At 37.3% G+C, this 576,716-nt stretch overlaps 3 protein-coding genes, 1 long non-coding RNA gene, 3 other non-coding genes and 2 pseudogenes across 22 annotated transcripts; 6 read left to right on the plus strand and 3 right to left on the minus strand.

Annotated features, from left to right (window-relative positions):
• Positions 1-100,598: 100,598 nt before the first annotated feature.
• LOC109695465 (V-type proton ATPase subunit S1-like protein) lies at positions 100,599-133,407 on the minus strand. 3 transcript variants are annotated; one of them, XM_074077157.1, is made up of 7 exons: positions 133,267-133,407; positions 113,830-113,870; positions 113,521-113,579; positions 112,314-112,549; positions 107,476-107,526; positions 105,294-105,534; positions 100,599-102,490 (listed from the first exon to the last, which is right to left on the minus strand). In XM_074077157.1, exons 3-7 carry the CDS (start codon positions 113,557-113,559, stop codon positions 102,188-102,190), a joined length of 870 nt encoding a protein of 289 aa, XP_073933258.1. In that variant the 5' UTR covers positions 113,560-113,579; positions 113,830-113,870; positions 133,267-133,407; the 3' UTR covers positions 100,599-102,187. The 3 variants fall into 3 exon arrangements, with proteins under 3 accessions (XP_073933258.1, XP_073933259.1, XP_073933257.1); XM_074077158.1 differs by having other exon boundaries at positions 133,195-133,329; XM_074077156.1 differs by lacking the exon at positions 133,267-133,407 and adding an exon at positions 125,407-125,742 and having other exon boundaries at positions 100,600-102,490.
• LOC141424525 (small nucleolar RNA SNORA51) lies at positions 123,887-124,013 on the plus strand. The gene has a single exon (XR_012449435.1). It is a non-coding gene; the product is annotated as a small nucleolar RNA SNORA51 (small nucleolar RNA).
• On the minus strand, positions 131,699-405,056 carry Atg10 (autophagy related 10). 14 transcript variants are annotated; one of them, XM_074077165.1, is made up of 9 exons: positions 404,970-405,056; positions 377,941-378,056; positions 334,598-334,629; positions 327,623-327,730; positions 239,164-239,302; positions 216,120-216,217; positions 150,967-151,064; positions 150,205-150,320; positions 146,244-149,905 (listed from the first exon to the last, which is right to left on the minus strand). In XM_074077165.1, exons 2-8 carry the CDS (start codon positions 377,954-377,956, stop codon positions 150,221-150,223), a joined length of 591 nt encoding a protein of 196 aa, XP_073933266.1. In that variant the 5' UTR covers positions 377,957-378,056; positions 404,970-405,056; the 3' UTR covers positions 146,244-149,905; positions 150,205-150,220. The 14 variants fall into 14 exon arrangements, with proteins under 14 accessions (XP_073933270.1, XP_073933265.1, XP_073933274.1 ...); XM_074077161.1 differs by lacking the exon at positions 334,598-334,629 and adding an exon at positions 390,889-390,928 and having other exon boundaries at positions 404,970-405,008; XM_074077166.1 differs by lacking the exon at positions 404,970-405,056 and adding an exon at positions 390,889-390,925.
• Rps23 (ribosomal protein S23) lies at positions 134,198-136,169 on the plus strand. Its single transcript, XM_020178029.2, has 4 exons — positions 134,198-134,355; positions 134,797-134,956; positions 135,723-135,843; positions 135,978-136,169. Exons 1-4 carry the CDS (start codon positions 134,352-134,354, stop codon positions 136,122-136,124), a joined length of 432 nt encoding a protein of 143 aa, XP_020033618.1. The 5' UTR covers positions 134,198-134,351; the 3' UTR covers positions 136,125-136,169.
• LOC141424178 (uncharacterized) lies at positions 150,754-202,445 on the plus strand. The gene is made up of 3 exons (XR_012449125.1): positions 150,754-151,098; positions 200,580-200,629; positions 200,731-202,445. It is a non-coding gene; the product is annotated as an uncharacterized lncRNA (long non-coding RNA).
• LOC141424414 (U6 spliceosomal RNA) lies at positions 320,306-320,412 on the minus strand. Its single transcript, XR_012449350.1, has one exon. It is a non-coding gene; the product is annotated as a U6 spliceosomal RNA (small nuclear RNA).
• On the plus strand, positions 345,942-346,127 carry LOC109695468 (metallothionein-1E pseudogene; annotated as a pseudogene).
• On the plus strand, positions 388,418-388,523 carry LOC141424415 (U6 spliceosomal RNA). Its single transcript, XR_012449351.1, has one exon. It is a non-coding gene; the product is annotated as a U6 spliceosomal RNA (small nuclear RNA).
• A 46,766-nt stretch (positions 405,057-451,822) lies between the features above and the next one.
• Positions 451,823-545,465, plus strand: LOC141424302 (AN1-type zinc finger protein 1 pseudogene; annotated as a pseudogene).
• Positions 545,466-576,716: the final 31,251 nt, after the last annotated feature.

Below are 576,716 nucleotides of genomic sequence, written 5' to 3' on the forward strand. Positions count from 1 at the left end.
GTTCAGTCTAAAACACTGAGGACTGCATTTGTCATAAAGCAATCATGGAGAACTATGTATACCAAAAATGATGATGACAGTTTAATGAGTTTCAACCTCATTTAGACACCCTTTTCCCATAACAGCCAAGTTGTGGGGTCAGTGCAGGTGCCCATCAACAGATGAATGGATAAAGAACATTCAGATGCACACACACAGATGCACACACACAATGGAGTCTTATTCAGCCATAAATAAGAACAAAATCTCCCATCCAAATACTAACTAAGCCAAACCCATGAAGAGGGTGGGGGTTTGACTATGGTTGAAGTACTTTATACACATATACGAAAGTAAGATAATGAAACCTGTTAAAAAAATTTTAAAGGGGAGATGAAGGTTGAGAAAGAGTCATAGAGGGAGGAAATTTGATCAAAATATATTATATACATGTATGGAAATACAATTAAACCACTTTATACAATTAATATGTGCTAATAAAAATGAAAAAAGAGCAAAATCATGTTGCTCACAGGAGATGTATGAATCTGAAGAGTATCGCATTAACCACAATAAGCCAGGCTCAGAAAGACAAGTATCACGTGTTCTCTCGTACAGAGAATCTAAAAAAAGAAAAGAAAGGTAGGAAAATAGGAGGGGACTATTAGGAGAGAGGGTGGGAGTTAGGGGGAGGAGTATAATAGAGGAGAGTGGGGATGAATATGGTCACGGTGTGCAATATCCATACATGAAAATGTCACATTGAAACCCATTATTTTGGGTTCAGTGCTACTTGAACCATTACCTTTCTTACCACTTTAAGTCACGCGAAAAGAAGAAAATGCTCTTCTACTTTTCTCTCTTTTGCAGAAAGAACTGAAGATGATGCTTGTCTTCAGGAATCTTCTGGTTCTAATCCGCTTGATTCTATCTCTTGTCACCAGAACAAAAAGAAGCTTCTTGAGTTACAAATAACATGGTCATCAGCCCTCAGTCTGAGTCACACCTTCCATGAAGAAGACATGGTCAACCCAAACAGATGGGAACAACTGCTCTGCAGACACCCTATAAGATTGAAATCTCTTGCCACCCCCATTCCTTATTCCATGGACAACCTTCCAGTAAAGATGGAGGGAATCTTTTGCACACTACAGAACCTCAGCACTGATGACTGCAGTTCCACTCTACACCTGCAGCTGACAGATGAGGCAATTGGTCAAATCTCCTCCATCCCCAAGTAGCTTTCAAATTCAATGCCTTTTAAAGAGGCTTGCAGATTAGGGAGACAAAAGGAAAGGACAGCCAATTCTTTCTCAAAGAGCAAGGAACAAATAAATTTCTTCTATAGGATGACATGTAAATGGGTTGAAAAGGAACATTCATGATGTAAAGAGAAAGAAACGTGGTCTAGCCTATCCATGTCACTTTGTGGGTTTCTTACCTGTGAGTTTTCTGCTCCTAGTTCTTGCCTTTCTTTCCATCAACTTTTGCTTGTTTGTTTGTTTTCAGCACAGATTATTCAAGATATTTACATGGTTGATTAATAAGCAAATCATATCAGAAACAAAATGAATCAGAGGTAATTGATTGGCCTCCTTGAGTACTATTCATTCTGTGTGAACCTCTTATAATACAGCCTGTAAGTGAAAAAGCCAATTCAATTTCTATCCCTCTATTATTTTATTTGACTCTGCAGAAATATATTAGAAAAAGAGAACTTGCTTTCATTTCTTTCCAGCTGGAAGTCATGTAAATATATTCAATATCCATCTATCTTTGAGACACATCTACTTCTGTTTGTATGTTTCTGACTTTCTCTTATTTTGAGTGGCCCATGAACTTATTAACATGGCCACTGTTTATTAACAGTTATTTTGAGGGCCTGCAATAAGAATATCTTTCCTGAAATGGCTGGGCTTCTCAAATTGTAACATAAAGACAAATAATGATTTGATTATTTTGCCCAACCAGCTGCTGCTCCCCTTTGTGAGGAAAACTGTGGGGCTAAACGGATGGACAGATGTAACACATGCACATCTCTTGCAGAGGTTTGCCTCTCAGATCAGAGGGCAAAGTTACCCATTTGTAGCCATAACAATCTGGAATTAAGCTTCATCATAGTTAAAAAGCCAAAGCAGCAAAGTCAGGTGACAGGAAAAAACAGCAGAAGGGGAAGTAATTTTTTTTATTTTGCAGTGCTGGGAATTGAACCCAAGGCTTTGTGCATACTCGGCAAGTGCTCTACCACTTGAGCTACAGTCCCAGCCCAGGTACTACCCTGTGTACCTTTAGTATCAACAGTGAGGCCTGAGATGAACCAGAAGAAAAAGGGCAAGAATCAAAGAAACAGGAAGAGCCTGCTCAATGCTTCATGCCTCATCCAGCAGGTCTTCCCAGGGCACCACAGACCTCCGAGTACTGGCGTCCCATGAGGTAGATCAAAAGGCACCGCTCCTTCCCATCTAGAAGGCAACATGTCCACAGCCACCTGAGCTATTTGTCCAAATGTTTAAAATCTGATTCCTTATTTTGTGTCCAGCCAGACAGCAGTCAAGTTCTAGGAGAGACTTGGTCAATTTCTACAGAACCCTTAATGCTGAGCATGGCACCCTTTCCATCACCTGGGCCTCCTCACTACTAAACTTTCAGTTGCACGTGCAGTTGAGGAGCAGTGTTGGGATGTGCTGACATACCCATGTCGTGACACAAGAGATTATGAATAGAAAGGGCCTCTGCCGAGGTAGATGGGAAAATGCTAATGGCAAGCCTCATGAATCTAATGCCCAAGAAAACTGATATTTATCAGTGTAATAATAACCAAAAATATAATTAAAGAACAATAAACATTTAATCAGCTAGAGAATAACAAGGAACCAAATTCATCACTATTTTCATTAACTAACATTTGTATGGCATTATAGAGTTAAAAACATCCTTTCACATACAGTATTTCATTTGACCTTTGCAGCACTTCTGAAGTATAACAATTACTATGCACACTTGAGGCATCAGAGTGCCAGCTAGACTAAATCCCCAATACCAGACAGTCACTGGAAACTCTCAAACTAGAACACTAGACTTTGACCTCCAAGCTGAATATTTTTCCACTTGACCCCAGCTCCTTCACACAGGAAGTTGTTGCATGTGCTTTCAAAGTTCCCAGTGTATTTGATCACATTTTACTTTCACATAACTCTGTTATTATGCTCATTTTTATAGATGAGAAATTTATACAGAGAGATCAATAGATTTTTCCAGTCTTATAACTAATAATGGCCATGACTTAGCTCTCCTGAGGTCCCAATCGAACTTCCTTCGAGCATTATGAAAACAGCCATCAGATGATGGCCTCTAACCAGGATAAAATCAGGCCATGACTAGAGCAAGACATCCAGAGGGATTACATTCTATCCTTGGTGTCAGCACACTGGACCTAGAGTGGTGGTGTTGGCACAGCACCAAGTGCATTTCCAGTGGTTCTTGTGCCTCAGATTAATCTTATTGGCCTCAAGATTACACTGATGGAACATGCCTTCTTTCTAGACCTGGCCCATGGCTCACATTTCACAACTTTCATCATCCAACCTATAAACTCAACTTCCCAAAGTACTTGAGAGTATGTGGATAGTAGAAACAGGGGGCTTGAAATTCTACCTCCTCAGCCTGGGAACTGAATGACACATTAATTAGGAAATTAAATTTCCAGACCTATCTGTTTTATGTGTTTTATGCACCTAAAACTTCAAACACAAACAAATTGATAAAGGTCATTATTTCTAATTGAGAAATTCCTCTAGTGACACATTTATAATCAGTGACTACATGATCAAAAAAAGAAGGGGTCTTTTTGGCTTCAGGCAAAGTTCAAACCCCAAGGATCAAGTGAAACAACAACCCATTGCTCCACACCCTAGGGGATTCAGCTCTGGATGGAAGGAAGGTGCAGGTGCAGGTTGGAAAAGGAGCCTGCTCACTGGGGACTGGTCAAGAAGAAATCAGCCATGCAGCATCTCACTTTTCTTTCCAGACTCTCTTCCCTTTCAAGAAAACACCTGCCTTGCCCCAGGCCAGCTGGCAAGTGATCCAAGTCAGCATCTTGGAGTGTGAGTGATCTAAACACCAGGGACTTTGACCTTGGGAAGGAAGTGCATTTCTTTCTTCTTAGGGCCTTTGTTATATTTTTCCCCATTAGATGACATCCCAGCTACTAACCCTGGCTCAAGAAAATTGGGTGGTGAGAGATGAACTTATAATATGAAAAAGACTTGAGGGGAGAGGAGAATTTAGAGAAGGCAGGGGAAATGAGTTTCTATTTTTAAGTTCCTTGTGGGTTCCAAGAACTCTCAGTTTTGGAGACCATATCCCCTTTTTTAACAACAGATGTTCTAGAATGCAGCCATTCTCCCACATTAAAAGGAACTTATATATAACTATAAAAGAAGATTTGTAGATTTTTAATTCAAGATTTATTCATTTTTATTTTGAAGGTTTACTGTTTGGATGGCCCTTTATGTTTTGTATTTTGGAGGCAAAAAGGTCTTTTCATAACTTCACCTTCATTTAAACCTATGAAAATCCCTAATCTTTACCACTATGTCCATGGTGTGGGATGGGTACAGAGTCCTGGGTGAGAGAAGATAGAGCAAGTGAGATGGGTCATGCAGATAGAAGAAGGCAAAGGGCCGGAGGGACAGAGAGAACTGGATTGTCTGATCTTAGCCATCTTGTGTCATTCATGAAGAAAGAGCTCTGAAGTAGGTCTAAGACTCAAAGGAGTCCTCAGTACATGACAACTAAGGAGAGGTAGAAGATTCCTTCAGTGGGAAGAAAATAAGATATTAGGAGTACTGTACTCTCCTCTCCCACACTATGCATTCCCTCCTTTTTTTTTTTTTTTTCAGTACTGGGGTTTGAACTCAGGGCTTGCACCTTGAACCACACCGCCAGCCCTTTTTTTATTTTTGTGAAAGGTTTTTTTGAGATAGGGTCTCACAAACTGTTTGCCTGGGCTGGCTTTGAACTATGATTCTCCTGATCTCTAACTCCTGAGTCACTAGATTACAGGTGTGAGCCACTGGCCTAGCCATTCCCTTCCTTTTAAACCTCTTCTCTTTTCTCCTTTTCTGTGCAGGTGGAACAAGCAGAAGAGCCTAGCCTCCTCTCCAGAGGAGACTGCATGTTCCTGGGAAGACCTAGCACGAAACTCCAAATCAAGAGGTAAATGTAACCTTATGATCCTTCACAAGCTCATGATGAGGAAATGAGCTTGTGCTTTCTTTCTTATTCACAAATCACGATGACATAATTTCCCATTATCCCAGTTCCTGGAATCCAGGCCTAGATCTAGTTAACAATTTCCAAGAATGCACACTAATTTCTGCCCTTGCAAAAGTCCCCAGTTTTCTCCTCTGGAGCCTTCTTGTCATCCCAATGGGCTGTTGCCCTTTCTAACCACACCCTAGTGTTAGGCTTCTCAGTGAACTAAATGTCTTTGCCAGGGTCCATCGCCAGTAGTCCCATTCCTGCTTCGGAGGTAAGATATGGTCCCTCTTGCTAGTGTTTCTGAAACATTAGCCAGACTCACAGTCCCCAGAGGTTAGCTCATGACTTTAATAAGACCTTATTGTCAGGGGTAGCAGAAGTATAACAGAGAGCAACTTAACAAATTTTGCTAGAATTAACTGTTCAAGAGATCATCACCCAAACAGGACTTTAGAGGCTCTTGCTGGGCCAGCTCCCTATCCCACCCTGTCTCCACATTCACTAGATTCCACACCTCAGAGTTAGGGCCTAATTCTTCATTGACTCAAGAAAGAAAAACAGCACCCTTTCCTCCAATCCAAGGCTATCTCATTTACATCTAAAAATAAACTTTTCCTGGGTCAGGCACAGTAGCTCACACTTGTGATGCCAGCTGGTAAGTGGCAGAGATCAGAATTGTGGTTTAAGCTCAGCCAAGGCTAAAAGTTGCAAGAACCCCCATTTCAATAAACAAAGTCAGGTGTGTGGTACATGACTGTAATCCCAGCTATGTGAGAAGCATAAACTGCAGAACTGTGGTCTGAGGTCAGCCCTGGCAAGGAAGGGATTCCTTGTCTGAAAAACCTACAGCATAAAAGGACTGAGGGTATGGCTAAGTAGTTTTGCACTTAACTAGCAAGCACAAGGTCCTGAGTTCAAACCCAGGGCCACCAAATCAATAAATAAATGAACTTTTCCTAAAATATTTGGCTTTGGGAATAGATTTTCCCTCTGGGTTGCACATTGACTCAAGCATTTGATCTATACCAAAGACTACACCAGAAATTCTATAGGAATCTGTAAATTGTAGATCTTTTTCAAAGCATGGCTTCATCAAGCTGAAATAACTCCATATGTGGAATGCCAGCAACCCAGTTCAGCAAGAGCTTGATAAAGCTCTTGACCTTACCTTCAATATTAGGTAAGAAGATCAAGCCTGTGTGTCACCTTTGCCAAATCAGGTTCCTACTTTCTATTTCCTGCTAGTGTTTGAATTAACTATACATATGATGAAACATACACACATACAAACTCCTCCCCCCAAAACAAATTATAATTTCAAGGATAAAGTAGTGCAACTCCAAATTTAAGCTAAAACACATCTAATTTTCCAGAGGAAAAAGTTAGTTACTAAACAAAATATTTAAAGGCCAAAGTATCTACTGTTGGATTATATGAAAGCATTTAAGTTTTTCTCCCAAAAAAGCATGAAAAAACGGGACATTTATCCTACATCTGCCTTAGTATAAGCGCTAACTCAAGTAACTTTACAAAGCAAATCAAAAGATCAGGCTTGTTCAAAAGCGAATTTTGATTTTTACTCGAAACGTCATACACAGTAAATTCTTGGGTGGAATTTTTCTATCTTTCAAAGAAAAATAGCTTGACATCAACTTTCCACACTTGAAACCTTATTATTACGAAGTAAGGCACTTAAAATAGCTCTTCCAAAGGCCTTCAGTGAAATTGCCTATTTGAACCCACTTTTCTATACCTTCTCTTAATGAGAATGGCAGTGTTCTGAGGATGAAAATAAGGAGTGAATCTAGAAGAGAGCAACCAAGGAGAGATGTAAATCTAGATGGACAAAAAGAATCCTTTCAACCCACAATGGACCTGCCTGGGACCCCAGCATGACAGGTCATAAAGTTTTCTTGGAACAAACCTCTAACTCACTGTATAGACACTTTATTTGGCATGCATCCCTTCTAGTAAAATGAAGCAATGACTGGTGAATGGGTTGGTGATTTATGATCCTAGCTAAATGTCTTCTCTCAAAGACTCAATTAGTGGGCAGGCAACATCAAAATAAGCATAAAGGGAGTAGACATTCAACAGCTAGCTCTTTTCAGAGGTGGTAAGTGCCTACAACTTTAAATCAGTCATCCATACACCATAGAAACTCACAAACCATATGATCACTTTGAATCCAGTAGCAAATAGAACACTGCTGCCACCTCTGCCTGGGCTACCCAGTCTTTGAGCAGCTATGGAAGACTCTGTTTGCTTCCATTTCTCAGGTGGCCCAGACAAAGCTGTATAACATTTCTAATAATTTCTGAAGTCTGTTTCTATTACCTTGTATAAATGGTTATTGTTCCAGTTTGAAACAAAAATAAAAAAAAAATCAATGTGGAAAGATTTTTCTTGTCTATCCGTATGTAAAGAATTGTTTCTTGGGTATCCTCAGTGTCACCCTGAAGCACATTACTGATAAGTTTAAATAAGATCTTTTGTTCCTGTGCAAGAATAATAAGTAGCTACTGGCTAGTAGAGTCACTCTTATAGATCCTTTCCATCTGACTATGCACTTGAAATTGCTAATGGAAGACTATCATGCAAAAACACCCACCATGAGGCAATAAAAAACCTAAGTGAATTCAATTATCAATGGTTGCGTAGGCTATGGTTCAGGTGTTAGTTTTCTCTACAAGCTTTAAATTTTTAGTTGGCAGATCCAACTTAAGAGAGAAGTGTTCTCTCTGTGTCTCCCTGTCTTTCTGATTATCTACTTTCTTCTCACCCCACCCTGTAGACCTATGGCCTCCAGCCAGCAACTCAGAACTTCTAGTCTAGGACTAGAAGACTTAAGGACTTCAGACTTGGAAACGCTTGTCCGTCAGTGACACCGGAGATATCACAGATTTAACCATGGAGTGTTTTGGCTCAAGAGTCAAAATATAATAATAATATTTTTAAAACATGCCTGTACAGTTTTAGTTTATTCTTCCTCTATCTGCCATTTTTTGTGATTGGAGTAGGTACTGAGGGGTGGTATTTTAGTTTGCTAAAGATGTCACAACACAGTACCACAGAGTGACAAAAGAAATTAAGGGCTGGGGATGTAACTTATTGGTAGAGTGCTTTTGCCCAACATGAGAAAGACCCTGGATTTAATACCCAGCACCACAAGAAAGAAAAAAAACCTCACTAAGCAAGAGAATCTTATTTTCTTATAGTCTTGGAAGGTAGAAATCCAAGATGAAGACATCAGCAGAGTTGGTTTGTTCAGAGGCCTTTCTCCTTGGCTTGTAGACAGTCATCTACTTTTGTCTTCACTCTGTAGTTGTCTATGTCTGGATGTCCACTCCTTAGAAGGATACCATTTATATTGGATTAAGTTTGCCCTAATCATTTCAACTTAATTACCTGTTTATAGGTCTTCTCTCCAAATACAGTCACATTCTGAGGTTCTGGGGGTTAGGACTTCAACATGAATTTGAAAGGGACACAAATTCAGTCCATAGCAAGTGTTGAGAGGATTAAATTTTGAACTCTGAATGCCTTCTTCATCGGCCTTTCTGGCAGCAGGTTTTGCATCAGCCCCTAAGGCTGAGATGAATCAGAAGCCATATTGTTTTTACTTTCGAAAGGTAGAGGCAGGTGCCTTTTTAGTCCATATACACAATCACTAACCTGCTACGAGCACACTGGATGGGAAAGCAGATACTTCACCATCACCTCTCCTCCATTAGCTTCTTCAATTTCCGGGCCTTTGTGTTTAGCTCCACAATGAGGATCACCAGCTTTTCACACATGACACATATCACTGGGGGAGATACCAAGGCTTACAGGAGTTCCAGATGTACTTATGGCTTCCAATTTGTTGTTGCTCTCCTCTGCTTTATATCTACCTTTCCTTCTAGACTGCCTACTTTCTGCATTTCATGCTCCATCATCAGACACAAAAACTACTTCCTAACCAGCTCCTGCTGCTGTATAAAGTTCAATGCCTATATCAACAAATCTCACACACTAAATATCCTCAATGGTACTACCTAAGGGAAACTTGACTAATAAGTATGGGCAATTTTTAAACATTAGAATGCTTATAACTTGATTGATGAATTAGAAATATATATATGAAAAACAACAGAAAATTACTTGATGTATTAAAATATTTGCAGAATCCTTTGCAGTTTATCTACATTGCCTTGTTTGGTCATTACCATAAATGCAACAGGACAGATTAGAACAACTATTACAATTTCCATTTTACACATGGAAATGAGATGCCAATGTCACATAATTAGAAAGTGGCAGAGTTGGAAATGGTCCTTCCCAGGATACACTAGTATACTCCATTTACCTAGAGAAATACAAAATGGTAAGATACACTATGAACCTCAAGTCTTCAGTGAAATGAAATGCATTTTAACCAAGAGAGAAGGTCTTTTGCTCTCAGTTACATAATTATATTTTTGCTCACTGAACATTAAATCTGTAGCACAGAACACTATAACCTCATGCTCAGCATGTCACAGTCAGACTTCCAGTCTCAGAAAGTGAAAAGCATCTAATAGCTGCAACCATCTCTACAACCTGTTTCTCACTAGTTCTTTATGAAGCTCACAGACACAAGTGTTTCAGGTAACAAGCCTACAAGCAGTTTTCATCATCATAATTCATGTGTCTGATACATTGAAGTAAGTTTTGGCAGTTGTTTCATGGTTGAGAAAAAATCAGCTACATATAAAACAAATCATCAAAATTCCACAATAGATTACAAAAGTAAGTGAGACTTTGCTTTTCTATTTCTACCAACCACAGGAATGAGAACTAAGACAACTCTATTAAAGTCTTTGAGCTATATCCATATAAAGTCACTAGCACTCTGCAAAATTCAGGAAAAATGCAAACACATCATTTATCAACAATGGTAAAAATTAGCCCAAATAAGGCTTTAAGTTATAGTCGTTCCTTATAGGAAAAAGCAACAGTTGAAATTAGAAGGGAAATGATCAAAGATGCATGCAATGATATTTTGATCTTCTGGACAGATCTTATAAAGACACAAATTTCAACTATGTTTTCTAGAACCACCAGAGAGTATGGCACATGGAGAACCAAGCCACTGCTCTCTGCCTCCTGTGATCAATGTATCTATCCATATCAAATGTTAGCAAAATTCATGGAGATAATAGTCACCCAAGCCAAAACCTTCGAAGGCCCTGAAACCACCTGAACTGTTCCTCTCAGTTACCCCCATTCATATTTATGTGCCAGCCTCCTTGAAAGATAAGGCTATCTTTATTCTTCCAATTTCCAACTTCAAGCAGAGGAAGCACAGTTTGCTCAAGGGGGCCTTCATTTATTCATTAGAACAAACATTTTTTGAGAGTTTAATTCATTGTGCTTCTCCTGGAGACATAATGGTGAAAAAGGCTATTGTGTCTTCCTTCATGGAGTTTATAATCTAGTATAGAAAGTAAATGTTAGCCACCATGAAAATAAATGTGTCGTTGTCAACTGAGCTAGACCCTACAAAGGATGGGATTATGTTGCTAGGAGACATGATAGAGGAACCTACCCTCATTTAGATGGCTCAGATAAGGGAAGGCAGGTTTTTTTAAAAAATAAGGTTGAAGAGGATAACTTTCATCTCCAGTAGTGCTTCAAGCAAGCTCTGCTCCCAGAGGGGAGGACATTTAAACTCTGCTCCCATTAGGCAACAACCAAGATCCATAAGGCCCTAAACAATATTGAAAGCAGTGTACTTACCCTGCTTTCCCCCTTTGTACCCACAGCCTCTCATCCTCCAGTCCCCAACTTGAGAAGGCTGCCCTTCTTGCCTCATTCCCTGCATGTACACCAGTTCTCCTCCAGTCAGACATCAGACAGAGCAATGTGATCTTCTGATTTAAGTAACCAACTCTGAGGTGGAATGGCTAGTATATACTATATGTTCCTCAGAAATTATATACTCTTTAGAGAGCCTACCAACTCTTTCCTGAGGAAGTGCTGAATTTCTGAGCCCAAGAAGCTTCCATACATGTCTGAAGAACTGGGACCACCAAATTTTTACTGACCTTTGGAAAGAAGACCTCCCTGGACTCCACATTAATAAACTGGAGACTTCAGGAAACAAAGGTCAGGAGAGTGAGACAGAGGGACCAAAAGGTGGGCTGCAGGAGTGTTTGCCTTTCTGTCTCTTCCCCCAGTGATGGAGTCCAGATGGAGAGCAAGACACAGGTCTGAGGCTCTCAATGAAGGGCAGAAGCTCTCTGCAGAAGGCAAGCAACCAGATCACTAAAAAAGAATGGGAACCATCCCACTGCTTCTCAGAGTAGGTATTCTAATTTTGAAAGTTTTTTCCTGCCCTGGTATTAATCTACACACCAGGTATATTATTTTTAACTGAGTGAGTACATAGCTTTATCCCTGAGCTGGCAAATCTTTAGATATGATTCCAAATCATTTACTCTAATAAACATAATGTACCAACACTATTCTAAGTAAAAATTTTATTTTCTCCTCCCAAAATTTCACATTATTATTATTACTATTACTATTCCCTATTTTGGAGGGAAAATTGAGGCATGGAAATGTTCAGTAAAATTTCCCAAGAATAAAAACATTTTATGGTTAAACATCAAAAGGAAAATTTTTGTCCCTTGCTCTAAAAGTTTGAAAATATATCTGACATACTTCATATGACTGTTTTGTAGAAAATAAGGTAGAATGCAAAGTGACACATATTGATCCACACTTAAGTACTATTTTGAAATCATCAACAAATCTACAATTATTTGATTTTTTAAAAAATGCTAAGTTGGATTTTTTGAAAGAAGTAGTTGATCTAAGTCAACTTTAACGATACATAGGCTGCCATTTAGCTCAGGTTAGCCCTAACACAGTAGAAATTAATAGTTGTAGTGTTGACCTCATCCTCCATTAAATTAGGCAGTATAAGTCTGTTACGGCTACCACAACAAAGTCACAGAGTAGGTGGCTTAAACCACAGAAATTTATTTCTCACAGACTTGGAGGCTGGAGGTCCAATATCTAAGGACTCATCAGGGTTGTTTTCTTCTGAAGGTCTGCTTCTTGGTTTTCAGGTGGCCATCTTCTTCTTGAACCTTACTTCTGTACATATCTGCACCTAGATGTCCTTATAAGGACACCAGTCATATTGGATTAGAATCAGCCTTATTTTAATTCAAATACATCTTTTAAAACCATATCTCTAAACATAGTCAAATTCTGAGATATTGGGGGGGTCAGATTTCAACATATGAATTTGGGGGAGGACATAATTCACCCCAAAACAGTACTGATTACATGGGTAATGGCCCGTGAATTAAGAAAATGTCACTCCACTCACAGACACATTCCAAAGAAGCTTAGGGAAGCAAACTGGGTTGAAAGCCTGCAACTCAATATGAGCTGTACCTGACAGAATTGAACCCAGAGGGTGGGAGAGGATTCTCAAACTAGTCTCCCAACTTTATTACTCTCCAAATGGAAAAGTGCTTCATAGCTACAGCCAGTACATACTCAAGAGGATAAGATCTGAATGAAACTCATGCTTCCTTTTCTTAATTGAGGCCTTAGATCATTACTCGATCTTCATTGGTTAGCTGAGATTTCAAACAAGATCATAAATACAGCAGATTTGATGTTGAAATTAATGAGCCCAATTCTTCCTCTCAACCTTTAAAGGATATCACTTGGTTATATGAGGAAGAACCAATTCTAGTGATATCTCCTGAATTGTTAATACAGTTCCCTTCAGAAAGAAATACAGTGCACTTTGTCTAACCAAAGAAAATACAAATTAATCCTGAGAGTCAGAAATCTGTGGTTTATTTTATTTGTTTTTTAAATTGACTAGCAATTTTAACTTTAACACTGTTCTTTCTTTTAAAATATTTGTCAATTTACATTACATGTAATGCACCTCACTTTTATAACTAAGAAAACTTTTTAAATAATTAGCACACATTTTTAAAACTTCCTTTTATGGAAAAAACCAGCTTTTAGCTTTTGGGTTTTTTTTTAATTTGGTAATTTTTACTTCATACTAATTAAGTATGATACCAAACAGAGTAAAATGAGGTTTTGGAGAGTGAATAACATATTTTCATTGTAACTTCAGAAGAGTGTCTGTAAAAGGAATCACTTGGGGGCTTCAAGCAATGCAAACTTGTTTGTGCAAACGATTTTCCTCTTGCCAATTGCAAAGTCACTTGTGGAAAGAGAAGACAGCCCAACAAACATTATAATCAGCATAGCACAAGACAAGCCATCTCACCAAGGGAATTAAACCAAAAAAAAAAAATGAGTAAATATTTTAAACACCCAATTCACAAAAGAAAATAGACAAATGACCAATAAGCACATAAGAAGATACTTAACTACATCATTAACCACGTAGATGCAAACAAAAACCACAGTGATTTACCATTTCACACCCACTGGAATAGGTAAGGTTAAAAAGATGAAAACATCTGTAAGGATAAAGGCTATGGAGCAGCTAGAATGCTCACATATTGACGGGGTGAAATGTGTAGAGGAACTTTGGAAAATTGTTTGGCAATTTCTTATTAAACTAAATATAGACTTTTTTATGACTCAACAATTCCAATCCCAGATACTTGCCCACAAGAATTTTTAAAAATTCATCCATAAGAGACTTGTATAATAGTGTTTATGGAAGCTTTATTTCAAAAGCTCCAAACTAGAAGCAACTCAAATATTCACAATAGAACAGAAAAATAAATTATGATATATTTAAACAATGTAATACTACACAGAATAAAGAATGAACTATTGATTCATACAAAAATTAGTGTGTATTTTATAAAACACTGTGTTTTTTAAAAGAAGCCAGACAGAACAGTGTGTCCTATCTGGTTGCATTTATATGAAGCTCAACAATTAGCAAGGCTAAACTGTAAACATAGAACAGTGACACCCGTGGGGTGACATCTGATTAGAAGAAGGCAAAGAAGCTTTCTGGAGTGCTTGATATAGGGTGTATAATTCTTATAAAACTTTGAGTTAACTATCTAAAATCTGTTGATTTTTATGGGATGCAAATTTTACTTCCATGAAAATGTTGCAAATGGTTGTTGCAAAATTGACTTTGCAACTTTCAATATTCTATGTATACCTCATTTCATAAACTTCATTTGCAGCTTTCTTGCCTGACTTGCCCACTGCTCACATGTCGCCTGCACATGGGAACACAGCCTTTCCAGGGAGGTCAAGCACACCATTGAGCCTTTCTAATTTGTCAGGCATTACAGAACATGACCTGTCACAAGGAGCTTTAAATCTACCAAACCCCATTAATAGTCATGAGTTTCAAATGCTCTTAACAAGAAATAACACGGTAAAGTGGAGGTCCACAGACTCGAGTTTAAATCCCAGCTCAGCCTGACCACCTTTGAGCAAGCTGTTTAATATTCCAGAGCTTCCATACCCTTGTTTGTAGAACTAATTATTGTGAGGTATATCAGAGTCATGTGTGTAGTGTTTCCAGGTTAAGGCTTTTAATATCGTAGGCAGTTGGTAATATATAATTACTATTGACCTATCAGTTCTGTTTAGCAAATACTTGTTATGAGTGACTATCCTGAGAATTTTCTATTTTTCTTTAATTTTTATGGCAACACATCAATGGACATAACCAAGAAGCATCAGGATGGATAATAAACAGCAAGTAATTTTGTGAGTATATTGTTCCATTTCCAGTCTTTCATATGAACTCAGGGATCAGATGTGTTTCTGAATTCCAGATTTTTCTGATTTTGGAGATGTAATATGACATGTATATCATTCATATAATACACATTATACATTTATATGTAATATAAATATATATGTTTATCTGTTTGGGTTAATTCTGCCACAAAATCAATTATTTAACAAATAATAATATAACCATTGTTTTATTTCAAACCTGTTAGGATTGCAGAATTGTTGGGAATCCTACAATAACTTTCACTTACATAGCACCTACAATGTACAAGGCACTCTGTCCTTAGCACTTTATATATGTTAACCTATTTTTCTTCACAATAACCCTTTTAGGGGGTGTTATTATTATTGCTTCCATTTTACAGGAAAGGAAACTAAGGCACAGACAAGATAATGGTTGCATACTCCCAAAATTTGTATCAATAATCATTCTTCTTCACCACCTCAATCTCTCCTTCTATGAGTATCTAACAAGGATGGACATGGAGAAAGTAGCTACCCTGCCCTCTAAAGATTAAAAATTACTAAATAAAATTGGTTTTGGCCTTTCAATCCCTTCTGGTGTTTCTTTTACTTTGAAAACTCTGAAGCTTGTTGAAAGCAGAACTTTAAAAATCTGCTCTCCTGAACAGACTCAAAGAAAACCTTCTCACTTGCATGCAACAATCAAGTTAAACCACAAACAAGAAACACAGGCCAAAATAAATTTCTTTTCAGATTACTAATAGAAAGTCATGTTCAAAAAAGTGTTAGCCAGTAATGTGAGTTACAGAAGAAAAGTTAGAAGCCTATCAAGCAGAATAGCACTCTTTCAGCAACCATCAGGTCATTAAAAAATACATTCAAATTTATGGGTAGCCCAGTCACCTTATCAAAGGTAAACAATATAAAAAGTTCACAGCTCCAAAGGGGAAAGAGCAGAACCTACTCCACAGAAAAGAGGAAAGCATATGCATCAATCATGTCAGGGGCCCAGTGTTAACAACATCTAAACAGTGAAGGTGAAAGAACATTTGTTCACCAAAAGGTCACTTTCCCCAGTCACAGGCGAAGGTTTCAGAGCACATGTTGGAAAGTCTGCCTCACTGTAAGGGTTATGTTACCCCTGGGCCCAGTTTGCCTATGAAACAAGACTGGTGGTAGTGAGCAATTAGTCTGGCAGCTAATCAGTGTCATTGTGCTGAAACGTTTCAGGAAACCATCCCAACTTTAAGGAACGATGCTTTAATTCGAGGTCTGCTTCTCATGGAAAATACTGAGCAGTGAGGAAGCACCCTTGAGAATATATACTTCCCCTAAGTCTGCCAATGTTTACCAAGAGTCTATAAGGTACTTAGCCCTACTATATGTGTTTGGGAGCCCTTATTAAAAGAACCCCAGTTTCCTGCCCACAAATGGTTTAAAATCTAATTGGGAAAATAAAAAATGTAATTACATCAGTGATGGAAAATATATACAAATTCAAGAGTTGGCAAAATGTTTTCACTTGCATTTCTGTTTCTCTTTCTCTATTTTATATGCAACTCAAGTTACAATCTTCATTCCAACCTCACTGAACTCTCAGAAAATAACTGAATCCACTCAGGTCAAGTACTTCCAAATGGTAATGTTTCTTTAAAACAATTCCTCTGCTCTTCATACTGCCTCCACACAGAACCAAGAGCAATTCACATTAAGGGTCAGAGAAAATGGAAACCCAGGTCTCATTCATCAAGTGTTTGCAGAATTAAATTGAAATCTGCCTGATTCTACCCAACCTATAAGGTTTTGTTAATGAATGTGACTGGGAATGAATCATTAACCATCAGTGATGGTTATTTTGGAGAAACATTGTCCTCAACACAACCTCTGTTCATTCCATGAGAAAGTTTTTGAGTGCACAGCCATAAAGTTCTTTTCATTTTATTTTATTTTACTTTCTTTTCTTTTCTTTTGGTGTTATTAGAGTTTGAACTCAAGGCCTACACCTTGAGTCACTCTACCAGCCCTTTTTTTTGTGATGGGTTTTTTTGAGAAAGGGTCTCACAAACTTTTTGCCTGGGCTGACTTCAAACCATGATTCTCCTAGGCTGTAGCTAGGATCCTGTAGCTAGGATTACAGGTGTGAGCCACCAGCATCCAGCAAAGCCATAACTTTCTAAGTAAGCCTTTCACATTCATAAAATTTTAGTTTGCTGCTATTTAGGTTAGCATGCTTGTTTATTATTGGCCTTCCCCTAAATATAATGCCACTCCAAGATGCTCTGTCTCAGACATGTGTTGAGGTGGAGGGTAGAAAGGCACTGAGACATGAAAAGAATTAAAATGGATAACAAACTTGAGTGAGCTCAGGGTATGGTTCTGTGGTAGAGCACTTGCCTAGCATGCATGAGGCCCTAGTTTCCATCCCCAACACTCACACTCACACACACACACACACACACACACACACACACACACACACACATTATTGGATTTCTTTATATGCATTAGGCCATAAAATAGAGTTGAATAAAATTATCTTTGAAGAGCTGCTAAATTATTGACTTGTAATGCACAACCTTTTAGAAATGAAAGAGACCACCATTCATGACTAATATATGCTATTTTTATAGTGTGCTAGCAAGTTTGGTTATCCAGCATTGTTTCCTAATTTTTTTTCACAACAGGGACTATAGAGGAAATTATATTTATACCAACACCCGGGAGTAAGCTGACAGCACTACAAACAAAAGCTACTGCCTGTAGGCTCTAGCTACCCAAGCCTCTTTCTGATGGCTTAAGGATTCAACCACATCAACTAGTTGTCCCATTGTGTTAAAAATTCTTAATTCCTTAGTTTCATCACATCTAGTTGTTATAAGGCCAATGGTGCTACTAAACATCCCACAATGACAGAACAGCCCCTGCTTCTTGTTATGACCTCTGCTTTACACCACTCCCTCTCCCCACGGAGAGTTTTTCAAGCTTGTCACTATGCTTTTGTTTTAACTTTACTTAACTCAAAGCAGCCTGGTTTATTACCAGAAGATCACAAACCCATTGAGGAGGACGCTGCTACAAAGAAATTTGCCTGGATAGTTAATGAATAGATTCAGAATGACTTGTCCCTTAAGCTGCCTAGCGGCCTCTACAAAACCTGGGGGAAAGAAAGAATACAGGAATGAAAAAGAAAAGACTAAGAGAAGGAGCTGGGAGTGGCATCACATGTCTATAATCCCTGCAATGCAGGAGGTATAGGCAGGAAGATCAAAGATCAAGGCCAGCCCTAGAGAAAAAGTGAGAGTCTATCTGAAAAGTAAGTAAAGCAAAAAAAAAAAAAAATCTGATTGTGTATCTCAAGTGATAGAGTACCTGCTTAGCAAATACAAGGCACTGAGTTGAAATCTTAGGACCACCAAAACAAGAGAGAGAGAGAAGAAAAATAAGGGCAGAGATTTAGTCAACATACAAAAATCAGTAGCTTTTCTATCTACCACTAACAAACTCATTAAGAACCAAATAAGAAAACAACACCATTCTCAACAGTCTGAAGAAAAAAATAATAACATACCTAGAAATAAACCTGAGAAAACTCTTAGGATAAAAGTTACAAAACACTGAAAAACTAAAGAAAAAAAAAAAACCACTAGAAGATGGAAAGACCTCCCTATGTTCATGAACTAGCAGAATTAGTATTGTGAAAATGGCCACATTAATGAAAGAGATCTACAGATTCAATGAAATCCCCATGGAAATTCCAATCACATTCTTCACAGAACTAGAAAAAAAAAACCTAAAATTATATGGAAGCTCCAAAGACCCCAAATAACTAAAGCAATTCTGAGCAATGCTGGAGGTATCCCAATACCTATTTTCAACTACTGAGCCACAGTAACTAAAACAGCATGGTACCGGCACAAAAACAGACACACAGGCCAATGGAATAGAAGAGAGGACCCAGAAATAAAGCCACACAGCTATAGTCATCTGATTCTCCACAAAGCTGCCAAAAACAGACATTGGAGAAAAAGCAGACTCTTCAACAAACAGTGCAGATAAAACTGGATATCCACATGTGGAAGACTGAAACTAGATCCCTATCACTCATTCTGTACAAAAATCAACTCAAAATGGATCAAGGATCTTAATGTAAGAGATGAAACTTTAAAACTGTTACAGGAAACCATTCAGAAAACACTTCAAGAAATAAGCAAGGAATTCCTGAATATGTCTCCAAAAGCTCAGGAAATAATTGCAAGAATTGGCAAATGGGATTGCATCAAGTTAAAAACCTTTGCACAGCAAAGAAAACAATCGTCAGAATAAAGAGAGCATGCAGAGTTGGAGAAAGTCTTTGCCAGTATTCTTCTGATAGAAGATTAATAAACAGAAAATATAAAGAGCTCAGAAACATTAAATATCAAAGAACAAATAATCTAATCAATAAATAGGTAAACACACTTCTAAAAGAAGTACAAATAGTCAATTAAATAAAACAAGTTCAACATCTTTAATCATCAGAGAAATACAAATCAAACCTACATTAAGATTCCATCTTCCCCCAGTCAGAGGGCTATCAACAAGAGTTTTTTAAAAATGCTGGTGAGAATGTGAGAAAAGTGAACCTTTATACACTGTTCATAGGAATGTAAATTATTTCAGCCACTATAGAAACCAACATGGAGCGTACTCAGAAAATTAAAAATAGATTTTCTGTACAATCCAGCTCTACCAATTTTAGGTATATACCCAAAGGAATCAAAGTCAATATACAAGAGAGATACCTGCATACCTATGTTTATCATGGCACTATTCACAATAGCTTAGTTAGGGAATCAGCCTAGGTGCCCGTTAACTGATGAATGGATAAAAAAAAATGTGATATTAAAAAAAAGAGAGAGAAAATGTGACATATATACATGATGGACTATTATTCAGCTACAAAAAAGGAATTAAATCATGTCATTTGCAGGAAAATGCCTTCCTTCCTCCCTCTCATCTTGCAGCTATTAAATACAAGTTACAGGTGCCATGGTTTTATAGTGGGCTCTAGCAGACAGACTAAAAACCAACATGGAGTTATCCATGCTGATGTTCCACGTCCCAACCAAAATTAAGTTGTCAAGAACTTTCAAGAAATTGGGAGAGGGAGGTAACAGCCAAACTTGTTAAACAGGCCAGTATCAATCGACATGATAATGAAGTTGCTCTGCTTTAATCCTTATATCCTTTATTCCTTACAAAAAGTAATTGCTATTAACCAATCAGTCCTTTCTCTATTGTTCTATCTTCCTGTCTTCACTTTACAAAGAAAGTAACTTTGAAATGACCAATCCACTTTTTATTCCTTGTTCTGCTTCCTTCGGGTCTTATCTATGTAACCAGCCTCTTCTGCACAGATAATTGGAACACTAATCGTATTTCATGTAATGAACTGCTGCCCAATTCTAGAATCACAATGTAAAACCATTTAAGATCTTTAGATTTCCTAACATTGTTCTTTGACTGGGCCTTGCACATGCTGTGCACTCTGCATGGTACACTCTCACTCTTTCCTTGTCTCTACCAGCAATTCTCTTCTGCAGTGATGGCACCCCTGTCTTTCAGAGATGTAAGCAGAGAGCAGGGTTTCTCAGCCACCACACTACTGACATTTGAATTGGATAATTCTTTGTTGTGAGGAATTGTCCTGTGTATAATAGATGTTCAGTATTATCTCTGATTTCTATCAAGTAGATGGCAGTAGCAACCCCCTCCCCTTCAGCTGTGACAACCACCAAAGGTCTCTTGACATTGTCAATTATCCCCATAAGAAAAGACTAAAGCAAGTCTCTAACTAAGACCATATCTTTGCCTCACTCAGCTGTTTTCCTCTGCCCCATATTGCTTCTCTTACTCCCTCAAATAATCACATTCTCAAGAATCTCCAGCTCAGGCAGTACATCTAGGAAACCCATTCTAAGACAATATGGCTCCAAGTACCTTACAGTATTATCTATTTAGTCCTCAGGGTAACTCTTGGAGTCAGCCATTTATTTATGAAGAAACTCAGACACAGAGAAGTCAAGTCACACAGTGGTGCAATAAGATTCACACTGAGCTAGTCTGACTCCACACCAAGGTCTTAACCATACTCATCATGGGTCCACAGTCAGCTCTGGGCCTGGCTGACGACAAGTGGTTGATATTTTCGATGGATGGGCACTACGGAAGAGGTGGCTGGTTCCCTTGTTCTACACATTGACTTGTTTATTTCTACTGTTGAAGTTATATATGAGATTATTTAAATTTTCAAATGTGTGATACAGTTGGAAATATTTATTAGTTCCAAACTTTGTGGGGAGTTAGAGGAGATCCCAGCTTCATTCTAAACAACTCAGAAACAGAATTTATTTTAAAGATAAAATTAACATTATGATTAATGATATTTGTGTATTCTCAGTTTTTCACTGAACTTGACTAATACACAGACATTTGATTGAAAACCTACTTGTGATGGTGGTTGGAATCCAATTTGCAGTAAGTCATTTGTTCACTGCCGAGGTTAACAGTTTCTAAGCTACAGAGAGATGAGGAAAGCATTTGTAGTCAGGAAGTTACCATTCTTCCCTTCTTGAAAAACATTATTCTGGCTTTCTATGTTTCATTTAGTAGGTCTGTGGTTGCTGCTGCCTGCTATTCTATAACTACACTGTCATTTACTGTGACCAACACCAAATATACTTATCCCAGTGTCAGATTTTTTAGGGTTTTCCTTTTAATATTGAATTGGGAGTTCTGAGTACTAGGTCATGTATTGTCCAAAGTTAACACAAGAAGAACAGCCCACCATATTTCCATTTTCTATCTATATGATGTAGGACATGTTATTTAACTTATCTCAGTTCAATTTATTAATCTTTAAAATTGAAGTAATAATAATTTTTTGCCTCATAGAATTGTAGTAATATTCAATGAGATAGTAGTTGTAATGTATTTACCATATTAGTCATTAAAAGCTAGTTGCCATTATTATTAATGAAGTTTATAGTATTTTATTCACTATCAGCCATTCTTTTCTATTTTAATTACACTACCCTGATTTCCTTTTGGAAGTATTGTGGGCATTCCTTTTTTGTTTTTGTTTTTGTTTTTGTTTTTGTGTGTGTGTGTGTGGGACTGGGGTTTGAACTCAGGGCTTCATGCTTTCAAAGCAGACATTCTAACCCTTGAGCTACAACTCCAGTCCATTTTGCTCTGGTTATTTTGGAAATTGGATCTCATGAACTATTTTCCCAGGCTGGCTTCAACTGAGATCCTCACAATCTCAGCCTCCCAAGTAGCTAGCATTACAGGTGTGAACCACCAGCATCCAGTTACATTGTGGGCATTCTTAATGAGTTATCATTAAAGGCAATTTGACCTTCCTTAGCTTAGGGGTGGGTATGGTTCCTCAGCTAGACTACCAATTTCAATTTTGAGGATTTTGATGCCTGGAAGGAAAGATGCAAGGAAGGAGGCTAAACAAAGGCAAAATGGCTGGAGTGGGTTCACCCCAGTGACAGGACTCAGGAGTGGTTCCAATTCCTACCCTTTCTGAGACTGCTTCTTCAGACCTCTAGTTCTCTCAAGCACACACCTCTGTAATGAATTACCACTTACTCAGATTACTCAGATTTTAAAGCTCTGTTTCTTGCAACTAAAATGACATAAATGTTTAATTACATGGATGTGATTAATGCCAATTTTTCAAGTTAAGAAAACTGTGCTGCAAGTCTAAAATACATTTTATTTCGGGACCTACTATTATAATATTATAGCTACAACAGGCATCAGTGAGCAACACATTTTGAGGACTCCCACTGTGATAAGATTCCATTCTTATTTATTGTTGTACTCCAAGCATAGAACCTGGCACTCAGTAAATATTCCATTAATGAATAGAGAAACATTATAATGTTTATGCCTTCTCAGGTTATATCATTCTTGGGGTTAGATTGATGTTTTAACCCTTTTCTGGCACTCTATTTGTCTATTTTTTGTTTGGGTATTGGTTTGGTTTGGGGGTTTTATTTTGTCTTCTATGATAATGGGGATTGAACCCAGGGCCTCACACTTGCTTAGGCAAGGCTCTACTACTTAATCCATGCTCCCAGTCCTTTTATCTATATTTAGTTATTGAGATAGAGTCTCACTAACTTTTCCCTGGCTGTCCTTGAACTCATCATCTTCCTGTCTTCACTTTCCAGTAGCTGTGATTACAGGTGTGTGCCACCATACCAGCTGCCAAATAGACTTTTTTATAGAGAACTTCTTCTAAGGAAAAAGTTAGGTATTGGGTTACTACTTTAAAAATATTGCTCCATTAATCATTTATGGGATTGCAAAATGTGGGTGTTTATCATTTCCATGTTAGATTAGCAAACTGATGCTCAGATAATTTAAGAAAATTGACTAAGTTCATACATTTAGTAAGAGAATATGGTTCTACCTGACTTCCAGAGGTTATGGGCTTTTCAGTACACTATGGAAAACTTTCTTTTATTTAGTGACCTTTCACTTCCTATTCTTTTTATCTATAAAATTTTCTGGCAAATTAGTTTGTGTACTTCCTTGAGATAAATGCAAGAGTGGCACTATGGCTATTAGGTATGAAACTGAAATCTAAACAAGTTATGTTAAAGTTTACGGTCCAAGTGAGCATCGTCCCTCAGCAGTAGTCATCTTGGGAAGTTGTGCTCACCTTGCTTACCATGTTGTTTATAGGCCTGCTTCCCATTCTCTTGAATGTCTTTATGTGGCAACTCTGTCCTTCAAGAAGGGCTTTGAGTTTTAAAAAGAGCCAAAGACATTTGAAGGGCAATCTAGTAAAGTCTTCTTGGGCAGGAGGAGCCATTTTTAATGAAAAAAATGAGATATAAGTTTAAGACAATCCAGTGTGTGACTTTTTAAATTGTTTTGAAGTTTGTTCTCCAATGGTGATTCCTAAACTCTTGTGTAGCAGTGAGACAACAACTAAGGGTCTTCATTACATTTGCTCTCAGGAAAAACCCAGACCATGATGACAGCTCATATCACAGGAGTCAGGAAGGCTTTTCTGGGTAATTCCCATGTGAGCCCAGCAGAGGTGAAGGGATGAACATATTATAATTTATTCTCATCGTGAAGCAGGGAGCTGGACTCTTGTATTCAAGTGAGAGGTTTAAGGGAAAGGAGGGACAAAAGAGCCAGATATTAATTTTATAGAGGCCAGGGTAACTGTGAAATTAGCAGCCAGTCCTTGGCAGAGAGAGAAATATGGTCAGGGCACCAAGAGCATCTACTGTGCCCACCAGTGTAGCATGTCATTAAGCCATTGATAATATGAGTTTTTTATTTGTTCCTTAACTTAGAAAATCTTTACTGAGGCCAGACCTCTGCTTGGCAATGAAGATACAAAGATGATTAATGTATAGTTCCTGCCCTGGAAGTATTCCTAGGGTAGCTGGATAGATAAGTGGACATTGGACTAATGATAAAATGGGAAATATGAGTGTCCTTCTTCTCGTCCTCTGTCTTGGAATGCCATCCTTCATCCAATCCAAGAGCCCAGGGTCTTGTCTTTATTGATCACTGCTCCCTTGGATACACTCAATGTCTAAACCTACATTTCAGAATCCTTGTTTTTTATTCTCAACACCTGCTAAGATAGCTATGTAATAATGATAATGGACCAACTAAGAAATCAGACTGAGAATTGGATGTAGAATCACACTGTACAATCCCAGTACAGGGGAGGCTAAGGAAGGAGTAGATTGTGAATTCAAGACCAGCCTGGCCTACATAACCAGACCCTGTCTCAGAAAAAAAAAAACTCAAACTGGTGTTGTTCCAACTGCATTAGTGAATTATAAAATCAATAAAGTTGATACTAAAATATATGTTTATATTTTTTAAATACAAACAGAATATGATAAAATACAAAAGAAAATATGAGAGTGTATTACAGTAGTTTCTGAGTATACATATATCTTCATATATGCACTATAGTCTTCCTTCCTGGGTTCAAAATAAATGTTTTTCTTAGCATTAACTACCATTAAAACAGTTTGAGAAACACTGAACCAAACTAAACCTAGCTATGTTAACTTGCTAATATAATATTCCACACAGATAACATGTGTTAAAGGGGTCACAATGTAATTATGAAATGAAAACATGATATCAGAAAAAGTAAATTCAAGTACATTTGAAGAACACAAGGTAAATATTTTGGTTCTTTGGTTCTTTTGGCATCCCTTATATTAATAAACCTTTGTCAGTATGACTTTTAAATGTCTTACCAAGTTTCAGTCTGGTGTGCTGAAAATGTAATTAGTAAAACAAACAAAAAAAAAACAGCAAGAGGCATGGTTCAACTGCCTGTCTAGTAAGCAAAAAACTTGAGTTCAAATCCCAGTACCAAAAAAACAACACACACACACACACAAAAAAAAAAAAAACAGTGGAGCCATTTTGGAGTAAATAATTTCACAAGAGCATAAGCATACCAGGTACTAAGGTAGAACTTGAAAACCCTAATTCCTCACACAGCTTTCTTTCCTGGTCGGTGTGAGAGACACCTGGTGTTTGCCCTCAGGAACATTACAATCTCATTGAAAGATAAAAATGTATGCAAAAAGATTTTCTTTAAAAAGACCCCATACACACACTCTTTTTTGTAGACGGGTAAGAACTAACCTTTGGAGGTTTTGTATTTAGAGCAGTTTTTGTATGTGTGTTTTGTTTTTTTTTTAACTCCAAGAAAACAAATGAGAAGTGTAAATCAAGACAAGTTTGATTCAGGGAGACAAACTTAGGTCATGGATTCACAAATTAGAGCCAGAGAAAAGCAAATCAAACACAATTGGTGCTTCACCTGGCCCATAGTAGGCATTTAATAATTGCTGAATGAATGAATAAATGAATATATTCAAACACAGTATCTGATCCTTAATGACTAGGTTGTCTCTCTGACAAGTTCTAGTAACCAGTAAGAGTTCACAAGTATCTACTCCATGCCACTTTTTTTAATCTAATCTCTCTAAGACAAATAAATACAAATCTACTGAAGCCGTCCAAACCCCGAAAGCCAACCCTCTCTGCAGCATTTTGTGGTGATGTCATGCTACACAATACCTGAGAAGTGCAAGGAAGAAAATAATTTTGAGTAGTTTTGAGGATAACAATGCTAAGATGTTTTAGGAAAATCTCAGATTTGTATGATTTTTACTTATCACTGTTTATTTTTAATCAGCTTTGTTGATTTTAATTCATTTTAAGTATACAACTTGATGAGTTTTGACAAATGTGTACAGTTCTGTAATCATCAACACAGTGAACATAAGGACATGTTCACCCCATCACAATTTTCCACATTCCCCTTTGTGTTTTGGGGGTGTGTTTAGAGTGGTACTGGCATTTGGACTCAGGACCTCTTGCCTCCAACTCTGCATTATGTTTGTTTGTTTGTTTGTTTCAGGTAAGACTATACATTGTTTATTTGAATGATTTTTCTCTACATAAAAGCAATGATTTAAAAAATGCAATGCTTAATGGGATGTTAGGCTAAGCACTGGCAATGGGACAGGATAATCTTATAAAGGTGTTTCCATAGATGACATTCTGATGAATATTGGGTTTTTTAAAACTATTTTTGTTGTGTTACTGTGAAATAAAACACAAAAGCTAAAGTGTAGAAACACATATGTAGATTTCATTAATTTATCAAAGTGAACACCCAATATAACCACAAAATCAAGAAATACAAATTGCCAGAACCTTGGAAATCTCTCATGCTCATCTCATCACTGTCTGTCTATTTCCTTCACCCCAAAGATGATCATTTTCTTGTTCCACTTTTTTAAATAGCTTCACTACATAATTATTCATCCCTGTGAATTACATTTTTATTTATTTAGGGTTTTTTTTTGAGTTTGGGAAAATGGACTCATGAAATGTTTGTTTTGTGTCAGTCTTACTTTGCTTAATATTATGTTCTTTTTTTTTTTATTCTTTTATTCACATGTGCATACATTGTTTGGGTCATTTCTCCCGCCTGCCCCCCTCCCCCACCCTCTCCTCAGTTCCAGGCAGGTCCTGTTCTGCCCTTATCACTGATTTTGTTGAAGAAATGACATAAGCATAATAAGAAAGTCAAAGCGTTTTTGCTAGTTGAGTTAAGGATAGCTATCAGAAATATTCCTAGCATTGCTTTCGTGTACACATGTGTTATGACCTATGTTGATTCATCTCTAACTGATCTTTACCCTGGTTACTGATCCCCTTCTCATGGTAACCTCTGTTGCTTTAAGGTTTCTGTATGAGTTCCTCTGGAGTGGGGACATCAAACGCTTTCATGTTTTGGGTTTTCTACCTATTTCTATATCATCCAAATGTGCTCTCCCCTTATCACATGATTAAAGCAAGCTCTGAGGTTCATAAATTTAGCCATTAATGTTCAAAAAATGAGTAAGCCAAAACAAACTCTGTTACCTACAATCATTGTCCCTTAATCCCTTAAAAAGGTACAGAAACAAAATATGCAAAATATGCAATAACAAAATAATTGTTTAAAAAGCATCAACTATATAAAGACAAACTACTTCCAGAAAAGTAATCTAGCCGCTAACTTATACAGGTCTGACTTTTATCTGAATCAGTTTCATCAGAGTCCTAGACACCTACATTATCTTCCAAGACCATGGATATTTGAGAGGAAATGCAACACTCTTTGTTCCCCCAAGGTTACTTCTTGAACAAGTACTAACCCGATAGACCAAAGATGTAAACAACCTGAACATTTTCAAAATATGTAAAAGGTTGCCGAAAGTTTTCGATGATTTCCTCTGTGATCTGTCTAAGAGGTTAATGTGGACCCCAGTTCCACACAGAGGAGACACATTAAACAGCCAAGAGGTCAAGAGGATGACTACATAAGTTTGAGACAGATGTTTTAAAATAAAAAGGAAAGAAAGAAGCCAGATGCGAGTATGACACGCAGGAACCAAATCCAGCCAGAGATTACCAGGAAGATAAAAGAGATGACTCGGAGAATATCAGCCAATGCTGACCAGTCAGAGCACAGCCAGCTCCAAACAGACAGACATGGCTCAGACTTGGCTTAAACCCAAAACAAGCAGAGTACCCACATCCAGAGCAGACAGGGAATGAACTGTTTGCTAAGCAACTGAATGGCCACATGCTACAATAATGTCTACAGTTCATTCTGGAACGCTTTGAGAATAATAGGAAGTCTCATATTGTTGGGTGTATGAACCCAACATATTTTTGCCCAGGGACAAGAGACAAGCCAACAGTGAAGGAAATACAACTTTGACACACACATCCCAGACTGTTTTCAATCAGATTTCAAAGGAAGCAAAAAATGGAAAGAAAACACAAATTTTCACCCAGAAAAAAAGAAAAACTAGATCAAAGCATTTTGAGAAGGTTTTATTTTATAGTTTCAAAATTGTTAGTTCCACTAAAACATTCTCTGGCCTGCATGAAACTTTTTCACAATAATCAGTGTCCTAGAGGATGCTTAAGTTTGCATCAGCTGCCAAAAATCCTTCAGCTATGAACTTGAATTTTATTTGCCATAGTTTGTTTTCTCTTGGAGATGGACCCTAAGAACAAATGCTAATTTACCTAATTGACTCACTTGTCTTGCTTAACATTCATATATCTGACTTTGACCAAGACCTAATGTTAGAATGTTGGAATGCCGAGGAGCACTGAAACAGTGTAAATATGGCTACCCCAGATAAAAGAGCAAGAGAAAAACAACATGCAAAACTGCCCAGCCCCGATGGACTGCCCAGCCAATGTCCCCCCATTGTCCCTTCCAGCCATGCTACCTGGCATCCATCCCTCCCAATCTCCCCCTTTCCCGCCACCCCAGCCTGTAAGAAAAATGTACTCTTGTTCTTGTCCCTCTCAGAGTGCTACTCTGATGGCCAAGGGTCCCTCTCAGGTCTTTCTTTCCAAACAAAGGCCTGCTGCTTGTGAAGGTCACAGATTCTTCCTCTGAGGGTCTCTGCTTTTCCTTTCCTTAAGTGACTCAGTTCTTTTCCCTCATTTTTCTTTCTACCTAATACATTCCTTAGTAGTAAACTAGGGAGGACACAACTGAAAAGGCTTCATCTGTTCCCCAGCTGTGCCCATGTGAAACCCTCCTTCGTTCCAGTTTACTCATCATCTCTCAAGTTCTCAGGAACCTTCAGACCGCCTTCCTCAACTTAAACCTGAAAAGGTTATGACTAACATCTCCTACATGTTGGTGAAAGCATTAAAGCCCAAAGAGGAAGAGAAGGGAGAAGAAACAGTGGTGAGAAGCTGTAGCTATTGACTGAGTGAACTGCTTAAGACCGGTGAGATGGGGTTTTACAAAAATTGGTCCCCAGAACAATTAGAAGATTGCCTAGCTGGGTGAGCGCCCAGAGTGCTGAGTCTCTGCAGAGCTTATTAAAACATATTCTGATTCAGGGGCTCTAAGGTAAGGCCCACAGTCTGCATTTTGAACAAGCTCCGAGTCGGTGACATCGTTACTGGTCCAAAGGCCACATTCATGTTGCAAAGTTCTTAAGGTCCTGGCTTAAAAATTCAGGTTTTTAGGCTCCACTTTTGATCATCTGAAGCTATGAAAATTGGCAGTTTTTGTGCAGCTCCGGAGCTGATTGCTAGGCCAAATTTTTAAAAACATTGAATCACATTCCCATTCCTCTCACTGCATCACACCTGGGATAGTAACACTTGAGCCTGCCTTAGCCCATTCCTGTGAGTAGAATTGGCAGCACGGAAGGAGTTATATACCGCATTCAGGAAGTTTGGTGGTAGCCCAGGAGCACCCTGAGTAATCTAAAGTACTTTGCCTGTCTATTGATTTTTGCCCTGCTGTTGGTAGGTGATTTTTGCCTACTGGTGGAGGTAGAGGTAGGACCTTATTTCATTTGGTGCCTCAAGGAAGGAAGCAAAAATATTTGAGGTGGTAATGTGCCACACACGAGTTAGGATGGGTCTCCTTTATGTTTTTCTGTAATTTTCTAATTTTCTACATGAACATCTATCAAAAAAGAAAAATTTCTAAAAGTCTATAAACTGGAAGCTACCACATCCATATGAAGCTAGTCAACTACCTGAAAATAGCTTTCCCTTGAAGTTTGGCTTTCATCTGCACTCATTTCAATTTTCTGTCTTTCATACTACCTCTGCTTGTCACTGACTACTACTTTTTGCCTGCTATCTATTTCATCATTCTCTCTCTGAAACAGGCAGATTTCAGTCTTGAAAATCTATCTATTTGTCTTATAAGAAACGTTTCAGACCTATCTACCACAGAATATTTCTGGTATTTGCTTTCTTTTGATTTTTGGCTATTTAAGTTCACTAAATGGCACTATTTATTTATCGACCAAAAAAAGTGCCCCACAGCAGCTATTCCTAGAGGTAAGTACTTCTAACCATTCTGGTTCTATTTCCTCTGTTGTTTACATCTTGTTTTCACTTCTCAAAGACAAGGTTATAAGACATGAGCATTTAGCTCACCTAATGCATCCTCCCATCCACTCTAACTGCTATAGTTACTACTATTATTAATTACCCTGTTTGTCTCACATGAAATTTTAAATACCTTAAAACCTCTACCCCTTGTTCTGTCAACTTTTCACATCTGCTGACTTCTGGTTTTATCAAGTGATGCAGGTATTAATATCTTATCCTTTGCTTTTCCTCCTCCTTGTCTCTTCCAAATTCATTTACCTTAACCTTTAATTTAATAATATATACTCTGTATTAGAACCATAACTATCTATAATATTGATTCTTAAAAAATCAATTAATAGCATTTATGTCATTATGAATATCTCTGGGTTATTTACCACGAAGCCAAGAAATATGCTGGTTCACTTTTATTCCTGAACAGTGCCGTGTCGCCATGTTGGCCACCCTCAGGGATAGCACTCGTCACCCCAGTGAACCAGATACTTTTTAATCACAAGCCTGACATGTTTTCATTTGCTTTATGTTTGGACCATGATTTTCTTGCACTTCTTTTTTTCCGGGGGAGGGAGGGAGATAAGATAAGCCAAAGGGGAAGGAGGTGTTTATCTTGTCTTTCCCTTGCAAATAGGAGAAATACATGATTCTACCATATCCAGAAATTTACTGTCAACCATATAAGAAAATTTACTTTTTCCCAGAGTCACTTCCACAGTCAGCCCTAGGCCCTCCTCTTCCCACATGACATGATGGCTCTCAGGCCCCCCACATGCTGGCATCTTGGAATTTCCTACACTGTATATCTTGCTTAAACACCTTGACTTCTTTCTTAGTATCTCTCCCTCTTATTTTGCTATCATTAAAAAAAATCTTCAAAAAGGGCACATGGTTGGTAATTTTGAATCCCTACATGTCTAAAAATATCTCTATTCTACTCTAATGATTGACAATTGGGTCTGGAAGTTCTGTACCAACATAACTTTCCCTCAAAATGAAGACAGCACTCTGCTGTGTTGTAATAGCCAGTGTTGTAATACCAACTCAACTTGTCTTTAATGAAAATGTACCTTTGTGGAAACTTCCTGTGATCATATCTGTACCCGAAGTGTTCTGAAGTTCATTAAGAAAGTGTTTCTGTTTGTTATAATCCTTTATCTCACTTGATGAGCTCTCCTAATCTTCAGTTCAGCTCTGGGAAAATTTCTTCTCTTATTTTGTTAATTTCTTCCCCTCTCTTTTCTCTCCTTTCCATTTCTAGGATGTCAATTATGTTCTTGGGGTTTTATATTTTAGCAATCATATATGACTTAGAGTATTTTCACATTTTTCTTATTCTTTTTGCATGGAATCCTGCTTTTATTTTATGAATGTAATATTTTCTCAAGTGTAAGTGCCACCATTAATAGAACAGAATTTTTAAAGTTCTATTCTGTTCCCTAAATGATGTCTACTTCTTCAAGGGTTAATATACATTTTATATATGTATTTATTTTTGAATATATATATATATAAACATATGTATTTTCTTATGTTGACTTTTTTCTTAATATTACTTTTATTCCAGTATTTAGTACCTCAAATACCCATTTGTATTTAAGAATGAAGTTCTGGGTATAGTCTAGGTATTTGACAGGGGTTTCCTTTTACTAGTTTTAGGTAGGCCCTTTCCCTGAGTAGTAAGCATTACCAGAAATTATGTGGTTGTCAGAAGTATTATGGCTGGGAGGATTTTAAATGTTCTAACTGCCACAATGGGGCTGGAAGTTTTCTGGAAACCTCAGTTTATCTCCAGGCAGATTAAGCTCTTCAGAAAACAGCTTGACAAACTCTTTCACACCATGAAATATATCAAAAGTGATACTTTTATTGGAGCATGTTGCTCCCACATAGAGAGGATCCAGTGACTGTGGAAGTACCAGCCCCCTTCAGGCCTCCTATCTGTTCCCCACATGGAGGTAGAGGAGGAGGCACCTATCACATTGCATAGACCAACTTCAACCCATGACTTCTGTTTCCTGAACTCCACATCTGTCAGCTTGACCCTGGATTATTTTTCATTTCATTCTTCATGTGCCATGAGTCAACTACCTCCTCCAGTCTGTCTCTTTTCCACATTTCTTTGTTTTCTTTCTTCCAGAAACTTATTAAAACGCTCCTCTGCTTATGACTTCTGTCTCTCTTTCTCCTGCTTGTTACAAATTTCTAACTACTGTACTGTTATTTTGATGGGATTGGAAGTGGAAGGCAAGTAAATAAACATGCTTGGTTAACCATCTTAAAATCTTAGACCTGAATGCACTATTTTCTGGGTAACCAGGATAACCCTTCTATTCTGTTTTCTCAGTGTTTTATTTAATTTTAATATAGACATTATTCTTTAGTTAAAAATTCAAATCATGAAATTATCCTTAATTCCTCTTAAACCTGACCCTCACATGTAGTCACCCATTGAGTCCTGTCTATTATATTCTGCAAAGGTTTTGAAATCTGTCTGTTTAACATTCCCACTGCCCATGTGGAAAGTGGAAAGTGATGAGAGGCTAATTAAGAACTTAGTTCTGGTCCTCATTTTCACTATCATGACAGCTACTGAAGTTCTTCCTACATGCAACCTCCTCCATTCCAATTCCTCACACTCACTGTTCTCCCTCTTTACTAACCTCTGAATGTATAGTTCTTATCATTCACCAAGTGTGTACATAACCATCACACAAATTCCTGGAGGTGCCTATGACAACTTCAGGAGAGCTCTCTCAAACTTCTTAGGTTGGTCTTAATGCCCTTCCATATTCAGTTCTCAGTCTACATCTCTCACCTACCTCCCTTTCCTCCTCCTTAAACACTTTGGGTTCTAGCCAAGCTAAACTATTTTCTAGGTCTTTAATTTATTCTGAAATTTCCTACCCCTGTGACCTTGATTTTCCTATTTAAAAAGTATGTTCTTCTCATTGAGAGATGGCATTGTTAATTTCCCCCCCATCTTTCAAGGACCAAATTAAATTTCTGCTCACTTCTGAAACATTTCTTGATTATTCTAGCCAGAATTAATTCTTTTTCTTCCCTGTTTTATCCTAATATTTGCTTTACACTTCTTTTATCATTTCTGCTATACTCTGACCTGTTCAATAACAATTTGTGTACAAATATTTTCCCCAATATAAACTATACATGTCTATATAGGCACACACAATATAGGCTATAAACCCCTCAAGAGCAGAAATTATAATTGTTAATTTTTAAATTTTTTTATAAGACTTAATGTAGTGACTCTCTTACCTGTACCTGATGATCAATAAATGCATTTGGGGTGGAAGTAGATAAACCAGCTAGTGAGAAATGTCAATGGAAACTTTTAATAACTTTTCATTGTTCAAATTCACTACCCTAAGATTCAAAGTTCTCCACATTACAGTCCCAAATTACCTTCCCACTCTCCTCCTCAGGAATCTTAATTCATGCTAAAACGTTCTTCTAACAGACTGCCAAAGTGTGTACATCCCTTCTTTTTATGTCCTTTATGAATGGATTCAAAGTGTTTTTTCACAAAGCCATTGAATAAAGTGTAGCCATTCAACCTACAATGCTCCTTCCATCTGCTAAACTCATTTGGCAACATTCACATCAATTGCAGCTTTCTTGTTACTTAAATTTAATTACTTAAGTATCTTCCCTACATAATTTCTTTTTTAATTGCCACAGTAGTTTGCACATGGCAAGCTTTAAAAAATACTTGATTCAATGAAGGTTTTATCATTTACTCAGATTAATCAGTGGTAGTATCAATGTTGATTACATTATTTTAAAATGTTTTAGTATTTGGGGCTATAATTATTAACATGAAAGAGTTAAAGAGATTAATACATAAATGTACATGTGCTAATTTATTTTAATATATTTTAAAATAAATCAGATTATATTTTTATATTATATATGTGATTTACATATATATTAAATATTAAATTACCTGCATCATATAAACCAAAATTCATTCCAGATATATCTTAATTATCATTTACTTCAAGTTACTAGATGCTAATGTAGTTGAAGTTTGTCGTGAAATAAATAATGGAGAATAATATTTTCTCTTTTCAATACATTTCTATAGATTTTTGTGGGAATAATTTAAAGCTAATCTGAACTCATTTTGACAGGTAGATTTTATACAGAGGAACAAAACTCTACTATAAAACCAAGGTATATTTCATTATACTCAAAAATCTCATCATCTCATTGAATATAAGCTACTTATTCTTGCTCATTAATTTCCCAGAATTTTACTTCCATCTTACAAATGTATTCTTACCTTGTTTTATCTTTCTTTCACAAATTCCTACAACACTTCATTTTCTGTCACTTGTAGTTTGACAGCTTTGTCTGGGCTTATTCTGTTTTGTAGTGGATTTTGGTTCTGCCTCTGTTGAATCTCAAGCCTATTGTCTTTTTCCCCATCCACTTCAGTGAATAGAACACTCTAAATATACTGAGAAATCTAATCCATGGTCCTATCTTTGGGGGGGGATATACCCACACGATCATCTTATTTATAATATTATAAAGTATGTTGTTGTGAAATAATAACTGAGTGTTATGGTTAAATAGAAAGCATGATTAAGGGTTAGGTTGGAATTATCAGAAAGGGATAGGTAGACACATAGAACTTTATCTTTAGTCTTATAGCATGTAACAAGGTATAAAGGCAGCATGAATAGTGGGGGTAGGGAGGAAAGGCTCTGACTAATGCTACACAAAATTAGATTCTGTCACCCAGCTTTTCCACTAACTACATATATGATCTTAAGCAAACCACGTCATCTCTATGAACCCATGGCCCTCTGGGCAGAAGCAGGCACTGCTTCCCAATCCCAGAGTTCTTATCCTCTCCTACTTCTCTCTCCACTGCCAATCAGAAAAGCTTCCTTCAGCCAGTTACAAATATAGTGTAGCTGAATTTTTCTTTAAGAAACAAAAAATTGATGAAGGTAGTAGGAAAAATGTAGCTCGTTGCTGCCCCAGACAATGTTCTCAGGAAAGAAACTGACACAGCCAAACAATTTCCAGAAAGATCTTCCATAAAAGAGCAACAATACCACAAAATTTTTAAAAAGGTGAAAAAGTATGACCTAGGGTTCCATAATGACATCTCTCTGCCTAACATTTCTATGACCTAATGATTCTTTTTACTGTCCAATCCAGGGTTTTGTGAAGGAGAACTTGGAAGACAGAACCTTGCCTGAGATGATGACCTCCCAGATAGTTTCACATAGCCGAACCAATACTCCTAAGCCCTTCTCTGCTTCAGTCCCTGCAAGGCAGACAGATGGCTTTCCACACTACCCTGGGCTAGGAATTACAGTCTATAGAGGAAAAGTCACTGTGTTGGATATTCACATCTAGCACTTAGATTTCATGCATAGTAATGCTGAAGTCATATAAGTGTAGGCAAAAAAAAAAAATAGCCAAAAAATATATCCCAAAACATTGTGACTGATAAATGGAGGAGATAATATGAAAACACCCTATGGTCATGCACGTGCAATTAGACAGCACCAGTATGGATGAAAGACTCCAGCTGGAGAAGATCGGAGGTTAAGAGTCCTCAATTTATTGAGTACTGGCTGTGTGGGAGCAAAGGGAGCATCCCCAAGAAGGGAATCATGCACAGCTTGGCAGGCAGTGGAACTTTGAGGAAGCCAAGAGTGAGCCAGGAAGGAGTTCATGGGAGAGGAGGCCTGGCCTAGGGATGACCACACACTCAGAGACAAACAGGGTGCCTGGAGAGTGGGAGTGAGACCCAGCCCAGAAACTCTAAATGAAGCCAAAATGAAGTAAAGCCTAGAGCACAAAGTCTCCTACAAAAAAAGACGAGGTGATGAGAGGAGCTGCCACTGACCAAAGAAAGAATTTGAAAGATAGATATGGTCAGAGAGGCAGATAACGTCTATAAGAGCATTCCAGAATGAGCTGAAGAGAAAGGCCATTCAAGCAAGGAAGGAAATATCTGTTTATTTTCATGGACAATTATAGGCTTAAAAGGCAATCTTAGAGATTTTTAGCCTTAAATAGATAAATGGTATACTATTTTCTAGTCAACCACCAAATATAACCTGGTATCTGGAATACAATTTAATAGGCAACTGCAGCAATAAATTATATCAGCCCAGCTATATGTTTCCAGTCTTGTGAAAGGCTGTGTGTTTTCCTCTCCCAGAAGTACATTGAAAGTCTCACTCATTTGCAGCCTCTCCCCTTCTTCTCAGCCTGCCCAGTGTCAGGTGACATCTCTGTCCCCAACATAGATCCCAGGGCACCCACACTCAGGAGCTCCTCATTCTGCTTCCAAGGCAAGTGCTGTCTTCCCACGGACAGGATTCTTTCAGGCCTGGCTCTTGTCCTGAAATGGTGCATGGTTAGTTTTTTTAGCACCTAATGGAAATCAAATCATCCCCAAAGACAAACACAAGTGGGTATGAACCCCATGTGCAGTCTATACACACTTAACACAGAATAAACACAGAAAAACTCAATTTTGGAGACTTCATTTAGTTTCAAGCTATTATATGCCCCAATTCTATTAGAAAAAAAAGTATTAATAAAAAACTTCCTACTTCAAAAACCAACAAATTACTTTGATGCTACTTCAAACTCTGTGTTTTTCGTTCTCCCACATTTTTGCCTTGATCCCTGATAAGAAACCAATATATCAGAGTGAATACCTTGTTTGTGTTTATCATTATCTTTATGAATGGCATTAACCCTTGCCCTTTGAGATAATACAATCCGTTGTCCTTAGATCAAACAAGCTGAACTAAGACTATCTGAGACCAAGGAAGTTTGTCCCTGTGATGTTGGTATTCAATGGCCTATCCAGCTTTATAAACTAACCCTCCACCCTTACCCCCCAGGCATTTAGAAATAATTTTATTTGTTCTTATTCATCAGCAAATGAAAAGTAGCAAAGCTCAGAGCCAATGATGATTCATCCTACCCTGTGATAACCCTGACCCTAGTAAAGCCAACATCTGTCTTGTGTTTGAGATGGCTGACAGCCAACTGGGGATCAGAAAACAGCAATTTCCCTGCTCAGATGTAAACCTTGCCCAGCATGTTGACTTTATAAACCGCCTATAAGCTCAGTAAATTTAATTGGTAGAGAGGGTTGTCTTTTCTTGGCTCATTTCCCACCGATTAATATCACCAGCATGAGTACCCGCACGATCAGATGTACACTAACATGGCTCTGTCTAGACAGAGAAGGCAGAAAAGGGTTTTTTTTTCCTTTTATTTTTTATTTTTTTACAGAATTAGGCATTAATGTATTACTTGTGAATGGAACAAATGTTTACATAAGTCCATATTGGGAAAAGAAATACTGTTCTCAAATACTTCCAGGGGAGACACTTCAGACAGGATTAGTTAGTCATAGGAGCTACCATAAGAACTCATTCCCTGTGAACTTCAAAGTTGTGAGAGCCAACAAGAGGGAGGGCAATACAGTGTGTAAGAAATGTGAGTAGCAAGATTATAAATCAGCACTTTCAACAGGTTGATTTCAACTATCTTTGCTTTAACCAACAGATGACCTTAATTTATGGTGGTGAGGATATCAAGCATGGTTAACAGTGTTGAAAAGGAAACTGGCCATCCTTAAAATGTATGAAAGTTTAAAAGTGCACTTTAAAAAATTACTATGGAGCATCTGGGCTGCTTCCAAAGCTTGGCTATTGTAAATAGTGCTGCAATAAACATGGGTGTGCAGTGTTTCTATCATATCATGGAGTACATTCTTTCAGATATATGTCCTGGAGTAATATCTCTGGATTGTATAACAGTTCTATTTTTAGTTTTTTGAGGGACCTCCATATTGCTTTCCATAAAGGTTACACTAATTTACATTCCCACCAACAGTGTAGAAGTGTTCCTTTTTCTCACATCCTCACCAGCATTTGTTGCTGTTTGTGTTATTGATGATAGCTATTCTGCTGGAGTAAAGTGGAATCTCGATGTACTTTTGATTTGCATTTCCTTTATGGCCAGGATGTTCAGCATTTTTTCAAATGTTTATTGGCCATTTGTATGGCTTTTGAGAATTGTCTGTTCAGTTCATTTGCCCATCTGCTCTATGGGTTGTTAATTCTTTGCAGGGTTAGTTTTTTGAGCTCCCTGTATATTCTGGTCAGTAATCCCTTCTCAGATGTATAGTTGGCAAAGATTTTCTCCCATTCTGTAGGCAGTCTTTGCAGTTTGGTAACTGTTTCCTTTGCTGTGCAGAAGCTTTTTAGTTTCCCGCAGCTCCATTTGTCAATGCATTCTCTTAATTGCTAAGCTAGGCTAATAAAATCATTTTTAAAAATTACCTTAGATGAGTGAGATACACATGATAGGAATATCTGCTTTCCAAAATCTAAAATTCTTATTGTCCTCTAAAAAGAAGTTTTTAAGTGCTCTCTTACAAAAAAATGAAAAACAAAAAATTTTAAGCCCTGAGATGCAAGTAAAACTGGCAAACTAACATTCCCCTAACCAATTAACTCACAACTTCCTCCAATCCCTTTTTAATGTTTGCTTATACTGAACAAGTTAATGAAATTAAATTTGCTAGAGAAGACTAAAGCCGTAAGGTTTTGGGTAAGTAACCCCAACACTATCCCTGGTTATTAATATTATGAATGCATCCATTATCACAAGTGATCTAATCAAGATAATACTTGGTACATTTTCAGAACTCTCCTAAGAAATATCAGAAGATACAGAGGTGTTACAAAATATAGCTCCTACTCTCAAGGACTTTATAATCATATTATCTATATTAGTTTAATTCTTAAGATTACAGCTCTAGGAAACTGAGACTCAGTAAATGTCTTCATGACAGCTTTCAGGTTCAAAATATTTCATCAGTTGAATGGACAGTATCAATAGTTCCCTTCTGAAAAAAAAACAACTTCTGCTCTCTAAAATGAGATTCTATGAGGGCTGCCAATCACAGCATCAATTTCCTCCAGGCCACAAAGGGAGACATGTGACCCAAACTAGGTCACATGTTTTTGGGTTTTGGTTTTGGTTTTGCTTGAGACAAGGTCTTGCTATGTAGTACAGGTTGGCCTCAAGTTTGCATTCCAACTGCCTCAGCCTCCTGAGTGCTCCACTGGTGGGTGTCATCACCACACTAGGCCCTTTGAATGTTTTTGATATGGAACTTCTTAAGAAGAAAGCTTTGGGAATCATGAGACTGGAGTTCCCAGTGGCTGTTTGTTTCTCACTTATGGAGAGGGCAAACCTGAGCAAATAGAAACAACATACTGGTTAACTACACTCCTGCCCTTGCCACAGTTTGGATATGTTTGTCAACTTTTCCATCCTTAGGAAGCTAGTTGGAGTCACTTACAACCAAAACATACCCTGGTATCAGTTGTCCTTCACCTCCAGTGTGCCTGACAAGAGAAATGGTCTTACACGTCAGCAAAAATTACACATGCAAACTTTGTTCAAATATTAAACTTACTTCAAAATGTGTATATAGATTCTATCCTTGATCTTCAAATCATCTTGAATGACTGTCATGAATAGCTTTATACCAAAAATAGGGCCTAGACCAGATGAGTCATTCCTGAACTATTTGTCCTACATATTCTGCATCTGTTGAAATGGCCCACATACCCCATTTAGCAGTACAACTTCCTGTTGCTGCCTCCTAATTTGAATCTCCCTTCCCTTGCTATCGTCTTGCTCCTGCACCTCTGCACACACAAATATTGGCATATTGCTCACATGTCTGGGTGTGATCATTCACAAACACATTCTAGTGTCACCCATACCTTCTTTGCCTCATCACTGAAGCCTCAGCTGGGCCCCCTCCTCACTCTTAGCTATCTGGCAGCCACATCAGCTACATCTTCAGCCCTTCTTTCTTTCTTTGGTTCCTTCCAACTCAGAGAAGCCCTGCTGTCACTTGAAGACCACATTTTGAGAACCATTAGACAGAAGAACTTTCTAAGATTCCTATCAACTTTATTATTTTTGTATAATACACTAACTTTTCTTTCTCTGCATGTTCCGTTTCTTTTTTGGTAAGATGGGGCAGATTTTGGAAGTTCTCTTCCCTTTCTATCCTACAGTTACATAAAATTAAAAAATGGGCAGAACATGAACCTCAACCAAGAATATTGTTTTTTCAGCTGCTTTTCTTTAACCTTGGGATTCCTGAGTTGAAATGGGGGAGGGAGAATAATTAGGTTTGATGCTTGAGAAATTGATTTCTAATAGTTTGTGAGGTTTAGGGTATTCGTCATTTCACCCACTGTTCAAGTGTTTCTTCACGGTTTGCTCCACAGAGAAAAGGGTTCTTGGGAGGCAAATCTGTTTGAAATTATTGAGCTCAAAGACCGACACTGTAAAATTAGAAAGAGGCCAAATAACCTTATGGCAAAAGGGTTTGTGGATTTCCAGAGGGATGCATGCTCCAGTATCATGTAGAGATTTTCAAATGGCCACAGATACTGGAGACAAAAAGAACTTCTTTAAAAAGAAGAATTTTCCTTACACTAAAAGAGATCCAAGTCCCACCCACACCAACTTTTTTCTTTTGTTGCCTTGACCCTCAGCTGCTAACACAGCATCTAAATTACTGTAGACACAGTGGAATTGGAATCTCCATTAATATTTACATAGCTTCCCACCCAGGCTATGACCCATCCTGCTGTTTCAGAATGATAAATTCATCTGTCTCCACTGAGGCCTGAGAATTCCCCTTGTTTCACTGGGGAATAAGCATCATTTCTGCCATATATGTGATGTGATTATCGTGTCTGGTTTATTGGTCTGCATCTCCCCTGAGGCTATTTTGTGGTAAAAATATATTCAATAAAACTCTGGAATGACTAGGATGATATCACTTTCTCCAAAATTCTTATTTCCTTGGTAGTTATTAGTGTCACTACAGCAAGTAGGCATGAGGCCAAAAGAAAACAACAGGTAACCCTTCTGCAAATGTGCCACAAAACACGGACCCCTCTAAGCAAGGCATGCACTCAGTGGCAGCTGGACGCAAAATGCATTTCTCCCTGGTATCTCTCTGTTACAAGAAGTTTGTTTTGTCCTTCACTGGAAAAATACAGGGCTTGACAATATCTGTTGTTCTGATCATTTTGTTTTAAAATAAACAATCTGGAATCCACCTTGGTTTTAAGAACCAAAGTATGTAAGTAAGTTAGACTACATGATTTCCAAGGTATCCTGAAGACCTAAATTTTTAATAGTATTAATGAAGTGATACATCTCTATAGAGTATGGACAAGAACAGTGAGAATTCTGAAAAGAGAAGCAAAAATCAAGCGAATGTAGGGTTGCCTACATTTGCCCATCAGGATGTAATTACATACACACACACACACACACACACACACAAAGTATGTACTGTTGACTTAAAATTCAAATTCAACTGGATGTCCTGTACTTTTATTTGCTAGTGCTGCCATTTCTGTCTATATGGGAAAAATGAAACCATATGAGTACTGAAGGAGCAATAGGGATCAAAGTGTAGCAAGGTGTGGTCAAATGTGGTCATCCCCAGTGTTTTGGCTTCCCCTTCTGGGAACATATTAGGTTGACATGCCCATTCTTCTTGAGGTTAGCTGTGGCTAGGTGGCCAGTTCTGACCAAATTATCTCAAGCAAACATAATATGTGTAACTCTTGGGCTAGAACACTTAATTGACAGTGTTAAAAGTTCCTGTACTCTCTTCCTTTGACATGATAGCCAACAATATTTCCAGAGAAGTAGAGCCACCAGCTTAGATTCTGAAGTGAGGACAACAGGGATTAGAGTCCCTCAATGAATGTGGGATCGATATATAGTGTAAGAAGAAACAATTCTTTGTCCTTTTGGTCTTCTGAGATTTGGGAGTTAATACTGCAACCTAACCTCACTTCTTATAAATGGCCAAGTATGTCTCTGTAGATAATGGGGAGAAGATAATGGGGAGAAGAGAGAAGGAAAGGGTTGGAAGATTCTGGAAATGGGGTATAGTCCCCCCACATTCTCAACAATGTAAGACAATATAAAAAGTACTATCTATTTTCAGGCATCAAGAATTTTCAGAAGTTTGTCCAGTGACTCTAAGGGCTGTATATCTAAGGCTAAGAACTACTAGTCTAAATGATAGGGATGAGAGCAGAATAAGAGTAGACAGGGCATGAAAGGCACAAAAAATATTTATAATTTCTGTATGTTTCAAAAGTCCCACATATGGTTTCTAGATAACCTCAACAAAGATAGAAAATATTCCTGTCAAAACTGTACAACCAAAAAAATAATTACCTTTCATGAGATGGTCAGTTAATAAATTATGTGTCATTTCTGAGTTGATTTTTTTAAAAAGCCCTATCTTTTTCTTTCAAAGAAAATGGAAGATTTAAAACCCCACACAATGTTTACCATTTAATGACTCAAGTGTTAGTCTAAAATGTTCATATGTCCTTTCATTATCCATGGCATCAACAAAAGTATTATTAATTGTCTGAGTTGCTAGTATTTACTGAGTATATGCTACAAGCAAGGTGCTGTGCTAATTTTTAGTCATAAACTCCCTCAGTCTTCACAATAGTCCTGATAAATTAGCTACAATTACTATCTATATTTTATAGAGGAGGAACCTGAAGCTCATGGAGAAGTAAATTTGCCAAGAATATGCAATATCAAAGGAGTAGATTTGGAGAAAAACACCAGGTTTTTCTGAGTCAAAAATGCATGATTTTGTAACTACTGCATCAAACTGACTCAATAAAATTTCTTTCCACTGTATTGTTTTACTAAATAACTATAACAGAATAAAGAATCTGTCTTAATTTGAAGCAGAGGGTATTTGATGGAAAAAAAAAAACAAATTTACTTATCAAGAAATGCTATTTCTTCATGGGAAATAAACACCATGTCCAAAGCTTCACCATTCTTATTTTGAAAAAAACAAGAATTTGCAGAGAAGAGAGAATTTTTCCTCCCTCATTCCCACAGTGACAACACAGCAATTTAAATTAGTTCAAAATTAGCCCAAATCAAAGGCAGCTGTTGTATACACTTAGCATGGCAAAAGTCAATTTATAAGCAATAGTCAACAGCTCTGCAGTGCAAAGGTAGCTTCCAAGTTGAACATTTTACAATCAGGTAGTATTTTGATTGAAAAAAATATTTGGATTTAAATGAAACTGAAGGACTCTTAGCTCAAGGTGACTAGTGTGTTTGGGGGGAAACTGCAAAATATCCCTGATATCAAAACAGAACTTATTAAAATATAACCTATATATCCAATATGCCTATAGATAGCTGTGCACTTCCTGGCTCCTAAATAAAGCTTGTAAGAAATCAGAATATGCTGCCAATGGTCTCACTGTGCAAAACTCCCCAGAGACATCTGAAGTGGTGTGCCAGTGAAGATCACATACCCTTTTCCAAGAAGTAAATAGGCACAATAGTCTATTTACTACTAATAGGCTATTTTAGGCCTAAAGTATGAGAAAATATTCACAAACTGGTACTAACATTTGTAATTCACTTCAAATTCTTCACAGGTCTGCCAACAAAGATTAACTTAAGTATCTATAACCCATAAAATCCAGGTTACCTGTGTGATCCAGGCTTAAAATGACATTGCCTTTAAGAAACTAGAGTGCACTCTGCACAGCCAACTGCCTCAGTTCTGCTTTCAGAAGATGTCCTCTATCTTGAGTGAATGATTAGAACTTCTAAAACCTCCCTTCTCTTCTCCCCCTTCTTCCCTTTGCACCTGGTTCACCCCCATTTGCTTCCAGCAAGGATCACCTAAAAATACAGTTACTGTTTTGCCAGAAAAAAAGAAAAAGTCTGAATACTGAAGTAATTTTTAAAGTAACTCAAATTATTTACTTGTATTTTTTTTTGAAAACCCCACTGATGATCTGTAACAATAAAATTTGAATTTTGTTTATTCTCTTTCCCATTTCTCCAGAGTTCAGAACTTCTCCCCAGAGACTTAAGAATTACTAACAATTTTAAAACCCTCTACTGAAATATAGCCATCAACACCACATTGTATTACTTTCTTCTTTCTGCTTGCTTCTCTGTAGGAAGACCACACTGCTCCATCTCATTGACATTGCCTTTGGCCCTGACCAATGAAATTAGAGTAGACAAAACATCTCCCACATGCCTCAACCAATCCGGCAATTTAAGAGCTTGTAAAATTTGACTTGATTGCTTATTCTACCTACTTTTTTCCATAAGAGAAAGCCCCAAGTTGTCCTGAAAGGAGAGACACGTGTACTTGTCCCAGAGCCTGGACCAAAGTCACCAGAGCTAACCATAAACCTGTCAGTTAGAAGTTAATATTTGGTTCTGTAAGATATTGACACTTAGTGCTATTTGTTACACAGCATATTACAGCAGAAGCTAATATACCATGTGATTTCCTCCTTTCTTTTTGCTTTCCCCCCCTCTATTCCCAGCAAGCAAGAACCCTGTCTCTTTAGGAGCAAAGAGAAGAGATGAATTTGAAGATGCAATACAAAATTAACTTGGCTGGGTAACAGTACGAAAGCAGCCTTTAAGATGAAGACATTAAGTTAACATGGGCATCAGTGAGCTCCAAGATCCTCAAGAAGAAAAGCAGTACCAGTATTATCAGAGGTCCAACTGACAGCCTATAATCATCTTAAATAAAAATATAAGCCACCTTAGCTCACCTGCTTACAAAGAAGATGGGGCAATTGACTCCTGGTAAAAGATATTACACTGGTGGGAACTTAAGCCAGATATATCTGAAACTATTCTTCATACCAACTGGAATATACTTCACCTGTATTGACCTGAGAAATCTATGACCCATGTCTTGGCTTTTAAAAAAATGCTGATATTATCTCCTGTCTGTATTATGCCAACACATTTGTAACACCAATTGCTCTTATAGTTCCATCCTACTATGTGGCAGAACAAGAACTAGGTATTAATATAGTCTTCGTCCTCTGAGCAATCTAGCCCTAGATACATGTGGTTTCTTGGCAAATAATATATGATGATGATAATGATGTCATTAACTGAACTACCAATTAGGATGTTCTTAGAAATGACCAGAAGCTGGGAATAGCTTTGCTGTCAGACAGATTGAGCACCATAAACCTTGATGATCAAATTAGCCACCTGAAGACTCACAGCATCATTACTGAGAAGATCCCATGACTTCTCAGTCAAGATGAATTCTGAGAATAAATTGACCATTTGATGAGATCCAACATTAAGCCTGGATTTTTCTGAGGTTCCTGAAGGTCAGATTCAATATGCGTACTCTCAGAAAAGCAGAAAATTCCTAAAAAGCCAGCTTTGAAGCTGGGTGTAGCGGGCCTCACCTATAATTACAGTACTCAGGGGAAGAGGCAGGAAGATTGAGAGCTTGAGACCAGCCAGGGCTACATAGCAATACCGTGTCAGAAAAGATAGAAAGAGGAGAGGACAGGAGAAGAGATGGGAACGGAGGGGAAGGGAGAGGAGGGAGAGAGACAGGGAAGGGGAGAGGAGGAGGGGAGGTGCAGGAGAAAAACAGGGAAGGGGAAGGGAGGGAGAGAGACAGGAAGGAAGGAAGGAGGGAGGGAGGGAGGGAGGGAGGGAGGGAGGGAGGGATGGAGGAAGGAAGAAAGAGCTTTCTCTTTACTACTGTTCACCAAAGAACTTGACACAATTCAAAACAAAAAAACTAAACCATGTGCTAATTTTTAAACACCAAGTATCCCTGCTGCTGTCTAAAGGAGCCCTGTGTAAATGCTTTTCCTTTGTTTTTCTGAGTCCTTTCTTCCTCCAAAAAAAGCCACTTTTTTTCTAGCAAATTAATATAGCATCTCATTTTTCACCTACTTACAAGTACCAATGTAGCGACCCATTGTGAAAAGTGATGAGGCAATTGTACTGGATGAGGGATGGGTGCTAACATTTTGGCCCTGCCTGCATGACCAAGATTTATAACCGTAAACCTACATGTTTCTGGCTTATGTATGCAAATGTAGGCCAATTAATGATTCACCTGAAACTGCTAATTAAAAGGCCTAGAGTGATAGCTTGCCACAAAGTGGGCAGATACAGGACTGGCTGTCCAGTATCATCTATTCCCAAACAAAGAAGGCAATCTCTGAAGGTTAGCTCCCTAAAGAGCCATCAGAATTTTATATCTACCAATTTGGGAGAAAAAAATGAGTCGTGTGGGAAAATGTAATTATAATGCAGCTAGAAAATAAAAACAGGCAAAGCAAACCAAGCATTGTTGCATCATTAAAGGGGAAAATAACCCTGCTGGGTAATTTTCCCATGGAATTCAGAACAAAAAATAATAATAATAAAGAATTGGAAAAAGGTTTGGAAGAAACCACATGTGATTCTTTCCCCTCCAATTACAACAAATTTCCACAGTTTTCAACTCAGCAAAATGCCTGAACCAAAGCTTGGCAAATAGCAGAGAATAAAGCTGTTAATAAAATAAAAAATTTGAGTCCAAGCCTTTCAGACAGAACTAGATTGAATAGGTTCTCACATTACTTAAACTACATTTTGGGATATTTATTCAACTTCTGACTTAAGTTTCAACTAAAATAATCTAATTAAAATTTAGATTAAAAAAATAATAAACCTGCTTCTCACAGGCCCAAGTAGCAGAATCTATAGATCTCCAGTTCTCTTCAGTATGAAGTGCTAGGATAGCTCTTCCTTTGTTGGCTCTTTGGCTCAGTCACTGAGACATAAATTACAAAACCGTAACTGTGGCCACAGCGGTTTATGATCTACTGTCCCTCAAACCCACACCTCTTCATGATTCTCATGCCTCAGTCCAAAGTACCACCACAGCACCAGCTATTTGGACCAGGGACCAGGTTTGTGGCTGTGAGGACCTCAACTTCAAAAGGCAGCTAAATGCAGGGTCTTTTTTTGGTTAGGAGCACTTTTCCCAGGCAGCTCCCGCACGTTTGGGGAGGACAAGGGCTCCTCCTGAGTAGCTTTCAGCACATGGCATTCCTGAGGACCTAATGAGGTGTCACATAAAAAATACTCCTTCATTGCGTGACCTCAGAGGGGAAACAGCAGGTGGGCAATGTCAGCATGCTACTGCCAGGCAAATCTAATAGATGCTCATTAGGTTTACCTCATCAGTAAATATTGCTGTCTTGAAGAAAACAGAAATAAATAACCCTTAGCCAAGCTACATCGAAACACTGGACTTCAAGCATGCACCGTGAAACCACCCAGAATCTCCATTTACTCCATTTTATTTTTAGCCCCTTTTGTTAAACTTGTGCACTATTTAGTCTTATCCTAAGTGTTAGCATTTATAGTAAAAATATACCACATCTTCCTAGATGAAATGTATTATTTGCTCCATGCCTACTACATGTGCAGTGTTTCTTACTGCATTGTCCCCATGACCCTTCACACCCACCAGGAGAGCCTGTGTCTTGCCTTTAGTCATTATGCCATCAACTAGTACAGCAGGCATTCAAGCTCCAAGTCTGGCTCTTCCATCCCATTGTAGCAGCCAACCGCTATCTAGAGGACTCATTCTCTCCACTAGCTTTGTTTTCTACTATTTTTTTATTTGAGAGTGCTCCCAATTTTATTATTTTTAAAGTGGCTTTTTACCTATTCGTCCCTGCTTTCTTACACTTCTATTTTCTTTCTCTTGCCCACTTCTCTACAGTTCTTTCTTGATTCTTTGCCATTTCCCTTCCAATAGCTTTCTCTTTGACATTGGGCACCCCAAATCCTACATCACCGATAAAATCATATAAAGACACAGGGACTGCCTGTAGTGTCTACTATTCCTACCTCCACTTAATGAAACCAAGTATGGAAAAGTCAGGCAACAAATCCAAGGACGCACTGCTACTAGGGAGTTGGTCTCTGATAAGATAATTCATTGGAAGACCACTGGGCAGAGATGTCTCTAGCATCTTGGGTTCCCACGTAAGCAAACTAAAACCCAACTCAACATACATAATAAAACAAAACTTATGCTTAGTAATCAGAAACTACCAACTAACCTTAAACTAGAGACTTCACTTTAAGCAATCACATTTTTTGTCTTCTTTCTGCAAACCCTTTATAAATCCCTTCTAAAAATTTTCCCTTTGTGCCCCCTTGATGGATCCCTAAACCCCTTAAAGTTTGGCACTGCCCAACTCCTGAATCATAATTTTCTCAAGTAAACTCATTAAAATTTTATGAGTTTATCTTTCAACAACTCAGTCTAGAAACTAAATCTTAATTATTTAATGTTATTTCTACCTCAGCTACTTTCCTCTCATACTCCTCAACCATAATCACACAGTTCCAGTCTACTTTTCCTTACTGAAGAGTCTTCCTGGAAGGCTCCAATCCCAGCTATGCTGTACTGTCCAAGGCTTTTCAACATGTGCACCAGCCTAGCGCTCCCTGATGGCAGATGCTGCAGCATTTGACTGATTTGGAACTCCATCAATAATTGTTGAATGCATGAATGAATGCTGTTGATTCTAGATTTCTTCATAGGCCCCAGCACACATCTTTTTCATCCCTATCTACATTATCTTCTCATTCCCCTGCCTACAATGCTTTACTCTACTCCTGCCATCTTCTGTTTTATTCCATCCACATTTCAAAGACAAGCCCAAGTCCTTTCTCTGATATTGAGCATTTACTAAGCATTTCACCTTATCTATGTTTTTCTCATTTTAGTCTCCTGTAGAAATTGCTATCTGTATAAAATAACTTAGGATTTCATTATATGCCATTTTGCTTCATTCATGTTAGTCTTTTCATAAGACACCAGAAATGAGTGACAGTTCTTATATTAAAAAAAATTGTATTTAACTAGTGTTTTGTAGCTCACAAGGTACTTTTTTCACACAATACTATCTCATTGAATCCTCTCAGCAGCCCAGAGGAGGTGCTGGACACATTTACTCTAGTCCCAATTCTGCTTCTTCCTAGTTTCTTGAACCTCAGAGACAGTACTTTTCCTTCACCATGCTACCTCTGCCATTTGAGGATCAGCACTAATACACGTGATGAGTGGAGAATGAATATGTACTCAATAGCAGTACACATTTTCTATTTAACCATGTGGGTTTTATTTTGTTTTGTGTTATGGGGTTTATGTTGTTCTGGTTGTTGTTGTTGTAATATTCAGGATTAACCCAGGGCCTCCAGTTTGCAGGGCAAGTGCCCTATCATTTGAGCCATGCCCCCAGCCCAATCATGTCTTTTGAAATTTATATTGCACTACTTTCCTAACCTATATTTTTCTGCCACTTAATCTTAATACTCTATTTCTCTTTAATTACTGTCATGACAAGTTCTTTTACCCAATTAAGTATATTCTCTTATAAAAAAATTCTAATCTAATTATACTCTGTAACATTCACTTAGATGTACATTGCTCCATGCAGTCACCATGAAAACTGCTTGGTTTGGGACAGGTTGGGGGCAGCCTAAGACAAAAATGTTACAAGAAAAACAAGTTTCTAAAAAATGAAATCCTGAAACTATTGTGTACAATATTCTACAAGTAGATACTCATCATTATACAGTGTCAAAAGTGAGTCCTAATATAAACTGTGGGCATTGGACAAGAATGATGTATCAGTGCACGTTCATCATGTAACAAATGTACCACACTGGTAAGAGACGTTGACAATGAGGGAAGCTCTGCACATGTGGGGGCAGGAGGATGTAGAAAATATATGCACCTTTCTTACAGTTTTGCTGTGTACCTAAACAATAGTCTATTTTTTAAAAATGAAATTCAAGTTCTGCTAATACATACATGTGCACATCTTCTGAAAAAAATTATCACATTTTTATTTGGTAAGCTGTCAGAAATAGTCATATACCTTGATTGCAAATTGTATTTACTTTGACATCATAAAATTTCATGAAAAAGAAACAATGAAGAGTAGGCTCCAGTAAAGAAGCCAAGAAACTCACTGAAAGAATTAAGTCTGATTCCCAATAACTGTGGAAAAACCTCAACAGAAATTCAGCCAGCTTATGGTCAATTTTAAACATAACAAATACATCCCCAAGATTTACTAGCTAGAAGAAATGAATTGTAAAAATTGAGACTTGTACAGCCTTTTTCCAATCTTTAGTCATAACCAGCCCTTAGGAAAGAATGCTTTCTTTCATTTTCTGTCTTTTATCCATATGGACCCAGACTTACAATCTGTCAACAACCTCTTCCACACAACTGGCAAGTGAAAACCCTCTGTCGATAAACAGCTCACATGCTTGTCTACAGCATCAAAGCAGCTTCTTTCTCAGGTTCTCCACCTACACAAAGGACAGGACTGGATCGTGGGCAATTCCTATAAAATACGTGCAGCTGAAGTATTAAAAAATAGCTAGAGAGCAATCTAGATGGAGCTGTCTTTCTGCAGCCATTGTATCTGCTCCTTTCTCAGCACTGGCTATCTGAAGCTCCCAATGGCCTGATTTTTCAAGCCATTTGTCCACTTTCAACTAACCTTGCTAGGAGGTCCTAGTGATAAATATATAATGACTAACCAAGTCATCCCTAGTTCAGTCATTCAGACTGAATTATTAATTCTTCAAGCATGCTTTTGCTGGGGCCCCATTACTTACTCTTTCAACTCCAGATTCTCAAGAACTCACAGATATATTATCTTTGGAATAATAATCAGTAAGAGTGAAAGAGAAGATGGTCAGGAACCACAGAGAAGGAAGCCTGCCATTCTTAGAAAGAGGTCAGAGGCCACCTCTTATACCAAATCACCAAAGCCTGCAAAAGGAAAAGGAAGAAAAAGAAAAAAGTGTATAGGCCATAATCCATCACGCTAAGCACAGTACATCTAACACAAAAAAGCCTAAGCTTATTCTATTTTCTAATGAAATTTGTTTGCCCATCAAATAAGAGTTGATATTTTAATCTTATTATGGTAGTGATAAGCTTTGATTTTAGGATGGAATATCATGTAGAATTTGTACTCAGAAAACATCCTTATATAGTTTGTTCTTTTACATCTGAAAAGAGAAAGCCCAGGGGAAATACTGTGCTATAGTTTAGATGGCAAGCATCTCCAAATGCCTATGTGTTAAAGAATTGGTCCCAGCATGGCACTATTTGAATGTTGGAGGTCATCTAACATTCAAGAAGTGTCATGGTTTAGATATGAAGTTCCTCCAAAAGGCTCATGTATTGAACCCTTGGCGGATCCAGTCATTGAGCAGTGATTTGATCCTGAGGGCTATGACCTAATCACTGGATTGAGCTAATGATGAATCATAAATGAATGGACTATTGGGAGGTCATGGCAACTGTGACAAGTGAGGTCAGATTAGAGGAAGTGGGTCACTGGAAGGATGCCTTTAAAGGACATATCTTGTCCTTGGCCTATTCCTGTCTGTCTTTCTGCTTCCTGACCTCCATGTGGTGAGTCGCTTTGATCCACTGTGCCCTCCTGCTGTAATGATGGTATTCTCTCATAGCAATGGAAAAAACTAACACAAGAGGTGAGGCTTGTAGGATGACATCAGTTGGTGGAGGGGATAATGAAACCCCAGCCCATTCATCTTCCTCTGTTTCACTTCTGGCTTATGAGGTGAGCAGTTTTCCTCCACGACGCATTCCCTGTCATTGCCACCCAACGCCCCCACTAGAAAGGCCTTAAATCAATGGGTCTACCTGATCATGGACTGGAACTTCTAAAACTGTGAGCCAAAATAAACTTTTTCTCTTTATAAGTTGAAAAGGTTTAGGTATCTTAGGTATTTGATACAGTAACAGAAAGCTGGCTAACATAAAGCATAGTTAGAGAGTAAAGAAGAATTGAGTTCCTTTTATAGGAATTCTATAGCTTGTTTGCTTTCCATCACTGCTTCTTTATTTTAGGAAGTGCTTGAGATAAGAAGGCTGGGATTAATCAGAATACAGGTCCCATGTAATAATGCATTTCATGTGCCTTCTAATGATTCCTACTAAATCCTGACAAGTTAAGGAAAGTGGTCCATTAGCTGCTATGCTTGCATTTGGTCCAAAGCCTTTCCTCCAGTCCTTGGCCAAGTTCCCCATATCTTTTTTATTTTTTTTCCTAGACCGCATTCAAAAGGGTAATCTTTACCCTTTTGAAACTTTTCTTATCAGGAGAGAATATGACTCATTTGATACAGCACTGGCCTAACAAGTGTGAGGCCCTGAGTTCAAACCCCCGTATCAACAAAAAATAAATAAATAAATATAAATAAATAAACTTCCTTTATCCCCTAGGAAAGTGAATACAGGTATAAATAAAATAAGATTGGCCAGAAGTTAATGATTATTTAGTCTGAATAACAAATATATGAAGGTTAATACTTATTCACCAGTTGTAGATCTAAATAAACTTTTGTATATATCTGAAATTTTGCCCAATAAATTTTCCATGATAAAAAGTTTAATCCTAAGGGCTGGGGATATAGCTCAGTGGTAAAACACTTGCCTAGCATGCACCCAGCCCTGGGTTCAATGTCTAGCACTGAAAAAAAAACCTCCATCATCTCAATCAAGTACAGTACAATTTTAAATTTTAAAGTACCTTCCAAAAAGTATTATAATACCATATCTATTTTGAATCCTGTCCCTAAACGATATAGCAGAGCCTTTCTCACTCCATCTTGCAGGTAATTCAGCTGACAGGCTCTTTCCTCACTTCTGCTCTACTCTTCTGTTGCTCTTACAAAAACATAAGCCATCATGTAGCTGGAGTATACTGACTTATTGGACCTATGAATCTCAGCACTGTGCACATTTTGAAAGAGGCTCAGAAGGCCAATCCTAAAGAAATGTATTGCCAACTCAGAAATTTGTTGGAGACATCATTTGTGGCAGGTCTTCTGTAATTCCTGTGTAGTTGATACAGTCTAGCGCCCTGCTCAGATTCCCTTCACCAGTCAGTACACCACCCTCCAGCTGCCAAGAGAGTTGGACAGGGGTATATTGACAAGTGTTTAACAACCAGTTCTTTATAGAGTTTTAAAGTCTCAAATCTATGTAGATTTGCTGATGTTCATAACGCAAATGCTTCTATCACAGCCAATTGTGAGTGATGAGGGTAAGGTCACTGAACTGGGAGTTGGGAAGCACTGCGCACAGTCTACTCTTTTGAGCTATTTTGAGCTGACTCCAGCACACCACTGACTACATATAGCTCATAGCTGTTCCCTTCTCTGAGGAGTTGCCTTCTGACTCAAGAATGTCATTTCCAGGCTTCACCCAGCATAAGCCTGCAGATAATAACTTACTGATATAGGGTACAAAATTCTGGCCCCCTTGCCTCAAAGTGGGTCATTTCTGGGTATGATTTATTCATCAGAGCTCCCAATGGACCAGATCACATTCCTTGAGACCACATCATTGCCTGGCTCCTTCTCATTTCCTAACCTGCTTCTCTCATTTATTAGCAGGTTTTTCCCTCTAATGAGTATGCCCTTGCTAATTGCATTCAGCTGAATGTCCCCCTCAGACTCTGCTTCTAGGAAGCCCAACCTAAGACACATTCAAAACATTTCCCCCAGAGTTAAACTTTCCCAAACATTCCCTCCAATGCACCCCAAATAAAATAATTCTAATCTCAGGAGATCTAAGATTTCAAAATATCCAACTATAAACCTCACATTTTTTGAAGTCTTGTATTTCAAAATAAAAATGTCTGCAATTTTCAACTATGTTCCATAATATCTCCATTTAATGTAAGCAATATTATCCGTTTCTCTAGAATTCCTAAATAGAATCAATGATCCAAGGTGTTGGACTACTTTGGTTCCATGGGTACTCAACCCCGAAGGTACGCCTTCCCCAGCCTGGGAACCTTAAGCAAAGTGTGTGAGGGGAGGAGGGGTGTCTTCATTCTCCACTCACGAGCTGGGTGCTCAGCTTCCATTCCTACTGAGCTCAATGTGATGTGCAAATCCTCTGGAGGCTGTCTCTGCAGCACTGCAAGTTCATGGCAAACCTACTCCAAACATAGTGTCAAATACACTCCATGCTTTCCATTAATTTGAAAGGAAGGAAGAAAAGGAGGGAGGGAGGGAGGGAAGGACGGAGTCTAGGAGGGAGGGAGAGAGAAAGGAAGGGAAGGAACAAGAGAGGAGAACAGAAGGAATTCAGCCACTGACAGACATCAAAGTGATTTTCAAATATTCTTTCTAATCATTTTACAGATGAGAAAAGTGAGATTTGAGGCTCCTTGCTGAAGGCCAAGGAAGTAGTTAATGCTGAAACCCAAATCTCCACATCTCTGGATTCCCAGGTCAAAGGTCTCTATACTTGCCAAGTTGTTTGTCCGGCTTTTGAGGACAACATTGGTATCAGTACAGACCAGAGACCTGACGTCTGTGGTCACTCAGTAAAATGTCCCTGCTGATAGCCCAGGGTTGGGTGGTGGTTTATTCAGCAAGGCAAACTTCAGGCCTCCAAGTGTTCCCAAGTGTGTATTAGAAACCACCACTCCATCCAAAAGGAGGCCAAAGTGGAAAAAAAGTTTGTATTTCCCAGCTGGAGTCTCTTGATAATAGATGGTCCAAGAATGCCCTCTGGTGACTTCCTGCTGCGTGTTCAAGCACTGTGGAGGCAGGAGGTGACTGTGGGAAAAGGAAGATGAGAAACTGGACTTCTGGAAACAGTTTTTTCTTCTAACAAATGTGACATGAGTGTTCTGTTAGCAAACTGTGGCAGGATCCAACCAGGAAGTTGGATAAAATATAATACATACTTATATCCCTACTACATTTGCCTTTTGTCCTCTAACAATGACCATAATTCTTTTTAATTGCACAATTATTTTGATACTTTCTCAATTCATATTATATTAATATAAGGCATAGAAACAATAACAAACTGGTAAGCATAAAAATCTCTAACACAATTTTAATTTAGGCATATCCTACTCTGGTGTTTGTATAATATGATCGCCATTTCCCAATAAATGAACAAAAATGTACCCTTGGGTCCTCATCTCAAAGCTATTGCTGTTTTATTTTTAATAGAATGTATTTGAGACTAAAAAGATTGACATTTGTACCCCTAAGACAAGCCCTAAAAAATGTGAAAGGTGCTAGATAAGCCACATGGCAAGTAGAAGCGAAAGAAAGGATGCAATCAATGGCTTTATGGGGCTATGACCTAAATATATTTGTCCCTTTTAATTTTCAGACTGATCAGGAATATTATAGGTAAGATTTGGAAAGGAGAGCATCTCTATCGGCCCTCACTCACATCAGGGCTGGTAACAACAGTGTCATTTAGGTGTCAGGGACAGTAAGCATGTCACAAGAATTAATCTAAATCCTCCCAATGATCATATAAGAGAGGTGTTGTTATTTTCTGCATTATATAGATGAAAAACTTGAGGCATGGAGGTCACACAGCCATTAGTTAAACCAAAATCAAGCATCAACTTGTTCAACTCCAAAACCTGTGCTTTTAGTCATTCTGAAATGTCATCCATAATTTCCTGTCCCCTTCCCTTGAATTCCACTGACATCAGGTAAATTGTTCTCTATTATCTAAAAGCTCTCCTAGTTTAAAGAACTCCTGTTACCCTGTGTTGTGTACCCTTTGGCTTTAATTCTCTCTATTGGAGTGATACAGAAATTTAATTCCTGTTCTGTTTGACAATCCTTTAAATATTTAAAACCAGGTCACCAACCCCCTTGCCCTCACCTTCTTTTCTCCAAACAGTCCCAAGGTCTTTTGACTGCTCTTTGTCTAAGTCATTTCCAGGCCTTTCACTACCTGTGTTCATTTCAGCTTGTGTACCAACTCTTCCTAAAAATCAGAATGTGATATCTTGTACTCAGCAACACTACAAATGTAGCCTGACTACAACAGAACATAGTGGGGCAACTATCTCCTTGTTATCAAAACTGTGATCTAGTTCAAAGGCAGTTGCATCACACCGGCAATTCATAGAGAGTTCCTAGTCAACCAAAAAAACCTAGCCCTCCTCACTCAAAAAAGTGAGACCTATATATAAATGCACACAAATGGTTTTAAACAAAATGAAAGAGTTATTTATTTTAAATGTCAGGTTTTCATTTAGTCTGATTTCTTAAGTTTTCCTCTCTGTTGGAATCATCCAAGCTTCAGATCCAGAAGTCAAGATATATAAAGATGGGGTCACAAACAGAGCCCTGAGGCTCCACCCTAAGTAGCACCAAATGGAAATTAGTGCCCTTTGTCTATCAGTGTGCAACTGGCCATGAGTGCTATCAAACGTTTTCCTGAAATCCAGACACATTTGGTCCATGGCATTTCCCTTCGCCATCAGTCTCCCACTCTATCAAAAAAGGATATGAAGTTAGTTGGGAATATCTTCTTTTTAAACAAGCCCGCATTTAGTGAATCCATTTTTAAATGTACCCATAGGCACAATGGGATGTTTATTTTAGAAAATGAAAATCCCTACAAAACCTAATTTTGAGCAGACTAAAGAAATGAAATTTAAGCTACATTTTTTTCACTTTTAAAAAAGACCTAGGAGGTAGATTTTTCAGGACCATCAATACCGTCATGAAGCTCAAAATTTGTGATGATGAAAATAGCCTTAAATACTAAATTTTCAAAGTAAAATCAAACCTTGAGTACACCACACTAAGTGTAGGGCTGAACATTTTTGGGTATCATACTTTAACCAGAGAGATAAAAGTCACCAAAGCAATTTTATATCTGGATTCAGTTCTGTACTCAGTACACATTAAGTTCTACTTTCTACAAGTTTTAGATCTGCATTTCTGGACAATAAAAATTGAGATAGTATTGAAAGATTTCTATACCACAGACAAGATTCTATTGTGTAAACATGCCACATCTAGCAAAACTAGAATATGAGATGAGGACATTCTTAAATATAGCATTTAGAATATCAGGATGTTCTGAGAACTTTATGAATGTTAACCCATTTAATCTCCTTAACAACCCTTTATGATAGTAACTGTTATTTTCTTCATTTTAACAGAAAGAAAAATAAAGGCACAGAGGTTACATAATACACAAGAACACACAGATAAGGAGTGGCATGGAGCCTCAACAGTGAAAATTAAAATTTTTATGCTTGAAACTGAAACAAAAAATAATTCATATAGACTTTCCACTCCCTCAATGGTCATTCCCCAAAATGTCCTAAGAATGTCTATACTTCTTACATCAGGTGGTGATAGTATGTTCGTCTTCATAAAAGAATAGGATATACAAAAAAGAAAAGAAAAAAATTTTTTAAGAATAAGATAAAAAGGTGGGGAATAAGATGAATAAATTAAGTGACGTGAAGGCCACACATGACTGAATTTAGGTTGACATTCTTGTATCTCTGTGTTTCAGTTCACTGCTTTTGTTTCAACTCCTGAACCTATGGCAGCCCCAAAATCTACTATTCTATCTAGCCTTGGTAGATACTGAATAAATCTTTAACCGAATTCAATTAAAGGAATTTGTTTTGAGGTATTTTGAAGCAGCTGCACATAAAGGAAGTAGTAAGAGCCCCAAACTTTATCTCAAAATTTGTTCCAGGTCATGTTAGTTCACATTCACACTTACAAAAGATTTAGATTTATATTTTCACAAGTGGGTTATATTATACTCTTAAAATTATAGTAGTTACCAGACATAAACTCACATCAAATATTCTAGTGTGGTTGTATTTTGTGAAAATTTGAAATAGTGTGATGTAAAAAATTAATAGTCCCTTCATGCTCAAAATTTGAAATAATTCTTAAGTTTAAGTTCTTTTCAAGGATCATGTAATTTCAAAGCTGGTAGGCCAAATGAATTCTAAAACTTAGTTTAAGCTATTGACTGAATTATGCAAGTTCTGAGTTACACAGTTTTCAGGCCACATCCTTTTCATAAAGGTCACCAACCTCTACACGTCACCAAGGGACAACACAGATGAATTATTACTTTACAATTAGATGGAGACCATCTAGGGAACTGCAGAGGAAAATGCTAGACACAAAATGAGGAGATGAAAGTTACACTTAAGGGACTCATGACCAAACCACATGTCCCAATGTCATTGGTGACAGCCATGGGAGCTCAGAGAGCTAGCAGCCTGCTTCCCTTAGTTCTCCAGCCCCAGTGCAGTCATTGAACTTCACGTGCATGAGAAACCACAGCACTCTCAGAAGCCATGTCTTTTAAGAGTGAGAGATTCCTGTGGGTAGGTAGACAAATGACCGATAACAAAGTGAGCTTAGGCTATTGTGCCCTGGAAGCAATGGCTGGAAATGTTCATGACCAAACAAACATTCACATTCAGAAAGAAAGAGAGAAACAATCTCAACATTTCCTTTCCTCCATTGTACGCTCAGTGAAATTGTCCCTGGTGCTTAAGAATGGAATGAAACTCTAAGAAAAGAAAGGAATTGAGACAATGATTGAGGGTGACAATGAAAGTAATGGGGCTAGAAATCTTGTACAAGCACCTATGAATCTTGAGGTCAGGAGTTGCCTCTTTTCTTGGGTTTCAAGCCTTCTGGTGGCCTTCCTAATAGGGAAAAACTAAAGCCAGTCATTTTAATGCCTGTATCAACCTTGTAAGACACATGAAATTCCCTCTGTAATGCATAACTGTCAACCTCTTCACTCAACTGGACTGATTTTTCCAATTAAGCAGGACAGGCATTTCACTCAAGCCCCCAATTCTAACTCAGAGGTCAGTCCTGAAGAATGAAACTTCAGGTGGCTGCTGACACTTCTTTTGTCACACAAACTTCTCTAGACAAATAATATTGACTCTAAACTTGTCAGGACTCTCTATGGCCATCCATCATTCCTGCCCTTTTGTCTTCCTGGGCACACCCACACACCTGTAGTTCCTCTCACCCCCATCCTTAAAACAAAAAATAGAAATCCTCAAAGTTAGACCCAGTCTAAGTCTTAGAGGATCTGGAGCTTCCTCTATTGCAGGCTCTGTCTTTGGACTCTTGGATGAGAAGGAACTAGGATTTTCTACTAAAGTTTAAAATCTCTTCTCTCTCCAAGTTCTTAATCAGCCAACATGCTGATTACCTCTCAGCTTGGCTGACAAAAATGAACAGGAACAGGACACACACATCCCTTTCCTTACTTGTCTCCTGCATCTCTGTCACTTGTAGGCACAAATTGTCCTCAAATGATGAAATATCACCTTTGGGAGGTGCACACAATATTGCAATGCTATACTTGCAAGTTTGGTTTATAATAAAATCAGAGTCCTAATGACTAAATATAAAACAGAAATTTCAGAGTTCATCTAGTTGCCACAGAAACTAATTTCTCTTTTTCCTTTTTGTTGATTTATGAAACTACTGGTTGCAAACTGATGTTGATTCAAAGCAGGGGGGAGGGTTGGAGACTGAATCTTAGAATCTGGTCCTTTTTATCTGTCTGAATCACAGGAAAAAGGATCTGGCCTAAAGCCAGAGGTAGAATCATCTAACAGACGATGTAACTATTTTGTTTAGTGGGGAAGAAGTTAAGCTACCTACTAAAAGCCATGGGCCTCATTTTTTAAACTTAGGACCATGTTTAGGAAAACTGCTTAACTCTTCTGTGTTCTTCTTCCAAACCTCAGAGCTCCACTAGGCTCACCAGCGCTGTATGAGATTCAATATCTGCCCTTTCTCTACTTTGCTGTTTCCTAAACCCACACAAATATCAAAATAACCAGGAAGGAAAATGTTCTTTTTTAAAAGTGAAGATCCCCAACTCTTGCCCCAGGTTTCACTGATAGCTTACTAAATTGAAGATCTGTATTGTGGGAGTATTTTTACCAAGTTATCCAAATGATCAGTCATAGAAGTAAGTAGTCTAGAGCAGAAAGAGCAAACACATAGCATAAGGCCACTCTACTCCTTTGCTATTGACAGACATTAATAATCAATACCAGCACCCTTTCCCATTGAACCAAGCCCAAGCTCAGAATCCTTCTCTTTATAGAGCTGCAGGCAACTGCTACCACTCAATGGGAGGTGACTCACAATCTAAACCTCTCCGCCATCCCTCATTGACAGATGAGCATCCACCAACGTTCGGTGCTCAATTGCACCTTTACCCTAATGTCTAGAATAGCTCATTGTCTAATCCTTTTAGTTTTATAACAACTTTTCAAATACCTGGTCTTCTTTGAGCCTCTCAGAAACTTTGTGAGATGTGAAAAGCAGGTGTTCTTATCCTCGTTTTAGTGATGAGCAAACAGGAGGTCACAGAAGCTCTCGGCACTGTCCAGGGTCAAATAGCTGGTAAGAATAAAGAATAAAGTCCATCCTGATCTGTCTCTCAGATAAGTGTTCTTCCTTCTACATGGAACTGGTATGGGGTATTGAGGGTGAGATTTCAGCCTGAGCCTAGAAAGAAGCTAACAGCACAAGCAGAGCAGAGAAGGATAAATAGGCTCAAGAGGGTGAATAAGTGGATTATGGTGGCCAAGCCTTAAATCTGGAGAACCACAACCTAACTAGGTCTGGGTGACTCTCAGCACTGTGTTCTTCCTGCTGTGGACTCCCAGCTCAGCATAAAGGAGAAAGTATTCTTTCTCTCCTCACCTCAGTTCACCCCTCTCTGCTCCCTTCCCTTCTTCCCATAAGTGTCATCCTCTCAGCCACACTCACCTCTCCGCAGCCCATCCCCCTTCTTGTCCCTGCAACTTCCTTCCAAATGCAGAAGGAAATCACCCAGCTTTCTCAAAGCAGCCCCAGCCAACTGACTTAAGATAAGACAAGCACCTTGGCAGGGAGACGTGAATATAAAATTGCAAACAGCTTTTGAAGTTGCAGATCAGTAATCTTCTAAGCCAAAGAAGAGGGGTTTGACTCTTCTCCCCCTTGTCTAAATCAACACTCCAAAGGCCTGAAATGGGTCCAGCCAGTCTTCGGATATGATCTCACAAGCCTGCCTGCCACACACATGCATTTCCACCCTGTCACCAGAAAGAAACCCCCATCCGGCTTGTCACCACCTGATACAGGGGATTTGTTTCTGCCGAAATCAAAGTAAAGGGGTGGGCTTTGCTGCCCTTTCATGTGCTCACATACATCCTGACTGACCCGGCTGTGCCCTTGTCTATGTGAGACAGAAGGCACTTTCAAATTTAAGAAATAGAATGCTGAAGGTTTCACCTCTACCACTTAGTAGTGTGTAACCTTAGCCAATTTACTTAATAGCTCTCATCTTAATTTTACCATCTGTAAAATGGGACTCTAATAATCACACTTTCCTTAATGCTTTAATACATGTGATACTCAGTACTTTCTTCAATACTTATAATAAAATTGTTAAAAGTATTAAAATAAGTAGTCCATGTATAGAATTTAGTATAATGGCTGATACAAAGTAAGCAATAAATGTTAATCATCACTGTTCATTTTAAAATGAAAAGCAGAGCTGGGAGTAGTTGCTCACACCTGTAATCCCAGGTACCTGTAAGGCAGGGGTAGGAGGATCATGGTTTAAGGCAAACCTGGGCAAAAGAGATAGGAAGACCCCCAGCTCAAAGAACAAGTTAGATGTGATTGGCACAAGCCTGCAATCCCAGCCATGTGGGATGTATAGGTAGGAAGATCACAGTCTAAGACCAACTCTGGGCAAAAACGCACAACCCTATCTGAAAATTAACTAAAGCAAAAAAGGTCTAGAGGCATGGCTCAAGTGATACACCATTTGCCTAGCAAACACAAGGAACTGAATTCAATTCCCAGCACCACCCCCAACAAAAGACTCAAGACATATGTCCCAAAACTTTTGGACTGAGGGTGGTATCTGAACAGGTCCACATGATATTTGAGGGTCCCAGCAAACAGGTTTAGATGGTCAGGCATAATACTTGCATGCTTACATTATTATGTTTAATGAAATAGTTTTGGGGATAGAAGTTAATAATTAATAAGAATTTTAAAATTCCTCTTAGAATCAAGTCAGCTGAAAGTAACAATGCTTGCTGAAATTATATATGATATTTAGCTTCTATATTGTACAAAGTATGCATTATTTTATACTTAGAAAAAAATTTTTAAATACATAATAAAATTAAGCACAAAATGTTTTGTAGTTTATAAACACAGATATCTAAAGGAAACAGTGATCAAAGAATAAATAGGTACACAAAGGTTGCAGCATGACTTCCCCTAGTAATACAACTGAACATTTCTTTTCAGGAGTTATAGATGCTTAAGTCTCCAAATATAAATGGAAATGGGTCCCCTATACTGCTTCAGTATTATTGGCTGACCTTCAGCTCAGAAAAAGGCAAAACAAAGAGCTACTTTGCTATTGGACACTAATACCTGAGCCAATTCCCTTTGTGCGGGCTTAAGCTTCTGCCACACAAGGCCTGTTTAGAGCTGATCACCAAGTGCACAAAACACACATACACATGCACACAGCCCCAGGGCTCAGTTTCATTTTCACTGCTTTGTATGTAAGGAATACTAGCAGATATTTGCAGGACCTGTATCGCTCTTTCCTTAGTGTGCTCTGGGAATTTCAGCCATTTTTTCCAGTTTAAATAGCTAGAAATGTCCCCAACCAGGGTACTTTTTCAACTGATAAAATATTAATTCTCAAATTCAAAAAAATGCCAGTGTCCTACAAACATGCACAAAAAAGTTTAAAACTGATGTTATAAAAACCCCACTTTGAAGTATTCATATAAGAAAGATCAGGAACTACAGTGATTCTAATCTGTTCTTAGAATCTATGAGTAGAGGGACCAGCTGGGTCATTTGGCACCAGACAAAAGCCCAGGGGACATCAAAATTTGGCTGCTATTTGGTGGTAAATTCAGGCAGGGCCTCTTAGAGGCTGAGAGAGATTTGAGTCAATTATATACTTGGAAACTTCTAATATATTAAAAATTGAATAGATGCCAAAATACTGCTAGAAAAGTTTTATTTTTCATGTTTACATTTAGAAAATGAAGTCTTTTGACCCAAGGATAATGGTTAAAACCATATGGAGATAGCATCAAAAGTCAAACTTTGAGACACTTTGTCAATGTGAGGCCCAAGCAAATGTCTCATATCCTCACCCCTGTCATGAACCTGAGTAGCCTTGAACAGAAGTCATTGTGAGGAGACCATTAATTTATAGGCTAATCTGAATTCACTTCCATCACTCATGGTCCAGGTTGCATCAGAGGTGTGGGAAACCAAAGGCCAGGACGAGAGACCTCAAATCAAAGGCTTCCAGGGCTTCCAGGCAGCCCATGAGGCAGTCTTTCCAGAGTTTGGACAGACATGGGGTATCCAAAACAAGAAAACCAATCCTGGGATAAGCTCTTGGAATATTGAGCTGCCAAGCTGCCAATAGCCTCATTCTGTCCCTCTCCAGGCATTGTAATTTTCATCCACAACAGATTCTCAGGCCCTTACATCCAAAGGCATCAAAGAGAGGAAATGGATCCTCAAAGATAATGAGCATTCTTAGTGCCTGTGTTTCTAAAGCCCCCTTCAGATGGAAAATAAGACAATGATGTAAATACATATCAAGAGGATACAGATATTATTCTATGCTGTGGGCCTTATTGAACACGTGATGTCTGCCCAGTCTTAGGTCCCCTGGAGCCCAGAAGTAAAGAAAAGGCTGGAATTTCTAAGTCATACTAGTAATGAAAGGGAACAGGGAGGATGGTACAAGAGCCTTCCATAAGGGATCTCATGACTACCTCAGAGTCCCTTCCTCTGTTCAGGGAATGTATGTTAATTTGGTGACTGTTAATCTCAGGTTCCAACATTCTTCATAATCTGATCCCACAATATCTTGATCATAGTGCCTGTGGTGAATGTTAACTGGCCTACATTGAAACTAAGTTAGAGCTTGGATTCAGCAATCCTTTTAATTCATTTTTAATTTTTGCTTGGTGGGTTTCGTACTTACAGTCTTCACATATATTTGACTATCTATTAAGAGTTAGGTCTCCATCGCACCATATCATGGCCATCGAGACATACCAATGATGTTTACTTCCCAGTCTGAGGAACATTGTTTCCTGTTACTCCACTTTGTGGTTTGGAAGTTCAAACAATAATTTTTTCTAGGAAGAATATCAGAGCAAAGAAAACAGTGATGAATTATTCTATTCAATTGAAGAGAACAAACAAAATTCCCCAAGGAGAGAGGAGGATCTGGCATCAGGAGCAGTCCATACAGCTCCTGTTAGCCCACCTAAAAATAAAAGCCCAATGGATCAGTCATTAGAAATACACATTTGCTTCTGTACAAGACACAATGAAGAGAAGAAATTATATTCTCAATAAGATACCTTACTACAAATGTTAATTGGGTCAGAAAGAAAATGAGTCTATGGCACAGTGCAGGAAACTGTCCTCAGCAGAAGAGTTGGCCTGCTGAGAATACAGAGAGGTGCTAGACTTCTGCACCATCTCTCTGCTCAAAAGGCAGAGTTCATTCTCTCCTCTTTGGTACCTACCCACTTCCAAATCTTGTGAGCAAGTCTTCAGAAAAAGGAGACATGGCTGAGAGATGAGTACCTTCCATGACAAGTTGTAGAACCAAAGAATGTACACACATGTGAGATTCCCTTCAGTAAAGAAATGTCTATACTCTGGCAGTACTGATGCCAGGAGTTCCCAAAATATCCTCTATGAAAACATGGCTGCCCCAATGGTCACTAGTCTTCCAAGAAATAGATGAGCCAGTCACTCCCGCAGAATGGTTTAAAAAACAGATTGTGACCATATTGCTCTTCAGAGTCTCTGCCCTAGAGCACTATGGTCCATGCTTTTTAAATCAGCTCTAAGCAATGTAAAGCATTTATCACAGGCATCAAGGTGAGTTACAAGGAAGTCAACTGTTCCCAGATAAAAACAATAACAGTTAGTTAACTTTATTTTTCTAAGTATTTTTTTTCTTGGTTCCAAAGTTCTTTGCCCTATTCATTGTGTACTTTGTAAGTGCCTTTAACGCCTGTTTTTCCCACAGGTACTGGTTCTTTAAGAGCTCTATCATATTCTCATTCACCTTTGTATTCATAGAGGCTTTAGAGTAAGAAGAAATTAGTAGACTCAATAAATATTTGATGGATGGATGGATAAGTGTAGGAAAATGAACATACACCACAATACATCAGGAAATAACATCCAAAGTCCTTGAGATAAATACAAAAGATCAAAGCAAAAATTTCCTACAGTTAATCATCCAAACATTAAGAGAGGACTCCATTGTTCTCTAGATTTCATCATTGATTCATTACAATTAATTACAAGTATTCGAAATAATGGAATGCTGAAATGTATACTTGCCATCACTGACACTATCAAAAATGTCAGTCACACCCAAAATAGCTACAGCTTGTGTAACCAGGAAGAACTCAGAGGTGTTAGTGTCAGTCAGTGTCTCAGGAAAGTCTGGAAGTCATCGTCTTGAACAGGAGGGCTTCAGGACATGGAGAGCAGTTTGTTCTCTTGACCCCAGAGCTGGGTCACACACCCACAGCACTTCCTGAGGGGAAGAAGTTGGAAGAGGACCCAAGTCAGATCTCTGCTTTAGAATGAAGCAGATGACATTTGTCTTCACCTCCCTTTTAGTGTCCTCTTCCTTGTCTCCCCCTAACCCTTATCTGTGCTTAGAAATCAGAATGGACAAGTCCCAACAGGATATAAAATAACTTAAAAGAGTATGTGGATTTGGTCTATGAACATTTTCCTTTTTCATAGAAGTAATGCTGTTACTCTGTGAAATGATGGAATTTATACCATTAATAAAGCCAGAGATTTGAGGGATGATGATCAGAGCCAGCTTCACATTGAGTAGGTAATTGCTTACTGAACAGGCTACATATATTATCTTAAAGTTTGGATCTTAAGGTCCTCTGTGCCTTGGATCCTCTGTGACTATGTAACTATTCACGTTATAAAATTAAACATTTCACCTCCTAAGAGGTTGATAGCAGAGGTTATCAGGCTTACGACATTGTTCAGTGGTTCTCTAGAGACCTCTAGTGATCAGAATAGGCATGCATTTTTGTCATGAGCAGAAAGAAAAGAGATGAAGGGATGTTGGCTGAACAAAAAGAAGACCGAAGACCTACAATCCAGTGATCTCCCCCATAAAGGAAACATGTGGAGCTTTCAGTAAGAGATGGTTTGAGTCATTTACTTCTCCATCTACATTTTTGCTCTATCTCTTCTTTATCCATGTTACAATGCAGTTTGTCTTGCCTTTGAGAGCACTTGTCCATACTGGGCCATGTAATTCATTTTTATTGCTTTACCTTGACTATCTAGAGGGAAAAAAAAAAACCAAACAAACTTTGTCCTTATCTTTCTTTCTTTCTTTGTTTTTGGCTTTGGTTTTTTGAGACAGAGTTTTACTATGTAGTCCAGGCTGGCCTCAAACTCACTGTGCAGCCCAGACTGGGCTTGAATTCAAAATCCTCCTGTTTCAGCCTCCCAAGTGCTGGGATTACAGACATGAACCACCATGCCTGGCTACCACTTGGCCTTTTAAAGGATCCACATTTTCCTATGTGTTCCATAGTCTCCTACATCTTGTTTCACCTTGACATTCACTTAGTCTTTCATTATTCAATTCTCATGCATATGTGTACACCTAGACAAATGCAAGAATATGATATTGCTATCTTTACTTTTCAATATTATCCTCCCAGGAAAGTGGTTCTTCAGGGACGCTGAGTTAGACTGTATCAGAGATTAAATTTTAGGAGCTAGTTACTGCTGGTTTGCTGGGTCATTGTGAAGCTTGAGAAACCACAAGAACCAAGTTTTAATTATGTATATTTAAAGGCAGAGGAGTCAAAAAAAAAGATGAAGAATGTCAAGCTTTCCAGGAGATTCAGAGATGACCCTTCTCAATAAATAAAAATCATTCTTACAGATTTGTGGTACAGATAATATAAGTGTCTACTTTAACCTGAAGTATTACTATGTATGTTGATAATTTTTATTTTCCTCTCCTAAGTTAGCTTACACAACTATTAAGCATACATATTAATAAATATTCATATATTATAACATAGGCTTACCAGTATGTACTAAGACATTCTTTTAAAATTAGATTTTAATTCTTCTTGGCTTTGAACAAATCACAATCTCAATAGTAGAAGGAGGTGGAATGACCCTGACCCAATCACAACATATTGTATACATGTATTGAAATGTCACACTGTACTCCATAAATATGTAATATTAAAAATAAAAGTATATTTCTAAAATAAAAAAAGAGCTGGAAGCTAGGTACTGGTGGCTCACACCTGTTATCTTACCTACTTTGGAGGCTGAGATCGGGAGGATCATGGTTCAAGGCCAGTCTGGGACAAATAGTTTGTGAGACTCCCATCTCCAAAATAACCAGAACAAAATGAACTGGAAGTGTGGCTCAAGTAGAACACCTGCTTTCCAAGCATGAAGCCCTGAGTTCCAACTACAGTCCCACCAAAAAAAAAAAGAGGTCGAACCCCACCAACAGATATGGAGTGTGGATTGCTAGCACACCATATATAAATTTTATCTGAACTCCTACTTCACATTGAAGTTGTATTCCAAGATCATGAACAGTTCTCTCCAACTCGTTAAACAAAAATCTCTACTGCAAATGAAGCCCTTTCTTCCTTTTCTCCTGAGACAGAATTGGTCAGAACTGTGGTAGAAATAGCAGGTCCTAAGAACCTACCTAATCTAAGCCCATATTTGTTCAGTGTCCTCTCATCATAAGAACATAGGAGCTCTCCAAAACCCTACCAAATGAAAGGTTGGTCCACAAAATTGTGAGGTACATAATCCTTAATGGCTGATCAATGGGGAGTTATGTCCAGTGCTTTGTAGCATTAAAGGGCTTTTCAATCAAAAGATTAAATAGAGAGAGAAAAGGAAGCATGAGTTCTTTCCTTTGGTTAGCTTCCTTAATTCAACCAAACTTGGAAAGAGCAGAGACTGATAAACACCTGACAATATTTCTAATGCACAAAGTTCAAGATGATGATATTAGCACAAAAGCAAGCTGGTTTCTATGTCAAGATGAGGTTCACTATAAAAACAAATCACTTGTTAATGCCTAAAATATTTATTGAGTGCCTAAATTATGAAGGCTATCACATGGAGTTTCCAAAACGCTTGACTTCATGTTGCTTCTATTTTCCAAAATTATAAGAGTGTGCTATATATGGAAAATATTTTTAAATAATACTACCAGAAGGTCTGGTACCATAATCCCCATTAGGCAAAAACCATCTTTCTTTTGATAGTCTGTTGTAGAAAGCAAGAGCCTGAAGGTACAAAGTTCATAAGGAACAAAAGAGTAAAGGATGCTCCACAGGAGAAACAGGGTTTTGCAGTTGCTACACAGTGAGAGGGAAGGGAGAAATGAAGAGCCAGTGCATGGCACAGTATGAGGAGTTAAGGCCAAGTAGCCAGAGAAGAATCCACCTTAGTAAGCTAGTGACTTTTAAAAATAAAAAGAGTGAAAAGGAGGAGGAAGAGGAGGAGGGGGAAGGGGAAGGGGAAGAACAAGAAAAAGAAGGGGGAGAAGAAAGAGGAGAAAGAAAAGGAGAAGGAGACAATGAAGATTATAAAGGAGGAGGAGAAGGAGAAGGAAGAGGAGGAGGACGACGAGGAAGAGGAGGAGGAGGAGGAGGAGGAGGAGGAGGAGGAGGAGGAGGAGGAGGAGGAGGAAGAAGAAGAAGAAGAAGAAGAAGAAGAAGAAGAAGAAGAAGAAGAAGAAGAAGAAGAAGAAGAAAGATGGGAGGAGGAGGAGGAGGAAGAGATATAAAAACAAGAGAGGAACAATTAGAAATACTGGTCTCTGGGCAGTGAATCCCCTAACTGCATCCATCAGCCCAACATCACCAGGCTCAACCTGGTGAGTGGCACCCCCTGGAGTCCCCTGCCTGAGCCTACAAGGCTGCTCACAGAAACCATTGTTTCTGACTCCCCAAAGCCCTTTCAGACCCTGCCAACTCAGCCCATGCCAGTTGCTAAAGTCTTTCATAAATGCATAAAAGAAATAAGTAATTTAGTAACTTAGAAAATTCAGTAAATTCAGCAAATTGGTCATTTAACAATTATCAAAATGGTTTTTGGAAAATTGGACCAATTGTGCTATGAGAATGGAATCATTTCCAGGTTTTGGCAAGTCCTCCCACCAGTCCATTCAGTTCAGCACCATACATTCACTCCTTCCATTCTTCTACTTCCCCCCAACAAATATCAAAGTGTCTAAATCTCAAGAACTTGCCTTCATTGTTTGAGAGAGGATCAAGGGTTTAGAACTTGGGCCTGGGGAAACAATTTCTGACAAATAAACAAATCTTAAATGAGTAACTAGGGTTACCCATAAGAAAAAATATCCATAATTGAGAGAGGTTACTATCAACCCACAATTGCCTCAGAAGTAGGACACAGACCAGTTGTTAGAATTCATGAAACCTTGAGGTGTGGCAGTAAACATGCTTCTTTTCAGTCCAGGCATCCTCTGCCTTTCAGCAAAACCATTCTCTAGATTTTGTCATTGAATGTGAGACCATATGGCTGCTCTGGAAGACACTCTTCCATCATGGTCCAGGGCTGAGCACTGAAACAGATCCTGGATATGCCAGTTCACAGGTGTGGACTTCCCAGAGTGCAGCTGGGACCTGCCATGAAAAATGGAGCAGGAGGAATGTTGGAGGTACGAGGACAGCACCTGCTCTTCTGAACTTATTCAGTCCCCTTACAACCACCTTGTCAACCAGGAAAGACAGGAAAAAACTAAACATACATGAAGAGAGGTTTATTACTGTGAGCAGGAAAAATCCAGCTGGGAACATAAAGATCACACAGGAAGCATGTGACACTTCCTTTTAGTAGTCCCCAGCCATGGACCAGCCAACACTGCATTTTGAGAGCCAAAGACACATCTTCAGAAATGTGGAGCACCCAGAAGCAGAGGGAGTAGGTGAGTGTGCATCTCCCATCACCTCAACCATAGGTCCCAAGGTCCTACCTAGCACCAAGCCAAGGAAGGGACTCTCAGCCTCTGTCTATCTAGCTGGGTGGCAATAAGATGATCAGTGCACCCCATGCCAGACCTGAGATTCTCCTGCTGTGGGCATCTAGCAGTGGGAACAATGACCTTAAAGCTGCCTCTTACACAGAGTGGGGGTTTGTGTGAATGAGGTTCTGGCAGCTGTATTCGCAAGTCTAAAAATTGATGCTATCCTGAGGACACAAAGGCCCTCTTCATTCCTTTAATAAGATTTGGAGAGGAGGTAAATTTGTACAATGGAACAAACATGAAACTTAACACAAAGGCCAGAAGACTGTGCATGGCTGGCTCTCTCCAGCGATCCTTGGAGAGACACAACCCATTATTAATAATACTCCTTAATTTGCTCGGGAGTGGGGCCAGCACATGGGCTGCAGGATCCAATGCTCAGCCCAGAGCTATGATAGATCCCAGCAGCAACATCTGCAGCTGCATGTGTGCTTTTCAGAAACCACCAAATTCAATACCTCAAACAGCCACGGTTGAATCTTCTGGGAGAGGTCAGATCAACCTGCGGTTATTCATGTTTGACGCGCTGCTCTGAATTTGAGAAGATGTCTGACATTCCTGACACTGAATGAGTTGGGGTCAGCTTGACAGGGGTCAATAGAAAAAGACCCATGGTGCTGTGGGAAGCTAGCACAAACTTTCCAGAAACAGCTTGCTCTACTGTCTCCCCAGACCTCAGCTCATTCCACTTCCTGGGCTTAGATGAGAACAGGGCCAGGAAACAAATGGTTCATATTTCATCCTCCAGACCCTGAGCTACAAAAGCCCTCAGTCTATGATTTCCTCCTGGAGTTCACAGAGCACAGCATCCCCCAGATGGGCATGAATTGCCACTCTGTCGTCCCTGGCTAGGCCCTGGTGTGGTGTGCAGTAAGAGTTCACACTGTCACCCTTGTTGCAAAGAGCCCCGGAACAGAGTGCTTCTGTCCTGATGGCACATTTAATTTTAAATCAAAGTCACAAAAGCTGAAAGTGACCACTTCCCTGGGAAATAAGAGTGTGAGTTTGGGGTGGAATTTCGCTTCTTACTGGAACCTTGTCTCTGCACTGGAAGAGACTTTTAAATGTCTTCAGTCAATAATGACAGGGATTCCCTCTTTGACAGCCAAGCACCACACATCCTTGCTATTCACCTAAAGACTCCTACACTCCTGTTCCCCAATTATACTCAGAAGTCATGTTCAACATTGTGCTTACTCTATGATGAAGTGGGGGTACACTTTTCACCCACAGTGACGAGAGCTCAATTCATGTAATTCTTGGCCTCCTTTTGCTTCTTTATTTACCTCCACCCTTGGGACTTATCTCATTGGTAAATTAAACTAATGGGAATTAAAAATAATAATAAAACAAAATATAGAAGATATTTTTAAAAAGAAGTCATGCTGCAGATTTTGTCAAGGAAAGGAGAATGACTGTGGCTTACTGGGTTCCAGAATCCCTCACTGCTCAGCCAGGGAACCCTTCACAAGGCCTTAAATAGTAAAACTATGAGAGGCCATAACTGCTTCCTCCACATGGCTGGGCAGACAGCAGGAAGGGTGAAAGAGCTCATCTCTAACCACCCTTCTCCTCTTGGCCAAATAGGGGCCAGGACTAAGGAGCTGGGCTCCATCAACAGGAAGATTGGATCCTGCGATGCCACTAAATCAATCAGCAAACTAGTCCATCTTTACTAAGCATCTCTGATGCCTCTCTCTGAGTTAAGCCATCCAGGAAAAAGACAGAGATATAAGGATGGTCTCCAAAGAGGCCTCTACCAGCACCACAGCACAGTGAAGCAGGATAGTACAGGAGTGAGGGCATCAACTGCAGAGCTAGACTGCCCAGGTATAAATCCAGATTCCATCACCCATTCACAGAAACATATATGGGACAGGTTATTTATGTCACCATTTTCTCAATTGCAAAATGAAGACAGCAGTAGGGCCAACCTCATAAGAATTACTGTTAGAAATAAATACCAACATGCATAAAATTCTAACTTATATGAATACCAACTATTAATGGGATTTTAAAAAACAAAAGCATCAACTACAAAGCAAAAAAATTACTATGACAGAGCTAAGCAAAAAGAATCATTTTTTCCATTTTCTTTAAATCAACTTGAGTCCGATTCAAGCATTCAGGGAATGCAAGTACAGTCCCCATTGGGGCACCCTGGGGGGCTGGGAAGTCCTTCATCCATTGCTTGACTTTTCTCCAGTTTCTGCTGTGATGCCTGATGTCACAGCCCACTTGATCCCTTCATGGCCATCAGCTCTGACACCTCCTTGCCTCTCTTGGAGGTCAGAAACATTTGAAAAGTCTGGAGACCTATAAAAGGGCCCAGCCTTACATAACACAACATGTGACCATCTCCAAGGTCTTCCAGCCACCACAAGGCCCTACCCATATTTACCATCCTCTATCCCTTTTCCCCTTTTGGAGTTTCTCTTTTCCTGCTTATCCACAAATGTACTTCCCATAGCCTCACCCCTTTCTTACCATCCCATCCAAAGCACCTCATGTCATCAATGGAAAAAGAGGCAGGAGTATTTCACTCTAAGGAGTTTCTATTTCCCTCCAACAGGCAAAGATGCAAAGGATCTGCTGCTTAAATGGGGATTGAACATGTAGCATGTACAATACAAGTTAACAGGTAATATTCTGCTGCAATAACATATCAGGTATAAATGTTACATTATGTCAGGTTGATGCACAGTGATCAGGAACCCAGATTTAAGAAAAAAAAAAACATGATTACATTCTACATTATCTCACCTAGTAGAAGTTTGGAGCAAAGTAGTGCAGCCTGTGTAGGAGGTCAAAGAGGCACCACTCCCACCTCACAGTTGTAGAGGCTCCTACTGGAAAATTACTACTCACCTGAACTCCAATACAGGAGGAGTTGGCTTGGAGAAGGAGAAGAAGGAGAAGATTGCAGCCAAAAACTAGAACCAGGGCAAAAGAATGAAGGTAATAGTCCTAGAGAGGAGGAGATATAAGGCAGATGGGTAGTTTGGGGTAGCCAAAGTCAGGGCAGGTCACCAAAAGGCAGCGTACCCTGTACTTTGCAGCTTGATCATTAACACTTGGGTCTGGCTTCTGAAACAGGAAATGAGTGCTCCAGGTGGTATGTCAGGAATATGCAAAGCCTAGGAATAAAGAGACCAATTTAAAGATAGATCATTTTAAATGTTGCATTTAGACTAGGCTTTTTAGCTCACACCTGTAATTCCAACTACTCAGGTGGTGGGAATCAGGAGGATTGTCATGCAAGGCCAGTCCAGGGAAAAAGTTAGCATATGCCCTGCCATCCTAGCTATGTAGGAGGTATAAAATAGTCAGATCATGGTTCAGGACAACCCATGCAAATAAGCATGAGACCCTACCTGAAAAATAACTAACCAAAAAGGGCTGGGGCGTGGCTCAAGTGGTAGCGTGCCTATCTTGCTAGCAGGAAGCCCTGAGTTCAAACCCCAGTGTAAAAAACTTCCCATCTATAATAAGACAAATGTTTAATTAGTGAGAAGGCTGAAAAATTTTAGTAAATTGCAAAGATAAAATGGGAAGAGGATGTTGTCCTGTGGTCCCTTTATATTGCCTTAATTCTCCTCAGGCCCAAAGTATTTCTGTATTAACATCAATAGTGTTTTCTTTAAATCAGGACTTAATAATCAGGATTCCTAGTCTCTCTCTCTCTCTCTCTCTCTCTCTCTCTCTCTCTCTCCATTGCAGCAAAGTTTTGAGAACCTTATTTAACTCTCCCTATATAAGAATCATGTATTTTCTAGTCTATTCTATTTTATCTTATTTTATCTTCTTGTAAACCCTGGTCCCGAATGACTGATTTTATGGCATACTCATGGGGCTCTACCCACAGTAGAAAAATTGATGCCATAGCTGACGTGGAGCCATTGAAGGGACATCAGCAAGGAAGTGCCCTAGCTGGGTTAGTGATTCTAGTAAATTATTTTCTGGGATGAAAGGAGTTTGCCTTTAAGAGGGATACAAGGAAGGAGGCAGATCTTGCAGGAGCTTCTAGTTCTCTGGGTGAGCTGCAATGAGGTTATGACCTGTAGCAGAAATAATAGAGGAGGTGACAGTCCCAGAAAGCTAGAATAGGTAGGAGCTGGTACTGGATTAGATAAGGATCTGAAAGAGTGGGAAACATCTAGAATGGATCCCAAGTTTCTTCCTCAGCATGCAGGCCTAAATAGGCAACAGATGAGACCTCCTTGGGTCACCTTGAACTTGAGGTTTCTAAGGGATATTCACATGGAGATGCTCAGCAGAAATCCATGAGTATTTCTGAAACTTTAAGGGAAAATCTGAACTTTATTAATATTTTAAAATTATCAGCATTTGAGTAGTAATTAAAACATTGAGAATAGAATTGATCCCCGGGAGACTTCTATTGCACTCAGCAAATAGGACATTGCTTTATCCTGTCTCTGTGTATGGGAGTACATGTATATCATATTTTACAAATGAAATTAATTAATTGCTATGATATTTTATCCACCATATGCACACACACACACACACACACACACACACCTTAAAAACAAAACTAGCAAGACAACCCCAGACTTCACAGTAGAACTCAGAGTGGTAAGATGCCAGATATTATTTGGCACTTTAAACCAATGCATATCTCCCCTTTGCTATGTGACTGTGGCTTCACGAGCTGAAGACACACCTGCCAGCTTATTGCTGCACCCACACATCCAATCCTGTGCTCAGCACAGCATCTGGTACATAGCAGACACTATGAGGAGAATTGTAGAATGAATGGAACAGTGGTCTCACCTCCACATTTGTCCATCACATTCATACATCACTGTGCTTCAAGAGCAGGATTTATGTGTAGCTGATAAAAGGGAAACTTTTGATAATAGAAAAATGCTCTAATTATAGGTAGTGTGAATTTCTGGGGAAGATGGCCAGTATTTTTGGTAAGATATGACAGAAATTATTTTTGTATCTAAAACTACAATATAGAATAAAACAATCTTCTACTATGAGAATACAATTACTATATTCCTAACAAATGTAACAGTTATGCTTGACTAAAATGCATTTTCTTATACAAATACACAATTTCACAAAGATGTCACATTATATAATTTTTAGAACTATCAAAACAACTAATTGAAAAATATTTTGTTTTAAGACTCAAAAATATCTATGCTCACCAGGTGGTGAATAGAAACTAATTACATCAATAAATTATTTCATTTTTAGAAAATAACACTTCCGTTTTTCATTTTTTCCATTTTTCTTTTTTTTGGGGGGGTCATTTCTCCCCCTCCCTTACCACCCACTCTGCCCCCTCCATTTTTCATTTAAAATAAACACATTAAAAACAGCAGATGCAGCCAGGCACCAGTGGCTCATGCCTGTAATCCTAGCTACTCAGACGGCAGAGATCAGGTGAATCACAGTTCAAAGCTAGCCTGGGCAAATAGTCCACCAGACCGTTTTATAAAAAAACCTTTCACCAAAAAAAAAAAAAAAAAGATGACTGAGGATTTGTATATTGTTTGATATTAAGTGAAAAAAAATACAAAACCCTCTAACCTACATTCAAAATTGTATTAGTTTGATACATTTGTCTTTCATGGATGAGACAGGGAGCCTAACTCTCTTTTTGATGGAAACATAGGGATTACCAGTTCTCAATACTGTATTTGTATTTGTATTAAACACAATAGTGTATTCAATATATCCTAAAATATGTCCCCATAAACAGGCCAATGTATTTGTTTGTTAATCTTCCAAAGAGTGATTAGATAGCATTTTTAAAGCCCTAATCAGGAATTCTTCCAAAGAAGCCTACTACAAGCAGTTTTAAGCACTGTGGTCCCCTCTTTATCCATGGCTTCACTTTCTGAGGATTCAATTACATGTAGTACCCTCAGTCTGAAAATACTAAATGGCAAATTCCAGAAATAAGCAGTTCTTAGTTTTAAATCAAATGCCAATCTGAGTAGTGCAATGAAATATTGAACCATCCCTCTCCATCATGCCTGGGATATGAGTCATCTACTTGTCCAGCATATCTATTCTGTATATACTACCCTCCCATTAGCCTTTTAACAACCATCTTGGTTATCAGATCAACTGTTGTAGTATCATAGTGCTTATGTTCAGGTACAGTAAGATACTCTGAGAGAGACCCCATAACTTTTAGTACATAATACTGTTATAATGATTCTATTTTATTATTAGTTGCTGTTAGTCTCTTACCATGCTTAATTTGTATATCAGACTTTATCATAGGAAAAGTTAGAGTATACAGATAGGGTTCAGTACTACCTGTGTTTTCATATGCCCCTTAGGACAGGGATTACCTCCATTTGTTTTCCAAATCTGCAGAGAAGATGAAATAAGAATAAAGGATATTAAAAAAATAGACATTGACAAAAGAAAAGGTGCTCTGTATATGCGATCAGATGAAAACTGCATGTAGTCAGCTCAGCGTTTATATCAGCAAAGTATAAAAATTTTCCACCTTCACCTTCAGTGTGAGACCCTAGATCAGGAACTACGGAGGACTTTGTTACTTGTTCAAACCAGAAAACTTTTCTTTTCTTTCCAACATACTGTTCCATCTGCTTTGAAATAAACTTTCATGGCATGGTATTTGTCCAAATATCTTAAAAAGAAAAGATCTCATCAAGCTTTAGGAAAATAGATAATAAGGATTATATAACCAAATTCTACTTGAGACTTGCTCTGGCTGGTACCTAATACATGATGACTGTGGTGTAGAGAAGGAGGTATCCAGCTGCTACTTACATCTAACTGATAGAGGCAACCAGCAATTACCAAATAAAGCTGATTACATTGGCTTGTGTGAGTTCTCAAAATGGGTGAAGCCAGGCATCATGGTGTATGACTGCTATCCCAGCACTTGAGAGGCTGAGGGCAGAAACAAGTTAAGATCAACCTGAGCTACATACTAATACCTTGTCTTTACAAAAAAAAAAAAAAAATGAGGGGTGGAGGTGTGTATGTGGTAGAGTGCCTGCCTAGCAAGTGTAAGACCCTGAGTTCAAACCCCAATATTGCCAAGAAAGAAAAGAAAAAGAAGGAAGGAAGGGAGAAAGAGATGAAAGTGGGGAGGTAGGGGAAAGAAAAAATGTAGGAAAAGAAGAGAGGAGGAGGAAGGAGAAGAAGAAACTGTGATGGAGACCAGCAGATTTACCTACAAATAGCTTGAACTTACCTCTTTCTGAAATAACAATAAACCTAATCCTTTCTAATGTCTGAATAGTCTCAGAAAAAACTGAGATAAAAGTCGAAAGGTATAGAATGTCTGAACTAGTCTGAACCTCATATAACAGAGGAGAGAAAATCAACCCAGAAAGAAAGACTAGACTCCCACAGGAGGCAATTAAGGCCCCATACACTGCCTCAACACAAGCCTGTGCCAATCAACAGAGGAGGATGAGCCTTGTTCTGTCCTGAGTATCTGAGCAGCTTTGGCTTCTCTGGGATGATCAGAGGGCAGCAGAAAGACTTCTATTCAAAAGCATTGCCCCATGGGCTGCCATTTGTCAGTGAATGTTCTGCTAGGGACTTGGGGTTTAAATGGCAAAATCACTAGAAGAATAAAGATAAGTATGCTTGTTGAGATTTGTTCTATAGCTGATATTTCACGGTCTGAGGCTCGGCTTTTTGGAGTTAACTTGGCTTTCTCATATACAAAAGATATCACATTTATTCAGTAAATATTGTTGAATAATATGCACTAGTTGTGTTCCAGGCACTGGAAACAGAAATGCCTCTAGTTGTTACCAGTCCTGAGGGAGTACCATACTCTCAGTAACAGCTTCTGCCTACCACACTTCCCCTTTCTCCCTGTAGTGGGGATTGAATTTAGAGCCTTGCATTTGCAAGCGCTCTATCACCAATCTTCTCAGTAACAATTTCTTAGGACTAAATTAACTCCTGTTTTCCTCAATAATAGAAAGGACCTAGGTTGTTTCTGAGCAGAGATAACTAAGGGAAGGAAAGCAGGACAAGTGCCAAAAGGAAACAAGGAAGCGAGATACTGAAAGGGGTTTCTTCAGGAGACAGCCCTCCATATATAACCCCATTTTCCTAGGACTAACCCTAACCCTAACTAAGATAACTGAAGTTACTAGTGAAGCGAAGGACCAAGGACTATTGGTACCAGTGAAAGCAAGCAGTCATGCAATCCAAGCTCACCAACAGACTTGGACTGCTGCAGACTGTTGGGACTCAGGACAACTGGTGAGGCCAGTGGCAGAGCAGCTGTCATCCTAAGAAGAACAGAAATGTAATGCTTCATCTCTGAGCACTCACACTCTTTAATACACTTGCCCTGAACCCTTTCCATGAGTACAGGCTTCTTCCTTTCTATTACTATAGACCAGATGAACACAATATCTTCAGTGAAGAAGAGGTAGATGAAAGAAAAATGCATCCTGTTCCTCTCAACAAGTTAGAACACAGGCCCAGATCAAGGCCAGATGTGAAAATTTTGTGGGATCACATTTTACCCTTCCAGAGCGCCTTTGCTTTAGAAGCACTTAGAAACAGGAGCAGGTAACTGTGGACTTGCTAAGGAACTTTTCCGAGGATAGAGCAAGGGTTTTAGACCAAGGAGAAAACCTGGGTTGTCTACTGCTGTGGATTAGGATTGCCCTTGGCAAAGAATTTAAAACTACTTGGAAAAAGTCAAAAGACTTGTCAGACATCAAAAAACTCAGAACAATGCTTTAATGATTTAAGTGTAAATGAATCTTTGACACATATGGATTGAATTTCCCTTACAAAGCACATGCTAAAACACTGAAGAAAAACGTTCCTGACAAGTCACATGTTCAGTTTACCACATGAATGCAACTGTTATAGATTAGTTGTAAGGTCCCCTCGTGTGCCATCCCTCTAGTCACATGCATCTCAGACCGTCACCCGTGCCTTCCCATCATAGGACCTCAGAGTGGGCAAAAGGGGCACCAAAGCATTGACCACTCAGGGTTCCCTCCCTTTGTCCTTCTTCTTCCCACCTTTCTCCAATACTAAAAACTAGGACTCTGATTACAATATTAAATGCACTAGATTGAATAAATCGAGGCCTCAACACAAGTCAAATTTCAGATAAAAGGGACTCAAATATAATAAAATACTAGGTCATCTTTAAGCCTTTAGAATTTATAAGTAACTCACAGGTGTTGCACTTGAAATGGAGAGACCAAATTATGGATTTATACTATTTTATTTCACCAAATAGACAAAAGCTTACACAATGTTGCCAATATGCTAAAAATAATTATCTGTAAGATTTTCAGATATGTTCTGCAAGTTTGCTCAATTCTCATCAACTCTTCCCATTCTTACTTGTATCATAAAGAAGAAGATTATGGTTTGTTTTGTTGTTGTTATCTCAATAAAAATCTGGGCATGTTTATTATATGGCTTTAAAAAATTTTTTTTAGACAGGATTTCTCTTTGTAGCCCAGGCTGCCTCCAACTTATGATCCTCCTGCCTCAGCTTTTAAGGGCTGGTTTTATAGGTGTGGGCCACCATACCTTGTACCATGGCTTCTTGTAAGCTGAGTCACCTACAAAGCCACCTTCTGTAAGACAGTCTGGCTATATGCCTCAAATGACCTTGTGGACACAGCTTCCCCTTTTGCTCTTGTCAGCACTTTCCCAGGTGCTGGGAAAAGCTGTAAAGCCTCTGAACATGAAATCCTCAAAGAATTCCAAGTTAGGAGGTCATGTTGCCAGTTCTTTCTCATCAGATGTACAGCTGGGTAGCATCCTGCAGATTTTCATAGTGTTGTCATTGGGGCTTTTTTGAGCAGAAAGGCTAAAACAGTCCAACTATGGCAAAGTCAGGTAGGGTTGTATTTCCAACGAGGTCTGTCCAGTTACTTCTGGCATGACTGACGGTCTGGTGTCACCACCACTTCATGTGTCCTTTGGGGAGTGCAGCATTTGTGCCAGTCACAATAAGCCATGTCTGTCAAAACACACAAAGACCAGCTTCAACTACTTCTTGTTTTTTAAATCTATAACTTTGGGTTGTGGATGTAGTTCAATGGTAGAGTATGTATTTCGTATAAGACCTTGGGTTTGATCACAAGCACCGTAAAATAAAACAAAATCCATACATTGGATATGATACTCTATCCATTCAAGGGAGGGTCTCTTAGAAATTCCTGAGTCCAAAGAGACTCTATGCAAAATCATTCTGGGGAAGAAATCATTAAGCTGTATGTTTGTATGAATCCAGAGTTATCTACAAGTAGACAAAATAGTCATAACATGAGAAATAAGAAACTATTTTTAGGAAATAGCCACAAGGCTGACATGTTCCAAGGTGAGTGCTATACCCATTAACTTAAATCCAAATCTACGCAGGAGTGTGAAAAGAACTGCTGCAGAATTGTCCTATTATTCCCTGGACTGAATATCCCTGACACTTCTCCAACCACATATAAAAGCTTTGAAAATACAGTAAGGAAAAAACGTCAGCAGTCATCACATGTTAAGTGGGCTCATTATCTCATCTTTGGATCTAGCCTGATTTGTACTTTTGCATCTTCTAGAAAAAGTAATTGTACTTATTACTAATCCCTAACAGCCTACCCTGTGCATTGCTATTATTATTTGTGTGTACAAAAGAAAACAGGAGGGAGGAAGTGAGGGGAGGAAAGAGGACAGAGAAGCAGCACACTAGGTTTGGAACATTTGGTGAATTATAAATGACTGGACTAGGTAGGGGGCTTCATCATTGGACCATGTACTTGAGCATCAGGAATGAAATATATAGGAGAAAACTGAGTAAAGATTAATAGAAGGCAAATAAGAATGATTTATTTTAAGATATAATCATTCTTATGGAATAAACTGGAAGGGAATTTTTGATGGAAGAAAGGATAAGGAGATCCCAACTAATTAATTTTGATTTTTTAAAAATTTTAGTTTCCACATTAAATTTCAAACAAATTCTTTACTGCCCACACTATTCCCAAACTATCTGATTTCATCTTTCATCATTTGGTAAGTTTAATGAGTCCCATAAAGGAAACAACAAATGGTGGCCAAAGGAATATATAAACTTCAAGAGCCTAGGAATCACAGTAAGGAGCTCACTTCTACCCAGGAAGCCTGGTAGGATATAAGCCCTGGGTGGAAAGAAAGCTTATTCTGACCAGACATAACCTTCAGACAAGAATGAAAAAAGTGGCTAATGGGAAAGAGTCAGTTGAAAGAGACGAATACTCACTAATTACTCAGCCATGGATTTTATAGGAAGCAGCACCCAGGGTTTCATGTATTTCACACTTTTCCTTAGAATAGAACTTACCAAATTTTAGTAAAGACACATGGAAAGATTTCTTTCTGGGCATTAACTTAAATCTCTTTTTTGGTTTATATTTTTAGATACCAAGTCCTGTGGTTAGCATTACAGAAGTGTTTCTGGAGGGTGGCCATGTTGCCAATGATTTTTAATGGATGCCAAAGAAGAAAAGCATTCTAACTGAGCAGGAATAATTTAGTCCAGAGAAGAAAGCACCAGGCAGTCTAAATGCAAACCATGTACTTTAAACAAATGCAGCCATGACGAAACAATAGACTTGGTGCCTTAGAAAAGAATATCGTAATATTCTCATAGTTGTAGAAAATCATACAGAAACTATTGTTGAAATTATCATTTTTGGTACTGAGGAAAATTGGAGGATTTGCCTCAAATATTGGACTGTAGGTTGAGACCCATTTCTACCTCCCAAGACTTTCTTCTTAGCAAACAACAAGAGATAGATAAGAGCAGCTGGGGGGACCAGGCTTTGGACATTTAGACACATAGGCAAGGATAGTGTGAAGTAATGGGACTACTACAAAAGGAAGTCCAAACACCTGGGATCTAGTATAGATCTCATTTCTTTAATCTGAACCATGAGTAGGTACTTGTCTGAGTCTCTGTTTCTGATTAATATTTTAAAATGAGATAATAATTCTTGTTCTCTAAATGTCTTTTGGAAGGGCAAAGCAAAATGAGTGACTAATAATAAGCCCTTATAAATTGAACCCGTTAATAAGAAAACGTATCTTCTGCCTTAAAGAAGAAAGAGCTTTAGCTTTCCAAAAATGGTTAATAGAACAAGTGGAAGAGTATCAGTGCATATAACTAGCATTTAAGAAGCCCAAGATATTAAGATTGAATTTTTTATTTGATTGTTGGGCACAGTGTAAGCCTTTTTGGTGCCCAAGACATTGTCAGATAGTCAGTTCCACAGCTAAGTTAGGCATGCCAAAGGCACTATGGCTCTAATCTAGCACCACTCAATGCTGTCTTACAGATGATGGGAGTCAGACTCGCTCAACCCGGATCTTTCTCAGGCTCTATCCTCCTCAGTCTCTCTTGGACAGGCTCTCCAAAAAAAAAAGCAATTCAGCTTATCTGACTCAAACAGAGTGTTGAGTTTCTTGTGTCAAGGCTCTAGAAATAAGACACTATTCTTAGCTGAGTTTATTTGCAAAATACTTAGCAGCGGTTGTTAGCTATTCTAGGAATGACACTGATTTTGGATGGGATCGGGTTGGCGCCTCTGCTATAATAACACTTTTGTGAGGAAGTGGGCATGGGGCTGCAACTTCAGTTTGAAGGGTTTAAACAACCTGTGGGTAAATAGAAGAGATCTCTGCAACCTAATTCCTCAGTGTAATTCACCCTGGCTCTTAGTCTGCTAATGAAAGGTGAAGAATACATTCAGTCAGCATGAGTCTAACCACCATGATACTTGGTTGAATTCATTACAACTTCCAGTGATGAAACACAAAACCTTAGATGCAAAGAAAGTCACTGGATACCCTCCCAAAACACACCCCAAATATTTCCACACATAGTTTGCCATAATTCTTGGCACCTAATACTGGCAGTGCATGGCCAACCCCAGTGTCCTGGAATTTCATGTGGCTAAAATCAATCAGAAAACCAGAGTAGAAGACTTTAAAAAGCAAAAATCAACAGCTCAGTTGGCATCAGAAGGCAGGATAATATGCAGGCAAATAATTGACAAGCTACCTAGGATGGGATCTAGACTTGAAAAATAGTATACTATGTCCATTTCATTTCTAGGCTTTCAAATGATCCTAGTTCATGTCAACCTCTATTGATAAAATTCCTTAATAAATGGACTTTTAGTCAAGCCACTTGATCTAGATGCATATAGGAGTTAAGACCTACAAAGCACTTAGAAAAAAAATTCCTGCAACATAGTAATCGCTACAAGTTCATTAAGTACAAAATTTAAGAATTTAGTGTATCCATTTTTTAAACAAGTTGACATAATTACAAACTCCTTAGAGCACTATAATTTCTTACAGTTCTATCAGAGTTCTGGGAAGATACTAGTCATGTAATTAAACACTATGTTATAACTGATTCAAAGATTTATTGAATTATGCTCTAGCATAATTAAATAATAACCATAATCATAGGGCCATGGATCTCTATATGCATGTATATGCACAAAGCCTAAATCAATAGTATGTGTCAATATTAACAAAATGTATGACTATGATAAAATATGTTCCATAATTTAATATATGCACTATTATTTAGATGCTATTATGTTAGTCAAACATTTGATAATCCCTGACTGTATAATCAATATCACCTGGACATTTAATGAGAGAATGCCAAGCTTATGACAAATTGCTAACTGGTAAATATTTGCATATTGATCATTTGTTTAAATTAGCTATAACAGTAAGATGTTCTATGAGGAAAATACAAAAATTATGAGGTAGAAAAACAGTTTTTTTATATCTACAAGTGAAACACATCTCTCTTTCAAATTTTCAGATTTGGATTCTATGATTACTAAAGAAAAAAGTAGTGAATTTTTTAAAATAGGGTAGATATTTTGCTTATTTCACCAGATATTTCATTTAAAACTAAGAGTTGGTATATTTTACATGATCTGGAAATCACCTGTTTTCTACTAAAACTCTGGTTGTTGCAAGTGATAATCTGTATTTCATGAGAAAAGTTAGTTTTAGTGTGTTCCCTGATCAACTAACTATGTATTAGATTTATTATAAAATGGGTTACATTTTATCATATAACTAACTTAAAAGAGCAAATAAAATCAACATGTTGACCTAGAGAGGAAGAAATTAGCATTGTTTATTCACCCAAATAGTAAGCAATGACCATACATCTTTGGCTCTAAATATAAATGAATTTGGCTGCAAAATTGCCTTACTCCACCCCTTCCAAATTTCCACATGGACTTTGAGACATCCCACATCTGCATCATGGAAGGGCCTGCCTCATCCTATTCTGAATTTAGCACCAGCTGAAGGAAAAGCAATGAATTTTTAACTTGGTTTTCTCTGAGTGAAGGAGAAACAGATTTTGTGTGTTAATTTATCTACTTAAAATGGAAACATTTTGAAGACTTCTAAAAAGAACTTTGGGTCCCAAAAACAAATAAATACAGATCCGGGGGAATAGTTTATAGGAAAAGATTGGGTGTGTCTACATTTTCTTACTGACCACTGTAACTAATTAGGTAATTTAATGGGCAAAACTTGTTAGTAAGAGAACTACAAACAAGTTTATTTTTTCTGACAAGTTTCTCTATTAGAGATATCAAAGAACTAAGGATATCCCTTATGAAAAACTACAGACAACACCCTCTTTGGCAATCAGCTAACTGTTTTCTTTGGTTTGATTTTCCCTGGTTTTTCCATGACAAACAGAATTTTCTTGAAGACACCTGTCTCTGATCTGCCTGGTTGTTCGCCATGGGAATCAGAACTCCCACAACAAATGTGGACAACACCCTGAGACCTATGAACAGTTCCCCCAGGGCAGTGATCATCCTGAATGGATAGATTGCAGAGAGGGAAAGTGTTTTGCAAGTGCAGAAAACCAGAAGGAAAGGGCAACCCTGGGTTCTGAGGTTGTAGAAGTGGCTATGAGTACAACCGCTGCCTTATGAAGAGTGTGTTATGGAGAACACAATCTTTTTTTGTCTCAATGAGCATCTGAGAAGGCCTACATAGCAAGGCCCCAAAGAAGTTGTGAGCATAAGGAATTAGCACAGGAGTCTTAATTCGTTTTCTATTTTGACATTCAAACAAAGAAATGAGGTTGTTTGAAAAAACTCTCTTGACTACAAAGGCACCATCTGGGACATATTACAATATCCAGCCTCATTTAAAATCACCTTTTCATTATGTATTTTGAGTTTCTCTAATTTTAATTAATTAAGGTTCCCTCAACCTACCATACTTTCATATATATTTAGGCTATATATACATACATATATGCACATCTCCAAATTTTGCAGAATTGTGCCAAGATTGCTGCCATGTGGCAAAGCATTACAAAATTCAAGTTTTATTTTAAACTAGAAGTCATTTTCTAAGTCTTCTTCCTTCAACAGGTAGCAGTGATAGTTCCAGAACAAATTAGTGCCTTACATCTTTGAAGCGTCACATCTGGACACCACAAAAGCAATGCACTCTGGTCCCTGTAAGCATATGAGCTACTTACATTCAGGAAACATTACAGATCCAGAATTAGTGAGGCTCTGCCCCTCTGGTCTATTAAAAAAAAAAAAAAACCCTGATAGCAATGAAACGATAAAGAACTTGTATACTATCTTCTCCTCCTAAAAGGGTTAGAGACTGAACTATTTGAAATGCATCTTCTGTCCTGCAGGTACAGGCTAGAGGTGGGTGGCTCTGTGGTGGTGTCTTTCTCATTTAGGTATATTTCACATCTTCCCTTTTTGAGAGAATGGCTTTAAAGAGGCTTCAGAGTTCTCAGCAATCCTACAACTACTTTTGTCGGTTACTAACTAAAAACTGAATTTGGAAAGGAGGTAATATGAGATTTGTCAGATGGTATTCCTTAGATCATAAGGACAAGATGTCATACTAAAAGAGTAGCAAGACTTTTATCCTCTTTTACTACAGAGTGGTTTCCCTTTCCCATAAATGGCCATAGTCAACATGTTGACAAAAATCTAATGAATATAAGATTTGTAAGTCTTTTGATTCTAGCCTTCTTTTCTGCTAGCCATTTTCATACCCCAAGAGTCTGACTGAGCCAGACAAAGAGAGAGAAGAACTACTGCTGTGGATTCTCTGGCGAAAGGTTTAGTGAAGGACAAGGTTCAACTTAATTTCTAAAATAAATTTTTAAAATATTATTGGTACAAACTTGGTCTGTTCTCCATTACCACAGATTCTAAGAATTAACTATAATTTTGCTTCTATTTGATTCCCCATAGGGACAAAACCACACTTTTAATGCCAACACATGCACATTCTAACATTACAGTAAACGTTTTTCTGACGCATTTACAGATTTACAAAAAAAAAGAGATAAACTGAAACATTTGGCTAAGGTTTAGTTACTTCACTGAGAATCAGTAATATTTTAGAAAGTGGTACAATGTAGAAATTACTAAATCCATTCTTGAAAGACCCTCAGGTTAGAGTTTGAATTAGTAGAAAAAGAAAGAAATGCAAATTGTTTATTATTTTCACATGTACAGTAAATTCAAAAAATTGTACTTCTTTCGAGAACCATATGGGACAGACTTTCTTTTCATCAGGAGTGGTTTTGCTTGTTATGCCAAGAGCGAAAAAGATGTTTTTAATAACCAAAGTCAGTTTGTTATACAATCTGTCTGGACCTAGCTTGTAAAAGAGATGAAGATCCCTTGAGTAGGAAATAAAGGATGATGGAAGAGTTGTCTGAGGGGATAGAAGAGTTGTGCAAAAAACCAAAGATGATTGCAAAGGTAATCACCTCTAATTCATGGCTGGTAGCACTTGTTTGCATGTTCACTGAGTAATCATGAAAGGTTCTGGGGTTTCTTTTGTAAAAACTAAGCTCTTTATGGGGAGAGAGGTGGTAAAAATTAATTGGGTGCTGCAGGCATGCCTCCTAAATACCTAAGTTTGGGACAAGTGAGAAATTCATCCAACAACAGCCTGAGAGGACCTCAGAAAATATGGCTGTTCTTCGAATGTGGCTTTGAACCAAGGGAAGGCCAGCACCTTGCCTCAGAGGCTAGGGAAGAAGAGTTTTGTATAATGAGCGTGATCCTGAAAGGCCCACCCACATATGTTTCACTAGACCAGTGTTTTGTTTTGTTTTTTAAGATATATCAAAAGCTAGTACCATATTGTAAGGAAGTTTTCATGGTCCATAATGAAATGAGAAAATTATGGAAAGTATAGGGCATTCTTTATGAGTTAAACTCATTTGAGGGTCAGTTCATTATTTGTAAGGTTATATTCCTCCTTTTTCTCAAGTTGAAATATCCTTTAATATATTAGATGGAACCTAATACAGCAATTTTACCAATCGTTAATTATCTTTGACCTACAAAAATAGCAGTTTCCTAAGGCTCGAGCTAACATTAAGTGATGCTGATTAGCTAGAGAAGCTTCCAATGACCTTATGTGACAAAATAACATGCTAGTAACCATATGTCAGTACCAAGATTTAGTTTTGGTAGTTCATAAAATCTAGAGGCCATCTTAACTGAAAACCTTCCAGATTTTGACTTCTGTAAAATAAAACAAAACCAAAAAAAAATAAATAAATAAAAAGGAAGCAGACCCAGATGTTAAATAGAATGTTGTGAGCACTAGAAACTAACTCTGAAAGAAGAAGCTGGAATTCCTGAGATTGGAGCTCCAGGAGCAACATAGAGGACTATGAAACAGAGCACTGAACTAAAAAAGTCTTTCCAATCCCCTGCACCAATGGAAAAGGAACTTGCTGACCATCCTCTCTCATTTTCTTCCAATGTAAAGATGTAGAAGCTGATTCTTCACTAGACAGATGTGGTGAGAGATCTTATACCAAAAGAAAGAGCTGAAAGACGCAGAGAGAGGAGCTGCTGTGGTTCCAGACTGTATTCCAATTTCAAGTCCAGTCACTCATGAGCACCAAGTTGGGTCTCAGGATCCAGACCCTTGGGACTAATGAGATAGGCCTGAGATTAATTTCCCCTTACTTAGGTAAGTTTGGAGAGCGGAGTTTCTAAGTCTTCTAAACAAAAGATCCTTGCTGAATTGTAAGCAACCCATTTTGCAGAAGAAATGGGCTCATAACCAGCTACCCTATATTCTTTCTTTTATATCTCTTCTCTTCCATATAGTTCGTCCTCTACTCTTTATTTCTTCTTATGTGGCAGATGTGATAATTCAGACATGTGCACAAGTCTTAATCTGGATATGCCTATAACCTTGACAGCAAATCAGTAAGCTTTGGTTGCATAACAAACTACTCCAGAACAGGGTGGCTTGAAACAACAATTTACTTAGCTTGCAATCCTGCTGGTAGGAAATCAGGCTGGCTTCAGTGGGGCAATTCTTCAGGCCTTAGCTAGGCTGACTTAGAAATAGCTAGTTACCTTCTGGGTCAGCTAGGCACTAGCTAGTCTAGGATGGTTTCAGCTCAGAAAGTTTATCTTTTTCTCCAGGTGTTCTCTCATTCTGTCACAAGCTGATCTTTCATAGTTGTTCACTTGGCACTTGAACAGGGTTCCAAGAAAACAGGCAGATCCACAGGCTCAGAATTGATCCAGCTTCACTTCTGCTGCATTCTGTTGGCTGATGGACATCACACAGTCATCCCAGAATCAAATGATGAAGAAATGTACTCTACCTCCTGAGGGGAAGAACCAAACAGTTAGGAGATAAGGATATAAGGAGGGAAATAATTGTAGCCATTTGGGAAATGATCAACTTCAGGTAGCTTTCCATCCCTAAGATAGGAGCTTTTTAACAGAAAAGATACAAGGGAGTGGCTTCATTGATTTCTGCTCTAAGATCCAAGAAAAATAACTCTTTGACTGCCCTTCTTGCTTCCTCTCTCAAATCCAGGCTCATAGGACACAGAGCACCAAGTTCACACCACGGACCTATGAGCCTGAACTGTAAACTAGTTAGTTTGCAACACTAGAGGCTAGAAGCTTTAAAAAAAATTAAATAGAATAAATAAAAAACCAGGGGCAGATTGTTTAAATAATCTAAGAGGAGACTCCATCTGAAGAATATCACTGCAAACATTGTCAGGGTATGAGCTGGTATATTTTGATCATGTCAATTTAAAAGCATCTCTTTCATATGCCATTTTAATTAATATTCCTTAGCTAGGAAAATGAAAGTGTATCTTCCTTAAGTCCCTCTCTCATTCTTGCATACACTCACAGTTTTTTCAGAGCCACTAAGCCAAACTTCACTCTGTCAGATCCCCAGGCAGCAGAAGACCAGCAGCATGGTGTCAAGTGACACAGAGGATGGAGCAGCAGGCTATAGGCTATGTCTGTCTATCACGTATATAGAACCTCAGAACAAAAAAGAAAAAAAAAAAAACTAGGTAAGAGAACTTACTTATTTTCAATGGAAGGTGAATCTAAATATCAGTCCAAATACAAGTGTATACTTAAATAACAAAATCTTTAGGATTTTTGTAATTTGCCAGACCCAACAACAAGAAGCATTGTGATAGGTAGCTATAGTACCAGTTAATTGGGAGGCTGAGGCAAGAGGATGACTTGAATCCAAGAGGGAGGGGTGGGGAAAGGAGGGGAGGGGAGCCTCCAGAAGGAACTACTGACACTTTGATTTTAGGACCTCTGACTTTTCCATTATTTTTTAAGCTCTGAGCAAAGACAGAATTAGAATGGAAGATTCGCTAAGAAAAGTTAATGGGGCAGAGGGAGGAATCAGTCAGTGGGGACTTCAGGGTAGTGAGGGATTTGCATAAGGATGAAGGACAGAAAGGAGTAGAAAGAATGGTCCTGCCATGATGATCCACTTTGCATCCTTCTTAATTTTTCCTGGAGCCATCCTTGTAGAGAATGATGGAGTCTTGAAAGAAAAAGAGGACTGCATGGTGAGGGAAAGGACACTGCCCAGACACTCTTCATTTCTTTTGGAGTCCAGGCTCACATCATAGTTTCCTATGGCCACTATAGCAAATCACCACACAGTTACTGGCTTAAAACAACATAGATTTATTATTTTGTAGTTCTGGAAGTCAGAGGTCCTAAAATCAAAGTGTCAGTAGTTCCTTCTGGAGGCTCTACAGAGAATTTGTTTCCTTGCCTTTTGCAATTTCTAAAGACCACCTATATCTTCAGTTCAAGTTGTGTCATTCCAACTTCTGCTTCTTTGACACCTCCATCTCCTACTCTGATTCCCTTTCTCTGGACTTTTGTGATTACATTAGGTCCACTTGAATACCACAAATAATCTCCCCATCACAATATCCTTAACTTCATTGCACCTGAAAAGTCCTTTTTTCCACATAAATTAACATATGCACAGGTTCCAGGGGATTAGGACAGAGACAACTTTACCAAGTAAGAAAGGAGGTGTTATTCTGATTACTACAGAATCTACATTCAACACACATACCCCAAGCACTTAACAATTATACATTCTTCCCCTAGAACTAACTATAACTAACATTAACAAGGAATGAAAACTAAAATCCTGTGAGGCTATCCACAGAAGTACAGCTTGAAGTGGCAGTGGCAGATAGGCATGTTGTATTGGGCTGCTCCTATTGGTGAATCACAGTGAGGACCCTTAGGATTTTGGAGCAGAGCAATCTAAATCTTATGTACATAACTATTTTCCTTATGAAAAATGACTTTTGGCTTTTTACTTGATCTTAATAGCAATGGAACACTTAACCACAGGCCACCAAGTTGCTATGTGGCCTGAGGTATGACATAAGTAGATTTTGTCTAATTCACCAAGCCTGTAAAGTGACACTTCCCCAGCAGCAGCACTTCATCACCAAATAAAAGTGCTGTATTGAAAGGTGGCCCAAGCAGGTCTTAGAGACACAAGTAAAATGCAAGAGAGAACAGCCTAGGTGTCCATGCTGTACTCCTACTAATTGCCTTCTTTCAGTCTCTTAAATCACCTCTACAGCTTCATGTGGAGTTCTCTGTGAGCAGTTGACTGGGGGAGAGAGGAAGGGCAGGCGTGTGACATAGGCTTGGTTCACAGGTCGTCCTGCTTAATCTCTGCAGGGACAACCTGAGGGTAGATGACTATAGCACAACAGACTCATGCCAGGATGGTTTTTATGGATAGTGATAAAAGGAAAGCCTCTTTGTAGACAGAATTTCAAATGTTCATTGTACCTAGAAAGAAAATTAATTAGAAGTAGAGTCTACAGTATTTCCTGAGAGCTAGCCAATGGTTTGCCTGAATAGTCAGGGACTTAAAACAACTGGATGATCTGTAACAGAAATAACTGGAGAAGAGATATTTAAATAAACCTCCCCGAGTGGGTGCAGAATGTGAAAATATTTGTGACCCATGTGAATACTCGCCAAACAAAGCACAATCTTAACAGAGAGAGAGTTAATAATAGACTACTTATTTTATTGACAAATGAGCTTAAATCAAATGATAATCGTGACAGGGATGGAGGTGATGCATAAGTTTATACTCATCAAGCCTTATCTGGCTACAACACTGTTGAAGTCCTAGTCCACAATAAATCATGTTAGAGAGGGCTGTGACTCGGTTGATGTAGGCATTATAATATAAGTATTGTCAAGTCAAGCTGAGCTGACATGGGCACAGCATGGTGGTTTCATAATACATCAACACAACCAGGCTAAACTATCGGTATTAGTCAGTTTTTCATTACTATAATGAACTATCTGAGGGGCTACTTCATAAAGAAAAGAGGTTCATTTGGCTCATTTCTAAAAATACAAGGTCATGGGGTCACATTTAGTGATAGCTTTATCACTGGCATAGTCCCAAGACATCATGTGACAAAAGACAAGGAGAGTGTGTGAGTGTGAGTGTGTGTGTGAGTGTGTGTGTGTGTGTGTCTCCCACTGTTTATAAAGCCTCCAGGATTCACTCATGAGGACTCTACCCTAGTGACCTTATCCAATCCTAATCAAGACCCAAAGACTCCACCTCCAAACAGCATCACTGGATTAAGTTTCCACCCTCTTAACACTTCCCAATGTCGATTAAATTTTAACATATGGTGCCTTGGGGGGACACTCAAACTATATCCAAACCATAGTCACTATGTTTGCCAGAACTCTCTTCCCTGTGTATTTCTGGTTATGGATTTGATGTATGTGATTTAGAAAGTGGAAGTGAAGCCGTAGCCATATTGGTTTTTAACCTTCAAAAGGTTAAAAAGGCTTCATTTACCTGTTGACTCACCTTGTTGTCCTGGGGCAGTACCCAGGCCTGCCACTGCTCTGCCTTCTTCCTGGATCCTCCTTCAGTGTCTCTAATTGCAGTACCAAGTGTACGTTTAGTTCTGTAACAAATGGGACCACTTCATCAATGCTGGAAGCAGTGAGCCCTAACACAGGTCTCAGTTCATCATTGCAGTTCCAGCTCCTGTTCATGGGTTTCACCTTGTCCTGGTCCTGCCCCACTGCACGTCATCTTCCTTTCCTAAATGCCTGCCCTGTAGACTTCAAAATCTAGTATCCAGCATGGAGAAAACAGGTCACAGAGACTACTTAATCAGCTTCCACAATTATGCATAATGTCAAATCTATATAAAATATTTATATATATATGAACATGTACAAATGTATATACATACACATGCGCACATGCTTATTCTGGTTCTTTCTATGGCCCTTAGCATTGTCACCTCATGGTTTCAACTTTTTCTAACAGTTGAAAAAAAAATAAGACTTTTTTTGAGACAGGGTCTCACTATGTAGCCCAGTCTGGCCTCATGCTCACAATCTTCTGCCTCCACCGTCTCAGTGCTGGAATTACAGGCATGCACTACCACACCTAGCTAAAATAAGCTATTTTTTTATCATAGCATTTTTTGAGTTTTTTATTTCTGATTTGTGTTCTCTTTCTTAAAAAATAATCACCTTCATGCTTACTTTTACTCAGAGTTTTGCATTCTTCAACCTAAATAGGGCCTTCTGGTAGTACACGCTCCAAAATCTGCATCTGTCCCTGCCTAGCTCTTCCCGCACTTGAGGTCAGTTCAGAGTTGATTTCCCTAAAAACAAATCAGACAACCCTTTTGCAGCTGGTGGATGAAATAGATGTAAACTACAAATGAAGGGAAAGGCCAACAAGTCCCAAGTTCTGACCACAAGGCATGTAAACATGAAGTGAAAACAACCACCCGAGCGTCATTATAGTTTGCATTAATGATATATTACTGTAAGGAGCACGTACTAGAAAATCTGGCTCAGTCTTGGTATATGCCCCTCTTCAACAGGAAGATGGAGAGAACTGGGGACCCCATCCAGAAAGGAGTCGAAGCATAGCAAAGGTTAGAACATTTGACAAAATTTCCATAAGCGTCTTTTCCTAAGCCCTTAACAAAGAGCAAAAAGCATTAATAACACTTAAAGAGATTCTCAGTTCTCACTGGAATAATTCACCATTGCAGGAATGGGGCTGTGCCTTGTTAGAGAAGAATTTGAGACTTTTGAGCAGATTTTTAAGTCCAAAGCTTCACATAAATTTTACAACAAACTTTAAGGCCAGAAACGAGTTTCTCTTAGAATGATGCTATTTCTGGATAAAGATGAACATTTTTGGAAACACTTTCTCACTATAATATCACTTGAACATTTTAGGAAACACTTTATCATTGCTGTATATAAAATTTAGCTCCTAACCAAAAACTGTAATAATACACGTTCTACAACAAACTCTTTTATAAAGAACAAAAGAATTCTTTTCTTCATCTTTCTAAGCTTTTCTGTGAGAACTTTCACACTGAAGAGCACTTTCACAACCTCAAGATGTATACATTGTAAACATTTTCATGCTTTTTAACATTGTAAAATCATATTCACCTTACATAACTGGATGGATAGATAGATGGATGGTTGGATAGATGGATGGATGGATGGGTGGATGGATGGATGGATGGATGGATAAGAGAGATTGATAGATAAAGACCTATTACTTTATTTTTTGGTGGTATTGGGATTTGAACTCAGGGCCTCATGCTTACTGCAATCTACCACTTGAACCACTGCACAGCTCTAACTTATTATTTTAAACCTAGCTGCAATTCGAGCTAGTGACTTAAGAGAATTCTGATGAGAAATACAGGCTTTTCTCTGTAAGAGCAATACCATAGAGTGTTTTGGTTTTGAAAATTGAGATTCTTGGGACCCAACTTCCATAAGAGAGTTCTAATAAAGAATCAAATTGCTTTACATAATAAAGAATTCGAAAGCCCTCATTATGGGCTAGAAGTGAAGAATTTGTAAGTCCTTGCAATTAGAGGGATATATGAAGAATTGAGAAGAAGGAAAGGGAGGTCCAAAGATGGTGAGATCAAAGAGTAATACAGCCTGTGACAGGGACTAAGCATTAAACTTCTATGAATAGATAATTTGGAATTATTTGCTATCCTGTGCTGTAATTTATCCTATTATTCTTCAACTTTCTGTGAAAGTCTGGATTGCCCATGCCAGCATCAGGCAGCAGCTGCAGGAACTTAGTGCAACAGGAGGTGAGGGCACCAGAGGGGTGACTGAAGACCAGCAAAGGCACAAATCAGAACTAGAAGAAACAGCAAAAACAGAGGTCACTGCCATTCATGCCACCAATCCACCTACCTGCTGAATTCTCAGCAACGTTGAGAGCAGACTTACTTCTCACACTAATGGGAATCACTTCATTTTGTTATGAAAATAAATAAGGCTTATTCCAGAAAACCAGAAGGACAGGGCTAGTGGAGTGACCAAGTGGTAGAGTGCCTGCCTAGCAAGTGTGAGACCCTGTGTTCAAGCCCCAGAGCCACCAGAAAACAAACAAACAAAAAAAGCAGAAGGCCAGGGATTTGGATACATCCAAGTGTCCCCTGTCAGAGTTACGTCTATTGCAAAATAGTACTGTTGTAACAACTAAATTTGATCATTTGTACTTCACTATTTTTCCTTAATAAAAGTATCAGAAGATCCAAACCACATTTTAAATTCTGTTTATTTGGAGCTAGAAGTCTTGCTCTAGTACCATTTGGTCCTTATAAAATGTTGTTGATCTTAGGAACTAAAAGCATCCTGTAGCAACCATTGCAAGTTCTATTGTACAGAAGTCTGAAATAAAGGCATGTTGTCTCAAAAAGTCACATGGAAAATCCGGATCAATTGATTTCATTATCTTTCTAGCCCTTGAAGTGTGAGGTCTCAGAAGGCTAAGCAGGGACAGAGGCAGAAGAGATGCCTGCTCCATATTCTGCCTAGAAGGCTGTGTCCCTTCTGTGTCTCCACTTGGGACAGCAAGGGACTTCTACCTCCCCTGCTGCCACCTCAAGAAATACTAGGGCTTCTCCAAGAACAGGCTCTACCAGTTTTCACCCCTCTCTGGTATCTATTTTAAACCTTTCCCCTATACCTGGTTCCTTTCTCCTAGCCCAGGGGCTTCCAAGACAGAGGCAATCAACTTGATGCGGTGCCTATGAAGCTTGTTAACAATGATTTTTTTACATTGTGCATATAAATTAGTGAGTATTCAAGAACTGCCTATAATATCACTGTCACACTCCAATAGTCCTTTTGAGTAAGAAAGCACCAGTATGCTAACTGGGAATTATCTGTAACCTGCACCCTATCTCAGCTACCCATGGGCCTTTATGCAGCAGGCATCTTAAGGAAGAGGGGGCTGTAGAGCTCCTGAGATTAGGAAACAGGCTAACAGTATGTAGGCATTTCCATGGGAGTGCATTACACGTGAGCATCATTCTTCATCACAATGCAGCATGCAAAACAGAAAAAAAAGACTCATAACTTCTGCCTTACCCTACATCACACTCAACTTTCTTCCATCTTATTAAAATGGTTGACTTAAATGTTTTATGAAAAACCATAAACTGCTACATATAAAACCAACAAAGCAACAAGTAAAATTTAATTTATCTAAACATCTATAGTAACCTGAATAGGAAACAGATGGCACCCTCAAATTAGGATAATTTAAGGAGGGTTCAATTTAAAAAGGGCCATTTATAAAGGTCCCAGTAAGGGCTAAAATAGTGAACTGGGGCTATAGCAATGGAGTTGTTACTACCCAAAGCAACAAGAGAAAAAGAATTTATTAAAACATTAAAGGGGGGAGAAATGACCCAAACATTGTATGCACATATGAACAAAATAAATAAATAAATATTAAAGATAATCAATTTAAAAAAAAAAAAACATGAAAAGAGAGTCACATGGAGGAGGCAGTCTTGAGAGAAACAGTGAACTTTGGAGAAGGGAAGCAACAACCCAAGATATTCCCTCTAGGAGAAAACCAGGGGAATAAATACATTGCACTATTTCTATCCCCGCTTTTCCATGGAGTATGATGTCTATCAGTGACTTCCTACTGGCCAAATCTGAGAAATAAACAATTATTTCTTTTCAGACTTGATCCCTCGCCAGCGTTTGACGTGGCTAACTACACCCTTCATCTTCAAAGTATTTTTTCCTTTGATTTCTGGGATACTGTTCTTTGCTTTCTTCCTCTTTGTTTGCTCCTACTTTAGCTCCTTTTCAGACTTGTCCATAAATGACGGTGTTCCCCAGAGGTCTTTTATCAGTCCATCCTCTATTCTTAGATGATATAATTTATTTCTCCTTCATCACTAACCACCTAGTTTTCAACTTTCCCCATATGGCCATTAGTACTTGTCTAACTTTGGGTTTCCCAAGAAGCAGATCCTGAGATGGGAATTTAAATTTAAGTAGTTAATTTGTAGTTAATGTCAGGAAACACCATTAGGGGAATAAGAAAAGAGATGGGGAAGATAGGGAACAAATAAAGTGAACAATGTCAAGCAAGAATCCAAAGTGAGAGAAGAGTTTAGTCTTCCAAGGAGTTCCAGGAAATAGTCCAGAGTTATCCCAAACAATTGGCAAATGAGCTGGGGTATTTATATACAAGTCCCGAAGGTTGTTGGTTGAGAGTCACTCCCGGGGGCACCACTTTCAACTTGCCATCATGAATACAGATAAAACAGCCCATGGGGACAGTTAGTGGCAGTGGTGGATCAGGAGGTGCTGAAGTAGTAAAGTCTAAAGGAATATGGGTGGGACATTGACAACTATCTATTATATTTCTAAATCTCTCTTTCTGGTCTGTATATGTCTATTGTGTCCCAGATCCATATATCCAACTGTCTATTTGGATTGCCTTTTGGGACCTTTCACTACCATTCTCCTGTTTTCTCCCTGATTGCAGAAACTGGCACTATCTTCCTTGCAGTGTCCTAAATCAGATGCCTGTCAGTCATTTATGATTTGCTAATTGACTGCCCATCTCCTTCTTTTTTTTTTTTTTTTGTGGTACTGAGGCTTGAACTCAGGACCTTCATCTTGAGCTACTCCACCAGCCCTTTTTGTGATGGGTATTTTCAAGATAGGTTCTCGCAAACTATTTGCCGAGGCTAACTTCAAACCATGATCCTCCTGATCTTTGTCTCTTGAGTAGCTAGGATTACAGGCATGAGCCACTGGTGCCTGACTCCTATTACTTCTTCTAGCTCCTACTTCCCCTCCCACTGTCTTAGTTCAGGTACCATTATTATCATTTCTTTTTGTTATTTCTACTGCTATAACCTCCACCTGGCATTTATGTCTCTATTCTATTCATACTTATACACCATGTAATCATCTTGCTCTAAACCTAAAACCTTCTCAAGGGCTTCTCCACTTCTTAAGGTCTTCAGTTGGACACAATGATCTGGTCCCTCTCACATCTCCAGGTCCCCTTCTTTACCTCTCTAAATACACGCTATGTGCCTTCATAAGTACAAGTGTTCGTATTTCTCCACACATGCTGGAGCCCGGGCTTTACATATTGTTTCCTTTGGCCATCTTTGCCCTTCTCTAACTTACCTGCCCAGCCAACTCCTACTCATGTCAAGCATCACTGTCTTGCCATACCTGAAGGTAAGAACATACCAGAAATGATGCCAAAAGCAGCTGATGATGGATAGTCATACAATTATTAAGATAACAATATTAAAATAATATAAAATACAAAATAATATAAAAAGCAAAATAAAACCATAAAAATAATTTTAAAACAATAATAAATAAATACTGCTCAACACGGAACATAAAAACTAAGAACCCTTTTTTAAGAGGCTTCTTTTTCATCCAGGGAGTCTGAGTCATGAACAGATTTGGTCCTAGTAATCCTCCATTATGGTGTAAGTAAATCTTTTTACATCAGATCTAGGGTTTTTTTTGTATGTGTGGTACTGGGATTTGAACTCAGGGCCTCATGCTTGCTAGGCAGGCACTTCTACTGCTTGCGCACTCAGATAGCCCTTTTTTGTGATGGTTTTTTTTGAGATGGGGTGTCATGAACTATTTGCCCAGGGCTAGCTTCAAACTGTGATCTTCCTGATCTCTGCCTCCTGAGTAGGTAGGATTGTAGCCATGGATGCCTGGCCAGATCTAGGTTTTATCACTATTCTTATTACACAAATCAAAGAGTACTTCAGTGAACTTTCCAGCCACATATGTCATAGATCAATTTACCATTAACAAATGCAATGTAATCTGACTGAGAGTCTTGTCCTCCAGCCCTTTACATTTACTGTGGTGCTACTTGACCTGAACCACTTGAGGATCTCAACATCCCATTGAGACTAAGGATCCATTTCAAGAGTAGCATCTCCTACCTCCATTCATCATCTTCAGAGGAATCACTAGAGCACCTTTCAAAAATGTGAGTGCTACATTCCCAAAGTATTTCTCAGTGCTAGGACAAACAGAATGTCTTCTGGGTCTTCACTGAGGAAAATTATTATGAGGAAGAAAAGCATTCCACTCAGGATAAACATATTCCTAAATCCTAATTCTCCAAGTTACAAAGTTTTTCTTCTTTCTCCTTGTAATTTGAAGGCATTTCTGATCTCTCTGCTTCATTAAGGGTATGCCACTGTTGAGTCCAGGTTTTAAATTACAAACCAAGCAAACTGTGAGTAGCACTCCCAGCTGCTCAGACCAGCACATTTAATCCTAAGTATCTGATAAGAAAGTCCATATCAAATGTAAGAAAAATGATCTTTTCTATCAAGGTATTTGTTACCCTCTTAGATTACTTAAAAATTCCCTCAGGTCGCCATCTTAGGTGATTTGCATGTTTAAAGTGTCCTTGCTTCTTCCCGATTCCTGTACAACTCCATTACCTGCCAAACTGTATGCCCTAACCCATCCCCCAAGCCTTTTAGCCAATCGAGGGAGATTGTGAACCTTTGACCTGGACAAATCCCAGGTGAGGGGCAGGTACAACTGGGTCAGGGATATAAGGAGGATCCACTGTCAGCCATTTTGTGCTTACGTGTTTGCTTAGTGGGAGTGAGCACATGCTTGCACCTTCTTGATCAAGAGAAATTGCTTTGTCAAGATTTTCTGTCTCTGTGTGTCTGTTTTCAGCATTGGAGGGTTATCAATTCCAACATCAAACAATTCAGTTCAATCTAAAATTATAAACTTATCTTGGGCTATCATCATCAAAATCCATCCCCACCTGTATTCTTTCAAATCTTTTGTTATATAAGTTCGCAAATCTATTTTTGCAATTCTATTCTCCCAAATTTGACTTTGCAATTGACTCCTTGCAATTGCCTAAAGGCAATGAAGAAAATTGGCACCTCCTGACTAAGTAACTATCTCTGGTGAGGTTATCATGGGGTCTTCAAGAAAGGCAAGAACAGTTGAATCTCACATGAGTTGCTTCTGCTAACAAGAAAAAGTGAGTGTGGAGTGAGAGTTTCAATATTCTTAAAGTTGTCTAAATCTTCCAAAAAGTTACCATTTCTATTCTCCAAGTTTCTCTCTTTACAGTCCATATTCTCATATTCATATATGAGACCTGGCAGGTTAGCCTTTTGCAGAATCAGATGAGTCTGATTTCCACCTATGTCACCTTTTGACAAGAGGTAAGGGATCCCTTTAGAACCGTCATAGAAACTCCCCTAGATCTCTGTCCATGATGTGAGATGTGAATTTAAAATCTTGAAATATTATTTTTTTTTTCTCTGTAAACCATCCAACAGAGTTATAAAGAGCCAGCCCAGCCAACAGGCTATCACCCATACCTCAGGTGACTGTATATCTCAGTTGCACCATCCAGACTGCTGTTGAGGAAATTTTAATGACAGTCCCTTTCACTTTCAAAAGTATCCTAGTTTGAACAATAAATTATATTTACCTTTCCTTTATTGATAGCCTATCAAACAGTTATTCATAGCACCAATGAACACTCAAGGCAACAATGCAAATCCAACCTTCATTAATGAATGGCATGTGCTATCAGTTTATCATTCTCTAATACTAACAGAGTTTCCATTGGTTTTAACCCAAACAGTGCAGGTAATTGATCCTAAATTTCCATTTTCTTGAGAATCTGTTTCCTGCAATCATACTGGTACTAACACAAATCAGGAATCTTAATTGTAGACTATAAAATATATTCCAGATATCAAAACAAAAGGAATTTACTATAAAACATAATGATCTTACAGTATTCAGGGAGGTCTAGAACTAAACCTACATTCACAGTAAATAACAATGCAACCAAAAGAAATGCTCACCATGAGACTGCTTTGTCAGATACAACACTGTGATTATCACCCACTATTTGCCTAAGTTTGTCTCCAGGGTGGAATTAGACAGTAGACCTATATAATAGTTACGCAGGATATTCTAAACTTCTCTGTGTGTAACTCTCTACTCTGCATTGTTTCCGTCTCCAGTCTAAGTTTTGGGAAAGTGTATCTCCTTAGTAGAACCCAGATCATATATAAAACCATAGATAGGAAAATGTACTTTACACTTATGAGCTCTTTAACATAGAAGGTATATTTGAGAGGCTTTTGTGAGATGGAGAATAAACTAATCTTTATCTACCAAAAAAATTATGGGGGAATCCATATGGAAGAAAATGGTGGAAGAACATCAGTGGTTGCTCCAGAATTTCTAAGGAGGAGTTCAGGGGATACTATCACAGGGAAGAGGGATTGGAAGACTTGTCTTGACTGCATTTGCATAACAAGTGCACTGTTCTTACTTACTCTTCTTATTGTTTCTAGTGTGCCCAGGAGACTTACGGATGTCTACAGCAGACAAATGAGACTAACATCAGCACAGGACCAGATGGGAAAGGTAAGATATGCCCAGGACTCTAACCCCTGCTGCACAGATTGGGCTGTGCTGCTTCTGAATAACAAAGTAAACGACAAGAAGGCCCTTAAATGAAGTGTTCTACCTCATGAACAGGAATCTTCCTTAAACAGTTCTACAAAAGGAAGAAAATGACTATTTTTAAAGAAAATTGGGAAATAATTTCAAAAAAATGTAAACTATATTACAAAATAAGTTTAAAATTTGAACTTCCAGATAACATTGGGTTTATTATTTCTATTCTTATTATATCCAAAGTGGCACAGGCAAGGAGGACAAATGTGTTTTACTTTCTCGATATTGTATTATTTTCTCTTCTCTTTCTCTCTCTCTCTCTGTAGTTTTGGGCCAACCATAATGTTTATCTCTAGGGGACTGCTAAGATAACTTCTCATTGCCCTAAGTCTACCTAGGCAAAGCAATTCAGTGTGTATTTCCTTTTGTTTGTTTGTTTGTTTTTTTAATCAATCCAGTCACAAGTCAAGCAAACAGCACAGAAGAGAAGCACTGCCTTTCAGAGTCCATTGCAGGCATGGTGCTGTTACACATAGATTTTACAGATCTGTTGGCTCCTCAGTTCATAGCATTCAACCCCCTGGCTCCTCAGTAGCTCTTTCTCCTCTGCCATGTCTCTTGCTCTCAGTGGTGGGAAGTGGGCAGGAGAAGTGATGAAGTCGTAGTGCCGGTCCAGATATCGCAGATAGATGAGCATGTGCAGGGCATAGGCCAGAACCAGCAGAAGGATCAGGGACATAGCTAAGCCAATCAGAATGGCTGGTGAGAAGAAAGAGGTGCAATCTCGGGCCTTGCCAAACTGCCCCTCCTTGATGGTAAAGCCTTGGATCTGTCAGGAGAAAGAAAATAGCTAATGCGACTTATGCTTTCTTTCCTAAAACCCAATTCCCACTTGGGCTAGTGGTTCTGGGCCCCTAATGAGACAAATTTAATATACAATCACCACATTTGCTAAATAATTTAAGCACATGATCTGACAAATATGATTATGTTTTTGGAGTCAGTGACACTTGATTTTAAATCTGGACTGACCCAGAAATTCTGGGATGGATGGCTGTCACAATTAGGTTCATGAAATTCAAGACTGAAATAAAAGTTCTTTTAGTCTGACTCTTAGGAATATTCTAGTCCATGTAAAACCACAACTACTTGAGTCTCTCAAAGTATGTGCTAAATTTGTAAGTGTGGGTGTAAATTTCAGAGATAAAATTTTAAGTCTTGGTTCCTGGACCTTTTTTACTCTACTGACAGGTAACAGATGGGAAAAGTCTTCTAAGAATATCGTGATTCCTGATGAGGTAAAACATATATAAAAATAAAAGGTAACATTTATTGAAGGCTTTTTATGTACTAATCATTGCCTTAACTCATTTAGCACTCATAGGAGCCTAGAAGCAAGTTACTATTTTTCTCTTATAAGAAGGAAACTGAGGCACAGGAAAGAAAAGTAACTGACCCAGAGTCACATGGCAGTAAGCACTACAAAGATTTCAATCTGGACCATCTGGCTACAGACTCAGATTCAGGTTATGAGTCCATAGCTGTTGATGTGTGCTGTCTCTTCTTCCTCTTGTCACTATCTGTCCCTCTTTATCAGTAGTACAATAGCCCCCTCTTATCCTCAAGAGATAAGTTCCAAGACTACCAGTGAATGCCTGAAAGTACAGATACTAAATATTTGGTCCACCATTTCCATTGGTTCTGCATCTGTGAATTAAAAAAACTATTCTAGGGCTGGGTGTGGTGGTGCATGCTTCTAATTCCAGCTACTCAAGAAATGGAGATTGGAGGGATGGTATTTCAAGCCAGCCCAAGCAAAAAATTACTTGGCACTAATCTCAACAAATAAGTGGAGCATGATGTAGGTAGATAAGTATAGGCAGGAGAATTATAGGCCAAAACCAGGTAAAAATCACAAGACCCTATCCAAAAAATAATTAAAGCAAAAGAGGGCTGGAGGCATGGCTTAAGTAGTAGAGCACCTGCCTAGCAAGTGCAAGGCCCTGAGTTCAATCCCTACTACCACCAAAAATTAATTAATATTTAAAATAAAAAAATTGTACTTTCTTTTCACTGTTCTCTAAAGAATACAGTATTTGCATAGCATTTACATTGTATTAGTATTATAAGTAATCTAGAGATGATCTAAAGTATTCAGGCAGAGGTTGTATGCAAATACTATATACCATTTTCTGTAATGGGCTTCAGCATCTGTGGGTTTTGGCGCCCCTGGGGGAGCAGCAGCTCTGGAACCAGTCCTCTTTGGATCCTGAGGGATGCCTGCATGTTATTCTTAGAATAAACCAGAATGAGCAAGGCTGCAGAATAGAAAGCAGCCTTTGGTACACATACCTCAACCACCTTCACCATACCACCTCTTTCCTCGCCTGAGTTTGCCGTCTGTCGTCTGTTTGCATTATGGGTGTCTTTGCAAAGCCCACCTGTGACACACGGGGCTGCGTTTACTGGAAGGATGCTGTTTGAGGACACACATTGCAAAACCCAGTGGGAATTACTTCTCACGGGCAGTTTCCAGTAGTCTTAGGGACCCTAATGCTGGCTGCTTCAAGATTTCCAAGCTAAATTGGTGTGCTACATCCTGTCAGTGCAGACAGATAAACCTGTTGTTTTTATGAACCAACCTCTCTAGTGGCTTCTAATTGAGCTTCTGGTCTTTTCTTCCTTTTTAAAAATTCTTTACCCCACCGTTTTTGCCCATTTGTTTTGCTTTGCTTTTTATAAATTGTAAAAGATATATAACATAAAATGTATTACCTGACCTATTAACGGAGGTGACTTAAAGAGGTATTACTAATCCATATCTCACATGGTTCTGGATGTTTCATATATATGAGACCCTGTGTTCTTTACACCCATAAAGATAGGTCAGAGGCAGATAGAATTAAGTAACTTATTCAAGCTGCTGAGTAGTAATTTGAAATCAGGTCTGTCTGACTCCACAATGCAAGTTCCTTCCCTTCCCCAGCAGCCTCACATCAACACTACACCTCTTCCAGCCGGGGGAGGGGGGGTGGACGGGAGCTATTTCTATATGTGATATCCACATATATGGATGGGAAGGCTGGAAGTGCCCTTAAGAGGAACATGCAGAGTCATGCATGCTATTTCAGTGAGTTGGAAGAACAGGCTAGCTTTTTCCACAGAAACAAGATAGAGGAACTTGACAGAAAGTCTCTCAGCCCCAAGACTATTCTGGTGGTGAAAAGGAACCTCTTACACTTGCATGACTTTCCCCAAATACTTTCAAGATCTTTGGGATATTTTTGACTCCCTGGCCAATGACTCCATTCCTATGCTAACTGCCAACACCTCACTCACACTACAGACACTGATAGGATCACTGCTCCACTCACTGGCAGGAAGCAAATAATTGTTTCACCATGCCTGTGGCCAGAAGAGCCAGTCCAGGAAGTGTCAGTCACCACCTGACTGGGGTTTAGAGAGATAATCATCAGGACTGGATAAACCTGAAGGTAAAAGCCAACCCTGGGTAGGGAGTAGGGGTCATTTCGTATTTTGCTTATCTTTTGTTTCAGATGATTGCAAACAAACACTGAGTTTCTTTGGCACCAAATACACAGGTGTACTGAGGACAGGCTTCACTTTATTACCTGGAAATCAATAAAAGTGACTTCCCACAGACTTGACGTGCCATCTGTGTCACTGGGCAACAGGAGGGCATCATGGCGCTGCAGGTTGCTGACGCGCTGACAGTGGTAGGAATAACTTGACAGGGCATATATTTCTGTTGCATTAAAAGTTGCTTGGATCGAATTGTTGAAAATAATCTCAACTCTGTGCAAATTAAACCAACTCTGGCTGGACAACTTCTTGTAATTGGTGAGGATGAATCTGAAAATGATTTATACATCAGTATTACCCCCATTGCACTTTTAATGATGCAGAGCCTCATTTAAGAACAGTACAATGGCGCCCTCTTTTGTCAGGTGGTGGAACCAACCTGAAGAGAGGCTTCATTTGGGTTTTGAACAAGAGCCTCTGCTCCTTCAGAAGCAGATCCTGAGACAGGATGTGCATTTAAGAAGCATTTGGGGGAATTCGTTCACGCAAAATATGTAGAATGACAAGAAGAGAAATGACAGAGGAGGGGACGGCAGCTAAAATTGCACATTATCAAGCAAGTTTTCACTGCTTAATGCCCATGAAGAAGCCTGGGAGCCAAGATGAAAAAAAATACGCCTCTGTGCTCCCTCACCTGAGTGAGAGGAAACTGGGGTATTTACACTTCATGGACTAGGGATGGGAGGCAGTGGGCCCCTTTGGCCAAAGAGAACTTTTAGGCAGAGAGAGTTTGGCCGCTGAGGTTGGGTATGTGAGGTTTAGTGCTCTTCATGGAAAGGTCCAACTAGATACAGATGGGGTACTAATAGTCTGTGCAACACAACTTAGTCATTAATAATGATAATAGAGCTATTTTACATTGGAAATAAAAGTGCCATTATAGATCAAAAATATTCCTCATTTCTGTACCAGATGTGTAGATAAGTTTGGGCACCTAGTGGGAGTCTATTTCCTTACAAAGTTTCTCTGAAAGACTTGGGGAGTAGTCAGTGGTAGAGCACTTGTCTGTCATATGCAAGGCCTTAGGTTCAATCTCCAACACTGCAAAAAGAAATTAAGTTTCTCTGAAAGATGGTGTCATGGTGGTGTACATCTGTAATCCCAGCTTGTAAGAGGTGTAGGTAAGAGGATCATGGCCCAAGGCTGGCCCCAGGCAAAATGTGCAAGAACCTATTCACAAAGCATCTAAAGCAAAAAAGGGCCTGAAGGCAAGGCACCTGTCTAGCAAGCTTGAGGCCTTGAGTTCAGATTTCAATACTGCCAAAAATATGGTAGTGTGTGTTTTCTAAATTAGTATCATGGAAACACTAGTGTCCCATGATAGGTAGGCAAACATCCTGAGGAAGAAAGTTTCCCAAGGTTAATCACAGGGAACACTGGCTTACTCAAAGTAACAAAGTGCAGCAGTCTTCCTTAAGAGTATGTCTTCTCAGAAACTTGAATGGATAAATTTACAGGGTGGATTTCCAAGAAGAAGGTATGGTGTGTAGTCATTCCCAAACAGGTTTTACTAGAGAAGCCCTTTTCTAGAGGATCTTATAAATGTCTTCACAAAGCAGAAGTGCTCCTTTGAGCACAGCTTAGGAGAGAATCCCCTAGCACAACCTGCTAGTTTTCTAAGTAATGTTGAAGACAAAACTGCTAATCTCTACTAAAAGGCTCATCTTATAGGAAGGAAAGCATTATGTTTTTATGAAAAGAAAATTTAATGCCTTCAAATTTCTCCATTCCCAACTGCATGGATAAGCCACTGCAAGTGCATCCTTCTACCCATAAATACAGAAAAATGAAGGCTTGTGTTAGTTCAGATAGTAGAGACTTATTCATTGTAGTTAGATAAGTGTGGTTTATTATAAGGAGCTATAAAGAATAACTTTAAACAAGAGCCTCAATCCTTGGGGCTTTATTTATATTTTTCTTTTTGTTCAGAGGAAAAGAGGATCATATTCTCTGGTTCATGTGCTCTTAAGTCCCTCTCTGAAGAGGAGGGGGAGTAAAAGTGTTTGGATAGGAATTAAATAAAGCATTTCTATAGGATTCCATTGTACATAACCACTGAGTTTTCAGTGTAGTTAAGATAGATATGGTATTTGATATATCACAGGCTTGGTACATAGCCAGCCTTTGATTGTCACATGTGGAATTGATAAAGTAAACAGAACTAACCTGATGTGCTGAAACTGTAGTACTCCAAAGTGGTATCCTACCTACCTTATACCAATGTCTTTTGGAATTTCAGTCTCACCAAACTTCAGAGACAATCTAAGAAAAGAGAAACAATATTATCCATTAAAATGGGAATGAACCTGACTTCACACAATAACCCAAAATTATCTTAGAATGGGTCATAGACCTAAATGTAATGCCTAAAACTCAAAATTTATAGAATAGTCATATGATCTTGGGGTAGGCAATGGTTTCTTGAAAAATTAAAAAAGCATGAGCCATAAAAGAAAAAATTAGTAAATTTGATCTTATTAGAATAAAAAAACTTTTGTTCTTTGACTGGTATTTAATAAAACAGGTAACACAGAGAACAGGAAATAATTATATACAAAGGACTTTATCTAGGCTATAATAAACTCAACAACTCAGTAAGAAGACAACCCAACTTAAAAATAATCAGAAGACTTGAACAAACATTTTATAAAGCAAGATACATGAATAGCCAATAAGAACATGAAAAAATGCTCAACATCATTAGACATTAGGAAAATATAAAATAAGACAGGATGAATAAAACTTAAAAACTGAGCTTATAATCTTTTAATACCTATGTTTATTCACATTTTCCTGAAAATAAACACAAGATTTTCTGGATCCAATACAGATTAATTATGACTTCCTCATAGGAATAAGAACACTAATTCCCCAGTTTTTCTCCCTGGCAACATATACACACTGGGTTTTATAACAGAGGTGAGGAACACCAAAATTATGAATCTGGGAGTTATATATAGGAAAGGGACATTGGTTCTTTCTTTACCTCCTGAGAGAGGGAGAGAAATATCTGCTTCTTTAGTGTCAATAAATTCTCCTTGGGAATAAAGATGGAAGATCCTGGGTACCTACCCTAGAATATAAGTAGAAGAATTTAATTAGCCCTTGGATGGGAGCAAATAGCTCACCATAAAGGACACATGACTACAGGTCTAATATCCTTGGTTCATAAACAAATGTCTCCGATAAGAAGATAAGATATGTCTATTTGGGTTTCCATCCCCTAGAATGTCTCTGTGGTCCTGGGTTTCATTATCCTTTGGTATATAAGCACCTTGCTCTCAGGAGGTAAATCTCTTACTAACTCCAAGACTTATGTTTTAATCCAGGTCCTGGTAAAATTTGTTCTGAAGTCACTAACCACTCACACTGACACTTACAAAGTGTCAAGAGAATATAAAACAACTGGATGAAATTCACTTACCATGCTGGCGGACAAATAAGATGGTGCAATCACTTTAAAAAGCATGTACAGATGTTAATTTTCATGCTATATGACTTAAGACTTTCTACTCCTATGTGGAATGACAACTAAGAGAAACAAAAGATATATTCTTCCATAAAGACTTGTACATGAATGTTCATATCAAGTTATATAAATATATTTTTTGTCAAGTTATATAAAAACTGGGGGAGAGAAATTTTCCATCAACGGGTGAATGGATGAGTTGTGATACATCCATACAATGGAAAGCCATTCAGAAATGGGAAGAAGCACTCATTGATATATGTGACATTATCTAAATCACTATGCTAAGTGGAAGAAGCCAGACCAAAGAGTGCACACTTTACAACTTTATTATATTATTTTACATAAAATTCTAGAAAATGCAAGCTTATCTTTAATGACAGAAAGCAAACCAATGGTTATCTGGAGAGGTGGAAGTGGACAGAGAGATGAATTATAAAGGAGAACAAGGAAAGTGTGGGGCATGATCAAAATGTTTATTGTTCTTGATTATGGTAATGGTTTTATGTAAAAACTGATAAAAATTATACACTTGAATATGTGCAGTACATTGTATTCCACTAGTATTTCAATAAAGTTGGAAAATGACAAGCTAAATAAATAATTGTAGTGGTAAAATGTGAGAAATGTAAATATGAAAAAGATGTTGCTGTCATATTATAAAGCAAAAAAAAAAAAAGCAAAAGCAGATAGGTTTAAAAGATCCAATTATAAGACTAAAAATACCAACATATATCATCTCATTGTTTGATCCCTCTTATCAAGAAATAGAACTATCAATGACTCGGCTGAAGTCTATCTTAATATTATTTATAGGGGAGGGTGGTGATGTTTACAAAGTAAATCATATAACAGATTGATAAGAGAAATATTTGCATTTCCTCACATCATAAACACAGACACCTTAGATGTACTCATTTACAAACACTTTGAAAGCTTATTTGCTCAGGAAATCAAGTCTTCAAGAGGCCTTATCCCTAACAGTATTGATAGTCTGCTGCAAATTCCCATAATCCTGGTTTCAGCAAAAGCTCATTAGCATGCTCTGCCTTGCAGTAAAGAACCTGAGGCCTGATTTCAACAAAGCAAATTCAACGCTCATTCAGCGAAGAGCTTTTAAGGGCTCAGTACTGCACCATCAACTGGGAACATGATGAAGATATGCAACCCGGAGCAAGAACTGGAAAAGGGGAGCTTTTTTTTACTCTTTTAAGTGCCTTACTTACACATTTAAAACAGATTCTGAATTCTTCATAATATAATTGCCTAACTTTAAAATATATGCAGATGCTGGGATTATGTTCTATTCGCAGGACTTTCACTATTTAAAAGACTTCCACAGCAAATCTCCCTGCCAAATTTGCCACTCCCTGAACATTTTGTTTCCAAGAGCTGAAATACGTCATTTTTTAAATATGTGCTTTTGACCCTACATGGTTATGTCGCTGCTTGGGTTTGTTCTCTTGGCAGCTACCATTCTGATCCTTTTAAATTGAAGATTTCCTCACCAGCACAACAAAGGAATCTCATTAATCTAAGCAATTCCCAGGAATCAACCACAGGAAGCCTCAGCAGCTGGTCCTTGAACACCTGGCTTCCTGAGAAGCCTCCTGCTTGTGCTTTTTGGGTGGGCTGTCCATGCTGCCAGCACTCTCACCTGAGCAGCTCTTTAGGAAGTGGGTGCTGCACACTCAGGGAACACATCTGCATAGAATTCTAAGGTGGTGACCAAGAAGACAAAATATCAGGTCCTGCTCAATTATTAATTTATGTATGGTGACAACCAAAGCTTAAGAGGCCTCTTCACTGGGTAATTTGACACCATTTCACTCTACAGTAGTGTCATTAGTAGTTAGGAAGAAAAAGAACACTACTTTGGATAGCACTTGACAAGTGCTTGACAAGTTCTCCTATCTTGGAGATAGGGCCAAGAAGTACAATGTCATTTTTAAAGAAATTTTAAAAACCAGATCTACTAGCAAACTGTGAGAGTGTAGTAAGTTTCCTAACCTCTTTGAACCTTGATTTCCTCACCCGAAACAGGTGATGATGACCTGTGAGTCAGAGTTAATGTGAGGAATAACAGATATGTGGCCTATAAAGACCTCACATAATGCCTTTTCATTACAGTGAGTAGATGCCATTATCTCCACTGACAGATGGCAATACTGCAGGTCCTGTTTGCAAAGTCACAAAAGTCACTGGCAGAACTGGCCTAGGAGCCAAGTTTCTATTCTTTCCAAGTATAGGTTCCCAGTGAGCAGTAAGGTCTCCAAAGTTCAATAAATAGCTATGGTGCACTGATTCTCCCCACAAATGCCCTAGGGTCAGGATAAATGGAATCAAGGCAGGCCAGTCATCCAAGGGCAGGCAAGATTATCCCCAGGCAATTCTCTCCCCATACAACTGACCACAAATAAAGAGCCCTGTAGGGAATTAATTAGAGCCTTAGGGGAAAAAAAAAGTCCAGAGCTCTTAGTGCTGGCATCTCTTTCACAGTCTTTAACAGTTGTGCTATAACATGATAAACAAATCTGGGAGGATTATGATGCTTATTCTTACAATTCTTAACTCCCTACTAAGAGATAGTCATTCTGAAAAAAGAAAAGATTGTCATTCTAAATAGCAAGACACTCACACAGACTCATAATATGACTTTTAAGTATATATTCATATAATTCATTTTAATTTTTGAATGAAAAATAAAGTTCAGGAATAAAAAGTGTTTCCAGCCCAAGTAGATAAAGTATAAAAGGAACACACACATGCATACACATACAGTGTGTTAGGGTTTATACAAAGCATCCTACAATCCCAGGCCAAAACTAATTCCAAGAATCTTCCAAAACCATTCATTGTTCCAGCAAATATTGAAAAGGAGGTTTATAGGATACAAGTGGAACATGTCATGTTTCCTCCTCTTGAAACAAAACAAACAATATAAGACAAAAACAGAGAAAGGCATTGGAAATTGATTTTTTCCTCAAAAGGATTATTTGTTTAACCTGCTTATCTCAAACCAAAACTAATTATTTTAATCAAGCTGAAATGCCCTAAAGAATTCTCTGAAATTTGGCCATTCAGAGGTACTCTAACATATTTGCAAGCAGGCAGTGTTCCACAATTTCAGAACTGTCTCCTGAAATCAAACACTTGTCCCGGCTAAAGTGAGGCTTCTCTGTTTCACCCACCAAGATCATATGTGACCTGCTGTACCACGTAATTTCTTCCATGATGTGACAAAAGAAACCTAACATTTGGAGTTGAGACTAAGCCTGATATTCTTTTCTTTTCATTTCTGTCTTCTAGAATAGGTTTGTGAACCCTCATTTTAAAAACTCATTTTCCGTAAGTTGTTATGACAACTAAGGGTTCAGGAGAAAATTGCCAGGAAAGAAATAACATTGGTAAAAGTTCGTTTCTGACTTGTTCTTTCATTTAGACATTACATAGTTCCTCAAAGATGAGTGTCAGGGTCATATAAAAGGTAGTAATCTTTTCTGAAGTAACAAACTGGATGCTCACAGTTAACTGACTGCAATAACTCTAAGGACTTCCTCAAGCAGAGGGATTAACTTACACTGCACTTTCGTCACTACATGTTGAGTTGCCAGTGTCCACTGCTGTCTTTTGACCAAATGATTCATCTGTAAAGTCCAGCCAGGTCTGATTCTTAAATTTAATTGTGATTCTTTTGGCCCAGAAAAGAATGCAGGGAATTCCATCAATGGAGACATTAACGGGGTTATGATGGCTGAATGCATTCCAGTGTTCTTTTTCTGAACGCCTGATTTTGCTCACATTGTCATTGAGAGCCTAATTAATCAAATAAAGAAATTTAAGGGATTAATTTGTGTCCAAAGTACAAAAGACTTCCTAAAAAGAAAAAGGGCTAATTCACATTTGTAATGGTGGATACATATTATTATATATTTATTAAAACCCATAAAATGTATAATATAAATAGTAAACCAATTACTCTTGTGCAAATACAGATAAAAGAAAAAATTAGTTAACAGGAGGAACAACCCAAGTTCACAGTAATCAAAATGCACTGCTACTATAGTGATCCTTTCTGAAAAGCAATAAAACTTGATATTGTAATGAAGCTATAAGAGAGAGCAAGTAAAATTAATGACAGTACATGTTTGGTACCTGTGGGTCTGTGGCTCCGAGGAGACCACCCTCACTCAGGATGCACAGAGTTCAGTACTGTGCTCTGGATGCTTGATTCATGTTTCCCATAAGACTCCCCAACTTCCACTGAAGACATGCTGCCTTTCAACAAACCTAAAACTTTTACTTTATCATTTAAACTAAGTCCATTCACCTTTTCCTTGCTCTGGGGGCACCATTTGCTTTTTGGGAGGCATATCTTCACAAAATTCAGGGCAGGGAAACACTCAGCCAATCACACAATGATTTGAACACAGGTGACATAACAAGAGACTGACTGGGAGCTTCTTGGCTGAGCCACATAATGCTCACATGGAATTTAAAACTTTTGATTTAGAAATTTCTTTTTCTTTTTTATTACTATTTTTGAACATGCTTGGTCAGAACTGTGATAATAAATCCACAAATAAGGTGGGCTTATTGCACTTTAAGTTTTTCCAACTATCAGACTACCATAATACATTTAACACCTGAAGTTCACACAAGCTCTTATTAATATATTAACATGTTAAGTTTATTATTTATATTTTCACAGTAGCTCTGACATCGTTGAAAAGTGTTTAAAATGTTTTAAAGACAGATTACAATCTAATTTCATGATGCATCCATACCTGTGTGACTGGTATTGTGAAATTCTGGACTGTTTTCATATCTCCATTACTCTGTTGATCTGTGAAATAAATAATGGTGTGAGTATGTACTCTAAATATCGCCAGTTTACTGTAATTGAATGATAGCAATGCTAAGCACTGTGAAATATATCACATTTAAGCCTCTTTTGGCTGATAATTTGAAAGACATCAGATTTTTCACAGGAGGGACTGTATGTACAAACACCACTGGTCAGAGAGGCTATCATAGAACAAGCCTGTCTTAACCCATACCCCTTAAGAAACCACAAAGGAAATGACAAGTCTTACCACTCTTTGTAACCACTTCTTTATTTGAAGGTGTTCGAGAACTGAAATTGGAAAGAAAATTTTATACCTGAGAAAATATCTACAGTTCAGATTTTTACAAGAGTTTTAAGAAGTATATTCAGTTTATTACATCTCAGTCAGGAAGAGCAGAACCTTAGCCTATCAAAACCATTCATTTTTAACTGTGATTTTCTGATTTAATAACTAATACATGCTCTTCAAGGAAAATACAGGATATGCAGAAAAATTTAATGAAGAAAACATTTTAAATCAATATTGATCCTTATTCATTGGATATTATAGAGAGCCTACCACATGCTAAGCAATGTGCTATACATTGAGGTTTAACCAATAATAATAATATTAAAATAATTAGGCAAAATAAAATATCTTACAATAAAATTTTATACTACACTATATTGTTAATATAGTAAAGCCAAAATATTCAATGCTTATTATTTTAAAAAAGATTCAATTGCCAAAAAAGATATTTCTGAAAATTATGAGAATAGAAATTATGATTATATCCTTCCAGTCTCTCTATGCACATATAACATGCACACATATGCCATATATGTTAATATACACATATATTTACTATTTATGAAACTTAAACATTGATTTTTATAAGCATACTTTTTTATATCTACAATTGTTTTTTACTCTAAAATATATCACAAATATTTACCACTGTTATTGCATTTTTCTGATAGAATTTTGAATACCATGTAACATTACATCATAAAAATGTATCCTAATGTCTTTAACCAAATTCCTTTCTAAGTTGTGCTATAGTTTGGATGTGGCTTGAATGTCATTGTGACTGGAGACTTGGTACCCAGGATGACAGTAAAAGGTAAATGAGCATGTGCAGTAGTTCTTGTCCAACCTGTTGGTAGTTCTTGTAAAAACACTGTTACAAAAGGAGAAAACCTGACCCCTGCTGCTCATTCTGCTTTTTGGCTCAAGATGTGACTCCTGTTCCCAACATGCACTCCGCCACTGCCATCTGTCATCTGCATGGTACCCTCCACCAGAACAGAGTCAAAGCAAGCACCATGCCCTTGAACTTCCAAAACTGTGAGCTACGTATACTTCTTGTCATAAGTAGCCTATATCAAGTATTTCATTATAATATTGAAAAACTAATACAAGGTTTTTTCCCAACATTTTGGTATTATAACAATATTGCTTTTAACTTGTTGTGGATTATTTGTTCATACTCAAGAGATGTTCTCTAAAACAAGTTCTTAAAGCGAAACTGTTAACTTAGATATATACAAATGTTTTATCACTGAACATTCAAGTATATGAAAACATAAGCCAAAATATTCAAAAAAACCTCTTACATATCTTTACCTATCACAAAGCTTTAGTAATTTATTTATAACCAATCTTGTTACACCTATAAGCTTACCCATTTCCCCCGTGATATCACTTAAAGAAAATATCAGAAATTACATCATTTCAATATATTTCACTAAAAGAAAAGAACTTTAAAAAATATAATACAATTTCATCTGTAAAATATTGATAATTTCTTTTACATTAAGTATTCTCAGTGTTTAAATCTCCAGTTGCATCATAACTGTCCTAAAAATTTTAACTTTATTTATTGCACATTTTAAGTTTTTCACAAGTTGCACTTATAGTATATAAAAAGATTGATCCCAACTCTCTGCTTAACAATTCTTATGACCCATATGTACTGCTGTCATGTAAATGCAATATTTTATAATTAATGAGTAATATATATTATGTATGTATGTATGCAAAACATCACTGAAGTTGTTAAATCTGTATCAAGGTAAAGTACTTTAGAATTAATTATATGAATTACAATGAAATGTCCTATTGTCTATATATCTGATGAGAATTTCTGAAGAAAACAAATTGGGGATGATGATGTCTACCAGCAGTCCTTAATAACTTAATACATGCATATAATTATTAATTCATTTCTATAAACTTCATTGAGTTATCACTTATGTACAATAATCATTCATACAAAGTATACAAGCCTCTGAGTTTTGACACAGGCACATACTCATAACACCACTGCTACAATAAAAATACAGAATATTTATATCAACCACAAACACTTCCCAAGCATTTCTGCAGTGTTCAGATGTCATCTCAACCCTCAGACCCAGGTAAGTACAGACTGGCTTTCTGTTACTTTAGTTTGTATCTTCTAGAATTGTACGCTAATAGGATCATATAACATATATTCTTTACTGTCTAACCTCTTTGTTTTAACATGATGACTATGAAATTAATGTATATCATTGAATGTATCAACAGTTCATTCTATATTATTGTTAAGAACTATTTCATTATACAAATATTCCACATTTTATTTGTCTGTGCACACACTGATGAACATTTAGGATGTTTAGGTTGGTGCTACCACAAATAAAGATGTAAGAACTTTCATTCATAGAAGTTTGTGTGGAAGAGGTTTTTTTAAATATTTTGCAGGGCTGAAGATTGAACCTAAGACCTCACGCGTGAAAGGCAAGCACTCACCACGGAGTCCCACCCTAACCTGGAAGATATTTTTGTTTATAGTAAGGCTCATATGAGTGGGGTTAGCATGAATCAGTCCTCTTAGTGTCTAGGAGCACTAACAAATTTATTTCCTGAGCACCAAAACTAAGACTCCCACCAAAGTAATCATGAAATTATAATAAGTACATGCTTTAGTCAAAATTTAGTTAAACTCTAAATTCTATAATGCAAGTTAAAATGTTACTGAATGAATCAAAGAAAAACTAATATCCAGACCACAGTTCTTGGAGTGCTTCAAGCTTTCTAATAATATAACCACAAAAAATATATTTTAAATTTTCTTTATATTGAATTTTATTAAAAAATCATATTTCATGATACCAGGTTATACATTCAATTTAAAATTTTAATGAACAAAAATAGAAAATGGTGTGATACACTTTACCTAAGTAAAATAAAATTTATCAAGTCAATTGGAAATATCTAGTTAGTAGAGGAGTTTAGTAGTGTTTTTGGATAAAAATACATGAATGAATGAATGAGGTACCATATCATTAACATGTTCAATTTGAGGCCTTGCTCTACTAATTAAAAATTTCTGTGTGTTCACTAATCAAAAGCTCTAGTTGACAACACAAGCTCACTGAGTCTCTGGCCTGAACATAAAATAATGCTGTTATATTTCTTTTAAAACAAACTCTAATTCAGCTAGGCTTTGCACATACCCCTAAGTCCGAACTAATGAGATTTTATAGGAAGCCATAATCTCAACCAAAACAAAATACATTTACATTTCCTCATGACTGATTCATCTCTGGACTTCAGTAGGAATTAAAAAATTTCCTGGTTAAAAAAATTAGCTATGTGAAACAATTCTGCCATAATCATTCTATGATGCCAGTATTACACTCATCCCAAAACCAGACAAGGACACAATAAAAAAAGAGAATGATAGGCCAATCTCAATAAAATACAGGCAAGCCCAATTCAACAACATACCAAAAATATCATACACCATGATCAAGTCGCTTTAATTCCAGGGATGCAGACACGGTTCAACATATGCAAATCATTAAAAGTCATACAGCATATAAACAGAAGCAAAGACAAAAACCCATCATCATCTCAATAGATGAAGAAGAGCCTTCAACAAAATTCAACATCCTTTCATGATAAACGCTGTGATGAAACTAGGAATAGAAGGAATGCACCTCAACATTATAAAAGCTATATACTATGAGCTTATAGCCAACATCATACTAAGTTGGGAAAAACTGAAACTATTTTCTCTAAAGTCAGAACCAAGACAAGGATGTCCACTCTCTCCAGTCTTTTTTAACTTAGTATTGGAATTCCTAGCCACAGCAATAAGACAGGAAGAAGAAATAATAGGAATTCAAATAGGAAATGAAGAGATCAAGCTATTCCTATTTGCAGATGACATGATCTTAAACCTAAAAGAACTGAAAAACTCCACCAAAAAACTCCTACATCATAAACGTCTTCAGCAAAGTAGCAGGACACAAAATCAATTTACAAAAATCAGTAACCTTTCTATATACCAACAATGAATAGACTGAGAAGAATTTAGGAAAATGATTCCATTTACAATAGCCTCAAAAAATATACTTGGGAATAAACTTAACAAAGGAAGTAAAAGTCCTCTACAATGAATACTATAAACCACTGAATAAAGAAATTGAAGAAGACTTCAGAAGATGGAAGGATCTCCCACGCTCATGGATTGGCAGAATCAATATTGTGAAAATGGCTATATTATCATAAGCAATCTACATGTTCAATGCAATCCCCATCAAAATTCCATTGACATTCATTACCAATATTGAAAAATCAACCCTAAAGTTCATATGGAAGCACAAAAGACTGCAAATAGTCAAGGCAATACTGAGCAAAAAGAGCAATGCAAGAGGTATCACAATGCCTGACTTCAAGTTATATTACAGAGCCATAGCAGTAAAAACAGGATGGTACTGGCTTAAAAACAGGCATGAAGACCAATGGAACAGTCTAGAAGACCTTGATATGAATCCATGCACCTACAACTACCTGATTTTTGACAAAGATGCCTGAAGCATACAATGGAGAAAAGACAGCCTTTCCAACAAATGTTGCTGGAAAAACTGGATATCTGCATGCAGAAAACTGAAACTAGATCCATGTCTTTCACCCTGTACAAATATCAACTCAAAGTGGATTGAGTGGCTATAAGACCTGAAACTTTGAAACCAGTCCAGGGAACAGTGGGGAATACACTGGAATACATAGGCATAGGCAATAAATTCCTATATAGAACTCCAATGGCTCATCAACCAAAAGAAAGGACTGATAAATGGGACTACATGAAGCTACAAAGCTTCTGCACCTCAAAATTCACCAGATTGAAGAGGCAGCCCACAGAATGGGAGAAAATCTTTGCCAGCTATACATCTTACAAAGAATTAATAACTAGAATATACAGGTTGTTCAAAAAACTAAACTTCGAAAGAATTAATGACCCATTGAAGAAATTGACAACTGAACCGAAGAGCCTTTTCTTTTTTTAAAATTTTTATTGTTTTATTATTCATATGTGCATACACTGCTTGGGTCATTTCTCCCTCCTGCCCCCACCCCCTCCCTTACCACCCACTCCGCCCCCTCCCTCTCCCCCCCACCCCCTCAATACCCAGCAGAAACTATTTTGCCCTTATCTCTAATTTTGTTGTAGAGAGAATATAAGCCATAATAGGAAGGCACAAGGGTTTTTGCTACTTGAGATAAGGATAGCTGTACAGGGAGTTGACTCACATTAATTTCCTGTGCTTGTGTGTTACCTTCTAGGTTAATTCTTTTTGATCTAACCTTTTCTCTAGTTCCTGATCCCCTTCTCCTATTGGACTCAGTTGCTTTTAAGGTATCTTCTTTAGTTTCTCTGCATTGAGGGTAACAAATGCTAGCTAATCTTTTAGGTGTCTTACCTATCCTCACACCTCCCTTGTGTGCTCTCGCTTTATCATGTGCTCAAAGTACAATCCCTTGTTGTGTTTGCCCTTGATCTAATGTCCACATATGAGGGAGAACATACAATTTTTGGTCTTTTGGGCCAGGCTAACCTCACTCAGAATGATGTTCTCCAATTCCATCCATTTACCAGCGAGTGATAACATTTCGTTCTTCTTCATGGCTGCATAAAATTCCATTGTGTATAGATACCACATTTGCTTGATCCATTGGTCAGTAGTGGGGCATCTTAGCTGTTTCCATAACTTGGCTATTGTGAATAGTGCTGCAATAAACATGGGTATGCAGGTGCCTCTGGAGTAACCTGTGTCACAGTCTTTTGGGAGTTCCCCAAGAATGGTATTGCTGGATCAAATGGTAGATCAATGTTTAGCTTTTTAAGTAGCCTCCAAATTTTTTTCCAGAGTGGTTGTACGAGTTTGCATTCCCACCAACAGTGTAAGAGGGTTCCTTTTTCCCCACATCCTTGCCAACACCTGTTGTTGGTGGTGCTGCTAATGATGGCATTCTAACAGGGGTGAGGTGGAATCTTAGTGTGGTTTTAATTTGCATTTCCTTTATTGCTAGAGATGGTGAGCATTTTTTCATGTGTTTTTTGGCCATTTGAATTTCTTTTTTTGAGAAAGTTCTGTTTAGTTCACTTGCCCATTTCTTTATTGGTTCATTAGTTTTAGGAGAATTTAGTTTTTAAACTTCCCTATATATTCTGGTTATCAGTCCTTTGTCTGAAGTATAGCTGGCAAATATTTTCTCCCACTCTGTGGGTCAAATAGAGCCTTTTCAAAGGAAGAAGTCCAAGTGGCTAAAAAACACATGAAAAAATATTCAACATTCCTGACCATAAAGGAAGTGCAAATTAAAACCATGTTAAGAGCATGGTACTGGCACAAAAACAGATACGAAGACCAGTGGAACAAAATAGATGACCTGGATATGAATCCACACAGCTATGCCTACCTTATTTTTGACAAAGGTGCCAAAAACATACAATGGAGGAAAGACAGCCTCTTCAACAAATGTTGCTGAGAAACGTGGTTATCTGTCTGCAGAAAACTGAAACTAGATCCATGTTTATCACCCTGTACCAGTATCAATTCAAAATGAATCAAGGACCTTAATATCAGACCCGAAACTCTGAAGTTAGTACAGGAAAGATCAGGGAATATTCTGGAAGCAATAGGTATAGGCACGGACTTCCTCAATAGAACCCCAGCAGCTGAGCAAGTAAGAGAAAGTATAGTCAAATGTGACTCCATAAAACTAAAAAGCTTCTGCACAACAAAAGAAATGGTCTCTATACTGAAGAGACCACCCACAGAGTGGGAGAAAATATTTTCTAGCTGTACATAAGGCAAAGAACTGATAACTAGGATATACAGGGAGCTGAAAAAACTAAACTCCCCCAAAAAGAGATAGGCAATTAAACTAAACAGAACTTTTTCAAAAAAAGAAATTCAAATGGCCAAAAAACACATGAAAAAATGCTCACCATCTCTGGCCATAAAGGAAATGCAAATCAAAACCGCACTAAGATTCCACCTCACCCCTGTTAGAATAGCCATCATCAAAAACACCACCACCAACAAATGTTGGTGAGGATGTGGGGAAAAAGGAACCCTCATACCTGATGGTAGGAATGCAAGATAGTACAATCACTCTGGAAAACAATATGGAGGCTTCTTAAAAAAACTAAACATAGATCTGCCATATGATCCAGCAATCTCATTCCTGGGGATATACCCAAAGAAATGTGACTCAGGTTACTCCAGAGGCACCTGCACACCCATGTTTATTGCAGTGCTATTCACAATAGCCAAGTTATGGAAACAGCTAAGATGCCCACTACTGATGAATGGATTAAGAAACTGTGGTATTTATACACAATGGAATTTTACTCAGCAATGAAGAAGAATGAAATCTTATCATTTGCAAGTAAATGTATGAACTGGAAAACACCATCTTAAGCGAAGTTAGCCAGGCTCAGAACACCAAAAATTGAATATTCTCCCTCATATGCAGACTTTAGATCTAAAAAAATGCAGTAATATTATTAGACATGCTAATAAGCTAAGAGGAGGACACATACAGGAGGAATAGGGAAAGGTAGAAAAGCCAAAACTTCAAAGTGTTTGATGTATCCACTGCAGAGGAGCTAATACAGTAACCTTAAAATGAGAGGTCAATATGGGAAGGTGACCGGGAACTAGTGAAGAGGTCTGGTAGAGATGAATCAATTTGGGTTGTAATACACTTGTGCATGGAAGCAATGCTAGGAATCTCTCTGTATAGCTATCCTTATCTTGACTAGCAAAAATGCTATGTCTTTCTTATTATTGCCTATGTCTACTCTTCAACAAAATTGGAGAAAAGGGCAGAACAGGTTCTGCCTGGAAGCGAGGGGGCTTTGGGGGAGGGGGTAGGGCAGAGGACAGGGGGTAAAAATGGCCCAAACAATGTATGCATATATGAATAAATGAATAAAAAAATTAAGCTAATTTAAAAAATCATGTTAAGATTCCACCTCACTCATGTTAGAATGGTTATCATCAAAAGCACAAACAACAACAAATGTTGGTGAGGGTGTGGGGAAAAAGGAACCTTCATATGCTGTTGGTGGGAATGTAAATTAGTACAACCAGTATGGAAAACAGTGTGAAGACTCCTCAAAAAACTAAAACTAGAACTGTCATTTGATCCAGCAATACCACTCCTAGGACTACACAATGAAGGCACCTGCAAACCCATGTTTCTTGCAGCATTATTCAAAATAGCCAGCTGTGGAAATAACCAAGATGTCCCATACTGATAAATGAATTAAGAAAATGTGGTATTTATATACAATGGAATTTTATTCAATGATAAAGAAGAACGAAATTTTGTTATTTGCAAGTAGATGAATGGAACTGAAGAACATCTCAAGTGAAGTTAGTCAGATTCAGAAAGCCAAAGGTCACATGTTCTCTCTCATATATGTAATATAGGCCAAATACAAATATAAGCAATATCATATATACATATAAATATATAGAAAACATGTACTGAAAAGTGGGACTGGTAGACACCTAAACAGTGAAGGACAAGAATGTAAAACATGTCATGCTAAGGGAAGGGCACTAATGGGAGGGGGAGAGTAAATAAAGAAAGTAAAGTTGAATATGGTTCATGTACTTTCTATACAAGTATGAATATATAACATTCAAACCTGTTGAAATCGCCATAAGAAGGGGACTAAGGTAGAAAGGAGAATAATGGAGGGGAAGAACCAATTCAGAGTATAATACAAATATATAAGGAAATTCCACAAAGAAACTCCCTGTATAACCATCACAAACAAACAAAACTGTCTTTTTAAAAGTAAATAAATAAAGGTCAGGAAGGTAAAAACAAGTCCTGTCTTGAGGGTTGGTTCTAGTGGGAGGGAGGAGGGCATTAGGAAAGTGGTGGAGGTACTACATATTCATGTATGAAATGTATGCATGTATGAAAATTAAACAGGAAGACCTGTTGAAACTGTTCTAAGAAGGGGAAGGGGAGATAAAGGAGAAAGATGGACGGAGGTGAATCTAACTAAGATATATTGTAAGCACTTTTGTATATGTCACAATGTACCCTAGTATAACTATAATATGCCAATAAATAAATAAATGGAAGTGGGAAGGGGAGAAGTGACCCAAATAATGTATACTCCTGTAAATAAATGCAAAAACAATAAAAATAAAATAATAAAAAGAAAAATTTGTCTGTGTGAATAAACTGAGTCACATTGGTTTAAGAAAATTAAACCTATATCATCACTAAAATGTTCAGACTCTTGCCAACAAAACGGATTTCTGTGATACTTGAAAAGTAATCAAGATTTTTAGGTTTGTGGTAGCTAGTGCCATATGCCTTCCTGTAGGTAAATGTCCATGAAGCAGTTCCTTTATGGTGCTACTTACGGCAAAAATCACATTCCCACCACCACGTATAAACACTGCAAGTCCTCTGTGCACTTCTCTTTTTTCTCTACACCAGCTACACTAGCATTCTTCACTTCCTGAATGCTTCATGGTCTCTAAACATCTAAGAGTGTTAGCACATGTTGTTCCCTCCACCTGCCATGTCTTCTATCCTCTTACTATGTTCTAAATATTCTCCAATCACAGCTCAACTATCACTTCCTAGGTATAGGATCCCTAACTTCTCAGACAAGCTCAGCTTCCATATCATGTGAACATAGCACATTTTTCTTTTACACACATCAAAGATTATTAGTAATAATATTTATCATGTAATTAATGACCACCTCACCACTGGACTTAGTTTATGAAGGCAGAGACTGCCTGTTTTGCTTACCATTAAAGGCCCAGTGCCTAGCAGAGCGCCTAGCTATTGAAAAGTACCAAGTCTTTTTAAAATGTGTTATATGCAGGAATGAACTAACAAGTTAATAAACTCTGAGCTAACAGGTTAATAAACTCTGAAGTCGATGTGGAAGATGGGAGATCACACAAGACATTCTGTGGGTTTAAAATTAAACGCAGTTGGCCTCCTGGTTCTTACCGCAGGTTGTATTCTTACACTGGCTATATAGAAAGAGAAAGTAAACCTACCACATACACAACTCAGTCCAGGCCCTGTTTCTGGTCTGTATTGTGAATGGGGAGACATGGGAGGAAAAAGAAAGAAGGAAAAAAAAAAAAAGAATGGAAGGAATGTGAAAAGGAAGAATGGTGATCCCCTTACCACTTTCTCAAAGCTGATAGGAAACATGTATCAGGCTTAAAATGCAATCATCCCTCATGGAGAGTTAAGAATCTTGAATAGCACTATAGACTTCAAAGATATTTTTAATTTCAGATCCATGATTTGAAAGAACATTCACAAGCAGCAACCATTGTTTACATCATAATGAACCCACATGCCATATTCTCAGATTAGAATGATCACGGATGTGCTTTCTTAGATTTAAAACTTCTGAAGCTAAGATTATTTAAATCCACTAATCTTGCCTTAAAAACAGAATTGGGGTTTTTATAATTCCTAGTGTACACTTGACAGTATAATACACAAATCAGTCATTTCTGTATAAACTTGGTAGGAAAACACTATTAAGCTTTAACCACCTAAGGAATATAAGTTATTTACTATTTAAAATCAAATCTGAAGGAAAGCTCAAGGGGAGAAAAAAATTGTAAATGTCTATATTTATATCTTTTATCAGCTGCTGTCTTAAGAATTCTTTAAGCCAAGTTCTGCAGATCACTCTGCTTGCTGCTATGCACTGTGTTCACACTAAATTCCCTGATGCATTGTTGAGATGGCACAGAATGAATAACTGGGAGCCATGACACAAATTAACTGCTAGTCAGGTTCTGAACATTATTTAGTACAGATGAATCTCTGTATGTTCCTTTAGATGGTATGGAAGGAAACCAAAGGGACAACAGAAACAGAACTAGTGCTTGTACATTGTAAATATTTGCACTACACACAATTATCTTCTTCTATCAGTTAAAATGATTTAATACATTTTCTTTGGGGGATAGACTACATATTTCTAAGGTTTTTTTTTTTTTCTTTCTCTGTTCTCACATAATGCAAGCAGGAGAAATTGTGAAGTTAACATTTACCTTAAGTATATTGAGGGGGTGGAGGGGAGAGGAAGGGGGCGGAGTGGGTGGTAAGGGAGGGGGTGGGGGCAGGGGGGAGAAATGACCCAAGCCTTGTATGCACATATGAATAATAAAACAATAAAAAAAATTTACCTTAAGTATAAAATAAAACCCAAATGCTGGTTTGAGGAGTCGTATACTTTGATACATGATACAATGTTTCTTGGGTATTTTGAACAAGTAATCCTTGCCTTATAATATTAATGCTCTAATCTCTTAATTACAACTCCAGTTTAATAATTTAAGTAGGTAACTATCTTATATAACCTAGCTTATCCATTTTGAACCATAAGCAAATGTAGATAATAAGAAGAAATTGCAGAACTATCTCATTTCATACTTGCACCGAAGTTTACAAAAACGTTACATTAAAAGATGTGGAATTACTCACCTTACGTCCTTCCTGGCAAATATCTGCTCCAAAGATAGTGAAAATCTCATGCATAAGAAAAGAAGTGGAAAACTAAACAAGATTTTTCTTCCCATCAAGAAATTAATGTCTCTTCAAACCAAGCACATCTGTTAATTCATAATACAAACAGAGCAGAGGCAGCACTGGGCATGCCATGTGACTGACAACCCATTCAGCCAATAAAAGGACAGTTTTCCCAGGATGTATTATGGGGAGGAGGAGAATGGGAGGGGCCTGATAATGCTTTATTTAGACTATAGAGTGAAACCAATATTTAGGTTTTTAATTATTCATCTCATTCAAAGATTATTAGGGAGTAGGTTTCTAAAGAACATATATTTCCCAGGTAAGCTCCTTACAGCAAGTTGCATTGTTTTGTTACCGTCATATAACTCTTAATAAGATTCTCACACTTCTTTTCAGGCAGCTATTTAATTCAAATCTATTAAGTTTATATATTTTACATGTATTTTCAGGTGAATAAGTCAGTAAAAATCTCCGGAATTTTCCTAACTTGCATATATATGTCCTAGTTCACAGTTTCATGTTGAATTCATGACTGTCTGCTGAGAGACTTATTGAAAGGAATTTGAAGAGCAGTGGTTTTAGAGTCAGATACCACTCAGGTGCACATCCAGCTGCACCTGAGGAGCTGTGACAATGGGCAAATTGTTTTCCCAGATGGGCCTTTTCTTCATCTGCAGAATGAAACAAAGGTACCTGAAGAATTATTGTGAAAATTAAATGAGATCACAGATGAAAACCTTACTTCAGTGTTTAGCTAAATAAGAGAGTACCTATTTTTATTCCTTCTTGGGCAGCCTGAACTCCCACTTACCGTATTTTAAAGCCTACAAAAAACAGAACACAGCACAATGGAACAAACAATATCCCTAAAGATTGTTTTACATTTAGAAAGAATACAATTAAAATGCCACAATGAAGAAAATCTTCCCAAATGAAGCATCAGCAATTTTGGCACTTTAGGGACCTTGATCTCTTTAATGGTAAAGTACTAGTAAGTTGAAAGGGGCTATATGCACACATACATTACATATGTTATATAAGTTACATATTATATATAACGCAGGAATCTTCCTGTAATTCTGTAGAATTTCAAATACTAAGACAGGTCTGGACAGGAGGAATTTAGTCTTAAGTAGGATTGGCAGTAAACTGTGGACACTCAGTTAAATTTGAATTTCAGAAAAATCAAATAATTTAATGTATGTCCCATGCAGTATTTGAGACCTGCTATATTTAAAAATCATTCATTACTATCTGAAAGGTACATTTAACTGGATATCCAGTATACTTATTAGCCAAATCTGGCAGCACACATTTCTGCTGCTCACACTGTAATGTGCATACAAATCACATGGGTTTTGCTGAGGTGTGTGTTCAGATTCTGGTGTGTGGGATTCTGTTTCTAACAAGCTGCATACAGTGCTGGTGCTGCCAGTCCAAGGATTACTGTATGAATTACAAGAATCTAGAATGGCTTGTACAGTAGAACTACATATATAATTTAAAACTTCCTAGCAGTCACATTGAAAGAAGTAAAAATAAGCATGTGAAGTTAATTTAAATAGTAATTTTTATTTAACCTTTCAAAACAGTACCATTTCAAACATAATAAATTTTAAGATATTTGACAGTCTTTTCTGACCTAAGTCTAAAACTGGTGTATAATTTACACTTACAACAATTTGCAATTCAGACTAGCCAAATCAGTGTTGAGTCACCACACATGGCTCACAGTCACTGTACTCAGTGAAGAGACATGACATCTCCAGCTGCCAGAGCAGTGCCTCAAAGTCCCCCATGATGGCAGTGGCAGTACCTGCTCCTCAAATTCCTGGTGAGGTGGAGGTGAGAGATCAAGATCATCTGGCATTATGATGCTACTTGAGCCCTGAACTCCAAGAAACCATAGTGTTAGTCACTTAGGGGTTATGTAAGAATCTTTCATGGAAATATGCGTGGGTGATGTTTTCAAACACATGTACACAAACTTTTGCATTTTAAATCAAAGATCATATGTTTTGTCTTGATGATCCTAAAATTCTTTCTGTTGTTGAAATAGTCTCCCACTTGGTTAAGAATATTCAAGGCAGAATAATTAATAGCTAGTAGATTTCACACATGTATTTAGAATAGAAATCACACTTAAGATGTGATTGCTTGAGAACAGCTCATCTTGTGACTTTGGAGGGGAAAAGCAGTGACAAAAATGCTAATTTGATATTTTGCAGGCTGAAAAGCACTAGTTTTATATGCCTGGCATTGTACCTGCCCATTCACATTGGTCCATGGTCTCTTAAGAACTGTGAAAAGTATGAAACTTTATCTACTTGTAAGTTAACAAGTTAACCTGCCTTTTACAGATGCTGGCAGAAGACTCCTGGGTAAAAGATAAAGGACTTCCTTCCTTACCACACAGCAAGTTGCATGAGCATCTCTACATCTGTGTCCCTTGCTCATGGAGCAATGTAGGTAAGCACTGATGGATGCTGGGATACACCCTGGGTTTCATTTTAGGAGAGAAACCCTGAGCTTGATGTTTTTGTTTGGATATGAAATGTCTCCCTAAAAGACTCATGTGTTGATGGCTTGGTCCCCTGCTGACGGCACTGTTGAGATGACTGGATCATGAGAGTACTAACTTTATCAAGGGCTTAATCCACTGATTATTTCATAGCTGAATGAACTATAAGGGGCGCAACTGGAGGAAGTAGGTCATGGGAGACATGCCCTTGAAGGGTATATCTTGGTCCCAGTCTCTTCCTCTCATTTTCTTTGGTTCCTGGGTGCCATGAGGTGAGAAGCCATCTAAGTAAAATTATAAAATTCATGTGCATTCATGTCCATCCTATGTATGAACTTGTTACAGATTCATTGTGGCTATCCTCATAATCAGTAATGACTGTTAGAAGCAGTAAAATCAAAAAGCAATTTTTTTAAATCAGGAGAAAATGATTACCATCATTTTACGTAGGTGTATAAGCCCAAAGTCCCATCACTTTTATTTTCTTCCTGCCTTCCTGTTTCCTTCTTTTTCCCTGATTCTTTTGTCTTCCAATTTAAAAGGGGAAAAAAATCTTGTTTTACATAAAGTCCTTAAAACAATAGTCATAGTAAAATCAAATGCCCAATTTTTTGCATATTTACTTTGATAGTTTTATATTTATATAATTACTTATATCTTATTTTTGAATAATCTGGAAATAATTTTGCTCTGGAATGCAAGATTTAAAAGAATCACCTTCTGCCCTTCCAGAGTGCCAAAGACCAACTGGCCACCACTGAATTCACACACAGCACAGATCTGGTCCATCTACTAAATTCTTACATCTCTCCAAGGAAGGAGGTTATAAAACTTAATACTCCATTGCAGTGAGGAAAATTATCTTTCTTTTCTTAGAACTCAAAATCCTTGTTGAAATAGAAGCCTATTTTTCTTTCTTTGGCTCTTAGCCAAGCCAGAGAACACCTGGAGAATAACTTTTAATATGCATATTAAAATTATAGTTCCCTTCCAGTAATTTCACAAAGGGCATCAAAGAACAGCTTTGTCAATTCCTGCTGGATTCTATACAGAGATTTAACTATAATAACAAGATGTTTAAAGATTGGGCCTGAATATTAGTAAGATTTCAAGACAACACACCCTTATTTCTTTAGTTCCACCTTGGAATAGATGTTAGAAGAAATAATCACTGTACCAAACAGCAGCTCAAATGAAAGGATAAGAACTCCCATTCATTTTGGATAAAGGAAAATTATATTTAATAATTTAATCAGGTAAAATGAAGTACCAACATTCATCACTAGTAGTTACAGAACATGTAATCATAAGTCTTGCTCTCATTGCTTTTTATTCTCACTTAAAGCTATTATTTTAGCTTATCACATTTCCATAGCAACTGCTGCCTCAATTTTTACAGTTAAAGCACTAGGCACCATTTCTAACTATACTAAATGCTCCAATATTAATTGTCAACATTGTTAAAACTTTGCCTATTCTTTCCAAAAAGGTAACTTCTCATCAGTGTGGTATAAAGAATTAGCATCAGTTGGGCATGGTGGTGCATTCTATAATTCCAGCACTCCAGAGACTGAGACAGGAGGATCATGAGTTTGAGGACAGCCTACCCCACACAGCAAGACACTATGCCAAACAAATAACAACACAAAGCAATCGGCATTTGACCTGAATCTCACCAACTGACCTAATTTATGAAGACAGATCTTTCTTCTTAGTTGGGGGAAGTGGAACGCTCTAAGAAAAATGAAATAAAAATGTTTTTCTAATCCACCTGAATGGTGGTGGTGATGATAATGATGTCAATGACTTTGTTCCTTCCTTCAAGAAGATAAGCAGAGAACAAAATACCCTCTATAAATACTATAAAAGGCCAGATTGATGAAAAGTTTAGTGTAGAAGCAAAATGGATTGCAACAGAGCTCCTTACCTGAGAAAACAGACAAGGCAGCCAATTGTAGCTGCACTGGGCTCTCATTAGGGAAGAGCTTGCCTGGGAAGAACAGGGGAAACTTGCTCTCTGTAGACAGCCTAGGTCCCAAAAAGGGAAAATGAAAAAACTGAATATGCCCAGATCATTCTTCCTAAATTTAACAGAGATATCACTTCTCCTCATCTGGCTGGAGTAAGTGAAAGAAACCAGAAGTTTCACTAATTGAACTCTCTCTACCTGAAAGTACCAGGAAAGGGAAAATTGGTTTTTCTGCTCCCACTCACCAACATTGCAAGAACATTCAAACAGGAATCTTTTCTGACAAAATGTCGGTTTTCATTTACCTCTAATATTGTGAAGATATCGGCTGTAGCTTACAGTAAAAATACTTCTATCTTAACAACTACGCTTACCTGCCCAGTTTCTGAGGTATTTTACTGCCTCAAAAACTATTTCCCATCTATTTTGTGTCATGTTTACTTACCATTCATATTGTTTTCTAAGCCTAAAAATCAAACTCTGCCTCATAAAATGTAAAAACAGCCAACATATTGTGGTTAAACAAGTTGAAGCCTCAGTTTCTTCTTTTCTAAGATGGAGCTAATAATGCTATGCACCATAGGGGTGTTTTGAGGGTTAAAAGAAACTGTACATGTGAGATTCTTAGTTACCTTATGCTTAGCACCAAAATCACACCCTGTGCCTACTAGAAATGGTGGTGGTGATGGTGATGTCAATGACTTTGTTCCTTCCTTCGTGATATAACTCCAAAATACATCCTGACTCTTATGACATCTCTCAATCTTCAGTGCCTCATCTCTCACCTGGACTATAGCAACAGCTCTCTTCTTGTTTAACCTGAGTCCTTTCTTGGGCCCTATAGTCATTCTTCCATGGCAAGCACTGTGAATGTTAAAATTGTAGCTCATATCCTGTCACTCTTTTACTTGAAACTCTCCAATGGCCACTCACCATGGTCAGAATCACACCCAAACCCCTTGTTTTAGCTTACCTATTGGACATGAGCAGACCCTGCCCACTTTTTTTTTTTTAGTTTCATCTACCTCTACTTTCCTGTCAGTTCACAACCCTTCAAATGTCAGCCATGGGGTACTTCTTTCTTTTCCTTTAACTCTTCCAGCTGATTCTTATTTGACAGTCCTTTGGGGGGGAAATTTAGGGCCTAATATTAAAGGAGATCCTTCTCCATTTAGGTCCCAACTTAATAAGTTCATTAGGAAGGGAAAAATTCAAAATTCAAAGGTCCAAGAAACAAAAATGAAATCCTTTTTCTTCTTTCTTTTCTTAGCTATATTAATAGCAATCTTTGGCTTATAAGATAGACTGACCATTGGGTCATACTTTATTTGTGAAGATTTTTTTAAATGTACTTACAATATAATAATTAAGCCCACTACTGAAAGGAAAATATAACTCAACAATCAAAAATAACCTAACATCTACTTAAATACATTAAAATCATACTTACAAATCTTCCAAAGATCATATATATATACATATATATACCCAGCATAGAAAAACCAACCAACCAAAAAACCCCAATATATGTACACACACATATATATATAAGCTTACATATATAAATACATACATTCATGCATAAATGAATGTCATAACAGCTTTATAAAAATTTTGAACTCAAATATATTGGAAAAATTCCTAGAAAAAGGATATTCAATTACTCAAGAAATATAGTTCTGTGAATATTCCTGTAACTAGGAGAGAGATTAAAACTGTGTTAATCTTCCCACCAAGAAAATACCAGGCACAAATAGTTTTACAGGATGTTTTATTGACTCTTCAAGGAACAAATCATCCAAAAATTATCTGAACATTTCCATATATTATAAAATGGTAGAACAGTCCCCTACCGAAGTTTGAGATGAACATAATACACAAAAATCAGAAATGATGACTATCTCTTCAAATATTTGTGGAACACACATTTCTTTCTAATATGCTTTTCATGTCTCATGCCATGTTTTCTTTGAAGTTTTTCTTAATACATAGAAGTTTCAAAAAATATCAATCTATTGTTAGTTTTGTGACTGAATATAAAGTGTTTGTAACTTGTCTTTTTATTTCCAGATGTTTTTGATAAGTGCAGATTCTTAATTTTAATATGATCAAATTTATCATTCTTTTCTTTTACAGAAACATTTTCCTTTCCTAAGTTCAAACAGATATTCCTGTTATTAACAATTTCAAAGTTTTGTTGCAGATATTTAAGCCCTTATCTGGTGTTGACTTTTTAGTGTTCCAGTTTAATTTGGTAAGCCATGTTTTGGGTTGCCTCATTTTTGAAAAAAAAATTTTTTTTGAAAGTATTTAATTGAAAAATATATATAATAATGAATGGTTAAATTAATGTAAGTAACATATGCCTTACCTCACATGCTTTTTTATGTTGAGAACACTTAAAATCTACCCTTAGTAATTTTCAAGTACACATTATTAAATTCAGTCTCCATGTTATACAGTAGATCTCTTAAATTTATTCCATGTAACTGAAATTTTGTATCCTTTGACCAACATCTCTTTAGTCCTCTATAGCCTGAAGCACCTGGAAAATGCTATTCTACTTTATCTCCATGAACTTGACATTTTTTTGTTTTATGTAGCCCAAGGTGGCTTTGAACTAACAATCCTCCTGTGTCAGTGCTGGGATCCTCTTGGGTGCTGGGATTACAGACCTAAGCTACTATACTGGGCCAGAACTCTGCTTTTTTTAGATTCCACATACAAGTGAAGTTATGCAGTATTTATCTTTTTCTGATCTAACTCAGAACCATGGCTTTCAATAATACCCATTTATGGATGACTGCTGAAATTCTTATCATATATCCACCTGCCCACTTCATATCCTGGATGTCTCACAGGCATATCAAACTTCACACATCCAAAACAAAACTCTTCATTTTCCCTTCAAAACCTGCTCTTCTTCCAGTCAGTAAGCACCGCAAGTCACTCAAGTGATCAAGTCAAAAGTCATAGCATTGGCAATTAACCTGCTGGAGCTATTACAAATGTATAATTAATCCAATCACTTTTTACCACCTCCACTGAAAGTCATTTTCATCTCCCACCTTTACAGTTATAATGCTGTCCCCAAATGGCTGCAGGATTCATAGGGTTTTTTTTTTTCCATCCCCCTCACAACAATCAGAGCAATCCTATAAAAATGTAAATCCTACATGGGTATGCCCTTCTTCAAAACTTTACAATGGCATTCAGTCACCACAAGAGTTTTTAAAAGGCTCTACCATACCGTGGTCTCCGGCTCCAGGTCCCTGTGCAGCTCTCAGCCCTCAAAATGGCCACACTGCGCCCCCTCACCCACCTTTCAGCTCTTTTAGGGCAGCAGCCCCTTCTTGCTGAGTGCAGCAATGGAGGGCTGACCCTGCCCTTCTGTGGGTGGCGTGTCTTTAGGTTCTCAGCTCACATGTGACCTCCATAGGCCTTAAACATCCATCCAGGCCTGGCGCAGTGGCTCAACTGGTAGAGTGCCTGCCTAGCAAGTGAGGCCCTGAGCTCAAACCCCAGTACCGAGGAAAAAAAAGATTAATCATTAAACTAAATATAACCAGTACACTAAATATAAGTTAAACCATCCCATCCATGCCGGTCATGCTCACCTATCCAACTGCATCTTTTCCATATACCGTTTATCAGTATGATAAATTATCCTTTTGATTATTGCTAAATTTACTAATATATCTATTATACCATATATATTAGTAAATTTAGTATAATATATAATATATGGCATAACTTTTATATATATAAATATAGATAGTATAAATTTTACAGGAGCAGAAACCTTCACTCTCTTAACTGCCATATCCCCAGTGCACAGAGATCCTAAAAAAGTTTTTCGTTCTTTTTGTTGAGTGAACTAATATCCTAGAAAACGCCCACATTTTTATTTTATTTTACAGGAGAAACAGGTCGCACGGAGAGTGTGAGTGAAGACTCCGAAGTCTGCATTTCTAAGCTGTATGCGGAGTGCCGCCCCGCCATTAGACAGAACCCAGCCCAGAGCCGCCTCCGCCGCCTCCGTCGTAGCTCAGCTAAGACCGGCCACACTTCTCGCGGGTTTGCCGAGAGCGCCTGCGTTGTGAGCGGGCGTCGCGCAAAGGGTTCTGGGATCGGTAGTGCACGTTCCTCCTCTCCCCGGCATTCACCTGAAAAAGAAATAACAATCAAACTATATAGTTCCGAATTTCATGAAAATTAAATAAGACCAGGATTTCGGCTCAAGGAAGTGGTGCAAATGGGTCGTTTTCAAACAACACACCAGCCTTGGGACAGGCGCTACACGGACAGCCGCGCGAGGTCCTTGGCTGGGCGGGGCTTGCGCGCAGTGGCTTGTGGCTCCTTCCTGTATCGCTTCTCTCTTTTGCTCAGGCCGTTGGCTCCGGCAGGATGGGTGAGTTGTGCGGGGTCGGGCTGAGTGCGGCTGTGGGGTCCCGGGATTGGGAAGTCATAGGGGAATGGAGCGGGGACTATGATTCCGCAGCGAGGCCCGAAGACACGCTGCTCCCGCAGGCACATGGCCGGACGTGGAGGGAGCCCACGCGGACAGAGGCCAAAGCGGTCGCCGAGACCGCGTTGCCTGAGGAGGCTAGTGCTGTCCCCAGGGCGTTGCCACCGAGTCTCATACTTTGTGAAAGCGCACCCACCGGAACTCCTGTGCCCTCTCCTAACGTTGACTAAGTGGTTTAAGCGAACTTTGAGGTTTACTGGGCCAAAATGAGCTGCAAAAGTAACCGGCCTAAGGGTGTCTGCCAGGTGAGGCAGATGCTTTAGGCGGAGTAAAACATGTGGTTAGCGAATTTTGCAAAGGAGTTACGATGATTTTAACTTGTAGGCAAGTGTCGCGGTCTTCGTACTGCCAGAAAGCTCCGAAGTCACCGACGGGACCAGAAGTGGCATGATAAACAATACAAGAAGGCCCATTTGGGCACAGCCCTAAAGGCCAACCCTTTCGGAGGTGCTTCCCATGCAAAGGGGATCGTTCTGGAAAAAGTGTAAGTGAAAGCCCGTTGCTTCCTCCAAGCATTGTTTTTACTATGGTAACTCCAACACTTACTGAATTCTTGATTTAACAGCTGCAATAGGTTGTAAGGTTTTGGGTGATCCTGTTTGGGCCTTTCAGGGGCAAGACTGAAAGAGCACCATTGTATTTAAAAATTGATTAGCGCTTAGTGGTTAGATAAGATTTTAAATATTAGCATTAGCCTGGGAGAAATTGGAGAAGATACGTAGCACTGATGATGTGAGGGACATAAATGGGCACTTTTACCGTAACGTGAGAACTGTTAAAAGCAAGTGGTACCTCGCTACTATTTAATCTTCGTGAACAAATCATTTTTATATTTGAAAGATAAATTAAGCCACGTGAATTTGCCAGTATTTGTCTGAATTTGACTTGGAAATTTTAGTGGGAGAGTTATAATTTGAATCCATTCTTCCTAACTTTTTTTTTTGGATTTAAAGTTCCCTTTTTTCCTCTTATTGTTTTTACATTTACATACATGCATATACATTGTTTGGGCCACCTCCTCCAACCCCCCCCCCCAAACTGCTTAATTATCTGTTTTACAACTATACAGGGGCTAGAAATTTTACTAATGCAACTCAAACTCAGGGAAAACATGGTTGAAATAATAGGATTTGAAGGATTTAAGACTAGATTGAAAAGGAAGAAACATTTTCAGATTAGTTTCCTGCTTAATGTTATGTTTCTTTTCAAAAAGCTAGCTCACTGTACTGTGCCATTTGTGTATGTTTCAGAGGAGTTGAAGCCAAACAGCCAAATTCCGCTATCAGAAAGTGTGTCAGGGTTCAGCTTATCAAGAATGGCAAGAAAATCACAGCTTTTGTACCCAATGATGGTTGCTTGAACTTTATTGAGGTAAGTATCTCAAATGTAAATATTTTGATTAGTTGTGGGGGGTGGCTTTCCCCAGTTTTAAATCTAAGAATAGGAATTTTCTGACACAAATGAGTACTTTTGTAATTACTACTGATATCACAAAATCATTTCAGGAAAACGATGAAGTTCTGGTTGCTGGATTTGGTCGAAAAGGTCATGCTGTTGGTGATATCCCTGGAGTCCGCTTTAAGGTTGTTAAAGTAGCCAACGTGTCTCTTTTGGCCCTTTACAAAGGCAAGAAGGAAAGACCAAGATCATAAATTTTGATTATGAAGACACAGTAATAAAATTTCATATTCCAAAAATGTTTTGTTTTTTATTTCTTCTCCCTCGAGTCCACAAAGAAGCATTGTGCTTTACCAGTGTTAGGAGATGAGAACAGTTCCTTCAGCATTTTTTAGCATAAATGGGACTTGAAGTATACTCATTAGTTGCAATTGTGTTGCTACTTAAAATCAGAGGCCTTGGATGGCTTAGTTGAAGTATACTAGGTAGGTTGAAGCATAGAGGTTTGATCATAAGGTTTACATTAATTAAGGCTCACGGTCAAAGAAACAAAAGTAACTAGGTATACATATTGTTTTTGATGCTGGGGTACATGTAGCTTTTGCTGTCTACAAGTGTTTCAAATTTTTCATTGATAAATTGGCATGGATATTGGACTTCCGGTATAGATGAGTGGTTTGAAGAACTGTTGATCATGTTGGTTTTGATTTATTCTGATTCAAACATAGTTGTTAGGTTATGTTTAGGATACTTTGTTTCTCATAGAACCAAGACCAGAAACCCAAGACCTGGGACCTTGCAGGCCTGCCTTCGGGTGACTTAAGATTGTTGCAGACAGCTGGATAGAGCCTTGTAAAGGAGAGTGGGGCAGGCCCTAAGAAGCATGAAGGACAGGGCAAGGCCACCGTTCAACTGGAACTGGACCTGTTAAGGACTCAGGTAGAAAGAGCCGACAGTGGCTGTTGGATGTACCAAGGACATAGACCTGTGGTCCATTGGTGGCCAGATTGATCTATAAGTCTACACAAGTGCCTTAAATCCAGAAGTGTCTAAACCTAATTTTAGTTCCTACTGCCTCTGCATGCCCAACCACCTTGTGACCCAGGCCTTCAAGTATGGGATGTGAAGCCTGTGTCTGTCACTATGCCATGCCTAACTGTTCAAGGAGCCAAGGGTGACAGCAATGCGATACTTAATACACAGCTCAGCCCACTCCTGGATAGTATGAGAAATGAAAATATATGCCTGTACACATTTGTGGCAGCTTTGTGATGGCCAAGAATTGGAAACAACCTAAATGCCCTTGAGTGGGGCAGCTAGATAAACTGGTACATCTATAAATGACATACATGCAGCTGTGAAACTCAAGAACACAAGAATCCAATCTCAAAAGGTTACATTCTGTATGATTTTATGGACAGTACTCTTGAAATGACAAAATTACAGCAATCTTGAAGACTAAGAATGGGGGCAGACAATCTCAAAAAGTCAAAGGTCACATGTGGAAGCTAGGCCTGTCAGTGTATGTGTGTATATATATGTATTTATATACACACACAAGATTGTATTAGTCTGAGGGGACTACAGGAGGCAGGAGAGGTAAAATGTTAGGGAATGAAAAATATTTAGTCCATGTGAGTATAATACAAAGTACTGTACAGTAAACTGTTGAATATCAGGGGAGCATGGTGATTAAATCCTTTCTGAGGGAGGGTACCAGTGAAAGGAGAGTGGGTACTAGGAAAAGGAGAGTGAGGGTGAATAAATTGGATGTATTTTGTATCTGTGTATGAAAATAGAAGAATGAAACCTGTTGAAATTGTTCTAATAAGGGAGGGGATGAAGAGGGAGAAAGATGGGGCAAATCTAAGGTACATTGAAAACACGAGTAAATATCATAATGTATCCCTCTGTACAATTACTATATGCTAACAAAAATTTTTTTTTAAAAAAAGTGAACCCCCCAAGTTCAAACCCAGTATTGCCAAAAAATACCCCAACAACCCAACAGCCGATTTTTGGCCAAGTGTAATGTGTCTGTAATCCCAGCTTCATACTTCCCAGTATGTGGCATAGGCAGGAGGATCTAAATTTAAGGCCACCCCTAGACAAAAAACAAAACAAAGGTAAAGAAGAATGGGTGCAGTTTCACCAGGGACTTTCTTTGTGGTGATGGTATATCTTGACTGGGTGGAGTTTACACAAATGTTTGTGATGCAATTTCATACTCATACTATTCTCAGATTATATGAAGATTTTGACCCAAATGCTGTAAAAAAAAAAAAAAATTCCTCTACACACATTACACAGTTTAGCTGATACAGAGAAACTCGCAGTCAGTTCCAGGTTATCATCAGTTGTGTTTAAACTCTGTATCCTGGGCTTTTGCCATTTTTCTCAACAGTGTTGTCCTTAAAACCATATAACAAGGGTTTATTACAGATACCAAGAGTTTACTGTACACCAAAAAAGGGGTGCATATAAAAGTTGGTGAATTACCAGGTCTGTTGTTTAGGTAATATCTAGCTAATATAATCAATATACAATATTAATATTACTAATTGTTATGTATAAATAATACTGTATTACTATCAAATAATATCAACATCTATTTTTTGGTTTTGAAAATATACTTTGGCTGTGAAAGAGGTTATTTGGGAAAGCTGGATGGATGAAAACCAAACTATTTTTGCAAACTCTTATAAGCCCTAAATTATATATATATAATTTATGAATGGGTAGTTAATTTGTTATTCCCTCTGTGTTAGCTCTATTTGCCTAGCAAAGCTCAAGCTAATCAGAAATAGAAGAGAAAAATCTGAACTTCACTTAGTCCTGAGGTTCTGAAATCCAGAGAACATCTGAATTCCCTAAACCATTTGTGAGATCACAGATATTGTCAGTTTTCTGGGAAAGAATATTAAGGTGTTCCAGGAGAAGTCTTTTTGAGAAATTCTCAGGTAGTTCTGTTTCCTGACCTGCCCCACTTGCAACCATTTGTCCAGCCACCTCATCTTATAAATTGGAAGCCCGCTGAAGGTCGCTTTTAAGTATATTTAAAATAATTTGCTCAAGTGATTGGCACAGCTGAGATCAGAATAGCCTGTCTTCTAAATGCAGTTACTACTGTTAGAAAGTCATCCCATCACAAAATAATAAATGCTGCTTTTCAAGCATAAATTTATGCTTGGCATTTAGTAAGTTTCCATTTTGTACCTTATGAAGGAAGAGGGGTGGTACGTTAGTAAACTTAATTGTTTACATGGAAATGTTCCAGTGTTCTGATAAAAGTAAAATTCTATTAATGCTTCAGATACTGTGGCTTTTCATTTTAGGATAGAGCTGAGAGACACAGTTCTAAATATATATATATACACACATATATATATATTCCTTTGTGTGGATACAGATTTTTTATTGTTGTATATGTTAAACTCCTGCATTTATTTCTAAGAAAATGTTGATTTGGTCATAATGGTCATGTTGTGGATAATATTCCTGAAGTCTAATAGGTTGTCAAAGTAGCTTAACACTTCTTTATTGGCTTTGCACAAAGTCCAGAGACCAAGATCATAAATTGTATTACCATAAAAATTCATCTTCTGGTTTTTTTTTGTTTTGTTTTTTTAGTGGCATTAGGGTTTGAACTCAGGGTATAATCCTTAATCTATAAAATCTGTTTAAATGGACCATTCGAGTATTAACTCACATGCTTATGACATTTTAGTTGAGGATTGTCTTATAGGTTGGAGGGTTTTCATTTATTTATTTACTTTTGGCAGCACTGAGGTTTGAACTCAGTGCCTCAAGCTTGCTAGGCTGGTACTCTTACTTACTGAGCTACTCCACCAGCTATCTTTACAGGTTGTATTGAGTATTTCTAGTTTCTTGCAGCAATCACTGTTCTTACTTAGCAAAGTGATATTTTAAATGTGAATTTGGAAGAGAAATAGATTTTAAAGCTTATTAATTGCCACAGTAAATGTCTACAGAGGAGTTCTAGAGCAAAGTATGAAAATATTTAACACATTTTAAATTATAAATTAATTTTTGTCTCAAAGGAGAAAGTCATTTTCTAGAGTGACACATTTGACGGGAACTATGAATGACAGATAATGAATATTTTTAAATATGCACACCCAGTTACCACCTCATTTAGACAGTCACTTAAGCCTTTAGTAAATGGTGTATAGCTTTAAAATCGACGAAGCCACTTACACAGTTCTCAGAACTTCAGCCAGGCATGGTGAACGCCTTTGCAAATCCCTCTAGTGCAGTGTTGCTTTCAAACAGCAAGACTGATGCCAAGGAGAATGGCTCCCGTAGGAGACAAGGAAATCAATGTCCCCACACATTAGCCAGACCTAGTCAGGAAGTACCAGCACCCTCCTCGGGTACCTTACAAGTGACCTTATTCATGACAAAAAAGTCGCTGGCATAAATTCTGTTCTCTAATTTGCAGTATGGGAAAGATTTATTGTTATTAGTTAAGTCTAGCTTTCTAAAACACTGCAGTTAAGTAAAAATAGATCAAGGGGTTATGCTACTTGGCTGGGTTAAAAGGGTAGGACATACAGCATGCCCAAATTTTCAAAATTTATATACTAATGAATATATTATGATGCTTCCTTACATCTGTTAGCAACCACCTGTTTAAATCAGTACTGTAGTGGACTGAGTAAGCCACATTTTAAATATTTCATTTCATTCACAACTGAGTGTAGTTAGAACTGTTACTTGTTGGACCATGTTTTTTGTCCATTGATACCTGCACTGGAAACAGTGATATGAAATAGATTGTCATACCTTTTTCTTTAAGAGATTTGTGAATTTATTTGTAATAAGGATTTTTTCCCTATATAGTTTGACAGCTTCAGGTACTCTGTTCCATGTGTATATAGGTAAGGTTGATCATTTTCTCTCTTCAGGTTCCTATCAGTATCCTCTAGGCTCTTACATCCAGTAAGTGACACTTAATTTTGTTCATCCTGTATTTTACACATTGTCTTACAATTAGCTACCTTTGCCCCATCACGATAGCACTCTTCCTCTTGCGCATGGGGTGTGTGTGTGTATGAAGAAAGTCACATGTAAGTGGAATTTATTAGCCAGGATTCTTTTTTGTACTACTTTTTTTGTAGCCAATATTTTTGTACATTTTAATGGATTTCATCATGACATTTTCATACATGTGTATTGTGTACTTTGATCATATTCACCCTCCCATTACTGTCTTTGTCCCCTTCCCCTTTCCAAATAGTCCCACTTCTACTTTCACATCTTTTTTTTTAAATCTATGAGATTCTTCATACAAGAGAATACATGCAATATTTGTCTCTCTGAGTCTGACTTATTTGACTTAACACCATGATCTCCAGTTCCATCCATTTTCCCACACATAACATTATTTTGTTCTTTTTGGCTGAATAAAACTCCATTGTGTATACATACCACATTTTCTTCAGCCATTCTTTTGTGATAGGCACCTAGGCTGATTCCATAACTTGGTACTGTGAATAGTGCTTTGATAAACATGAATGTGTGGGTGTCTCTATTGTATGCTGACTGAGATTTCTTTGAGAATATACCCAGGAAGGGTATTACTGGATCATATGTTAATTCTAGGGTTGGGGTGTGACTCAAATGGTAGAGTGCCTGTTTTGCAAGCGTGAAACCCTGAGTTAAAATCCCAGTCCCACCAAAAAAAAAAAAGAAAAAAAATATATATATGTTCCATTTTTACTTTTTTGATTTTCATAATGGCTGGATTAGCTGAGTGCCAGTGGATCATGCCTGTAATCCTAGCTACTTAGGAGGCAGAGATCAAGAGGATTGAGGTTCAAAGCCAGCCCCGGGCAAATAGACTCTATCTCAAAAAAACCCATCACAAAAAACAGGGCTGGTGGAGTGGCTCAAGGTGTAGGCCCTGAGTTCAAAGTCTAGTACCACCAAAAAAGGGGGAGGGGGGAGGCTGGACAAATTTACAGTTCCACCAACAGTGTACAAGGGTTCCTTTTCCCCCTCATCCTCACCAGCATTGCAGTTGTTTGTTTTCTTGATTATGTTGGTCAGGATTCCTTATCTAGGTTTTGTCCCATTGATTAATTTTAAAGGATCTAAGATCCTCCTGAAATGCAGAATTTTCTGATTACTTGTGTGTGTGTGTGTTGTGTTGTGTGTGTACAAATACACAAATTTTTCTGAAAATGGGTTCTGTTGATTTTCAGATTTTTTTCAGAGGGGGTCCTAACCCAAGAAACCAGCCACTGTTTAAATCTGTACAACAGTGAACAGAGTTAGTCATACCTTATAATTTTCCATTTTTACTCACTGCTGAAAACAGTCAAGAGAAGTCGCTTGTACATTGACATTATGAACTGCCCCCCAGTGTGGTGAGTTTTGGTGGATTGTGATGAAGTTGGGTATACTGCCATAACAAAATACCTGGGGCTGGGTACTTTGAAAGTTTTTGTTTTTACTTTTAGCTCACAGTTCTGGACATTCAAAAGCATGCACTGGCAATTGCTCAGCTCTGGTGAACGCCTCATGGTAGGTGGCATCACAATGGTGGAAGTGCATGCAAAAGAGAGATTCAAGGGAGGTGGAGAGCTCACTTATAAACCATTCTTTTTTATTATTAGGATATATTTGTTGTGCAGGGAGGATTCATTGTGACAATTCCAAATTGGCTCACATTGTATATTGGTTAGATCACCTCCACAGTCTCTCTCCTCTCGGCCCCCTCCCCTCCCTACCCCACTTAAAGCAATTGCAAGAGGTTTCACCTCCTTAAAGGTCTCACTTCTTAATACTGTTATGATGGTGACTATGTTTCCAACATACACTTTTGAGAGACTCCTTCAAATCATAGTATGTAGATGACATCTAATTTTTATTTTTTGTTTTAGTTCAATAATCTGTTTATGAGACCTATCTATATTGTCAAGCAGGAAAAGACCTGAGTAACCTTCCTCTGATCTCAGTAAAGGAGGAGGCTGAGGACACTACATCTCATTCTGCTGGTGGTGTTGGGAGAATGACATCTTCTCAATTGATAGGATGGGTGGTCCTTCCCAAAATAAGTAAACAAGTTCAGTTCCCAGTGTCTGCAGAAAGGGGAGCAGGGGAGCCAGTCTAAGCCTGAGCACAGAGTACCAGGTTAGAGCCTAAGACAAAACAAGTATATTTTCTTTCTCTCCACACCACGTTGTGGTTCTCAAAATATCTCTGGCATTGTTTCTTTCTTCTATTATCATCCTAACTTAGGTCACCGTATCACCACTTTATTAGCCTCTTTGCCTTTATCCAGTTTCTTTTCCTTCTAATCCATCCAGTATACTAGTACAAAGTGAGCCTCTGAAAATAACTCCATCTAAACATCTTTATAGATTAAAAAAAATCTTTCAAGGGTTCCCTGTTGGATCCAACTCATGTTTCCGTTTGGCCTACTATGGCTCCCAACTTAAATGTTCTTGGCCTTTTAGTCTCGTATTAAATTCTTCTCAGAACTTCAAGTCCTGTACCTTGAGATTCTTCCCCTGGGCTCAGTGATTATCCACATATTCAAACATGCAGCAAAGGTTTATTGAATGCTATCAAGTACCAGGCACCATGCAAATGCCTGACATACATTTGTAAATAATAATGTACCAAAAACTGTAGATGTGCTACATTGTGATTTCCCCTTAACTTAGCATGGTAAGCTTCATCATAGTGACTTCTGGGCATTTGAAAAGTGCCACAGAGCTGTATGTTTTATTTTTTATTATTTGAAGTTAATTTGAATGTCAGAATGCATGTGAGTTTTCAGTTCACTTTAAATTTACCAAATGGAACTTGGTGATCTCTAAAATCTTTTTCAGCTGTGGTCTAGAATATAGGATAGTTGCAATAGGACCACTAGATGTCGCTACTGACAACACAAAAGATCAAGCAGAGCAAGGGCATGACATCACAGTAAGACTTTAATGAACACTACCAAATTAAGAATAAAAATGTGAAAACACCTATATAGATAAGTCATAAAAATCCTGAGAAATAGCTTCAGAGACGTAGGGATCCATTAAAGTAGCTCAGTGCCATGGACTCAAGAATAAATACTTGAAAGTCTTCAGCAACTTTAAGTGGTCAGCAGTTTAAGGAGGGGATTCGAGGGAGCTTATTTGCCCATTAGTTTTTAGATCTCTGTTTCTTGGAGTTAAAAATTCAGTCTTTATATCACAACCCACCCAGCACATTCCTGCCACACACATGCATGCACACCTAAACAGATACTGATTTCATATGAATCATACATATGTAAACACATATGTATACACACACAGGGACATGCACACACATATATACTGTCATCCTGCATAACATTTCAGCCAAAGATAGACCACTAATGTGGCTAGTATATGCCATCTGGCCTAGATGTATAGTGGGCTATACCATCTACTTCTGTGTAAGGGCATTCTATGATATTCACCCAGTTATAACATCATTTAATGATGCATTAATTTGTCAGAACATTTCCCCATTATTAAACGGTGAATGATGTGGTTGAAACCAAAGTTTCACAAAATAATAACACTTTTACCATGTATGATGCATTTTGATACTCTCTTTAATGTGTTCTTCATTTTAAAAAATATTGACCATAACCAACAAATTGACTTTAATTGATCTAATAAACTTCCTTATATTTAATAATATATCAGAAAACAGAGGTTCAGAGAATTGTAGTGACTTTCCCCAAGAAACATAGTGAGTCAGGAGTCAGGCATTTTAGGATAGCAGCAAGTTTTGTTTTGGAAGGCCCTAGGCAAAAACTGAAAAGTGTTTAGCACACTCCCAACCCCACCTACACCCCTTTTACCTTCTAAATTCAATGGCCAAGTACATTGTGATGAAAAGTCAAACAATATGTATGTGTGTGTGTGATTAAATGCAGCAGTTTTTAAAAATACAGATTTTTGAAGAGTAGGAATGAAAAAATACAGATTTTTTTCCTAAATGTGATCAGTGTAACTTCTCTTCTTGAATCCTTTTAGTAGCTCTTTGTGGTTTTCAGATAAGTACAAACTCTCAGTGTAGCAATAAATGCCCTTCCAGACCTGGCTCCAGGTCAGGTAGTTAGCTTCATTCTTTACTACTTCCCTGTATGACCTTTGTGGTTTTTCCTTTACTCTTGACTTGACTAAATCCTAAGTTTTTCAAGAGTCTACTTACATTCCTCTTCTAAAAAGCCTTCCTTAGCATCTGCTTCTCACACCTCAGCCACAGCATACTTCCTCCTGTCTCCAAGTCTCTTTCCTATCTATCTCCACTGTACTATAGCATTTTGAGAAGCCAGGCTCTGTCTCCTGTTTCTGTCCCTAGTACCTAGCCCAGGGTTCAGCACATGAAGAATTTCCATATGATACAGATATGATAAACACATGTAAGAATATTTTCATATTCTTACTCTCAAACTTTAATCCCAAATTTACAATCTCATTAGAGTATCACTCTGTGAATTATGTAAGGGCTAGTTTTAACAATGCAAAACTCATGTCCTATATTTTAGGAATATGACTAAAAATAACTAAACCTACCATGGGGTAATAGATGAGAAAACCCAGTTTTGACAGTTTTTCTCTTGATTTTAGTAAGTTTTTTTGGGGGGGGGGCAGAGGCAGTAATTTTCTTTTTTGCACCTCCAGTTTGTAGGTTAGTACTGCTAGTACAACCTCTGCTCCTTCTTCTAATCAAAGAACTCCCTCTTCTTTCCAGAGGAAAATCTTAAAGAAAGGAAGGGCTCAGAGGGAAGGAGAGCCAATTAAAAGCTCATAATGACTAAGGACAGTGAGTAATGAAGGGAGAGCAGGCATTCAGTGGAGATTGTGGGGTCAGAGAAGACTTCATGATCAAGGGAATCGCATATACTAGGTTGGGAATTGAATAGAGAGGTGTGTGCAAAGAAGCCATTTCAGAGGGAACCAGAGTGAGCAACCATCAGAAAAGGATGTGAGTGGAGGGGTCAGGAGCCCATCCAGGGTTGGTGTGGGGAAGGGTCAGGCATACAGTAAAGTGGCAAGGAATAGGTAGTGGCATTCTCACAGGAGCAAGGCCATCATCCATCATTAACCCTAATTTCCTGCAGCATTGTTGGTTATGAAGTACATTCAGAGTTATGTATTGTTTTGATCTTCTCTGTCTTTGTCAGGTAAGTGTGATTTTGTGGGCTTTGTTTTATAGAAATAGTAAAAAAGGAAATGAAGGAAAATGGCCTCATACCCTACATCTCCAGACTTCTGCCCATTTCACAGACCCAAGAGTCCTAGTGGACCACGGAGGACACAGAGATGAGATTTCCCACTTTACAAATTAGGACACTGAGAACTCAATAGTTGAAGGAACTTTTCCAATGGCACATGAAAGTAGCTTTATTTCTTTTTGAAGGTTCTTTGCATTATATTAACTGGAAAGGAAACGGAGGAAAAAATATTCTCTTGCCAAAATGAAAAGAATTGTTACTTTGAAAAACTTGTTCTTTTTTTTATTAGGATATATTCAATTTTTATTAGGATGTATTCATTGTACAGGAGGATTCATTGTGACAATTCCAAATAGGCTCATATTATACATTGGTTAGATTACCCCCACTGGCCCTGCCCTTAAACCCCCTCCCCACCTCACTTAAAGCAACTGCAAGAGGTTTCTTAGTTCTGTTTCACGTAGGTATATGAAGTCCATCTACCATATACTGTCACTTTAATCATCTTCCTTCACCCTCCCCTCTCCTACTAGTAACCCCCCTGCACACACACACTGTACCTACTTAACAGTCCTGCCTTTAAGTTGATGTTCAAAGGGATTTCTCAATATATTCCCACTATGGGTATACTTTACTTTGGTCCATCAACCCCTTCCATTGCTCTCTCTTACCCTTTAAAAAATATTTTCTAATGTATTTCTTTTAATCACTGTTGGGTTAACAGTCTGTTAGTCTAACTACACTTTTAAAATAGGAATTTTAGCAGCAAAAAATTGAAAGTTTTTTCCAATGAAAAAATTCTGAAAATGGAGGTGTTAAAAGAGATGGATCAGTCTGGGGAAGGAGGTTTCCGAAATCTACAGGCACTCTTCAGGAATTTTTTCTGCCATGAATGAAGTTTTAGGTTTTCACCAGTCAGAGAAAAAATATTTTCACTCTTTTAAAAACTAAACTGGCCTTAAGTTCATTCTGTTATCTTAGAATTTGTTTTAAAACTTTTTAAATTAAATTTTATTTTTTTCACCTCAGAATCTGCTATCTAAGGATAACTAGTATTTCCAGATATCATTTTATCACACACACACAATACACATCCAGAAATGACATGACTTAAAAAATGACTTGCTGAGAAATCTGTGTTTATATTAGGGAGAGTGAGGGAAAAAATCCCTGGCAGAAGTTGAAAAGATGTTAAGTGGTAAATACCAAAATGCCCAGCAAGCATATAAGCAGACTCTCATCCTAGCATGAATATGTACAGCTCAGCATTTTAAAATTTACTTTTAACTTTTTAACTTTTCTAGAAGCTTGAGTTAACCATTTCTCTACTTCTACTCTCTTTCTGAGAGTTCAGCCCTTAACTTGTAGATCTGGACTGACTGGGGTGTTGTCATGGTCTCCATGATTCACCATTAGATGGTTGCCTCATTCTAAATATGTGATTCCTTCCTTCACTAAGCCTTCTCTGATTACCACAAGTAGTATAGTTTTCTGTTGCTGTAACACAGTACCCGAGACTATGCAATTTATAATGAAAGCAGCTTATTTTAGCTCATGTTTTGGAGGCTGGGAAGCTCAACGTCAGGTACCTACATCCTAGCAAGGACCTCATGCTACTTCAACTTATGGCAGAAAGCAGAAGGCTAAGAAGGTATGTGCAGGAGTTGAGGGGACACAGGTGCTGACCCACTTTATAGTGACCCACTCCCACCAGAACCAATCAGTCCTGAGAGAACTGCATTAATCCCTGTTGGCAACCTAACCATCTTTTAAAATTCTCACTATTTCTCAGCACGAGTACAGTGGGAATCACATTTCAACATGAGTTTCAGAGGGGGCAAACCATAGTCACCATTTTTTTTTAAAGTCCCTTAAATTTTCTTACTTTTCATTTATAGAGATCCCTGCCTTACAATGGTTCAGATTACAACTTTTTGACTTTATGATGGTGTGAAAGTGATACACATGCAGTAGACACTATACTTCAGATTTTGAATTTTGATCTTTTCTTGGGCTAGTGATATGCAGTCCAATACTCTCTCATGATGCTGGACTGCAGCAGCTAGCTGCAGCTCCCAGTCAGCCTTGAGATCATGAAGATAAACAATCAAACTCGACAGTACATAGTGTTGCCACGTTTTTTTGATATTGTGTTTCCTGGTTTGGTATCCCATAACATCTACAAAATGCCTGTGCCGATTTAGCACTTTATTTTAAAATAGGCTTGGTGTAAGATGAGTGTTCTGAGAATATATAATGACGCTAAGCTACGATGTTCAGTGAGTTAGGTGTATTAAATGCATTTTCAACTTACAGTACTTTTAACTTACAATGGGTTTACCAGGATGTAACTCTGCAGTAAACTGAGGAACATCTGTATTGCCCACACATCAAGAAGCAAGTCCACCATGTATAGAATTGAAAGGGCTTGTCATTAGGGCAATACAATACAAATTAATGCCACAATAAAAAAAGTGTCCAAACTAGAGATTTTCCAGGGAGTGTGTACATCAGAATCATCCCAGAAAGGCTATTTCAGAAGGTGGCCCCAGCACTTGTAGCTGTAAAACATCCTCAAGTGATTCTAAAGTACATCTCTCATTAAAAGAAACAATCTAGTTTCTCTAGTTTAGCCAATTACATTTTTCTCTTAGTTTTAGTGCTTAAAAAATTAAAATGAAAAATAAAACAAGCAACCAAAACACACAATTCTTCCAGATGGGGTTCATCTTAATATCTTGCTGCCTATTAAACTTATTTGCAGACTGAATGAAAAGCAATCAATTATAAGGAAGTGAGCATTTAATGAATGTTTGTATAATGCTTTACAGTATTTTCACATGCATTAATGACCTCATGTGGTTCTCACAGCAACCCTATGAGGCAGCTTGTTACACTCATATTAAAGATGAAAACAAGTCTCAGGGATATGTAGACTTCCAAAAAATCCCTCAAATTATGAACAGTTGTGGGTTTAGCAAGTAGAAGGATAAAGCAACCATTTTTTTTACTATTGTAGGTAAAACACTTTAAATATTTAAGTATTTACTACCTCTTAAAAAAAACTTCTAATTATTATGACATACTTTGCCTGTGAAACACATTATCTGACTTAAAATATTTGAGGTTTTTTCCTTATTCTGTATCTATCTGTCATTCTGTCTGCACACACACACACACACACACACACTCACACACTCACTCATACACACTCATTCACATACACTTGTAGAATAAAATAGAAATTATCTATTGCCCCTTAGTTCAATTGTGGAAGAATAATTTAAGATACATCATGTTGATGACATTACTTCTCAAGGACATGTAAATTCTGTACTTTACTTCCAATACACCTATGTTAAAATGAATACAGAAATATACTTCTCCATCAATCTCTATATCAGAAGAAGGAATGTGAAGTGCTTGACCAAAAGAATTGGTTTATCAGGATGTAACCTCACAGTAAGTTGAGGAGCATCTGCAATGAACAGGTAAACATCAGAAAGCAAAACCACCATGCATAGAATTGGAAAGTGCCATAATGATGTCAGTAGTTATAGTAGTATTAAACTAGATTCATTTTTTGCTATTTATATTGATTTGTACCTGTGACATGTTTCTTCTAAACATTCAATATCTCAAACATCAGTTACTGCCAATACTTTCTTCTTCGGGAAAAATCCATGTTAAATCTTAGTGAAAGGAAATATTATAGTATATCGGTCCCATTAAAATCAGGGCTAGCCAGGTAAACACTTGTTCTTCATGCCACAATTTCTAAATGCAACAGAAGATCTGAGAACAATAACAAAACAAAAGTGAAGAAAATAAAATCAGGTTAATTGAACAGCACGGACTTCTTTGGAAGATATTAGAACTAAAATAATAGCATCCACTTCTGTAATTGGTTGAATCCTACTTAGAGTGAAGTAAAATGCTTGCCAAATAACTAGGTACGGCATTGTTGGAAAACTAAAGAACAAACCAGGGCTCAGACCATTAAAGATAAAAGCAAAGTTACCACTGAGCAGGGATGTATCTAACACCAGGATTGTTCTAACAGCAAAACATGAAATTCAGACTTTTCTTTTTACCTTATCAGTTGACATATCACTCATCCTGAGAGGTAGCTCTGGCATAACTCAGAGGTAGATTCAGTCCAACAACTGGCCCTACAATACTCAGCCATGATATGATGTAGTTGACATTCCTAGGAAACAAGGGAAATACAGGCAATACAAACAAATGTTTCCATCATAGTTTTTGGATGAATGGTAGATATTCAGTGAGTCACCAAAAAGAACATAAATGAGGCTTTCTTCAAAGATGTACATCAGCTTAGAATCCCAGCATTTCTGAATGAAATGGGCTTCAGGTCCAAAGAGAATGTGAGGATCCCTCGCTAAAGTAGTTGAAAGGCCAGGTACAGCAGTGCTTCTCGTCACCTTGACTCAAATTTGCACTTAAAATTTACAGCATTTATTAAGGTAGGTGAGTGCAGTGGTTAAAAGTACGGTTCTGAGGCAAAAATTTTTGGATTCAAATATCAGTTCTACCACTAACTAGCTGTGTGACTTTCGTGGAGCCACTTAACTTCTCTGGTTTTTATCTTCCTTCTCTGTAAACTGGGTAAAATAATCATACTTCGCTCGTAGTGATGTTATATAAATCCAATGTGTTAACATATCTAAAACTCTTAGAAAAGCACCTAGCACATAGTAAAAAAATCAATGTGTTAGCTATTGTTATTATTACAAAGAATATTTCTTTTTTAGCCTAACTTTTAGAGTCACATAAAAACATTTATACTTTTAAAATCAGAGTAGAGGCCAATGTGTCTTGAAGGTGTTTCTTACCTATTGATTTTCTGAGAATTCTTTAATACAGGAGTCATGAATTCATTTGTCTTGCAGGGATGTAATACAAAAAAGGGTTGCCCAAGTATTGGATGTTCCTGTGAGAATCAGAGTTGGTCCAGGATTGTCACTGTGAGTTACTTTGAAAAAGTTAAAATAAATAATCTAGTTTGCTCTTTTAAAATAAAGGTCTGTCTTACATTATAAGTTATTCATTAACAAACAGGTTGGTTTTCTATTTTGAAATACAAGTTATAATCCAAACATTACAAGAAGGTGGTGAGAAAGAGCTATTCATTGATAAATAGTATGCAGGTTCAGTGAGGCACACATTTTGTTTACACACTACAAACTGTAGATAAATTATATTAGTTTCCTTCCTTTGTTGGCCAGTAGTTTTCTTAGTGTTTTTCCTCAAGGATGCCCAGGAAGTCCAGTAGCTTGAATACCTACACAATGTATTTCACTGACCTCTTTCTCAATAGTTAGGGAGGCAAAGTCATTTCCATGTATTTACCTAAATTTGGTCAACACATTAATTTTTTCGGGCCTAACTACATCCAGTGCCCACGGGCACATGTAGTCTGTTTCTCTCAAGGCTATATGGCTGTTTCTATAAGCTAAAATTCCATAGGAGGAGTAACTCTACTCCTTTTATAATGAAATGATTGGATATAAGGCACAAGTCAGACTGCTGCCAGTTTAGAGATATGACCATCATTCAGCAAATAATGGGAACTCCTAAGAGGTTTCTGTGTTGTGAGTAATCTGTGCATAAGGTCTACCAACAAAAAAATATTTGGTGATGATAAATTTATTGACTGTTTACATGTGGATTAACCATTATGTTGGATACTGCAAACTCAAATGGCTATGAAATCCAGGCATGTGACCTACTGGGGGGATGCCCATTAAACACACCAGCAGTGACAGGGACTGAGAGGGCCAGGCTTGCTACTCTGCACAGGCCAACTGTGTCAAAATAGCCTAGAAAGCCAGAAGTTTATGTAAAGCCTTCTAAATATAAGTACTGGACAATTTAAAAAAAATGCAATGAGCCTAATAAAACAGGCTTGTAGCTGGATTTGGACTAGAGGCTGCCCAGCTTCTTCTATTGGCTGAACTCAGAGGGCTAGTGGAGTGGCTCAAGTGGTAGAATACCTGCCTAGCAAGTGTGAGGACCTGAGTTCAAACCTCAGTACTTGCATGCACACACACACACACACACACACACAAGTGAAGAAGCTGAACTCAGGGTGCTTGTGGGAGAATTATGTGGATGTTCCTGCTGCCTCCACCCCTCAGCCCCAAGCATTCATGTCTGCATGCATGTGCTCACATCCATTCATGAGAATTGCAAAAGACAGTTCCACTTGCAATGGTGACATTAGGCATGGAGATTTGGAGGATTTGTTGAGCAAACAGCAGACAAGCCAGAAATTCAATAGAGGTCCTAAAATTGAGAGTTGCAGAAGGGCAAGATAGGTCCTCTAGGCATCTCTGGCTGATAGAAACTATGAACGCTTGCAGGAAAGACATAAGAAGGTCTGGTGAAGTAAAAGCCAAGGCTGACTTGAACACTACTTGAATTTTGAGTGTGTCTCAAATCATACACCATCCATCAGCAAAGAGGAAGGACTTATGGGCTTGAGATAGTTAAGCACAGTCTTTGTCTAATCATTTGCTAACCAGTAGCTATACAGACATAGCTGAAGAACTTGGAAGAAGGCAGGCAAAAAAAAATTTTAATGTAAACAAAAAGCCAACCATGGGAGCATATACCTGTAGTCCCCAGCTACTTGGGAGACTAGGGAAGAGGATCATTTGACTCCACTATTTCAGGACTAGCCTGGGCAAGATAGTGAAACCCCATCCCAAAAAAACAAAATTAAGGGCTGGCAGAGTGTCTCAAATGGTAGAGCACCTGGCTAGCAAGCCTAGGACGCATAAGGCCCTGTGCCAGTACCACCAAAAAATAAAAAATAAAATAGGGGAGACATAGTCTGCAGATAAATCCTAGGAAAGCTATTAATACAGAACAATACAATAAAGCAACAATACAGAAAGACAACCCTCAAGGGAAACTATCAGAAGCCAGAATGCTGCATTGTACTATTCAAAAAATCTAGTTTTCAGAGAAATTTATGAGACATACAAAGAAACCAGACTGTGATACATATTGGGGTGTGGGGTAGAAGTCATCAATAAAAATTGACTCTGAGTGGGCCAAGATGCTGGATTTATAAATAATGCAAATCAGCTACTGTAAATACATACAAAGAATTTGAACTAAATTAACTATGTTTAGAATTAAAATAGAAAAATTATGACAATGATTCTGCAAATAAAGTAATCTCAATAAAGGGATATAAACTGCAAAAGAAAAAACCAAATAGAAGTTCTGGGGTTGAACAATATGATACTAGAAATAAAAAATTCATTAGATAGGTTAATAGTGGATATGAGATAGCAGTATAAAGAATTAGTGGATTATTAGATATATTAATAGAAAGTATTCAATCTGAAACAGAGAGAGGGAAGAAAAGGGGAGGGGTAGTGAGCTCTTTTTTGTTTTACCATCACAAACGTTGTAGTAATCTGAGATGGAGAAGAGAAAGGAATAGGCAAAATATTTAAAGATGCACTGGTTAGAGATCCAAGAATCTCAACAAGTCCTCAGCAGAAACAGAGGTCAACATCTACCACATCAAACTCAAGTGGCTAATAGCCAAAACAAGGAGAAGATATTAAAATACAAGGTGAAATCCCCCTGAACAATCAATACACTTTAAAAAAAGGTCAGGAAGGTAAAACAGGTCCTGTTAGGGGGTAGGTACCAGGAAGAGGGGGAGGGAAAAAAGAGGGTTAAGGATGGTAACTATGGTGGATATATTTTGTATTCATGTATGAAAATAGAATAATGAAACCCATTGAAATTGTTCTTAGAAGTGTGGGGGGGGGGAGGATGAGGGAGAACCATGGAGGGGGTGAATCTAATTAAGATATATCCTAAGCACATATGTGTCACAATGTATCCTCCATGTACAACAATCATATGCTAATTTTAAAAGATCAGATAAAGGACTCCTCACATAAAAAAAGGAGAAGAACAACACTGGATGATTTATTGATCCAGGAGGTATAGAGTGAAATAATGCTGGGGGCAGGGGAACCCTCAATACTGTCTACCAGGAATTCTACATCCAACAAAAACCATCCTTCAAAAAACCTGAAGGTAATGTAAATATATGCCCAGGGAAATAAACTGAGAGAATTACTTGCCTCTAGATCTGCCTTATAAGATATACTAAAGGAAGTCCTTCAGGAAATAATATCAGAGAATAACTCAAATCTATAAGAAAAATGAAAAGCCTCATATATGGTGAATATAAAGCCAGGCATGGTGGCTAACACCTTCAATTCCAGCACTTGGGAGACTGAACTGGGAGGACTGCCAGTTCAAGACCAGCTTGGGCTACGTAGAGAAACCCTATCTCAAAAAACCAACCAATCAAACAAAAAACTATTTAAGAATTATTTTCTTCCTTTAATTTCTTAAATGCTATAGATTATATAAGCAAAAATTACAACACTGTAGCATTAGGTTTGTAAAATATACAGATGTAATTTATATGGCAATAATAACACAAAGGAAGAAGAAATGGAAGCACACTGAAGAAGATTGCTATATGTTATCAAAATGAAGTCAGCATAAGGTTGTACTTCTATTGTTAGAAAGTTAGTAAGGGTGTTGGCTTTGAGAGCATTTAGAGTTCAAAAGCATCTTACTGTGAAATAAATCCTTTAAGTATATTGTTAGTCATGGTCACTTTCTAACAAAATGTGTCAAAAACATGCATACTTAATTACATGGTTAAATTGTACATGTTTCAACAACCAATACTTTCTAAAATGAGTTAGCTTTTCTTGGTTGTGGCAAATTAATCCAATAATTAATTACTTTTCAAATCTAGATGAAGTATTAATTTTCTAAATACTCAAAATAAATCCTTATTTCTAAAAATAGGTTGAGCATCCTTATCCCAAATGCTTGGGACCAGAAGTGTCTCAGATTTTGGAGATTTTAGATTTGGGGATATTTCATAGATTTTTGCCAGTTGAGCATCCCTTATCCAAAAATCCAAAATCCAATATGCTCCAAAATCAGGAACTTTTGTTGGTGTTCAAAAAGTTTTGGATTTTGGAGCATTTTAGAGTTCATAGATTAGGAGTGCATAATACTACATATAGGATTACTGAACACACAGCCTTGCATTATGAATAATACAATAATGCTTATACTATACAGAAAAATACCAAGTTTCTTTGATGTGACTGTAATTCATATATTCTCTCATTCATTTAGCAACAATTGTTTTCTTGTCTGATAATTTTTAATCGATTTAAGCCTAACTCTAGGCAAAGGGTCTCTAGTTTTCAAATGTGGTGGTTAGTCTCATGGAGATCTTGATGAGGCACAGATTACAAAATTCACAGTTTGTCTAGTGACCTCAGCCAATATGATTTTTTCAGTCACATTCAATCAGCTAATCATGCAAGCCAGCAATTTATATCCAGATCAAGTAGTGTAGAGAATTTACAAATAATCTGAGGCATGTGATCAATACAGACAATTAATCTGCATAATATTCTCCAAAAGCCATTTTTCTGCAGTTGAGATTTTCATAAGGCTTATGCTATCAGGAAATATTATCTCTATTTTCTCTTTTCCCTTCAGACAGCCAGAACCAAGATGAAAGGAGTCTTTAGTTGGCTTAGGAATTATGTGCTGGAGTTAAAGAGATTATCTAAACTCCTACTCCTGATTTGTTTAGATACTTTTCTCAGAACTGAAAGAACGTCAAAACTGTTGGAACCTTTTTAGTGACATTTCTTAGATCAGTTCAAGAGGTAAATTCATGTGAAAGTGCTACCATCTGCTGTCAGTACTAATGAACTGAGCAAATCTGCACTGAGAAAAATGTCCGTGTGAAAATACATAGCCAATGAACTGTTAGGCTTACAACTCAATAAACACTTCCACTAGAACAAAGTTCTGCTAAATGGTTTCCTGTGAAAATAGAAATGATGGGTCAGATTTCTAGCTCTGTAATTCCAGAAGAGTTATAAAGGCACATTCTCTTATGAAATTTAATTTAGCAATGGTTAAATGTCTCATAAAGTAAGTCTGACATGTATACTGTGAATTGGTTTTAGAACGATTAGATGTGGCTATCAGAAGGAAATGATAATACTGCACCTTCATCTTACGAGTAATAAATACGATGAGTTACTTGGTTCATTTCTTAATTTTCTTGGCTCTCTGGGAAGGCAAAAATATAATTTCACATAGTAAGCTTTTAGACAGCTCCATATTCCAGACAGATCAAATTTGCTTTCTATACTGGGCACATTCTGTAGAAACAGAGAGAGGTGTCTCCCTCATTCTACACCCTCAGCAAGGGAAGGCACATGGTCATCTACAGGCCCAGGTACTGTCTTAAGAGCTTTACACAGGTTGCCTACCCCAATGACTCTGAGGAAGGCTGCATTATCGTCCCTTGATCTCATGTGTCAGGTCATGAATAGTGAGGGTCCTCCAAAGTCTGCAGGCTCCCACTGCCGCTCTGCATGCCTCTGACCAGACTTGGTGTCTAGGATAGTCCCTGGCTTTCATCCTCTCTGGTCTATCTCTTTAAAAATCTATTTATCTACTTTAAAATAATGTGTTTTCATAAAATTCTAAGAGCAATACACAGAGAGAGAAGGAAAAAGAATAAAACCAGGATAATCTAAAGCTGCCCAACCCAGATTTAATCACTGGTGAATTTCCTTTCAGACCTTTTATATACACACATTTATAGTTTTGATACTGAATAATGAACATTCAGTAAGTATGTGTGTGCCAATCCCTGCCATGTCTTTTGTTGGATCATCTCTAGGCATCTTGTGTTTACTTAGGTCTGAACTTTAGTATTTGCTTCCAAATATTGTCTGGGTTTATTATTTCTTGCTTTTAAAATGTTCCATGGTATTTAAAAGAATATGAATAAAAAATATGTAACCTTCAGTTGCTGGCTACAATGTTTTATAGGATTCATTACATCAAGATAATTATCTGTGTTGCTCACATCTTCTATATTCTTGTCTGCTTGATCCATCAATTTCTAAGAAGTTCAGATCTTTTCTACCACAGTTGATTTGTGTGTTTCTGTTAGTAGCTTGCCAATTTTTGTTTTATATACTCTGAAACTGTACTATTTAAATGCACAGAAGTATATCTTCCTAGAGAACTGGAGCTTTAATATGAAATGATCGTACTTGTCTCCGATTATGCTTTCTGCCAAAAAGGATTCTTATCTGATATTAATATATCCATAACAGCTTTCTATTTACATTATAGATTTAAAATTCATTTGATTTTCAATCTTCCTGTGTCTTTATTTGATGTAAAAAGAACATAGATAGATTTTTTAAAGGCCACCATTACAATCTGTCTCTTAAATGGAAGATTTAGTCACTTATAGGCTTTATGATTACTGATACAATTTTACCTATTCCATCTTATTGTGGACTTTTAATTCATCCTATTTTTAATGTTTCTCTTTTGCTCTTTCCCGCACTTTGCTGCTTTTTTTTTTGGACCTATTATAAAAGTTTTTTAAAATTCATATTGCTTTTTCTCTTTTTATTAGCTTAAAAATTACATGTATTTCTAAGTTTTTAATAATTGTCCCCAATTTTTAACTATTTTACTGAATGTAATCTACTAATTATTCAATATCTTTTCCTTGTAACCAAATCAAGTCCCTTAGGATGATTGATTCTGATCTACCCTTCCTGAATTTTGCACTATAATTTTCTGGTATTTCAGTTGTATCTTTTGCTTTTTTTTAACCCCATAAAGTAGATACTATTAATATTTTATAACTCAGTGTTTGTTGAGCTTTTCTCACATTTTACTATCTCTCACTTAACATTGCCCCTATATCAGCATTCATTTTGGGATCACTTTCTTTATCATTGAAATATATCCTTCAGAATATTTCTTAGGTAATAGGTAATAAATGGTTCCATCCTATGAATGCTTTATGTTGTCCTCAGTTTTGAAAAATAAGTCGTGTGGGTAAAAAAATTCTAAGTTGCAATTATATTCTTTTAGCCCTTGAATTATATCATCCCATTTTCTTCTGGCTTCCATTTTTTTCTAATTAGAAGTGAAATCAGTCTAATTGTCACTCTTGTTAAGGTCTTCTCTTTCTCTCTAGTATCACAATAATATGTCAGGGTGTGAGTTTCTTTTCATTTATACTGCTTGGGACTCACTGAGTTTCCTGAGTGTATACATCAATGTCCCTTCCACAGCTCTGAGAAATCCTTGGCAGCCACTCTTTGAAAGTTGCCTCTCCTTCATTCTCTCTAGTCTCTCCTTCTGAAACTACTATTAGATATGTTAATCCTCTTCTATGCCTTCTAGTTCTTAAACTATAAGTCTATTTGCCATCTTTTTCTCATTTCTTACTAAAATATATGCAATTCAGATTTTTCTTCTAGTACATTAGTGCTCCCTTTAACTATATTTATGTGGTTTTTAATCTAGGTCTTCTAATTATGTACTTTCTAAATGTTCTATTCGATTATTATTAAATTTGTCCATTTTGATAGTCTCTTCTTTCAATCTCACACTTTTAGTATTTTCATCCATTTAAAAATATGCTTGCTGGGGATGTAACTCAATGGTAGAATGCCTGCTTAGCATGTATGAGGCTTTGGGTTTGATCCCTAGCATGAAAAACAACAACAAAAAAACAAAAAAAAACCAATAAAAATATGCTCAATGTATTTGTAGTTTGCACTGAATAGTTTCAATATATGAATTTGTGGGTTCTGATGCTACAATCTGTTGTCTCAGCAGGCTGTTACTCTTAAAGGCCTGTAACAGATACTGTATTTTTTAGTTGTGAATTTGTAGTAAGACTAAATATGACAATTCTTTGAGGCCTAGGATTAAAAGTTCATCTCCCCTAAGAAGTTTCTACGTGCTTCTGCCTGGTGCTCAGGAGGGATTCTAACTCCATATGAACACGAGGATAGACTTGTATTTAGGAATTTCCTGGAGAGATATTTTTTTCCTGCTTTTATCTGCTCTATGCATAGTAAGGCAAAGAGAGTCAAAGGAAATAGATAAAAAAATTAAATATATAGAATATGATGGGTAGGGGTCTATTTTACACATGTTTGAAAAGAAAGGCCTCATTTCAGAAACATTTGAGTAAGAGACCTGAGCAAACCACAAATTTTTGGGGGAAAGAATTTTGTTTATGATGATTTAGCAGAGTGAGATGTAATATAAGATAATTAAATCTATGATTTACATATAGTTTACCACTAAACTACTTGCTGTTCCCCAAACATACTGTTATTTCTTGCCTATAGACTTTTGAATATACTGGAACTCCCTCTCTCTCACCTTCACCCACTAATGCCTGTTTCTCTCCCAAAGCTCTCAGCTTTCTTTAACACCAACTCTGAATAAGGCACCCTCCATCTGTGTACCCACTGACTGCATCCCATGTTTATACCTACTGCTAATTCCACATTGCTCCATACAGGCCATTGACTGCATGTTCCTATACTATTCCCTCAGGGCAAAAGAAATATCCTCATTTCTATTTTAATTTCAGTACCCAGGACAGTGCCTTTCATCTAGTGGGTACGCAATAAATAATTGTGGAATCAATGCAGAGACAAAATAAATCTGACACTTTTTGGGTATCATGCCAGTCCTCTTCTCCTAAGAAGTTTCTACATGCTTCTGCCTGCTGCTTAGGAGGGATTCCAACTCCATATCAACATGAGGATAGGCAGTGAAGATATTAACACAATGAAGACAGATGTAAAATCTGCTCTCAGATAGTTTAGCCTAGTTCTAGATATGGGTTCAGCATCCCCAACTTAAAAATCTAAAATGCAAAACTTTTTGAGTGTCAACATGATGCTCAGAAAGTTTCAGATTTTGGAGTGTTTCAGAGTACAGATCTTCAGGTTAGAGATGCTCAACTGGTAATGTCTGTGCAAAATTTTCTAAAATCTGAAAAACTCCAAAGTCTGAGATATTTCTAGTTCCAAACATTTCTAATAAGAGATACTCAACTTATACTAGAAATATATGAAACAGCATTGTATTATTTCAGTTTCTGGAGCCTATAATCTAGTTGCAATTCAAATTGTAGAATGCATGTCCAGGAGAAAGACTCCCAAAGGTGAAAGAAGAGTTATCACTCACTTTCATACCCATAGAATTTCTCAAGAGAAAAGAACATCAGATCTCAGGAAGAACATAAATTTCAACTGGCCTATGTAGGGAGTGAGTATAAGACCAGGAACAACACAAGCTGGTAAGAAAGGTGACCTCTATGTAAAGGATTTTTCTTTTTCTTTTCTTTTTTTCCCATGATTTGGAGGGAAGGCATGGAGTGGCTTCATGCTTCTAGAGAAGACTGAAAGAATCACAGTAGTATGTACAAAGATTGAGATACTACTACATAAAGGATGTCTTGAGGTATCTTATGACTAAAGGGAACTCACTAGTAAACTAAAGGAGAACTGTGATGCACAGGTAGCCTGGGCCTGAGGTCTCATGGATTGAAAGGCCCCTTGTTCCCTGGAATGATGAAATACCCATGATGAGATCTGACATGCCTAGAACTACTATTTTCACAGTGCATCACCAAAGCTTATTGTGTGGGTTCCACTGTGCAGTTTCTGTAATGCTGTTTGGATGCTCTGCAGTTGAAAACATCAGATTGTACAATAGGGTATATATTTTCATAAAGTGAAAGGCACCTTGAGTCAAATGAGATAAGATATCTCCTCTTCTCTCCCCATACCCATTAAAGCATCTGCAATTCAAAGATTACAGAAGTCCCATACTACACAGAAAAGTATGATGCTGACAACTCAAAAGGTATAAATTGAGGATACATCAAAGTGGGTGAGTAGGGGGAAGCAATAGAGACTTCTGGAAGATTTGATGTTGCACCTGGTACAGACCTTAAAGGACATGCAGGAGTTGGGCAGGAAGAGAGAAGAATGTGGTAGAAAAGTTTGAGCTAAAAATAGTCCACTCCAAGTTTAGTGGGAAAGGAATTAAGTAAGAGGCATACTGACTTCCATCTTTCACATAAAACTGAGAAGCTTGGTAATTTAGAAATGAAACAAAAGTCTAATTTTGTTTATTTTGTTTTGTTGGTATTGTTAAGTGACCAAGGCAATCCCTTTATGATCCATGAATTCCCTGGAAATAAGCAACACCTATAGAGATGAAGAAGCAAGGTTTGAAATGTAGGCAATTCTATTTTAGTTTTGAAAAAAGAAGAAATACCTCAGTCCAAATTTCTACCCTTTACGGGTGCTGAGGATACAGACAGAAAGACAGTGAGGAAATATTTAAGAAAAAAGTATGAGAAAGAAATGAAAGTCTTGCCCAAGTACCCACAAAGGTCAGAAAGTCTCTCCTCATTTCTGGCATGGGCAGGGGAGCCACATGAACCAGCTTTGTTCCAGCTGCACCTATAGACATTTTGTGAACAGAAAGTCTAATGGTGGTAGGAAGGTGGTTTAAACAATTTAAAACAGTTTTAAAATTCATATGCTGCACAGATACTACCAGGATTCCTAGAATTTTTATTGAAAGTTAAACATCACAGTAATAATTCTCACACATCACCTTCCCTACTAACAAACCTTCCATTAACAGTTCCAGAGATAACCCAGAAACTAATTCTTCAACTCCTACATAAATCTATAAAGGTCTCCCTCTCTGGGCTTCTGACAGTCCGAACTCTAACTCTTACATTAGAGAGCAGCAGAGTTTGAATATATTTACAGAGTTTGTATGGGTTGTTGGTTTAAACAACACGATTAATATGCCAGAACTCTAAGTTCCCAAACTTATTCGGTTATCAATTTGTTGCATGTAATTTAATCTCTCTGTATTTTGATATATAAAATGGAAATAGCACTGCTGATACTTTGCAGGGTGAAAAGAAGATAACCACCAAGACCATTATAAAGCCTGCTGGGGGAAAAGAAGCTTATGTAAATGTGTATTAATTAAACAGTCATGGCTGCATAACTAGGTTAGGCATGATGATAAGACTGAATAACCACCTCAGCCGTCAGCATCAAGAAGAAATTAACATTTAATCCTAATGGCACTTGTTGCATTGTATAGAGTATTAAATTGTAATATTCTATAACATAACAGAGTAGCTAGCATCTTTCAGATCATTTTCAAAGAATCCTTTGATAGCACATAAGCTTATTAGAGACAACAGCCAAAGACAAAAACAAAAAAGCAACCCAATTACTAATGAAGAACTTGTAAAAAGCTAATCAAAGCTCTCATCCAGAGAAAATGAGAAAATCTGAGGCTCAGAATGATTTTGTATTGTATATTGATGAGATTTTTATATGGTGTCACAGAAAGAAAAATAAAACATTTAAATGAAGACAAAAAGGACTCTGAGTCTCTGCTTAAAAGCTATGTTATGTTCCATATCAATATTTTTATTAAAATGTTCTGTTGTGGTAGAAACATTCATTTAAAAAAAGATAGCTCCTGGGAGGTGCTGTCAATAGAGAACACTCTGGGTTTCTCGGTCTCTAGTCAAAGCCCTTAGTGTGAGAAGGGACAGACAGAAGATCCTATATTCAGGCCTCATCAGAGGGACAGCACAGGGTGCAGTTGAAAATGGAGGATCCCACCATTTTTTTCTCCATGTCAACAGAATAAAATAAAAACAATTCTGTTTTGGTGAGATGGGGGTTATAAGGAACCTAGCCTGAAGATGTAAGAGAACAATCACAAGGAGAATGTTAGATTGAAAATGACCAAAAAGGACAAGAGTGGGAGTAAAGTCTCAGGAGAAATAAGGACTAAAAAAACAGAGCACATTTCTCAGAGTAGGATCCAAGGACCATCAGAAACATCTGTTATTTGTTGATTGTGCAGTTTCCTGGCACCCACATCAACACAAGTGTGCTGGACATGTGTACTAGATTGAGGACCACTTGCTTCCCTAGGCAAAAAGGCTAGCCTTCTCCAACATGAATAGAAGGAAGGAGAGATGTTCACAATGATGTGCTGAGTTCAAAAGAAAAACACAGTAAAACAGCATTTCCCTCACTTAGGAGTACATGCAGATCTGCTAATGCATTGTGCATGGCACTGTAAAGCAGAGAGAACTGAAGAGCAAGATTAAATGGGATGGTACAAACACATGATGGGCTACTACTGAAAGATGCCACACTCTTCCCAGAAATACTTTGCTGTCAAAAAAAATATATTGCAGACAGGAATTAGGTAGTGGGGAACCCCATGTGTGGGTGGTCAGTTTATTGGGAGAGGTAGGTCTGAGTGAGACTGTGAGCACAGGCATCCTCTGAAAGAGAGTAATACAAACTGCATGTATTGAACACTGTGAGGATATCCACTTAATTCTAGTAATAATACTAAGGGGTCAATACATAAATATTGTAAAAAGGTGAGGAAATGGAGGCTTGGCAATGCCAATGAACTTTCCCAAGGTCAGCTATCTAAAGTTTGATATCAAAGTCCCTGCTTTACTTTTTTTTTTTTCAGAGTTAGTTGCCCTTTTGCAAATATACACATGGTAAATGACACCCAGTTCCTGTCATTCCTCTCCACCTTTCCCCTGCCTGAGGTATGCTGGAGTATGGGATGCACACAGGTACCTATAAGGCTCAAGACTCAAAGCTGGGGAAGGGTTTGGACAGATTAAGTCCAGCACTGGCTCTGCAGACCATAAGCCCCTACTCTACCTTCCCTGACCTCTGGTTGATGCTGAGGGATGTGGAAGAAAAGGCAAGCAAAGGGGATCAGAATGTGCCTTCCCCCAATACGCTACCTTGTTATAAGGATTAATGCAGGAAGAACTCTTTCCTCTCTCTGATCTGCATAAATTTCCTTTTGTGAAAGGGAATCCTCCACCCTCTCCTATACCAGGAAAACAACCACCGCCACTGAGTTCGGTCTTCATAAACAGACAGTACTAGAATAGCCCTGATTTTCCACTAGTTTCTCTTATATTTACTTTTCCACAATTTATTACCCCTGGAAACCCAAAGTCCTTTCCCCCTGTCTGGTTACTTCTTCAAAATTTATCATCCTGTGTTAAAACAGTATACATAAGCCCACAGTTCTGATTGCTTCTTTGGGTCTTCATTTTTCTATGAAGGCTTATATGAATGTAACGATTAAAATAGTAAAACTTGGGTAAGTTTGTAAAATGTTCTCTTGTTAACCTGGTTTTCGTCAGTTTAATTTGCAGGCCCCAGCCAGTAACCATGAGGACAGAGGAAGGATTTTTTCCTCCCTCCCCTACAAAAGTAAGAAAGTTGGGGGCAAAGGCTCCTGGACCATCTCTGGAGCTGTTCTACAGAACTGCAGAACTATGAGGCATATACCTGGAACTCAGAACTGGCTGACATAGAAGGTTTAAAAAAAGTCTTGGACCCTACGGATGCCATCATATGACCTTGTCCTAAAACAAACTCCTTGATGTAAAGCAATGATATTAAGAATGATGTGAAAGAGGGTAAACATGAGTCGAAAGCATATTTTGAATTTTAAATGCTACAATTTCAATGTCAAACCTGCTAAGACTAATTACAAAACTAAATACAGAACTCACAGGGGTACACTTATTCTATTTTTTTCTTAAAATAAACAATTGAGAGCCTGTGCCTTTCAACATTAATTCTTCATTTTTTTCCTCACAGAATGGAGACAATTTTTAGTTTATTAAGTCAGTGACACATACTAATATAATGATACCACTTTTAAGATAGGTATGTTGGGGGAATGCCACAATGAATAAGCAACCAGGAAATTCAATGATTTTCAAGAACAAATTCACAAAAAGCAAACTAATTTATTGATAGTCAGATATTAAAGTCTAGCAACTATTGCACAGCAAGGTATTTTATTAGCAACATAAAATAAAATAGGAGTCTATTATTATAATTACTTTGTAGACTGGTGCCAAATAGAATTTTAAAGCAATAGAAAAACATAGTGATGAACCTTCAAGTCAGTTTTTAACATTCCATAATGGTTCTCTTTAGGTCCATATAATCAGTATAAATTTCTAATAAAAGCACCCCAGTTTACAGCTATAGCTCCGAACAGTTGAGCTCTTCCTGCTTCTTATCTAACTTTGATAATAAGAAGATTCCTTTTATTCCCTGAAGCAGATTTCCCAGTGATTTTGTTAAGCTAAAATTAGTTTTTGTCTTTAGAAGCTCTCTCAAAAGAGGCTCTGTGAAGAATATTCCCAGGGATGTGATAAACTCATTGCAAAATCCGTGATTACCCTTCTAATAATGAAAAATATTAGGTAAAAATCTGACCTATAAAAAACTTAGCTACAATGAGATGTTTTCCTTCACTTTCCAGAATACTAATAATTTGAAACCATGAAACAAAAAACAATACTATTAGCAGCCTGCCATATGAAGAACTCATACTCCTCTATAGAAAAATAGCATCATGGAGTAGTCCAGACAATAATTATATTCTGGTATTTTGCAAGCAAGTACTGGAGAAAGGAATAAATGGATATATATGGGCAAGAATGGAAGTTTATTTTTTAATCATTTATTAAAATTTTAAGCAACTTAATAATGTCAAGGCAAAAAAAAAACCAGCCTAACCCCATTTTCCAACCGTATCAATTTCTGACATTTCATCGAATTAACTTGCATTGGAGTTCTGAGAATTGTTTTTTTATAGTTTCGATTTAGTTCAGTGTTTTCTAGACAAGAAAGCCTAGGAGCCCAAAAGACAGTATAAGACCCTTAAAGAAAACTAGTACTTCCAGGAAAGACACAGGATTATGATATGAACTCATGAGATGAACCTTGATTTAAAGGCAGAGCTCTGAGCTCACCATCATTTTCTCCCCAGTAGCCTTTCAGACCAGCAGTGTTCAATAAAAGCTTCAGACTAAGTCATCCTTTAGCACTCTTCTCCTTCCTCTTAAAGGCTGATTTCTTTTCAAGTTTTATTGGCATCTATTTGCTTATCTATGTATAAAAGTTACTTAATACTCAACTAATATATAATTTTGTGATCAAATATTTCTTCCTGCCTCTTAATATTATTTCATATACTTTTCTATATTTTGCATAATCATTTTATTAGCAATTTCCTCTTTAGCTACCTAATATTCCACCTAGTTAATATATCATAATGCATTTTAATGTTATTACACTGCTAGACATTTAGATCATTTTCCATTTTTGCACTATCATAAATTGTGTGCATATATATACATATTTATATTTATACATACAAACACACCCCCGATGAATATATTCTTCCCAGTAAATTATTTTCTTATAATAAAATTTCAGGAATGAGGTAAAACAGTGGGAATATTTATATCACATTTCCTTCCAAAAAGTTTCAATTAATTTATATTGCCATATACACAAACTGCTTTCCTAGTTCCTTACTGTTTTAAGTAGCCCTGTCTTAATATTCTAATTAAATCTCCTTTGGAATATTTCACAAAAAAAATCCCACATAGACTCTATAAAGACTCCAGGCAACTATCTTAGGCTTTATGCCACTTTTGACTTTTGGGCAATACTCAGGAATAACTGACTTGGTGAAGGAGAACATAAGAAGGGTTAGTGCTTGGGGTGAGGTTGGATGTCTGCCTCCAGTGCTTGGAAACGTATGCCCCCTGATGGTACTTTTCCAGATTGGCTAGGGCAAGGGTAACTTCAAAAATAGTTTGTTCCAAGGCTCCTAAATCTAAAAGCAGGCCTGTGTTATCTGATATGAATATCCAACAAGCTGGTGATTTGGTCTCAAAGGGCCATAAAAATAGGACATAACAAATCACATTAACTGAAGCTCATGTTCACCTCAAATCCTGTACAAGTTGTTATAAACATGACTACAGTACTAATATATCACCCCTCTGAAAAAGTTTATTTTCCTTGGCAGGTGTCTGAAAAATAATATTAAGTATAAAAACAAGCACATAAAATTGTATATTCATTACATTTAACAACTGTAGCTATGCTGACATGGACAGTAACAAAGTGACATCTAAACTTTCAACATGAAGCATGGCATAAAATAAAATGAAGATAAAATTGGACATGTCAAATTCACAAATAAAATTAGCATTAAACACACTTTAGGTCATGCACACTTTTTCCACATTGAGTTTTCTAAGGAGAAAATAGTTTAGTTCTAGCATATTCCTCATAAAAGGTCTATTTATTCTTCCTTGTTCTACCTGGTACTCTACTGGAAGCCATGAAGTCAAATTGTCTTGGGAACACCACCAGCCAGGCAGTTCAGCTTCTCCATCACTAGCTCAGAGTAGCAATCCACTCACAGAGGATGTCTTCCACAAACACAGCAAAGCACAAGTCTAGTACCCACTTCCAAGGCAAGGGCTCCCACTCAAGTATAACAAACTAATAACTGAGCACTGACCTTTTCTGTGAAATACTGGACATATTTCAGTCAAGTCAGCCTAGCAGATCAAACCCACATTCTGCCAGGAGAACTTCAGACTTCTATAATTTACTTAGTTTCCCAACTTGGTAAGGAAAGTATTCATAGCTGGTACTCAGAAAAACATAAATTACATAGGTAATTTTATATCTCTGCTTTCACTTACATCTTTACTTCTATAAATCAGTGTTTATCTCAATGACTTTCAATCTTTTTGTTTGCAAAACACCCTAAGTATATATAGACAAATATATCCATAGACACATAAATTGATCTTTAAAGTTTTTCATTAAATAGTTGCAAATGATGTTCTTTCCAGCGCATGGTACATATTGACAATTTTAAATATTACCATTACATCACTCTCTTAAATGCATTCAACTGAAAATTAACATCTACCATCATTCATTTAAAACTATATGAACAATTAGATAGTTTATATTTTTCTCCTTGATTTCACATCACCATTCTGCTTCTCTCAAAGAACTTTATCCTAATGTATATTTTATGCTTAAAAGCTTTTTATTGATCATCTTGTAAAGCAAAAAAATAGAGAAAAGAGTTTATGTTTTAAAATTTCCTGTGACCATTTTATTGTATTAACTTAGATGTCTGACTGAGTTGTCATTGTAATTATCACTAATACTCAGTTGATCAAAACAACATAAATATATATATATCTATATCTATATATATATAGATATATATATATTTGCCAGTACTGGGGTTTGGACTCAAAGCCTTACATTTGCTAGGCAGGTGCCCTACCACTTGAGCCACTCCACCAGCCTTTTTTTCTTTTGTGTTGGGTATTTTTGAGATAGGGCCTTATGGTCTATTTGCCCAGGATGACCTCAAACCTCAATCCTCCTGATCTCTCTGAGTACTGGCAAGTGGATAATATATTATAAATTTTAATAAACAAATAATCATACAAAGTAAAATAATTTTAGAAATAGTGAGTCAATAGCATTATATAACTTTTTATAGTACATATACTTTTTATACTACATACTTTTCATATAATATATACATAATTTTTATGTAGCACATTCTTTTTTTCATAGGTGTGTAAATCAACTGAATCCTCACAATACCTTACTACTTTTATTCCCAGTTTTATAGATGCAGAAATTAAGGTGAAGACAGCTTCAACAACTCCTCATGGTCACATAGCTAGCAAGTTGTAGATTTTGGATCCATCCATATACACTCTTTGGCTCCACATCCCAGGCACTTAAACACTACCTTCTACTTTCTGACTTAAAAATATGAATTGGGGTCTGGGGATGCCTTGAATGAAGAGGTCATCAAATTTCTCTTTTGTTCAGTGTCCCAGGTAAACAATATGTCATGAATGGATACAGGATGTGCCTTTATTTTGTTTTGTTTCGTTTTGGTTTAGATTTTTTTGGCAGCACTAGGGGTTGAACTTGAGCTTGCTAGGCAGGTGCCAACCACTTCAGTCACTCTTGCCAGTCTGTGCTTTTCTTTTGTATACTGGAAGAAGGGCAAAAAGGGGAAAAGAAAAGAGAAATCTCAACCACAAGTGACTTTTTCAGGGAGATGGATTTTTCAAGAGGATGCATATAGAAGTACAAGATCTAGAAATTGATTCCTATAAAACTTACATGCCCACATACCCTTTGGGAAGTCTTCATGAACACCTAGGGGAACATATATATAGTTCTCCAGTTTAATGCCATTGGTCCACTCAATCTCTAGTACAATAAATATTAGAGAAGTTTATATGAAATGCTTTTAATGTTTAGAAACAAAATTTAATTAAAATTTAAATTATTTTAACCCTTGAATTTTATTTTAAAATGGCAGTTAATTTCAATAATTTGGAAGGACACAAATGCTAAAACATAACAGGATGGTAATAAGCATAACTATAACCTACATGGTAGGTTTATAATGATTAGATATAATGCATGAAAAGATAGCAGGTCAGTAATAGAGCCATGCATAAAATGCTCCTTTCAAAATCTTTATTTGCATTTCTATTACTGAAATCATTTCCTAATAATGAAGTTGCTATGAGAGAAGCTCTATTACTAAGGAATCACGGTTACAGAAACAGGATTATTAAAGCACTGCTATGTACAGGAACTTTTATTAGGATGATACAAGTTATATATCATTGTAATAAAGCTTCAATTATAATCCTAATTGCATAAAGCTGTGTTTCAGTATAGCAATGCTAGAAAGTACCAAAATAATGCTTTGGTAATAAGGTTGTTTAGAATACTAATACTTCAGGGAAGACTGAACTGACTAATGGATGATGTTTATTTCAGTGTTTATAAATGGTCCTCTTGACCAAGAATTAAAATGGACAAAAAGAAGTAAAAAGAACACGCGTGCGCCTAGTGCATGCAGTGTGTTGATGTATATATTAAAACATATATACCAACTCTCTTTAATAATATAACAAATCAATATCTCCAATTTACTGACTGGTGCAAGATTGCAAGCTGCTACTATGGACATTTATAACTATAATAATTAAAAGTCTTAATGTTCAGATTTATGGAGTGCTGGCAATCAAAAAGTTAACAACACAATTCCATACACCTACAAATACACACACATCTTGAGACTTGCCTGTTAGAAAAACGATCAGAGAAATGTGAGTTTGGGGGAATTATACATACACACACACACACACACACACACACACACACACACACACACACAGTACAAGCTGACTTTAAGGAATTAATTCTTCTCCTTCCTCCACCAAATGACAGTAAATACCATATGGACAACTCATTGTAAGATGCTGCACTATATTACATATAAACAACATAGCAAGAAGTTAGCATTGGAACTTAGGTTCACACTAGACGATTTTAGCATATTTGTTCAATTGTTTTTTGTTTTGTTTCCTCTAATAGTCAAGCATTTTTCCTCTGGAAACATACATAATGTTCACCACCAGAGACCGCCAGAGAGCCATCCATCACCAGGAAGGCTCAGAGACACTCAATGTACCTGCTGTTGTGGAAACTGGCAGAGAAGGAGGTTGTCTGTAACAGACTGGCATACGCTAAAGCAGCAGAGATCACAGCCAGTGTATCCAGCCATCTTCTCATCTGATAATGGGGCAAAGGCCATTTTGGTTTTGAAACCATTTGTGGTGTGCCTAAGAAGCAACAGCTGGAATCTGCTTGGAAAGCAAAGTGCTTTTCCCTTTTAAGAAAATCTCCTTTCCACAATGCCCTCTTGACTTCTGCCTTCTAAATGTGGTGATCTGCTAACAGTACATGGAGTCAACTTAAAACCTAGGAGGCACCTTTTCCCTATGGACTCACATGATTGATGGCAAATGTGAGTTTTCCTGTAAAGTTATTGTCCCAAATTTGTGCATAACCTGAGGGGAAATTAGAAGATTTTTTGACTACATGGTCAATTGCTGGATTATTTTTCAAGACTTTGTTATTCTTTTACATTAAATGTGATCATTCCAAACTAATTTGCACTGACACAGTGAATGACTCTTACCATTTCTGGAACACCTATAAAGCCTGAAATCTCTTTGCTTGGGATTTTTTTGGCACTGAGAAATTGCAACGGCTTATTGGTTGACTAAATACCTGCCATATGGAGAGGCAACCAAAATATTTAAAGAAATTTTAGCTACCATGAATCAAAATAGAAAATTGAAATCAGATACTTTTGAAAGAAACTAATATAATTCCAGCATTCGTGTAAGTTTACAATGTACAATGTACAGTACACCCTTGGTATCTGTAGGCATCTGGTTCCAAGGAGAATGCCACTGAGAAAAAACTGCAAATACTTAGGATGCACAGAGTTCAGTGCTGTAATGAAGATTCTTGATTCATTTTCCTCATAATGCCATCCCCCTTTTGCTAAAGACAGGCTGCCTTTTCAACAAATCTGAAATTTTCACTTTGTCGCTTCAGTTAAGCACATTATGTGTCTTTTTTGGCTTGGGAAGATTATTATAACTCATACCTTGCTTTGGAGCAACTATTTGCTTTTGGAGAGGTATATTTTCACAAAATTAAGGCAAAGGAACACTCAGCAGATCACACAATTTAAACACAACTGACAACAATGCAGGACGGACAAAGAGCTTTTCAGCATCAACTGAGTTGTGTAATGCCTGTGTGGGGATTATGGTTTTTTTTAACCACACTTGGTCAAAACCATATGCAGTAAACCCACACATAAGGTGGACTTACTGTAACGTATGTCCCCATTTTTAATTACATGGGGGGCGCCCCAATTTGTCTAATCAGGTCATCAAAGGAAGACTTAACTTCCCATTGTGACAAGAATAGAGGCCTTATATGAAAGCCTTAAACCAAAGTGGTGAAGTCTTAAGAGGCTTGAGTAAATAAATATTTATTGATGGATTTCTTTGGAGACTGAGTCCCAACCCCCATTTCTCCAAAGCTAGCACTTTGTCAGTATCCTCCTGATGCATAGCTTTCCTTCAAACACTCTGCCTTTTCTCTACCGCCTTGATGACAAGCCCCCACCTGGGGTTCTCCAAAGCGTATTTTCTAGGTTCTCCATTCTCTCCCTCCCTCTGCACACAGAGATCTGATTCATAGCTCCAAGTATCAATGCGCTGTCACTCCCTTGCTTAAAATTATCCCGTGTTACTCCTTTACTTATTAGGTAAAGCTTAACCAATTGGGGGGCATGGATCCCTTTCAACAGCCAGTGAGAGCTATGGACCTCAGAACAATGCCTAATTAATGCATGTTGGCTTTGCCTATTTTTCAAGGGGTTCACATATACCCTGAAGCCTGGGGATTTGGGACTCTAGGTAAAAACCCCACAGCTATATATTGAAGTTTAAATTTCAAGGCCCTCTGCTTCCCTTGCGAGCTAGTACAAACTCATTTTCATCCTAATCACCTGTCAGAGCTCTCCTAATATAGTAAAGAAGGCTTCATGGAGCACCTACCACATGCCAATGCTTATTCTAAACCTTAAATACACAGCAGCAAACACAGTAACAAAACTTCTTGTGTTGCTCATATTCTGTCAACCTATAAGTCATCCTGGGTCTTGTCACACCCTGACCTACTGCTACATATCGCCAAGGGTATGCTGTCCCCTGCTATAGAGCCCAGCTCCATGCATTTATGCTCTTGATTCTGTTTTGTTTTCTATTCCTAGTATGCCTACTGTTTCCTCACTTCTGTTTTCCCTGTCTAGTAAACTTCTAAAGATAATCTCTCTCTCTCCCTCCCCCGCCCCCGAAAAGAATCTTCCTAGAGTAATTTTGGCTTTCAGCTCACAATAAACAAAGTCTCTTCTTAAAATCTCTATCAATGGCCTGACTTTATCGCATACTGCCTTTAGCACACATATAAGACTGTAAAGGTTGTTTTATTATGTAACTTGTTGTTATAGATTAATTCTGCTGTCTGTGCATTATGACCCATCTATGGAGAAAAGAGACCATGCTACAGGTTTCTATTTCCTGAACAATGTTGTCTCTCACACTGCCTTTTACATACAACACCACTAAATCTCTATTTGTTAGTTTTGGCTGATTGATTGTGAGAGATGGTGCTGGCTGAGATGATGAAACTTATCTGTAACATTCAGAGGTGATCCACAGAAATTTCAGAGAATCTTTCTCTGCTTAGGGATTGATAATGTGACCAAAGTGATGCACAACTTAGCAAACCAACCTAACCAATGCTATAAATCATTCTAAGAGCCACAGACACTAGCATGCAAACAATATGTAATAAGATTATTTATATTCCAAATAATTTGCTTTTGCCATCTAAATACAGTAGAGATTAGACGCACTCTTATCTGACCTAACCTTCATGTTAATACCTGAATTCCAATCTTTGAAGGCAACAAAGGGCATTTAAGAATAAACAAACAAATAAAAAACAGAAAGTAAATGATAATGGCATATGAATGTAGCCTTGTTTGGTACTATGAGTCACTATAAATACATTTGCTATCTCTTGTCTGCATCTATAACTCTCACCATCATTTCTTTGAAGAGTAAACAAATGTTGCTTATGAACTTCCCCACACAGCCTGTCTTTGCAGAATTTCTATCCTACCAACTTGCTTAAAAGAATTAAATGCCTTGTTGAAACCAAGTATATGGCATACAAATTATAATACTATTCTTAGGAGTGTATCAGGGATGGTGTGAATAAATTTTTTAAGCATGACACTTGTTTTCTTTGAAACCTGAAAGAACAATATGCCCTGATTGTTATCCTGGCACGTACAATTCCACTCATGCCTGTGCAACTGCACAGTTGATGTGCCTTTGAAATCCTGAAGAATGCCTTCTACCAGAGCCTGGGGCAATCTCCATGTGGGTAGCTGTTTACCTCAGTGGCAGATTTCCATAAAGCTATAATCACTACCAGATGGTCCACCAAATGATGACTGTTTGATAGCAAAATAAAACCTTGAATCTATCTCTACATAAAGTTATTTGTACCTAAGCTTATGTCCTGTAACAGCCACATAGAAGTGTTAATTTTAAATTTGGTGAATGACTTGAAGGCTAGGTTTATTAGCAACTTGTGATAAGATCATTAATAACAGTAATAACTAATATTTACTGTGTAATTACATACTATGTGCTAGCATCTATTCTAAACAGTTATTTAATATTGCATTTATTCTATGGAAAAACTTCATGAAGTAGTATGACCCCAGTTTGACCATTTGCAGAAACTGAGGCACAGAAAGACTCAGTTATCTTGGTCCAGGTTTCACAACTCATGTGGAAAGCTAGCATTGGACACAGGCAATTTGGTTCTAAATCAAATGCTCTTAGCCACTATTTTATACTGCTTCTTGTTTAATTAGTTCCTTTCTTAAATTGGGAAGTTGCAATATCACTAACTATGAACTGTCTTGCCATGTCAGAGGAAAAATAGTGTCAGACAGTTTTTATGCCTTCCAATATATACAATCTATGGGTTGGTCTACAGGTAGTTGTCTAGTATGAATAATTCTGTGTTTTCTTCCATCTTTACAAGGAACTTGCATGTATGCAACACACTCCATATCATGTTGTGATGATCAACAATTTGTCTCCATCTAGATGACAGCTAATCCAAGCACAAAATCACCAAGCATGCTGCTGCTCTTTGTACAGCACTGAGAGACGGCGCCAGTCAAAGCATCAGATATTTTCTCTGCTAGCTTCTGTTTCTCTAACACAGGGAGAACTGCACTAATCAATATCACATTTTGGCCTATTTCAGTCATGACCTTTAATGCACCACTGATACAAGTTCCCCTGTTAACATAGTTACTAAAAGACTAGCAAAACGTTGTTTGGTTGATATGCTGATTGGAGTGCAAAGTCAGGGCTTCAGACTTGGACTTAATGCTGAGTTTGCTAATAATATACCTAAGGGCTATGGCCTTCTGTGTCTCCTTTATATTTCTTTATCATGTAGCAGCCTGAATCATTCATGTGGCACTTAGCATCTGCAATCATCATTTGCTATCATCATTTTCATTTTTTAACTTATTTTTCATGTCCACATCTTACCTCATCAGTATCAGGTCCTTGAACTGCCTCTGCATTGTAGATTCTGAGTCCTGTCAATCGGTCTGATGCTATTTTGGTGGTTGGCTTTCCTGGCTGTTGGAAAAGCCTCAGAGTAGCAACAACAAGACTTGTTGTCTGTGTTAGTTCATGTCAATGAAGTCCTTATTTATGCAGATGCTTATGTATGTTACACAAAACAAAACAAAACAAAAGACAGCTCCTACTATAGAGGAGATTGAACTTCAGTAGGAGAAAGATATCCTTAAGCAGTTTCTAGACTCATAAAACAGCATGGTATATAATAGGGGCCATAAGAGAGATGGAGAATATAAGAGGAAGAAGTATGAGGCCAGGTTCTGGTAGCTCACATCTGTAATCCAAGCTACTCAGGAGGCAGAGATTAGGAGGATCACAGTTCGAGGCCAGCCCGGGCAAAATGAAAGTGAGATCCGATCTCAAAAATACCCAACACACACACAAAAAAAGCACTGGCAGAGTGGCTCAAGTGGTAGAGCACCTGTGTAGCAAGCATGAGGCTCTGAGTTTAAAACCCCAGTACCCACAAAGAAAAGTATGCACTGGGAGAAGGGTGGAACATGTACTTCCTGAATCTGCACCCCCTCCAGTCTCTTTACCAAGTCTTACACATTTTATCTCTTAGTATTTCCCTCTAATGTTATTTTACTCTTAATATTATTCCTTCTTTATCTCCATCACTATTGGCTCATTGTGATAATTGTTTAAAAAGGGGGGGGGGGCTCTATCTAAAAAGGAATTGGAGAATCGCTGCTCATGGGATAAACAAGCCTTTCATGATATGACTGCTGCCAGCCTGTCCTGCTCTGCCTCACCTTCTCCCGTGCTCCAGGCTCCAGCATGGGTCTGTTCCCTGGTAATGGCCTTGGGACCCTTCACATACCACTTACTCCCCCTTCCCTCTTCATAATGTGCATGCCAACAAACTCCTACTGAGCTGGAAGATTACACCATTAGGAGGCCTTTGCTATTGTCCCCAAAAGAAAAACTGCCCTGTTCCTTTTCTAGTCTGCTATACACCATTACAGTGGCTATGAGCTTATTGTTTTGCAATGCTTTTTTCAGACCTGTCTTCCCAACACTAATCATAGCAACTTATTCATACTAGGTGCTCATTTAGTGTTTGGAAATGAGAAAGGGAAAGAAAAAAAATCATTTCTATCCCCTCCTCTGATTCTAGTAGGTCCAAAAGTAATAACACAGGTAGATCAAACAGTTTAGTTAAAATTGGCTTGTCTAAAAGTAATGTTCCCATGTGAGGGAAGCCTGTCTGTGGCCAGGTTGACAGCAGCGAATGAGTGTGAACATGCTGCTAGTCATGGATTCAACAGTCCTCTAAGGGGTAGTGTAGAGGAACTGGAGTTAGCCTACTAGCCTGACTCCTCAGCAACATAAGCCTCAGGAAAAATGGCTTGTGAAAGTCTGTTCACTATCTAGAAAGCCACACTAGTAAGAGAGAATTATTTGGGTTATAATACCATTACATGCCAAGGTCTCTGTAGGAGCTAGTAAACCATTAGTGCCTCTAAAATGTTTACTATTAATATAGCTTTCACTAAAAGAGAAGGGAATCAGTGAAACTACAATTCTAGCATGTTAATTAATTCTCCATGTAAAAAGAAATGTGAATCTCCATTTTAAAGCATCAATCATGGAAAACAAACTGAAATGTGACCAGATTTTAAAATGCTACTTGTTCTAAAATCAGATATAAATGAAAGCTTCCAGGATTCTGTAAGAGGAGATTATATAGTGTGAGGAAGCTCCATTTAAACTCAATCTTCTAGGAAACTTTAAAATACTTTTTCTACTTTGAAACTGTTCCCTGATGTCACCCTTCATATGCTTTCCTTGTCTAAGAAGATTTGCTCTATAAAAATTTCTCCCAATTTCTAAGTGAAATATTACAGAATTTCCCAGAAGCATTAGTGATGGTTCCTTAGCAACTGTTGATATGTCTCAAAACAACCTGAGACAATATTCTCCAAGACATGTAGTCTCTCCCTCTCTCTGCTAACAGAATTCCACAATATGGCACAAAAGATCCGTAAAGCTAAAAATAGCTTCTGACACACATTTTTAAAGTTGACGGAGTCTTAATGATTTAAGCCTTCCATACCACAGCTTTGGTTAGGTGTGCCTCAACAACGGTATATCAAAGGGTTCTGAGCAGAGAGATTTTAGAATCTTTTTCTTTTTTTAATCACACCATTAACACTCCTGACATTTCAGAAATAATGTTTATCGATTTTGGTGTTAGCATTCCCATAAATTAAGTGAAGTAATGGATGGAATTATTGTGGTACTATAAAGAATGTGTCATTCAGATTGTTAACTACATATGAGAGAAAAAGAGACTCTGAATTTGTGGAAAAATAACCTCAGATCTGGATAGTAAATAGGAGATGAAGGAAAATGACATATTTCAGTGATGATGGGTTTAGCTCCACCATTCCTTCCTGGTATTGTGCCCAAAACAATTAAATGTGTTTAATAAAAGTAAGTTATAATAGCTATGATATTTCTGTCCAAAAAGGAAGATGGAAATAAGATTGATGAATTCAGGGCTATTCACTCCCCCCCTCCAAAAAAATTAGGATAGATGAAAAGAATTAGGAATGGAGAAAAAAGTATGTTGAACCTGGAGCAGAAAAGACCACATGGTTCAGAAAGTAAAATTGTCCCCCAATAATCTGTGGGGCTATAAGCATCCACAATGATCTTGCCTCTATTACGTAGAAGAGTGTCAGTCTGCTAAAATCTGTGACTGTGGTTCTTAAATAAGGTAGATGGAGGTGAAAACAGTGGCATTAACCTGTAATATGCTGAAACAATTCCTCTCTCTCTCTAGAAAAGAAAGAGGTTTTCTGTAGAAAGAGGATTTCTGTATAACATTCCTTATGGAACTGTTTTGAGGATTAAATGATATAATGCATGTAAAGCATATTGCCTGAGTAAACTATTGCCAATAAATATTATGCCCTTTGTATGTATATGTGTGAATATGAATATATGTGACATAATATCATGTGACATATTCCACAATATGTCACAAAGATTCATATAGCTAGAAATAGCTTCTGACACACACATATAAGATAGGGCATATAGGGAATATGAATTGTATATACCTTGTAGGGTTACTAAGTAATAAATGTAATATATTATGTAGCAAAAGCACTAAATGAACTAACATATAAATAACACAGTGCCTGGTACATGATAAGAGCTTAACAAAAGTTAACTGTGATAATCACCAACATAACCATTATTATTTCTCCCATCTTTTACAGGAGGACGATGAGTTTCTAAGGAAGTTGGTTAACTTACTCAGGGCTACCCAGCTGGTAAAGGGCTGGGTAGAGACAATGCCTGTCTAATTGCAAAGTTCATGACCTTCTCAATTTTAGTGTAAGTCTAAGCATTCTTACAGAATGGTTAAACATTCTGCTTCTATAAAATGGGTTTTCAGTAAAAAGTCCAGTTCCTGGAGTCTTTGCTCCCATTTCCTGCATGAGGGCAGGAAATGTTTCCTTCCCCCTTGTTTATACTTTATCTTGTTATACTAAAATAAATCCTTGCTAAAACTTTCAAAAAATAAAAATAAAAAAGACCAGTTCCAAGTTGTTGCTACTATATTCATCCTTATCATTGTACCTCAAATAAATCTAATGCAAACTCCTAATAGCATGAGTTTTATTGGCTAGGTATATAGCAATAATCTACTGCTAGGCTAAGACATTTTCTGGTCATAGGGCAAGTATCTAGAAGTTGCTTCTTGTTAAAACGTTGCCAGTCTGTCAATGATCTCTAGTTCTTTAGACAGCCAACTACCATTCTTGAAGTCACACAGTTGCTGAGGTAACTAACTTGATTATGTTATTTTAAAACAACTATGGTATAATGAATAATTTTATCATATTGGAACATCAAAATCCATACATTAAAGAACTGATCAAATAAGTCTGGATATAAATTAATAATATGTGTCTGTACCCTGATTTGACTATAAAGAAGGAAAATCACTGAAAAAGGGAGATTTATTTTTAGTCCAAGATATACTTAGCTAATAATCTTAAACCAGTGTGGCTCAGGGCCAGAGCAAAATTCTCTAATTTAAGCCTCTTTTTTTGTCCTTCCTTTTACTCTCAAGCAGACAAGGTAATGAACATGGGGACATATCTAGGATCTACAGAATATTTCTGCAGTTTCTATTTTCTAAATCATCAAGCTGTTCTCTAGTTTTATAGAGCAGTTTTTCAATTGTTGAGGACTTTCTGCAGAAAGGCAATTTGATTTCTATCCTTGGCTCTTCGATTTTACATTCTATCATCACTGAACATTGATTAAGCCTGCTGCAATACACTCCCTTGTATTTGGGTCTTGGAGTTCTCAGAAGGTCATTATTTATTACAATGTAACTATCTGGAAATATTTTAAAATATGGTTAATACAGATGCTACATTCAGTGTCAGGTTTTGTTTTTTGTTTCAGGACAAAATGAACTATTGTTTTTAAGCAAATGTGACATTTAATTCAAATTTTTCTTTTTGGTTTTGTTTTGTGATGCATCCCAGGCTGGCCTTGAACTCATGATTCTCTTGCCTCAGCCTCCTGAGTGTTAGGATTGTAGGTGTACACCACCACATATTAGCATTCAAATGATTTTTTAAAGACATTTAAAAATAATATTCTATTTCTGAGAATATCATCATTTAAAAAAATCAGCTTTCTACAATGGCTGAAAAATCTTTATTTATTTATTTTTTTAATCCATGCCCTTGTGTAATTCAGATTCCTGTGTGTGGACCAGAACTAGTGACTTGGCCAGTTTAGGGCTGGGTGTGGTGGTTCATAACTGTAATCCCAGCTACTCTGGAGGCAGATATTGGGAGGATTGTAGTCTTAGTTAAAGAGAGCCTACCTCAATCAATAAGCCAGTTGGCATGTACCTGTGATCCCAGCTACATGCATGAGGCCCATGGATAGGAGAATAGGAGACCCAAACTGAAAAATAACTAAAGCAAAAAATGGTTGGGAGCATGGATCAAGTGGTAGAAAGCCTGCTTAGTGAGAGTGAGGAGTTCAGTTCACTCCAATTCAACCCTCAATACTGCCAGAGAGAGAGAGAGAAAGAGGAGAGAGAGAGATGGGTTGTCACTTCCATGATTAGGTTATAAAATGCTGTGATGTCTGCCTAACTGGTACTCTTCTCTTGCTGGCATTCTCTTTTTGCCCTCTCACTTCCTGGCTCTGATGACGCATGCTACCATGCTCTGAGATGTTCTATGGAGAAACCCACATTGCAAGGAACCAAAGGAGGCTGAAGCTCAAAAGCCTGTAAGTTACGAGTCCTGCCAACACCACAAGAGCGCGCAAGAATCGAACCATTTCTAGCCAAGCACCGAGAAGGCTTCATGCCAGTGAGACCCAGAACCAGAGGACACAACTAAGCTACACGCCTAATTTCCTGGCCCACAGAAACTGCCAGATAATAAATGTTTTGTGCCATTAAATTTGGGTTCACTTTTTATTCCGCAACAAGTCAAAAATAGAAGTTACAAAATGCATGTCATCTTTCATATTATTTAGTAAATATTTAACAAGAGCTTCTTCATGTAGGGAACTTGACTAGGTACTAGAACACAGTGGAGAACAGGACACACATGATCCTTGTTCTCCAGGGCCCTCAGAAGACTGTCCTGTGTGCTCTTCCTTGGCTTCCAGTTTGCATTTATTTAGCCATAGGAACCTTGAAGAGTGTTAGCTGCCATCTGAGAAGAAAGCCCTTCCTTCTTGAGAGTCTGCTCTCCTGCAGAAGGCCTTTGGCAAACTATAGCCTCAATTATTCCCTGCCTGAAGAGGCCAAAGTTCTCTTCTTGGGCACAAGATCCTTGGCATATATAGATGGTGATACTTTAAGCATCAAATTCTTTTACACTGAAGGTAGGGTTAAGTCTTGAATAAATTCTTATCTTAAAAAAAACTCATCCCATTAGCCTAATCATAATAGTAATTATAATTGGAAACCAATTATAATTATTGCAACAACAATGCAACTGCAAATCTTTTGTAAATTAGTAGTCTTCACCTGCTCCTACTAAATTATTCCTATCAAGCTTATAAAACATCATATATTTAGCTCATTATAATGCCAATTCTGGTTCTAGTTTTACCTATAACTATATTCACAGTGTTTTCAAATATTGTAGCATGTTCTTTTAGGGATAAATTTATATTCTTGAAGATTAGTTACTTTTTGGAAGCATCTTGTCATTCATATTTAAATATTTGTGGATTATAATGTACTCTAAATATATATATATATATATATATATATATATATATATATATATGTATATATCCAAGTGTGCAAAGGCAATAATTGGGAAGTCCATAGGTATGAGTAGATGTCTTGCTTGCCTAGTTTCTAGGAGCACAATTAGGCCAATGAATAGCTTAGGCAGTTACAAAGAAGTAACTGAGAAGAAGGAATCTTCCTAATTAAATGAGATCTGACTTGTTCAAAAGTCATCTGAAATGACAGTAGTACCAAAGGCTCAAAGTGGAGAGAGAGCAACTCTGGTGTGAATAATTTTGAAAGAATATTTCAACAGAAGACAGACAATTATCAGAGATCAGGGAAAAATGGGAGTGAGAGAGCAGACTTTGGCAGTGCTCATGGAGCATCACTGAGGGCAGAGAATTCCTGGAGTATTCAATCCCATGCTAGGCACAGGATTTAATGGAGAGAACAAAAGACATGGACCTACTCTAAGGAACCCTACATTCTAGCAGACCAGATGACAAAGTGACTATTTGGCAAGGATATGCTTTAAATTCACCACACCAGGGTAGATGTTACCTGTAAGATCATCTAACTCTTCTTGCTGTGCTTCTAGACTCACTAGACTATCATTATAAAGTGGCCTGCAGTAATTTCCAATGCTGATCAGCTGATATGTATGAGCCTTCCCATATAAGCAGTTAAGGTTCATAATGCTAAATATAATGGTATTCTAGTCTTTCCTATCAGTCACTTAAAAGGTTAGTTAGTGTTCTCTAATTTTGTCCAAAGAGCTAAAACAAGATGGGCCACAGGAAGAAAGTAATGGGAGAGATAGTAGAGGCAGCAAAGGTCAGGAGAGCTAGGACCTGGTCAGAAGTAACCAAACTCCTAGTTTGGAAGATGATAACTGGCTTTTAGTACAAGGGGGAAATTTAAAACAGAAATTAGAGAATGAGGAACAAAGTCAACATCTTTGAGTTAAACAAGAAAAAAAAAAAACAAGGAATAAATACAGAAAAAAAAAGTTCAGGACTAAGTAAAATCAAAAACAGTGCTAGTCTTTTTGGTCTGAGAATCTGGGAAGATAGTGGCATCATTTGTTGAAGTAAGAAAGGCTTGGTGAGAGTAGGGTGGATTTGGGGAACAGAAAATTAATCCTGTTGGGACTCCCAAAATTTGAGGTACCATCAAAATATCACATAGGCTATTTAGATAAGCTAGTCAGCAGTACTGAGGGGCCTCTGAGTTGAAGGCTTAACTTTAGAGTCACTGGTATATAAAAGGTCAAAGACATGAAACTGGACAGGGAGGGAATGTAGACATAGAAGAGTACAAAGTCAAAGACAAAGCACTGAGGGCCCTCCAAGATGCACAGGCTTGGTAGATGAGCCTGAGACATAGACCGTGAGGTAAAAGGGCATATACATTTATTAATTTTGCTATATATTATCAAATTGATGGCCAGTGAGGTTGTATCTATTTATTCCCAGTAGCATAGTATGAAAATTCTCCATTATCCTGTACCTTTCCCAATACGTGTTTTTAAACTTTTATGCCTTTGACAATATGGTTAGTTAAAAGTTGCATTTCAGTGTAGTTGCAATTTGCATTATTCTTTTTATTACTGAGCTTGTGTGTCTTTTCAAATATGTACGATACTTATTTGTACCTGTCTGTGAATGGTGTATCCATATAAAAGCGCCTCAAGACCAGAGATAATAAAGGTGCTGTATACCAAAAGGAAGGATCCTATGACAAGGAACATGCTGTTGTAAGAAAGAGTCACATCTTTGAGAAGGAGAATTAGGATTCAGAGAATAAAGGAAAGGGTTGCTATTAGAAAGAAGCAGGTCATCTTTACCTTTGTAACAGAAGCAAAGGCAGCAGGTGTGGGTTCAAATATCAGTAGGCTCTATAAATGTGAGATGAAGTGACCATCTTGTAATTGTATCTATTCTTATATGAGATATGAGGGGTGAAGGGAAGCTTGGGTCATGAGAGTAGGGTGGATTTGGGGAACAGAAAATCAATCCTATTGGGACTCCCTAAGTTTGAGGTACTGTCAAATTATCACATAGGCTATGAGAGGAAAAGGTGCAAAACAGCATGAATGGGGAGTGGAAAAGTGAACTTATTGGAGGCGTGGAATAGAATGACTTCACAGTTTTGCATGTCCTTTGAGATTTATAGTCGTCAATCTGATGTAAGCCTCATCAAGGTGTTGTATGGTTTTTCTCCAAAGATGTTCGATTCATTAGATATGGGTACAACATGGGAGGGATACAAAGATATTAAGAGGTTTGAAAGAGAATGATAACTGACCTTAGGCATGGAATCTACACATGGAGAGATGTGAGAAAGTTAGGTAGAAATGCTAATGCTAGGAAGTGGAAGGGTTAAAGGACTGAAGGATTCAGTGACTTTGGGGGTCTGGAAGCATAGATATGGCAGTATTTGAATTAGGGAGTACCCAAGGGCAATCAGGAGGGCAGGTGGCAGGTTAGTCTGGGCCTTAAATGAGCTGGTGATTTTACCAAGGATAAAGGAATCATGAGCCTGAAATGGCAGTCTCAAAAATCTTTTAAGAAAAGATTAACAAAAATGAAACTGCAAGATTGGTCAGAAAAAAAAAAAAACCCAAATGAAGCAGAGAGAAATAAAAATGCAGGTGGGAGGGAATAGCATAATAGACATATGACATATGGGAAAGAGGTCTAAATACATGTATTTAAGTCACAAAAAGAAAAGATAGACTGGAGCTGAAGCAATATATTTAAAGAGAAAATAGCCAAGAATTTTCAGAAACCCAATGAAAATCATTAAGCTACAGATTCAAAGGAAACTGTGAGTATGAAAGAGGATATGTATAGAGACCATAAGACATAGATACATGCCTTAGTCTATTCAACCTAAAACAAAATACCACAGAATCAATGGCTTATAAACAAATTTATTTATCGTAGCTTTTGGGCAATCTAAGATTAAGGTACCAGAAGAATTGGTGTGTGGTAAAGGTGCACTTCCTGGTTCATATATGGTGCTTTCTCTCTGTGTCTTTACTTGGAATCAACACATGCCTACTTTCTGAGATACTGTAAGGTCAATAATTCCATCATGACAGCTCTGCTCTTATAATTTAATTGGTTTCTAAAATACTCTTCCCTTCAAATACCATCACATTGGGGGATTTGTAAGTTTTAACAGGAATCTGGGAAGGATATTTTCCCACTATCACATCTACCTATCAACAAACATTGAGTCTATAGGTAGATGTGATAGTAGAAAAACACCAAGAAGTTAATTTTAAAAATAGCCCTCACCCCTGCCCCATCCCCCCCAAAAAAGACCGATAATTTTCAAAGAAGCCATAAGGACTAGATAGTAACATATCTATCAAAAGAAATCAAAATTTTTATTAAAAACCTTCCCATGAAGAAAACTCTAGACCCAGACAGCTTCACTTGTTAATTCTCCCAAACATTTAAAGGAAATACACCAAGAAAATATAAATTCCTCTGGCAAAAAGAGGCAGATCCCTTCCCAACTGATTTCACAAAGTGACATATGTTTGATATCTAAAAGCAACAAAGATATTATAAGACAGGAAAATTTCTCTTATGAATATGAATGAAAATGGCCTAAGCTAAATATTAGCAAATGAAATCCAGCAACATATTAAATCAGCTTTGCATTCTTGGGGAAAACTTTTCATTTCTTGGTTACACTGTATTATAACCAAGTTGGATTGCCCCCCAGGTATGCAATGTTGATTTAACATCTGAAAAATCAATGTAATTTACTGCATTAAAGGAGTTAAAAAAATGATCTGATTATTTTAAAAGATGCTCAAAAAACATCTGATTTTTAAAAACCAACACCTCAAAAAGATAAAAGGAAACTTCAAAATATCTCAAAAATGAAAAGTTCAGGACCTGACAGATTCTCCACTGAATTCTACCAGACCTTTAAAGAAGAACTAGTACCAACATCCCTTAAACTTTTCCACAAAATAGAAAGGGAAGGAACACTGCCTAACTCATTCTATGAATCTAGTATTACATTCATCCCAAAACTTGACAAGGACACATCCAAAAAGGAGAATTACAGGCCAATCTCCATAATGAACACTGATGCAAAAATTCTCAATAAAATAATAGCAAACCAAATCCAACAACATATCAGAAGGATCATTCACCACGACCAAGTCAGCATCATCCCAGGGATGCAGGGATGGTTCAACATACACAAATCAATAAATGTAATATAGCACATTAATAGAATCAAAGACAAAAACCACTTGATCATCTTAATAGATGCAGAAAAAGCCTTCAATAAGATTCAAAGACAAAAACCACTTGATCATCTTAATAGATGCAGAAAAAGCCTTCAATAAGATTCAACAACATTTCAACATTTCATGATGAAAGCTCTAAGGAAACTAGGAATAGAATGAATGGACCTCAACATTATAAAGGCTATATATGACAAACCTATAGCCAACATCATACTTAATGGGAAAAAACTGAAACCATTTCCCCTAAAGTCAAGAACAGAACAAGGGTGCCCCACTCTCCCAACTCTTTTTTTTTTCCCCAACTCTTATTCAACACAGTCCTGGAATTCCTAGCCAGAGCAATAAGGCAAGAAGAAAAATAAAAGGAATGCAAATAGGTAAAGAAGCAGTCAAACTATCCCTATTTGCAGCTGACATGATCATATACTTGCAAGACCAAAAGAACTCCATCCAAAAACTCCTAGACACAGTAAACAGCTTCAGCAATGTAGCAAGATACATAATCAACTTGAAAAATCAGTAGCCTTTCTGTACACCAACAATGAGCAGATTGAGAAAGAATATAGGAAAACAGTTCCACTCATAATAGCCTCTAAAAACAAAATCAAATACCTAGGAATAAACATAACAAAGGGTATAAATGACCTCTACAAGGAGAACTACAAACTACTGAAGAAGAGATCAAAAAAGACTATAGAAGGTGAAAATATCTCCCATGCTCATGGATTGGCAGAATCAACATAGTATAAATGGCTAAACTACCAAAAGCAATCTACATGTTCAATGCAAATCCCATCAAAATCCCAATGACATTCATCACAGAGATTGAAAAATCTACCCTAAAGTTCATTTGGCAACACAAAAGACTGAGAACAGCTAAGGAAATACTGAGCAAAAAGAGCAACGCTGCAGGTATTACAATACCTGACTTCAAACTATACTACAGAGCCATAGCAATAAAAACAGCATGGTACTGGCACAAAAACAGATATGAAGACCAGTGGAACAGAACAGAGGACCTGGATATGAATCCATGAAGCTATGCCCAACTTATTTTTGACAAAGGAGCCAAATAAATGGAAAAAAGACAGCCTCTTCAACAAATCTTCTGGGAAAAGTGGTTTATCTGCCTGCAGAAAACTGAAGCTAGAACCATGCCTGTCACACTGTACTGGTATCAACTCAAAGTGGATTAAGAACCTTAATATCAGACCCAAAACCTTAGTACAGGAAAGAGCAGGGAACACTCTGGAAACAACAGGTATAGGCAAGGACTTCCTCAGTAGAACTCAAGCAACTAAGAGAAGGGATGGACAAATGACACTACATGAAATTAAAAAGTTTTGCACAACAAAAGAAATGGTCTCTAAATCAAAGAGACCACCACAGAGTGGAAGAAAATATTTGCTAGCTACACATCAGACAAGGGACTCATAACCAGAATTTATAGGGACCTCAAAAAACCAAACTCCCCCAAAATCAACGAACCAATAAAGAAGTGGGCAACGGAACTAAACAGAACTTTTTCAAAGTCCAAATAACCAAAAACACATGAAAAAATGCTCACCATCCCTGGCCGTAAAAGAAATGCAAATCAAAACCACATTAAGATTCCAGCTCACCCTGTTAGAATTGCTACCATCAAGAACACCACCAAAAACTAATGTTGGCAAGGATTCAGGGAAAGGAACCCTCACACACTGCTGGTGGGAATGTAAGCTAGTACGACCACTATGGAAAACAATATGGAGGCTTCTTAAAAAACTAAAAATAGATCTGTCAAATGATCCAGCAGTACCCAATCCTAGGGATATACCTGAAGGAATGTGACTCAGGTTATTACAAAGGCACCTGAACACCCATGTTTATTGCAGCACTATTCACAATAGCCAAGCTATGGAAACAGCCAAGATGCCCCACTACTGATGAATGGATTAAGAAAATTTGGTACTTAGACACAGTGGAATTTTATTCAGCCACAAAGAATGAAATTTTGTCATTTGTAGGTAAATGGATGGAACTGGAGAACATCATCTTAATTAGTTAGTCAGGCTCAGAAGGCCAAAAATCACATGTTCTCCCTCCTATGTGGATTATAGACCTAAAACAAATGTAGTAATATTATTAGACATAGGTCACACACTAAGGGGAGACTGTGCATGGGAGGGATAGGGAAAGGGAGGGAAACCAAAAACTTGAATGTGGTTGATGTGTTCATTGTAGAGGAGCAAATATAGTCATCTTAAACTGACAGAGGCCAGTATTGGCAGGGGACTTGGAAGCATTGAAGAGGTCTGAGATGAGCCAATTTGGGTTGTAATACTCATATGCATGGAAACGACACAAGGGAAATAGCTATCTTCATCTTGATCTAGTAAAAACACCATGTTTTTCTTATTATCGTTTATGTTTTTTCTTTTTTTTTTAATTTTTATTTTATTCATATGTGCATACAATGTTTGGGTCATTTCTCCCCCCTTCCCACCACCCCCCTTTACCCCGCCTTGCCCCTCGCTACCAGGCAGACACTATTCTGCCCTTATCTCTAATTTTGTTGAAGAGAGAGTATAAGCAATAATAGGAAGGAACAAGGGTTTTTGCTAGTTGAGATAAGGATAGCTATACAGGGAGTTGACTCGCATTGATTTCCTGTACATGTGTGTAACCTTCTAAGTTAATTCTTCTCAAACTAACCTTTTCTCTAGTTCCTGGTCCCCTTCTCCTACTGGCCTCAGTTGCTTTAAATTATCTGCTTTAGTTTCTCTGCATTGAGGGCAACAAACGCTATCTAGTTTTTTGGGTGTCTTTCCTATCCTCATACCTTCCTTGTGTGCTCTCGCTTTATCATGTGATCAAAGTCCAGTCCCCTTGTTGTGTTTGCCCTTGATCTAATGTCCGCATATGAGGGAGAACATATGATTTTTGGTCTTTTGGGCCAGGCTAACCTCACTTAGAATGATGCTCTCCAATTCTATCCATTTACCTGCGAATGATAACATTTTGTTCTTCTCCATGGCTGCATAAACTTCCATTGTGTATAAATACCACATTTTCTTAATCCATTCGTCAGTGGTGGGGCATCTTGGCTGTTTCTATAACTTGGCTATTGTGAATAGTCCTGCAATAAACATGGGTGTGTAGGTGCCTCTGGAGTAACCTGTGTCACAGTCTTTTGGGTATATCCCCAAGAGTGGTATTGCTGGATCAAATGGTAGATCAATGTTTAGATTTTTAAGTAGCCTCCAAATTTTTTTCCAGAGTGGTTGTACTAGTTTACATTTCCACCAGCAGTGTAAGAGGGTTCCTTTTTCCCCCACATTCTCACCAACACCTGTTGTTAGTGGTGTTGCTGATGATGGCTATTCTAACAGGGGTGAGGTGGAATCTTAGTGTGGTTTTAATTTGCATTTCCTTTATTGCTAGAGATGGTGAGCATTTTTTTCTTGTGTTTTTTGGCCATTTGAATTTCTTCTTTTGAGAAAGTTCTGTTTAGTTCACTTGCCCATTTCTTTATTGGTTCATTAATTTTGGGAGAATTTAGTTTTTTGAGTTCCCTATGTATTCTGGTTATCAGTCCTTTGTCTGATGTGTAGCTGGCAAATATTTTCTCCCACTCTGTGGGCGGTCTCTTCAGTTTAGAGACCATTACTTTTCTTGAGCAGAAGCTTTTTAGTTTTATGAGGTCCCATTTATCTATGCTATCTCTTAGTCACTGAGCTTCTGGGGTTCCATTGAGAAAGTTCTTGCCTATACCTTTAATTCCAGAGTATTTCCTACTCTTTCCTGTACCAACTTTAGAGTTTCGGGTCTGATATTAAGATCCTTGATCCATTTTGAGTTAATATTGGTATAGGGTGATATATGGTTTTTCTTAAACAAAATCAGAGAACAACAGGGTAGAACAGGTTCTGCCTAGAGCCGGGGTGGGGGGGACATGACCCAAATAATGTATACACATGTAAGTAAATGTAAAAATGATAAAATAAAAAATTAATATAAAAAACAATGTACTGGTGGCCATAGACCAAACAAGAAGCTAAGAAAATACAACAAAAAGTTTTTTTTTTAAATAGAATTAGTGGAGGGATATGCCATATTAATGATTGGAAGAATCAGTATTGTAAAAATTTCCACTCTCCTGAAATTAATCTCTAGATCTAATCTAATGCCAATGTCTTAGCATGATTTTGTAGAAATTCATGAGCTATTTATGAAATTTAAATGAAAACTAAAAGTTAGAATAGTCAAGAAAAAAGAAGAATGAAGTTAACAAATGTTCTCTAATCAGGTCTATAATCCCAGCTTTTAGGAGGCCAAGACAGGAAGATTGCTAAAGTGGTAGAGTGCTTGTCTCAGAAGCACGACATCCTGATTTTAATTCCTGAACCAAAAAAAAAAGAGAAGGGAGAGGGAGGGAAGGAAGGAAGGAAAGAAGGAAGGGAGGAAGACAGGGAAGGAGGAGGAGGAAGGAAGGAAGGAAGGAAGGAAGGAAAACAGGGAGGGAGGGAGGGGGACAGGGAGGTAGGGAGGGAGGGAGGAAGGAAGGAAGGAAGGAAGGAAGGAAGGAAGGAAGGAAGGAAAGAGGATATTTTCTCTACTGAATATCAAGACTTACAAAGCCACAGTGTAAAATTAGTGTGATACTGACACTAGGATAGAAGGAACAGACACAAGCATATGTGAAAACCTTAATGTGTCACTAAGGTAATAGAGCAGTGTGGGAAGAACAAACTTTTTCATAAACAGTGTTGGGCTTATTGAGTACCCATATTTAAAAAAAGAAATTTGACTCATACCTCATAAATAAAACACCCAGCTCCCAGTAGCTCATAGAAATAATCTGTATTGAGAAATAATAAAACATCTACATAACAAAATTTTCCAGTAGCACAATTCACATCCACATGTGGCTATCTAAATTTATCACAATTAAATAAAACATAAAATCCAGTTCCTTGGTCATACTAGCAGTTGAATTGGGACCAAAAAGTTGTCAAAATATGGAGCAACTGGAACTCCTACACTGCTGATGGGAGTATATATTAATAGGACAGTTTTAAAAAACTGTTTGGTGTCAGTCAACACAGTTGAACATACAAATCTCTATCCTATGATCCAGAAATTATATTCTTAGTATGCATACAATGGAAATGCACACATATATGCATCAAAATGTGTGATCATAGCTAAAACCTAGGCAAGGGAACCCATGTTTCTATTAGTAGTAGAAAGATAAATAAATTGTGGTATAGTCATAAGATGAAATACTATACCACATAGCAATAAAAATTAATGAACTGCTATATGAAACAGGTAATTCTCAAAAACATAATATTGTGTTTTAAGTAGACAGAATTAAAAGAATATGATATATAGCATATGATTATATATAAACTTCAAAGGACAGAAAAAACTAATGTACGTATAAGATTTTAGAAGTCAGACAGGAGTAACAAAGGTGGTGGAATTTCATCAAAGTACAATTAGATGCATGTATAGAAATATCACAATAAATTCCATTTGTACAATTAATAGACACTAATAAAAAAGAGGTCAGAACAATAGATATATCTCTGATGTAGTTTTAGAAATGTTCTATTTCTTTACTGGATTGTGGCTACACAGGTAGAATTATTTTGTGATAAGCAACACTGTATACTTCTGATTTGTATACTCTTGAATGCATGTAATGCTTCAATGAGAAGGCAATTAAAAAATCATCTCCTTTGGAACAATGGAGGGGATAAATCTAACTAAGATATTGTAAGCACATATGTAAGTAGCACAATGTATCCTGTACAACTATTATATGCCAACAAAAATAGTAAAGAAAAAATGTAAAAACTCAGCTCCTTTGGTTAGTGGTGATTAGGGATATGTTGATCAAAGGATACACAACTACAGTTAGTTAGAAGGAATAAGTTCAAGAGATCAATTGTTCAGTACAATGACTATATTTAATAATACATTGTATTCCAGAAAAAATGCTAAAGAGTAGATGTTACATGTTCTCACTACAAAATAACCATGTTAAATGTATATGCTAATTGCTTAGGTTTAACTAGTCTACAAAATATATATTTCAAAGCATCATGTTGAATACAATAAATGTATACAGTTTCATCTGTCAATTTAAATAAATAAATTTTATAAAACAACTCCTTCAATGTACATGCCATCTGTGTATTAATGCCTTTTAATCCCTCTCACAGCTATTATTTCTTATTCTTCCTTTCTCCATTTGATTCATACTCTTTCTTCCAGCTCAAGTCCTATTATCATCTAAGGTGACATTATATGCATGTTTGCCTCTCTTTGACTTCAACTTCAGCCTGTCACTCCAAAAGCAGTACTCAAGAGTTTATCAACACCAAGAGTCACTCCTCTAAAGCCACTCGCAAACAAAATTATCCTATCTTTTCAGATGTCCTGGTCAATTATTATCAAGATTTCAATTCTCTGACCCCATGGGGACCTCTGGTCCACATTTTCTATGAGCTCACCTTCTCTCTTCCTTACTAAATTTAGGCTCTAGACGTTTTTCCTTCAACCACTTTCTTCCCAACATTCTCATCTTCCTTGCCTACTTACTGCCTCTTTATCCTAACATCTGCCAAAAATACCAATTCTGGCTGAGTCTACCAGTTTTGCAGATGAATCTAGATTGGTGAGTATTGCTTGAGAGAATTGCTTAACTTGGCATACCTCAGGCAGGCCCTCCACTCCTTTTTTTTTTTTCTTTTTCTTTTATTATTCATATGTGCATACAAGGCTTGGTTCATTTCTCCCCCCTGCCCCCACCCCCTCCCTTACCACCCACTCCGCCTCCTCCCTCTCCCCCCCCCAATACCCAGCAGAAACTATTTTGCCCTTATTTCTAATTTTGTTGTGGAGAGAGACTAAACAGAACTTTCTCAAAAGAAGAAATTCAAATGGCCAAAAAACACATGAAAAAATGCTCACCATCTCTAGCAATAAAGGAAATGCAAATTAAAACCACACTAAGATTCCACCTCACCTCTGTTAGAATAGCCATCATTAGCAACACCACTAACAACAGGTGTTGGCGAGGATGCGGGGAAAAAGGAACCCTCTTACACCCACTAGTACAACCACTCTGGAAAAAAATTTGGACCCTCTACTCCTTCTATACACCCTGATACATTTCTCTAGTCTATGCTTTCATCTCTCCTTCAGAGAACATCAGTCTTTTCCATTTGTTCTAAAGTTCCTCCCTGTCAGCAGATGAGTTGCTTCCTACTCCACAGGAAAAAAATACTCTTTCTTGCAAAACTATAAATACATTTGAATCTACAACCCATGTTTTGTTCTCTATAACTTGCTGCAATAGAAGAGTCATCCCTTATCCCTCTAGTACACTACCTTTTCTGGGACTTCACTCTTTCAGCTCTCTTTCTTTTTTATCTTTCCTATTTGCTCTAGCTTATCAATTATTAAGAAATACTCAATTCACTTCCATCTTAAAAACAAAAAATCAGTTATTATGAAAAATAAACCTTCTTTCCCCTCTTTATCCCTTTCTAAAAATCACCTTATCCTAATTCAGTTCATGAAAATATTATTTATTCTATGTGTACTTCTTAATCTGTCCACTCAGTTATCTATCTGCTTACTCACCACAAGCACACAAATGACCTTCTTGGTTGCTGGCCTTACTAAGCACATTGCAGTCTTTTCTTACCTGACTTCTCTGAAGCTGAAGCTCTAGAATCCCCTGAGCTTTCTCCTACAGTACTGGCCACCCTTTCTTAGTGCATTCTAAAGGCAGTATTCTTTTGCTTTTTTTAAGTGACAGGATGCCTTAGGCCATTTTTTTTCTTCCCATTTTACATACGCCTAAGAAACCTCGTCTATTCCATTGGCTACAATTACCACTTATTTCTGATAATGTCCATCTCCACATTTTTATTACTGGCCTGGATCATGAGGCTCAGAGGCATGCTACTTGGATATTTAGCCCACTCTCCAAGCTTAGGATCCTTTCCATCTCTTCTCTGTGAACAGTATCATCTGTCAGCCAATTTCCCTAACACTGTCAATTCTACCTCACAAATCTTCTTATCTTTGGCATCATTTTTTTATTTCCACATGCCTCTACCCTCATCTGAGCCATGATCATATTTTGCTTGGGTAACTTCTTCATTCACCTAACTGATCTCAGTATCCCATACCCTCCTCTTCTCCAGACTATAGCCAGAGTAAACTGCAACTGTTTGTTTAAAACATTTACTTTCATTAAGTTATAAGAAAAACAGAGACCACGTCTATCTTGCTAATCTAACAACTACCATAGTATCTGGTACACAGTAAAGATATAAAGAAATATTTATCAAAGACATAAATAAATAGGCACCCTTGACCTTATTTAATAAGCAAGTGACATAGAAGTAGCTTTAAAGGCTTCATGGAGGTGCCATGTCTGGTTTTGCTCATCATGGTACCCTAGAGGCTAGTATAATTCTGGCCATATTTACTCAATCAATGAATAAGAGCCAAAACAAAATGAGATATTAAAGAGCTCTATAAAGTGACAAGTATGATGCTATACAAATGAAATGTACAGAGAACAAGGCAGTAAATAGGCAGTATATTTCTCAAGTACAGAGCTAACTACTTTGCCAGTTATAATTATCACCTTTATCCTATCCTCTTTCCAGCTTTTCTCCCATAGCTCTTTTCATCTTCTATCACACCATATAATTTCCTTATTTATTTTGTTTATTATTATTTCCCTCACTACAATATAAGCTCCATGACAGCAGTAATTTTTACCTATTCTGTTATTAAACTGATAATGGGGGCTTAATGAATATAATTAAATAAAACTGATTATAGCTGGGACTATGCTAGATATGCTAAGTATTTATCTTATCTAATCCTTAAAATAATACACTAGTTAGATCCTTTTATCTCCATTTCATATATATAAAACAGGAGCCCATAAAAGTTTTGTCATTTTCTTAGATGTAGCCAAAATTTATAGAAGAAAAACAAGAAGACAGGACAAAGAGAAGCACAAATAGGATGCAAGAAAAAAATTGAAATACGTCAGTTATCACAATAAAGGTAAACATTAAACTCCCAGTTTAAAGACAAAACTATAGACTAGAATTTTTAATTACAGCAATATGAACAATATGAACACAGAGAGAAATTAAACATAAGGACACAAGGCTTTTGATGCCAGTCAAGTCACTATAGCCAATCCCTCTCTCTCTCTCTCTCTCTCTCTCTCTCTCTCTCTCTCATTGATTAAAACAAAACAAAAGGCAACCACCTTAGGATTCTGAAAAGTAATAGCAGATTAGGGAAGTAACAAACTTTCCAGGGAAGTTAATAACTTCCAGCTCTGCACTTCTCTCTTAGGGGGTAAGTTCTCTGGCTTTTCCTTAATTATTGCCTAGCTTTGACCCAATGGTTGACCCACTGTAAAACTGTGGGAGAAGATATAGATAAAAAAAAAAAAAAAAAAAGGAAAACCCTATCTCTGACCAGAAAGCCATGAAAAAGAGACTCTGTGAGTTGAAGTAGGAGGGGGAGAATCTTGCACTATAAGATAATAATTTTTTTCTTTTCTTTTTCCCTCTTTTCTCATAGCCCTAAGAGTAGCTGAAGTCATAGACCTGCACTAAAATGGCAGCCTAAAACCTTGAGAAAAACAAACAAAGTAAAAAATGAAAAGAAACAAAGCAAATGGTGTTTCTGACCAGAGGAAATGGAAAGAGAACAGTATGGTCTGAAGACTGGGGGGGGGGGGGCGGGGATGCTAATATCTGTCCTTTGTTCTTCCCTCTTACCTCTTGCCGCTCTCTTTCAAGGGTAGTCCCATCATGTGGACCTACATGCAGAGCAGAAAGCTAAAATTCTAAGAAAAGTCCTGTTTTCCAGCCAGAAGACCAGAAGACATGGGATTCAGAGTATGGGAGAAATCTAGGAGAGGAAATAACTGTAGTCATGGATCCCCTAATTCTATATACACACAAACAGAATTCTGGGGTCACCCCAAGTTGTGTGTAGACCCAAACTAGCTTAGTACAGGTTTTGAAAATTGAGTTGCTATTTAAACTAGTACTCAAGTCTTAGGCTAACCCCTGAGAAGTCATGAGCCATGCAAAGCACCTAGTAAACGCTCTGGAAACTAAACTACTTAGGAGACACCCCTCACAAAAGATGAGACAGAACTTGCAGTCTGAACATAACTGGATTGGTTGCCTGCTAAAATAAGCAAGCAAAATCAACATTCTCTTCAGGATCTTAACAGAACCCAGAGTCTCACAACTTAACAGTCAAAAAGACCACCATACAATCCAAAATTATTTAACAAACAAGGAACTAAGAAAATTTGACCAATTACTAAAGGAAAAGATAATCAGATGCCAATCTCAAAATGTCCCCAAATTGGAATCATTAAATAAAGATATTAAAGCAGCTATTATAACGTGCAGCACGAGATAAAACTAAGCACTTTTGAAATGAAGGAGAAGATAAAAGTTCTCCATGGATAAACAGAAATAAGAAAAAAAGAACTACATAAAAAATATCCCTGGATGGGCTCAACAGCAAACAAAAATGCTAAAGGAAGCAGCCAGAAAACCTGAATATACATAATAGAAACTGTACAATGTGAAGAGAAAGATATATTAAAAAATAAATAAATAGGACTGGTGAGAATATAGAAAAGGTCCAAGTCTACTCATGTCTTGAGAAAAAAATCAAGAAAAACAATACTTGCAAACTGTATAGATCAGTATCTCTCATGAAAATGAATGCAAAAATCCTCAACAAATACTAGCAAATCAGAGCCAACAAAATATTTAAAAGTTAGTATGTCGTGAGCAATTGGAATTTATCTTCAGAATGTAAATCTGGCCCAATATTGAAAAATTGATCAACATAATTCTCCATGTTGACAGACTAAAGAACAAGGATCATGTGACCATTTCAATAGCTGCATAAAAAGCATTTGATAAAATTCAATATCCATTCATGATTTTTAAAAATTACAAGCAAACTCAGAAAAGAGGAAAATCCCTTGAAGGGGATCAAGGAAAGGGAATCTATAACTAACATCATATTTAATTGAAAAAAAAAAAAACAGTGAGTGCTTTTCTCTCAAAGATTAGAGAGATCAAGGAAAAAGGAAATTTCTGTGTATTTTCTATCTCTTCCCTATCTACATTTTACTATGATAACTCTCCGTACCTGAAAAGATTGTCACAAAAATACCATAGAGAATTACAGAGATAGGTACATAGAGATTATATATAATTACATAGAAAGATAGGCAGATTATATCAATAAGGAAAAGATATCTTTAAAAAGACAAAGACAGAAGATTTACTTTAAGGAATTGCTTCCCTTGACTGTACAGGCTTGGCAAGTGCAAAGTCTGCAGAACAGGCAGCAGGCTAGGGAAGAGCTGCATCTAGAATCAATGACAGCCTGCTGGCAGGATTCCTTCTTGCATGGTGAAGGTCAGTGTTTTTCTATTAAGGGCTTCAAATGAATGGATGAAGCCCACCTACCTTTTGTAGGGCACTCTTAATCTCATCTAAAAACAGCCTTTACAGAAATACAGAATAATGTCTGACCAACTTGGCCTACCTAAGTTGTACAAAAAGTTACCATCACAGCTCTTGTTGCTATTCACCATCATTCTGGAGGTTATATCCCGTGTAATGTGGTGAGAAGAAAAAACCCATAGAGTTTATAAAGGAAGAAATGAAATTGTCTTTTTTTCAACATAATTGTCAAAATAAAAAATCTTCAGTCCGGCCTGGTGGTGCATGCTTGCAATTCCAGCTATATGAAAGGCAGAGAAGGGAGGACTGTGGTTCAAAGAGAAGTTGATCAGTGAGTACTAAGTTATAGGCAAAAAAGTTAGTGAGACCTTATCTCAAAGAACAAGCCTGGCATGGTTGTACTCAGCTGTAATCCCAGCTATGCATGAGGTGGAGGTAGGAGGATCATGGTCTGAGGCTAGTCCTGTTTGAAAAGTAAACTAAAGTAAAAAGGGCTGGGGGTGTGGCTTAGTGGTAGAGTGCTTGTCTAGCAAGAGCAAAGTACTGTGTTCAAACCCCAGTACTTCCAAAAAAAAGAGAAAATCTTCTCAAAGACTACAAAATAGCTTCTAGAACTAATAAGTGAGTTTAACCAAGGTCTCAGAAAATATATAAAAATTAACTATATTTCTTTCTTTCTCCTTTTTTTTTTTTTTGTGGTACTGGTGTTTGAACTCAGGGCCTTCACCCTGAGCCACTCCACCAGCCCCTTCCTGTAAAGGGTTTTTTGAGATAGGGTCTCACAAACTATTTTCCCAGGCTGGCTTTGAACTGCAGTCCTCCTGATTTCTACCTCCTGAGTAGCTAGGATTACAGGCGTGAGCCACCAGCACCTGGCTACATTTCTTCATACTAGCAATGGAATAACTAGAATTTGAAAAATTTTAAAACCCTAATTACAGTACCTCCAAAGATAGAAATATTTAAGTAAAAATTAAAAAAAAAAACAGGATTTGCATGCTTAAAACTATAAAACATTGATGAAATGAGGCAAAAAAGAGATATTAAAAATGGGAGGCTATACTTTATTCACCCACTGAACATCTGAGTAAGATGTCAGTTCTTCCCAAATTGACCTACAGATCCAATATAAACAAGGTGAAAATGCAATTAGGAAAACATTCCATCCACAATAGCATCGACTACTACATTTAATGAAAGAAAATGTGAGACCTGTAACCTGAAAAACTACAAAACATTGTTGGAAGAAATTAAAATAAGTAAATAAACAGAAAGACATTCCACTTTCATGAGTTGAAGACTCAACATTGTTACGATGGCAACATTTCCCACACTGATCTACGTAACTCACATCTAAAGCCTATCTTGTAGGCAGAAATTGAGAAGCTGACACTAAGATCCATGTGGAAATGCAAGGGATTTCTATGAGCCCAAAACAATCTTTAAATAAGGACTATGTTGGAGGAATCACAGTCTTCAATTTAAAAAATGGCTGTCCTATAAAGCCATAGTAATCAAGACAGTGTGATGCTGAGACATGAGAATGAACATATAAATCAGTGGACTAGATTGAGAGTCCATAATTAAATACATGTGCCTGCAATCAATTGATTTTTGATAAGTGTGCCAACACAGTTGAAAGGGAAAGAACAGTTTAGCAAGTAATGATTCTGGGACTCCTACATATCTACATGCCAAAGAATGAATTTGGACCCTTTCCTCAACCACACATAAAAACAGGTCAAAATAGATCAAAAGCCTAAATTCAAAGGCTAAAATCATAAAACTCTCAGAAAACCCCCTAGAGTTAATCTTTGTGCCCTTAGATTAGGTATCAGGTTTTTGTTGGTTGGTTGTTTGTTTTTTTGTGGTACTGGAGTTTGAACTCAGGGTCTCACACTTGCTAGGCAGGCACTATACTACTTGAGCCACTCCCCCAGTCCCAGGGAACAGTATTACAGACACGACACCTAAAGCATGAAAAACCAAAGAGTAAATGGGTGAGTTAGAGCTCATCAACGTTAAAAACTTCCACGAGCCAAAAGACACTCAAGAAAGTAAAAAGACAACCCATAGAATGGGAGAAACCTTGCAAATGATATATTGATAAGGGTCCAGGTATTCTGAAAAGGGTTCAACTCTTACTATTTAGTAACAAAAGATAAATAACCTAACTCAAAAATATGCAAAGAATTTGGATATACATTTCTCCAAGAAGATATATAAGTGGCCAATGAGCACATGAAAAGACACTCAACGCAGTTAGCTATTAGGTAAATGTAAATCAAAACTACAGTTAGATTTAACTTCACATCCAATCGAATAGCTATAATTTAAAAAGTAATAACAAGTGTTGGCCAGGATGGGGAAAAATTAGAACCCTCACACATTGTTGGTGGGGATATAAAATGGAAAATCCTTGTAGTTTGGCAGTTACTCAAAATCAAGCACAAAGCTACCATGTGACCTAGCAGTTCTTCTTCTAGTATACACAAAAGAAAATATATGCTCATACAAAAACTCATGTATCAGTGTTCATTTTAGAAAAAAGAAGAAATAATCAAAATGTCCATCAACTGATAAACAGATAAACAAAATGTGGTATAGCTATATAATGGAATAGTATACAGCCATCAAAAGGAATGAACTATTCGTAAAAGCTACATGTATAAACACTAAATGCTATATGCAATACATCATGTTTTATGGTTTCCTTTATATAAAATCTCTAGAATAGGCAAAAATATAGAGACATAAGTTATGAGGGGAAAAACTAATGAAGAATGACTACTGACAGAGCTTCTTTAAGGATGAAAATGTTCTAGAATTATATAGTGGTGACACTTGCACAACTTTGTGAATATACTTAAAAAAAAACAACACTGACCGAGGCCCTGTGTTCAAAACTCCCTACCACCAATAACAAACAAACAAAAGACACAGGCCACTTTGGGGACTGGAGGTATTGGTCAACTGGTAGAGTGCTTGCCTAGCAAGAATGAGGCAAAATCCTAGTCTCATGATTCATGTGCTGAATTGTTCATTTTTAAATGGTGGATTTTGTGGTGTGTGGATTGTAGCTCAACAAAAAAAGGTTAAGACTTGCTTTAGACTTTACAAGTACTGGTGATGTATTCCACCAGATGAACTCATTCATGCAACATGGCCAGAAGCACCCAAATTAAAGACAGCTTTGATACAAAAACAAATAAATCAGGACTCAAGTCTAAACTTGAATATTGTCTCCAACATTTATTAGCTTTTGTGATAATTATGTCCTTTTATTTTTTAACCTCAGTTTCTTCTTATGTAACACAAGAATAATAACCTCTACTATCTACTTTCAGGCTCATTATGAAGACTGGCAGATCTGTCTAGCAAGAGAGCTTGGCAAATGGTAGGTGTTGACCAGTATGTGGGATTCAGATCTTAGTACTAAATTAACCAATTTAATGGTTTTTTTCTCTACCAAAGATCCTATTTTCTCTTCCCCCTAAGAATTCACCATGAGTCTGACTGGGACAACCAACTTCCGGACAACATAACCCTGGCCTTCAAGTATGATTTCCTCCTAGACCCCCCTAGATCAAGCCCACTTACCTATACTTCACTCCTTATGCTTTATAGACCTTTATCCAGAAAGTTACCACTGTCCTCCCACAGTCGTGTTACATGTCAGAGCTCTGTAGTCTCTGCCCAATTCTCACTGAACAGAGTTTAAATTGTTAGGTAGGTCCTGCCAAGTTTAGAAATAGAGTGTTTTCTTGTGACCAGAACAAGAGTGGAAACAATTCTTTCAGGTAACACGGGAAACCAAGACCAAGGCCAATGTTAATAAGAAAGAGCTGAGGTTTGTGCATGACGAAGACCACTCTTGAGAACCAACTAAGTCCAAAATCAGATGGGTCAACAGTCTGGATACAAAGCAAACTGCTTGAAACCTGACCAGAACAAGACATGAGTGAAAGCAGACTGTAAACAAGCAAGGAAATCCTAGGTGATGTCTAGAGCTATTTTTGTGTGTGTAGAGGGTAGCCAACTTTATTTAAGGTACAAGTGAGTACAGTTGGCTTAGAGATCCAGAAGCAAGGGAATCATGGATGGCAGGTGTAGAAACTTAAGATCTTTCATTTACAAAGTTAACTGGCTGTTTTCTGATTCTAACAGAGCTCCAGAGCATACCTTTAGGACCAAAGTTTGTCTCCGATAGAGTGCCAGGATGAAGAGCTAAATTCAAACACTCTGATCCTCTTTCTCTGGTCCCTACTGTTACCTGTTAGAAGCCTTGGTTTGAAAGAATAACCTTTGGAATATCCAATATCCAAAGCTGTGGAATCTAAGAACTATTTTTATTCAATCACTCAACAAAATAATTTTACCCGATGTCAGGCCTGGCCACAATGATCTCAGTTAAAACCAAAGGCACTTTTTTTCTGAGCAACCTGTTAGAAATTATAATATAAACTTATATATTCCTGATTCGGCTCCCTCAAAAGATGGATCTGACATGTCTCAATACTAAAATTCCTCTTTTCCAAGAGCAAGTCAATGTTAACTGCCTAGCTTTAATTTGACTGTCATTTGAATTATATCTTGGTGATGTAGCCTCTAGCTTAGTCATTTACGAACATTTTAAAGCAGCAATGACACAAGAAACCACAAAAAAGAAGGAAATGGAGTTTCTCTGTTGCAGAGTGGAGGAATCCAAAGACCTACCTACTTGGTCTCTAACGCCTAGGTTCCCTCTTCTCCCACATACTAACATGCACTACAATATACACAAGGAGTTGCTCACTCACATATAGGCCTTTCCTGAACCCAGAATGAAATTCAAAGTAACTGACACAATAGTTTAATGACAGAGGAATACATGAAATGATAATGATTAAGTTAAACCTTCATCAGTAGAAGAAAGACTTATTCTGAGATCATTTCCTGTGCTAGGGATATAGCTCATTGGTAGAGCACCTGACCAGTGAGTGCGAGGCTCTGAGTTCCATCCCCAGCACTACAAAAAAAAAAAAAATCCCTATGGTCCACACCTATAATATGGAAATATTTGACCATACTCATGTAAAGTTACAACTCAATTCTGCTAAATCACATTCTTAACAGGCCAGAATGGTTGGTCACTTAGCCATTCCTGGTGGTGATAAAGGCATTGATGTCAACCATGCATGTGAAGAAACTGAATAAAATGTTGAAAATGTCAAAAATAATTGCATTTCATTGGTTATTTCTACCTATGAATTAGACTTTGCAAAATCAAAAGTAATCATTTCATAGAATTCACTCGAGCTTGTTTTCTTCCTTAACAGTTTCTAGCAATTAATTTGTGTCAAGACAGAGAAGTTAGAAGTGAGGGAAGGAAACTTTAGGGGCCTTTAAATGGAGTACAATGAGCAATCTTCCCAGGTCTAAGGCATTGACGGTTCTGGTCATTCTCTGGTGAAAGTTCTATACTGGCTGTTTATGAGCCAAGTCTACATTTGAAAAATCTGAATTATCATGAGAAGTTATGAGGAGCAAGCCATTTCAGTTTTGGTTAACAAAGACAATTTGAATAAAGCTGTCATGGAGATGGAAGAAAAATTCTGGCAGAAAACAAGCATATTGATTGGAGGAAGCTACTTATACCTGTATTCAATTTAACTCCTTTCACTAGCAAGTGGTTTAAAAAAATTGACTACAATATTTATACCATTTAATTGTAGATGCATTTCAGAATATGTTAAGATTTATCTCTAGCTGTAGGAAGCTGCAGGTTTAGTCATAAGGCCAATAACAATTCTAGATTGTAGAATGCAGCTGCTAATATCATGGCTGAGGGAGAAGCTTTGTGGAGACAGATCCTCACTGTGGCCCAGAGGGGCTATTTCTCCTGCCCACTGCAAACTTGGGAAACTACTCCCATGATCTGTCAAACCCATCCTAGAATAAGCAGCCCATCTGATTAGTAATTTAATGCTAAAGGCCTTTCCTAAGGAAGTAATTTTGCTATAAGAAAATCCAGCTTTTTGAGATTTTTGAATGAGAATTTAAAAACTCTTAACAGTTAGCCAATAAATGTACTAAGTAGTCAAATTTTGTTCACCTCCTCCTCAATACATTGTCAGTTTGTTCCTGTGAATGTACTGCTATAGGAAATCTGAAGCTTATCAATTCTATTGACTACTAAATACTATATTTTATACAGAATAGAAATTATTATGTCTACCACTTTTCCTCTTCATATTACTTACGGATTCATGATCATGAAAGCTCGTATTCATAGCATCAACTATGTGCCAAGAACAATGCTAAGCACATAATAAGTATTGCCTCCTACCAGTCTCAAAACAACCAAATGGGGTAGTACTTATAATATTCTTCACATGGAAATAATTTGAGGGCCAGGTAACTTGTCCTTGATCACACTGCTACTAAGTGGAACCTGCATAAGAACCCAAGCGTGTCTGACTTCAAAACCAAACTCCCAACCTGCTGAAGGAACTCTTCTTGGGTCAAGCCATACATTATGCTATCCAAGTACAGTTGCAAAAACCAGAAGCTACTCTGTCTGGCTGAAGCCTACTAGCTAAGTTGAAGCCCTTATTAAGAGAGTTGAAATACAATGTTTAGAAGACTTTCCAGGAACAATTCCCAGATCAACAATGCAGGTTGGACGCCATGGGATCTACTGTCCCTTCCCAGGCTTGAAATCTGCCATTCTACAATCACACCCCACTCCCATGCTTCTTCTGTGGCCACCTCCAGAGCCACACCGTACCTGTTGCAATTCACTCAACAAAACAGATCCTTCATCCTAGTGCAAAGCTAGGGACAGAACACTGAAGCCTCTGTGGAGGTCACACAGACACCTCTGTGCTGGCAGTGTTTCTGAAAAATTGCAGCCTCCACAGCAATCTACCTTCTCAATCTTGTATACATACATCTAATATGACACACCTAAATTGAATTCAGACTTCCATCTGAGAGGGAGTATGAGAGTTGTATCTTAGATTTGCAGTCTCTGCAGTACAGGATGGGTATAAAGGAGGGTAAAATGAGTTTTAGTCACTATGGCCACTACAAGTTCCAAGAACTTGAATGTCCTCTCAGGTGTAGAGTACTCCTGATTAGGGTTGCAAAACTTGAGGTGTCTGAGAAAAGATTCCAGAGTTTTCATCAGATTCTCAAAAGTGGATTAGATCCACACTAATTTAATATCTTTAATAAGATATCACCTTGAAAGCAAAATTAGCATTCTGAGAGGTGGTAAGATGGTTAAGGGCATGAGCTCCAAGTAGAACTATCTGAGTTCCAATTCTTGTCCCATTACTAGATATTTGACCTTTTGTATGTAACTTAATCTCTTTGTGTCTCAATTTTCTCTTCATCTCTAAAATGTGGAGAATAGTATCAATCTCAGCAGGGGGTTCAAAGATTCTGTGAAGCTGTGTGATAAAGACCTTACAAGAATGCCTGGCACTTAGGAAATACTCTCTAAGTGCTAGCTATTGCTACTGGAATAACCTTTAGACGAGATAAATTTTACTAGTACAGGTTATAAAATAGGGTTGCATTTTAGCCCATTCTTTTACACTTATTTCCAAACAACTTCTTGATTTTAGAAGAAGCAATTACTTAATTTCCTCTGATAGTAAAGCACCTGTCTTTATGGTGATGACCTGGTTCTACTCAAAGAATAAATTAATTTAGTGCCAATTACTGCCAGGAGGAATAACTCAAATATAACTATGCCAAAACCAAACTTGTCTGTTTAAAAGGTATTCTTCAGGACCCAAATGGATATTTTTATAATATCCATTTTAAATGGAGTACATTCATAGTTGCCTTATCCTGGCAGGTACACTCAGATATGGTTTTACTTAATCAAATATTGCACACAATCTTATTATACAGGGGAGGAGTGGGGTGGATGACAAACTCCAGCTCACAAAAATCTTACAGTATAAGATCCTATCCTCCGTGCTTAAAGAATGACTTGAGGGGTTTCATGCAGTTCTGCTCAAACATTTGCACAAATCCAATGAACTGTGCAAAGAAAGCCCCCAATCCTGCTGAGAGATACTCCTTCAGGATGCTTCTGGACAGCAGAAAAATACTGTCTTGACAAGAATGAAAATCAGACTCTTTAATTTTGACAATATATCAACTTCCCTAGTGTATAAAATGTATGTGCCAATCAAGTACAAAAAAATGCCCACATTTCAGCTATTCATGAGTAACTTCAGTGTTAAATTGATTTGTAACTAATAAAAATTCTAGTTGACATCGGATTGTAGCACATTAAGAAGCATGATTATGACTAGTTCTAGTGAGTAGTTAGGGAAACGGGTATTTTAAAGTGCTGTTGAGACGAGGAATTGGCATATCTTTCCTGAGATTGATGTAACAAAACTTTTTCCTAAGACTGACCTAAAAAAACTTTTTAAAAGTAAATATTTAAGGGCTGGGCGTGGTGGTACACTTCCGGAATCCCCAGTTACTTGAGAGATGCAGATCAGGAAGATCTTGGTTCAAGGCCAGGTTGGGCAAAAAGTTAGAGAGCCCTCATCCCAGCAAATAAGGAACACATGGTGGCACATTCCACTGAACTGGGATAGCCAAACATGTAAAGAACCACACCACAGAAACAGATAGAAACTTGAATTATTTTGTGCATATCTATTTATGAAAACTGAAGAACTCTAATATGGTACATAATATATAATATTAAATATATATATATATAATCACTTGAAATGTTTTTAAAATTCAGACTGGATAGAAGGAAGTAGAGCTGTATTAATATACTGAAAAAAATAACATCAGCATACAATGAAATAACTGTAATAACTTACACAAATACTTGATACATGTTGGTTATTATCTTTATTTATTGGCCAATGTTTTAAGTATAACATATAGACTGCAAAGATGGGGAATTTATAGCTGACATAGAAAAGAATCAGAAAAAATGGTGAAAAGAGAAGCTAAAAAGGGTAGGAGGTGGAACAAAAAAGTTCAATAAATGTATGAGGGAACATGCATATACAGCAACCATTCTACCACAAGTAAAAAAAACAAATAGCTTCTTTCTTTGGATTTATAACATACCCAGGTTCACACACCAGCACAGTCTGTTCTCTTTTTCCCCTCCAGGTCCTGTGCCTGCCTTCCCACATCTCCAGCGTGCTCTACCTGCCTTTAGCTGTAGTTTTACCACCTACATACTATTAGCCACCTTTTCAAAAGCTAGAAATGAGAATATAAATATTTCTCAAACTTGAAGTTTGGGAACTAAGCTGTTTATTAAAAATTAAAAATTAATGGTAGGTAATCAAAATGAAATATGCTAATATTAAAATTAATTATTAGATATTATTTTATGTTTATAAGCTGTGCCCTTTTTAGGAATATAATTCAAAGGATCAGTGAAATGCTATGAGTCTTTAAATAAGACTTAGCATTAATTCAAGGTATATGCTAACTCAACAATGCAACTTTGGTGGTAAAAAATTAAGCAATATTCTGCTCAACCAGATACATAGAAAACAAAGACTATTGTGCAATCTCTTGTTTTGATTGTCTAGTGAAATAAACCTCAACTTAAAGAAATAAAACTAATATGGTGCAACAATGTATACACATGTATGTAAATGCAAAAACAATACCTGTTGAAACTGTTCCAGGAATCAGGGGAGGGAGGATGGGAGAGAGAAGTAGAGTGGGGGAATTCAAGTATGATATATTTGATAAACTGTAAGAACCTTTGTAAATGCTATAATGTACCCCCACCCAGCACAACAATAAAAAAACTTATAAAAAATAAAACTCAAGCACATTAGTATATTCTGGTTATTAATATTATACTATGAATTTTAAACTCTCATTAAAATGGAATCAAACAAAACATCTTAGATATTATTTTAATAAGATGAGGGTCAAGTAACAAATCTACTTAGATTAAAATAAACACTTCATTAATGATCAGAAACTTCAGAAAGTAGAAGATGGTAAGAAAACAATGCTAAACCAAAGCCTAAATAGCATTTAGTACACAGTTATGACTTTTCACAAACACTCAAGGATGTAGAGCCAAGAAAAACAAATTACCTAGTCAAAGGTAACACCAAAGAGGTCTCACATACTTAATGTAAGGAAAGTCTAAGGTGCAAACAAAATTCATAAAAATGTGGGGTCTTCCCACAGAATATGAATGATAAGTGTACTTTCTGAACTGATAAAAGAATGAATATGGAAAGTGAAGTACACTGACAAATGTATGGAACTCACAGCATCAGTACTCAATAAATATTAAAAGTCACAATGCAATACAGAGTGACAATCTAAAAATAATTCTAGTCATCATTAGTCAAAGAGGATACAATAATGGGAGCCCATTTCACTCTCCCATGACAAGAAACTAGCAGAATCACTGAGAACTGTTAAAACATTGGAAGATTTATATAAAAACCTGCAAGTTAAACACATTACTGTGCTGCCATAAACTTGTCTACTCAAGCAACTTATTAATTCCCAGAACTAACACATAGAAGCCCAGATTCAACAAATTAGCAGAAAATTACAATAAAAACAATCATATAATATCCGTAGCTCATTCAAATAAATCTTCACCATGAGAGAAGTGGGCCATGAAGTTGACATGGATTCTGAAGCAACAGCAGCAATTCACAAAGGCTTCTTAATTTTCTTGTCATTTAGGAATTAAGCCACTTCCAATTCACGCAAATCTTACCAGGTGCATTAAATTTATGTCATTATGAGCCATCAGGAAACACCCACAGAGACCCATACCAACACCAAGAAGTTTTGTTAAACAGCTGTGTGTTTTAATTGATTTGTATTATTTAAAATAGGAACAATTGAAAGTCAGTTATCAGATGTTGTGTGAAAGAGATGCCTAAATATTCCAGAGAGACTGAAGAAGAAAGCCAATCACTGCAACTTCACTCAAGCACTTAAGATTATTACTAGAGGAAGCACAATTAAATCATCAGTTTATCAGCCATCATTATAAATCACCAGGAAACATATGAAGCTTCATTATTTAAGAATCCTTTTACCAGTGACTTCCTGCACCACCAAGAGTCTAAAGCAATCAATAAGTCACCAAAAGATATCTAAAGAGTTTGTTTTATTGTGTTTGTGTGTGTATGTATATGGATGTGTTTGTGTTTTACCTTGAGAAATTTATTGTGGAAAGAAAAGGAAACTCACTGAAATTAATTACCATATTTTTGCATGCATTAGGTATGCCATAATCTTCAAAATGAAATCAGTGGTATTAGAGATATACAAAATGTGCATTACACGGGCTTCTCCTATTCCACAGATCAAATGAGGAAAAATAACCAATGAGTTTCTTCTTACTTTTATCTGTCCAACCTCATTTATTTACTTATAGCCACCTTCCTCAACATATGGAATCAGAAAACAAAGTACCTCAAAAGTCTTGCCTTCCAAATTTAAAACAGTTCAGGTATTAGAAAGAATATATTTAAAAGGAAATTAGAAATAGGTGAGTTTCATTTACAACTCTTCCCCATTAGAGCTGGGAGGCAAGAAAGCACTTGGAGAGAAGACAGTTTTGAAAAGGTGGTTTCCCCAAAAAGGAACATGTGTGCACATGTGTGTACATGCATTCATGAGTGTACATAGGCATACGTATAAAATGATGCAACACAACAGGACCCCTTGTGATTTGGTAATTTGAGAATACAGAGGACATGGGACTAATCCATAAGTTTTAGGGTTGGTAAGTCTCATAAAGGAAAGTCCCTTCCATCACATCATTATGTGTAAGTAGCTGTAAAGTAAAAACGCAGCAAGACTTGTCTAGGAATAAGAACACTGGAGACAGACATCTGAGGTTTCTAATTCCCTGTCATGTAGCAGAAAAGAGTGAAGTATAGCAGGGTTGACTTATTCATTATAGTAGGTGAAGTACCTACTTCCAGTTCAATTCCTAAAGGTATCAATGAAAATGTTTTATTTGCTTTTAAAAATAAAAATGTACCTGGGTATGTACCTTTAAGAATCCATGAAAACTGAATCAACGGCTTTTAAAAGTCAAAAGAAAGTAAAATTTTAAGATAAATAAGATACTTTAATATGAATACAGATATAATCATCTTTATAAAAAGTTTAAAAACATAAGTTTTGATACTCTGAATGGAGAACGGAGCATGTTATGGTTTAGCTATGGTTTGAGTGTGTCCCCCAAAGGTCATGTACTAGAAACATATCCCCTAATGTGGCAGTGCTGAAGCGATGGAAGTTTTAAGAGGCAGGCATAGTAGAAGGGAAGGAGGCAGGAAGTAGAGGGAGGGTGATACCCTCAGAACGGGTTAATGTAGTTCTCACGGGATGCTGTTTAGTTCCCCAAAAGTAAACTAAAAAGAATAAGGCTGAGCTGGGCATGATAGTACACATCTGTAATCCCAGCACTTGGAAGGCTGAGGCACGAAGAGATCATGAGTTTGAGGCTAGACTGGGCTACACAGGGAGAAACTGTCTAAAAAGAAAAAGAAAAACAAAAAAAACCTGGCATTAGAAATCCTTCTGGCTTCCTGTCTTGCCATGTGACCTCTCATCTACATGGTCTCTTCCCATTCTGCTGTATTGCAATGTAGTCAGGGGGACCTTCATCTGAAGCTGAACATAATGGACTGCTCAATTTTGGGCTTTCCACCTCCAAAACTGTGACCTACATAAAAATTTTAAAACAAAGTGGCCAGGTTGAGGTATTTCATTCCAGCAACATAAAATGAGGGCAAATGTGTCTAAGGCCCAAAAAGTTAGGATGCAGTTCTGGCATGTGAACCTTTGATGAAAGTGAGTGAGGGTAAGAGAGGGTAAGAGACCTTGAGGTACATGTACTTGGCAAAGGCCCAAGGGCTTGGTATCAATTCCAGAGTGAAAAAGAGGAATGGGTCAAATCCTAACTTTGACCTTGTTTAATCAATGACTGAAAAAAGTCACTCAAGTAATTGTGTTTGCCTAAAAGTGTGATTTTGATAATATCATAATGTAGTACTGCTCATAATTATGTGCTAGACAACAGTCAAGATATCTTACATATATTGACTCATTTAGTCTTCCCATAAACTCTGTAGAGCCTGTCCTCATCTCTTGTGGAAAAATAAATTAAGACACAAAGATACTTCATAATTTGTAGAAGGTCATACTGCTGTTAAGTGCTAAGAGTCAAATCTGTTTTGTCTGGTCCAGCACCTACATTTCTCATTTGCCAAAGCAAACAATCGTCCTTGGAAAATGGCTGATTCCAAGTCTGGACAGGAATTGCACAACATGAATGTGTAGGTTTTTGACATTCCAGAAAGCAGGAAAGCCAACAAAGATGTATCAAAATGACTCGGGAGCCAACATAAGAGGCTTTCACTGGTCAGAGATGAGGTAAATTGAACATCAGTAAATATAATCACTACAATGAGTTGAAATGTATAAAACATTTATATTCATGAGTTTATAAAAAATTTCTTGGTCACCACTGGAGGTTCTAGTTCACTATATGAAAAGCTACAGCATAAAGGGAAAGAATCAAGCATGTATGCTGCCTTTCCTATATAAAGCATACCTTGGGTGACTAAGCTGGTAGAAGAAACTGTCATTATAGAAGTGGCCCAAATAGTAAATAATGAATGATAGGATTAAAACATTACCATTTTGTAACCCTTAATGAATTAATGAGTATATACAACAATCACCAATGACTGTGAACATCACAAAGAGTGATAACCAGACATATTTACTTCCTAATGAGAGTAGTCAGAAACAGCTAAGAAGTATTCTTGACCAAAAAAATCAAACCTGAATTTGATCAAGACTCAACAGCTAACTACCAGCTCATAAAACATACATGGAGGACACAAATAGAAAAAAAAAATTCAGACTGCATAACACTACAGGACAAACAACCTGTTTCTTCAACAAAAAATTATAAGGAGAAAAAGAGACAAAGGAATGAGAATTATATAGATTTAAAAAGTTGTAATTATATAGATTCAAAAAGTTTGAAGTCTCTTACAACTTTTTAATGTGTAAATCTTATTTGGATCCTGATTCAAACAAATATATAGCAAATTAAATGGTAATTGCTTATTTAATGATATTAACAAATTATTAGCAGTCTTGGTTGTAATGATAGAACTGAGTTACATTTTCAACCTTTTATTTTGAGATAATTATTCAGTTGAAAGAAGTGATACAAAGAGATCCCTTATAACCTTGCCCAGTTCCCCAGTGGTGACATCTTGCAGAATTGCAGTACTTTATCACAACCAAAATACTGATACTGACTCAGTAAAGGTGCAGATTTCTGTTGCCATAAGGTTCCCCATATTACCTTTTACAGCCCAGTCATACCCCCTCTCTTGCACCTGGTACCTACAAGTTTGTTTTTCAATCCATTACTTTGTTATTTAAAAAATATTATAGAAATGGAATCATGTACTACACTACCTTTGCGACTCAGTATAATTGTCTAGATTCATCCAGGTTGTGGAGTGCATCAGAAGTTTATTCTTTTTTATTGTTGAGTAGTATTCTATAGTAAGGGTGTACCACATTTATTTTAAAATTTTCTGTTGATGAAATCATATGTTCTCCCTCATATGCGGACTATAGATCCAGGGCAAATGCAGCAATGTGGTTGGACTTGGATCACATGATAAGGGAAGAGCAGATCTGGGTGATATAGAAATAGGCAGAAAACCCAAAACATGAAAGTGTTTGATGTCCCCACTCCAGAGGAGTTAATGCAGAAACCTTAACACAACAGAGGTTATCATGAGAAGGGGATCAGTAACCAGGGTAAAGATCAGTTAGAGATGAATTAACATGGGTCATAACACGTGTACACGAAAGCAATGCTAGGAATATTTCTGTATAGCTATCCTTAACTCAACTAGCAAAAACGCTTTGTCTTCCTTATTAGGCTTGTAGTGATAAAGGCAGAACAGGACCTGCCTGGAACTGAGGGGGGAAGGGAAGACAGGGTGCGGGAGGGGGGCAGGGGGGAGAAATGACCGAAACAATGTATGCACATGTGAATAAAAGAATAAAAAAAAATTTTCACCCAACTGAAAGATATGTTTTTTTTCAATTGAACTATTGTAAATAAAACTACTATAAATAGTCATGTAAAGCCCTTAACTTTAAAGATATTTACTTAAATAATTGTGGATGAGACAAAACAATGTCTAGGATTTGTTTCAAAAACCTCCAGACCAGAGAAGATACCAGAACAAAAAATTAGTAAGTTTGGGGCTGAGGATATAGTTCAGTGGTATAGAGTATGTATCTGGCATATGCAAGGCTGCAGGTTCAATCACTAGTGGCAAAAGTAATAAATAAGATAGTCATGAGTTTACAAGTACATTATCCTATTACCTCTACTTTTGTATATGCTTAAAATTTTCCAAAATACAAAGTTTAAAAAAGAAAAAAAAATTTCTTAATTGACCACTACACACCCATACACATAAAAACATCTTTAAGCAAAATTGAAGGTATGAGTATTTTTATCTTATAACTTCAGTCCATGCCAAGATCACAGGGATTCTTTGCTTAAAACACTCCTTCAGTGATGGGCATTATAATATTCACCCTAGGCAGATCCAACCTAGGCATCTGCTAACTTTCTTTCAGAAGTTCTTTATTAGACTACAGGGTTGAGATAATAGGTAGTCCGAAAGGTTGGACAAAGGCAGGTGAGTAATCACCATAATCAAATGTATGAGATTCATGAGTGGCTGTCTTCAAAAGAGGTTTCATGTCTGACATGAACAGGCCCTTATCATCAAGACAAATGCTGAGAGAACAGAAGTGTGATTACTACAGATGAAGAGCAACAAACTTTATGAGCACAATCAGGCCTGAAAATGAAGGGAAATGCATTTTATATTATGTGAAGGCTGCTTTTGTTTTTAAGTCACTCTGGAGGACAGGATATTATTATCATGTTCAGCCTGCAAGTTAATGATTTTTCAGTATAATTCTGTAAAAATGATGTCTACTATTTGGCACCATCAATATTCTATCAGTTTATTCTCTCCCAGTTCCCCAACTCTATATCACATCCCTTTCCATCCTACTGAGGCACTTTGTTTTTTCCCCACATGAGTTCTTACAAAAATGCAGCCCCATTCTCTCAAAGATCTCAAACAAAGAAAAAGACATGAAATACCAATCCAATTTGGGGATTAAAAACCAAGACCTTTAAAGAAAATACACATGATGACTTTCAAATGCCAAATGGTGCACTGGCTACAAATGAGTTTCCCTTGGATAGTCTTAAATGATAGAACATCCACTGTGTTGAGAAACTCAAAGGCTTAAATAAAGTTTGTTATTGGAGGTATTATTAAAAGAAGTTATTTGGGATGGTGATGTGGTAGAGAATTTGCTTAGTAAGGACAAGGCCCTGAGTTGAAACCTCACTGCTGCCCCAAAAGATAAATAAATATATAAGTTATTTGACTCATCCACAGATGAAATTCAGCAAGACAAATTCCAAAGGTCCATCTAAATTTTATAGTTGGATTGTAGTTTGGTTATTTCAATTATTGCTCCTATTAAGTGAGCCCTGATTTGATGTTAGAAACAACATGTACTGTGATAGGGTTTGATCTTTATTACTATAACACTATGAAAAATAGGAAAAAGATAACACAAATGTCTATAAATTAAAATGTATATAAAATTCTATTAAAAACAATCAATGTATAGATTGGTTCATTTGGTTGGTTTAAAAACTTGGGAATTCTACCAACGGAAAGAAATCTACTGAAAACATCATATTAGAAAACTAATAAAATAGATTTGAATTTTAAAAAATCCTGTTTCTATGTCATGAGTCAGAACAGAAACATGTAGAATTAAAACACAAAATTACATAAACCACCAGGAATTGTGATATAAGCTGGCATTGAGATTACTAATGGGGGTGCTAAAGACTAAAGGAAAAGGATAAAAATTGGGATCAGAAGCATAATGGAAAAATTATTTGAGAAAATGGTGCTAAAATTAAATGCACATATATTTTGGATGCTCGCTTCCTCTATCCCTTGGCATTTTCCTTGCCTCCTATAACCAAACATTTCTGGGTCTTATGGATTCTGACTCTACAGTAAACATTTTGGACAGTTTGTAGTCATTAACATAAGACTAAAAGTTGAAACTCTTAGCACTCACCTTAAATATTAATGAAAAGTAGTTTGCATAAAATAAAATGGTCTTGTCAAAAATCTTTACATCTGCTTTGCTTATATGTCATTTAGCATTCTTCACAGTAACCACATATGCTTGGTCTACAGAACTTGGAGTTCAGAGGGGACCAGGGTAGTTTCAGAGAAAGCAGTATATTAGAAAACAGGTAGGGCACATGCAGACAACAAAGAGGGAAGACATTAAAACTGGAAAGAATTCCAAGAACAAACCGTCCGAGATAGGTACAGGTAAATAGACATGTTTGGCAGGAGTGAAGGTACAGAAGATCAGTTTTAAAAAGCAGGTGGGAGCCAGGGAGTGTCAGCCACTTAAGCCCAAGCAAGGCATTTAGACCATGTCCTACGGGCTTGAGCTATAGGCTTCAGCATGGGTGAGGTAAGTATGCAGTGGTTAAGAAGATATGACTAAATGCAAGGGGAGAGAGGGAAGGGGAAGAAAAATCAAAGATAAGACGCTTTACTAATTGTTCCAGGTGAGGTCATAGGGCTTAATCTAGGAGGGTGATAGTGGGAAGGGAAAGGAAAAGATTAATTTGAGGGGCAGCATGAAAGGTACGTAAAGCTAGTTTTGTCCTCAATTGAAATCTAGAAAATGGTCACTTGCAGTCATTTTTGAAGAACTAATTATGAGCTGCTAAGGATTCTTACGTTGATTGGGAGGTAAACTGCCATTATTATGCTCAAATATGTAAGAGAGCATAAAATTTTAATGGCTGGTAAAGTCATTTTTAAAGGAAGCTTTAATTAAGCTTAATAGAGGCTTAGAAAAAATAAGATTTTAGATATAAGTAAAAATTATTATTAAAGTCATGATTGGTTGCAAGGTGATGAATACTTTTAAATTTCTAAAATAATTAACTGCTGATTTTAGCAAGGCAGTAATACTAACATACATGATTGACAGACCTATTTTCTCTACTTTTGCAAATCGGCCTTTTATATCTCCTTTCACAGATCTATTTTTCTACTTTGCACATCACTATTGTAAACCTATCATTAATCAAAAGTTCATAGTTTTGCAAATGCACCAATGAGTAAAACTGGGAAACACGATAGGTGATATCAGCTAAAGCATCTATTTCTTAGTATATGTGCCAACTTGATTTCTATTTTCACTTATGGAATCCATTTTTGTGAAATACTTACTACATGCTAAGTACTCTGCTGGGTACATAATGAAAGGTAAAACAGAAAAACACACATGGTCATATGTGTTTTTACAAAGGAGCTCACAAAACAGGAAAAAAGCTAGATATTAATTGTTTAAAAATCATCCCAATATATAATTCAAAACTAAGATAAGTCCTCTGCAGGAAAATTATAGAGTGTTAAGAAAGCTTTTAATAAGGAGGGTAAACCAAGTCTGGGTCTGGGAAGGTGTTTTTTAAGGAAACTTATCTTTAAACTGAAATCTGTAAGAATGTGGAGGAGAAAAATAGGGAATGGAGTGGATGAGAGAAGTAGATGAAAAAACGATGAGCAGAGGAAAAGAACTGCATACAGGGCTGTCAGAGTGGCTCGAGCGGTAAAGCGCCTGCCTATCAAGTGTAAGGCCCTGAGTTCAAACCCCACTATTGTCAAAACAAAAAAAAAAAAGGTGCATACAATAAAACAAAAATATTCTCTAACCTGTTGAGTAATAGTGTCCCATGGTCCTTGCAGCAGCCGTGTTTTATAGCACTCATGAACTCCATCCCATATGTCCTTCAGAGCTAAAGGTCTTCCATCTATAAAAGTGCATGATAAAATTAAATTAGTGATATATGTGACATGATGGTGCTTGGTGTTAATTTAAAGTACTAGAAGAGTATTATAACTTCTTCAAAAATGTTTACTAGTGCACACATATCTTATATATCAAGTGTGCCATATGAAATACTGTTTTCTTCCTGAGGGACATCTAAACAACTAAGCTTTTATCCTTTGTATCCACATAGCAATAAAATTATCTGTCCATTCATTGCCTCTAAGAATTTTACAAAATACATAAAAGCCAAAAGTGTATTGGAGAAAACTGATATATACAAGTGTAGGTAAAGGACCAGGAAAATGGACTTCCATATTCACAAGCGCTCACTATGGATAACTCTAAAGCCCACTCCACTTTATTACTTAAAACAAAAAGACCATACTCAGGCTTTTTTCACTCTCCTGTTGATTGAGTGTTGATAATTGCTTGATTGAGCATCATGTAGAGAAAAAGAGAGGGAAACACACCATTTCTTTTAATAAGAAGCTTACCATCTACTAGGAAAACTATGACAAGTGTATTAATAACTGAAAGTTCTAGGTAAAAAGAGGTCACTACCAGAGGAAACCTGCAGTTCTCTGACAGTCCAGAGGCACATTGCATATTCAGATTCACAGAATTTAAGTCGAAATGTAAGGTGTGAGGGAAAAGCATGAGATTTGGAATCTGGGCTAAGTTTAAACCCTGGGGTTAGCAATTACTCTCTTCACTACTGCAAGTTATTTTGCTTTTAACTTTACTATAAAGTGAGGATAATAATCCTTTTCAAATTTTGTTCTCATGAATTTATCCAGAACTATGTTTGGCAAAAAATAAGAGCTCAATAAATATTAGGTATCTTCTCTCAGCTCACCACTCCACTACTAGGTAATTCTCAAAGCCAAAAGATTCATTTCTAAACTGTTATTTTTCAGGATGTCTCCATGTTTCTACAGCATGCATACCGTCTTTGATATAGTAAGGTATTAATAGGGTAAGTAGGGCATTTCTCATGTTTGACCTGAAAAGTTGAACTTTTCCTCAACCTTTATTTTCAATAAATAGCAGTAGAATATTTTGATACATTTTCAATAAGTATCTTCATCTTGGCATTTATCTGGCTGCAGGAGACCATTATCTTGTGATAAATAGTTTTATTCCATTGACATTTCCATGTCTGTAAAATGAACAAGATTTATTCATCCAATTAACATTTGAATGTCATGTTTAGCTACAAGTTAAAAAAAGGCTGACTTCAATATCTGTGTTATATTGTTTTCTGAACACATTTACAGAGTAGTGCTAAACTCTGCTCTTAATATAAGCACAATATCTCTTCATATATGCATGTACATGTATGTGTGTGCACATGTCTGTGTGTGTGTCTGCTGATGTTAGAAGACGCAAATAAGATCTTAAGTACTTCAGTGTCACGTAAGTTAAGTAATCAAATTACAAAAAGGTGATAGGCTTTTAAAATAATTTTTACATATCAAAATTAAAAGAAATCAAGTATACAGCTTTATAACTGCTAATTTTATAAATAAGGCAACCAGTGTCTTGAATAACACAAATCTCCAAAATTATGCAGTCAGTTCACAACTGAGCTGAAATCAGAATCTAGGTTTCAGGACTCACAATCCAGTGCTCTTCCTGCTCTGGGGACAGAGACGTTACAAATGCATTACAAGTATTTATTGAAAAAATGATAAAGAAAAGAATTCCCTCCTTATCATTATTTCCTCAAGACAGAAAGAGCTTTTCAGAACTAAAGAAGAATGCAGGGCTTAATATCTGATAATTTTAAAAGATTTTAATATTATTCCTTAAAATATTTCAATCAACAATCTAAGTATTGAGTACATGGTTTGATATAACCACTCTCAAAACCTCATACTCTCCTGGAAACATTCATACAAAATGTAATAATAAGCAGCCTAGCACCAATGTGCAGCGACCCAGAACAAACAGAATTTTTATCAGATTTGATACTAGAATTGAAAGTAAGTGCCATAAGCTTTCAGACATCAAATCTAGAGAGAAAAATGCATTCCTTAGAGTACAGGAATTAAAAAATGATCTAGTCACCTAGATCATTTAAAGATATTAACTGAATGCACTTCTACCTGTATCCCAAAAATACCATTTAATAAAAACAGAGCAATTAGTATAAATGCATTTCTCCATTGATTTTAAATTAATCAAAAGAATTACAGTGTGGAGGCTGGAGGTAGAGCTCAGTGGTAAAGTATGTGTTTGGCATGCACAAGACCCTGGTAGATTGATATACCTACCACCTTGTCCTTTCTCTATTCTTCACACAGTGCTGCAAAACCAGAAACCACGAGTCACTTTACATCCTTTTCTTTCTTAACCTTGTATTTCATAATGAAAACAATGGTCCCCTATTATATTTTAAATATCTCTAGAATCTGTGCTTTCAATTCCATTCCTGCTGCACTGGAGTACAAGTTCTAACCTCCAGCGGCAGACTCTGTCAGTCCTCCAGTCTCCTGGTGCTGGCTCCTAGGCCATGTCACTTTCAAACACAAATCTAATATAACTTCTCTCTTGAACACCACTCTTTAGTTTTCCTTCTACCACAGCATAAAATCCAAGCATTTGGGTATTCTGGATCCTGTTAAGTAACCTATCTTTGCCATTCTTCCCTAAGAATCAGCGCTTAGAGAAGGAGGAACTTCTAGCTCTCCACAGGCTCATTCTAGCAATCCTTTTCCCTGTTGGATGCTTTGCATAGCAACTATCACTCTTTCAAGTTATCTTAGTTATTTATAAATTTCTCATTTTCTGTTTTTCCAACTATGAAGCTCTATGAAAGTAGATATTGGTATTCTTAATCCTGCCTGTATGCCATCCCCTGAATCAAGGTCTGGAACACTGTAAGTAGTCAATAAAGATTTGTTAAATCATAAATACAGATGATGTTTCTATATTTTTTCCTATCCAGTATTATGAAATAAACATTTTCCCACATGAGTAAAAAAAAGTTATTATTATTTTTCCAAGTATGTGACATTGTACTAACATAACACACCATAATTTACTTAAGAATTCCACTGATGTAAGTCATTTAAATTATTAGCAGCTTTGAAACAGTGTCTGACACAAAATAGTCACAAAGTAAGCCATAGTGATTTTCCTTCTTTTCAATTATTTTTTGATAAATTCTCTAGCATGGAATTACTAAGTCAAAGTGAAAAATAACTGTTTTAATTCAAGACAGAACTAGTATCTCACCTCCCAAGATCTTCTCTGGGGTAATGAGATAAGATGTTAATTTTAGAAATGGCTATTTATATAATTTGTCACTAACTACATGCCAAGCATTGTTCTAAGCCTTTGTGATATATACATCAGTTAACAAAGCAATGTTTTTGTGGAGGTTACATTTAGCTGGAGAAAGGGAAGGATGTGACGATAAGTAATGAAAATAATAAATGAGTAAACCATAGTATATTAAGAGATGATATACTATGGTAAAAAGAAAGAGTAAAATAAGGACTGCCAACCAGGGGTGGGTTTGCAGTGTTAGATCCCACTGAGAAAGAGACTTGTGAGTGAACACTGGGAAGCATTAGCACTGATACCTGACTGTGAGAAGGAAAAAAGTTCCAGGGAGAGGGGAGAGTGGAATCACTTAGCACTGGCAGGGTATTTAAAAACATTAATTAAAAAAAAAAAACAGCTTTATGAAGATGTAATTCACATACCTACAATTCACCCATTTGAAGTATACAATTCAATGGTAGTCTCAGAGTTGAGTAATCACCACCTCAGTCAATTTTGGAATACTCTTTAGCATTTGAAAAAGAAACCTCAAACTCATTAGCAGTCATTAGTTATGGTCCCTCTACCTGTCCAGTCCTAGGAATATACTAATTAGCTTTCTGTTTTTATGAATTTGTCTATTCTATACATTTCGGATAAATGGAATCATACAACATGGGTCTTTTGTGACCTTTCACTTTGCCAACTGTTTATAAGGTTCATCTGGTATAGCATGTATTGTAGTTCATTTCCTTTTATAGTTAAATTATATTCCATGTTAATGGACAATGGGATTTTTTACCCACTTTTTGACTGCTTTGAATAATGATGCTATGAATATTCATGTAAAAGTTTTGTGTGAACATATGTTTTCTTTTCTCTTGAGTGTACCTAGGAGTGGAATTGATGAGTCCTATGGTAACTCTGTATTTAACCTTTTGAGGAACAGCCAGTCTGTTCTCTAAAATGCACTGACATCCTACCAGCAGTACACGAGGCTTCTAAACTTTCTATATCTTTTCCATCACTTGATTTTGTTTTTGCCTTTTAATTCTAGCCATCCTACTGGGGGTGAAGTGGCAACTCACTGTGATTTCCATATGCATTTTCCCTTACAATATGTGACACTGAGCATATTTTCATATCACTATGTTTTTTGGATAAGTGTCCAGTCAGATCCTTTGCCTCTCTTTAAAATTGGGTTATTCATCTTATTATTAAGGTGTAAGAGTTCTTTATGTATTCTAGATACAAAATCCTTATCAGATGTATTTATTTGCAAATATTTTCTCCATTTCTGTGGTCTATCCTTTAAAGCACAAAAGGTTTTAATTTTGATGATGTTCAGTTTAAAATTGATTATTTTCCTTTGGTTGCTGTGCATTTGGTGTCATATCTAAACCAGTCCATAATCCAAGATCATGAAGATTTAGTCCTTTATTCCTTCTGAGAAGGGTGCTGACTTTTGGAATGAGGAGATACTGCAGGGTTTTCAGCAGATGAATGACATCATCTTACTTAGGTTTGAAAAGGGTCAGATTCTGTATCTCTTTCAAGAATTTGAACCAAAAGAAACACAAATGTTTATTTTTCTTTACTTTTATGTTATCTTCTGATATTACTTTATTATTATTTGCGGGTCTCTTCCATCTACAACATAGATTTCATGCAGGCTGTCTGACTCCTGGCTATGCTCCTAGCACACAGACGAGTGTGGGCTGAACCTGTAAGACAGTATAAAGTGGGGACCAGGGCTGATGCTACAGCAAGGCACAGACACACACAAGTGCAAGTTATGGGGACCGATAAATTGGAAATTAATAACAGGAGCTGGCATACAGAGAGAGAGGAGTGTGACTATATAAAGAAAGGCAGGGACGAGAGACTAGAAGACCATCTACCTCTATGGAGTGCCTGGCTATAGTCCAAATGAAGCCTGACCAAGCCTTATTTCTGTGAGGCCTTTTGCTTCACATAAGCCCCATTCTCTTCTCAACCCACTTTTCTGAACCAACTTGAGTTCTTTTCTGATCCTTATAACTAAAGAAAAGTTGGAAACATAACAGAGTGTAAGCCCCCTAGAAAATGCATCTATAGGCCATTCTGCCTGGTATGATTTCCATAGCTGTGACTTCCTTGACTAGCCTCTCCAGACTGTGCCCTCCAGCTTCCAAAATCTAATCCCCTTAGGAAAACTGAAGATCAACAAGCAATTATAATACCCTTGTCAAAACAATTGCCTCTGTGTGTGTGTGTGTGTGTGTGTGTGTGTGTCTGAAATATTTGCTTCTGATAGGCCATAACCTGGCTAGTTCTCTTGGGTATCTCTAGAAGTTCTGTGTTTGGCAGCTTCTGCTAAAGCATGGCATATCTGGTGGGACTATATGGATTAGAAATTAAGTGCTTAAAACATACAGGTCTTAAATAAATATTTCAAAGACCGCTGTTCTTCAAAACAGCCACCTAGAAAGGTTTACTGACTGCTCACCAAATTCAACCAATATTTATGCCAACAAAGCCATAAAACTGTCAATTGAACTGCTCTTTGGAATGCCTTCAGAGCCAGACAAGAAACTACTTTGTAGTCACAAATAAATTTTAATAAGAATTTTAAAAAGTACACTCACCTTATTCCCAATATTTGGCTCTGAATGATTTTATTGTCTCAAAATAAATTTCCCTTTTGCCAACTTTTAGCCATAAGGATTAGAATTGTCAAAACCAGTAGTTGCAAAAATGTGTTGAGCCACAACAGTGTGAATGATAAAAAGCCATGATTTGCTTTTCCTCTGCATCTCTGTGAATCTCTTCGGTTTCTGCTAACCATTTACACTGTAAAAGACCTGGTTAAATGTAGCTTTATCTCCGACAATAATGATTTAGTAAAGTATGAAGTGGGTTCTCTTCCCTAAGCCTTCATCATTTGTGTATCTAGTTATAGATAACACTTTCATGATCAAATATAGATGAAAATTAATTTTTTCAATCTTTTATAAACAAATAAAAATTTTTTGACCTAATCAGCAATATCTTTAAACCCTGTCATACACTAGTGGCACTGAAATATATTCAAATGTGATTGTGACTCTATTTAAAAACCAAAAAGTAAAGTCACAGAGAAAAGAAAAATTAACAAATGTTGCCCAGCCTGGCTTCAAACTCTCAATTCTCCTGCCTCAGCCTCCCAAGTGCTGGAATTACAGACATGTACCACCACACCCAGCTAACAAGTGGTAGTTTCTAAAGGTTGGTTTACAATGTAGAATCTAAAACAATATTGTGAACTTTTTATACTCAGTTATATTAAAACCCATTAGCATATAAAAATGGAGACTTCAGAAATACCATTAAAACCATTGAATGGTGATAGCCAAACATATAAAGAATGACATCATAGAAATAAAGCAAATAGGATAGAAACTTGAAGTATTTTGTACATATCTATCCTTTATAAAAACTGAAGAATCAAAGCTTTAACTTAAATTAAAACATGGGCATAAATAAACGCTTGGTCAAGTAAATAAAACACATTATTAAGCATGTACATGTTCAGTTCAAAGTAGTTCTAATCAGGAACTTTCAACCACATTTAAAAAAAATGCCTATTTTTTTTGTCTGACCTCACTGAGGGGAGATATAACCACACTCAATCAACGACTCCCTAGTTTCAAATAGAAGATACTCAACAGCACCAATTTTAACATGTTCAGAAATCTCATTAATCATATCCAGGCTACCAAGTTCAGTAAAAATCCCAGAAATACTTGAAAAATTTAAACATAAGTCAAAATGATTTCAGCAGAAATCTACCAAGTGAGCACAGTAAATTGAGGTCATTTATTTAACAGATGTTTATTGACTGCCTACTATGTGCCTAAAGCAATGTTCTGTCAGCAATCTAAAATGTCAAAGACAAAAGAGGAAGAGACATTGGGCAAAAAAATGGAATAATTAAAAAGTACAATCTTTAGCAACTGCCAGTAGCATTTAATTTAACATTTTCATATAAAGTCTCTCAATCGAATAATAACCTACATGTCAAGTAATCTATATATTACTCAAAATGTGCAGCTTTCTAAATTAAATTTCTCAGGGCTATTAGTTTTCATGAATCCAATAATAGCATGAGATATTTCACTAGCACTACCTAACTCTAGTGCATGCACTCCTAAGTCATCCTTACCCTTATTGTATGTGGTTTCACTAACATTTTCTCACTCCTAAAATGAAGATTAGAAAAAGTGAAAATTATCAGTAATAAGTTTAAGAGTGATGTCTTAGACATGGTCATTAGAAATCAAAAGGAAAGAGTGGATTTTTCACAATAAAATTATTTAATAGATTGTCTTCAACAGAGCTTTGATGGATATAAAAATTCATGTCATACTCCACAGTGAGGCAAAGATGATGCTCCACCAAAGGAGAAAATGCATTTCTGCTTCAGTGAGAAAATTATACTGTGAGATGAAATGAGTGTAATTGTTCATGTACATCACATCAGCCATGAGGCTAGCTAATTCTATAATTTTTATTTATTCCTACAAACATTTTAATGCTTTGTATCTCTATTAATCTCAGGAAATCTGAGCGAAAATTCCAAAAATACAGACTATGGCAACACCTTTTTATTTAGTGTATACACAACTGCATCAATTAACTAATTTAAGGCATATGTTTCTTAAATTTCTGTTAATTATTTGAAAGACAGTGTCATGTAATGAAAACTAGGCTATGAAGTTTGAGTCCCAACCCCATAGTTTTTGTGTACCCTTAATAAATTATTTATCCTTTAGAAGAACTCAGCTTCATGTCTGTGCATAAAGAGAACAACACTTCCTACCTTCCAATCTTATTGTAAGGATCAAGATACAGCAGGCAGGACTGAAAGGTCCTCAAGTGCCAAGTCTAGTTTCATAATTACCTCACAATGCTCAAATCTCAATGAAATAGGTATTATTGCCTCAAATTTGTTTTCAGATGAAAATAGAAAGGTAAAAGAAAAGCTCAATACCCTGCAAAAGTTTGCACAATTAGTAAGTAGCAGAATTAGGAATCAGAACCAAGGCTTTCTGGCTCCCAACTTTGCATTTTTCAGAACACTAGACGTGTCTGTACCCCGGAGCTCTTTGTAAAGTGCAAAGTAACACATACATATTAGTTGCAGCTACTAGTGGTCTCCACTTATCCTGGCTAACCTAGGATATCTAGAATAATGCCCTTTCTGGTTTTCTTCCTGGGCCTGACCTGTCTGCCCCCCATCACTGTACAGACAAACCCAATGTACACCTAATTTTTTTTGGTGGTAGAAGGATTGAACTCGGGGTTTTGCACTTGCTAGGCAAGCACTCTACCACTTGAACTACATTCCCACTTCTTTTTTCAGTGTGTGTTTCATTTGTTTTTCAGATAGCATTTGATGCTTTTGTCTAGCTGGCCTTGGACAATGATTCTCTTACTTCTGCTTCCTCAGTAGCTGAGATTACAGGCATGAGCTAACACCCTCAGTCCTCAGCCAAGATTTTTCTTGATCACTTCAGCTCAAAGTCTTCTTAGGCCTTCTACCCCTCTTATTATCAACATAGTATACTTGTTACAGTGAGTTTTAGACCTGTCTTATTTTCCTCACTAGACTGTAAGCTCCTTGAGGGGCATCATCCAGCTCTGGTTTCCTTTTTTCATCTACATTTGAGAAACATCTTCAAGCCATATACATAAATATTTTCAAATGGATGGCAGATGAAAACTCAATATTATTTCTAGAGCAATAGGCATAATTCTTACTAAGAATAAATAATCATAATTCTTAACTGAATGTTTTGCATTTATATAAAAAGCTGCATACTTATGTAAATCCAGATAAAGATATAGTGGACATTTGTTTTCTCAGTATCCAAACATACTTTAAATTTGGGAGATAAACTCTGAAATAAGTAGAAATGAGAGCTCCATTTCCCACCACTAAAGCCAATGGAAGGTAGGCATTCCTTCACTCTGTCATTATCAAATCTGATTTTTTAAATAATATATCTGTCTGGCAAACTGAATAAAAAAGTAAATATAAGATAGTTTTTAATTATCTGAAAACGTTATGTATATTATGGCCTATTTTTATGAGACATATTGCCAAAAGCACCTAAAGGAGCAATTCTAAGTCATTTCAGTCCATTTGTACACTGTTAAAAGAAACTCGTAATAATGCAAGTGATGCTATAACTTCTCATTTAAAAATTAACACTTAAGCTGGTGAAGGTACATGTAAGACCTTCTTGAGGAAATGGCTAAGCAAGAAAATGTTCTAAGAGAAACAACACTAGAGACATCAATCCTGAGATGCCACTGTTGGTCAAGGACTCTAAGGACAATTAGACCCAACAGACATCTACTACAACCTTAGGTCTGCTGGTCTTAAAACAGAAAATACTCACTTACAATCTTATCCAAAGTACTCCAAGGTTTTGATCCCAACCCCTCCATCTAATAACCCAGTTCTAAGCAATTTGGACTCTTGGCTTGTCTCAAAACTTTAGTGCCACAGATCATGGGTCTATTACTCCTGTGACAGCATTTTGACTATCCTTATTCCATATCCAACTTGGTCCCTTCCCATATAGAATACAGCATCTACCTCCTCATAGCACCTAATGTGGGGGCTCGAAGAATTCTGCTTTGATGACTTTAAACAAGGAGAAAAGCAATAAGCTAGTTACAAGTTGGACAATGACTTTTTTAGCATATTTTAAAAAGAAGATAATGAAGTTTGTGCTACATACACAGTAGACACTTATTTTTAATAGATGAAATTTTCATTCGTGTATATTAATTGCACAAAATAGGTTTCATTATTATGACATTTTCATATATGTATATAAGTTATTTGATCATATTCACACCTCCTTTATTACCCAGGCTTATCTCTCCTCCCCCAACCAGCTGGTCTTTCTCCTATTCTCTAATAGCTCCCCCTCTATTTCTGTGTCTTTTTTCTTCACCTATATTCAACATATGAGAGAAGATGTGTGATATTTGTCTTTCTGAGTCTGCCTTATTTTACTTAACATGATGATCTCCAGATCTATCCATTTTTCCTAAAAATATGATTTCATTCTTCTTAATGGCTGAGTAATACTTCACTGAATAGATAAGGCACATTTTCTATATCTATTCACCTGTTCATGGATACCTAAGATGATTCTATGACTTTTGCTATTGTGAATAGTGCTGCAACAAACATGGGTGTGCAGGTGTCTCTGTTGTATGCTGACTTTGATACCTTCAGGTGTACCCAAAAATGTGACAGCTGGATCGTATGGCAGTTCTATTTTCAGTTTTGTTACAAACCTCTATACTGTTTTTCATAGTGCCTGCACTAATTTACATGCAAACCAATAGTGTACAAGGGCCCTTTCTCCCATATCCTTGACAACATTTGTTATTTCTTTTCTTTTTTTTTTATTATTTATATGTGCATACAAGGCTTGGGTCATTTCTCCCCCCTGCCCCCACCCCCTCCCTTACCACCCACGCCGCCCCCTCCTACCCCTCCCCACCCCCTCAATACCCAGCAGAAACTATTTTGCCCTTATTTCTAATTTTCTTGTAGAGAGAGTATAAGTTATAATAGGAAGGAACAAGGGTTTTTACTGGTTGAGATAAGGATAGCTATACAGGGAGTTGACTCACATTAATTTCCTGTGTCTGTGTGTTACCTTCTAGGTTAATTCTTTTTGATCTCACCTTTTCTCTAGTTCCTGGTCCCCTTCTCATATTGGCCTCAGTTGCTTTTAAGGTATCTGCTTTAGTTTCTCTGCGTTAAGGGCAACAAATGCTAGCTAATTTTTTAGGTGTCTTACCTATCCTCACCCCTCCCTTGTGTGCTCTCGCTTTTATCATGTGCTCAAAGTCCAATCCCATTGTTGTGTTTGCCCTTGATCTAATGTCCACATATGAGGAAGAACATAGGATTTTTGGTCTTTTGGGCCAGGCTAACTTCACTCAGAATGATGTTCTCCAATTCCATCCATTTACCAGCGAAAGATAACATTTCGTTCTTCTTCATGGCTGCATAAAATTCCATTGTGTATAGATACCACATTTTCTTAATCCATTCATCAGTGGTGGGGCATCTTGGCTCTTTCCATAACTTGGCTATTGTGAATAGTGCCACAATAAACATGGGTGTGCAGGTGCCTCTGGAGTAATAGGTGTCACAGTCTTTTGGGTATATCCCCAAGAGTGGTATTGCTGGATCAAATGGTAGATCAATGTCTAGCTTTTTAAGTAGCCTCCAAATTTTTTTCCAGAGTGGTTGTACTAGTTTACATTCCCACCAACAGTGTAAGAGGGTTCCTTTATCCCTGCATCCTCGCCAACACCTGTTGTTGGTGGTGTTGCTGATGATGGCTATTCTAACAGGGGTGAGGTGGAATCTTAGTGTGGTTTTAATTTGCATTTCCTTTATTGCTAGAGATGGTGAGCATTTTTTCATGTGTTTTTTGGCCATTTGAATTTCTTCCTTTGAGAAAGTTCTGTTTAGTTCACTTGCCCATTTCTTTATTGGTTCATTAGTTTAGGGAGAATTTAGTTTTTTAAGTTCCCTATATATTCTGGTTATCAGTACTTTGTCTGATGTATAGCTGGCAAATATTTTCTCCCACTCTGTGGGTGTTCTCTTCAGTTTAGAGACCATTTCTTTTGATGAACAGAAGCTTTTTAGCTTTATGAGGTCCCATTTATCTATGCTATCTCTTAGTTGCTGCGCTGCTGGGGTTCCATTGAGAAAGTTCTTACCTATACCTATTAATTTCAGAGTATTTCCTACTCTTTCCTGTACCAACTTTAGAGTTTGGGGTCTGATATTAAGATCCTTGATCCATTTTGAGTTAATAATGGTATAGAGTGATATACATGGATCTAGTTTCAGTTTTTTGCCAACTGCTAACCAGTTTTCCCAGCAGTTTTTCTTGAAGAGGCTGTCTTTTCTCCATCATATATTTTTAGTGCCTTTGTCAAAGACAAGTAGGTTATAGTTGTGTGGCTTCATATTTGGGTCCTCTATTCTGTTCCACTGGTCTTCATGTCTTTTTTGTGCCAGTACCATGCTGTTTTTATTGTTATTGCTTTGTAATATAGTTTGAAGTCAGGTATTGTGATACCTCCTGCTTTGTTCTTTTGACTGAGTATTGCCTTGGCTATTCGTGGCTTCCTGTGTTTCCATATAAATTTAACAGTAGATTTTTTTTAATCTCTTTAATGAATGTCATTGGAATTTTGATGGGAATTGCATTAAACATGTAGATTACTTTGGGGAGTATCGACATTTTTACTATGTTGATTCTACCAATCCATGAGCATGGGAGATCTCTCCACTTTCTATAGTCTTCCTCAATCTCTTTCTTCAGAAGTGTATAGTTTTCCTTGTAGAGGTCTTTCACATCTTTTGTTAGGTTTACACCTAGGTATTTGATTTTTTTTCAGGCTATTGTAAATGGAATTGTTTTCATACATTCTTTTTCAGTCTGCTCATTGTTAGTGTATAGAAATGCTAATGATTTTTCTATGTTGATTTTATATCCTGCTACCTTGCTATACCTATTGATGATGTCTAGAAGCTTCTGAGTAGAGCTTTTTGGGTCTTTAAGGTATAGGATCATGTTGTCTGCAAATAGGGATATTTTGACAGTTTCTTTACCTATTTGTATTCCTTTTATTCCTTCTTTTTTTTTTTCCATTCTCAAGAATTTCTTTATCAAGAATGCTTAACCTGTATTTACAATTTCATAGATTTAGCCTTTGCGTGGATCTTTTTCTTTTTTTTTTTTTCATTTTTCTTTTATTATTCATATGTGCATACAAGGCTTGGTTCATTTCTCCCCCCTGCCCCCACCCCCTCCCTTACCACCCACTCCGCCCCCTCCCTCTCCCCCCCCTCAATACCCAGCAGAAACTATTTTGCCCTTAGCTAATTGCTCTGGCTAGGAATTCCAGTACTATGTTGAATAGGAGTGGAGATAGTGGGCATCCTTTTCTGGTTCCTGATTTTAGAGGGAATGGTTTCAGTTTTTTCTCCACTAAGTATAATGCTGGCTGTAAGTTTGTCATATATAGCTTTTATAATGTTGAGGTATTTTCCTTCTATTCCTAGTTTTCTTAGAGCTTTTATCATGAAATGATGTTGGATCTTATCAAAGGCTTTTTCTGCATCTATTGAGATGATCAAGTGGTTTTTGTCTTTGCTTCTCTTAATGTGGTTTATTACATTTATTGAATTTCATATGTTGAACCACCCCTGCATCCCTGGGATGAAGCCTACTTGGTCGTGGTGAATAATCTTTTTGATGTGTTGTTGAATTCGGTTTGCCATTATTTTGTTGAGGATTTTTGCATCAATGTTCATTAAGGAGATTGGTCTATAGTTCTCCTTTTTGGAGGTGTCTTTGCCTGGTTTTGGGATAAGTGTAATACTGGCTTCATAAAATGTGTTTGGCAGTTTTCCTTCCCTTTCTATTTCATGGAGCAGTTTAAGGAGGGTTGGTATCAGTTCTTCTTTAAAGGTCTGATAGAATTCAGCAGAGAATCCATCAGGCCCTGGACTTTTCTTTTTGGGGAGACTCTTGATTGCTGCTTCAATTTCATTTTGTGTTATAGGTCTATTCAGGTGATTAATTTCCTCTTGGTTCAGTTTTGGATGATCATATGTATCTAGAAATCTGTCCATTTCTTTAAGATTTTCAAATTTATTTGAATATAGGTTCTCAAAGTAGTCTCTGATGATTTCCTGGACTTCCATGGTGTTTGTTGTTATCTCCCTTTTTGCATTCCTGATTCTACTAATTTGGGTTTTTTCTCTCCTCATTTTAGTCAGTTTGCCAGGGGTCTATCAATCTTGTTTATTTTTTCAAAGAACCAACTTTTTGTTTCATTAATTCTTTGTATGGTTTTTTTGGTTTCCATTTCGTTGATTTCAGCTCTTATTTTTATTATTTCTCTCCTTCTATTTGTTTTGGGATTTGCTTGTTATTGTTTTTCTAGGAGTTTGAGATGTATCATTAGGTCATTGATGTGTGATCTTTCAGTCTTTTTAATATATGCACTCATGGCTATAAACTTTCCTCTCAGGACTGCCTTTGCTGTGTCCTACAGGTTCCAGTAGGTTGTGTTTTCATTTTCATCGACTTCCAGGAACTTTTTAATTTCCTCTTTTATGTCATCGATGATCCATTCTTCATTAAGTAATGAGTTGTTTAGTTTCCACCTGTTTGCATGTTTTTTGTCTTTCCTTTTGTTGTTGAGTTCTACTTTTACTGCATTGTGATCAGATAGTATGCACGGTATAATTTCTGTTTTCTTATATTTGCTGAGACTTGCTTTGTGCCCTAGGATATGATCTATTTTGGAGAAGGTTCCATGTGCTGCTGAGAAGAATGTATATTGTGTAGAGGTTGGATGAAATGTTCTGTGGACATCAACTAGGTCCTTTTGATCTATTGCATATTTTAGATTTTGGATTTCTTTATTGATTTTTTGTTTGGATGACCTATCTATTGATGATAATGGGGTGTTAAAGTCTCCCACAACCACTGTGTTGGTGTTTATATATGGTTTTAGGTCTTTCAGGGTATGTTTGATGAAATTGGGTGCATTGACATTGGGTGCATACAGGTTGATAATTATTATTTCCTTTTGGTCTATTTCTACTTTTATTAGTATGGAATGTCCTTCTTTATCTCGTTTGATCAACGTAGGTTTGAAGTGTACTTTGTCAGAGTAAGTATTGCTACTCCTGCCTGTTTTTGGGGGCCATTGGCTTGGTAAATCTTCTTCCAGCCTTTTGTCCTAAGCCTATGCTTATTTCTGTCGGTGAGATGGGTCTCCTGTAAGCAACAAATTGTTGTTTCTTCCTTTTTAATCCATTTCGTCAAGCAGTACCTTTTGATGGGTGAATTAAGTCCGTTAACATTAAGCATTAGTACTGATAGGTATGTGGTGATTCCTGTCATTTAGTTGTCTTAGTTGTTTGAAGGTTTGATTGTGTGTACCTAAGTTGAGGTTACTCTCTACTGTCTTGCTTTTTCTTTTCCTGTGGTTTGGTGCTGCCTGTTTTTTCATAGTTAAGTTGGGTTTCACTTTCTGTGTGCAGAATCCCTTGCAGAATCTTTTGTAGTGGTAGCTTTGTGGTCACATATTGTTTTAGTTTCTGCTTATCATGGAAGACTTTTATTGCTCCATCTATTTTGAATGATAGTTTTGCTGGGTAGAGTATCCTGGGGTTGAAGTTATTTTCATTCAGTGCTCGGAAGATCTCACCCCATTCTCTTCTTGCTTTTTTGTTTCTGTTGAGAAGTCTGCTGTGATTTTGATGGGTTTACCTTTATATGTTACTTGTTTTTTCTCTCTTACAGCCTTCAATATTCTTTCCTTAGTTTCTGAACTTATTGTTTTAATGATGATATGTCATGGTGTAGTTCTATTTTGATCTGGTCTGTTTGGTGTCCTGGAGGCCTCTTGCACCTGTATGGGAATATCTTTCTCTAGGTTTGGGAAATTTTCCGTTATTGTTTTGTTGAATATATTACGCATTCCCTTTGCTTGCACCTCTTCTCCTTCTTCGATGCCCATGATTCTCAAGTTTGGTCTTTTGATGGAGTCGGTAAGTTCTTGCATTTTCTTTTCACAGGTCTTGAGTTGTTTAATTAATAGTTCTTCTGTTTTTCCTTTAATTACCATTTCATCTTCAAATTCTGAGATTCTGTCTTCTGTTTGTTCTATTCTGCTGGATCGGCCTTCCGTTTTGTTTTGCAGTTCTGTTTCGTTCTTTTTTCTGAGGTTTTCCATATCCTGGGTGGTTTCCTCTTTAATGTTGTCTATTTTTGCCCTGAGTTCATTTATCCATTTATTCATTGTGTTCTCTGTTTCACTTTGGTGTTTATACAGTGCTTCTATGGTTTCCTTTATTTCTTCTTTTGCTTTTTCAAATTCTCAATTTTTGTTGTCTTGGAATTTCTTGAGTGTCTCCTGTACATTTTGGTTGACCCTATCCAGTATCATCTCTATAAAATTCTCATTGAGTACCTGTAGTATGTCTTCTTTTAAATTATTCTTGTGGGCTTCATTGGGTCCTTTGGCATAGTTTATCTTCATTTTGTTGGAGTCTGGATCTGAGTTTCTGTTTTCTTCATTCCCCTCTGGTTCCTGTACTAATTTTTTGCTGTGGGGAAACTGGTTTCCCTGTTTTTTCTGTCTTCCCGTCATTGTCTTTGGTGTTGTTACTGTCCCTGTATTGTGTGCAATTAAGTATTTTCTAGCTTGTAATAATAACAATGGTAATATTGAGAATGGAAGAGTGAGCTGAGATGGAAAGCAAGAAGTTAAAGAAAAGGGGAAAACAAATACACAGACAAGAGGGAGAAAACAGACAAGGTTTCAGACAAGAAAGTTTCAAAGGTATAATCAGGGAGCGTTAGTGTACTAATTGACAGTAAGGTGGTCCGCGTCTTCTCAAGCCATCTGGGCACCAGCGACTGGCAGCCCAGGAGCCCTCCTGGTTTCTCCATTTAACGTGAAGTGGAGATTCTCTGCACCAGCTGGAGGTGTGGAGGGGTCAAAGTTATGCCTCTTCTCAGTGATTATGCCTGCAAAGTGTGTCTCCAGTGTCTCTCCAAGATTTCACTATAGGAGGCTCGCTTTCTGCTTCCTCCCTTTAGCCGCCATCTTTGAATCCCGCCTATTTTCTTGATGATAGTCATTCTGACTGGAGTGAGGCAGAATCTCAATGTAGTTTTGATTTGCAGTTCTCCGATAAAGATGTTGAACATTTTTTCATGTATTTATTGGCCATTTATATTTCTTCATTTGAAAAGTGTTCAGTTAATTTGCCTATTTATTGGTTTCCTGTATGTTTAAAGGGATGTTTCAAACAGGGCTCATTTTGCCAAGAGTAAGCAAGAGATTTTCCTTCTGTAAGGAAGCACAAACATTCACCTGTTCAGAAAAGCTACAATATAGTCTCTTACAGGCAAGAAGATATGTTTGTTTTCCTTTTTTATGTCCTCATTCAAGCCTCTGGGTCATTTTAAAATCTGCTGCTTTTTGCATATGTGGTATTTTGTAGTAACCAGGTGAGAACAAGACTTCTAACTCTAGTTTTTCACATATCCTTTGCACTATTCATTTAGTACGTTATTAAACCAAGGCTTGGTTTTTTTCAGTGACATTCTATTCCTATCATGTTCTAACCCAGAATCCTACTCTACCCTAATTCCCCATAATGTTTCAAACATGTACATGGCTCAACAAGTAATTCTCATTAAATTTTCTGTACTATCTGGAATATTCAGTTTGGATTTATTTATATAGTTAAATAATTTTTCATTATTTTCTTAATAACATTCATTGTTTGCTCTTCAAATTCCATTTCAGTCCCTAGAATCTTTAATTGACCAAAATTCATGTTCTAGTTCATTATTTATTAACTGTTTACACATTGCATAATATAAATACATAAACTTTCTTAAAGATTCTTTATAATTAAATGAGATTCTAAATTAAATTATCTGTCAAGTTATTTTCTGTTTTCCACTCACTGTAATTTACTTATAACCATTTTGCCCTTCTCCTTAGTATAATTCCTTTTTCTTCCTGTTCAATAAGCTGCCTTAACTCCCACTGTACTACAATGATAAATTTCCCCCTGGAAATATGAAATTTCTTCTTTCTGGCTCATTTTCCCTAACAAGTTATTATTTTAAATTTTTAATAATGCTAATATCAACAAAAATTCATTTTCCTTCCTTTGATTCTCATCCTTCATTTATTCCTCTTTCTGCCTTACTCAGTCATAATTTCTAAGAAATTCTCTCTTCTGGTTCAACTTACTTCAGCATTCACATTGTTTTAAAAAGGCACAAATGGCTTATTTGGTAATAAGGAGTAAAAAATTCTTAATTCATGTTCTTTCTTCTGTCTTTTACATTTTTAAGGTCTGCCAACTCCTTCCCATCTATTATCTCATCTATAACTTGATATTTCTTCCACAATTCATCTTAAGATGAATTCCAAATGCTCACTCACTGTTATCCCAAACATGCTATGCTCCCTCCAGGGCCACAGCTTGGAACATACCTTTTCCCTTCTATAAGGACTTCCCCATTCTCTTCAGAAAAGTCACCTGTTACCACCTTTTCCAAGTTTTGGACAGAGCTACAGATACTCTACTTTTGTTCTTCAACTTCTGCCAACCCCTATCTTTCCTGTTTTCCTGTCATTCTGCTCTGCACACTACAAAGACTTCTTTATGTTCCAAACCTTCCACATTCTCCTTAATGACTTATATACCACTTGATTTCCAAACTTCATTATTCTTTTTTATCTTGGCTTTTAATGGGTTTTGGCTCACACTGCCTTTGAGAAGGGATTATTTTTTGGCTACTTCTTTTACCTTGTTTCTCTGTGAGCATCCTTTAAGCCTATAACAAATGAACAAATCCTCTACATGAAGAATCTGGGGCATATTCTTAATTCTATACCCTTATTTCCTGGATCAGTAATAGACATTCAGTGGTTGAATGGAAGAAATGCTTCCCTATTCAAGAGCAGCTCCTCTGACTAATTAAAGAAATATGTCAAAACAGCTCCCAAAAAACCCAAATGTCAACCAAAGAATTAAATATTTTGAAAATGAGAAGAACCACTTGGTCCATTTCTCAACAGAGGTTGGGAACAAAGAAAAAGAAAGGGAAGAAATAAATCAGAATTCAAACTGGAATAAATATAAAAATGTCTAGTTATAGTGTAGAGGGGTGGAATATTTGAGCCTAAGACTCTGGTGAAGTTAAAAGCTATTTTATATATCCTAAGGTTTTTACCACTTTTGTGACATTTGCCATCAGCTTTTGATCAAGGCCAAATCTCCAAAAGAGGAAATGAGATATAAAAAGCCCATGAAATGATAAGAATGATAGAGCCTGGAAAAAGGAAGTTTTGACATGATAGAAATAACTCTTTAATACTGTGTGCCTCATGAATAGTGGGCAAAGAAAAAAAAAAGCAACAACAACCAACCAACAATGTACATTTGACAATATCAGTGCTTTGTGAGAATGGACTTCATAAAACAGGAAATACTATTTGAATGTGGGTTATTTATTATTATTCAACAGAAGGGCAGTTACCTCTCAGCCACATGGTATTAACCATGGCCCGCCACCTTTCCCAAAACTACTATAACAAAAGTACTTAGAGACAAACAGAACACTGGAAAGGACTTATTTCTTCTCTTAAATTCATGCTATCCACTTGAAAACTGAGCTCCTATGGGCCCAAGTAATAGAAATGAGGCATCCAGAAGCAGAACGCTATCTGAACTTGGCTGTCTGCCTTCAAGGATCAAATAAAAAATATGTGTTTAGAGAAGCGGAACAGCTGCTCAACTAGCTTAGATGACTGGTTTTGAGTCCTCAGGATGTTCCATTTTTCTCAGTCCACTATTCCCGGAGTCTCTAAGAAGTCAGACTAAATATAGATTTTTGATCCGGGATCTCCTGAAGACAAAAGCATTTCTTCCTCTTTATAACTCATCATAGCATTTAAAGCATATACCATCACAATGTTTTAGCCTTTGGGCTACATTAAGAAATGGTTAGAAAGTCTTCATTATTGGCTCATTCAATAAATATTTGTTGATGCTGTGTGTATCAAAAGGAATAAGACAAGCCACATATATGTATTATATATGATGTCATGTAAGTATCACACAGAGAGCAATTAAATAAAGCTTCTCACTTTGTAAGTACTCAATATTGATTTCCTTCACTACTGTTTCTACTTTAAAGCCCTACCTTCCAGTTCACCATCTTAAGGGAGACAAATAAATAATTCAGTTAAAGTAAACTTGTGATATGATAGAATACAAGATATGATAAGACAAGGGAGTGTCAAGCGTAGGTGGCATGTTAGTTGAGTCTTGGCAATAGCTGCCTTGGAAGATACCAGATCATATAGAGGAATAAGGGAAACTCACAGTTCAATTGATTTGCATCTCAAGAAGCAAAAGAAAAATTTCTTCTGAAATCTAAATAGTTGATAACAGAAAGAATAATGTCAACTTAAATTGGAACTACCTACTTTGCCTTTTCTATTTAAAAAATTCACTTCTAGACAGAAGTGAATTTAAAAATACCTAACACCACTCTATACAGCACAAAATTGGGGTGGGGGAGAATGTTTCCACATAAAATAAGTGACTTGCTTGTTTCTATTCAAAGGAAATTCAGAGCAAAGAAGATAAATTAATCTTTACTAAAAATTAAATGCAAAAGAACTTCTAAATATCTGTCAAAAATAAGGCTAAGTGAACTATATATCTGATGCAACAACAATAACAATGGAAAAAAGAAACCCCTGGGTAAGAAATTTTATAATCAACTTCTTTCTACTTTGGAACACTCCTAGAATGAGACAAAGAAAAATCTAGACCTGGAATAGTAGAAAGACATTAGGAATCCATTCACCACACTGTCAGAGATTTGTTTAACAAACGGATGAACAACAGGGTCATCAGATATCAAAGGAAAAAGGAATGGATTGAGGAAAATTAATGAAAAATTAAGATTCTAGAGTAAAGGAGTACACATTTTTAGAATACCCATGAGTTTGAGTTAGGTAGAAAAGAAATTATCAGGATAAAATAAAGGAAAGAACCATTTTTATGCTTCCCTACAAAAAAAAAATTACAGAATGCTTTGTAAAAAAAAAAAACTAAATTTGACATTTTAATGTACCTAAACAAGTACTAAATGAATTCTAGACAGAAGTGAATTTAAAAATACCTAACACCACTCTATACAGCACAGAATTTGGGTGGGGGGAGAATGTTTTCACATAAAATAAGTGACTTGCTTGTTTCTTTTTTTAAAACTAAGCATAAATGAAGGACATCTTAAAAGTATTGTCAATAGAATCCAAGCATTCCAATTGTGTGTGTGCATCTGTTTTAAGGAATAGAAAATCATCATGAAGAAAGGATTTTAGGAAGTATACTAATGTGGTTAAAAAATAATTGGACTTGCAGGAACAATTACTGTGCTGTACTGTAAGGGGAGCTGTTGGCACATAAGAGCAAAGCGCATGTATGAGCTCATCCACCAGCTTCAGCAAGACCCACTTCCAGCTAGAAGCAGTCATGTTTCAACACCTCCGATTCCCTAATGCTGACAAGCTAAACAACTTGTTTTGTCTCTGGGAGCTTTTCTCTGGTGATTAACTGCTTATGGTGAATACTAATTATATGAAAGTTCAGTATTGAAGAAGTGGTGTCCTACTTCCTCTACCTCCAACTCAACTTGACTTTGAACCTAGAGAAGGTGCTAGGCACAGCCATTGCAAAGCACATTCAAGAAAGACATTCCTCTCCTCTACCCCCAAGAAATAAGTGTATCTCCTACTTCTTAGTAGAGCACAGCTCATTGACAAGAAATCTCCTTTAACCTCTGGGCTCCAAACCAAATATAATTACAATAAAGTGAGGTTTTAAAATCTTGCAATAACCACATGAATAAATCTGCAGCAAGAGTTTGTGAATTAGTAGACTATCAGTGTCCTTGATTCCCCATGCCCCATGTTGAAAAATCACCCCAAATTGCCAGTTCTTAGGAACTGCACGTCAGATTAAAATCTTCTCACCAGGGACTCTATGAGAATTTGTTCTTGTTTTAAATCCTAAGTGCTTGTTAAACTGCCAGCACGGCAAAATTAGAGACCATTAAACAATATAAGGCAGCAAGCGATTAAATCTACCAAATACACATTCAAAGCAGCTTAAGTTACTTTTTAATTAAAAATAAAATATCATTGGCTAAATTCAGATGTCTTAGCAATCCAGAAGTTAGAAGGCTGTTCAAAATGCAAAATGATAAGACTACATATAAAAGGAGACAAAGGGTAAGAGGCAGACTGGTCAGCAGTCTCTGTTTGGTCCTAAAGCCAGGGCAGCAGGGTGTTTCATTCCTGACCTGATTTAAGCAGTGGCCATTAAGTGGGGACTCTCTGCTACACTGCAGAGTGAGGATTTCATGTGGCTGCTTATTAAATATTAGCAAAGGCCTCCAAGAAGACAGGGTGTTCCACCTTCTTGGCACAGGAATGAGTAGAGTAACAGCATTGCAGGAAGCTAAAATATTAGAGATTTAAAGATGGCCAAAGGAAAGGTTAGTGCTATTTTTAAATACAGCTTAAGCTAACTGATAAACATTTCTTGAAATAATCATTAGTTTGGGGGGAGAAGGCATGGGAGGTTTTCAGTTAATGGGATCACTTGAAATTGAAAGAAATTTTTACTGTAAAGTTAGAAGTAAATAAACATTGTAGCTTTAAGTTGTTCCTACTTGTTTAAAGTAAAGAAAAGAAAAAGAGCCAGGGGGCTTAGTCAACTTCAGGCAGAAAGCCAAGAATTTGAAGATCAGACTTAAGGCTGGGATGATATCATTCACTCTGAAGTCTTGATTCTGTTTCTGAAGCATGAGAAAATTTACTGGTAAAACCTTACCTCACCCACAGTATTATTTTTAACTCTATTTTTTCCTCTTGAGAATGATTTTCCAAATATGTTTTCTGCCTTACATATAAATGCTATGAATTTACTTTTAGTTTCATACACGGTCTTACCTAAAAAGCTTGCTCTAAAGTAAAGTACGGGTACTTGGTAGCTGCAGGAATATAAGACATGATACTCATATTTGATCACTTCGGACATTGCTGCAATCTCAGTCACTTCAGAATCATCTGAGGGTTGCTCTAAAGCCTCCTGAAAAAAAGCAGTAACAAAAGGAAATGTGTTTTGTCAATTTAAAAAAATACTAACATGGAGAACTAAGATATGATTTTCTTCTTGCAAAATAATAGTTAAGTAAATATAAGGCTATGAGGTAAGGAAAAGGGAGTACCCCATATTAATGTTTAACATTTGAATCCTGGGGAAATAGTAAAACCAGAAAACATTAGCATTAAGTAATTCCAGATTGTTTGGGGAGACAGCAGCTCTGAGTAAAGAAACAGAAAGGAGGAAAAACAACAACTAAAAAAAGCAAAAGGATTTATTGCAACAGCAACTCTAAAAGTCTTTACTGTACAATTTTAGCAACAAGATGATGACTATACAAGCTACCTTCTTCCCTACCTGTGAAAACTAAAAACATCCTAACAATTGAATGAGATGCTATGAAATGTCCCTAAAGATTCTATTGTGCGTGCCAAAAGATGATTCATTGTGTGGGGAACAATTCCCAGTTCCATTTTAAATAAGAAAGTTATTTTGCAAGAGGTTGAGTTTGTTAGGTATATTTCAAATCCTGAGATGATTCTGTTTTCTTCATTATTATGCTATCTTTAGTATAGTTCTACAATAAAGCTTGATTTGTAATAGAGTAGACGGCAAATATTAATGTCAAGTTAAACAAGGTTTTGTAAGTGGACGTGGTGATGGTCATTTCACTTTTCACCTAAGCATTCTTTACTGGCTGATTTTTTAATTATGCATGGAGATTTCTTAAGAATGTACTTTAATGTTTAGAAGCAATTAATTGGACACATTGAATCTGAGTCTGATTTTATCCACATGCACTCACTTATTTGGGTTGAAGAATTTCCTTTGAAATTAAATTAGTAGAAAGAATGAAGCAGATAGGTTTAGTTCACTTCTGCCTCTCATTAAAAGGGTAATGGCAACAATAAACAATCAGAAAGGACTACAAGAAAGATTCCAACTTTATCAATATGAAATAAGGTTGCCTGTGGAGATAAGTAAAGCTGGGGCTGCTTTCCAGATCTGTATCTCCTTTACTAATTCCCAGCTCACAGTCAGTTCATTGGGGAGATGCAACAATGGCTAAATCAAATGGATGAGATTTAAAAATTATTTTTCATTCAACCCCAATAAACACTACCAATTAAATATAATGAATTAAATATCCAAAGATAAGTCACTGAAAAATCCCAAATACAGAAAATTAATGCAGCAACATGAAAAAGGTTTTATTGTTTGCTTGTTTTTAATTTTCATTAGTTATGAGTGTCTACATCTTTTATAGCAGTTCTTTTAACCAAATTCTTTCACTTTGTCAACAACTAGGTTGCTTAGTATATAACTTCTTTCTTCCTTAACATTACAAAAGAATTATATCTTGGTGTTATGGTTTGGATCTTAAATGTCCCTCAAAGGTTATGTTGATGGCTTGGTTGCCAGCCTGTGGTGCTTAGGAGGTAGTAGAATTTTTAAGAGGTAAGGCCTAGTGAAAAAAAGGTAGGTTACTGGGGTGTGCCCTTGAAAGGATACTGGGATCCTGGTCCATTCCTCTCTTGCTCTCTGCTTTCCTGCTGCCATGAATTGAGAGTTTCCTGCCAGACGCTCATGCTACAATGGTCTGCCTCACCACAGACCCAAAGGCAATAAGGCCAAGATATCATGGGACCAAAACCACTGAAATCATGAGCCAAAATAAATCTTTCTTCCTCATAGCTGATTTTCTTAGGAATTTTGTCATGATGGAAAACTAATACAACTTGTGATTAAAAAAAAAAAAGAACTGCAAACATTGCATAAATACATAAAATAGTATCTCAGAATTGTAACTATTTTAAGAGTCCAGCATATATTTTTTCCATGTTATTTTTTAGCACAAAAACACATATAATAATACATACACACCTCCTTCCCACCATCTGCCCCCCCAATTCAATGATACATATATATACACTAGGGTTGATTTTTTCACTTATGAATATCCTGCCACCTGCTGCCTGGTCAGTGGTATAGACTTGGTGCCTTCACTATATTCCATCCTAGGAGTTCCTTGCAAGTGGTTTATTTTTTTTTTAAAAATTTCCATACTGTTAGATATTTTAGGATGATTATGTAATTTTCTTCTATTACACACAACGCTGCAGTGAATACCCTAGCTCATATATTCTTATACACCTCTGTTTTTCTATGGTACAGGTTCCTAAAGGTGAAATCACTTTATCAAAGAGTATATGCATTTTAAATTTCAAGGGATACTACCAATTTTTCAGAAAAAGGCTGTGACATTTACATATGTGCTTACAATTTATCTTAATTAGAGTCACCCCTTGCTTATTGCACTCTTATCATAGTCTTTTTTACTGTTATAGTCAAAGCTGTATGTTTTCTGTTTGTAACTTCTGAGTTATACTCTTTCTGTAGGGCTCCTGCTATACCATACCTCACTCTTAATAACTATAAATATGTTATATTCCTTTATTATACACACATGTTGTTAAATTAACATTTAGATCATTAACTCATCTAAATTTTGGATTTGTACATAACTGTCTTCTAATAGCCATTTCCTTTCTTGTTGATTTTAAACATAACCATCATCATAATTTAGGGATGTGTATATGTTCAGCTTCTTCCGAGCTTCTTCTCTTCTTAGACCATCACTGTGCAATACTGTATACATAATCTAAGGAATTTATTAATTTCTGTAGAAAACTGTACAAATACACTGCCTCAGACCCCACACTGCTAGGGAGTATAAAATTTTCAGAAAGAATGTCCTTCACTCAAACCCAATCAAGCACACTTGAGGTTGACACCAAGTATTTCCAACTGGTGGCTGATTAGGCATAGATACAGACTCACTGAAAACAGTTACGAGGTTCAAAGCAGTAAGAAACAGAACAAGCTTCTTGAAGAGATTGTTAGAAGTCTCACTCTAGTCACTGTCCTCACTGACAGATGAGTGACTCTAGGATTTGAAGACCAGGAGTGGTTTTCTGATTGGGACTACTACTGTGTCACCCAGTCTTGTGTGGGGTTGCTACTCATGTTCAAAGGTTTGAATAATTTATTCATATTAAGTAAATTTGAATCCTCAGGTTGTGTCTGTTAAGATCTTTCTGTCATTCACAGTCACCTTTGCCCATGCAAATACCACATTTAAAGTTATTTAATTTGGAAATCTCAGACTTCTACATATTTTCTGCTTCATCTTTCTAGCTAAAAGTGCCAGATGGTTTTAGAAATTGAACACTAAGTTTCTTATGTTATTCATCTTTGTATTCCCAGAGACTCTAATACAAACCAAGAACCCTAGGAAGCAACATTTTCTATTTCAGTCTGTTCCTTATCATCTAAGCATATTATAAGAAACTGCATAGATAAATTACTAACAACCAAAGTCCCCACATGTCTGAAAAGAAGTGAATGGAGGAGTAAAAAATAGAAAATATCACCAAAGAGGATACACAAATAGGAAATAAGCACATGAAGAACTGTATTCAACATCATTACCCATTAGGAAAATGCAAACTAAAACAACAATGACATATACATTTATGAGAATGGCTAAAATTAAAAATAGTGGCACCACTATTTTATGTTAGTGAAGATGCAGAGAAACTAGACCATTCATATTCTGCTACTTAGAATATAAAAGGACATAACTGTTCTGGAAACCATATGCAGATTCTTATAAAACTAAACATATAATTATATAAAACCCACCTATTGCACTCTTGGGCCTTTTTCCCAGATAAATAAAAAACCTGCATATGAATGATCATAGTAAAATAGAATAGCCAAAAACTTGAACAGTTCAGATCCCAGTCAAGGTAAATGGTTAAACAATAATAGCACGGTGCCATGCTATTTAGCAATAAAAAAGGAGCAAACTATTGACACACACACAACAACCTGCATGTATCTCTGGGGAACTATGTTAAATGATAAAAGCCAATCATAAAAGTTAAACACTGTATGAGTCCAGTTATACACCATTTTTCGAAATGACAAAAGTTTTGAAATGAAGAACAGAGAGATTAGTGTTGAGAGTGGGGCAAGTGAGGTGGGCCAGGTGAGAAGTACTTATAGTGATAGAATGGTTCTGCATCTTGACTGTGGCAGTGGGAATCATCACATGGTGTACATATGTGACAGCACTGAATAGGCCCAGACACACACATGAGTCTAAGTAAAACTGTGGAAATATGCGTAAGAGCTGTCTATTACATCAACATCAATGTCCTGATTGTGACTGTACATGATCCTTTTGTAAGAAGTTACCCCTGGGGAAAATTGGGTAAAAGGTATATGGCATCTTTCTGATTGCTTCTTATTCATGTGAATCTACATTTATTTCAAAAATTTCAAAATATGAAAAAGCAAAGATATAATAAGACATTTTGAAGCTTGTTAAAAACTAAATAAAATTTCTAATACCTCAAGGTTACAATATAGATGGTAGATGGATCATGCTCGTAAAGGAATTCTAACGTCTGGAATTTGTTTAAAATTATAAAGAGTAGTAAGTAGATGGAAGTTAAGAGGGGGCATGATTGGGCATGATTGGCCATGGAGTGATGGTTGTTGGGATCGTATCAGAGGTCCCGTGTATTCATTATACTATTCTATCTACTTTTATGAATATTTAAATTCTTCAAGGTAAAAAAATATGGTAAAAATTTTATGCTATCATGTTACAGTACATATGATCAGAAAATTCTGATAGTAAAAGGAACCTGAATGCTTCCATCTAGCCCAACACTCATCAAAACAGGCCCAGAAATGTTGCTGACTTAAGCAAGTCTGCTGATACTGAAACCATTACTCTTTGTACTGTGGTGTGCCACTTCTTAACTATTGTAATACTCCCTTTGGACTGATATTCTAAATACCATAATATTAACATTTTTAGTTTGTTAGTATTTATTTTTCTTTTGCAATGTGATTTTTAATAGATGTCGGTATCAATTTGATACTGAGTTACTGGAAAAAGAAGTCACAATATATTAGTTTTCCTCACAATGTTTCTATTTTATTAAATGAGAGGACACCTATGTTTAGAAAATTACATTCATTCAAGGATCTAAAAGATTAAGTGGTTCAATTAATTACAGAAACCTTGATTTTATTGAATTCAATTAACAAGTTGACAGTGATCCCTCCTTTAGAAAATCTGATATGAATTAAGCTTTATAACTAAATCTCTTTAAATAGGGATCATGCTGAAGACACTTCATAGATTTTTTATTTAAAGCAAACCCAAATAGCATATTGGGCTTTGGAATGAGATCCATTTCACTATTTATCCTACAGGGAAAAGTAACTGAAGAAAGAAAAAAATTTTTTCTATCACTAATAATCTCTATTACTACTACTGAGCAAACACAAGTAACGAGCTTTATTCATAACATCCTTTAAGGAAAAGAGTCAATCTGTTTATCTTCTACCAGCCAGTTCTTTGGTTTAAACCTAACATTAATGAGCTAGAATCACAGCCACAGAGCCAACAAATGACATAGGGGCAGTGCTCATTCCAGGAACTTTTAGCTATACCCATGACTGGACATACTGAAATCTAATTGCAATGGAAAGATATGCTATGTAATGAACTCTTCATTTGTTAGTTTTCCTGAGTCAATAGCCATTTAATATTTTGAGAAGTGATAAAGACTAATGAAGCATTTTGGCAGACATGGTGAAAAATCAATTCTTTAAGAAAGAATTTGATTATAATATTTATAGTGAATTATACAAATAATCTGTAGGAATTTAAATAAGCTTCTTTTTTGCTCCATGGCTCATCATTTTACTGAGGGGTGTCTTTTCACTATCTTAATTCCTAGAGTGACTTTTTCATAACTCTGTGGCTTTTGGATAAATGACTATCACAAACATGTTGCAATCCATGTCATTCTCTTAGCAAGTATTGATGCTGTATCCAGTACATGAAAGGGTTCCACACAGGCAGACGTGTCTGACGGTATCTGGGGCAACACTGAAAGAGCAGAGAGGTCACAAGATGATCCCCCAAATAGCATTTTTGTGAGGCTGCTCCTTTACCAGTAATTTTATCACTATTACAACTGATTTTTGAGAAAGGAAAACAAGAGGTGCCATTCTTTGCTCTCCCTGCTGCATCAGAAAGGAGAATTAGAATCAGCAAGGCCAATGTGGGTTCCCACTGAGAGGAAGAATCTGTCTCCAGTAAGGTATTAAACCCTCCTCTGCAGACTGTCACACTCAAAGGCAAGGGGGGACAGAGAAACCCTATCTGGCAGTTTTCTGGGTGTTTACAGATGGCTTCATTGTGCTTCTTAGGCCTATTTCCTATGCTGTTTCCATGCACAGGAGACTGCAAGACTGCTAGTGTCTGGAATTGGGCAATTAGCAAACAGGCTGAACAAAGTTTAACCACAGAGAAGACTGTGCATTAGATTTCATGCTAGAGAACACAGGTGCTTATAGTACCTACTGTTTATTAAGAGCAATTAGTCCTTACATCTTAACAATGTATTGGAAGCATTGTTTTCCTAGGGGGGAGGGGAAAACCAGAAGGGCTCAGAGGGACTTTTTTTTTTTGGTGGTACTAGGGTTTGAACTCAGGGCCTCATGCTTGATAGGCAGGTACCCTACCATTTGAACCACTTCACCAGCTCAGAACTTTTTAAAAGACAGGTTCTTCTCATCTACTTTTTAAGATTTCTACACATCTAATTAAACACATCCAAAAAATTAACAGGCTAAGGAATCTGAAAATCAGAAATTCCTTATGTAAGTCATACGAAAAAAAGGATTTCAGGTATTCTGAGCTTCATACATAGTCAAATGCATTTCTCTTCATGATGCATAAGAAAGCAGCATTACAAGGATTCATTAAATTTTCTAAACCTATTGATGTGTATTATGTCATTTGCTCCTCTGCTATAGGAGGAAAGTCCAAGATTGCCCAGCAACTGAAAAAACTGAGCCAGGTCACAAACCTAAACCTTCAGCCTCCAAGCCTAGGCTCTTCCATTCTGCAAAGACCATCAAATTCTTGGGGATGGGGAATGTTAAACAGATGTGTTCCTGGACTCCACCCCTAAAATTCTGGTTCAGTAGTTCTGAAGTAAGACTTAACAATTTATCTTATTAGCAACACTCCTCAAGATGCCAATGCAGGTGGCTAGTGGACCACTTTAAGAAGCCTTACCTCATGTACATGTACAGCGTCTGCTCTGGAACGCTCTTGTACACTTTTAGTCACTAAGACCCCAAATTATGCCATAAGCCAGTTTACCCTCCCTAGCTGTTCAGGCACACTGTTACCTCATTTGGTCTCTTCTCAGCAGGAGCCAAATGTATATCCACTAACTTAAGACCTCAGCTCATCACTCCACTCCACTCCCAGTTCACTGCCTTTTTCCTTTATGTGTTCCTACCTAAAACCTCCTTCATTTTCTCCTTCTAATTCATTCGTTTATTCTTGCTAAAGTAGTAATGATTTAGTATGTTATTGCTTTATCAAGTACTACATTCAACAGCAGATCTGTGGCTGATAACCCTAATCAACAGAAATCTTTAATAGTGGAATTTGGGGTGCTGTAGAGGAACAAATTTTGTACCATACATGTACCCACCAATATGTGACACTTGCCTGATAAGGCATTCTATGTTTTAACTCCAGAGCTAGAAAATTCTTTCTTATTACCTTACTACAGGGTAAATCAGTTTCCACTAGACTTATCCTTGCAGAAAATTAAGAGCAAAGAGTCATCCTTTTTATATAATATCCTCTCAAAAATATGAAGAAATTTATTATCTTCAGATTTCTCTTCCTTATATTAGACAGTCCTACTTCTTCTAATTTTTCTTATGTCCCTAATTCCACAGATCTACAAACTTTTTCTTAAAGAGCTAGATAGCAAGTATTTCAGGCTTTGTGGGCTATAAGGTTTCTGCATTTGTAGCATGAAAGCAGCCACTGGCAACCTGTAAACAATGGACATGGTGTATGCCAATGACATTCTGTGTACAAAAAATAACCTGCAACCCACATACTTGAATTTACCTTCTCCTAAGAATCCATCTTAAGGCCTTATTTAACTTAATTTTATTGCATTTCTATAAGCAGTAAGTAGACCCCTTACTAAGGGACTTGTGTATCCATTTGGTGAATTCTTCCCCCTGTATCAGTTTTTCCAATCTTAGGATGCTACATTAAATTTCCTCCAGGGATAAGAAATTCTGAGCCTTAAATGGATGATGATGATTAAATCCAATGGGCTGAATTTGGCTGAAGCCATTTTCTCAAGTAAGATAGGTCCATTCTAACTTAAACAAGTGAGGTTTTTAATGCCTTGATGAATAAACTGCAAATTATTTCAACATATGAATAAACTTCTATACTCCAATCCAGAAATGAGTAAATTTTGCCATAAAATAACAGAAATGATAAGGTTTTGATAAACAGACCAAAAGGTAAGCATTGTGGTAATTTTAGAGGGCTGTGAATCCTAAAGCATGGGCCTTCTCCAACACATGCACAAAAAACACTGCTGATAGGATTCTGCAAAAGACTCTTCAAAGGACCTTCAAGTAATAAGCCATGAGTTCTCTCCCCATCCTCAAAACTGTCTGTGGACTATATGGCTATAAATGGGGGTCTCCCTTTTACCAAGCCTGGGTATTCTATCACTTCTTTTATTTGCAATGCTAATGATAAATCAACATTCAATAGAAGTTTCTGAAGAAGAAAATAAAATAAGTTTAAGCTAGCAATTCTGAATTAATGTATTTTCCTGGTTACTTGTCATTACAAGTAATAAGATTTATTTGCATAGTAAGAAAAATGCTAATTTTATTAAAGTGCTATTAGATGAGGCTTTTAGACTAACTTGTAGCACCCTAAAAAATTATACGAGTGACTTGAATTGTCAGTTCTAACCTCTTTGGAATCATTTGCCTGCACAGTTGCCACACTTGGAGGAAAAACCCAAATACAGAACCGACTTGTTTCCTAAATGAATTGGGAAGTTGTCATTAAGAAGCAGCTGCTACTTTATTGCATTCATGTAAAAGCATTCTTGTGTCTGTATAACGGACTATTGAGCAGATGTTTGAGAGCACTATACCCACAGCAATGCATGTATCATAAAAAAGAAAAGGAGCTACAACATAATTAACGATTTCAGTTCCTCTATAAATGAATTTCACTTTTCTTCTAATGGATTAAAAGTGTGTCAAGAACTTCTAACTAAAGCAATTCACTTGTAATAAAGAACACAAACTCATATACAGAAGTAAAACAAAAGGTCAGACCCAACTTACCCTAACACAAAAAAATCTGAGAATAGAAGGAAGGCCCCTCAGACTGAATCACTCTACTACCTTCCCATATATCAGCCAGAGAATTTGCCATCAGAGATCAATTTCTTTGTGCCTTAAAGGTCTTCAAGCCAGGACAATATGAATTTTCTCTGAGAATGGGGCAAATATTTAAAATCATTACCAGCTAAAAAACTTTAAACCTTAGCTAATATTTTTAAGCCAACCGCGGACTCACACCATGGGAGGCAGGAACAGGACCCAGGGCAGAAGGCCAGCAGAATGTGAAACATGCAGTATATAATAATTTGGTAGCATGTTCCTGTTGCTGTAATAAAGTGCCCAATCTTTAACATAAGAAATTTTAAAACATGAAAAAAGTAGTTAACCACCACATTGAAAGTCTGCACAAAAAAAAAAAAAAAAAAAACTTAACCCAAGATCCTTGTTTTGTGGGGACTCCATGTATTAGCAAGAGTTACTCTCACAAGCAGATCGAGACAAGGATTTGATTGCCAGCAATCAATTTGGAAAGTGAGTTCAAGAGCACCAATAAGGGAGTGGGAAAGTGAAAAGGGAAGGGAATAAAATCAATGCAGGTGTACAGGTTATATGTTAGGCAACAAGGACTCATTCCTAATGGAAACCTCTGAGAGGATAAAACATGTCTCAGTTTCCCACCTGGGGAGTTAGGATGATGGGGATGTGTATTCATCAAATCTCCCCTATTATGGGTTGAGAATTGCTTTAGGATATTAGGTCCTGGAATTCCAGCAGGACATGTTCTTGCTATCACAGAAAATCCTCAGGCAGAGTCCCAGGGATAGGGTATTGACACTGTCATGCCCAGGAACAGAAAGGTCATGGGGACATGGGTGCGGATGGTGACCAATAATCTGGGCACCACCCCAACAACAGTCCCTAATCCCTTATCCACATATATGAACTCTACATGGTTTTGATAATTGGAAAAAAATTTTCCCATAAGTTTGATGCAAAACTCATTTGGTGGCAAATTCTTACCTGAGGCATTTTATGTATTTATTTATTTCATTTGGTATGAATATAATTTTATTGAAGCATCATTAATATGTTTAGACATGGGCTGCTGCCCAGATACCACTAGGAATGCCATATAATATAGGATGTATTTTTATAAAATTACACTGCTTTTCTAAAATCTCCCCAATTCTGAATTCCAAAACTGATCTGGGCACAAGGATTGGAGCTTTTTTTGGTAACTTCTACTTCTATGTTAAATTTGTCTTAAGAATAAAAAATTAATATAGGGAGAAACATATTAACTTCTTTGGACAAGAGGTACTGAACATTCCTGAATAGTAGCCAGATTATGATATCCAGGGAAAAGGGAAAAGAAGATGAAACAATGGAGGAAGTAAAAAAGTAAAGTATTTTAACTATAGGAAATAGTTAAAACACTGCTAAGCAAGTGTTCTATAACTTCAGCCACACCACCAGTTCTTCAGGAGCATTTTTTTGTTACTGAGATTCTTGGAGTCTTTTCTTTACCATGGCACATCATGGTTAACAGGCTTAAAATTCTTACTTAAAATATTAAAAATCTATACCTTTAAAAACCCTCAGAAAAATCAAAACCCAACCTAAAGTAAAGAAGTATGAATATTAATAACAATCTAAGTTTTTTAAGCGGTCACATTAAATTAACACATGCATAATTAAATTTAAGTCTCTCAAGATCATTCATTGCTTCAGAAACTCAAACCAATACATTGAGATATAAAATCATAAGCGTTTATTCATTCAATAAACATTTTTAAGTGTATAGTATACCTAAGCAGGTATATTAAGTAGATTTTTTTAAGAGAAAAAAAAGGAAATCCCACATGCAGGAATTGTGTAATTAGGTACGGAAGCCAAGTCACATAGATCATTATTACCAATGACTATCGCCCATACAATTTGTGACAATGGCTGTATGGATTCTACATATGCTTAAGGAATCAAAGATAAAAACCTCAATCTTAGCTAGAAAGGACACAAAAAGCTTCAGTTTAAAAGATCCCAGTTAGCCTAACTGAGAAATGATTCCAAGTGGTAGAAATGAGGCATAGGTTAATCCAGGCAGAAGTAATAGAAAGATCTATGGTACAAGACACTGAAGTTCTTATCCAACTTAGCAAACCATCCTGTTTGTTTTAAACACAATGGTATATAAGAAATCTGAAACAGTATGGAATTGCTACCTTGATAACAAAACCAGATAAAGAAAGTAAAAGAAAATTATAAATCAATACTCCTCATGAACAGTCACAAAAGTTCTTAGTAAATTTTCAGCAAATTGAATCTATCAATATGTAAGAATGTGAAGGTCAAGTTCAGTGGTTCAAATGTAATCCCACTACTCAGAAGGTGTAGGTCAAAAAGTTTGAGGTTGGATGCCAGTGTGGGCAAAAAATTAGTGAGATTCCTTCTCACTAACAAACTAGCAGGGAGTGCTATTTTACACCTGTAATCCAGCTATGTAGGAAGTGCAGGTAAGAGGACCATATTTCCAGGCCAGTCAGTGAGAAAAGCTCAAGATCTTATCCAAAAAAAATAACTAATGCAAAAAAGGTGGGGAGGCTGGAGGAATAGATCAAGTGGTAAAGTGCCTACCTAGCAAGTACAAAACCCTAAGTTCAAATCTTAGTGCTACAAAGAGAAAAGAAGAAGAAATGTGAAAACATGACCAAGTGGGATTCATCGCAAGATGCAAAGTTAATTCAACATTCAAAATTCAATCAAATGAAATCACTAATTAAATGAATAAAGGAAAAAAAACAGGGTTTTCAATAGATGCAGAAAAAGAACTTGAAAATTGAGTACAATAAGTCTGCTTTGTTTACAGGTTTATTACATATGGTTTTGACAAAGCAAGCATGGTCAAATAAAAATAATTAATTAATTAAAATCAAAAGGAATTTCAAAAACAAAAAATTTTAATTCCTATTTGCACATTAGGCAGCTCAGTTGATACAGAGAAACTCTCAATCAGTCCCACATTATCATTAGTTGTGTTTAAATCACTGTGTGACCTACTCAGTATTTCCCTGCCTTTAGTTTTGTGAAAATCTGGTCCCCTAAAGGCAAATGTTTTCTCCAAAGTAAGGTAAAAGTTAACGTGCTTAATTTAAATGATAAAGTGAAAACTTTGGATTTATTGAAAAGGCAGCATGTCTGTAGCAGAAGTGGGGTGGTGTTATGGAAAAAATGAATCAAGCGTCCACAATGTTCATTATAAAGAGCATGAAATAAGATCAAGATTTGGGTGAGCAGTATCAATGTATACAATAGTAATTTCTGTAGTAGCAATGCAACCTATGTCATGAGATTTCAAGTTATGGATACTTAGACCAGTGCACATAAAAAAAATCCTTAAGGCTGGCAGAGTGGCTCAAGTGGTAGAACACTTACCTAGCAAGCAAGAGGCCCTTAGTTCAAACCCCAGTATTGCTAAAAAAATCCTTCAGGGAGCATCATTCTCAATAATGAAACACTACATGCTTTCTCTTATGATCAGAAACTATCCACTCTCGCCATTCTATTCAACATTGTTTCGGAGGTCCAATGCAGTAAGACATCAGAAGGAAGAGAGAAGGAAGGGAGAGAAAGAGAAAAGGAAAAGAGAAACAATAAAGAAGGGAAGAGAGAGACAAATAGGAAGGAAGGGAAAATGGAAGGAAAATAAGGAAGAGAGGGAAAAAAGGAAGAAAGATTGGAAAGGAAAAAGCAAAATTGCCTAAGTTTATGTAAGATATATTATTAATATAGAAATCCATAGGAATCTACAAAACAATTACTAGAATGAATATATTCACTTACCAGATTGCATAATTCAAAGTTAATATACAAATCGATTATATGTATGTATAACAACAAATAAAAAAACAAATAGTTTAAAAATTCCATAGCAGAGCTCAGGGTGTGGTTTGGTAGTAGAATGCTTGCCTAGCGCGCGCACACACACACACACACCTGACATAGTAGACTTTGTCAAAGCAAATATTTTGTTAATAAAATGATAGGCAAGCCACAAAAAGGAAAAAAATTCATAACATATACCTGACAAATAACTCATTTAGGTTATATAAGAATTCTTACAAATGAATTTAAAAAAAGACAAGCAATCGGTTTTTAAGTGCTCTAAAAATTTAAGCATACACTTCCCAAAGAAGATACAAATGACTAAGGAACACATAAACAATGTCAGAATGGGATAGCATTAGAAAAATTTAAGTGATTGGCGATAATAAATGTCAGCAAAGGTGTGTGGTGGCTAAGCCTCTACACTGCTGGTGGAAATAAAAAATGCTGTAGTTATTTTGGAAAACTGGCAGTTTAAAAAAAGTTAAACAAATTTGTCATAGGAAGAAATTTAATGAAAGACCTAAGAGAAATTCTTAAAGGCCTAAATAATCTGAGAGATACATCATGCTCATGGATCAGTAGATTCATAACCAATCCACTGCCAGGTATTTACACCAGAAAATGAAAACACATGCCCATGAAATACTTGTACATCAGCATTTATAGTGGCTTTATCCACAATGGCCTCAAATGGGAAAAAAACAAATATTCATCAAAAAGTGAGAAGATTATATATTCAGCAATAAAAGAAAGAAGAAAGGAGAGGAGAGGAAAAAGAAAAGAAAAATTAAGGAGAAAAAAAAAAGATCTCACAACAATTAGAGATATGCCAGAGGGACACAGAAACCAACTAAAAGAACCATTAATAGCCAAAGCTGAAACAATTTGTGTATCAAAATAAATAATATAGTATTGGATTATAACCCAAAGTATACTATAAATATGCATGAGATCATACTGATTAAAAGGTTGATTGACTAAATAGAGATGAGAGAAAAATCTCTTAGGTAGACAAATTCTAAATAATTTATGAAGACAAACTACCCTCAAAAAGGTGGAGTATAACTCCCACCTTGAGTGTGGATTTAGTAACTTCTTTACAAAAGAGGTATGATTACAATAGGGATAGTGAAAATAATGACAATTCCCTGAAACTCAATCTCATTGTACTTCTAGTTCCATGACAGAAAATAGGTGAGTTGGAAACTGAGAAAAAGATTTCCTCTTTTGAGAAGAAGCATGGAAAGAATTGTTTAAATGGCAGTTTTATTCAGCAACTGCTTTGGGCACCCCTGTTCTCTCACCACAATATGTTAAGAACCAATCCTAAGTGGGCAGAAGGAACTGTAAGGCAGGACAGTGATAACAAGCTTGCTCCTATATTTTGATCCATTTGTCTCTAATCTGTCTTTCTCAGCATATGAGAAGTATGTAAAAGTGTCTTCCATCTTGAAAGTCCACACATACATGAATACTACTAACTGAAGAATGTGTTTTCCCCATTAGCTATTGTATAAATCTATCCTGTGCTCGCAAACATCAATTCAGTGTCTGGGCTTCCTTACCTCCTACTCACTGCATAGGGCCAGATGGTTCCTGTCCTCAGTCCAGACAGACATACTCTCACTCTGTAATCTCCCAGTTAGAACACCTTCCAGGTGTCCATCTGAAGGCAAGATCCATTTCCTCCGATTTGAGGTTCTGGGACTTTTTACTCTCTCTACTATCACTCCCTCCTTGTCTTCCTGCTACCGTTCTGGTCCTCCTCCCTTGCTGAGTCTATCAAAAGTGTAGGATTCCACAGGCATAAGGCCTTGGCCCTTTTCTCACCTTATATACTCTTTAGGTGACCTGCATTCCCATGTGCCCATGGTCCACCTGAGTCATCCTTTCTTCTTACCCCTGTGACACTGATGACTACTCTGTGCAATCCTTATTTACTGACATTGCTCAGACAACAATCTGTGTGCTGTCTTTCATCCTCATGGCTCTGACTCTCTATGATGATGGTCTCAGTCACTCCCAAGGTCCAGATGGCCATCTCTGTATAGATGTGCTGACTTGTTCTTGTATCTGTACCACACCAATGTAGATGTAGATGGGCTCAATCTTTCCCATGACTCTGGCTCCACTTCTGAGTGGAAGTAGACACTCCTCACTTGTTCTCACTCCTCACTCTCTCGTCTGACTCTGACAACCACCTCAGTGCTGGTGGTCTTGCTTACTTCCTTAGGCTGATGATTACATCTCTGCCAAAGGATCTGAACTTTCTAACATCAGTCCAGACCTCTTTCTTGAGTACCAGATTGAAACTAAATTCCCTTACCTCATCAAGCAAAACAAACTATTATTTGTGCTCCTCAATTCACTATTTTGGCAATGACATGCACATAACACCCAGATGTCTAAGAGTCATCCCAAACTTATCTCTTTCCTCTTCTACCCCAGATTAATCACAAAATTCAGTGATTCTACCATCTGCGTATTACTGTTTTCTCTTCTCTCTTCCATACTGACTGCCACTTTCCAAGTTCAGCCCTTAATACCTCTTACCTGGAATACTAAAATAGTCTCCTTACTGATGTTCTAACTCACATCCAACCCTCCAATGTACCCTCCACACTACCACCACAGTAATCCTCCTAACACATGCTGCAATTACACAGGTCAAAATTCTCCCATTTCCAAGCATGGCATTTAAGGCTCTTCAATAGCCAAAACTACCCTGCCCACCCACTTATTCTCTATTAGCATCCTTTGTTCTGGCTTTGTGCAAACTTGTAGTTTTCCTGTTCTCTCATTACTCCTGTATCTTCACACATGCATCAGCCCAATTGGGAAGAGCCCTTCAACTCCATCTACAAAATACCTACTACCCATCCTTCCTGTCCAGCTCAAATCTTACCTCCACTATGAAATCTTGCACATACTTTCTGGCAAGCTCAGATACCACTGATCATACTAGTACATACCTTACTGACAGCAATTATTTTATTGAATTTTCATTGATTGTGAAGGAGTCTACCTTCTGAACTATCAGCTTGGCTTGAGAAAAGAAATAGTGTCTTTTAGTATTTATAACTCCACACTTACAACACAGAAGCTCAAGAGATATCTGTTGATTGGATATACAGTCATTCAAGGATTTATCCCAATGCTGTCATTTCTCACTGCATCATGCATTTCTAAACTTCACATACTCCAGAACATGCACAGCACCACTACATTCACTGAGCAGAGGAAGAATTCCTTCATAAATCAAGTCTTAAACTAAAATAACTTGTGTTTTATAAAATTTAACATAAATTTCAAGTTTTAATAAGTGACGTGACAGGGAAGGAAGGTAGAATCAGTGGCATAAGATGAAGCTCTCCTCTGAACAACTGAGAGCTTTCAGGTCTTTTTTTTTTAATGGCCTTACAGTATCTCTGTGTGTGTGTGTGTGTGTGTGTGTGTGTATGTGTAACTGAATCCCTAAGAATTCTCGATTATATGTAAGAATGATCCTTAAGACAAAAGAAGAATCTATCCCGAACAAAGTAAGAAAATTACCGAATTCTATTCATAAATTTTATATATTTATTACTATTTTTCTTTTTTTGTCTAAAGTAAGCTGTATTTGTTGGCATCTCTGGGCATTTTGCCCAGTTTAGCCTAATTTTTTTCATCTGTTCAGTCTTTTCTGAGTATTGTGACTGATAATTTTTAAATGATAGTTTAACATTTCCTCTATATTTTTATGACCCCTCCAAGCTAGGATTATAACTGAAACAAAAAGAGGGTGTTAGGCATCAAACACATTTTCTGCATAGTCCACAGATAATTTAAGTACATGACACATCAAAGTTGAACCCCCCCAAAAGCAATCTTCTTAATTAGCATTAGTAATGATTATGATCAAATCAAGTGAATCAGTTCAAGAAACCACTTAAACATGATAGGCTTCAACAAAAAACTTTAACAGGAGGAAGGGGGGAGAAATGACCCAAACATTGTATGCACATATGAATAAAATAAAAATTTTTAAAAAAAGAAGAAAGGTTCATATACACACACACAAAAAAAATCCAGGTTACTCATTCTTTCTTATAGTTTACTCTATTTTCAATCTTCACTAGATGGCTTCAAATTCTGTTCTCACCAAAACAAACCCTCAAAATTAAACAGTAACATTGTTATTGATACTACTTTCTATAAACATGCCAAAATATTAACTGTTGAGTATACTAAAGAGAATTCGCAGAATATAATGGGAATAAAACAAGAAGTAGATCGCCTATTTTTAACCCAATCATTTTCTTTTAATTGTTGTTAAGGGTTGGACTAGGTTCTACAGGCTTCATCTCCTACTTCAAATTATAGAAATCAGTCTCCATAAATATAGCAAAATACTTAGCTTTCAAAAGGAACTTAGTCTACCTCACTTTGTAAATGTTTATGTTCAAATGTGAGTAAACAAATAGAAAACGTGTGAAGACAGCATTCACACTCTGTGTCACCTTCTTAGTGGCTCCTATGGGCAGAACATGGTATTGAAGCTATGTGAACTACCTTAGGAGTCCCCATGCTCCCTACATTATAATTCCTGTTACACAAAACTGAGGAATTAACTACAAAAGAACTGATGGCATGAAAAACACTCTGGTATAACCCTTACTCTTGGGTCCATGACTGAATTATTGAATCCCTTTTTGCTGAGTATAATTCTATCATTTCACTCATTTAACAAACATTTTGATTATTTGATATATACATATATATATGCATAGTTCATAGAATTTTCAAACAAATGCAGAATGATAAATATAGATTCCTGTCAGAAATATAAGAACCTTTTAAATGTAAATATTAAATACTTCTCCTATCCACACTGGTTTAGGTCACTTGTCCTCAATCACCTTACAGTTTCCTATCCTAAATCTTGACTGAGCTATGATAATTGCATTGAGGCCAAATCCTTACTATTCTGCTCAGTCAAGGGAAACAAAAATTTTGCCTGTGGGGCGGAGAGAATATAATATCAACTAAGACAGAAAAATTTGTTAAAAGTGTCTGGAGCTAATAGAAACAAAACAAACTGAAAACATAAAAGCAAAGATTCTTTCTAACCTCCTCTTTTATCCATCAATCTCAAGAAATCAGGGGGAAAGTTATTACATCATTTCCCTTTAAACAATCCTATCTAATTCCAGATCAAGATTTGCCTGAATCAAAATGCTAAACATACTTTCTACAGTTTTTTCCTTCCTAATTAGTCCTACTACATATTTGGTATATTTATTTTGTGACTTTTTATCACATATTTTCACAGACTCTGAAACTTTCTGTTGGGCTAATGGTACCTGGGCAAACTATGATACTGTCAAGTATCATACTGATACCTGGCTAAAAACATCAGTGGCTCTAACCTTACCATCCATGGGCTAGGGAAGTTTCTATAGCATAAAACATCTCATGAGTAACCAGGAGGCTAGAAATTTTGTATATATTTGCAATGAGTAAGACATTTTTGAAACATTAGGTAATTTCTAAAGTTTGTCAACGATCTTTCAACCCAAATTTACTGATCACTTAGAGAAAGAAAAGGACAGCATTGATGGAACCTATTTCCAGGAAATATGTCATACACATCAATGAACAGAAACCTACCCAACTTTTAAATTCATATCTACAAAACAGATCTTCATGGGAACACACACACACACACACACACACACACACACAGTGAGCTCATATAGCCAAATAACTTTTCACATGTGTCTATTTCCAAAAAAAAAAAAAAAAAGATGAGGTGTATTTTTGTTGTTTTGTTTTTTGTTATTTATCTATAATTTAGTTCTCTCTGGCTAGTTGAATCTAAATGGAGCTAGTCTACTGCTAATATAATTTCTTTTCCAAAGAAAGTAAGAATAAAAGCAAAACTATGATCTTTATTACTATTTTTTTTAAAAATCATGATAATTTAAAAAGCCTTACAAATCAAACAATTATAGCTTCCCCATTCCACCATACATATTAGTATATGCACAAATATTATAATACCCTTATGTATTAGCAATCATTCATAATGGCTAGAGATTCATTTATCTTTTAATTGCCTTAAAAGTGTCTCCTAATTGAAAATCAAAATTTATTTAAGTAAAAAGAGCAAGGAATCAGGAAAATTAGAAGAGAAAATAGTTTAGGACATACACTTTACCTAAAAGTTAGAAGCTTCTTTCCAAACTTTGGTATTCTCCTCATGTAGTTAGTGTGATGTAATAATCGTAAGGATTTATAAACTGATCCATACTTGTAAGGAAGGGATTTTATTTGGATTTCATATGTTTAAGGTAGTAAAAACCTCCAAAGATTAAAGTAATTTGACCATCAATTAAAGAGTTAAAACAAACTCTTTTTTTGTGAGGCAAAACACAGGATAGTGGAATATTACAGGAATCCCTAGCCTTCCTAAAAGTTTTCTAGGGATTCAGATTTCTCAAAAAAACCTATGCCAACATGTATTCTTCCTTGAGCTCTCCCCCTCTTTCCCCTTAAGAGCAATTTTTTGTCCTAATACCCTAAACACCTTTCTTAGTTGCTCTGATTAGCTTTTTTTCTCTACCTGTTAAATGTTTGTATTCCCCAGAGTTCTGTCTTTAGCCACTACTATGCCTCATTTTTACTTCTTTTATTAATCTCAAACATTTCTACGGCTTCAGCATCTACTTATAGCCCAAATCTGGATCTCCAAACAAGATCAATCACCCTCCTGAAGTTTAGATAGTTTCCTATCTACAACTGTATGACGCATGACACCACAATTTGATATGTCCAAATACAATTATCTTTTCATTAAACCTACTCATCCCATGTATTTCAAGTCTTACTTAAAAATATTAAAATTCATATAGGATAGTGCCTGGTAGTCAATAAAATGCATTGATTGAATTAATAAAACTAGTCAGCTGGTCAACAACTACTAATTAGTATATTAGCATAACCAGAGAGCAGCTCAAGTGTTAGGGAATAAAAGAGACATAAACAAGAAAAACAAAGTCCTTGCCCTCATGGAGTTCAATCTAATAAAGAAGATATTCACTAAATAAGTAATTACTAGTGTACTTCTTAACCCTAATCACAAAAGACACATAACATATCAAATCACCCAAACCAAAAAACTTGAACATAGCTTCAATATTTTTCTTCAATATTTTCACACTCAATTCCCAGTTAACTCCTAAATCATGCTGGCTCCATTTCTTAAATTTTTCTGGTCTGCTTCTTCTTCTCCATCACTACTGTCTTGTTCAGTTCAGGGCTTTATTACCACTTTCCTTTAACTGGTCTCTCTGGCCTCAATATCTCCTCTTTGTGGTCCAGTCAGGACGCTGTTGTCTTTCTCCACTACACGTGATAGTGTCATAATCCTCTGCAAAACCATTTATAGGTTATACTTGGCAGGAAGAGGGCAGTCCCAAATCCTTGGTTCTCAGGGTTGTCACAGTCTAGTCTTTACTTGTCTTTCCAAACATAATATTCCTTCTCAATCTCTGGAATCCTTGGTCTCTAGCCATATAATACCTGTATCCTCCCAGAACTTCCTTTCAAATTCTTGGTCTCAGAAAAATAAAGTTGGCTGGAAGATATGGGAATTCTGATTGAAGTAGGATTCCGGAGGCCTAGCTAGTAAAGCAACTCTTGCTTGGAGTTGCAGTAGGTTAAAGACAAGGGTGGTCTCAAGCAGTATTATATTTTGAGAATTCCAGTAGATAGCTCAGAGTCAGGTCAATCATCTAAAATGGGAGAGTTATCAATCAGGATCCAAAGAATAAAATCAGATAGGACAAAGATCAAAGTTTGCAGAATAGAATATCCAAAATAGACAATAATACTTGGTTCTATGGGAAAGTGGAACCAGAAATAACTTCAAACTTAAGGACAGATACCTTGTATGGATTATCCACCTTACCACTGTTAGACTAACCATCATCAAAAACACCACCAACAACAGGTATTGGCAAGGATGTGGGGAAAAAGGAACCCTCATACACTGCTGATGGGAATGCAAGCTAGTGCAACCACTATGGAAAAAAAATATGGAAGCTTCTTAAAAATCTAAACATAGATCTGCCATATGATCCAGCAATCCCACTCCTGGGGATATACCCAAAGGAATGCGACACAGGTTACTCCAGAGGCACCTGCACACCCATGTTTATTGCAGCACTATTCACAATAGCCAAGTTATGGAAACAGCCAAGATGCCCCCACTACAGATGAATGAGTTAAGAAAATGTGGTATTTATACACAATGGAGTTTTACTCAGCCATGAAGAAGAATGAAATCTTATCATTTGCAAGTAAATGGATGGAACTGGAGAACATTATCCTGACCAAGGCTAGCCAGGCTCAGAAGACCAAAAATCGTATGTTCTCCCTCATATGTGGACTTTAGATCTAGGGCAAATACAGCAATATGGTTGGACTTGGGTCACATGCTGAGGTATGGGGATAGGGAGGAAACCCAAAACATGAAAGTGTTTGATGTCCCCACTGCAGAGGAGCTAATACAGAAACCTTAAAGCAACAGAGGTCAATATGGGGAGGGGATCAGGAACTAGTGAAAAGGTCAGGTAGAGATGAACCAACTTGGGTTGTAACACATTTGTACATGGAAGCAATGCTAGGAATCTCTCTGTATAGCTATCCTTATCTCAACTAGCAAAAACACTTTGTCTTTCTTATTATTGCTTATGTCTTCTCTTCAACAAAATTAGAGATAAGGGCAGAACAGGTTTTGCTGGGAAGCAAGGGGGATTGGGGGGAAGAGAGAGGGAGTGGGTGGGAGGGCAGGGGGGAGAAATGGCCCAAACAATGTATGCACATGTGAATAAATGAATAAAAACTTTTTTAAAAATCTAGTTCTCACCATTCCTAATATTAATGTAATAAGAAATTTAATCAACCCAATTTAATCTTCAAAGTTCTAAGTAAAAACTATCCACATCTGTGATAGTTAGCTTTCTTGTTGCAACAAAATACCTTAGGAAAGCAACTTAAGGGGAGAAGAATTTATATTGACTTATGACTTCAAATTTCAGTTCATATGGCAGGGAGCTGGTATTGGAATTTTCATCATGGTGGTCAGGAAACAGAACCAGAGATTGCATGTGCTAGGAGAGTTTCTTCCTTCTTTTCCTTTTATCCCATCCATTCCCAGCCGACAGGATGGTGCCATCCAAAGTCAGGATACGTCTTCGCCTTTAGTTAGTTCTTTCTGCTTTCTGGAAATGCCCTCACAGAGACACTCAGAGATGTGCTTTATTAATCTCCTAGGCTCTTCTTAAGCAATCAAGTTTACAATCAAGATTAACCATCACAGCAGGGTATGGTACACATCTATCCACAACCTCAGCTAAGCAAGAAGTGGAGATGAGAGGAACATAGCTTGAAGCCAGCCCAGATAAAAAGTATGAGAGACCCTATCTCAAAAATAACTCAGGCATGGCTGAGTATTCCTAGGTATGTGAGAGGTAGAGGTAGGATTGTGGTTTGAGGCTGAACCAGGTAAAAAGCAAGAGTCCTTATCTGAAAAATAAACTAAAGCAAAAAAAGAGCTTGCCTAGCAAGTTTGAAGACTTGAGTTCAAATCCCAGCACTGAAAAAAAAATTAATATATTAACTATTTCAATATCTAAACTCCATTCCATCTTCCTAACCCCTTTTCTTATAGAATGTTTCCAGAGTCCTTTGCATATGCTCCCATTACAATTGACATACTCAACCACAGCTACTTATTTACATGCCTGTTTACTCAACTAAAATATGAGCAACATGATAGGGGTTATATTTTATACATCCTTTTATTCTCAGTAGGAATATACACTAAGTTTGTTAAATGAATGAATACAACGGACTAATGAATGAACACATGATTATAGTAGTCCTAATACAATGTACCTACAATACGAATGTCTGTTATTAAACTTAGAAATTGACTTTCAGAGCTTGTTGCTTTTGACTACCAAGTAATTTGGGTATAAGATGAGAAATTTAATATTTTTCTTGGTTTTGACAAAAACCCTCAAAAGTGGAACTCAAAAAGAAATATTCCAATAGCTCAAGAAATATGTAAATAAATATAATTATAAAATAGCATAATGATAATATGATGCTATTCAATAATGTTTTGCTTTGCTTTGCTTTGCTTTTAAATAGTTAAGTCCCTGTGAGGCAATGGAATAGTGAGCATTATGCTCAGCAGTTTATTCCTAACTTCTAACAGCTTAGTTGCTGAAACTCCTCCCCAGCCCTTGTTTCTGATATGAAATAGGAACAAACATGTAAAAATGCTTACTGTGTGACTCTTCATTTCCTGATGGGAGAAATTACTGATGAGCAAAGCTCTGAGACTGGAAGCATCAGTTCATAAGCTATGTTCCATATATCATTTTTATTCATTTTTATTTTGTAATTTTTTTTTGTAGAGCTGAGAATCAAATCCAGGGCCTCACTCTATCACTAAGTTACATGTCCAGCCCTTATTTTTTTTATAACTAAAGTTATTTTCTACTTTAACCAGTAATAAATTTAACCAAATAGCTGCATTACTTCACTAATCATACTACTCATGTTACCTACTTAGTACTGCAAAGTCTTCTTGAGAACATACATAACCAAAATCCTGTAATTCTTTTAGAACATAATCTAATGCCAACTCTCCTTTGAAAATGCGATATGAATTTGCTAACACTTAGAAATGAGTTAAATTAGATGACATCAACACCTCCTTCTAGACAAAAACTCTATTTTATTACAATTATTTTAGATTAAATAGACAGTCATTCATAATAGAATAAGCATTTCACAATAAGAAATGTCAATGTGGCTATATGCCAAGTCAGCTAAATTGCTTTTGAAATATTTAGCTATCTTCCATTAAGAATTATTAGTTAATACTTAACTTTCTATACAAACTGTGCTCTCACATTTCTTACCTGTTCCCTCCTTGTATCTACTATAGATCCTTTAGGAGTTTGACCTTGCCTCTTCTTCTCCTCTTTAATAAGCTACTGCTACCTCTCCTCTGATTTCCTTCCCAAGCTACTGTTGTATTCAGCCCTTAAATCTGGCATCAATAACATCCCATCCTGATCCAACTTGCCATGAAAGATCCCACCCTCTGCTGACCTATATGGCCAAATCTCCTACCATTTCTGCCCTTACCACATAGGAGGGAGAGGTCCACAATAACTTATCAAAAGTCATGGAGTAGGTGGGGTACAGAATCATGTGTCTAAAGTAAGATACTATGTGACATCACAGAAAATAACAGAATTTAGAGCCAAATGACTTAGATTTAAATCCTAACTACCGTTTGATGACTAAGTAAATGAATTTGGATTTGTACAGAAGACTAGACTATACGACCTACAAAGAGCTCACTCAACTAAATACCATCTATAATGAAAAGTTTTCATCACAAATAAAATATAATGAATTCCATATGTCCATCAGCCAAAATAAACTGTCAATATTGGTCAATCCTGACTCATCCACTTCCTTGCAACTACTTCTTTTTCCTAAAGCAAACCCTAGGTATCATACTAGTTCATCTGAAAACCTCCTTTGGTGCATTTTAATAATAAACTTATTGCTATTACACATCTAAAACACTAACACAGTTGTGTGCAATTACCTAGTACCTAATTCATGTTCAAATTTCCAAGATTATCTAAAAAATGTCCCTTGAACTTCTTATAGGTGGTTTCTTCTAACCATGATCCAAATTAGATCTATGACATTTTTTAACAGATAAAAGGAAAGAAAATTAATTCTGCGGTTTACGGCATCAACACATACCTCTAAAACAATGCTTTTTAATATAATAGCCATCAGCAATATATGACTATTTAAATTGAAGTTTTAATTAAATTAAACCGCATTAAATGTTCAGTTTCTCAGTCAAATGAGCCATATTTCAAGTGCTCAACAGCAACATGTGATTATGCTGCTATATCTTAGACTGCTAAGATACAGATATTTCTCCTATCAGTTAGTAAGCAGCCATGTAGTATTATTTTACATAATAAATTCTGTCTGGCAAATGATCTTCTAGATTCTAGAAACTTACACATACCACCCAGACTGCACCCAACTTCACAAAATTTAAAAACAAGTCTTGTGAAGTAGCAACAAAGAAACCAGAAAATTGGAAGACATGTCTTCTGCTCCTGGACAGCCCTCTCTAGCCTGAGGTAAAGTGGTTGATCATACATATGGGATATTTGTAATTGAGTCATTATAAGTAAAAAGCATTCAGTCTAACAAAGGAAATTCTTTAGAACTTTTTAAGCTAAGCAATAGAAAGTCTTTGATTATTCCCTTATTCATCACAATGTCAAAAGAAAAATCAAATTATGTAATGTAGGGTTGATGCAAGTCTTTCAGACATTAACAGAAAGAGATCATAGACTAAAAGATTAATAGATTTGACTATAATTATTTTTAAATACTATATATGCCAAAACACTGAAAAAAATTAAAATATAAAAAACTAGGCAAAACATTTGTTACATACAAAGTACTAGCCTCATTAATAAACAATCTCATAAATCAGTAAGAAGTGCCTTAAAAGAAAAAATAGACAAAGAACAAGGATAAGCAATTTACAAAAGAAGAAATACAAATGGCTAAACAAATAGAAAATTTTCCAGCTTCACTGGTAGTCTAAGAAATCCAAGTCTAAACAAAGAGATAATTCTTTCCTATCAAACAAGCAAAAAGAAAAAATAGGTTAATTTTGAAGAGTAATTTCTAGTACTTGTTTTTAAAAAGAGTCTTGCTAGAGGGAGCAGGGCTATTGGCATCTCTGAGGTAGAACTAGTATTTCTGAGAACAAATACAAGACACTTAAATAAGTCCTCACCCATGCAAATGCATCACATAAGCATAAAGTATCATTTCCAATAATTGTAATTTGCAATTTTATAAAGGGGACAAGAATTTAAAAAATGAAAATTTTGGCTTTTTACATAATACATAATATTAATTCATTTCTACTATATTTCATATTACACCATTTTAAAACTTTTTTATTCTGCTAGTCTACATCTTCTCTGCATTGCTTCTTAACATTGCCTCATTAAGTATTCTTCATCTGATTCAAGGCAAAATATGATTCTGATCAAATATGCACTCACATGCTCTTTGGCAAGCTACAAACCAAATTAGAAAAATCATAAATCTGGTACTAAATGTTCTAGAGGAATGGTATATGCTATACCTTCCTTATCAGAAAGGCACACATATGGATTGCAATATGTCAACAAACTGCATCTGTGACTTTTCTCACTACTCATTTTAAAAATCATGGAAAGATCAATAAAATAAGCTATATTACTATGTTTGGATTAATAACTAACAAACCTAATTTCTTACTTCTCAAATGGAAATCATTCAAGAATACTTTGAAAGACAGTCAAAATGTACTTGAAATGTATATTTTAATGACTATATTTGCATAAAAGTTAAAAATAAGTACATCTGATATCCCAAGGCTGATACCAATTTTAATATTACTAACCACTTATAGAATATGTTTCTCCAAATGAAGTTTGTAATTGGCTTATAAAATCATTTCTATCATTTTGATATAAGAAAATATTCAGTTTTCCTACTTAAACCAATAAAATGATCAAGTATCACACACATTACTGATCATATACACGAAGCACGCTTTCATGTCACAGTTTTGTTATTTCAGATTTTAATCATTTTTAAAGTTTCCTAATGATTATAGAATTAGTACCCAATAAATCAAATATGTAGTAAACACAATTTTTTCAATTGATAGGAATCAGGATCTAAAAATGCAATTCTGCATGTGATCATTCAATAAAATTTATAATAACACAATTTTTTGCAAAGTGAGATTTAGGTATACAATTACTTTTGTAAAGACATAAGCCTTTCTGTTTAAATAATGAAAGCATCAATCAAAATCTAAGCATAAGGTCAATCGTAAATTACTAAAAAAAAGCAAAAAAAACAAAAAAAAACTACCTTCACTAAGGTGTCTATACAAAACACTCTAAATAAACCCTCTCAAATGTATTTTATAAAATAAAACAAAGACTAATTTTTAAAAATTCATTAGCATTTTTATTTTAGAAATGCTATACCAGGACCATTACAGGCAAAGTTCAACACCATGAAGAACAGAATGCATGCCACATCTAACAGCAAGGAGAAGGCACATACATCCCAAAACCATGGGGCTTCATAACTTGAATGCATGTTCAAATTTATTTCATCCACTCTATGTAGCTACTCCTCGGAATTGTGTGTTTAAAACAGGAAAATTTCTGATTTTTCAAAAGTTCACCTTTAGACCTAGATTAAATACATAGCTTTCTCTTCTCTTGAATTTTTCTTTTTTTTTCCAAAAACAATACTATATTCCTTTATTTGGTATGATTATTGAAAGTTTAAGTTTGCTCAATTTTCAATATATTCTAATATAGAAATTAAAAAGTGCACAACAAAATAACCCCCAAACCTTACTTCAAATCAAACTCCTCTTTGTCCACTGACGTCTCTGCTTACAGTTCCCTCAACAGCTTTAGTCCTTTCATCAAAAAGCCAAGTGACACTCCAGTAAAGGGACCAGGATTTCTAGGTACCTCTCCAATATGTTCAGAGTTTGCTTATGATTGTCATTTTTCTCCTTTCCTCTTATCTTGATCACTTTTTTTCTGTCATGGACAGTGTCTTTGCCTTTCTGTATTCAATTTATAAATAGCACTAAAATTTCTGAAGCATTTCCCTTTTGATAACATAGTAAAATGACTTTGTAATATGGCATATAAGTAAATCACTGAAGTTTTAGCCATTATGTCAACAATTTATAGACTAAAGGGCGTCATTAATATGTCAAGTGTCATTCCTCTATCACTCTTTACTTTGTGGATGAACGTTAGCAATGTTGGGGAGATCGTGCACCTTTTAATAGATTAGCTACATATGTTTGTAAATTTCTCAGAGATGATTTCCGTGAAATCATCCACTTGTGAAGCCTCTCTTTACATGGTAACCACTTTCATTGGTAGTGTTGGCTTTACCATGAGTACAACACATATATACAGATATCAATTATCTATCATATGTTATAAATATTTTACCTGTTGTAATTTTCCTGGTCATATTCATATTTGTTGGACTTTTTTGTTTTTATCTTCTTTGTGATGCAGAAAAACTTCTGTATCATTCCTTTATGGTTTCTATCTTTAGGCTATTTGTTGAATGATTACAGAACCATCAATGTTTTCACCTACTAGTTATGCGGCTTATTTAAAACAGTGTACTCTATCCATCTAGAATTTTATTCTAGGACAAACTGTAAAATAAGAGTTTACTTTAATTTGTTTTCTACATGCTTATAACATTAAAATTGAACAGTGAAACAAAAAAAAGAATAAAAGAAAAAAGAAGGAAAGGAAAATAGAAATCACGCACAAAACTGAGAACAATTAGGTCAGCCTCAGACTTCACAGCAGCTTTCAAGACTAGAAAACAGGGGCCCAGCATGTGCAGAGCTGGAAAGAAATCACAACCCAAGAGCAGACTGCTGCAGAATTAATGTGACTATAGAAGATCGGCACAACAGAGAACATTCTCAACATGAAATTGTCACCTGCGGGACCTTCCTGAAGAATTCTGCTTAACAAGAAAACTGGGCAATTAAAATATGAATCAAAATTACAATTCTGGGATCAATGTATGGTGGTATAGGCCTATAATCCCAGCTTCTTGGGGAACTGAGGCAGGAAATCTGGGCTATGTAGCAAGTTCAAGGCCAGCCTGGAAAACTTACTGAGACTCTGACTCAAAACAACAAAGGGCAGGGGGTAGAGTTAAGTGGCAGACCACTTGCCTAGCACACACAGCCCTGGATACAATTCCCATACTGAAAAAAATTATTTATAATTCAGGAATGGAAATTTTAAGGTTTTAAAAAAATACACACATGGGGCTTAACTACAAAACCAAATGTAAATATTATAAAGTTTGATAAAAAAATACCATTGTAACAAACAAAAATAGGGGTCAGCAAAGACAACTATATGTGAGCATCTTTCAAAGCAGATCAAAGTAGAATATGGTCTAAACAGAGACACAGGGGTTTGTCTATTTGCTATTTGTTTATTTTTTGAGACAAGGTCTCACTATGTTGCCCAGGCTGGCCTTGAACTCCTAATACTTCTGTCTTAGCCTCCTAAATGCTGAGATTACAGGCATGAACTACCATGCCCTGCTGGGACATGTGGTTTTTTTGTTTGTTTGTTTGATTTTTTTTCCTTTACTGTTGTGCTGGGTGGGGATACACTGTGGATTTTACAAAGGTTCTTACAAGGTATCAACTATATTATACATGAATTCACCATTCCCCTTTATCTCCCCCTCCTTCCCATTCATGGAATAGTTACAACAGGTATCATTATTGCATTTATGTGCATGTGTACACATTTTTTGCACTGCATTCACCCTCTTACCCCTTTTCCCTGCCACTTCCCCCTTCCCCCTGGTGCCAACCCTCCCTCTGGGGCAGGACCTGTTCTGCCCTCCTGTTCTCCGATTTTACAGAAGAGAAAAGAGAAAAAGAAAAACATGACATTTTTGTTTGTTTGGGATAAAGGTAGCTATACAGGTAGTTTCCTTGTGGTATTTCCATGTATATATGTGTTATAACCCCAATTGGTTTATCTTCTCTAATTACCTACATTCTACTTTAGTGGGACTTGTGTTTTAAAATCATGATTCTAACCTTGTTACATGTATCACAATCTCCTTTCTCAACTTTAGGCAATAAGATCTTCCAATATATATATGCTATCTCTTACAGTAAAGAAGCACGTATTTGGAAGTTCTATATTTTTTGAAGTACCTTTAGATTCTTTTCCTTTTTATAAATTCAAATGCTTTCTATTTCAGATAGTAGGCATAATATGATCAGCAGATCAATGGAGAGGAAAGAAAGAAAGGAAGGAAGGAGGAAAAAATTAAAAGGGAAGAAAATTGTAGTTTTAGTTCTCAAGTGTATTATCATATTTATTTGAGGGATAGCATTTTAATTTCTTTGTATTTGAATTTTTAGTGAGTTTATATCATTATACAAAATACTGTTTTTCCCCTAATAAAAAATCAGTAAGTCATACTAAAATAAAGATACATAAGTAAATTTTCAGGTATATGCCTTTTGAAAACTAAAAATGAGTTTGATCCACAAGCAACTATGCTGGATATCAAAGTTATAGTTCATAGATTTCAAGCCAGTAGCTAAGTCCTCTGGGATTTCTTAACTTCTCATATACAGAGTTATGAGGTGGAAGTCTGCTTTGTATTTTAGTATACAATTAAAGATCAAGGCATATTTAAGAAGTCTGATCTCCCAAGTAAACAAGCCCAGTGACCTCCCTTCAGCTCCCCTCCTAAATTGTCCCCTGCAAGAGCTGTTTCTGCTAAGGCACCCTATGTTACACTGTAGGCAGAGGCTTCAGGGCCCTGCACACAACAGGAATGCAAATATCTGCTGATTGATGAAAGGGGCATTCTCACAGCTACTATTACCTGTCAGTATCCATGCAGGCTCCTTCTGACTTTCCATGTCTCCTACATGTAAGCCTCGCCTAAGGTTGATTCTTACTTCTCTCTTCTTCTCATCTATATCCTTTCCCTGAATTGTCTCAGCCAATGCCAAGGTCTAGTTGTGGCTTCTCTTCTGAGTTCTGAAACTATAATTTGAAGTATGTGCTACGTATCTAGCACATACTAGACAAGACTGTCATCCAGCATCTCACATTTGACATGCCAAAATGGAAACATTTTATCTCTTCCTGCCTGTCACCCACTCATCTCCTTGACCTGCTTCTCCCCTTATACTTCCCATGGGAATAATGACAAAACCATTTTACTCCCTGTACGCATAGACTGGAAACCTGGGAGATGCCTCCAATTCCTTCCTCTGCCTTGTGTATATATTTTTGTACCTCCATAATGTCTCTCATGCACATTCCATCCTTCCACCCACAATGACATCATCTAATGCAAAAGGAGCAAGTATGATGAAAAAATATCAGGTTGGTCTCAAAGCCCTAGGATTTGAGGACCAGCTGTGCTCTGAATTTGCTGTGAGGCTTTGTACACATTACCTGACATTTTGAGTATAAATCTTTAAATAATAGGATAACATATATGTTAGATATATGTTTTTTATATATACATGTATAAATATATATACTTTACACATACAAATATGATATATATGAGCATTATTATATACAATATACTTTATAATATGTATATAGATGCACACATGTAAGTGCCTAGGTGTCTATATATACATACAAAAATGTATATATGTGTGCAGATGTATAATATATATACATATATACAAATTAAAGACATTATTATTATTATCATTACCCAGGATGTTACATGTCTGACCTTATCTAGAAATATCTAAACTTTATCTCTCAGTTGTCCAGGCAACCCTGAAACAATTTTTGTTTTATTACAGCATAATTTGCATCCTCCTTATTTTCTGTAATTTTCTTTCCTTTGCCAACAGAATAAAATCAAAAGTCTTCACCACAGATTTCAAGGTGCTTCTTTATCTAACTCCACCTTAGCTTTCTGATGTGTTCTCCCAGTACATCCTCTTTGTCTTCAAGGTTCTATGTAGCCTTGACACTGTAACTTCCCCCAAAATACACCCTTCATTTATGCTGTTCCTTTCAGTCTAGAATTTTTGTTTTTGGAAACCTCTACTTCAAGGTCCAATTCAAATGTCACCTTGTCTATAATGCCTTCACATTGGCCCATATTCTACATTTACTAGCATTCTGCTTGGAAATGACCTTTACATTTCTTTCTCTCCAACTAAATTATAAATTCTTGAAGAATATAGGCTATGGAGTATCATCAAAGATGATCTAGTCTTATATACCTTAAGCATTTAGTGAATGTAGAACTGAATTGCATAAATAAGGCCCCTTTAAGTTTTTTAATTTCAAATAAGCATTTTTAAGTAAAAAACTATTCAGTGAAAGTATATAATTAATGAATGATTAGTTGTAGACATGTCAAATGCAAACAAAAAAAACCATATTTTAAATACATTATTATGCTTTAAGTGAAACAAAAATATTGTTTGGTGCTCCCTCTGCTGGTTTTACAGCAGCAACTTAAGAATGTGGAACAATACAGCACAAAGAAGTAAACAGATTCGGCTTACTGCTCCCTCTGCCTCCTGCAAGTAACTAGAGTACAATTTTTCCACTGAGCTCATTTGAAAATAATCCCATCTATAAAAAAGATTTGTCTTTAAAAATTGTTTATAAAGAGACAAACTAATCTTATAATTTTGATGATAATAATTCCTGTCAGAATTCCTCTTTATATCTTTGTTTTCTAATTCTACTTTATATATAAACAATTTAAAATTTTAGCTGACATATTTTAGAATAAATAGATGAGATGTTTTTGTTTCCTAACTAATCTATGTATTTTAAAAAAACTGATTAGGAACATAAGCAGTTAAATTCTCTTGTGTTTCTAAACAGAGTTATTCTGAGTACCCTGAAGGCATTTAATTCCAAAACAGGAAGCCACAGAGAGGAACACTTGGTTACACTAATGTTATGCAGAGCTTTTGGAACACATTTTCCTAAGCACTTGCTGAAAGAACCTTTTCTATACTGCATGCCATCACATGAAGTTGGAGAAGGGTTCCCAGGACACAACAGCACACTTACTCTCAGATTGCTCTTTGTTTCTCTTCTATTTTCCTCCACTTTTCTTACTTTAAAATGGTCTTCTGCTTGCTCACAGAAAGAGGAGTTAAAAAAAAATCAGGTTGAGGTCAGTGAATGCATATATGTGTATAAGAGTTATGATATGGCATATGACAATGTTTTTTCAAGAAAGAATACCAGAGTAAGATTAATCCAAGTCTGACAGATATCACTGTTAAAGATCAATGAGGTTTCTAACAAATTCCTGGTTATATGTTTTTAATTCTACTATAAAACCTTTTTCATCTAAACCATATTAAATTAGATCTCACCTCTGAGTTGAAACAAAGAATAACAGAAAACCACGGACAAGTGGGAAAGGCAGTAGATTCATGTAGCTAAAAGTTATAGAGGCAGTCAGTATCTCTTACTGAGCAAATCAGCTGATTCCCAACCTCCCAGACATGAGTTCAGACCACAAGCTGCTATCAATAATTCCATAACTAAACAGGTTCACTTTAAGTTACTTAGATGTCAGATGGTTTAAAAAAAAAAGTCAGTTGGATATCAATTTGATTCTATAATATCATTTTAATGCTATTTTTTAAAAGAGCTTCTTTTCTTAATTTGTCTTAGTTTATATTCAGTTACGTTTTAAAGAAAGTAAATGATCACTAAGCAATTATCCTTCTGTGCTGGAAATTAAGGTTTCATGCACAATCTTGATTATCCATAAAGATGAAGTGCAGTAATATTAAAAGCACTAGGCTAGTCAGATGAAACCAAACAGGAAAAATAGTCAATATATTTGGATTTGCTTATAGTTGCTTTAAAGGAATTTATAAAAATGTTTATTCTATTCTTCATTATCAGACACTAAGAATTTTGTTGAAATCAGATATGAGAAAGTCAAAACAGTATTTTTAATCCATTCTGCATATCTTAGAAATTATTTTTCCTTAAGAAATCTTTGTGTGAACAAGAACGATGCTCTAGCTATTACAGTAGGCTGGTATTGACATTCTTTTGTCGAGATTCTTGACTATTAACCTATGTAACTGCTGAGACCAAAAGCTGAGTGTAAGTGGGTGCCTCTCTGGTAGATATATTGAGACAAGAATGGGCACAGGAGGCTCAGATTCCAGAAGTATATTCCCAAACTCACTCTGACTCTGTCGTCCAGGATATGCAATCTCTAGAATGTTGAGCTTTTATCTTTTGAGCAAAGCTGTCAAATCATTAGATTTGTTTTTAGAATTTCAACTCAGGAATATGTCCTCCAGTGTTCAGAGGGTATCCTCAGTGAAATGTACAATTACATATATGACTGTGGCAAAGAAATCCTTACACCCCCAAAGATCTAACAGCAATTCTTCACTGTATGATGATTCATTTCACTTTAAATTATCCAACACTCTATTCCAAATGATACAACAGGTTTCAGAGCTGTAAATTAGTTGGCAGTTAGACAATATATAAAAAGATATGTTGATGTGTAGAAGAAAAATATCCAGAAAATGTGATTCATTTTCATTTAACATAATATAAGCCCAATAATGAATGATGAATGAGCATGGGAAGCTTATGGTGTGGTTTGTCGCAAAATAGAAACACTGGTATCCAATAAAAGTTCTTCCTGCATTCTTTATGGTAATCCATTTACCCTATTAGCCAATACCAGTACAACAAACTTCTAACCAAGCTCTGTAGAGAAGATGTCAAGGAAAGTCATTTACCAGGCTTCCAGCTGTGTTGATATCATTATGTGCAAGACTGTGGTGACATCAAACATTGACATCACTAGATATTCATCATTGTAACTAGTTCTTCCTAGACTGGGGCATCCTGAACTGATGACAAAAATCAAACATGTCAGTGTTATTTCAAAACACCTACAACACCAATAAATACTAGACACTTTGAAACAAAAAATTTAAAGGAATACAACTTTATATTCAGATGTTTCCTCTAGATAATAATAGTAATAGACCTCTCCATGATTATTCAATATAATCTCATATATTATTTCAACAATAATGCTTAATTTTTGCCTTCCCTTTAGATCAGCAGTCTCTAATATCTCACACCGTTGTGGAAAAGTTAATATAATCAACTAATGTTATTTAAGAAAACAACTGCCAGCTTTAAATTACCTTTACCTAACCCCAATATGACAGCCAATACCAATACAGAAACTTGTAAGTAATGTTACTGTTAGTAGTAATATTAGTAGTAATTCAGTCAACCAGTTGTCTGACTAGCATACAGGAAAACAATTACTCATATTACTTTTTGTATTTTTTGTAAAAACCCAAAACTGCCAAAAATATTTTAAAACTCATAATTAATTTTAAACAGAGAAGATGAGAAAATGTCAATACAGAGTTGACTTACTTAGCCTGTAGACAAATAGACTCTGAAAACTATTAGGTAAGCAGGACTACAAGCTATTACAATTATCTTAGAAATTGTTAGGCAGAATCTACTAAAGATGGACAGATAGATATGCAATGATACAGTTCCAGTCCCAGCCATAATCCAACAGAAATATGTACAGACATTCACCAAAAGAGACATGTAAGAATGTTCATAGCAGGAGTCTTTTTATAATAATCAAAAAATGGAAAGAGCATAAATGTCGACCATTTTGTAAAATGTATGAACAAAATATGGTACATTAACACAGTGGAATGGTATACAGAAAGCAGAGTGAAGAAATGACTACATGATATTTGAATGAGTTTTACAAATACAAGGACACAATGGAATATGTAGCATAGGGCATATTCATGTAAGAAAAAGAGAAAAAGAAGAACTACAGGGACAGATAGATATATTTAGTAAGAATGAATTCCAAAACCACAAACTCAGAATGTACCAGCTAGAATTAGAGGTCTGTGGAATAAGACGTAAAACTATACATTCAGCAGGGTCCTTATAAATTAGAATTTCATTTTAAAATACAAAGGGAATCAACAATCATTGGTTTCTATGTATTAAATACTATGTTAATAGCATTACAAAATATTTCACAATTTACTAAACCAAGATTACAGAACTAGTTCAAAACACATTTATTGAAATTAACTTGTCATAATTCTTAAATGATAGCTATTATTATCTTTATCTACAGATAAACAACTTGTTGCATAGATGAGCTATTTGCACTGTTTTAGATTTAGGAAATGGAAGAATGCTAGCCCTTTATTTTTTCCCATGGGGAAGAGTTGGGAAGAAAGAGACTGAGAAGACATTCCAAAATGGTGGCTACAGGGAGGAAGCAGAAAGCGTGCATCCTAAAGTAAAATCTTGGAGAGACTGCTGGAGATACACCTTACAGGAAAAACCACCGAGAAGAGGCAAAACTTTGACTCCTCCATACCCCCAGACTGAGCATAACATCTCCACTCCACGTTAAACAGAGAAACCAGGAGGGCTCCTGCGCTGCCACCAGACGCCAGTGCCCAGATGGCTTGGGAAGACGAGGACCACAAGGTGAGCTAAGCGGGACGTAGTACTCCCACAGACAACCGTGGGCCAGATCAGCATAGCCCTAAACAGACCAACCCCCACCCAGGGAAAAAAGAAAAAAAAAATGAATAATAAGCAATAACAACAAAAAAGACATGTAGCAAAGAGGGCGGGGCACCATGAGCACCAGAGGGAGGGAGGGGAAATCCCTCACAACAAGCCAGCTGGAGAAGGCAGGAGTGGTGGCACATGCCCAGCAACTGGGAGCAGGAAAGCTTCTAAAAGTGGTGGTGGGAGGAAAACTCCACAGGAGTGGGGGAAGACCCACTTCCCACGTGAGCTGTAAATAAACACGCAGGCCTGAGAAAGCTGGTGCAGTGTCACCTCCCTCAGTGTGCTTGGAAAGGGGAAAGCTTGTAGCAGTGGCAGTGGCCCAGAAGAACTCTAAGTAAACAAAGCCTGAGGGGCTAGGTGAGTGTTAAGCTCACTCCTGAGATCTACATAAATAAAACATCCAGCAACAGCAGGCTGACAGCAGCGGGCAGGTGAGCCACAGCCTCAGAAAGCCATTCAAAGAACAGTCTCCAGACTCTTTTTTTTCCCTCCCTACCTTTGATGAGACAACAACCAAACTACACCTGCATGCTGAAAAACTTACTGAAACTGTATTGCATTTGAGCTTGGGACACTTTGTGGGTTTTTTTTGTTTTGTTTTGTGTTGTGTTCTTTTGTTTTGTTTCCTTTAGTTTTTTTCCCCTTTGATGAGACAACTACAGAACTACTTCTGAGACACCATCTCCAGGATTGGAGGCTGAGGGACAAACAAAAAAAATTATTTAGACTGAAACTTTATTGCATTTGAAGTTTTTTTTCATTTATTTATTTATTTATTTATTTATTTATTTAAAATTTTTCAATCTTCTCTCTGTCTATCTAATGCCTGTTCAGCTTACTGTTGATTAGTACAATAACTCTCCCCGTTTATATCTTTGAAACTTTTTTTTGTTCTTTGTTTTGTTTTTTTCTACTTGTTTATTTGTTTTTCCCCTTTTCATTAACTTCTTTGCTTTCCATCTCCTCTCACCCTTCCATTCTAAGTATCACCATTGTTATTATTACAAGCTAGAAAATACTTAATTGCACACAGTACAGGGACAATAACAACACCAAGAGCAATGATGGGAAGACAGAAAAAACAGGGAAACCAGTTTCCCCACAGCAAAAAATTAGTACAGGAACCAGAGGGAAATGAGGAAAACAGACACTCAGATCCAGACTCCAACAAAACGAAGATAAACTATGCCAAAGAGCCCAATGAAGCCCACAAGAACAATCTAAAAGAAGAAATACTACAGGTAATCAATGAGAATTTTATAGAGATGATACAGATATGGTCAACCAAAATGTACAGGAGACACTCAAGAAATTCCAAGACAACAAAAATAGAGAATTTGAAAAAGCACAAGAAGGAATAAAAGAAACCATAGAAGGACTGCATAAACACCAAAGTGAAAAAAAGAACATGATTAATAAAGAGATAAATGAACTCAGGACAAAAATAGACAACATTGAAGAGGAAACGACTCAGGATATGGAAAACCTCAGAAAAAAGAACGAACCAGAATTGCAAAACAAAATGGAAGGCCAGAATAGAACAAACAAAAGACAGAATCTCAGAACTCGAAGATGAAATGGTAATTAAAGGAAAAACTGAAGAACTATTAGTTAAACAACTCAACACTTGTGAAAAGAAAATGCAAGAAAACACTGACTCCATCAAAAGACCAAACCTGAGAATCATGGGCATTGAAGAAAGAGAAGAGGTGCAAACAAAGGGAATGCATAATATATTCAACGATATAATAACAAAAAATTTCCCAAATCTAGAGAAATCTATTCCCATACAGAGGCAAGAGGCCTCTAGGACACCAAACAGACCAGATCAAAATAGGACTACCCCACAGCATATCATCATTAAAACAACAAGTACAGAAACTAGAGAAATAATATTGAAGGCTGTAAGAGAGAAAAAACAAATAACATACAAAGGTAAACCCATCAAAATCACAGCAGACTTCTCAACAGAAACATTAAAAGCAAGAAGAGCGTGGGTGAGATCTTCCAGGCACTGAATGAAAATAACTTCAAATAACTTCAACCCTAGGATACTCTACCCAGCAAAACTATCATTCAAAATAGATGGAACAATAAAAGTCTTCCATGGTAAGCAGAAACTAAAACAATATGTGACCACAAAGCCACCACTACAAAAGAGTCTTCAAGGGATTCTGCACATAAAAAGTGAAACCCAACATAAACATGAAAGGACAGGCAGCACCAAACTACAGGAAAAGAAAAAGCAAGACAGTAGAGAGTAACCTCAACTTAGGTACACACAATGAAACCTTCAACAACTAAGACAACTAAATGACAGGAATCACCACATACCTATCAGTACTAATACTTAATGTTAATGGACTTAATTCCCCCATCAAAAGGCACCATTTGACGAAATGGATTAAAAAGGAACATCCAACAATTTTTTGCTTACAGGAGATCTATCTCACTGACAGAAATATGCATAGGCTTAGGAAGAAAGGCTAGAAGATTTACCAAGCCAATGGCCCCCGAAAACAGGCAGGAGTAGCAATACTTATCTCTGACAAAGTAGACTTCAAACCTACATTGATCAAATGAGATAAAGAAGGACATTCCATACTAATAAAAGGGGAAATAGACCAAAAGGAAAAAACAATTATCAATCTATATGCACCTAATGTCAACACACCCAATTTCATCAAACATACCCTGAAAGACCTAAAAGCATATATTAACTCCAACACAGGGATCATGGGAGACTTTAACACCCCATTATCATCAACAGATTGGACATCCAAACAAAAAAATCAATAAAAAAATCTTAGATCTAAAATATACAATAGATCAAATGGACCTACTTGATGTCTACAGAACATTTCATCCAACTTCTACACAATATACATTCTTCTCAGCAGTCCAAGGAACCTTCTACTAAATAGATCATATCCTAGGGCACAAAGCAAGCCTCAGCAAATATAAGAAAATAGAAATTATACCATGCACTCTATCTGATCACAATGCAATAAAACTAGAACTCAACAACAAAAATAAAGACAAAAAACATGCAAACAGCTGGAAACGGAGTAACTCATTGCTTAATGAACAATGGGTCATTGATGAAATAAAAGACGAAATTAAAAAGTTCCTGGAAGTCAATGAAAATGAAATACAACCTACCGGAACCTATGGGACACAGCAAAGGCAGTCCTGAGAGGAAAGTTTATAGCCATGAGTGCATATATTAAAAAGACTGAAAGATCCCAAATCAATGACCTAATGATACATCTCAAACTCCTAGAAAAACAAGAACAAGCAAATCCCAAAACAAATAGAAGGAGAGAAATAATAAAAATAAGAGCTGAAATCAATGAAATAGAAACCAAAAATCCATACAAAGAATTAATGAAACAAAAAGTTGGTTCTTTGAAAAAATAAACAAGATCGACAGACCCCTGGCAAACCTGACTAAAATGAGGAAAGAAAAAACCCAAATTAGTAGAATCAGGAATGCAAAAGGGGAGATAACAACAAACACCATGGAAGTCCAGGAAATCATCAGAAACTACTTCGAGAACCTATATTCAAATAAATTCGAAAATCTTAAAGAAATGGACAGATTTCTAGATACATACGATCATCCAAAACTGAACCAAGAGGATATTAATCACCTGACTAGATCTATAACACAAAATGAAATTGAAGCAGCAATCAAGAGTCTCCCAAAAAAAAGAAAAGTCCAGGACCTGATGGATTCTCTGCTGAATTCTATCAGACCTTTAAAGAAGAACTGATACCAACCCTCCTTAAACTCTTCCACGAAACAGAAAGGGAAGGAAAACTGCCTAACACATTTTATGAAGCCAGTATTACACTTATCCCAAAACCATCAAAGACATCTCCAAAAAGGAGAACTATAGGTCAATCTCCTTAATGAACACTGATGCAAAAATCCTCAATAAAATAATGGCAAACCGAATTCAACAATACATCAAAAAGATTATTCACCATGACCAAGTAGGCTTCATCCCAGGGATGCAGGGGTGGTTCAACATACGAAAATCAATAAATGTAATAAACCACATTAACAGAAGAAAAGACAAAAACCACTTGATCATCTCAATAGATGCAGAAAAAGCCTTTGATAAGATCCAACATCATTTCATGATAAAAGCTCTAAGAAAACTAGGAAAAGAAGGAAAGTACCTCAACATTATAAAAGCTATATATGACAAACCTACAGCCAGCATTATACTTAATGGAGAAAAACTGAAACCATTCCCTCTAAAATCAGGAACTAGACAAGGATGCCCACTATCTTGACTTCTAATCAACACAGTACTGCAATTCCTAGCCAGAGCAATTAAGCAAGAACAAGGAATAAAAGGAATACAAATAGGTAAAGAAACTGTCAAAATATTCTTATTTGCAGATGATAAGATCTTGTACCTTAAAGACCCAAAAAACTCTACTCAAAAGCTCCTAGACACCATCAATAGCTAAAGCAAGGTAGTAGGATATAAAATCAACATAGAAAAATCATTAGCATTTCTATACACTAGTAATGAACAAACTGAAAAAGAATATATGAAAACAATTCCATTTACAATAGCCTCAAAAAAAATCAAATACCTAGGTGTAAACCTAACAAAGGATGTGAATGATCTCTACAAGGAAAACTATAAACTTCTGAAGAAAGAGATTGAGGAAGACTATAGAAAGTGGAGAGATCTCCCATGCTCATGGATTGGTAGAAACAACATAGTAAAAACATCTATACTCCCAAAAGTAATATACATGTTTAATGCAATTCCCATCAAAATTCCAATGACATTCATTAACGAGATTGAAAAATCTACCGTTAAATTTATATGGAAACACAAGAGGCCAAGAATAGCCAAGGCAATACTCAGTCAAAAGAACAATGCTGGAGGTATCACGATACACAGCTTCAAACAATATTACAAAACAATAACAATAAAAACAGCATGGTACTGGCACAAAAGCAGACATGAAGACCAGTGGAACAGAATAGAGGACCCAGATATGAAGCCACACAACTATAACCAACTTGTCTTTGACAAAGGCGCTAAAAATATACAATGCAGAAATAGCAGCCTCTTCAACAAAAACTGCTGGGAAAACTGGTTAGCAGTCTGCAAAAAACTGAAACTAGATCCATGTATATCACCCTATACCAAGATTAACTCAAAATGGATCAAGGATCTTAATATCAGACCACAAACTCTAAAGTTGATACAGGAAAGAGTAGGAAATACTCTGGAATTAATAGGTATAGGTAAGAACTTTCTCAATGGAACCCCAGAAGCACAGCAACTAAGAGATAGCATAGATAAATGGGACTTCATAAAACTAAAAAGTTTCTGCTCAAGAAAAGAAATGATCTCTAAACTGAAGAGAACACCCACAGAGTGGGAGAAAATATTTGCGAGCAACACATCAGACAAAGGACTGATAACCAGAATATATAGGGAACTTAAAAAACTAAATTCTCCCTAAACTAATGAACCAATAAAGAAATGGGCAAGTGAACTAAACAGAGCTTTCTCAAAAGAAGAAATTCAAATGGCCAAAAAACACATGAAAAAATGCTCACCATCTCTAGCAATAAAAGTAATGCAAATTAAAACCACGCTAAGATTCCACCTCACCCCTGTTAGAATAGCCATCATTAGCAATACCACCAACAACAGGTGTTGGCGAGGATGCGGGGAAAAAGGAACCCTCTTACACTGTTGGTGGGAATGTAAACTAGTACAACCACTCTGGAAAAAAATTTGGAGGCTACTTAAAAATCTAAACATTGATCTACCATATGATTCAGTAATACCACTCATGGGGATATACCCAAAAGACTGTGACACAGGTTACTCCAGAGGCACCCGCATACCCATGTTTATTGCAGCACTATTCACAACAGCGAAGTTATGGAAACAGCTAAGATGCCCCACAACTGACAAATGGATCAAGAAAATGGGTATTTAGACACAGTGGAATTTTATACAGCCATGAAGAAGAACGAAATGTTATCATTCGCTGGTAAATGGATGGAATTGGAAAACATCATTCTGAGTGAGGTTAGCCTGGCCCAAAAGACCAAAAATCGTATGTTCTCCCTCATATGCAGACATTAGATCAAGAGCAAACACAACAAGGGGATTGGACTTTGATCACATGACGAGGTGAGAGCACACAAGGGAAGGGTAAGGATAGGTAAGACACCTAAAAAACTAGATAGCATTTGTTGCCCTCAACACAGAGAGACTAAAGCAGATACTCTGGGGCAACTAAGGCCAATAGGAGAGGGGGACCAGGAACTGGTGAGAAGGTTAGTTCGAGAGGAATTAACTTAGAAGGTAACATATATGTACAGGAAATCAATGCGAGTCAACTCCCTGTATAGCTATCCTTATCTCAACCAGCAAAAACCCTTGGTCTTTTCTATTATTGCTTATACTCTCTCTTCAACAAAATTAGAGATAAGGGCAAAATAGTTTCTGCTGGGTATCGAGGGGGTGGTGGGGGGGTAAGGTAGGGAGTGGGAGGAGGGGGGAGAAATGACCCAAACATTGTATGCACATATGAATTAAAAATAAAGATTCAGAATAGAAAAAAAAAGAGACTAAGAAAAATAATCCTTCATTTTTAACCCAATCTCTCTCCCTCTGCCCAAACAAGTTGTGATGTTTAGAAAGAATAGATTAATTCAGTTCAACACAGTGTATATTAATTATACTAGCTAAAGGTTTCATCTGAAGATCAAGTTAGGTTTTCTTAAACTAAAAGTATTCAAGTTAGATGTGAAATGAGGCATAGATGCAAGGAAGAGGATGACTAATTGGCTAGGACTCAACAGTGGTTTTCACAAAGCACAGCTGAGCTCTATGTGGTCTCATATGTATTGAAGACATTAGCTACACCCTCGCAGGAAAGATGGCCTCCCCCAAACCTCCTCCCCAACCCTGTCCTTCTATGTCTTGTGCCATTAAAGCTCCAGTTTAAAGCAAAATGCTTTCTAGAATTGTTCTCTGTAACTATAACAAAGATATATATAATCAAATCTAGGCCTTGAAAATGTATATACAAGCTATGTGTGGTTTGTATTTTTATGTATTAGAAAAATCCCTTGTCTTTAAAAGAGCACAATTTAACAGGGTTTGTCATTGAATTCTTATTGATATTTGTTTTCATTATTTGAAATCTTATGAACAAAGTTTCTTTTTTTATATGACAGGGTTGTAATTTGAAAAGTAATAGATTTTCTCCTGTTTCTAATGGGATAGGTATTTAACACATATTGGTTTTATCTACTTAATATTATCTGTGTCAGCAAGAATGAGTACAGCCCTGAAGTACTGGAGTATTTTCTGTCTACTTGCTATAGAGTTATGGTGCAGGGAAGCATACTACAGTGTAAAATTAAAAAATCATAACTAATGTGGCTAGATCTTATAGATCTGTGTATGTAAATCCAAAGTACATAGCATATCATGCAAGTCAGTTACCATAATAAAATAAAAACCAATACAAAATAAAATTAAAACTGTATATTTCATGTGCCACAAATCTTGAAAGGTATGTATCTCATAGCTACATTGAGTGAAATTTGGGTCAACTGACCAAATCTCTCTGTAGCAAATTATTCAATAATAAAAGGCATAAGGCATAGAACTTCATGTATCAGAAAAATTGCGAAGTATGTGAAGTCAGAATGTGTCCACAAAATCCTATTTCACCAGTGCCTTCCATTAGCAGAATATGCTGAGTATAACATGAAAACAAGAACTGTGTACTAAGTATTTGCTTTAAGGATCACTTGTCATTACTGACTGTAGTAAATACAAATCTTGTTTTACTGGAATTTCTTATAAGAAAATTTAATCCAAAACTCAGAATGGCTTCTGCACTTTTATTAAAATAGTATTGGCACATAGTATTGGAAGGAAGCTATGCAAACCAGGTCTTCCCTACAAACTTGATAGGCAATGTCCTAGTTGTTTCTGAATGTTCAACAATAGTGGTATCAATACCCCTGAAAAAAAAAATCTCATTCAACTTAGAGCCAATGAAGCTAACAGGAAATTCTTTCTTATGTGTGTTAAGTAAAACTTACTTTATTTCTAACTTCTACCAACTGATTCTATTCTGCCTTCTAAATTCAGATATGCTATGCAAAGCTTCAGTAAACCCACCTTATTTTGGATTTATTACAGTTTTGATCAACTGTGATAAATTTTTTTTAAAATCAACAGAAATTTCAAAAATGAAAATTTTCTTTTTTCAGATATTGCCAAGGAAAGAATTAAAAACAAAAAAATTTAATTCCTGAGTGTGCATTACACAGCTCAGTTGATGCCAGAAACTCCTAGCCCCACTATACTGTCAGTTGTGTTTAAATTGTTGCATGATCTGCTGAGTGTTTCCCTACCCTTAATTTTGTGAAAATATGCCTCCCCAAAAGCACATAGTGCCCAAAAAGCAAGGTAAAAGTTATGGTAATCCTCACAAATTGAAAAGGGCATGTAATGTTCTTAATTGAAATGATAAGGTGAAATTTTTAGATTTGTTGAGATGCAGCATGTCTTTAATGGAAGTCGGACAGCATTATGGAAAAATGACTCAAGTGTCTGCAATACAGCACTGAACTCTAAGCATCCTGAGATTCAGTTTTTCCTCAATGGTGGTGCCTTGGAACCATATACTCATAGATATCTAGGGTCTATTGCTTTTGCCTCTCCAACATCCATTGTCCTCTTTCTTACCTAATAATAAAATCCTGGGCAAAATACCTACTTATATGTGGAGCAGAAATTCTGGGAAGGCTTTTGAAATAAGAGAAAGTGTGCCTTTCCTCATACCAAATCCACCCTTTTTCCTACTGTGAGATTGCAGGAGTTTTAGTAGTTTACCATACGTGATCTTGAGAATGGAAATAATTACATATTGAGGATATCACAGTCAATGACTTCACGAAGCTGCTTCCTCAGTCCAGGATTTCAGCCACCTCCAGACTTTGTTTACATGAGAACAATTCTATTCTTGCATTCTTGCTGTTCACACCTTAATTAGGAACTTAATCCCTAACTCACATACTGAGCCAACAAATAATTATCAATATTTAAAGAGCAATTTCACATTCCGTCTACATGCTTGTTTACTTTAAAGGTAGCATTTTCACCTTCCTCTATACAGGTTCAAGGTTTTCAGAATCCATCTTAAAAGTTTCAGAATAGAACTTAATATGATCTAGCCAGTACAGAAAATAGGGGACTTATTAGCTTCCTTTTCCTCTTCCCTGCCCTCATTCCAGATAACCCATACATAAGCTTCTTCAGTAGTCCTTAAAAGCACAAATTCACGCAAGACTTTCCCTGCTTTGCATGTGTTCAGCCATTTTCTTCTCTTTAACCTAAGTACAGAACTTAAAATTTCCCCAATTGATCTCTTACTTGTTATAGTCGGTTTATTATTGTATACAGTGGAAATAAACTCTGAACCCCCAATTATGGTATCAAATCACTTAATTATCCTTCCTACCTTTTATCTTCCCTTTATCTGGTTAACAAGTGCTCAGTGTTCCTACTCAATCCTTATTAAAGATAATGGTGTGATCAAGGCAAAAGACAGAGCCCTTCAGTGATCCACTGAAGGCCTCTCTTCCAGTGGGCACCGACACATGATCAATGCCCAGCTCTGTGACCCAAAGGTCTGCTCCTTCTTCCAAGAACTGAAGACCAAGCACAGGCTCATGGGAGGGATGGCAGGTGTTGCTCAGGAATCACCCTCTTCCCCAAAGAGAGACTGACACTATGAGTTAACAGACTCTGGAAATAGGTGAACAGTAAGGGAAGGGATATGAGGACTAGAGGCAGTCTAAGCAAAATCATTCATTAATGTAACAAATAAAAAAAAATTACTGTCCCTTTAACCAGAAAAAAATCCACTAGTATATTGAGTGCAGGGTGGGAACTTGAGTAGTGATTGATTGACAAAGCAATGTAAATTCCATAACCACTCCATTTGCATAGATATTGATTGCAGTGGGCTTCAAAAGACTGATTATGTGCTTTTCAGATTTGAAATGTCTTCTACCTTAGCCCTTAAAAAAAAACACACCAAGATTGCAAATGTTAAAGGCTTTAAATATTCACATGTAAAAATATATTTATGATTAATGATAATTTATTAAGTGTAATACTGTGCTAAATTAATATATGCAGAGTAAGACTGACTTATGCTGATGGGATTATCTTGTTTATGATTATTATTATTGACTTTAAAAGAGCTACATAACTATTTTCTGAACAAAGGCATAGTCTAACATACACAATGCAAAACATTTAAATATTGACTTCATTGTAGCTGTTAGTTTCTTATAATTCTATCACTATGAAGTAAAGTTTCTCTAATTGTCATTTTATTATAAAAAATATACAAAAATATTTAAGTATACTTTTATTAATGTTCTTCAGACTAAAAGATAAAACATACAAATTAGAATATTATTCCTTAAAAATTACAGCAAGATCCCTTAAATAAGTTATATCTTTATTGAAATTATCCAATACTTAAATAATCATTGCTTTAATATTATTAAATGTTTATCAAACTTTTACCTAATCAATGTATTTTTTAATTTATGAAGCTACCATGAAATAGGGGTCAAATTACATTCGATTTTTTTCTTTTTGGAGCTGAAGGGTCTTTTTCCCAATTAAATAATATATTTAGATATATTATTTAGACAGATATTTAGATTTTCAAATTTTTTCCAATGACTAATCTGAGAAAACATAAATCTTGATGAGGTTGCAGTTGGAATCACTCTTTTAGGTCCCCTTTTAGTGAGGGAAAGAAACACTTCCAAATTAGTATAGTTTATCTAGTTTTTAGGCAGTAGTTCATGTCAAGTCCCTGTTAAATCGGAATTGAATTCAAGATGTAGGACTAGGGATATGGCTCAATGGTAGAGTGCTTGCCTAGCATACCCAAGACTCTGGGTTCAATCCCCAGCACCAGAAAAAGAAATCAAAATGTAATATTGTTTTATTGCTCTTACAAAGTTAATTTTCTATTTTACTTCAAGGCTGCCAACAGGCCTGTATATTGTGAGTGATCTGGGAAAAGATGTGTGCACTTTGGCCAGGATGACCTGCTGGGGACCGTGTACAAGAAAACTGTCCACTCAGTACTTGTAAACTCATCTTATTCTCGGAGGTGACTTTGACTATTTCTGTAAATCTTACTCAGTTCTAAATGATCTGAAAAATTTTCATTGATATTATGAGATAACAGCTTTTTCTGTAAGTTAAATCAAGTATAAAAGTATAGAAACAATGATTTCTTCATTTGCAGCAGTAGTTAAAATTAACACTAGCAAAAAATTAAAAAGAAAAGTCAGAGCTTAATTTAAAAAATTAACTCCCCTATTACCACATAGTATATTAGTTTAGATATTAAAAATACTAATCTTGGGAATGTGATTCAGTGGTTAAGCATTTGCCTAGTATGCATGAGGCCCTAGGTTCAATTCACAGAACCACAAAAAAAAAAAAAAAAAAAAAAAAAACCTAAAAGAGTTAAATGTTTCACTCTTATAGCTTTAAATTGATTAATTAAATCAAAAGAAACTAACACGTTTAACTGACCTGACTTTAGCTTTTGAGAGCTAAAAGAAACTGTCTTGACCATTGTTGAATGAGACTATCTAGACTGCAGCAGAATCCAGACTCAGTGTCACAGTGAGAAACAACAGTTCAGACTTTTCCGTATAGTATCTTTATTGTTTGGGGATTTTGTTGTTGTTGTTGTTGTTGTTGTTGTTATTGTCGACCCAGTTTAAAGATAACCATATTCTTCTTTCTACTTCTCCAGCTCCATACTCCAATTTTCTTCTAGGCCCACACACTATGAACTGCCTCTTTTAGACACATTGCTTTGGGGACATAGTAAAAAACACTTCAATTTTAAAAGATTGCTTTGGCTTTAGGAGCAATAAGAACAGTTTTTAAAAGGCTGCTAGAGAAGAAATATGCTCATTATTTTACATCCTAAAATCTAATATCTTTGATTATTAAAATTGAACTAATATAATGGAAAAATGATGATATATTTGAAAATTAGATGGAGAAAATGATTTATGTTTCTAATTTTGGATCAGGCTTTATACATGGCTTCCTTGCTGTTGAAGCTGAAATACTTCCAGCATGGATCAACTGTGAGTTCACCTGAGACTTCTTTGGGCAAATACTCTACTTTAAGACGCCCCTAGATATTTTAATAAACCTTTTCACGGAATTTAAACTGTGTAAAGGAACTAAATACAGTCTTCCTTTGGTGTCCATGGGGGAACTGGTTCCAGGACAGATAGAGACACAAACGCACACATATACAAACACACCATGGATACCAAAATCCGAGTATACTCAAATTCTTTACATTAAAAGAAACAGTATTTGCACATAACCTGTGCACATCCTCCATATACAATACTTTGACACTTTAGTCCTTGGCCATTATAACCCTGTGACATTTGATCCTTAATGAAGAATGTCTGATTTTGGCAAAAAAGATTTTGAAAATTGTTATTTTTAATTTTAATGCTAGTATTTATGGGAATAAACATCGTTAGTAACAATAATAATGCTTATTTACATAACATTCTTATTTAAGAACAAAAATTCCTCCTTCAACAAAAAAAATTAAGGTTGATTAAAAACTCTTGTCTATAAAACATGACCAACAAGATTTTAGGGTTGGGGGTAAAGCACTTGTTTGGCATTTACAAGGCCTTAGGTTCAATTCCAAGCATTGCAAAAAAAAAAAAAAGAAAAAGAAAAAGAAGAAAGGAACAAAGCAGTATTTTAGGTACAACTGGCTAGAATTTTGTAGGGGATTTAGTCCTGCTAAATTTAAAAGGAGACTAAATTACTTCAAAAGCACAAACAAACTACTAAGTAAGTGGTGCTGATCTACCTTACCCTTAAGGTAGCTCACAAGATATTTTTATAGGTAATTCACAGGTATATCTTTATAGTTCTTCATAGATAAAGAAAAGAAATATGACAATATATAAATTAAAGAGAGTGAACAGAAAACAGAAGATATTATTTGATCATACGAGTTCACAAAACTAAGATGGGGCAATGGAGACACGGCAGTGCATGCTGTGAAAGCAACTTTATGTGGGCATTAGCCTAAACGTGCTTGTAGAAACTTTTACCTTACCATGAAATACTAAATTACTAAGTTAGCTCACATTCCTGGCCAACATGCTCACAACAGCAAACAAACTTTGACCATTCTGGATAGATGGGCCTATTATAACCTCTCAAGACTTCAATAGCAAAGCCGGCCTCGTTAGCCCAGTCTATAGACCCCTCCTTTCAACGCCTTAGAGCCTGGCACAGACTCTCATCAAGAAAATACAATAATAGAAGCTGAAGCCAAAGGGCTAGAGGGCAGCAAAAGAAATTGCAAAACAGTGTTGAGACCACAGCCTGGAAAAGATTGTGAGGCACTGAAACAGTAGTATTCCAATAAGAAGAGGGTTCCATTTTGAGCTAACTTTGGATTTAAGTCATTTTGCAGCAAACATATATCTGTGAGACTATAAAAGCTAACTTTTAAACTGCTCTACTAATAGCAAAAATGGTTTAAATTGACATCTGCAGAAAATTCAAACCCAAATCATCTGAAAAAATAGAGAAATCTTAGAAATAGATGTGTGAGTGCACCTGCTTTTCTCACAGCAGTGCATAAAAATAATCCAATCCCAGACAGACTGTGTACCATGGAAGCTTTGCGTCCTCGTTTGACTATAAAAACATTACCCATGTGATAGCTGGTGTGCCAGTGTTTTCATGTGAAAGATTAGCAATGTCTTTGATAATAAATGCTAGCTTCTATTTTCCAATATTATTAACAAGAAACTATATTTACAGAAAAGGGAGGAAGCTGATAGACTTCTCACCTCTGTGAAGTCTCCAGAGCTAAGCTGTCATAAGTGTGTAAAAGTGTGAAAAATGCTTTCATTTCAAGAGTTCAAGATCATTAATGTATATTAATTTTCCCACTTATCATACCTTGTTGTAAGAAAAGCACAGTTTCTCTTGTTCTTCAGATCCAGCTCCCTAAGAGTAAAGGAGTGGTTTGAAAGTGAGAGAAGTCTGAGAAAACACAATGAAGAAGTCACTGGACTTCTGCAACAATAACATAAGACTATGCCCCTCACTGCCTAAATCCAGGCCTACTTGGCGTGAAGGAGCCCTGAGCAGGAACCACAGTAGGCTGAGACCACACTGTGGGAAGAAAGGCCAAGAGGAACTTCCAGTTAAAGTACAGATACCACTCACTCCCAGAAAAACATTACATATGAATATATATATATTTGTGTGTGCATACATTTCCCATATATACCTTCAAATTTATAATTGCCTTTTTTTCATTTAATACAGTGAAGGCATCTTTTCACGTTAATACTATATCTACCCCATTACTTATCATAGGAGAATAGTTGGATCCTGAGTATATACATAATTTTTTGGTGGTACTGGGGTTGGAACTCAGGGCCTCAGGCTTGGGCAGGCACTCTACTGCTTAAGCAACTCAGCTAGCCCTTTTTGGTGAAGGGTTTTTTCAAGATAGGTTCTCCCACACAAACTATTTGCCTGGGGCTGGCTTCAAACCATGATTCTCCTGATCTCTTGCCTCCTGAGTAGCTAGGATTACAGGCATGGGCTGCCGGTGCCCAGTTATGCATATATTAGTTTTTAACAACTGAGAAAATAATTGCAAAAAATACAAAGATAATCATCATAGGATTTTAAAATAAATATTTGCACATACAAAGATTAATTACATGACTAATGATTGACATTAAAACTACTTCCAAGTTTTATTAATAATTCTATAACAAATATTTCCATAAAATTGTGAGATTATTTGTTTAGACTAATTTTCTAGATTTGAAGTTGGTAAATCAAATTATCTATTTTAAACTTTGGTATATATTACCAGACTGTCTTCCAGAAAGACTGTAACAATTTACATTCTCGCTAAAATGTATTAATACCCATTCGCCACCCACACATCATTTTGTTTTCTTCCTTGACAATATGATAAATAAAAACTGTATTTCTTTTTTGTTTTAGTTAGAACATTTTTATTAGCATTTACAAAAAATATTTTCACATATTTGTTCATCATTTTCATTCCTTGTTTTTGTCAATTGCCAATTAACAAAAATACTTTTTCCACATCTTCCTTTTGGAACTGTTTCTCTTTTTGGTTTTACTGATTTATAAGACTAAAATTATATATTGGGGCTATTCATTCTTAGCCAAATACAGTAAGTGAAAGTATTTACCACTTTGTTATCTTTCTTTCAAGTTGGCTTATAGTGTTTTCTACAGCATTGTTATTTATTTTTATTTCTATTTTTATTATCAAATTATTGTTGTACTGGGGGTACACTGTAACATTTACAAAAGTTCTTTCAATGTATCATAGTTGAACTTACCCCCTCCATCATTCTCCTTTATCCCCCTTCTTTCCATTCCTAGAATAGTTTCAACAGGTCTGACTTTTTATTTTCATACATGGTGAGTAATATTTCTACCATATTTACCCTCTTCACCCTTTCCTTATATCCTCCCCCCAACCACTGGTACCAACCCCAAGACAAGATCTTCTTGTTCTCCATTTTTGAAAATAAGACATTTTTGTTTGTTTAAGATGCCGATACAGGATGTTTCATTATGACATTTCCATGTAAATATGTATAATAACCCAAACTGATTCATGCCCTCTATTTTTCTCCTTTCTACCTTAGTCTCCTTCTTATGGTGATTTCAACAGTTTTAAAAATTCTCTATTCAGTCCTGTATAGAAAGTACATCAACCATATTCACCTTAACTTCCTTCTTTTACCCTCCCTCTCCCCTTAGGGTGATCTGTTTTTCATAATATTGCTTGTGTTTTTATTGGGTCTATTTATTTTTAATATGGCAAAGTAAAAATATCAGGTGCCATCTAAAGTTATTAGGTTTATGAGGATTTCTACTTCTAGCCAGGAAGGAATGACAGGGATGAGATTTATTTTGCCACCTGCAACACTGGACAAAATGTGTAAGAGAATGAGTTTCAAGATACTGAACATCAAGCAACAACGGACAACAATTGCTGAGAAATGGGAAGCAAACAAGGTAAGCCCTGAGATTGCCTTCCCTATTGCCTAGATAGAATTTTCAGGCCACAGCACAGAGCCCATTAGGTATTCCTGAGTTGAGCAGATGGAACTGAGAATCCAAGGGGATTAAGACAGTAAAGAATTAGCTGGAGGTTGAGGGCTTGGGGGGTTGGATATGGTCAATTTATGATGAATGCAGGCATGGAACCATCACACTGAACCCCATTAATTTGTGTAATTAATATGTGTTCATAAAAAATAACACTTTTAAAAAGAGTTCATTGGGTAAAGCATTGGAGAAAACAGGTGCACAGAAAAAGAAGTCCCTCAGATATTCAGTTAAGTACAGGTTACCTCAGTGTATGAGGAAAGAATGCAGGTCAAGGAAAGTCCATCGAAAAGAATTTGAGACAACAGCTTACACTAACATAAAGCTGGGAATAGTCTGGATCCCCACCAGTCATAATTCATGGAGCATGAGGCAAAAGTCTCAGAAGACTGCCTCAGTAATGGTGCAAAATTACCCAGGAGTAAAGGCTGCTCTGGTCCCTCCTAATAACGCTTAAAATTTTAAGCAAGACTTGGAAAGATCCAATCATTTCCAATTCACCCAACTATATCTCAGAACAAACTTCAAGAATGGATATAGGATAAAGACTGTGACTTTAAAAAAAAAACAAAAGAATGTATATATTAATATAAAACTATCCAGCATTTAATGAAGTAAAATCTACCAGTATCTGGCATATAATAAAAATTGACCATGCATGCAAAGAAGCAGAAAGAGATAAGCCATGATGAACTGAAAAGTAATCAATTGAAGCCATTCCTGAAATACATGAACAAATGAGCACAACAGTTGCTAGAATTGGCTCCTAGCCTGTGGGGAGGGTGGTGGCATCTTTAAGAGGTGGGGCTTAGTGGGAGGAACTGGAGGCATACCCTTGATAGGGAAGTTGGAACACCAGACCCTTTCTCCTCTGCTCCTGGCTACCATGAGGGGTAAGTCGTTTCCTCAACTACACTCCTGCCATGATACATTGCCTTGCAACCAGCCCAAAGGCAATGGGACTGAAACCAAAATCTGTGCTGCCCAAATGAATCTTTCCTCCTTATATATTCATTATTTCAGGCATTTCATCACAGTAATGGAAAGCTGACTGACACATCTTTTTTCAATTTTTTTACTACCAAAATGCATGCTACTGAGCTAGAGGAAAGATTTAACATGTTAAAAACAGACAACGATGTCTCTTCTCTTCATATCTCTCTCTCCCTCTCTCAAAATTAAACATTGGAGAAGAAAAGGTTGGTGAATTTGAAGACATAACAATAGGAACTATCAAAATGAAAGATAAGAAAAAAATATTTTTTAAAAATGAACAAGCTGGGTATGGTGATGCACATTTGTAACCCCAGCTACTGAGGAAGCAGATATCATCAAAAGGATCAAAGTTTGACTAAATTCTTCCAAAACTAACGAACCAATAAAGAAATGGGCAAGTGAACTAAACAGAACTTTCTCAAAAGAAGAAATTCAAATGGCCAAAAAACACATGAAAAAATGCTCACCATCTCTAGCAATAAAGGAAATGCAAATTAAAACCACACTAAGATTCCACCTCACCCCTGTTAGAATAGCCATCATCAGCAACACCACCAACAACAGGTGTTGGCGAGGATGCGGGGAAAAAGGAACCCTCTTACACTGCTGGTGGGAATGTAGACTAGTACAACCACTCTGGAAAAAAATTTGGAGGCTACTTAAAAAGCTAGACATTGATCTACCATTTGATCCAGCAATACCACTCTTGGGGATATACCCAAAAGACTGTGACACAGGTTACTCCAGAGGCACCTGCACACCCATGTTTATTGCGGCACTATTCACAATAGCCAAGCTATGGAAACAGCCAAGATGCCCCACCACTGACGAATGGATCAAGAAAATGTGGTATCTATACACAATGGAATTTTATGCAGCCATGAAGAAGAACGAAATGTTATCATTCGCTGGTAAATGGATGGAATTGGAGAACATCATTCTGAGTGAGGTTAGCCTGGCCCAAAAGACCAAAAATCATATGTTCTCCCTCATATGTGGACATTAGATCAAGGGCAAACACAACAATGGGATTGGACTTTGAGCACATGATAAAAGCGAGAGCACACAAGGGAGGGGTGAGGATAGGTAAGACACCTAAAAAACTAGCTAGCATTTGTTTCCCTTAACACAGAGAAACTAAAGCAGATACCTTAAAAGCAACTGAGGCCAATAGGAAAAGGGGACCAGGACCTAGAGAAAAGGTTAGATCCAAAAGAATTAACCTAGAAGGTAACACACACACACACACACACACACACACACACACAGGAAATCAATGTGAGTCAATGCCCTGTATAGCTATCCTTATCTCAACCAGCAAAAACCCTTGTTCCTTCCTATTATTGCTTATACTCTCTCTACAACAAAATTAGAGATAAGGGCAAAATAGTTTCTGCTGGGTATTGAGGGGGTGGGGGGGAGAGGGAGGGGGTGGAGTGGGTGGTAAGGGAGGGTTGGGGGCAGGGGGGAGAAATAACCCAAGCCTTGTATGCACATATGAATAATAAAATTAAAAACAAAAAGAAGGATCAAAGTTTGAGACCAGCCCAAGCAAAGAGTTAGCAAGATCCCATCTCAACCAATGAACTAGACATGGTGGAGTACACCTATAACCCAAGCAGTTGAGATATACTAAATAAAAACTTTTTTAAAAAAAGGTGGAGCATATCCATCTTCTTCATCTGGCTGACTTCACAACGTGTTTGGACCAATGAAATATGAAAATAAGCATGAGTTCTGTGGCTCAGGCTCCAAGCCTCACAGTTTCTGCCTTGTGTCCCTCAGGCCCAAGCATCATATAATGAAATTTAGGCAGACAACTGACACTACTCTGAGACATCAGCAGAAGGGAGAAGTCACAGCCTCTAGGCCCTTCAGCTCTGGCCAACCCACCAAATAACAGCAGCCTCAACCGTGAGTTCAGGTGAGACCCACAGAAGCACTGCTTAACCAATCGATAAACTCTTAAGAAGTAATAAACCACTGTCATTTTAGACCATTAGGTTTTGGGATGGTTTGTTATATACCAATAGATAACTTTTGAGGTTGTCAGTACTATGTGTAGAAAGTCCTGTCACTTCATATTATAAAATTTTATTTATAAAAATAAAAACCTATATTTTTCTCTAGTGATTTTATGCTTTAATTTTGTACATTTAGAGTTTTGAATTTTTCTGACATATGATATGAGTATAGTATCCAATCTAATTTTCCCAATAGTTATCCTAATAACATTTAATAAATAATAACATTTATTCAAATACTTCTACTACATGCTAAATTTTGAGGACACTTTAGTGGTATACATCCAAAAGAATAATGTTCAAGCCCTGCACATATAAAAGCTATTAAAACAAATTAGTAATGTTTCTATAAAAATTTCATATTTTCATTTTAAGTATGAATGTGCATATTTTATCCTAAATATTTTCTCTACATTTCAAGAAGAAAATCAGAAATGTGTTTTTCTAACATTTTGACATGGAAATAGTTTTATTATTTTGAAAGCTTTTTAACATTGTATTTACTATAATATGATTTTACTGCATGCACTAATTAACCCTGGTCTTATAATGTGGTTTCTATAGCTCCCTGACTATTATTAACCAAATGACCCTAAGTCAGCACTTATCCAACTAAAAATGCTTCCCGAGAAGCCTTTACTGCAATCTACAAATATGAGATAAAATTCAATCAATTTTTTCCCTTTGTAAAAATATGGGGAAAAACACATTTCATTAAATTCCATGTAGGATTCTGTCAGCATGCAGGTCTCTAGGAGTTTCTCAATCCCATCATATGAAATATATAAGACAACACTTTATGGAATTGCTATAATAACAAAATTAAATCCTATGCCCTTACCAACAAAGCAGGCAAATGGAATTCAAGGAGATCTCTGTTAAATGAGAAATCCAACTCCTAACTTCCAGACACACACCCCAATGATCACTGTTGATTTGCGTCATTTTAGCTCTATGCTACTGTCAAATTTCCATATGAGCATTATGGAAGTCACCGAAATGGAGGGAGGAAAGCAGCTTTAAAAGGTAGAAGTAGCAAAGTGGAGCTGACTCCTCGATGGGACCCTAAAATGGACAGCCTGACTCCCCCACAAGTCTCTTATGTTGTTAGCAATGCTCACTGATTTGAACATGTTTACTGGACTCACATTAGACACTCAATTCAGTCAACAAGCTTTCTCTTTCAAAAGTAGTAAATATTTTGAAGATGTTTAGCAGCTTGTCAAACGTCATCACCTTTGTATATATTTGTTCTTTCATTGGATTTTTCTAATAAATTGTCAAAAGTCATTTTCCTTAAAGGAATGGAATTTTCCCAATTATATTAAAAACATCTTTGCTCTCCAGTTATTAGCTTTGAAATATCAAGTCACTTTAATTACACTTTTAATCTCGAGATAATTATAGATAAACATGTAACATACACGTGTAAGAAGTAATCTATACAGATCTGGCATGTTCATTACCCAATTTCCCTCAATGGTAATAACTTGCATAATCATAGTACAAAATCACAACAATGCTGACATTGACATAGTTAAGATTCAGAGCACTGCCATCATTACAAAGACTCTTTGTGTTACCTTTTTACAGTAATACTTAACTTCACTCCTTTGTCTGGCAACCATTAATCTGTTCTCCAATCTATTATTTTTATCATTTGAAGAATGCTGTAAAAATAGAATCATTCACTATGTAACCTTTTGAGGCTTTATTCACTCAACAAACTACCCTGGAGATTCAGTTAGGTTGTTCATTCCTTTTCATAGTTAAATAGTATTTCACAAGATAGATAATGCCACATTTTGTTTAACCATTCACTCATTGAAGGATATCTGGATTATTTCCAGTTTTTCTCTGTTACAAATAAAACTGCTTTGAAATTTGGTATGCAGGCTTTTGTAGGAATAAGTTTTTATTTCTCTGAGATAAACGCTCAGGAATACACCTGCTGGGTCACATGGTAACTGCACATTTAGTTTGTTTTTCAGTATGGCTACCCCATTTCGCAGTCCAACAGCAATGTCTGAGTGATTCCGTTTCTCTGCATCCTTGCCAGCATTTGGTGCTGTAACCATTTCATTTGACTTGGTTTTGGTGTGGTTTGGGGATTTCTTTAAGACATCTTGATAGATGTGTAGTGATAATACGGTTTAATTAACTTAAATTTCTTTAAAGGCTAGCAATGTTAAACATTTTTTCATGTGCTTATCATCTATAATCCTCTTCAGTGACATTCCATGACTTTTGCTTATATTCTAATGGACCATTCTCATTCAGCTCTGAGAGTTCTTTATTCTTATTCTTAATGCTGGTCCATTGTTAAAATGTGTTTATGAACATGTTCTCCCACGCTATGGTTTGTTATTATCATCCTAATAGTATCTTCTCTAGATCAAATGTTTTTAAGTTTAAGGAAGTTAAACTTACCATTTTTTTCTTTCATTAATCATGCTTTTGTTCTCAAATACATGATTTATTCCTAGGCATAAATCCCAAGATTCTCTCTTATTTCCTTCCTTAAAGTTTCTAAATTTATATTTTATCTTAAAGACCATGATCTGTTTTGGGAAATGTAAATCAAAACCACACCTCACTCCTGTTAGAATGGCTTCCATCAAGAACACCAACAACAAATGTTGGCAAGGATGTGGGGGAAAAGGAACCCTCATACACTGCTGGTGGGAATGTAAACTAAATAAAACCACTATGGAAAACAGTATGGAGGCTCCTCAAAAAGCTAAAAATAGAACTGCCAGATGATCTAGCAATACCGATCCCATGGGAATACCCAAAGGAATGAAAAGTCAGGTTACAATACAGATACCTGCACACCCATGTTTATTGCGGCACTATTCACAATAGCCAAACTATGGAAACAGCCAAGATGCCCCACTCCTGACGAATGGATTAAGAAAATGTGATATTTACACAGAATGAAATCTTATGTAGTCATAAAAATGAATGAAATTTTGTCATTTGCAGGTAAGTGGATGGTACTGGAGAGTATCATCTTAAGCGAAGTTAGCCAGGTCAGAAAGCCAAACACCGCATGTTTTCTCTCATATGTAGAATATAGGCTGAATACAAATACAGCAATATTATGAAAAATAGGTCACACTAAGGGGAGTTATTAACAGGAGAGGGAGGGTAAAAGAAGGAAGCTAAGAAAGTGAATATGGTTCATGTACTTTCTACACAAGAATAAATATAGAATTTTTTAAACTGTTGAAATCACTATCAAAAGGGGACTAAGGCAGAAAAGAGAAAAACAGAGGGCATGAAGCAATTCAGGTTACAGTACATGTATACATGGAAACATCACATGTGTTCCCTGTATAGCTACTGTATACAAATAAAATTGTCTTTTTTCAAAAATGGAGGACAGGAATGTAAAACAGGTCCTGTCTGGGGATTGGCACCAGTGGGAGGAGGGAGGATATTAAAAAAAGGGTATGGGAGGATGAATGTGGTAGAAATATTATGCACTTGTATAAAAATGGAAAGATGAAGCTGGGCACCCATGGTTCACGTCTTTAATCCTAGCTACTCAGGAGGCAGAGATCAGAAGAATCATGGTTCTAAGTCAGCCCAGGGAAATAGTTCATGAGACCCTACCTCAAAAAAACCCATCACAAAAAAGAGCTTTTGGAGAGGCGGAGTGGCTCAAGGTGTAGGCCCTGAGTTCAAACCCTAGTACCATAAAAATTTTTTAAAAAAGGAAAAATGAGATCTGTTGAAGCTATTCCAGGAATGGTGGAAGGAGAAAAAGGAGCATGATGAGGGGCACCCCCTCACATTCAACTATGAAATATTGTAAAAATTTGGTAAATGTCACAATGTACCCCCAGTACAACAATAATTTTTTAAAAGTGGGGGAAAAACCATGATCCCTTCTGTTTTGTTTCGATTTGGTTTGGGTTTTTTAAGTCTCACTGTGTAGCCCAGACTGACTGGAACTAGGAATCCTCCTGCCTCTACCTCTGAAGTGCTGGGATTGGAGGCATGTGCCACCACATCCAGATTCAGCACCATTTATTAGAGTGGCTCATGGCTCTCTTGTCCACAGCTGAATTGCGTTTACAATTTTGTTGATGATCAGTTGGTCATCCATGTGTAATAGCACACACTTTTAGTACCAGCCACTGGGAAGCTGAGGCAGTAGCACAGTCCTAAGTTTGAAGTCAGCCTGGGCAACACAGCAAGACTCTAGCTCAAAAAAAATCACTTGGACGTATTTGCACAGGTCTGTTTCTGGATTCTGTATTCTATTCCACTGTCCTGTGTTTCTATCTCTCCATTAATATCATACAATTTTGATTCCTGTGGGTACATAATAGGTCTTGAAATCTTCACTTTTTGGTTCTAACTACTCCAGTTCCTTTGTGTTTTCAAATAAATTTTAGAACAATATTGTTTGCATCTACAATAACTTACTGGAATTTTGATAGGAATTGTATTAAATCTATATATCAATTTAGGAAGAATTTATTTCATTGTTATGTTGAATTACTCAGTTCATGAGTTCAGTATGGTTCTCCATTTATTTAGATCTTCTTTGATTTTTTTTAATCAGCACTTTGTAATTTTTAGCACATAAGTCCTGGGCACATTTTACTAGATTTATATATATTTTTTCAGCTTCCTTAGCACAACTGTAAGTCATATTTTAATGTTACTGTACATGTGTTCATTATTAATATATAGAAATACATTTTAGATGTTTACCTTGTACCCTTTGATCTTGTTATTAGTTGTAGGAGTATTTTTGAAGATTTCTTAGAATTATGAACATAAAAAATTATCATGTCATATATAAATCAGGACAGTTTTTTTTTTCTTTCCAATCTGAATGCCTTTGATTTCCTTTTCTTGCCATATTGCACTGGTTAGAACTTCTTTCACTATTTGATTTAAAATGGTGAGAACAGACTTCCTTGACTTATTTCCTAATTTAAGGGTTAAGACTTTAGTCTTTTACTATGAAGAATAAAGTTAGCAGACTGGGGGCACAGGTCAGTGGCAGAGTGTGTATGCCCTGGGTTTAATCCCCAATTAGTTACTAATTAATTAATAACAATAACAATAATGTTACTTTGTAAGTTTCTTTATCAAGCTGAGGAACTTCCCCTTTATTCCTCTTTTTCTAAGTTTATGTCCCAAATGGATGTTGAGTTTTGTCAAACACTCTTTTGGCATTGACTAATATGATCATGTGATTTCTCTCAATTAGCCAGTCACTGTTGGAACTATACTGATTAATGCTTGAAATAGTGAATTAGTTTTACATCCCTGGAATAAACTACAGTTGTTCATGATGCATAATTCCTTTTTATATTGGTAAATTCTCTTTGCTAATATTGTTCAGGATTTTTGGAACTATGTTCATAGGGATAAAGGTCTATGGTTTTCTCTTGAGCACTGCCTTTATTTGGTTTTGGAACAGTGTAATGCTAGTTTGAATTGGGAAATGCTCCCTGTAATTCTAATTTCTGAAAGACATTGTATAAAATTGGTACTAATTCTTCCTTATATGCCTGGCAGAATTTTCATTTTAAAATTCTTTTTCTTGCACCCCAGCTCTTTCCTAGCCTAGGTGACCTAGGCTTTTCACTGAGCTTCCTTCACATTATTCAGCAAGAAAAGGAGGTAATAAGACTTATTCCACATAGGCATTTAAGCATTAAGGCAGAATAGCCATGCTTGTCATGGCATTATTCATAATAGCTAAGCCATGGAATCAGCCAAGGTACCCATTAACAGATGAGTGGATAAATAAAATGTGATATGTAAACACAATGGAGTATTACTCAGCCATAAAGAAAAATGAAACCATGTTGTTTGTAGGAAAATGGATAGAACTGGAGAACATCATGTTAAATGAAATAAGCAGATTCAGAAAGACAAATATTGTATGGTTTATCTCACATGTTGAATCTAGTTTAAAAAAATAAAGATATGAAAGTAGAGGGGAACTAATGGGAAGAGGAAGTGGAACAGAGGAACAGGAGAAGGGAGATAAGAAAAGGTAATGGGAGGAGTGAATATGATTTAAGTGCATTTTATATATACATATATATGAAAATATCATAATGAAACCTCTTTTATACAATTAATACACTAATCAAAAATTAAGAAAAAAGGCATGTTTATCAATTTTCACCAATTTTAACAATGACCACCATAGGTGAGAAGAAATCATCTGGTTCCTGACTCTAAGGAACTCTAAGCTACTCAACAAGAAGGAGTGAGTGTTAGGAGCTGGTCTCAATCCATATTTTTTCCCTAGAGAATTTTTATGACCTATTGTCACCTCTCAAAGCAGCTTACCACTTTTGATAATGCTGTAGATTTTATTAGCATAATCTGTCTCCTTCTCATGACTTCTTGATACTTCTTCTTGTTTTGTCCTTGCTATTTTCTTATTTCAAAGCAAAACTATATAACTGAATTTTAATTTTTTAAAAAAATTTTGAGAGTTAAAGGCAGAGTTCTTAGAACCGTGCTTGTATATTGTATTTTGATTATGGTTACTCCTGTATCAAATCAGTCACCAAGTCCTTCAGGATTTTCTTTAATTACCATCCCTAGGACTGAGACTAGGATAAGGTAGTAGGGGCACCTAGGAAACAAATGTAAGGAGACACTCATTCCAGGTGAGTGTGCTTCTCTTCTCTTGCCTCAGTCCAATCCTGGTCCTGCTCTTCTCCATCACTTCTTTCTTCCCTACAATCACTGAAATTTAGCCTTTTATTCCTACATGTAGGAATTTCATTTCATTCCTTCACACCACTCAGTCACTCAATCTTTACCTTTTTCTGAATTCTATTACAAAGTTTTCCTAAATAACTCAGTCCTCCTTTACTTGAAAACTGTGTCACTGCTATAAAATTTCATTTGACTCCTGGTGTATGAACTGTGTCTCAAAAGTAACATTTTCTCGAGTGCTGGATCAAAATCAAGGTCTTATAATTCCCTGAATCTTTCCCCTAATAACCTGTGCAATATATTTTATCAGTAGATACTCAATATGAATTCAAATGACAACATTGAAGCATTATTTTAAAGAGACTTTAAAAGTTTCTCATTGCAACTAAAACTCTTACTAATACTATATAAGTGAAAGTATGTTTGCTATCACATAATTTTACCAATAAAATGTGTTTTTAATTTTGAATCTATGCTACATAAATTTTATCAACTATCTGAATAATTATTATGCATTTATTAATGAATATTACACATTGTGGAAACTAATCTCTACAGATCCCCTTTCTCTCACGTCCTTCCTATCCCACAAATCATACCTCCCGTATACATACATTTGTGTGATTTCCTGCCTTTAACTCTGGGGTGGACCTGAGACTCACATTTGACCAAGGGAATGTGGTAGAAGTGATGCTACATGATTTCCAAGGCTAAGTTATAAGAAACCCTTTAGCTGCCCTCTAGGTCTCTTGAACTACATGCTCAAGAGAATGAAGGCCAGCAGCTAAGAAGTCCAACTATCATAAAACAACCAGGCTGGATGAAGCCTAAGATGACCACATGAAAAGGCCAGACAGAGAGAGAGAGAGAGAGAGAGAGAGAGAGAGATGTCTTCCCAGCCTCAGGTATTCCAGTCATCCCAACTGAGGTATCAGACACTTGAGGGAAAAAGCCAGAACCATCTGGGATATATAAACCAGTTGAGTCGAAGTTTTGTAGGTTTTTTTAGGCAGTAACATATAACAAAAACACATACTTAAAATATAATCACTCAAGCACATACAAAATAGGACTACAATAAACATATGTTTTTTATTCCAGTGATATCCCTAAAGCTATTACTAGTTTTCATTTGTCTATTATTGCTAGTTTTCATGGTTTTTATTTTGTTGGTTTTATTGTCATTTTAATTTGATTTCATAACTTCATATTATAAATTATAATTGGATTATTAATAAAAGTAACCAGAAAACATTTTTCTATGTAAAATCCACTCAATTGTTTATTAAAATATGTAGTTTTGAAAGCATCTTTTGTAAGTAAGGATAATATCTTCATTATTTTCCTCTATACTAAGTAGTACATAGTCGTGACTCAATAAAGGTTGAGAATTAAATTGGTAAGTGATGGGAAATGAGCATTTGGTGAAAAATTCAATCAAACTTTTTTTTTTACAGAATCCACCATTGACCCATTTGTAAGACTTGTATTTGGGATCTATTGTCATGTCTGTTTAAAATTCTTAAATGTTTATTCCAATTTAATATTCTCCATTTTAATCCATTATTTCTCCAAAATTCATATCATACTAACCACCAGTCAATTCAAAAATAAAAATAAAATAATTTGATTTTTAAAAGCATTTTGAGGGCACAATATGAGATAATTTGAAATAATTAAATCAGTTCTTGAACAAAGATAGGAAAACCTTTCTAAAAACCTTTCTTGACCTTTTTTACAAAGTTTTTGCAAATACCCATAGTTTTTATTAGCTTAATAGAGTAATGGCTTCTTTAAAGTAGTGAGTACTTACTGAAATTCTATGCTTTATATATGCCATTAACAATTTTTCATTTTTGGCTATAGCCAAAAATTATTTATCTACATAGTTTAAAAACCCAATTTCTAAGAAAACCTTGATTGTAATTACCTGGAAAAATAATAAATATATTTCCAGTCTTCCATGTTCCCTGATTTGCTTTATATTTCATAAAAGTAAATGGACTTCTGGCCATTTTAGCTAGTTTGGTTTTAAAAAGAATAAAACATTACTAACTGTGGATAAAGGCTGAGAATTTATGTTAGTCTCAATGCACTTATAGTATAATTTTAAAAGAGAAAAATCTATTAGTTTTATCCATCAGAAAATATATTATAAAAGGGATTTAGGATAAATTTAGCATGTTCAAAGGCTCTCAAATGGGCTTCAAAATAAAGCTGCCCACAAGACACAATGTTAATCAAGTAATTGAAAGGAAGGAAAAAACAAACAAACAAACAAAACTCAGCCAGGCTAAGTGTTTATTTACTAAGGTATTTCTAGGTCCAAAAATGAGAAGGTTTAAGAACATATATGATCTGGTATCCCTGAATTACACTTCTCATATTTTAACTGCCTTCTTGAGAACTTTTCATAATCACTTAAATGAATGCCAGAATATATAGATTGTTATAAATCACTGTAGTCAAAAGGCTTGGAGAGAAAGACAGGCTTGCTTTACCCTTTTCATAAGACAGCAGTTCACAGGTCAGGACCTGAAGTCTGTCCAGATAACTGAATGCTGACTTAGTCAACACTATCCACAGAGCATCAAACCAAATTGTGAAACAAAGGAGAGAGACCAGGAGTTTTAATCCAATCATGAAAATGAGGATAGAAATACATAGACAGTCACATAGGACAATGTCCAAAAAAAAAAATCAGCAGAAGGAACAATCTTTGGAGTCATCTTAGTGGGCTGGGTTTGGACTTCCAAGTTCAGATTCCCCAAGGGGAAGGTGCAGCACTGAAGTTTGGATCGCACAGCTTCCTGGTAGAGAGAAATGGTCTCTGCAATCTACCAGGAAGCAAGTGATAGGAGTTCTACCTCTACTAACTGTATTAATGCTTACATTAATACAGTATTAGTGAATCCTAAACTCCAGCCCTAAGGATCACAATGTAGCTCTTAAATACTTTTCAAAGCCAAAATGTTGAAAAGTTTTCCCCTGGTGTTCCATAGAGCAGTGTCAAAGCAGACAAATGATTGTGCCACTGTATGATCACATCAAGGCATAGTAACACAGGAAATCGCAAAATAACACCAAAGAGGTAAGATAATCGTTTTATCTTCTAAAATAGCTGGTATCTTCTTTAGATTTAAAAATGTATAGTGAAAAACTTCACTCTAAATTAAAGTAAAAAACTAAAAGAAGAGAAACTATCAATTTAAAATGTATAGTAGATAGTGGCTAGACAGGAATGCATATCCTTTGTATAATATAAATCATACAATCTTGGTATTAAAGAACCTTTGGCCAATTGAGACACTTGAAGAGTATGATGGAAGAAAAATGATTGTATTAGACTGTTAAAAAATCAGTATTTTCCATTGTTAAAAACCATGATCCCAATGCACTAAGACCTTACTCCCTAATAATAATTGATCAAAGGAAAGTAATTGCATCGCTTACTTTACTGCAGTGAGTGAAAGATCAGAACCTATAACAACAAAATACTCCAGACAAGAACAAAATCTATGAAATATAAAGAGTATATACCCCACACTATAAAGAAAAGAAAATCTTACAGCTTTTTCTAAAGCATCAATCAAATCAGAATGAAGTGCCACAGAAAGGATTTTGCTTTATGAAGTGCTGACTTCCTTCAAGGTCATTCATGATGGTGATGCAAAGACATTTGCACTATGGTGCTTTCAGACTCAGCACTGGAGAACTGCCTAGGGTCCTTACTTAATGAGTTTACTAGCTGAGCTTCATCTTAATAGAAGCAGTTGAATTCTGAAAAAAATTTTTTTTTAAATCTCAGCTCAATACAGTCTTTTCTACAGCTACAAAAAAATAAACACTATAAAGTAATGGATACTGAGCTAAAATAAATGTGGCATCCAAAAAGAAGCAATATTATAATGCCAGTTTTTCTCATTCATTGTCCTGCTCAATATCTGCATAATGTGTTTACCCTTTAATACTGCATCTTATATTTTTGTTATCCTTTCTCCTTTAAGATACATTTCATTTATTAAACCTCAAGTCTTTGAAAGGTGATACAAGTTACAAAGACAATCAAAAGCCTAAACCAATGAATTATGACGCAAAATTAGAATTAGGCAATGTAAAACTAGGGACATGGTATACAATTTTTTTAATCTATCAGAATGTACCTATGCTTCAGCACTAAAAAGGAAAGGCAAGGGGAAGGTTGTGGGTTGTGGATGAGGCACATTACTTAAAACACTTGCTTAGCATATGGGAGACCCTGAGTTAGATCCCTTGCACATCAAAAATAAATCAATAAAATTAATGGTTTAAAAACTGATGGGAAATAACACTTTGAAAACATAAAGGAAAGAGATCACTCAGTATTCTTCACATATTTAACATATTATTAAAACAGTATGCTATTGGGAGAATCCAATTTGATCTGTTATTCTGTAAATGTTTTTGTATGATAATTTTGTCTGGCTTTCCAGTATAAGATTCCTTACTTATGAACATCATATTTAGTAAACTCTGGATATAATAAATAATTCCATCCTAAACTATCTTTTCGAGAATATTACTATAATGAGAGGACCCCAAAAGGATCACTAGAATGTGCATCTTCTTCACCCTCCCATGACAAGAACTAAATGGCTTCAAAAAACAAAGGTAAATTCATGAGTGGTTAGCAGGAAAGACCTGTGTATTCTCCCATAATACTCCAGTATTTTAGGACAAGCCAATAAAGCCTGGAGAGGTCTTTAAGTACATGAACATAAAAATAATCCAAATAATGCTGCTGGAAAGAATCTCACAATATAGTCAGGTGCCAATGGCTAACACCTGTAATCCTAGGTATTTGTGAAGGTGAGATTGGGAGGACTGCATTTCAATACCACCAAAACAAATAGCTCATCCATCTCCAAAATAACCAAGGCAAAAAAAAAAAATGAAGTGAAGGTATGGCTCAAGCAGTACAGCACCTACTCTGCAAAGTGCGAAGCCCTGAGTTCAAACCCTAATCCTACCAAAAAAAAAAAAAAAGGAATTTCACAATTTAAAAGTGCCATATAACCTAAATAATAATAATACTCAATACAAATATTTATACTAGTAATGAAGAAAATGTAGAAAACCTAATACAGATAAGAAAATGCCAGAAAAATACTCTCACTTTCCAAACTTTCCTGAAAAGTACATCACTACTTCCTAAGAGAGTTTTGTTCTTTGTGGTATTCTTCAGCATAGTACCTGATATTTAATAGATGCCCAAAAGTATCTGTTGAGTGAAGTAGTGAGAGAAGAAATGAAAGGAAGCAAAATTTAGGCAGTTACTTCCTAAAGTTGAAGGAGTATTGTTCAGCATTCAGAAGTAATACATTATAAATTATCTAAGTATAACCACAAATCCTAGCATATATAGATAATCTATATACAAAGACATTTTTGCTTTAAAAAAAACATTTCAATGAAAACTTGTAATTTATTTATGCTAGTTACTTTTACTGCTAAATGATAAACTATGCATAAACATGGAGATACTTATAATTGTTTTAATTCTTTATTAAAACAATTGTAGAATAACAAATCCTAAATTTGCTAAATAGTACAAAACCTTCAAAACAGAAACAACTAAATTCAAGCTAAATGTTTTTTTCTTAATAAGCTCAACAATGTTGAAAACTCTTAACCCCATGATTTAAAATGAATGTTGGATGCCCATTCAAAATATCCTTTTATTTCTTTTGCCTACATGGATCCAGACACTGAAAAAACCCTGATCTAACCTCTGCATGTCCTCCCAGCAAGCTCTTTATATCTTCCCCTTGTGGTGTTTTCCAACTGTCTGTCTTAAACAAAGAGTCCTTGCTGGCATTGGCTTGTTGCTAGTCAGTATTTAGAGCTCTCATTCTGTAGCTAAGACAGAGCAACCATCTGCTTCACACAGCTTTTCAGTCCTATGATAGCTTTCTGCTCTTTCCTCTTCCAACTCAGAAACAGAAAGCAAGAGATAAAACAAAGCATCTTAGGTCTACAAGAAGCTGCAGAACACCCAGGAGAGTTTCCTCCCAATCAGGAAAATGCTTCCTTAGCAACAAAGTAACTAAGACCAATTAACCTTCCCTTCACTATCAATATTCACTTTACATTGAAGCCCTTTTTGGTAAGCCCTTTAGTTTTACACTGAGCTTTTTGGCAGGGAAAAAAGTGCTTCTGTCTTAAAGGAGCCAGGTCCTTTCTCCTGAATCTCTTAAGTGCAATCTGAATTTAACATCAAGTGTTAGGTGCTTTTTCCTAACTCAGTGTAAGGAGCTTGAAACTTAAAATGACAGAAATTAAGTGTAACTGACTAACATATGCCTAAAGTGAGACTGAAATATTTCAAAGCAACCAGAGGTTGAATATGGGAGAGAGTAAAAAGTAAGGGAAGGACGTTTTGTAACTGTCATTGCTTCATACTTGTCTTGGTTGATTACACCCCTTCTACACAACCAAGAAAGCTCAGGTTACCACTAAATAATCAGTCTCAGTAGCATCCCAGAGAAAAGATGAGTGAAAAAAAGGAGCACAGACAGTTACAAAGCCAAGGCATTTTCTTTCCGGCAAGGAAATCCACAATTAAAATTAGTGAGGAACTAGCATTTCAAAGTCATGAGCTATTTTAGAAGTAGTAAAATATTACAGCATACTTAAAGAAAGGGAGGTGTATTTGTAAAAATGTACAATGAAAAGTGTCAAGCTGTGAGACAGCAGTTACATTCTTCTAAGTCTCACAATTAAATTATCACAATTTATACCCATTAAGTTAAGAAATTCTGGCAGAAATACTAAACAAGGGAAATTAGTTGTCTTCTGGCATTTACTTTCCAGGTATTGATGAAGCAAAGTCTCATGTGCAGTAATTTTAACGTTTCTTTAAATTATACATCGAATGTAACATGGAACTTCAAATGTACTTTTTAACTTGTAGCATACACTACACATCGTCTTCCGGCAGTTTTGGCAGCAGCATTCTGGTATTAACATGAAACACCACTGTATCTCAAAACAATCTATGTTACTAACAGTTATGGCACATGATTTCAAAACCAGTTTTTTTCTTTTCCTAGTTTTGTCACCTAACATTTTCAGGACTTACCATCCTACAAAGATCTGTTCTGCAACAGTAAAACTGCCTTAAAGTTGCACTAATAAAAATGAACATATGTTAAGTCTTGGCTTCCATAATCTTATTTGATCCTCCTAACCACCCTATGAGGCAAAGATTGTAACTATGTCCTTGTTCAGTTGTGGTTTCTGAGGTTGAGCAAGTTGGGAGAAGAAACTAAACTTGATGAATCACTTACCATAACGTGCTTTATTCCAGCATTGGCCAGGTATTTTCTTTCATGCTATCATTTAATGCATACATCATACACATACACACACACACACACACACATGCCTCCCAACTCCCCACCTCCTGACTCCTGTGAATATCTGGAACTCTGTTTTACGAATAAGGATTTGCGACTCAAAGCAGTTCAGTAATGTTCAAAATCACACGGTTAAAATGAGAAAAAGTAGGGATTTAAAACAAAATTTATCGAAATCCCAAGCCTTTGCTCTTCCAGCCATGCCACACAACCTGCTCCATAAAGCCCTTGGCAACCCACTGTTCCACTCCCTGACCCCTGACACCTGACCCCTTCCTCTGACGCTAGACCACTAAGAGCCCAAGGCTAAACTTTTCAGATGTGACTCGTGAGCCATTAATAGGTTCTGAAATCAATTGGTGGGCCTCAGCTAGCATTTTTAAAAAATAAATAGGGCAGAACAGATTGATAGAATAGATCAGAAAGAATAAGAATTGTCTCACAAATCTTGGTTACAGGTATGCAAGTGAAGAATGTACTAGGCTCTGATGTAAACTGTATTTCTTACTGTAGGTTTATATGAAAAAAGTTTGGAAGGCACTGGTTTCAGAGGATGTTCTTACACAGGCCCAAGTCATGGAGAGATGTATCAAGGGTCTAGGATCAGCCCTCTTCACTTCAGTAACATCAGGAAACACAAGACAGGAAGCTCTTTCTCAGCCAAGGCAGAAAAAGGATTACCTGGAATCAGCATAGGAGGAGGTTGCTGATTGTATAATTACACACCTCCTCACAGCAGCTCCAGTCCATCAAGCAGATTGTATGGTTTATTTATTACAGCACTAATTATGTAATTATCCATAACATTAAATCAGTTCCACCTGATTTGGTCTATCACAGGTTTCCTGAAACATTCATTTATTTATTATTTTTAAAAAGAACACTAAACCAACAATCATCTTATATGCAAAAGTTCTAGTGTGGAAGCTGGATAAAAATTCTCTTGAAAAAGATCTGCATCAAATAAACAACTTGGGATACATAGTAATTGAAAGTTCATTTTATATACCTTAGAGTTGCTACAACCAACAGCTTCAAACAAGTATTTTCTCACTTTATTCTTCATGCTGCCCAAAATACCTATTGTAGGGCAATAACCACACTGGACATTTTCACAAAAATCTTTTCTATACAGTCAAACTTGGTTGTTCTTTATTCTTTCTGGTATATCTTTCATTCAAAATTATTTCCTAAGAAAATGCTATGAAGATAAATAAGCTATGGATCCTGCATTCAAGGAGCAAGCAGTTGATTGGGGGGGAGTTAAAACTCTAGACACTATGGCTTCTGTTCAGTTGCTTCCCAGTGCCTGTGAGCAGAGTTATAACCCACAGTTATAACCTACAGCAAAAGCTGTAGACCATCCAGAAGGACTCACCAGATACCCTCTAAAAAGGCAAGAGATTTATAAAAAGAATATACAGACAAGGACCAGTGCCAGGAGAACGCATGCAAGTGATGAATCCCATCTGGTTCTCCTAGCCACATATTCAGACTTCTTCTTGCCTCTGCCTAACCCCCCATACCTGTCCAACCCAGTCAAAACCATCCATGCACACACTGCTAATACGACCAAGTATCCTCCAAATTGACAGGGCAGTCATTCAGGATGTTCTTCACCTTTCCCTCCTCCTAACCTCACTGCAGTCTCATCTCTACTTAACTTCAAACCTTTGACACCATTACTTCCTCCAATTCTTTGGGCCCTTAATGGCATCTAAATCTGTTTTGTTTTTTGGTTTTCGGTTTTTTTTAATGGATTCTGACTCTTAGTACTCTCCACTAACCTGAATAGGGGTCTCAGATTCACACCAGCCACCTGGCTAATACCCTACCTAGTACAGCTACCCTACGAGCCCTCAGAAGAGATTCAGACAAACCTTCCTAAAAACTCTTACTACTTCTCAGACCAATCTAAAGTCATGACTCAATGCCCTTCAAGTTCCACCCACAATTTCTTTAGTTCAAAGCATCATTACTCCTTTCTCTACTCACCACCTCCTACAGCAATTCTCAAGAACTCAAAATTTAATATATGTTGGAAAAGGTACTAGATTCCTGGCACCAAGGTTAATTCCAACACTCTATGTCACCAAACGAGTATGCTTTGGAGAAACATTTTTGGAAATTGGTATCACCCTCAAGAAAGCACAGGATGTGCTGCAGTCTCTCTCCTGAGAGTCACTGTAACAGCCAGAATTGGTTAACAGGTTCATAAGGCAGACAGAAGGACAGATGGATTCCATCCTCAGCCCCCAAGTTTCTTGTTGCCAGATTTCAACCATGTGTTTTTAAGTCAATCTTATTTATCAGAATGCCAGCTGTCAAACCAGAAAGCTGTGGGCATTTCAGCTTTATTTATATAATTGCCCAAGATGCTCTATGACTAGCTCTGTGTTCATGACTCTTGACTTGGTTTCTCATTTTCAGCCCCATGTCTGGCCATGTATTTCATCTTCATTTGCTTGAATTGATCTTCAACACTCTCCAAAGACTCTGACTTAGGGGATCTGTTAAAACTACAGCCATAAAATAACAGTTTCAAGTCACCTGATAGGAAGGGTAATAAAAAGAATTAATTTCTCCTGGATTTCACAGATGACAAGAGGTAACTTCAAGCTGGGTATAGGGCTAAATGCCTAGAATCCCAGCACTCAGGAGGTAGAATCATGAGAATTATGAATTCAACACTACACTGGGCTAATGGCTAAACACTATCTCCAAAAAGCTGACAAAAGAAAACTACGTACTTAGGGGAGATATGGAGCATTGCTTAGTAGTAGAGCCCTTAACTACCATGCTTCAGGCTCTAGATTAAATCCCTAGCACCTTGATTGATTGATTGATTGATTAAATTTTGGTGGTAATCAAGTTTGAATTCAGGGCTTTGCTCCTGCTAGACAGGCACTCTACCACTTGAATCATGCCTCCAGTCCTTTTTTATTCTGGTTATTTCGGAGGTAAGGTCTCACTTTTTTGCCGAGACTGAGCTGGACCATTACCTTCCTATTTTACATTTCGTACCATAGCTGGGATAACAGGAGCATGCCCTCACACCCAGTTTTTTTGTTTTTTCATTGGATGGGATCTCTCAAACGTATTGGCCTGGGCTGGCCTGAAATTACAGTCCACCTGAACTCAGCCTCCTGCATAACAGGATAAGAAAGGAGCACCAGCCACCATGCCCAGCTACTGGTTGAGATAGGGTCTTGCAAATTTTTTGCCCAGGTTGGCCTCAAACAATGATCCCAAGTAGCTAGGATTACAGGTGTGAGTCACCAGTGCCTGGCCACCTTAAAAAAAAAAAAAAAGATAATTTTGAGAGCTTAACCAGTATGGTCAACTGTTGTGATCAAGGAGGATGAACACTTCATGTGATAAATCCAAGGTAACTAATATTACAAGGGAAGCAATTTCTATAGCTTGATTTTATTTTATTTTATTTATTTTTTGGTAGTACTGGGACCTGAACTCAGCTCTACCACTTCAGCCATTCTACCAGCAATACAGCTTAATTTTAAGAGAAGTCAAAAGAAAGAATAAAATTGGAATGAATAATTTTAAAAATGAAGGTACTAAAAAACTCTACTCAAAAGCTCCTAGACACCATCAATAGCTATAGCAAGGTAGCAGGATAGAAAATCAACATAGAAAAATCATTACACTAATAATGAACAAACTGAGAAAGAATATATGAAAATAATTCCATTTACAATAGCCTCAAAAAAAAAATCAAATACCTAGGTGTAAACCTACCAAGGATGTGACCGACCTCTACAAGGAAAACTATAAACTTCTGAAGAAAGAGACTGAGGAAGACTATACAAAGTGGAGAGCTCTCCCATGCTCATGGATTGGTAGAATCAACATAGTAAAAATGCCTATACTCCCAAAAGTAATCTACTTATTTAATGCAATTCCCATCAAAATTCCAATGACATTCACTAAAGAGATTAAAAAATCTACTGTTAAATTTATATGGAAACACAAGAGGCCACAAATAGCCAAGGCAATATTCAGTCAAAAGAATCATGATACGTTTTGTTTTTTTATTTTTTTGGTGGTACTGGGGTTTGAACTCAGGGCCTTACAGTTGCTAGGCAGGCACTCTACCACTTGAGCCACTCCACCAGTCAACTATATTACAAAGCAATAACAATAAAAACAGCATGGTACTGGCACAAAAACAGATAGGAAGACCAGTGGAACAGAATAGAGGACCCAGATATGAAGCCACACAACTATAACCTACTTGTCTTTGACAAAGGCACTAAAAATATACAATGGAGAAAAGACAGCCTCTTCAACAAAAACTGCTGGGAAAACTGGTTAGCAGTCTGCAAAAAACTGAAACTAGATCCATGTATATCACCCTATACCAAGATTAACTCAAAATGGATCAAGGATCTTAACATCAGACCCCAAACTCTAAAGTTGGTACAGGAAAGAGTAGGAAATACTCTGGAATTAATAGGTATAGGTAAGAACTTTCTCAATGGAACCCCAGCAGCGCAGCAACTAAGAGATAGCATAGACAAATGGGACTTCATAAAACTGAAAAGCTTCTGCTCAACAAAAGAAATGGTCTCTAAACTGAAGAGAACACCCACAGAGTGGAAGAAAATACTTGCCAGCTACACATCAGACAAAAGACTGATAACCAGAATATATAGGGAACTTAAACTGAATTCTCCCAAAATTAATGAACTAATAAAGAAATGGGCAAGTGAACTAAACAGAAATTTCTCAAAAGAAGAAATTCAAATGGCCAAAAAACTCAAGAAAAAATGCTCACCATCTCTAGCAATAATGGAAATGCAAATTAAAACCACACTAAGATTCCACCTCACCCATTAGAATAGCCATCATTAGCAACACCACTAACAACAGGTGTTGGCGAGGATACGGGGGAAAAAGGAACCCTCTTACACTGCTGGTGGGAATGTAAACTAGTACAACCACTCTGGAAAAAAGTTTGGAGGCTACTTAAAAAGCCAAACATTGATCCAGCAATACCATTCTTGGGGATATACCCAAAAGACTGTGACACAGGTTACTCCAGAGGCACCTGCACACCCATGTTTATTGCAGTGCTATTCACAACAGCCAAGTTATTGAAACAGCCAAGATGCCCCACTACTGATGAATGGATTAAGAAAATGTGGTATTTAGACACGATGGAATTTTATGGAGCCATGAAGAAGAATGAAATGCTATCATTCGCTGGTAAATCGATGGAACTGGAGAACATCATTCTGAGTGAGGTTAGCCTGGCCCAAAAGACCAAAAATCGTATGTTCTCCCTCATATGTGGACATTAGATCAAGGGCAAACACAACAAGGGGATTGGACTTTGATCACATGATAAAGCAAGAGCACACAAGGGAGGTATGAGGATAGGTAAGACACCCAAAAAACTAGATAGTATTTGTTGCCCTCAACGTAGAGAAACTAAAGCAGATACTTTAAAGCAACTGAGGCTAATAGGAGAAGGGGACTGGGAACTAGAGAAAAGGTTAGATCAAGAAGAATTAACCTAGAAGGTAACACACATACACAGGAAATCAATGCAAGTCAACTCCCTGTACAGCTATCCTTATCTCAACTACCAAAAACCCTTGGTCCTTCCTATTATTGCTTATATTCTCTCTTCAACAAAATTAGAGATAAGGGCAAAATAGTTTCTGCTGGGTATCAAGGGGGTAGAGGAGAGAGGGTGGGGGTGGGGGGTTAAGGGAGGGGGTGGGGGAAGGGAGGAGAAATGACCCAAACATTGTATGCACATATGAATAATAAAAAAAAAAAATGAAGGTACTATGGATTACTTACCCACAAAAATCTGATAGTACAGGAAAGAAGAGAGAGGACTGTAGAAGAGGATTTGGTCATAACAACATAGGTTATGGCATAAAGGTATAGGGCCACGGGTCATGTAACCTAGGCATTGTGAACATCGTTGAAATGGCCAAAGTCAAGACCATGTCAGAAGGCAAGAGAAATAAAAAGGAACTGACTGTCAGTGAGGCCCTTGAGACAGACTGTTCAGAGGGAGAAAGATATAAATACAGTTGAAAATAAGGAGGTCGTGAATGAAGAGAAACATTTCAGATGATCACATTTTTTATCTTTTGTAACGCATATAGCAAACAAAGGAGCGCTGAGCATAAACTGTTCTGTAAGTGTTACTGGGAAAAGGGCAGTCAATGTCACTTTAGAACAGCAATAGTCATTTTAACTGATCAAAAAAAAAATTTGTCACTTTCAGATTTTTGTCACTCTTTCCCTTGAAATCAGCTAGAGTCCAGCAACTGGAGTAGAGAGACTAGATTCAGTCTGCCAGCCTGAAAGACCCTCTGACCCACTGTCAGAAAAGGAATGTTGAGGCGTCATTGAGACTTTCTCCAGGTACCACTACCAGTTTGACAACCTTCCTTTTCTTTGCAATTCATTCTAAGATATAGTTGAGACAAACACATAATCCCTATCCTAAGGCTCCTTTCAAGACAAGTGGAACTACATATAGCTTCTCTCAATGTTCATCAAAAATGGCTAACACTAGTTTGCTAAGAGCAAGAACCATATGAAAGAACATCATTAAGGTGCCATATCCCATTTAAGCAATCAAAAACAATACTTCATAGAATATTTATAAATTAATCTTTTCAATTAAGTAAGGAAGAAAAATAATTTCAAATATAATAATTTTAAAACTCAAATATTTTAGAATTTATGTAGTCTTTTGTGAGAGCAAATCTCATTGTGATATATCCTAAACAACGTATCTCTCTCTCCCTCTCTCCACATACGGAGTTCGGAGTTTCTACTGGCCTCAAAAAAAAAAAAAAAAAGGGAAGGAAGCAAGGAAAAAGAAAAAGAAAAGAAAATCAAGTAGGGAGAAAGAAGTGTTATTAGTGGTTTCACTTTCATTTATTTTAAACATTAATAAAATCGAGATATCCTGTTCAGAAACTCTCCATGAAAAAAGACTCATATAAAGTTTGAAACCCCAATCAATTCATTAAATGCCTTTTAAGACATGTCACGGGAAGTATCTCAAACCCATTAAAAGAAATGAAAGGAACATATAATTAGGGCAATTAAAATAATGTACTATCCTTCCTTAGAAACAACTGGTTCCCAATTTAGACTCAACTGTACGTAAGTACCCCATATTGAAAGTTCATCAGTTTGGGCTTTTGGGGTTTTCTATTGTTGTTTAGTTGATTGATTTGGGTTTGGGGTACTGGAAATTGAACCCAGAACCTGGTGCATGTTAAGCACACGCTCTATCACTGAACTATATCTCAAACCCCTTGTCAGATTTTTGTACAGAAATATAAGCTCAGAATTCTCTTAAGCACACATCTGTTGCTAGAAATGCTCTTTTTATTTTAAAAAACACTCAATATTAGAATTATACATAAATTTTTACATAACTTATTCTAAGTTAAAAATTCAATGGCTATGGCAGGTGTCTTTACAAAGACTTTTCTAATGGCTTGATAGATAGAAAATTAATTACCTACCTGGATTTACTCAACTTGATTTCTCTTAAAATACACATTCCCTCTTTGAGAGAACAAAACACAAAAAACCTTAAGAAGCCATTTAGGCTACAGGCTAAATATGCTTCCTGAATTTGGAAAGTGGTATCAGTCAGGTAACAGAGACTCAGACAATAAAGAAGACAGTAGAATATGGAGCATACCCTGCCTCTCTGTAAGACTACCTGGCTTCAAAGCAGAATACTAAATTGCAGTAAGACTTCTAAATCACAGATTTCATTATTTACAATGGTGATAGTACATCTCAGTATGTTCTGATGAGTTCTAGGAAGAATACACAAACACTTCTGCATATACTAGTTAAAGAATATAGTTTGTATATTATATATTTACGTCTAGTGAATAATCCCCAGCTTTACTACAATCTAAAATCCTAATCAAACATGACTAGTTTTCAGAATATTCTATACCTTCCCCTCTAAAACACCATATCACTCTATGGCATATATTTGCACTTTAAATAGAATTAGGATTTACTTTGTCTTTGATTTTTCATAATAAATACCTTAAGAAAAAAATCACAAAAGTAGGAGTGGGGTCTGCTGCATTAGTAGTTATTTTCTTCGAAAATCAATTTATCTATCAGCTTAGATTTGTCAAATCAATAAATAAACATTTCCATTTGCTTCTACACACATAAAACATAATCCTGTCTGGTATCTTCATGCTGTTCTAATAATTACATTTCCAAATACTAGGGGTAATCATGCTTATTACTCATCATTTACATTTATCACCATGTCTATACTTCATTCTAAAAATAGCAATTGCTTTACAGAGAAGTCGTTAACACTTACTGAGAACTGTGGCTTGTCATTCGTTCTATTATAAAAAATAATAATATTCTGACATATGAGTCTATTTTGAACATACAAAATAGAACTCATCCTAGAAGCCACTTAATAAAATCCTGAGGGCACATGAGTTTATTTGAAGCCCTGGTTACCTCAGAAGACCATCATTCTCCGAATATATTCGTTGACAATTGAGATCATCTCCTGTTACTGATTCTCAGCTTCGTGCTTCAGGGAATTTATGATAGGTTGTTTTTTGTTGAGGACCTCATTGTCTAAAATATTCTACCTGCCCTGGTCTAAGGAAAGTCTCAGTTAGTGAACTACAAGGCCCTAGGGAAAAAAAATTTGTTTTTTCCAGTAGCACACTATTGCGATTTTTATGACTATCATTTTCATAGTTTTAAAAAATGCAATCTGAAGGTACAACCAGAGGCTCTAAAGTAACAAGGATACTAAATGAATAAATAAAATATGCTCAATACCCATCTTTGCTACCTCTGCAAAAGAAATGAGATGTTAATAATCAAACTTCAGAAAGAATCTAAACTCCAGTAATATAGAAATTCTTGACTAACTTAAAGTAAATATGTGTGGGTACTAATATGAATTGTATTAATCAAAGGATAAAATCTGGGCCATCTCTATTTTATTAAAAATGATTCAAAATTTCATAGAGGAAGAAGTTAGAGACAAAAAGAAAATGCAAAGCAATATCATCTAGGAAACCTAACAGAAGGGTTTTCCTTCTTCTAAAGCATTCAGTAAGTCTACTTTCTCTTCCACAAGAAAGACTTGTAGATATCAGAAGACTAAGTCTTCTGTTCTACTGTAGCGTCCTCAGGGCCACTAAATATTCCTCATAATATGTTTTCAAGAACATCCGTTGCTGTTGGCAGGCTATTCTGCACGGATGGATTCTATTTATAATTTACTTTTATCTATTATTTATGTATTATTATTATATTAGTTCTCAGTGTTCTTCACATGTAATGATATAGTATTTTCCTTGATCTACATCCATAGTTCTAAGACCTTTTGGCTTCAGGACTCCTTTACACTTTTTAAATTCATGCAGGATCTCAATGAACTTTTTGTTCAAGAGATTATATCTATTGACACTCACGAGATTAGAAATTAAATTTCAATTTTGAAAATCATTTACTAATTTATTTAAATATAACTGTTAACATGACAGCATATTTGTATGAAAATAAATATATTTTCCAAAACAAAATAAATTAGTAAGAAAAGTGGCACTGCTACATTTTCATAAAAAATTTTAATATCTGGCTTAATAAGAAATGGCTAGATTCTTATATCTATTATTACATTCAATATGCTACAATATCACCTATTAGTAGCCTCTGGAAAGCTAAAGGGAAAATAGGAGTCACACTGCAAATAACTTTTTTTTTAGTTACTAGAGTTTGAACTCAGGGTCTCATGCTTGCTAGGCAAACACTCTACTACTTGAGCCACCCACCAGCCATAATTTGCTCTAGTTTTTGGACAGAATCTCATGCTTTTTGCCTAGGGCCAGCCTCAGATCGCAATCCTTCCACCCTATATCTCCTACATAGCTGCAAGAGTGCACCACCATGCCAGGCTCAAAATTTTAATGTTATTATAAAAATAGTTTTGAATCTAAGGATGCTTATAAGCATCTCTAGGATGACTGGGAGTCACAAGGCAAAATATGAGACCCTCTTATGCCTTGATTAATGTAGCTGAAAATCTAGTTTTTCTAGCACCTCTGACATTCCTTTCACTTATCCTGAGCCTGTGGTCAACTAAAATCAGCTGCCCTTTCTCAAACAAACACTGTCAAGTCAAGCCTCCTCTCCTCATTTAAATGCAGATCTTATACATAAACAGTTATTCCTCAGTGTCCATGGTGAGTAAGTTTCAGGGTCTTCCCATGGCTACCAGATCTGCAGATACTCAAGTCCCTTGTACAAAATGGCATTGTATTTGCATATAATCTACCCATCTCCTCCCATATACTTTAAGTCATGTCTAGGTTACTTATAATATGTAATACAATGTAAATGTTAGCTGCACTTCAGCTGATGACTGACATGCCAATGATTATCACAGAGTACCAAAGGCTAGAGTATAATGACAGAAAGTGGGACTAATTTCTGTGTTGTAGTTGGTGCTCTGGAGCTGGGGTCAGAGTAAAATTGTCTCTAGTTAAGAACACATTCTTCCATGACTTTTACCCCTTGCTCTGTCCTGCTTACCTATTCCTTTTCAACTAAAAGCACATCTGTCATAAATCACTTGAACAGAACCCCTGTCTCAAGCTCTGCTTCTGATAAACCCAACCTAAGACTCCTTCTACCTAATAATGGTAATTGCAATATTGGCTCTGGCATGCACTATATTAACTAACTATCTCAGCTATGCAACATCTCAAATGTGCTAAGCATTCCACTATGGAGTAGAGTGGTGATCCTCAAAGCACAGTTCCTGGACCAGCAGCATCTGCCTCCCCTAGAAACTTGTTAGACCTGTATATTCTCAGGCTCCACTCTAGATCTGTTGAATCAAATATTCTAGGGGTGTGTCTAGCAATTTGTTTGAAAAAATTTCTAGACAACTTAATTTCTTTACAAGCCCCCAGGTGATTCTGATGCTCATTAAAGTAGTAACCATCACTTTTTTTTAATGGAATACTTCATTATTTTGCATGTCATCCTTGGACAGAGACCATGCTAATCTTCTCTATATCATTCCAGTTTTAGTATATGTGCTGCCAAAGCAAGCACAACCATCACTTTTTTTTTTTTTTTTTGGTGGTACTGCACCTTGAATTTAGGACTTCACACTTGGTAGGCAGTTGCTGTACCACTTGATCCACACTTCCAGCATAACCATTAATTACTTTTGTAATAGTTCAGTGCATGATCTCTGGAGTCAAATGTAATCACTTCCTAGATATTGTCCTCAGCCAAGTTTCTTACATTTCTTTTCTCCTTCTCCCCTTCTCCCCTTCTCCCCTTCTCCCCTTCTCCCCTTCTCCTCCTCCTCCTCCTCCTCCTCCTCCTCCTCCTCCTCCTCCTTCTCCTTCTCCTTCTCCTTCTTCTTCTTGGCAGTGCTAGAGTTTGAACTCAGGGCTTTGGGCTTGCTATGCAGGAGCTCTACAACTTGAGCCATTCTACCAGCCCTTTGGGCAAACTTCTTAACCCATGTGTCTCAGTTTCCTGATATGTAAAATGAAGATAATGAAGGTTTTCAGACCATAAAATAAAATGACCAAGTTGGCTTCATCCCAGGGATGCAGGGATGGTTCAATGTATACAAATCAATAAATGTAATACAGCACATTAATAGAAGCAAAGACAAAAACCACTTGATCATCTCAACAGACACAAAAAAAGTCTTCAATAAGATTCAACATGATTTCATGACAAAAGCTGTAAGAAAACTAGGAATAGAAGGAATATACCTCAACACTATAAAGGCTATATATAGCCAACACCATACTTAATGGAGAAAAACTGAAACTATTTCCTCTAAAGTCAGGAACAAGACAAGGGTGCCTAATCTCCCCACTCTTATTCAACATAGTCCTAGAATTCCTAGCCAGAGCAATAAGGCAAGAAGAAATAAAAGGAATACAAATAGATTTTTGAAAATTGTCAAACTATCCCTATTCACAGATGACATGATCTTATACCTTAAAAACTCAAAAAAATACCTCTACCCCAAAACTCCTAGACACTATAAACAGCTTAGCAATGTAGCAGGATACAAAATCAACTTACAAAAATCAGTAGCCTTTCTATACACCAACCATGAACAAATTGAGAAATATAAGAAAACAATTCCATTTACAATAGCCTCAAAAAAAATCAAATATCTAGGAATAAACTTAACAAAGGATGTAAATGACCTCTACATGGAGAACTACAAACCATTGAAGAAAGAGAAAGAAGAAGACTATAGAAGGTGGAAAGATCTCCTGTGTTCAAGGATTGGCAGAAGCACCATAGTAAAAATGGCTATACTACCAAAAGCAATCCACATGTTCAACACAATTCCCATCAAAATCACAATGACATTCATCACAGATATTGAAAAATCTGCCCTAAAGTTCATTTGGAAACACAAGAGACAGCGAATAGCCAAGGCAATACTCAGCAAAAAGAGCAACATTGGTGGTATCACAATACTAGACTTCTAACTATACTGCAGAGCCATATCAATAAAAACAGCATGGTACTGGCACAAAAACAGATATGAAGACCAGTGGAACAGAATAGAGGACCCAGATATGAATCCACACAGCTATGCCCACCTTATTTTTGACAAAGCTTCCAAAAACATACAATGGAGAAAAGACAGCCTCTTCAACAAATGTTGCTGGGAAAAGTGGTTATCTGCCTGCAGAAAACTGAAACTAGATCCATGTACAGTCACCCTGTACAAGTCACCTGTACTAGTATCAACTCAAAGTGGATTAAGAACCTTAAATATCAGACCCAAAAGAGGTTAGTACAGGAAAGAGCAAGGAATACTCTGGAAGCAATAAGTATTGGCAAGGACTTCCTCAGTAGAACTCAAGCAACTAAGAGAAAGGATGGACAAATGGGACTACATAAAATTAAAAAGCTTCTGCACAACAAAAGAAATGGTCTCTAAACTGAAGAGACCACACAGAGAATGGGAGAAATTATTTGCCAGCTATACATTAGACAAGGGACTGATAACCAGAATATACAGGGAGCTCAAAAAACTAAACTCGCCAAAAATCAATGAACTAATAAAGTGGGAAACTGAACTAAACAGAACTTTCTCAAAGGAAGAAATCCAAATGGCCAAAAACCACAGGAAAAAATGCTCACCATCCCTGGCCATAAAGGAAATGCAAATCAAAACCACATTAAGATTCCAGCTCATCCCTGTTAGAACTGCTACCATCAAGAACACCAAAAAAAAAAAGAAGAAGAAGAACACTACCAACAACAAGTGTTGGTGAGGATGTGGGGAAAAAAGAACCCAGATACACTGCTGGTGGGAATGTAAGCTAGTATAACCCATATGGAAAACAATATGGAGACTTCTTAAAAACCTAAACATAGATCTGCCATATGATCCAGCAATACCACTCCTAGGGATATACCTGAAGGAATGTGACTCAGGTTATTACAAAGGCACCTGCACACCCGTGTTTATTGCAGCACTATTCACAATAGCCAAGTTATGGAAACAGCCAAGATGCCCCACTACCAACAAATGGATTAAGAAAATGTGATATTTATATACAATGGAATTTTATTCAGCCACAAAGAAGAATGAAATTTTGTCATTTGCAAGTAAATGGATGGAACTGGAGAACATCTCTTAAGCGAAGTTAGTCAGGCTCAGAAGGCCAAAAATCACGTTCTCCCTCATATAGGGATTATAGGAAATATTATTGGACATGGGTCACACACTAAGGGGAGAACACACACAGGAGGAATAGGGAAAGGGAAGGAAACCTAAAACTTGAATGTGGCTGATATGCACACTGTATAGATGTGAATATAGTAATCTTAAACTGGCAGAGGTCACTTTGGGAAGGGGACTAGGAAGTAATGAAGTGAACTGGTAGAGGTTAACCAATATAAACTGTAATACACATATGCATGTAACAACACTAGGAATCTCTCTTATAGCTATCTTTATCTCAAACTAGCAAAAACGCTGTTTTTCTAATCTGTTTTCTCTTCAACAAAGTCAGAGAACAAGAGGGCAGAGCAGGTTCTGCCTGGAAGCACGGGGAGGTGGCCCAAATAATGTATACACATGTAAGGAAATGTAAAAACTATAAAATAATATCCACTTCAATAATATTATCCATAAATTAGTCTATTAATATCTATTGCATAGAGTTTTGTGAGGATTAAATAAGACAACATAGAACTAATATAGAAAATAAGCACATAATAGAGAATCAATAAATGGTCATTGTAAGTATTACTCTGTAAGGATTAAAATCTTAGTACACAAAGACATTAATACTGACACAAATGTTTGTTAAAAGAGAATCTGTTAAACTTATTGATAAATATATTGATTGGGGTTAAGTAAATAGAAGTGTTCTCTAATGCTATAGAAACTCTTCCCTAGAGTGTGAAATCCACTCACTCACATATCTACATTCCTTTGGTATGGTTGTTCAACTACCTACCGATGCAATACCATCAACTTAGAAAAGTCAAATTAGCCCTTTCAGAAGAATATTTTTAGGTGGTCAGAGACATTATTTTATGTAACTATTTATAAGGTCGTGAAGCTTATTAATTATCACAAAGCTACCAGCAATTTTTATGACTGAAAGATTGTATCCTATGAATGATATAATAACTTTCACAAATTAGAATTATACATCCCTCGAGTTCTTCTATTATAGGCATAATCAATCTTCTTCATGAAATTTGCTTAAATATTGAATTTTAAAAATACAACAATCCATTGCATTTTAGACAAACAGTAGATTCCTCATCTAATTACATTCCACCTAAACTTAAATATGTATCTAAATTGTCATAATATTTTCTCCTGATGTCTATTAAGATAAAAAATTAATTCTGAGATACTCAAATATGAAAAACTAGGAAATTTCACATAATCATACTTATAATCATACCATTGAAGAAATAAAAATTCTTTAAAAATCTATGCTGAAGAAAGGACTTAAAAACATAACTCTGCCCAGTAATGATATAGGAAAGTGAGACATCGTGTAAGCAGTTCAAATGAAATTCTTCAGATGTCCTAATTAGTCTACCACTACTTTTGAGTGAGAATCACTCTCAGCTGTCTCTGAACCACTCTCTGAGGCACTGGTAGCCAATTGTGGTTGAAGGAACTTTCAACTTGAAGATTATTCCCATCCTCTGAAATGCAAGAGAAGCACACAATAAGAAAGGACGGGTTACAGAAACTGCCTCTTGTTTCTCCATTCACTTTCTGCTCTTTACTTTATGGCAATGAGATCTTTTATTAGTATTAGTAAAGCACCTTATGCTCTTTACAGCCACCCCCCCAACCAAAAAATAGTGAACACTTGGAGAGAGAAAACTAAGGTTTACTCAAGGTTCCACAGCTAGTACATGGCTAAAGGAACTATAAAACACAACTTCCAACTCCAAGTCTAGTTCTCTTTCTTCTAGTTGTGCTATTGTTATAATACAAGTTAGGTGATCTAAATTTACTAGGGATTACCAAACAAAACTAGAACACTGGAGTTGACTGGAAGGTGAAGTTAAATGGAACCATTCCAACTCCTACAAACATAAACCACTAAAGACTCACTACAACTTTCTCTTTTTAAACATTCTTAATTATCTTATATAAGTTGATTTTTGGGGGGAAAAAAGAAATGAAACTCATTGAGAATTCAATCAGTTCTAAGTAACTCAATTAATAACTCAGCTTAAATCAGCATGCTAATGTATAGCTCCTTCAGGTGACTTAATTCTGGGAGGAACCAAATCGGAAGGCTTAGTCAAATTATAAATGGGGTTTACAGTCTAAGGAAGCAGTCTGACTTCAAAAACAATAAGTACAAGTCTAAGAAGGAGAAATAAAGTACATATACTTTTATGGGAAATCCTTGAGGAGAAAGAGCAGAAATAAAAATACTTTTCAAAAAGATGTGCAGCTAAGAATGGAAGGGCAAAACTTATTTCTACGTCTATACATGAATGTGTGTATTTTGTATATGTACATATAAGCTTTCCATTACTATTTCTGCTGGGGACTAGGAAGGAAAGCAGTAGATACACCAAGATGGGGTACTGTACTATCTTACTCTGAACTTCAAAATCTTCCTCTGTTATGTAGAAATTGAAAGAGTAAGATGCCCACAAGAACTGTAGCAGTGAAGAAGCTTGCATGGATGAATGATGACTCCAAATCAAAATACTGGAACAAATAAAAATAAACCCAAAGACTTCAAAAGCGTAAGAGAAAAAAAAAAAACTATGGGTATCACTCCATGAATAAATAAATTAAAGAAGAAAAAAGAGTAATTATTTAAAATCATAATAGTCAATAGCTTGATGTTAACCATACTTAAATTCCATTGTTTATACCACAAAAAAGTCTACCTTTTTTTCACTTAACATGAATATTTAAGGCTTGTAATGTTAAAGAGTCACCTAGAAAGGTCTTTTTAACAACTGCATCCATCACAGAGATGTGCCCTGGTTAATCAACCTTTTACTGCTGTAAATTTTAGTTGCTTCTATTTTTTTCCTACCAAAAATAGTGGTACAATGAATATAGTTGCAGGCAAATTGTCATGTACATTTAGGATTATTTTATGAGTATTGGTGTGTAATTTATTTCAATGTAAAAGTATTGCATCAAAAAATATGTTTGATTGATAGGCAGATAGGTATATAATAAAGCAAACACAGCAAAATGTTAACAATAGAATTTAAGTGAGGAGAATAAAGATGTTCCCCAGAAAACTCAATTTTTCCTTATGTTGAAATTCACTGGAAAATGTTGGAAAAAATTATATTTTATGAGGCTAAATTCCTAGATTGGAATAGATCACACATAGCATGTGCACAACTTTAAACTTTGTAATGTTAAAACATCAACTAGAAAGTGTCAATTCCCTCACACTGTCAACACCACTTTTTAGTACTTTTTAAATCTCTGTCAACTTGTTAGACAAAAACTGGAAATTCATCTCTTAAATCATCATTTCAATGTTTTTTAACATTTTTAAGTTAATATATAATGAACTGAAAAGTTTTCTAACATACTTAGCTTCAGACTGAATGGTGGCTATTTGAGCCAATGAAGCATATTCAAAATTCAAGCACCTGTCCTGGGCACTTAGCTTACTGCCGAGCACAATATCTTCAAGAACAACTGGCAAATCAAATTATATTGGTGAAAAAAAAGAAAAAAAAACAAGAACAAATTATTTTGGAGTAAGGCACGTCCAGACTATCATTATAGACAAGTCAAGGGGCTAATGCCTATCTACCAAATTGGCCTGATTTAACAGATTCTAAGAAAGACCTCTTCCTATGCACAAAAAAAGTCTCCTTTTTCATTTTACTAGGATGCTCAGAATTTAAGCATTAGTGATTTCTTTCTTTCTGCCGAAACAGTTATGTTCCCACCAATCTGCTTTCAAAATTCAAGCATTTTACTTTAGTATGAGCTCCACGTAACTATGGTGAATCCAGAGAATGGAATGCCATGGAGCCATGAAAGAGAACTATGGAATTCTGCATTTACTAATACGGATGTACAAGATACAGTTGTTCATTGCCAAAAGCAATATGTATCACAGAAATGGGTGGAATGATATTTACTAAAGTATTAACAGTGGTTATCTATCAAAAGGTCTATGAGAGGTTTTTAACCTTTCACATATTTCATTATTGTTTATTTTTAATGAACGTTTATAATTTTTTTTAATGACAAGAAATATAATAAAGCTATTTGCATTTTGATAAAAAATTGAAAATATCCCAGAAAACCACTAAGCTTTAAGCATCTTAATAAAATTTAATTTAGTAAGCTTCTCTAATCAAGGTTGAAATATTCTACGGAATGGCCCAGATTCCACATATTTTTAAGTGGCTAGGGAGAATAGTTTAAGGCAGACTAGGCAGAGTTCTCCAATCAAGTATTAAGCAGCCTAGGGATAAGTCTGTATAATTCTGAGGGGATTTCACTAGAGAAAAATCAATAGGCAAGAGAGGGTATCTGTGGACTTCAGGTGCAAGAGAAACAAAAAGTGTGAGGGCTAATTCCAATCAAATAGATTTGGAGTACATGCTACGATTTCTGCTTTCATTATTATAAAATAAAATAATTACTTAGAAATGATGTATGGATTGGCCCAGGATCCAATAACAGTTAATTTTTAAGACATATACAAATACAAAATTTAAAGTTTTTAAAATTATTCTTTACAAAGATTGAAAAGGAGAGAATGTGATACATTAAACTACTTACCTCCATGGGAAGACATGTCTGTACACTGGCAGATTTTCCTGGATGTGACACCACAGTCCCATTTCGTACTTGAAAATGTGTTTTGCACATGTAGCCATCAGAATAGTCCTGTGTTCCATCAACAAAGAATACATAAGAAAATGGCAATTAGTTTCAGAATTCATGCTAAGAACTGCCACTTTTCTTACATTCCAGGATAAGCAAAGAGAAATCAAGTGTATTACATGAGATGAGATAATACAGGTAAAAAGACTAGTCCAAGGTACCCTGTAGGCAACCAATAAATGCAAGCCCTATTCTTCTACCTTTCTCATTCATTGTCTCTCCTTCTCCTAAATTAAATACTCACTACCTTTTCTTTCCTACTAGTCCATAACACCAAGGTCAGACAGCAAAACTTCAGGATGGTAACCATTAAAAAGCATTTAAACTTACAGAAATACCTTGTCAAGTAATTAATATAGATATTCATGGTTTATATAAAGAGACAGGTTTTAGGAGAATTTCTAACAGATCTGGAGGCTGGAAGGGATCTTTTGTTTCCATTTCTTTTTTAGGACAGATCTCTATTAAATGTCTCAGGGGGGTAATTATGTAGCATCTGCCTGAGCACCTTGATGAACCTGGACTTTTTACTACTTTCTATGATAGCTGTCTCCGTTTTGATGCACTATACATTGGGAAAGTTTTGTCTTAGACTGCATTGAATGTCTCCCTTTAACTTTCTGGTTCTAGTTCTGCCCTCTGGAGTCCAATTCCTTCTCCACAGATTTTTTTTCTTTTAAGAGTTAAAGACAATTACACTGTTTTCATATATGTCTTGCAAAATATGGTTTCCAAGTCCCTCACTATTTCTATTTCTCTCCTGCTTTTTTGCACTTGCTATTAAATAAACTAATGGATGATATTCATCCAATTATAGACCATCATACTCAGGGGGTGGAAGTCCAGGAGAATCCCTGTGGGCAGTGGATTATGAGAAGCCTATGAGCAGTTAACATAAGCACAGTTATGCTCAATGATTTACAGGCTGAGTTTGGCATGGCCCCAGCTGCAGAAGGAACAAAGACAAAATGCTTTTCCTAAGTTGTTTACATTCAGAGAAAGAAGTAGAAACTCAGGTTTCTCTTGTTATAATGTCACGCTCCTCCCTGAGAACTGTTACTCCAACTCCTTGTTTACCACTGGATATAAAAGACTCCCTGAAGGAGGAGGAAATTTCAGGGAGGAAAAGGTTTTGTTGACGGGAAAGTTTTGTTTGGCTGGCTGCAGGCTGCTTAACGAGGCTGCCTCTGACTGTTGTGTGTCTCCACCAGAGCAGCTTTCTGCACTAAGAACTTCACACATAGGCTTTAGAAAAGCTATGCTAAAGAAAAGCTAAAAAGAACACGGGACAGTGCAAGTCTAAGGACCAGGACTTTAAGAGAGATTAAAAAGGAACATGGGACAGTGCAAGACTGAGGGCCAAGACTTTAAGAGAGATTGAGGAAAATATGGGACAGATCGAGACTAAGGAAAGAGACTTTAAAGAACAGAAAAGAAGACTTTAAAAGTAAGGTTTTAAAGAACAAGAGAAAAGAAGCAAAGTAAAAGAAGAGTTATTAGAGAAAAGAAGCAACAAGGCTGTTGTGCATCTCCATCACAGCGCCCAGCACACCTGACCCCAACTTTCTACATGTCTGTCTTCTATCCTTTGTCCTTTCTCCATCTCCAGCTGCCCCCAGTTAGGTCAGAAAACAGGAGCTCCTGAGAAAGCTCTTGACAGATCCCATTTTTTAAGACAAAATTTTTTGTTTAAATTACATAAAGTCACGTGTAATATATCTCTCCATGCTAAAATGTAAGAAATATTAATTCTCCAGCAAACTGTCACACCAACATTCACATTTTAACAGAATTCAAGTAATAACAATTAAGGAAGAAGTGGTTACTTAATCTTTTTATAAGAAGAAAATTTGGACATAGATACATAGAACATAGAAGTCTAAGAAAAATGGAAATGAAGATTAGAGTGGTGCAGCTACAATCCAAGGACTGCTGACAACTATCAGAAGCAACAAACAGGCAAGAGAGGTTCTTCTCCAGAACTTCAGAGGGAGCATAATCCTGCTAATACCATGACGGCAAACCTCTAGCTTCCAGAACTGTGAGAAAATAAATATCTGTTGTTTTATTCATCCAGTGTGTGGTACTTTGCTATGCATCTCTAGAGAAGAGATAGTCACTGTATTTCTTAAGAAATTTAAAGCCTTGGTGAGTACCTCAGTAGTAGAGCACTTGTCTAGCAGGCACAAGACACTGGGTTTGATCCCTAGCACCACAAAATAAATTTTTAATTTTTTAATAAAAACAGATTTAGTAACACCTTTAAATATCTTAAATATCATTGCTGACTGGAAAGTAAACTGCCAAACATCCAATACTATCACTTATAATTTTATTAAGGTTATGCATTTTATAGGTTGGAATTATTTATTGTTTTAAATTCCAGCTCTATATCATCCAACCTCAAAATACACCCTCTGATGGCCCTCAAGCACTGAAATCCAACATAAATTTAATATTGTCTTACATGGAGAAAAATAAGTATAGTGACTATTGTTGTCATCATTGCTGCTCAGTTTTATATCAAACATCCACTCCTGACAGTAACCAGTTTTCCTCAGATTCATTCCTTTCTCCACCATCTCTGTTGATATGGCCTCCCAGTTCCAGGAACAGGCACAGGATTCTGATCTGGCCAACTAAGGCTTCAGCCTTGCTGGCCTCAGAGACTCAGGAAAGCAACTGATCTCCTAACAGAGCCTTCAGTTTGGTTGGAGGGCGCAGGGGAAAGGATATTCTCTCTTCCATTGGATCTGAACAAGACAAATTTTATAAGCCCTAGCAGCCATCATGTAATTAAGTGGAGCCTGAGAATAAAGCCAACATAAAGGAAAACAAGACCAAGAGATGCAGAGAAATCAGATTCTGATTGTACTTTTTATGCCACTATACCCAAAGCTATACCCTCATAATTTTCAATTATAAGTCCCTTCTTTGCTTTGTCCAATGAGTTTTCTCACTTGCAATCAAAATAATCTTGTTATTAAATAACAAATATTATACTTAATAGAATAAAAAATAGAAATTTTCTACTGTTTTTATGGTTGCTTTCATTATGATAAACAACAGTTGATTATATAAAAGATTTACCAAATATAATAAAATTATAATGGTATGCACTTATGTGAAAAAGTACTGGCAGATTGCAATTTTAAAATGATCTAGTCATAGGCTGGGTGTGGGGGCTCAAGCCTGTAACCCCAGCTACTCAGGAGGTGGAGTTCAGGAGGATTGCAATTCCTGGCAAAAAGTTGGCAAGACCACATCTCAACAAATAATATGGGCATGGTGGTATGCACCTATGGTCCCAGCAACTCAGAAGGCATAGGTAGGAGGATTGTTGTCTGAGGCTAACCCCAGGCAAAAAGTGCAAGACCCTATGTGAAAAATAACCTGAAGTAAAAAAGGGATGGAGGCATAACTCAAGTGGTAGAGCTTGGACTGGAGGTGTAGTTCAAGCAGTAGAGCCGCTTTGCAAGTTCAAAGCTCTGAGTTCAAACCCCACCAAAAAAAAAAAAATCAAGACATACAGAAAAAAACAGAACTCTTAGAATATTCAGAGAACAGTCATATTAAACTGTGTTTGCTAAATATAATCCAAGAAATACGAGTAACTATTCTATGTTTTTCTATACCTGCATAATGATCATACAACCTCATCTTAAAGTAACATACAATTTAGTAAAACTAATTGCAATGAAAAACATATTTCCTTTGGCCAAAAGAGATGAGTTAAAAATTACTGCACACATACGTTATAAAATCTAAATAATTATATCATTGTTCTCTTTCCAATGGGTCAAGAAAAAGGGAATACCATTTTAAATCTTACTTATATTTGCTTTCATTTGAGGTAAAGACTAATGTTCTTTATTATTATCCATAGGGAGATACATAAGAACTTTTATTTTTTTTATTTTTTTTTTTTTTACAAAGTAAACTATGATTTTATTGTGAAATTCTCATAGGTGGAAAATTAAATTGAATATTTATTCTGTCCATTTCATTTTACAGTAATCTTACCACTTATTTTTGTACCATGTATTTCAATTGCCTGTTTAATGAAAAATAAAGTAACCTATAATTTTTGGCTTTTTTTTTGCGCTTAAATTTTACATTACAGACCCCACAGTAAAATGTGTTGCCAACACATCTGAGCTCTCATTGAAGAATGTTTGGCCATTACTTATATCTAATGGAACAAACTTTGATCTCTGTCACCTTAAAATGCTTATGTCGGCAAATGATTTTGTTTCTCACGATAAAATAAAAACCCTAGATCGTAGAGGTTCTAACAAAATTTATGCACAGGCAAAAATTTCACAGAAATAAATATATTTCTAGGGAGATACATAAGAACTTTTAACTCTTACTATATTTGGTAATGATTTTCTTTTCAGTATCAATCCCTTAACAGTCAAAAATAGCCTTAAAATTTTACATTTAGAAAAAGGAGAGGTCTGGGAGTTCCACTCTGAGATAGACTATTTGCTTAGCATGCACAAAGCCCTCAGTTCAGTACTCAGCACTGAAAAAAGAAAAAAGAAAGGGAATAGGGGACGCAGAAGTGGAAGTGAAAGGAGAAGGGGAAGGAAAAAGAAAGGGACAGGAAGAGGAGGGAAGGGAAAAGAAGGGGAGGACAGGGGAGAGGAGGAGAGGAGACCAGAGAAGAAGGAAGAGGGAAAGAAGGAATAGAGAAGGGAAAGACAAAAAAGGAAATATTGCTAGAAAAAGAAGGGTTTTTAATGTAAGGCAGAAAATTGATTTTGCTCTTCACTGTTGAAGGATGCTCTTTTAGAGCAAGCAAATATAAAAGCATGAGTGCTGTCACCCTACATCAGCTCTATATTCCATCTTTCCCAGTAAACAATGTTGAACTCAAATCTCGGCTTTGCAATGAAATTTCCCTGGACTGTTCCAATGAACAGTCCTCCTCTCCAGCTTCCCTGCTTTCTTCTTGTACTTATCATTGTTTACAATTTTATGTTTAATGTTTTTAAACATTTGTTAGTTTTATTTCCCACATTTGATCATAAACTCAAAGTATAGACCCAGCCCCTAAAGGAAGCCAGAGTCTTAACTATGGGATCCAGACTGCCATTCCATGTAGAAACTCAATACAGACAAAACCTAAAACATCCTGTATCAGCATGGGAGGATGCAAGAACAAAGGGAACCTTACAGTTTACCCAGTTCAACCCTCTCCTTTCAGAGATAAGAGTTTGAAGGATTGAACCACTTCTAAGAAACTTGTTTTTCAGCTAATTAAGGGCAGAGCCTGAAGTGGAAAGCAGGTCACTTGACCCAAGCATTCTTTCTAGTACACTAAGCAAATTCTGCCAGAGAACAAGACCTTGGCAGAAACATGCTTACTGACTCTAGTGGACTAGTACAGGCCAGCACTTTGACTAATAAGTTCAAACCACTCAAGTGTGGTCTAAGGACCAACAGCGGCAACATCACCTGAGAGCTTATTAGACATGCATAATCTCCAGCCCCACCCTAGACCTCCAAAATCTACATTCAACCAGATCCCCAGGTGATCTGCGTGCACATTTGGAAGCACTGAGGCAGCAAAAAGACTCAAAAAGACTGCAAACCAACTGTATTGCTGGTATCACATCTCAGACCAATTACTCCACATCTCCCCCAGAAGTTCGCATTGCAATGATCAGGACTGAGAACAGTTGCACTAAATTCACTGCAGCCCACCCTCTGAACTCAGAGGGTAACAAAATTAAGGAAGTACTCTGCAGCTGCTTCAAGAGAAAAGACAAAAACTCAAGGCCTTCATGAAGACCAGAGCTCAGCTGCTGTTGTCCTAATGCTAAAATCAGCTCTGCTGGTGCTTATCACGGAGCTTTGGCTCGGCTAAGATGGTCTCTTAAATGGTTTTTATTAGTACCTCAAACCTTACTTTCTAGCATGCTGTCCAGCCTTGACCTAATCTCTGCAACTGTCACTAATCTTACGCCTTATAATTGTTCCATGTCCAAGTACACATCAGCTATCAGGACGTCCTGCTGACCATCTAACACAAAGCAGATTGCTTTACTCTGTCACTGAAAAGAGAAAATACAGGAAATGTTCAGGTGACAACCCAAATACCACTAATACAGAACATTTCCTCACAGCCCAAACTCTTCCAGTTATCTAAATAAAATGCCCTTCACCAATTTAAATGAGAAAAACCATAAATACACTGGATGAAAATGTTGGAGCATATAAATAATATGTGCCTTTTAAAATATGATTAAAAACCAGACAATTGGCAATATAAGCACTAACTAGATTACATTAAAAGAACTATAGTTTTTTAGAAAAAATATGATAAAAACACAGACATCACAAGATTGATAAATTCTACAACACAGAGTAAAAAAATCTTAACAACATAAAGTCAAAAGACAAATATAAAATGTGAACACAAATGGTTTCTTGGCTTTTTGTCTAAGATTAAGCATAAAATGTGATTTTAAAAGGTTTTAGATAATACAGAAAAAAACCTAATTTTCTCAATATATAAATAGCTTTTAATTTCCTCATGATATAAAGAGTTCCAGCAAATTAATAAGAAAAAAGACTAATGAGCAGTCTATATAAATAGTTCACTAAAAAGGAAATATACACGTGGATGTTTCTTATGTTACCCAAACAAAAAATGTAACTTACAACTGATGTGATGACTTTTTTACAATCTAATTAACAAAGATCAAAAAGTGTAAACTACTAAACTACACTATGCAAACAAATATGTAGATAAAACAGGCAGACACTCTCCTACATTGCCAGGGGAAGGAGAGCTTACATTGGTACAATATCCCTGAAGAGCTAGTTGGCAATGACTATCAAAACTAAAAATGCACATACCTTGAACTCACATGTTACTTCCAGGAATTTATCTTGGAGATATAGGTACACATGTAAGAAATAAAACGCATGCTATATGATATGTATTAAAGTATTATTTTAATGGTATAAAATTAGAAACAGCCTAAATAATCATTAGTGAAGATTGTTTACAAAAATTATGGTATATCCAAATTATTGAATGCTATGAAGCCACAAAAAGATAATGAATAAGTTCTATAAGTATTATATTGAAAATTTACCAAGATAGATCATTATTTTTTTATTTTAAGTTTTACATGCGGTATACATGTCTATGTACTTCTACATATATACACATTGAAAAACATGTATATATGTATGCTAAGTAGTAACCTCTAAGGGTTTGGGTAAGCAAGGTAAGAGAATTAGAAAGTCACCTTAATTTTTTTTTTTCTTTTTTTAATGTTGGGTATTTTCGAGACAGGGTCTCTTGAACTATTTGCAGGGCTGGCTTCGAACCGCAGCCCTCCTGACCTCCGCCTCCTGAGTAGCTAGGATAACAGGCATGAGCCAACCAGTGCCTGGCTTTTTCTTTTCTTTTTTTTTTTTTTGGTGGTGGGACTGGGGTTTGAACTCAGGGCCTTATACTTGCTATGCAGATGCTCTACTGGCACTCCACCAGCCCTGATTTTTCTCTAACATGCACTTTTGTGCCTATAAATAAATAACACATTTTTTAAAAAGAATTGATTTCCCTTTGCACATGTGCCTCCAGGCTATCACACTGCTGCAGTAGATTCGATCTTAAATATTTAGGGAGAAAATGTCCCGTAGGCCTTACAGAACCCCAGACAGACAAGCAAGTTTTCTAGTGCAATGTTGATGGAAATCTAGGAATTTCCTAACAGAACATGTTTGAATCTGTTTTCTTATAAGCTATCATAGGACCATGCCACCCAGTAAGCTATGTTATGCCTACTAGAATCCAGCTACCCAAATAATTATGGGACTTCTCTTGCTGAATTTTTTTTTCCGAAGTTCTTACTGGAGTTTGAACTCAGAGCTTCAAGCCTGCTAGGTAGGCGCTCTAGTGCTTAAGCCATGCCTCCAGCATGCCAAATTTTAATAAACTTTTACAGATCATGTTTACAAAAATGTTGTTATCTTAAAAAAGAAAAAGTGATTCTCTTAAAGCCTCAGTTCTAGTTTGGAATAAAGCATTGTGTTAGGATTTAAAGTTAACTGCCCAGAATGACAGCTGCAGGAAGGGCTTGACGAGGCCATCAAGGAGGAAGACTTAACAGAAGTTTCGAGGTCATTGCCAGCACTAATCAAACAAGGCCTCAGAGGACAGTGGATCCCTGAGGAACAGGCCAAACCTAACAAGCTCAAAACCAGAGTTCAAACCCCAGTACTAAAATAAAAAGCCCTCCCTCAAGTGACTGTAGAAGATCCAACCAATATTACCAGTAGCTATCCAAAACTGATTAACCTTGGGGGTAAAAACTAAATAAAATTAAAACTGCTACTGAAAAACAAAGTTTACACTGGATAGATCAGAAATTAAACTACTATCTGTTCAATATTTTAAAAGCCAAATTTAGATGGTAGGAAAGTAATTGTTATGGATATAAAGGATCCTTCAAAACACAGTTCTGACTGTTAACTGTATCTCATCCCCACAGCCACCCCAAACCCCACCAATGCCAACAGCACTGGTTTCAGTTTTTGATAGTGTTACACTTTCTATATTCATGTGTGTATCTTGGCCATGGCTAACTCTAATGCCGCTGGCAATATTAAGTACAGAGTGACCAGATCCAGTCAAAGTAATTCATAGGGAACTGGTAACTGCCTCATTAAGATAAAGATCCTCACCTGAGGAAGCTGGACCTGTCCTGTGAAAGAACTGCATCTTGCAGATGTGTTCAATTCAACAAAGGTGGCTCCCCACTCCACCCCCATCTGCATGATATAAACCATTATTACTGCTTTTCTGTGTGACCTAACATTTTGAATCCCTATTGGATATATTTGTCACTAGTTGGGAATAAAACTACAAGAAAACACTGTGACTGTTGATCCTTCATTAGAGATTCTCTGCCCCTGCCCAGTTTAAAAAAAGCTTTCTCAGCATAGTTATGGTATGAAACTAAGAGAATCTGCAGATTTTTTTCTTTTTTTTTTTTTTTTTTTTTTTTTGTGGTACTGGGGTCTGAACTCAGTGCCTCATGTTTGCTAAGCAGATGCTCTACCACTTCAGACATTCTGCCAGCCCCTTTTTTTGTATGTGTTTAGTGTTTTCAAGATAGGGTCTGGCAAAATATTTGCCACAGCTGGCTTCCAGCCACAATCCTCCTGATCTCTGCCTCCTGAGGAGCTAGGATTACAAATCTGAGCCATCAGCATCTGGCTAAGAATCTGTAGAATTTTTGACCTAAAGTAGTTGCTATCCCATAGCAGGGTGACAGAGGATTAAACTGCCATCTATCACAATTCTTAGGACTGCAGTAAGTCATATTTATATAAGCAGACTTATTATATACTTTTATTAGATTTAGGTTTATAATCAACCTATAAACAAAGAACTGAGAACTAAAATATAGCTACTAAACAGAATCTAAGTATTATAAAGTTGAATGAAATAAAATAATATAATTAATCAAAAAATCAGAAGGAATAACAGGAGGGAGGGAGATAGTATAAGTACACTAAATACTTCATCTATCATAGTAAGAATCAATAGTCATTGTCCAAATATGAGAAATCAAGTATATTGTTTAAAGTTTTAGGATAACTATGAGAATAATTAAGGAATTATTTGTCATTGATAAGGGTTCAATTAAACAAATTAAAATCACTAATATAATGAAATATTACATAACTATTAGAAATAATGAAATAATTATATATAGATGTCAGGGCTGAAGGTGTGGCTCAGTGGTATAGTGCTTGCCTAGCATTTGTGAGGGTCTGAGTTTGATCCCCAGAGCCATTTAAAAAAAAAAAGCCAAAATTATGAGTCAAGTGTAGTATAACCCTAGCACTTGGGAGGCTCAGGCAGGAGTATCATGAGTTTGAGGCCAGCCTGGGCTACATACCAAGTTCTAGGCCAGCCTGGCTACATAGAGACACCCTGTCTCAAACAAACAAATAAATAAACATAAAACAAAGATGTAAATGATGTAATGCTACATAGAAAAAGTAGGTTATAGAACAATAATTCCATTTATTTGAACACATATGTATGTATACATGTATTTGCACAGCATTGGGTCAGGAGTAAAAGATTTTTGCCTTTATTTTAAATATCTATGCAATATTAGAATTTTTACAATGATAATATATTGCTTTTGCTTACAAAAATTAAATAAAGACCCAACTCAGAAAAGAAAAAGTAATAGTGCACTAGGAAGACTAAGATCCAAGTCAGGAGTAAAAGGTCATTAAAACTTTCCTTCCATTCTGTGATCAATATGATTCTCAGAAGCATGAAATACTCTGGCAAACAAAGCTCATTTTGTTTCTATTTTCCTTCCTTTTTGAACTAACCCTGTAGGTGCTAAACCACAATGAGGCCAATACTTTTTTCCTAGGTTACTACCTAATGATAGCATATGTTCACTTAATTTTTTAAGTAGACATTATCTGATATCACTTAGTACTTTCTATTTTCAATTCCATTCAATAAAGCCATGCTGAGAAACTCAGCACTATACTCATTTGTATAATAAGTTAGCTTCCTTCCAATATTCCTGGCTCCCTTTTCTTCACTAGACACTAAAATAGAACAAGTCTCCCTACTTTTCGTTTACCTCTGGTCCCTTCCTGACTTCTTGGATGAGCAGAAGACTCCTCCCCAGTCCCCTGATGCAGGCCAAAGCACAACAAGGACAGCAGCCCCAGGAGAAGATAGCAGAAGAAAACCAGCTCCTTGCCAGGTCAGAAAAGGTTACCAAGGACTATTGGTGACCTTATTGGAATGAGGAGGGGAAGAAGTACAGTTCACGTGGGTTTACATATTCTGAATTTCCACAGCCTGCTTATCTCACACAAGTTTTTACAGAATGATTATAATTTAAATGATGTTAAATCCCTTCCCTTCTTAGAACCAAAGCATTAAAACGCACTAGGTACCACTTTCCTTATTAACACCATCAACAGATACCGCTAAATGTTAGGTTTCCCTATGAAGCATTTTCTTTTCCTTTTCTCATTTTTTAATAATGCTTTGTTTTCAGGTTTTCCAGCTTGCCCATTCTGAGTCTTCAATTTTCAGCTCGTGGAATGGGACCTCCATGTGTGCCCTCATACTTTTTATTATATTAAACAATTTCGTTCTTAGTCCCAGAGTGTTCCTGCTTATTTGTGCCAGAGGAATGGCCAATGGATGTTATAACTGATTGGAGCGGTACGGGGGCTGCCATAGAAAACTAAATTTTTCTCTCTTTTTTCCTGTTTCCAACTGCGGTTTGTAGAGATTTTGCCATATTTTGTCTGTTTGCTCTCTTCAAAACATTCTCAAAGGTTGAGTTTTGTTTTTCAAGTATCACAGATTTTAAAAAAGGAAAAAAACATAGAGAAGACCCAAGTTCTGACCTTCCCCATCTCTCTGAATTTCGTTATTCCAAATCTTACTCCTTTTAAATGTAAATTAGTGCATTTAAAGCCACTGACTGTTACAAGACTGTTATAAGAAATTATAAATTTTGTACTTTGCTAAACTGAAAGAAATTTGGTAATACTAATGGTATAAAAATTATCAGTGTAGCAAGCTGTCATTTTGAGTTCAAAGCACTATCCTTACAAAGCAATACAAATAATTTATTAACCTTCCCAGTATTTAGGGAAATGAAAGGTACCCGACCTTAAACAATTGAATTCCTCAGAGAAGAATCCTGAAAGGACACAGGAAGTAAGAAAGTCCTCCCTGGAATGGGTGGCATAAGAGTCATAAACCAGTGTCTTACAATGGAAACAGCAGGCCAAGTGGCTCAAGTGGTAGAGCACCTGCTTAGCAAGTGTGAGGCCCTGAGCTCAATCTCTAGCACCACAAAAAAAAAAAACAAGAAGAAGAAAGACAGAAAGAAAAGAAACATATTCTTTCAGTATTCTAGAGGCTAAAAAATCTGAAATCAAGGTATTGTTGGGCATGTGTTCTCTTCAGGCTATAGAGAAGAACCCTCTCTTGTCTCTTCCTGGATTTACAGACACCTCACTCCAATCGCTCCCTCTGTGATCTTATGGCCTTCTCTGTGTGTCTGTCTTGTACCCCAAGTTCCCTCTTCTTATAAAGACATCAGTCAGAGGAAATTTAGGAGTCACCCTAATCTAGTATGGCCTCATCTTAACTTGATCACATCTGCAAATGCCCTATTTCCAAATAAGTACCATGAATTTGGGGGGACACTATTCAACCCAAAACAGGTGGAGAGCCAAGAAGAAATGAGAGAAGGCACACATCCTGCACCTAACATGGACAGCTTGCCTAGAACAGCTGAAGTCAGGCAGTCAATGGCCAGGGTTTCAAGAGTTTGCTCCAACCTGAGGACACAAGCCAGAATCTCACAGCTGTTGCTGGAACCCAAATGGTTTGACCAAGAATACAGCAGAAGGACTGACAGCTTTTCTAGAAGGGTACACTGTAGTTTAAGCACTGCTTTTAAACCCAACGAGCCTGGATAATGTGAGATTAAAACTTTACTGGGGTCATTTTGTCAAAACAAGCGCTCAATATTCACTACTTGGATCGGTGCCAGACATGTGGCAAACTCAAACATCGGCAGAGAGGAAGGACAATGGAAGACAAGGAAGGAGAGGAAGGGTATAATCCACTCAGCATTCTTTATTACTGTAACAAAAGTTTCTTGAAATATTTCCCAGAATGAGTCACAATCTCTGCCCTTCCAGTCATTTCCATCCCAGGCCTATGTCTAAAGTTCTTACACTGAATTTCTTCTACTTCTGTATCATCTATCAGGACCCCTGCTTCCCATAGCTTGGCATTAATGTCTCAGAAGGAGAAAACATGCTCCTCTATATCCAGGCAGGAGCCACCCAATACAAGTGTAAGAGGAACAGAAGCACACCTCCTCCTTGCCCCGCCACAGGGGGTCCTCCTATAATACTTGGTCTCCTTAATATCCATGTGCTCCCACTGCCGTACTCCAAATTTTACGGTTGGAAACAGACCAGTTGACTGAGGATGTATCTTAACCTAAAACTTACATTTATTAAATTTGTATTTCATATAAATGAGAGCCTGCACAAGTATCCTACAAGAATTTTGAATTCTTAAGTGTTTCTTTGACATACTACCCATGATACAAACAATGAATACTAGATTTACCCTCTCGCCTTAAATAATTACAAAGCCAAATAAAAAATATGAAATAGGTGTTTTCAAACATTGGACACAGACAGTCCAGGACAATGATCTCTGGGAGAAGGAAAATAAACCAGGTTAACCCAAGAAGTGTCCCAGGTCACTGCCTACAGAAAGATTCTATACCACACCACAGGGAAGGGCAATCCCAATAGAACCCCCAATAGCATTTACTTGAGGAGACAGAGTTCAGAGTTTAGGAAAACAGTGACTAGAATCTGTGGATCTGAATGCAAGGCAAGCACTGAGACAAAGACTTCTGAGATTCTCAGAGGAACACCATCCCGTCTTCAAGTAGAGATCTGCACATGCATGTGAAGAAACTACTGAGGGCTGGGGAAGTGGCTCAAGCAGTAGAGCGCCTTCCTGGCAAGTGTGGGGCCCTAAGTTCAAATCCCAGTACTGCCAAAAAAGAAAGTTGTGTGACTGAGACTACTTATTCTGTCTGTCCAGAATAAACTTACCAAAGAAGGGAAGGAAGGAAGGAGGAAGGAAAGAAAGAAGGGAGGGAGGGAGGGAGAGAGGACTGGGAAGAAACAGTGAGACAAAGCAGGCAGAATAGTTCTCAGAAAAAACACAAGGCCAGGAATTGCTCATATGCCCAACTACCCAGAGCAGAAAGATGTCATAACATGCACAATGAGTAGCATCCTCAAAAAGGAAATGCCTTAATGGTGGTCCAGATTAGACCTAGTTTAAAGGCTGTTCAGGACCTGTCCCGACAGATCTTAAAAACAAGCTTTGAAAGAATCAAACAGACTGGGGCTGGCAGGAAAGGAGAGAACACAGTTTCCCTAAGTTCTGCTGTTACATTGCACGGCATGGTGACTATAGTTAGTAACACAGTATATATTTTAAAACAGCTAAAAGGAGGATTTTAAATGTTCTCACCATGAAGAAATAAATGATAAACACTGGAAGTGATAGGCTTACTAATTATCCTGATTAAATCAATACTCAATGTATACATGGATTGAAACATCACACTGCACTCCATAAATATATATCAATTATTATTTATCTATTAAAATTAAGATAAAACTTAGAAAAAAATTAAGCTAATCCAAACCTTTAGGTCAAAAAAAATAAAAAAACAAAACTGATTCCAAGGTTCCTTACTGTGTTTCAGAAAAAGGAAAAAGATTTTACCATGCACAAAGTAGGAATACAGTGAAAACTTACCAGGCATGTGAAGAAACATAAAAAATATGACTGAAACCAAAACAGAAATATATCAGCCAATAGAAAAGGACACAGAAATATGCAACTGATAGAATTAGAGACAAGACAGGAAAACAGCTATCATGAATATACTCTGTATGTTCCAGAAAGCAGAGGAAAACATGAGATTGATGAGCACAGAAATGGAATATATAAGAACAATCTACGTCAAATTTCCACAGTTAAAAACCAAACTATTTATATTTGCTACATTACAAGAACCTCTGTAAGTGCTACAATGTACCCACATCCAGCACAACAATGATAAATAAACTATTTGAGGGACCAGGCATGGTAGTTCATGCCTGTAATTCCCAGCTACTTAGAAGACAGAGATTTGGCAGACTGTGGTTCAAGGCCAAACAGGCAAAAATTTAGCAAGACCCCATCTCAACACATAACCCATGCATGTAGAACATTTCTATAATCCCAGCTATGCAGGAGGCTATAGGTAGAAGGATCACGGTCTGAGGCCAATGCAAGCAAAAATACAAGACTCTTTCTAAAAAATAGCTAAAGCAAAAAAGGATGGGGTGTAGCTCAAGTGAGTCACCTGCCTAGCAAGCTCAAGGCCCTGAGTTCAAGCCCTACTACAACCAAAAATAGATAAGTAAATAAATAATATTTTTTAAATAATAAAATATTGAACTGAAAAATATACTGACTATAATTAGCAGCAGCATAGAAACTTCAGAAGACAAGCTTACTGAACTTCAAGATACAGCAACAGAGAAAGAACCCCAGTCTGGAAGATGGGTCACTTAGTCAAATACCCCAGCCCAGACTCAGCCAGCGATGCTTCTGTGCTGTGAGATCACCTCTCCCATTTCTGTTTCAGGGCTGTGGGTGTAGCTCACTGGTAGAGAACGCCAGCACAGAGACAGCCCTGGATTTGACCCAGCACTACAAAATACATAAATAGATACGGCAATGCAAAGACCCTGAGGTGAAAGACAGAAAAATACTCAATAAATAAGCAAGCATAGTGAGCTGCAGGGAGTTAAGTGGCCTAAAAACTTTGAAAGTGGAGCCCTGAGCACCGTTTTCCATTCAATTCAATTTTGAACATTTCAGGGACTTCTGGAACTAATTAACCTAAGAGCAATTCAACTTTATTTTCACATTTTAAAAGTATTAGTAAAAATAAATGTATTTCACTTACTGTATGACTAGATCCATTTTGTATTTTTCTGTCTTGTCAGACTTTTATTTTGTTAATTTTGTGCATTTTATGCACTTATTACTCAGTTACTCAAAGGTCTCTGAAACCTAAAACACTATCAAATGTTTGCTACCAATTTTAAGAGCACTGATTTGAGAACAAGAGGTAAATATGTGACAAATATCTCAAAACTAAAGTTCCTTTACAAGATATCTAAATTCATTCACACATCCAAAGGTATTTACTGCATGCATACTACATTTTGCTCTTTCTATGTGTATTCACAGTGATAAGACACATAAAATCTTCACTCTGCAAGATTAGATTTTGATAACGGAAACAAAATAAACACCTTTATTAAAGAATAAAATATGTAATTTCAGGTAGTAATAACATAAAACGAAAACAAAATTTTGGTTTCATACAACATGAGCGTAAAAAGACAGATAATAAATAAAGGAAAAGTTATATTATGTCCTACTGATCAGGACACTAAAGATTAAATAGAGAGGGTAACTGTTGGAGAGGTATGGAAAGAGATGCAATCAGAGAAATAAAAATAGTAATCAGACAAAGCGTCTCAGAAATTTGAAATTTGAATAAAACAAATAGATCTAATGAAGTAAACATGAGAGTGAAGTAATGGTTTAAAGGCAAAGAATTCCAGATAGAGAGAACAATTAGTGCAAAGGTCCTGTGGCTGAGTAATTTTGGTGGTTGTAGGAGACAGCAAAAAGGTCAAGTCAAATCATGTATGGATTTTATTGGCCATGGTGAGGGGTTTATATTATTATCTGTCCTACTGAAATTATTCTAAAATAGAATTCAAGATCACAAAACACTAATTGCTTTTTCTTCAATAAGTAATACCATGGCAGGAAAAAAAGTCATACTTTAATCATACAAAGACAAGCCCTATTAAATTCAAGTGTATTTTCTTCTTGTGTATTTTTAATGGATAGGAATTGTTTAAACTTGTTTTGAATCATACTATAAATACAACTTTGTAAACTACTTTTTCAGACAAGAATGCTATGTCATGAATACTAAGTTACAGTTAGGGGAATAAGTTCTGGTGTTCTACTGTACAGTGGGATGACTATAGTTAACAATAATATAATGTAGATTTTAAAATGTCTAAAAAAGAAGGTTTCTAAATGTTCACACCACAAAGAATGATAAATATTTAAGGTGACGGGCAAGCCGATTGCCCCGATTTGATTATAACACAGTGTAAACGTGTATTGAAGCATCACACTGTGCCCCACAGACATGTACAATTATTATGCTTCAAATGAAAAAAAATTTAATGCTATCATGAGATTTTTCTCTCGCAGGATTTGGGAATATCACTTTTAAAGACTATATAAAGTTGCATACAGGTGGTCCTAACATTTACCATAAATACACTCACTATTGGTAAAATTTTATTCAAATTTTGATTGAAAGTTTTCACAAATAACGTATATACTTGTGAATAAAATTTCCCCCCCTCAGATTTCAAAATTTTTTAGTTAAATATTGATAGATATCTTTAAAGTTTCTGATATACATTGCCAAGATCTTTTCAAGATCTGTCTTCCATGGTCACCATATAATACGAGAATGCTTGTGTCACTGCACTCAAGCTAGCATGGTTTTATCACTCTGGCAGTTTTATAAATCTATATTGTTTGCTTTTATTCTTTGCTAACTTAATGTGTGAAAACTTGTATTTCATTGTTGCTCTTATTTTGTATTTCTTTATTAATAACTACAGCAGAATAGCCAGGTACCGGTGGCTCACATGTGTAATCCTAGGTACTCAGGTGGCAGAGATCAGGAGGATCGTGGTTCAACACCAGTCAGGGCAAATAGTTCATGAGACCCCATCACATAAAGGGGCTGGTGGAGTGGCTCAAGGTGTAGGCCCCAAGTTCAAACCCCAGTACTGCAAGAAAAAAAATAAAATAAAACTACAACAGATTAGAAATGGCTACAAGTTTTCAGACAATCCTTCCCTTATTGAAGAATTTGTTTCCCTACCCTTGAACATGAACTAGCTGTGACCTGTTTGATCAAAATATAGGGAAAGTGACTACTAGGCCTACCCTTGAAAAGAATTAGACGCTTCTGGCTCAGGATACTGGAGCCCTGAGAGGCTATGTAAGTCCAGATACCCTACCTACCAGAGCAACCTCATGGCCCCCATGTAAAACTCCATCCACACTTTAACGATTGTCGTGCTGCGCACCAGGCATGTGCTTGAAGCCATCTTGAAGTGAAGCCTCCAAAAAGTGTTGCTGCCAAGTGAATGCCACCAAGTAACCTCAGACAACACCATGCTCAGAAGAAGAATTACCCAACCAAGCCCTGAATGAAGCCCACAAATCATGACACATAATAAACTGTTGTTTGTTTTATGGGACTTGTTTTGGGATAGCCTGTTGTAAATCAAGACATAGTTGATCTTTCTTTTTGTTTTCTGGAGTGGGGGTGGTTTCTAACCAGGCATTGACCTATTTCTAAATAAAATAGAAAACTGTATTTAGGAATGTCAGGAAAAGAACACACCTTCCACCAGCCCAACTGCCTTTGCCCTTTGCTTTGCATCTGCAGCCTCACCAGAGCTCAAAATGGTCCCCAGCTGCTCCAGTGCCACTGGTGGCTCCTGCTCCTATGCTGGCTCTTATGAGTACAAAGAGTGCAAGTGCACCTACTGCAGGCAGACCTGATGCTCCTACTGCCCTGTGGCCTGTGCCAGGTGTGCCCAGGGCTGTGTCATCACAGGGGCATCCGACAAGTGCAGCTGCTGTGCTTGATGTGGGGGACAGCCAGGTGCCCAAGTGTAAATAGAGATGTGTGTGCATCTAAATTTGTTTTTCATATTACTCTGACCCATTTGCTAATTTTTTTCTATGAAGTTTGTGAATGATAATAAAAGTCAGTGATTTGAAAAAAATGGCAGAAAAGTAGCAAAAAAGAAAATAAATGAGATAATAAAGTAAATGAGATAAAATCAAATTGAATTTAGGATAATGCAGTTAAGATTTGTAACAAAAATACAAGGATGGCTTAGCGTTAAGAAATCTTACTGCTCTAATAGCTACAACATTAATTATTTAAAAGGGTAAATCCATACAATTACTTTGATAGATATTAGAAAAGCGTTCAGTAACGATCAACCCTCAGGGGCCAGGCACGGTGGCTCCCAACTGTAATCCCAGCTATGCAGGAGGCAGAGGTAGGAGGACTGCAGTTGGAGAATGGCCCCAAGCAAAATCCAGAAACCCTATCTGAAATATAACTAAAACAAAAAGGACTGGAGGTATGGTTCAAGTGGTAGAGTGCTTGTCTAGCAACTGCAAGGCACTGAGTTCAAACCCTAATACCAAAAATATAAAAATAAAAATCAACACCCAGATGCAACTCTTTTTAAAAAGTTATTAAGAAAAGTACAAATACATTTCTCCTAATTTAAAGGAGAAACACTAATAAAAATAACAAATACAGTTAATGATTACATATAAATATTTCCACCTAAGCAAAGAAAAATAGAAAGGTGCTCACCATTCTGACTACAATTTAACATTTTACTAGAAATGATTATACATAAAAAGCAAATAAAATTAAAATGTAAAATAAAATTGCAGGTGATTTATTTGTTTGCCTAAATAATCTAAGAAAATAAAATGAAAAATTAATAGAGTTTCAGAGATTGGCCAGGGGAAAATCAACATATGCAAACAAATAACTTTTATAACAGTAGCCATAACCAACTAAAATTATAAATGTAAAATACACCATGCCAATATGAACAAAACCTGTCAAAGATTCAGGGAAATACCTGTCATTATATCAAGAAAACTCAACAATTTTAATATAGGACATGAAAAAGATCCTAAGTTTTAAGAAATCTGTAGTCATTCAACAGCTATCTGAAGAAGAAAATCTACAGGGCTTTTATTTAAAAAGAATAATTAGTAGTAGGACTATAGGATATCAAAATCAACTATAGAGTAATTCATTAGTAATAACTAAACTTATTATAATAGCTAAGAAAACTAAGTCAAGAAACTAGAGTATAGAGTTTAGAAGTAGACCACTTATAAGTCAGAATTTAATATATGGTAAATTGGGATTTGGGATCAGAAATGGAACAACGCATGAATCAAATAATCAATATGAAGCCAGTAAGTTCACCATTAAATAAAATGAATAAACTGCACTGCCACATCACACAGTCCTTACAAATAAATCCCAGATGGCTAAAGCCCTAAATATAATAATAAATGTCTAGAGAAAAATACAAAAGAATGTTTTTCATAGTTTAGAAGTGGAAAAGGATTTCCTGAGCAAAACACCACCCAGAGCCATGAAGCAGAAGACTGGAAGATTCATTAAAAATTAAAAACTTCTATATGTCAACTGGTAATACTATCAAGTTAAAAGAGAAATGACAGACTGGGGAAAATATTTGCAATACACATAAGAAATGAGAGATTATAGTCATAATATATGTTACTCTTACAAATCAACTTTAAAAGACAAATGATCCATAATAAAACAAAGGACACAAATAAGATATTCCTAGAAGAAATACCCATGACCAATAAGTACATTAAAATATACTCAACATCAGCAGTAATGAGGAAAAATACATTAAAACAATGTATCACTGCACAGGGTGCTACATACCTGTAATCCCAGCACTCAGGAGGCTGCGTCAGGAGGATCATAAATTCAAGGCCAGCCTGGACTACACAGTGAGACCCTTTCTCAAAAACTCAAAACAGCTAAGCATGGTGGCAAATGTCTATAACCCCAGCTACTCAGGAGGCAGAGATAGGAACATAGGGTTCAAGGCCAGACCCAGCAAAAGTTAGTGAGGCCCTATTTCAAAAACAAGCTGGGCATTTTGATGCACTTTGGTAATTCCAGCTACTCAGTACAGTACGTAGGAGGATCAAGGTTCAAGGCCAGCCTGGACAAAGTTAGCACAAGACCCTATCAGAGAAATAAACTAAAAAGTGAAGGTTCTGGGGGTTGGGGGTGACTCAAGTACGAGACCACTTACCTATCAAGTGCAAGACCCTGAGTTCAGCCCCCAGTACCACCAAAAAGAATTCATTTCTCATCTTTTAGAGGAAAAAAAGGTGAATAAATATCCAATTTTATAGAATGCATGAGAAAATGGATATATTCATACACTTTTTGATTGTAGTATAAATTGGTACAGTCTGGAGGAAAAAGTTGTCCAAATTCTAATTCATTCATTTACTCAGTAAATATCGAGTTCCTACATCAAGCAGCATAATACTAGGCCCTAAGAACACAATTGTTCTGGGGGTGCTAAAATGAGTTAAATTTACAGCATCTAGTAGGTAAAAAATGGGATGTCAATTAGGTTAATGGATATTAAAAACTCAAGTTCAGGGTCATACTAGGCATTGAAAATATAAATTCAGGAGTCCGTGTGTGTGTGTGTGTGTGTGTGTGTGTGTGTGTGTGTAGTTCATGTAGTGTGTGTACTGTATGAGTGTGTGTTGTGTGTAGTGTGTGTAGTACATGTGTAGTGCGTGTAGTGTGTGTGTGTAGTGTGCGTAGTGTGTGTGTGTGTGGTGTGTGAGTGTGTGTGTATAGTGTGTTGTGTAGTGTGTGCTGTGTGTGAGTATGTGTTGTATGTGTAGTGTGTCTGTGTGTGTAGTGTGTGTTGTGTATAGTGTGTGTGTAGCATGTGTGGTAGTGCGTGTAGTGTGTGTGTACTGCGTGTAGTGTGTTGTAAGTGTGTGTGTAGTGTATGTCTGTGGTGTGTGAGTGTGTGTGTAGTGTGCGAGTGTGTGTGGTAGTGTGTGTATAGTGTGTGAGTGTGTGTGGTGTGTAGTGTGTGTGTAGTGTGTATGTGTCTGTGTAGTGTGTGTAGTATGTATGTGTCTGTAGTGTGTGTCATATGTATAGTGTGTGTGTGGTGTGTAGTGTGTGTATAGTGTGTATGTGTGTAGTGTGTGTGTGTAGAGAGGGGGTGCATGTAGTGTGTGTAGTGTGTGTGTGGGGGGGGGGGGTGTTCAGAGCCAATGAGCTGGATGATCCCCTGCAGAAGTGTAATTGGAGAAGACCAAAGATTGAGTCATGGGGCGTTCCAATGTTTAGCAATTAGGAGATGAGGAGGAAGCCAAAAGGAGCAGTCATCAAGATTAGGGGAAACCAAGAGGGCAGTGTCTAAAAAGCAAGGAGAGTGTTTAAGAAGGGAGTGGTAATTGTGCCAATTTTTCATTATCTATCAAAAGGTAAAGTGAGCATATATTCTCATTCAACAATTCAACCTTGAATTATCTATTCCTTTGAAATATATGTGTATACATAAAAACTGTATTGCATGGATATTTATTAAAGTATCATTTGCAGTAGTAAATGAAATATCCCTCAATAGGAAAATGCTTAAATTATGATTCATCAAGGTAACAAAATGTGACAATTTTAAAAAGCCAGCACAGGAAAGCTGCAGATAGAGAATGGCTTCTGAAATACTAAATTTTAAAAAACTATTTGAAGAATGTATAGAATGATTGATTCTAAACATAAAAATATACACGCATGTGTACCTGCCCCAAGAGCAGGTAGAATAGCGTGAGAGAAAGCAATGGCTCTAAAGCAGACTTATTGGCATTTAACTGAGGAGTGTCACTTCGGGTGTATCTCTTAACTTCTCTTGATCTTCCTTTTCCCTTCTCTCAAAGAAGGTTCTAAGGAATACACAAAAAAGGTGTGAGCAGTATCTGGCACACAGCAATCTACTCAGTAAGTGTTAGCTATTAACAATATCTTAACAGTGTATATTATCATCTATAATAATAACATATAAGTGCATAGGAAGAGGCTTCAAAGTTCTCTGTTAACACTGGTTATCTCTGAGAAGTTTGAGTTTATGAGTTGGCAAGTAGAGTAAAAAGAAGCTGAAAGGGACTTAAAATATTTTACCATAGACAGGATGTGGGGTAGCTCAGTGTCAGAATGCACACTTAGCATACACACGGCCCTGGGTTCAATGACCCAAAAACATTTTTTACCATATATTCTTTTGTATTCAGTGATAGGGACTGAACCCAGGGCCTCATGCTTGCTAGGCAAATGTTCTACCCTCATCCCTCATAAATATTTCTATATTACTTGAATTTTTTAACAACATACTGATGCAAATTTTTAATAAAAGTACATGTGCTTTCCTTTTGAGGTTTTTTAAATTAAGAGATGAAAAAGAATAGTAAAATTTATAAATCTCAATGGTTATTTCTGGCAATTTTTATTCAGTGAGCTACAGTATAATTGACACCAAAAAGACCAATCAAAGAACTGGACTAACGTGTAGCAGGCAATATACCATTTTCTAGACATTTCCAAGAAAAACACAGACAGACATATGGCAATAAAAACAGAAAAGAGCTGAGCAAAATAATATAAAATAGAGAAAAGAGAACTAAATTGAGCACAGATTTGTAGCCACTGAGACTAACCATTAATGCAAATCAAAGACCTTACACATTTCCAGTGACATGACAACATGTGTTATTAGTCAATTACACCTTATTTTAACCAAATAGAGTCCCTTCTGGTCCTATTTGTCTTGTGTGAAGCAACATAGAATTAAGTCTTCTCTCTCTTTTGACTACATACTCTGGTTCCACTGCCTTGTCTGTGCAAGCCCAGTCCTGTCCACTGTGGGCAAAGAGAGCATTCCACACACAGCATGCTGCAGATGTTCCAAACCTAAGCCAAAGTGTAAGAGTCTGTCCATATAGTGATGCCAACAGGTGGAACAGTTAAGACGATGTGGACATACAACTTTTTGACTTCTGACTGACTTCTCTGCTAGAGAAACAGCAGGTATTTGTAGGACACAAATGCTAGAGTGTGCTGCATGCAGACTCAACTTAGCCCTTTCATGCATAACGCAAAGTCCTTCGCTCACCACCTCTTTCTTTGTCTTCAGTTACAAACCCTTCTTCACCAGCTCCTCCCAAACCTTCCCAAGGTAGAGCTCACTGCTCCATGTAAGGCTCTGCCTCTAATTACTATTTATTGCATTTGCATGTGGTTTTTTTCTCATTACAATGTCATTAGCATGCGAGGGAGCCCTGTTGCCAGGGCAACCAGTGAATGCACAGCACAGCCTTTAATGAAAACTTAACCCTACTTCATTTAATTTCCACTGTGTTTTTTGGCTTACTTCACTTTTGTGGTCACAAGAATTGAAATATACTACAGTTACCCTTTCTTATTTGGTGTTGCTCCAAGGTGTTAGTAACCTATGTGTGATCTCCTGAATATACTAACACAGTATATTTTTCATAACTAACCATGGTAACTTTTCCTCCAATATAATAAATTCTTCTAATCAACACTGCTCACTCAACACAGTCCTTTGAATGTCTAAAATAGTCTCTTTTTTCCCCAGATTAAATGTTGTCAGGTTCTTCAAATTTGGTTTGATCTCCAGAGTTCTTACTCACATGACTATACACTTCTGAAAGCATTCTGAATTATTTGATTCAGAGTAAACTCACTACTTGTAATGCATCCTGCTAATCTGGTAACCCTCTCCAAAAAAAACAATGTTACTTTGATGTAAACTTTTTAGCCAACCCACCAAGGTATGTTTACATCAAAGCTGGATATGATAATAACAAGGTGATCAGATTAAGAATTTATTTAAAAAAAAAACAGTCACAATAGGCAAAAGTGAGATGTACTTAGCATGAATAAAAATAAAATCCTAAATTTAGGCTTAAGAATCCAACTAAAGAAATACAGGAGCTCCTTCTTAACACTAAAACACAATTTTAAGACACAAAAACTAGAGGTCTTCAATAAGAGGCAAAGTGGGCCAGGCTGTAATGCAGGAAATTTTCAGAATTCAGTGGTAAGTGTTATACTTTCAGGATAAAGTAAGGACAACAGTATTTGTTGCAGACCTACTTTAAAGAAAGTAAATCCTACATGACTAGCAACTAGTGACCACCAAAAAAATTGCATAATTTTCTGGCATCATTCTTTTGCAAGACAAGGAGAGACAGCATCAGGGGGCCAACAAGCAGTATGGCCAAAAATAAATAAATAAATAAATAAATAAAGCAACCTAAGGAATTAGGAGCCAATAGGAAATAAGCTCTCACTTCCGGTGATGTATGTGATCGGGGGACTGGGGAGATAGACTGTGAGAATGCTGTTGTCCAATAAACCTGTATGAATAATGGAAATGCTCTTTGTGCTGTCCGAACCAGCAGATAGGGAAATGCAGCTAGTACAACTAAGGAACACGTTTTTTTCCATTTTATCTTACCTAATTTAAACTTTGACTTGAACTCCCTCATTTGACTAGTGGCTACCATATTCCAAAGCACAGCTGTGCAGATGTGGGATTGGCAACATCTGAGGAGGCACTGCAATACAGTACCCATTGCAGGCCAGGTCCTCCACAGAAACAGTCCCAGGGCATAAGACAAGAGGTGAGGTCCAGAAGGAGACCGGTGACTCATGTCATCACTGCATCCTTGAGAAGCAATAGAGCAGAGTCAAATACGCAGACTCCAAGGCCAAGTTATTCAAGCTCATGTCCCACTTTTACTCTAATAGGTGTGATCTCAGTTTCCTCACCTGTAAAATGGGAATAATAGTAGCTACTGTTACCAACCAGTGTGAAGACAAGCTGATTTAATACATGCAAAACACTTAGACTATAACTCAATAGAAAGTAATTGCAAACAAAGGTTATTTTCCTCAAAAATACAGGTTTCAAGAGTTAACTTAAGCCAGGAGTGGTAGTGCACATATGTAAACCCAGCACCCAGGAGGCAAAGGCAGGAGGATCAGGAGTTCAAGGCCAGTCTGATATATAAAAAGACTGTCAGACTGTGGGTGTGGCTCAAATGGTGCAGCCCCTGCCTGGAAGCACAAGACCCTGAGTTCAAACCTCAGTGCTGCCAAAAGAAAGAAAGAAAACACTGTCTCAGAAATATTAAACAAAAATTACACAGACATACAAGCAAAAAGCACTAATTTATTTTGACCAAGTTGCATGAGTAAATTGCAAAGAGTTAGAATAACCTATTCCTCCTCCAGGCCTTTATTCTTCTATATTATTCAGAGGCCATCTGAACAACTGCTTGGCCTAATTCCCCTCAAGCTGGTTCATCAGCCTCCTGCCACTTCCCATTCCACTACTGCTGACCCTGGCTTCTCCATCACTAAGATAAAAGACATAGCAGGTCTTGCTCTTCCAGTCCTCTCTTTATCCCCTGAAATCTCTTAGCTGCAGAATTTGAGACCTGTTACACTTAACATTCTTGCCTCCTCACCTTCTAGATTGTCATATGATTCAGTTCAGTGCTTCCTAATACTTTCATATAATAACACACATAAAATCTCATATTTGAATAGTATAATAAACTGGAGGGGATTTGCTAGTGTTTATATGAAAAACTTCATTTTATGAAAAATCCTTTATGTTGTGTGATTCCTACAGTCAATCTCCATTCCTACACCAACACTAGGCAGTGACTAATCTAATTTCTATTTCTATAGAGAAGAATAGTTATCAATCTTCTCCAAATGATGGAAAAGTCATCATTAACTAGAATTTGGATAACTCAAATCTAAATTGTACTTCAAAACTGCAATAATTTAGTAAATCAAATAGATCTTCTTTTAGTTTCATTGACAAATGTAATATGAAATTTTCTTATGATAATATACATTGTCAATATATAGACCAGGTATAATAATGCATGACTGTAATCTCAGCACTTGAGGCAGAAACAGGAGGATCTTAAGTTCAAGGTCATTCTGGACTACATAGCAAGACCCTGTCTTTAAAAAAAAAGAAAAAAGAAAAAAAAAATACAGCTGAAATCATGTATTTCAAACAAATGGTGCAGCTTTTCCTTAAGTATGCAAGATGTTGCTCTACTTGTTTTAATCATTCTTTAATATTCAAACTGTGACAAACTAAACACTAATTTTTCTTGTTGTTTTGGTGGGACTGGAGTTTGAACTCAGGCTTTGTACTTGCCACAAAAATGACTATTTAGTCATTTTACATTTCCGAGCCACACCCATAGTCCTTTTTGCTCTGGTTATTTTGGAGATGGGGTCTCATGAACTATTTGCCCAGGTTGGCCTTGAACTGTAGACCTTCGGATCTCACCTCCCTGGTAGCCAAGATGATAGGTGTTAGCCACTGGAGCCCAGATCAAATGGAATCATTTTTAACCTCAAATTTCTAAGACTAGATTTTGCCTTTTATCCATCCAGTTGATCAGTACTTATGAATACATTATCATGAAGTCCAGAAAACTTTCTACTACATTTATTAGGCTAATTAAACTATTTTTTTCAAGCCAATAACTACCTTTTAACAAATCTTTAAAGTAAGAATTATCCTTCTATTTCATAAACTTCTGTCAAAACTCCTGGACATGTACTACACTTTAGTATGGAAGAGCAGAAAGCTATATTCCAATCCTTTTTCTTCAGATACAGATCAAAAAAGATGTGAATGAAACAGCTTCAGTTGTATTGGATTCTCCACTTAAATATATGAGACTGTGTAACTCACAGGCAACAGTTTCTCTGTGAATAAAACATTGTATTACTTGAATCTCCCTCAGTGTTTTCACAATGACTCTTAATGTAAAGCCATTACACCTTCCTGTCATTGCAGTCACCCATCAATATAAAAATTCAAGCAGGTTTCCATAATACCTTGTTTCAAAGTATGAGTTACCACCTTCAATATTTCATCCCCTGTAATTTGTTTTGATATTTCTTTACAAAGAATTGTTATTCTTCCTAGCATTTCTCCTTAGGAAGTCTAACTTGTGCTGCAATTTAGCAGTTTCTAAGGTGTGTAGATTCATCAATCTGAAATGAAAAGCTGTTCCATCTCATAGCAATCTGGATTAATGTTGTCTTTATGTTATGACATATTATCAATACATTTACTAGTGTCATTTGAGAGTGCTACTTTCTCCATTTCCTTTGCTTTCCTGGCCTCAAACAATTTCCATATCAGGAGGCAAAATGAAGGCTTCTGTCCTTGCTTGAGACAGTTTGGCTTCTGCTTTTAGTGGTGTGACCTTATAATTGATTTATTTGGCTTAACCTAACATGGCTGGAACCAGTCTTTTAAAAAGCTCTGGTTTTTTGTGTTGTTTTGCAGAGCATTGAAATGTTTGAATCTTTTCCTGATGAGTTTTTGTGGTGAGGTGCCAGTGCAGTTTGTCTGGTACCTTGTTCTCCGATAACTTTTTACAGCCAGTAAGGCATTCAGCTGAAGAAGAAAGAGTTACTAAGCACAAAGACACCCAAATTTGAGATGATTGTCATTTCATTACCAAACTAGTGACTTTAACTTTTTAGACACTATGTTCATCTTGTGAACTGATGGCTTTCTAGCTTTAATTAAAATTTCTCTAATAACAGTGAAAATTATGGTATCTGTAAAAATTAATTTTTTTAATTATAAAGAATGGAACATGTAGGTTTTTTTTGGGGGGAGGGGTTGTTATTGTTTTTTGGTTTTTGTGATGCTAAGGATTGAACCAGAGCCTCATACATGCTAGGTAAATTCTACCACTTAGATATACCCTTAGCCTGGCTTTTATAACTATATAAAATAGATTTACAGGAACAGGAAATCTATTTCATTCATTATAATGTTTTAAAAATGAATTTCATTACAACTCAAAGAATTAATCATTGGTTTTTGTTTACTTCAAAAATTAAAACAGAAATATTCACAAAACCCATATACATGTGTTCCACATCTGTGGATTCAATCAACCTTGGATCAAAAATATTCAGAAAGAGAAAAATTGCATCTTTATTGAACATGTGCAAACCTTTTTCTTGTTATTGTTCCCTAAACTACACAGTACAACAGCTATTTATAGCATCCACATTGTCTTAGATATTAGAAGTAATATAGAGATTATTTGAAGTCTACAGAAAGATGTTTATGGATTCTATGCAAATAATACATGATTTTATATGAAAGACTTAAGCATCTATAGATTTTGGTATCCATAGGGGTCCTGAAACCAATCCTCCATAGACACCAAGAGTCAACTGTATAGTAGTTTCTACTTATTTGCAGTTTCTTTTCATAATTTCAGCTACCCACAGTCAACTGTAGTCTCAAAAAATGAAAATTCTGGAAATAAATAATTCATAAGGTTTAAATTGCAAACCATTCTGAGTAGTATGACAAAATTTCATTCCGTCCTGCTCAGATGTGAATCCTCCCTTTGTCTGGCGAACCCACACCAAATGTACTACCCACCTGTTAGTTACTTACTAGCCATTTTGGTTATCAGACAGTGCTAAGTTCAAATAGTCCTTCAGTAGATGCTTAATGCTTACATTATTTGCCTCACTTCGTTTCATCACCTAGGCATATCATCTCACATCACCACAAAAAGTAAGGTGAATACAATAAGGTATTTTGAAACAAAAGCAGTGTGACATTCACACAACTTTTACTATAAAATACTGCAATGATTATTGTTTTATTAATAGTTATGGTTGTTAATTTCTTACTGTGCCTACTTTATAAATTAAACTTTGTCACAGGGATGTATGTGTAAGAAAAAATATACTATCGATGGTTCCTGACTTAGGATGTTTCAGCTTAACTATTTTTCAACTTTATAACAGTGAAATAGATGTATACATACAGTAGAAACTGTACTTCAATTTTTTGGTACTTCAAATTTTAATTTTTTTATCTTTGCCCAGGCTAGCAATATGTAATATGGTACTCTTTCACAATGCCAGACTGTGCCAGAGAACCACAGTTCCCAGTCAGTCACAGAAACAAGCTGATACTCTACAGTGTAATATAGTGCCAAGTGAGATATTTCACAGGTTAGGTGTATTAAATGCATGTTCAACTTGAGACATTTACTACTTATGATGAGTTTACCTGGCATAGCCTCATCATATGTCAAATAACATCTACACATAGTCATGTGCTATACAATAACATCTTGTCCAACAGCAACATGATGGTGGTCCCATAAAATTATATTGGAGTTAAAATTTTTGTATCATCTAGTTTTTACTACACCTTTTCTATGTTTAGATAGACAAATACCATTATGTTACAACTGCCTACAGCATTCAGTATAGTAGCGTTTTCTAACTGGCTATCCCACATAGTGTAAGCATGTAATAGGCTATTCCACCTAGGTTTGTGTAATATGAGTATACTCTATCATGTTCATACAATGGAAAAATCACCTAATGATACATTTCTCAGAATATATTCCTGTCATTAAGTGACACATGACTGTGTATGGAGTTCAGTATTCTCCTCAGTTTCAGGAACTCAGTAAGTCTTGGAATATATACCCTGTGGATAAGGGAGGACTAATGTATAATGACACATTCATGTGTGATTAAAAATATTTTGCTGAATTTATTTTCTGAAACTAGGTGCCTTTTAATGAACTTAACTAAACTCAGTCAATATTACTTGATTTTTTTTAAAAAAATACCCATTTTTTTAATTTTGAAAAACATAACTCATTACAAAATTCTATCAAGAATGTGACTGGCTAATTGTTAGCAGCAAAAGCAAATGCTAAGTAAATAAAGTAAGTATATCTAGAAGTAAAAATTAAGTCACTATTTCTGATATAGCAGCACCTTATAACAGAAAATATAGCTCAGTGCCAGTGGCTCATGCCTGTTATCCTAGCTACTCAGGAGACAGAGATCAGGAGGATTGTGGTTCAAAGCCAGACCCTATCTTGGAAAAACCCATCACAAAAAAGGACTGGTGGAGTAGTTCAAGAGGTACAGCACATGCCTAGCAACCTGAGGCCCTGTGTTTCAACCACAGAGCCACTAAAAGAAAATATATAATCCGCAAGCAAAATTATAAAATTATAATAATAGGATGCTAAACTGAAATAAAATGCAAACATTTTACTGCATTAAAAAGCAAAATTTTAGCCAGGTACAGTGGCTCATGCCTATAATCCTAGCTACTCAGGAAGTAGAGGTAAGGAGGATTATAGCTCAACACCAGCCCAGCAAAGACCCCATCTCAACAAATAAAAGCTATATGCACCTGTCATCCAGATACATGGGAATCATAACTAGGACAACAGGGGTCCAGGCAGCCTGGGCATAAATGCAAGACCCTATTCCCCCCTCCAAAAAAAAAAAAAGAGCTGGTTGTAGCTCAAGTGATAAAGCATCTGCCTGGCAAGAACAAGGCCCTGAGTTCAAACACTAGTACTACCCCCAAAAAAAAGTTTCTTGGGCATATGGTAGCACATGCCTGTAATCACCGCACTTCAGAGATTAAGGCAAAAGGATGGAAAGTTTGAGCCAGTCTGGGCTATACAGCAAGGCTCTATCTCAAAAAATAATAATTAAAAAAATTTAAATTATTGGTTTTTCCAGGTATACTGTACCTTGCAAGGAATTATCACAATGAAATCCTCTTGCATCATTTTTAAACATTAGCATATGATAGCTATTCAAGGGATTTCACTGTGACATTTCCATATGTATATATAATACTAATATATATATATTGTAACCCAGTTTGGTTCATCCCCTCCATTAATCTCCCTCTCCCTTGTATTATTAAGGCATGAAGATTCAAAAATAAAATTTTAATTTTTTTATACTAAAAAAAATAAAATTTATTGGTGACAAGTTTATCACAAGTATCTAATCAGACATATGGAGGTAACTGAAAGTTCAAGGTCAAGAGAAGAGCTATGTGATATGGCTACTACAGAGAACTTCCTGATTGCAATGCTATCCCTAAAACTTTTAGTTTCCAAATAATTAGTGAATTTGGGGAGTTACAAATAATTCTCAAATATTTCAACTACTATAGACTTCTGAATGATTATATAAAACAGTAATGAATTATTACCATTAGCATCTGGAGCCCACAAGAAGTCTGTTTAAGCACAGCAATGTGATGGAGCTTAAAAATTAGGAAGTTCCCTTAGAGGGAGAAAGCTCCCAAGTCCTTCCCAAGCTCAGTGTATTCTTAGATAATCCTCTGGGTAGATCTCATCCTAGCTCAACCAGGAATTGGAATTTCTGCTTCTTAAATGTTATACGCAAGGGCATTTTGCTTCCATCACACCCCACCCTCATGAGCAAAAAACTCAAAGAGTGGCTACGGAAAAAGCTAATGCATCATAAGCAGCCTTAATAGAAGCAATGTCTGGAACAAGGTGAATTATATGACCTTCTAACTCTAAACCTCTATTTCTATGACTTATGAACATTTTTATGACCCAAGGTTATACAACACATTAATCTCAGCTTTATATTCTGATTGCTTGTCTAGGTATCAGCAATGAATAAAATACATACCAAAGAGGCACGCCTCATGATTTTTAGTAGCACTGAGATATTCTATGTAAAGCTGAGAAGTAAATGAAACTTGTTATTGATGCTGTCCCAATTCTACCTCCACTTTGTTGTCAAGGCCCACATGGTATCCATGGTGGCCCAGGTCCTAACTGTCTTACATGACCTTTCAAAAGTACCAAAAGCAGATAACTCAGTTTTCTCTATTATTCCATTTCTTCCACCGAAAACCCTACCCTATCTTATTTTGGCAATAGTTTCCATTCAGGCACAAATCCTGCTCAGACTTCCTAATTTTCACATAAAAACGTTAACACCAACTGCCACTCGGGGGTCACTGAAATATATGGACTTGTCCTTAACAGGAAACAGAGTGTCTCTGCTTCAGGCTCTTCTCTTCAACCTTGAGCTTATTAGTCATTCAGTGCCATCAAGCTGTTTTCTTAGAGTGATTATAAAATGATTATAAATGATGTAGACTTTTCTCTTTCTTCAAAGTTTAATATCTAATATTATATTGCAGGGCAAAGGGACACAAATCAACATTTAAAAATCTTATCCTAGACCAAATGCTTTTCAAACCATCTGTGGTGGAAGATCAAGATTTTGATTTCCAATCTGTCTTAGATATACTTTTGTGAAAAACACTAAAAATGAATTACTAGAAGAAATGAAATTAAAAAATCAAAAACATACAAAATGCAGGTCCCAATTCTTTTATTAGATTTGACAGACATAAAACTACTCTGTCAAATCTCTTAAAGGTTTCTAGTCACTCATTTTTAATTTCTGTACTCCTTGCTCAGGTTCCAATCAAGGATCATACTTTGACCAAGTCTGCCCTACAACATAGTCTCTCATCCCAGCCCAAGTATCTTCCTCCATGCTGATGCCAGAGTCTAACAAGCCTCTCCAAAAAAAAGCTGGAAGACAAAGAACAGTACATGCTGTGGTTAGTGAAAGAGCCATTAGGGATACATCCACATCTGCGATCTACAGACCTCTAGTTCATAGAAGCTGGTCCTTTCTCATAAACTACTCACAACCTAACACACTTTCAGGTTTATAGGAATAATTGGGTTGGAGGCTTGTACATGCCTTTTACTTGGAAACTTCTAATTTTTTTAGCTTAGTTAAAGCCTCTATTCTAGTTTTGGGTTATTTACATAATAAAGATCCATTTATATGCACACACTCTACACCCTTGTTTAGTCAGCAGGAGGTGAACAAGAAGATCTGAGACCAAACTTCTCTGTATGTGTGCAAAGCATGTCTCCATTGTACAATCACTTGACAAATAAGAAATAAACACTGGGTTTATAAGACTTGCAAGAAAAGGTTTATGGCTTCAACTGTTTTCCATTACTGAAAAGTTTACATGTTGAAAAGTAGCATAAACCAGTGCAAAAGAATAAACAGCGGGTGCACTTCAAGGTCTTGTTTCTTTCAAGAATCAGGAGCAAAATTAGGTTTTATTAGCTGTTTCATTAAGTTTTACTTTGAAGAAAAACAAACAGTGAAAGCATATGTGCAACATCTGATGAAAAAGGTTTTTATTCTAAACAGTCTCTGTACAAAACTCATTAATGGAACATTAAATGTGAAGACTTGTCTAGCAATTTAGGGATAATTTTACTCATTTTAGCTTATTTATAATTTCTGACACAGTTTATTTAATATATTCTAATCTTTAAATCACCCTGTATACAAAACTAATTTATTAAATATGTCTTACTAGTGACATTTTGCAATAATATCTACAGCATCTGTTAAAAGCAATTACTATATAAAGTCTGTATCAGATGTAACACCTACAGTAAGATAATACAGCTGGATATTGTTAACTTGGAAAATTCATAAAAACAGATCAGTTCCTTTTAGTCAAATTCCTAATTATAAATGTTTTCCTCACTTTATAAGAATACTTTTTTAAAAAATCTAAAAATATGTTTCTATAATTCAATCTGAGTTCTAAGCATTAACATTTATAATATTAAATAAAAGTATCTTTTTGCTTAGGGCAAATTTAGCCATGCCAGATATTTATCATAGTCTCACTGAAAGAATTTGCCCATTTCAAAACTAAATGTTGATAAAAGAAAAGCAACTGAAGTTTGTGGCGGGCGGGGGGAAGAGGAAGATATATATATATATCTTCCTGTTCCATTGTGTCTACTATATAAAATACATAATACTGATATGGAGAAGATTAAACTTGAGCTTCAACTCAGTTGATGAATATTCAAGTACCAAATTATACATTAGGAGTTAAGCTGGTAAATCTTTGGAAGCAAACACACCTTAGCCTCAATCTTGACTCTGCCTTAAGTAAACATAAAGACTATGAAACCTTGAACAAGTCATTTAACTTCTCTAAGCCTACACGACTCATCTAAATTAGAAATAATTATGGCTTACTCATGGAGGGTACGCAAAGATTAAATTAAATAAGATACCATATGCAAACACCATCTCAGTGACAGGGCTTGAAAATGGACTTTACCCTTCAAAAATATTACTACACATTTTAATCAAGCTAATATAGCATATAGTTTAAAAAGTAAATATGCATCAAAATGCACAACACATATGAAAAAAGTTAGTGACCCCTTTCTCATCTCTCCACGTACTCTGGTCAGACTATTCACAGACAACCACTTGCAGCTTTCCATATTTATTCAACTCCAAATACCATGAATTTAATGTCTACAGCTTTCTCTGGATACAAATTAGGCATTATCTATTCCAAATTCAGTGTGACTCCTGAATCAAAAAGCTAGGATTACTAAAAAAAAATAACCTCTGCCAGATATGATGGCACATGCCTGTTGATTTCAGCAGTCAGGAGGCACACGCAGGAGTTGAAGGCCAGCTGGGCTACACGGAGAATGAATAAATAAATATCTAAATAAATAAAGCCTCAATAAATAAATAAATAACTTCTGTTAAATCTCATACATTGAAAAGAATATATAAAAGAAACAATCTCTACCTTAAGAGCCTACGTAGTCTGAATCAATTGTAATCTGTTTACTAAGAAGTCTCTGCTCCTCATGTTTACAAACGTGAAACTACTAACTGGTTTACTTTCCTGTGTGGACTCTCCTTTCCATTTGGTAAGTGCAGCAGATTGTGCTAATGACTCCAATTTTTCACCCCTTCCTATAAAAGAAAGGACTCCATGCCCTTTGGTATTGCTTTCTCACATGGACTCTGAACATGGCCCCTGTGAAAGCTCAAAAGGAGGTCTAAAAATGACCTTGAGTGTTTCTGCTTCCTCCCTTGACACCCTTACCTTCACCATGAGGACAGATGAGGCTACCAACCAGACATAGAACCAGGCAGCATCACCCCAACTGAAGACATCTTACACCAGCTAGCCCCCACCCAGCCTCTCAGATGATTGCATATACATAAGGAATCCCTGCAGACATCAACTGAGCCTGCTGCAGATCACAAAAACTGCCCAGGCAACTTGTAGACGTCTAAGACATAACAAATGGTTGTTCCAATGTTTATTACTCAGAAATACCTAAGATACTGGGGATCCTGAAACAGTAACTCAGTCCCTGTTTATTATCTTTGTAGATGCTTCTAGCTACCAGAACTCTATCATTCAGATAACTAAGACTCAATCATATCATTATTTGTATTACCCTAAAGACTTGAGTCTCAAATCAGTTCAAAGTACTGTTACCGCTACGGTTCAACCTACATCCTCAGCAGTTTAAAGTGGGGAAATGCAGCATGGCGTTCAGAAAAACTGCCTGCCCTTCACTACTCCTAGGAGCCCATGGCTTGAGAACTGGAGGGAGGAAAGAGGGTCATCTCCTGTCTTAGCTGAATGCAGTCACAATGCTCTCCTTGTTTGCTGTTGCTTCTCTGGCTGACACTGATTGTCAAAATCCCTCCATGTGGCAAATGTGCAGCTGCTAGCTTTCTTGTGGGGTTCTTCAGGGGCTACTGTAAGGAGACCAACCCCTGGCACATTTACCTGATCTAGGCAGTCAGTATCTACCCTCTGTTACTACTGAGGTACCTTGATCTGTCTGCCAACCTTCTTGAGCAGAACAAGAAAGAAACAGGTCAAGCCTAGATCCTCTCTGAAGTGACTACCCTAGCCATCCGAATATAGAAAATTAGTTACTTAGAGACGTTTGTCTTCAGCTTAGGGCTTTAACTTCAATCCTGGATAAAAAGGTTCCACTCAACACACGGTTACATGGTTATTTTTAAATCTAAAGTATGCATTAAATTCTACTATGCTGCATATCATTATAGAAAAATTCCACATCTATAGAAATGCCAGTTTTATTAAAAAAAAAGATTGCCCTGAAGAGGTTATTTGAATGATACTTATTAACTTCTTACATTAATTTTAGGGTGTTTTCATGGTTCTTAATTCATCAATTAAGGGATGAAAAGAAACACTGGCATTTTTTAATTTCGCAAAAATTTTCAGAAAAATAATCCTTACCTAAAAAAAATTCTTCTGAAGAACTGTGACTTTAAAAAAAAGAAAAGAAAAATTGCAGGGCGCCAATGACTCACGCCTGTAATCCTAGCTACTCAGGAGGCAGAGATCAGGAGGATGGAGGTTCAAAGCCAGCCCAGGAAAACAATTCCATGAGACCCTATTTTGAAAAAACCCTTCACAAAAATAGGGATGGTGGAGTGGCTAGAGGTGTAGGCCCTGAGTTCAGATCCCAGTAGCACAAAAAAAAAAAGAAAAACTGTGACTTTTAATTTTTTCTGGAAAATCTGGTATTTGCTCATTCATTTAAAAAATATTTATTTACATGTTTTCTTTATATTAAGTAATACTCTAGTTGCTATGGGAGTAGCAGCAAACAAAATAAAGCTCCCTGCCCAAACAGATGAAGCAAGGAAAGAAAGATACTAAGCAATAAACATCGTAAGTAAGTAAATTATTAAAACATGTAAGAAGGTGAAAAATAGGAATAAGAGAAAAGGTAGACGATGAGAGGAATCAGGAGTGTTCAGGAGTGAGGGTGCCAGGTAATAAACCAGGTGGTTCTAAATGTTGATAGGGTAGTTAGGAAAATGACATGTATCTGGGTATAGTGGCTCATGCCTGTAATCCCAGAACTCAAGAGGCTGAAGCAGGAGAACTGAAAGTTCCTGGGTTCTGTAGCAAGACTCCGTCTCAAAAACCAAACAAAAAGAAGGTGACATGTGAGCAACTACATGAAGAACCTGGGGAAGTTGGCCATATGTGGAGGGAGAACGTTCTAGATGGAGGAGCCATCAGTGAACAGGCCTCGAGCAGGAGTGTGTGTCTGGCATGTTTGAGGAACAGTAAGAAAGCCAGTGTGCCTGGATGTTATGATGAAAGGAAGAGATACAGGAGGTAAAGTCAGACAGGCAAGAAGGGTGTGGAAAGGAGTAAATCGCAGTTTATAGGGCATTATAACCCTTTGAAATAACACAGTATGACTTGTATTTTTAAAGGGTTATGCCAAAGGAAGGCAAGAATGGAAGCAGACAGATCATTCTGATGGTAATCCTACCAAGCATTGTTAGTCGTATACCCTCAAGGTAATAGCAAGAGAGATGATGAGAAATAGTCTGGTTCTTAGATAAGGGGAAGATAACAGGATTTCCTAATACACTGTATGTGAAGTGTGAGAGATATAAAGAAGTTAAGGCTGGCCACCTTAACGTCACCTATAATCCTAACTACTATAACTCACGCCTATGATCCAAACTACTCAGGAGGCAGAGATCAGGAGGATAGTAGCCCTGGGCAAATAGTTCTTGAGACCCTATCTCAAAAATACCCAACACAAAAAAGGGCAGCAGAGTGGCTCAAGCAGTTAAGAGCACTGAGGTGAGGCCCTGAGTTCAAATCCCAATGCCACCAAAAAACAAAGTTAAGGACAACTCCAGTAGCTTGATCAAGGGGAAAGATGGAGATGGAGTTGTCATCAACTGAGAGAAGGCTGGGCTGGGTAGTGGTAGGCAAGAAAGTCTGGGAAGCGGGGGATGAAAATAGGAGCTCAGTTTGGACATGAATTTGGAACCTAAGGCATCAAAGCAAAGCAGGTGTTTGTAAAAACAAAAAGAAAATTTTCCTTCTGCTCTCTGAAGATTCACTGAAATTAACTGACAAAGATATAAGAAATTGATTAAAGTGTATGGTGTAAAAATCATAGCATGGCAGTCATACACTAAGTATGAGACTCCCCTGAGGGCCAGATGGTTTAGGCTTAAATAATCACTAGAGCTACAGAGAGGAACAGAGGTTGGTGAAGGAGGGGTTTGAGGTATTCTGGAAGTTAGTAAGGACAACCTACAGGAAGAGGGAGGAGCAGAATGTACTCAAGTATAGCTTGTCTTATTAAGTATATAATTTTTTCTCAAGTAGTCCATTGGAGCTGTGTCTTGGTGTCCTATGGATTAAGTTTCTTCTTTCTTGGTAGTTAATCTTGGTAGTTAATGGTTAATTAGATTCCATGCCAAGTACATTCCTTAGAAAAAGAAAGAGAAAAAAAATTAAAAGATAGGGTTTTGAGAGTAAAGGGGGGTTAGTTCAAGGATGCCATATTAGGGTTTGGGGGGATCTCATTTTCTGAACCCACAACACAAGAAAGAAGTTGGCCTATGATTCTGAAATTCAGGAGAGAGCTCTGGGCAGTAGGTATACATTTGGAGGTGACTGGCATTGAGATGGAATTTAAATGATGAGATCTTCAGAGTCATGAGAATAAGACATAGGACTGAGCCTAGGTACTATTATGAGATTGTTGGTGGGGGATGGATGGGGGAAGAAAGCAAGCCAAGGAAACTGAAAAGAAATGAAGCATAATCTAAGAGGTAAGCCAAAACAATGAGGATACCAAATGAAGAAAATTTATCAAAGAGGAAAGAATGATCAGTCCTGTCAAGTACTGCTAGAAGAGCAAAGACTTAACCAATGAATTTAGCAACCTAGAGGTCATGATGACAGTACATTGCAAAATTGATCCAAGAGCTCATTCCACTAAAAAAGAATTTTATTATTTGATGAATTCTAAAACAAATAGGCTTTAAACACCACTCAGTGAACCACACATTTCAAACAATATATTATACAATGAAGTGAAATAAAATGGAATGTATTTACAGAAATGAAAAAAAAAAAAAAAAAAAACCCTGGGCTGAACTCTTTGTATTTTATATGATTTTATAAACAAACACATATAGAATGCTTATTGTGCTAAGCACCAAGGATATAAAAAGAGGATATAGAAACAAAAACACAGTCCTTGTTGTCAAGGAGCTTTCAGACTACTATGGGGAATTAGGCAGCTATATAGATAATCACCATAAAGAATTGTATGGACAAACAGAGGAGTACCTAAGCCCAGTTTGAAAGATCCGTGTTGCCTGTCTAGAGTAGGTAATTCTTAAGTAATTACTAAAGAAATATGTAGTAATCACAGGCAAAATTCTTAACCATACAAATCACAAAAGGAGGCATCAAATAATTAATCAACATGTGAAAAGGTGTTCAAATGAGTACGTTTTCTAAAAAAATTCAAATAACTATCACCATGTAACCTCAGGAGATAGGACTTTAAATTCTCTTCAACACATAACTATGAAACTGAATGAAACTGTTATAAACAACCATTTCAGGAATCTAGAAATCAACCAAAGGCAAACAATGTATTAAGAAGAACTTATTAGTGAAAAACTACTGAAATTTAACCACAAAAAGTGGTTGTCTGTGCCATTCCTCTCAGGAGCTGCTCCCTTCCCCCCTCCAGGTGGTCAGTGTAGTGAAACCAGCAGCCTCAGTGCTCCAGGGGCTCTGTTGATCTAAAAGCTGAAGGTGAAAATATTCTAGCCAGCAGCAGCACTAGTAAAAGTAGCCAACTCAGTAGTAAATCTAAGTCAGCCACCCCATTAAGGCAAATAATGGGACAGCAACATTACCAGAGAAGTAATGGGAAGATCCTGGAAATGTGAGATCCACAAAGGGGCCATGAAGTCTGCACCCAACCCTGGCTAGCTGACTTCCTTTCATGCATAGGGGAAACCACAGGTGGCCCAAGCTGTCCACACATCCTGGCTGATGGGGAAACTGTGAGTAGGAACAAAGGACATAGGAGAAACTGGAAAGCGGGGCAGACTTGGAAACTGCCTGAGGTCTGAACGTGCTCCTTAACCTACACACAGATCCATCAGAAAAGATGGAAGCCTGTTTGACATAACCTCTGACCAGTCATTGACTGGTGACTCATCTATGCACAGGTTTAACATCAAGAGAAAGAAGCCAGATTGAAAAGTATATCTTTTCTACACAAGAACTTGTACTCAGCAGCCTAAAATAAGGGAAAATCACTGAAGTATCTAAACAGAGAGTAATCGATTAGAACTGCATTTTATCAGATCAGTTTGGTGGGGCGGAAGGCAGGTTGGAGAGGGCAAGACTAGAGGGGAAAAAAGCACAAATAATAACAACCTAAACAAAGACAGTGGTGATGGGCAAGAAGGATGCAGAGGAAAGTCAATTTGATGTTTAAAGGTAGAATAAACTGATACAATGACCCATTAGGTACAGGTATTGAGGATACAGAAGAATGTAAAAGCCTTCTGGTTTATAACCTGAACCAGAAGGATGGTGAAGCCATCTACTAAAACAAAGAATTCAGATGGAGCAACTGATACAAGGAGTGAAAACTTAGGAGATCAGTTTTGATCATGTTGAGTTTGCTCTACAGAACTATAATCCATGAGATTACCTCAGGGCAAGATATAGATCCAAAGAACGTGCCCCCCAGTGACCTGCTCCCTCTAACTAGGTCCTACTTCTTACTCTGTAACACTTCCCAGTAATACCATCATATTATGAATCCATCAAGGGTTAATCTGTTCATTAGGACCGAGCCCTAGTAATCTAACTCTCTCTGGAATTGCCCTCACAGACATACTCAGGGATGTGTTTACTAATCTCCTAAGTGATTCTCAATCCAATCAAATTGACAATCAAGATTAACCATCACAATGATTAATCTTTGTGTAAAATCTATTATTTAGAAAAGAAAGGTCACATATGAATATCAGGCCAGCAGAGGCTCAAAGATCAGGGTTCTTATTCTAGTTTAGGCTCAAACTTGGGCAAGTCAATTATTACCTTTTTTTAAATAAATATATTAGTTGTACAGGGGGGTTTCATTGTGACATTTACATATGTGCTTATAATGTATCCTAATTAGATTAACCCCCTTCATTATTCTCCCTCAGCCCCCTCACCCTCAGGTCAATTGTTATTTTGATGTTAAGTTTATTCATGTATTTATATTTTCCTTATGCAAAATGAAGAAAATAAGACTTCCCTGCATACTTACAGAAGTACTGTGAGCATAAAAAGGATTCTGTAAAACCAGATTAAGTGCAATTGTTGCCATAGTGCACAATTTGTTCAGGAAGTCATAACTAACACAGTATGGCCAAAATGAAGCCATAAATATTGGGAAAGAAACCAGGTTTACTTTGTCAGATGATATGGAAGACATCCTTTGGTGCCTTTGCTGCTGAGTACAAGTTCTTGTGTAGAATCATTTTTAAAACTAACAAAAACGTTAGTTCAATAAGGTAACCATTTACAAAATATATCTAGAAAAATCAGTATCTTTCCTACATACCAGCAATAAGCTGTTAGAACTTCAAATGGGGGAAATCCTACTCTCTCTACATAATGAGAAATCTATAGCTATATCACCCTACCCTGATCAACTAAAAGAAATAAAGGAAGTCTATGAAGAAAATATCAAACTTCACTGAAGGCTTATCAAGTAAATGCCTACCACATTCCTATGAGGGAAAATGTGCTGCAGGCATGTAATTTCACTCTCAATTTGAAAATTTTAAAGGACAACCATTAAAATCTCAACTGGGAAATATAGCAATACTTATTTACCTAAAAGTACACATACCTAAAATGAAAACCTATATATATAGGGGAATTAACCAAAATAGTCATAAATGTATTAGGGTGGTGCGATAATTAGTGACTTTCCCCTTAATTTTTATAATAGTCATGATCAGAATACTACCAATACCTCTCTAAGACCTTGAGAATGAGAAATATAAGGAAGAATTTTCTAAGTTCAAGCATGAAATAGACTTAAAGTAGGTCAGGTAGGCAAATTACCTTAAAGAGAAAATGGCTCACTAGCCTATAAAAGTTAACTGAAACTCAATGGCAACCAGGAGAAAGACTGACCATTCATTAATACTTTAAAACAACAATAATATCAATGAAGCAAACATTAGCAGTGTCCACTACACTGGTCAAAAAAAAGGAATATTTTCAAGCATGCTGCTACATACCTGTGAGTCCAGCACCTAGGAGTCTAAGGCAGAAAGATTGAAAGATTGAGGGCAGCCTAGGCTACATAGGAAGACCTTGTCTCAAAAAACAAAAAACAAGAGGGGAGAGAGAAATGGATCTTAACCCTATACACTTTAAGCAATTTAGTCTCAATAGTAAGACCACCCATATTGCAGAACATGATGTATGATGGCTCTTTTACTTTCCATCAAAATATTTTATTCATTCAAATAAGCATGAGAATTTGTACTCATTTGATTACCTACAAAACAAAACTGAACTATCATACTCAGAGGAGTACTACATTTCCTTTGATAATTCTATTTATTATAACTTAATAAGTTGGATTCTGACAAATATATGAGTATATACATGTATATATATATATATGATATTTTATATAGTGTATATTTTATTATATACTATATAAAATCAGTCCTATGGCATTGTTTAATGTGAATCTCCCTTTAGGAGACAGCTTCATTCTTTTCTTTCTGAACCACAAAACCTGAGGGTCAAATCCTGGGCCTACAAAACTCATCAGTGTAAGGATAACTTTCTACAGGGCTTTTTGAAATTCAGTCTGCCAGCCTGACCAGTAGGCCAAACCTTTATTGTAACTAAGCTTGCTCTCTTATTTGTTAAACTTGTATAATTACTATCATTATTTAAATTTTAACTTATACATTTATAAAATATTATAGCTTTCCTTTCTCATACGCTTGATAATCTTTTTAAAAGGTGTTCAAAAGTACTTAATTCACAAATGATACAACCTGTTCTTGAAATGATTGCTTAAGATTTGCATATGCTATGAGACAAATCATATCACAACACTCAATAAATTATGAATGAAAAAAAATCTACTGAAACTGACTAGGATTCAATATTTATTACAAAAACACAGCACACAACTCCAAGTGTATTTTTTCCTAATCTCCAAAGATAAACTAAAAAAGAATCTACTTTAGTCTCATCAAGAGATGATATGAATGCAATATATTTAATTTTTATGTAGTGACATTTGGAGCCAGAAATGGTATCTCATTAACTCACAGTAGATGATTTAAACAAACAAAGCATTACCCAATAGCAATAAACACGCTCATAACCCCTTAAAAAGGGTTATTAATAAGGGGATATACAAAAAATATATAAGATAAACTAGAAGAATAAAGTTAAGCAAAGATTAACTACTGGAAACCAACACATATTGTTTTGTTTTTTGAGACAAAGTCTTGCTATGTAGTCCAGGTTGGCCTAAAACTGAAGGTTCTCCTACCTCAGTCTCCTGAAGGCTGGGCTTATAGAAACACACCACCATGCCCAAACAATACATACACTTATTTGTTACATAAAGCAACATTGGCTGGTGGAGTGGCTCAAGTGGGAGAGTGCCTGCCTAGTAACATGAGACCCTGAGTTCAAACCCCAGAATTGCCCCCCCTAAAAAAGCAATATTGCTCTTAAGAAACCATGGGAAATGTCTACTTCTTTCAATGAACCTTAAAATTGTCACTAAATTTCAGGAAAGTATCTAGACATACTGAGATTGAAATTTTAAGTGCACCCTTAATATTTCACCTTTAAAATAAAAATTATTACTTCTAACAGTTTAATGTATAATGTACAAATAACACAAAAATGAATGGGTTGTTTCACACAGGTGTACACCTGTAGTCACAACTAATCCAGAGCCTGAGGCAGGAGAATCACTTGAGAGCCCAGGAGTTCAAGACCAGTCTGGGCAACATAGCAGAACTCTATTTCAAAAGAAAAAGAGGGGGACGAGAAATGAATAGGCAAAGTTAACTATTTATGAGTTCCATTGTTTACTCTCTAATTTAATTATGTTTCTGATAGAAATACTCAGTTGGATTTATATATTATCAGCAAATGTGAGGCATAAGTGAAAATTAGTCATTAGATATACATGGAGAAATTTTTTAATACTTTTTAATACTGCTGTGCTTCAAAAATAAAAGAAATGCAATCTCTTAAAAGAATGAAACTGCATAATTCAAGATGCTACCATCTACCAGAAATTCACTACAAATTTAGTTTTCTAATTCTTAAAATTATAAAAATAGGGTAACATTGAGCAAAATGAAAGAAACCAGTCATTAAAAGGCAAATACTGTATGATTCCCCTGTGGCGTTTGAGATACCTAGAGTAGTCAAATTCTTAGAGAGAAAAAGTAGAGGGGGGTTACCAGGAGTAAGGGGGAGTTCTGGAGCCTGCTTATACAACAATGTGAATGTACTCAACACTACTCTACAGAACATTTAGAAAATGGTTAAGATGGTATATTTGGTATTATGTGTTTTATACCACCATGTTAAAAACAAGTAAATAAAAGTTTACAGGAATAATATTTCTTATCTCTAGGTTCTTGAATGCTTTCATTTATTGTAATATATGGTAAATAAATCTGCAGAGTTCACTTAAAGAACCTGTAATTTTAAGACATATGGGGAAAATAAAGAAAGCCAAGTTAATTAAGTTGAGATTTATTATGTCACTACATATGCCACAGATGCTTTAAAACACTATGTTTCTGGCTATGAGCTGATAATTTTGGGAGCTAGGTGATGGATACATAAGACTTCATTATATCACTCTCTTTACTTTTGTATGCTTGAAATTTTCATAGTAAAACATTGAAAAGAAAGCATGAAATTCATCAGGGCAGGAGGAGTGATGGGAAAGGTCGTGGTAGGCTTTTTATTCAGATGGTATTAAAAAATAGAATCAAGTAAAATAGGAAGATATTTTAGAATCTATTTTAAAATACGAATTTTATATACTTAACATAATGGGAATGGATTTTAAGAAAAGCAATGTTGAGTTACCCAAACAGAAAGATACCTGGAAAAAAGGAATCATAAAATCAGTTTAAATTTATACTTAGAAAAAAATGAAGTTAAAAAAATTTTACTCTATATAAATTAGAAAACAAGTTCTTTCAATAACCAGTTCCTAAGCTATAATGGAGGTAATCAAAATATTTCTGATGTGTTATGTACATTCCAAAACATAATAAAGTAGGTTTAAATGAAGAGACAAGGGATTAATGGGAAGAAGGGGCTCTTTAATTTGTTTTTAAGAATAATTTACAAAATGACCTGGTATTAGCTGCATAAAATCTAAACAAGGAAGCAGCATATTTTGTTTTCAGTGTCTGAATGTTCTGCCTTTCTGTGTCCAGTATACAAAAATGAGAGAAAGAAGGTTAAAAGAATATGGGAAGTTATTTTATCAACAATCTGTGAAAGGTAGAATCACAAACTGAGATCCTAAACTAAAAAAACAAAAACACAAGAAAAATTCTACAATGTAAGTTGGCATGATATATTCATTTATCGTTTTGTTTCTGTTTTTGCAATGTTAAGCTTGAACCCAGAACCGTGTGCATGCTAGTCAGGCACTTTACCAGGCTACCTCAATCTATTGCCATATTTAATTTTCAGATACATATTTAAGAGTTGTTCATTAATGCACAAAAGTAGGAAAGTTATCTGAGATTCAGGATGCCTCTTTTTAGAGAATGGTAGGGACTACTTTCTATAATATCAGGATTTATGAACTAAAATAAGAGTCTAATACCTCTGAAGGAAGATGCTTATATTTTTAATATATATATTTTTATATATATTTTAATCCACCATCATAAACACCCATTAATCATATGATGGTAGGGTGACCCCGAGGAGAATATTAATGATTCAGCCATTTGCTCCTATCATTTTTTGCTAAATACGAAAGAATCAACTCTATGAAACACAAAGGTTAAAGTTAGAATGAAATAAGCATTACCGTGAAAAAGAAGATACTAACAGGTAAAATTGATTATCCAAAATTATGTGGAAAAAGGCTTTAATTAAAGTTTGTTAACTTAGTATTTTTTACTTCAAAACAATTTATAAAACCAGAGAGAAAGGAACTCAGGATTGTATTTGAGTTTCAAAGTCTCTGAATTTGGAGCACTCCTTTCTGTCTCAATCTTCCTCCCCTTTTACCACAGACCTCCCTAACACCTGCTTTGGGATCTGGTTTTTTCCTTTCAATCCAATCTTATCTGTTTTCTACCTTTCAGAAATTCATCAAGATTTATGATCCTTTGATGATACTCTTGTTTTCTAGCACTGATAAAATTTTATTATCTGTTTTTAAAATAGCTCATCCTTCATTTCTGGAAATCTGGAAAAAGAATGGAAGGAAATCAGTTTTTAAGTGGACAGTGAATCTGGAAAGGCAGCAGGAAGCTACAATGTGGAATCTTGAAAACCTGGTTATGGAGTAACTATGTTATTCTATGATAAAATAGGTTAAGATCAAACTAAATACAAAGAAAAAAATGATGGAGAATATGAAACTTCACCAAAGATATTTTGTAGCTGGGGGCAGAACTCAAGTGGTGGAGCACTTGCCTACCATGCTTGAAGCCCTGGGTTCAATCTCCAGAATAACAAAATAATAATAGTAATAGTAACTTTGTAAAGGGTTAACCAAGGCAATTTATCAAATAAATTAGAGGAGAGTTAGTAAGCTGTTAAAAATGGTTCAGGTGAGAAGCTACATAGTCCGGAACTAGGGTAGAGACAGCCTAAAGCCCCTTTCACTAATTCAGATCAACAGCATATACTGAGGCAAGGGTGGGTGGGAAATCAGTCACACTATGACACTGCAGACACTTAAGCCCAGAAGTCATAAACTGGCCACCCACAGCCCACAGATTATGCCTCACCAAAATGTTCCATTTGATCTTCGTTATGTTTGAAATGTATGCTTTTGACTTAATTGCCAACATTTAAAATTCAGAGATTTCTCTGCTCAAATCTCAATTTTTTACTTTTCTTGAAATATCAAAAGACCTGGGAACATTTTGGGCCCATGTTTGGTCCCTTGGCTGCTTGACTCATTTACATTACCACCCTGGTCTCCACAGACATTTGAGTTTGTGCCCTAAAGCAACAGATATTTTTTTTGACCAGTGTTTTATTTGTTTTGATATTCTCTATGGGCCAATGAAAGAGAACTGTCCCTAATTAAAGCTGTAACTCTCACTCCAAAGAATAGGGAGTTTTCCTAACTAGCAGCCAATGGCAGTGAACCAGAAACTAGACTTAGTCATATCTTTTTTTTTTTTTTTTTTCGGTACTGGGGTTTGAACTCAGGGCCTTCATGGGACACTCCACCAGCCCTATTATTTTTGTTGCTGTTGTTATAGTTTTTTTCAAGGTAGGGTCTCACAAACTATTCACCCAGGCTGGCTTTAAACCGTGATCTTCAGGATCTCTGCCTCCTGAGTAGCTAGGATTATAAGCGAGCCGACAGCATCTGGCTATGTCATACTTTTTTAAGAGTCAGACCAGTCAGGCACTGGTGCTCATGCCTGTAAACCTAGCTTCTCAGAAGGCAGAGTTCAAAGCCAGTCCCAAGCAAATAATTTCTGAGATCCTATTTCAAAAAAACCATCACAAAAATGGAATGACAGGTGGCTAAGGTAGTAAGAACACCTGCCTAGCTATCATTAGGCCCTGAGTTCAAACTCTAGTGCCAACAAAAAAGAAAGTAAAAGTCAGATCCTGAAAAATGATTCTTGGGGCATTAGTTTACAACATCAGTGAGGAAACTTCTGACAGATATAATCCCCTCCTAAATATTCTCCCTAGCCCCAGTACCACTTCATCTCTATACACAAGCATATACAGTCCCAGATCCCTCTCTACCTTCCCCTTCCCCATTTTATTAGATCACTGAAATGGTAACAGTCATCCCTCCTCCAGCTTAAGATAAAAGAAAATTTCTTTAAAAAAAAAAAATCTGATGAAAAGGGAATGTTCCCAAGTAATAACCGCACAAATTATTTCAAATCAAAAGGGATCAGAAACCTATAGTTGGGCTGGGGGTGTATTCAGTGATAGAGGTTAGTAGGTAGTAGACCTTAGGTTCAATTCCCAACACCCCCCAAAAAAGAAGGGGGAGGGGAAGGAAAGAAAAGGGGAAGGGGAGAGGTGAACAAAGGGGGAAGAGGAGTTAAGGGGGAGGGAGAGGAGAAGGAAAAAAGAAATAAGATGAATGAATATTCAAACACCAAGAGTAAACAAAACTATAAAATATCCAGGAATGAGGTTAATAATAGGTACAAACAAGGTCATATTATCCTGGACAGGACACTACTCAGTCTGAGACTATGGGACTGGAACCTACCTCAAAAGATTGACCCTACACCTCTGAGCCATCCATGATCTGCCCTGTGAAAACTTACTGCAGGCATATATCAGGGGGAAATCATGGCTTCTCTCCACAATAATACTCTGGATCTGATCAAGGCCTGCATCTCCCTGGCTCAGTTCTAAATCATGGAAATCACTTTAAAAGTCATCAAGCTTCTCAGAGAGCACACAGAAAACAGAACTACCCAAAGAAAATCAGGATTCGCCACCCTTCAGGAACCAAATAAAATGTCAAGTAGAGAAAACTTATTTATTCTTTAAGAAAGATTTCAAGAAACATTTTTTGTGGAACTCGGGCTTTTTTTAATATAATTTTATTTTGATTAGCATATTATCATTGTACAAAGGGTACATCTTGACATTTACAAAGTGCTTACAATATATTTTAGTTAAATTTGCCCCCTCCATCATTCTCCATCATATCCTCTCCCACCATCCTGGAATAGTTTCAACAGGTCTCATTTTTCCATTTATATACGTGAGTACATAATATTCCACCATAGTCACTCTCCTTCACTCTTTCCTTATATCTTCCACACACACACCTTTACTGATACCAATCCCCAGACAGGAACTGTTTTACCTTCCTGTCCTTCATTTTTTGTTGTTTGTGTGTGTGTCCTTCATTTCTTAAAAAAGACACTTGTTTAAAATAGTTATGCAGGCAGTTTCATTATAACATTTCTGTGTAATATGTACTCTATCCTAAATTGGTTCATCTGCACCATTTTCTGCCTTCTACCCTAAGTTTCCTTCTTATAGTGACTTCAACAGATTTAAATACTTTATATTCATTCTTATATAGAAAGTACATCAATCATAATTCACCTTCTATACTTCCTTCTTTTATTCTCCCCCTCTGGTTAATACCCTCCCCTTAGCATGTCCTGTCTCATTATTGTCTTTCATTGTTCAGTGGGATTTTGGTCTTGGCATTGTACCTGTACACGCTTTGGCACTGGGGCTTGAACTTAGGGCCTCATGCTTGCTAGGCAGGCACTCTACCACTTGATCACTTTGTCAGCCCTTTTAGTGCTGGGTATTTTCAAGATAGGGCCCAGGAAGCATTTGCCTGCGTTGGCCTCCAACTGCAGTCCTCCTGATCTCTGCCTCCTGAGTAGGTAGGAGCTCCCAGCTCCCAGCTAAGGAACTTTTAAAAGGCTTTTGGCAGAGAATTTGACGAATTATATAAAAGAATATATAGGCCATTTATATTATTTCTGAGTAGAATCAAAGGAAAAAGTGTTTTGGAATGTCTTCACATTATTAATAGAAATCCCCAATTACTGCAGCCCTGTGCTTGTTTCACTGCGATTTGATTTCAGGATAATCTTTTTGCTCTCTGAACAAAAATAGTTTCCTAAGAATATTTATAGTGTAAACAAATGGTCTGAAGCACGAGAGAAGCATCTGTTTACATTCAGATAATTAATATGCTAAGCATTCTTATCTATTAAATTAGCCTATCTAAAGATTTTTCTAGATAATACTTCATTACCCTAATAATAATGAGTATATATAAATGAAACAGTAAAACGGACATCTGTTTTAAAATGCTCTTCAATTTAAGCATTTCATTACTGAGATTTTATATGAGAAAACTAAATAAATAACCCTCCATTGAAATAGGAAATAAAAATTTGTATTCTTACCTTTGATGTTCTCCATTCCCAACCATCACCTATCTGTTGTGAATGTTTAATGAATTCTGAACAATAATGCTGGAATGTTTTTTCTCCAAAGAACTCATCTCCTTCCATTTAAATATCTGCAATTTAAAAAGTCTCAGCATTAGCATCAGCTTTAAAATGAGTATTAAAAGGAATTCTGCTAAATGGTTTATTTCTTTAAACAAACCAAAGACTGGGCTGTACAATGACAAATAACTTCAGGGCCAATCAGGAAAAATATATTCTGTTTCCATCTTTCTCACCTGACCTCATTTTTTTTTTTCAAAGTGGACTTTTATTGAGGTAACAAAAAAAACCCACAAAATTCTCACCAACCGACCACCTGACCCTTATAAACTTGGTTGAAACTCTGGTCCCCATATATGTGTAAGTACAACATAACACATCCCAACAATAACAGAGCCCAACTGGAACATTTGACAATTAACAGAAAGACAATTTTCCCTTTCCCAAAAATGTTTTCAAAATTTTGAGTTCACACTGACCGCTTCTTAATCAAACTAGTCTAAAACTAGTCTTGCTTTGTTGTTTTTATGGTCCAGGGCTCACACATGCTAAACATGCCCTCTATCCCTCAGCCCTACTGTATGTTTTTTGACAAGAGTGATGTTGGTTATAGCATAAACACTTGTGGATGGTTACATTATATTTTAGTAGGACCTATATTTAATAAAGCTCATCCATATCTTTAGTTTAAAGGACTTAATTTTTTTGTGGGTTTTTTTTTTCCTTTTTCTTTTATTATTCATATGTGCATACAAGGCTTGGTTCATTTCTCCCCCCTGCCCCCACCCCCTCCCTTACCACCCACTGCGTCCCCTCCCTCTCCCCGGCCCTCAATACCCAGCAGAAATTATTTTGCCCTTATTTCTAATTTTGTTGTAGAGAGAGTATAAGCAATAATAGGAAGGAACAAGGGTTTTTGCTGGTTGAGATAAGGATAGCTATACAGGGCATTGACTCACATTGATTTCCTGTGCGTGGGTGTTACCTTCTTGATTAATTCTTCTTGAACTAACCTTTTCTCTAGTACCTGTTCCCCTTTTCCTGTTGGTCTCAGTTGCTTTTAAGGTATCTGCTTTAGTTTCTCTGCGTTGAGGGCAACAAATGCTAGCTAATTTTTTAGGTGTCTTACCTATCCTCACCCCTCCCTTGTGTGCTCTCGCTTTTATCATGTGCTCATAGTCCAATCCCCTTGTTGTGTTTACCCTTGATCTAATGTCCACATATGAGGGAGAACATATGATTTTTGGTCTTTTGGGCCAGGCTAACCTCCCTCAGAATGATGTTCTCCAATTCCATCCATTTACCAGCGAATGATAACACTTCATTGTTCTTCGTGGCTGCATAAAATTCCATTGTGTATAGATACCACATTTTCTTAATCCTTTCGTCAGTGGTGGAGCATCTTGGCTGTTTCCATAACTTGGCTTTTGTGAATAGTGCCGCAATAAACATGGGTGTGCAGGTGCCTCTGGAGTAACCTGTGTCACAGTCTTTTGGGTATATCCCCAAGAGTGATATTACTGGATCAAATGGTAGATCGATGTCTAGCTTTTTAAGTAGCCTCCAAATTTTTTTCCAGAGTGGTTGTACTAGTCTACATTCCCACCAACAGTGTACGAGGGTTCCTTTTTCCCCCGCATCCTCGCCAACACCTGTTGTTGGTGGTGTTGCTGATGATGGCTATTCTAACAGGGGTGAGGTGGAATCTTAGCATGGTTTTAATTTGCATTTCTAAAGGACTTAATTTTTATCCCACATCTAGGATAATGCTTCTCAGAACATCCTTCTCTGCCTCCTGCCTTAGCTGTTATACAGACAGTGCAGCAGTGACTCATGGAGGTAAGTTGAACCATTGGAAGGTTCAACTCTAACAAATGCTGTTCTAAAACTTGAAATTGTTTTTCAAGTGTAAGGTTTAATCACCTAACTAATTACCTACTTTACACACATGATGTTATCAAGAAATACCCATATATTTGTTATAGAAAGCTGCTCAAAACATGAAACATTGTTACAGAAAGAGAGCTTTCATGCATGAAGGAAATGCACAGGTCAGATCCTGCAGTTTAGGTCCCTCGATGAGAAGTTAGGCCCAATGACTATCCACGTTCTCATTAGTTACAAGCATCGCCAGGACTATGGTCTATTCTGCCAATTACTATGTGTGGTTACTATGCCACATTCCTAACATTCCCAACCCAAAGATTATTGTGAGCACTGATCCTCAGATGTTTTGGGTTTTTTGTTGTTGTTTGGCAGTACTGCAGACTAAACTCAGATCCTTATGCTTGCTATGCAAGTACCAGCCATACCCCAAGTCACCTTGATGACTCAGATGAGAAAGAGAAAGTAATCTATTCAAGAATATAAATGATAAGGGGCTGGGGATATGGCTCAGTGGTAGAGTGCTTGCCTAGCATGCAGAGGGCCCTGGGTTCAATCCCCAGCACTGCAAAAACATAAATCAGCTGGGTGCCAGTGACTCACACCTGTAATCCTAGCTACTTGGAAGGCTAAGATCAGGAGGATCACGGTTCAAGGCCAGCCCAGGCAAATAGTTTTTGAAATCCCATGTTCAAAATAGCCACAGCAAAAATGGACTAGAGGTGTGGCTCAAGCGGTAGAGCACCTGCTTTGCAAGTATGAAGCCCTGAGTTCAAACCCCAATCTCACCAAAAAACAAAAAATAAAGGAAGAAAAAGAAATTCACATTCAGAAATTTCATAATGCATCCCTTTACACTGTAAAACTAATATAGGCTAATAAAAAACAAATTTCAAAACTAAAAGAAAAAAAAAAGGAATGCAAATGAGAAAGGATTCAGAGCCCTTTGGCCCCAGGGTCAATGATCTTTCTATACTAGCTGATTCCCAAACCAGGATACTGATCATTCAAATTTAGTATAACCTACAAATATGTTCATTCATCCAATAAATACATAATGAATGTCTATTAAATAGTAGGCCCTGTGCATAGATAAAGGTTAGATACACAAAAATGAAAAAAAAAAGTCTTTGCCTTATTAAGAGTTTGTTTTCTAACAAAAGGAGATAAGTAACAAAATTAGAGTAGAAACTTTTTAACCAACCTCTCCATTCTATAACATGGGGGGGTAAATAAAGAATGGTGGAGGGGGTGAATTCAAGTATGATATATTTGATACATTGTAAGAGCTCTGTAAATGCCACAATGTACCCCCAGAACAACAATAAAAAATAACCATGACAGAAAGCGACATGCAGTCTCTTCTACAGTACACAAACTGATGTCTGCAGCATGATGATCTGCAGCACCGGGCTCCCATCAACTGAGTGTAATTCACAAACCACATGATTGTATCACCACCACACATTTTAATTAAATATTAAATTTCTCTCATAGAATGCACTGAAAATGACTCAATAAAGGCCTCATAAAGGTGAATCTCTAAAGGAAAAATAAGGTGGTATGGAAACAGTTATGGACAATGCCACTGGTCAGGATAAATAAATCATACAAACCCAGGATTCTCTATTCCAACTATTTGACAAATGGCTTGAATTCTCTATTTTAATCCAAAACTAAAAATATGGGCTGAGCATGGTAGCTCACACCTATAATTATAGCTACTTGGGAGGCAGAGATAGGGAGTATCAAGGTTTGAGGCGAGTCCAGACAAAAGTCAGTGACATCCTATCTCAACAATTAAGCCAGGCATTGTGGTTCATGCTTGTAATCCCAGCTACTTGGGAGGCCATATGTAGGAGGATTGTGGTCCCAGTTCAAATCCCAGTATTGTCCCCCTGCCCAAGAAAACCAAAAATCTAAAGGATGCATCTGGGTTCAGTTTAATTGAGAATAAGCAGTGAATTTCAATGTGGTACCCACACACAAAGAAAATAAATGCCTTGGTCATACGTTTAAAATTAGGTAAATGAGTGTACTTATACATTCATCTATAATTTAAGTTGAATTAATTTTTTCTAGTATACATTTTTTAAAACTCTAGATTAAATCAGCATTTTCTTTTATATTTGCTTTGTTTTCTTGCAGTGCTGGGGATTAAACCTTGCACATGCTAAGCAAGCACTGAACTACATCCCCAGCCCTCCATCAGCCTTTTCAGTGAACTGCTCAGCTAGCACTTATGACAACCCTGGACTTGTGGATGGTATGAGAGTGTGTGAAGGGTGGAGATGGAGACGAGTCTTTAAGGTAAGTAGCAGTTTATGCATGGGAAACTGTCAGTGGGTAAGGCACAGAGACTGCAGCAGGGAGTACAACAAGAATAAAGGCAAGTCAGGACGCAGAAAACATGGAGTATGGTGACACTGAAACATGTTTCAGGTAATGTAGCAAGACAGACAGAATCAAATCACACTTAAGCTAGCACCCACCTGCCCTCACTAATGAGCAGAAATGGATACAAGACTGAAGAGTAACAAACTGCCTAAAAAGAGGCTAGAGTGCCATGCAAGAGTCTGGACTGGTTCCATTGGACAGCAAATCAGAGATTGTAGTGGAAAGGGTCAGAATAATCCACCGTTGGAGCTCTTTGGAGGATGAAGTGAAGGGCAGAAGCCTGAATGCAGGGAGAAGAGTTAGAAGCTATTGCAGTGGTCTGGCTGAGAGGTCAAGAGAATCTGAACTCTGGCAATAAATGGAAGAAAGAACATGCACCTGAAGCTATGAGGAAAAGCCAAGATCATCCATATACAGCAGGCAAGTGAAACCATGAGGGTAAACAGCATCCAGCTAAAAGGCATATACAGATTTTTTTTTGGGGGGTAGGGAGGTAAGACTAAGGTTTGAACTCAAGGCTTCATGCTTGCAAAGCTGGTGCTCTACCACTTGAGCCATGCCTCCAGTTCATATAACAAATTCTTAATATGGCTTCTGGTGGTTCATGAAACTTTACACTAAATTTTTTGTGTATGCCTATCAATATGTTTTTCTGGGAAACATTCAGAATTTTCAACAGATATTTAAGAGATCTTATCCAAACAGTTAAGAAGCTCTGTGCATAATGAGAAGAGCAGAGGGTTGAGAAGCTTTGAGAATGCCATCATTTAAGGTATCTGCAGAGGAAAAGGAACCAACAAAAGAGCTAGAGAATAAAGAAACAAGATCCTAGCAGAAGTGGTGTTACACAGAGATAAAGGGTTTCAGGGAGCAGAGAATAACCCACAAACACCCAACAATGTCAAGCAGAAAGTGGGAAGATGGGGAGGAAAAAAAAAAGAGCAATCATTTAAGAAAAGAATTGAGCCAGCACCACTGGCTCACACCTGTAATTCCAGGTACTCAGGAGGCAGAGATCAGAAGGATAGCAGTTTGAAGCCAGCCCGGGGAAACAGTTCATGAGACCCTATCTCAAAAAAATAAATAAATAAATAAACCCATTTCAAAAAAGAGCTGGTGGAGTGGCTCAAGCAGTAAGAGCTCCTGCTTAGCAAGCACAAGGCCCTGAGTTCAAACTCCTGTGCCAGCAAAAAAAAAAAAAAAATCTAAAAGTGAGGAGATAGTGAAAACTTTGTGAAGTATGTTTTTAAAAAAATCAAAAAGCTTGTTTGGAAATAGATATAAATTGGAAATTGAAGTGGCACAAAGGCTTAAAGGAAGGAGGATCTGCTTTTTAGAAAGAGATACTTGAATAAGTGTTTAAACAGAGGGAAAGTTAAAAATACCAGAGAAAGAAAGTGACTGGGAAGCAATACCCAAAAGGGCTCAGGAGGGGAGAGAGTCAACTAAAAGAAGGATGGAATTAAATAACATAATAGGCACCTTGCCCCTTGCAGATAGAGGTTTTATATATATCCTTGGAGGATATATATAAAATTTAGAGAAGATTTTTTGAAAATCATTCCAAGTTAAGGAATCAAGATGCTCTGATGCAGGAGCAGGCAGATGTGCCACAGAGTGAGAGGGCAGCGGTGAAGGTAGAGTGCCTGAGAAAACAAGTGTGCATTTGGGGTTGCTGCTGAAGAAAAGGGGAGCAAAGCATTTAGGGAAGACCCAGCAAGGCTGGAGCTCCTGGATCTGTTGTGCAACACTCTTGAGTTGTTCCCAAGTGTGGGAACCAGTGGAGAGGGCTGTATCAGCGATGCAAAGCTATGGTTTTGCTGGGTTGATTCAATGGAAGGTAAGAGTGTAAGAAGGACAAAGAAATGCCAGAGAGAATAGCTCAGAGCTTCAGATTAGGTAGAAACGGGAAAAAATAGCAAGCGAAAGTTGATGGACTGGAAAAATATAGTGGCATCAAGGAATGTGAGGTATAAAAGCTGTAGTGAAGGAAGAGGGGAAATGAGAAGAATATGAGGTTTAAGATGTGAAGCTCAAAGCTGTGGACAGGGAGTGAAGATACCAAGCAATCTGGAGATGAATACAATTGAAGTTAGGAAATCAGAAAAAACGGTGAGGCTTGGATTCCTTCTTAAGATGAAACCAAAGGCAGCTACAACCACTAGACAGAGACAGTAGGTGAAAAAAATCTACCTTGTCTTAGCTTACAGATCTGAAATAGGTAAGCCTCAAAAGAGCAGGAATTTTTACATGAGTCTGAAGAAGCAATGACCTAAAATTGGTGTCAGGGTCTTCTTCCCTGGGCTGCCAGCAATCTCCATACTTGGAGTCTTGTCAGGGTGGAGGAAAAAAACATCTTTGACTCAAAGGGCTTCAGAATTGTTTTTAATTTTTTTTTCTTGGTGGCACCAGAGTTTGAACTCAGGGGCTCACACTTTTGCAAGGCAGGCAGGGGCTCTTATCACTTGAGCCACTCTGCCAGCCAAAATTGTTTTTAAAAGCAGCTTTCTTTTTTAAACTAGTAGTAGAAGCACTGATCTGCTATCATGCAAAATTTATATGCAAAAACTGATTCACATTATATTAACTCCCCACCCCCAACCTATAGATCCACAATGCCACTGTAGTAGAAACTGTTAACTAAAGGCTTCTCCTGTGTGTGTGTGTGTGTGTGTGTGTGTGTGTGTGTGTGTGTGTGTGTGTGTGTTAGTTACTGTGGTTTTTGAACTCCAGGCCTCTGCAACTTGAGCCATGCTCCTAGCCCTTCTCAACTCTTGACCATGGAAAAGATTTTCTTGGGAACTGTTCTATTTTTGATGGGTACTGGTGTTTGTCAGACTGCAATAGGCACAGAATAGATAGAATAGATAGGTGGGAGACCACTCAAACTCCAGCACAGAGTTTATTTGAGAAGAAAGCTGGGGAGGGGAGTATCTAGCTGAAGCCAGACCCCACTGCCACTTTCACAGACCTGGAGCAGATGCAGGAGGTTCGGAGACTTCCCAGGAAGGTCTGTTGGGCAGGAAAGTCCTCAATGGGCCCTGTGACCCTCCCTAGACAATGGATAAAGGGCAGGTCATTCTTTGAGGCCTGGTGGGGAGTTTCTAGTAAACGGCTAAAAGTGGATGTTTGTTTTTCTTTAGGGACCAGTGAAGAGTTTCCAGTAAGCCACCTATGAAAGGGAAGGTGTCTGGTCTGACATGGCTGCCCAATGTTCACCCTGACAGGGTTCATGCTTGGTAGGCAGGCATTCTACAGCTTCAACTATGTCTCTATCCCTTGAGAACATTTATTCATTTATTTATTTTTCTATTTTATTTTTTGCAGTACTGGGGTTTGAACTCAGTGCCTACACCTGGAACCACTCCACCAGCACTTTTTTGTGAGGATATTTTTCAAGATAGGGTCTGGCAAACAATTTGGGAGGGCTGGCTCTGAACCACGATCCTCCTGATCTCTGCCTCCTCATCAGCTAGAATTACAGACGTGAGCCACTGGGTGCCCAGCTCCTTGAAAACATTTTTTAACAACTTGCTCCACACAATGTGGTAAAGCACATACTTAGAGGGTTAGGAGTTAAGCTGAATTTCCTCACCGGATGTATGCCCCTGATATCACAATGAGAAAGTCCAGTGAGTGGGGAGCAGTAAGAGAACAGGCAGGGAAGAGAAAGCACCAGAACAGGAGGGCAGTGCTTAAGACATGATCAGCTGCAGGGATTTCCACAGTGGCAGTGTCAAACCTTCAGACATGTAAGTGCAATCTCCAGGTTACACACAGAATCCTAGTTTAAAAGGTGCTGAAATCCAGTGCAGGCACAAGTTGAGATGTAACACCTAAGAAGCACTAAGGAAACAAAAAGCAAAGCAAAAGAAGGGAAGTGAGTGAATAGAGTGTGCAAAAGTCTGAATAAAGAGAAAGTGTGGCTGAAGTCTAGAGCAGAACGGTATTAAAGAAATGGTGCTGAGGAAGACCAGAGGGCCTGGTAGCCTGAGGGTTCTAAAGTCCAGGAAGTTAATGATCAGATTTACATTCTGGCTTCCAATGGAGACTTCCATGTTGCCTGACTGCATGAAATCATTAAAAGGCTCTTTCAGCAACATAAGAGAGAGACATAGTGAAACTAAACAGAGCTGAAGATTGGGGGAAGAGCAGAAGAGTAAGGAAGGGTTCAAAGGAGAGCTTTGGTATGTGAGGGCTGGGGGAGGGCAAAGAATTGAGAATGACTCCAAGCTATCTGCCGTTAAATTGTGGTGTATTGCCTCAGAGATCTCTGGAAACAAGAGCGGGTTGGGAGTGAGGTGGGTGTAATTTGGCCAAAAATAACTTTGATTGTGAAATGTCTGTGGAACATGCATTTTGAGGGAAGTCTTGGACTCAGAAGGAAAGAGAAATCTGATTTCTGATTCTACATCAGCATTACATAGATGGTGAAAGAACCTATGTCATCACTCAAAGAGACAGTATAGAACTAGAATAGGAAGAATGACATGCAGCTATCAGAAAAAGTTTTTCAAAAATCCTGACATGTACTGAGAGATACTAAATCAAAGAAAATTGACTTTAATTCATAAAGAACATATATTTAGGATAGGTTTTAATTCCAAGCAAACTTACTAGCAAAATAGAACAAGTAAAAGACACTCCATTCCCTGAGCCCTCTCATTACTTGAGATTTAGTTAACTATTGAAAATATTAGTTGAAACATAAAATTTCACTCAGTAATCACAGTTTATCTAATTAGCAGCACTGTGCTACTAGCAAGATGACTGAACAGCAAAACACTAATTAATATTTGCTTGAATGCTTTTAAAATTATCTAAGGGCTGGGCTTTGCTGAAGGATATTACATACAGAAATATAAACATGGCTTGATTACAAAACTGGAAGCTGTACTATATTAAAAGGATAACCATCTCAACTAGAATCATCTTAATGTGCCATAATGATATTTCAGCTCATTAAAAATTTGAAAATATAATCCAATCAACATTTTCACACACACTTTTCAAATTGTACTACTCTCTGATCCTCTACCAAGTTCACTCACTAGTAGAAACAGAAATTACAGTCTAAGAACTTTATTCTCATATGGTTGAAAATATGATCAAAAATAGAAAAACTATAATTATGGCTTCCTAAGTAATAATGGCAAAAAAAAATTCTTATTTTGCAAATGAAAAACCTCAGGCATATAAACTGCCTGTGCTACCAGAGTTAAGCTATCGTAAACTAAATTCAGACTAGAGGTGACAGCAGAACATAGGTGAACTGTCAGTAAAAAAGATAAATTCCAATTCTTATCACATTTTAAACAATAAATTTCTCATTTCTAACTATAAGTAAAAGCTGGAAGTGAGTCAGAGTTCCATGTGTCATAAAGTGTAAGTTGTCAGTATATCTATTTTGTGTCCTACTCTAGTTGAACAGTTAGTTGGTTTTATTTTACACCCAACCAAAACTATTTTTCAAGTGCTTCAGTAAAGTCTAAAGATTGGAAAGGCAGAATCATTTTTCCCCACCAAGTGAAAATAGTCTTTCCAAAGTACAGGTTAACCCACAGGTGAGACAGTGTAAAGAAGCTTATTCTGCTGCTATTCAAATATATCTTTTCAGGAAAGCACCCCAGTGAATTCTAACACCACATATAATCATTGTTCAAATGATCCTTTCTTTTCTTTTTTTTATTATTATTGTACTGGGGGTACATTGTGACATTTACAAAAGTTCTTACAATATATCATAGTTGAATTCACCCCATCCATCATTCTCCTTTATCTCCAGCCCCCCACCACCCATTCCTGAAATAGTTTCAACACGTCTCATTTCAACGATTCTTTTTAAGGAAAAGCTACATTTTTTACTATCACTCTGCATAGTTTTATGTGATTTTTAACCTAATGTGTATTATATGAAACTAATTTTGTGTATTTCTTTGGTTAAACACATTTCTGTTGATGAGCCTATCAGGATGTATCAGAATAACTACAGAAAATATAACTAATTTCCCCAGAACTTAACATCATTTACAAAAATGTAAATATCACTGGATATACTGTGCATGCATTTAAATATTAAACATCATTCTTTTACTAATAAAAGTAGGAAACTTCCTCTATGCTTGTCCCTCCTGGCAAGAATCCACATTACGTGCTAACTTCAGCAGCACATATACTAAAATTGGAATGATACAGAAAAGATTAGTATGGCCTCTGCACAAGGTGACATGCAAATTCATAAAGCATTCCATATTTAAAAAAAAAGAATTCCACATTACTATAGCTCTAGACATATATTATTTCATTTAAAAACATTCCATTTCAAACCAGGTATAATGGCACAACCCTATAGGTATAGTCCCATACACTTGTAAGGCTAAAGGGGGAGGATCATATCCTATGAGCCCATGAATTTGAGACCAGCCTGGACAAAATAGCAAGCTCTTATCTATAAAAAAGAAAAGCTGTTTCTAACTAGGAGAGATAAACATCACTGATTACTCATTAACTTTATGGTAATTAGACATGAGTTCATTTAGAATGGTTAATCACTTACCTAACAGGATCCTTAGGCAGAGGTCCTCAATTTTTTTTTTCTTTATGCAGTGCTAAAGATCAAACCCAAGGCCTTGTGCATACTAAGCACTTGCTCTATCACTGAGTTACAATGGCAGCCCAGGATCCTCAGATTTTAGAAATCAAGGAATTAAGCAGGGAACAAATTTAAATGTAGAATGCTAGGCCTGGAACCAAAAAGATTACCTGATTCTGAAAGCCCCAAAATAAACATTTCTAATTATTACCAGGGAAACATATGAGAGAGAATATGGTAGAAAATTGAGACCAAATTAAAAAAAAAAAAAAAAGGACCATTTGATAGGGCTGGTGAAAGACCTGGATTTCAAAGCATTTGGCAGCCTGGGTGTGGCAGGTACAGCCCTAGGTAATCCAATAAAGAGCTCACAGGGTCATCAAAAGGGAAGTCAGGTCAGTCTTGAACTGCTAGTAGCTGACTAGCAGGTACAGTTCTCCACCCTTGCCTTCCCATAACACCCCATACCCCAAAACAACGTTTAAACAGAAGGTAAGTTGTCCCTGGTCTGAAAATGAGGGCTCTGTATTGGCAGCTGGTGTTTGCTCTAACCTCTGCAGCAGGAGGTCCCATTAGGAAGAGAAGACAGCACGTGACTCCCTCCCCTTCTATATCCCCTTCAGAGAAACATGAACTGTGCTTCCACTCTGTTTTCCAACCCCAGTGGTGATTCTCTTTCAAAGCAGTTCCCTCCCAATATTGTAATGTGCATGACCAGCTGACCAGCAGTAGGTGAGGCCATGTGCTATGCTGCATCCCAGGATAAAGAATCAGTGATAGTAACTAAGGGAACAGGATTAGCCTTTAAAACAGACCAGCCTCACCACCACTATCTCCCTCAAACTCACAAACGTATAAACTTTCTTTTTTTTTTTTTTTTTTTTTTTGGCAGTACTGGGGTTTGAACTCAGGTCCTCACACTTGCTAGGCAGCCACTGTACCATTTGAGCTACACTCCCAGCCCAAAAAACTATAAACTTTTAAACCACACAAAAACACTCCCCATGTTATGGTACAGGAGGAAAAGATTAAACAATGGGAAAGGAAACCTCTCCTGAGTACAGAAAAAGATGAATCAATAAATTGATTGCATGTATCTACCTGCTCTCCACTCAACACTGAGGAAGAATCCTCAGCACATAAGCATAGTGAGGGAGATGAATGGACTAACCCCATGCAAATTCCTCTTCTGTCAAGAGAAACAAGGCAAAAAAATCAATACCAACATGGGACCAATAAGAACCTCTTATATAAGGAAAGACAGCACTTCCATAAAGTTAAAGAGGCTAGTCAGACATAGTGGTGCACACCTGTAATTCCAGCACTCAGGAAGCTGAGGCAAGTGGATCATGAGTTCAAGGCCAGCCTGGGCTATATAGCAAGACCCTGTCTCAAAAATAAATAAATAAATAAATAATAGGGCCAGGTAAGCAGCTCAGTGGTAAAGCACTTGCCTAGTATCATGTGCAAGGCCTTGGGTTCAATCCCCAGCATCACAAAAAAGAAAACAAAGCAACAGTAACAACAAAAAGATCATAAAATTGAAAAGGGAAAGTGTAATTCTGGACTGGACTTATACTGGGTATTAGAGGGAAAATCTTAGAAATTATCTACTCTATGCTCCAATTTAAAAAGATAAAGGAGCCAGGTGCTGGTGGCTCATGCTTGCATTCCTAGCTAGTTGGGAGGCTGAGATCAGAAGGAGGTTCATGGTTTGAGGCCAGCCCAGGGGAAATAGTTTAGGAGACCTCCATCTCCAAAATAACCACAGCAAAATGACTGGAGGTGTGGCTCAAGCAGTAGAGCACATGCTTTGCAAATGTGAAGCCCTGAGTTCAAACCCCAGTCCTACCAAAGATAGCTAGCTAGACAGAAAGATAGATATACATAGATAGATGAAGAAAGAAAACAAGGCCTCTAAAAGCAAGACACAAGGAAGGAACAACCTGGATAAGGAAAAACAGGAAGAAAACCCAAACATGAGAGTAGAGACTTGAACTGGAGCATGGCTCCAGTGAAAGAGCACTTACCTACCAAGTAAGAGGCCCTGAGTTCAATCCCCAGTACCACCTGAACAAACAAACGAAAGAGTAGAGACTTAAACTCTGTACTATAGACATCAGAGAGAAGTATAAAAGCTGGAAAAAAATCAAATTAGCCTTTTAGCATATATTTGTGAGATGCTTTCCAAACACAGAAGAAAACAATACCTATTCATTGTCAGTAGGTCAAAGAACACAGATATAACATGTAATAACTGACATTTCTGAGCTGAAATCATAAGCAGATGTACAATTGAAAAAAATGTTCCTGAGCTGGAAAAAAAGATGAAAAATATTTACCTATAAATTGAAATGATTCATTATGTTTCTGGGAAAATCAATGGAAATAAACCTATGGCTAGACATAACCTAGTAGAATATCTTAATTTTTAAAAGTGTGCTGTGTGTGGTAATCTCAGCTATGCCAAAGATGGAGATGAGAGGATCAAGGTTCAAGGCTAGCCCTTGTAAAAAAAAAAGTTAGGGAGACCCTATTTCAAAAAACAAGCAGGGCATGGTGGTACAAATCTGTAATCCCACCTACTTCTAGAGACACAGAGGTAGTAGGATTGCAGTCTGATCTACCCTGGGGAAAAGAAAACCCTATCTGAAAAATCATCTAAAACAAAAGGACTGAGGGATCATAGCTCTAGCCCAAGACCCTGAGTTCAAACCACAGTGTCACACCAAAAAAAATTAAAAAAATACAAGAAGAAAAATGAGTTTACCTACACAGGAAAACCCAAGGTAGCCTCAGCCATTTTCTTCACAAAGAAATACCAATCAATACAACAGTATCCACATTGCATGGGGACTTTATAAGATACTTTGTATCTTCCACCTATAACAGGCACTTGTAAACATTAAAGTTATAAAGAAGAAAACCTCAAGAATGTAAATGAATTTATACTACGCATCTCTCTACCTCTTTATAGTACCTTTCTTCAACTCAACTTTCAAATCTATTCACCAATTGGATCCTTTCCCATTCAAACATATTTATATGATATCAAATCTTTCTGATACCAGCATCACTAGTTTTATAAGACTATAATTTTTTTTAATATAAAAACTTCTCCTCAAGTTCATACAAGAAATTGATCCACCACTGGTGACCAGTTGGGTTGATCCACCAATTCAAATTCTCTATTGCTTTTCAACCGTGCAATTTGTAGAACAAACTGCACATATGCTAATGAACCCCAAACTAGAAACTAATGGGTCATGACACTGGCCAAAATATTCAACAAATAAGGTACAGAAAAGATGAACATGAGGAAAATATGCTTACCATCCCTGGCCATAAAGGAAATGCAAATCAAAACCACACTAAGAGTCCACCTCATTCCTGTTAGAATGGCTATCATCAAAAACACCACCAACAACAAATGTTGGTGAGGATGTGGGGGAAAAAGGAACCCTCATACAATGCTGGTGGGAATGCAAACTAGTACAACCACTCTGACGAGATCAGGAGCATTCAGGGTAGTATGGCCGTAGACTAGGACAACCACTCTGGAAAACAATATGGAGGCTTCTTAAAAAACTAAACATAGACCTGCCATACAGCCCAGCAATACCACTCTTAGGGCTATACCCTAAGGAATATGAGTCAGCTTACAACAAAAGCACCTGCACACCCATGTTTACTGCAGCATTACTCACAATAGCTAAACTATGGAAACAGCCAAGATGCCCCACTACTGAAGAATGGATTAAGAAAATGTGGAATTTATATGCAATGGAATTTTACTCATCCATGAAGAAGAATGAAATTTTGTCATTCACAAGTAAACAGATGGAACTGAAGAACATTATCTTAAGTGAAGTTAGTCAAGCTCAGAGGGCCAAAAATCATGTTCTCCCTCATATGCAAATTATAGACCCAAAACACATGCAGCAATTTTATGGGACCCAGATAACACTAAGGGGAGATTGCACATGGAAGGGATAGGGAAAGGAAAGGAAACTAAAAACTTGAATGTGGTTGATGTGCTCTCTGTACAGGAATGAATAAGAAAATCTTAAACTGGCTTGGGCACCATAGGAAGGGGACTAGGGAGGTGTGAAGAAGACTAGAGGAGACAAACCAATTGGGGTTGTAATACACATATGCATGGAAACAACACAAGGAAACTCCCTGTGTAGCTACCTTTATCTCAAACTAGAAAAAACATCATGCTTATCTTTTTATCTTTTATGTTTTTTCTTCTACAAAATCAGAGAACAGGAGGGCAGAACAGGTCCTGTGGTGAGGGTGGGAGTTTGGCACTAGTAGGAGAGGGGAGGTGGTGGGGAAAAGGGGTAGGAGAATGAACATGGTGCAAATAATGTGTACACATGTATGTAAATGTAAAAATGATACCTGTTGAAACTGCTCCAGGAATCAGGGGAGAGGAATACAGGAGAGCAGTGAAGGTGAATTCAAGTATGATATATTTGATACATTGTAAGAACCTTTGTAAATACCACAATGTATCCCCAACCCAGCACAACAATAAAGGAAAAAAAAGGAATTAAAAAAAAAAAAAAGATGAACACAATGTAAGAAGTTACAGACTCAGTGCAGGTCTGAATATTGATGATAGAACAGTGTGTCTTTATTCTACCAAATGCCATTATGGTTTTGTGTGGGGGAATGTTAAATGGCTGAACATTTTTGTAATAAAAGAGCTATTCCCCTGAAATTTTTCTTCTTGCAAAGTCTTTGTTCAGAGATTAGATTATGTACCTTTTTATTTCCACAGGTTTTTAGTTCATTTACTTGACACCTAAAATATCCTAGTACTTGCTCTGTGTGACTTCATGGAAAGAAATACTGAACTTTTCCTGAGAAAATCATGGAATATTCCAACAAAACAAGTTTTGAAGACTTGAATCCAATTTTTTTTTCCAGTACTTGGGTTTGAAGTCAGGGCCTAATCATTGAACCACTCCACCAGGTGTTTTGTTTTGTTTTGGTGTGTGGGTGGGTGTGGATGTGGGTGTGTGTACAATGGGACTTTTCGAGATAGGGTCTCGTGAACTATTTGTCCAGGCTGGCTTCAAACCGTGATCCTCCTAACTGCCTCTTAAGTAGCTAGGACCAAAGGTGTGAACCACCAGTACCCGGCCTGACTTCAATTCTTGAAGAACTGAATTTTGAAATATAAGTAGGACCTACTAGGTGAAGACAAAGGCACTGCCAAAAAAAAAAAAAAAAAAAGGTGAGGGGAGAGTTTCTGCAAAGACAGGTCCTAAAATGTACAAGGTATAGCTAGATATAAAGGAAATGGATGGAACATAGGTTGGGTGGAGTACAGACAAGTAAAGCCCAGGAGTTCTGGGCTTCAGGGCCCTAAGTGGGTGTTTGGAAATGAGCAGGATCATACTGCCTTGTCAAAAAGAAAAGGGTTTAGTTTGCAATTGCAACTTACTGTTCAAGGACCAGGTACAATAAACATGCTACATAGTTGCCTAGCATACACAAGGCCTTTGCATCATCCCTGGGAAGAGAGGGGAAGAGTGTCCTTCGAGAAACAGTTAACTGCTTAACAAAATTCAGGAAATTCCGGTTTCTCAAACTATCCTTTCAAATGTGTTTGATCACAACCTGCATTTCACTACCTAAATATTTCTAAATATTAGAGGCTCCATCAAAGGGATACATGGCAAAGGTCTCTATAGAGAGAATGCAGAGCAAGGCAAAGGAAACATTTGATTGGTTAAAGTAGAGAAGTAGCCTAATTTAGATTATTCCAGTGGAAAGTCCTTAGTTCGAGGTTAGTTGGTAGGATGTTTAAGTTTTGTTTTCCTAGAATATGACCATTTCTACTGAGTTGAGTTTTGGTTTGCTTGTGTGGGAAACCACAGCCACGCAGCCTCCTCAGGCAATGACTTCCCAATTATTTTAACACAAAAAGCTGTGTTTTTGCAGAGCAAATGGTATGTTTCCTTCTTTCCTTTGACCACCATGAAGCTCAGAACTTAGTCTATGAGCTGCCTTTGTGCAATTGTACAAAACAAAAACAAAAGTATACAAGTTTTCACAGAATGTATTTTCAGTGTAACTCATCCTGGTCTCATTTTTCTACTCAAGCTTCATATTTTCATGATCCTGATTTATATTTGTTATTAGATCATATATGGTTTACAGACTATCTCAAACACTTTTGGAACAAAATAGGGTACAAACTTAAAATTATAAACAACAGAGAAAAGATAGACAATAGAAAGAAAGCTAGATAATAAGATAGGAATTTTAAGACTTTGTTCTTTTTCTTTTTTGGTGGTACTTGTTGGCAATAATGGCGCCGATAGGTTTTGGTTCTTACTACACCCTTAAGCTTCTGTTTCCAAGGGTCATGGTCCTGCCTCAAGTCTAGCTTGAATCCTCCTTCTGCCCCAACCTCCAATCAGCATGAACCATAAGATCCTAACCAATCAGATCATGCCGCATCTCACTGAAGGTATTTAAGCCCTTGCCCTTCTCTCTTTTCTCTCTCTTCTCTCTCTCTCTCTCTCTCTCTCTCTCTCTCTCTCTCTCTCTCTCTCTCTCTCTCTCTCTCTCTCTCTCTTGCTCTCGCTCTCTCTCGGCTCACTCCCTCTCCCACCCAGCAATAAAGAATCTCTTGGCCAGATCACTCCTCTCCATGTGGTCACTTTGGGGCCTACATCTGGTGCCATGACTCGGATCGGGTCTCCCCACTAATCCTGGTGGGACCCCAATTCCAACTCACCCCACAACCACCCTGAGGACGTGACTGGCCAGGACTCATCCTCCCAATCACCCTTGTTCGCATCCAACACCAGACATTCTTTGGTGAGTCCACATACCCTTCTTGGGCTCCCTTTGCAGTCTCTCCCTTCAGTGTCTCTGGGGTTTGAGCGTTTTCCCTGTTTGGCTATCTCTGGAGCTCAGACGGTAGAGGGGTTCCCTTCCCTCTCATGCAGCTTGGGTCTATTTTGTCGTGGGTCTCAGAGACTCCCCATCCAAAAAGCTGGCGCCAGGTGACCCATAGCCCCAGGCCCTTTGGCCTTGCATGCCACAAGAACTCAGTGACAACTGATTCTCATGCGCCTTGTGATGTTCTCAGGTATTTGAGTCATGGGGGGGATGCCCCACAATTCATAATATCCTCCCATTATACCCCTCCAGGACCAGGTCCCACAATGGGGGCCTCTACATTCTCTTTGCCATCTGACTCCCCACTGAGATGCCTCCTCAATAATTTGGACACCTTGGGTTTAACCCCAGATATAAAACCAAAAATTTGATCCACTTTTGCACTCAAATCTGGCCCACTTATCCTTTAGACAACCAAAGTCACTGGCCCCTTTTCAGGTCTTTAGATCCCAAACTTCTATGGGACACATAACTACTGTGAGCAATCGGGATGATGGGGAGAGATTCCATTATGCCCAAGCTTTTTTCATACCTCCATCTAAATCCAGCTCTCTGCACCACTTGCAAGCCAAGATATGTACTTCAAACCCTCCCTCTGTACTTTCTGTTCCCCTGCACAGATTCTATTAGCCTGTAAACCAGTTTCTAAATCAGCCAATTCCTCTCCAAAACCTCCTCCTTCCCCATGTAAACAGACTTCTTGCACTGCTTACCATACCTATCTCCTCCTATCTTCCTGAAAAACTTTCCCCGTCATGGAGTTAAGCAAGCCACTCCTTGCCAATTCTGGCCTCAAGGCGGTTCCAGCTCTCGGAGAGCTCATGCTCCCTTCCTGTGGGCTAAGACCAAGCCCCAGATCTATTTCGGTATGCCTTATGCTACATTGGTGGAGTCCTGTTTGATAATGGCATTTGACGACTGCTTCTCTTCCCCCCCCCCCCCACCATCTAATGTCCATTTTTCCTGAGACAGTGACCGGAGAGTGGAGGTTTCGTTTTGCTGAAAGCTTGCCAGTACCAATCAATGGGAGCAACCTAGAGACACAGGTGATGGCTAATCCCATAGGCGTGTGTCATGCCTCCAGGCTCTGCCTTCCCCTCCCTTACCTAAGATGTCAGCACACCTTTTCTGCCTCCTCCATGGTCTCACCACATGTCCTTTGTCTCTGTCTGCTTTCCCCTCCTTGGGCTTACGGGAACCCTGCCTCCCATGAAAATCCTATAGCACGGTACCTTATGACTTAAGTTATTCCAACTAGTTTGCCAGGCCTCTCAGTCTAAAGTAACTTTAAGTCAGCTGCTTTACAAAAGCGCTTACAAAAAAACTGCAGCTGCCACGCTCACGCTGCAACTCCGCCCCCACAAGGGGAGTAGGGAAAGCAAACAGGCACACCTGTGCACAGGATGCCAGCTTCTAGACACAGCAAAAATGCCTGCCATAGCTAAGAAAATCCAGAGAGGACCCAGTACATCCTGGGCCGCCAGCCACACGTGGCGATGGCTGCAGCCTGCCTCCACTTCCCCTAGAATAAGCATGCACAGGGTACACGGGAAAGAGGGAGGGGTGACAGGCCACAGGATCAGGCCTAGGCAGTCAGGGTCATTTGTCCCAGGTGTGTATGGAGGGAGTGGCACATTGCACAAGTCCTGCTCCTAGCCCCACCTCACACCTCAGGGCATCAGACCCAGCCCTTGTAAGCCAATTGTTAGCTCAAGGTTATAGTTCCAGAAATAACAAAATAGACATTAATGTGGTCTCTAAACTTCTAATTTAGAATTTTCTATACCTTTGGCCTCAACATAAATTTTTCCCTCCAAATATTAACACTAGTTGTCCCGTATGGCACTGTTATTGGCCTGAATGCCCTCCGAATGCCCTTCTCCAACTTTACAAATTATTTCTTTGTTAAAAAGGTAGCCTTTATTAAAGAGGCCACCTGCTGTTAGCTAAAAGACAGGATCCTAACGTTTTGTTCTTTCTAGATGGGACCTGCACCTTCCAGTCTTCTGGCTAGTAGATGTTGGAAGCTTTGTACTGAGGTCGGCCTCAGTATGCCTTGGGTGACCAAGAGAAGTGGCCTTCACAGGGCTCCTTAAATTACAATACCATACTCCAATTAGACCTTTTCTACAAAAGTAAAAGTAAACTGAGGTCCCCTATACAAATTTCTACCTTCTAAGCCACTCCTCATTAGAAAAGCAATGGGTTCTGGCCCAGGCCACTCAGGTCAGAAATGATTATATGGCTCAAGCAGTAGAGTGCTGCTTTACAAGCATAAAGTCCTGAGTTCAAGCCCAGTACAGCCAAAGTAAAAAATAATAATAATAATTATATTTGGGGCTGAGGAAGTAGCTCAATGGGAGAATGTCTGCCCAGCATGTGCAAAGCCCTGGGTTCAATTCCCCAGTATTACTAATAAATAAATAAATAAATAAATGGTAAAGAAGATAAGTGGCATTAATGTCACTTCAGCCATCCCATAATAGAAAAATGTAGTTTAACCTAGACCAGATCCCTCATTCTTCAAGCGAGGAAACTGAGGCCCAGAACAGTTCAGAGACTTGCTCTCCAGTGTGTCAGGTGTCAATGTAAAATAACAACTTTATTTTACAGCAACAACCTATCAGAAAGCATACCACGGTGGACTCAGAGTCACAGGTGAGAGCGGTTCTCCTCAAAGATAAATTTCTAACAGTCAGTCCCAGATATTCGTAAAAACTCAGACTGGGCTGAAGGGAAAAGTCATTGAACCAAGTAATACAGCTAGCCATGTCTGTATTTATAGCTATGTCTGTATGTCTGGGACCTTACTATCAGGAGAGAAAAAGATAAGAGACACTATGGCCTCATTGTTGCTCTCAGAGAGGGCCCCACCCGACTGGGGCCTGTATCCTGAACTTGCTACCGTGGTGGACAGGAGGGGCACTTCTCCAGAGAATGCTTAAGGGGGGACAGTCCAGGAGACAGCCCTGCCCCCAACTGGGACCCTGCCCTCTGCAAGGGTAACCACTGGAGGTCTAAGTGCCCCTGCCTCCAGATGGAAGGTGAGGTGCCACCTCCTATAGATTGATGGGTCTCAGCCTCCTGTCCACACTCCACTTCTTGGCATCAATGTTGAGGAGCCATAATGGCAGAAAAACAAAAGGTCATTTTCCTCCTAGACAGTGGAGCCCGTTTCTCTGTTTTACCTTTTTCTTCTGGTCCCCAGTCCAATGACAAAAGTTATCGTTCAAGACAAATCTGGCCAGCCCCTAGAGCACTACTTTACCTGGCCTCTGGCCTGCTCTTGGGGAGATCTCCTCTTCTGTCACTCTTTCCTCATAGTACCTAAAACTCCAGTGTCCCTGCTGGGATGGGATTTACTATCTCAATTAAAAGCTCAAATTCTCCTCCCCCAGGCAGCTATCTCTGCTGCCCCCTCCTTCAGGAACAAAGAGATTCCACAGTGTGGACTGATGAGATGAGTGTAGGGGGAGCCAGGATGGCCCTCCCTATTCAAATAAAACTCAAAAATCCCTCACAGTTTCCACACCTACAACAAAATCCCCTCAAGAGTCATCCCCTGAGGGAGGACAATGAGGCCTTATGCCTATTCCTAAAAACAATAAGGCTACTAATTAGTTGCTCCAGCCCTATAATAAATTTAAAATTCTTATAAAAGTTAATTTTAAAATACAAGTTACAAAGTAAACAACTGGAAAGGATATAGATAGGTAATAAATGTATTTTTTGAGTAGTTAAAGGAAAAAGGAATGGTTTTTTGGATAAGAAGGGATTTTGGAAAGAAGGGTTTGTCCTAAAGATTATAGGAAGGATAAGGACAAACAATCAAAGGGTTTAGTATGTTGTATGAAGATCTGAGTTAGTTTGAAAAGTGTATAATAAAAGCTTCGGTGTGTGATAAAGTTAAAGTTAAATATAATCTAAGAGTTGCCTAAAAGATTTTTAGGGTCATGTCAAACTAAAATCAAATCCTCTATGTCTATGAAACAACAAAGTTATCTTAATATTGTTCTGCTCTGAGTAACGTATACAAAAAACCATTAGAGAAAGATTTTATTAAAGAAATTATTTGTGTTTTCTGCTGATCTTGTCAAGCTTTAAGTAATACTAAATCAGAGTTCATTTACATATTTGCTTATATGTCTTAAATGACCACCTTGAAACAGTGTTATGTTATACTTTATCTAAATATGGTACAAACATTTAAAAGGTTAAAAGTGTCAATTTATATAAAATAATGAGCTAAAGCTCTCTTTTATCCAAGAGTGTTACATTTAAATCCTGACAGCCCCTGCCTCCCACAGGTCACCTACCTAGGTGTGGCCTTAAAGGGACAGATTCACTCCCTGAGTCATAAATGCATCAACCCAATCTTCCGTTTCCCAACCCCCATACCATAAGACAGCTTACAGCTTTCCTGGCAGTTACAGGATTTTGCAGAATTTAGATCCCTAGGTATGTAGTCCCTGAGCAGATACCTTTTTATGCTCTTCCTAATATTCCTATTTGGGTCTTAGATAATGTATGGCCACCCGTTTCTCTTAGAAAACTTGCCTCCAACAGACTCTGCTCCTCTGGCTGACTACCTGCCTTCTCAGGGAACTTTTCAGAGAGCATGCAAACCAGATCCTGCCCCACCCTATAACAATTTCTGTTAAACCAGGGCATCTTGTTCTCCAAAAAGGATCTTCTACCCTCTCCATTGGGACTTCGATGGACCAGCCTTCATCTGGTCATTCTCATGACACCCACTGCTGACACCCACTGCTGTCAAGCTCAATGGGTTCCCCCAATGGCAGCACCTCTCAAGAAGCAATTAGAAAATGGAGAAGGAAATTGGAGGACTCTTGAAATTGTCTAGGGAACATTTCACAGTGGTTCTCCTGGCCAATGCCCATCCTGATGCCTATGTTCTGCTCTCCTATTCTTAAGCTTCCTCCCTTGTGTCACACTACTGTCTGCTCTTGCTAATCAAAAATTTAACCAGCTTCTCCTCGAAGGATACCAACCCCTGATAGCACAACCAGAGGACACCTACAATGGACCCTACCAGGACACCGGATTATAAACATCAAGACCCCCTTACAGGACGCCTGCTACAATTCCTCGACTCCCTACATGAGGATAGTTGGCTGATACCCACCATACGGAGTTTGGAGGATTGGCTCAAGGCTCTTTATGACCTATGGCTGCAAGGGATCTTCATCAACTTCAGGGAAGAGGAAATTTTCATTTTCGGAGCCTGGGTGCACACCATCATGAGGCTCAGAACCCCAACACTGTTTGCCAACTAACCCTCCCTTCCCCTATGCAGCTCCTTGTGAGCTCAAAGAAGCCAGAGCGAACACAACGCCCCCCTTCCTTAACAAACAAAAAAGGGAGGAATGTGGGCAATAATGACACCGATAGGTTTCGGTTCTTACTGCACCCTTAAGCTTCTGTTTTCCAGAGTCACAGTCCTGCCTCAAGTCTAGCTTGAATCCTCCTTCTGCCCCAATCTCCAATCAGCATGAACCATAAGATCCTAACCAATCAGATCATGCCGAGTCTCACTGAGGGGTATTTAAGCCCCTGCCTGCCTCCCTCTCTCTCTCCCCCACCCAGCAATAAAGAATCTCTTGGCCAGATCACTGCTCTCCGCATGGTCCCTTTGGGGCTTACAGTACTAGGAACAGAACACAGAGCTCCAGCATGCTAATGCTTCCCCACATGAGCATGCCCCTAGCTCTTTTGTTTGCATTTGATTTTGAGATAGGCTCTCACTAACTTTGCCCAGGCTGGCCTTAAATTCTTCCTCTTTTTATTGGTTGCACTGTTGTTTTAACTCAGGGCCTCACGCTTGCTAGGCAGGCATTCTACCACTTGAGCCACTTAGAAAGCCCTTTTGTATGCTGAGTATTTTTCAAGATAGAGTTTTTCGAACTGTTTGCCCAGGTTGGCCCGGAACCTTGATTCTCCTGATCTCTGCCTCCTGAATAGCTAGGATTACTGGTTTGTCCTTGAACTCTTGATCTTCCTGCCTCACCTCTTCAGGAGCTGACATTATAGGTATGCCACTGAACCCAGCTCTTTGAGTTTTAAGACTTCTTAAAAATATATAATACATGGTCTTTACCTCCAAAAATTTGTAATCAAATATGTAAGAAAGCTTGAACTGAAAAGAACATTAGAGAATAAAAAACAGTAAAGGTCGTGGTGGTATACACCTCAGCTACCTGGAAGTGGGAAGTAAGAGAATCTAAGTCCCAAGACTAGCCCAGGAAAAAACACAAGACCCTATAGGAAAAATCAAACTAAAGAAGCAAAAAGACTGGGGACATGGCTCAAGTGGTAGAATGCTTATGTAGCAAGCACAAGGCCCTGAGTTCAATCTCTACTATCACAAAAAAAAAAAAAAAAAGGCAGAAAAACAAGGGACAAATTATGCAATCATTGTTTAAAGAATTAGTATAGAGCACAAAAACATTAGTATGAATTAAATAGCATTATTCCTGAGCTCAAATCCCAGTACTTCCAAACAAATATATAAATAAATAGCATTATTGTCTTTACTATGTATCAAGAACTATGGTAACTCAAATCATTATACCAACTCTATAAGTTACCATGATTTTCTGTTTTATTGATGAGGAAACTGAGACTTAGGATAAGTAACTTGCCCAAGGTAAAAGCTGTTAGGGCTATCATTTGATGTAAGGCAGTCTGGAACCAGAGCCTATGCCCTAGAAAAGTTAGATTTCAGCTAACCCTAGAATTATAAATTGAAAAGAAGCCATAGAGTAGAAAAAAGGGATGAAGGTAGGGGCACAGTGAGCCAAGGAACAAGCTGAAATCACACAGGGCAGGCAACTAAAAGAGGAGAGTAGATAGAAGATTATAGGAAAATTGGGAGGGGACAGCAGGATCAGGAGCCAGCAGTTTATAAATAGGCTTAAAACTCAAAAGACATTCCATTTAAAAGAATGAGCAGTAAGAAACCATTGTAGGTTCCTGAGCTCAGAAAGGATGACAAAAAGGTTTTCTTGGAAAGGTATTACATGACAGTGATATGAAATAACCCTAACTTCAAAGCTAACCTGCTATTAGTAATTACTCTTCTTGGATTCCACAAACCAATGAGAGGCATGGGGTGCCAGGCATGTTAAAGGGGCCTCTCTCCTAAGCAACCTCTTCCTAAGCAGGGTGTCCTCAGGTAGACCTTATTTCTCATTTCTCTATTTTTCAGTTGTTTTATACCCAGAATGCTTGGTCCCTAAAGACATTTTTTCAACTGTGATCACCAAATAATCTCTATAGTTCTTTGTTTTGTTCTGGTTCCTGATTTATTGATTCAAACACAACCATTTAAGGTTTCAAACACATTTTGAGGTTTCAAATCAAGTAATCTAAGCATTACCCTACTTATTTCTCCTAAGGGGGTGCTTACCTTTCTCAGAAATTTATTAAGCGTTAGGAACTGCTATCAAGACATAATTTGTGGGCTGGGCATGGTGGTGCACATCTGTAATACCAGTTACTGAGGAAGCAAAGATCAGGAGGCTGGCCCTAGGCAAAAATGTGAGATCCTATCCAAAAAATAACTAAAGCAAAGAGGGATTGGGCATGACTCAAGTGGTACAGCACTTGCCTAGGAAGCATGAGACCTTGAATTCAAACCCAGTAACTACCAAAAAAACCAAAAGGTAAGCTAGAATTTGTACCAGGCATAGAATATCATATAATCCTAGCACTTGGGAGGTGGAGGCAGAAGGAACTCAAATTTCAGGCTAGCCTGTGCTACACAGTGAGAACCTGTCTCAAAAACAAAAAATAAAACAAAGATAAAAGGCCTAACACCTAATTAATGCGTGACTCAACTGCCCCATGATATAGCAAGGTCTGTTAATCTTATTGTAAATAAAACAGGTTAGTGGGTGACCGGAGGGGGTGGGGGAAATAATCTTGTAAGGAGAAGCCTGTGATTATAGGTGTGAACATTTTTTTTTAAGTCTGTACTTTGTAAGAGTTTAATTTGTCAACACTTAAATCTTCCTTTTTGGTTAAGGTTTTCATTTTGTGTAATGTTTCTTTTTGTCCATAGCTGACCTTTTGGAAGCAAAGAGGAGGAATTCTACTTGGGAACCTAAAATAGATTTGAGACTATACAAGGCCTATGTGTAGTATAAATTTAAGCTTTGCCACCAAAGAGTGAAGGCCATTGTGAAATTATAATAGTGACCCAAAGTGAGCCTTTTGCAAAGATTTGTTGAACTCATAAAGGAGAAGCAAGGTGAACGGTGAAGTCCAGTCAAAAGCATTTGAGGAACTGAGTATAAACATTAAAATTTTTTTTAATGATGAACCCTATGGCCTGTAGTGCCTATAGTACCAGCTACTTAGGAGGCAGAGGCAAGACAGCAGCCTGGGCCAGTAGGTCCAGACCAACCTCAGGAACAGAAACCACATCTCCAAAAACGATGGCCTAAAATTGCTAGGTTAGATACCAAAATGATTAATATTCTGTAAAACACAAATCTTTGTAAATTTTTTTTTCTTCCAGTTAGATATAATTTGCATGTCAGTCAAAATGATGTATCTGTAGGGCTGAGACCCTAATTACCGTTACGTCAAAGTATAGCCCTTAGATAACTAAGTCATCCTCAGGTGGAACTGTTAATCATGGCTCCGTTTTGCCACCCTTTGCTCTATTTCTAAGATTTTCATGATTTCACCCATGAAAGTGTTTTCTATCACTGAGACAAGTATTCCTTTATCGCCTCCCCTACTTCGTGATTTTATAGGTGATGGGGTGGTGGCTGTCTGCAACCACCAGGCTGTTCCTCCAGACACTCCACGGGCGACCACTCCTCCAGCTTAGGGACCAGTCCCTACTCTCCTTTGTGTCAGCGCGCCGTGCACACGGCCCGCTCAGCTGGGCAGCTAACCCAGGTAGACCCACCCACGTTGTGGGCGGGGCCCGGGAGCGCGGGCGACGCGGCTGCGCAGACGGGGGAGGCAGGCGCCTCGGCTTGCCCTGGCGCGGAGCCCCACAGGGCCTGCAGATGACGCGGGAGCCCGATCCCCCCGCCTGTTGTGGGGGCTGGGCAGCTCCCCGCCCACCGCACCCGCCCTCCCTCCCTGTCGTGGTAGTGGGTGAGGCCGTACGGGAGGAGACAGCCGGCCTGGCGGTGGGAATACTCACCCCGCTTCGCTCGGCCCGGGACCCGCGGCCCGGCGGGGCGGAGCGAGACGGGGCGGGGCGAGACGGGGCGGGGCGACGGGGAGCGGGAGGGGAGGCGGGGAGCGGACCAGGCGCGCGGGAGAGCTGAGGCGCTAGGGAGGAGCGTGCAGAACGCGCGGGACCACGGGCGCGAGGGCGGTGGCGCAGCCAGCTCCTCCTCCGCACCGCGCCGGAGCATGCGCACTGCTCTTCCCGCGTGTGCTGGGCCCGCCTCGCGCGGGCGGGTGGTGTCGGCCGCGCGCTCTGGGCGGAGGCTGGGCCCGAACCCACCGGGTTGGAGGTGGGGCAGAGATCTCCCAGCAGCCACGCCAGGCCCCGCCCCTCTTCACCCTCGCCCTTCTCAGCTCCCGGAAACGAACCTTGACCTTCGCTCCCCTGGGGACCTTGGCCACCTCTCGGGGCCGAGGAGCAGAGGGGAGCCTGAACCTGGGGAAAGGGGTGGCTGCACATTCTCCTCCAAGAAATTGTCCAGTATGCGGAATATAAAGGGATGACCAGTACAGAAAGAGTGGAGTAAAGGCAAGGATGCAGGACCACTAGCATCCCCCTAAGAGATTACAGAGCCATTCACACTGCAGAAAGTGCCAGCTAACATCACAGCTAAGCGCATGCAGGGCCACCGAGTGAAAGTTGAGGATGGGGTGAGAATTTAGTAATTTGGGATATTGACCGTAGTATCATGTGTGGCTCATGTCTCAGTTACAACTTCCAGTAAAATTTAATTGGGAGAAAAGGGTAGGGATAAGGATGGAGTCACAGTGGTAGTGGCACTAGAATAAGCTATCTGAGGGAAAAACATATCTGCCCCTCTAAACAACCGATTCAAAGGAAAAGAGTAAACGCAGGCAAAAAAGTGAGAGGAAAACCTGTCTTGGAATTTTCAGAGCGTGGTTTTGAGCTTGCACCACCATAAGATGTCACCACTGTAAACTAGGTAATAAGTACCAGGGGCCCTAGGTAATATTTTTGCAATTTCCTGAGTCCGTAATTGTTTCAAAATAGTTGTTTTTTGGGGGTTATTTTGGTTGTTTTTTTCCAAAGGGGATAATACAGATCAGTGATGACCAGGGACAAGGGATGGAAGAAGGTGCAGACTAAAAACAGGCCTGAGGGAATTGGGAAGGGGGATGCAGTTGTTCTATATCTTGATTGTTGATTATATTGATGATTAAACCACTGTTTTGTCAAAACTCATCAAAAGAATAAATTTAAACCTGGGCTGGTGAAGAACACCTGTAATTCTAGCACTTGAGAGGCTGAGGCAGGAGAATCCTGAGTTCAAGGTCACACACACACACCTGGGTACACAGCAAGAGCCTGTCTGAAAATAAAATCCTCATTTCGGGACTGGTATGTAGTTCACTGGTAGAACACTTGCCTAGCATGCTCAAGCCCTGGATTCAATCTCAGGGACGCCCCTCCCCCCAAAGAAGGATAAGTTTTACTTTACTGCATCTAAATTAGTTTAAATTAGTTTAAAACTCATTTTTTAAAATACTATCAATAAAAACAAGCCTCCACTTTGTTTTTGGCAGTACTGGGGTTTGAACGCAGGACCGCACACTTGCTACACAGGCACTCTACTGCTTGAGCCACTCCACCAGCTTTTTTTGTGTGTTGGTAATTTTGAAATAAGAGTCTGCTTTCATTTTTGCCTGGTTGGCCTTGAACCACAATCTTCCTGATCTCTGCCTCCTGAGTAATTAGGATTACAGGTGTGAGCCTCCATCTCAAAGGAAAGTGAAGACGCTGAAAAGAGACATACTGCGAAAGAATCTGCAACCTCCATAAGCAGCAGGTCTTTACTGGGGAGAGGAGACCTGAGAGGGACCCTCAACCATCAGAGGGTCACTCTCAGGGTTCACTCTCAGGCCCTGAAAGAAGGCTGGAGTCTTCTTCCCCCATCCCCACTCTCCTTTGCACACCACTCTCCCACCCTTTCCTTTCTTTCCTTTTTTTGACGGCTTCACCAGAGACCATCTTCCATCATGGATTCCCAGCACCTTACCATTCACAGCTGTATCACCATTAAAAACTTCCTCCTCTGACTTCAACCCAGATCTGTGCCATCCTTTCCTTTTTTCTCATTTCACAAAGTATAAATAGTGTATAACTTTAAAACTCATCTCTCTAAATCTGTCTCAGCCATAATGGAGGTTACTTTCACCCCTCCTACTCCATGTCTAGCTACTGTCTCATCTCCTGGACTGGCCATCCAGGTGAGAACAACAGAGACAGAAATGGACAGGGGAAAAGGAAAAAAAAAATCATATTTAAGTCACATTGTCAATTCAGCATTTTGAATGACTCACATGGTCCCACGACTACAACCATAAAAATCAATCAAAAATCTAAATCACATATGGCTAATGATTAGAGCTACTTTCCTGTCCTGACTTCCTGGTTTCCCACAGAAAACTAAGCCTCTAAGTCTGCCTAAACACTCTACTAACAGTTTTCTTCTGTAAATCTTTCAGACATGTCAAGATCAGGAGGGAAATCAGGTCATATCTAGGTCACTGCAGGTGGTGACACTGGGCTGGCCCATTCCCTCTCCTGGTCAAAGCACCATGCAGTTGGGATGATGGACCCACAACCTCAGCCTCATGGGAGCACAGGCTGGAGAAACCAATGCTAAAATTTCAATTCTCTGTCTAAAATGCCCCATGTATTTAAAATTAAAATCTCAGTTTTCTGGGTTGTAACATTAACTAAAAGGCAAGGGAGCAGCCTTCCTGAGTTGCTACAAATTCAGTAAGGCATTTGGATTTTTTTCATTAAGCCCCTTACCTAAAATTAAGTCTTGAGGGGCTAACTCATTCTACCGTTTCCATGTTTACTATCACCAGTTTCAATGGAGATGTAATCCTTTTTACCTTGCACTCTGCGCTTTTCCCAGCCTGTCATACAAATTCTAATTTAAAAACAATTTTTTTAGTACATCCTGTATCCTTTGTCCTAACAAGGATATGGGATGCCAACACTACCCCAAGTCTAGGCTCCCTAAATTTACTTTAAAGATTTGACTTGTAACAAAGTTACTGTAGCCCAATTTAAACTATTACTAAAAATTATTAAAAACACCCTCTAGAGGTAAATCTAAAGCCTTCAGTATCTAAGAATGCACTCAAAATTAATGTAATTGTTTTGTGTATCATTGTGTAAATTTTGTGTATGGCTATTGTATGATTAACTTATTAGAGACAAAAGTCTGATAGCTATGGCAACAGTCTTATTGGAAACTGAGACTTATTCAAAACACTATTCCTAGAATTGACTTTTTCCTCAGCTGTTAAGCTGCCCAAAATGAATCCTAAAAGAACAGAATGGGACACATTCAATCTGCTCCTAAAATTTTTTTTAAATAACTGATCAATGTACTTGTGGCCACTTAGTTAATTTTTACATGTTCTTGAGCTCTTGAATCTATGTGCACTTAAATTGACATTTATGGCATGCCTAATTTAAAACTTTTTTGCATATGCATGTGTTTAAACATCTTTAGTATGATTCTTATTATAGAATTAATGTAAAGAAATGAGAGGCTTCTATTCTCTCCCCCACTTCTTCTGCTGCTACTTTTAAGAAAAAACAGTTTTTCAAGGGTTATGTCAATCAGGTGTAACCAAATTATAGGCATTATTTTATGGACAGTAATCTCAATCTGTTTCATTTCATCATAAGTGTAATTTACATTCGATTCTTTTATAATTAGATGTATTAACAAATGGTGTCTTTATAAGTTACTTACTGTATCAAAAACAGTTTAAAATTGCCCTTCTGTATTGGTCTATATTATGAATATATAAGTCTAATTGGAAAAATAATTTTATTTAAATTTAAAATTCTTATAAAAGTTATTTTAAAATACAAGTTACAAAATCAACAAGTAGAAAGGATATAGATAGGTACTGAGTGTATTTTAGTGGAAAAGTTAAAGGGAAAAAAGAGTGCTTTTGAATGAGAAAGGATTTTGTAAAGAAAGGTTTGTCCTAAAGATTGTTCCAAATATGGAAAAGAGGGGTAAGGACAAACTATCAGAAGGTTCAAAATGTTGAATGAAGGTTCTGAGTAAGTCTTAAAAGTGTATAATAGAAGCTTTGGTGTATGATAAAGTTGACTATGATCTAAGTGTTGCCTAAAAGATTTTCTAGGGTCATGTCAAACTAAAACCTAATTCTCTATGTACATAAAATAAGACTATCTTAATGTTATTCTGCTCTTAGTAACATCTGTAAAAAACTGTTATAGGGAAAAATTTTATCAAAGTACTCCTAAATCAGAGTTCATTTACATATTTGCTCATGCAAAGTTCTCTTAAATGACCACCTTATAACTGTGTTCTGTGTCTAGACTTTATCTGAATATTGTACAAACATTTGCAGTCAGTTTATGTAAAATGATGAGCTAAAGCTCTCTTTTATCCAAAAACATTACATTTAACTGACCAGCTAAAGTTGTTTATCCAAAAGCATTACATCTAACCCTTTGACATATTAAATGGTTAATAAAACTTTTGGCAGGTGTGCTGTTTGTAATCAGTAACATTCAGAAAAATCTTGCCATTTGGGCAATCCTGCTACTTAAAACCTGGACTATATTAGTCTTAGTCAAATAAGTGTCACTCTATATATATGAAATGTACTTGTACATTAGAAAATAAGGCTATTTGGGATCACAGGCATTGGCCCCTTAACTTGTAAGAGATTTAAAGTTAATGATGGTAGAATTTTGCAAGCTTGTGTCCATGTGTTCCTAAGTGTAACAAGGAGCATTTAGTGCTGCTGTTTTAATACTGTCAGTCATAACTATTCTCCTAATGCGGTCCACAATGGAAATACCTAAATAAACATTGGCCCATGTGTATTTCACTACATGTCTCATTTTATCTCCCAAAAGCTATATATCCTTTATACAGGTTGCCACCCAAAACCATGCTGCTTCTATAGGGAAAATGCTGCTTTTATGTCAACCAGTCCAGGATCATTCACGATGCCGTTAAGAGACTTCGAAAACATGCTGTGAATCTCCAACAGTGAACAACGGACAGCTGGGAACAGTGGTCTTCCTGGGCTGAGTGGATGCCATGGGTCTTCCCTCTACTGGGACACCTTATTTTTCCCATTGTGACCTTGCCATCAAAACAGGAGGGGATTAGATGTCTTCACAGTTAAAAAAGGTGGGCTATGCTTCTTCCTAGGAGAGGATTGTTGTTTCTTCACCAATAAGTCTGGCATAGTTAGGGAAGGGATTTTTTAAAAACTCAGGGATAGGGCACAATAGCTAACATCCTCACAACCTACTAATATTCTTTCCTCTTTGTGCCCATGGCTCATCCCTCTAGTGTTCCCTCACATCCTTGTTTGTCTGGCTCTAATGTTCCTACCATGCCTCATTAATATCCTCCAAAAATGTTTATAGGAATGTATTACTGCCATTTCACATGCTACCTCAGGGGAGCAGTTCAAGGCCATCATGCTTCTACAAACTCTCCAGGCTCCACAACCCCCCACACCACCCCTAGCCAGCAGGAAGTAGCCAGAAGACAGGCAGTGCCCCCTTGCCACTTATATATATGTATATATCAAAAATCCTGGACTGCTGGAATGTCAAGAAACACTGGAACAATGCAAACAGCTACCTCTGATAAGAGAGCCAGAGAAAAACAACATGCATAACTACCCAATCCCAATGACCTTCCTAGTAATGTCCAGCACCTCTCCCCATCCTCCTTCCCAACCATCTTACCTAACGCCCATCCCCCTCCAACCTCCCTTTCCCCACCACAGGATGTTTAAAATACCCAGCCTGTAAGAAAGAGTGTTACTCTGATGGGTGAAGGTCCCTCTCAGGTCTCCTCTCCCTAATAAGGACCTGCTGCTTATGAAGGTCACAGATTCTTCCCAGTATGTCTCTCTTTTCAGCTTCTTCACTTTACTTTCACCATCACCCAGCTTTAACATTTTTGAGTAAGTATGAGTTGGTATCCTCCAATTTAAATTATCCATTTGATTTTTTTTTAAATACAAGGCAGTGAATTATGAATGAGAACTCTAATACATGAGTGCCTCCTTCAACTTTAAGCAGTTACCTTGAAAACAAAACTTACACATAGAAAAATAGGGATTCATTACATTATACTCAATCTTTTAGAAACATTTTTCATAAACCAGTTGTGCCATATTTACTAAAATAGTTGTCTGCACTGGAGACGTTTTTTAAATTTTATGATTCACCTACAAAAACTAACTAGAAATAAATCAGGTAACCTCTATGCCCTTTCTAACATTGTATCATCATGGTACAGGACGTGTGTTTACCTGGGTGAGTGCTTGAGGGTGCTGATCCTTATTCATAGCATCCCTGGCTTCAAACAGGACACCTCACTAGTGCAATTGAATCACAGAGGAAGGAACCTAAAATTTGAACTTAAATTTATTGAATACCAAAAGAAGCTATGGACATAGCTAATTTCATGACAACTTCATGAAATACCCATTCTGTCTTGCTTCCTTTAGCTTGCCTAAAGCTACTGTGTTTCTTCCAGCTCTCTAACCATTCTTCTTTCCCACCCTCATAAGCTTCTATTTGCCCCTTACATTTTACTCAGGACTTCCTAAAAGCTGAAACTTTGGGGGGTTTTTGAGATTTGTATAAAATAAAAGAAAAATAGGGTTGTACAAACTGCTACATTAGAAACCATTTTCTGCACTGGGGATATAGCTAAGAGGTAGACCGATCACCTACCATGTGTGATGCCCTGAGTTCCATCCCCAGGACCAGAAAAAACAAAAAAAGTCATTTTCCTTTAACCATTGAGCACTTTTATTGCCAAAAATTACAATGTAGTATAATTGTCTTTCATGATACAATTACAGGATTCACTTAAAAACAAGACTTCATAATAATTTCTACATAGTAATGTCCTTTAATGGGACACTTGCACATATCATTTCTGCTCATATCCCAAGGCCACACCTAGATAATATGAAGGTAGGAAATGTAGCCTTGGGCTCAGTAAAACCTTGACAGTGTGCAGTTGTTTTATTATTGAAAGGAAGAAGAGGAAAATAGACCCAGGGAAACAGAAGTTCTCTCTCACCACCCGGCACAAGCTCCTTAGGGAAACTACATAAAAGAGGTAGAGGAGGTAATCAGGTTGGATGACAGATAAGAAACTTGTCTTGAAACTCCATGTGGCTAGTACTTACCTAAATGTTTAAGAGAAAAAACACAATAGATGACAGCCCTAAAGAGACGGAAAAAAGATCAGTGGTTACTAGAGTTGACCAGGAGACAGGCAAAAAAGGAGAATATGTGGAGGATAGGACACTTATTAGGGCTAGGAAACTATAATATGTGATACTGTAACTGTGGATATATGACATATACCTATCAAACCCATAAAACTGTACAATACAAAGAATGAACCCTTACGTAAACTAGACTTTCCTTAATAATTATATATCAATACTGCTTCATCAGTTATAACAAATGTAGCACATTAATGCAAGATGTTAATAAGTGGAAACTGTGGTGTGTGAGAAGTCTTTCTACTCTCTGCTCATTTTTCTGTAAGTCAGACTTTTCCTAAAAATCAAAAGCCTATTAATTTAAAAGAATGATATTGATTTTAAAAAAAAGTTCATGTTAAGAATGGAGTTGAGAGAATTGAAGACAACTAGAAAGAGATGATTCAATCTTTCCATCAGACCACTTTTTTTTTAATTTTTATTTTATTCATATGTGCATGCAATGTTTGAGTCATTTCTCCCCCCTTACCCCACCCCCTCCCTTACCCCCTGCCCCTCCCTCTCATCCCCCCACCCCCTCGCTACCCAGCAGAAACTACCCTACCCTTATCTCTAATTTTGTTGAAGAGAGAGCACGAGCAATAATAGTTGAGACAAGGACAGCCATACAGGGAGTTGACTCGCATTGATTTCCTGTGCATGTGTGTTATCCTCCAAGTCAATTCCTCTTGAACTAACCTTTTCTCTAGTTCCTGATTCCCCCCTCCTATTGGCCTCAGTTGCTTTAAAGTATCTGCTTTAGTTCCTCTGCATTGAGGGCAACAAATGCTATCTAGTTTTTCAGGTGTCTTACCTACCCTCATACCTCCCTTGTGTGCTCTTGTTTTATCATGTGATCAAAGTCCAATCCCCTTGTGTGTTTGCCCTTGATATAATGTCCACATATGAGGGAGAACATACGATTTTTGGTCTTTTGGGCCAGGCTAACCGCACTCAGAATGATGTTCTCCAATTCCATCCATTTACCAGCAAATGACAACACTTCATTCTTCTTTATGGCTGCATAAAATTCCATTGTGTCTAAATACCACATTTTCTTAATCCATTCGTCAGAAGTGGGGCACCTTGGATGTTTCCATAACTTGGCTATTGTGAATAGTGTTGCAATAAACATGGGTGTGCAGGTGTCTCTGGAGTAACCTTTGTCATATTCTTTTGGGTCTATCCCCAAGAGTGGTATTGCTGGATCAAATGGTAGATCAATGTTTAGCTTTTTAAGTAACCTCCAAATTTTTTCCAGAGTGGTTGTACTAGTTTACATTCCCACCAACAGTATAAGAGGGTTCCTTTTTCCCCGCATCCTCACCAACACCTGTTGTTAGTAGTGTTGCTGATGCTGGCTATTCTAACAGGGATGAGGTGGAATCTTAGTGTGGTTTTAATTTGCATTTCCTTTATTGCTAGAGATGGTAAGCATTTTTTCATGTGTTTTTTGGCCATTTGAATTTCTTCTTTTGAGAAAGTTCTGTTTAGTTCACTTGCCCATTTCTTTATTGGTTCATTAATTTTGGGAGAATTTAGTTTTTTAAGTTCCCTATATGTTCTGGTTATCAGTCCTTTGTTCCATCAGACCACTTCTTATTGTTAACTTTACTACACATGAAATATATACATACCTTGGAGTTTCATTTTATTTTTATGATTTAGTAAATTTTTAAGGTACAATTTATATATAATAAAATGTTCCAAAATTAGGTCAATAGCAATGCATTTTGATAAAGATACACATGTATGTCCTGTGGTCTATATGCCTGTACCTCCCCAAAATTCATATGCTGAGCTCTGATGATATTAGGATATGGGACTTTTCAATGAACCCAGAGCCAGGCCCTCACTAAACAACAAATCTGCTGATGTCTTGATCTTAGACTTTCCATGCTCCAAATCTGAGGGAAACTTTTCTACTTTTAAAAACCAGATTGCAGGGCACAGTGGCTCACCCCTGTAATTCCATCTCCTTAGGAGGTAGAGAGAGATCAGGAGGACCTTTATTCAAGCCTAGGCAAAAAGTTAGACCCTTCCCCATCTCAACAAATAAACTGGGTATATAGTGGAGTACTTCTGTAATCCCTGCTACTCTGAAGGCTGTAGATAGAAGGATCATGGTCCAAGGCTGGCCCAGGACAACAATTTGAAACCCTATCTGAAAAATACCTAATGCAAAAAGGAGTGAGGGTGTGGCTCAAATGGTATAGTGTCTGCCTAGCAAGCACTAGGTCCTGTATCCTAGTACTGTCAAAAAAAAGACACTCAGTTTATGGTAATTAGTCCAAATGTACTAGAACACCAGGTAACCATTACCCTAATCAAAATACAGAACATTTCCACCATCCCAAAAAGTTACATCCTACTCAGTACATTGCTCCACCCCCCGACCCCCACCTTAAACCCTTAGTAACCACTAGTTTACTCTAGATTAGGTTTTGCCAGTTCTAGAAAATGGTATCATATAATATATATGTGTCTACCTTCACTTTTGCTCAGAAGATTGTTTTTGAGATTCATTTGTGTCATTGTATTTATCACTAATTAGTTTCTCTTTCTGGCTGAGTAGTATCTCATTGGTTGAGTATAACACAATTTTCTGAAAAGGACATTTAGGTTGTTTCCAGCTTTTGGCTCTTATTTAAAAAGCAGTTATGAATAATCATATTCAAGTATTTTTATGCCATGTTTTTTGTCTTTTCTTGAGTAAATACATGATCATTACAGAAATAAAAATTGTATTTTACTAATATTCTATATTGATCACATTTCTTAGCTTAGAACTTGTCTTAATGATTCTACTTTAAATGCTAATTTAGAAAATATTTGTTGCTGAATTTAGTTTTCTTTATGTAATTAAACATGTTTGGAAGTTACTATACTTGGTTGGTTGGTTGGTTGGTTGGTTTCAAACAGGGCTCAGGTAGCCCAGAACTCACTATTAGCCCAAGTAGCCTCAATCTCAGGATCCTCCTGTCTCAGCCTCCTGAGTACAGGGATTATGTATGTGCACCACCATTGCCAGCTTGAAATTTACTACATGGTTTGTGTGGGTTTTTTTAGTAGAAAATATGTGTGACACAATCTATAATTCTATAATTGTTTAGTTGCAAAAGCAAAAGCTTTGTTGTTAGCAAAGGATAAATGGAGGATTGCAGCAGCAATGTGCTATAACCAAGAGTCCATAGCATGGGATTGGAGCTCTACTTGTGTTTTGAGAATCTTATTCTTGAGGGTCTAGTTTTTACTTTGAATAGCATAGCACATTTCAGGAAATTATTCAATTTGAATAATTTACATGTTGAAATATTCTACTTACTGAATTTTGATATTTGCTTTGGCTATATTTTCCAGCATTTTGGGTTGGACTTTTTTTTTCCAAGCATTTAAGAACATTTGGGAACTATAATTTGTCTTTTACATTTGTCAGAGGAACTCAGTTTTCTAAAAGGATCACTCTGGCACTGGTCTGGTATTACCCAGGATGCCTAGTTTTTTTCCTCACTGGAATGGTTGGCAGATTCATGGGTCCCCTTACTTTTGGAGTGTAGAAAAACTATGCATGTCTATAGCATCTCCTGGGTTATCAGAGTCTAGCCTTGTTTATTCTTTGGGCTATTTTGCAGTTCTTTATAAGTTGTAGGTAATTGATAGATATGTAAATTCCATTCTGTCCGGTAGTGATTTTTTTTTTTCTTCTTCTTCTTCTTCTTCTTCTTCTTCTTCTTCTTCTTCTTCTTCTTCTTCTTCTTCTTCTTCTTCTTCTTCTTCTTCTTCTTCTTCTTCTCCTTCTTCTTCTTCTTCTTCTTCTTCTTCTTCTTCTTCTTCTTCTTCTTCCTCCTCCTCCTCCTCCTCCTCCTCCTCCTCCTCCTCCTCCTCCTCCTCCTCCTCCTTTCTTCTTCTTCTTTTCTTCTTTCTTCTTTCTTCTTCTTCAGGTGGAACTGGGGCTGGAACTCAGGGCTTCTTTACTCTGGTAGTGATTTTAACTAACTCACTTCTGTCCCATTTCACTTGGTTCCTTCATATCAAATGAGTAAAATTGATTATTTTTTTAAATATTTTTTCCTTTCTTGTTGTGCTGGGTAGGGGGTACACTGTGAGAAAGCAGATCAATAGCAAAGTATCTGTGTAAAAGAATGTAGATCGCCTTTGGACAACGTGGAAAAGAAAAATTCAGCAGATATTTTCAGCACTCTATCCAGAATCCATTGATTTGGAAATCAGCAGGTGGAGAATAAAGAATGTGCAAGTAATAAAGAACTCTAACGTCTCCTAAACCCTTCAAACATTGAGGTTCCAGCACTCTGTGCCTTCATGGATCCAGGTTAAACTTCCTGATGTGACACAGCAAGATGGCCTCTCCTGAGGCTTTCAACTCACCATCTAGGGAAGAAATACCGGGGAGGGTAATGAGACAAGATCAGTGCATGTACCCCAGGACCCCTTGAAAAATCTTGCTCTATGATGATCTGTTTTCTTTAATGTTGTGTGATATGGCTATGTTTTCTGATCGGGAATTAATTCTGATTGTAGGATTCAATTATATATTAATATTGATATGGTGTGTTTTGTGTTAGGACAAGTTCAGTCTCTAAACCCTGAAGCTTTTGTGCAGATTTAATTCAAGAAACTTCCCTAGAAATCCAAATCAAAGCCACTTGATCAAGAACACCACCAACAACAAATGTTGGTGAGGATGGGAAAAAAGGAACCCTCATACACTGCTGCTGTTGGGAATGTAAACTAGTACAACCACTATGGAAGACAACATAGAGGCTTCTTAAAAAACTAAAAATAGATCTGCCATACTATCCAGCAATACCATTCCTAGGAATATACCCAAAGGAAAGTGACTCAGGTTACTACAAAGGCACCGGCATACCCATGTTTATTGCAGCACTATTCACAATAGCCAAGCTATGGAAACAGCCAAGATGTCCCACTACCAACAAATGGATTAAGAAAATGTGGTACTTACACACAATGGAATTTTATTCAGCCACAAAGAAGAATGAAATTTTGTCATTCACAGGTAAATGGATGGAACTGGCGAAAATCATCTTAAGCAAAGTTAGGTTCAGAAGGCCAAAAATCACATGTTCTCCCTCATATGTGGATTATAGATCTAAAACAAATGCAGTAATGTTATTGGACACAGGTCACACACCAAGGGGGAACCTGGGAGGGATAAGAAAAGAGAAAGAAACCAAAAACTTGAATGTGGATGATGTGCTCAATGTATAGGAGTGAATATAGTAATCTTATACTGGTAGAGGTCACTATGGGAAGGTAACTAGGAAGTAGTGAAGAGATCTGGTAGAGATGAACCAATTGGAGTTGTGATACACATATGCATGGAAACAACACAAGGAATCTCCCTGTATAGCTGTCTTTATCTCAGACTAGCAAAAATGCCATGTTTTTCTTATTATCTTTTACATTTTTTCTTTAACAAAATCGGAGAGCAAGAGGGCAGAGCAGGTTCCATGGGGGTGGGGGGGTGCAGATAATATATACACATGTAAATAAATGCAAAAATGATAAAATTTTAAAAAAAGAAACTTCCCTAAATTCAGAACAAATCAGGAGCTGGTCCTGAGACAATGATTCTCTTTAGGCTACCTTTCAAAATAAATAATAATAATATGGATTTTCTGGGCTCCTCATGTGCATGCCTACACAAGAGCACTAGCTTGGAGTCAAGAAGTCATGATGCAAGCTTCATTTCTGTTATTTCTTGATATGTAAATTTGGGACACTAACCTCAGGATGACTCAGGATATATATTTCTATGAAACGGAATGAGTAACAGTCCCATATTTGTGGGAATATGGAGACCAAAAACTACACATTTTCAAATATTAGGACTGGTCCATAGAGGGAGTGAAATAATATCATCATTGTAATGATTGTGTTTTCTTTCCCTATATCTTTCTTTCATATATGTATATGATTGTTGTTCCTGCTTCAGCTCCCTGAGTGCTGGGATTACAGGCTAGTACCACCACACCTGGCTTGATTTGTGTTTTCTAACTGCAGATAAAATAAGAGTGTCAAAGAATGATCTTATTTATGGTCCTATAGAAAACCAGTAAAAGGTTATAACCAGCCAAGTGTGATGGAAAATGCCTGTAATTCCAGCACTTGGGAAGCTAAAGCAAGAGGACTGTGAGTTCAAGGCTAGTTAGGCTATATAGAGAGCTCCAGGCTAGTCAGGGCTACATAATGAGATCCTATCTCAAAGAACCACAAGAAAAAAAAGTTCTAACAAAAATTTAACAATGGCACAATGGCTACCTATAAATGCCAGGATGGTGTATGACTTTCCTTCTTCATACATCTTAGCATTTTAGTTAAAAGATGATATATTATCATCAATGTGTTAATTTTTTTTTTAATTTGGTGGTACTGGTATTAAACTCAGAACCTGTCACTTGCTAGGTAGTCACTCAACCTCTTGAGCCATGCCTCTAGCTCTTTTTGCTTTAGTTTTTCAGGTAGGGTATTGCTTTTTTCCAGGACAAGCCTCAAGTCATGATTTTCTGAATCTCCCACTCCCGATGCCAGGGATAACAGACATCAGTCCCACACTTACTATAATAAAAAATGTTGTTTCTAGGTTAAAAAATTAAATTGATTCTGTGATTTTACATAGAAATAAATTGTTATATATTTAGCACAAAGAAATGATTATTATCTGAGTATAAATTGTATCCTGTTGTTTTGTAAAAAGAATAAAAATTAAGGAAAGGAGGTCAACTTCAAAGGAAGAAAAGCCCAAACATAATGGCCAGCGAAAATAACAATGAGACATTTCAAATGTGCCGTTTCCTACCTACTGCAACCCCGGGTTGGCAATAGAGAATGTTCCTGCTTGATTCAGTCTCCATCAGATGAGGAACTGATAGTATGAATATGTAGACATAGACAGAAAGATGGAAAGAAATGATCCCTATCCTATCCCCATACCTGGGGATTGAACTCAAGGTTTTCCTTGTGCTAGACAAACACTCTACCACTTGAACCACTCCCCCAGCCCCTTCAGTTGTATTTTGATTTAGAAATAGGGTCTCCCTAATTTTGCCAGGGCTACCCTCAAGATCACAATCCTCCTGCCTCCACCTCCCAAGTAGCTGGGATTATAGATGTCACCACCATGCCCAGCTTAATCCTTCTGTATATACATACAAGGGAGGCATATTATGGGACATGAATAATGATGTGGAAGAAAGAGGACACCATGAAAACTGTCTAGTCCCATTATAATTACATGTGGTTAAATGCTGAAAGTGGAGTAAAGCTGCTCACAGTTGAGTACTATTGCTACATTTTTTACATAATGTTTGTTCTGTACTATGAAGCTTTTCATTATTTATGCTATTTGGTGAATGTGATAAAGAGGAGGTAAAGTGTACAACCATATATGCTTGTTTCTGACGTTGGCTCAATACACACAACACAAGCCCTACTTCTCATCGTCAGATATTTGGTCTCGTCAGTGAGGAAATGCTGGGATTTCACTTGGCTGATTGGTCAGGATGTCCTCATGAGAAAGGCCTGCAGGATGATGTAACAGCCAGTGGATGAAGTTCAGCATTGAAAGGACCAATAAAGAACTTCAGTGCCTTCCAAGACACTCACAAATTCTACTAGTCTCAATAAATCTATTCAGCTTGAGGTTACTGGCTTCGTGATGCGTGGCCTAAAGATTCCACCAATCTGAAGCAGCCTTGGTTCCAGCCAGGCAGTCTGAGATGTAGGCAGCTGTATAGTGTTAGATGACATCTGCCTGAAATAAGGACATCAGTCAAGATGATATGAATATACTCTAAATGTAAGCTGTAACCTGTCACATTGCTGTAACCTTACAATAAATGCCTTTGCTAAGTAGAATGTGGGTTATTTCATTTCTTCAGCATTTAGAAATATAATTAAAACAATCTGGGCTGGATATCCAAAAGACAATTTGGTGCATAAGTCTAAAGCTCATAAAAGAGGTTAGGCTAAAAATACATACAGTGGCATTATCTCCTATGCTTAGTTAACTTGTATTAACTATACCATATGCACTTGGCAAAAATCAAAAACATATTTTTCTTGTAACTTGGCCCCCAAATGCAAGCCAACAACTTCATCTGGTGTTCAACTAAAGCAACAACCTTCTGTTCCAATGGTGGAAGAAAACTGGCTGTGCAGGCTTTCTTGACTGATAGTATATACATTCAAAATGGTATACAGTATTTTGCAGGAAATTTTAAAGATTTTCAAAGATAATTTTAACTCGTTCTATTTTTACCTTTCACACTGACTAAATCCTAACCCTCTCAAAACAAGTCACTACTATAATTGAGTGTCATTGGTATACAGGTGGTTGCAGTTATGGTCACAGAAGAAACTATTTAAGAGACAGTAGTGAGTCAGAGAAAAACAGTGAAAGCAGAATCTTAGGGAACATCGATTTAAAGAGCAGGCAGAAGAGCCCATGTAGACTCTTAAGAAAATTAGGAGATGGACAAAGAAAGAGTAGTACAGCCAAAACAAAACAAAAAACAAGAAGATAGTTTCCAGAGAGTGGTTAACAATATCAAAAACAAAGCAAAAAGGCCAGGTGTTTTTGCTTAGCAATTGGGAGACTGAGGCAGGAGGATATTCAAGGCCAGCCTGGGGTACATAGTAAAACCCTGCCTCAAGAATCAAACAAAACCAAAGAATCAAGGAAGATAAACACTGAAAAGTGACTTTTGGCTCTAGAAATTAAGAAGTAATGACCTTAGCAAAAGCAGTTACGGTGGTGGTCTAAGTCTATTTCACAGGCATTGCTAAGCTGATATGTCTTTAAAAAATAAGACAACAAAAACACAAAGGGGTGGTAAGACTTCAGGATTGCCTGTGAAGAAAAGGAAGAGGGCAGGGTGGCAGGTAGGAGGAATTACAGCCAGAGGACAGAACTTCGGTGTTTCACATTTTAAGTGGATGTGACTCAATCCAGTTTATAGGCTAAGCACCAGAACCAAAAGGAGAGAGCAGATAATTTAAACAACACAGCCCTGAAGAGACAGAAGTTGAGCTGCAAGTACTAATTTGCATTAACTGGAAGGAGGGCAAAGGAGGAAGATGTACTGACAGAAGTAGAAGCAGATGCCTTTGTATTTGGGAGGGACAAAGTGCCTGGAAGGAGCGGTTGAAGAAAGTTCATCTCTGATAGCATCCACTTTCTCTGTGAAGTAGATGAAAATCAGAGCCATCTTCTATAACTGAAACTTTAAAAAAAACAAGTAAAATTTCCTATTTTCCATAGAACTTGTGAGGACTGGATTCCTTTATCTGTGGAGGTACTAATGCCTATATTTTATGTGATTGTTGTTTTGAGTACCACTCATCCTGTTTGAGTGAAAAAGTGTAAAGGACAGATGAATGGGTAAGTCCAGAGTTGCAGGCTTGCAACAGTAAGGAAGAGAATTGAAAAGGTAGAGTAAATTGAGGTCACTGGTGGGAAAATAATAGAAGTGAGACCCATAGGGTCTGAACAGGACAGGAAAAAAGTGATGTTAAGAGAGAAACAAGACACTTAGAGAAGATTCATGGGACTAAGGATGATCATGCTATCAATCAAGAGAGTGGGCCTGTAGAAATATGAAGGAGAGAAATGGCAGGATGGGAGGGTTTGTTTGCAGTGGAGGAGACTGATACATGAAATTACAAATGTACCAGTTAGTTCCAGGTAGACACAAAGCACAAATGGTCAACCCAAGGTGATTTGCTGATGTAGAGTGGAAGTGAAAGCCATAAGCATTGAATACATACACAACTATGAGACTAAAGTAGTTGATGGATCATTCATGAAGGCCTTCAAATTTCTTCCAGAGTGGGGTAGAAAGTGAGTCTGATGAATGTAAAAGACTAGGAGAGAGATGATGGTGAAGACAGGAAGCAGTGCAAATGGGTTGGTAAAGAATTCAATAAAAGAAAAATTCCAAATAAAATGATTTGGAATTTGCACATTGGAGAATGCTAGCAATACTTCTAAAGTTTGAGGAAGGAAAAGGAAAGTGGAAACCTCAGGGGCTCTGTATTTCAAATGTGGAAAATGGAAGGTGTTAAACTATTTAATATTCATCCATTCTTTTCAAAAATACATCAAGAATCTAAAATATATGCCAGGCACTTTGCTAGGTGCTAGAAATATGGCAACAAACAAGCATTACCCTTACCTTAATAGAGGTAAAAGTCTTTAGTCAGCAATACTCCAAACAATCAGAAAAAAAATTTTTTTGAGGTACTAGGGATTGAACCAGGGTCTCATGCATTCTCGGCAAGTGCTTTACCACTGAGCTACACCCAAACAACCTTACCCAATTTTTTTTTATGTTATTTTGAAACAGGGTCTAGCTATATAGCTAGGTTGACCTTGAACTCACAATCCTCCTGCCTCATCCTCCTTAGTACTAGAATTACAATAGTGCACCACCACATCTGACTAGAAACAAATTTTTAGCCTGAACATGTATGAGGGGAGGCTGTGTAGATCTACTCATTGGAGTAATGTTAAAGGCTAAACCAGCCAAAGCTTTCCTAAAAATAAATATATGCACACAATCTGGCAGGCGTTGATATTGATAATGTTGAAAGCCTTCCCATACCTTTGAAGAAGTCACTGATAGAGCTGTTTACTAAAAAGCAAACACCAGTTTATTGTATCTTTAGAGGTTATTTACATTACAACAAGGCACAGAATCTATTGATATGGAAATCAGTTAAGAATACTTTAATAGCAAAACAGCCACAGAACTGTATAATGTTATTCTAGAATATAATACCTAAGAACTACATGAAAGTTAAATTTAAATGCTATATGCATGCAAGATGGAAAATTTCCTAGATACTTTTAGAAACACTCATAGATTGCTATTCTGAGTACCAAATGATAAGAACAGTGAAAAGAACTACAGACGAACTATGGGTAGATAATATGTGACAACCACATGTAAATTACAGGTAGGATCTTCCTGCCTTTGACATTTCAGAAGCTTTATCTAATAAAAGTATTTATACTTACAATTAAGAAATTTCAGAAACATTCAAGCATTTAGATCCATTTTGAGAATCTTTTCTTATGTGGCTATATCAGCAAATACAATTACTATATTAATAAATTGCTATTAAAACCTAATAGTATCGGGAAGCTAACATTTAAGCTAAAAATATTAAATCATCAGCGGTAACTTTCCATAAATAAATGTAATAAAAATAATCATATAAAAAATTGAAAACCAAAAAAACCCACCAAAACTTTAAAAAATAGGTTCTAATGTGCTGTGGAAGAAGGAGAATAAAAAAGAAGAAAAATTTCTCTGACAAAAGGAAAAAAAAAGAAGAACACTGACAAGCAACAGAAAGTTCACAATGTTCAATATTCTTTGAGTACAAGAATGTTCACACCTCAAATCCTGAAGCCAACAGTCTCTTTTAGCCTTCTTAGCACATCCTCACAACTGAGGCTTGAACATAAGCTTTTATGGCCTTGTAAAGCCTTTGGGAGGCTTGCCATTTGAGTGTCACTGGGATAAGGCTCAGTGAACAAATACCAGGTTAAAACACAAGCTGACCTTCCTGTAAGAAGAGGGATTTGGTTTAGGATAGGTTTAGGGATTTCAATCCTGTATTTTCTTCCTCAGCCTCTATGTAATTGTGTCAGCAGCCCCTGATCTTCCCACTGCTTTGCAAAATTTTTATTGGAATCATGTGCCTTATAGGACATATGTATTGTAGAAAATATTAATTAATATTTCATAAAATGAAGTGTTTCTGCCTTTCTGCCTATATGAAATAAAGTCAGGGATACTACAGAAAACATTTAGACACAGGGCGAAATGTGATAGCCACATAATCATTCAACAACTACTTAGTAAGTAACTACTAAGTTCAAAGCACTTCGAGTCAAGTAGCATAAAAATGAAGCTCTTGGTCACAAGAAATAGAAACTGCTTGATTTTAGCAGTAAAGGAATTTATTGGCTGAAAATAAAGTAACTCATAGAATCAACAATAGAAAAAAATGAAGAACCAGGGGCAAAGAAGGGAAGGAGACAAGGACAATCAGCCAGTAGGAACCACAAGGTCATATCCAAGTTTGGTAGAGAATGCTTCTTTTGATCCTGTCACAGGTGAGCATACTGCAGATACCATACTGGAACCACAGGACACTGGGAATATATTTTAAACAACTTTTTCCATTTGTATAATTCACTTTAGGTTTAAGGTCCAAGTCTGATTGGCTAAGACTAGCTTCCATTCTGCTGAAGTTGGGAGAAGGGACTATCAGATCAATTCGGCTTTTGGAGAAGGAGTCAATGCCCTAATGCTCACCAACACTCACATAATGGGGTGATTACCCTCAAAATAGAAAAAGAATTTAGAGTTTCAATGTACAAGAAAAATTTAAATATCCACTTTATTCATAGCTTTGATCATGTAAGCATATCTTTTTAACCCACACTTTCCCAAAAAGTTGCTATGGCCTTCATGCTGCAAATCATTTTCTCTCCTCCCTTCCTCCCTATCTTTTGAGCCCAGGTTTTGCTTTGCAGTCCAGACTGGCTTCAAACTATTGATCCTTGGTCAATAGTCTCAGCTTTCCATGTGCTGGGATTATAGGTATGTGCCACCTTGCCCAGCTTTATATTTTGTATATTTTATATTATTTATTGATTTATTTTTTGGTGGAACTAGGGTTTGAACTCAGGGCACACTTCCAGCCCTATATTTTGTTGGTTTTTTTTTCCTTCAGTGCTCCATTTTATTAGCTAAGTTTTTACACAAATATTACAGAATTGTGAGACCTATTTTTAAAAATCATCCAAAATCCCCAACCCTTCACATTAAACATCAGTGTCCATCTGTTCTTTCCTTGTCCACCCTCACATACAATGTCAAGTTGACAAGACTAATTGTATTTTCCTATCCTACCTTCCAGCACCTCAGAGTCTATGTTCTAAGATGTCCTGCCCCAGGGGGGGATTTCACTTCCTTATCTTTGAAATACTATGTGAGATAACGGTCATAGCACATATCGAAGTTTCTATTTATGTGCCTTAAGGTATTTGGTTAGGTATTAACGTTAATTGAGTAACTTCATAGACTTTCAAATTACAGCACATTTGGTAACATTTTTAAGAAACTGAAGAGGAATTTGACAGCATAGATGTCATTCTCAGGGCTGCAGCATTGCAGGCTCTGTGTGTTTCCAACATCTGTGTTGTTCCCCCACACCCCACAACCCCGGCCTCCCAACTGCCATACTGGTCCTGGCACTGGGCTGAGCTTTTCTATGCATTTGTGCCTTGTGCCCTGAAATTATCTTGGCATCACATCCTTGGATGTGCCCTTGGCCTAGACATCCCCTGCCTCTTCCACAGGGTAGTACTTCACCTTGAGCCATATACTGAAGTTTTAAAAGCCTCTCCTACCCTACCATCCCAGGCTTTTCTTGCCTTCAATTGATTAAAGTTATTTATCTAGTAGGACAACACTGCTTGTCAGCATCTTCATCCACTAGACTTGGTTAAGTAAGGAGATATCCTAAAGACTCCATGTTCATACTTCTCTGTTTCCATTTTATGGAGGATTCTTACTTTCCTTTGATAAACTCCAAAGAGGCTGTAATCTCTTCTTTGACCCTTTTACTCAGGAGAAGAGCACCAAATGGCATGCCAGGAGCCTCAACGTTTCATTCCAATAGAGTCATTTTTTGTGTCCTCTGGAATCTTCACTCATCTTCTAAAACCACAAATATCCAGAGTTGGGAGAATAAAGCAGTATTACATTAAGTGGTCACTAGGAGTAATTATAAGGACATTTGTGCCCATTTTCAACCCTGGTTTGCTTGACTCATTTATGGGAAAAACATCATCATATATAGTTGCTGGTTCAGAACATGTTATGGAATCATAAACTAACCTCATAAGGTTTGTTTTCCTTCCAGCTGGAATTGTAAATGAAAATTGGCTTTCATGTTACATAAGTAAACTCGTTTCTTCTGTCATAAAACAAAGAAATCCTGTGGGCATTAGCACATTACTTTTTTCAGTGTAATCTGGGTTCCTTTGTCAGTAGCAAATAGGAATTTATGACAATGTATAAGACATCCAATAGGTTCACAATAATGATGCTAGCTGAGGTATGATGGACAAGAAAAGCAAACTCAGGAGGAAATCAGTGTTTCTTCCATGAGAGAGGTCTGATGTTGTCAGGTTACCTCCAGATGGTCTGCTGGTCCCCACTTCTCATCACCATAGATATGGTCCCACATCAGGGGATTTAGGATTGATAGCTGTTGTTGACAAATGAGAACCCACTGTGACCATAATAAGTCAGCCTTAGTGAGCAGCAAAAGAGAGGAATTCTTTTGTTGAGCCAAAGCATCACTTCCATCTCTGTCACCAACAGACTATTTTAGCTAACACTGAGGTGATTGGGGAAGAGGTTATTTGTTTTCCTTGGAATAAGCCATCTTGTCCACCTTCTGCAGTAGGAATCTCTTGATGACCATTCCTATGGGGTACAAATTATATCATAATCTAAACCCATTTCCAAAGATAAGCCATCCATAAAATTCTTTCTCAAACCTTGTTTTCAAAAAAGTTCCTGACCAAAAAACATAACATGTATCAATGTACATCTTTGCCTCATTCATGATCCATCTAGATAGGCTGAGGATGGATCAGCAGTTCTGTGGAAGTGTCACTCTGGGAATTTATATGACCTATTCAAAAAACTTGCTTATGCTTTTGTCACTTTGTTCTAGAGGGTCACTCAGATAAACCCTTTGGCTTAGCATATAGATAAACCTTTTTTATACAGCTAACTAATGTCATATGATCACCTAGTTTCCTAATGATATGGCTTTCTGCCTCCACCAGGGCAATTAGCAAGCTAAGAAACCATTTCTCAAAAGGATACAGTACTATTAGCTTGCCAATGAGCACATGGCTTTGCTCCAAATCTTAGGTCCTCTGTTGTGAGTTCTACTGGGATTTTCCACAAGATTGGTTTACAAACCATTAGGAGCAGCGCACTAAAATGTACTGTAAGTTATCTCCAAGATCTAAAGAGACTCACCAAGTATTATGTCTCTTTCTCTTGATGATAGAAGGTAAAATTTACAGCAATTTTTCTTTTGCTTTAGAATGGTGTGACAGGTTGTGTTGTCCAGGATAGCTACAACCAAGTGTCTCATCTTACAAACTCTTTTAAAAATGTGATATTGACTCTCCTACCATTGAGAAGTTGGGTCACTGTTGCTCCCTTCCCTTGAATCTGAACTATGGGAGAAGTGAAACCATGAGGTCATACAAGGCAATATAGTTTCCACCTAGTCTTTAAGGACACTCATCCTTAGAACCTTAACAAAGGCCACAGGGAAAGTTCACAGATAGATATTCTGGATGAAAAGGAAAGTCTAAAGTCACTTAAAGAAAATATAAGGCATAGTCTTTGTGACCTTGAGTTAGGCAATGATTTCTTAAATGCAACAGATAGAAAAATATGATCCATATCCATACCTCAAAAATTAGTATTCCTAGAATACCACCAAGAAAATGAAAACGTCAAGGGGTGGGGAATGGCTCAAGTGCTAGAGGCCTGCCTAGGACGTTCACGGCCCTGAGTTCAAACCCCACTATTGCTAAAAAAATAAAATAAAGACACACATAGATTGGTAGAAAATATTTCAAAACATGTATATAGTAAAGGACTTATATACAGAGGAGATAAATAACACAACCTGAAAATAAAGACATACAATCTAATTTTCTTTTTATTGTCCAGGCACTTATCTGGTTTTGGATTACTAAACATTTATTCATTGTGTTTCTTTTTTTAATAAAATTTTATTAGGATATATTAATTTTATGGGAGGATTCATAGTGACAATTCTGATTAGAATTATATTGTACATTATTTACATTGTCCCCATTGTCTCTCCTTCTCAACCCCTACCCCATTCCACTTAAAGAAATTGCAAGAAGTTTCTTAGTTCTGTTTCATATAGGTAAATTAAGTCCGTCTACCATATCACCTTAATTTCCTTCATTCACCCTCCTCCCCCAACTGGTACCCCCCGACTCTATACCTATTTTACAGCCCTGGTTTTCATTATTAATATTTAAGTTGATGTTCAAAGGGATGTCTCAATATATGCCCACTGTGGGTGTGCTTTACTTTGATCCATTTAACCCCTTCCACTACTCTCCCTTACTCCTTTACCTCCTATCCCCCATTTTTCTTTTTTTTTTTTTCATTTTTCTTTTATTATTCATATGTGCATACAAGGCTTGGTTTATTTCTCCCCCCTGCCCCCACCCCCTCCTTTACCACCCACTCCACCCCCTCCCGCTCCCCCCTTCAATACCCAGCAGAAACTATTTTGCCCTTATCTCTAATTTTGTTGTAGAGAGAGTATAAGCAATAATAGGAAGGAACAAGGGGTTTTGCTGGTTGAGATAAGGATAGCTATACAGGGCATTGACTCACATTGATTTCCTGTGCGTGGGTGTTACCTTCTAGGTTAATTCTTTTTAATCTAACCTTTTCTCTAGTTCCTGGTCTCCTTTTCCTATTGGCCTCAGTTGCTTTAAGGTATCTGCTTTAGTTTCTCTGCATTAAGGGCAACAAATGCTAGCTAGTTTTTTAGGTGTCTTACCTATCCTCATATCTCCCTTGTGTGCTCTCGCTTTTATTCTGTGATCAAAGTCCAATCCCCTTGTTGTGTTTGCCCTTGATCTAATGTCCACATATGAGGGAGAACATACGATTTTTGGTCTTTTGAGCCAGGCTAACCTCACTCAGAATGATGTTCTCCAATTCCATCCATTTACCAGCGAATGATAACATTTCATTCTTCTTCATGGCTGCATAAAATTCCATTGTGTATAGATACCACATTTTCTTAATCCATTCGTCGGTGCTGGGGCATCTTGGCTGTTTCCATAACTTGGCTATTGTGAATAGTGCCGCAATAAACATGGATGTGCAGGTGCCTCTGGAGTAACAGTCTTTTGGGTATATCCCCAAGAGTGGTATTGCTGGATCAAATGGTAGATCGATGTCCAGCTTTTTAAGTAGCCTCCAAATTTTTTTCCAGAGTGGTTGTACTAGTCTACATTCCCACCAACAGTGTAAGAGGGTTCCTTTTTCCCCGCATCCTCGCCAACACCTGTTGTTGGTGGTGTTGCTGATGATGGCTATTCTAACAGGGGTGAGGTGGAATCTTAGCGTGGTTTTAATTTGCATTTCCTTTATTGCTAGAGATGGTGAGCATTTTTTCATGTGTTTTCTGGCCATTTGAATTTCTTCTTTTGAGAAAGTTCTGTTTAGTTCACCTGCCCATTTCTTTATTGGTTCATTAGTTTAGGGAGAATTTAGTTTTTTAAGTTCCCTGTATATTCTGGTTATCAGTCCTTTGTCTGATGTATAGTTGGCAAATATTTTCTCCCACTCTGTGGGTGTTCTCTTCAGTTTAGAGACCATTTCTTTTGATGAACAGAAGCTTTTTAGTTTTATGAGGTCCCATTTATCTATGCTATCTCTTAGTTGCTGTGCTGCTGGGGTTTCATTGAGAAAGTTCTTACCTATACCTACTAACTCCAGAGTATTTCCTACTCTTTCTTGTATCAACTTAAGAGTTTGGGGTCTGATATTAAGATCCTTGATCCATTTTGAGTTAATCTTGGTATAGGGTGATATACATGGATCTAGTTTCAGTTTTTTGCAGACTGCTAACCAGTTTTCCCAGCAGTTTTTGTTGAAGAGGCTGCTATTTCTCCATCGTATATTTTTAGCTCCTTTGTCAAAGATAAGTTGCTTATAGTTGTGTGGCTTCATATCTGGATCCTCTATTCTGTTCCACTGGTCTTCATGTCTGTTTTTGTGCCAGTACCATGCTGTTTTTATTATTATTGCTTTGTAATATAGTTTGAAGTCAGGTATTGTGATACCTCCTGCATTGTTCTTTTGACTGAGTATTGCCTTGGCTATTCGTGGCCTCTTGTGTTTCCATATAAATTTAACAGTAGATTTTTCAATCTCTTTGATGAATGTCATTGGAATTTTGATGGGAATTGCATTAAACATGTAGATTACTTTTGGGAGTATCGACATTTTTACTATGTTGATTCTACCAATCCATGAGCATGGGAGATCTCTCCACTTTCTATAGTCTTCCTCAATCTCTTTCTTCAGAAGTGTATAGTTTTCCTTGTAGAGGTCTTTCACATCTTTTGTTAGGTTTACACCTAGGTATTTGATTTTTTTGAGGCTATTGTAAATGGAATTGTTTTCATACATTCTTTTTCTGTTTGCTCATTGTTAGTGTATAGAAATGCTAATGATTTTTCTATGTTGATTTTATATCCTGCTACATTGCTATAGCTATTGATGATGTCTAGAAGCTTCTGAGTAGAGTTTTTTGGGTCTTTAAGGTATAGGATCATGTCGTCTGCAAATAGGGATATTTTGACAGTTTCTTTACCTATTTGTATTCCTTTTATTCCTTCTTCTTGCCTAATTGCTCTGGCTAGGAATTCCAGTACTATGTTGAATAGGAGTGGAGATAGTGGGCATCCTTGTCTGGTTCCTGATTTTAGAGGGAATGGTTTTAATTTTTCTCCGTTAAGTATAATGCTGGCTGTAGGTTTGTCATATATAGCTTTTATAATGTTGAGGAACTTTCCTTCTATTCCTAGTTTTCTTAGAGCTTTTATCATGAAATGATGTTGGATCTTATCAAAGGCTTTTTCTGCATCTATTGAGATGATCAAGTGGTTTTTGTCTTTGCTTCTGTTAATGTGGTTTATTACGTTTATTGATTTTCGTATGTTGAACCACCCCTGCATCCCTGGGATGAAGCCTACCTGGTCGTGGTGAATAATCTTTTTGATGTGTTGCTGAATTCGATTTGCCATTATTTTGTTGAGGATTTTTGCATCAATGTTCATTAAGGAGATTGGCCTATAGTTCTCCTTTTTGGAGGTGTCTTTGCCTGGTTTTGGGATAAGTGTAATACTGGCTTCATAAAATGTGTTTGGCAGTTTTCCTTCCCTTTCTATTTCATGGAACAGTTTAAGGAGGGTTGGTATCAGTTCTTCTTTAAAGGTCTGATAGAATTCAGCAGAGAATCCATCAGGTCCTGGACTTTTCTTTTTGGGGAGACTCTTGATTGCTGCTTCAATTTCATTTTGTGTTATAGGTCTATTCAGGTGATTAATTTCCTCTTGCTTCAGTTTTGGATGATCATATGTATCTAGAAATCTGTCCATTTCTTTTAGATTTTCAAATTTATTTGAATATAGGTTCTCAAAGTAGTCTCTGATGATTTCCTGGACTTCCATGGTGTTTGTTGTTATCTCCCCTTTTGCATTCCTGATTCTACTAATTTGGGTTTTTTCTCTCCTCATTTTAGTCAGGTTTGCCAGGGGTCTATCGATCTTGTTTATTTTTTCAAAGAACCAACTTTTTGTTTCATTAATTCTTTGTATGGTTTTTTTGGTTTCTATTTCGTTGATTTCAGCTCTTATTTTTATTATTTCTCTCCTTCTATTTGTTTTGGGATTTGCTTGTTCTTGTTTTTCTAGGAGTTTGAGATGTATCATTAGGTCATTGATTTGGGATCTTTCAATCTTTTTAATATATGCACTCATGGCTATAAACTTTCCTCTCAAGACTGCCTTAGCTGTGTCCCATAGGTTCTGGTAGGTTGTGTTTTCATTTTCATTGACTTCTAGGAACTTTTTAATTTCCTCTTTTATTGCATCGATGATCCATTCTTCATTAAGTAATGAGTTATTTAGTTTCCAGCTGTTTGCATGTTTTTTGTCTTTACTTTTGTTGTTGAGTTCTACTTTTACTGCATTGTGGTCAGATAGTATGCATGGTATTATTTCTATTTTCTTATATTTGCTGAGGCTTGCTTTGTGCCCTAGGATATGATCTATTTTGGAGAAGGTTCCATGGGCTGCTGAGAAGAATGTATATTGTGTAGAGGTTGGATGAAATGTTCTGTAGACATCTACTAGTTCCACTTGATCTATTGCATATTTTAGATCTTGGATTTCTTTATTGAGTGTTTGTTTGGATGACCTATCTATTGATGATAATGGAGTGTTAAAGTCTCCCACAACCACTGTGTTGGCGTTTATATATGCTTTTAGGTCTTTCAGGGTATGTTTGATGAAATTGGGTGCGTTGACATTGGGTGCGTACAGATTGATGATTATTATTTCCTTTTGGTCTATTTCCCCTTTTATTAGTATGGAATGTCCTTCTTTATCTCGTTTGATCAATGTAGGTTTGAAGTCTACTTTGTCAGAGATAAGTATTGCTACTCCTGCTTGTTTTCGGGGGCCATTGGCTTGGTAAATCTTCTTCCAGCCTTTCATCCTAAGCATATGCTTATTTCTGTCGGTGAGATGAGTCTCCTGTAAGCAACAAATTGTTGGATCTTCTTTTTTAATCCATTTTGTCAAACGGTGTCTTTTGATGGGTGAATTAAGTCCATTAACATTAAGTGTTAGTACTGATAGGTATGTGGTGATTCCTGCCATTTAGTTATCTTAGTTGTTTGAAGGTTTGATTGTGTGTACCTAACTTGATGTTACTCTCTACTGTCTTGCTTTTTCTTATCCTGTGGTTTGGTGCTGCCTGCCTTTTCATGGTTAAGTTGGGTGTCACTTTCTGTGTGCAGGATCCCTTGCAGAATCTTTTGTAATGGTGGCTTTGTGGTCACATATTGTTTTAGTTTCTGCTTATCATGGAAGACTTTTATTGCTCCATCTATTTTGAATGATAGCTTTGCTGGGTAGAGTATCCTGGGGTTGAAGTTATTTTCATTCAGTGCCCGGAAGATCTCACCCCACGCTCTTCTTGCTTTTAATGTTTCTGTTGAGAAGTCTGCTGTGATTTTGATGGGTTTACCTTTGTATGTTACTTGTTTTTTCTCTCTTGCAGCCTTCAATATTCTTTCCTTAGTTTCTGAACTTGTTGTTTTAATGATGATATGTCGTGGAGTAGTTCTATTTTGATCTGGTCTGTTTGGTGTCCTGGAGGCCTCTTGCATTTGTATGGGAATATCTTTCTCTAGATTTGGGAAATTTTCCGTTATTATTTTGTTGAATATATTACGCATTCCCTTCGCTTGCACCTCTTCTCCTTCTTCGATGCCCATGATTCTCAAGTTTGGTCTTTTGATGGAGTCGGTGAATTCTTGCATTTTCTTTTCACAGGTCTTGAGTTGTTTAATTAGTAGTTCTTCAGTTTTTCCTTTAATTACCATTTCATCTTCAAGTTCTGAGATTCTGTCTTCTGTTTGTTCTATTCTGCTGGATTGGCCTTCCGTTTTGTTTTGCAGTTCTGTTTCGTTCTTTTTTCTGAGGTTTTCCATATCCTGGGTGGTTTCCTCTTTAATGTTGTCTATTTTTGCCCTGAGTTCATTTATCCATTTATTCATTGTGTTCTCTCTTTCATTTTGGTGTTTATACAGTGCTTCTATGGTTTCCTTTATTTCTTCTTTTGCTTTTTCAAATTCTCTATTTTTATTGTCTTGGAATTTCTTGAGTGTCTCCTGTACATTTTGGTTGACCCTATCCAGTATCATCTCTATAAAATTCTCATTGAGTACTTGTAGTATGTCTTCTTTTAAATTATTCTTGTAGGCTTCATTGGGTCCTTTGGCATAGTTTATCTTCATTTTGTTGGAGTCTGGCTCTGAGTTTCTGTTCTCTTCATTCCCCTCTGGTTCCTGTACTAATTTTTTGCTGTGGGGAAACTGGTTTCCTTGTTTTTTCTGTCTTCCTGTCATTGTCCTTGGTGTTGTTACTGTCCCTGTACTGTGTGTAATTAAGTATTTTCTAGCTTGTAATAATAACAATGGTAATATTGAGAATGGAAGAGTGAGCTGAGATGGAAAGCAAGAAGTTAAAGAAAAGGGGAAAACAAATATACAGACAAGAGGGAGAAAGCAGAACAAGGTATCAGACAAGAGAGTTTCAAAGGTATAAACAGGGAGTGTTAGTGTACTAATCGACAGTAAGCTGAACAGACAATAGAGAGACAGAGAGAGGATTGAAAATCAAAGATAAAAAAAATAAAAAATAAGTATATGAAAGTAATATCTATTTATAAAAATGAATTAAAATAAAATGGAAAATAGAAAATTAAAAAAAAACAAAAAAAACCAAAAAACCAAAAAACTTCCAAGTTTATATGCAATGCAATTTCAGTCTTAATAATTTGGATGTCTGTCTCAATCTCCAGTCCTGGAGTTGGTGCCTCAGATGTTGTTCTGTAGTTGTCTCATCAAAGGGGATGCATAAAGTAGAACAAAACTACACTCACACACACACAGAAGAAAAAAAAAAAAAAAAGCCCCACCAAGTGTCCCCAGTTCAAATGCAATACAGTTTCAATAAGTTTTTCGGCTTGCAGGTGTAATTCGGTTGTTCTCTCATCAAAGGTAGGGAGAAAAAGAAAAAAAAAGCGTCTGGAGGCAGTTCTGAGAGTGGTATCTGCAACTGTGGCTTGCCTGCCTGCTGCTCTCAGCCTGTAGCTGGCGGCGTTATTTATGCAGATCTCTGGGGTGAGCTTAGCACTCACCTGGTCCCACAGGCTTTGTTTGCTCAGAGTTCTCCTGTGCGGGGGAGGGGGGCCTCTGCTACAGGCTTTTCCCTTTCCAAGCACTGGGAAAGGCGACACTGCCCCGCGTTGTCAGGCCTGCGTGTTTATTTACAGTTCACGTGGGAAGTGGGTCTTCCCTCCTCTCACAAGCGTCCCCACTCCTGGTTGCTGGCGCGCCCCGCTCCCGCCAGAGCCTCTCCGGCCCGCCCGGCTCGTTTATTTACAGTCCCGGGAAGGAGTCCCTTCCCCCAATCTTCAGCGCTCAGGGCGCCCCACCCTCTTTCCAGCGTGTCTTAACTGTTCTTATTGCTTAGTACTCAGTTTCTCTTTTTTTCCCGGGTGGAGGTCAGTCTGTCCAGGGGGCTATGCTGCTCTGGCCCAGGCTTGTCTGTGGGGGAACCGCGGTACCGCGAAGCTCACCTGGTCCGCGTCTTCCCAAGCCGTATGGGCGCCGGCCACTGGCGGCCCGGGGGCCTCCTCGGTTCTCCGTTTAACGTGAAGTGGAGATTCTCTGTGCCGGCTGGAGGTGTGGAGGAGTCAAAGTTATGCCTTTTCTCGGTGATTATGCCTGCAAAGTGTGTCTCCAGCGTCTCTCCAAGATTTCACTATAGGAGGGTCGCTTTCTGCTTCCTCCCTCTAGCCGCCATCTTGGAATTCCTATCCCCCATTTTTCAACAGCTTTCAGTACACATCTTATATCCTCTACTTTCACATCTTACATTATGTGTTATATTACTGATGTTCTATCACTCTTTTCCTATCCCTCTTTCCCCGAGTTCCATAGAGTAGTTCCACTGTTATAAACATGTTCTATATCTGAGTTTATATATGATCATGCTTATTTTTGTGTATATGTTTATCTTTGGATTTATGTTCCAGGTATGAGAGAAAACATGGCTTTTGTGTTTCTGAGCCTGGCTTATTTCACTTAACATGATGTCTTCCAATTGCATCCATTTACATTCAAACCACATGTCATTATTCCTTATGGCTGAGTAATACTCCATTATATTATACATTATATTATACATTTTCTTGATCCATTCATCAGTTGTAGGGCACCTGGATTGTTTCTAGAGCTTAGCAATTTTGAATAGTGCTGTGATAAACATTGGTGTGCAGGTGTCTCTATTGTATCCTGTCTTATGTTCCTTTGCGTAGAGGCCCAGGAGTGAGTGGTATCACTGGATCATATGGCAGTTCTATCTTTAGGTCTTTGTGGAATCTCCGTACTGCTTTTCATAGTGGTTGTACTAACTTGCATTCCCACCAACAGTGTATAAGGGTTCTTCTTTTGCCACATCTTTGCCACCATTTGTTGTTGTTATTGCCCTTGATGAAATCTTAAGTGTTGTTTTGATTTACATCTCTTTTATAGCCAGAGAAATTAAACACTTCTTCATGTATTTACTGGCCATTTGTACCTCTTCCTTTGAGAGTTCCCTGTTTAATTCTTGTGCCCATTTCTTCACTGGGGTGTTGATTCTTTGGAGGTTCAGTTTTTTGAGTTCCCTGTAGGTTCTGGATATTGTCCCTTATCAGATGAGTAGCTAGAAAAAATTTTCTCCCATTCTGTGGGCTGTCTCTAGAGTCTGGTGACTGTTTCCTTTGCTGTGATGATCTAATTTTTAAAATAAAAAGTAACTAATAAGTATGTAAGTGTATGAAAAAATTCTTAGCATCATTTGGCTGCAGATCTATTGATACACACATATGGATATCCAATTGTTTTAGCACCATTTGTTGAAAAGATTATCCTTTCCCCACTGAATCATCTTGGCAAAAACACCATACTATGCATAGATCTACTTTTGGGCTCTCTGTTCTGTTCCATTGATCTGTATGCCTATACTTACACAAATACCACACTGTATTGATTGCTGTTACTTTATAGCAAGTTTTAAACTAGTTAACTGCTCCTACTTTGTTCCACTTGTTCACAATTATTTTGGCTATTCTAGATCCTTTGAATTTCTACTCATCTTTTAGAAACAGCTTGCTAATTTATACCAAAAAAAAATCCTATCAGAAATTTAATTGGAAGAACATCAAATATGTAAATTAATTTGGAGAAGAAAAAAAAATTGGAAAGAATTTTTAAATACTAAATTTTCCAATCTGTGAACATGGTATATGTCTACATTTTATTTATTTATTTATTTTTGCTATACTAGGGCTTGAACTCAGGGCCTTCACCTTGAGCTGCTCCAGCATCCCTTTTTTGTGATGGTTTTCTTTCAGGATAGGGTCTCACGAACTATTTGCCCAGACTGGCTTCAAACCTTTATCTTCCTGATCTCTGCCTCCTGAGTAGCTAGGATTACAGATGTGAGCCACTGGCACCTGGCTCCCACATTTTGAAAGGTACTCTAATTTCATCTATATTTTTTTAGTTTACAGTGCATATCATACAAATCTTTTGTTAAATTTATACAAAATATTCATGTTTTAATGCCATTTTAAAGCATAATTAATTAGTCCAGTACTCTTAAATGCACTATTCTTCCTTTCCCCTATATTTTTTAAATATTCATATTTTAGTATGAATAATTTCTATTGACATATCTTCAATATCACTGATTTTTTTTCCTTTATTTTATCCAGTATGCTTTGTGTTGTTGTTTTGTGATGCTGGGGATTGAATACCAACCTGGCCTTGTATGTGCTTGGCAAGTGCTTAACCACTGAGCTACATCCCCAACCTTATCCAGTCTGCTGATAGGCCCTTCTAAGAATCTTTACATCTGATACCGTATTTTATTTCTGGCATTCCCATTTGGTTTAATAATACTTTCTATCTCTATGCTGAAATTCCACACTATTTATGAATTTATCATGCCAGTAGATTCTTGAACATATCAATCATAATTACTTTAAATATTTATGACACTTAGAGTATCATTGGATCTTATTTTGTTGACTGTTTCATCTCTTTTTTTAAATTTCATTTATTTTTGAATTAGCATAATTTAATAATATGAGGGATTTCATCATGATAATATGTACAAAGTACTCTGAACAAGGTCACCCTCTTTATTATATTCTAATATTCCCCTTTTCTCCTCTCTCTTTTTTCAGTGTTTGGAAGGTTTGATTATGCTATCTTCATCTATATTATATAAATTATGTATATATATATATATATATATATATATATATATATATATATAATGTACTTTAATCCTCTTCATCCCTCAGTATCCTTTCCTTCCCCTCTCCCTTCCCATTGACGTCCTCCTAGACAGTCCCACTTTTATATTCATGTTCCATTATTATTATCATCTCATGATTATCATCATCTTTTAGGTCTAGATTCTACAAATGAGTGAGAACATGTGATATTTGGCCTTTTGAGCTTGGCTGATCTCATTAAGCATGATGATCTCCAGTTTCATCCATTTTCCTACAAATAACATAATTTCATTTTTCTTTGTGACTGAGTAATAGTCCGTGTTTATATGTATATATATATATATTTTTTTTCTTATCCATTCATCAGTTGGGCAACTTTGCTGATTCCACAGTTTGTGTATTGTGAAGAAAGTTGCAATAAGCATAGGTATGCAGATATCTGCCTTGTATACTGATTTATACTCCTTCAGATATCTGCCCAAGAGTGGTATGGTGGGCTGGCAGAGTGGCTCAGGTGGTAGAGTGCCTGCCTAGCAAGTGGGAGGCCCTGAGTTCAAACCCCACTTACCACCAAAAATAAAAAGAATAGGATGGTAGAGTCATAAGTAGGTCTATTTTTAGGTTATTTTTAAAGAGTTTTTATTTTATTTTTGAATTATTATACATTAATAATATGAGGGGATTTCATTGTGATAATTCCATACATGCGTACATTGTAAATTGAACAAGTCCACCCCCTCTATTATATTTCCTTTCCCCATTTCTTCTTCCCCCTTTGCTCAATAGTGTTTGGTGGGTATCATTATGTTGTCTTTATATGTATTTGTGTAACATACTTCATCCCTATTTTTAGTTTTTGAGGAATTTCCATACTGATTTCCATAGTGGTTGCACTACTTTACATTACCATCAATAGTGTATGAGTGCTCTTTTCTCTCCACATCCTTGCCAGCATTTATTGCTGTTTATTTTCTTGATAAAGGCCATTCTGAATGGAGTGAGATGGAGTCTTAGTATAGTTTTGATTTGCATTTCCTGTATGACTAAGGATGTTGAATATTGCTTCATGTATTTATTAGCTATTTATATTACTTTTTATTTTTTGTGGGACTGGGGTTTGAACTCAGGGCTTTGCACTTGCAAAGCAGGCATCCTTCCACTTTAGCCACACCTCCAGTCCATTTCTGGTTATTTTAGAGATGGGTTCTTGAGAACTATTTGCCCAGGCTGGCCTTGAACAGTGATCCCTCCTATTTCAGCCTCCTAAATAGCTAGGATTACAGGTGTGAGCCTGGCTTATATTTCTTTTGAGAATTGTCTGCTCAACTCATTTGCTATTTATTAATTGGATTATTTGTTCGTTTGGCATTAATTTTTTGAGCTTTTTGTATATTTATCCATTGAATAGCTGGTTAAGAGTTTCTTCCATCCTGTGGGTTGTATCTTTATTCTAAGTAATTGTTTCTTTTAATGTAAAGAAACTTCTTAATTTGATGCATACCCATTTGTCAATTCCTGCTCTTATATCCTGAGCAATAGGAGTCCTATTCAGAAAGTTATTGCCTATACCTATATCTTCCAGAGTTTTCCTGTAGTGTCAAGGTTTCACATCTCACATTAAAATCTTTGATCCATTCATAGTTGCTTTTTGTATAGTGTGAAAGATAAAATTTTTATTTCAGTCTTCTGCATGTAGATATCCAATTTTCCCAACACTATTTGTTGAAGAGGCTGTCTTTTCTCCAGTGTATATTTTTGGCCCCATTGTCAAAAAATCAGTAGATTGTAGCTGTGTGGTTTTATTTCTGGGTCTTCTATTCTGTTCCTTGTTCTCTGTGTCTGTTTTTGGGCTAGTGCCATGCTGGTTTTGTTACTATAGCTCTGTAGTATAATTTGAACTCCAGTATTGTGATACCTCCAGACTTACTCATTTTGAACAATATTAATTTTGCTAGTCAGGGTCTATATGCTTTTATATGAATTTTAGGATTGATTTTTCTATTTATGTAAAGAATGACATTGGGATTTTGACAAGCATTGCATTAAATCTGTAGGTTGCTTTCAGTAGTATGGCCATTTTTACTATATTAATTCTGCCCAATCCATGAACATGGGAGGTCTTCCCATTTTCTTGTGCTTTCTTAAACTTCTCTCTTCAATGTTTTATAGTTTTCATTGTAGGGGTCTTCCAACTCCTTGGTTTAGTTTATACTTAGGTATTTTAATGACTGATTGACTGATTGAGATTGATGCTATTGTGAATGAATTGTTTTCCTGATTTCTTTCTCAGCCTGGTAATTGTTGGTATACAGAAAAGCTACTGATTTTTGTATGTTTATTTTATATCCTGTTATATTGCCAAAATGTTTACCAGATCTCTGAGTTTATCTTTGCAGTTTTTAGGTGTTTTAAGTATAGGATCATGTCATATGCAAATAGGAATAATTTGGCTTATTTCTTTCTTATTTGAATCCCTTTTATTTATTATTTATTTTTTTGTTCTCATTCCCCCATCTCTCTTTCTCCCTTTTTTTCATACAGTGTTTGGTGGGTTTCCTTATGCTGTCTTCAAACTTATACATATAGGGTATTTCTATCCTCTCCCCCGTCTTCTGTTGATAAGTATAGGATCATATCATCTGCAAATAGAAACTATTTATTCCTTCCATATTTGAATTTCCTTTATTTCTTTCCTTATTGCTCTGGTTAGGAATTATAACATTATATTAAATAACAGTTGGGAGACTGGACATCCTTGTCTCATTCCTGACATCAAGAAAACAATTTCAGTTTTTTCCCAATTAGTATGATGTTGGCTAGAGGTTTGTCATATATAGCTTTTATCATGTTGAGATATATTCCTTCTATTCCCAGTTTCTTCAGAGCTATTATTATAGAAAGATGTTGAATTTTATCATAGGCTTTTTCTATATCAATGATGTGATCATGTGATTTTTGCCTTTGATTCTATTTATGTACTTATTGCATTTATTTATTTATTTACTTATATTTGTAAGGGGCAGTACTAGGGTTTGAACTCAGGGCCTCATGCTTGCTAAGGAGGTTCTCTCACTTGAGCCACTCTGCCAGCCTTTTTTTGGGTTGAATATTTTTGAGATAAGGTCCACAAACTACTTGCCCAGACTGGATTAGTAATCTTCCTGATCTATGCCTCCTAAATAGCTGGAATTACAGGCATGAACCACCAGTGCCCGGCCTGCTGTATTATAGTTATTGACTTGTGTATGTAGAGCCACCCTTGGATCCCTAGAGCGAAACCCACTTGATCATAGTGTATTACCTTTCTAATGTGCTGTTGAATTTGGTTTGTAAGTATTTTATTGAAAATTTTTGTGTCCATGTTCATCAAAGAGATTGGCCTACAATTCTTTCTTTAGTTTTTGCCTTATTTTGGAATGAGCATAATACTGGCTTCATAGAATAAGTTTGGTAGCATTCCTTCCTATTTCATGGAAAAATTTGGGGATTATCGATGTTATTGCTGGGTGCCTGTGGCTCACACCTGTAATCCTCTACTCAGGAGGATTTTGGTTCTAAGTCAGCATGAGACAAAAAGTTCACAAGACCCTATCTCATAAAAAACTCATCACCAGAAAGGGCTGGTAGAACTCTTGAGGATATACCCAAAAGACTGTGACACAGGTTACTCCAAAGGTACCTGCACACCTATGTTTATTGCAGCACTATTCACAATAGCCAAGTTATGGAAACAGCCAAGATGCCCCACTACTGACCAATGGATCAAGAAAATGTGATATCTATACACAATGGAATTTTATGCAGCCATGAAGAAGAACGAAATGTTATCATTCGCTGGTAAATGGATGGAATTGGAGAACATCATTCTGAGTGAGGTTAGCCTGGCCCAAAAGACCAAAAATCATATGTTCTCCCTCATATGTGGACATTAGATCAAGGGCAAACACAACAAGGGGATTGGACTTTGAGCGCATGATAAAAGTGAGAGCACATAAGGGAGGGGTGAGGATAGGTAAGACACCTAAAAAATTAGCTAGCATTTGTTGCCCTTAACTCAGAGAAACTAAAGCAGATACCTTAAAAGCAACTGAGGCCAATAGGAGAAGGGGACCAGGAACTAGAGAAAAGGTTAGATCCAAAAGAATTAACCTAGAAGGTAACACACACGCACAGGAAATTAATATGAGTCAACTCCCTGTATAGCTATCCTTATCTCAAATAGCAAAACCCCTTGTTCCTTCCTATTATTGCTTATACTCTCTCTTCAACAACATTAGAAATAAGGGCAAAATAGTCTCTGCTGGGTATCAAGGGGGTGGGGGGGAGAGGGAGGGGGCGGAGTGAGTGGTAAGGGAGGGGGTGGGGATGGGGGGAGAAATGACCCAAGCATTGTATGCACATATGAATAATAAAACAATAAAAATAAAAAAAAAGGTCTGGTAGAGTGGCTCAAGTGGTAAGAGTGCCTGGCTAGCAAGTATAAAGGCCTGAGTTCAAACTAGTGCTGCCAAATAAATAAATAAATGAAATAAAAACAAGAAACGTCTGGTAGAATTCAGCAGTAAATTCACTGGGTCCTGGGCTTTTCTTTGTTGGGAGACTCTATTACTGCTTCAATCTTACTGCTTGTTATAGACTTGGTTAAGTGATTTTTAGCCTCTTTGTTCAATTTGGGTAGGTCAAATGCATCTAGAAATTTATTCATTTCTTTTAGCTTTTCCAGTTATTTAGATGTAGATTTTCAAAGTATTTCCTTATGATCCTCTGGATTTCATTGGTATTTGTTGTGATATCCCCTTTTTGTCTCTAATTTGAATAATTTAGATTTTTTCCTTCCTAAATCCCAGATTGGCTAGGGATTTATCAACTTCATCTTTTAAAAAAACCAACTTTTTGCTTCATTGATTCTTTGTAATTTTTTTGTTATGTTTTTAGTCTCTATTTCATTTTGCCCCAATCTGTATTATTGCTTTCCATCTGGTAATTTTGGGTTTGGTTTGTTCTTGTTTTTCCTAGGAGCTTGAGATGCATTATTAAGCTATTTATTTAAAATCTCTCTTTGGTTCCTTTTTTTTTTTTTTCATATAGGCTCTCATAGCTATAAACTTTCCTCTTAACACTGCCTTTACTAAATACCCATAGGTTCTAATAGGTTGTATTTTCATTTTCATTAGATTCTAGGAACTTTTGATTTACCCCTTTATTCCTTCAATAACCCATTGGTCACTCAACAATGTGTTGTTCAGTCTCTAAGTGTTTGACTACTTTCACAGAAAATATTTCTTTTCTGTGAATTTTCTTTTGCTGTTAGAATCTACTTTTATTCCATTATGATCTGATAGAATACAAGGAGTTATTTCAATTTTCTCATACTTGCTAAGACTTGCTTTATGTCCTAAAATATGATCTTTTTAGGACTAAGTTCCATGGGCTGCTGAAAAGAATGTGTATTGTGTACCTGTTGGGTGAAGTACTCTATAGATGTCTATTAAGAGTTAATTATCTATCATGTCAATTAACTCTGAGGTTTCTTTGTTGATTTTTTTTTTTTTGTGGATGACCTATGCATTGATGAGAGTGAGGTATTGAAGTCTCCCATTATTATTGTGTTGGGTGTCTATCTATGCTATTAAGTCCAGTAGTGTTTGTTTAATGAAGGTAGGTGGATCAACATTTACAGCATGTGTTAATATTTGTTATCTCCTCTTGATGGACTGTTTCCTTCCTTAATATGAAGTGACTTTCTTTGTCTCTTCTAATTTTGGTTTGAAGTCTGCTTTATGAAATATAAGTGTAGCTATTCCTGTCTGCTTTGAGTGTCCATTTGCTTGGAAGATCTTTTTCCACCCTTTCATCCTAAGCCAATGTTTGTCCTGATAAGTGAGATGTGTTTCTTGTAGGCAACAAATGGTCAGGTCTTACTTTTTAATCCAACTTTCCATTCTATGTCCTTTGATTAGAGAAGTGAGACCATTAACATTCATTATTACTATTGAAAGGTATGTAGTATTTCCTGTCATTTTATTGTTTTTGTTATTTTTGTTATTTTCCTATCCCTCGTTTGCTAATCTACTTGCCTATTGGAGTTTATTCTTTCCTGTATTTTCATAGTTGTGATTATTGACCTCTTCTGTGTGTAGGATTCATTTAAAAGTATCTTTTGCAGTGCTGGCTTGGTGGTCATGAATGCCTATAGTTTTTGTTTATTGCAGGTTTTTGCTTTTCTTTCAGTTATGAAGGATAGTTTTGTTGGATACACTAATCTAAGTTAACAGTTGTTTTCTTTCAGGGATGAAATATATAATTCCATGCCCTACCTTCATTTAGAGTTTATGCTGAGAAATCTGCTATTATTCTGATTGCTTTGCCATTATATGTGATTTTTCGCTTCCAACTGGAGCTTTCAATATTCTTTCTTTGTTTTGTATATTTAGTGTTTTAATTGTAACATGTCTAGGGGTGTTTCTTTTTGTTTTTGTTTTTGTTTTTGTTTGGTGATACTGGGGTTTGAATTTAGGGTTTTGCTGAGACTTTCAAACCAGTGGATAGCAGCAATCTAATTAGAGCCATGATGCTGGAATGGTGTCTATTTGTATTTGTTTGTAGGGGGCTGGGTTTGGAGATCTGAATATAATCTGCAGTGAAGCCTTCTGAGGTCTGTGTCCTCCACCTCCCTCCTCCACCCAGTTCCACACAGTTCCCACTAAGCTGTAGTTTTTCTTTCTCCCATCAATTCACAGTCCATTGGTGTAGGTTGCACTGACAGCAATCCTTTCCTGGGTCAGAAGCTGCCACGTGTGTGCTTCCCATCTCTTTGCAAAGATAAATGCTACTATAATTTCTTAAATGGAGCTGGGGCTCTTAGCAGTGCCAGCCTGACCTGACGGTTCTTTTGTCTTGGTAGGGGTTTGTATTTAGTAGAGTCCACTGCCTGTTGTTTGTTACTGGTTTCTTTGCTGCATTACAGTCTGCACCTGGTGCACTGCTGGCTTCTGAGCCCATGATATAGTCTGTGCATAGGGTGTGGGGCACCAGGTTTCTGGGCCCATGGTCTGTGAATCTGCCCAAAGTTATCTGCAGTTCATGGAGTATTGATTCTTTGAAGTCTGCAGGGAATTAGGTGTGAGACTCACTATTCAATAAGGTATGTCCATGAGGAAGAATATTGGATGATGTCACTCTGTTGCCATCTCATTCTCCTTGCTTTTTCTTTTTCTTTTTTGGTTGCACTGGGATTTAAACTCAGACTTGTGCTTGCTAGGCAGGTGCTCTATCATTTGAGTCACTCCCTCCCACTCTCAATATCTCTCCCTATTTATCTCTCTCTCTCTCTCTCTGTCTCTGTCTCTCTGATTTTTCATTCTTTGAGTGGGAATCTCAACATATAGCCAAAGTTGGCCTCAAACTCACAGTCCTTTTGCAGCCTCCTGAGTGTTGGGAATACTGTCATGTACCACCATGCCTGGCATTGGGTTTGAGTTTCTTTTTGCTATATTTAGTTTCATTACACACTGGTAAGCTACTACTACATTGTGCTTCTAATAAGATCTAGAATAATGGAGTATTTTCCTCAAGCTGTCTGCTCCTCTTTCAGCAAGCCTGTTTTCTTGTATCATGAAGATCTCTCTCTCCCTGTTTGTCTGCTTCTGTCTCTCTGTCTCTCTGTCTCTCTCTCTCTCTCCATCTTTGCTTCAGTGCAGCAATAGACTGTTCTTGCTTATTACTTATTGCTCACAGCAGAGGTGGGTGATTTCTTGGTTCTCCTTTTCCCACCTCAGTTCTAAGTGACCCTTAAGACTGACCTTCAGAGTTGGGACTTTCTCAGAGTTTCTTTGCTTTTTCCACTGGTAGACAACCCTTTCCCTTTCCTTTTCCCTCAGAGTACATTTAAGAGCAAGAATTCTTTTCTTTTTTGGGGTGGGGGAGGTATTGAGACAGGGTCTCATCATAGAGCCCAGGATGGCCTAGAACTCCAAATCCTCCTGTCTCAGCCTCATGAGTGATGGAATTATAGGTGTGTATCACCACACCTGGCTTTCTTTTTCTTTTCTCTTCTCTCTTCTTTTCTTCTTTCTTCTTTGGGTGCTGGAAATTGAACCTGGATCTCACACATGCTGAGTTATACTTCCACTAAGCTATAGGCACAGCCAAAGATTTCTTTCTTTTTTTCTTTCTATCACTCCCCCTTTCCATCTCCTTCCTTCCTTCCTTTTTTTAAATTTTGTTTTGTTTTGAGACACTGTATAGCCCCAGGCTGTGCTCACACTATTGATCCTTTTCCTCAGCCTCCAGAGTACTATAACCATGGACATGTGTCACAACTTCTGATTAAGAATCTTTTTCTTGAAGGGTAGTAAATATAGACTGGAAGGTCATGCATTCTCCATACATCCCAACTTTTTAATTCAGAGGTTATAACATAAAAGCGACCACAGATAGGTAAAGAAACTTTTATGCCTATACATACACTTTTTATTTACAAAAAATGGTGGACACCCAGTGTAGATCATAGCAGAGTTTCCTGCCCCTTCTTCCACATAGCAACCAAATTCTATCTTGTATCAGTTGGGGTCTTTAACATGAGCAAATGTCCTACTCCTTCCCCAGTGTCAGTTGTCCTTCACTTTCTATTAGCAAAGGATCCTGGATGTCAGCAGGTTTCCTCTTGCCAGGGGGATGGCTTTTGTTTAAGAGAAGACTCTGGGGCATAGACAGGCTCCATTCCTGTCATCCATCAGCATTTGACCACCACTTATACTTATGTTGGGGCCAGTATAAGGACAGGCTGCTCCAGGTATTCATGCTGCCCCCTTTTACATCTTCTGCTTTCTTGTGCATTTCACAATCAGTCTTTCTTCTGAGTTCCTGGAGTAAATTCATGGAAAATGGTTGGATAGGAGGTACAGAGTTCTCTCCTATCTTGAGCTTCCAGAAATCCTAAACTTGGCCCTTAAGAATTTGTTACATTTATTCATTTGCTCATTACCCACTTCAATGATCTGCCCCCCTTCCTCTTATTCTGTCAAAGGTAACATAGTTGTATGTCTCATTTCTCTTCACAGGGGCTTGTCATTTAGTAATTCAGTTCAACTGGTTATCTGGAAAACTCAGTTTTCTGATATATTAAAAACATTATGATTTTGTAAATTATCTGGCCTTTTTTTTTGGTACTGGGGCTTGAACTCAGGGTGTATTCCTTGAGCCACTCCACCAGCCCTTTTTTATGATGGTTTTTTTTGAGATCAGGTCTTGCATACTATTTGCCTGCTGGCTTCAAACTGTGATCCTTCTGATCTCTGCTTCTTGAGTAACTAGGACTACAGGCATGAGCCACTAGCATCTGCCTTATCTGGCCTTTTCTTATTGTTAAATTAAAACATTCTCTTGTGGCTTTCTCCTTCTAAACCTAACCAAAAAAAAAAAAATTGTATGTGTGTGCGTGTGTGAATGGAGTTTGAACTCAGGGCTTCATTCTTGCAAAGCAGGTGTTCTACTGCTTGAGCCACACTACCAGTCCATTTTACTTGGGTAGTTTTGGAGATGGGATCTTGAAAGCTATTTTTCTTGGGCTAACCTTGAACCTCAATCCTTCTGATCTCAATCCAAGCAGGTAGGATTACAAGAGAGAACCACTGGCACCTGCCCCCCCCCAAATTTTTAATGAGTAGAAAAAATAAAAGTGTATTATCCATAGTTAGGAGTTGGAGAATAATTATTTCCACTTCATTTCTTAGCCAGCTCTCTCTTACCCTTCACATCTAAGAAACCAGTCTTAGATGCTGTTATTGTGTGATGTAAGCTTATCTCCACTATGGATCACTGCTGGGAACTCCAATAGCATTTTATGTTTTTCTTATTTTAGACTTTCCCATTCATGCAGTTTAGGTTACTTTACCTACTCTCAGAGGATAGGCCTGGAAGAAATGGGAGAAAAATGAAAGGACCACTAACCAGGTCAACAAATCACTAAGGGAGTTAGCGATGATGTACCTGATAGAATTCTCATAATCTTCTCCCCTGACTCTTAGAAATTCTTTCTTGGTCTGTGCTGATCATGATTTTGGGGTAATAATAAGGTGCATGTTCTATAGAAGCATCAATATTAGGGGAAAGAGGTTATAATGATTCATGCTCCTAGCAGTGAAAAGATCAATAAAAGAAACACATCTTTTTCAAGGTGACAAAGCATATAACAGTGATCCATAGTGGAGATAAGCTTACATCACACAATAACAGAGTATAAGAGGGTTCTGATATTAACATTGTGTTAGGATCACAAAAGCAAATAAGATAGAGTCCTTGCTTCCAAGAGCTGAGAGTACATCAGAGTGACAGACATTTGAACAAACCATTGGAACACAATGTAAACAGCACTATAATAGAAATATGTAGAGTTTTATGGATGCATGTGGAGAGGCTGCTAATCTCAAGTGTCAGGGGTAGGATGGGGGGTGGAAAGGAAGACTCACTGGAGGATGTGAGGACATGACAACTTGAGCTGCCTTCTAAAGAATGAGTAGGAGTTAGCTTCTATCTCACAAGCAGATTTTATAATCAAGAGCAATAAATCACTCAGACAGTAGTTTCATTGCATTTTTATTGAGAACAGTTCCAATAGCACCCTTTATTTCACCTATCATAACACTTATCATGCTGTATTATAATTACCTGTGCTCGTGTCTGTCTCTCCACCAACCTCTAAGCTCTGTGGTGACAGGGACCATGTCAGTCAAGTCACAGCTGTATTCTCTGCATCTAGCACAGGGCCTGGCACAGGGTGATAAATAAATGCTTGCTAAAGGAAAGAGCAGCATCAAAATATTTTACACAGATGTTAGAAATAACTGCTGGAGAAACAAGCTTGACACTCGGTGAAAATAATATAAAACTTAAGTGTCAGCTTTATGTACCTTACTTTTAGTCAGTACTTACGATAGTAAGGGCATAAAACTTGGGTTGTATCTTTGAGCTGATGTAAAAGATCCAGAGACTGAACTACTGTTTACTATATAGAAATGCAAAAGAGATTAAGAGTAATGTTCTGATCCTTTTTTTATTTTACATAAAAAGGAGGGTTAAATTCCAAACTCTTCAATGTCCCATGAAATTTAATGATAAGGATTCTTTAAAAAAAGAAAAGAAAAAACTCACATGTTTAATGGTAAATATTACATGTTATAACCTGATAGGAAGGAGAAGCTGAAAGGGAACCCAATATCCCCATTTTTACTGTAGAGGCAATAAACTTCAGCTTGAAGTTTAATGCTTTATGATGTGTGGATACTTACTGGGTCACATGAAAAACATCCCACTCTATAAAGAACATTGGTATTTGCAATAAATTAAATCCTAAATAGATGATAGTAATGGTTCTCAAACATTAGGGTACATCAGAATTACATGATGGGATTGTAATAATATAGATTTCTGGGCTCCATACCCAGTGCTTCTGATTTAGTAGATCTGGGGTAAGGCCAAGAATTTATATTTCTAAGAAGTTCCCAAGGACACTAATGGTGGCTTTCTGTTGCTGGGGGAGGAGGGGAGGAGCACTATTCGTTAGGAATCCTACAGCTACCCTTTACCTTCACTGAAGCTTTAATATCTCACTTATTATATCCTTCCACTCTTCATTTGAGCTTAAACACCTCTCTCTATCTTAGACAATTTGAGACTTTCTTTTATAAATTTTTCTACTTGGAAATCCTTTAGAAATGCTTAGAAATAGCCATGGGCCATTGCAATAAACATACATTTTTGTTACATTTCCTTAACAACAGGATAAGGTGAAAGGTTAAAAATTAATTAGAGCACCATGAAATTGGTAAGGTTGGGACTTTGGCTTTCCTTTTCTGGCAACATGACAGTTGAAAAACCCAAAACTCCATTTTAAATTCATAATCAAAGTTGGGCATGCTGGAACATGTCTGTAATCACAACACTCAGGGGCTGAGGCAGGAGGATCTTGAGTTTTAAGCTGTCCTGGGCACCCTGGTGAGTGCCTGTCTCATCTGCCTCTCCTCCTCCCAAATAAACCATAATCAAAGGCAGTGTTTTGTTTTCCTTCCCTCCTTCATTCCTTCCTTTTTCTCTTTCTTCCTCTTTTTTTCCTTCTTTCTTCTCTCTCTCAATTTCTCTCTCGTTCACTCTCTTTCTAAGACAGGGTCACTATGTAGCTCAGCCTGGCCTGGAACTTGAAATCTTTCTGAGTGCTGGGATTATACACATAGCCAGTTGAGTAGTAGTGGTTTTTATTTTTTTGCTTGTTTTTTGTTTTAGTTTTTTAAATTATTAAAACACAGAACTTGGAGCCACACTGCCTGAATTTGAATACCTGTTCTGCCACTTCATAGCTGTGTGGTTTTGTGCAAGTAATTAATTTAGTCTGTGCCCCAGTTTCCTTACCTGTAAAGTACGGAAAAATATCTCTTGTTCTTGTGTTTTAGCATGCTTGGGTTTGAGCTCAGGCCTCACCCTTGCTGAGCAGGCACTCTACTGCTTGAACCATGCATCCAGCCCATGTTATCACATATCTTATAGAGAGTTATATGAATACTAAATACAAAATTCTTAGAACAATATCTGACCCATTGTGTATACTCTATATAAATACTAGGTATGTATGTATCTATGTATGTATATATGTTTATTTATGGTGCTAGGGACCAAACCCAGGGCTTTGCATATGGTAGGCAAGTACTCTAGAACTGTTCTAGTCCCCCAACCCTGCTCGTACTATTATTTTGTTATTATCATTATTGAGTAGACCCACCCTATCTGAGGGTTTGCAGAGTCAAACAACCTTACCTTGTGTACTATGTGGTAACTATTGTGTATGTTACAATGTTTTGGTCTGTACTGAAAATGTGTAGTTTTTTTTTTCTTGTCATTATTCTCTAACCAATATAGTATATCACCTATTTACATGGTATTTATATTGTATTAGGTATTATAAGTAATCTAGAAATGATTTAAAGTATATGGGAGGATATGTGTAGGTTACATGCAGATAGTATGCCATTTTATAAAAAAAGGACCTGTACATATGGATCTTGGATCCATATGTACATGTATATGTATGTGTGTGTGTTCTAAAACCAGTTTACCATAGTGAAAGATGCACATCCCTCAAGACAAGTGGGAAATATGCAGGCATTCAAATTAAATAGAACAGAAAACCAGACCAGGCACTGTGGTTTATTGGTCTCAGTAATCTAAGGATGGATTTTTTATGCCTGAACAAAATGGTCTGCTTAAAATCTTATCCTTAATAAGAGTCAACAAGTTTTCAGTTATCAGATAGGAAAGTTAGTCTACTTTGTGTTGAGTTCTGGTTATGTAGACCCTTATGACTACAGAGTTCAAATTTATACTATACCTGCTCATGGAGTTCTTCAAATTGAGAAATTAACATAAAAATTAATCCTGAGCTACTGTATTCCTAGGAAATATCAAAGAAGAAAATACAAAAGTTCTTTAAAGAGACAGTCTAGGGTTCTGTAGATCAAACCTCTTTGAAATGAAAATGAGCTTAAAAATCAAAACTTACAAAGCATATGTAATAATCTACCACGAATTAGAATGAACAGACACAATAAACAGTAAGACTTGGCCCTAAGAATTCTGTATAATAGAACATTCTACTAGAGACCATCACATAAAAACAAGGTCATATCATAGATATTTAAAAATACAAATTCTATTTTAAAAATTAAGGAAGATGGCAGAGTTGGACATCAGGCAGTATAGTCCTATGGACCACTACTGTCAGTAAGATTTTCTTCCATTTGTATGAAATAGTGGTTTAGGAATAAAATTTTGCCTTGAACACAGAAGCAAGGACTGTCATGGTTGTCCTGAGGTGACTGTAATCAGCAAGAGACTGAAATAAACATACATCGTACCCACATTCATTGAAGGAGTGTGCTGAACAAGAGCACATGGCAGTTATATATCCTGATTATGAGAGTTTTTGCTTAAGACACCATTATCAGTCAGGTTATGAGTACAAAAAACTGGAAATCCCAAAGTCTCATATGGCTTCCGCTCAGAAGCTAGTTAAATACATAATTGATTCCAAGATGGGAGAGACAGTCAGTAAACAATGGGAAGGTATAAAACATAGTGAAACAGATACAAATGTTGCATTGATGATTAAAAATGTACACTGATGGGGATAAGTCATTGCCACAAGCAGAAAGAACTCATTTTCAGGTTTTCTTAGCAAAGAGGAGAGCAAACTTGTGTTCTTTTTTCCACTCATGGAACATTGGAAAGTTCAGAGATTTTGTAGCTTCTCTAGCTAATCTTAAAAATGACGATTACAAGTTAACTGCTAAGAAATTAAGGTTATGTCACACTACTTCAAGAGAAGCTTTATTTTGGGGTCATACTTTTAAAAGCTGGATTGCTAAAGAAAATTCTTAATGTTATAATTCGCAGGTAAATGGATAGAATTGGAGAACATCATTCTGAGTGAGGATAGACTGGCCCAAAAGACCAAAAATCGTATGTTCTCCCTCATATGCGGACATTAGATCAAGGGCAAACACAACAAGGGGATTGGACTTTGATCACATGATGAAGCGAGAGCACACAAGGGAGGGGTGAGGATAGGTAAGACACCCAAAAAACTAGATAGTATTTATTGCCATAAACGCAGAGAAACTAAAACAGGTACTTTAAAGCAACTGAGGCCAATAGGAAAAGGGGACCAGGAACTAGAGAAAAGGTTAGTTCGAGAAGAATTAACTTAGAAGGTAACACCCACGTACAGGAAATCAATGCATGTCAACTCCCTGTATAGCTATCCTTATCTCAACTAGCAAAAACCCCTTGTTCCTTCCTATTATGGCTTATACTCTCTCTACAACGAAATTAGAGATAAGGGCGGAATAGTTTCTGCCTGGTAGAGAGGGGTAAAGGAGGGTAAAAGAGGGAGCCGTGGGGGTGGGAAAGGGGGGAGAAATGACCCAAGCAATGTATGCATATATGAATAAAATAAAAATTAAAAAAAAAGAAAATTGTTCTTTATGTAATGGTGGAAATATTATTATTTTTGGAATATTTTAATGATGAAGAACAGTTTCTAAAACATGTTTATTCTTACTTGAATTCAAAAATTCAAGCCAGACTAAGAAAGAAGTCAGGAAAACAATCTCATTCACAATAGCCTCAAAAAATAAAAACTTAACCAAAGATATTAAAAACTTCTACAATGAAACTCCAAAACATTGAAGAAAGAAGATGAAAAGACCTTTCATCTTCATGGACCAACAAAATAATATTTTGAAAATGGCTATACTACCTAAAGCAATCTACAGAACCAGTGCAATGACCATCAAAATCCCAATGTCATTCTTCACAGGAATAGAAAAATTGTCTTAAAATTCATATGGAGGCACAAAAGACCTCAAATAGCTAAAGAATACAGAGCAAAAAGAGCAATGCTGAAGGCATCCCAATATCTGAGCTTAAGTTATACAACAGAGCCATAGTAACAAAAATAGCATGGTTCTGACCAAAGACCAGACAGACAGTCCAATGGACTAGAAGACTCAGAAATAAATCCACATAGCTACAATCATTTGATTTTTTTTTAAGGTGCCAAAGCCACATGTTGGAGAAAAGAAAGTCTCTTCAACAAATGGTGCTGAGACAACTAGATACCCATATGCAGAAGACTGAAACTAGACCCCTATCTTTTACCCTGTACAAAAATTAATTCAAAATTAATCAAAGATATTAAAGTCCTGAAACTTTGAAACTGTTACCAGAAAGCTTAGTGCTAGTGAGTACCTCATTCTTGCATCCAGCCAGAGAATAATTCATGCATGCAAAAATGTAGTAAAAGTAATAGCAATTTATTAGGAAAATATTTAGTATAATAGGATAAAAGTGGGAGAACACCCAAGTGTATTGCAGCACCATCCACAGTAGCCAAGCTATATAATCAGCCTAGGTACCCAACAACAGATGAATGGATGAGGACAATGTGGTATATATACATACATTTAGCCATAAAGAACAATGAAATTGTGTCATTTGTAGGAAAATGGACAAAACTGGAAATCATCTTATTGAACAAGATAAGACATACTCAAAAAGACAAATACCACGTTTTCTCTCATATGTGGACTACAAACCTAAATAATGATAATTATTATGATGATTATATGACATGAATATAAAAGGAGACTGGGGAAGGAACCAGTGGGGGGTGCAGGAGAAAAAGAGTGATGGGGTGTAAATATGATTGAAGTACATTGCATGTGTGTATGAAAACAGCATAATGAAACCCACTAAAAACTGTAAAATAAAGTGGGGGCCATAGGAGGAGTAAAAGCAAGAGTAGTAGAAGGGTGAATTGGATCAAAGTACAATGTACATATGTGTAGAAATAGCAATAAAACATTTTTGTACAATTAATAGATGGTAATAAAAATTTTAAAGAAGAATTCAAGGATTGGAGGAGTGGGACAAGCAGTAGAGTGAGGCCCTGAGTTCAAACCCCAGTATTGCAAAAAAAAAAAAAATGTCCAAGCCAGAAATCACATAGAAAATTCTATGTATATGTTTAAGTCAACTTCTTGTACTACAGATATTTTTTTTTTATTTTTAAAAGCCGTTTTTTAGTTTATTTCCATTGTATCATAATTTGCATGATTAATTTTCTAAGTTTTTGTGTTTTAAAGCTTAACTATGAATTGATACTCAATTATTAGCAAATTCTTGTATTTGATAAGCATTTATTAGTTTTTGCTGTATAAACAGCAAAAGTGTATTTCACGCTTAGTTAATGTCAGCTGTTGATCAGCTGTGGCATTGCTCCATGTCATCTTCATGCCAGGATCCAAGATGAAGCACCACTCCCCCAGCCAGCCTTTTTGTGATTTCACCATTCTTATGACAAAGAGAGCATTTCAGTTGATGCTTAGAAGATGGATTTGCCACTTTTGCTTTCAGCAAGTCACATGGTAAAGCCTACTATTATGGGGCCAGAATGTATAGCCTTACTATCTTTCTACATTGTAATGTGTAAATTGATATGTGTACATGAATTATAGAAATGTGGAGATTATCTCATTCAGTTGTTTAAACTTTTGGATGAGGACTCTCTGGTCCAAGAAAGGAAAATTATTTTCTTGGCTCTGGGGTATCTTTTTTCTTTTTTCTTTCTTGAACTCAGTGCCTTGCACTTGCTAGGCAAGTGCTCCATCTCTTGAGCCACACCCTCAGGGGCCTATTTCTGATAAAGAACTACCTTCAGTAGGATTCATTTTTTTGTTTTTGTTTTTGTTTGGAGAAAGATGAGATAACCAAACTTCATTACAGACTCTATATGTATTAAAGCAAAACATAAGCCAAAAGTAACTACATTTTACCAACAAACAAAAATTAAGGTTCCAGACTAATGTTTTCTGCATTTATCCAATGAAGAATGACTACAGAAGGAATATAAATTGTTACTGTTTGATTTTTATCCCTCTTCTGTGCTAATTATCATGAAGATAACAGTGGCTTTAGATTTAATTATAGGAATAAGCTTAGCATGTTCAATTGGTCTAGAAAAAGAAATTGAAAAGAAGAAAATCTTGACTACAAAGTACAATTTCAAAAATACATTCACAAAAATTTTAATAATCACAGCTAAAGTGACAATTGATAAATTGTAGGATCTTAAACAATTGGCAACTATAGATAGAAATATAAGAAGTAAAGAGCAGGGGACTGAACATCCTGGTTTGTCCAGGACTTTTCTGGTTTATGTACTAAATGCCTCATATCCTGGGAAACACTTTAGTCCTGGGTAAATTTGAATGGTTGACCACTCTATTAAAAGATATGAAAAGAATGAGAAGGTCCAGCCTAGTAATTCCATTATGAAAGAATATTAACTGGGAGAGAGAATATTTGAAGAGATAATAACTGCAAATTTTCTAGAATTGAAGACTATGAGTTCTAAGAAAAACTGAATAAGAGATTCCGGAATCATAGATACCAAGAAAGAAAAGTAATAAAAAATATTCCTTGACTCATCATAGTGAGATGCAGACATCAGTGGTAGCTAATCAGAATTACCATGCAGAAAAACCATTACCTTATAAAGGAATAAAATGCATACTGGCAAAAGATAATATTAACATTATGCAAAAGTCAATATAATAATAATTTTAAAAGCCTGAGATGAAATAATTTGGTAAATAGATTCTATACCAAACAAAAAGTATTTACAAATTGAGGCAACACCCCACACTCTGACACCATGAAAAGCTATTCTCACACTCATTGCTAAAAAGGGAGCCAGCATCCCTGCCTGTGGCCCAGCCATACCCTAGACCCAGCTTCTCTCTTCCCTAGGTGTTGAGAGACAGGAGGGCTATGTACCACCTGCTGGCCATCTTTGCATAGTGCTATTGCTGGCATTCACTCTGAGCCTCTTGGTACAACAAAGGGAAATCTATAGTAGCCAAAGTTGAAAAGAGAGCTTAAACTACAATAGTAAGGAAACACCACAGTTTACTCTGAGGGATCTGCCAAAAAAATGAAAGTTAGAGTTTCATGATTAATGGCAATGTAGGAGACAAGTGAAGAAATACATGAATGAATGAAATGTCCATTTGAGGCTTTTCCAAACATCAGCCAAGATCTTAGAAGGGCTACAGTGAAAGAATGAGAGAAAAAATATTCTCTGCTGGAAAAAAGAACCATTTAAGGAAAGCTGGCTTTTATAGATTTTGACATGGAGTGGAAGAGAAAAAAATTTTACCTGGTGAATTCATAAGTGCAAACTTGTCCACATATGAGTTTATGGAACTTTGTTATTCAAGTAGCTCAATATATCATTAGTGCTAAAATTGAATTTCTTTTAGAATGAATAGTTGCCAGCCCCCTTGTTCAGGTATATTCAGGAAATTTCTTGCTCCATATTTTATAAAGGTATTATATAAAGTTCAATGAACTTCCTTATTTGTGACAATCAATATTTGACATTCTAAAAGTTGAAGTCATTTGGTCTACAGTTAGATTTTAATAAAATTATGCAACTCCCTAGATCTTTAATTACATACTCACCAAGCCACATGCAATCAATGCTTCCAAAAGACTTCTTTTATTAAAAAATAATAACCTTCTTTTTAATGCTTCCTTAATAACTACTGACTTCTAATAAAGGTTGTCATGATTGTTGGGGTTTTCTAAAAAGTTATATATATATTCTGATATTTTCTTTAATTTTAGCACAGTAAAAATTATATGCTGAATTATTTAATGTCTATGTGATTAGAGAAAGAGAAGGAATTAGGTATGAATAGAAGTAGAGAAAGATTGGTATTTTGAGGATTAAGCATTAACATATCCTAAAATGTTTTACAGCTGTAAACCAAATATTTCCAAGCACATGGATATGGTTTGAGGGTGCCATAGACTATGACTTTCAGAGTCATGGTATTTCAGTGAATTGTCAATATCTCCCTCTACCTCAAGCCCTCTAGGCTTCTTGGGTGGTATTTCAGATGCATTCAAGGGCTCTGCTACTTACACCAAATCTCCTCTCCACATCTACTGAGTGTGATCTTCCCACGGGCTCACAGTCTCCACTAGGGTGCTCTGTAGTTCCTTAGGAAGAGACTTGTCTTGCCAAGGGTACTGACTTTTGTGGCAAATCCATCACAGTGTCACCCTGACACTTTCAACCTCCCTGCCCTGGGGTCAAGTTCTTTAAATGCACACATAGGGAAACTGGACTTCTCTCCATGGGAATAAGTCCTGGCCCCTGAACAGACCTGAATTATCAGTTGTCATCTGTGCCTCTCATCTCATTGTTGCTTCAGTCCCTGGCCAAGTCAAAAAAGTATTTTTCCCTACTCATGTCACTCAGCAAATTGATGTCTGCATTCCAGTTTAGGTCCAATTGGAGTATCTACCTACAAAACATCTTATTTATTCAGAAAACACCTGTGTAGTACTTATTATTTGCAGGATGCTATGTTTGGAGCTATGACAGGCATAGGAGGAATCTCTACTCATGAGATTTGATGTGTTTGCACCTGAAACAGATGGCCGAAAGAGTCCAGTCCACCAAAGAAAGCCATTAACCCTGTGACATTTTGAAACTTGACATTTAAAATATCCACGGGAGGCTAAGCCAGATAAAGAGAAGACTAAATTATTCCCAAAGGTTAAGGAATAAGGGTGAGGAATTTTATCATTCAGGAAAATGAATAAAAATTCAAAGCAGCTTTAGTCAAGTACACGGTTGTCCATGAGAGGCCGTCATCTGGGGCAAAAACTACCACCAAGCTGTCAGATTCATATGAAAGCCTCATTAAGTCTTTCACTAGAGTCTTGCCATAGACCAGCAAATGGCTAGGGCTGGACCCTGTCTCCCCTAAAGAAAATACCCGATCACACTCCTCTGATGGAGCATGGTAAGTAGATAGAGTGTAGACAAATGAATTCTGTGAATTTTGTATCTAAGAGCTCACACCTGACCAGCTGATCGTCAGGAGGAACTTAAGCCATAATGCTGATGTCTGCAAGAGATGTGCTTATGACCATAGGGAAGAAAAACATAACAGAAGTAGTTTCCTACTGTGTGTGAATGTATCCCAGATGGGAACATTTACCTTGACAAAAAAATGAAATATTCTGTATCTTGGATTTCTTTTTCAGTTCTGAAACTACAGGGTCTGTATCCAGATGTGGATATTCTGCATCTGTGCTGTCAAATACAGTAATCACTGTGGCTACCGAGCACTTGAAATGTGGCTTGTCAGAATTGAGATGCACTGTGAGCATAAAATATGCACTATGTTTCAAAGATTTATTAAAATAGACAATGTAAAAAAGCTCATCAAATTTTTTAAATAGATCATAAATTGAAATGATGTTTTGAGTAAAATAAAATACATTTTTAATTGATTTCACACCTTCCTTTCATATTTTATTTGTTTGTGTACATTAATTGTACAAAGGGGTTTCATGGTGTTATTTCCGTGTATACATACAATGTTCTTTAATCAAATTCACCCCTTCTATTATACTCTTTTTAACCCCTTTTTCAAACAGTAGTTAGTGGTTTCATTATACTATTTTCATGTATATATAATGTACTTCATTCATGTTAACCCCTAATCACCTTGTCTTTTCCCCCTCCCTCCACTGACTCCTTTTACCAGACATATCCCATATCCCACCACTGTCATTATTACATTACAGCTAGATTCCACACAGGAAAGAAAACATGTGATATTTGGCTCTTTGAGCTTGGCTTAGCTCTCTTAACAGGATGATCTCCAATTTCATCCATTTTCCTGCAAACAATATAATTTCAATATATTGTTTGAATGTTGGCTGAATAATATTCCACTGTGTGTATATACCACATTTTCTTTATCTATTCATCGGTTGTTTGGCACCTAGTCTGATTCCATACCTTGGCTATTGTGAATAGTGTTGTAATAAACATGGGTGTTCAGGTATCTGTATTTATGTTGACTTAAATTCCTTCAAATACATTCCAAGGAGTGGTATAGCAGGGTTATAAGGTAGTTCTACTTTTAGTTTTCTGAGGAGCCGCCATACTTAATTCCATAGTGGCTGCACTAATTTACATTCCCACCAACAGTGAATAAGGATTCTTTTTTCTCCACATCCTCAACCAAAATTTGTTTTTCTACTGATGGGCATTCTCACTAGGGTAAAATAGAATCTCAGTGTGATTTTGATATGCATTTTCTTTATGGCTATGCCATTTTTTTTTGAGAACTGTCTGTTCAATTAATTATTAATTGAATTATTTGTTCTTTGGGTATTTAATTTTTTGAGCTCTTTGTATACTCTGGATTTTAATCCTTTATCCTATGAACAGCTGGCAAAGATTTTCTCTCATTCTGTGGGCTATTTCTTGATTCTGATAATTGTTTCATTTGATGTGCCAAGCTTTTTAAATTTGATACAATCCCATTTGTCAGTTCTTGCCCTTAAGTCCTGGGCAACTGGAATTCTATTCAGAAAGTTGTTGCCTATATTTTTGCTCTTGGGGTTTTAAAAAAATCTGTGTGTGTGTGTGTGTGTGTGTGTGTGTGTGTGTGTGTGTGTGTCTGTGTGTGTGTGTGTGTGTGTGTGTGTGTGTGTGTGTGTGTGTTTTATCTTTGATCCTTTTGAGTTGATTTCTTTTGGGGGGATAGTACTAAGGTTTGAACTTGACAGGTAGGTGCTCTATCACTTGAGCTATGCCCCAGTCCTTTTTGTTTTAGTTATTTCAAATAGGATCTTGTATTTATGCCAGGGTTGGCCTGGAATGCAATTCTCCTATTTATGCTTCTTATGTAGCTAGGATGACAGGTGTATGCCACAGTGCCCAGCTATTATTGGTTGAGATGGGCATTTCATAAACTGTTTTTGCTCCAGCTTTTCTCAAACTGCAATCATCCTGACCTCCACCTCTTGAATAGCTACAATTACAGGTATGACGCACCACAACCAGTCTTGAATTGATTTTTGTTTCATTCTTTTACATGTAGATATCCAGTTTTCCCAGCACCATTTGTTGAAGAGGCTATCTTCTCCATTGCATGTTTTTGGCACATTTGTAAAAATCATGTGGCTGTAGTAGTGTGGGCTTATTTCTGGGTTTTCTATTCTATTCCATTGGTCTATGTGTCTGTTTTGTACTAGAATCATGCTGTTTTTGTTTCTGTGGCTCTGTAGTATAGTTTGAAGTCAGATATTGTGATACCTTTAGCATTGCTCTTTGGTTAGGATTGCTTTGGCTATTTGAGGTATTTTTTGCTTTCATGTGAATTTTAGGACTGATTTTTCTATTTCTGTGAAGAATGACATTGGGATTTTGATGGAAATTGCATTGAATCTGTAGATGGCTTTTAGTAGTATAGCCATTTTCAAAATATTAATTTTGTCAGTCCATGAAGATGGAGCCTTTTCCATCTTCTACTGTCTTCTTTGATTTTTTTCTTCAGTGTTTCATAGTTTTTATTGTACACAAAAACTTCTTGATTTCTTTCCCAGTATATCCATTGTTGGTGACAGAAAGTTGCTGATTTTTGTATGTTAATTTTGTATATTGCTACTTTTCCAAAAATGCCTATCAGAGCTAGAGTTTTTAGATGGAGTCTTTAGGGTCTTTTAAGTATAGGATCATATTGTCTGCAAATTGGGGTAATTTGACTTTTTCCTTTCCTATTTGCATCTCTTTTATTTCTTTTTCTTGCTTTATTTCTCTGGTTAGGAATTCAATACATTTTGAATAAGAGTTGGAAGAGTGTACACCCTTGTCTCATTCATGAATTTAGAGGAAATGGTTTCAGTTTTTCCTCGTATAAAATGATGTTGGCTATTCGTGTCATACTTAGCTTTTATTATGTTAAGGTGTGTTCCTTCTATTCCTAGTTTCTTCAGAGCTCTTACCACAAAAGGATGTTTAATTTTGTCAAAAAATTTGCTTTGAGATGACTGTGGCTTTTATCTCTAATCCTGTTTAGGTTCAGTATTATGTATATTGATTTGTATATTTGAACCATCCTTGTATCCATAGAGTAAAACCAACTTGATTTTGATGTATGGTCTTTTAAATGTGTTGTTGAATTCAGTTTGCAAGTATTGTATTAAGAAGTTTTGTATCTATGTTCATCAGGGAAATTGGTCTATAATTTTTTATTTTGTTGTGTCCTTATTTGGTTTCGATAGCAGGGTAATAGTAGTTTCATAGAATGAGTTTGACAGCATTCCTTCCCTTTCTGTTTTATGAAATACTTTGAGGAGCATTGATGTTAGTTCTTTAAATGTCTGACAGAATTTGGCAGTGAATCTACCTAGTTCTGTGTTTTTCTTTGTTGAGAGAGTCTTTATTACTACTTTAATGTCATTGCTTATTGCATAGATCTGTTTAAGTGGTTTATATCCTTTTGATTTAATTTTGCTATCTAGAAATGCATCCATTTCTTCCAGATGTTCCAGTTTATAAGAATGTAGATTTTTAGTCTTCCTTAATGATCCTCTGATTTCATTGGTATTTATTGTGATATCCACTTTCTCATATCTAATTTTATTAATTTGGATCTTCTTTTCATTAATTTGTCTAAGGTTTGTCAATCTTGCTTATATTGTCTCAGAAACAACTTTTTGTGCTATTGATTCTTTGTATAATTATTTAGTCTTCATTTCATTAATTTCTGTTCTAATCTTTATTATTTCTTTCCACCTACTAACTTAGGGCCTTGTTTGTTCTTATTTTTCTAAGTGTTTGAGGTATATTGTTAGGTTATTTAGTTGAGGTCTGTTTTTTAACTATAAACACTCAGAGCTATAATTTTTCATCTTAGCACTGCCTTTGCTGTATCCCAGAGCTTCTGGTAAATTGCGTTTTCATTTTCATTTGATTCTAGGAATTTTTAAATTTTCTCCCTTATTTCTTTTATTACCCGATGGTCATTCAACAATGTATTGTTCAAGATCTGTGTTTCAATATTTTCTGTGGTTTCTCTTGCTATTGATTTCTAGTTTTGTTCCACTGTGGTCTGATGAAATACAAGATATTATTTCAATTTTATTTGTTAGACTTACTCTATGTTCTAAAATATAATCTATTTTGAGAAAGCTCCTCAGGCTGCTGAGAAGGCAGCAGCTTTGATGTCCTGCTTTTGGTAGTACTGGAGTTTGAACTCAGGGCTTTGCACTTGTTAGGCAGATACTCTACTCCTTGAGCCATGCTGCCAACCTATTGTGTAGCTTTTGGATAAAATACTCTATAGATGGCTATTAAGCCCATTTGGCCTATAGTGTCATTTTATTATGATGTTTCCATGTTGATTTTTGTCTAAATGACCCATTAGATTATGAGAGTGGGGTATTTAAGTAACCCACTATTGTTGTGTTGGGGTCCCTATGTCCAGTAGTGTTTGTTTTATAAAATTGAGTGTGCTGATGTTCAGTACATATATGCTTGCAATTGCCATATCTTCTTTAATGGATTGTTCCCTTCATTAATAAGAAGTGATCTGTGTCTCTTCTGACTAATTTTGGTTTGAAGTCTGTTTTGTCAGATTTGATTCTAATTACTTGTGCTTACTTTTAGACTGCATTTGCTAGGAAAATATTTTTCCAACATTTCATGCTAGGCCTATATTTGTCTTTGTCAGTGAGGTGTTGTTCTTGTAGGCAACAGGTGGTTGGATCTTTCTTTCCTTTTTTTTTTTTTTAAATCCAACCTGACATTCTATATCTTTTGATTAGAAACTGAGACCATTAACATTCAGTGCCTCGATCATGAACTGTGAGAAAATAAATGTCTGTATTTAGACCACCCAATCTGGGGTATTTTATCATGGCAGTCTAGAACAAACTAATATACTTTTTTTTTTTTAAGAGACAGGATCTTGGCAGGCATGGTGGCTCACACCTATAATCCTAGCTGCTCAGGTGGCAGAGATTAGGAGGATTACAGTTTAAAGATAGCCTGAGCAAATAGTTCATGAGACCTTATCTCAAAAAAACCCATCACAAAAAAATAAAGGGCTGATGGAGTGGCTCAAGGTATAAGCCGTGAGTTCAAACCCCAGTAATGCAAAGCTGATTGTGATAGTACATGCCTGTAATTTCAACTACTCAGGAGGTAGAGGTAGGAGGATCACCATCAGAGGCCATCCCCAGGCAAAAGTGAAATATAAATAACTCAAGCAAAAAGGACCAGAGGCATTTAAGTGCAGAGCATTTGTCTAGCAAGTGTAAGGCCCTGAGTTCAAACCTCAGTATTTCCCAAAAAAGACACAGGATCTTGCTATGTTGCCCAGGCTGATCTTAAACTCCTGGCCTCAAATGATCCTCCCAACTCAGTCTCCCAAGTAGCTGAGATTATAACATGCACCACTGTGCTAACTAATAGAACTAATAAAGAGGATTTCACAGAAAGAATGTGTAAAATAACTTTAATGGGTCTTTAACTGTCTCTCTTTGTTGCTGGTGTGACACCATAAAATGGAGAATATATTCTGATGTCTTAACAGTGACATAGAATTACTCAAGAAATCAGCCACACAGTCTCAAGAATGGTCAATTTCTTATCTTTGAAAGAATATGTTTTGAAATTTTCCAATTGCTGGGAAAAGACTGCTGAGATATGTTCCATAGGCACTTTCCAGGATCTCTCTTGCTGAGAATGTAGCTCAGAGTTTCAAGACAAGCCTAAAATCTTAGCTGTAGATGTCGTTCTAATGAATACCACAGAGATTTTTGTCTTGTTCTTTCATCTTTATGTTCAAGCTAGTCCTTAATTTAACACATCTTTACCTAGGTATCTCATTAATAAGAGAGTACCCTAAAATCAGACCATTAGCTATACTAAATTAATGCAGTGGACCATTTGTTTTAATTTTAGACAGATATCAAACTTTACCAGCATTAAGAATCATATGTGAAGCTTGTTAAAAATATAGATTTGGGGTCTCACCTCTTGGGGTTTCAACTGGAGAGATGTTAGAGCAAGATTCAGACTATATTTAAAATACTCTCCAGGGATTCTCATGTTGACCCATAGATATGTTTTCAGAAGCACTATTCTAGGTTTCAAGCAAATTTGAAGATAATTCACTTTATTTTTTTTAAACTTTTTAAATTTTTTAATTTTTATTCATTTATTCACATGTGCATACATTGTTTGGGTCATTTCTCCACCCTGCCCCCCTCCCCCACCCTCTCCCTTGCACCCCTCCTTCATCCTCTCCCCTCCTCCCCTCCCCCACTTAGTTCCAGGCAAGTCCTGTTCTGTTCTTATCACTAATTTTGTTGAAGAAAAGACACAAGCATAATAAGGAAGACAAAGTGGTTTTGCTAGTTGAGTTAAGGATAGCTATACAGAGAGATTCCTAACATTGCTTTCGTGTACACATGTGTTACGACCCATGTTGATTCAACTCTAACCGATCTTTACATTGGTTTCTGATCCCCTTCTCATGTTAACTTCTGTTGCTTTAAGGTTTCTGTATTAGTTCTTCTGGAGTGGGGACATCAAATGCTTTCATGTTTTGGGTTTTCTACCTATTTCTATATCTCCCATATGTGCTCTCCCCTTGTCATGTGATTAAAGTCCAACCACATTGCTGCATTTGCCCTAGATCTAAAGTCTGCATGTGTGTGAGAATATATGATTTTTGGTCTTCTGAGCCTGACTGATCTCGCTCAGAATGATGTTCTCCAGTTCCATCCATTTACCTGCAAATGATAAGATTCCATTCTTCTTCATGGCTGAGTAAAATTCCTTTGTGTACAAGTACCACATTTTCTTGATCCATTCATCAATAGTGGAGTATCTTGGTTGTTTCCATAACTTGTCTGATAATTCACTTTAAATTTAAAAAAAAACATACTTAATGTTGGCTGTGTGCTTACCATGGGCACAACTATACTATGAAATATGTATGAATCCTTATTTTTTCACTCTCATTTATAGCTTCAACAATGGCAATTTTAGTGACAAAAATTTTGTGTTATCTCATTTACTGTTTATCACACCAAGTACATGTTAAAAAGCATGTCAATGCTCCATCTGAAGGGGCATCTTTAAGGTGTACAGAACATTTGTATTCCACAATAAGCTTTGATCTAAAATGAATAAAGAAAAGAAAAGGGAAACGCATTCATCCATCCATGAACACACTAACAACAGCATTAGTGAAATGTATTCACTTAGGCAACAAACAGATTAACACACTGTGTGTGGGACAGAAGGTGATGCAGAGAGAGATTGGTCCTCAAGGAGCTTAGAGTTTAACAAGGGATAAGTGACATGACACAGACAACTGACAGAAGAAAGGAAGTGATGTAGCACAGGAAGTACAAAGTGAATATTGGGGATTCAGGGGGTTCAGTATGATCACAACAAAGGCTCAATGTGGGAAAGTAGCAGAAGAAAAGCAAGAAAGAGAGGTAAGGGCGCAATCATGAAGAGTGTTCTGTGCTAAGCCGAGGGGGGTTGATATACTTCCTAAGAGTTATAGCTAGTCACTGGCAGGCTAAAAAGGATGTGTCATAAATTCATTCCCTCAGGAATTACTGAACACCTGCTGCACATCCAGCACTGGATGGAACTGCCCACAAGAATCACCTGGGGAATGGGCATACTCTGCACTCAGACCAGAACCAGACCTACCGATTAGAATCTCTAGAGCTGGTGAACACTACTATGTTTTTTAAAAATCTCTTCTAGCAGTTCTGATGCACAGCCAAGTTGAGTAGGTCACCACCCCTATGTTTCTATACAAGAAGAGCCATTTGAGCAAAGGAATTGAAAGAATGATAAAATCACTTATTTGGCAAATTTTCTTAAGGGCAACAGGACAGGAAGCAGTATAAGAAAAGTTGGACTGATAAGGTGCTACCAATTGATTTGTTTGATTAATTTTTGAACAAAGAAAAGACAATGAAAAAAATATTTTAGAAAATTGTCCTGCCTGTAATGACAATAGCCTAGAAGAAGAAACTGAACACTAAGAAGAGCTGAACATATTAATCCAAGCATGGGATTATGGCAGATGGCTGACGTGTTGACTAGAGGAATGGAGAAGTGGATGAAACTCAATAACAGTGTCTTAAAGCTGTTGCATGGCTTACGACATGTGTTATTAGTGAGAGAGGAGAAAAACACGAAAGAATGGGAGAGGAACTGTCAGGATGGAAAGTGGATAAGATGGTCATGAAACTTACATTTTGGGGTGGGGGCAGGGTCTCACTGTGTAGCCATGCTGGCCTGGAACACATTATATTCCTTCCTCAACTTCTGAAATTCTGGGATTACAGACATGCACCACCACATGGCTCTGAAACTTGTATCATGAAACATAAACTGCCAGCAGTTTATATAGAAAGCAGATTACAAGCTCAGACTTCACTGAAAGTTGCTGTTCTGTAGACGGAAAACTTAAGAAGAAAATGACAATATTTCAACGTGTCAAGTCAATGTAGCAATGCATTTACAAACTCAGACTTGGGATTTATTACTATTTATTACTATTATTATTATATTACACGTACTATGCCTACAGTCTAACTACTAACTTATGTTTAATTTATTATCATTAATTACTCATATATATATACATATATATATATATGTATACATATATATATATATATACATATTACTTTCTTCATTAAAAACAAAAACTTCCTCTCTGTTCCCTCTTTGTCCAGGTATCTCTTCTTGTGTCTATTTTTTTACTGGAAGCCAATTATGGTAACAAGGGTAAAAAGGGAATAAGAAGCCTCTTGCCAGAGCCTCCTGCCAGGGACAGATGTGCTTTCTCTCTGGTGCTTCTTGTGCACAAAAGATGCTTATGCTTTAAGTGGAAAGCTTGAAAAAAGACAAGGCCTCATACATGTATGCATTGATCAGTGGAAGTCAAGTTTCTTTTCATTTCTCTCTCTCTCTCTCTCTCTCTCTCTCTCTCTCTCTCTCTCCCTTTCTTTTGAGACAGGGTCTTGCTATATAGCCCAGGCTGGCCTTGAACTCATGACCTTTCTGCCTCAATCTCCCCAGTGTTGGGATAACAGGCGTGTTTCACCATGCCTGGCTTGGAAGTCATGTTTCTTGAGGAAGGAGTGTCTTTTCCAAGTTCATACTCAGGCACTATATGGAGGAGCAACAATGCTGAAGGATATCCTCTTTTCCCAGTCTTTCTTAAACCATAGTTTTGGGGTTAACTGCATCAGAATACTTTGGAAATTAACTTAAAAACAGATTTTTAGATCTCACTTGAGACTACTGAGTTAGACTTGGAATCAGCATTTTTTTATATGTACTGTGGTTTGAACTCAGAGCCTCATGCTTGCTAGGCAGGTGCTCTACCACTTGAGCCACTCTATCATCTGGAATCTGCACTTTTAACAAACTCCAACTGGGCAATTCTCACATTCTAAAGCATAAAATTTGAATTATGTGGGCAGATGACCTCAGGGATAATGACATAGAGAAGTATGTAAAATTTAAATCATTTACTAGAAAACAAAATTGACATCCTTCCAATTTCTAAATGACCTGTTTTAGAATAAAAGTATGGGATAAAAATGCAGATGAAGACAGTGCGAAATGAGGTTACAACTTCATTTCATAGATATAAAGAGGTGCCTCAGAAGAATGTAGGAAATGCCCTCTAGGTCACATATTTGTTCTACCCAACCCAGAATATCAGATTTTATCCGTTGTCATGAGCTCACAAGTCAATACCAGGAGTACATTTCAAATATCCCTAACATACTCATTGTGGATCATTGATGCATGTTTGCAAACTCTTATCCAGCATGTTTATATTTGCAGTTTGCAAGACCAGTGAAATAATACAGTTCCAATTATGACCTCATGTGAAAATTGTCATTTACCTTTCTGTGCCCTGACAGGACCTTTGTCAGGCTTTAAGTGGCACTCTTGGCAGCTGCACAACAGGATCTCCTAGACACCGTGGTGTTTAGGCTCACCTTCTCAGTGCTTCTTGATATATGGGCTGCAGTCTGAGTCCCTTGCAGGACAAACAGCCTAAATCTTTTCAGTTTGCTTTCAGATCTCTCTCTCTCTCTCTTCCTCTCAAATCCAAATCATCTTTAAGGCTTGGTGATCTGAAACATGCATAGTTAAAAACTGTCTCTTTATATATCCATAGACACCAAAATTTTCTCATAGTGTTAGATCTCGCATGGGCTGCTTCTACTATTTTTCCTCATTGCGACATCATCTTCTGGGCTTTTGGAGCTATAGTTTGAAACCTCAAAAACAATCCCAGATACTGAAATATCAGATATTGAAATTTGATAATGGTGAAAAATTACAAATCTTTTTTTCACCCAAGTAGAGGAGCCAAGCTGAATTAACTAACATTGGCCAACTGTTTTCCCTGGACTGACATGAGCTTTCTTCTTCCCTAGACTCACCCTCAACTGCTTGGCTTCCCTCCAAGTCCCCAGTTTGTTCAGGAACTGTCCCAGGTAGGAGACTATGCTGTAGGAATCTGATGAAAAGGAGGCAGGTAGCAAAGCATGACCTGTAGAGTTGTGATGCTGCCTCTTCCGGATGCCTCATGATTTTTTTAGAAGAGTCAAACCTGACCTCCAGGAGGATTTATCCTGAGATGTGCAACTAGTGATAAGTAAGTCCTGCTTTTAAAAAACAAATAAATAAAAGAATGGCTCAAAGACCAGCATGAAATACCCAAAGCCAGGTATTTTTAAACCTTGCTTTACAGTGAGTTTGAGGTACAGACTTAGGTGCTATATTAGGGTTCACTAGAGAAACAGAATGGAATAGGTCAGTATTTGTTATGTTGTTAGGAAACCGGCTCTTGTGATTATGGAGGCTAAATTCTACAATCCACTATCTACAAGACTGAAGACAAGGAAAGCCAGTGGCCTAATTCATTCCAAGTCTGAAAACTTGAGAACCAGAAGCACCAATAATGGAGGGCAAGAGAAGATATGGATGGACATATGTTGCTCTCTCTCACACAAGGAAAACAAATTTGCCCTTCCTCTGCTTTTTGTTCTATATAGAACCCTGACAGATTGGATGGCTACCCACATTGGTGAGGGTAAGACTTCTTTTCTGTCTGATGATTCAAATGCTAATCTCTTCTAGAAACATACTTCAGGCACACCACAAGAAAGAAATAGTTTTATCAGCTCTCTGGGTCTCTCCTAGGCCAATCAAGCTAATACACAACATTAACCATCACAAGTCCCAGTAACATGACTTGAGAGTCACTCTATACCCAGCAGTGACATCACAAGCCAGCTGAGACAGAGAGGCATACTGGGCTAGAACTGTATTTTGGGGAAGATGTGGGAGGCAGAAGAGGAACACTGCTGACGAAAGATACAGAGGAATGATGTAGTATTATGAATTAAGTAGGAAATAATAATCTCAAAAGCCCCAGAAAGGTTGAGGAGGAAAGACCCTCAAAAAGTATTTAAAGGAATGCAATACAAAGAGGACCAACCTGAAGGAGACAGGACTTGTCTTTGTGTGACGGCTTCCTAGGCAAGGTTCCTAAATTTAGTGAAAAATTTTCTCATCTGTGGCAATAATAATAACTATCATGGATAAAACAATCATCTTTTATTGACTATATGCTGGGTCCTGGTATAAGCACTGCATGTATTAACTGATCTAGTCCCCCAGTAACCTCATTATAGGGATTCCAATATTATCTCCGTTTTATAGATAAATAAATTGTATCACAAAAATCTTTTTTTTTCCAGGGGTTTATTTTTATTTCTTTTCTTGTTCAATTGCTCTAACACTTTTATGTTGAATACAAGTGACCAAAGTGTGCACCCTTATCTTGTTCCAGATTGAGAACAAAAGCTTTGAAGTTTTCCATTCAGTATCATGATACTATGTGTTTGTCATATATGTTGAAGTAGTTTCCTTCTATGCATAATTTGTTTGGAAAAAAATCCTAAAACTTTTATGAAAGTACAAAAAACCTCAAATAGCTAAAGCAGTACTGAACAAAAAGATCAATACTCAATGTATCATAATACCCAACTTCAAATTATTCTATAGATCCATAGTAAAAAAATAGCATTGTGCTAATATAAAACAGGTAGATACAGTAATGAAATATATTCTTATAGGACCCAGAAATAAATCCATGAATCTGAAACCATCTCATTCTCAACAAAGGTGCCCAAAACACCTGCAAAATATGATACTAGGATATCTCATTTTACACTCATGAAGGACTGAAACTAGATCCCTACATCTTGCTAGTTACAAAATGAACAGGTATCAATTTGATATGCAGAGTTCATTTCTTTTGGATAAATACCCTTTCAACACATCACCACAAGCTCTTCTTATGTTTCATCTTTTTAATGACAGCAAATCAACTGTATTGAGTTGATAACTCATGTGATTTTTTTTAATTTTTATTGTTTTATTATTCATATGTGCATACAAGAGTTGGGTCATTTCTCCCCCCTGCCCCCACCCCCTCCCTTACCACCCACTCCACCCCCTCAATACCCAGCATAAACTATTTTGCCCTTATCTCTAATTTTGTTGAAGAGAGAGTATAGGCAATAATAGAAAGGAACAAGTGTTCCTGGTTGAGATAAGGATAGCTATACAGGGAGTTGACTCACATTAATTTCCTGTGCGTGTGTGTTACCTTCTAGGTTAATTCTTTTTGATCTCACCTTTTCTCTAGTTCCTGGTCCCCTTTTCCTATTGGCCTCAGTTGCTTTTAAGGTATCTGCTTTAGTTTCTCTGTGTTGAGGGCAACAAATGCTAGTTAGTTTTTTAGGTGTCTTACTTATCCTCATCCCTCCCTTGTGTGCTCTCGCTTTTATCATGTGCTCAAAGTCCAATCCCCTTGTTGTGTTTGCCCTTGATCTAATGTCCACATATGAGAGAGAACATACAATTTTTGGTCTTTTGGGCCAGGCTAACCACACTCAGAATGATGTTCTCCAATTCCATCCATTTACCAGTGAATGATAACATTTCATTCTTCTTCATGGCTGCATAAAATTCCATTGTGTATAGATACCACATTTTCTTAATCCATTCATCAGTGGTGGGGCATCTTGGCTGTTTCCATAACTTGGCTATTGTGAATAGTGCCACAATAAACATGGGTGTGCAGGTGCCTGTGGAGTAACCAGAGACTGTGTCACAGTCTTTTGGGTATATCCCCAAGAGTGGTATTGCTGGATCAAATGGTAGATCAATGTTTAGCGTTTTGAATAGCCTCCAAATTTTTTTCCAGAGCGGTTGTACTAGTTTACATTCCCACCAACAGTGTATGAGGGTTCCTTTTTCCCCGCATCCTCGGCAACACCTGCTGTTGGTAGTGTTGCTAATGATGGCTATTCTAACAGGGGTGAGGTGGAATCTTAGTGTGGTTTTAATTTGCATTTCCTTTATTGCTAGAGATGGTGAGCATTTTTTCATGTGTTTTTTGGCCATTTGAATTTCTTCTTTTGAGAAAGTTCTGTTTAGTTCACTTGCCCATTTCTTTATTGGTTCATTAGTTTTGGAAGAATTTAGTTTTTTAAGTTCCCTATATATTCTGTTATCAGTCCTTTGTCTGACGTGTAGCTGGCAAATATTTTCTCCCACTCTGTGGGTGTTCTCTTTGGTTTAGAGACCACTTCTTTTGATGAGCAGAAGCTTTCTAGTTTTATGAGGTCCCATTTATCTATGCTATCTCTTAGTTGCTGTGCTGCTGGGGTTTTGTTGAGAAAGTTCTTGCCTATACCTACTAACTCCAGAGTAGTTCCTCACAAAAATCTTGAAAGGGCAGCCTCAAGCAACAGAGCCAACAAATGGCAATGATGAGTTTGAATGGTGAGATGGCTTATTTCGTGTAGGAGATCATAGCTTTGTCATTTTAACATGTGCAAGCAGGAAGGTTGATAATGACCTTCCAGATGTGTTTTAAGTAGAGGGAGAGAAAGGAAAAAGGCATAATGATAATGAAAGAAAGGCAAGGTGGTGATAAAAAAGAGAGAAAAAGGATTGTGAATATTAGAAGCAACAGGGCCAAATCCGATTGTTTCAAGAAAGATGAGGTCTGAGTGTGCTGTTGCTTGAGGGGAAGGAGCCAATGAAAACCAAGAGACTGAAGATGCAGGAGACTGGGAGAAATTAACTGTGATGCTTCCAGAGAAGACAGGCTGGACTTGAAAAGGGAAAGAGCACTGGAGATGGCATGAGAGGCAGACATCAAGAGGCAGAGAAGTAGGAAAGATGGGAAATTCATGTCTGAGGTCCTTGCCTTAAGGAAATAAGAATTTAAAAAGCAATAATTTTCAAGTAGACACAGGCCCCTCTGGAAACTTATTCAATTTTTATATCATAGAAGCAACATGTAGTCACTATAGAAAACTTGGAAAAGTTACAAAAAAAAGTATAAACATTATCTAAGTTCCAGGAACCAAAGATAGTCTATTTCCTTCTAAATAGTTGGTGTTTACCTTCTCATATTGATATTAGCAATTGTAATGATCATTTGGTTTTCATGAAGTTCATCTCTAAAGTGTACCATAAACTTAGCTACTTTCCACGTTGGCTTTCATTTCTAAAATTATTGTATAAATAAAGCTGTACCAAACATCTTTGCCCATAAATATGTTGTACTTTGAAGCAGTTTCAAAAGATAGAGCCTCTGAAACTATACATACTCAGTTAATTCTTGTGTGTAATAGCTGAACATTGTTAGGTCTTTAAGTCTTGTATCATTCTACATTTTACTAGCAATGAGTAAGAACATCATTTGCCTACACCCTTGCCAGAATGGATTATTTACAAACAACAAAACATCTTTTAATTTGACAGATGAAAAACTAGTGTATTATTTTGTGACATTTCTTTTACTACTAGTGAAGCCTAACAAATTTCCATTTATTTTGTGTTGTGAGATCATAGTGTTTTTTATTATTTTACCCATTTTAGCAGTTATTTCTATAGTAAAGATGTTAGTATGTTCCTGTTTAAAATCTCCTAATTACCATATTTTAATTTTGATTAAATACATTAATGAAAATAGATTTCTCTATATTACAAAAGGCAGTATATATACTCTGAGCCTGGTTCTTCAATTTCTCTTCAGTCTAACTGCTACAGTTTGGATCTGGAGTGCCCACAAAGGTTAATGTGTTAAAGGCTTGGCAGCCAGCCTGTGGTGCTATTGGGAGGTGGTAAAACCTTTAGGAGGCGGGGCCTACTGGGAGGAAATTAGGTCACTGGGGCCATGCCTTTGAAAAGGATAGTGTCCTTTTCAAGAACACTATCCCTCCTTTCTCCTCTCTGCCTTTCCTCCTTCACCCTCCTCCCCTCTCTCTTTACTTTCTGACTGCCATGAGGTAGATAAACCTCTGCCTCCATTCCTACTTCCTACCATGATGTACTGTGCTGCCACAGGCCAAAAATGATGAGGCCAAGCATTTATGGACTAAAACCATGAACCAAAATAAACTTTCCCTTCTAAGCTAATCATCTTGGTTATTTTGCCCCAGCAACAGAAAGCTGCCCAACAGACACATCGACAGCCCATTTGCTTCCATTCAGTTCTTTTTGCTTATGTTAGCCAAAGTTAGTCTCTGTGGTTACATTGAAGAACTCCGATAAGCCTAGTATAATCAATTAAGGAGTACAAGAAAAAGAAGATTATATATGATAGCACCAAGAACCATAAACTGCATAGGAATAAACTTATGAGCAAGTATGCTAGTCCTCCAAGAAGAGAGCTACAAATCATGGCTGCACATATGAAAAAAATCTGAATGGAAGAGAAGTATGCCCTCTCCCAGTGAGAGGGACCAAGTACTATGAAGATGTCAATATTCCCAAAAGTCAGTGCCATCTCAATGAGATTATTGAAATAAAATAGGTTGGTACAGACCTAGAAAAAAATAATATGTGAGGGCAGCTGAAATTTTTTAAACTGTTTTTTTCTTTTTTTAGTATATAAAATAATGGGTTTCATCATGACACTTTCACACATGGGTGTATACTCTGACCACATTCACTCCACGATTTCCTCCTTTTATCTCCTTCCTGCTGGAATTTATACTTTCATGTATAAATTCTGCTTATGAAAGTAAACAAGTAATATTTGTGCTTCTGAATCTACAGCCAGAAATCTTTTAAAAATTATAGCATTATACTTAAAGAAGTATACTTGGTATGGTACTTTGCTTGTGATTATGGAAGAACAGACAAGAAGAATAGAAAAATCTGGAAATAAACTTGTATAAATATGAAAAAATAAATATGATAATGACAGTATTTCAGGTTCCTGGGGAAAGGGATGGTTTGCTTGATAAATTGTATTTTGAAATTGTTGCCTGGTGACTGACTTCCAAGACACACTTGGATGTTTTACCCTTACATCTCAATCTCTTTCTATCTCTGTCTCTGTCTTCCTCTTTCTCTCTCTCTGCCAGGTGTCACTGTTTAGCTCAGGCTGGTCTTAAACTTGTGATCTTCCTACTTTGGCCTCCCAAGTGCTGGGATTATAGAGGTATACCACCATACCTGGATTCTTTTACTATATTTTTTAATTGGCTTTTCCTTCTCTAACTAACTGTACAAGAACTTAAACATGGGCTTTATTTTTTCTTTTCTGGATTTACCTCATATCTAGGGCTTTGTTTTTTTTATACCAACTCACCAAAGAGTCATAAATTCCTCTCTGCAGTCTTTATCTAGCAACTAAATCCAAGCTCTATACACTCAACTGTCCACTTGGCATTCCACTTGAGATCTCTAAAGTGGAATGTTTCTAAAACATAACAAGTATTTCTTCTTCTACCCCCACAACACATGCATCCATTCTTCAATTAACAGTTTCCCTAACATTTTCAATCTTAGTAAATAATTATCTACTGAGGTACTCAACCCAAAAACTTGAATAATCTCTGATTTCTGCCTTTCCTTCAACTTACAACATTAACTCTACCAACATGACCATGGGCTCTGAAAGACAGAGAGAGACAGAGACAGAGAGAGAGAGAGAGAGAGAGAGAGAGAGAGAGAGAGAGAAGATAGTTAGAAACAAGAGCCCAGGAATCAAACTATTGGCTTTAGATCCTGGCTTTAGCACTTACCAACTTATATGTGATCAAATCATTTCATCTGTTAACCAAAAACAGTATTATCTAATTTACAGGGTGCTATAACTTGGATGCAGTTTGTCCCCCAAGGGTTCATTATGGGAAGCTTGGTCCTCAGTGTAGCCATTTTAAAAGATGGTGGAACCTGAAGGTGGGGACTAGTGGGAAGTTTTTATGTCTTTAGCGACACTGTCCTCAGAAGGAATTGATGTAGTTCTCATACGGTCCTGGTTAGTTCTCATGAGTGGGTTCTTATCAAAGAACAAGCCTGATCTCTCGCAGACTTCCTATTTTTCCATGTTATCTATCTTTTCCACATGCACTTCCACCATTGTGATGCTCTCCACCATGAGGTCCTCGTAAGAGCCATGCTGGTCAGTCACACCCTTGAACCTCCCAAACTGTGAGCTAAATAAATGTCTGTGCTAGTTTTTCCATATCACTATGACCTTAGAGAAATAATTAAAGGGGGAAATATTCATTTTGGCTTGTAATTTCAGAGGTTTCAGCCCACTGTTAGCTGGCTCCATTGCTTTTAGGACACTGGGAAGGCAGAAAAATTGTAGAGGAATGGTCCAGGAAGGCCCTTTTGAACATTGCTCCTAAGGATTCTGACTTTGCTGCACATTGCCTGGCCTCCCAGGCTTTCCTTTGAAATCTGGGGAAAAGCCTTCTTGACCCCATAACTCTTGCATTTTGCATGCCTGTAAAACCAGCACTATATGGACAATACTGACAGCATATATATATATATATATATATATATATATATATATACACACACACACACAATTTGTATTAGAATTTTTATTATATAGGGGGGATTTGTAGTGAGAATTCAGATTAGACTTACATTGTACATTAGTTAGGTTGCCCCCATTGTCTCTCCTCCTCAACCCCTTCCCCATCCCACTTAAAGCAATTGCAAGAAGTTTCTTAGTTCTGTTTCATATAGGTAAATTAAGTCCATCTACACTATACCATCACCAAAATCTCCTACCTTCACCTCCTCATTCCCACTAGTAACCCCTGTCCTATGCACACTGTGCCTATTTTTCAGTACTAATTTTCGGTATTAATATTTAAGTTGACATTCAAAGGGGTGTCTCAATGTATGCCCTCTGTGGGTACACTTTATTTTGATCCATTCAACCCCTTCCATTACTCTCCCTTACCCCTTTACCTCCCATCCCTAATTTTCAACAGCTTTCAATACACATCCTTATATCCTCTACCTTCACATATTACTGATGTTCTATCATTTGCAATATTACTTTACAATATCTTTACAACATTACTGATGCTCTGTCATTCTCTTTTCCTTTCTCTCTTTTCCCAAGTCCCATAGAGCAGTTCTACTATTACAAACATGTTCTACATCTGAGTTTGTATACAGTCATGTTTGTTTTTGTGTATATGTCTAGCTTTGGATCTATCTTCCATGTAGGAGAGAAAACATGGTTTTTGTGTTTCTGAGCCTGGCTTACGTCACTTAACATGATGTCCTCCAATTGCATCCATTTACCTTCAAACCACATGTCATTATTCCTTATGGCTGAGTAATCTCCATTGTGTATCTATACCACATTTTCTTGATCCATTCATCAGTCATAGGGCCCCTGGGTTGTTTCTAGAGCTTGGCTGTTGTGAATAGTGCTGTAATGAACATCGGTGTGCAGGTGCCTCTATCGTATCCTGACTTATGTTCCTTTGGGTAGAGGCCCAGGAGCAATACCAACATTTTTTGCCAGAGAGAGAAGTAGCTGGGTCCCCTTGGAACATGGCTGCAACAGCCTCTGAATTTCTGGGCAGTTGATCAGGATTCATAAAATGAGTCCTGAGGGAACAACTTCCTAAGTAGCCCTATGCCAGCAGAGTACAAATCTTTTGAATGAGTTGACAGTTTTATACCCTGGAGCCTGCTATCAGTGGGGTCCGGCCAATTCCTCAGAGATTTGCTATTGTCCTGGTGCAAAGTATTTGACTTCTTTTTGATTGTGCCAATCTCTTTAGATACCACACTTTCCCTCGTCCAAATTTTACAAGCTGTTCTTTTCTGGGAAAACTACAAGTTTTTCAGATTTTTCTACTCTGTCTTTTGCTCTTGATCCTCACTACAAATCTGACTAGGTAAAGCTAGCAATAACCATGTCTCAGCCTGAATGCTGGGCTGCCTTGAAACTTCCTCCAGCAGATTAACTAGTTTATCACTTTAAATTCAGCTTGACATAAAGTCTCAGGACACATGGCCAGGGAATCACAGCGATGACCACACTTCTTTGTTACCAATTTTCTGTGTTAGTCAGACTTTAATCATTGTTACAAAAATAACTTAAGCGAGGAAGATTGTATTCTGGCTTATAGTTCCAGAGGTTTTTGTCCATGGTGAGCTGACACCATTGACTTTAGGCCTGGGATAAGGCAGAACCATGATGGAGGAAGGGCACGGTGGAAGAAAGCTATTCATCTCATGGCAGCCAGGAAAGAAATAGAGAGAGATGAGAAAAGGACATGGTGAGAAATACACTTTAAAGTCACATTCCCTCAGTTGGGGCCTGTCTTAGTTCTTCCAAGTAAACCCTACCTTCCACAGTCCCACCACCTCCCAACTATCTGAATTGTGAATTTAAGAATCTTATTAAACCATTTATTAGATCAGAGCCCTAATCTTCTCTGGAAATACCCTCACAGACAAACCCAGTGATGTGCTTTACTAATTTCCTAGACACTTCTCAATCCAATCAATTTGACAGTTCAGATTGAGACAATTTGACAGTACTTTATAAAGTACCCAGACTCAGGTGTTTCTTTATAGCAATGAAAACCAAATTCATATGACAACAGCAGGGATTAATGAGTATTTAAGAGATTAGAATAGTAATGATGCATATTACGTGTTCAATATGTGTCAGGTATTATTATTGTATCCAAACAGATCTCAAATCTGCCCATTTTCTCTATATTCATATACATTCCTTAGTTCAACCCACCAGCATTCCTTCCACCTGATCTCTCTGCTTTTTCTATTGCCCCACAGAAGTCAGACAGATCATTTAAAGTTTAACTTTGATCAGCTGCTTTCCTGCTTAATAATTCTTATGGTCTTCCTTAATGTAGCCTGAAATTCCCTTCATGAGCTGATCCTTCCCCAATTCTCTGAACTCATGTGGTGCTTTCTACTACTCATTACACTCCATCCACAGTGACTTCATTCTGTTGTTTAAATATGTTAAGCTTACTCCTGCCTCTCAGCTTTTGCTGTGCTTGATCCTCTGCTTGGCATACTCTTTCCTTGCTTCTTCACATGGCAGGATCCTTATTATGCTCTTACCACAAATGTGCCACCTTGGAGGGACTTTCCCTTATTGTTGTATCTAACAAAGCTCTATTATTTGCCATCATAGCATCCTGAATTATTTTCTTTAAACTACATCCAGCAATTTGAAATTGCCTTGCTTGATTAATTGAATTATTTATTTATTCATTAATTTTGGTGCTGGGGATCAAACCCAAGGCTAAGGATGTACTGAATCAGGAAATACACCCCAGCCTACCATTGTTGAATTTCGCTTCCATATAAGCTGTATTAAGGCAGAGAACTTGACTATTTTCTTATAGTTATATTTGCAATGCTTTGAAAGTATTGAGCACTGGGCATAGGTGGCTTACACCTGTAATCCTAACTATTTTTTTTTTTATTTTTGAGTCTGAGATTGTGAGAATTGAGGCTTGAGATCAGCCCCAGGCAAACAGTTCAAAAGACCCAATCTTGAAAATACCCAACAAAAAACAGAGCTGCTCAAGTGATAGAGCTCCTGCTTAGAAAGTGTGAGGCCCTGAGTTTAAACACCAGTACCATCAAAAATAAATAAATAAAGTAAAACAGCCAGTGTGGTGGTACACACCCATAATTCCAGCACTCAGGAGGCTCAGGTAGCACGGTTGCAAAGTCAAGCTCTGTTTGGGTTACATAGCAATTTCCAGGCAAGTATAGATTACATAGTGAGACCCTGTCTCCACAAAACTAAAGCCAACAAACAAACAGAAAATAAAACAATGATTATATGAAAAAAATGTGGACAAATACTTTTATAATCTTGGGAAAGGAATGGCCTGTCTCAGCAAGAAAAACAATGCTACTAAGTCACAGGGGAAAATACTAAACAATTTGTTTACATAAAAGCAGAATTTGTACAATGCAATGGGCAAAGTTAAATAGCTAGATCAAGGGAAAGCATCTAAAAGACAAAAGAGCTTAAGTGTAAAGTGCCTGCCTAGAAAGCACAAGGCCCTGAGTTCAAACCCCAGTACCACCGAAAGAGAAAGAGAGAGAGAGAGAGAGAGAGAGAGAGAGAAAAGAGCTCATCAATACAGATGCAAAAATCCTTAACAGACACTAACAAACTAACTCCAGTGGCATAGAAAGAAAATTATATATATGACCAAGTAAAATTTACCCCAGGAACTAAAGGTGAATTTAACATACGAAAATCACTCAACTTCATATACCATATTAGTAGAACAAAGAATACAAACCATAGAGCCAACAAAATGGACATAGAAAAAGCATTTAGTAAAATCCCACATCCATTCATGATTTTTAGAAAAATGTCAGGCATGGTGATACACGTATGTAATCCCAGCAGTTGGGGTCAGACTGAGGCAGGATTGTGAGTTCAAGACCAGTTTGAGGTACATAACGAGACCCTGTCTCAAAACTAAACAAACCAAAAACCTTAACAAATGTGGAAATGAGGAAAATGTCCTCAGTCTCACAAGTGGCACCTACAAAAGCTCATCGAAAACATCCTACTTGACACTTTTCCCTAATAGGGAGCAAGGCAAGGATGTCTGCTTGCACATCCTCTAGTTAGCATAGAACTGGAGGCACGAGCTAGTGAAGTAAGGCAAGTAAAAGAAATAAAGCACATTCTAGCTAAAAGGATAACTGAAAACTATCTCGACTTGCAGGTACAAGGATGCTTCATGTAGAAAACTCTAAGGCCTGCACTAAAGGAACTTGCTTATTAACAAGTTCAGCAAGGTTGTAGGGTGTAAGGTCAATATGCAAAAATCGATGGTTTGCTTATTCACTCACAATGAACAATCCCCAAATAAAATTGCTTAGGCAATCAATTACCTAATATCTGCCTCTACAGAATTGCCTATTCTAGATATTTCATATAAATGGAATTATTCTGTAGGTAGTCATTTGCAACTAATTTCTTTGTTGGCATAATGTTTTCAAGGTTATTCCATGTGGCCGTATGAATCAGTTCTCCATTCCTTTTTAATGTCAAATAAAATTCCATTGTTTGGAAAGGCTTCATTTTGTTTATCAATTCATTAACTGATAGACATTTGGGTTGTTTCTACTTTCTGGCTATTATAAATAATGCTGCCATGAACATTCATGTATAATGTTTTGTGTGGACACATATTTTCAGTCCTTTTGCATAAATACCTAAGAATGGGATTTGGGGGTTCATATGGTAACTCTGTGTTTAACTTTGTGAACAGCTGTCAAACTGTCTTTCTAAAATGGATGCATTGGTTCACATTTCCACTGGTACTATATGAGGACTCCAATTTCTCCACATCTTCATCAACATTTATCATGTATCTTGTTTATTTGCTTGTTTTGAGACAGGATCTCGATTTATAGCCCAGGCTGCCCTCAAACTAAAAATCCTCCTGCTTCAGCCTCCGAGTTCTGGGATTATAGGTACAAGACACAATGTCTGCCTTGTTATCTGTCTTTTTCTTTATAGCCATCCCAGTGGATGTGAAATGGTATCTCACTGTGATTTTAGTTGCATTTCCTGATGATTAATAATATTGAGTGTCTTTTCATGTGCTTGTTGGTTATTTGTATATCTTCTTTGATAAAACCTCTATTCAGAGTGTTTGCCCATTTTTAGGTATTTTTTCTTTTGCTGTTGCAAAAGTTCTTTGTATATTCTTACTAGATATATGATTTATTCATGTTTCTTCCCATTTAAAAAAATTTCTTGATGATGTACTTTGAAACACAAAAATCTTTAAATTCTTGTGGAGTTTGTCAGATTTTTTGTAACTGTGACAAATACCTGAGGAAAACAACCTGAAGGAGGAAAGATTTCTTTGGGCTCATGGTTTCAGTTGAAAGTTCACTTGCTCCACTGCTTTGGGCATATGGTGAAGCAGAGCATCATGGCAGCAGGAGAAATGGTAGAGGCTGCTTACCTCATGGCAGCCAAGAAGCAGACAGAGAAGGTGCAGAGGACAAAATACATCTTTCCAGGGCACACCCTAGTGACCTACTGTCTCTAAGCAGCCCCATCTCCTACTTCTCACCACCTCTCAATAATGTCAACATATTATGAATCCATCCAGGGATTAATCCATCCATTAGGTCAGAGCCTCAGGATTCAACCAGTTCCCAAAGTCTATCAGCTGGCAGTCAAGCCAAAATACATGAGCCTGTGGGGGACATTTCATATTCAAACCATAATATAGTCCAGTTTATCTACTTTTTCCTTTGGTTGCTCATTACTTGGCTTGCATCTCTAAGAAAATGTTGCCAAAAAGATTTGGTTCTTTCTCCTATGAGTTTTATAGTCTCAACTCCTATATTTAAGTCTATAATCCATTTTAATTTGTCTTAGTGGTACTGGAATTTGAACTGAGGGCCACATGCTTGCTAGGCAAGTGCTCTATCACTTGAACCACTCTTCCAGCCCTTTTTTTGTGTTGGGTATTTTTGAGATAAGGTTTCACAAACTATTTGTCCAAGCTGACTTTGAACCATGACCCTCCTGATCTCTGCCTCCCGAGTAGTTAAGGATTACAGGGAGAGCCAAACTGCTCTCTAATTTTTACACATAGTATGAAGTGGGGTCACTTCTTTTTTTGCACATAAATACTGAGTTGTCTAAGTAACTTTTGTTGAAAACACTATTTGTTACTAAGCAAGACTCAGCAAATATAAGAAAATAGAAATAATCCCATGCATTCTATCTGATCACAATGCATTAAAACTAGAACTAAACATCAAAAACAACAGTAAAAAAACATGCAAACAATTGGAAGCTGAACAACACATTGCTCAATGATCAATGGGTCATTGATGAAATAAAAGAAGAAATTAAAAAGTTCCTGGAAGTCAATGAAAATGAAAACACAACCTACTGGAACCTATGGGACACAGCAAAGGCAGTCCTGAGAGGAAAGTTTATAGCCATGAGTGCATATATTAAAAGGTCAGAAAGACCTCAAATCAATGACCTAATGCTACATCTCAAACTCCTAGAAAAACAAGAACAAGCAAATCCCAAAACAAACAGAAGGAGAGATATAATAAAAATAAGGGCTAAAATTAATGAAGAAAAAACAAACAAACAAAAACAAACATACAAAGAATCAGTGAAACAAAAAGCTGGTTCTTTGAAAAAATAAATAAGATTGACAGATCCCTGGCAAACCTGACTAAAATGAGGAGAAAAAAAAAAACCCAAATCAGTAAAATCAGAAATTCAAAATGAGAAATAACAACAAACACCACAGAAATCCAGGAAATCATCAGAGACTACTTTGAGAACCTATATTCCAATACATTTGAAAATCTTGAAGAAATGGACAAATTTCTAGATACTTATGACCATCCAAAATTGAACCAAGAGGATATTAATCACTTGAACAGAAATATAACACAAAATGAAATTGAAGCAGCAATAAAGAGTCTTCCAAAAAAGAAAAGTCCAGGACTTGATGGATTCTCTGCTGAATTTTACCAGACATTTAAAGAAGAACTGATACCAACCCTCCTTAAACTGTTCCATGAAATAGAAAGGGAAGGAACACTGCCTAACTCATTTATTAAGCCAGTATTACACTCATGCCAAAACAAGACAAAGACACCTCCAAAAAGGAGAACTACAGGCCAATCTCCTTAATGAACATCAATGCAAAATCCTCACTAAAATAAAGGCAAAACGAATTCAACAACACATCAGAAAGATCATTCACCACGACCAAGTCAGCTTCATCCCAGGGATGTAGGGGTGGTTCAACATATGCAAATCCATAAATGTAATGCAGCACATTAATAGAAGCAAGGACAAAAACCACTTGATCATCTCAATAAATGCAGAAAAAGCCTTTGATAAGATCCAACACCACTTCATGATAAAAGCTCTAAGAACACTAGGATGAGAAGGAAAGTACCTCAACATTGTAAAGGCTATATATGACAAACCTACAGCCAACATCGTACTTAACTGAGAAAAACTGAAAACATTTCCCCTAAAATCAGGAATGAGACAAGGGCGCCCACTATCCCAACCCCTATTCAACATAGTCCTGGAATTCCTAGCCACAGCAATTAGGCAAGAAGAAGAAATAAAAGGAATACAAATAGGTAACAAAAGTGTCAAAATATCCCTATTTGCAGATGACATGATCCTATACCTTAAAGACCAAAAAACTCCTAGATACCATAAACAGTTTCAGCAAGGTGGCAGGATACAAAATCAACTTACAAAAATCATTAGCTTTTCTATACACCAACAATGAACAAATTGAGAAAGAATATATGGAAACAATTCCATTTACAATAGCCTCAAAAAAAAATCATATACCTAGGAATAAACATAACGAAGGATGTGAATGACCTCTACAAGGAGAACTACAAACCCCTGAAGAAAGAGATCAAGGAAGACTACAGAAGGTGGAAAGATCTCCCTTGCTCATGAACTGATAGAATCAACACAGTAAAAGTGGCTATACTCCCCAAAGTAATCCACATGTTTAATGCAATTCCCATCAAAATCCCAACAACCTTCATCACAGAGACTGAAAAATCTACCCTAAAGTTCATTTGGAAACACAAGAGACTGAAAATAGCCAAGGCAATACTCAGCAAAAAGAGCAATGCTGGAGATATCACAATACCTGACTTCAAACTATATTACAAAGCAATAGCAATAAAAACAGCATGGTACTGGCACAAAAACAGACATGAAGACCAGTGGAGAAAAATAGAGGGCCCGGATATGAATCCACACAACTATACCCACCTTATTTTTGACAAAGTTGCCAAAAACATACGATGTAGAAAAGACAGCCTCTTCAACAAATGTTGCTGGGAAAAGTGGTTATCTGCCTGCAAAAAACTGAAACTAAGTCCATGTTTATCACCCTGTACTAGTATCAACTCAAAATGAATCAAGGACCTTAATATCAGACCAGAAACTCTGAAGTTAGTACAGGAAAGATCAGGGAATACTCTGGAAGTAATAGGTATAGGCAAGGACTTCCTCAATAGAACCCCAGCAGCTCAGCAACTAAGAAAAAGGATGGACAAATGGGACTACATAAAATTAAAAAGCTTCTGCACAACAAAAGAAATGGTCTCTAAACTGAAGAGACCACCTACAGAGTGGGAGAAAACATTTGCCAGCTATACATCAGACAAAGGACTGATAACCAAAATATACAGAGAGCTCAAAAAACTAAACTCCCCCAAAATCAATGAACCAATAAAAAAATGGGCAACTGAACTAAACAGAACTTTCTCAAAAGAAGAAATTCAAATGGCCAGAAAACACATGAAAAAATGCTCACTGTCTCTTGTCATAAAGGAAATGCAAATCAAAACCACACTAAGATTCCACCTCACCCCTGTTAGAATAGCTATCATCAAAAACACCACCAACAAGAAATGTTGGCAAGGATGTGGGGAAAAAGGAACCCTCATACACTGCTGGTGGGAATGCAAGCTAGTGCAACCACTCTGGAAAACAATACGGAGGCTTCTTAAAAAAACTAAACATAGATCTGCCATATGATCCAGCAATCCCACTCCTGGGGATATACCCAAAGGAATGTGACTCAGGTTACTCCAGAGGCACCTGCACACCCATGTTTATGGCAGCGCTATTCACAATAGCCAAGTTATGGAAACAGCCAAGATGCCCCACTATTGATGAATGGATCATGAAAATGTGGTACTTGTACACAATGGAATTTTACTCAGCCATGAAGAATGAAATCCTATCATCCACAAGTAAATGGATGGAACCTGAGTGAGGTTAGCCAGGTTCATAAGACCAAAAATCATATGTTTTCCCTCATATGCGGACTTTAGATCTAGGGCAAATGCAGCAATGTTGTAGGACTTGGGACACTTGCTAAGAGGAGAGCACATACAGGAGGAGTGGGGATAGGTAGGAAACCCAAAACTTAAAAGTATTTGATGTCCCCACTGCAGGGGAGCTAATACAGTAACCTTAAAATGACAGAGGTCACTATGGGAAGGTGACTGGGAAGTAGTGAAGAGATCAGGTAGAGATGAACCAATTCGGGTTGTAACGCACATGTGCATGGAAGCAATGCTAGAATCTCTGTATAGCTATCCTTAACTCATCTAGCAAAACTGCTTTGTCTCTCTTATTATTGCTATGTCTTCTCTTCAACAAAACTGGAGAAAAGGGCAGAACAGGTTCTTCCTGGAAGTGAGGTGGGTTATGGGGGAGAAGCGGGGGGCACAGCGGGGGAGAAATGGCCCAATGTATGGACACATGAATAAATGAATAAAGAAAAAAAAGAAAACAAATCAAAAAAAAAAAGTCTATTCCCTATTGAAATGTTGACACCCTGATTGAAAAAAATCTCTATGTTAAAAATTTTGCTGTTTTGTCCTAGTAAAAAGTCATACGACGTCGTTGGTGTGCTTTGGACTCTTGTGCACTTTTGACGTAGTATTGAACGGTTGTACAGGCGGCATGATGTGTACAGAAGGCTTTCATACAGGGAAATTGCTAATCCTGCAGCTCATCTAACTGACATAGGACTTCAAATAAGACTCTGTCTCAGTTTTAAGCAAAACTCCAAAGCAGTAGGTGCCTTTGTACAAATTAGCATAAGAAAAGAGCACACTCTCTGGGCAAATAAATGACAATAAAGTGCCTTTCTGACACCCTGTGTTGCTAGGGGAGCAAGGGAAGGATGTCCTCGATAGTCACTCTTCCTCTTAGTTGACATCTGTCCGTAGTGTACAAATCACAGAATGACTTGCAGTATCATGAATTCCACCTATAGCAACAGTTCAAAGTAAGTTGTGAGGTCATCAAAGCGCATCTTAAAAAGAGTTGATAAAAGTTACCAAACTCTATATTGAAAAAAAAAGGTTAGAGAGGCCAAGAGAGGGAATGCCTTTGGAGAGAGCTGGCCCCCTTAAATATGGCATGCAGGGGACATTTCCTCCTCACTTTAATGGGAGAGACTCTCTTTTGGGACCATCCAGAAAGCATCTTGTGTGTTCTCTGCAATATAGAGAATCACATCTGATAGAGCTTGAAAAACATATATCCAGCTCAAGCTACCTTTACCACAGAGTAGAGGGAAATAAGCTAGAATCACTGACATCAGTCAGGTCAGTGCTTTGTGACCAGACAGAGACATGAACAAGCAAGTCAGGTTGAATTGTGTAAGGCCCAGCCTCACCTGAAAGAGGAGGAGACCTCAGCATAAACAGGTTAAGATTTTTTGCTAGCTACTCAGAGGCTAACAAAGGAATTAGAAAAGACCAGCAAGAGAAGGTACACTCCCATCTTTCAAGGGATCTTTCATGACAGAGATCTCCAATGATACATAAGCCAAAAAAAAAAAAACCAAAATCAATCCAAGTGCTAATGAAAGAAAAGTCAGGCTTAAATTTTGTCCCAACACAACAGCAGCTAGAGAGTGTCACGTAAAGCCTTTGTCTGTTTCCTTATCTTCTGTTTTCTCCCTTCCGCATGTCCAAACTCTAGGGCTTTTGTTTGTTTGTTTTGTTTTTGTTTGGAAGTACTGGGATTTGAACTTGGGCCCTTGCACTTGCTAGGCAAACACTCACATCCCAACTCTAGAGTATATAGAAGTCACAGAGTGGCAGGCAGAATAAAGAGAGAAATCAGCCAGCTTCTTGCCATTTCCCATTAAAGGTCTAAAGTATGAAGGGAGTTTTAACTTTAAATCAGTGTTTCAATTTTTAACACAAAACTAGTTGGTTTTTTTTTTTTTTTTTTCCTTTTGAGACAGTCTCTCTCCAGCTCAGGCTAGCCTCAAATTTGCCACCCTCCTGTCTCAGCCTCCTGAGTAACTGGGATTACAGTCATGTATCACTGCACTCAGCTATAATTAAACATTTTAATTACTGATATGTGTCTTTTTTATGATTAAATTGCTCAAAGACATTTTGTTTTAGACATATGTGCTTGTGTATATATGTATTTATAGATATATGTTAGCCTGTGCCAAAAAGGCAATGAAAACTAGTGGCAGAATGAGTCTGAACAGGCGCTGTGTGGTGTGTTGTAGATGGCACAGAGAGGTGAGAGGGAAGTACAAATGCATTTGTTTGCAGTCTCACAGTGCCGCTTATTTAATGTGTCCATGTCTGAACTATCAAGATCAAAAACATACCATATGATAGGTAGCCATGTCTTTTTAAAATCAGATAAAGCCAGTTCAAGAATGTCTGTAAGACTAACTTTGATTCAATTCAAATAATATTTGGAATAGTTCCCTAGAGAAATAATTGTACTGTACTTTGGGCATTGATAACGCCAATACAATTTAAACATGGCTTTGATCTTTCTGTCTTTACCTGATTCCCGCCCACTGCATCCTTCTCTGTGTAGTTTTGATGATCCTGTCACTTAGGGTTCTTTGAGCTCTATTTTAAGGAGTCAACGATTAATGACATGAACTCAGCATATTAGGATAGCTTTTCGAAGAATTCTCCACATAGTTTGAAGGCATCTATGTAACTTCATCCTACTTGATTATAACACAAAGGGAAACAAACAAGAATGCTAATCATGACATAGAAGCAACTTCATGTCAAATAATGAGCCAATTCAGTAAACTGTGAATTTACTTAGCTTATTTGAACATCCATAAAGCGGACTTAGCAACAACAGTATTTCCATATGCCAGGTGAAACCCACAGAGGGAATAGGCCTCAGTTTAATAATGAAAGAGAAGGGAAAGGGCTGATAATTATTCTGTCTAAACAGTGTTTTGTGGCCTAACATTGATTGTGTCTTGAAATCTCCTTTGGGAATGGAGCAGGCAGCTTTTCCTCTGCTTTCACAAACCTCATGCAAATTATTTAAACATTTTTGCAATTATTTTCCTGAAACTGAGTTTTGGCTCAATGCCTAGAAACACTGAAAAGTGACATCACGCTGCACCCAGAGATGCAGGTTCCAAAAAATTCTCTGGGGATCCCTACAACTGACTGTCTTGGAGGCCAATTTCCATATCACCGTGTAAACATGTGAGTCTACTGTTACTTCGCCTTTAGAGAGGAACCGATAAGGACACCACAAGTAAGCAAATGTTTAGGTAATTTAATTCTAGTTATCTTGCTATAACTTGACTGTCTGTGCAGTTTTTTTAAATGTCCTTTTTAACTATCTGTGTAAAAAATGTCTCAGTTGGCACTTTCTTAAATCCTTGATGTGTCTATGACCCCTCCCCTTAATGTTAATCACAGAAAGAAACCTGCTTCCCTTTTTCTCTATCCCAGGACTTATATCTGGTTATTCATAAGGGTAATTTTATAATTGATGCAGATAACTGGCCTAAAAATGATGACCCTCTTTTGTACTATTCATGAGGAGGACAAAGAGGATATAGGAAAATTACTCCTTGGCCCAGGAAGTTTATTAAAATGCTAAATGAAGGCCTGGCGGCAGCTCAAAGAACTTTAAATAACCTTGTGGTGGCAAACCTCTGAAACCTCTTTTTACCATCAGCTCAAAGTAGGCTGGCTGTGACAAAGAGTAAGAAAATCAGTAGTTTCAAGAGTACAAAAACACATCTATTTTTAAAAGGTGGGTCTGTCCAGTGGTTGCGGGCAGATGTGACACATCCCCTGAGGGAGGATGACGACAGTTTATCGTAAGGCATTTTTGCTGGGTTCACAGTCAGTCCTCTGCAGACTCAGCACGTCAGGCATGGATGTGGCCCAGCAGAAGGAAGTGCAGTTACACTGTGGTCCATGTGGTGCTCTCTCGTTAGTCAATCAAGGCCAAATACACCAACACTCACTGTGAATAACATTCTTGGCACTAACAGTCCATGGAACTAAAACACAAAGTTACATGCAGTAGAATGACACTTTCTGCTCCAAGTAATTCCCTTCTATTACTGGAGTGCTCTAACTCCAAGTGTGGTTTTGGCTCTCTGTTGGCTCCTTGGATCCCTCAACATTCGACAAGTTGCAGACTCTCAAACAGTTAAGAATCTCCAGGAAAGAGTTAAACCATGGTACAAATGGTTATAAATGGTGGCTGGGATAGCTGAGACTCATTTTCAGGAAATTCGTGGGGATCAGAACACCACATACCAAGTGCACTGGAAGGAAGCTAACCTTTTAATGGCATCCTAGGGAGAACCCAAGAGGTGAACTCCACAGCCTTAGAAGCAAAACTCTCCTCAGAGCCCTGCTGTGGGGCTCTCGTGCACCCTGTGCTGGTGACCTTCCTTTCTGACCTGATTTCCTGACACCCAGAGGCACAAGTTTGGCTAACAGAGCTTGTTTCCCATGGCCTTGTTTTCAGCCTCTGCAGCAGTCCTCACTGGGGGTTCCCTGAACTCCATCTGAAGCTGTTCTGTTAACTTCTTCCTTGCAGATGAGTTCCCAGGCCCAGTTGTAGTCAGGAACAACTTGAGGAAATTGAACCTGAAATCTAATGTCAGGTTGGAATGGTCCTTTCAGCTTCTGTAGCTGGGCTGTACCCACCACCTGCCCTAGCCTTGCAGGCAGAGGCAATTCCTCAGCCTTCCCCTTCCACACTCTCCTGCCCCGCTCAGATGAACTAGAACACCTCAAGACGTGAAGGCTTTAGCTCCAGAGGCCGCCTTCTCCTTGCTGAGTAACAGCCAAAGCTGGAAAAAGAATTTGGATACCTCTGTGTTAAATGGATGTGTCTACCTTTGTAACTCCTATGCCTTTCAAGCCTTTCACGCCTTAGTGAGGACAATTAATATAACATATGCTTTGCACTGGTTAAACTGAGACTGTTACTACATAGTTATTGAAAAAAATCTTAATTTTGAAAAACAGCTCATGTTCTAGGAAAATATACATGAGTTAATATAGCAGGGAAAAGCAGGGTACAGAGCTATATAAAGCTGTGTGAACTCATCATGTGGGATTTGGCCGCTCGTCATCACCACTCCCTTACCAAGTTTGGGGGAATTTCCCACTGTGTGATTCTTCTTGTGTGTTTAAAATCCTCTATCTTTACAGAGGTCAGAAGTTAAGAGCCTTTCTGTCACCACTCCCTTACAGCTGGGGCAGACAAGTGGCTTGGGCTGGATCAGGCACCCAGACCCATTCAAACTTGGAATTAGAAGCAAGGAATAGGGGAATCCCCCTTTTTAATGAATTTCAGGTGTCACCTTTACTGGCTTAAGGGATGGTAAAGTATTGCCTCTGGTGTGTCTGCAAGGGTGTTTGGAGGAAAGTGGCACCCAACCCAGTGGACCGAGTGCAAAATATCCACCCTCAATGAGGGTCGGGAGCATCTGATCAGCTGAGGGCCTGGATAGAACAGAAAGGCAGAGGAAAACAAACTGGTTGTCTCTCTCTCTTGGAACCTGGACATGAGCATTCTAGGCTTTCCAGCCTTTGGAATTCAGGATTTGCACCAGCAACGTACTGGGTTCTCAGGCCTCTGGTCTCGGACTAAGAATTACACCATTGACTTCTCTAGTTCTGAGGCTTTTGAACTTGGACTGAGTCACACTACCAGCATCATCCCTGGGTTTCCAGCCTTCAAACTCCCCTCCCCCACCTCCTGTCTCCTACTGAGTCTGTCAGAACTCTGATTCCTATATTGTCCCACCAATGAGGGCAACAATGCCTCCAGGACTGAGAGCTAGCTAGGTTGGCAGTGGTGGAAGCAGAAGTTTCTGTGGAAGGTCCTCTTGGCAGCATAGGAATCTCACAGATAATTCCTCAGCACTGTCTGATCTCTAGCTCTGACTTTCAATTTCCCTTTATCACTTCTATTCCTACTCACTTTCCAAGAATGGTTCTTCAGACTTTTTATTGTGAATTTCAGAGCTACCTAAATATGTTTTCAATAAATTCCTTTCTACTTAAAAGAGTGACAGCTTATTCCATTGCTTATAACTGAGAATGCTGACTAGTATACCAATGCTGTTTAAAATGCAAAGAGAAGAGACTTGATGTGCACCAAAGATTAACGATAACTATCTTTATGGAGGATCACAAATTCATTTAATTTTCTTCTCTTTTCTTATGTGCAAAAATTTAGTACGATGGCCTTACCTTAGTAGTCAGAAAAAATAAGTTTTAAAATTTGATATTGGTCTGGAGCTTTGGCTCGAGCAGTAGAATGCCTACTTTACAAAGTGTGAAGTCTTGAGTTCAAATCCTAGTCCCACCAAAAAAAAATGCTATTACTTTAGATCCCTGGTGTCCTTAATTATTCAGAAGCAATTAAGTACTTAAGCAGAATCCAAAAATTTTTCCTCTCATTCATTACCTCTCATGAATAATGTTCATAGTGACTTCCATTTAGTAAATCATAGGGATTGGGGTAAGTGAAATGCATGTCTATCTCAATCTCTCTCTCTCTCTCTCTCTCTCTTTATATATATATATATATATATGTATATGTATATAATCTGTGGAAGATCTTCATCTTGTCAGCATGGGAATCTCACAGATAATTCCTCAGCACTTTCTAGCCTCTGGCTCTGACTTACCAAGTTCCCTTCATCACTTCTACTCCTACTCACTGCATCTATCTATATAGTTAGATATGTCTATATCTATATCTATATCTATCTATCTATCTATCTATCTATCTATCTATCTATCTATATATATATATAGAGAGAGAGAGAGAGAGAGAGAGAGAGAGGTTGAGAGATTTTAATCCTTGAGACTCATTCTTATGTCTCAATGTTAATACACACATTTTTATTTGTTTCAGAGCTTGATAGTCATTTGAAAGTTGGCCTGAGAAAATTAAAATATGTTTAGAGAACTTTAACACAATCTAAAGAATAAGGAATTTCTCTTAGTATTGATGTTTGTAAAAGTGTTTATAAGCCCAGGAATGCTAGGAAGCAGTCATGGGAGGAAAAGAATTTACATTTAGAAGGTACCCATTATGAACTAGAAACTCTGCTGGGAGTTTTGCATACATACATTATCTCCTTTAGGAAGTAGGCTCTCCTATTGGCTTAGAGTTCCCTATTGACTTCCCTTAGCCAGACTTCCCAATAGTTATGTGAATACTAAGAAAAGTCTGTGATACTAGGGTATTGAGCCTACTAGCAACACACACAGTTGGCCTGAGTAGTTATGAATAATGGTATAGGTAGCACAGAGGCAAATGTGTAATAGCATTCCTCCTTATAGCAAAAGCCTCACTGCCATGAAAAAATGAAGCCCATTATTATTATGAAGCAGTGATAATTTTTAATCTCCCTGTAAAATCACCCAGAGGTATTGGTATCTCATAGCCTCACCGTACCAGACGGCCTGCTCTTGACCATGAGTGAGATCCAGGTAACATGGGAAAACAGTCTCCTGTCACTCCATTAACACCACTAAGAAGTCAAGAGAACTCTTGAACCAGATCTGAACCAGCTGGGTCACAGAGCTGCTGTAATCTGAGGTGTAGACACTGCATTGCTTTTATCAATGCAAATAGCAAAGCCCCGTGGACTGAAAAGGAAAATGGAAGTTAGTCCTAAGGACCTGATATTAGAGCCCAGGCTAAACATTAATTAGCCGATTGCATGAATTATTTGGCCTCTCTGAACCTCAGTTCACCACCTACAGAATGTTAAAGGAGATAATGTATGTAAAACTCCCAGCATAGTTTCTAGTTCATAATGCGTACCCAGTAAATGTAAATTCTTTTCCTTCCATGACTGCTTCTTCCCTTATTTTTCTGGGAAACTATCTTTTACAGACTGACTTTAGCTAAATTTTTTACAATAAAGATAATTTCCTTAACGCTCTCCAATCTGGTAAAATAGTATAGTTACCTTCTAATTATTCCCTGGAAAGAGATGTCTTGCTCACACTATGAAAAGTTATTGATAAAGGGAAACAGTCTCAATTAGCAGAGCAAATATTTTATGTCAACATTGCATGTGATAAATGGATCGGTTTGAACATGTAGCAACCAGTATTCAAATTCAGGGGGAAAGTATTAGCGCTCATGGGGTTGAACAGTTCAACAACAAAAAAAGGATTGGCATTTGCCTGGGAGCACGCCTTGCTTCGATGGATGATCAACACGTTCTTCTGTTTATTGAATAAGAGGAACTCTCCATATTGTGCAAAATGCCTTCATAAATTGCTCGGGTGTGGGTAATTAGCTTGGGCATTAAGATATAGCTTCCCATTATCCTTCCAAATAGCATTTCTCTTGCCAACGTGTAAATGGGACTTCAGTTAGTGTTTGAGAAAGGTGACACAAGAGTAGAAGTACAGAAAAGAAGGAAAATCAAACTGGAGAAGAAGCTCTGTCAAAGAAAAAAAAATCAATAATTTTGCTGCTGAGAAATTGCTACCATCCTTATCCAAGAAGGGGTGGAAAGGTCAGACCAAGCTAACTTGTGTGATAAATGAGTTTATAAAGTAGCCTCTGTCAGGAGACTAATGTAATTGGCTGCTTTAAGTGTGATAATGCACCACACTTCCTACAGATTTTTTCCCTTATTAAAATCTTAAAAATTAAGCTGAGCGTAATGTACACCATGTCTACCTTAATGATACAAACAGAATCACTGACAGCCAGCGCATCAACGCATTCGTTATTATCACCAATATCTAGCCAAAAATATTAAAAACAAAATGAGATTTCTTTCTTCCTGACATTTTAGACAGTTCCAAGCCATATAAGGACAAAAGAAAATATGATTTTTGTGATACTGCCCTCTGTTCCAGGATACTTGGGCCCTCACTAAAACCCTACTGGTTTTGCTCCTACATTGACAAATTAGTCAATCTGAGGTTTAAATTAAGGAGATTAGGACTAAGGTGTGTTTTAAGTGGTAGAGTACTTGCCTAGTAAGCCCAAGACCCTGAGTTTAAACCCTAGTACAGCCAAAATTAAGAAAACAGTTTGGATTGTACATATTTATAAACACCTAGACATGCATTCTTGGGTTTTAAACTCAGTTTTCCACATCTCTGCTAGTTGTATGTTGTCAATGTAGTTCACATCTGAGGGACAGTCATTTTCTATATAAAAGAAAAAAGGGATGTTGGAGATAAGCCAATTTTAGCAAAATTTACACAGGTTCCCTACCTCTTTTATAAAAATAATAATTCTAGATTATACTTTTAAAAATTTAAAGAACAATGTAATCCTGACTGCATTTGCTTTCCAGGGATAAAATCCAGTACAAGGTTAAACCCTCAAGAAGTGCTCATGAAGAACTGTTTTGGCACCAAGCACACTAGCCTGAGATTACCACATGCAATCTAACTGCTAAGGGTAAGGGAAGGCTGCACTGGGAGCCATGGGGAAAAGACCAAGGCAGTTCGGATCATGTTTTCTGGAGATAATTGGTAGGGATGGCAATAAGTGCTATACAAAAATATTAGCAAAAAAAAAAAAAAAAGATTCCAAGGTCAATTGAGGTTAGGAAAGTCTATTAAGCAAGGTAAAACAGGTTTTTTGCTTCAATTTTTTTTTTCCTCCAAGTCTATAATCCTCCGGGTCTATATGGTAAGGTACACTGAAATCTTCAAAATGATAGCAATAATAGTAGAGTTTTTCTTGTTCAAGAAGAGGCAGTACATGCTAAAACTGGTAGCCTGACAATATTTCCCAGGTTTTTTTTTTTTTAATATTGATCATGTATTAAATTTTTCATCAGGGAAAACCAGAGAACCCTCTCCTTTTCTCACTCTCACTTCAGTCCTATAGTACATCATGTCCTCTCTACCTCTAAAGGACATTCTGAATCCAAGTCCTTCTTGGTAGCTTCCAAGACCACAACCCAAGTCCTGCTACCACCTTCACTCTCCTGCATTAAGGTAGTGCCCCATAAGTGGTCACTGCCACCATTCTTGCTTCTCTTTACTCCATCCAATTGCTCCACGGAGCAGCAAAGACCTCTCCTGACCCAACAGATAACTGTCCTGTCACAGCCTAAGCAAGTTTGCACCATCTGCCTTTCTGCTCTCACAGCCTAGGCCTTTCCCTGTGTCCACACGCTCTGGACAAAATGCCATCTAATGTGTCCACGCAAAGCAAGTTCATCCCATTCTCGGGACTTTCATCCTCTGGTACTCTCTGCTTAACACATTCTTGTCTGGGGCCCTCATCCAACTTCCCAGTTTTACCACTTAGATTCAATGCACAGGTCACGTTCCCAGAGAACTTTCAACCATGTAGATAAAGCAGCTTCCACCTACTTAATCTTCTTTGGTAAGGCTTATTGCAGCCATAAATGGTTATATTTAGTTCTCAACATGCTCACCATATCTTTCTTTAACAACAGGATATAATCTCCTTAACAACAGATTCTCCCATCTAAGTACTAACCAGGCCCAACCCTAGTTAGCTTCCCAGGTGAGACGAGATCCAGGACATTCAGGGTGGTATGGCCTTAGAAAACAATAGATTCTTATTCAGCTGTGTCCACAGTATTTGGAATGAAACATAGCACATAGTAGGTGCTTGTGATTGTGTATCTGACATCAAAAACGATGTTGTGCCAGGCGCCAGTGGCTCACGCCTGTAATCCTAGCTATTCAGGAGGCAGAGATCAGGAGGATAGTAGTTTGAAGCTGGCCTGGGCAAATAGTTTACAAGACCCTATCTTGAAAAACCCTTCACAAGGCAGAACAGGTTCTTCCTGGAAGCGAGGAGGGCAGGGAGGGAGACAGGGTGGGGGAGGAGGGCAGGGGGGAGAAAATGTATGCACATGTGAATAAATGAATACTTAAAAAAAGAAAGGGAATTTAATTGACATTCTTTCAAGCATAGTGTATAAACAGATCAAAATAGTTCTATTATAAGAAATAGTATTTAACATATCTCTAAAATAAAAATGCTTCAAAAATCAAAAAAAAAAAAAAAAAAAAAACCCTTCACAAAATAGGGCTGGTGGAGTGGCTGAAGGTGAAGGCTCTAAGCTCAAGCCCCAGTACAGCAAAAAAAAAAAAAAAAAAGTGATGTTGTGATTGAATGAATATATCTAACAAACACAATGTGAAATAATCCAATCAAGACAATTAACATATCTTCACCTCATATACTTACCATTTTTGCAGTAAGAAAATTTGAAATTACTCTCCTACCAATTTTGAAATGTACAATACACTAATATTAACTATAGTCACTATTCTTTGCAATAGGTCTCAAAAAGAAAAAAATTTTTTCCCACTACAACACTTTGTACCCTTTGATCATCAGCATCCCATTTCCCTCTACCCCTGGTCTCTGTAATCAGCAATTTATTCTCTGCTTCTGTGAGTCTTTAGATTCCACATATATGTGTGAACATGTGGTATTTGTCTTTCTATTCCTGGCTTATTTCACTTAACAGAATGACCTCCAGACCATTCACATTGTTGCAAATGACAGAGAATTTCCTTCTTTTTAAAGGCTGAATAGTATTCCCTTATGTATACATACCACTTTTTCTTTGTCCATTCATCTGTCAGTAGACACTTAGGTTGGTTCTATTACTTGGCTATTGCAAATAGTGCTGAAGTGAACACGAGAAGGCAGACATCTCTTTGTCAACCTCATTTCAAATATTTCGGGTAAATACCCATAAATGGAATTGCTGGATCATATAATAATTCTATTTTTCATTTTTTTTGGTGGAACATGCATATAGCTTTTCATAATGACTATACTAATTTGCCTTCCTACCAAGAAAGGGACATTTACTAAGTACCTCATGTGAACTGTGCTGAAAATTTGTTCTGCATAGACTTGTCAGCCTCATTTTACAGAAAGGGGAACTAAGAGGAAGGGAGAATAAATGCCTTGCCCAAGGTCTCACAGCTACTTCTTTCCTATATGTTACGCCAATAACAAACTGGGGAACGATATTTGCTCCTAAAGTTTTACTTCAAAACCCCCCAAAACCTTACCAACTCAAACTCCCCAACTTCTAATCACTGCTATCTCAAAGCCTGCAGTTTCTCCTTTTCTCATTGTTGCAAAATGTAGTGACATTTCTTTTATCAGGTGTTTGGCTATTCTTAGTAAATGAAGTGTTTAGATAACTAAAGCTTACCTATTAAATGTCAAATTTTTCATTTATTTATATCATGTTTGGTAAGACGTTTTTCAAATATATGGTACATTCCTTAGTCTTCTTAAACAGGACTTATTTAGTAGAATTTAGTGTTTTTTGAATAACACATGATAATCAGTTCCTATTCTAAAAAAAAATTCCTGTCATTCATGGCAGAGTTGGCTAAGTACTGTACAGTGCCTAGTGCAGAGTGAAAATACAGAGCCTTTTGTTCAAAACTTCTTAAGAATTACAAGACACCAACAGTGGAGCATGACATCAGGCTAGAGCCCTGTGTGACCAGACAGGCTGCATGCCATGCAGTGACTCCATGTACCCCAGTGTCTGGCACACAATGGGAATCCATGGGATCTCCACCCTCATGACTTTATCTAAACCCAATTACCTCCCAATATCATCACAGCTAAACCTAATTACTTCTTAATATCATCATCTGAGGAGTTAGGGCTTCAACATATGAATTTTGGGGTGACACAAATATTCAGTCCATAACACTCATACAATGCTCGTGTGAATGTAAAATGTACAGCCACTGTGGAAAACTGTTTGGCAATCTCTCAATAAGTCATACATAGGATTACTATATGACTGAGCAGTTCCAATTCTAGGTATATACCTAGAAAGGATAAAAAACAGAAGTTTAAAAATTTACACAAAGCTGGTGGAATGACTCAAGTGGTAGAGCGCCTGCCTAGCAAGTGTAAACCCTGAATTCAAACCACAGTACTGCACACACAAACATCTGTACACAACTGTTCATAGCAGCTCTATTCACAATAGCTAAAAAGTAAAAACAACCCAAATGCCCATCAACAGATGAATGGACAAACCAAATGTGAGGTATCTATACAATGCTTATTATTCAGCTATAAGAAAGAAGTGATATGTTGATACATGTTATAGGGTCAACCTTGAAAACATACTAAGTGAAATATACCAGAGACAAAAGACCACATACTGTATGATCCTGTTTATGTGAAATGTTCAGAATACACAAATCCATAGAGCCAGAGAGTGATTGCCTAAGGCTGAGGGCAATTATGGGGAGTGGTAGCTAATGAGTTTAGAGTTTCTTGGGGGATGATGAAAATGTTCTGGAACTACGTAATGGTGATGGCAACAAAATGATGTAGGATATATACGAAAACCCGCTGAACTGCATGCTTTACAATTGTTTGGGCTGCACTGGGGATTGAATAAAAGCCTGAATTTTATGCTATGTGAGTATTGTTTTGGTAACATTGTTATATATATAAAGAGTAAAGACCCTAAACAGCATGCCTGATCTTTTGGAAAGTTAGGGAGAGGCTTTGTTTGTTTCACAACTTCTTTATACCACAAATATGCAAGTTGATTAATAAAACTCCATAAAGTGGTTCCAGTTAAATGGAACTATTTTTGAACAAAATGAGGAAATTCATTTGGGGACCAGGGAAAAATAAAACAGTTCCTTATGCTGGAGTCCTTGTCACTGCTCCTGTGCTTGCTATAATGCCCTCAGAGAACTCCCTGCTGACCTTCCTGAGTCCTAGAATTCAATGTGAGAAACACTGGTCAGTGACATCTGATAGAGCCAAGATAATGTGTATCAGTGCCTCATCTATCTCAGTGTCATATGTCTAAGAGGCTATAATAGGTCACCTCAAAGTATTACAAAGTGTCTGGCACTGTTTGACACTCTTGTCAGAGACTTAGTGATGAAGAGAGACATTGAAGAAATCTAACCGCCTACAGATGTTAAGTGCTTTTGTAGGTAAGTATCTTGGTTCTATACTTCAAAAATACAACAACCTGAAATTTATTCACAGGATTCAAATTGAGAAACTTGAACAAGCTGAAGCCCAGTTATATTGTGAGAGACCTATATTATAGGGGAAAGAGAGGAGCTCAGAGGAGTGACTCGTTCTAGGAAAAAGCTCAGTAAGATCGCTGCTTAGAATATGCCAACCCCCAGCTCAGAGGGAGCAGCCTGCATGGTCAAGAAGACAGGAGCAGAAGGAGAGGGTTGCTTCTCATACAGGAAAATCCTGTTTTTGTTTTTGTTTTCAATTTGGCACTATGTACTACAGAATAATTAATATAGCTTCATTTACAAAGTGGAAAAAATGTAAATTCTGCAACTGCTTCTGGATTTATCAAGAATCTCAATTGCAAAGCTGGTAATGAGGGATTTGTAAACTGGGTTTATACTATTGCTCTAATGCCACTTGCAGCTGAGCAGAAAATACCTTCTCGTTTGGTCATGATTGGGTTGAGTTAAAGGAGTTTTGAATTACACAGTGTCTTTTGAAGCTCTTCCTTCATACAATCCTATTCCCCTCTACATCCAAGAAGACACTAAGCATGGGAACTCCTAATTTCATGAACCTCATCAGAGCAATTGTGAAAGGAAGTTCCACACAGGGCCCTCCACACACTCACTTTTGTTTTTTCACTCCTGGGGGTGGAACTCAGGGACTTGCCCAAGCTATGCAAGTGCTCTACCATTGAGCTACATTCAAAAGCCCTTGCTTTTGTTTTTGTTTTGTTTTGGAACAGGGTCTGCTCAGGCTGGCCTCAAATACACAATTCTCCTGCATTGAGCTCCTGAGTGTTGGAATTATGGCTATGTACCACTATGCCAAGTCACAGAGGCCCAATTATCCAATGAAACTAGGATAGGGAACTGGTTGGTTAATGGAAGATATTGGTTAAAGAGGTACATTTTTTAAAAATCCATAGACACACATATCAAATTTTTATTTTAAATTAGACCAACTGCATTCTTTTTTTCAGGCTTTTGCTTTAAGTCCCAGTTTTATAATTCGAATGTTGGTGAGTTGATTAAATTCTCCTCCTCTTTCTTGAATCAACTATACTATATATTCTGTACTTTTTCCAACTATAATTTCTTTAAAAGGAAGCAAAAACTTAAGACATCTCTTGGACAAATCAAGTGCAGAATCCTTCTAGGTTCTTATAATTGCATTTCCATTTTAACCACTGCCCAGCAACTTAATTCTTTAAATTGAAGTTATATGGATAAGCTTAATTTTTAGTGAATATTAATTATACAAAATAATGGATTTCATTATGACATTTTCATACATATATATAATAATGTACTTTGATCACATTTACCTCCTTTTCCCCTCTCTTCTTTTTACTCTTATGACCTTCTCTTATCCCCCTTTCTCCATCTTGCTGGTCTCCTTCTTCCCAAATAGTCCCCCTTCTATTTCTATGTCTTTTTTTTTAAATCTAGATTCTACATATGGAGGAAATGTGACATTTTTCGTTTTGAGCCTGGCTTATTTTGCTTAACAAGATAATCTCTAATTCCAACCATTTTCCTGCAAATGACATAATTTTGTTCTTCTTTATGACTGAATAATACTCCATTATGTATATATTCCATATTTTCATTGTTCATTCATCTGTTGATGGGTGTGAGGCTGATTCTATAACTTGGCTATAATGAACAGTGCAGCAATAGATATCCTGTACACTGCCTTTGCTCCTTTGGATATATCCCAGGGGTTGTACAGCAGGGTCATATGGCAGTTCTATTTTAAGTTTTTGAGGAACTTCCATACTGATTTCCACAGTGGCTGTCCTAATTTACATTCCCACCAGCAGTACATAAGGGTTATTTTTTTTTCCCTGTATCCTCAGCAGTGTTTATTTTTTATTTCCTTGGTGACAGCCTTGTTGACTGGCATGAGATGGAATTTCAGCAGCTTCATTTTATGAAAGCTTTTCAAAATATCAACCAAATTTTCATAGAAACAATTCTTGCCTTTTCTATTCATGTTTCATATATTTATATAATATTTAACTTAAATTTTTAACAATAGTGACAAGTTTAACCAACACAGAGCAAGCTGGGGAATGAATTACCCAAGTCTGGGTAAGCATAGATTTCAGCTGTGGTAGTAGAAGCACATGGGCCAGGTCTGCTCATTGTGAGGACATTGTGGGTATGAGTCAGCATGCTTCCCTGCAACATCAAGGGACATCTCTGATGTCCCAGCAGTGTGTCACACAGCCAATTGGAGTGTTCTGTACCACCAGTTCCTCACTGCTTCCCTCCTGCAGGCTTCCTCATTGCTGAATGTTCACTTGCAAGCCCTGCCCCTTCCTCAAACAGCTGAGCTGCTGTTGGGGACCAGCCTGCTGGGTGCCTCCTGTACAGACCCTTCGGCTGTACAGCATGTGCCCTCAGATTGGAGATCATCACAGTGTCGTCATGGTGTGACCATTCACTTTAACATGCCTAGGTGTCAGCTACAGTCTGTGGGGCTCTATGGAAGACTTCAGACGCCTAGTTTTCAAAGCCTGACAAACCTAGCATCATTGCATTGTTTGTTGACAACGTTACAATTTAAGCTGGACAGGGTAAACAGAGTGTATGGCCTAAAGAATCTTGAAACGTGATGCTCAGGAAAACCATCTCATAGAATACTAGCCTGCCTTCCTTTCCTTTTCAAATCAACTTGCTAGTCAGCTACCCTAGAATGGGAGTGGAGACGGAAATGTTGGAGTGGTGGCACAAGTTTTGAAAGGTTTAACGTGAAAATTAAGGGAAATGAGAATCCAAAAGACATGTTGGGTTAGGAAATTCTTGAGAATCATCAGCATTAAGAATGGAATAAGAATTCATAATGATGTATGTACAGCAAAAAAGAAGTTAGAAATATACAGAAATTACACATTTCAGAATTTCATAAGAGGAATAATAGATTTTGAGAAAACAAAGTCACTTGGGAAATAAATGCATGTGAAAGAACATGAAAAGCCAGAAGCTATTGGGCAGGCAATAACCAATGGGTCCTGAGGGACCCTGTGACAGAAACAGAATCTGTGGCTTCCAGGCCACAGACTGGGTAGTTTGCTTATTTCAGGGTTCCAGGTCCTCTCTCCATCTTCCCTCTTTGCCATCTTTGTCAACACTTTTCAAAACAGAGCAGGATTTCTATGTTGCCCCAAGAGACATAGCACTTTACATTGGCTCAAACTCATACCTCTTATGTTGCCGAAGACTGTACCTCCCATTTGCTTAAATATTTGTCCATCTTTTTGTTTTGTTTTGTTTTGTTTTGTTTTGTTTTGAGACAGTGTCTTGCTGTGTAGCCTAGGTTGGCCTCAAACTCACCATCTTCCTGCCCTCTGCCTCCTGAATGCTGAGAATTCAGATGTGCACGACCACGTCCACCTTTTGCGTCATTTTTATACAAGAGACTACAAACTCCCTCGCCCCATTCCTGGGGCTGTAATCCATTGCCCCAGAGTCAAATCCCCCCAAACTTTTTCCCTCACACAGTACTTCTCTTCTACTCATTTCTAGCTGGACTAGATGCCTAGGGCCTCCTTTGGTGTCCTTCAGGGACTTGCACAAACCTGCCAGACCTCACATCTCTTGGACATGTATGAACAAAGCCATCTCCATTCTTTATTTAGGTCTATGTGCTTGAAAAGTCTCCATTAATTGTCTGGTCCACCTGGCAGATGTCCTTTTGTCTGTGTGGGGTAACTTAGCACACACCACACTGACAGAACTCTCAGCCCTTTCATCAGTAGCTTCCAGGAATCTGGTCACCCACGTACCACCTGATATATGTGGTTTTATTGGTAATTTGTGGAGAAGGGTCACATTACACAATGCCAGCAGTTCACCAAGACATCCGTGTACACACATCTTCCTTCCATGCAACTACTCTTGGGGCAGCCACCACACACCTTCCTTCCTCTGACTCTGTCCCCTAGCCCAAGGTTTTTCCAGCTCTGTCTGCTTATCATGAAGAGGAGCTCTCTTTTCCAGCTTGAAACCATGTCATGAGGCTTCCTTCTACCCTGGTTTACCAAAACATTTTCTCAACCAAGGTTTCGGCTCTTCATACATGGAAAATCCCTCTCACACAAGACAACATTGAAAAGTTCCTTTCATTTAGTTACTGTCATACCTCTGATTCCCGTTGGTCAGCCAGCTTCCCTTTGTCCCCACTGTCTGATTCTTAACTGGGTCCTCCTGTCAGGTTCTACCTCTCCCTCTACTGCTGAGACTCTCCTTACTTGTGGACTTCTGAGTTTTGGCAGCATTCCACCTCTACCTTATACACATGCCTTCACTTCAATCCTAGCTGTCACCTGCTGCCTAGGTACGTTCTCTGATAAGATTTATCAGCAGTATAAACTGTCACACAAACAAACAGCAAAGCAACTCTCATGGGGAGTCATTCTTGTTACAAAAGAATCTAGGGAATGTCTTGTATTTTGCAATAATTAGCTCCCCCCCCCCCAGGGTATCTCTAAGGCTCTCCTTAGCTACCTCCTGGGGAGCTCTGGCTCAGTTTTGGATTTCATCTCGATTATCTTGCTAAATTCTATAATTACTTCAGATTCAATATGGAATCTTTGACCATTACACATCCTCTTAGGAAATCTATAATGTGATTATTCTTAAACTTTAGGCTGAGTGAGTCTCTCTTGGAGTATGTTTAAAAAGCAGACCTGTCCCTTCATTTCTGATTCAGAATGTCTATAATGGGGCTGAGGAATCTGCCTTTTTCCCTGGTAAACCTAAGTTAGTCTAAGGTAGAAATAGTGGATTCCATTTTTTCCCGAAGAGGGCCATTCATATAGCATTGACCCAAGAGATTTTAATAGCCATGTGTTTGTTTTAATTTATGTTTTCAAAACCCTACAGAATAACAAAAGCATGATCTCCTAGCTGATTTTTTAGGAAGCCAAGTAAAAATCATCAATTAATTTAAATAATTTTTCTTCCTTTTAAAATTTAAGTCATTTTTAAATAAATAAGAGTGGTGATAGAACTATACGGCAAAAATTGTGAACTTTGAGAATCAATGCAACAAGATCTCAGGTAGCTTCTATGAGCGTTTGACATAGTTGTTTTTAAACTTTCAGAATATTTTCTTTACAATAACATTTATCTTTTTTCACATTTTCTGTTTTTTACATTTATCTTTCCTTAATTTAAAAAATTTTTATGGTGCTGGGGATTGAACCCAGGACCTTACACATGCTTTACCACTGAGCTACATCCTCAGGCCTTATCATTTTTTATAGAAGCTATATTTTCATTATAATAAACTTGCAATTCTCATAAAAATAGTAAGAAGAAAATTAACATTCTGAGATACCATTGAGAGTTTGCCACTGTGCATGCTGCTCTATCTACTCTCTCTTAGACTTTCTTTGTCTCTCTGTCTCTCTCTCGCTCTCCCCTCTCCCCTCTCCTTTGCCATGTATGCACACTGTCTCACTCTCCTTTTTTCATCATACTTTTAAATTAGAAGCACACCTTCTGTACACATTTGCTACTGTTTAAAAAATGTTAACACTTTACCACACCACTAAGTAGTTTTCAAAAGCCTGTTCTAAACCTTATCATGGACTGGAGGCATAGCTCAGTAGTAGAGTGCTTGCCCAGCAAGCATGAGGCTCTGGGTTCGATTCCCAGCACTGCATAGATAAGTAAGTGAATGCATGAATAAATGAATAAATAAATAAATTTGACAGCATTCGACCATAGAGCATGTGCACCACAAGGTTCCAAACCCTGGCTCTGCCTTGGGTAGATTATTCAACTGCTCTGTGCTTTGTTTCCTTGCCAGTAATATGGGAATAGGAGCACCTAATTCATAAAATTGAAGCGTAAACAAGCTATTTAGGATAGAGTAGGTACTAGAAAACTTAGGACATTATGATCTCCTATGCCTTACTATACTTAAAGCATTCCTTTATTTTTGATGTTTCATGTTCTTTATAATGCTCCTGATTTTTATAGGACCTGATTCTAGAAGCAGAAAATCCATGTATAATAATGTAGGTATACCAACAACTTAAATGTTCACTAATCCCTGTGGTCCATCTATGTTGACTTTTTGGTTTTTTTCTTTGCACTTACTTTTTGTTGTTGTTGTACAAAATATCTTATCATTCTAGGCCACTAAAATCTAGCTCAAACAAATACGACTATTCTCTCACACCAGAAGTAGGGACTCTGTAGCCTTCACACACAACTCTTATTGCTTTGATCCTGTGACTATAGAACACAACCAGTGAAGGTGGGGATTATTCTTTTAAATACAATTTGTTGTCTGAACTTTCTCTTTTTTACTACTGTGGAAGGAAGTTTATGCCCTAAGTTTGAAAAAAAGAATTACTAAACACAACTTTACCAAACTGTAAGATAGCAACTGTAAGTTACTCTGCCTAAGAGTTGGACATGTCTTCACAACCCTACAAGCAGAAATTCAGCCTTGCCAATTTTGGGGTACCTGTGGCCTATGTGCATTTTCTGACCTTGTGATTTGGACTTTACCCTGAATCCTAAAAATTAGGGTTTTCTTTCTTCCATTTGGATCTTGTTGACAAGACTGTAAAATAAGTATAAAAAATCCCTACACTCTTTCTGGTCAGGACCATCTTTCCACAGTGGTGACATCCTTCTGTACTTACTTAACAATTTGTTATTCAGTTGGTGGATCATAGTGTTGACCTTTTGTTCTTGCTCACTATACCCTCTACTAGGAAACTTTCACTCAAGCAATCTCTTTCTCCATTAGCCCTTGGGCCTATTTTGTCAGACACTTCTCCTGAACTTTTAAGTCAGCTGGCCTGAGGTGATACATATCGTACGATTTCTATCTACCTTTAAAAAAAATTCTCATGACATCTTTTGGCCTGTTTATTTTTCCTAATCCTTTCAACAATGAAGAATTTGAGTTGAAATATTACCGGGGAAACTCTGGTGACTAACTTAATATGCTAATGACAGAACATCCAAGACCCTGTCAGAAGACCAGTTCTTCACTTCGTCTTCTGCCATCAAATTTCCTTAAAGTGTGCATATAATCTACTTAAAGGTATCAGATCTGCTTCTGCTTTATTCTACAAGAGGGTTTTGTACACTTGAAGATGAGTAGTAGCTATAGAATAGACTATGCCACAGAGCAAACCTACTTCTGGATAATAGGCAGAGCACATTTTTGCAGATTCTGTACTAGCTTGTCCAACATTGCACAGAGCAGTACTTAAGGCTATAGATATGATTTTACTTCCCTTAACTTTTATTTTGGAGCATTAAAAGCCTACAGAAAAGTTCTGAGAATAGTACAATGAATACCTGCATAACCTTTATCTAGAGTCCTCATTTGTTATCATTTGTCACATTTACTTTTTCTTTTTCTGAGATGTGTGTACTTGTCTATGTATACGTATAATGCATGTTTTTATATATATATATACACATCATTATTGTACTGATACTTTGCCTCTAAAACACATTGTCCTATACAACCATAGACTAGAAATTCAATAGTGTTGTGATAATATCTATCTATCTATTGATATATTATACAGGCCATAATATATACTATAAGGTCATATTCAATGTTATCTCTTTAATATGTTTTAGTCTATCTTTTTCTTTCTTTAACAACATTGGTATACATATTTTGCTGCAATGCTGTTTTGTTTTTCAGACTGTTTCTCAATATGGATTGGTTTGATTACTTTTCACAATTAAGTCCAGCTTAAACTGGGATTTTGTAGAAGACATTGATGATGTTTCATACATCAAATTAGAGGGCTCTTGGGCTGGGGCATGGCTCCTACCTAACAAGTAGGAGGTCCTGAGTTCAAACTCCTGTACCACCAAAATAATAATAACAATAATAATAATAATTAGAAACCACTTGATGTCAGTTTGTATCTCAGTGGCAGTGCTAAGTGTGGTCTCTTGGTGAAGGTGGTATTCATTAGATTTCTCGTTTGTTAAAGATACATTTCCCTTGGCAATAAATAGGCATCTATGGGGTGAAATTGTTGGACCATCCCATTCCATAATGTTCTTTCATGCAATGCCTGTAGCATCCATTGGTGATTTTTGTCTAGTTGCGAAATGATAACTTATTTCTATTTTTCCATTTCCATTTATTAGTTGGCATTTTTCTCCCCCTTAAAATTTATTTCCCATCCTCATGAATTCATAAATATTTTATAAATTCAATGTGTTTCATCAATTCTTATCATTGTCCATTCTAGTGCTTGTATTGTTCCAGATGTGGCCAGCAGAACCTCCTTCAAGTTCATTGATATTCTTTTGATGATGGCTTTCTACTCAAGGTCTGAACTTTGGACAATAATACTCAAAACCTAAATGAATAGAGGCCAAAGCTCATTAGCTCTGTGCTAAACATTCTACATACATCGCTTCACTAATTCTTAGAAAAGGCTGAAAAGTACTATATATATTTTATTGAAATAATTTATAATTCTACAATTAATGTAAAAGCCCTGCTATGTAGATATTACATCACTAATGAACATCTGGGGTAGAACACTCAAGGTGGGGTTGGTACCCATAGGAGGGGGAAGCATATGGGAAGAGTGTATACGAGGGCAAATATGCTGCAAATACTGTGTACACATACACATGTATGTAAATGGAAAAATGAGACCTACTGAAACTATTCCAGGAATGGGAATAGGATAAAGAAGAGTGATGGAGAGAGTGAATTCAACTATGGTATATTGTAAGAACTTTTGTAAATGTCACAATGTACCTCCAGTACAACAATAATAATTAAAAAAGAGAAAGGAAACAGATCTATTAACTACAGAAGAGGGAGATGAATAAATCACAAGCTGCAAAGCCACCCTAATTCATATCTGCCATAATGACAAGGGCCACATGTATTGATTCTTTCTCCAAGAAGCAGAAGCAGTTTGTGTTCCTGATGCAGGTGTGTATGTGCTTGTATGTGTGCTCATACATGTACATGTGTGTGTGTGTGCTAGCCATCTGGAACAGCAATGAACAGAAATACAAACAGCTAAAGTTACAGGCAAAACAGGACAAAACAAGAATATTAACGAAGAGACAGAAGATCCCAACAAGGCCAGAACCAACATTTTCTTTATGTATACATAGAAAAATAGTTTTGCTTTCAGGTCTGTGTGTGTCTAGCCAGTCCTTTAATGATGCTAATCTAGATGTGCTCTATCCCTCTTGTGTACTGAATTTTTTGATATGCACAGCATGAGGAGCTCTTGAGGGCAAAATCTAACTACTCTCTAAAATACCCAAGGACCTCTGCTCCTGCTTCTGCTCTTGTTTACTAACCAAAGTCAGTTGTATTTGTTCCCAAGACTGTTTGGATTAATTAAACTTATAGTATATTCTAATTACTTAATCATATTTTAATTAAATATATAAAAATCATCAAATTAGAATTTTAAAATGTAGTTGTCATTCTGAAACTAAGGGCAGAATGCTTTGGAAAGCCTCAGTTAAAAAATTACTATTTCAATAAGTATGAGAAAGGAAAAGTTTAAAAGACTGAAATATGAATGCTAAAATGTCCATCAGGTTCTAGATTCAGCCTGCCTTAGAATCTCTGCTTCATGATAAAAGCGAGAGCACACAAGGGAGGGGTGAGGATAGGTAAGACACCTAAAAAATTAGCTAACATGTGTTGCCCTTAACACAGAGAAACTAAAGCAGATACCTTAAAAGCTACTGAGGCCAATAGGAAAAGGGAACCAAGAACTAGAGAGAAGGTGAGATCAAAAAGAATTAACATAGAAGGTAGCACACACGCACAGGAAATTAATGTGAGTCAACTCCCTGTAGAGCTATCCTTATCTCAACTAGCAAAAACCCTTGTTCCTTCCTATTATAGCTTATACTCTCTCTACAACAAAATTAGAAATAAGGGCAAAATAGTTTCTGCTGGGTATTGAGGGGGTAGGGGGGAGAGGGAGGGGGTGGAGTGGGTGGTAAGGGAGGGGGTGGGGGCGGGGGAGAAATGACCCAAGCCTTGTATGCACATATGAATAATAAAATAAAAAAAATAAATTTGATAAAAAAAAAGAATCTCTGCTTCACTTTAGAGAAACTAAAACTGGAAGTATATATATTACGGATGTGATTTATGCAAAAAGATTTCACCATACAGATCTACTCTAGAGAGGGAGGTACATCAAAATATTATGAAATAAACACGAATATGTTGTTGTAATGTAGCTTTTAGAACTTAAGGCTTTCATAAATTTTTGATTAGTTGACCCATTGCTGTACTTGATCCTATCAAATAAGGGTTTCTCCTTAATGTTTTAATTTGACAAGAGTTTCAATCATTCTTTGGGATCTTTAAAAAGTCTCAAGTTAACCATTTTAGGTACTGTGAAAATTCTATATTTAGGACTATGGGAACCCAAGTGACCACTGTAGACAAGTTTCTGGTGTCCAGAATAAAAAAATGGGTCATGGAGACCTCTGGCAAAATGGTGCCAAGATGAGGTTTATATGTACTGAACCTAAGAGAAGCAGAAAACATTCTGGAACTTCCTAGTCTACCTATGTAATGTATGTTATACAGTATATATTATTTAGTTTATATATCACATATATTGTATATAATATATATTTACTATATTATTATAGGTGGACAGTTCTGTTGAATTTCTATTTTAAGAATATCTCTCACATCTTTTGATTCCCCCTGATTTTCATAAATTAGACCTTCAAAAAGTTAGCTGAGAAAGTAACATATAAAAAGTACAGTGTTGCAAAGGTATGGATTCCATGGCTTGTCAAAAGGGTGTGCCATTCCTGGCACTATCCTTTCAGACAAGAATCTCAGCTTTTGTATGACTTCTGGCTGGGATCAACATGACCACCCACCTACCATCTACAGCAGTGCAAAATTGCCGCAGTTCATCTAGTAGGCATTTAACAAATATTTGAGTGATGATTTTTTTTTTTTTTTTAGCTACCCCAAAATAGTCAAAAGCTCAAATGACACCTAAGTAGCCAGGATACAGAGACCTTACTTAGCAGCTGGAGTATTCCTTGTATGAAGAGGGAGGACAGTGGGAGCTATATCCAAATGTCCCCTATAGTGCTCTGTTCTCCAAGTAAATCTGCAGTACAGAACCAGTCTCCCCCAAAGGCTGAGATCCACCCTCACCTTTTCAGTAGGTGACTCCAACTGAATACGAAAGCTTGGGCACTAAAGCATAAACAGAGCAGTGTCACATCACATCAGCTCACATCGATTTTGAGGCAGCCCCACTGCTGACTGAATCTAGTCCTGACTTCTCAGGCTGACATCTGAGCCCAGAGACCCCTTGACTGCAGTCACCTTCCTAGATTTTTCCCATGACTCCCACATACATATGCAGAACTCCAACAAAACAGGAGCCCCTCTTAAATATGCTCCACCGTCAGTGGAATTGCTTATCTTATTCCACTCAAAACAACCCCATTTCTGCCTCCCCTAGTTCTTGAAGCCATGGTCATCCATCCCTTGGGACCCTTAGGGCACTGAGCATATTTGGACTCTTTGCACTATCATTTTTCACTCACCTCCTCATGCTCTTTGGGGCAGGCCTAAGGCTTACTCAATTTGCATTTCCTGCAGTACCTTGCTCAGTCAGCACCCTGCACTCAGAAAGTATTATTAACCTTTAAATAAATGTTCGATAGTTGTTAGTTGAATTTTGTAGGTTCTTGACTCTATAACTAAGTCCTACAAGGCTGGAAATATTTAAGAAATATTTGGGGGAGTTAAAAGGTACATAGATTTGGGAGGAAAATATTCTACTCCAAACCATGAAATTCTCTGAGCTGAAACAAAATGCTTAGAATTTAGATAGCATATTTGACTTCCAGAGCTGTTCCTTTATGCATGCTATAAATAGATTGAATGTTGATTCCAAGGCAATTTTTATTTATTGAACACTAGGAAAAATATTACTTCTACTTTTGGCAATTTTAAAATTCTTGCCTTCAATATATTTACTAATATTGTTAACTTAGTTATTAAAGTACTAGTAGTCTTTAAAAAATGATTTAAGGTCTTTTTTTTTCTTTTTTGTCATTGAGTGATTAAATACATGATCCTAAATATTGATACATCAAATAAATACGGGGAACACCTCCTATATATATACAGGGCATTTGTATAATTTATTATTGATACAGTGTACAATTTTCTTCTTGCTTTTCTGCTACAGAATTGGGTGGCAGGCAGCTGAACAAGCACTAAAGAATTTTCTCTATTAACTTTATTCCGCTGTTCAGCATGGATTGTGACATTGACAGCATTATAGATCAACCGGCTTCCTTCCCTCCCCCTTATTTTTTCTTGAACTTTGTTCCCTTGGGTCTGGGGGCCATTTCAAGATGGGTTCAGTATATTAAGTCTGTGTGTGGTCTGACTAGAGTACCAGGGTGGTATACAATAATGATCTCATTCCAGATTCTGGCTTTATTTTAATATCTTGTGTGTAAAATACACTCAGCTAGATCATGATCGCAGACACCTTCCTAGTTCCATTCATCTTGCTGATTTGCTGAAGAGTTTCCACATGTGCCATCCAGCCAGCGTGTCTTTTAAGTTTAGGGGCAATTTTCCTTAAATGTGGTCATCAAGTGTGGAGTTGAGCATCTGAAAATGAAATGAATGGTTTACAACACAAAGGAGACAAAGAAACACATTCTCTTGGCTTCAGAATAATAACTTGGGCTTCACTGTTTATATGCAAAATTGCTGGTCTTGAGTGATAGCAGAAAGTAACTTAGTTACCTCTCTCCAAATTGTGGCCTGGCAATGACCTATAAAAGGAGATCCTGTTGTAGCCTGTCAAGCTCAAATACTTTTAAACAAGTGACTCCATGTTCTAAATGATACGTAAAAGGTGTTCAGCATTCCTTTGGCTCAGTGCCCCTTCATATAAATGTGGGAATTTACGCACAGCTCTCATAACACACTGTGGGCTTTGCATCTACAATTCCTTCTGTCTAAAATTCTCTTCCCACAGATAGGCTCTGGGCTTGCTCTGATCAAATGTTCCCTTGCTGCTTGGTGGAAGGTTTTATTTTACAGGGCCAAGTGGTCACCCAATTGAAAGGGCTGTCTCTGTCTTCCTTCCCTGCACTCATCACTATCTCAGCCTTACATATATTTTTGTTGATAACCTGCTCCACCACTTGAAGTTACATGAAGGCAAGAACTTTTAACAGTTAATTCACTGCTCTCTCTCTGCCCCTGAGAAGATGGCTGACATATGGTGGGTACTCAACAAATATTTCTGCATAAAAATTTGTGTTTTTAAGTATGATATAGGCATGTATGAAATACCAAGGTAAAAACCCCTTGAAAATCAATATGCACTTACAAAAATGAACCACAAGAAGGTAAAATAGGTACTGTCCTGTGATGGGTACTAGTCAGGGGGAGGGTAAACAGTGAGGGTGAAGGACAGAGAATATGGTAGATGTATTTTATGTACATGTATAAAAGTAGAATAATGAAACCTGTTGAAATTGTTCTAGGAAAGGCTGGGAGGGAGATGAGGGAGAATGATGGAGGAGTGAATCTCATTAAGTTACATTGTAAGCACATATGTAAATGTCACAATGAACCCCCCCCCACCACCATATAACTAATATTTGCTAATGAAAAAAAAGAAGAAGAATAGGAAAAGTGATTTTCTATGAAGGCAATATCAGTGCAAGTTTCCCACTCCCCATTCAGCTCCATTGCTGGCCTTAAGCAGCTTCTGGTTAAGAATTTCTAGTTTCCCATTGAGCACAAGAGGCTTAAATCTAGGTCTGATTCCACATCTAAAATTAAAATTGAATCAGTAATATCTGTAGTAGTTTCCATACTACTACATAGTATGGCATTCTACTTGACACATACAATTTTATTATCTGAAGTTCTGGAAGTCAGAGCTCTATAGGAGAATCAGCTTCCTTTCCTTGTCCACCTTCCAGAGGTCCTGGCTCCTTCCTCCATTTCAAAACCACATCCAGTGTTTCTAACACTGACCTCCTCTTCTGCCAATCTTTTCCTCTTTTAAGGATCCTTACAACATTGGGCTCACCCAGACAACCCATGGACTGTCTTCCTATTTGAAAGTGCTTAGTTTAGTAACATCTGCTAAATACCATTTCCCTTATAACCTAACACATTCACAGGTGCCAGAGATCAGTACACAAACAGCCTGTGGACCATGTTAAGCATATTCTCAACTGGAAATAAAGACTTTAAAAGTTTATTAAAAATTTTATAAATAAAAGATTTAATGTTTTTAAACTTTCCCCTCTTTCCTTATTTTCCCCAGTCATCTTTCCAAAATATAAAACGGATCATGTTATTCTCATGCTTACGAACCTTCAAAAGCTCTCCATTAACTACAGAATAAAAATTTTTAGTTTGGTATGCAGAGTCCCAATCTTCTTCTTCAAACTTTTCCTCTTAGCATGTATGCCACATGCTTTAAAACTAGCTCCACTGAACCACTTGGCATTGCCCAAACCTGTCCCGTGCCTCACATTTCCACATTTTTGTGCTTGCTTTTCCTACCTCAGCAGCTCCTGATTATCCATCTGGAACCAGGTGAAATGTGACCTCCTGTGGGCAGCTTTCCTCCTCCCACCCAGGCATAGTCAGCTGGTCCACTTCCTGGGCTCCTACTTTTCTTGTAGCACAGATGACACAGAAATACAGCTATTTCTCCATCTGTCTTCTACAAAACTGATATTAGCCTTTGCTTTCCTTAAGCCCAATCATTAAGTAAGATTATATATGTTACAAATAGAAGCATATCATATATACATATGTGAGTGTAGAACATGTTCCCAAAAGTGGCACTGTTAGAGGAGACTAAGGGAGGGGGAAAAGAAGAAAAGAATGATAGAGTGAATTATAATGAAATATGAAATACATCACATCTGTGTAGGAACAAGACACAGTGAAACACACTAGATGTTGAGCAATACAGGGTAAGGAGAAAAGGGTAAGGGAGAATAACAGAGGGGGTTAGACCAATTAAAGTACAATATAGTCACAAGTAAAATGCCAAGGAAAAACCCCACTGAACAATGAACAGACACTAAAGCATTGAAGCACAGGAATGTAAAACAGGTCATTTTAAGGGGAGGGTAAAACAGGAGCGGGAGGGAAAATGAAGAGGGTAAAGGAGAGTGAATATGGTTGATGTACTTTCTACACATGTATGAATATGGAACATTGAATCCTGTCAAAGTCATTTCGAGAAGGGGAGTGGGAGAAGAGGGAGATTAGTGGAGGAGATCAACCAAACTGGGGTACAATATATGTTTATATGGAAATGTAAAATGGCACCCCCTTATACCTATCATATACTAATAAAAATGTTTAAACATAGAAAAGATTATATATGTAAAGCTTTGCATAGTCATTAAGATGCAGTTGGTGCAAAATCTCCCCTCCTTTCTTTATTTGCAGCCAGGACTCAGAACTGAATCTGCACAGGTTCTGACATATGAAACATCTTACAATAATCTTTGAACCCTATGAGTTCTGTGGACATGGACACTTTGCAAGATTTTTGAATGGAATGATGAATGAATAATAGATGGATAGACATAGACAAAATTTCAGGTACTTTCCTATGCACCCTCCCCTTTAAATACTACTTTTATGCATAACTGCTTCATTACTGTTATTTCTGATAGGTACAATTATCTCCTCATGTGCCCAATTAGATGATTCCACATGATTTGGAGGATACAAATGATTAATTGAAGATCCATGTGATTAACTTTGGGGACCTAAATTTTATGTGTAAAAAAATTAAAAAGAAGAAGAAAAGGTTCATCTGAGGTCAGGCTGAAAAACCCAAGCAAAAAAAGCTAAATGCTCTGTGTACAAAGCAGCAACTTGCAATTTTTAAGCTTCTCAATGTACTATTCAGTCTTCAGGGAATAAACAATGAGCAAAGAAAGTTAGAGGTGAATGTATTGGAGATTGTTTCATACTTGATTCCGAAAAAGAATTAAAAAGACTTGACATAGAATGGAGTGATTTTATCAAGGCAGAGGACATTGTGAAAGCAAGGTCATAGAATGTAGCTGAATACACAGGGGCTGCTATAAATCACATAAGTCATCAATACACCAAGCACTCTAGCCCACCAGAAAAGAAGAAAGGTATAAATCCCTCACCCAGAGCTAAATTTTACAATTCTATATGGTGAAAACCATTTCTTTCTAAGCCCACCCAGTGATCAGAATGTGACCCTGATGAGTAGCCCCATTTTATTCCAGTTATTACATACATGAAGTGGTAAGTGCAACAGCATCCTCGGGTAGGAGCTGGTGACAACAGCCCTCTGGAAGTACCAGTGGTTTCAGTGTGTGAGACTTGTAGCCTGTGGGCCCTGACGTCTTTTAGTCTGAGAATCTCATTTATCATGCCTTGACTCAGGCAAGCAGACTCCTCCACCAGAGTCGCTCTCTGATCACAGAGTTCTACTTCTTCTACATGTGCTTCCCCCTGCTGACCCCATCCTCTTCATGACCTTCAGGACCTCACCTTGAAAAGACAATGGGATGTTTGTAGCAAAGAGTGTTGGTTCCTACAATATCTCATTTTTTACCCCTCTTAATATAGAAGCCCCAGGTTTTTTCAAGGCACATAGCTGCTCACATTAGAGGTTACATTTCCTTACCACCCTGACAAGGGGTGGCCTTGTAACTAAGATCTGGCCAGCAGCAGGATGGAGACAAAGGGTCACGAGCAATTTCTAGACTGTTTCCACAAAAGGCAAGAGTGTCATTTTGCTGAGTACTATGTGGACATAGTGGTGAACTGTTCTGAATCATGTGGATGAATGCAAAGGAGCCATATAAAAGGAAATTAGGCTTCTGATAACTTCTCAGAGTAGAGTTGCCCACTAACTCAGTCTGTAGCCTGAGAAATAACTCTTATTATGTTATTTTGGATCTCCGTCATAGCAGCCAAATCTAGAGCCTAAGTTGTACAGTCACTACATGAAGTGACTTCCCACTAAACATATTTTTCCATCTTTGTTTTACAACTCCTTTCATAACTACCAAACTCACTACACACATGGAGTTCTCTGCCTTTTTCCAAGGGAGGCACTCCCTTGCATGACCCTGTCTGTACATGCTATTCCCTCCAGCATCAATATCACAACCTGTCAAGACTTCTTTCAACATCCAGGACTTGTCTCAGATGTAACAACTGTTGATCTTTTATTGTAATTATCAGGTACCTGTCTATGCAGTATATTCTCTGTTTGGCTCTGTAAACTCATGTTCTGCTCTTCTCCATCCTACTCTATGACCAGGAGGCTGATGTCTACAGACTGCATAGCCCCAAGTCCATTGACCTCTGGCTACCAGTTGGATTTGGCCAATGGAAGTCAGGAGATTGGAAGGTCATGGAGGTAGGGGAAGATCTTAATGTATTTATTTTCCCAGCTTCCTTCTGTCAGGTCAGATTCCAAGATCTGTATTCTTTTACATAAAGGCCTACCTTTTCCTTGGCAGCCCTTCCTCATGGCTTGCAGATTTCACCAGGCTGGAACAGGAACAACTTTTTGCAATTACTAGTCTGGGGTGCTTCCTCACATCTATGGTTTCATTAATTTTACTCATTCATTTGTAAATATTTCTATTATTAAATTCTCTTCAAAATACATTTTTTGAGTTTGCCTCTGTTTCCTCCTGGGAACTTGATTCACAGTATCTCACATTAGACCATCACTAGACTCTGACAATCTCAAGGTCAAGGACCAAAAGTAAGATGTTTTTTCATCACAAGTCTAGTTCAGTACCTGGCTTGTAATTTTTATACAACTCTTCATAGGTTAAAAAACATACTGTCCATTCAAGAGTCTTAGATAACTTCCAAAGAAGAGAACTACTGACTTGACAGAAAGTTTAGCTTACATAAATCTACATTATGAATTTAAATTTTCGCTTTAATTTTAAAAGATGATAAATTCTTTTCTACTTCCTTAAATAGTGATGTAGTAGCTAAATTTCACTCCAAATATTCACTACAATCATTTCTTCAAGTTTGCTTCATTTGTTTAACTGATATCTCATGTGGATATTGTACAGTTACTTATGACTTCATTCAAAAAAAACCTTTTTTTTACTGAAAGTACTTTTCCAGGAACTAATGACAGATATTTGGGGTGCTACTAAAGAAATTTCTTCTGGGCAACATTGACCTCTGAATCAACTCCATTTCAAGTACTTTTGTTCCGCTGTTTTGACACAATTGTGGATGGAATTATTTTCTTAATTTGAGTTTTAGAATGGTCATATAGAAATACAACTGATTATTCATATTGATTTTCACATTTGTCTGGTTTTGTTTTTTGGGTTTTGAAACAGGTTCTTACTCTGTTGCTCAGGCTGGCCTTGAGCTTACTATTCTCCTGTCTCAGCCTCAAGTGCTGAGGTTACAGGTGTGCACTTCCATGCCTCACTTCTATTTTGTTCCCTAAAGTCTTTATGAATTTTTTTTTCATTCTAATAGGGGTGTGTGTGAGTGTGTGTGTGTGTATGTGTGTGTGCTTGTGTGTATTCTTTGGACTTTTCTATAAGTAGCTCTTCCTTCTCCACAGGGATACCTTCAAAAACCCCAGAGGGATGACTAGAACTGCAGATAGTACTGAACTCTCTAAATTTCACTAAAAGGAGGCGCTATGGCTTCTCTTTGGTGCATTCAAATTGCATCACTGCTCTTGTACATTGGGGCCAACATTAAGTAAAATAAGGCTTCCGTGAACAGAAGTTGTTCAAAATTTTGGAAACACTCAGTGTTTACCTTAGTAGCCATATTTAAGTATAAGTGAAAAATGAATCCAATGTAGTGTTTTTATAACCTTTTTATTTACTAATCTTGATTTTTTCCATGACTCTGACTTCTTTCATGGTTTAATATAAGTTGAATGACATAACTAATGTCTTCCAGAGTACCACATAGATTAAAAAATACTGGAGCCACCAAAGAGGACATCTCCAAACTTTCCATTACCTAAAAAGTCAAATTTACCGCAAGGAGTGACTAAGTTCTTGGAAGAATTTTTTATTCAATGTTTAAAATATGCAGACCACTTCTCCATGAGGCAACAAGCTCCCAGGCCTGCAAGATTTGTAAAGGGGAGTCGGGGAGAGAGGCCAGCAGAGAGATGGACGGTTATAGCTCTTGAGTAGCCATTAAGGTTCAATTCCCTTGCCACACACCTCTCCCTCCAGTCACTCAGCTCCTGTAAATGACTTCTCTGATTTACAGGACAGAGGAGGGGCTATTCATTTCCTGTATATTATTCCATTACTTACTAATCTTTGAAACTAGACTGAGAGATAGTATAAGCTGAATGGGAGAAGGGTGGAGAAGTTGTAATTGTATGAATTTATGCTTTGGGATATATGTTTTGTTTGTTTGTTTTGCCATAGCTTCATTTTATCTGCCACCTTGTATGACAAAAATACTGTAACAATTTGAGAGAGTGTAAGAGGAAAAAGCCATATTATTATTTTTTTTAATTTTAAGTACCAAAGAGGTAAGTCCTCAACTGATCACTTTTTAAATTTCGTTAGTAATAGAAAATCTGAGCTAATGCACACTGTCATGACATTCCTAGGCTGTTCCTCAGCTAACGTTCCTTTGGGAACTAATGCCCCTTCTCAGAGGATGTTCAGTGGAATCAAGATGCTATGTTTTGCTAGATCGAGCAAAGTTGAAGAGATGGTTTTTATTTCTAAGAAGCACATTCTTACATCTTAGATTTAGCTTTAAGGAAACAAGGAATAATATAAAATGAAGTATCACCGAGGTAGGGCATGAACAGTGGATAAACAGTGGATAGCCCATTTAAGCCAGCAGGAAGGGGTTGATTCTTAACAGCTTGCATCTGGATTATCAAAGCTTAGTTCAGGGCAAGAACCAAAATTTAAAATGGCCTAAGAGAAAAGAGTAGCAGATTGACAGGAGCTGTGTGCCTTGTAATTAATCACAGATCCTACACTTAAGTGTACAGAAACTTGTTCACTAAAATGTTAAAACAATCACTTCAGAGGATCTGTACTTCACAAGAAAAAAGCAACTACTGTGTGACCAATTAGATACGCTTCAGAACACATAAAAGCAACAGGCTGAGATTCACGTTTATGTAAAATTTTATTTGTTGTCCTACTGGGTTTTCTTTACCAGAAAGTTACAATTTGAGGGATTGTTTTTTATAGCTCAATTTTTCATTATAATCTCATTTTTATAAAATCTCTCATTAAAGGGCAAGAACAATATTTCTTTGGTATGGGGTATAACTAATTATTTTATACATAAGCAAAATATATCAGAAGGACACTATTGGGCGGTTCTCCAACAGTTATTCTCTGTTCTCCTAATTGTTGAAGCTCTAATTTTGTTTGTCACAATGTGATTAGCTCCATGACGAGTCCAAGGCCCTATGGTTCGGCACCACTCCTTCTTCGAGACATTTCTTTTCCCGGCTTTCCTTGCTGTTAGTTGTAGTCATCTGACCCAATTTGTCAAATGAGGGTAAGGGGATTGTATGGGTCTTTCTGGATAATGTTTTGCTTTCTGACAAAAGGGATAGGTATTTAAGGAAACTTCCTTTTTTAGTTTTTTTTATAATTATTAATTTTTATTGATACAGCTGGATATTGAACCCAGGGCCTCCTGCTTGCAAGCACTCTACCACTCGAGCCATGCCCCTAGGCCCTTAAGGAGACTTTCTTAAGGTACATCTGTTCTTTGTCTGTGGTATTAGTGTTAGTGTTTGATGATGAAAGCTGAAACATACATTCTTGTAATTGTTGTTCATGAGACAATAAGCATAATGGAAAATGAAGATATCGAAAATGCTGGCTCAGAGCCCTGGCATTGTTGATCCACTCAATAAGCCTTGGAACTGCCAACAATTAAACTCTTATTAAGTCAACAATAAATATCCTTTTAACTTTTGGGTTTTCTGATCTTTGCAACCCCAAACATCTCAACCAATACCATCGCTTTCCTTTCAAGACATAGGTTTTTATTTATCATGTTATTATGGAGATGGGTCTCCTTCAGCTTGCCTTATTTGATTTATTAATGCAGTTTTATATGAATTTTAAATAGTTTGTAACCTCTTCATGAAAAGATATGCAATTTTCATGAAACCTAATAATTCTTACTTAAAAGTGTTAATTAGCCTCAGAAATATTAGCCATGAACATTCAGTGTAACAGTTATATCCAGTTAGGATTTTTCATTTGAAAGTTTGGTCCTATGAGTACAACAGTGTATTGTTTCCATGTTGATGAATGGACATTGCTGTGTATTTGCTCTAAAAAGGTAATTTTTTATTGGACTTCAAATTTTACAGAGTGCTTTTACATATATTAGTTCTATTGATTCTCACAACATCATGAGGCAGATTATTTTTAGCTCTGTTTTATGGATAAAGACAAGACTAAGGAAAAGTAAGTGACTTGCTTCTGCTAATTCAATTAATAACTGTAAGAGGTTGGATTTAGATCAAAGCCAATATGCTTTCCATAATACCATGTCATGAAGAACTGTTCACTTGGAGAGCTCTGAGACTCTTGCCCTTAATCTTCAGCCCAAATATCCCATGTTGTATATTTAGTATATTGTATTGAACTTCCTAGAACTTAAAGATATGTGATTTATTTGCCACCCCATAAGTTACTAGCCCAAGGAACAAAAACAGTATAAGTTGCAGCAGCATTGGCTTAAAACAAACTTTGCATGGTCCTAAAAGAACACCAGGGTGATATTTAGAGGTGCCCTTTCTCCTGAGACTTTCATAGTAATTTCTCTTACTATTTATTATTGTCTACATCATATTAGAATTAAGATATAAGCTCATTCAGGTCAGAGACCCTATCTTAGTTGTTCGTGTATAGCAGTGCCTGCCATATAGTAGGCTCTCTAAAAATACTTATTAAGTGAACAAATCAGTTGTTAATCTAATTATCCATAGTCCCAGAAATGCTCTCTCCTTTTTTTCTCTTAAGCAGTCCATCATCTCAAAAAAGTTGTTATATGCATATACGAAAATGTCATAATGAAACTCACTTAAAAATTTTTTTTAAAGTTTCTTTGAATGCCCAAAGCTGTTTGCAGTTTCAAGAAGTATTATGAGTAGCAATAAAGTGAAGTTTCTTCACCCTTTTTCTTTCTTGAACTAAAGGAAATATCCAAAAAACAAGAGGAAATAAGTTAGTTTTTTCACTAGCAATGGTAGGTCCTAGAAATAGCTTATCCATCTTCCACTGGGAAATGTCCCCCTTCTAATCACCTTTCTCTTCATGCTGGATCAGTTTAGGAACATTAGCACCAGAGTTTAGTGCATGCCTTCGGTTTTAATATTGCAACCACATCACCACAGGTAGTGAAGAAAGACTACTGGACTGGGGACAGCTACACATCTATTAAACTGTCAAACGGTGAAATTATAGCTCATCGTCTTAATTCTCTGTGAAAGATTAAAAAATGGTTTTTAATGGAAATTCACATTCCTGGTGTTTTTGAGGTGTGTTTCTGTTTTCACTGAATTTAATTGTTCCAATACAGGAAGGAAGCTTATAACAGGAATCCAAAATGTTTATGAGTTATCACAATGACAAAACAGGTTTGTTTCAATGGGAAAAACAATCACATTAAAAAACGTTCAGGCTTGGATTTTGGTGGTGGTGGTGGGACTGGGATTTGAATTAAGGGCTTTAGCTTGCAAAGCAAGCACTCTACCGCTTGAGCCACACCTCCAGTCTATTTTACTCTAGTTATTTTTGTAGATGGGATCTCACAAACTATTTGCCCAGGCTGGCCTCAAACCTCAATTTGCCCTATCTCAGCTTCCTGAGAAGCTAGGATTACAGGCATAAGCCATCAGTGCCAGGCTTGGGTTTGGTTTTTAATGGTGTATTCAAATTTATTTTGTGATAGAGTTTTTTTAGAATAAAGGGAAGAAAAATGAACAGCCAAACCTTTAGGCACTAAATAGTCTGAATTAACTTTGCAAACATTAGCTAACTAGAAAAACATAAAGCCCATGGGAGCTAAAATATAGGCCAGTCCATGACCCAAAGAAGACATGTCTAACTACAGTCACCATAATGTTAGAAAGAGGGATCTTATTATTAATAGTAGCATGCAAGAAAACTCAGAAAATTGTGTACTGTTATTAATCTGAAATCCAACAACATTTGTATTCCTGGGGAAGAAATTCTTGAAAAAGAATAGAGCTGTGAAAATAAATGGTCCTGCTACATAATAGTATGAATCCAATAGACTTCTAGCCATTTATACTCAACAATACATCATGCTCCCACCAGGTGAGTGCTGAGTGAGTTTATTGAAACCTAAACTTGCTTGGTTTTTTATTTCTTCTCATGATCTCTACCATATTTTATTTTTTGTTCTGAAATAGCTAAGTAGCTTACTGGCAAAGTCAAGGGAAAAACTTGATTGTGAAGTAAAATAGGATGTCATCCAATTTTCTCATCTGCACCTTTATCTGTGGGAACCATTTATGGTGCATTTACTTAACCAATTTAAATAAAAATATGTGGAATGCAAACAATTTAAAATTTCATACTATTATTGAGTAATTGCTATAGGGAAAGAATTTCAAGCACCATTTGGATTTGGATGGATAAGATGTAGTTACCAATTTTAAAATATATATACTAGGATCCTTGTTTCTAATTTAAATCTGTAAGTGGTACCACAATACATAAAACACTTAAAGCAGTGATTCTAGTTGAAAAAAATGAGAAATCATCACCTTTCTTTCATAAGATAGCCTTAAGACACCTCCAGAGGCCTCTAAGTCTCTTAGAAAGGCAGTTTGAAAATATCGAGAAAATACATTGACCTTGAATGTGGGCACTAGATCTGGCTCCAACACCAGAGCTGTGCATCTTTGGAAGTGATTTTTGCTCTGTTGGGCCTCAATACCCTCACTATGGAATGAATGGTTTTTAAGAGCTCTGATACTATTATTTTATTATGATTTCTAAATATAACTACTCACACTAAAACATCGCAAAGAAATCTATTGGGAGTAAAATATGAAGGAAGACTCCTGTGATTTACATTAGCATTAAAAGTGTGTTGAGTTGAAATATGATGCACTTATTTACTCTTGAAAAATACAATAAAAACCAGCCAGACCCTCGGGGTTACATTTCTTGATCTACAATATCATATTCCATCTTCAAACTAAACCATGCACATCACTACCCATGACAGTCAATATTTGTTACCTCATGCATCTGGAGCCCTCATATTTTAAGGCCTTTAAGGTTACATATGTAATGTTTTCAAGCTCACATTAGCAAGTTGACAAGGGTCTCATTTTCATCTGGAAAAGTTACTATTACTATTCTGTATGACCAGTATATAATTTGGTTGTGGTATTTGCTTGGTCAGGTTTACATCATAGTAAAATATACATTTTTATTCTAAAAATGTACCCTTATCTTCCATAATTCTTCATAGGTTAATTTTTTTACTCCCTACGTAGCCATTCTATATTATGCAGCTATTTTGCACAGTATTTGGTGTATAAATAATTGTTCAGGTACACCTGATATAATTAGAAATTCTGTGGGTGTTGAGGAAAATTTAAGGGCAATGCTCAAGTGATTTCCCAGGCTGGGCAAAAGATAAATATATTTGTAAGGGAATTGATAACCAGATAGTGAGAAGAGAGGTGGCAAGGGATTTTATATCCTAGATTGTTCAAGAGCAATGAGAAGGGTAGAAGGTTGGTCATAGGGAGACCAAGAGTCCAGATCTCAGAGGCAGAGAAGAGCTGAGCCATGGGTTTCAGGCCTGGACATTCATTTCATTGTTAAAGGAGAGTGATGGAAGGGATTTCTGAAATCAAGAGAAAGTAAAACTGGTGACTAAAACTACCGAGATGTGAGAGTTCACACCTGTACCCTCGCTTCAAAATGCCCACACTCAGACAGGATAAGAGTCCCACATAAGGTGGAAGGTAGATGGGAGAGTTTCCATGGTGCCTAATTATTCCTAAAATTCTGTTATTTCCTCAGGGGAAAATTATGAAGTTAATTTGATCTTGCACAAGGCATAAGCACTTATAATTTGAAGTCAGAAAGATTCAGAGTGTATAGCAGCTAACCACAGATAGTTTCCCAAAATGCTAAAAAAAAAGTTGCAAATTGTAACACAAATATGCAAATGATCATACCTAACCATTTTACTTGAGAAGTTTTAAATTATATATAAATACCTTATTCTCCATTTCACTTAGGTAAGTGCTCAATACATGATGATAGTGGTCTCATCTCTGAGAGGTTGCCATAATAAATAATTCAGGTGATGAATACAACAAAAAAAGAGAGGAAAGTGATTAAACATCATCAGCAATAATAACCATGAGAGCAAAACATCTCTATGTATAATCCTTGTCAAAAATGCTGAAGTCCAACCCTCAAAATAATGCAAAGCGTTCTACAAAATGACAAGCCTGAGGTATTTGAAAGCATCACCTTCTGTTTTTTGGGGGGTGGTGGTAGTGGTACTAGGGTTTGAACTCAAGGCTTCTCACTTGTTAGACTGGTGCTCTACCACTTAAGCCATATCTGCAGCCCTTTTTCCTTATTTTAGGGATAGGCTCTCATGTTTATGCCTGGGCCTGGAAGATGATATTCTTGTGTATTCTCCCTGCATAGCTGGGATGACAGACATGTACCACCATGCCTTGCTTTTTATTGATTAAGATGGGGTCTCACTTTTTGCCTGGACTGGCCTCAAACTGCAATCTTTCCTATTTCTGTATCCTGAATAAATGAGATTAGAGGCATGAACCACTGCACCTCACAATGAAAAGAAACTGAACAGCAAAATGCAATACACAATTCTTGCTAAAATGCAGGTGAGGAAAAAAAAAACAGTTAAAAGACCAGAAATGGAACAACTAGGAAAACTTGAATACTTTAATATAGACTGTATATTAGATAATCTACTGTATCAGTGCTAAATTTCTTGAGTATGATAATGATGTGACTGTATAGGAGAACGTCCATAGTCTTAGGAGATATGTGCTGAAGGATGAAAGAGTGAAGTGCAATTTATTTTCAGACTGTCCAGCCATAAAAAGGTGGGGTAGAGGGAAAGGAGGGATAGAGAGAATAGTGGCAAAATGTGAACAGTTAGTAACTTTAGGTGAAGAGTATGATGAATTGTCATTGTGTTTGAAATTTTTCAAAATAAAAGGTTAGAGGGAAGTATTAAAAGCTCTATGGGTTCTTGTCTTTCATATAAAAACTATACAGTAGGAAATGAATAAAATGAGAACCTTTATACCTTGTCCAGTAAATTATGACTGGCCCTTGGCAAGCATCAATTAACAAGTCTATTACAAAACATTTTATAAGCATAACACTTGAATAAAATGCTAAATAAATGACAGATTTAGTTTTGTATGTTCCCTAAGGGAGTCTCTCTCCATTTACTTCAAAGTTCAATTTTAGTAACCACACATCAGAAATGGTGTGTAAGAGATCATCCACCCTCTAGGATTGCAGAAACTAAGGTTTCTTAATCACAAATAATCAGAGGCAACTAATGTGGCCTTTTCTTTTCTCTTTTAAAAATCCCACCATACTTACCTAGGTCTACATTTAGCATGTAGCACATTTTTTGCCCCTTAAACAGGAGGTTGTTCGCCATGTAACTAGAGAGTAATCTAGCATCTGCGATCTTGTAGACAATGCATGGGCATGTGTATGTGGTGTTTCCTAGTACCTGTGGTTGGTTGGATTGGCTAGGAAATTTTCTTAGAAAATATGATACCTGAGCTAGTAGAAGGTAGAGAACACAAAAGACTTGGCAAAATGTGGCAGCAGGATGAAAAAAAAAAATTTGCCAGCTAATCAATTTATTTAAAATATAGGACTAGATTTACTGTTCCCAGAACAGTCTATAGGATTTTTTTCTTCTTTCCGGCCTCCTTTATAATTCCTGTTGTTTGCCTTCATTCATTAACAACAATCTAATGTCTGTGATCTTCATATATATGTATCAAATATTTCTGTATGGATAACTAATTAAATATTTCTGAGCTATTCTTTGACAGAATTATCATGATTGACTTAGAGAAGACAAATCAAGATTCATTCTTTGAAGCTGGGCTGAAACAGATGCCAGATTCCCCTCAAGCACATAGCTTTTCAGAGTTATGTGGATGCCTTTACAAAATTGACATGTTGTTAGCAAGGAAACACAGTAAGTTTTCTGGGTAGATGGCCATCGGTGTCTGCTACAAAGAGGAAAATCAATTCCCTAAATATTTTGGAAGTTCAACAAGATGTTTAGAGGTGAGGAATTCCAAGATGGCGGCTAGAGGTAGGAAGCAGAAAGCGACCCTCCTATAGTGAAATCTTGGAGAGACGCTGGAGACACACTTTGCAGGCATAATCACTGAGAAAAGGCATAACTTTGACCCCTCCACATCTCCAGCCAGCGCAGAGAATCTCCACTTCACGTTAAACGGAGAAACGAGGAGGGCCCCCCGGGGCCGCCAGTGGCCGGCGCCCATACGGCTTGGGAAGACGCGGACCAGGTGAGCTTCGCGGTACCGCGGTTCCCCCACAGACAAGCCTGGGCCAGAGCAGCATAGCCCCCTGGACAGTCTGACCTCCACCCGGGAAATAAAAAAGAGAAACTGAGTACTAAGCAATAAGAACAGTTAAGACACGCTGGAAAGAGGGTGGGGCGCCCTGAGCGCTGAAGATTGGGGGAAGGGAGTCCTTCCCGGGACTATAAATAAACAAGCCGGGCTGGCCGGAGAGGCTCTGGCAGGAGCGGGGCGCGCCCAGCAACCAGGAGCAGGGACGCTTGTGAGAGGAGGGAGACCCACTTCCCATGTGAACTGTAAATAAACACGCAGGCCTGACAACGCGGGGCAGTGGCACCTTTCCCAGTGCTTGGAAAGGGGAAAGCCTGTAGCAGAGGCTCCCGCACAGGAGAACTCTGAGCAAACAAAGCCTGTGGGACCAGGTGAGCGCTAGCTCACCCCAGAGATCTGCATAAATAACGCCGCCAGCTACAGGCTGAGAGCAGCAGGCAGGCAAGCCACAGTTGCAGATACCACTCTCAGAACTGCCTCCAGACGCTTTTTTTTCTTTTTCTCCCTACCTTTGATGAGAGAACAACCGAATTACACCTGCAAGCCGAAAAACTTACTGAAACTGTATTGCATTTGAACTGGGGATACATGGTGGGGCTTTTTTTTTTTTTTTTCTTCTGTGTGTGTGTGAGTGTAGTTTTGTTCTACTTTATGCATCCCCTTTGATGAGACAACTACAGAACAACATCTGAGGCACCAACTCCAGTACTGGAGATTGAGACGGACATGCAAATTATTAAGACTGAAATTGCATTGCATATAAACTTGGAAGTTTTTTGGTTTTTTTTTTTTAATTTTCTATTTTCCATTTTATTTTAATTCATTTTTATAAATAGATATTACTTTCATATACTTATTTTTTATTTTTTTTATCTTTGATTTTCAATCCTCTCTCTGTCTCTCTATTGTCTGTTCAGCTTACTGTCGATTAGTACACTAACACTCCCTGTTTATACCTTTGAAACTCTCTTGTCTGATACCTTGTTCTGCTTCCTCCCTCTTGTCTGTATATTTGTTTTCCCCTTTTCTTTAACTTCTTGCTTTCCATCTCAGCTCACTCTTCCATTCTCAATATTACCATTGTTATTATTACAAGCTAGAAAATACTTAATTACACACAGTACAGGGACAGTAACAACACCAAGGACAATGACAGGAAGACAGAAAAAACAAGGAAACCAGTTTCCCCACAGCAAAAAATTAGTACAGGAACCAGAGGGGAATGAAGAGAACAGAAACTCAGAGCCAGACTCCAACAAAATGAAGATAAACTATGCCAAAGGACCCAATGAAGCCTACAAGAATAATTTAAAAGAAGACATACTACAAGTACTCAATGAGAATTTTATAGAGATGATACTGGATAGGGTCAACCAAAATGTACAGGAGACACTCAAGAAATTCCAAGACAATAAAAATAGAGAATTTGAAAAAGCAAAAGAAGAAATAAAGGAAACCATAGAAGCACTGTATAAACACCAAAGTGAAAGAGAGAACACAATGAATAAATGGATAAATGAACTCAGGACAAAAATAGACAACAATAAAGAAGAAAACAGCCAGGATATGGAAAACCTCAGAAAAAAGAACGAAACAGAACTGCAAAACAAAATGGAAGGCCAATCCAGCAGAATAGAACAAACAGAAGACAGAATCTCAGAACTTGAAGATGAAATGGTAATTAAAGGACAAACCGAAGAACTATTAATTAAACAACTCAAGACCTGTGAAAAGAAAATGCAAGAACTCACCGACTCCATCAAAAGACCAAACTTGAGAATCATGGGCATCGAAGAAGGAGAAGAGGTGCAAGCGAAGGGAATGCGTAATATATTCAACAAAATAATAACGGAAAATTTCCCAAATCTAGAGAAAGATATTCCCATACAAATGCAAGAGGCCTCCAGGACACCAAACAGACCAGATCAAAATAGAACTACTCCACGACATATCATCATTAAAACAACAAGTTCAGAAACTAAGGAAAGAATATTGAAGGCTGCAAGAGAGAAAAAACAAGTAACATACAAAGGTAAACCCATCAAAATCACAGCAGACTTCTCAACAGAAACATTAAAAGCAAGAAGAGCGTGGGGTGAGATCTTCCGGGCACTGAATGAAAATAACTTCAACCCCAGGATACTCTACCCAGCAAAGCTATCATTCAAAATAGATGGAGCAATAAAAGTCTTCCATGATAAGCAGAAACTAAAACAATATGTGACCACAAAGCCACCATTACAAAAGATTCTGCAAGGGATCCTGCACACAGAAAGTGACACCCAACTTAACCATGAAAAGGCAGGCAGCACCAAACCACAGGAAAAGAAAAAGCAAGACAGTAGAGAGTAACATCAAGTTAGGTACACACAATCAAACCTTCAAACAACTAAGATAACTAAATGGCAGGAATCACCACATACCTATCAGTACTAACGCTTAATGTTAATGGACTTAATTCACCCATCAAAAGACACCATTTGACAAAATGGATTAAAAAAGAAGATCCAACAATTTGTTGCTTACAGGAGACTCATCTCACCGACAGAAATAAGCATATGCTTAGGATGAAAGGCTGGAAGAAGATTTACCAAGCCAATGGCCCCCGAAAACAAGCAGGAGTAGCAATACTTATCTCTGACAAAGTAGACTTCAAACCTACATTGATCAAACGAGATAAAGAAGGACATTCCATACTAATAAAAGGGGAAATAGACCAAAAGGAAATAATAATCATCAATCTGTACGCACCCAATGTCAACGCACCCAATTTCATCAAACATACCCTGAAAGACCTAAAAGCATATATAAACGCCAACACAGTGGTTGTGGGAGACTTTAACACTCCATTATCATCAATAGATAGGTCATCCAACAAAAAATCAATAAAGAAATCCAAGATCTAAAATATGCAATAGATCAACTGGACCTAGTAGATGTCTACAGAACATTCATCCAACTTCTACACAATATACATTCTTCTCAGCAGCCCATGGAACCTTCTCCAAAATAGATCATATCCTAGGGCACAAAGCAAGCCTCAGAAAATATAAGAAAATAGAAATAATACCATGCATACTATCTGACCACAATGCAGTAAAAGTAGAACTCAACAACAAAAGTAAAGACAAAAAACATGCAAACAGCTGGAAACTAAATAACTCATTACTTAATGAAGAATGGATCATCGATGCAATAAAAGAGGAAATTAAAAAGTTCCTAGAAGTCAATGAAAATGAAAACACAACCTACCGGAACCTATGGGACACAGCTAAGGCAGTCTTGAGAGGAAAGTTTATAGCCATGAGTGCATATATTAAAAAGATTGAAAGATCCCAAATCAATGACCTAATGATACATCTCAAACTCCTAGAAAAACAAGAACAAGCAAATCCCAAAACAAATAGAAGTAAAGAAATAATAAAAATAAGAGCTGAAATCAATGAAATAGAAACCAAAAAAACCATACAAAGAATTAATGAAACAAAAAGTTGGTTCTTTGAAAAAATAAACAAGATCGATAGACCCCTGGCAAACCTGACTAAAATGAGGAGAGAAGAAACCCAAATTAGTAGAATCAGGAATGCAAAAGGGGAGATAACAACAAACACCATGGAAGTCCAGGAAATCATCAGAGACTACTTTGAGAACCTATATTCAAATAAATTTGAAAATCTAAAAGAAATGGACAGATTTCTAGATACATATGATCATCCAAAACTGAAGCAAGAGGAAATTAATCACCTGAATAGACCTATAACACAAAATGAAATTGAAGCAGCAATCAAGAGTCTCCCCAAAAAGAAAAGTCCAGGACCTGATGGATTCTCTGCTGAATTCTATCAGACCTTTAAAGAAGAACTGATACCAACCCTCCTTAAACTGTTCCATGAAATAGAAAGGGAAGGAAAACTGCCAAACACATTTTATGAAGCCAGTATTACACTTATCCCAAAACCAGGCAAAGACACCTCCAAAAAGGAGAACTAGAGGCCAATCTCCTTAATGAACATTGATGCAAAAATCCTCAACAAAATAATGGCAAATCGAATTCAGCAACACATCAAAAAGATTATTCACCACGACCAGGTAGGCTTCATCCCAGGTATGCAGGGGTGGTTCAACATACGAAAATCAATAAACGTAATAAACCACATTAACAGAAGCAAAGACAAAAACCACTTGATCATCTCAATAGATGCAGAAAAAGCCTTTGATAAGATCCAACATCATTTCGTGATAAAAGCTCTAAGAAAACTAGGAATAGAAGGAAAGTTCCTCAACATTATAAAAGCTATATATGACAAACCTACAGCCAGCATTATACTTAACGGAGAAAAATTAAAACCATTCCCTCTAAAATCAGGAACCAGACAAGGATGCCCACTATCTCCACTCCTATTCAACATAGTACTGGAATTCCTAGCCAAAGCAATTAGGCAAGAAGAAGGAATAAAAGGAATACAAATAGGTAAAGAAACTGTCAAAATATCCCTATTTGCAGACGACATGATCCTATACCTTAAAGACCCAAAAAACTCTACTCAGAAGCTTCTAGACATCATCAATAGCTACAGCAAGATAGCAGGATATAAAATCAACATAGAAAAATCATTAGCATTTCTATACACTAACAATGAGCAAACGGAAAAAGAATATATGAAAACAATTCCATTTACAATAGCCTCAAAAAAAATCAAATACCTAGGTGTAAACCTAACAAAAGATGTGAAAGACCTCTACAAGGAAAACTATACACTTCTGAAGAAAGAGATTGAGGAAGACTATAGAAAGTGGAGAGATCTCCCATGCTCATGGATTGGTAGAATCAACATAGTAAAAATGTCGATACTCCCCAAAGTAATCTACATGTTTAATGCAATTCCCATCAAAATTCCAATGACATTCATTAAAGAGATTGAAAAATCTACTGTGAAATTTATATGGAAACACAAGAGGCCACGAATAGCCAAGGCAATACTCAGTCAAAAGAACAATGCAGGAGGTATCACAATACCTGACTTCAAACTATATTACAAAGCAATAACAATAAAAACAGCATGGTACTGGCACAAAAACAGACATGAAGACCAGTGGAACAGAATAGAGGATCCAGATATGAAGCCACACAACTATGAGCAACTTATCTTTGACAAAGGAGCTAAAAATATACGATGGAGAAATAGCAGCCTCTTCAACAAAAACTGCTGGGAAAACTGGTTAGCAGTCTGCAAAAAACTGAAACTAGATCCATGTATATCACCCTATACCAAGATTAACTCAAAATGGATCAAGGATCTTAATATCAGACCCCAAACTCTTAAGTTGATACAAGAAAGAGTAGGAAATACTCTGGAGTTAGTAGGTATAGGTAAGAACTTTCTCAATGAAACCCCAGCAGCACAGCAACTAAGAGATAGCATAGATAAATGGGACCTCATAAAACTAAAAAGCTTCTGTTCATCAAAAGAAATGGTCTCTAAACTGAAGAGAACACCCACAGAGTGGGAGAAAATATTTGCCAATTATACATCAGACAAAGGACTGATAACCAGAATATACAGGGAACTTAAAAAACTAAATTCTCCCAAAACTAATGAACCAATAAAGAAATGGGCATGTGAACTAAACAGAACTTTCTCAAAAGAAGAAATTCAAATGGCCAGAAAACACATGAAAAAATGCTCACCATCTCTAGCAATAAAGGAAATGCAAATTAAAACCACACTAAGATTCCACCTCACCCCTGTTAGAATAGCCATCATCAGCAACACCACCAACAACAGGTGTTGGCGAGGATGCGGGGAAAAAGGAACCCTCTTACACTGTTGGTGGGAATGTAGACTAGTACAACCACTCTGGAAAAAAATTTGGAGGCTACTTAAAAAGCTGGACATCGATCTACCATTTGATCCAGCAATACCACTCTTGGGGATATACCCAAAAGACTGTTACTCCAGAGGCACCTGCACATCCATGTTTATTGCGGCACTATTCACAATAGCCAAGTTATGGAAACAGCCAAGATGCCCCACCACTGACGAATGGATTAAGAAAATATGGTATGTATACACAATGGAATTTTATGCAGCCATGAAGAACGAAATGTTATCATTTGCTGGTAAATGGATGGAATTGGAGAACATCATTCTGAGTGAGGTTAGCCTGGCCCAAAAGACCAAAAATCATATGTTCTCCCTCATATGTGGACATTAGATCAAGGGCAAACACAACAAGGGGATTGGACTATGAGCACATGATAAAAGCGAGAGCACATAAGGGAGGGGTGAGGATAGGTAAGACACCTAAAAAACTAGCTAGCATTTGTTGCCCTTAATGCAGAGAAACTAAAGCAGATACCTTAAAGCAACTGAGGCCAATAGGAAAAGGGGACCAGGAACTAGAGAAAAGGTTAGATCAAAAAGAATTAACCTAGAAGGTAACACCCACGCACAGGAAATCAATGTGAGTCAATGCCCTGTATAGCTATCCTTATCTCAACCAGCAAAACCCCTTGTTCCTTCCTATTATTGCTTATACTCTCTCTACAACAAAATTAGAGATAAGAGCAAAATAGTTTCTGCTGGGTATTGAGGGGGGGGAGCGGGAGGGGGTGGAGTGGGTGGTAAGGGAGGGGGTGGGGGCAGGGGGGAGAAATGAACCAAGCCTTGTATGCACATATGAATAATAAAAGAAAAATGAAAAAAAAATAAAAGGATAGAATCATTAAAGAAGAAGAAAAAAATTAAAAAAAAAAAGATGTTTAGAGGTGAAAGTCAGAAAACAAAAATGGTTTTCAAGAAGAATGAAATGCTGTCATTTGCAAGTAAATGGATGGAACTGGAGAACATCATCTAAAGTGAAGTTAATCAGGCTCGGGAGCCCAAAAGTCACATGTTCTCCATCATATGCAGATTATAGACCCAAAATACATGCAGTAATATTATGGGACATGGGTTACACACTAAGGGGAGAACACACATGGGAGGAATAGGGAAAAGGAAGGAAACCTAAAACTTGAATGTGATTGATGTGCTCACTGTTCAGGAGCGAATAAAGTAATCTTAAACTGGCAGAGGCCACTAGGGGAAGGGGATTAGGAAGTAGTGAAGAGGTCTGGTAGAGATGAACCAGTGTGGGTTGCAATACAAGTGCATGAAGCAATGCTAGGAATCTCTCTGTATAGCTATCTTTATCTAAACTAGCAAAAATGCTATGTCTTTCTTATTATCTCTTACGTTTTCTCTTCAACAAAATCAGAGAACAAGATGGTGGATCAGGTTCTGCCCAGAAGTGGGCCCAAAACATGTATACACAGGTGAGTAAATATAAAAATGATAAAATTAAAAAAATGGTTTTCATGAATTTGGCTTGTGTGGCTGGGCAATTGGGAACTACAAACTGAGATAGAGACCATAGGCAGAGAAAGCAGGCTTTGGAGTAGGATAATAAGTTATGTTTTAATTAAGTTGAATTTGAGGTATTCTTGGAACATCGAAATATAAATTTACACCAAATATTTGAAATTCTAGGTAGAGCACTGGATTGAATACCTAGAGATTAACATATGGTAAAATTTGAAACCATGGAGTAGTTAGATCACCCAAAGAGAGTTTATGGCATGAGAACAGTGAGCAGAAGAGAAGCCTTATAGGAGACATAGGGAAGGAGTAAATAGAAAGGATTTAGAAGGGCTGAGAGAGAGCAGTCTTCGAACTTCAGAGCAAGACAGAGGAATAAAGCTACAGACGTTATCCTGTATAAAAAAAAGATGTCTAAAGATGTCACTGGATTTGCCAATGTGAAATCACTGATGACCCAGAGGTACTGGAATGTGAAAATTGTAAACAAAGAATTGAATAAAAGGTGAGGAAGTAGAAATAATGATCTAAACTAAATTAACATATCACTCACAACTGAAATGGTCCTGAGTCATATACCTTCCTTTAGAGTCATTGATAAAATGTTAGGTCTAACTGTTGCTTTCCTTGATGCCTGCTTCATCAATGCATTTCTCTATGTCATGTCATTGTTTCTTGACCCAGAAAATGAGTGTCACTATTCTATTCAAATCTCACCTCTGCTCCTTTGCAGTCCTTCCAGACTTGTCTTACAACCTCAATTACTCTCTTTGTACTGGTCCTTTATTTGTGGCACTGGGGACAAACCCAGGGCCTTGCACACACTACAAAGTGCTGTACCATTGAGCCACACCCCAAGTCCAATTTCATTCTTTCAGCAGCAATGATTTCAAGAGGAGAGAATGTCTCTTTTGAAGTCATGCTTCCAAGGTCCTAGGAAAGATTCTGATTGGTTCATATTGATTTAAGTGTTTATCCCTGAAGAAATCACTACGCCAAGAGGATATGGTCATCCACACAAACCATAGGCTGATCAATGGATGGCTCTGTTACCAGAAGAAAAGAGGAGTGGATGCTGAGCAAGCAAAAAGAAGTGACCATTGCTAATGTTATCCGCTGATGGTAAGGGTATTGGAAGTTGACTAGAGGACTTGTGAAGAGTAGACAAGATTTGGAATAGTACTCAAAAGATTTGTGGGTGCTTAACTTTGCCAAGTAACAAGATTGATGGGCAGAAACATTAAAGATCCTGCTGATGTTGGCTAAGTTAGCACAGCCAAGTTTTTGTCCAACAGTGCTTAGCTAGTCAGGGATAAATAAAAACAATAATATGGGCTCTATGCAACAATGCTATGTATTGTCCTTAGAGAGAGCACGCACTGACTCATTTAATGCTCATAACATCTCCATGAGGGTGTGTGAGGATCAAATTTGCAGAAGCAAAGGATTGATCATGGTATTTGAGCTTTCAATGATCAACATAAAGAAAGTATGGAAACATGGTGAAACTAACAACAGAAGTGGAACTGGAAGGAGGCCAGTAAATAGGGAGAAGAAAAAGTCAAGGCTCTTGACTTTTTTGCAATTGATAAGAGTTGGAGATGAGAGAAAAAACTGACATGGAAAGACGAGGTTGTGGCCAGAGAATAGGACATTGAGTGTGAAATTATAGGAGAATTTTAGATTCATTTCTGACCAACCTTCATTCCCAACTCTAATATCCAAAAATACAACTTCAATGTCATCCAGACATTGCGTTCCAGGTGAGCAATCTTGAACAAGAAATTTAATTTCTCTGAGGCTCCTATTTCTTAAGCTATAAACTAGAGATGATAAAATGCTTACCTCATAGGCTGTTGTGTGAAAATCAAGTGAATTGATGAATGTATGGCACTGACATTATAGTTTGCATAGATCAATCTACTTTACACACGAATGTGCTTATGTTATTATCATATCAACATTATCAGGAGTTTATACATAGTTAAGAGAAGTTTTAAGGACAAGAGAGGGTTAAGTTCATTCATCTTGTATCCTTAAGACTTAGCTGAGAGCCTGGCACACCAGAGATATTCAAAGAATGGAAGTACAACCCAAATATCTGCTACCTTTTTTGGGGGGGAGGGTATTGTTTTTTCTTATATATGCTTCTGATTCAGTCCACACAAGATCTGCTTCTCTGACTCCACTCAATGTATATTTATTTAGATCTTCTCTGCATCAGCCACTACGCTAGGAACTGACAATATAATGGTGCAAAATGGACAAGGTCTTTGCCCTCATAGAGCTTATACCTACAGGTAAATCAGATTTACCTATAATGAAATAATTTTACAAATAAGGATAAAATTGAAACTATCATGCTTGCCAGTAAGGAGAGGCCATTGAAGGAGTCTGCCTAGTCAGGAAGGTTAAGGAAATTCTCCCTGTGGAAATGAGGATTTTGCTGAGAATGAGAAGGAATTGACAAAAGAGGAATGGAAGAGCTTTCCATGCAAAGGGAGCAGCATATGCAAAGTGTCTGTAAGGAGAAGCACATCAAGAAGACCTGTGTAGTTATAGCAGAGAGATACAGAGTCAGTGTTGTGCTAGATAATGCTGGAAAGAAAGAGCACGAAGGGCATAGAGCCTCCACTCTTCCTATCTCTAGTCACCACATGGAACAACAGGATGCCATTTTCCTGGACAGAGGTACTAGTTTTACCAAAGAGAAATGAAGAAAAAGCTTTCTTCTGTTTTCCTTTATTTCTTAACTCCCTATGTACTACCAGCTGAAGACTGCTGTAAAGAGCAGAATTTTTGTATAATGTTTAGGAAAAATGGAGGAGGAAACATGGCATAATTTATTAACAGCAGATATCAGAAAAATGCACAGCAGACATTATTGGTCTTGAAATATTCCAAGCTCATCTTTCACTCCAATCTCAGCCAGGACACTACACCACAGTTATCTACTCTGGGTTTCCACTCCTAGCAGTGCAGTTATTGTTTCTGTTAGTTGTCTGATCACTTATTTCTTTGACCTACTCAGGTTATGTTCTTTAGCAACACTTGCACTCCTGCAGAGTAGAAAGTATGCATGTGCACGAAGACAAGTTCACGTCTCCTCTCATAATGAATGACCAAAAACTCCTAGGTTGGCCACTGAAAATCAACGAGATGACTTTGTAGAATCCGACTCTCTTTAATTTAAAAAAAAACAAAACAAAACCCTATGGCACTTAAACCTTTTAATTCATTTGGCAAGTGTTGGACACCACTTAACATATACCATAGACTTTGCTGGTTCATGACATATGTAAGATGAGTAAATTGTGGTCCTTGGCCTGTAAGAGCGCATAAGACAAATCATCTCAGTGTTCGGGCTTATAACTGTGCTATAATCCAGTATAATTGTGTTTTGTGGGACCACAGAGGAAAGTAATTCTCTCCGGAGAAGTGGGGTAAGGGGACTTCAGATAGAAGGCAACATTTGAGATATGGCTTTGAAGAATGAACTGGAACATTCCCAGAAGAGAGAAAAGAAGATATATTCTGAGCCCTGGGAACAAATGTGGGAAATCATACTAGAAAGTATGAGAAGGTCTGCCTGGGAAGATGAGCCAGGCAGGGTTGAAAGACTTTATGGCCTTATAAAGCAAAGATGCAACCAAATCTCCTTCTTCTGACTTCAAAGCTCTAGGGACACCATGTGCTTATTCTTTTAAGAAATATTTCTTAGATTTTATGTACGTTAGTTAAGACAAATTAGCCAACTGTCTTGAGTGTTTAGAAATGATTTTCAATTTGCATCCAGATCAACACTAGATAAACCCCAGCAATCGATCTCCTTCATCTCCTATTCATTGTGCTCTCCAATTAGAGCATTGCTTGGAGACCACAAACTAAAGATGGGCTGGGTGAGTAGCCCAACTAAACTTGTAAAGATTAAGTAACTTGCTCAGAGCAGAGTGAGAAGGAGCAGGGATATACTGCCACATGCCTGGTTTGAAATTTGGCTTTACCACTTACTGTGACTTTGCAAAGTTCCCTAACCTTTTTATGTCCAGGCTCCCCATCTGTGAAATGAGGATACCATATTTTAGCATTAGAAAATTGACTTGTATTTTTTTTTTGTTGTAATTTTTAATGGCTAGGTTAAGAACTCTCAGTAACCCTCTGGTACCAAATATTACCAATATAAAAATCAGCCTTATATGAAGATGAGGAAGGAAAATATTCCACAAAATGATTATAAGGCAGGGACATCTCTATTTCCCTTCATGAGTTGGGAACAATGAAACAATGATATTACCCTTAAGCTGTGTGGCTATAACTCTCAAAATTTAGCATGTATAATACCACTTTTCATAAGTGTTGAAACTTCAGATTCCTGAACACTTTCTTCCTACCACACTCAGCTCAGAATCTAGTCATAGAGAGAAGGAAAAATGATTTTTCCTGTTAATTATATGAACCACCAGCTCAAATTCCCTACTACTAACCTAAAGCCCATTTGGGTTTTTGCAAATCTAAAACTTTATTGTCTTTCTTGTTCTCTTGGCTGCAACTCACTGCCTATATTCATTTTCCCTGGGGTCCTGAACTCTCTGAAACTCAGACTATTCTGCTTTCCTTTAGGATTAGGAAGTAGAACTGGCTTCCACCCTATAACCCTTGAGAAATAGCTGCAGTGGTTAGCACATCAAAAATAGGCACCTGCTTTGGAAGAGGAGAGGGAATGTCGCACAGCGTTCGATTTTCCTTTTTCTTACAAAATTAAGGTAAGCACTAAAAAAGAAGAAATAAAATAAAAAGCTGAGAAAATTTTGCCCTTCCTCTCTCAAAGAAACTTCTAGAGATAAATCCTGGGGCAAGGAAGTTCTAACATTTTACAGAGATTATAAAGCATGGAGACTCACAGGGAAAGCTCTGTTTCAGAGCCCAGTGTTAATCTGAGATGTTCTGAATAGTGCAGGATGCTACATCAAGGTTTTTTCCCCAGCAGGGAATATACCAGGCCTTTCCTCCTACCTTCCTGAGCTGGGTGCCCAAACTCTGCATATTCTCTGGACTCAGTTCCACCTCCACCAGCGACCCAAGCAGTAGGAAACCTGAATCTGCTCCATCCCTGTTGCCCTAACAACTGAAAACTCAAGTCCAGGGAGACAGCCTCCAGGGCAGCCTGTTTTTGCTCTTTCCCAATCTGTTCAACTCAGTTTCCTGCTGGCAGGAGTGTTCCTTTTTTTTTTTTTTGCCAGCTTTAAACCAGTGAGTGTCCTGGGCCTGGGCCCGGCCTCTGGAGCTGTGCCCAGTGCTTGGCCCACTGCTTGGCCCACAGCCCAGGAGTTGTCAAGTGTCTGGGTTGGGTATCTGTCCCTTCAGCCACTTGTCCTACAGTCTTCTCCTTGCAATGGTGAGATGGGAAACATCCATCCTTGTCAATTTTCCAGGACTACCCAAAAGCTTCTCCTTGCCCTTATTATGGAAATGGGCCCAATGTGGTTGCAAGCACTAGCTAAATGAGGAGGGTTCTGGGACTTTTAAAGGCATTTAGGGATTCCTTCTGAGTCCTTCAATGATCATAAAACATTTTAAAGGTCTTTGGGGCCCTGAGCTGTGGATTCTCCAGGAACCACAACCTGAATGTGGCCTCAGTTTACAGGCCTATTCTAGAACTTCTCCATCCTTAAGATCCTTTGGCTAAAAATAGCCTTTCTGGGTAGGGGGTGTGTGTGTGTGTGTGTGTGTGTGTGTGTGTGTGTGTGTGTGTGTGTGTGTTGGAGGTGGGACCTGGCTAATTTTAGCAGCAAAGAGCTTGTAAGTGAGGCTGAACCTGTCAATCTGTGTCCTTAGGGTATTATCCAGCCTTTTCACAGCTGCCTACTGGGGCTCCAAAGGAGGCCCAATGGGGCATAAGGGCAGAGGGGAGAGTACTCTGTGGCTAGAAAGAGTACTCTGATCAGGAAGAAAGACAGACAGGACTGGAGGCCCCTGGTAGGTTACAATTCCCATACCAGGCTCCTGAACACAGGGATTCACACCATCTGTAAATCTCCAAAGTTGAAAGAGTTCAGAAAATTACAGGAAAGTAAACATGCTCTTTAATGGCTAGGTGGGTGGTCATCACACACGTTACATATCTGAAATTTTAAGTTGGAACAGTTTGAGCCTTTCCATATCTAATTCTCAGTGGTAATTCCCAGCTGACTTAGTATTGCTTGCTAACAAAACCAAAGTTTCTTCTCCCCCCACCACCAAAAAAGGCATTTTGCCTCCATATTTTTTTTCACTTTGTTTCCAAAACCATAAGCAAGAGAGCCAATTTTTTTCCCCTAATTCAGGATTCTTTGTTTCCATATGTAAACAGAAAGAGATGCCCAGTTTGGTTTTTAGAAAACAAGGTTGGCTTGCAGAATAGGCCATTAGAAAAAAAAATCTCATTTAACCTTTATATCCAGCAAAAACCCAAACCGAATGCTAAAATGTAATTGCCATGATGACTGACTATATCCACAATCAAAAGATAGCATAAACTTTTAAAGCCACAGCTTAGTTAGTCCATAACTTCTTGTTCATGTCTATTCATTGCGATAACAAGTCATAGAGTAAACGGTCACTTACAGCATTATTTATCGAATTCCCATGTTTGTAGTAAGCAAGGGATACTTTCCACATTCTACTTTTAAAAAGTCACTAAAAATTCTTTGGGTCACAGGAGTAAAACTGAACATCCTGCCATGATAATGGTAAGTAAAATTGCAATCTATAGTCCTAGGAGGACAGATTAGTTACCCTCCAAAGCTTTTCCAAATAAAATAACCTCAAATTATAAACTTTTCTTTAGTGTTCCTCATGGACAAAGAAATTCCATAGCAACATTAGAAAAAATAACTATTCTGTTCAGTATTTAAATGTTAAAAATATTTTTTAGCCATAAAACTAAAATTATTATCAAGGGTTTACTAACCTATTTAGGATTTTAGAAACTTTCTTGTCTAATCTTACCACACTACACTTTTTGGTTTTTTTGGCTAAACACATAAACTAATTATAACATCAACACAGAATTTTTTTTTCTGGCAGCAAAAGCAACTCCTAAACATGTAAAAACATGTTACAAGTTATAAAACAGCAATAGATTTCAAGTGCAGTCCAAGTAATCTCAGATTAAAACTGGTATCAAGTCCTAATAAGCACATGTGCCTGTCAAATAGCACCAGACAGTGGACTGTTATTAAAAACAAAGAACAGAAATAGAAATAGGACACCAGAGTACAGCATAATATACTCACACTCACACACACAGAATAGAGTGCACAGGTATTTAAAATATACAGAGATATAGATTTCATAGACAGAAATCCCAAACAGCCCTATGGGAAACAGGAATGTCTCTCCCTCCCTGTCTCTTCCCCCTCCCTCACACAGTACTGCTTTCATTTTGACCCAAATTTGCTGACTTACTTGAAATGATTTCACCTTTCTCATTATAAATTCATTTGAAGTAAAACTGTAGTACCTTGAAATTTAGAGTATTAAAATTATTTATCTTAAGGAAATGGATTCTGCCAATAATTTAATTTCATATATTATTTTTCTTTTGTCATTCATTTGGTGTTAAATTTTACGAATTTAATCTAATGCCAACCAGTGATCTGCTTGGGAAACTGGCTTCATAGGCAAGATCAAAAAATAGCCTAGCCTATCTTTATGGAAGAAATATATAAAAACACACATCATACAAAACAAGGTTGAAATGGGTGGGGCCACTTGATTGTCATCCATTTGTCACTTTCATTGGAAAATTTCATGGGCAACTTCCAATATGCTTAGACAAATTTAGATGAATGAAAGCACTGACTAATGATACTATTATCTATAATACCAAATAAAAATGAAGGCCTGAAAACTCTGAGTTCGCTTATGTGAACTACTAAAATCAGGGTGGAGGGGAACTTAGAAAACTGAGAAAGGAATGTCTTGAGATGGCAAATTGATGAAAAGAAATAATGTTCAGATACATCAAAAGACAAAACAGATTTAGTTTGGAGGACGAGATCTAAGTCTAGCAAACAGGGCCAAGTCTTACAAATTACCAAAACTGCTTTATTTACAATCTTTTGAGCAATACAATTATTTTAACCATCAATAACTAAGGGTGGTCTTTTCAGAGAATGAAGTCAATGCATTTGTCTTCCTGAGGCAGCAGGGGCAGTACTGTGCCACTCATGAACGTCATTAATATTCATTAATTTTTAAAGTAGTTTGGTTAGCTTTGGTTATTATCTATACAGATGCTTTGCCCTTAAATAAAAATAATTACTGAACTTCGTTATTGAAAATGTAATTAGCATGAAATTCAAAACCTATGTTTTCATTAGTGGACATTATTCATTGGAAAAAATATATTTTTCAGGATGGTCTGTTTTAATTGAATTCCTGGGGTAAAATTCTAATAATCATACTGATTAAAATAACCTAAATGCAACCAAAATTAAACTAAAAATACTTTTGTAAAAATTTCCAATTAATCTCCACTTTACAGAATATCATGGTTGACCCAATTAGTTCTGCAAAGGAATTCTGTGACTTGACATGTTGTAGCGTTTCATAGCGGACTGTTTCCACCCGTCCAGCGCCTTAGAGTCCCAAAGATCCCGGTGCAGGTTTAGTGATATTTACTTATGAAGTAACTAAATCCAGATGAGCGTAGAGTTCACATCGCCGTAAAAAGAAATTGTTTCCTCATGCTTACCGCTCCCGTTCCGGAACTAGGAACTGAAAACTCTAAAATTATCCCTGTGCAACTAGGAAATTGTAGAAATGAGAAATATTTTTATTTGTAAATAAGCTAAACTGTATGAGACGTCCAATACCTTATTCTGCAAAAGTCCTCCGGTCTTTGTAAGTCAGGCTTTTTACACTATGACAGATTAACAAGCAGGACAGATAATTCATGCATGCAGAGTTGAAGATGGCATCTGCCACATGCCCTTCTTGAGTCACATCCACACTGTGGTACCACATGTGGAGAACACTTTGTGGGTTATAAGAGAATAAATAAATAAACTACTTAAAGGAAAGAAGTCCCAATAATTGAGGAAAAAAACAAAACAAACTGAAGCATGGCCGAGGGAAAATTCACTACAGCTAAATTTTAAAGAAAAACATCCCTCTCTCTCTCTCTCTCTCTCTCTCTCTGCATGTGTGTGTAAGAACATTCTGCTCTATGACTCTTAGGACTATAGTTGATTCAGTTTGTTTCTCAAAATTATCATCTAACCCAGAGAAACACCTCAGTTACCCAGATTCTTTGGATTTTGTTTTTGTGGTGTTCAAGGTAGGCTGGCTGGCCCCTTGGGGCTCTTACAATTTCCCTGTTTAGCGCAGTTTGAAAAACAGGGGAAACAGGCTGGCTTCTCCTTATTGAAGTTACATGCCTACAGACCTAATTTTTCTAAAAACATGGTCGCTAACAGCTGACCAACAAGAAGAGTAAATTGAGTTCCTGGCTCCCTAAATGGATTAAACCTGCCTTCCCATTCCCACACTATAGTTGGATAATGGATAATATTCTCCTCAGAGAGATTTAGTTCTGAAGAGCAGGGAAGAAATTGCTGTATCCACATCCACAAGTGGGTGCATTTCCAATCCAAGGGAAGAGGCTTTGGGTTGCCCACTGTGGGGATACTGAAACCTCTCACCTGCCCACATCTAACTTGACATTACATGGGGCTAGGGCAACCTCTTCTCTGACGTCCCCCGATTGAATGCCTTGGTACAAACTAGAGACAAAGTTAATGCCTAGGTTTGAAGTTCCACCTCCTCCATGAAACCTGTGACCCCCCCCCCACTAGCGGCACCTGGTCAGGAATGCCTAGGGTCTCAACTCTGCAGTGCCAGCTTGGCCTCTGAAGCATCTGACTGGATGGCATGTATCCAGGTGAAAATATAGAACAGAAAGGGTTAATCAGAGTCCCCCAGCTTTTAGGGGGGCGTCAGGAGCATTTCAGCCGAGGTGCAACTGGACCCCACAAACACCCACACTAGGTAGCGACCACGAGCTAACCGTGGGAACTGGCTTAGGGAAAGGAGTCGGTGAAGTTCAGAGAACGATTTCATCAAGGTATCCGAACAGACCTATTAAGGACAGAAAAGGTGGCACATCTCTGCCCTCAGATCCCACGGGTTTCTCTTAGGTGGCAGTTGAAGTCTCAAAATGCATTTTATGACCCCAATGCCCTTTATTCCCGAAGATCCCGAAAGGTGTCTGCAGACACATCCTGCCGGAGTGTTGAATGCGCAGTGGGCATCCGCGCCCCCAGCTTTGCCTGGCCCCCGCTTCTCCGTAACCTTTGTGGCGGGGTTGGGGACGCAGAGCCACCCTCGCCCTGTCTGTGCATCCTCAACGCCAGCGGCGGCTGCAGGACCAACTGCCGACCTCCGGCCCCAGCCACCTGCGAGCCCTCCCTGCCCCCAGCCCCAACTGTCCAGCACCCCGGGGCCTTGCCATCCTCCCCACCCCCAGAAACCCACAGGCGCTCTCAGAGCCCACCAGCAAGTTCCTAACAGCCCCAGCCTTCCAGGAAAAGAAAGAAAGAAGAAAAAAAAAGACCATGACATCACGGGCAGGTTTATTTGGGTTTGTTTGTTTGCTTGTTGGCTCGATTAAATACTCGTGGAAGGTGAACGTACCCCACACAGGAGAAGTTTGATGTTGACAAACTTCTGGTGGCAGCGAGACTGTGTCAGCACAACTTCCGGGATAATGAGAGCTGCTTTGCAGGGAGGCGGCGGCGGCGGCGGGAGGCGGCCGCAGGACGGAACAGCAAATGCTATTCAGCCCGAGCAGTTTCAAGCCGCCCGAGCTGGGGAATTACTGTAGTCGAGCTACGGCTCTTACCACCGGCGCTGGATCTGGGCGCGCGTTAGGGGGGGAAGCTGCAGGCACAGGGCGCCGAGAGGGGAGCTTTCAAGTTACTTTGCTCCATCCCTGCATCCGGCAGAGGCTTGCAGGCGGCGTGGTAACTGCAAACCTCTTGCTCCCTGCTTCTTTGGGCAGCCTCCCTGGAACCAACCAACTTTTCTCTCCCCCAAAACTCCCTCTTTGTTTCAAATAGGACTCTCCAAAATTTATTCTTGGGAAGACTGACAGCCGGGGTCAAGAAACAGCTGTTGAAGTTAATGTTTCTTCCTCCCACTTCGTCTGATGGTTGTGCCCTGCCAAGACAAAGTGAGAGGCACTGCCTGGTGGCTTCTTTAAACCGACATGCATTTAGCCACAAAAAAAAAAAAAAAAAAAAGAGATGGGGGGAGGTATATTTTCCTGCTTAACATACAATCTGATCAGAAATGCAACAGCATGTGCCTTTCAACTTGTGCTGATTACTTGCTGAAAAAATGCAGCAGCTTTTAGTTTTGAACACTTTATGCATTGGGGGGCAGGGATGGCGGGAGATGAGGTTAGTACTTTCCATGGTTGGGTAAAGGGGCAAGAATTTCAAAGCCTTCTTCTTCTGACCCACCTTTAGACCTCTAAGAAAGGTAGAAGAGCCTGGGACAGGGTGAAAAGGGTTGCATTCTTTTGCAAGGTTTAGCACATTTCAAAATTCAAATCATTATGTAGAACAAGGGCTGGCTTCTAGCTGGGTGAACCATTTTTATTTGGAGAAGACTTGGGTCCAACCTAGGGTGCTGCCTGGCCTTGGTAGTTCTTAGTGCCTTTCTCCAGACTAGGTCCTTCTCTTCCCTTCCCCAGTGCAAGTTGGCCTTTGCCCAGAGGACACTCTCTTCTTGTTCTTTGTGCTGATCTTTCAGGGTGAAGGCTGGTTTTGCACAACCCTTCCTCTTCTTGACTTTCAAAGTCTCTTGTGGACTGCTGAGGGGCCCCTTAGGCTTGTCCTTCTGAGTCCCCATCCCCTGGCTGTACTACTCCTCAGATACCTAGCCCTCTGTAGTGAGAACTCTAGTCTTTCCACATCTGAAAGCAAGAGCTTAACCACTCTTCCACCTGGCTGGTTCTCCTTTGGGGATACTGGGCACATTTGGCCTCTCTCAGATAAAATTATATGAAGACATAAAAGGCCCTCCCTTCCCACCACCAGGTTATCCTGTCACCACATCGCAATGCAGTGCCATCACAAAGTGCTATTGCATCAGGCCTGAGGATATTTTAGGAAGCTCTCAAGCTGGGTCCAGCAGGCCTTCCACACAGGCATCAGGACCACACTGCCAAAACCAGGGCTGCAGAGCTGCTGGACAGGTGGCACTGATGTCTTCTCTATTCTCAGCCCCATTACTCTCCCACGTGTTCCCGCTCACAACCCAAAGCAAAACCACTTGCTAGCTTCCCACCCTCCTTTGCCTAGTCCTCAGATGCTACTACCTTTGTTTTTCCTCCAACCTCTTTGGAAAGTGTTCCAGGCCACCACCTGATGTATTTCCTGTCTTCCTTCCTATCATGGTCACTCACAAAGATCTTTATTAGTATTTACTCATATTAACTATAAATCACAGTGACTCACCCTTGGAGTCACAGCAGCTGCTGCATACACAGCCTGCAACTTGGGTGTCTGCACATTGTAGATTGCCTTGATTGGTTTGACTTGGGTTTTCTCATCTCTCCCCATTCCCCCCACCCAGAATCTACATCTCCCAGCTTGGCTGGCACCAGGGTCATGAATCAGTATGCCACCCTCAGCCAGCACCCCCTTCTCTGGGTCCTGCTAATGCAATCCAGCAGCCAATTGACTTAAATTCTTTCCGCTTTATTGTTCTCAGTCCTCAGAGAGGCCAATCCTCAGCATCTAACCAGGCTGAGGCAGACCTCTGCTGATCCTGGAGTTGTAATTCCCTACTGCTGGCTCCAGCAGTTTTATTACGGCCTCCTTTTTTCTAAGATCCACAGGCATAAACCTCCAGTGTGGAGGCCTGCAACAGCACCCTTAAAGGCTTCTTTGTGTAGAAATGTAACCGTAGGGCAAAGTCGGCCCAGCTCCAAGAAGGGCCATTATCCTGCTACAGGGAAGTGTTCCTCTGGGATTTCTCCTAATTGCTGGAACCCAGAGAGCCTCCCACGGACAGTGCCTTCTTCCTAAGTAGAAGATAAGCTTGTTGAATTGTTTTGGGGGGTGGGGAGAAGCAGGAACAGGAGAGATGAAGAATGAGAGAGTAATGGTTGTAGAAGACCTATCATGGCTGTTCAGGGAACCCTACGTACAACCAGAACAAACAGATTTTCTTCAGTGAGTGAGTTACTAAATGCGACCATTCTTAAAGCCCAATGAACTTTCCAAGTCAGCATGTTCCCTGGTGGGGTGGGACTTAACACCGTTTGCTTCTGTAAGAGCCAACACTAACAAATTCCCATCCAAAATGGGATGTCTTTGGATCACTTCAAGGATCTGATCAATGTTTTGCAGGTGTTGGGTTAGACAAATTATTCCAAAAGCAAGGTTGAAAAGATAGAGAATCTTAATTTATCATAAAGGCTTATAGTCAGATTTAAGTCAGGTAGAATCATTAAGGGATTTAGAAGCTAAATTATTTTTCTCAACAAAGACTGAAGAATCCTCTTTCATTGAATTATAGTGTAGCAATTTATCTCTGGGATTCTCTTTTTCCCCCCTGTACCTTTTAAATGTTCACTTATTCTTTCAAAGAGAACAGTAACAGGAAATTGGGTTATCAGATGCCATATGACTAAGCATCAATTGTTCCATATAGACAAGCCCAGGACTGGAGAGAGTAAGGTACATATTTATTTTTCCCCCCAGAGGGCTCCCTATCGGAACTGAGACTGTGCCTAGATTAAGGCACAAGTGAAAAAGAGCTAGTTAGAGAAGATGAATTTGAAATATAATCAGGATCTGTAAGAAAGACCTGAGTATAGTTCCCTTGGAGTCTACTTTAGATGTTGGTATTTAATCCTGTAGCCCTAGGAGCTGGAGTTAGAGAAGTGAGCACAATGCTTTCGCAAATGTATTCTCACAGAGTGAATGAAGACCATGAGCAGTGAACAAAGTAGAAACAAGGACCACTCTTCAGATGGTATATGAGATTACAGAATGTGAACAAAAATAAAAATATACATGCAATTATTTCCTCTTTTTCCTTTTCCTCCTAAGTCTAGGCAGAAGTCTAACTTTGGGTTAAAAGGCTCCCCGTTGTTTCTTCTCTAGCTTCTCTTTCAGTTACCCCATCCATACTCCAGTTCTGGTTTTGGGCAGAGCTGCAATTGTCCTTTGTATGGAATTGCATGAAATCCTGTGCTGGTTTTCTAATGTGGGAAAATGTCTACTAGGGAGGCTAAGACCACCAAACTAGTTTCATTATGACCCAAGGTGCACTTAAATCTAGCCATTCCGTGATGGGCAGCTGGCCCAGCACACTCTTCTATAGTGCTCATTAAAGTGTTATTTACATTTTACAGTATGGTCTCAAGCCATAAATTGGAATTTTTATCTTGGCAAATAGAAAAGAATAGTTTTGTGACATCGCGCTGCAAAATTTTAACTTCTACCATGAACCCGATGGTGATTTGCAAAACCAGGTCATAGCATTTGAGAAAGAGATCTTCCTCCCTTTTCACCTCAGAGTAGTTACAGGGAAGAACAAATGAAAAAATTGTGATCACAGAATCAAACTTACCATCCAAGTGTATTTTAACATTCACCTTCCTCTTAAAAGTGGGTTTAATGTTTGCCAAAAGTGCAAAATCAACAATCAGATGTGAAGACGGCACATCTGATACTTTGGTCCTGAACTCGTGATGAAGGTAGAGTTTCTTCCTAGATTCTCTCACAACTCATCCATAGCACCAAAATTATTTTAGATCAACAACAGTACCATTAATCCTAGTCACTTTTAGGTAAACTAAACTGTCTGGATTCTTACCTCAGTAGGTCAAATTAAATTAACATTTTAATGATGTGTTTCTGGCATTCTTCATGCTTCATAAAGGATAATTCACTGTATTTAACTCAAGGCAACAAACCTAAAAGAGTGGTTCTAAATAAATGGATCTTTTCTAGGTCTGGAAATTAAGTTTCCTTCAGTTCTTCTGAGATAACAAAGATTCTTCAAAGTCTATAAACTCAACCATATGATCCTACCACCTTTCCAAGACAGCCATTAAGAACTACAAATAGAACCAGTTACAAGAATAATTTTTTGCAATATTCTCATGAAAGCCAAATGAAAATCAGAGGCCATTTCTCAAATGGCAAAAGGCCAAACATCTAAGACCTCTGGAAATGCTTGACATCTTGCCATGTGTCATCACAATTGCATCCTGGATAGGGTATTCTCGTCTGTGTTACACTGACTACCAGTAAGGGGCATGTGCAGAATAATAAATGATTCAACTCAGTGCTCCACTTAGAAGCTAGCATGCCTAATAATGTTCCCAGGAAGAGGATATAGGGGAAAAAATGTATCAAAAATGGTATCCACTCTTCCCCTGTCAACAACCTGGTGATATCTGGTTGGAGGGCCACCTTAGTTTTGTGGCTTGTATAATTCTGAGATTATTGCCATTGTTATGTGGAACTTTCAGTTGAAAATAATGAACCCTTTCTCAGCTGTGGAATGGTGACCAACAAGTTCAACTAGAGGTGTTGTTTTTTTTTTTTTAAATTTAGGGGGAAGCAATCACTTCAAGAGCTTTTATTGCCAAATAGCAATCTCGGACCTTGGCAGCTACACAGCACAGTCAGTTTACCAAAGGTGTTGGCTATGCAAAACAACATAGTAATATAATATATTCCTTTTTATTTCCCTACCAACATGTAAAGCCAGAAGGTGTCTTGCCATCTTTGTTCAAAGAAAACATGTGCCAGGCCGCAGAAAAATGTCTCTGTACACAGAGAATTTTCAAATTCACTATATCCAGAGGCTGTCAGCATCATGCATCTAATTTTAATCTAAATATAAATATAATCATGCAATTATCTAAATATAATCATGCAAATTAATAAATGCCATCCCTTTTCAGTACTAGCACTAGCAGTTGACTTTTTTTTTCCCCCTTAGGCCATTTTTCACAATGAAACAAAGTTATTATCTAGTCACAGGATTTACTGCATGTGTGACAATTAGAGAACCATAACATCTTGCTTGAGATGTGAATATCAGGTAGATGGATGGGCCTACTCACTAATCAAGAGATTCGTTCACATGCAGTAATATTTGGGGTTCTGGTGCTTGCGTCAACAAAACTGCAAATTATTATTTCGCATAGACTTTGGAGTTCTCCATAAAACATTGTTGTGTTCAATACTAAGTTCTTATGTTCTCAGAGATAAGGAGGGTGAAGAAAGAGAAAAAGAATTCATAACTTATAACCCAGAAATTATTTTTCTGTAGTTTAGGATGTTGAGCATGCTTTTAAAAACTTTTCAAGGCCAGGACTCCCAGATATTTTCCATAAAGAAGTATTTTTGTATTTCATGTGCTATCCCAAAGTGGATCTAAGAAGCAGTTTACTTTCATTCTACAACAGGGGAAGTGAACTAAACAACCTATTTTGTATTTGACAATAATAGTAATGAATTCAAACCATTTACTTTTATTTATTTCTTTAAACTTATTTTATTTGAATGTGGTGCTGGGGAGTGAACTTAGGGTCTCATACTTGCTAGGCAAGCATTCTACCACTTGAGCCATACCTCTAGTCCCCATTTTTCAAACTATAGTCATTTCTTCTTTGATACTACTTTATAAGCTAACAAACTTTGCCTGATCAAATTGTTTTACTTTTTTAAAATGTACACTTTTTTTAAAAACGTTAACTTTTCTGGAATAGCTTATAAAACCAAGCTAAACAATGAGAGTTAAGTAGTACTCTACTTATATTTCATAAAATTTAAAGAGTAACTTGGTACAAGTTAAGTAACAAATGTTAAGGCATACAACATGATGACAATAGGTTATGTTGGATAGCATATGTAAAACGCTTTTATCATAGATTTAAATGTGCCATACAAAATGAGTCTATATTTGAAGTTTCTACAACAGCAATTTAAAAAAAGTAATTTGTTACAGCCGAATTCAGAACCCAACTGTACCTCTGACTAGTCACTGGCTGACAGAAAAGTGTTGCTCAGTTAATGTGCTTCAACTCTGCCCTAAAGGGATTATTTCCAGGAGTGGAAGGAAAGACCAAGTGCACAGAAATCTTGGCAACTTCTCATCCAGAAAAACTATAGTGATTTCATGGGTAGTGCTGTTGTTTGCCAGGAGATTTTACCTTTCTCCAAATTCCATTCACACAGTTAGTTTCCTCTTCTCTCCTGGGCAAACTAAATGGTAAGTGTGTGTCTCTATTAGTGCCAGATATCTCTTCCTTGCACAAGTACCATGCAATGATCATCCTTAATCTACAGTGATAAGACATGTGTCATAAAACGTGTGTGCTCTGGGGTCAAAGGTCCTGGGTTCAAATACTGATTCTGTCCTGCGCAGCAGAGTCCACTGTTCACCATCTCATTTCCTAAGTATCCCTATCGAAAAACCCCTGAAACTCTCATAAAATGTGAACAGAACTCTAACTGACTTTGGACCAACCTGTGGATTAGAAGATAAAAAACTGCATTTGCACTCAGTGCTGAATTTCATCCACTGCTTGGACCCAGAGAATCCTAGAGGGAAGCCAAGACTAAAAGATGGCCTAATGTAGTTCTCCACCTTCCCAGTTGTAGCGCCTGATTCAGGCCTTGATCACTGAAGTCCACACGTTCCTACATCAAGCGATGATCTTATCTTCTCAGCTAGATTATTGTTCTTTATTTTTCCTTTGAAATCCCAGGGCCTCCCACTTGCTAAGCTTGGTTTGTGTTTTGTTTTTGAGACAGTCTCACACTAACTTTCCCCAGGCTGGTCTCAGATTCCTCATCCTCCTTTTTCTGCCTCCTGAGAAGCTGGAATTCCCAGGCTAGATTGTTAACTTTTTGAGGGCACCTATAAAGTCTTACAGACCCTTAAATTCCTTTGAGTACAAGTGCAACATACTACCTTGAAAATAACAGATTGTCAGCAAATATTTGTGGCTTGATTATTTTGAAGAGGAGCCTTTGGGTGTTTGTAACAAAATCAGTCCTAACTGAGGAATCTTCTTACTGAGGAATCTTCTTACACTCCATCTTACACTCCATCAAAATAGGTTAATAAAGAGTCTATGAGAGCCCTGTTTGGACAATGGTCTATTTTCAGCTTGGTTTTCCTTTCTCTTTGTTTTTTATTTCTTTCTTTGTTTCTTCCTTTTATATTTTCTTCTTCTTTGGTTCTCTCTCAGATATACTAATGAAAAATATTCTGAATTGGCTTTTATCATATTTAAAAATGTAGTAAATACTCATTAAAAACGAAGGCTATAAAATGGGCTTTCCCCACGCTACACACACATCAGAAATGACTGCTAATAATTTAGATTATCATCAAGGCTGTTTTATTTATTTATAGTAACCTTTATTATTATATCATAGAAACATGGTCACACTACTCAATTGCAATCTACTTTTTTCATAACAATGCATTGTGAATTTTTTTTATGTCAATACATAAACCTCATTCCTTTTCAGTGCTGCAAAGTACAGAAGTCTCTTATTATCCAACTATTCATTATCATTATCTGAATCCTAGTATTGCTAAGTTGTGTAGGGAAGCAGAAATTGGTCATAACAGGAAAATATCCACTAATGAACTGACCACTTACTAAATTAGTCTCCATTTAAATTGCCCCCCCAACTTAATACCAGCATCTATTCCCACTCAGCCAGTCAATTTTGCTGATTGTAGATGTTATAAACTTCCCACAATACAATGTAAATAAAATACATTTCAGTTGCAATGTAAAATTGCTAATCTTGCAGAAGACGCAGGATTCTATGAAGTCATTGGAAGTGATTTTAGAAGAGTTTCATAAGCAAATGAGCGTCTGGCGGTGTTAGGCCAGTTAACAATTAAAGATGAGAAAAACAACATGATGCTAACGGGTACGTTCTTCAAAAGGAAATTATTTGAATCTCAAAGGATTAAAAGATGCTCTCAGGAAAACTGATGAAGCCTCTATATCTTTTTCCAAAATGACCAGTGTCTTTCTGCTATAAAAGACAGTGTAAAGTAAATGGTGTCAAAATATGCTATTGAATAATTTTTTTTAGAGAAATGATCCCTCTCCACCAGATCAACACTCGATTCATTCTTCATTCATTCTGAAAATTAGAGCAATGCTGTAATTAGAATATATGTTAAAATCTGCCATATATATTCTTCAAAGATAATTCATGTTTAAAGATTAAATAAGATAATCTTTACTTTTATTTTCAAAACAGACTCAATCAAACCTTCTTTTTCAATCTTTATTTTGTGATGCTAGTCCCTATTTATTAGGTTTGCAGCTTTCAACAGTCACATTATAGCAAACAGAAGCAACAGATGCTGAAAATAAGGCTCCTAATAGATTAATCAGATTCTCCAGTCTCTCTCCAGGAGGCATTTAGAAGCAGGCCTGGTCACTTTGCAGGGAGAAAGCTGCAGGGTGGTTGGATGATTCAGGAGGAGGGGAAGAGGCCTTGAGGGAGGAGGCAGGCAGTGGACTTCCTCTGGCACTAATCTGGCACATAGATGTTTGGTCCTAATGTAATTTGAAAAAATAAAAAAGATGTAACTTCATTTGTGTCCAAGCTGGTAAAGCAAGTTATACCAGTTAAACGTGGGTATATCAGGATTTATTTTTAGCAGTTACCTTCTGACTGATATTTGGATTGTTTCCAATTTTTTGTTACTACCAGCCATGTGGCAATGAACAACAGTGTACAAATATATCTTGGTGCACTTGTACAAGTTTGTCTGTAAGAAAAATTTCTAAACATGAAACTCAGGAATAAGGTATATTAAACTTAGGAATAATGTATATTAAAAATGCTAACAGATATTAGCCAATTGCTCTGCAATGTTACCTACAATATCTGGGAGTGTGTTTTTCTCTATAACCTTCCCAACAAAACTAGTACCATTTTTTCTCAATCTGTTAAAAAAAAATGTGGCTATATACGTTGTTTTCATTTTCAGTTATAAATTCTTGATCTATAAGGTACACTTTGCTCACTGCCTAGAATCTTTACAATCTGTAGAGTCTGCATACTGGAACTTGGGAGAGATCATGTCTCCTTGGCAATGGATAGGAGTTAAAAATTGAGTTCAATACACATTTTTCTGCTTAAAAATCTCTCTGAAAATAGAGTAATCCGTGCTTACAGAAAGTAATATGTTTATAGTCAGTAGTGAAAGAGAGAAGTGATTAATTTTGTAAATTCCTTGCTGGAGGACTGTGGGAGCCTTTGCAAACCTCAAAACGTGTGCTGAGAGAAGGCCAGTGGATCCTGACCCTGGACACCTTGATGTCATCTCAGCCACCCTCTCTCCATGACTTTGGTCATAGAACTCATCACTATTCTGGTTGAAAACTATTTTTTATATCAAGGACCTGAAAAGAATAAAACACAAAAACAATCCAGTGGAATACACATTTGTCAGGCCATCAAATGGTCTTCAGCACTGTGCATTTTGCTATGTGTAAATTCTACATAAAAAAGAAACCGTAAATTCCTAAAACAAAAACAAAAAAAACTAAACATAGACTTAGCCCACGATCCAGGACTTCTACTTCTGGGTACATACTCAACAGTAGTGAATGCATGCTTTTGAACACAGATTTGTATAGCCATGTTCATAGCAGTGCTACAATAGCCAAAAGCTGAAATTTGGAGAAAACCACATTTACTCTGAAAAAGTAAAGTCTGGATTAAAAAAAAGATAGATGCCAAATGAGATAAAGAAGGACATTCCATAGTAATAAAAGGGGAAATACACCAAAAGGAAATAACAATTATCAACCTATATGCACCCAATGTCAACACACCCAATTTCATCAAACATACCCTGAAGGACCTAAAAGCACATATTAACTCCAACAGTGTGGTCATGGGAGACTTTAACATCCCATTATCATCAATAGATAGGTCATCCAAGCAAAAAATCAATAAAGAAATCCTAGATCTAAAACATACCATAGATCAAATGGACCTAGTTGATGTCTACAGAACATTTCATCCAACTTCTTTCTCAACATTTTTCTCAGCAGCCCATGGAACCTCTCCAAAATAGATCATATCCTAGAGCACAAAGAAAGCCTCAGAAAATATAAGAAAATAGAAATTATACCATGCATTCTATCTGATCACAATGAATTCAAACTAAAACTCAACAACAAAAATAAAGACAAAAAACATGCAAACAGCTGGAAAATGAACAACTAATTGCTCAATGAACAATGGGTCATTGATGAAATAAAAGATGAAATTAAAAAGTTCCTGGAAGTCAATGAAAATGAAAACACAACCTACCAGAACCTATGGGACACAGCTAAGGCAGTCCTGAGAGGAAGGTTTATAGCCCTGAGTGCATATATTAAAAAGATTGAAAGATCCCAAATCAATGACCTAATGATACATCTCAAACTCCTAGAAAAACAAGAACAAGCAAATCCCAAAACAAATAAAAGGAGAGAAATAATAAAAATAAGAGCTGAAATCAATGAAATAGAAACCAAAAAAAAACCATACAAAGAATTAATGAAACAAAAAGTTGGTTCTTTGAAAAAATAAACAAGATTGACAGACCCCTGGCAAACCTGACTAAAATGAGGAGAGAAAAAACCCAAATTAGTAGAATCAGGAATGCAAAAGGGGAGATAACAATAAACACCATGGAAGTCCAGGAAATCATCAGAGACTACTTTGAGAACCTATATGCAAATAAATTTGAAAATCTTGAAGAAATGGACAGATTTCTAGATACTTATGATCATCCAAAATGGAACCAAGAGGATATTAATCACCTGAATAGATCTATAACACAAAATGAAATTGAAGCAGCAATCAAGAGTCTCTCAATAAAGAAAACTCCAGGACCTGATGGATTCTCTGCTGAATTCTATCAGACCTTTAAAGAACTAATACTAACCCTCCATAAACTGTTGTGTGAAATAGAAAGGGAAGGAAAACTGCCAAACACATTTTATGAAGCCAGTATTACACTTATCCCAAAACCAAGCAAAGACACCTCCAAAAAGGAGAACTAGAGGCCAATCTCCTTAATGAACATTGATGCAAAAATCTTCAATAAAATGATGGCAAATCAAATCCAACAATGCATCAGAAAGATCACTCACCACGACCAAGCAGGCTTCATCCCAAGAATGCAGGGTGGTTCAACATACGAAAATCAATAAATGTAATACACCACATTAACAGAAGCAAAGACAATAACCACTTGATCATCTCAATAGATACAGAAAAAGCCTTTGATAAGATCCAATACCATTTCATGATAAAAGCTCTAAGAAAACTAGGAATACAAGGAAAGTACCTCAACATTATAAAAGCTATATACAACAAATCTACAGCCAGCATTATACTTAACAGTGAAAAACTGAAACCATTTCCTCTAAAATCAGGAATGAGACAAGGATGTCCACTATCTCCACTCCTATTCAACATAGTACTGGAATTCCTAGCCAAAGCAATTAGGCAAGAAGAAGGAATAAAAGGAATACAAATAGGTAAAGAAACTGTCAAAATATTCTTATTTGCAGATGATAAGATCTTGTACCTTAAAGACCCAAAAAACTCTACTCAAAAGCTCCTAGACACCATCAACAGCTCTAGCAAGGTAGCAGGACAAAAAATCAACATAGAAAAATCATTAGCATTTCTATACACTAATAATAAACAAACTGAAAAAGAATGTATGAAAACAATTCCATTTAAAATAGCCTCAAAAAGAATCAAATACTTAGGAGTAAACTTAACAAAGGATGTGAACGACCTCTACAAGGAAGACTATAAACTTCTGAAGAAAGAGAGTGAAGAAGACTATAGAAAGTGGAGAGATCTCCCATGCTCATGGATTGGTAGAATCAACATAGTAAAAATGGCTATACTCCCAAAAGCAATCTACATGTTTAATGCAATTCCCATCAAAATCCCAATGACATTCATCAAAGAGATTGAAAAATCTACCCTTAAATTTATCTGGAAACACAAGTGACCACGAATAGCCAATGCAATACTCAGCAAAAAGAACAATGCCGGAGGTATCACAATACCTGACTTCAAACTATATTACAAAGCAATAACAATAAAAACAGCATGGTACTGGCACAAAAACAGACATGAAGACCAGTGGAACAGAATAGAGGACCCAGATATGAAGCCACACAACTATAACCAACTTGTGTTTGACAAAGGCACTAAAAATATATGATGGAGAAGAGACAGCCTCTTCAACAAAAACTGCTGGGAAAACTGGTTAGCAGTCTGCAAAAAACTGAAACTAGGGTATCACCCTATACCAAGATTAACTCAAAATGGATCAAGGATCTTAATATCAGACCACAGACTCTGAAGTTGGCACAGGAAAGAGTAGGAAATATTCTAGAATTAATAGGTATAGGTAAGAACTTTCTCAATGGAACCCCAGCAGCTCAGCAACTAAGAGATAGCATAGATAAATGGGACTTCATAAAATTATAAAGCTCTGCTCAACAAAAGAAGTGGTCTCTAAACTGAAGAGAACACCCACAGAGTGGGAGAAAATATTTGCCAGCTAAACATCAGACAAAGGACTGATAACCAGAATATATAGGAAACTCAAAAAACTAAACTTTTCCAAAATTAATGAACCAATAAAGAAATGGGCAAGTGAATGAAACAGAACTTTCTCAAAAGAAGAAATTCAAATAGCCAAAAAACACATGAAAAAAATGCTCACCATCTCTAGCCATTAAGGAAATGCAAATTAAAACCACACTAAGATTCCACCTCACCCCTGTTAGAATAGCCATCATCAGCAACACCAGCAACAACAGGTGTTGGCGAGGATGCGGGGAAAAAGGAACCCTTTTACACTGCTGGTGGGAATGCAAACTAGTATAAGCACTCTGGAAAAAAATTTGGAGGCTTCTTAAAAATCTAAACATAGACCTGCCATATGATCCAGTCATACCACTCTTGGGGATATACCCAAAGGAATGTGACACAGGTTACTCCAAAGGCACTTGCACACCCATGTTTACTGCAGCACTATTCACAATAGCCAAGTTACATAAACAGCCAAGATGCCCCACTATCAATGAATGGATTAAGAAAATGTTATCTATACACAATGGAATACTACTCAGCCGTGAAGAAGAATGAAATTTTATCATTTGCAGGTAAATGGATGGAACTGGAGAACATTATCCTGAGCAAGGTTAGCCAGGCCCAGAAGACCAAAAATCGTATGTTCTCCCTCACATGTGGACTTTAGATCTAGGGTAAACACAACAAGGGGATTGGGTTTTGATCATATGATGAGGTGAGAGCACAACAAGGGAAGTATGAGGATTGGCAAGAAACCCCCCCCAAAAAAAAAAACAAGATAGCATTTGGTGTCCTCAATGCAAAGGAACTAATGCAGAAACTTTAAAAGTGACAGAGGCCAATAGGAGAAGGGGACCAAGAACTAAAGAAAATGTTAGTTCAAGAAGAATTAATTTAGAATGTAACACATATGTACAGGAAAGCAATGCGAGTATACTCCCTGTATAGCTATCCTTATCTCAACTAGCAAAAACCCTTGGTCCTTCCTATTATTGCTTATACTCTCTCTTCAACAAAATTAGAGATGAGGGCAAAATAGTTTCTGCCTGGTAGCAAGGGGGTAGAGGGGGGAAGAGATGGGGTGGGGGATGTGAGGGGACGGGGGGAAGGGGGGAGAAATGACCCAAACTTTGTATGCACATATGAATAAAAGAAAAAAAAGGTAGAAGCAATCCAAATGACTATTGAATAAGTGAACAAACAAAACATGGTATACACACAGTGGAGTAGTATTCAGTCTTAAAAAGGAAAGACATCCTGAGCCTTGAAGACATTATGCTAAATGAAATAAGCCAGTGACAAAAGGACAAATAGTATATGAGTCCACTTATTGAGAACAGAACAGTGCTTCCAGACGCTGGAGGGTTTACTGTATAATTTTTACTTAGTTTTCTTTGAGAAAAAGGAAAACATTTTGGAGATTGATGGTGGTGATACTCACACAATGATAACGTGACTATAATCACTACCACAGAACTGTACACTTAAAAAAATTATGATGATAAACTTTATGTTATGCATATTTTACACAACACTTTGTATGTATGTGATGCTGGGGATCAAACCCAGAGTCTCATGCATACTGCTAGACTTCAATATTGTTAGGTGGATGTACTAATGTCTGCAATTTGCTTTGAAATATGTAAAAATGAGGATGAATCAATAGATTAATAGAGGAAAGAATGGATATGTATTAAAGTATATATAGCAAATGCTCATTGCAGAATATGGATGGTGAATCTGTGGGTATTTACTGTGTCCTTCTTTCAACTTTTCTGCATATGAAAGTTTTTTTTTTCTTTTCTCTTTCTTTTTTGGTAATGATGGGGATTGAACCCAGGGCCTTACACCTGCCAGAAAAGTACACTACCACTAAGCTACATCCCCATCCCTCAAAGATTTCTTATTAAATTTTTTTTGGAGAAATTACCTAGGCTAAAAAATTGCTAGCAAGTGAAAAACTCTTTTTAGAACAAATTCACGTTTTGCTATTGTTATTTATGGGAAAAAAAATTTGCCATGAAGAGATCACCAAGCTCAATTAAGGAAACAGGACCTATTTTTGTTTGTTTTCAATAACTATCAGACAGAACCATTTATTAAACAAGCATTAGACAGGTATTGATTCACAAGTGACTTCATGATATTAAAAATGAAGTCAATATCACCAAAGTTGATAAGTATCTCTCTATATCTATGTTGAAGGTAAGGGTCATTGCTCAGCTTTTTCTTCCATTTGTAGGACCTGAGCATGTGTTGAGGGAAAGAATCCCAGGCTATTCAGTCAGATGGAAAAGATGATGCAAATAGATTGCTTGTGATGACACACAACTTAAGAGCATTTGAGAGATGAAGGCCCTTCTGATAAATATTAGCTCACTGTAGAAGGATAGTAGATTATAAATAGCACTCTTCATTTCCTTGTAGAAACATTTTAGAGAGCTCCACATTCCTTTTCTTTGGTTCATTAAAAAGTAAACAGAGAAAGACAGCCTCCATTTTTGGGATCTCTACATTACAGGCATGCTTAGGCAGTTGGGATAATTATAGAAGCATGTGATCATCCTACCCCAACAACATTCCTATTGCAGTGGAGTAAACATCTAAAGCTTCAGAGGTGCAAGCTCAATGCCTAATGGGTGATGCATGCCAGTGCAAACGGGGTTTGTAGCTTTTTGGAGAATCTTTATCCTGACTAAAGGAAAAATCAATGGCTTAGTCCTAGCAACTAGTCCAAGATAGCCAGATATGTTTTTTTCTTTTCTTGTTTTGTTTTTATTCCTGATTGACACAAAATAATTGTACATATTTGTGGGGTACAATTTGATGTTTCTATACATGTACACATTGATCAGATCTGGGTAATTAGCATATTCATTACCTTAAACATTTATCATTCTTAGCGATGAGAATATTCAAAATCCTTTCTTTCTTGTAGCTAATTTGAAATAAACACCTATGCCAATTTTTTAAGAACAAAATAAAATTTGAATTTTTATATGAAATCTTCCAAATTTAAATGTGGGCAATGAATTCAAGTGCTTTTCAAAAACATTGTAGGGGTCAAACAAAGTACCTTTCTTGGCAGGCTGGCCAATGTGGCCTCCAATGTATGTGAACAGGATAGGACAGTCCAACTCTTTTTGGTGCTAGTGTTCAGCAGAATTCACATTTAGCATTGTTTCAGCTGTTTGGGATTTTGTGTTTACCTCCACTGTCTCCAGTTTCTCCCTTATAATTGAGGAATGTGACTAGCTCAGGTCTTTATCACTTTAAATAGAAACCAAATATTTGGCCACTGCAATGTTTGAGCAATTTATGAAGTAAATGTGTCTTTAAAAGTCTCCTTTGGGCTGGAGGTGTAATGTGGTGTTACAGCATATGAGTAGCATATGCAAGGCCCTGGGTTACACAGTACCAAAAAGAAAAAAAGTCAACTTTGTATCATAAACTTTTTGCATTTCCCCAAAAAAGGTGAATTTAAAAATATATATAATTATAGACCCTCATTTTATTTACATATAATGATCCCAAAATGTATGTGTTTGGAATGAGGAACATATCTTCCCATAAGACATAGCTACCCATCTAATGAATTCCACCTCTGGGTCATTCACTATATGAGATCTCTTATACACTCAGCTTCTTTAATTCTCAAATTATTATTCCAACTTTGCAGATGAGAAAACAGGATCAGAGTTGTTGCGTGATTTGCCAGGGTGGTGAATGTTACAGCCAAGAGTCAAACACATGTTTGGGATCAGGCTCCAAGACTTGCTGCTTGTTGATTCTTCATTACCACAGTGTCTACAACTCACAGTGCTCTACCTGGTGTTAAGGCCTTAAGACAGGCTACAAAATACTGTCGTATCCATAATGCACTTGCAGAGCTACACTCCGAATACTCTGCTTCCAACAGAACCCAGCCTCAGGTATGATTGCACGTCTTCTTTTTTTAATCTTCCTCACTTTTATGTAGGAAAAATATGTTTAATTACCCAAGTGATGCATGGATAGATTCCCACTGTGAAATATTCAAACAGCACAGTTGTCTACAGAGCCCGGAGGAAACTTCCTTTTGGCTTTTTCCCCTACCCCTGATCCCACTTCCCTTCCTGTCTCTGACTATTTGCAGTTTGATTTATTTCTTCCAGGCATTTTACGTGCATCTTTGGGCACTTGCACACATATATAAAATGCATGTAGCTGTGTCTCTATGGAAAATACTTTCAGAATTCCACCTTGAGTTGTCGGAACGCTTTTCTGTTGCAGCCCTGAGAACTTCCCAGCTCCAAGGCACTGGGGAAAGACCTGGGAGTGTAAGATGAGACATGATTCTAAGCCTCATGATTCTAAGTGATTCTAAGATGGCTGGACTAGTTGTCTGCTACATCACAAACTATCCCACAATTTATCAATGTAAAACAGCAAGCATTTATTGTGTTGTATGCTTTCTGAGGGTCAGGAATGTGGGAGCAGCCTAGCAGGATGGTTTCAGTTCAGGGTCTTTCACAAGGTGGCACTGAAGATGTTAACCAGTGCTGTGAGTCATGGTGAGGACTGACTGGGGCTGGAAAAATTCACTCCCAATTTGGCCCTCTTCGTGGTTATTTGCTGGAAGGCATCAGTTCTTCCTTGGTTGACCTCCCCTGCCAGAGGTCGTCTCAATGGGACTGAATGTTCTTATAATAGCAACTCACTTCCCCCAGAGGGAGCAGTCCATAATTCACCAGGGAAGAGGAAGCTGCAATGTCATTTCCAACCTGGTCTTGGAAGTCACAGACCATCATGACTGCTAAGTTCCGCTCATTAGAGCCAATTACCACATCCAGGCCACAGGAAGGGGATGGGAGTCAGATCCACCTTTCGAAAAGAAGAGTATCAAAGAACCTGTAGATGCATCTTAAAGCCACCACAAGGGCCATGGCGGGGGGGTGAGACAAATGGAGTGTGGCAGGGTCTAAGACCAGGGAGCAGTAGTCTGAGTAACTGGGGAGGCAAGGAGGGGTGCAGAGACAATGAGGTAAGGAGGGGTGCAGAGACAATGAGGTAAGGAGGGGTGCGGGGACAATGAGGTAAGGAGGGGTGCGGGGACAATGAGGTAAGGAGGGGTGCAGGGACAATGAGGTAAGAAGGGATGCAGGGACAATGAGGTAACAATGCAGCAGGCTTCCAATGCTCACTGCACGAGTGTCATCTGGGGAAGTTTAAAAAGTAGCAGCTCAATTAAATCAGTATTTCTGGGATTGAGGCCCAGGTATTAATATTGATTAACAGGTCTGCAAGTGATTCTAACGCACAGCATGAGTTGTGAACCATATATAACAGCAGAGGTACTGGAGGCTGACTGGGTCTGGGTCAAGTCCCAACTATGCCATAGCTGCGTGATCTTTGGTAACTGAATTAGTTCTTTTGTGCCTCATCTGTAAAATGGGGATATGACTAGTAGTTCCTCATAGGGTCAGTGTGAGGACGACCTGGGTTAATACCCTATGGAAAGTGCGTGGAACTGTTCTAGCACAGTAAGTGCTCTTTAAGTGCTACGGTTGTGATTACTAACAGAATGGACTTTTCTCCCTCCTGCTCCCCTTCCCACCCATGGAAGCTTGGCTAGGAGAGTGCCTTCCCATTACCCCGACTCCCTCCTGAAGGTACAGGGCTCTTCAGCATCCTATTAAGTCTCAGCCGGCCCTACCCAGCTCTCAGGCAGGTTCCAAGCAAAGTGAGAAACTGGACTACAGGTAATGAGATTGGGGGTTTCAGCAGAAGGATCTTTTGCATCCTGGGACCTGAGCAACAAGCAGCACCCTCTTCCAGTGGTGGGCAGTGCGAAGAGGGAAAACTCCCCTGAACCTCTCAGGAGCAGGCTCTCAAAGCACACTTCGCAATTCTTTCCAGTACCTTTACTGAACTCAGTTTCTCTGAGATCTCCTATAACATCAGCCAGGTCCCTACATTACTTGCTGCCTTCCTGTGTTCTCTGTCCTTCAGATAGTAAGTTCTTTTAGAGGCAGGACTATGTCTTCTGTGAGAACTACCACTGAAAGGAGAGAGAGGAAGATAAACAAAGAAAAAGGGATGTCTTGTGGGGATTATAGACACCTCTTTAGCCTCAAAAAACTTCTGTATCAGCAGAAAATGCACTCTGCTCCTTTAATTCCCTCCCCTCTTTTTCAATATCACTGCTTCCCTATAACCACCCTTCCCTTAACCACCATTTTCATAGAAAAATAGCATGAGTGTTCTTTCTCCCGCTTTTGCAGTAGAGATTAATAAATTGCCACTATCACAGGGTAGTCTAGCTGATATTGATGAGGAGGGTACGGAAATAAACTAACGGGTTAGGTCCTATAGAGAAATGTGTTTCCTAAGCATAAAAGCACTAGCTTATAGGAAAGTCAATTTTGGTTTTTCAACCCTATGAAGATAGAGGAATGGAAAAAAGAATAAAGAATAAAACAATTATACCAAAAAACAATCATTGACAAGACTTTTATACAGATTTTCTCCCTGTTCTGTGACATTAAATTAATAATTTGAATAGGTTATATATTAATTCTGTTTTTCAAGTCCTCTGTTCTTTCAAGTTTATGATTGGATCCTAAAAGTTAAAAATTTTTTTAATAAAATGTACAAAGCAAAAAATGTTAAACTCCTGTTGTTTATTGAGTGTGCTTTTATAGTAAATGGAAGGTGACAAAAGAGAACATGGTATTACTAGTTAAATCTCTGGCAATAAGGTGTCTAATTTAAGTAGCATTTGGGCTTAGTTTTAAAATATAGATGTGAACATCATGTCTAAAATTTCTGGGTAGGCAGGGCCTGAGCCCATGCAGATCAGTTGTGTAAGTTTCCCTGGAAAGAAGTCACCTAGATTCTGATTTCTCCTGGCTGAGTTCATTTGTTGCTGCCAGTGCAGGGAATCCTAGATTTTTAACCTTACAAGCTTGGAGTAAAAGTAGCCCTACAAATAAAAAAAAATGTTCTATAGAAATATGGCCTTGATAGTTGAGGTATAATAATTGTTATTTACATAAATAGTTGATTTTTTATTGGTCCCATTAAATAGTTCCCATGTGTCTTTTCTGAAACTTTCTGCAGCCATTCTTCATTGATTGCCACCTCGGCTTTAGAGAAGCAAAAGTGATAAACTCAAGGCTTCTTCGTCAATGAGCTCAGTAATAAGGCAACAGAAGGTTCAATAGGCACCACTGACCTTCCCAGGAAAGCTACTGGTGTGGAAACTGAAGAAACATGGCACAGACACATAGCAGTAAAATTCAAGAGACTAAAATAAACTCAGTGAGCCTGCCCGGTCTCTAAACGCTGAATACATTTAAGTGCTATTTTGACAAGAGAGCATGGCAGCTTTTTAAGAATTTAATTTTAAAAACTCCGGTACAATTTTGTTCTTCTAACAGCATCAGCCTGTGTCTGTGTTTGTTCCCAGTGAGGTCATTATTAAGTGAATTGAATTATTGTTCTGTTCAAATGACCTGTGCATTCAACAATGTGTGCTGAGCTCCAGCAAGAAATGTTTTATGTATTATTGGAAGATGGCCATCTGTGGCACAAACCGGGCCTCCCAACATGCAGAAATGTTGCAAGATAGTTTATGTTCAGTTTTATCTATGATCTGAATTCCATTTATAAGCTTTTTTCAGCCACTTGTCAACACTGTTCACTATAGCAACACTGAAAATGGCCAGAAATGAGCAGATTTATCAGAGCTATGTGAGGTTGGACTGTATGTTTCAATTATTGTGTATTGGATTTTTATCATACGTTTTAAATTTTGTTCGTAAAAATAGCAACAATGTAATAAAAATGGAAGTAGTTTTCTTTCATCAACTTCCAGTTATTATAAGTCACAAAATGAACAAGCTAGATTTCATGACTTTTATTAGACAATGGGTCTCACATTATATATGTATATTTTAAATATAACATTAGTCCTTCATGCCAAGAAACATGGATTAATTTTTTCAAGTCTGAAGAACACTCCTCTTCCCTTTCCTGCATATGTAATAGAACAGCATGGCAATGTACAAAATTAAATTTTAAAATTGTAGATTATATTTAAACCATACCCTCCCAACCTTTTCAAATCTTTATAAAGTAAACTTTTGACAATGCTAGGGGCAGATTGAACTAAATAAATGATTTTATATAAGATAAATATACCTAGTTATTTACATTACAGAATGAAAAGACTTTTAGATATTTTTGGTGACTTTATTGTTGCATTGATGCCTTAGTTAACACTAAAAACCTCCTTTATAATGAAGAATAAAATTTGAAAAGTGGAATATAACTTTTATAGATCAGGATTTCCTTCCTTCCTTCCTTCTTTCCTTCCTTCCTTCCTTCTTCTTCCTTCCTTCCTTTTCTTCAGCTCTTCTAAGTGTATAAAATAGCATTTACTTTGGACATATGGCTTTACAATTTGAACACATTTAGATTTTAATTTCATTCGTAGGTGGGGAATATTTATTAGAAAAATGAGTTGTATCAGCAAACAGGTAGGGAAGTAGGCTTTGTTCACAAATGTATCCCTGGAGTCATTACACTCCCTCACCTTGAAAGTATTATAATGAAAATGATGAGAATGATGATGTTGATATAGCAATGTAAACTGGCATTTAATGAGTACTTTATCTGGAGCTAGGCTAAGTGCTCCTCAGACATTGTGTTATTTGTTCTTCACAACAACCCTGTGAAAAGCAGATAATTTCATCTTTAGAGAAGGAAACTAAGGATTTGGAAGCAACAAAACTTGCCCAAAGTCAGTCTCTAGGGCTGTATTCTACATCCATGTGCTCTCTCAGTCCTTCTGGAAAGATGGTGGAAAGGGTAGAATGCATGAGAACTCTCCCACATTTCCTCCAGTCAGGTAGCAGGTTGAGCCAAGCAGAAGCCAGTGGTCTTGTTATGGCTGTGAGGCCCCCAGCTTCTGAACTAAAAAGAGTCCAACTGAAGAAACATTGCTTTCTCTAAACCTAATGCATTTGTCTCTGCACCAGATCAGTCCAGCAAGTCCCTATATCATCTCAGAATACCCCCTCCATTGTGAGTTATTTTACCTCTTCTAGAGTGAATATTTTTATTTAAAATTTGTTTGCTATTTCATACTGTGGATCTTGTTTCCTGGTTCTGAATACATATGTTCTGAAACAGACACAATGGAGTGTCTCCTTTATCCTAAATTCCTGGCTCTTGCTGTTTTATGGCGGACCCTCATAGGACCAAAGACGGTAACTTATCCAAAGAGGTTGGCTGGTAACCTGCAATGACCAGGCACAAAGGGCTCTGAACAATAGGGACAGCAGTGTAACTAGCTGGTCTCCCGAGATTTGGACAACAACACTGGGAAAGTGTTGGTTAGTTCAGAGTGAATGGAGAATAGAATGTGTACTCCAAGAAGCAGAAATCATATGGCAGAGAGGCCATGCGCACGCGAGTCCCAGAGAGGAACTGTTACCAAAGCCATCTCAGTTGCTTGGTGACTTTCATTTTAGTCACTACATGTGTCTTTGTACTTTTTCTTGGGGAGGCCTGAGTGAGACTTTACGCCTTGCAGCTCTAAGGTTTGGTATCTGACAACCAACACTCTGCTAATGCTTTTCTTTCCCTCACCCTCCTCTACCCTTGATGGGTTTCATCACAGGGATGCGACTTAGAATTCTTTCCCTTGCAGGTGACAGAAACCCAGCTAAAGCATTTGACAGAAAAAAAAAGTTAAAAAGTGGGGAGGAACATAATTTTAAAAAAAGGATACAGGAGTCTGCACCTACAAGAAGAGGTGTAGTTACATACCTTTACCTCATCATTTAAAAAGAAGCAGAAGAGCAAATGAGCCTCTAGTGTAATAATTTCCCAGGGTCTGTACAGACCTCTTCCACAATCTCTGTTTCCCTCTCAGATCATTCTTTTATCTTAGGACATTAGAGTATTTACCTGAGGACATTTAGTCAGCTCCACCTGGCAGTCAGCTGGGCCCAGCAATTTGAAATAATTTGAAGATCTCAAAAGAAGACAGCAGAGGCTCTCTTCCCTTTATACTATGGGCTCTTACTGTGTGATCCTCAGACTAGCAACATCAGAGCCACTTGTGAATTTATTAGAAATGCAAAATTTTGAGCCTTACCTCAGACATGCTGAAATGAGAAACCATGGAGATGGGGCCCAGGTATCTGTTTTAGCAAATCCTTCAGGTGAATCTGATGCAAGTTAAAGTTTGAGACTCTCTGCTTTAAGCCACTTTTTTGATAGTCCCTTCTTTAGATGGTTTCTTCAAAGCATACCTGAATGAAGATGGTTGGCCAAGATGTTGGCCAATCAGAACCAAATGTCTCTTAGCTGGCCTCTTATAGTTGCCACTATGCATCCATCCATTGCCACCTGCATCATTCAAATAAATCCTGTAGAGAATTGGAAGGGTAAGGGGAGGGTATGGTTAATTCATGACAATGTACACCTGCTGAGTGTAATGGTTAATTGCACGTATCAATTGGACTACACCATGGTGTGCCCAGATTAAACATTATTTCTGGGTGGGTCTGTGAGTGTTACATATGAAATCCATATTTGAATAGGTGGACTCAGGAAAGTAGGTCGCCCTACAGATTGGTCATCATCCAATCTGTTGAGAGAGTGAATCTGTTGAGAGGTTGTTGAGAGGTTGAAAAGGTGGAGGAAGGAGGAATCCATACCTTTTACTTACTGCTTGCCTGCTTGAGCTTAGACCTAGGTCTTCTCCTGGACAGGAATTGAAGTGGGATTCATACCACTAACTTTCCAGGTCTTCAGCACGCAAACAATAGATCATGGGATTCCTCAGTCTCTGTAATTGTGTGAGTCAATTCCTTGTAATAAGTCTCTTTATCTATATCCACATCTAATCTATATCAGTCTATCTATCTAATCTCTTGTTGTTTCTGTTTGCCTGGGGACCCTTTGATAACATATGATGAGAATGTGTACTTTCATGCACAGGCACAAACACATACATCTAAAGTATATATTTGGGGAGACACTTTGTGTCAACTTCACAGGCTTCCTGTGGCTCCAGAGACTTTAGGAGTGATTCTTGGAGGAAACTTGTCTTCCTTACATATCCAATGGGACTTGCTTCTCAGGGGCTTAAGGAGGAAAACCAAATCCCAAGTGTTTTCTTGCCCTGTTTTCCTTTCTGTATTGTTAGAAATCTGAGATCGTGTTTTCTTTACACTGAATGTCATTATGGTATCTCCTAAGTACGCTGCACACACAGGAGTTGTAAGAAAGAAACTCTAGTGACTCCACAACCCTTGCTTCAAAACTTCACTACTGATTTCTGGCCTATGCATTCAGAAATAGACATTTTCTCTGCATATCCTGAAGTTCCTAACATCAAAATATCCCTCTTACCACTCAATTTAAAAAAAAGCGTGTCTGGATTTCAAACAAATCTATATTTAGAATGTGAAGTCACCCAATGCATGTTCCACACAAGTAAAATTCTTCAAAGCCAAAGATCATAGATCTTGACAACAAATGAGTTTTAGTTTTTGTTCTTAGAATCTTTGGGGTGCAAAGATCCTTGTACTATCATCTAACCCATAACTTCACCTTGAAACTGAAACTGCTTCTGCCAGGAAGGAGTTCTGATCCCAAAGTAAAAGGATTTGCAAGCAAGGATTCATAGGAGAAGTGCCACCTCAGCCTTATTGGTGGGATTGCAAAGTGATAATTTAATTAAATTACACTATAATTTAATATCTCCTGTGTTTCACTGGGAGTACTTTGAGGACAGTGCTTGGAGTGGCAGCCAGGTCTTTGACAGAGCAATATATTGGTGGAAGATATGGTTTGCATCACAAGCACTAACTAGATTTTTTTTTAATCTCAAATCTCTGAAAACACTTAGCTCATGTTAATTTTTTTTACATAAAATAATAGCATTCTTTTTCAAGTCATTCATTTTCTATTTTATAAACAGAGGCTGATATTCCAAAGAATAGTTTAGTACTTATTTGCTGGATGTACAATTTAAGCTTTCTTCTTTATAATAGGAAGAAAAATCAGCAGAGAGCAGCTACTTTCCCCTTCCTTGGTTATTTCACCAGTCCCTACCCCAGGCCCTAAAAACTGCCTAGAAATCTGTTGTTTTGGCTTCTTCAGTAATTCACAGAGTAAAAGACAGATAGGACTTATGCCAGATTTCACTTTGTAGTGAATTATTTAAAATTGTTTAAAAGGATAAATATGCTGGAAATTAAATGTGACAGACTGTTAAAAATCGCTCAAGGCAATTTTTAGAACTCTTAAGACTTCTACTACCTTGGGTAAGGAAAAATGGTGAAGCTGATAACAAAGAGAGTAAAGTAGGAAGGAAATTTAACTAGTTAAGTGAAGGTTGAGTTAAGTTCTTACTTGTGAGTTTGTGGTGTAAACCAGTGTAAGTGGGCTTTGTGGTGAGCTACCCAGACTCCACCTTCAGCACCCAGGTGTTTATTCCCCCAGCTTAATAGCTACCTTGGATGGCTCATAGCCAAATCCTTCTCCAGGAATTGCTCTTAGCCAAAAGGAACTGTTCTGCCTACTGTTACTTCTCTTTCCCCAAATGTAGTCCACATCCAATGACTACCAACCACATTCTAGTTCTCTTGCCTCAATTTGGGGACTACTCTGAGGGGTGCTCTGCTTTCAGACTCCCAAGTTCTCATTGCAACTGTATCACAGTTCGACATCTCCTGCCCAATCCTGTTTTCCTCACCCACTAACAACTATTTTTCAAAGTGTACCCCAATAAAATTCCTGCACACATGTCTTCATGTCTGTTTTCTGAGGAGTCCAAGTCTAGGATACCAAGGAACAAGGAAAAAAAAAAAAGAAAAAGAAAAGAAAGAAAGTGTTAATATGGTGAGAGAGATGGAGAGTTAGAAGTATTTTTATTTTGGTGTAGAAAGAACCCTTAATATGAAATCTACCCTCTAAATAAACTTTACATTATTGTTGACTACAGTTACAGTGTTATACAGCAGATTGCTAGAACTTATTCATTTCACTTGACAGAAACTTCATGCCTGTTGATTAATAACCATTATTTCTCCTCCTTTCAGTCCCAGGTAACTACCATCCCAGTCTTTGATTTTATGAAAGAGATTATTTTAGATACTTCATATAAATAGAATCATGTACGGCTTGTCTTGCTGTATCTGCCTTATTTTACTTAGCATAATGTCCTCAAGGTCCACCCATGTAGTATTTTGCAGAATTTCCTTCTTTTTAAAACCAAATGGTATTCCATTGTGTGTATACACACACATACATATATGTATATATTTTCTTTACACATTCATCTGTTGATGGACTTTAGGTTTTTTCCTTATCATATCTATTACAAACAGTGCTGCAATGAACATAGGCATGCTAACACTTCTTCGAGATCCTGATTTCCAGTCTTTGGATAAATACCCACATGTGGTATTGCCTCCATACTGTTTCCCCTAGTAGAGGCACCATTTTGCATTTCCATCAACAGTGTGCAACGATTCCCATCTCAAGGAATTACTTCTTTACTCTAAGTCCACCTTAATAAAAAGTAAATTCTTTTAGGTTATGGGCCTTTAATTTGTAAGCATCCCATAGTCTGGATTGATATATTAATGTATAATACCAGCACAAATTAATTAATCAAGCATCTATAACATAACTACTTTCTGACTGACACTCCCTATGAATAGTGCAATTTGTTTATAACATAACTTGTTAGTACTATTCAGATGATTTTTAGCTTTGATGATAACGAGCTCATTTTCAAAAACTTCATAGATAATAAGACCATGTGATTTCAAGCTTAAAAGTGAGTTGTTGACCCAGTGTGGACCTCATCTGATAGTTTCCACTAAGCATCCAGAATTACATACAATTAGCTCCTCATGAAATCTATTAAAAATGTACTTTTTGGTTTTTAGTTGCCTAACAGGACAGGTCAAAGTCCTCTGGGTAATGATTACATTCATCGTGAGCAATAGCTCAGTTTTCGTAGATAACGTAAGAGCCGTGCAGCTTCATTGAGAGGTTAGCACCTGACTGTAGTATCTCTCATCTCCATGCCGCTTCCTCGTTAACACTTGTCCCAGGGCAACGTGAGCTGCCCTAAAGTTCTGCTGTTACCTCTACCACTGAGGGCACTGCACAGCTGGCCCAGCAGGAATAGAGGAGTTCGCAGCATTGATGCCCAAAGCACACAGCCTACATAATGGGTTCTGTGAAGCATTTTATTTTCACAAATCCCAGCTGCTTGGGGTTTGCTCACTTCCTACTGATGGCCTGCAGGCTTAGGTTTGGGAACCCAGAAAAATAGCTAATTATCATGCTTTTTAAAAATGATGAAGAAACACTCATTCCCTAGACTTCCTCGTTACTTCAACTCTGGGACCTCCAAACTCTGTAGTGTTTCCTGTATAATGCAGCAGCAGCCCTCAACCATGACAGACCACATGTATGAGAACGTTGGAGAGAAATACACTGCACAGAAAATGAATTTTAGCAGTTTCTCTCTTTCTTTCTGTAATTTGATATTAAAATAGTGATTTAACATTTTAATGTGGCATAGCTGACAATGTGGGTTTGTGCAGTGAAAAGATAATTGCCATAACATTTTAAAATATTTCATTACAGCATTTTTAATAATAAAAACAGTAAAATGCTTTTGCATTTTAGACTCAGCCTAAACTTTAATAATCATTCTTATTCAAATGACGGGAAGTGGAATTCTTCAATGTTGCATATATATACTCACGAATGATTTAGGGGACTATGAAATTATATTAAATTTGAAGAATACGGTTTAGTGTAGGGGGAGAAAAAATCCTAATGACTTCACAGGAGAAATATTTATTGAAATATCATGTTACCTTTGTTTGTAGCATAATGGTCTCACAGGGAACAAGTGAGATTGTTTTGATGGTAAATTTATTACATAGTTTTTTAGGGGCCTGGGCCTGAGGGATGTTGTTGAAAAGGGTTTTGTGATCCCTGAAGCTATAAGGAACTTTGACCTCTCCCAGAGAGAGTCTCCACAGAGTGAGTCAATGTCCTTGGAGAATCAAAACAGATGCTGCCCAAGGGGGAGCAAATGTTTCAAGTCCATGTCAGCTCACCAAAAAAAAAAAAAAAAAAGGAACAGACAGCACATAATTCTCTTCTGTCAAAAATGCAGCATTTCCTTTAAGAAAGTTAACTCCAAAGCATTCTTTGTTTCCTCTTCCTTAATGCTGAAGCTCTGCTATTGCACCACCTGAGCTGGAATTCTGACTGCCATTTACTCAATGTTACTCAGCTTAACCAAGTTACTCAACCCTCCTACGCTTGCTTTCTCATCTGCAAACAGGCCTTGTGAGGTCTCATGAGGTAACATGCACTTTTAGCACATAGCGAGGCTCACCAATGGTAGTCTAATTATTATTAGGCTATATTATTGTAAATAATTCTTGTTTTAAAAAGTCATGTTTTAGCTTCATGTGTCCATGTTTTGTCTACAGTCTCCCATGGAAGGATCCATGAAGGCATGACTGGAAATGGGGTATTATTTTTATGCCTCAAACTCCAGCTTCACTTGAGGGACCTATAGGCTTTTTTTTCTTTCTTTTTTTTTTTTTTTTTTTTTTTTGGTGGTATTGGGGTTTGAACTCAAGGTATCACACTTGTTAGGCAGGTGTTCTACCACTTGAGCCACTCTACCAGTCCGGACGCACATGTCTTTGCAGAGGGCTAGCATGATGTCAGAGGTATACGCCCTCTCCTGTGGTCACTTATTTACCCTGGAGATTTGGGAAATGCAGCCCACAGCAGAGTCCCCAGGACAGCACAGGGCCTTCCAGACTCTTCTCTTTCATTACTCACATCTCTAGCACAGACCTCAGATTGCTCAAAGATTCTAGACAGGCGCAATGATTGTGTGTTGTAGTCAACAAAAAGGAAAATGTCACTCTTTCAACTGCATTTGCAAGATTTTGCCTGGGTCCTTGGCTCTACAGCTCTCCTGTAGCACTTGACCCCATCTATAAACTTAGATTTGTACCAGGTCTATGACTAATCCAATTCTTATTCAGAGGGAGCCAAACAGTAACTCAACCACGATGGTGATTCTACACAACGACCACACTGAAGCATCTTCTGCTCTGATTAGGTATGGCAGTTTTAGTGATGGTAACATTAACATAGTAGCTAGTATTTAAAAATATGTACTCCATCCTAAGCACTTCAGTGTATCAACTTATTTACTTCTCGTAAAAACCCCACAATGTAGGCATTGCTATAATTCTCATTTTACAGATGAGGAAACTGCAGCAGAGAAAGGCTAAATAACTCCTTCCAAGTTACATAGGTAGTGAGTGACAGAATGGAGATTTGAACCTTGGCAGCTACTGTACAGGCCACACACTTAACCACTCTCTCCCCAGTAAGGTTCCCCTTTGTTCCTGTGTCTCAGACCCCAGCTTGTTCTTGCACTCTGAAAATCAAGTCTTGCTTGTTCTGTCTCTCTGATGACTTGCAGTGATGAGTTTGTCTGTGCCCTAGGTCCTTATCACAGATGTGAAGAGGGCTATACCTCTGTTGTGGAGCCCTAGCCGGCAATCCTGCCCCTTTCACCCAATTTCAGGCTTCTCTGCCCTGGATCCCTCTTTGGGCTACTGCCCAACTTCTGTCTCTGAATATTCCAGGTGCTACTTTTCTACTCACAGGGATTTTAGCCTCCATGCCTCTTGCCTGCTTTCGCTGGATAGCCCATATCTGGACTCTAGCTCCTTCAGGCATAGCTCTGACAACAGCTTTGTTCTTGATAGGACCAGGCTGGGGCATCTCTTTGCAAGGAGTGCCTTGGTGTGGGAGAATGCAGCCATGTCATTTTTTCTTTCTTTCTTTTTGAGACAAGGTCTTACTATGCAGTCCAGACTGGCCTCAAACTCAAGATTCTCCTGCCTTAGTCTCATAAATGCTGGAATCACAGGTATGTGTTACCATGCCAGACTTGGCCATGTCATTTTTTACCTGTTGCATTCTTCCCTTCCTTCCTCAGCTGAGTCTGGAGGGAGTCCATGTTTAGGGAGCCCACATTCGGGCTTTCTTGAAATACATAGAACAGGCAGAAAATCCTCTAGAGGCTCCTGAGGACTGGCACTGGTCTATTCAACATGTGTAGACAGGCTTCTGACTATGTAGACAAGAAAGATAAAGGTGACTGAATCATTCAAAGACTAATAGCCAACATTCAAGGTTCCCTTAAGATTATGCCGAGTCCCTCTGATCTGAGTCTTACTGTATGACAACAGTCAACTGAATGACTTTCAGTTTAATGCCTAAGATAGCAATTGAAATTAGCTGAGTAATAAAATATACCTAAAGCAGTAGCAGGGTTGGGGACTCCTTCATCATGAAAATACATATTCGATGAATAGGTCAAAATTCTGCTATCTAAAAAGCAGAATGTTAGACATTTTGAGAGGCAATAGATTCCCAACTACCATGCATGTCTCAGATTCAAGAACATGTCTGACATGAGAGGAAGACCCAGGACATCAGAACTGCCTAAATTCTCAAAGGATAGTTTACAAGCCCTGGTACATGCACAGTAATTCTTAAAAAACAAAAATGTAGGCATTAAGTAGTTGGTTCACCGGGGAGAGTACGGGAAAAGAGGATAAGGGTGATAGAGCTGTTAATGTCAGAAATCCTAAAGGAAAATATTTTCAGACTATACTCACCAAAAATTAAATTCTCTATAAAGCTCAAAGTAAAAGTGCAATCGATAAAATTAAAAGTTGAAGAACAAGCCGGTTATAACTCTCTCTCTCTCTCTCTCTCTCTCTCTCTCTCTCTCTTCCACCATATGACTCTGGACAAAACATAGATTCCACTTTCCACCCTAGGAGATGAGACCTAGAGTGGAAACCAGGTAGTCACTTTCTCTGCTCCCTAGCAACTAGGATGCAGGCTGTACTGAAGACAGCCTGGGTGCCCTGGCCTAGGACACCGATCAGGGACAGCAGAGAGTTCAGTTTTGTGGCATACACTTCAAATCTCAGGGATCAGTGTGAGTTGAGGTGCCAGGAGTGGGTGTCAGGGCCCA

This window comes from Castor canadensis, chromosome 6, assembly GCF_047511655.1.
Source record: "Castor canadensis chromosome 6, mCasCan1.hap1v2, whole genome shotgun sequence".
Classification (NCBI taxonomy): domain Eukaryota; kingdom Metazoa; phylum Chordata; class Mammalia; order Rodentia; family Castoridae; genus Castor; species Castor canadensis.

Bases quoted from the DNA above. Each gene is read 5' to 3' on its own strand.
- LOC109695465 (XM_074077156.1), bottom strand. From the start codon at position 125,501: ATGGGAAGAAAAATCTTGTTTAGTTTTCCACTTCTTTTCTTATGCATG. The intron at 107,527-112,313 runs GTAAGTTAATCC...CTCTTTTCTTAG, and splicing joins TGTAGTGACGAAAGTGCAGT to ATTGTCTCTGAAGTTTGGTG. The intron at 105,535-107,475 runs GTAGGTAGGATA...AATCATTTTCAG, and splicing joins CCAAAAGACATTGGTATAAG to ATTCATCCTCACCAATTACA.
- Rps23 (XM_020178029.2), top strand. The intron at 134,957-135,722 runs GTAAGTGAAAGC...TGTATGTTTCAG, and splicing joins GGGATCGTTCTGGAAAAAGT to AGGAGTTGAAGCCAAACAGC. The intron at 135,844-135,977 runs GTAAGTATCTCA...AAATCATTTCAG, and splicing joins GTTGCTTGAACTTTATTGAG to GAAAACGATGAAGTTCTGGT.
- Atg10 (XM_074077164.1), bottom strand. From the start codon at position 378,048: ATGGAAGGAGATGAGTTCTTTGGAGAAAAAACATTCCAGCATTATTGT. The intron at 327,731-377,940 runs GTAAGAATACAA...GATGGAACACAG, and splicing joins GGGAATGGAGAACATCAAAG to GACTATTCTGATGGCTACAT. The intron at 216,218-239,163 runs GTAAGACCGTGT...GCACTTTTATAG, and splicing joins CTTTAGAGCAAGCTTTTTAG to ATGGAAGACCTTTAGCTCTG.